Source organism: Equus caballus, chromosome 16 (genome assembly GCF_041296265.1).
Source record: "Equus caballus isolate H_3958 breed thoroughbred chromosome 16, TB-T2T, whole genome shotgun sequence".
Taxonomy (NCBI): domain Eukaryota; kingdom Metazoa; phylum Chordata; class Mammalia; order Perissodactyla; family Equidae; genus Equus; species Equus caballus.
Genome location: NC_091699.1, coordinates 37,509,196 through 37,996,782, shown reverse-complemented (window position 1 = coordinate 37,996,782; position 487,587 = coordinate 37,509,196). Strand labels below are relative to the sequence as shown.

The window sequence follows — 487,587 nt, the reverse complement described above, 5'->3', positions numbered from 1 at the left end:
CACTGGGAGATGCTACTCAACAGGACCCTCAGTGCTAGGCTTTAGGGAATTCTCCTTTCGAAGGAATATATATTTTTTTAACCTTGGTTTTGGAGACCCAGTCTTTTCTGACTTGCTTCTCTTTATGCCTTTAGGATCACACCTTTTGATTAGTTATTTAACTCGCTCAGCTCTTCTCCATGGCTCCTGAGCATTTTCTTCCTTTTTCCAACTCCTATACACAGTGGGCAGATGCTCCCTCTTTAATGTGCACATTTTTGAATTGTAGTTGTTGCAAGAAATAAACCTTAGTTTTGTAACTAAAAATGCAATTAATACAAATGTGTTTTAAAAAATCTTCGCTTTGCCACACTGACTTAACTGTGTGCTGTCGGGTGATCAAAGATTTTTCATTCCTGAATGATATGCCCCCACCACTTGTATTACCAGTTCTACGGTAGTGTTTCTGCATTAATGTTTTTGCATGGAGTTGTGTAACCTTTGGGCAAGTTACCTCAAGCTTTCTGACCTCAACTTTCTCCTCTATAATGAGGACAATGACAGTCCTCTCCTTTTAGGGTTGTTTTGAGATTTAAATGAGGTGACCCATACCGAATGCCTGGCATAGAATACTTGCTCAATAAATAGGAGTTATTCTTGTAAATCCGCTGAAGGCAGGAAGTACTGTTGATTTGCACCTGCAGACCTCAAGGAGTAAACAGAGTGGGCTGTGCTATTTAGAGGTGTTGGTTTGTAGAGAACAACTGGTGAGCATTCTACTTGATCCTATTGGAAAAATAGGCATTTCTCTAGAACCTCATTCAGCCTCAAGGACAGGTCGGCTTGATTTAGTGACAGACACAAATAAAACAGCTCAGGCTACAAGCTTTTTGATTTCTTTCAAACCTAGGTGATTATATTGCTGACAAGGACTGGGGAGAGAGAAGAGTACTCCATGTCTTCAAGAATCGTGTAAAATGCTTTAACAAATATATAAGAATCATATATAATTGGCACACGCTTTGTTTGAATACAAACACTGCTGTTAAAGCGGTGCTTAAAAACAGTTTGTTGGCCTTCTCTTCGTACAGGAGAAACATTTCTCTCGTTTACACTACTCTCTTGCTTAGCAAACTCTTATTTATCCTACAATGCAAGCATAATCCGCCCAACATGTCCCAATGCCCACAGATTCTGAATTAGTGGAGTCTGAATTAATGGAATTTTAGGCTGTGTCTCGTGGAAACAAGCATTTGAAAACTACCCACTCCAACAGTTTCAAGAACACTCTAAGGAAATTATCTCTTCCCTCCTCTTTCTCATCTCTTCCTGCTTCCTGCGTTTTAGTTCTGGCTTTCAAAGGAGACAGAGGAAAAAAGATCAAAAGTGTATTCTTAGGACATTTGAATAGTTGTTTATTGAGAAGCCACAGTTTCCCACACTTTCATAACTGTAGGCTTTATATAAGGCAAAAGCAAGATGGATCCACTACTTTACACAGAAAGAAAAAGCTGTGCAGAGGACCCCAGGGTCGTGCAGTTACAGATCAAAATGCAATGTACATGACAGATATAAAAAACAGTGTGGAACAAAATAATTTAAACTATGGTTACAATCTACTGAAGGAAATATCCATATCTTATTATAAACATTTATAGTCTAGGGTTGTAATTTAAATATTCAGTTTTTTTACATACACAGTTATTGAAACGTAAAAGCAAAATGTAACATTTAATAGGATAAACTTTGACAGAAGACAGTTGCTCTGAACTGTGCTTGATGTTAAATCATGATAAGATTGCCCTTGCCGTGGCAATTAAGAGGATCAATCCATTGGTATGTAGCCATCCTTTTTTGGCTAACTAGATGGATAAGTGAAAGAATGGGTTAACAAGGACACCAGGGGTTGATTTTTAGTTTCAGGGGAACAGAAAGAACCAAAAGTTGGTTGTTGGAAAGTTGCCTTTTGATTTTCAAAAAACAAAGCGGATCTATGTGTCTTAATTAAATTAATTTATAGCACTCATTTAAATAACTGGCATCCACGTATGTGAACCAAAGAAGTGCAAGTACTTGGTGTACTCACCCTCACATCCATTTACCGTCAATGCATACACAGTACATTAATGAAGCATCATTTAACTTTGCTGATAACAGGGACACACTTAGCAGTTGGACTATGTATTCTCCATGAACGGTATTTAAAGAATGGTGTTCCATATTGCTTGTAAACATATAGACATGGAATCAGGAAATTGTGGATTTGAAGGTCTTTTGCTAATCTTGGTACCACATAGCTAAAATGGCAATTGTATTGGTAAACATCTCATGGGCATGGTAGTTGACAGAAAATTCCCTAATGGGGTTAACTAACAGACTAAGGACATGCATTGATTACAGACTCCATCCTAGTGGACTCTAGGCTCGAGCGTTCTAATCGTCTTCTTCATCTTCCTCATCACTGTCCTTCATGCTGATCCCCTGCAGGCCCCCACCCTCGCTCACTGATGCTGTGGCTTCCTCCACAGTAAGACGGTTCCGGATGGTCTCGTAGGTCTTGCTGTTTAAGGTCGAGTCCAGGACCCCTTGCAATCGGAAATCTCTATAGGTTTTCTAAGGAGGGAAAAGATGCAGTGATAAGAGAGCTCTCATCTCCATGAAGGGGAGGGAAAGGCACAAAGCGAGTGTGGGGGTAAGAACACTGACCTTCAGCTAAGTGTCACACTTCATGCATTGTCAAATGAAAAGCCACCATGCTCAGATTTCACTTGTACTGAAAACTGAGATTCATTGAATGACAGAAAACGAGAAATTGTGACAGGATAAACTGTATTAGATGAGACAAAGCAAAGAACATAAGCTTGTGTTTATTCAGTTCTGTAAGGGAAATGTTCCATAATTGTTTTGGTTCTTTTTGTTTTTTTTTTTTTTTTTGATCTGGTTCTTTCTCTTAGGTTAGTATAATATGATAGACAGTGTAAGGGGCTATAATGCATAAATAATGGATCAGCGATTTTGGTTTTTGCGATTTCTGTTGCAGTCTGGTCTTCAGTATTTTTAAGGCTTGTAATTGCATACCCCTCTGTCTCATTCACAAGACAGACATATGTATGTCGGTATATGAAACCTATTACGGGCAGCAACAATTAAGGGGGAGATGGAGTGCTAATGCTTCATCAATATGTTGCAGGCATGTGACTCATTTCTCCTCTCCTTGGGAAAGAAGTGTATCTATTCAGTTCACAACTTGGTCTCAAGGAAGAAATTTGGCTCTTTTTCAAGAACAATGGTTTGGGACTACTGTACCACAAATTCTTTCTTTGTTCCTTCAGGCGATTTCTCTCAGATTTCCTTAGGTATCCCAGGGACTGTTTTTCTAGAAATCCCTTAGCGTTAATTGAACCTGACCGGAAGCATCTGGCTGTTGTCTACTTCACAAAATTTTTTTTTTTGAAAAAGGTCTCTCTCTAACTACAACTCTTCTCATCACGCTGCATATCATTTCAGCTACTGATTCTGCTGTTTGCTTCTCCTATTGATATGGGAAACTTGCTAAGGGAGCAAAAGAAGGAATGTTAACATACTTCAATACCACTCCCATAGTGATTTCTATTTTTTGCAGTCCGTCTAATGCAGTCATAGTGTCAACAATCACAATGTCAATCACTCTTGAAGGTCATATGTTGTAATGACTGCAGAGTTAGCTAGTGAATGTAGTTCAGCTCAATGACGTCCAATAATATAAGATTATGGATAGGGTGACCACATATTCTCTTGGCCAGTTTATACCTGTTGTCCCAGCATGATTATCCAAAGCACCTTCTTCCCCTCTTAAAAGTAATTGGTTTTGACACTAAATTAAAAGGTCCTCCTAATTATGATCAAGCTGCAAGGCTTTCCTAGGTGGCTAGGTAGCTACCTGAGGGGGAAGGGTAGGAGGCTGAGTAAATGCTAGGCATAGTGTAGACCAGATATCCAGATGATTAACTTCATTTTTTTTTTGTACCTTTCAATCAGTTGTTCTGTTGCCACTTAGAATAACGTAATTGTTGCCAGAATGTGATGGGAAAAAGAAAGATAGAAAGCACTTGAGTATTTTCCCTTTTATTCAAATTCCAGAGTGGTGCATTCCCCAACTAGACTCTAAATGCCTAAGGGCATGGGCCAATATCTAGCCATGTTTAAATCCTTTATCTTGTAATATACAAGTAGGGGCTCAACTAATATTTATCCAATGTTGGATGAATGAATCAGTGCTTGCTGAATAATGAATGAATGGATGAATAAACAAAGCGGACATAGAGGGAGGAAAGAGAGCCAATTATCTCTGGAAGTTTCCCTCAGAGAAGGAGATTTCTGGGTAATGTACTTGGTAAAAAGGTGATGAATTCTGCTTCATCCCTCAGTGTTCTGGCACTAGGTAAGCTGGGCCTACCTTTGACAAAAGTAAAGGAGTTCCTTTGGCAGTGAGGTTTCTGTGTCCCTTCCCTGTGGTTCATGTCTGTAGTTTTTGGCAGAAGGCTAAGAATAAACCTCGTCTCTGACATATTTTTTCTTAATAAAATACTGCTAATTCCAATATTCTCAACAATGATCTGGAAACATCAGTAATGACAAGATATTTAAAAATATTAAAATTAATGTCTTCCTTTCATATCTACCCAGTAAGGGTCAAACAGAAAAATTCCCCCAAAGAGTATTTATACCCAGAAAATGGAATTCAAGTGATCAGGCAATGGCTAGTGAGCTAGCCTTAAGAAACTGAAATAAAAAATATGAAAATTAGACTGGGTCCATAGTCCGAGTGCATACATTTCTTTTTTAAGAGCTGCAATATACTGCTGTCTGTAACCTTCCTGGGAAGACTCTTTGTGAGATCAAATGCAGACGATAACAATTCTCTTTAATTACACTCAACGGAACAGTAATTGGGTTCAAGTCAGCGCTGGGGTAGAGGAGCGCCTTCAATGAGATGGTGCTAATCCAAAAAAGCCTAAGAAATGGGGCGGAGCGGGTGGGTGGGGTGGGGGATGGCAGGGATGGGGGGCACTTTTGGCAGACTGTTAAGAAAGAGAAATTCAGCTACGTTTTATTGTTAAAATATCTTAAAAGAGACTTTGTACTTTGAATGAGATTTCTGTATACGAATGTTTTAAAACCCTCTATGCTGAAGCATCAAATGGAAACTGAAATGATCAAAAACGTATTTACCCCCTTCTGTGATCTTATTATTTCATGTAAACCACTGAGATTTCACACTGAAATAATTATCATTAGTCCAAGGCGCACACACAAGAACAGGGAAAAAAGCTACTTTCAGGGTATGTTATCTCACCTTTGTGATCCTGTACATTAGACTGTATGCACGCATTGTAAGAGAAACTACTTCAATTAACTAGGAGAACAATATTGATTTGCATCCTGATAATGATCACAGGACATATTTAGAAATAGCTGAAGGTAAATATTTCTATTAAATTAATTGTGGTAAAATTTTATTCAATTAAACCTTAAATGAAATTCGTAATTGATGTCATTAGCATAGTGGTACCAAAAGCCAGCTTTTGAAAGTCTAATGCAAAGGGCGTGATAGCCCCTGCAGTATTTTTGCACAGCAAATTCATGAAGTCTTTTTCCAGTCTGGATAAAATATCAAATTCCTTTTTATTAAATTTTCCTTTGACGTCTGAGCAATAAATTAACCATGCATCCCAAAGTGATTTCGTAGGTTTTTCTTGCATGAGATACTGTTTTAGAAATCATCTTGTTTTATATGTAACTAATATTCTTTGTGTTAAGGCAGTTCTGCAGCTTGCCAATGAAACGTATTTCAATAAGCTATTTGCAAAGAAGAATAATTATTTTTTTCTTTTACCTTTACCATCCTAATTAGTGTTTTCAACTGATAAATGTGAAGCTGTAAGTCCATTCGGTCCGTCAACCAGGTGCAGATCACGTTCATGGAGCTGTTGTACCATTGCTGAAAAAAGAGACAAAAGTTCTCCAGCCAACACATCATGGAGCGTTTATAGAGCAGACAGGGAACAGGCCACATTTGAGCACCTGCTCTGTTCCAAGAGGAAACAAAATGGTTAAAGAGGATTGGAGAGCATAGAGATCATGAATGCTAATCAGCCCCAAATCACAAGGTACCAGGTCAGCCTAAAAGAGATCCGTTTGGACTTGGAATCTAAAACGGAACTCTTCCACTATAGACATCTCATATACAATCATTTCATTAAGATCATCTTCTGCTCTTCTGATTCTCCTTTTTGTTGGTTAATTGTACTCAGTTGAGATTCAACTCACTGTTTATTTTCCCAATACCATTGTGTCAGGTGCCCAGGAAGATGGCCACTTGCTACTTACCTTTTGAAAAATCCAGACCCCGTCTGCTAAGGACAATTCTGAGAATCAGGCTGAGTGCCTTAGAAATTTATGGGGACGTTTACCTTCATTTACCCTATTGGGGCGTTCAGATAAAGACAATGGAGGAAGGCTTCTCTTTAAGGGCCAAATTATACTCTGGGCAGCTTATATGCCCTTACATTGGCTGTGCAATCTGTTTTAATCTTAACACCAAAAAATTATGGAAGATGAGAGAAAAAAACCCATCTACAAATGAGCTCATTTCAAGCTGTTGAAATCATACTTCCCCGTAAGGGGGTTAAATTTTGCTTCTTGTCTGTGAAAAATGCTTGAAGCTGTGTCACTTTAGACTGCCACCCCTGTGGTGCAGGAAGTCTCTGGTGCGGTATAATTTTGCAGTACTGCTCATATATTCATAAATCTCGGAGACATATGAACAGTGTTATGAAGTGTCAGTATGAAAAAAAAAATCTAATCTTTTAAACTTCACCAGGTTTCATTACGCATTGCCGCTTATACTAAACAATTTACAAATAAAATGAAAAGGTGTGGATGGACCTATATATTTATTTATGGGGCATCTACATGAACTGTGCACGGAAAAGATGTAACAAAAAGAGTGGTTAGAGAATTGAGACCATGCATTCTCTCATGCTAACCAAGACACACACAACACATGCACACACGCACACGCACACACATTGCACACCAGTGGGGATTTGAAAAGCATAAATAAAAACATGTTTCTGATGGTAACTCCACCCTTTCTCACCTAAAGATCATCCAAAATCAGTTTATGCCTAACACTCACAGTTTTTCTGAAGCCTTGTTTCTGACTTAATTTCTTTAAAAAAAAAATTAATTTGGGTTTTTACTTGCAAGGTAGAAGTGCCAAGTTTCACCTTGCAAGAAACGACACAGTCTCAGCCACGGCGTTCAGAAGCCCTCTTTGCAATCTTTCATTTCTAGGCTCCCTCCTCATCAGAGCCAATTGTGGCTCTCCTTGGAGCCAGCCGCAAACAGAGACCACACTACCCCAATCAAGGCAGCATTGCAGCCTCACAGCCAACTTCTGCTCTTTTAAAGATCATGGAGGCAAAACTGTCAGTTTTAGGAACCTTCTGTCCCTCCCCAGGGAGCAGGCGTGGTGGGAGGTGGGGATTTTTTCCTGGAGATTTGCAGTTCACTCGTGGAGGGAGGGGGTTTGCCCGGGTCAAGCTGCTTCAGGCATGGACAGGTTTTCCCCTCGAGGAGTGAGAACATTTTACTGAAACTTTTGTGTGTGTGTGTGTAGTGGTGGTTGGGGGATGTTTTTGGCACCTCCTGCCTTCGGATTCTGGGGCTGTTGCTGTTACTGCATCTTCATTTGTTAAGAAGGGCTCCGGGGACAGGAACAGCATTGGGTCATTTGTGTTTCTGCAGCCCTACCTCCCTCTTGGCAACTGGGGGCTCTCTTGTGTTCACCCCAGGCCTCAAATTCCACATTTACTGGCTGGATCTGACACAAAATCTGGGGGCTCAAATAACCAATTTTGAATGTCATGAGCAAACGCCACTCCCTCCCCCACCTCCTGGGGTTGGAAGACGACCTTCGAGGAACCTGGGTGACCTCCTGGCCAAACCTATAAGCCCAGGGCCTCATGATGGGTGCATCTCAAGGACACAAAAGAGGAATGTGGCACGCTGGCTTCTAGGCAGAGGTGGCATTTTGCTTTGGCTGTGACAACAGGCAAACCGGCGCTGGCTTCTATCATTGCCAGCAAGCCTTGTGCAACATGCCTTTTTCTCTTTGCTGAGAGACGTGCCACCTTTCAGGGGAGAAAAAATAACAACCCTCCCCGCCTCCCCATTTTATATAAGTAATTCCCATCCTTGTAAATGGCTATTGGATAGTGAAAAATAAAAATAAAAAGGTAGAATGCTATCGCTAGTCTTTCCCTGCTGCTGAAAGGGTTAGGGAGGCAGGAAATGCATGGAGCAATGGCTCAGTGTGTCACACACACAGATTCCCACCCCAGGAGAGCAAGAAAGCCCTGGAACATCCATGCCTTTCCTCCTGGATCGCACATCTAGCAAAAGAAGTGTAAAAAATGTATGATGCCCCATTGGCTAAGCATTTAAAGAGGCAAAAGGGAGTAAGTCACTCCTTTCCAAACCTTATGCTCAGTCGATGAAATTGGAGGCACTGTTGGATACAGCACAGCGCTAACTTGGTTTTCCATAAAGGCGCTTAAAGGCATTTGGATGTTGGAGAAAGCAGGAGTCACTGCCTTCTAGAACTTTAAAATGTTGAGGGGAAAGGGACCTTTCGTATTACCCTTTGTAGAGGAGGAAACAAAGGTGCAGAGAGGTGAAGTGACTTGCCCAAGGTTGCACAGCTAGCGAGTCCAGAAGTGGCATGGCACTGAAATAGCTCATCATCTAATTACTCCTCCCTAAGAGGGTCTAGTAGTGTGCTGGTCATGAGAGCTGATCTGTGCATCTCTTCCCAATTCTACATTCAAGGATATCACACCGATGGGTAGAAACAGGCCATAGTGGGAGTTTTCACACCACGGAAATTGGCCATCACCACAAACCGGGCATTCTCCCTCCCAGAAAGCCAGTTGTTCAGCATTTCTCAGTGCGCTCCTAGCTGTCTGGGTGTTCCTGCTCTTCCTCATGCAGTGCGCAGTGCTTATCAATCAAGTTTGTTTCATTCGAGATCCGTGCTAATACAGCAGATTTGTTATGATTCGTCAAAAGAGGAAATTAATAAAACATTTTAAGTTCTCCCCATTTTGTTTTCTCTTTGGTTCTGATATGCCTTTTCCAGAGATATCCTAACACCTGGGCACTAAAATTTTGATAAAATGTACTCTAAAACCTTAGAAATAAAAATCGTGAGCTGATGACATGTACTAAATAGTTAAATATAATCATGACTCATTTGCTGCTTCCCCTTAATTCAGGTATATTAATTGGAAACTTCCCAAATAAGGTTACTTTAACCTTAAAAAAGTCCTGGAGAAAAAATCCCCAGTACCCTTTAAAGGAGGCCCTCTGGGGATAATCCTATAAGGGTTTTGGGGTTGGAACCCAAAGGATGCCCATCACAGCTATGGCCTGCAGGATAATAGGGCTCTTGGAAAGCTGGGAACTTCTCCAGTAGCTGCAACCAGATCTGAAGGCTCTATTTAAGAGGAGCTGGGAGACTGATCTCAAACTTCGCCGTTTAATTCTTCTTTCTTTCTTTCTACAATGGAGTCATTAAGAGCATAGGCCTTACCTGTGCTTTTCCTGGGTTTGTGATCTTGGGCAAGTTACTTACATTCTCAGAGACTCAGTTTCCTGATCAGACATGGGGATTAATCAGCCTTTTATAGGCTTTTTGATGACTAAATGAGTTAATACTAGTAAAGCTCTCATCACAGTACTTGGCACATGATAAGGCCTCAATAAATGTTAGCCACCACTGCCACCATCATCATCATCACCCATCACCATCAACTCTCCCCTCTTTACTCTCTCTCTCAACCTAAGAAATACCACGAAACAAGGGAGAAAGCAGAGCAAGGGACCCGGGAAAGCCATGTGGCAGTGGAGGGAATTATTCCTCTCGGAGTGTCTCTGGAATGGTATGCCTCAGTCTTACAGGACACGTGACTAGCTCTTAGTAGTGCAATTTGGTTGTAAATTTGCTTTTTCGTAGATCACCACCCAAAGTTATAAAACCATCCTGGGTGCATAAAGCACATTTTAAACTGTATTGACCTAGATTTAAATGTCGGATTAAAAGGATTCAGACAAATAACGGGTGATTTCTCAAACCCTGTGTGTATAAGTTACAGCTTCAGCTTGGGTTGGCCACTTACTAGCTGGATAACCTCAAGCAAGCTACTGAACTCTCTGACTCTCAGTCTCCTCTTAGGGTTAATACCAGTACCTACTTCGTAGGATTACTGTGAATGTTAAGTGAGATAATTATATAAAGTGCTGAACAGAGTGAATGTCGCATAGCAAGCACTCAATAAAATTTAGCTACTATTGTTATTATTACTCCCAGAAACATAGCAGATACACTTTCAATATGCAACACAAAGGAATTTTCTTGACTCATTTCTAGGAGAAGCTTCAGTAATTAATATGCCGATATACTCAGGTCACACATTCTGCCCTGCAAAGACACTGACTTTATGTAGAGACATCCTTATACATTACACGTCTCCTCTGTAATATCAAGGTTCACTAATCCTAATCACTCCAGGATTAGCTGGAGGCAATGGGGCAGGATCTTGCAAGTGCAGGATTGGAGACTGTCTTTAATATTTTGATCATGTATTTTTTTGCATTAATTCTGATTTTTTAAAACATTGTATTAAAATATTATCTACTTTGATTACTATATTTTTTGGAACTGAGAAGTTTCAAAATTTTGCAACTGAGAAGTGACTCATTCACCTCTCCCTAGTCCCTACCCTTGGGTGGACTGTTCCCCCGGAAACTATATCTCCTGGAAGGTTGCAGGACGTAGAGATAAGATAAATAATCCCCACTTCACTGGACAGTATAGAGTTCACAGAAAATGGACTTTCACTTCGATCTGGATAATCCCTAATCAGCAAGATTGAGCTTTCCTACAGTAATCAGGTCATCTCCACCTAGATGAATCTCAATTCCAGGCCCACCCCTGCATCTTGATGTTAATTTGAGGTCCTAAAGAGACCCTAGTGTTAATGATTCATCTGTTTTCAGAGCCAGCCACACATCACACATGCGCGGCAATGGAAAGAGGGAATAGGGGCTGAAAGGAGACGGAACTTTCACTGTGTTTCCACCTTCACTGATCAGAAGGGTAACCTATCCACTTAACTTATGCAGCCCTTCATCAGACCAGAACATTCTATAAGACTTTACAGTCTACTGTTTTAAACAAATACTATTTCGTCCAGGATTCCTGACGTATACACACACACACATACACAATTATTAAAAATAGTTACCTACTCATTGAACGCCGAGCCCTTACAATGTGCAGCCACTATGCATAGCATTCTACAGGCATTATATAATTTAATCATTGAGTTGAACTCTTAAGAGGTTGACGCTATTAACAGCCCAATTTTATACATGAGAGAAAGGGGCAAAGTTAAGTTAAATAAGTAGCCAGTGGTCACACAACTAGTAAGTGGTGGGACAGCTTTCATGTTTGTTATTTACCACTAAATCTGTATGAGTTGTGGCATTCACCTCAATAATTTAAAAAAGTAATGGATTGTTTATATAGAAACAGCTTTAATTCTAGGTGTTTCCTAAGCAAAGTCATTCAGCTCTGAACTTCTCAAAGGAGAAGTGCGTGGGTAGGATAATGCTGTGGAACCTATCTCAGAGCCTGAGCTCAGCTTAGTGTTGATAAAATTTCTACTTTTTATGAGCTTAGCCAGTTGCTAAGCAGAGTATGGGGAGTCAGGAGTATTCCCATGGAAAACCACTCAACAGCCTCAAAGAATTGATGGAGGAGAGTCAACTATTACTCACTCTTAAGGGAAATGATTAGAAAAAGTTGGATGGGGATGAGGGATGCCATTTCTTAGATAGAATCAATGTTTTTTTCTTCTCCCCTGTAGCTCTACCTGACCTCTTCTTCTTGTCTTTGGGGTTGGTAACTCAGCAATTGATACTAGGAGAAAGTTCTCACTGTGGGCGGTTTGAGTTATCAAGGCGAAATAGAACTAGAAAAGTTGCCTTTATCACAATAGATTGAATTTCCCTAACAGAGTTTTGGAGATAAAAAAGTTACAATATTGATCCAAATTTCAGTTCTTAAAAATTATACATCATAAGCTTTAAAATTTTCAGTGAATAAGGAGAGTAAAAGAATAGAGCCTTGGGTAAATTTGATTTCATGTGAAACTAAAGAAGATGTCATCAGGAAGTACTATAAGAGAAACAATTTTAGGCAGGGTCATAAATCCGATGAAAATAGCCTAGTACGAAACTCACTTCTTCCTGTGTTGCTTTTTTCTTTAAAGAAAAATTTTATTGAAGTGTAACATGCATACCATAGCATATCACTTTTAGCAAAACAGATGCACATACACACACACTCCCAATGAGACATGTTGCCCCATGCATTGTTACCAAGGGTAATATTTAGCCCAGTATGGTAAAAATGAGCTCTTTTAGAAATTATGGCGTTTGGCTTAAGGACCAATAACCACACCATGCACAAACACACATCTTCACACACCTTCTTTGATTAAAAACTTGTGACTTAGTCCAATATATCCTAAAGCATGGATGATAGTTGAAATGCACAAGGATCTGAGTTCTATGGTTAGTTCATTTTTAAATATGTATTTCCTTTGAAATTGGGATGTTCAAGCCATATATGCCAGGCAGGCAAAGCACTAAAGGCCTGGGAAGTTCATGGCTAAATTCTAAACAGTTGAGTCTTTATCATCATCTATAGTCTCACTTCACATTTGAGGAAACTGAAACTCAGAGAAGTACACTGGTCCAGCAACTAGCATGAGATGGAGCCTGTACTCCAGAGGCTGAGAGGCAGTGAAACCTAGTGGTTAAAAGAATGGACTTGAACCAGACTTCTCCTGTGTTTGAACCTTGATAAATCCCTTAACCTCTCTGGGCCTCAGTTTTCTTATCTGCTAAATGGGGATAATAATAAAAACTACTTAGGGTCATTATGGAGATTAAATGGAGGGCTTACAACAGCGCCAGGCACATACTAACTGTTAGCTGTTATTATCTTAGCCACACTGTCCTACCCAGCTTCACAAATAAGAAACCACATCTCTCTAAGTGCGAGCTATTCAGGGTTGAGCAAAGCTTTCTGAGCAGCTTCTATTCTTCTAAAAGTGTCTGAGCAAACAGGTAATTTCTAACCTTGTGGTAACCGACCTGTATTTCTGGACTGAAGAAACACAGGGAATGTTGGCGGATTTTTATCTTTTCTTTGGAAAGTACCCTTTCTCCAACTCAACACAGCCGTACATCAGAGAAAGTGCCTCAGCACCTTGCCTAGAGGGTCTGGTGAAGAAAGGACATTGTGTTTGTTGGCAAGGAGTCAAAGTGGAAGATAATATTTTGACCACACCCATGTAACTAAGTTCTTCACCTTGCTTTTTGTGACAAAAGTGGGTTATTATTAGTTAGGAAAAGAAACCCTATAGCCTATTTAAATTGCTGCATTGAAATACTGTAAGGAAACCTTTTACATTTGAAACTTTAAATGCATATTTCCTCTTTACAATTTGGGTAATTTAAGAGCATGTGAAAAGCATCATCCAAGGTTTCTTTATACTTCTACCAAAGTATCTGTAGCTTCGCCAACCTGAGCTACAATTCCACAGTCCTTTGGGTCTCTCACGTCCAAGGATCACCAGTTGTTGAGCTGGCGATCCTTGGAGCTGGTTGTATTCAGTGTTCTAATCCAGATTCAGAGAGGGTTTGACAAAGAAACTGGCACGTTCAAGCCATCGACGCCAAGTGGGCAAAGCACTAAAAAACTGCACGGAAGTGTCAGGATTTGTCAAAGCTCCCCGAGGGCTGAATAAACACTTTCTAAAAGGGCATATCATCTGAGTGGTTTAAAAAATGGGTACATAGTTGAAAGATGGATCTTTTGCCTTACTTGGGTGTTACTGTAATTCAGGAGTTGATTCACCAAAACAACCGCTCCTAGAAATGGGTATTTCCCAGACACAGCTTCAGGACGCTCAGCTAAAAGCACAAAGACGCCAAAATAACCACACACCGAAATCACAGGATATAAATCATCAGGATGACCTTCCAGTTTGTCCCAAGTATCATTTTAGTTGAGGGTGAGTTTTTTTTTTTTTGAACATCTGTAATTCTTTGGATACCTAAAAACTCATGTCATTGAAGTCTTTGCAAAGCTGTCTTAGTGCTGTAGCTCTTCAAGGTTCTAAACTCTGGGGCATCCCCCTGAGAGTCTGATGCAATCCAGGCTGATGGAGAAGTCAGAGGCATCTTGCTGAAACCATGGTTCCAGAGACTGTAGTTACCTACAGCCTGGTGCCGAGAGCATTCAGCTACTCTTTTGCCTTTAGTGTCCTCTCATAAGGAAGAGAGAGTGTGAACGAAATAATAATTTTTTTAAATAGTTCAAATTGTTGCTGCTTAAAAGTTTTGCTTCTTCTATTGGAATGTGTACAGAATTTAGCATTGAGAAGCAATATTATTTAAACCTCTTTAGAAAGGGCCTAAATAACACATTAATATTCATTTATTAGACTAAGGAGTTATCTATTCAAGACCAAATTTCAACTCTCTAAACCTGAAATGTGGAGAAATACCCAGCAGCGAGTGTCTGCAGTGTTGACATTTCAAATGAATGATCAAAATGATGACTCCACCCCCGGACTCCTGACCTAACGCATTGCAGCCTTCTAAGTCAAGTCAGCCCCAGCTCTGTTAGTTGCCTGGGGGAAAATACAAGGGAAGTAGGAGTCCTGAAGGATCCTTTCTGAAAACAAATCAAGCAGGAGGGTTTAATTCAAGGCTTAGCTTCCACAGGCTATACAGGGATCTCTCTCTAGAAGACAAACTCTTTGCTTTTTTTAACGGTTTGATTAACTTGTTGGCAATCTCAGTAAGATATCCAAACTATCAAAGCCAGAATGGAAATGAGTTTGTTGCTTCTGAATCAAGCAGACTATGTGAAACACAACAAGTCACCAATCCCCTCACGTCCTGCCCACCCCCATGTCTCAATATGGCAGCGAGATGTGATGGTCTCTGAAAGGCTTTCTTTCCTAATACTTATAAGATATGGCTGAAAATAGCTTACCATCTCTGAATGAGAAAACTAAGTCAAGATCAATTCATCGATATTTACCTAAAGACAGGAAGGCATATGATGGGAAAGCAGAGGCACGAATGTGAATTTTCAGTTGTGAATGCTATCTCAACTCAAATGCAAATACTCCTCTTCCACCATTTCCACAACCTGAGTAAGTGCTCCTACAAAAAGATGGAGATCTAGCAATTCCACTTTTGAGTATAGATGCAAAAAAATTGAAAGCAGGATCTCAAGGAGATATTTGCACACCCACATTCATAGCAGCATTATTCGCAATGACCAAAAGGTGGAGGCAACCCAAGTGTCTATTGACAGATGAATGGATAAACAAAATGTGATACATACATGCAATGGAATATTAGCTAGCCTTAAAAAGGAAGGAGATCCTGTCACATGCTACAACATGGAGGAACCTTGAGGATGTTATGCTAAGTAAAATAAGCCAGTAAAAAAAGACAAATACTCTACGATTTTACTTATATGAGGTATCTAGAATAGTCAAATTCATAGAAATAGAAAATAGAAAGGTGGGTGCCAGGGGCTGGGGAGGAGGAAATGGGGAGTTATTGATTAACGGGGCTAGCATTTCAGTTTTGCAAGATGGAAAGAGTTCTGGAGATGGATGCACAACAGTGTGAATGTACTTAACACTAACAAACTGTACACTTTGAAGTGGGTAACATGGTAAATTTTTTTTCACCACAATTAAAACCAAAAGAAGGGAAATGAAAAATCACTTCTCCTAATGAAAAGGAAACTTTGCTTAAGAAAGCTCAGATACGTAGCAATGTACATATTCTAATCTGGAACACCAAACCGTGTTTCACAAAAAGCCAAAAAATTCTTTGTAAGATGAACATGGGCATTTCATTTAATACCAGGACTGAGACAATTTCTCAAGGCCGAGTTTCGAGACTGTGAAGAACAAAGAACAAATCTGGTAGCATTTGCTCAGTCATTTATTTGGTTTATTTAAAACATGCCACGGGGCCAACATTTCTAAATCTGTGAAATAGAATTAAATGAAGCCCAGAGATGAGAACTGAGAATCCTCATAGAGGATTGGGTCCAAACAACAAAAAAAAGGATGCATTTTTCACACTGCATGACACGTCACCCCATATGTTTTCACACAGACCTCCCTGGCCCCTCACCGACACCCTGAGCCCTGATTTTCCAACCCCAGATTTGATCAAGCTGCTCTCAGCCCTGAGACCCGGGTCCCTCTGCCCAAAAGGGCAGCAGCTCCCGCATCCAGAATCGCTCCCACCACAACAGACTTATTAAGGTTTGGAATGTGTGTTCAGGAAGCCCTTATTTTAGGAAACAATTAAGTGGAATTAGGCTAATAATGCAAAGCAGGCAAAGCTTTTGCCCTTTGCTGAGAAATAACTCCTAGTGGAACAGTTATACTAATAAAAATCATGTATTTCTTAAGTGCCTCAAAATGATCTTTGCACCAAGCTTGGCAATTAACACCGCCCCACTGAGGAGCATTTATCCCCCAGGCTAAGGAGGATTAATCTCTATGTGCTCAACCAATGTCTTCCTTTGGTGAAAATACAGTTATGAGGCTTTGGGCTGGGAACAGAAATTTCTGTAAGCAGAAATTTCACAGGAGGCTTAATTCCCTTCTCATCTTAGAGGGTGGGAAGGTGGACAGGAAAGACTGGACGCCCCCTGCCAGGCCCAAATGGAGGCCCATGCCTAGGATCTCCTTGGAACTACCTGTTCTTGACCTTGAGGGAGGATGGAAGGCCTTTCTTCAGATGGCCATGGGCCTTATCTACAGAGGGGATTTTCCCCACCACCCCCAAGCCCACTCTCCTCCTTAGAGTAGCCATTAATGGGCCTTCTTCTGTGCCCGAAGCAATAGATTTCCCACCTCCTAGCCTGGCCAGGAAGTGACCGCTGGGCAAAAGGGGGACACAAACCCTCCCGTCAGACGCTTTGTCTCCTTGACAACACCCCAGCTGGTGGCCCGAGGAACAGACTTAATTTCTTTCTTTCTCTCCCCACCTTCCCCGCCTCATATTTCTTTCCCTCTTTCTCTAGACGCAAACGTACGACATCCAACATAAAGTTGCCGAAATAGCAATCTTGTCTCTGAATATATAAATTGCAAAAATTGATATGAATAAATCTGCAAGTAGCACACTGATTGTGGCACATTTTATCAAAAAACGGCGCTCAGTTGCTCAGTGGCTGGGGTGGGGGGTGGTGTCATTACACATACAGAAAAACATCTGCAAACTCCCAGTTTCTTTACTTAGAACTGAATGGAGGCATGACCTCCTGTTCCTTGCCATGAACCCTGAGTTCACACTCATATTTTACATGTTACAGGAAGCCACAGCTCGCCCCAGGGGTGCTGCAAACAGACACGCAGAAGCCAGATGTAGCCCCCCCTACTCCTTAATGCACCTGAAGAAGCCGGCAACTCGACATTCAAAAGCTGACATGCTCGTAGCTTAAGGTCACTTCAGATTTTGTAAAGAGGAGGACAAAACCAGGAATGCTTCTAGGGCCGGGCTGTCAGCGGGGAGGCGGAGGGATTACAAGAAACCTGTGACTCTGCCTCTTTCTGCCTTTGCTGGTAGTTTTTTTGTGTGTGAACAAGTGCCATACAACAGATTGAGCCTCGTATAAAGGCCTGAGACTGTGCAAGGGCTCCCCGCTGGGCCTCAGCTGTGCTTGCAATTAGCAATAGGCACGGAGTGATTATTGTTGGGGTAGCGGATGGCAATGCGAAGTGACAAGTTTTATGGGGGAAGTTGGGAGTGGGGATGCTCTGCAAGTTTCTCTTTCTTTCTTTTTTTTTCTTCTTCTGCAAAATCCCTTCCTTGGGAGGCTGCGACCTCCCGTTTCGGTGAAAGCTATTTTTCTTCTGTCGTCATTCAAAAGAGTCTTAACAAAATTGTTGAAAGAAGATTTTTCTCCATGCTTCAGAATGCGGGTTTTCTAGGTCAGAGCTTCCTTGCTGCCCTATTTAATGTCAGAAATACCCATTTGCCTCAAATTAGCAGAGATCTTGGAGTTGAGGGCAGGAGATTAAGCATACAAAATTACTCAGCAGGTGACAGTGGGGTGGATTTGGGGGTTGAGAAGTCTTTAAAACTGACTACAAGACATTATATACTTCTGACAAAAGAACATAGTAATCCTACCTGCTTGCTTTAACCACTGTTGTTTGCCTATTATTATGTGCTTTAATGCTCATGAGAGCAAAACTATTGCTGATACTACTCAATTACCATAGTAACTCACACCAGTGACCTCTTATCGCAGGGCTCCCAGCCCAGCTGAACCAATCCAGGGAGTTCATGTCTTTTTATTTACTGAAACGGTGACATATACTTGGACTGGAAAGCTCCCGATTGAGGCTACTCCTCTCTTTGTCCAGGATAAGAACTTGTTTTGAAATTTTGAGTGAGGGCCTTTCCCCTTTTGTATCCAAGGTGGTTCTGAAGTTTATGGATTTGGGGCTGTGGGCTGCCTTCAAAAACATGATGAAGACACAGAACAATGCCCAATAAAAAAGAAAAGAACACGTGTGCATCAAAGGCCAGCAGCCTCCCAGCTGCGGGGAAAGGCGTGTTCCCCACTTGGGCCTCCAGCTATGGTCTCCAAAGTTTGGGAGGAGGAAACTTGGAGGCTCTTCATGAGGAACGGTCACTATTTTATCCTCCCATGGGGGCTAAATGCAGACAGGACAAAATGACTACCTAGAGGAATTTAATTGCAAATTTTTATAAAAGTAACACTAGCATAAACTTTTCTAGCTTTGCATTTTTCGCTGGCTTCGAATGTGTATGTGAATACATATACACATACCGTCTATACTGAGTACTGTTGGCGACTCTCGTTCATAGGGTTATATTAACATATTAAACGCTCTGAGAAGTTCTGTCATAAAGAAACCCATTTAACTCTGTTTTGGATTTTCCAAAGATATTTGACTAAAGAACCACTTTTCATGAGCCACCTATTAATATCTCTCAGGGTACATATGTCCCATTGAATCCACTTTGGAAAAAAAGTTCTATAGTGACATTAATAATAATTAGCAACAAAAATAATAAAAATAATGAGAATAAACATTTAGTGAGCACTTCTTACGTGTCAGGCACCATTCTAAGCAGTTTATATGGATTAAACTCACTGAATTCTCCTAAGAACCTCAAGAAATAGTTACTTTTTAAACCCCATTTCACATTTCTATAACAATATTTATGAGTTCATTCTCTATGAAAAAGAGAGAAAAAGAAACGTAATAAGCCATATGTAATAAACAGCTTTTAATTTTCCTTCTGTTTTCCTGCTTCTGATGCTCCACAGATCCTGAAGCCCATAGGCTCCCTAAATAAATAATTTTTTCTATAACTCCATGCCCTATTTAATGTCAAGTAAATGAGGAGCGAGACAGGACTTCCTGCAAAATCCTTCCACCTTTGAACTTCAGGTACCCAAATAGCGAAATATACCTTTCCTCTCTATCTCTTTTGATTAGCCACCAACGCCCTGCTGTCCTGAAAGAAAGAATCCAATTTAGGTATCAAAATTAGATCTGTGCTTGCCTGGACACAACATGACTTCTGAAACTGCTGGGCGTCTAAGTAATTGAATAAAAATGTAACTAGTGGTCAAACCCTGAATGAAAGATGGAACCTGGCCCCAACACCTGCTGTTCTCATACCCCCTGGCTGATCAGCAGGACCTATCGCAGCAAATCAGGACAAACTCGAGTTTGTGACTTCTGTTAAACGGACAAGTTTTTTAGCAAATGTCAGAGGCTGACACGTAACTTTCGGCAAGCTGACTGGGGAACTGTGATATTTAAGAGAAGGGGAATGGCTCTCTTAGGTACCTGGATTTTCTCAGTTCAGACTCTTTCTTTCTCCAAGAGACATAAATAATGAGCCCAATGTGATTAAGCCCCAATCAGCTTCTAACCGGGCCCTTTCTGCCACCTGGGCCTCTCAGGGCAGGTGTGCAGTTTGGGCATTAACAAACTGACCACTGTTAACAATACCTTTTTCTGGGACCTATTTTTCTCTGGATATGTTGGGGATTTAGTCCTAGGCCTCCCTGTGCATTGAGAAAATGGACCCCCATGCCTTCAGCCTCTATCCTCTCAAAGGAGCCTACTGTTTGAGAAAATGTATAGTTACAATCCAAATTCACACTTTCAAGTCATCTCAATCACTTAAAGCTCAATTATGTTGAAAACGAAATTCTAGTTTTGGTGGCACATCCTACCACTTATTATCCACGTGAGAAGTGTGAATAATTTATCTGAAGACTGATCTCTGATATGCATACAAGGACTTTAGAGGTAGGAGAAGGATTCATCCTATGAACTGAATTCAGATTATTCATGAACAGCATCTGCCCAGCCCCAAATGCTTCTTAGGTACGGGAAGTGCATTTAGAGTTAACTGCATTAATTCGCAAGCAGATTGACGTAAGCAACTGAATAAGAAATTTGCATATCATATAGAAATGATTATAGAAATCATACTCTAAAATAAGGATTGTAACTCATGTACGGAACGGAAAGATAAAGTGGAGTGCCAACTTTGTCTTTTTAAAACAGGGTTGGTTAATCACATTAGGGCTAATTTCATAATGTGCACATATTCAACTTTCTATAGTCATGAATCATGAGAGTTTTATGAGTCAAAGTTGAAGTTCTTATGCAGGAAAATTCGCCTTGACTTCAGGGAGTTGTTTTCCTAGGCTGAGGTTGTTTTAATCATTATTCTCAATATAAAAAAAACATGGTCTGTACATTCACATAATTTCGACGCTGTTACCTGGAAAGAAATCAGGTAAACAGGTAAATTGGAATGCTTTAGGTCAAACCACACCACCAGTTTCCAAGCAGATGCTGAGAGGACACTAATATACCAGACAGGAGGGACTGTCCAGAGCCCCAGAATTCCAAGAAAACAAAGACCAACAGCTATAACTGGGTCCAGAACCCTTTTCCAAAGTGCTCTAAGTGGTTTTAAAATTACGTCTATGTCAACTTAGCGAATGTGGGCTCTATGGGGAATGATTTCTCACAAGGATGGGGTATGATCTTTTCAGGAGCCAGAGATGGCATTGAGAGATTTCCAAAAAGCAGTCAACAAGAAGGCTTGGGTGCAGGGACGATACTCAGATGCTGGCCCAGGAACTGGAAGGGAGTATTGGGTTTCAAAAGAGAAGGCAGAATGGCATGAAGGCAGGAGAAAAGATGGCAGGAGATCGGGCAGAGCATGGTAGCACAGGTGGACTGGTGAAGGCTTCTTAAAATCCTAGGAGGAAACATTTGGGAGTGTGTAACAACTGCCCCTTTAAAGGAGGCCAGAAAACAGGTTCTGATGCCCGGGGCTCAGGGATGAGGAAAAGAAAGATGAAGTGCTGCTTTTTCAAAGTTAACATGTGTTCTCACCATGTACAGCTGGGCTCTGCCTCCCAATGGCGCCCTTTCCTCTTGCTTTATTTTTAATCTCTGGAAACCATATTCCCCTCTTACTCCTTCTCACTGCGTGTGACTCTAATTTCTTTTCTCTTTCCGGGAGGGGGAAAAACCCTACAGTTGCCTCATCACTTACCCAAACCTTATCCTGGGGAGCCCGCTGCCCCATCTCTGGAAAAGGTGTAAACCTCAGACCATTATCCTTACACAAGACACGCATTTGACCTTGGTGGATGCCCTTGATATCTCCAGATGATTTTGGATCCACCAGCCAAGAGATAAGAAGTCTGCATAAGGTCCCCCACTGAAGCATTCAGATGGCTCCAGGACTTGAGCACATAGATTTAAACCGTAAATTAGCCATGACTTAATATGTGCGCCCTGGATCACCCTGCCTCGCCATTAACACTTCCCGTCCACAAGCCTCCCTCCCCCGGCTTCTCCATGCCTTCCCCCCTTTTGAGGTGACAGAATAAGAAATTAAACACTTGTGGGTTCATTCGAAAGAGTGAATGAAATTGAATAAGCTCTCAGTACTTGAGGCGCACAGCGAGTGCCTGAATGGGGCAAACCTCCTAAGTTGAATGGAGTGTCTTTTGGGACCAATTTGTCTCTTTTCACTCTTTATTCTTCCCTTTTTGCTGACAGATGTACAAAGGCGGAACTGCGCCGTGCAGCTTATCCGCATGCACCCACAGCAGCTGTCACTTTTGTCGAGCAAGTTAATCAAGCAAATGCCACCATATCCCACTTTCTATAAGGAACAACATGTTATAGACAGTAGTCTTGCTAGAAAGAGACTTTATTTTAACTTTGATTGGCTTGGTTCCCTTGCCCCTCCCAACACTTCCCCCTTTTCCCCCCAAAAAGGAGGGGGAGTGGGGGATTGTGCCCCAGCCAACGATTTGGCTATGATCATGTTAGATTTAATAATAATATTGTGTGTGAGGCTGAAGACTCATTTGGAGTTCTTTCCTAGGGACTGAGGGATGCCCCGGGGCTGGGTTTTTTTTGAGTGTGCTATTGTTTGTGCTGGACTGTTCGGCTGCACGTCTCAAGTTATAAAAAGAAAAGCTGAGGGCAGAAAATAGTATTACGCCACGGATGTCTTGGATTAATTTTATTCTCTTTTCCTTTGTAAAGCAGGTTGTGTTATTTACATATTTCTTTTGATAAACTCCCTTGCCTGGCCACGCTTACAAAGACTGGGCTAAACACATGATAGCATTTCTTTGTACATCTTGCCGTTAGTGAGTTCTTTAAGCTGAATGCACAAATTTATTTCTAATGTGCACCAACAAATGCAAACAGGCCTCCATTTCTCTAATTCCGTGTAAGCCAAGTGGGGAGGCTTTAAAAGAATTCCATCACGTCCATATCCATGTCCCCCTGTGCCACGGTCACCACTATTTGATGGTGTTCAGAAACCACAGGCAGGGGTGAGCTTCATTATACGGTGCACTGTGCTGACCTTACTACTGCCCCGAGCCCCCACTCGCTTAGGAAACTGAATGCCAAAAGCAGACATATTTTGAATAAACAAACTCTTTAGAAACAATACATAGGGACCACTTTCCACTGGCTGAGGGATTTGCCACTTTCAAGGGTCGCTAACAGCTCATGTTCTATCCAGTAAGCTCTTTAAAGCTTTAAGAGAAAAAAACAATTCTTTTTTTCTTTTTTCTTTTTTTTCTGTCTTTCCCTTTCTTTCTTTCTTTCTTCCTTCCTTCCTTCCTTTCTCTTTCATCCCCTTGTCACATTGTTTATTGTAAGCTTTGGGTGGAAATAAATCAAGGAAGGACTTTGGTGACACCTGATCGCAAATTTTCCCATCGCTGACACCCTAGGCATGATTGGATAATGACCACTCAATGATTTAGTTGCAACTACATTTGTATTATGCACAGATTGTATAACCATGTCATTCTGTAATTTTGGATTACTTTTCCCCTCCTGCAAAGTATTGCCGATTTGTGAAACCTCATAGTGCAATTGAAAACTTAGCTATGTGGGCAGGTTAAAAGAGTCAACAGAGCCTCCTAGGAAAATCTTGGGCATTGATGTTTAATAATACCACTGTGTCGAGTTCTGCTTAAGGAACTAAGCTGTCACCCTAAACCATTTATCAACTGTCTGGGATGTAATGGTATTGTGTTACCATCATTCCTCCTGCCTCTAATAAACCACAAAACTTTATTCTTATGCGATACAAGATCTTAGACAGAACGCAGAGGGAGAGAGAGACTGAAAGCTGAAACGCACCCCTTAGTTGGGCCTAGGTAGATGTGGTTTCTGCAGCACATATGGTGTGCAAGATTCCCCACTGTGCTGTGGGCCCTCTCTGCCGAGGATGGGGTTTTACCCTGATGTGGGTAAAGTAGCGCTTCCTGAGATCTCCCACTTTTAGGTCTAGGTTCTGCTGGTGTTTGTGGAACTCCAGCCCAGTGACAATGTCCTCACGTTCAGAAGGAGGCCTGCCCTGGTGCAGTTGAGTTTTCATTCAGGCGTCTGCCGGATTAGCTGTGCAACTCCCCTCATTGTTAGTGGACCAGCCATGACTAACAAGCCACATTCTACAAGCGGGGCACAGAATCTCAACTTCTGTCTCGTATACTGCTGGGGTGCCATGTAGGAAACAGTGACTCTGTTACAGGAAAATCCCCAGGGGATGAATTTGGGATGCAGAGCACTCAGTGGAGTGGGAGTTTTGGGCCACATATTTGAACAGTGTAGGCTTTTTTCTAAGACATTATGGTTTGGTGTCCACTCTACATCAGAAAGAAAGGAATTTGATGTAAGATTGATCACTTCCCAGGCTTCTGAATTTAGTGAAGTTAAATTAACTCTCAGGGACCCAACTTCTTTATCTGTAAAAACCTGCTTCACAAGGAAGTTATGAGAATTACAGGAGTTATTACATTTATGTGCCTAGGAGAGGACCTGGTACAGAGACAGTACCTAATAAACATTGGCTCTCATCAGTTTCCATAGCTATACGATGGGAATCACTAGGTACCTACCTCTCAAGGCTGCTAAGAGGATTCAAAAGAAATAAGACCTTGAACAAGATAATGCTATCATCTCCGATGTACAGTCAGGAAAATATACATAAAAGAAACCCTAAATGTCATCATTGTTGTTATTATTAAATAGCCATGTATTAAAACCCTCAAGTAATGGGAATCTTTCTCCCTGTTTGCATTTCTTTTTAGGAAAAAGCTGCCCTTGGGCCTGCCCAGTGGCTCAGCGGTTATGTGTGCATGTTCTGCTTTGGTGGCCCGGGGTTCGCAGGTTTGGATCCCGGGTGCAGACATGACACCACTTGGCATGCCACGCTGTGGTAGGCATCCCACATATAAAGTAGAGGAAGATGGGCACGGATGTTAGCTCAGGGCCAGTCTTCCTCAGCAAAAAAAAACAAAAAAAAAGAAAAAAAAGAAAAGGCTGCCGTTTTCCCTCTCCCTAAAAGTCCTCTTTGGGAGTGAATCAAAGAGCAGCTTTCAGATTGTGCTTTGGGCTGACAAACATTTCAGCCTCGTCTTCCTGAGGCATGGGGTATGGCAGAAAGGATACTGTATTTGGAGTCTGGGAAGTTATTAGCCATGCAATCCTGGATAATTCACTCTTTGACATCTTCGTGAGTGGATAGCGACAGTTGGGGTTAAGGAGGGTAAAGTCAGAGCCCAGGACAGTCTTGACCCGAGACTTAGATTCTGTTTCATATGCTCAGTAAGGCTGAAAACAGAACTGACATTTTAGAAATTGTTTCAAAAGTAGAAGTTGAAACAGAAATGGCTTTCCAATAAATCTTCAAATAAACCAAAAAGTCAAATGGACCAAAACAATTCATTCTCCATTAAATTAACCAGAACACTATATATTCAAGGCTTCCAAAAAAATCAGGTAACAATTGTAAAAATTCATAGTGAGATACTTAAAGGCCTTAATTACTATTTTTGAGTTACAATTGGAAATATAAAATATCCTTGAGAAGGTACACAAGATACTACGAGGGGGCTAGGGATTCATCAGGATCTGTTTAATAAACAGTTATTAAGGGTTGACACATGCCAGAGACTGGGGATGCAGTGATGAATAAAATAAGACAATATCACTGCTCTGGGGTGGTAGGGGATGGAAAAAACATAGTTTCAGGAGATGGGGCCACTGAGGCTTTGGGGTCCTGGGCAAGCTCTTTCTGGACCTTAGGTTCTTGTCTTAAAAATGGAAATAATACGTTAGCACTTTTTTCTATCTCTTTGTACTGTCACTATTGACATAAAAATGAAAAGGTTGGGGGCTGGCCGGCCTGGTGGCCCAGCAGTTAAATGTGCATGTTCCGCCTGGGCGGCCTGGGCTTCGCTGGTTCAGATGCCGGGTGTGGACATGGCACCGCTTGGCACGCCATGCTGTGGTAGGCGTCCCACATATAAAGTAGAGGAAGATGGGCATGGATGTTAGCTCTGGGCCAGTCTTTTGGCAGCAGTTAGCTCAGGGCTTATCCTCCTCAAAAATAAAATAAAATAAAATAAATAATAAAATAAAAAGGTTATAAAGTTGTTTTGTAGGACACAAAGTAGGAAAGGTATTAATAGAAATAACAGAAATAAACATGTCTTCAGTATCTTTCATGCCCTAAATCAGGAATCATCAATCTTACCACTATTGACCTTTTGGGCCAGGTAATTCTTTGTTGTGGGGAGCGGTCCTGTGCAGTGTAGAATGTTTACTACTACCCATTAAATGTCAGTAACATCCACCTCCACTTGAGCTGCAACCATCAAAAATATCTGCAGACATTTCCAAATATATCCTGGGTGACGAAATCACCCACAGTGGAGAATCGTTGCTCTAAATCGATGGTTCTCAATCAGATTAAATGCTTGGACTTGTTTAAAAAAAACAGATGCCCGAGCCCTACTTTAGATCTATTGACTCAGAATTTTTGGTATACAGCTGGGATGAGTACATTTTTAAAATAAAAAAAATATGTAAGTCATTCTGATGCACACCCCTGGTTAAGAAGCACACATCGAAAGACTAAACAACACATATTAATAGGAGAAGAATTTAGCCTTAAGTTTATGGAGTAGCTCATGCCTATAAAGCAAATATCCTGATGCCTAGATTGGAGTCATCACATAACCCAGCGGAAGCGATCCCTTATCTAAATGCTGGAAGGAGCTCTCCAAAGAGAAGCTCTGCTAAGGCTAATGAAGACGTGGTGTTGGTGAGTCAGGGATGCTCCCAGAGGAAGCAATAACGTCTCCTTGCTTGGTGCCTGAGCACAGAATCCTCTCTCTTTCTCCTCCTCAAATCCTAAACATCTGTAGATCTGGCCTAGGACTGCCTCCTCTGGGGCACCACTGCTGAGGCTCCATCCCATTGGGATCTTGTTCTACTCTAAAACAGATTTTCTTTAGGGATCCTGCAGCACAACTGGGCTTTTTGCTACTTGCTATCATGTTCTCTGACCAGTTCTTCTCTGGCTTTTGTGTGAGGAAGATGGGCCCTGAGCTAACATCCGTGCTAGCCTTCCTCTATTTTGTACATGGGACACCACCACAGCATGGCTCGATGAGCGGTGTGTAGGTCCATGCCTAGGATCTGAACCTGCGAACCCTGGGCTGCCTAAGCAGAGCACACGAACCCAAATATTATGCCACTGGGCCAGCCCCCATCTCTGGTTTTTAAAATGCCTGTTGGCATGGAATATATCACTACTTTTCTTCTCCCTGCTGCAAAGCCTACCTTAGCATTAGACAAAGGTGTGTGTTAGTTTTTACACTACAACCACTACTGATAGAGATGACAACAACAAGAAGAGACATTTGTGAAATAATTTCCATGTGCCAAGCATTGTGGTTTGTGCTTTACAGGCCTTGCCTCATTTAGTCCTCCTAATCCAAACAACTGGATACTATTTCTACTTCCATTTTTACGGAGGAGGAGACTGAGGCTTGGTAAGGTTAAGTAAGTTACCCAAAGTCCCACAGCTATTAAGTGGTAGACCCAGAAATTGAACTTGGGAGTGTCTCACTGCAAAGCCGATGCTCTTAATGTCTGCTTGATATAACGGAGCCAGTCCCTTAAAAACTTGGAGAGGCGCTTTCTAGTAGAAGGATGCTGCTGTGGTTCATTTAACTGACAAGATCAGAGTTTTGGTTGAAGTGCTGGTGCTCCATGGGAACTACACATGGGTGAGTGTCAAGTTCAAGCTGAGAAGGGTTAAGTGTTAATGATTACTTGGTTTTAATTTTCTAGACCCTGAAAAGATGTTTTTGGATGAAGTGTGTCAAAATGATTTTTTGAGACTAGTTTCTGAGTTTGCCAAGTAGAGAATTCTTTAGAGACACTCATTGGAATCCCTTGGTGAGGAAACTACCCACAGATAACGCTCAAGATTGATACCAAAATTTAAACTCAAATAGCCTATACCATTAAAGACAAAGGATTCTTTTAACCTCCACACTATTGACATTTTCAGCTGGATGATTCTTTGTTGTGGGGCTGTCCTTTGCGTTGTAGAATGTTGAGCAGCATCCCTGGCCTCCGCCCACTAGATGCTAATAGCACCTTCCAGTTTGTGACAACCAAAAACGTCTGTGGACATTGTTGAATGTCCCCTGTGGGTCAAAATTGCCTCTAGGTGAGCAACACTGACTTAGTTCTCCCAAAACTAGTGAGGCACCTCATAACTGGGTTTTTTCTCTTTAACAGGATGTTTTCCTAAGCCAAATAATGAATTTTCTGAACAAAGGGAGTGATAGTTCTCTTCCTTAAAAAGCGATTTAGAGAATGTCACGAGAAAACTCATGAATTCAACTTTGCTTACTTTACATATTATTTTACTTTTCAAAAAAATTTTTTTACACAAAAAATGAGAGGGGCTTTATAACCTGGTTGGCATGCAGATCTGGTAGTTAATAATACCCCCATCCTGGGCAAGACCTAGAGGTTTGTTGGTATAGACTGACGTTAGTCCAGGGATGGTTGGAGAGAAAAATCCTGCCAAAAGCAGTCAAGGCTACCCAACATGGCAAGTGACACCATCACTGTAAGCCTTCTGATGCGGGAAATTCATAATAGAGGCGAATCACCAGATTCCATTAACCGGGTTTTTAGTCAGCTCGGCAGGAATTTAACAGAAGAGGAGGCTGTTAACTGTTCTCTTCTGAACCGGGAATTTAGAATGAATGAAGTATTCAACTTGAGCCTTCTTTTCAGGTTTTTGGACACACAGAAATAACTTGTAGCCACCTGGTGGAAGCAACAACTTTTTTTTTTTTTTAACCAAACTCCGGGTGGAATTATAAAAAGATAAGAAAAGAAAGGCAATTGAGGGAGGCCAAAGCGGGAATCTGTACTGCTGATCCAAGGCACCACTCCAGATCCTTCCCGTGGCCCTGAGTGGGACTACTCTGGGGAGATCCAGTGAGAGGGGCGAAGAGGCTTGGATGTCGCATAAACTTTTCTTGTGATTGAATGAAGCTCCCTAGACATAATCTACTTCTGAGTCTGGCACCACTCCCAATCTAAATGCCGGGGTGATAAATGGACACTTTGTTGCTGTTGCTATGATACACTCATCACCTGTGTGTGGTGGTGGTGGCAGAGGGACATCTGACATGCAGAGAGGTAGGACTCCTTAGCATTAACCTCTTTTCTGGTTCATCCAGATCAGTGATTCTGCCCCCCTCCCCCAGGGCACATCTGGCCATGTCAGAAGACACTTTTGGTCTGTACAACTGAGAGGAGGTGCTACTGTCATCTAGCGGGTAGAAGCCAGGGATACTGCTCAACATCTTGCAACACATCGGCTAGCATCCCACAACAAAGAATTACCTGGCTCAAAATGTCCATAGTGCCAATGGGAAGAAACTTTGCTCTAGGTGTGCTTTTAAAACTGAAGGTTGTGACCTATTAGTGTGGGGTGAAATCCTTTTATTGGTTACCACGGATATTTTTGAAAGATGGAATAAAAAATATCAGGCTGCATCACAGAGAGGGTAAATATTGTTTCATAAACTTTAGTTTCACATGTACGTGTGTGTACACACATAATGGGTTGCAAAGTAAAGCTTGTTTCTCACTGTGAGCTGTGGGCAAATAAGTTTGAAAGTCACTGATCTTACCCAGTACTTGCCAAACTTTAGTCTGCATTTGAATCAGCAGAGGATCTTGTTAAAATGCAGATTAAGATTCATTTGGGCTGGGGTTAGGGCTGAGATCCTGCACCTCTTACAAACTCCCAAGTGAGGCTGATGCTGAGGGTCCACGGACCACACTACGAATAATAAGAACCTAGATGACATTTTAAATTCATTCATTAAAAAAAATCTTAGAGCAAGTGACTGACTCTAGGCATGGATAGACAGTGAAATCTTTTGATAGTAGCCTCTACAGAGCCTGGCAGCCTCTCTCTGCCAGGATGTACTAAATTTGAGGATTTAGTACATCTCGTATCTTGCAATGCAATGTGATAATGTTTGTTCCACAAAATGTGCCTTGGCTACTCTGTGTGTTTGTGTGTGTGCGTGTGTGCACGCATGCGTGCACGTGTGGTGTGTGTAAGAGTCTGTCACTTACTGCCTCCATGCCATAAGTCTGCCACAAGAAAAAAAATAAAAACCTTTTCTAAGACACAAAAGTATTGTGTGGGTCACGTTAGCAAGGATGCTGCGACCTTCATGTAACACAGCAATCAGCCTAGCTTCTTAGAATGATTATTGGAACATTCTCCTCTGGAAAAGAAAACAAATTAACTGTATTCACCAAATGTCTCCTGGAACACAGAAAGCTGTTCTGATAAAGACACTTAGCAAAACTCTTCGTTGCACACAAGCTCCAGAGAAAATTCAAGACTGGTTTTATGTAAGCTTTGCTGAAAGAAAACGAGACCTATTTCTATGAATGGCTTTAGAAGGAAGCTGCTGGATTAGAAAAGAACTACTTGAAGAAATGCCACTGAAATATAAGTCTGTAAGGATGATGCTAACCAAAAATAAACAATTTCTTTTGGATAGTAATAACCCATTTCACACAATTAATACAAAGATTCCAAATCTACTAATGCCCCCTTATATTTTCTGCATGCAGGATTGCTAAAAGCTCAAACCACCCATGCTCGGAAAGAAGCATTACTTTGTCCGTGTGGAATAGAAATGTGTTTCTATACCTGAGACTCAAAAAGCAAAATAATTAATTATCATTCACTGGCTGTGATGAAGGCCATGCGGCAAGACAGGATTCGTATTTGAATCTGAGATTCATTGCAATAGGGCTTCAGAGGCCTCAAAACACTCTCCTTTTGATGCCCTCCCATCCTAATAGAGCTGCCTTTCTGTCCTATCAAAGAACAAAAACCTCAATTATTAATGTCTTATTCTTTTGGCTAAATACTCTGTTAAAATTGCAAATATCCCAACAAGGGCAGCACTAAGCCTTCTTCACTTTAACAGGGGAGGAAAGAGCAAATCTGCTAGAGGCAGACTTGGATGGTGAGAAGTAGGTGGGGGAAATCATGAAGACACTGAGTCTTTGAGGGGCACTGGAGGGTAAAAGCCATGAAGACGCATTTGGATTGTTTTATAATTCCAGATTGGAAAGTTCTTGAGTCTCAGGTTCGCTTCCAAGAACCTAAACCCAAATCCTATGTGTATGTGTGCGTGTGTGTGTATCTGGTAATATATATATATTAAAACGTCATGACTCATGGTGAGAGGGCTAGGTCTTCCACTTCTCTTTTCCCTCTGATTCTGTGTCCAAGTTTCCGTACTCTTGGGAAATGACCCTCCTCTACCGCCCTAAGGCATGGCCCAAGACATGGCTTAACTGCCAGAATTTACTTTGGTACTCAAAATTAGGTGGAAAAATCATCTATCTCTTCTTTCCTAACTCTATTTCCTGATACATTTTGGATTAGTTTTCCTGTTCCAATATCTATAATCACACAGATTCTACAGGCTATCCTAGTTGACTGGAGGATATGCTCTTTACCCTATAATTGAGGATGATAGGGACGAGGTCATAGTTCAATTAAAATTTGATCTGAAGAGTATTGAAAGCTCAGCTTCAGACTGATTTGAAGGGCTTAATTTCAGACTGATAACCTCAGGGAAAATCCTAGTAGAATTAACAAAAGAACCTTCTTAATGGTCTAGGGGTGCGTATGACAAGACTTGGTGCGTAGTCCAAGATTTCACCAAAGCAGTTACAGTGACATAAGAAATACTGGACCGTGGACCTCAGATTTACCCATCTAGCTCAAATCTCTATGACTACATGGAATAAAATCCTTGTGGCTCTTCACATCGTCAACTTGTACCCTGGTCTCTGGATTTCTTGCTGTTTAAATTTTTTTTTAAAGTAGCTTCAGAAATTTTCCTTACATACAGAGAACAGCTTTAAAAAACCCCGATTGAATTATGCTGAGCTACTAATTATGTCTAAAAGAACTACTTGGTTGAATTCAGCTAGAATTTTTTTTTCCCACCCCAAATCAGTTCTATGTTTAGATAGTAATAAACTCCTCCAGTCTGCAGAACAATTCGCACGGCGATCCCTTTAACAAGTCAGGATCGTGAAAAAAGGGCCAGTGCTGGGAAAAAGAAACTCAGCGTGCAGCACAGCCAGATGTAGTGTGTGGCCCTGCATCCGATCCTCGTTTGCACAAACCAGTTATAAAGAATATTTTGAGGACAAGTGGGGAATTTTGAGTATGTGCAGTATATTAGATGAACATTTCTTGACATGGAAAACGAAGATCATTAACTGAAAAAAGCAATTTTGCTTACTTACTTTTGTAAAAAGTACATAATGTTTATAAGTACATAGAAAAAAGATCCCCAAAAATAAACACTCAAGGAATAATCTCTGGGTGCTGGGAACATAATGTTTTCCTATTTTTGCTTCGACGTGTTTTCTAAATGTCTAGAAAGTACACATACTACATCTGCAATAATAAAGGGCATTAACCATTCCCCCCTTCCCCTCCAAAAAACCTCTCAAGTTCAGAGGTTGACTCTGATTTATTTGCTAATGGATTGCGGTTTCATTGAGGGGGTAAGGCTAGATCATTTCAAAATCACTTGCAGGAACAAATAGTTCCACGAGATGATGATGATGATGACAATAAAAGACCTGCTGAATTTTTAAGTATACCAGTCTGCAGTCACTACATTATTTAGTCCTTACAACAACTAAGAAGCAAGTTTCCTTATAGATGGGGAAATCGAGGTTCAGAGAGCCTGAATAATTCCCCCGAAGTTAGAGAGCTCAGAAGTGGCAAAACCAGGATTCCTACTCCTGTCTGGTTCACTTCAAAGCCCCAGTTCTGACTGTCGCTGTTCTGCCTATTTCAGAACTATGTTATAAAAAAAGGAAAAAGGTACCAGGCTGCTGTAATTCTAAGAAGCTTGGGGTTAACGTCTTAAAGTGATAGCGAGACTCTTACAGCACCTTAGGACGGATATGGAGTTTTGTTTAACAAGAAAAAAAGAGATCTTGGAAAAGCAGGTCCACTTCAGTGATGATGATGAGGAGGAGGATGTGATGGTGATGATGGTGGCCGTGCTGGCTAACTTACCTAGTGCTTCCTCAGAGCCCGATGCTTGCACCTGCGCACGGCATTTCACCCTCATAACAATTCCGCGAGAAGGTTCTGCTTATTATCATCTCTGTCATATAGATGAATCAGCTGAGGCTCTGAGAGATTAAATACCTGGTCCAAGGTCACCCAGCTTGTGAGGATCAGGGGTGAAGTCTGAAGGCTCCAGAAGCAAGGCCCATGACGACTACACAACAGCTCCCGTTTGGGTCAGTGCAACCTGCTTACTGCTTATAGAGGACATAACTCAGTAGCTCAGGGTCTGGAATGCCATACGCCTTTATTTTCTTTAATCAGTCCCCTAGAACTGCCACCTGTTATTCTGGTGAGTCTTGTTCCCCTCTCCCCACTTTGTACTTTTGGAAGGCGTTTCCCTCACCTGGACAGTTGGTGATATACCTTCCAGATATAATAACAATGCTTTCCTTGTAGACTGTTCTTCAGTGCTCACTTCCTCAAGGAGGATGAGTCCTACTCTGATATATATTCACATGTATAGTGCTTTTGTAATTTAATAAGGTTATTAAAATAAGGTTATCTGCGTTTCATATATAAATATAGCAAATATATTTTAATAGGTAGAGGTTTCATTTTTCAAATTACCCCTTTAAAGGGAAATATTCACACTCAATTATTGGGCTGACACATAAAGTGGACAAATATATGATTTGATAATGGAACAGTGAATTAAAATCTGTGCAAAGCAAAGAACACAGAGCAGCAGCCTCAGCCGAACCCGCCCGCACTGCCTGATTAAGTGCTTACGAGGTGGTTTGGGAAGGGGCCCTTTGCTGATCTGATAACTGCCACGGAGAAGCCAAATGCAGAGTCAATCTGCAAAAACTTAATCCTCCAGAAGGCAGATTAAGTGTATAATTGACCTATATAATCCATGTATCATCTCCAGTCCAATGTTCCCCGGGCCTGGTGCACAATGACACGGGGCCCAAAGAAAGCCAGTGCGGATGCGGCATTACCACCAATGTGGATTCCGTCCAAGTTCGAGATGGCTTTTTAATCACTCATCTCCGAGCCTGTGAGGTTTAAGCAGATGAATTCACCCTAAGCACATCTCTTTTAATCCCGATTTTCTTCTCAGTCTGTGTCTTCAAGAAGTACAAGGAGGAAAGAAAATAAATTAATTTTTGTTTAGACCTTGAAATCTTAGGTGTTTCTCTTGATGATCTGATCTCTAATTTCAAAAAGCATGTTTTTGTTTTGGGGAAGATGTTGAATTAATCACTAGAGAAGGGGGGAAAGCCATCTGCATGATTTATGGACACTCAAGCTAAAACCACCGTCTTCAAGTTATTTCTTGGGCTTCTGTGTTCCTGCTCAGCTGCTGCTTTAGGAACATGGAGATTATTTCATATCCATGCTTTATATTTTCTTTAAAAGTCAGCAATAATTTTCAAGGAGGCCAAGCTTCCACTTGAGTCCTCCAATAGCATTCTGATTCTCTTTTAAAAATTCAGCATCTTTAATATAATTTAAATTCATTGTTATTGTTCGTATTGGAAGATTCTCTAGCTTTAAATCTCTGAATCTTTTGTTTCAAAATATTATAAACTGTTACTTGGTAGGAACTGAAACCAGTTTGTAACTGCATGTCAGTTTCTGGAAAAAAATTGCAAAAACGCAGATGAAAAAATGCACAGCTGCATATCTGAAATCCTAAGGGAAGAAGTTTGAGGCTTCTTTTCCAATCAGCACTTAATTTTGGACTGGTTAGCTCTTTCTTGGGTGCATTACCAAAATGTTGATAGTATCTTATAGACGGTCTATGGAAATCAATTATATTAATAAGCAGAGAAACTTCCACTGTATTAAAAAGACCTGGTTAGGCAACGTTATGCCTGAATGTATTTCTTCAGTAAACCTAGAGAAGGCTTGTTTGAAAAAAAAAATTTAGTGAAGATGAATTTGGAAAGCTGCTGTTAAGTTACATAATAAAATAGATAAAAATGCAGAACATTAAATATAGAGCCCCAAATCCTATTGCCGATAATCTCCTACAAGCACCCGATTCCAGCCAAAAGTACAATGACGAGGCAGAGAGAAAACCAGCTCAGAGAAAGCGCCGAGGTAGCGTCCTGGTTTACAACGGAAGATGCACTCATTAAATGACCAGCTATTAGTCCAAACATTCTCAGACGCAAACATGATCTAACGCCATCCAGCCTTTTTTATAAGGCACACTCAAAAAGGCAAAAGAAAGGGAACAATACTAAATAGCAAGAACTTAAAGGATTTATCAGGTAAGTAAAACGGAGACTTTGAAACACAGCTAAAAACACAACAGGAACTCTGAGAATAAGCCTCTGAATGACAGATGCCAGCAGGAACTAAAAACCAGAGAATGACACAACAACCAGAATCAACAACCCCCAAACAGCAAACAATCTCCGAGAGATATATATTTTTCCTCATTCAAAATGCTAATTTTCTATTATTCATTTTTGCCATTTATCAAAATGCAACAATTTGGAAGAGAAACTTCTCAGATTAACAAGTTTTTCTCAATAGATTTCTGCCAATTGTTTAGAAACCTGCCCTAGGACCACGATCACTAAGGAATGGTATTTAAAGAACAAGTTTATTGTAGCAAGAAATTTAGGGTGGCAGGTTTCACAGACCCTCTTGCCTTAATATTTCTAGTCCCTTGTTTAGCCTGGTGGACACGAGAGCCTTGCAGAGCATCTACTCAAAGAAATAAACACCATGCTTGAGGAAACAGAAGCCGAAAATAATCAAACATGTTGGTAATCTGATGTTTTGCTGCGAGATTATAGAAAAACAGTAAGTACTGAATTAAATTACTGAGACTGCATGGTAATGAAGCTTTTTGAGAAGCTCTGGGTTTTTCAAATGACAAATGTTTTAAATCCATGACAGATTCAATAACTTTTTTTGCACTACATCAGTTAGGTTGCCTAGCACCAATATTCTGTAAATTAGGGGAGCAGGTTATTTGGAAAGTAAGAAAGTACATGGCAAAGAAATTCATTATCTCTAAAGAAGCTACTGAAAAATTTTTTTGCACAGGGGTGGGAGAGACATTCAGTGAATGCTTGTAATGGTTAAGTCTTTAAAATCAGATACTCAGGGAAGTATAACTATGACTCCCTTAGGAAAACATAACTGTGATAATAGGAGCCTGAATTGTGGCATTTACACAATTTACTGATGACCGTTTCATGCTGGTCAGTGTAATTCAACAAGGGACTAGAAATAGTTGTGAAGTTTTGAACGACCCTAAAAGTAATTTGCTTCCTGAAAAACATATTCTTAGTAATATCTCTTTTCGTTATTAATTCACATTAAAGGCCAGAGGGCTTGAATTTGCTTGTGTTCTTCAAAGTCAGACAAGGCCAGTTTTGCCATCTGTGCTAGTCAAGATTGTACTCTTGCTTTTTAAATAAAGATTCAGTTGCACTTTTCCTTTAAAAAAAGCCATAGAAGTGGACAACTTCAACAAAGCTACCTTAAAAATTTTTTCTTTCCTCGTACTTCTAATTAAAAAAAAAAGAGGGAAGGGTGGGTTATTTGTCAATGAAGCCACAGGCTAAACTGCAGATTAAACATCAAATTCAGCAGTGGGTATCTTCAAGTTTTAGAAAGCACGAGGTTATTCGCACACACACTCACACAGGAACACACACGCACACGCACGCAAGGGCCACACAAAACTGAGAATCAGAAGATACTGATCAAAGGGAAAGAAAAAAAGGCAACCTAGGCATTGAAAAGAACAATCCACAGGCTTCTTGAAAATTTGTGGTTTGGAATTTAATTCAGCGGAGATGGGCAGGACGTCCACACTCCTAACTGCAGACCGGCGGGTGCTGCCTGTCTGTTTTCAATGCCTATTGGATGGGTGGTTGTGCCCAGACATTCTAGGCTTGGTACTTTCATAAAGGCACGCATGCAGAGAAGGGAGAGGCCCCGCTGGTGAGCTTTATGCATGTATGAGGCATTCTCAGTGGATGTGGGTCATGCTAGAAGATGTACACAGGAAGATTATTTGATTCTAATTCATGCCACTTGATATAATGTGATAAAACATTTGACATGAGAGATAAGTTCCATTTTAATCTGAGAGAGGACGGGTGGGAATTAAAAAGTAAGAAGGGTTTTCTCGAAGAAAGGTGATGCAGAGGCAAGAGCGATATTGAGCACAGAAAGGGGATGACTGGAAGAGAAAAAAAGAAAGGAGCCTTTTCAACACACGACGAAAGCAAATGAGCTGGAAGACAAAGCATATAAAAGTCAGAAGCTGCAGACTCGTAAGCGGTGCCAACAATGAGCTCACTTAGCTATGGAACAAACACACACACACACACACAAACTCAATGTAAATTGCTGAACACAATCGCAGAAAAAATATAGAAACACGGATTCCATAGTAGACCAAAACATTAATGTTCGGGCTGGCACTAAAAATACAGAAACCTGGACAGGAGGAGCTCACGCTTCACGAGACAGAAGTAGGCTGCACAATTAGAGCCACACAGAGACAAGTACGTCAGCTTCCATGCACTCTGGCCAGGTCTACACTGGCAAATTCAGTGGAAACTTGAAGGAAAATATCTGGCTAAATTAGGCAGCCCCATCTGCTTTGGCCTGAAAGAGGCAGGCGATTTGAGACCAAAGCAGATTCCTTTTTTTTTTTCTTTTTGCCTCAGTGGCTTGCTTTGGAAGTGCAGATGTAGTCACAGTGGAAATAAGATGGCTTGACAACTATTAACCCTCAGAAATTTGCATTGTCTGAAGTTCCATCTGGGTCTGGCAGCCTGGTATACCTGCTCTCTGTACATTTGCTGCTTCTCCCAAATTTTCAAGTGGGTGGGTGGGCAGGGGGCACCTCAGTTTAGAATCACTACTGACCAAGCAACTCTAACTTAAGTGTTTGCCAAAACCCAGGGCTAACTAAAGATTTCTAGTCTTCCAGAAATAGAATCATCTTTGAAGTGATAACAACGCAACATTTACTGCACATCTGCATTCCACAGCTGGCGTCAGGGAGGTACCACCCCCAGGAGAGGGAGCTGGCCGCAGCCTCCCGGACAAGAACATCTCTCTAAAGCAAGGCCAGATTGCAAGGAGGAGAACCATGACCAAGAAGGGTCTTTGCCAGTTAGAGAAAGCTGCCTCACAAGCTTCGTGCAGGAACGAGCCTGCTTGCTGAGAGGCTCTGCGCCGTCCCACGGATCACACAGATTGGGACTGAGACACGGCCACACCAAAGTGGGTTCGGAACAGACACACAACAGATAAGAGCCTAAGGCAGAGGGAGAGGGAAAGATTTTGTTTGAATCAGGACCAATCCATTTTCTCAAAATGTGACTTATCCTCCTGTCTCTTATTTTGTCACATTTTGGAGGGTCTCCTCCTTGGTCTTCAAGGAGGAGAAGGCATTTACTTACATCAAATAACCTTTCTATATACATCTCCTCATTGACCTTATCACGAAGGACATCCTGAGAGTGGCGGACGAAAGTCACATAGGCGTCGGCCACGTCCATCCCGGGTTTCTGCAAAGAAACAGGAAAACATGAAAATGGAATTTTCAGACAGTGACTCTTCCTTGACCACACATGCATCTTTGTTTTCCCCACCCCACCCCACCCCATCTCACGTTGCCTTTGCTGGTGTTCGAAGCTATCCACAGGAGCTGGAAGCTGTCCATGGTAACAGTATAGCTACCCACAGCCCGGACTGGTAGGAACTGATATTCAAACCTCCTGCTCTTTCCAGAAATAAAACCTGGCTAAGAAGGCAGTTGGGATTATAGGGTGTTATAGATATTTTTTCTAGTATTAATTTGTTTTTCCAGCAAAGACATTCTAATGGATAAATCTTCACTGGATAACTCACTGACATTTTCTGGCTTTTCTTTGGATTGAAACCCCCATTTAAGAATATTCAAACATACCCTGTCCTCCATAGTCTGTCCTTAATATAACATTAGGAAGGTGACAGCCTTCCCCGATCCCCTTTTCCTCTTTAAAAAATAGAGAAAGTGCTAAGTAAAGAAATCATATCTCAATCTACACGCCCTCTTACCCAAGTCACATTTTTTTTGGTTTGTTTAACCTGAGTATGTAGTATTTCCTAATCAGTTTACTCAGAGGAGACGTTCAACCATTTGTCTCTTTGCTTCCCAGCCTTGTAGCCCAGGATTAAAAAATCGGGAGAAGGGAAAGGATTTGATTTTTAAATAAATTAAATTTTCTGGAAAGGTAAGCAGGTGGTTCATCCAGTAGTTAGGAAATGATTTATTGTAAGAAAATAAAAAAAAGAAACTCAGAATGTACACTGCTTGAGATGTCGCAATCAAAGTTATATCCAAAGAAACCAATTAAAACACTATAATGTGGGTCATTAGGAGAGCTGCCACAAACCCCTTAAATTTCCGCAGTAGATATGTATGTTTGCTAATAACTGAAAAGATTAGTTTTCATTACTGTGATTTACCTTAGATCACAAAGTATCATTTCTCTACAAGACGTGACTGTCATGCACTGCAAATTGAAGTTAGTTAACACTTCTGTGTAATTTACAGGGTGAAAATGAGGAAGGTTTGGAAACAGTAGGACTGTATTTTTTTTTTTTCCTGATACAAAGCAAACAATTATCAAGCAAAGGGCCAATGCTTGGCCCCTGGGATGCTAGTAACATTTCTTAACACCTGCTGAAACAATGACAAGGTATTAATTTGAAAAACAATGAGGACAACTCAAAGCCACAGTAGTCAACTGTTACACTTTCAAGCAATTTTCAGCAAATGGATTGAGCAGGTTCGGTGATGGTCCTATAATTGTTGCAGTTTTATGATACGAAACAATGGAGTTTCTCCAATGAGATGTAAGTGATAGCTATCAGTTCTAAACTGGCACCTCTCTCCTTCTCTCCCTTTGGCAGCCGCACATCAAAGGGTATTCTCAGGAGGGATGGGAGCCCTACCTGGGGGACGCGAGAAACTTATTATTATTGTTTCCATTTCTTCCCTGGTGATGTTTGTGGTGGACACAGCCTTTTCCTGGACACATGCAGCCATCTTAGAGCTGAGATTCAAAGCCAAATTCAGCAGGCCTATTAGTAATCAGCAATGTTAGAAATGGTGATCCACAATAATGGTTACTTTCACCACTCCTCTTTCCACTAAGTTTGCTGTCCTCAAGGGGGCATTTAATTTAATTTTTAAAAACTTTGATTAAAAAGAATATATCAGTGTGGTTCATCTCATCCAGGTAGTGAAAAAATTCCATGATTCTCTATCTTTTGACTGTTTTACTTTTCTTCGTAGCACTTACCAATATCTGACACTGAACTTTATATTTATTTGTTTATTTTTTGTCTGTCTTCTTCCACTAGAGCATAAGCTCCACAAATACAGGGACTGGACTTGATCTATTTTCTATTGTATCCTCAGCACACAGAATGATGCCTGGCACGTAATAGGTGCCAGTAAAGATTTGCTGAATGGACAAATCCAGGAATGAATAAGCCCCTGACCCACCTCCTTTTTAAGCTCCTTAGTCACACCACATGGGTTTTTATTGGATCCCTCACAAATTGGAACTTGTGAAAATCATTTAAATATCTTTGGGCCTTAGTCACACCGTCTGTAAAATGGGATTAATAATAGCTCCCCTACTTACCTTCAAGGATTGTTATGATCGTCAGCTAAAATAATGTATGCTAAAACACCTTAAAAGCATAAATTGCTATACAAACATGAGCCACTGTGATCCCCCCCACCCCCCACTCCCAATGTTATATTACTTCATAGCCTTACCTTCCTTTGGAATTTACTTTGGAACCAACAAGAAAAAAGAGGCTTCAGGGAAACCAACATCAAAATAAGACAAAGTCTCTGCATGAAAATGTGCACAGTTTTCTCACAATAGAGCCCTCAGGCCCCGACTCACAACTGTCTTTCTTTTTAACCAGCTTTACATCCAAATCCAACACGTTTGCTTTCCATCCTGTGATGGACCAGGAAGGGGAAGTAGGGACTTGCTCGAACAGGCGCACTGATAAAAGATCGCCATCACTTCTCCTGATGCCCTGCGCTTCAGGGGACGGATGCCAGATTGTAGGACCAGACATGTAGACCAGCTGACCGCTGCAGCCTGGGACTATCAAGGGAAGAGGCAAACTGGCTCTAGGCCTCAGGAGGCCCCGGGGAGAGGGGTCGCTATGTGGCCCCTGGGGAAAGACATAGTCACAATGGTGATCCTCAGTTATCCAGAAATGGTTAAAGTACGGTCAGTTCCCTATTTAAACAGGCAGCGAAGGATGTGTAACGCAGTCTAAGAAGATTTCCAACCAAAATGGTTAAAATAAAGACTGTTCACAGACAAACTACCTAACTTGCAGTTATACGCGGAAAATATTCTTGGCTAAATGACTGGTTCTATTAGACAAATTAGGCTTTATACCACATTGCCATCTACACACAGTGGAAAGGACTCTAGGTGATTGTTTTAATATCTCACAATTACATTGTTTATTTTAAACATGGCTTGGGCAGACTGATGGAATACGATGTAGATTTTAGAAGCATATTAAACAAACAACAAATAAATAAATCTCTGCATAGTTAACTCCATCCACGTGTAGAAGACAATTTGTGAAGGGGCCACTCTGTGGCTTAGGAAAAATGGGACATTTTAATCACAGGTTGCTCCTACCAGGATACTGTCAAGCTTGAAGAAGACAAATTTAAATTTTCAGTATCCTAAGCAAGCCCTAATTAGGGATGCAAATCTGCTACATATACCAAAGAGTTGAATACTACATCTAAGAGAGAGATACGCTTTGGGGATTATGCAATGTTCTGAATGACTGGTAACAGCACTGCTCTCCATTAGTGTGGATAATTAAGAGACAAATCTCTAAGGTTACTAACTACTAGTCCCCACAGGGAACTAAACCAATAAACTGTATGCCAAAAACCTCACAGGGCAACACAGATGAACTCAGAGTCTTCAGCGTAGAAACAACTTGAAAGATGATTTTATCCAATGGTTCTTAAACCTGGCTGCAAATAGGAAGGATCCTGGGAGCTTTAAAATGCTGATGCCTAGGCCCCACACCCCAGAGATTCTGTTCCAATTTGACAAGCAAGCTGGCACTACTTCTTATAAAAGCTCCGCAGGTGTTTCCAACAGGTAGCCAAGGTCTCGAATCACTGATTTAGTCCATTGGTTCCCAAACTTGCACTACCTATCAGAATTACATAGAGAGCTTTTTAGAAAGAGATTTCCAGGTTCCACTCCAGAACTACTGAATTAGAATCTCTGTAGGCAAGGGGCTGGAAATCTCTATTTAAAAAAACAACCCAAAAAACCTTGTCAAGTGTTACCGCTACTCATTCTGGTTTGGGGACCTCTGATCTAATAGGTGATAGTTCCTGCTGTGCTGGTAAACTGGCTCTTCAAAACAAAAAGCACGGACAGCAAAACAAAACAAAAAACCTTGATTTGTAGTGCTTGCCCATTTCCATGGTGTAAACGCTCCCTCCATGGCTGTGTTTGAGCTACCAATGTGCCCCCACTGAAGGCAGAGTTGGAAAGAAAGTCACACAAGTGACTGTTGTGAGCCAGCAAGCTCTATATAGTCAAACTGCTAGCACTTTTCACTCCTGCTTACTCACCAGGTGACCTTGGGCATGCTACTTAACCTCCCTGTGCCTCAGTTTCCTCAGCTGTGAAACAGGATGATCATATTACCCCCTCACAGGGTTGTTTCGAGAAGTAAATGATTACTATTATTATATGTAAACAAGGTATATATAGCACATATGTGTATTATGTACTATTATTTTCTAAAATATATTTACTAAAACCTCTATTATAATATTACTATAATATTATTTGCTATAAAAATCTACTTTAATCAACTTAATTTTAAAGTTTAGCTTTGTCCTAAGCCATAATAATTGGTGAAATCATGGGTTTGATGGACTACTCATATTTTTTCTAATACTTACCATAATAATTACTCAATTACCCAAACAAAGATGTTTGTCTATGTACTAACTAAAATCATCTTGCAGATGGCAGAGTGTTTAAGAGCGTTGGTTTAAATCTCAGCTCAGCCACTTACCAACTGTAGGACCCTGAGCAAGTTAACCTCTCCGTGCCTCAGTTTCCTCACCTTTAAAGCGGAGTTGTCGTGAAGATTAAATGTAAAGTGCTTAGAACAGTGACTGGCACATAGTGAGTGCTATATAAGGTTTGGCTTATCATATTGTATATCATCAGTGGTAACTGTACCACATTTTGGGACCTACTGCATCTTTTTCTTCTGCCTCCCTAGAGGGTAGAAACTCTGCTAATTCATTTTTGTTCTCTCAGAGCTGAGAAAGGCATCTGATACAGCAGAATTCATCCATAAACATGCAATGACTACAGATCAGGGTACCTTTCATGTTGATGTAGAGTCCATTTTTTTCCTCATCTTTACAATAAATCTAAACCTGGCTTGCAGAAATTAGGCTGAACCACATGAAATTGCCCATATTTGACTTTTTGACCTCCCCCCAATGCCAATTTCAGTTGCTCATACCAATTGCCAGATGAAATTTCTCCAGATATTTGGGTCTTGCCTACTAGTCCCCTGTTCCAGCCTTGCTGGTGAGCTCTCCCCTCTGCTTTGAGATCTATAGAAAACAGACCTCAGCCACCAGATCTTTGGGTTGGGAGCCTCAAATTTCAATTTCTCTTACTGTTGAAGACCAGTGCAGGCCAGGGCAGATGTCAGCAAATTCATCCCCCTCCCCTCTTGTGCCATAGAGTGTGGGTGTCACCTCTCTCCCCACTGTGCCCTGCTCCTGCCTCTGAAATGTCCAGTGAGTGCCAGATATGGTGAGGAATGTTCCATATATGTGTGCCATTTAATCTGCATGGCAAACCCATGACTTGGGTATTATTGTCTCTATTTTAAGGAGGGAGAAACAGGCCCAGAGAATTTGAGTCGTTTGTTCCCTGTGAACTGAAAGTTTATACTTTGGGGGTTGGAAAAATAAATTACTTAACTTCTCTCCTTGCTGCATTATGTGAGTTTTTTCTCTTCTCCATTATAAGCACTATCTACGTGAAGGAGTCTGAGGTCCCTCGATGAGAAGTATTATATAAATTCAAAGCACAATTATTGATTGTACATTCTCTCATTAAACAAACAAAATATATGCTAATGCTAAATTCACTCCAATTTTCCATTTTGCCATCCTTTGAGAAATAAGCCAATAAACCATTACACACTTAGCTTCCTAGGGAAATGAATTTAAATGTTAATATAAATCCTTTTAGAAAAAAACAAATTTTAACAAATAAGTATTTGAACAAGGAGGGTACTTAACCACGTTCAGAATGAGAAACGTTCAGTACAAGACCCTTGGTGGCTGTTGAGATAAGCTCTCTAAATTTAATATTTTATAATAGACTCATACCTCTTTTGTTAGAAATGGAGAAACAGAATCATTTTCTTTTCCCCTTTATTGGAATATATTTAAATCTCTCCAATTTTATTTTGCTAATAGGCAGGGCAAAGTCTGTCTATAAATGTATCCTGGTTTATCACAGGTAATCCCACACTCTAGCATTCATGTGTAGTCCTTAACCTCAATTTAAATGTAAATTTTGGGCAACTTCGAGGGCTTTATCTGTGAACTTTGAGAGCTCTCTTCATTAATGAGGTCTGCACTAATTATAAGCAGTTTTGTAAGGTTTCCTTAAAACAATTGCAGAATTGACCCCAAAATGAACAAATTCAGAATTTATTTGTTTTTAAAAAATACTGGCACCCTTGTGCAAATTTCCAGCTCACCAAACTACTCCCAAGGTGTGCATGCTGGAGGCGAGGTGAGCAGAAAGATAACAATGAAACATACCAGCGAAACCAAGGAAAATGAAAGTGAACCGGGTTTACCCTCAAACAGGATCTCTCTTCCTGATGAAAGAAGCCATACCCTCTTCTCATCTCAACAAAACTTTACCACGAAATAGTCTTGGCTTCCCTTCTCTGGTGATTAAAGTCAGGAATATACAATTGAACAGCAACTAATGAAAACAGCACCCTCGGAATTTTCATGGAAGCAAAAAACCCCACAGAAACAATTTTCAAATACTCACGGGTACATCCACATATTTGGAAGCTGCCTTCACCTAAGGAGGAAAGAAGAGGATGGCAGTGAGGCTGGTGTTTATGTTTAATTGTTCACAGCTCAATGCTGTAGCACTAGCAGAGTTAGAACAATATGCTGGCACATGGAGCTGACCAGGAAACATAGAAAGGTACTAAAAAATAAAATCTGTTTTGCTATTTTTTCCCCAAGCCATAGCACTGCTTTGGAGAGAAAGAGAGAGAGAGAGAGGAGGGCGGGAGGGAGAAAAGAAAGAACAGAGAAGAAAGCAAGCAAGTGAGGTTTTACCGACTGAGATTCTGCTTCTGTGTGGAAGATTTGCATTTTCCTCCCTGTCTTGAAAAGGGAGGAAAATGACCGTAGCTAAACCCAAACTGACTAGTGGAGGGCTCACCAGCCCAGAAAAGAAACTGAGGCTGCTGTCGCTTCTTGGACTTTGGGTCTTTGTGTGATATGGCTGTAGGTTTGTCCTAATGGCAACTTCAGTTCTCAGTTTCAGGCTCTTCAAGAGGAGGGATGGGCATCCTTAACTCAGAGGGAGATAGGTGTCTGTGGGTGGGAGTTGGGAGGGTACCAGAGGCTTTCAGAACTATCCCAAGGCTGCTGTTGTGTCACCTGGTTTTAAATACTAAAATACCCAGAAGGGAAGTGCAGGAAGTGGTTATGAAGCTATTTTCAGTTTTTGGAGATGGATTGTGGTAGAGTATAGTGTTTGAGAGTGTGGAGTTTGAGTGAGACTTGGATTCAAATTCTGACTCTACAACATACAAGCTGGGTGACCTTGGGCAGGTTACTTCATCTCTCTGAGCTTTAGTTGTCTAATTTGTGAAATGGAGATACTAATAGTGCTTACTTCAGGAATTTGACATAAGGGTGAATGTGCGTCAAGTCTTGGGACATAATAAGCATGGAACAAATGGTAGCTAAGGTGATAAATTCATAAGTAAATCTGAGTGGACTCTGGGTGCTGTAAGAAGTCAATGAACAGCTGGGTTTGAGGAATAAGACCTATGGGAGCACATCTGCTATTCTATGTGTTTCATTTTGACTCAGGTCACACAGGTTCCTCTAGGCACAGGCAAGACAGAGGGGCTACATTTGGGGTCAGAGAGGAGTTCCCATTTTGTTGGCAACTACAAAGACTGCGATGCACACAAAGCAGTTAGGATGTGTTTTCACATCTCAGGTGGGCTTCCTCTTGCCATTTGGCTGAGGCCAATATTGGGAATCACAACCTCTACCCACATGTCTCCCAGGAAAGTGTTCAGGGGAGCGTTTTTCCCTATTGCTCTTTTCTCAAAGGCACCTATCAAAATGTCAGTTCTCAAGGGAGAGAAGCCAGTGAACCAATAGGGTGAGGTGGAAAGAATCCAGGATACAGAGTCAGAAGTTCTGTAAGTGACACAACTAGTTGACCCTAGGATAATCACTTCAAGTTCCTTAGCATTGGTTTCTAGATTTCTAGAAGAGGGTGACAATACTGTGTACTTTACAGGGCTGAGAGCTTGATCAAGTGAAAACATGAGAAAATGATTCACAAATTTTAAAGGGCTGAACACACATTGATTAATTATTGAGAGGGTAATGCATTCTATCTTCTGGAATCATTGCCAGCACCCAAAATGATTCCTAGATTCACCTGTTACAGATTCTCTTAGAACCCTACATTTTTTTCTTTGCAGCACTGATTGCAATTGCAATTCAGTAATTTTTTTGCAATGTCTGTCTCCCACTGAACTTGTTCATGGCTGTCTCCTCAGTGACTCACTTGGTACCTGGCTTAGAAAAGGCCCTCAGGGAAAAGTTGTAGAAGGAAATCAAGCCAGTGCCCAGTGCTGGCTTCAGGATGGTTGAGGAATAAGCAGAGGAATGACCAGTTTGAGAAGCCATTGCATGAGTTAGTCTGAAAGCCAACATAGTTGCACACAGAGCTGACCACCTGCAAAGGCTGGTGGGCAAAGGAAACTACTCTGGGCCATCAAAGGGATAGAAGAAAACTTTCCAGATTTTGTGCAATTAACATTTCTGCTAAATGATTCCCAACCTGAAATCTTTCTTCTCCATTCCTGTTCTAGAATTTAGTTTGGGCAAGAAAGTCTTTCCTTTCTTTCAAGTCTCCCACACTTAGAATAATACCTAACATTTGTATGACTTTTTTCACTTTGCAAAGCACTTTCATGTACAGTTTCTTCTTTCAGCCACCCTGCAAAATGGGGGCTATTGATCGTATCTACTTACAGTTGGAACATCACAATGCATAGAATTTAAGAATTTATTTGATCATGTTCTGAGCCAAAAGGCAGAGAAGCCAGGACTCACGTGTAGGTATCCTGAGCCCATATTTTTCCTTTTGAACTCCTGATCTCCTCACCAATAATGGAAAGTATGAGGAATTCAAGCATCAGTGGTCAGAGCAAGTGCTGGCAAAATAATTCTTCTCAGCTAGAAATTGCCTCCTTTGCTCTGTAGAGTTAGTGCTTGGCAGTTGGTAGGAGTTTTGCTACAGCTGAAATGATCAACCTTTAAACACGCCTACTCTCCGTTTACCACTAACATGCAGTTCCAATTTGGAGAATGACACCAGTCAAGTTCTATTCCTTTCAAGGCAATTTGGGAAGATGAGATAAGCTGTGTGTCATGAATGAAAACCATCCACTGTCCTACACGCACCAGCCTTCAGTTTGTTAGGCTTGTTTCTTTATCTGTGAACTGCTGACTTGCACTTAGTCTTATTGATCTTCCTCCCATCTCATAATAACAGGAAACAAAAGCTCAGAGTAAACTGCAGTCCTATTAGTATTTAGAAACATGTGGTGTACCATTTTTGGTTCTGGCCATTGAACTTTAAGAAGGATGTTGACAGTGAGGATACAGGGGAGTCTGGAAGTGTCTTCTACAAGGAAAGCGAAGACAGAGATATCTTGCCTGGAAGAGGAAGGGCTAATGGCAAAGAAAATGACAATCTTCATATAGTTAATAAAGGAGCTTCAATGTAGGAAGATTGGACTTTTTCATGGTGGTTCTAGAGCATGGAATAAAGATGAATGAGTAAAATAACAGGGCCCCAGAAGAAGGTCCAAACAGTAATCTGAGTCCAGGTAGGCACTGGCCGTCTCTGGTGGTTGAGACCTCCTCGCTGGTGTGGCTCAAGCAGAGGCTATGTAGGATGCTCTGGACGTGAGCCTTTCCACATGGGACAGGCGACCTCCAAGGCTGCTTCTTGTTCTCGGATTCTAGTTTCCTTAAGAGGTAGGAAGCTGTCACTGGTTCCATTTTTCATAGTAGACATGTTGAGATACAGCAGAGTGAATAAACTTGCAAAGCCAGGGTCAGAACTCTAGTCCCTGAATCCTTTCCTCCCTAATGCCAACAGTGTTACCTTTAAGCATCACATTCCTTTCAAGCATCCATAAGAATATGTCTTTTTGCTAGCTGTACTCTAAGTAGAGTGGAAGGACCAGATCCTCCCAACTCACTAGGGCCTTGGAATTATTGCCAAGGGCCAGAATATCCAAGAGCACACCAGGCACTGTCTCTAGATCAAATAAACAACAGGCCTTACAACATACACAAGACTATTTTCCATTATATGTAGATGTTGTTTTGATGAATAAAAAAAATTTCTTTAAAAGTACTACCTATTTTATAGAATTTTGTCATTACGTATTTTTTACCATCAATAGTTCTCAAAAGTGTATCTATGTAACTTTCTTTTCTTTTTAACTTTAAAAGACATCTTCCTTGTGAAGTGGCTAAGAGGATGGGCTCAGGATTGACGGAGTTAGAAGTCTGGCTTTGCCCATTTTCTAGCTTGGTGACTTTGAGCAAGTTACTTAACTTTTCTGCAAATGGGACAATAAAAATGTTATTCAAAGGGATACTGTGAGGACTGAATGTGGTAATCCACCTAATGTGCAGAACAGTGCTGGGCCCATGGTAAAAGATACTAAAGGTACCTGTTCTTATCGATTACTAGAAATATTGGCTACTTGATAGAGATAAAATACACGCTCCTCATCCTGATGGCAGTCAGTTTTACTTCCCACTTCTAGCCCACAGGCGATTTCTTGCCATAAAAAGGATGCTGGAATCTCCCCAGGTTACCAGCAGGTATTTGAGGTGATTCTCAGTCTCATGCACTTTCTTCCAATTCTGCAAACACCCTACACATTGGAGAAATCACCCTCAAACACTGAGGCAGGCAGCAAAGACCTCTGTTCCCTAACTCAGGATGGCTGAGTTAGGCATGAGTGAGAGGGCAATTCCCCAGGCCAGTGTGCTCAGTTATATTCAATAAAACATACCTACTACTCTCTGGGACCAAGCCATGGTGCCCTGGGGCACAGGAGACGAGGGTGAGGGAAGGGGTTTGCCCCAGACACCTGGTCTGGCACCCTTTCTAAGCAGGGACTATCTGCTTTCAAGGGAGAGGCAAAAACTGTGACTTCACTTCCTGAGAATCCTTGCATTCTGACCGTCCCTCTCATGGGACAAAGAACACTCCTTCTCTAGCAGTATCCGTGAGCCTCTCTACTCAACCTCCCAGACAGAGCCAATTCTGGGAAAGGAGGTTAGAAAAAGAGACACAAAATAGGAGAGGCTGATGGAGACCGAGGATGAAGGGAGAGAGACAAGCTTTCAGCGAGCAACTTCTTCATGTTTTCACATGTTTTCACAGTTTCTCTGCCCGAAGCAGAGAACGCTTATTATGTATGAGGTGCCATATTAGGGGCTGTAGATGAAGGCATTTGCTCCTTGATTCCTGGCCCCTTTCTTAGATGATGTCTAAATACACAGAATGAGTCCAAATACTCGGAAGGAGTCACATCCATTCAACAATTTGTAACTGTAAGTAACATTTCTGGAGAGATCACTCCTTGCCAGGTGACAAGTTAGGAATACTGCCTTTATTACATTTAGTTCTCACAAAGCCTTTGGAGGTGGTACTATTAATATTCCTATTTTACAGTTGAAGAAACTGAGGCTATGAGAGATAAAGCAATTTGGCTTAAAGTCACACAGCTAATAAGTTACAACTTTAGACCTCACATCCCCTAAGCTGCCTATTATTCAGTTTTAAAAAAACTAACCACCTATCAAACCACTTTGAATGACCAGTCATATTTAAGTCTTGTTTTCTTTTGTGTGTAGACACAACCTGAAACGGCTTCTCCAGGAAAAAGGTATGAGAGATTTGAATAATTATCTGCACTGACTCAGTCAGGGCAGAAGGTCCAAAACAGTTTCTCTGGCCTGAATGTCCCAGCTAATTACCTCGACCCTCCACCTGACTTAGTGAGCGTCGACAGGCTTAATGGTTTCTCTGTTGAGCTCTTCCATTATTTTTCAGGTGCCCAAGGTAATCTTTTCATTGAACACTCACCATTCCGGGATTTCACAATGCTGATGACTAAGGGATTTTCTTCTGCCTGGTCCTAATAAGGGGACCTGCGTTAATCATTGTGTAGCTTTGATAGGGAGCACGGCGGGGGCTTAAACCACTTCTCTTGCTTCATTAGGGGAAAAAGCAACCCAGGTGCAGACCACGAGGACCTCAGGGTTTGATACTATTAAATCAATGCACAGACAAAAAAAAAAAAGTGGATTAAGCCCTTTTTGCAAACAGAAATCTGGTGGGTAAGACTCAAAGATGGAAGAAAAAAGAAATCTGAACAGATACCAGTGCATTAGTGACTGCCTGAGCCTTCCTTTCTCCCCATGGTCTCCTAAAAAGAAACCAACCAAGGAAACAATTGATTCTCTGCACGAGCTGACTCCACCCCTGCCTCTTTGACTTCACAAGAGCTCCGAGCTGATTTCTCTGCCTTTGCCTAGAAACCGCCGACCACACCACCATTTCAAGGGGTCAGCAAAATTTACTTCCATGTTTGGCTTTTGAAATTTCTACTGTAAGGATAACGATGCTATTTTGTTCCTTTATGCACTTCTCTAACCCTTATCCATCTTAGAGATCTGGATTTTTTTTTTTGAGATTTGAGACAGTTTAGTATGTAAAAATGATAATTAGTGCTACTACTATCCATAAAATAATTTTATCTCTATTAGTTGAATTTCATCATCTGTCACCATCCTCACATCTAGAATGTAGGTCCTAAGGAATGATATAAATTCTCTCTCTCTCCTCAGTATCTATAATGCCTGGTGTATAGCAGGGGCTCAATAAAAATGTGTTGAATGAATGAATTTCTGAGTATGGAACTCTTTACTTAAGGTAGAGTACCCAAGGTAGAGGTTTCTAGTGCTTTCCTGAAGTTGGTTTCTAAGTTATAAAACTCTTAAAGGGATATTTAAGAAAAGTGCAGCCAGGCACTATCAATTCAAAAGGAACTGGTGTTTGTTGCCTCTACGAGAAGAGCTTAAGAGATGTCTTGTTTCTCTACATCACGGGCAGTACAGTGTAGAGGTAAGAGCTTGGGGTCAAGAGTCAGACGCCTGGGCTGGCATCTGGTTCTATCACACACCAGCTGTGGGCCAGGTAATTAATCTCTCTAAGCATTAGCTTCTTCCGTGGAAAATAGAGATAAGGACAATAATACCTCCTCACGGGGTAGTTGTATGGATTAATAATAAAGACAGATGTGCAGGAAACCATTCTAAGCATTTGACCTGTATTAATTCATTTAGTGCATGTTCAGGATTAAGTGAGTTAAAGTACGTGAAACCCTTTGCACAGGGCCTGGCACACAGTATGTTTTCAATAAGTGTTGGCTATTATTTTTACACTCTCTCTTCCTTCCACTTCCGAAGCGGCTGATTTGATTGGTCTTGTTCCAGGGCACTGGTTGGGCTATGCTTGCTAGTGGGTGGGCTCATCAAACCTCAAATATCCTCACACTTAAGTACGGTGCTTCTGTTTCATGGTTAGAATACTTCAGGTGACAGCGTGTGACTTATTCTGCAGTGAGAGGTCTGGTCATCTTACTTCTTCTCTTCTTGGCTGGCCCTGTGCCAGGTTGTGGTCTAGATCCTCTCTCTGATTCTATTTCTCCCTGACTTTTCAGACCTAACCTCTTAGAAAGAGATCCCTGGACTGTACAGTATAACACTGTAGAGTTCTCTGCATTGGAATGTGGGCCCCAAACCCAGTTCACAATTTGGTAGCTTGTTTCCAGAGATGCTTGCCATCAATTGTTTTGCTCCCTGCATGGGCATGCCACTCCCTCATTGAGAAGTAGAGTTTATTCCTCCATCCCCCTTGAGTATAGGCTGGTCTGTGACTTCTTTGACCAAAAGAATATGATGGAGAGCATGCCATGCCAGTCCTGAGCCTAGTCTTGAAAAGGGCTAGCAGCTTCCACTTGCTCAGTCTTGAAAGCCAGCTGCCCTGTAAGTGTGACTACCCTGAGACTACCATGCTGCAAGAAGCCCAAACCACGTGGAGAAGATCAGTAGAATGAGACCCCACATAAGGAGAAAGAAGCCACATGGAGACACATCAAGTTAGCAGACATCCAGCCCCAGCCCAGCTCAGCCACCTGCTGAATGCAGCTAAGTGAGTGACCACAGTCAGCCACGCGGAACCAAAGAATCTCCTAGACGAGCTCTTCCCACATTCCTGACCCACAAAATTGTGGGCAAAATAAAATGATTGTTTAAGCCACTAATTTTGCCATAGTTTGTTATGCAGCAATAGGTAACCAAAACATTCAATAAGGCACTAGTTTGTCTCATATTCTCCTAATGTTTTCCATTGCATGCATTTCCCTGGAGGACACTGTGGGGAGGGTGGGGAGGTCCCTGATGGTTCCTTAATATTCTAGGACAGGATTTGGGTAGTCCTGGGTCTCTCGGCTATAAAAACATTAACAAGCAACCTGATTTTCACCTGATCCTTAATGATATTTATTGAATGAGGTACTGTGCTAAGCACCTTATGTATAATTAGTTCAATTACTCATCACTGTAGAACCTAGGAAGGCTCATTTCACCAGCCCTGCTTCACAGAAGAGGATGCTGAGGCTCAGAGAGCTTAAGCAACTCTCAAGGGGTGAACCAGCAAGTGGTGGAACTAGAGTACAAGCCAAATCTGGTTATAAAGTGCAGAGTTCTTTCATGACATCAAATTGTTGACATGCTGAAAATGATGTGTCGTCCTAATGCTATTTCTTACCTACTGATCACTGGGGATCTGGGAGAAGGGGAGCCTACTTTGAGGGAGGTATTGTGTCTTTGGGTCAGACGGCTCTTGATTTGAATTATGCTCTGTCACTTACTAGTTGAATGACCTTGGGAAAAATTATTGAACCTCCCACAGCTTCTATAATCTCATCTGCAAAATGAGGACAGCAACAGAATCTTCTTCAGAGGGTTCTTCTGAGGCTGAACAGGTGGATATCATATCAAGTGCTCAACACAGTGCCTGGTATGTAGTAAGAGCTCAATAAGCATTAGCTAATATTATTACTAGTGTTTAATTCACTTGTGGTTAGCTGGGAGTCGACTGTACCAAGTATGTTCCCATCAATAGTTAACAGACTAGAACAAAGGTTGGCAAACTATGGTCTGTGGGCCAATTCTAACTTGCTGCCTGTTTTTGTATGGCCCACGAGCTAAGAATAATTTCACAATTTTAAGTGGCTGAAAGAAAATGAAAAGAAGAATAATATTTCCTGATGTGAAAATTACAGGAAATGGACATTTCAGTGTCCGTACGTAAATAAAGTTTTATTGGAACACAGCCATGCTCATTCATTTACATCTTGTTGATAGCTGCTTTCATGCTGAAAGGGCAGAGGTTGAATAGCTATGACAGAGACCATGTGGCTTACAAAGTCAAAAATATTTACCAACTGGTCCTTTCCGGAAGAAGTTTTCTGACCTCTGGACTAGAACATGCTTAAATGGGAGACAGTGGAGTGGAGGTGGGGGAAGAATCAAAAACACAAATTTCTAATCCTAATTTGACCATTAACTAGTTGATTGACTTCTGCTACTTGCCTAACTTGTTGGTTGACCTCATATCCTTATGTATTATAATAGGGCACTGGGCTAAGTGTTTTCCTGTTTTCTCTTGATTCCTTCCAGAATTAAAAAAATGTCTGTGACTCTCGGGTGGTGTATGAGGCAGGTTTGTTCTAGGAAGAATGAAGGATGGAAACACTTCCCGCACCTTGAAAAGGTTATAAATACTCAAGCAATAAAACAAAGGGTATTAGTATTTTAGTATTAATAAGAGCTCTGGAAGTGAGGCTCCAGGAAAAACTATAGTAACAGAGAAAGGGAAAAAACGTTAGAGAGAAGTAAAGACCATTCACACAGGTACCAGATAATGTAGCATGGCCCGGAGGGTAGACGTGGCACAGAGACGAAAGGACTGCAACAGGGAGCATGTGCTGAGTATTTACTCTATGCTAGGCACTGTTTCCAGTGTTTCTCATGAACCACCTCATTTAACATTCCCAGCGCCCTTTCATTGCACCCTCCTCATCTGTATCTCTTCAGGCTGTTGTGAAGATTAATGAAGATGACACACATGAAGGGGCATAATGAAGGGACATGGAAGCCCTCCGTACGTGCTGGCTGCTATACTACTGTTGTTGGAATCACCCGGACAAAGGGACAGCCTTTCTGTGACTGGGCAGTAAGCCCTCTGCTAATTTGCCCTGAGTCCCTACATCTGCCCATACCTTCCCTCAGCCTCCAGTTTTTATGCTCTCTTTTTGTGGCAGAAATGGGATGGGGCAGGGTTTACATCTAAGTGTAATAGCCATTACGATAAGCATCGCTCAGGCCCATAACATGGGAGAAGCCGTGACCACATCATGGATCAGCAGATTGGAAGTATCTGAAGAAAGATGTGGGAATTTCTAATGGGGACTAGAGGCAGTATAAGGAAGCGGTTCAGACCATAAACTCTGGAGTTGGATCTCATGGGGCCAAATTCTAGCTCTACCACTTACTAGACAAGTGACTGAAGTTTTCCATGCCTCACTTTCCTCATCTATAAAATGAGGATAACAATACTCTTCATAAAGTTGGTGGGTTATTAATTAAGTTTCTAGAACAGTTTCCAGGGCATAATAGGTAAGAACTGTGTGTCAGCTATTATTATCATTTCTGCTGGAAAATCAGGTTGTTCTAGGTAATCAGACTTGTGTATTAAGCTTGGTCTGGCCCTGCACTATGCAACAGCTATATGTGGCTACTTAAATTTAAGTGAATTAAAACAAAATACAATTAAAAACTTGACTTTTTAGTTGTACTAGCCACATTTCAAGTACTCATGAGCCACATGGCTCATGGCTTTTGGATTGGACAGGTCAGATATAGAATATTTCCATCATTGCAGAAAGTTCTATTGGACAGTGCTAGTATAGACTCAAGAGACATTCATAAGTACAGTTCTTACATTTTTAAATGATAAGAATGAAGAGATGTGTCATTCAATTTCCGAGTTAGAACAAGAGATCCATTGGAGGCGGAGGCAGGAGAAGGGCAAGGGCATGGGTGTCAATAGCCTCCACTCGTGGATGAAACAAGAGCTCAAGGTGGACGGGCATTACTTACAGTTATAAAGGTGCCGTGAGGAACAATAATGCTACACAACGTCACAATGTTACAACTGTCACGGTGGGGAGGGGAAGTGGAAGATGGTGAAGTGGGCTAGAACTCTGTGGATTACAACAGGGAGTGAATCTCTAAGGTTGATAAATCAAGAAACAGCAATATAAGAACAGTGCTTAGAGCTATGAAGACAAAACATAGTTTCAAAGGGTCCCTTCTGGGGTAAGAGATCCAGGGTGTAAAGGGGTAGACAGACAAATGTTGCTTTTCAAAAAATTATTATGAATGTCTCTGTACTATTTCATTTTTGAACCATGTATATTTCTTTCATAAAAGGCTATTAAAAAAAGAACAAAACAAGTGATAGAATTTTCAACATGCTAGCGCAGAAAAGCATTTTGCAGGAAGAATGGACCTTCTCCTGCGTAACTTCTTCAAGGTTTCTGTTTGACTGACATCAGGGTTCTGAGCCATGTCCTCTACAAATGGCAAAAGTAAAACCTAGCAAAAACCTCCCTCAACACATAATCTGGATACTCTAAGTGCATCTTGGGAAGATGAATAAATTGTAAGTGCCAACTGGGGGACTGACTGCTTGGGGGAGACAGAATGTGCCAGTGGGTGGATGTACTGGGACTGTGTGTGCGGGTGAGCAGTTGAGCAAACCTCAGTGGCTCCTGCTTGAGGCCAACTGACAATTACAGTGACAGCCCCTTCCAACACTTTCTGAGGATGGAGAAAAACATAAACCTTGAAGTATGTCTGGAATCATAGACAGCATGATGGATTCTCAGAGCTTGGTCACTTGAGGGCTGAAATGTCTTCTTTGCTTGCCAAAGATCAGTGGGATTTCTGGCCAGTTGTGAAGCCCTGTGCCCACTAGGCACCCTGTAAATGCTACATTGATGCACACTGGCACTCACATTTTTTTTTTTAAGAGGGCTCCAGTTTATAAATGCTGTTTTTACAGATGTGGGAATTGTGACACCATAACTTTTTTATGAGAAGCTCATCAGATGTTCATTGCTCAGAAAAATGATCACTGGCTTTCAAAATTTGGTTCATGTTCAAAAGAAAAGAGTTAAGCATTGAAATGTTTTAAAATAAGGTTTGCATAATTTGCCAGCATCAAATGGAACGAGTGTCAAAAAAATTTCAGATAATCAAAAGAGAATACTTGATTCCAAGTCTGGGCCCTCACTCCTGCTCTCTCAACCAGTGGCTATGTGACTTTGGGAAAAGAAATTATTTAGTTTTCTCATAGACAACACAGAAATATTTAACACCTGATACATGGTCATATATAAAAATATAGTGCTTTTACCAACGATTGAATGCCTATTTTACGCTATCTTATTCAATTCTTATAAGAACTTGTCTTCTCATTTTACAAATGAAGGAACTTGGCTCAGAAAGGTTAAGTTGCTTCCCCCAGGGGACACAGCTAAGAAGTGGTAGAGCTACGATTTGAACCCAAGTGGGTCTGACTTCAAAGGATCTGCTATTGTCTTATGCTGCCCCTACACTCCCCTACCTTTTTCACAAGATAATTTACCAAAATCTGAAGATAAAATCCAGACGATGACTATGGAAGTATTTTGAAAAACAAAAAGTGTTATATTATGATGATATTCATCTATTACCACAAACAGGACCTCACATATAACTATCTATGTACCCATCATGGATATTCTGAAATGACTCTTGAGGACCACTCTAGAGCTTTAGAGGGGCAGGGGGAAGGTGGGAGAGAGCCCAGACTTTCCGGGAAAGCGCCCATAGGCAAGAACATGACAACCCTGAGTTCCAGGGCTGCTGGTTGATTGCACGGCTTCTGTGCATGTCCATAAATATTGATTGTGATTAAACTATTATCATAGTAATGAGGGTAATAATACCTCCTACAACCCATCCCACCACACTACTCAAAGTCTCTACCTTTCATTAAACAAAGAGCTGCTGGCACTGCTGGGGAGTTGGGCAAGAGGCAGGGAAATGATCTCTATTAAGCAAAAGCATTCTGTTCCATGCACCGATTAGGAGCCGCATCCTCATTAATGAGGAGAATTGTTCGCATCTCCTGTTGCTCAGGGTACTGTGCTCCAAGACTGGGTCCAGGAAGTGTATGTTCTCATCTCTCTTCCCCTCCTGGGGCTTCCGAACAGATGCCCAATTGAAGGAGACCTGTTTTTCCTTCCAGTTTTCCTTGTTTCTGTCTCAACACTTCATTCTCAGGGAGGATTTCTGCAAGGCTCAAAGGCTCCTTCAAACCCACCCTTTTAATGCTACTAAGACTTAACTATGGTTGCATGCTTATTATTTGCCTGGCATGAGGCTAAGCAATTTCTAAGTCATTAACCCTCATAATGGTGGGCATGAGGATTATCATCATTTACAGATGAGGAAACTGAGGCTCAGAGTTTTGTTTGTTTGGTTTTTTTTTTTGAGATAGAGATGAAAACATTTATCAAATTTAAACATTAAGTTTGAAGTCAAATGGGCATTACTCTTTAATCTTACAAACTGTAAAATAAGATAAATCAAGTCCAGGAGCTTCAAGCTGACACAAAAGACAGGTTTCCCCGACTCCCTCAGTGAGGTTTAACGACTTCCTAAAACACCCAAAGCTGGCGGCATCACGGAGCTGGTATGTGACCATGGGTGTGTTGGACACCAGGGTTTGCCCTCTTAACGACGCTGTACTGCTTTTCCATCTGTCTATTTACGTGGCATGCTCTCACTTTAGGAGAAACTCGGAAGCGCAAATTGGAAAGTTTTAAATTTGTTAAGCCTCCAAGAAGGCATGAAGGCTTATTTTTGATTCTAAGTGGGGGCTTCTGCCCGCCTCTGGCATGTTTGGGTTTCGCTTTGCCTTTTGAACATCTCTCAACACTAAGAAGCTCAATAGAATGCAAGCTTGAAGAAGGCAAGGGCCACGTCTTCCTCGTGTCTCTGGCTTCTGCATGGCCTTGGTGCTGAGTCAACGAGGGCTGCAATGTCATTACTGAATAGTCATGTTTCTCCACGAAGGGCTCACCTGACAGCCCTGAGGGCCTCCCCTTCTCCCTGCAGCTGCCTCGGCCTGAACTGGAGGGTACAGATTGTTTACATCAGTGCTGCCAGTGACAACTTGTCTATCAAGAGTCAGCCTAGGTCTACCACACAGTGGAGAGGTTTCTTTTCTTCTTCTTTTTTCTCCCTCATCTCAGATAAAGAGTGAGGAAAACAAACAAATGGATGAAATAGGAAGTCTGGGTTCTGTGACCTAACTAGCTGTTCAAGTCATTTTCCTTCTCTGGTCTCAGTTTACACAACTGCAAAATGGGGCAGTTAGAATGTATCACAACTTCCCAAACCTCCGGCATCAATAGCACCTCCCTGATTTTGGCTATTGCCCTTGTGCCATCAGTACGATACTGACTTATTTACTTAATATTCTTTATTGGCTCACTTTTTAAATACTTAATTACAAAAGGAAACTTTATATCACTGCCATAAATGGAAAATCAATATTACTCTCAATAAGAGAAGGCAAGGGTAAAAATAAATGCAATATAAATAAAATAAAGTCATTCCATTCTAGGTAGACAGGGTTGCCTGCTCGCTCTTTCTCTCTTCGTTACACGTGAAGACATGAAATTTTAGAGAAGTGTGAGAGACAGACAAGCACTCAATGGAAACTTTCTCCTTGATATAAGGATAAGGATGAAAATAAAATTAAAAAGGGAAGAACCCTCTCACCATGTGATTGGCGTTATTTAATGTTGAGTTTTTGCAGCATCTAACATCACCTCAGGTACCGTGTGGTACATAGCCTAAGCCTGGAAACTCAGTGATATGTTGGTAAAAAGGCTTTCAAAAGGCAGCAGCAGCCCCCCTGGTTGGTAGTGTTTGTGATTTCCGTGGTGCAAATACTTCGATCGTAGTCAATTTCAAGCTACCAATGGGATATCATTAAATGTGGAGATGGGAAGAGATGTGGAGAATTGGTTCTCAACAGCAGGTAGAAATTGAGCAGACTCCAGCACTTCACTGAAACACTGGACCAGAATATTTCAAAAGTTCCTTCTGTTGAATGGACTCTGGGGAGTAACTTCCAAATTAGAGATAAAATCTTTTCAAAAAAAATCTTTCCAAATCTACTCAATAATTTACATACAGCAGTCATTTAAAATACGGTGGCTGATTAACTGATTCTAATATTCAGTATTCAGTGACATAAACATAGTAACAACCACAACGATAACAATATCTAACAAGCATTGAATCCTTACCCCATCCCAGGTATATAACATTTTCTCATCTAATTCTAATAATACCACATAATGTAGGTCTTATTATTATTCCCATTTTATAGGTCAGTAAACTAAGGTCAGAGGTCAGTTAATCTGTCCCACATTATACTCTAGTAAGGGACAGAACTGGACAAACAAGTAACCTAGATGTATACTGAAATAAACCTGATTCAACCCAAAATATGCTTGGACAATGGAATATTCAATTCTGGCTAAGCAAATATTTTGACTAATAGGTATTCTAGAGAACATGGATGAATGAAAAATTCTTGAAGAATTAAAATTAAACACTAAATGCTAAAAATATACGAAACTTAATGGAAAACATCTTTGATGAATCAAATTTTTGAATATAAGAATGTGCTGAAATAGAAATCATAAGTGAGTTTTGGTTGATCCTGTTATGGATAATAGTTTGGGTTGCTTAGGAGAAATGATTGCTGTGCCAAGAACTGAACGAGTGAGAAAATGGTTGGTTAAAAGCTCTAAGGTCATTAAACTTTCTTACAAGTTTAAGTGGAAGGTTAGGTTAAGAATGGCTATTTGTGGAACACCCACAATATGCCAGTGTCATGCAAAGCCTACGGCTCATTTTATTTCTAATTGTCCCCTCAGCTCTCTGAAGCAGATATTAGCATTCCCACTCTACAGTTGAAAAACAGAGGCCCACAAATGGTCAGTAACTTGCCTACATTTTGGTTGGTGTGGGCTTCACAATCATGTCTTTCTCTCTTTCTGCTCATAAGCTTCCCACTGCATGTGGCTCAGAGGTCAGGTCAGAATCTCCGACTTTTCATTTCAGAGCAATTATATTCTGTTTGAAGCCACATCCACGTTCATTAGGTATTTCTGTCATAGCTGATGTTTCTGTGACTCGGTTGCTCAGCCCCTCACAGCCTGAAGAAAACACTGTGTCTGTCTTATGTTCACTTTGAATGATATTCATCTGTCTCCCAAAGAATATTAAGGGAAATGGTTAACTTTAGATGCTTATTTTTTTCTTCTGAAAAGCTTCTGAAGAGTTGCTCTGGACAGCAGGTATGTTAATTGTCAACTGTGTTTTCAAGGCATGAACTGGAAACGAGGATGATGTCCTACTAGGTGATAAAATTATCTGTCATAGACCTCAAGGTGGATGTCAGGTTCTGAAACGCTGGGGAGCGGCTGATGAAAGAAGTTGGTAGAAGACGCGGCAGGTCAGTGCTTTACAGTTCTTGAACATTTCAGAGCATGTTGTTTTTGTTGGTCCATGTGAACAAAATACATTAGACAGAGTAAGTCTTGCCTTCCAATGTGGCTCCCGGTTTCAAAATCAGAAGACCGCAAATCCACCACTGGCTTGTAGCAGGAAGCTGGTCTCTCTGTGACCTCTCTTAGCTTCTCTAGCTGAATCAGTTTTGATAATGTCCCTGTGTAAACCCCTAAATTCCGTAGCCATGGGCAAGCTCCTTTCTGATCAGGCTGCTGACCGGCTCCTTAACCCTATCCCTGTCACTTTCTTCCTTCTGCTCTGGTCTCCCCTGAGTCACAATGAACCTCCAGTTCCCAGAATGTGCTAGACCCTCCCTTTTCCCTCCAAGTCCTTGTACCTTGGAACATTCTTTGTTTTCTTCTTTACCAGGTGAAATTTTACTTATCCGTTAGATCTCAGCTCAAATGTCATTTCCTTCATGGCCTCCCAGATAAGCTTGGGTCCCTTTGGGCTATGGTCCCACTGTATCAGCTACTTCTCTCTCTCTCTGAACAGCTGTCACCCTTGTATATTACTTGTTGAGAATATTATCTCCCACATGGGAATATACAATAGGAGCCATTGTCCTTCTTCTTTGTTGCTAAGCCCCCAGTGCCTCGAACATAGTAGTCACTCAATAAATATGTTTTGAATGAAGGAGTAACATGAAACTGAAGATTATCTGGAAAGGACGAAGGATGTGGGGGATTTTCGATGTCCAATTCCTTCGGTTTTACTACAAAACTGATTGGCTGGTGGGTAAATTACTTATAAAATATTTTGGTGGTAAGACGTGAAAAATAGATGATTCTTTCTCCTAGGAATGATATCAGTCAGTGGATGGTTCCTAGAAGAGTCACTAATTGACTTCATTTATGGGTTTCTGAGCTTCTATGGGGAGTAACATTCTGTGATAATAAAGCAGTAAATCTAAGGTGGGATTTTAGTACCTGTGCAACTTTGGACAAATAACTCAACCTCCCCCATCTGTAAAATGGGGATAATAATTGTATCTATGCATAGGATGATCGTGAGAATCAGATGATAAAATGCATGTGAATCATTTAGCACAGTGCCTGATGCAGAGTATGTGTTAAATAAACATCAGCTATTACTACCACACTTGGCACCTCCACTCTGACATGTAGAATCCAATTGACTTGAATCTCATGAATTCAGCATCTGATAATTTGATGGTGGTACCCTCTGAGATTGGACCAAGACTTCTCTGTCTGCACCACCATCACGAGCCCACACTATAAACAGCCATCTCTCCCATGCTGGCCATTCCCTGAAGCCAAAGCCAAAATGGAACATCATCAGAGATAACACTAACAAACTGCTATGAACATTCACCCCACTCTAAAGTTTGAAACGCTTCATGACCAAAATGTTCTGGGGACAGAAGTGAATTCCCTTGAGCCAGTTCCGGCTTTTGACCAAGACTGTGGCCTTGTTCTCTGGCGTGACAGCAAGAGCTCTGCATAAGAGCATTCGATGCTGCTGTTTGATCTACGCTGGATTCTAGCAGGAAGAACCATGTCTACTTTGTTTCATTTCTAAGGGGCAAAACAATTACCATGCTGGCAAAAGGAAAAAAGGGTGAACGAGGGTAATTTGAGACCTGTGAGACTGGACATACAGTAGGGTTTTGGTCACTGACAGCCCTCAAAAGGGCCTCATGCTTCCTGCCCCGACTGGCTTCTATGTTATAGTGTGACCATCTCAAATGGATTTGGTTCATAGGGGGATCTTGGGTGAATTCTAGGGGGCTTCAGAGGATTTGATGTAATTGTTCTGTCTGCCAGAGGTGGGGGTGGGCTCCTCCTACGTCTTCACTCCTCCTTGGAGGCTCCAGAGTTTAGAGGAAGGGAATACACTGGTCCAGCTGGAGGGCTTACCCTCTCTGAGCCTTGGTTTCATTATCTGCAGAAGAGCGTTGTTGGAATGGGATTGTTCAGAGGATTCAAAGAGAAAAATATATTTAAAGCAGTTAGCCCTGTGCCAGGCACTTAGCAAGTGCTTAAAGAATAGGAGCTGTAGCTATTTTAGACTTCTGAATTCATCTAATATAACTGTCGTCATATTACACTGAAGGGAATTAAAAGCCAAAACGTGGTCTCGTGTTCCAGGTCACACGGCTCCCGGGTCAGGGGCAGAGCTGGGGTCCCATGCCAGGTCTCCCCACTCCGGGATTTTTGGCTGTACCCCATGGACTCTCAGGACTCATTCAGCACAGCTGAGCTCTTCAATACAGCACGGTTCTCGGGCCTTCCACCTTTGCCCCTTCCAATCAAGTCTCCACCCCCAACATCCACTCAATCGCTAAATCCTGTTCATGCTACTTTCAAAATATCCTACAAAAATGCTTTCTGCTTTCCTGCCTCATGGCCAATGCAGTTGCTGTTTTGTCCAGAAGATCCTCCTCTCCTCTTTACCGGTGGCTGACTCCTCTTAGTTTCAGGTCACGTGTCTCCTCCTCAGACAGACCTTCCAAGACCATCCTAGCTGCAGTAAGGCCACCCTCCACTTTCTCTCTTGTGCTCGCTCCAGTCTGTGGCCTGTTGGTGCTTTCCCCACTCTGTAATTTTCTTTCCTTTATTGTCTGTCTCCATTCCTAAATGCAAGCTCTAAAAGGACAGACAGCATGTCTCTCTTGCTCATTGCTGTGTTCCTAGCACCTAGCACAATACATGACAATAAATGCTCTGTAACATTTGTTGGGTGAATGAATGAACGAAAGAATGAAAGGATTTCAGAAGCAGCTATTTGTTTTCACCTGGATAGGACCAAGGAGAGGAATTTAGCTTGCTGGGAGAGGGACCGGGGCACCTGCTTGTCCCCCTTCTTGGCCTCCTAAAAGAACAGCGCGAAGCTACCCACAAGACAAGGGCTGCTTCCAAGCAGACAACCCACACAAAAGCACATCTTGTAGTCAGGGGAAATGGGCGGATAGTTGCTAATTGTGACTTCCAACTGGGCTGATCTTTCAAAAGTTCGAAAGGCGCCTGCCTCCATAAATCCTAGGCTGCTACTGCTGCTGAGGCTGGGGAGGGAGGAGAGGAGGGGTGCGCTTGGGCGCTTCTCGGGCTGGCACGAAGAAGCCACATCTCATCCTCCCTCCTCCCCCCAGCTCCTCTCCAAGAGAGGAAGCAATGCAGATGGAGACGAGAAATAAATATTCCTGCCTGCTCTGTGCCACTGCAGACGTTTTCCAAAATGTCTGGCTTGGACCATGAAATCAAGCCCACCCAGGAAAGGAGGCGCTCAGCGGGAGAAAGAGGGGGAAAGGGTGGCATATTTGTCGATACTTGTCAGCTTTCTGGGGGGCAGAGCACATGGCTCATACTTGGCAGCCCTGCTGAGGTGGGGACGTGGTAAGTGCACAGTAATACTTGAAGAATTGAATCAGAAATGGGAGCAGAGTTAAGGAAATCCTGCCAGGGTGTCGGCACTATCACCGCGCCTTTGTCCGGCCTCCCAGGACTCACAGCTGGTTCTCTCCTGATTGATTTCAAGTATCTTTCCACAATACCTGGTGCCTCTCCTCAACCCTTTGACCTCCACTCCACTCTGGGATAATTAACACAACTGGGCTGCGGGAAGTCTTCGAAGGCCCTTTTGAAATTTGGGCAGGAGCTCAGAATCCACGTGTGGAGATATTCTCTGCCACCTCGAAGCACAGCTCGTGTTCTCCAACACTGGAATACCAGCAGGAGATGAGAACATAGGCTGCAAATGATAAGTGGGTGCTTTTGGCCTTGGGGTGGCCAAGTGTGTGGGAGAAGTGTCACTAAGGAAGGGAAGTTACGGGCCCAGCAACAGGCACTGAAGCGTTCTGCAGTTACGGGGACTTCACTAGGCATGCTGTGTGGCTGCAAAATGTCTCAGAAAGGGGAGTGGAGAGGATGAGAATTTCAGCTTGAAAAGTCCCGCGTAGGATACACTAGGTTTCTCATCCTCCCACGAGAATCTCCTGGTACCATGTCCTTGCTACTGCTGCCACTCGACCACTTTCACTAGTTCTCTTGGTAAGTCAGTAAGTAGGGTGGGGCGCCTGGTGGGTTGAATTCTGTTCCATAAAGAGCAGAGGGCCTTTCCTAGTTTTCACTGGTTCAAGTCCAGTGCAGTCAAAACCGTTGCTCAAAATGAAGACTCAAAGAAAGTTATATTTTTTGTGGGTGTCAAGGGAACGTTTTCCAGAAATGTTGCATTTAATTCTGCCTCTTTCCCCATTTCCGTGACTTCACTGAGGAATGAAAGATTATCTAATATTTCCCACTCACGTGCCCTGAATCCTTCTTTATGAATCTTCCCCACTCATTTGCCCATCTGCCTTCTAGTGCCAGGCAATTGCCAGCTGAATCCCACTCTCTTCAGGAAGCCGTTCAGGGGTAGGGGGAAGCTGGCAGAAGACCTGGGTTCCTGTCCCTACTCTGCCCATTGCTGTGTGACCTTAGACAAATCACTCCCCCTCTCTGGACCTTGGTTTCTTTGTTTGTCAAAGGAGTGGGTTGGATAGGTTTCCTTTCAGCTGTGACACATTATGGGTGGTTCTACAGAGTAAAATCAGATAGAATTCCTATTGTCAGCATGCTCTTCCTACCCCACCTTCGCCAATAAATTCAGCGTCTGGAGTCATCACCCTCTGGGGCTGAGTTCAGTCCTTGTACCTGGAAAGTTTAGAGCTGCATATGAAAACCAGCAGGGCACGTAGATACATGGATGTTATCTAAAAATTGTTTTAAATGTTTTCTATCTACATTTTCCTTAAATCCCAGGAAATCTAACATATGGGCTAGGGAAAGACCAAAGTAGGGTATATCTGGAAGGAACTCCTGTGCGTGTATGTTTGCATCGTGTAGTAATCATATTAGTTATCTTTTATTAATAATAGCTGCCATTTAGTGAAGCCTACTATGCACTAGGACTATGCTAAGCTCTTTCACTCATGTTGTTCTCCTCACAACAGCTCATTATGGGGGACATTATTTTACTCTCCACTCCTGGATGACATTGGTATTCGACCACAATTAACACACACACACACACACACACACACACACAAGCAAAAACCAAAATGACACAAGGGCACCCCTCCCCCAAACCCAAACCAAAATAAAACTGAGGCTCAGAGAGGGTGAGACACCTACTCCAGATCACAAATCTGGTTAATATTAGAAATGGGATTTGAACCCAGTTTTGTGGGATTCCGAAGACAATGATGTGCTGCTCCCTACCCTGTTCCAGGCCCCAGTCCTGCATTCGCTGCCTTTCTAAGAGATTCTTCATGCAGTAAGGCTGTTTCAAAACTCGTAGATAGTGGGTCCTAAATTGACTGCCTTTCCTATGGCATTGTCAGAGGAAAACAGCTGGTCTCAGAGCCAGCAAGAACCCTTGCTGTCAGAAATGGGGAGAAAGCATGCAGCTTCAGTGTCTGCCCAGCAACAGGAAGGTGGGAGAACCAGGCCCCCGAAGCAGCCTATTTACAGTGACCATCTCCACTGATCATTTACCTACAGAGAATTAGGCCGGCTTCCGCCCACCATCTAACTCACTTCTATGCCGGGGCCCAATTCTGGCACAGAATTAGAGCCTCTCGGAATCTATACAGTCTCGATCATCTGCTCCAGAGGTTGTAAACTCAAGTGTCCCCAAGCCCAGACAGGTACGTGAATGAGCAAAACAGCCAGGAGGGGGCTACAGTAAACAGGCCAACACATGTCTGGCCTGTTGGTGGGCTGACTGGATGAGACTCAGCCCCAGCAGCACACTGTTGCTGTGCACAGATGCAGGCCCGGTGCTGCCGACCGTCCACTTTATATAAAGTCCCTGGAATACGAACTTCTCTGTGAATTCGCCTGATTTTTAACCATGGGCAACTAACTCAGTGAAGAAAAGTGTACCTGACGCAGGAAGGACCAAAGGAAACACCTTGCAAGCTCCATCTGACCTGCAAGTCTCCGTTTGCAACCTCTAAAATTAATTTCCCTCATTTACAGATGAGGAATTGCTAGCCCAGAAACATTAAGTGATCGGCCTGGGAAAGCTGAGTTGGGCTCAGGCCGGCAACAGCTTTGAATACACACATATAGAGAGGTACAGGTGCGCGTGTGTACGAACAGCTAGATACATACATACTGTATATTCACAAACGAGATAGAAATGAGCTTGAGTTACCTGCCGTTATGAAATGTCCTGCGTATTCTCCTAGTGTTATTATCACACATTGGTAGTTGACTGCAATTAACATATATACACAAACCAAAACCAAAATGACACAACAGCACCTCTCCCCTGAAACTCAAACCTAAACCTAGACTGAAACAAAAACTAGGAAAGAAAGAAGATCTTTACTTACGGTAAATGACAAAAAAGAAGAAAACAAAGTCCCTTCATCATATCTGGATAATTTTGCCAGGACTCCTTCCAAGATAGTGACAAACTAGTAAAACAGCAAAAAAGAAAAAGAATTATTATTTCGAACTGTAACTGTTCACAATAAAAAGCCACATTTCCCGACCACATAGAGACCAGCATTGAGCCCTCAGCTCATTTTTGCATTCTATTATTTGATTCCTGCCTCTGGGGAAAGCAATAGACTGCCTTTACACAGAAATATTTGACTTATCCGGCTTTCTCTTCATTATTATGTGATTGCAAATATAGAGTGTTACAGAAGTGCAAAGTGACAAAATATTATTGAGTTGCATATAGCATGCGATAATATTAAATGCACTTTTCAAAATCCAAAACTGCGCAAAGCAGTTTTTACGTTACATATTAGCACTACATTTAATCCAATCTATTTTTATTTGTATTTTATCAGTAATTTGGGGGAAACAGAAGTTTCGCACTGGCAAATATAAATGTCTTCCCATTCAGCATTACTTAGTTAAAATTCTATAATTCATGAGGGTGACTGAAATAGCTTTATCTGACTTTTCTGTTTTATTATGACTCTCACTGCATGTGAAACTAGAGGAAAGGGGGTTTTCATGATGGCAGAATTCCTTATTACCGTTTAACTTTCTCTATTTAAAAATCTAACTTTGTCAGTGCTGGAAAACAAAACAAACATTTTCTGCATAACCTAGTGCAACGTTTGGGGACAAATTCTTATTAAGTCAACATATGCCACTTCATCAATTCATCTTCACGCGGCTCGAAATCATCAGAAAAATCACTCTGAGCTGAGGCTGGGTGACGTACAATCTTGTTTCCTGAGAAATACGAGGATCCAGCTCAACTTTTTAACGTGTTACATTTTAATGGGAATGCAGACATCACAAAGCAATGTTCACAATGAAACATTTCACCTGAAGCTGAAGGTTACCTTTGCAACCAAGAGTGTTATCATTTCTTTAACAGTTTCTTCAATTAGTTCGTCTATTTTTGAATGGTATTGATGCTAAAGAACACAGAAAGACAAATATTAGCATGTTTGGGAGGTGATGGCACTGCATCCGTCAGTAATTTTTAGACGATGCAATTTATAAATAAAGACTGGCCTGCAGACCCAGTGTATTCCCATCGTCCCCGAGGCAGCCGTAAGATTCTGACTCCATGTCTTTGATGACAAGAGATCTGAAGCTCTTAAAAAAATTACCAGGTGCATTGTTCCCCACCCAAGGCTCTCAATGGCTTTGATATGTGTAGACACAAACACACATTTACACATAGCAAGCATGGATGGCTTAATGGCTTAGCAGTGTGTTGTGTTGATCTGGGTCTTACAAAGCAGGATACCACAATAATTTAATACAGGGCATGAGAAATTACCTTTGGAAAACTGCTGGGGGAATGCAGCTTAGGGAGTGGAATCCTTCCCAAGGGAATTTGACCAGGACACTGTGACTAATTTTGCAAAAATTGTTCTAAGACCTTCAGATATTTTGGGTGAATGACTCAGAGCTCCCCCAGGGATTGACTTGGTGTTGAGGCAAAGAGTCTGTTTCTGAACCCCTGTGGCAGCCACTCGTTTCCTCCATGCATGGGTAAGCAGACCCAGGTTTAGAGCCTCTCCCTAGACCGCTGCTAAGTTTTTCAATTTTTCTCACTGCCGCTGTCGATTACATTTAAACAGTAAAGTGAAAACAAACCCCCACACAAACAAAAATCTTCTGCAAATGCCAGGAAAAAAGGAAAAGTGATTTCAACAGAAAATACTGTATGCCAGCTCCTTGACATTTATTAGATCATTTTACTATCCATTTGAATTATTCCATATTTCCTTAATAAAAAATAACAATGCAAAACACTGCTATTTGAAAAGGAAAATGCACTTACCCACTCTTTAGCAAACTTTCAGAAGGATGATTAATTAGGAATAGAAAAAAAAGGAACAGTGCAAATAAAAATTAGGACAAAAGGACACATGACAAAATAAAAATTAAACAAATCATCCAAAAAGCTATGAAAACATATAAAAATAATAAGCCATAGTAATGTGGTTTGATATTCTGATAACTGGCAATCAGAATTATTGAAAGAGAACCATTGGATGTGAATTAGGTTAATTCATTTAGAGTCACAGGGGAATTTTGCTTGTAACTGGAAGATCTGGGTAAAGTCCCAATGCAAAGCTGGGAAGTAATGTTGCCTAAGAAAATATAGCTCAGTTTCCTCATCTGTAAAAAAACAGTTAATAATCCTACTACCTAGGACCAACGAGGTGGGAGGAAGCCAGAACGAATTACTAATTTTTGAGAGGGAACGATGCAAACCCTGTATAAAGATTTTTAGCAGGTCTGTTCTATCATTATTATTACTATTATTATTATTATTTAAAAACCAGGGTCAAGTCCTTTCCTGGTAGTCCTCCTCCCAGACTCATAGATCTATTTTGAAGATTAAGTGCGGGTCTAGAGGTGAAAACATTTTGTCAACTCTAATTGCAACTCAAATAGTGTTATTTGTTCAAATTCATAAAGTAGAAGATAAGGGTAGGGAGAGATGGTCTTATTGCTCAGTCATCTCATTTTAGTTTCCTTTCAGTTGATTAGGGGAAAAACAATAAAGCAAATGGCCCATGTTGTATAGCCCTGATGAATCAGAACCCATGTTGGCTTCACGAAACGATTTACTAGTAAGTGGCATAAACCTGAAGCTAAATGCAAAAACTATCTGCAGAATTCTGTGCTAGAAACACAAAGAAAGATGTCAGAGCAAAAGAATTCAGGAATATTGACAGGGCTCCAAATTCATTTTTAGGTCTTGAGATAAGATCCAGAATCACAGGCTTACTTTCCTTCCTCATGTGACTGCCTCACTCTGCTAGCTTTTCTTTGGATTGCTATAAACGATTCACATTTTATTAAATTAATTACGAGATTTAACTCACTCAGAAAAGCTAGTTGTAGGCAAAATAATACAATATAAAATATTAAATGAGGGGCTTCTAACCAAACAAAGAACATCATTGAGGATAGAAACATTCTCTTGAAAAACTTGGCTGCAACGGCAGAGTCAAGAGTAATTGTTCTCTATGTATCAAGAAAGATTTAGACTCTTGGTCTGAGGAGTTAACAATGTCATTCTTTCTTGGAAGACAAACAAGCTTTCTCTTCAGAAGCAGGGGACCTCAAACCTTTTCATTCTCTAAGGCATCCGAACTAAAGTATATGGAGACGTGGTGGTTTATGGGAAACTCTTCCCATCTTCAATTTTCTGGGCCAAACTTGGCCCTGACTTCTCTCCAGGTAGTCCCATGGGCTCTCCCTTTCACTCTAGATGAATATTATGATCTCCACCCCTGTCCACAATTCTTTTTTTCTGCTTATGAACAAAAGGGTTTTGATATGATTATTCTGCCTGTTACTTCCAAGGAAACTCGAGCATGTCAATCTCTGTTGGTCTATTTCTTCGTCTCCTCAATGGGGCTAGAATTATCCCTGTTGTGAACACAGAAATCACATTCACCTAACGAAGTATGACACGTGCATGGAAACATAGCTTAGAAACTTAGAAGCTATATGGTAGTATTACTGCTACTATTACTAATTGATTAGCATGGTGGTTACACGTGTGTGTACATTTCTCTAAACTCATCTAAAATCCATATACTTTATTGTATGTAAATTATAATCTGAATTAAATAAAACCTACTTTGGGAAAGATAGTAGGGCAGGGTAACATCTACTCTGCTTATCATGTAGGAAAGGCGTACGTATCCTATTCAAGCTCCCTTTCCTATTCAAGTAATTACAAAATGCATGAATTGCTTTTACCAGACTCTCCTGAGACTTATTTGATTAACTTGCTTTTCTGGAGCAACAGTGAGTATTCCGCCTTAACTCTGCTCTTTCTGGGGAGATACATTGTTCTATGTAGGTGCGAAGCTCCACGAAGGGGTATAAATACTACCAGGGCATCTTTTAATTACCATCCTTTCCAACTAGATTATTTTTTCACAAAATTTCTTGCAGGCAGATGTATACTGTCCAATTCCAACTGCATCTCACAATGGGTACAAAGAGGGACCTTTCCTATATTTGCATTTTCTAGTTCCCTCTGCTGGTCTTCTTGGACTGGCTTGACCTTATTAATAATAATCATAATATCCTTAAATTATATTCTGGGGCACTAGATCATGATGAGAGCAAGGGAAACACTAATCTTCAACAGTATGGAAAGTCTGGGGAGTTCACTTTTGCTTCGGATGAGCTACATTGCTGCAAATTCACAATCACTGCGTGAAAATCATTCCACTTGACTTCCTGTGCTGCACATTTTGCCTTGTCATGGAACAGATTGTGTGTATGTTGTCTTTCTGTTAAGACCATCTGACCTTGGAAATGAGATGAAAACACACTAGACCAAGTGAGAAACTATTTAACACACAATTTCCTCTCTATTGGTGCTTCGCAAATTTTAATGAAAAAAATAAATATTTAAGATGGAAAAGTATGGTTAACAAATGTTTCAACAGCTGCCTTTAGATGAGACTTTACGCCAAGGATGGAATTCAGGAAGTGATCTTAAAATTGGAGAATATTGTATCACCTGGCCAGTATCTCATCTAAAACACCTTGAAAGAGTTGGAATCCAGGTGGAAGCAGGTATTAGTAACTAGATCTGTAATATAAGCTTAATAGCCAATACTCACAAAGTGAAAACTGTATAAAAACGTTGGACATCTATCTATTTTTCTCCCAATTTCAGGATGTTTCTAGTCATCCTTGACCAATCTCTTCTTTTTTTGTGTGAGGAAGATTAGCCCTGAGCTAACATCCATGCCAATGTTCTACTTGTATGTGGGATGCCTCCACAGCCCGGCTGATGAGTGGAGTAAGTCTGCACCCAGCATCTGAACCTGTGAACCCCGGGCAACCAAAGGGGAGTGCAAGGAACTTTAACCACTTGGCCACGGGGCTTGCCCCTTGGCCAATCTCATTATAACAATTCAGTTTTACTTTGGAGTCAGTCTACAAAGTGAGAAAAGTTAGGGAGAGACTATTTGCATGAAACTTCCCATGGAAGTTCTACCCAAGGTCATAGCCATAGGGCTTCAAGGTCCCTCAGAGGAAGTGTATATTTATAGACAATGATGTCTGGCTTCATTCTGACTGTTCTCAGTCACTTGGCACTCTAAGGTCAGAAGAGGCCTCATTTCCCACAAGCTGGTCCCTTAGGTGTCTCTGATTCAATTATACTAGGGAGGAATAGCATATCAGGTCTCTCTAGCATGGCTTGGGAAACTGACAATCTTAGGATAAGAATCATAAACAAGAATACAGTGTTGGACGAGCTTTTAATAAAGATCATTTAGTTTGGGGGTGTGTGCACCAGTTAAGGAAAAAAGGGAAATGTTTACAAACCTCTGTTATTGTTTTCCTTAAAAAAAGTAATGTTGAATCATTCGTAGGGAATACATGAAGTCTTTTCTACTTTATCAAATAGAACAATGTCCAGAAAGAAGTAGGCACTACTGGTTAGCCTCAAAAATGTTACGATTTGGGCATATCCAAGACGACTTTCTAATCTTATGTCCAGAAATTAGGGAGCTTTATCCCTAATTTTGACGGGCTACATAACTCTCAAAGGTTGTGTGTTGCATGCTCTGTTTCTCATTTGACACATGATGACAGGAAGGCTATAAGAGTAAGTGACTTGCTCAAGGTCACACAGTTTGGTAGCTAAGGGGTGGGGGGTCCATAAGATATAGTTATTAAGGTACTAGAGAACTTGTTCTTCTATGTAAACAAGACTTGAAGGTTAAACCAAGGTCATTCTATTCTAGTGTAGAAGTGATTAATTGTAAAGATAGGAGAAGTGTCCACTGCGACAAAATCAACTTGTTATTTCTCATCATACGTCTCCAACTGGGGTCTATAGTTTGGCCTAACAAGGTCCACAGGTCCCCTGAAATTGTATAATAAAATTGCGTGAGAGTATTTTTCTTTCATAGGAAATGGCTCCATAAATTTCAAGAGATTTTCGTTGAGGTCTGTGACAACATCCCCCCTCTCCCATGCCCACTACTCTCCCCAAACCCCAGTTCAAACAGAAGAAAATTAGGGGTTGGCCTGGTGGCATAGTGGTTAAGTTTGCACACTCCACATCAGCAGCCTAGAGTTTGTGGGTTTGTATCCCAGGCACAGACTTGCACACTGTTCATCAAGCCACACTGTGGAAGCCTCCCATATATAAAATAGTGGAAGATTGGCACAGATGTTAGCTCAATCACAATCTTCCTTAAGCAAAAAGAGGAAGATTGGCAAGAGATGGCAGCTCAGGGCCAATTTTCCTCACAAAAAAAAAAAAAAAAAAGGAAAGAAAAGAAAAGAAAAGAAAAAATTAAGATCAGAGTGACTTGGCTTGTTTGGAAGGATTATTTAGCCATCTGACCAGGTATGTAGGAGTTCTTTAAACATGGCCACAACTGAGTCAACCTGAAGAGGGACTGCAAAAGCCAGTGAGGGAAAAGAGAGGCTGGTTCTGATGTCACATTTCTTCCCCACCCCGGAAGGGTGTCATTCATGTGAAATTCATTTAAAATGGACATCTCAAGAAACTCCAAGGGGAAATAGATAAATCGGACTTCATAAAACTTAAGAAAACTCTTAGGCTTTAAAGGATACTATCAAGAAAGTGAAAAAGATAACCTACAGAACAAGAAAAAATAGACGCAAATCATATACATTGCAAATATATGGTTGCAAATCATGCTAATGGTCTAGAATCCAGAATATATAGAGAACTCTTACAACTGACAATAAAAAATAATAATAATAACAATAAAAAGACGATTCAATTTAAAAAATGAGCAAAGGATTTAAATAGGCATTTCTTCAAAAAGATATACAAACGGTCAACAAGCATACAAAACGTGGCCAACATCACTGCAAATCCAAACTACAATGAGACACCACTTTACACACACCAGGATGGCTATACTAAAAAAGACAGACAGTAAGAATAATCGGTTAAGTTGTGGAGAATTAAAATTTCTCATCCATTGCTGGTGGGAATGCAAAATGGTACAGCCACTTTGGAAAGCAGTTTGACAGCTCCTCAAAAAATTAAACATTGACCATGTGACCCGGCATTTCACTCCTAGGTATATATCCGAGAGAGTTGAAAATAGGTATACATGAAAACTCGTACACAAATGTTCATGGCAGCATAGCTAAAAAGTGGAAACAACTCAAATGTCCATCAACTGATGAACTGACAAGCAAAATGGTATATCCATATAACAGAGTATTCTTTAGCCATATAAATGAATGAAGTATTGATACATGCAACAACATAGATGAGTCTTGAAAACATTATGCCACATGAAAGAAGCCAGTCACAAAAGGCCACATATTATGAGATTCTATTTTTATGAAATGCCCAGAAGTGGTAAATCCTTAGAGACAGGAAAAAGAGTGTGGTTACCTAGGGCTGGGGTCGGGGAGCGTTGGGGAATAACTACTGATGGGTCTGGGTTTACTTTCAGGGTGATGAAAATGTCCTGCAATTGACTGTGGTGATGCTTGCACAACTTTGTGAATATACTAAAAACTACTGAATTGTACACTTTAAAAGGGTGAATCTTATGGTATGTGAATTATATCTCAATTCAAAAAAAGGAAGTTCTAAAGGGAGAAGAATTCAGGAGAGAAAGGATTCTGGAAAGTTTGAACTCACAGGGATCTTAACGAACGTTAGAAATCACCAAAAACAGGGTTTTGAAAGTGGGCTCTGTGAAGCCTAAGAGATTGTTCAGAGTCCCCCAGAGAAGGGTGGGCGGCGGGTAGTGGGCAGTGAAGAAATGCAGAGGTGAAGAGGAACATGGTAGCTTGGGCTTTGGGCTCCCTCTTCCTTGACCTCTGCCCCCGACTTCATCCAAAGCAGTTCTAATTTTATTTGTTTCACATGGTGGCCTTCTAGGTAAGGAATAAGGAACCGATTCTGCAGTTAAAAACAGCCTGAGTAAAGCTAGAATAGCGCTATCATTTTACCAACGAGGAAACTGAGGTCCAAAGAGGCTGAGTGACTTGACCAGCTCCAGTTTGCGGCAAAGACAGGGCAAGAATCCGGGTCTGGACACCCAACCCAAGCCTTCCTCAGGAGGCTGTCCTTTGTGCCTGAGCCCTTCTCCTTAACCCATTTTTGCACACGGATCCTCCAGACCAGTGGTTCTCAAAGTGTGGTCTCCAGACCAGCCAGCAGCCTTAGTATCACCAGGGAATTTGTCAGAAATGCCAATTCTTGGACCACACCCCAGACCTATCAGAAACTCTTGGAGTGAGACCCAACAATCTGGGTTTTAAGAAGCTCTCTAGATGAGTCTGATGCACACTGAAATTTGAGAACCGCGGCTCCAGATCATTCACGTGCAGCAAACGGAGCCAGGTAAGAGAACTGAGGGCCGCTTACTTTGACCCTCGTGCCTAGAATGTAACCCCTGGAGACAGGTCCCCAACAAGAAAATCAGTCAGGAGTAGAAGTAACAGGGGTGGCTGAGGAAGCTGATTTGGAGGGGAAAGAAGGTTAGAGATGATCTTGCCAGAAAGAGAATACCACCAACCCACATTTAAAAATGGAAGGCGCTGAAAGAGAAAATAAATAACGAATAAGGAGCAAATATAATTTAGTGAAAATTCTGAGCATGTAAAGCTGGTATCGAAAGATCTGATTTAGGAGCAATTGATGCCAATTGGCAACAACATGAGAGTTGCCAGAAATGTTTCTGAATTAATTCTAAATTGGTATATGAATATCTAGCTGGCTTAAGGCCATCGGAGAAAAATGATCATGATAGTCTTTAATCAAGCCCAAGTTGCTGTTTCTTTCTCCTTTACATTTTAAATACCACTTTGAAATTGGAAACTTAGCAAAGGACTAAACTTTTGGTCAGGGAAGATTCACAATCAACTCAATCTAAGGGAAATCGAAAGTGTGCGATTTCTTGGAAATTCGGAACCTGCTGGCTGCCGGGGAGTGGATAGCAGGGTGATCTAACATTCTATGTCCTGGAAGATGCTTGAGGCAAGAAAGAGAGCTCTCCTGCCATCCAGATGTTCAAAATGATAGAAGGCACTTCAAATGTGAAAATGACTTGCATTCTGGCAAACAGATCTGTTGGAGATACCAGCCTAACAAATAAGGTCATTAAATGTCATTTGATTTAAAGGAACTTTACAGCCATCCCAACTCCAGCCAAGAATGATTTCCAAGTGATTGGCATTCTCATCAGCACAGGCCTTAGAAATTTTCTTAACAAACAGATACCAATATTCATCTACGGCTTAATCTACAACGTTAGAGTCTATTTCTGAAACTAGCAGACCAGTGTAGATGGAAGAAATTTGCGAAGTTTTCTTCTACATGATCAATGGAGGGGTGAAAAAAATCTGTACTTTTTTTTTTTTTTTTTTTACCTCTTGGCCCATTTCCATGCTGCAAAGTTTTGTTGATTGAGCTTTGGCATCAACCATAACATTAAACATGGTGCATATTGACTGTGGGACTCGAAAATCTGTTGATCGACTGGTTTTTTGCAGCTTAACTTCAAATGCAATCCTGGTTCTATTAAAACAAAGTAGGAAAAGACCAATTCAGCATTCAGATGGCAGCAGGTGGAGAAGACATTTTCTGAGAGGTCAATGAAAAAGAAAATTGAAGGCTGTAATCAGTTTCAATCGACAATGACTTCACATGTGTTCTTTTTAAAATGACTTTCCCAACTAAGGAAGGCCTATTCATGGAGACAGCCACGCAAACCCTTCCTTTCTCACAGTACACGAACACCTGTAGCTCGGCGTATTTCTGTCTATAGTTTATATGCTATGGAGAACCCTAATTGCAGGAGAATGAATGAATTAACAAAAACCCAATTATAGCATTATAGCATATGTAAGTTCTCTCACATCGGCAACTGCCTACCTTGAATCACTTCATTAAAAAGCCAAAAAACAAAAAAGCAGTTTCTAATCTTCAAAATCTCATGGTGGGGAAAAATCTTAAATGACATTTATTGTTTTTTTTTTTTCTTTCTGGTTTTGAGAGACTGAAGTAAAAAAAAAAAAATCCCACAAGCTTATTATATTGCTTTAAAGACTAAAAAAATAAGATGGCTTCCTTTGGGGAGGAGAGTGACACTGGGAGGGGAACTTCCACTATGTTTGTTTGGCTTTTTTTTTTTTCAATGTCAGTGTATTATTTTGCAATAAGAATCTATTATTTTCATAATTAAAAATGTCATCCTATACTTACCAATTCAAGAATTGTGTAATGGTGGAAGCTTAATGTAACATAATTCTGATACAGGTCAAATTATGATCCCAGCAATGAGCTAACCGCTCACAGGAAAAACCTAGTCCGACAGGGCCAGCTGGTAATCCAGGTGTGAGATCTAATCCTTGATATCAGCATTGTAAAGGGGCCCAGTTATGTTTTAAAAGGTTTCAGAGAAGTGGGTCACATCATCACATGTCTTTAAAGAAAAGCACCTGGTTAGCAAGTGGTTTTATTAAAGCTTCTTTCATCCAATGCATCTTTTCAGCATTGTTCACTGTCAGGTTCTGGAGCTCATGCAGCCACCAGGAAAGCATTGCTTTAAAAGGTATTTGTAGCAGTTTTCTAACAGCGCTTAGGAGGACCACACAGCTAGTTAGCTCAGGAAAGGATGCCAGCTTGCTAACACACCCTGGGTGCATGCAGGGAAGCCAAGTATAATTTCTAAGGTTGGAAGCCCAGTTCTTAAGAAAAAAACTTAAAAAAAAAAAAACCCTTAAAACACTCCTATATATTATGTGATCATGTTAAAGATAAATGTATCTTGGCTTCTAAAGACTCGGTGCACTGAAGTAGCTTTCTAATCATGATGATCATTTTAAGCTATGCTGAAAATACATCATTTTCTGGTTTTGTGAAAAGGAAGCCTGATGGGGACTGAGTTGGACAGGGCCCTGTGCTGATCTTCTGAGGCTTGTGTGCCAGTTCCGGCCCAATTTGAGAAATGGAAATGCTAAATCGCTCGCTTACAATGAAGTAATCGTCTTCTGTTTTCACAGGAGAACTGTTCATAGCCCTTGGAGTGTGGGGCTGTGAAAAGAGGAAGCTGAATGCAAAATTAATGTGACTGAGAGGGCTCTGTGGGACCAAAAAGCCAGGAATGGAGAGGTCACTTAATCCAACTGACTCCCCTTGAGGGCAGAGTTAGGGTGCCTGAATTTGCGTGGAGCACAGTGCCTGACATAGACTAGACTAGAGGCTTTGTTAAGTCTGTCAAATGAATGATTTAAATTTCTTCAAAACGTAGAAATGAGGAGTGCCTGATTGACTTTCTGGCGTTGCATATTTACATCTGTGAAATAATGTCCTTACTACTTTCTCCTTCTAGAACAAGGGCTATTTATTCTGTCCCAAAGAGGAAAGTAATGGTTCTAGCCTCTGCTAATGTAGACTCTAGGTCTTAAAACATCCAAGGATTTCTTCATGTTTTACCCTCTGAATCTAGAGGTCTGGGGATGAGCACATGTCGTGTCTGGGGCCTTAAGTGAAAGGCTGTCAGGAGATTTAAACGTCCAGGACCAGCTGCACATGTGCAGTTGGCCAACTTCTGTTAATAAATGGTTACTTAACAGCTACTATGTGCCAAGCATGATGCTGGGACCTGGGGAGGACAACAAGCTCAAAATGAACAAGATACACTCCCTGTCTCTGAGAGGCTCACACTCTTTGACGTGGCTGACCCATAAAGATATGTGGTAAGAGGTAAATAGTCATTGTCTACCTTTCACATTATATGTCTTCCCTTTTCCTCCCAGCTTCTCCGTATCTCTTACTCCCTACTCAGAAGACTGGCTTCTCAGAGAAGGGCATATGTGTCTTTCTGTATAATTGTGTACACAGACCAGAAGCCAGTAAGTGTTAATTTGAATGCATTGCAGCCCTTAGTACAGATCAGGGAAGAACTTTTCACCATAGGGGAAATGCCCTGCAAGAAATTTTTGGTGGAATGGTTTGGCCATAGGAAAAGAGTTGCTTTTCCTAAAACTGATATAGACCATGTAGGAAATGGTGGAATTCAAAATCCTAAGGAAACATTTTCACCTTGGGTTTGAGAAATACACCGCCTTTTGTTCTAAGAGTGGGAAGAAAAGAGCAAAACACAAAATCTGGATCACCAGGACTTCAAGCTTCCAGAAGTGCTGTTGAACACCTGCGCAGATGCTCCACGACACCCAGCTCCCTTCCCAATTCCTGTTGAGACGCTCACCTCCTTGGGGCTGTGTTGTTTTTTTGCCCTTTTGGCTTCCAGTTTTGATGCTATTATTTCTCTTTTCCTCTTCCAAGATATAAAATAATGAGTTCAGATCACTCCAAGCCAGACCCAGCCCCCATCACCCACAACTGATCCATCAACTAAACTGCAAAACATCTGGCGATCTGGAGTGGCCCGAGCTGCTTGTGGTCTTTTTTATCTTTTTTTGAGTGAGGAAAAATAATGGAACAGTTATGAGCTGGAAAAGGAACTTGGATGTGTGTCTCGGGATACACAGGCTGATGATAATGATGTCAAATCAGAGGAATTTCATTTCTGTATCTGATATGCAGGTATAGATACGCCACGAGGGAAGGGATGCAGTCTCTCATTCTTCATGGTATGCGAGAACTTAGCACTGTGCCTGGCATACAGGAGGAGCTCACACAATTTTTGTTGAATGGATGCATATTGTTCTCATTTTCTTCTCTTCACCTACTCAAAACAGTCTACTTGGGAACTTCAAGCGCAGCATTCACACCTCAATCTTATACGCCACAGTGACAAAACAAGCAAGTCATAGGAAATCAAAATGTATATTTAATGTTTCATGCCCCCTTGTTGACATCTAGTTACATTTTGGGCAAGACAAGTAATACTTGGCACGTCATACGTGCTCAGTTCATACGTGCAGAATGAACGATGCTGCTGAGGTTCTGCCTACATCGTTGGAAAGTTATTAGATTCCTGCTACCTGCACCAGATACGCCTAGAATTATATGTGTTTCTCTTTTTTCCTTCAGCTATCCACCCATGCATTCACTTGTACATTTAACAAATATTTATTAAGTAAATATTTGTGCCAGATACTGCTAGATATTGGAGATACAGAGACAAGAAGGAACACAGACCCTTTCCTCATGGAGCTAAATGAAAAAAACTGGCAGCCTTATTGTGCTGGGTTTGGGACAGATGTGGGGCAGGTGAACAGAAGCTAGACTTGGGTGGCCATACCTGCTCCAAAAGAATCCAAATTACGGCCAATTGAAAGAGTGGCCATCTACCCTCCCGTGAGTCATGCACAGCGGGAAGGCATGCAGAGCCTGTCCAGCCACTTATGCTTACCTTTTGACACAAGATTCAATCATGTCACTTGCCATCAGCTTCAGCCGTTGTTCCAGGTGCTTTCCAAACTCTTCTTCAGGCCAGTGCAAGTCCCGAATGAAGGTCTGAAGGGCATCGAGTTTCCAGAACAAATCTTCTGAAGTGCCTGATCCATTACTGGCAGGATAAAAATGAGAAAACAAGAGTCACCCACTGGCCTCGGGTTCTGAAAAAGCTGACACAAAGACATCTGGGCACTTGAAGGCTTAAGGCAAACAGTGGCTTCAACATACAAAACGACGCGTGTTGGCGGTGGAGGTGGGGGCAGTCTCCACCGGCAGATTTTGAGTTTTACCATACATGAGCTAGTCGGCTTTGTTCAGCCAATTATTCCAGATCAGGGAGAAGTCTGAGGAAGGTATTGCCCCATAATGACCAGGAGAACAATGTATGGTAAAAATCAGCCTTCGTTTAATAACCACATTAACACATGTGATGATTCAGATGAAGGCCACGAACCAGAGGGAGAAGTAAGTCTCAACGGATAATAACTACATGGCAACATGCAGTTATTAAACTTCAGGGTTTCATGCATTTCCCCAGCGCCCCTACAGAAGGGAGGCCTCTTGGAGATTGCACAAGACTTTCAGTTTTAAAAGGACAGTGCTAACAAAGTGGTGAGCGAGGACCTGCTTTCTCTCTTGAAGAGCTGGAAAGAAATTGGGGTGACTCAAATCGAGACGAGTACACCTGGATACCTTGAATCCAAGATTCTTGTTCAGTTTGGTTATTATTCCAATTTTTATAGACCAGCCCGTTGCATAGGCAGCCCCAGGAGGAGGTGAGGTGTGGTGGGGGGGGCGGTGAGTGGACAAGGGATATTTGGAAAGCTTTAGGGCTCAAAACCTGAGCTCTTTTACCATTGCACCATCTTACCCAGTCCTCTGTACAGATGGAGAAATTGATCTTGATTCCTTTCTGTACAATGACATCTAAGCAACTTTTACCTGGGGCATCCTCGAAAGCCTGTGTATGGGAAATGCTCCATCTCTCACCCTCTTGCCCTTCTCTGGCTGGCTTTCTCTTTTGTAACAATCCCATTTGGAGCTCTGAGGAGTGGCCACCCTCCACCCCCTTCCTCGCATACCACTAATGCTAACACGGTAATTTATAAAATGTCCAACACACCATGCATTACCACTTGTTCTGACATCGTCTATAGAAACAGATGAGAGTGGGTGTTTCTATTGTGACAGATGCCAGCTGCATTGAATTAATGCTTCAGAGGGAAATATAGCTAGTGCATAAATGCGTACACAGCTACTGCGGGGTGGGGAGGGGGCGAACTCCCAACATGCCGAGGGGGAGCCTACAGCCTGGACCAACAGGATAATGTTCTCAAGGACAGACCAGTCTGAGGTCAGTACGTAGATGTATCTGACACGAAGGAGCAGGTAACATGGAAACACGTCCTTAAAATGAAAGGTGGCAAAGGAGGAAACTGGAATTATGAAAAGATATAGAATCAGGCATTTCCTGGTGGGTGATTGAAAATCTACGCCTTCTTTTCAGATACTGCTATAAGCATTGTTCAAAAGTGGGAGAATGCATCGTTTCTCCATGAAAGTTTAGCCTTCCGCCTGCCCCATCCTATGCTTGGGAAAAAGAAACCCCAACTTTGTCTAGTCTAAACCCCGTTTTGGAACTGCATGGTTGTATGTTTTAAATCATTAAGTACATATGAATGCAATAATTGGTATTTATTACAACAACATTTTGACACCCATCTGGTTTCAGAGTTTCAAAAAAATTCTTCTAGGGTTTTTTTTTTTTTCTTTGAAGAGCTTATTATTAAGTTTTGACATGAGGAAAAGAATATTTTCTTTTTATTTTTAAGATAAACTGTTAATGTTAAGGCAATAGCACCAAGATTATTTTGATTGCTGAGCAGTTACCAAAATGTGTTCCCACTCCTGCCTTAATTAATTGAACGGAGACCATTATCGGCTTCATTGCAATGTCTTGATTCATATCTTTTCAAAAACAATGTCACAGAGCATGCACAGGAGAAGGTAAGAGAAACTTTCAGATATTTATTTTTAAATTTTTAACAGATACTACCTAATCTAACTTTTAATACAGTCATCTTAGCATGAATATGATCATTTTTTTTAGAAGGTTTTTTTCCAGATACAAATTTTTGGAGGTTTTCATTCGTCTTTAAAAGAAAATCAGACACGTTGACGATGTGATTTCATCAGGAGCTTGTAAACGAATATAGGCTTTTAAAAATCTCAGGCAGCTTTGGAGGAGCCAAGTAGAGCAGTCATTTAAATGTCCTGTTCTCTACCTGGATTACTGTAAAAATAAAAATGTTGAGGGCCATATTGATGAATGCGATTTCGAGATTTCAAAACATCACTGCCAGTTTCAGATCATTTTTTATTCCTTTGATAATAACACTTCCCTTTGAAAACGTGCCAATTTATTCTTTCAAGTAAAAGCTTATCTGGCCTATAATTAGCTGCGGTCTAAGAAAAGGATCAAAGGAGGGTTTAGAACCGCTAACCCTTATTTCACTTATTAAATCATGCACGTGGTTCTAATTCACTTTCCCTGAGGTAGGATTTCGGGGTGGAATCTTAGCTGGATCTTCTTGCTAAGGAAAAAAGGAGAGAGATTCTTTTCTAAGCTCGAAGGAATGGCTACTCAACCTCCACGCCCCTAAACTGCTGGCTTATTTAAAGGGGTGGCCCGGCCTCAAAGAACACTCAAAACTATGCCTTCCTGGCATTTGCATGGATGAATGTAAAGGATGACCCTACACTCAGACTACAGATGATACAGCTACCAAATAAATTTAATTATTTGTGACTTGAATCTTGCATTCTCAAATTTAGATTCGAGATCCTTGCTACCTAGATCCCCATGCTCCATATGCATTATAACCTTGGAAAGTGTCTTTACATACCATTTACATTGCTAAAGCTTGATCCATTCAGAAATTTTCACTTAGCCCTGAACATACTGCTACTATATTCTGCCATTTGCTGACACCAGAAATATGCTTTATGGTTTAAACAGTCTCTAGACATTTTTTTTATTTAAAACCAAAACAAAACAAAACCCAGCTTCTGGGTAGGTGTACTTCCCTCTTAGATTTGGATCAGGCCAGAGATAACTGGCCAGTCCATCAAAGAGGTTTCTTGGACTGTTTTTGGATGAATAACTCCTAAAGTCATATTACCTGCATTGAGGAAAAAAAAAAAAACACCAAAAAAAAAACCCCCCAAAACAGAACATGGGCAGAATTCTCTTGCGAAAGAATTGAGGAAGTGAAACAGTCCTCAAGCGCTCAGTGGGCGTAAGACAAATTGTTAGTGCTGTATATATAGCAAACGTTGTACAAACACGCTGCATGCCAGAAATAAACAATATTGTCTCTGTATGATCAGCAAAATATGTCTAATTATCCATCTCCATCTCTGTTATATAGGATGTATAGAAATAAACAATACATATCCATGCCAAGATCACTTAAATTTAAATTAGATCTAATGTGAACTGAATACACACTCAGCATCATATATAGCAGCCATCCATGACGGTGCCGAAAAAGTAGGCATTTGTGGGATGCCTAGAGGGATGTTAACTGGTAGATTTGGTACTTTGGGAAGGTTCACATTGGGTAGGTTCACATTGGGTAGGTTACTGGTTAAACTCCTGTGGAAGAAACAGACAGAAAGAAAAAATACCATCACAGTGACAATGCAGATGTGGCAGAAGCACATGACCGTTGTAAATAAATTGGCTAAATCCACAGCAAGACAACAGCAAAAACTCAAGCAACACACTTCAGAAAGCAGCTTACGGATGGGGAGCTGTGATGTGGCTCAGTATTCAGAGAGAAATGATAAAAGTTAACGGAAAAAAATTAACCAGAGTGACTTAAAAGTGTGGACCCTCATGGACACCTACACATAATGATCACATTATTTAAATGCATTTGGGAGGGGCCTTCCGTTTCCAAATCCACTGCATGAGAGTCTAGAACTTGTCTCATACTAACAACTTGAAGTTCATGGAACTCTTGGCATTGCTGTGGCGAGGGCCGTTGCGAAGTAGCTGGGATTGATAGCAACAGCGGAGCACTTCAATTTTCTTACTTTTACTTATAAATTATTTCTGACAGAGGCACATTTCTTAAGTCAGAAAGTGGATACAAGATGGAACACGAAATTCACCCACTTGAATGCCCACATAATAGTATAGAAACGGAATTCTTCCCAACTGCTACTTCTGGAGACAGGTGTGTGCGCGATGCAGTGTCAGAGTTGATGGCGAAGATGAAGGAATTGTATCAAGAAGAATGGTCATAGCTTTGAATAACTTCTAGAACACCTAAAGAAAACGGAAACTTCCCCTCCCAAACTAAGTCCAGTTAAAATGGAGAGATGTCTACACACACACAAAAGAAAACAAAAGAATCCTAAATTCAGCTCTTCTAGTAAATTCTTCAACCACAATTGGGTTTAAAGTGTGGCCTCGTGTTACAGTAATTACCATTGATAGTGAGACAGAGACGGGAAGAAAGGATGACAGGGGCTTCTGGGGTGGTTGGGGATGTTATGTTTCTTGATCTTTGTGATTGTTACATGAGTGTGTTCCGTTTGCGAAAATTAATCAAACTGTGTGCTTTTCTGTAAAAAGTTAAAATTTAAGTTAAAAATTCATAAGTAGTTAAATTTGACCTTGTATCAGCTTTTTGTTTTTGAACAAAGACTGATCACCTGACGTGATGAAAGAGAGATGAATGGCTTCCTGAGTAAAGAGAGAAAATAAAACAAAACAAAAACCACACCTCAAATCAACCATATCTCTTTGGAGGGACTGTGTCATATACTGCTCCACAAGCTGGCACCGTTTGTCTCTGTAGTGGCATTTGAAGGGTGTTCCATCCAGCCAAAGTCACTGGCACAGTAGAGCCCAGCCTAACTCTGCATCTGAGAGGAGCCTTCCTGTTTAAGTGGAGTTGACAGCACTTTGGCAAAGGAGTTGAGGTTTTCTTTTTGGATCTTGCAGGAGAAGAGCAAGTTTTGCCAAAGCAGCTCTGCCCCGGGCAAGCTGTGTTTGACTAACAGAACTCTTGCAAGGGCTGGAGCTGCCTCTGGGCTCGCTTAGTGGGGACAGGGTCCCTGAGAAGTCAGAAATTCTGGACTGTGTAGACAGTCTGGACACCTGTCTCCCTAGAAAACAAGTTACCCTTTCACGATGGCAATATAGCCCCGGCTCGTTCATGGAAAAACCTAGAATGCAAAATTGCCAACCTGGCATTCTCTTCCTTAAGGGAAACAGGTGTCTCACAGGTTTCTCCTTTATACTTCACATTTTGGGAAAGCCAATTATACTTCTGACCTTGGGAATAAACGGTGCCCTTGTGAGAACGGTCAAGAGAAGATTAGCTAAATATGACTATTAAGTAGAAAGGAAAATGGAACTTTTCCTTCCATGTTTCTCTGTTTGCTGGGGAATTTGCCTTTGAATTCAGTCCCTGGTGGTTCTCAGCCTTAAACATTGCCATGTAACAAAACCGTTGGCGATTTCCACTGAGACATGTGTAAGCCTATATAAGCAAATGTGATCATTAAATGATACACACACTGAATAATGATCAAGGCATTAGGAGATCTTTAGAGATGGCAGCCTAGAAAGTTAAAATGTCAATTCTGAGCAAATTAAAAGTAGCTCGCAGTGAATAACATACAAATGTATGCAAAAACAGCTTAAACATATTAGTGGATGATGGGTACACAAATTAGAAACGAGCTTCGTTTTGCACACGAAAATTAAAAAAATACTTATATTAATCAAAACATATTGTACTTGTAAAATATGACATTTTGGCTGGACTAGGGCACTGGACTCATATAGAAACATTTCCTTCACGTGACATATTATCTACTTTTAAAAGGCTGAAGCATGCTTGATATTCTGCTTTTAGCAAAATAATATAGTGTATTACTAATGCTACTAATATTTCATTTGGATATTATATAACTTATATTAATAATCAAAGAGGCAATTCCAAGCATTATATTTCACTTCTACACATGTGAAAAGGGGGAATTTTCTAGTAGCACTCAGGTCAGATCTCACTCCTGGAGTGGCTGATGGATAAAATGAGGGCCCTTTAACAACTACCTAAAAACAAGTCCCTCATGCTTCTCTGTAAGAATCATAATTGGATATCACTGGATAGTATAAGCAGTGTCAATTGCAATCCTAACAACTGATATATGTTAAAAATCAGACATTCATTTTGGGGACTCTGCTGAAAAAGGATAGCTCCCATTCAAGTCAAAGGGCCCATCTCTGGAGCACTGGATTAAAAAATTCTCAGCTGCTCAGTCTCACATGGATGAATGTTACAAATGTGTGTGTGCCTCATCTAGAAATTTCTACTGATGGAAATAACTAGAGGCAGAGTCATTTCTTACTTCTAGAATTAATTCTAAGGAAGACTGTGCCTCCATGCAGAGAGGATATGGTTGGGTCTTCTCTCAAAAACCTCTGCTTTAGATTTCTGAATGGGATTAGATTTAAGACACCAAATGCCTTCTACTATATGAGCCATTTGCTGCATAAATATACGTAGCACATCTTAGCTTCTCTTGGTGCTCTGGGCACTACAGCCTCTCTCGGGGCTTATTCTTAGGGCTGATTACTACTTTGGGGCATAGGTACTCTTTGCTGTCTTCCTCGAGTTTAGAGCAGTGTTTCTCAATCTTTTATTCATTATCACCACCAGACTCCCCCACCCCTACCCCAACTGCCTTCCCCATGAAAATTTCATACCACCAACATACTGTATATCTGTTTGTGTACCGCAGAGAGATCTGGCTTTATACACATACATAACAAGACTAAGATTTTTTGTTTTGGGCCTTCTCCGCTCCCAAGAACCAATTTTCACTTTGGGCTTTGGCATCTGTAAGGCCCCTTTTAGAATGCACGGCCTAGAGAATAAAGTTCCAAACTTCTTGGGACTTTAGAACCTTCCAATCATCTCTCCAACCTCATGGCTTGCCTCCTTTATAATCTGTGCCGGCCCAAACCAAGTGTTCACTGTTTCTATGGCATATCGTACTTGCTCCCATATTTCTATTTTTGCTCACGCTTTTTCCCAAGCACCCATATCCCTTTTGAAATCTTACTCTCCAATCTTATTTCCTTCATGACTCCTCTGTGGAAGTTCATCGTCTTCTACTCTATGCTCTCATAACTCGTCCTTAGGTTATTTGTACATTTGTACATTGGCAAATATTTAAAGTCATTTTTCTTGTGTGTATGTTTCTCAGACCCAACTAGATAGAAACCCCGATCAGGGGAAGGTATCTTTTTCTCTTTCCCCTCCCCATAGCTTTCCTATTATATCCTTCCCATGTTCAGCCTGTATGGCTTCCTTAATAAATGTCACTTACTTAACACACATTTAGTGAGCACCTATTATGTCCAAGGCCCTGTTCTAGGTGCCAGGGAGGCAGTGGTGATCAAATGTGGATATGAGGTGAATATGGAAAATCACATTTTCTTGAATGTTAGTGTGGGAAAAGTCTTGGGTAGTCAAAGTCCTTCTTTTACAAAGGAGGATACGAGGCTCAGGAAGGTGTTCTGACTTGCCCGAGGTCACCTAGCATATTACTGGCAGAGTCATGAGTTCTGACTCTAAGTCCAGTACTCGTCTCTTTCATACCAGCTACCTACATATTGCTAAGGTGTCTTTGGTCTGACAGTTTATTTTCGTTAAGATAATGATGTTGACAATCTGGAAAATGACATTATTTTAAAAATACTTTTCATATGTATATCTCAAGCAGAGAGAGATAAAGTGCATTTTGAAAAACGAGAAACCCAGAGTTTTCAGGGTGCATATATTAAGAAGCAGTGTTTACTTCTGCCATTCAGAGCCATCCTATCCTGAAATGGGCAACAGGGATTCCCTGTGCCTGCAGGTGATTAGATAGAGATTGAGAGATGATCTGTCAAGGAAAGAGTAGTCCGGAGAGGGTACTAGACTTGGCAAGCTTTGGATTAGACACTTTCTAAGTTTTCTTCCACATTGAAGGTCATGATGACTTGACCAGCAACAAACTGACTCTAAAGAGCTGGTAGAAATGTCCATCAGCTAATTAGGACCAAAAACTCACATTCAGGGCGACTGGGAGGATTGTGAACAGCCTGCCCGGCTGTGGGTGGTGGCCCTATGACATGTCCTGATGGAAACCATGAGAGGACTATAGGCTCCAGCTTGGACCTGACCTGGAGAGGCTGACTATCTTCAGCTATGGTTAGAAGGTATGCGATGACATTTTCCACCAATGCTTAGAGAGTCTGATCATGCCTATATCTGGCTTAATGGAAACAGAGATGCAGCCTCCTTTTTCTCTCCTTGCAGACATGGAAGGTCATCTTTCCAGAGAAAGGCAACCATAGGACTTAGCCATTTTACCCTTTCTGTCAAATAACTTCAGTTGTGTCAAACCCAAATGATGATTATATCTCTATTTTCTTTCACATGGCCATATTTTGAAATAAGATAATCTGAAGAATAAAACGTATTTAAAATCTTTTTGAGCAAGCTCAATGTATTGGTAGCATTTTGCCAAAGTGTTGTTTTTCTTGAACATTTTTTTTGAACACTAGTTTTTCTTTTACAACGCATTTCTCAGTCATTTTATGTATAATCACGTGCCTATACACATGACTTTTGAAAAGTGGAAGAAGAGAACTATTTGAGTATAACAATTGTTTGAGAGAAAGGCTGTGGTGTGTGTGCATGTGTGCGTGTGAACTGAAGGTTCATGTGGCAAAATTAGAGAAGACTGAGCAAACTAAATCTATTTATCTGAGTCAGTTTCTTGTTTTTGCGTAAGTTTGATGAAAAACATTCCCCCCTAAAATCATTCTATTTTTTTTTTTTTGAGGAAGATTAGCCCTAAGCTAACATCTGCCGCCTATCCTCCTCTTTTTGCTGAAGAAGACTGGCCCTGAGCTAACATCTGTGCCCATCTTCCTCTACTTTATATGTGGGATGCCTGCCACAGCATGGCTTGACAAACGTTGCGTAGGTCCGCACCGGGGATCCAAACTGGTGAACCCCGGGCTGCTGAAGCAGAACATGTGAACTTAAACCGCTTCGCCACCCAGGTGGCCCCCAAATCATTCTTTACTTGGAAAACAAGTCCAAAAAGAAAAATGAATCTCTGCTTCTTTACCAACTAGTTAGTTTTATCTAACTAGTGGTCAGATAAAAGTTCATACTCTGCTTCTCTTCATGTGGTAGGAAGCATAGAGAAACTCATTCCTTTTAGCACATAAGCATGTCACCAAGCTCTTTGTACCCTTCATTTTGTGCCGGCCATGCAAATCTGTCTCATGGTATCCACATTCTGTTTACAAATCAGCTAATAAAATGTGTGCAGTTTCAAAGAATTTTAATTTAGCTTATGTTTTAGTTGGCACTTTCAAACATCTCCACATACGCCGAAAGGCACATACTATTTATCATGAATTGAACACACCACAATCATCTTCACAAACCAACAGCACAGTTTGGGACAGGAAAAAGCTATTTAAGAAAAAACACATCTACATAAAATATTCTCAGGTTATTGTTTGTGACTATTAATCTTTCATGAATGTTTAGATCTTTAAATTACTGACCCAAGAGTTCAAATTTTATTTTTTCAGTCATTCAAAAAATCTTCCACAAAACCTTCTGAGACTAAGACTTCCAGTTGTGAACAGGATTTTGATTCTAACTATACTTCAGATGACATCAAGAATATTTAATGCTTCAAAAGGAACAGCAGTCACTTGCTTGGTTTTTGAAGAATTTAACAGATTATAAAATGACTTGAGTGACATTGTCACAGAGCTTTATGACGATTCTCAGACGCTGAGTGGGGACATTTTAGAAAATCAGTTTTGTAGATGAGAAAACAAATTCACAGAAGTCAAACCCTCGTCTTCGGGCTAAAATGGTGGTCAAGGCCCTAATTCAAGGGTTCTTTAAGAACTAGTGAAGGAAACCAATCATTTCTTCCCATGTGTGTTGGTAGCAGCAGCCTCCACTTTAAACCCAAGTAAGTAAAGGCTATTTCAAGACCACTGCTATTTTCAAAATGCGAATATTACTCATTTTAACCTTTTCCTTTTCACAACTGTTCTCCACAGTACAACTGTCTTGATTACAGTGATCATTAAAAAAAGAGTCCCTCGTTAATGCCTTATCATCAAGGGACACAGTTTCACTCATGAGTTACAAGTCAGCAGGCCATATTAAGAGACAAGTTATAAACCTGAGAAGAACAAGCTAAAATTTAGATCTCTTGGTACTTGTAAATGAAGAGTTACTTCCTATTAACCTGCTTCCAGTAGGGTAAATCCAGAAACTTCTCTTGTGGTTCAGATGTGGAAAGTGGGCTGAGAAAGCTATTTGGCATTAATTTCTTTAATCAGTAGGAGTCTTATACGATTTAGCATTAGAGGGAGGGTCTCAACTCAGAAGACTGCTCAACGACAGGGCACAAGTCAAGGCTTCCAAACTGAGGAAAAGTCTCCTGAATATTTGTTCTGGAGTGCCTGGAAAGTCGGCTGGTCCATACCCCCATTTTGCTCCTTACTGGTTGATACATCCCAAAGGTGTAAAGGACTAGAAAGAAGAAAATGATTTTCTTATAGAAAAAAAAAAAGAATCTAACATGGCAACGTTAATACCAGGCTTTATTGAGGCTGTTCAAACCACACCAGAGAATTCTCTCTGTCTAGGAGCCCTCTACTTTGCCTGAAAGGGGAGTCTGAGATCGACCCTCTGGCACCTTGAGTCACAGCCCTTCTCCTTGCTGGGGGATGGAGATGGCACTGAATCTGCTAAACATTTTCAAATAAGATCTAAGATTTGCCAAAGTTGTGGAAATTGCCAAAGTCACAACTCACAAGATTTCCTGTAATCGTCCTACAGGATAAATAACTCATTAAAAAAATGAGTACCGTAGTGGAATACATTTAGGAAACTCTGGTTTAAGCAGAGTTAAACAAGGTTCTGTATTACTATTTTCTCAGAGTTTTGAAATATGCTGGCGTGCTCTGTGGCTTTCCAGGAGACAAAAGTGTCAGGTGGATGAGTGGGTATACAGGCATACCTCGAAGATTTTTGTGGGTTCATTCCAGACCATCTCAATAAAGCTGATATCACAATAAAGTGAGTCACATGAATTTTTTGGTTTCCCAGTGTATATAAAAGTTATGTTTATACTATACGCTAGTCTATTAAATGTACAATAGCGTTATGTCTAAAAAAAATGTACATACCTTAATTTAAAAATCTATTGCTAAAAAATGCTAGCCATCATCTGAACCTTCAGTGAGTCATAATCTTTTTGCTGGTGGAGAGCCTTGTAAAAAACTCAGTATCTGTGAGGCGCAAGAAAGTGAAGCACAATAAAATGAGATATGCCTGTATAGAGTTTCCTAAACATATTTGGCTATAGAGTCCTCTTCTTGAGGTGTGACTCAAAGGCCTAGACCAGGGAATGGAAAAGCACGGCCCACAGGCCAGCCTCCTGTTTTTGTAAATAAAGTTTATGGGAAGACAGCCACACTTGTTCCTTTACGTATTGTCTGTGGCTGCTTTAGCGCTACACTGGCAGAGTTGAGTAGTTGTGACAGAGATTGTGTAGCTCGAAAAGCCTAAATATTTACTATCTGGCCTTTTATAGAAAAAGGTTGCTGACCCTTTGCCTAGACTCCTACGGAACACAATTTAGGAAACATTAATTTCTAAGGACAACACCACTGCAGTAAGATACACAGTACACATAGCACAGTTAGGTTTATACCCCTTATTCCTTATTTATCTTGTGCAATGAAACAAAGATTTCATTTCATACAACATTTCTCAACCTCTTTCTCTCTCCCCACTTTGGACAAGGAGCCTTTGAGCATCATAGTTGGAAATACGTATGGTGTTTGCTCTCTGTCCATGCTAACAATGAAAACCATAAGATGCCATTAATCCATTTCTGTATGACTCTCCAGCCATATGCACCCAAACTCCGATGGTATCAAAAGAGGTTTCCTTACTTGACTGGTTCCCATGACTCCCGCTCAAAGCCCCTGTGAATGGATTGTGCAATTGAGGACTCCATCAAATCCACATATCTAACCACAAGTGGGGCAAACAGGTCTTGCAGGTGTTTGTGAAATTTTCCATTGCACAAATTATCTAGAACAGATAAGCAAAAGCCTGGTAAGAACCCACAGTTGCTTTATCAGCATACAATGTACACACAGAGGGGATTGTCTTCTACGTTAAATATACTGCCTCTATGGGAGCCAAAAAAACAAAGAGAAGAAAAAAATTACATGAACAGCATCAAAGCTCATGCTTAAATCTGTGTGGAAGGAAAATGGAATTTAAAGACATTTTACCCATTTGTGTCTCTTGTCTAAAAAGGAAAAATAATCAAGCCACTTTAAAACAAAAATCAACACTATTTTTTAGGTTTGTCTTGCACCCACTCCCCTTCCTCCCATTACATTACCAGGAAGAAAGAACATTCTGTGCCCCTCCCCTGTCATCACTCTCTCTGTGGCGGAAGGTCTATTTTATGGCTATGTGTTGCTGTAAGATACTCTGAAATGCTTGGGACGTATTTAGCTAGAAATTCTTTTTCATCTAAACAGCATCTTTTGATAAAAATTGCAAAACGTGAAGAGATTAAGTTAATTAACTTGTTCAAGAGCAAATAAAACACACAGGTACGGTATGGACATCACTTCTCACGCTCTCTGGGGTTCTTCTGCCTGGTTAAGACAGGGCTTTCCTGCAACAGGACACTTGTTGGAAGAAAGAGAATGTCCATCAGCTATAAGTCTGGTTTTTTTTTTTTTTTTTTAAGTAATAATAAAACTATCAAGAGATATAACTGGCCTGTAGTCTGCCTGGGATAAAGATGGCTTAAGCAATCTGTTTATCTGCACACGACTTAGGAAAGTCTAATAGTCAAAGATGATACATACAGTCGGTACGGAGAAAATCATTCAGCAGCTGAAACAGTGGAAAACTGTCCCACGTGTCTGGGGGCTGCACCTCTAACGCTGCATCCATGTCCACTGCAAAGAGTGACAGGAACGTCTCGGCATGCTCCACCATCAAGTCTGACCACCACGCAAAGGCCTTTGAAATTTGGCAGAAAAACAACAGACAAAGAGCAATGAGCTTCTCTCTCCAACATAAGACATGAAGTCAAGCCCCCACTGTTCAAGATTAATTGTGCATCCAGCAGGGTTTGGTCATTTTATTGTAAAGAGAACAGTATTTTTGGTACAATTGGGCCTCTAAAGTGTCCCAAGGCAATGCTTTTCGTGATTCCAGGCCTGCCTTAGAAAGTCTTTATTCTGACGTGCTGGTCAGAGGGTGCAGCTGTAGAAATGACAGACATGGAACTTCTGTTCAATTTACAATAACCTGGTATATTTTGAGTCATGCTCTTTATCACTGTTGTTGGCTAGTTCTTGCTCTAAGATATTAGAATTTGGGAGTTTCTTCACTGTGTTTGTGGGTTTTCTGCCAGTCTAACTTGAAAACTTGTAATTATCATTCACTTATATCCAGACCTCTGGGGCTTAATTGTCTGTGGTCTCATACAAGCTCAGTGACTCATGTTTCCCTACACATTGGAAATGTTACTGCTATTTCATACCAAGGAAAAGGAAACCATTGTTGCAATTGTCATAAAACTTTTGAGTCAAAATCTCTTTAAGCAAGGAGCCTCTGGTTTTGCATCCTGTCTATAAAAAAGATCAGGCTTAAGCTAGGAAACACTCTGTGAGATTAGGACTTACGTTTCTGGGGGTTGGACACATATGTACATTGAAAACCAAAAAATATCAGTGAAGTAACTCATTTTCATGCACGTGGGTCCTTGGAAATCATTGTGCAGGGTCTCAGGGGCGACATTCACATCGGACTGGGCCAGATGTGAATGGAATTCAAAGGCATGCATGCATGTTGACTAATCATTTCTGGCAGGGAGCATGCAGAATGAGTGGCAGTGTCAACAGGCCCTTTTTTTGTTTGCTGATTTCAAAGAGAGCAGAAAAACAAAAACAAATCGCCAGCCCCTTCTTATTCCCCACCTCCCCACCCAATGCCGTAAAGTATTTACATTGGAAACACTTTCCGGAGCATTCACCGAAAAAAAGATGGGAAGGCATTGGAAACATGAAAGATGATTATGGAAATAATTCCATAAATGAAAGAGTTTGTTCAATGACCAAGCTCTTCTGTGATCTATTAGTTATCTGGGGATATTCTAACAGCCACTAGGAGGCAGAATAGGGGTCTACCCCTCTTCTTTCATGAGATTTCATTTTACTTACTTCTCCTTTATCAACATGTGGCTGGTTTGCAAATTAAATGGAAAAGATCAAGTCATGGACCATTCTGCAAGGTCAGCTTGGCTGGAAATAGACACCTGCTGTTTCCATTTTAATTTACAGTAAAACCTCACTAATTCAGAGTAATGGGAGATGAGAGACACTAGTCTGGCAGCACAAAAGCCTAAATTATTGGATTTTCTAAAAGGAGATATCATTTTGCTGCTTTCAAATGCAGTTTGTAATTGAGCACCAAAGCAAAAGGTTACTGGTTATCATAGAGATATATCATAAACGTAAGAGTTTTTTTTATCTTCTAATAATAGATAGATAGATTACCAGTAGATAAATTAACCTGTAAAATGAAGTCACAGAGATAGAAGCTTTAATTTCATAGGTTCTGGAATAAAACTTGTAAGAAGAGCCTTTTGAATTTGCAGAGAAAGTTGAGTTCATGTCGAACGTTTTACTTAAGAAAAATTAAAAGAGACACATCATTAGTTGAATAGTCACAAGTATTTGGGTCTGAATTGATGAGGTTTTATTGTAGTTTGACCACCTGGGCATGAGAGCCCTGGGGTTTTGGGTTTGCTCCGCTGACTCCCTGGCTAAGTCCTGCAGAGGAAGAAATCCTCCATCCCACCCCCAGAGCTCTCCCAGCCACCTGCCTTTTAGGCAGAGACCTAAATATCGGAACTCGCTAGAGTCCCGTTCCCATTCCCCACCCCTGTATGGAAGGATGACTCATCAATCTGATGCAGATATTTGCAAAATTCACAAAGGAGCACCAAATATTGGCTGGTACTTATTCCTTAGTTATTTGGTTAACTTTATATCTTCACGGTGACTCCCAGAAAACAGTTACTGGGGAGACTGAGTTAGTTGCCTTCCCAGACATGATTTTGTTCTAGGATGACAGGAAACAAAACAAAACAAAACATCAACGCTAAATGCCTGAAATAAAAAATCCCTTAGACCAACCTCATACCTGGTTCTTACCAGCTTTATTTAAAAGTTGCAAACCAGAGGCCATGAGACATATTTACTTTTACTATCTATAGAGAACTTAGTCCTTTGGAATTTAATAAATTATTAAGCAATTATCTACAGTTGTTGCATTAAGAATCCCGTAGATAGGTAGCCCTACAAAGGACAATGACTATTGTGATGTGAATTATTGCCACTGAAGTCTGGCAGAGGAATTTAGGATTCTAGTAAACGAAGAGAATTTAAATATGGGGGCTGGAGGAGAAGTGAAGACCAAATCTATTTCTATATACCCAAGGCAACTCTTTCAGAACCTTGTAATGAAACCTGACTCTCTGAGAAGGAGAAAGAGATTCTGGCAAAGGCGGTAACAACCAAAAGCCAAATCATAACTTCAACCAAATGAATAGAGTTTGTGTGACTGGGTTGGGCAAGGTAAGGCTTCAAAATTAAAAAAAACCCCAATACTATATTTATTTATGACAAGTGAATAGAGGTGAATGCTATTTTTGTACACGTGCTAACTCAATGTTTGTGGGCATCTAAAGTCTTTAGAAATCTTTTCCAAAGACAATAAGGAGTTATATTCTGGCTTCTAAATACTTACCCAGTGCTTTTCATTATTTAAAGGCAAAGATATATACTTTAGGGGTACAGTCAACCACACTGAACACACTGTATATTTTGTACACAAACTACATGTATATATGTACCCCTCTGTATACCATAATACATATATACATATACATACGTATACATAGAGAGAGATTAGGAAGGTGAAGCAACAATACATGAAAGCATAAGTCGTGTGTGTGTGAATATCTTAGGCTCTGAGAACAGAATTAATCTGCAATTAAGAGATAAATGTGACAACTGCTACCATACACTGCATGTGTGTATATATGATGTATTCTAAGCTGATGGGAATTTTTTCTCTTGGGGGCATTTAATTACTTTACATTGGAATTAAAAATGGCTTTAAGGATTATTGTTTTTTGGCGGGGGAGGAAAATCTACTTGTCACTTTCATTTGTGTGGTGCCACGAAACAGCATGGCTGCGTAGCCAAGATCCATGCTTGGGATTTAATGATTTTCTAGAGTTTACTGAGCACCCAGAGAAAATGGCAGCAAGTACTGGCCAGTAGAATAAAATGTTCCTACTTCATCCTTTGGGCAGCAAAACTTCATCTTCTGTGTGCCAGGGCAAATTCTCCCTCTTCGGCTGTAGCCAGTGGTCTTGGTGTGGCTCTACACTGAAATCAGCTGGGCAGTTTTAAAAATTTACCAATTCTTGGCCCCTCCCCATGAGAGTCTGATTCATTGAGGTGGGGTGAGACCTGGGCATCAGCAACGTTTAAGAGCTTCCCAGGTGATTGCAATCTGTAAGTGAACGTTGAGAACAGACGGTGGACCACTCCGCCTGGAAACAAACACTTTCTCCTTTCCACATATTCATTTGGTACTTTCCACATAGGTTTTGTACTTTTTATGATCATATATTCATATATTTTGCTTCCTTAGCAATTTGTTCCTAATAATACAAAGGCCAAGCTTTGTGGAGTGCATACTATGCTCCAGGCATAACACCGGATGCTTTACTTAAGTGGCCTTCCGTCCTACCAATGACCATCTGAGGTAGATTCTATTATTATCTCCAATTTACAGGGTAAGAGAGGTTAAGTAACTAGGTTGACATCACAAAGCAAGGAGGACGCAAAGCTGGAATTCAAACTCCAGCTTCTCTGGCTCAGAGGCTGAGCTCCTGGCCACTCTGCATTGTATTGCTTGAAGGCCCAGACTGCCTTATGCCTCGTCCTTCAGAAAAAGCACCGAAGTAGTTCCCTTAGGTCTCAGTAGATGGACAGCTTTGGATAGATTAAGGAAATTTTGTGATTGGGTGAAGTGACTAATTCAGGAAATAATCCTGTACATTTATCTAAAATCAAATTGGGTCTCCAAGTCCCAAAATGTGCTGAAGTTTTCATTCCTAACTTCTAAAATTAGTAAATGAAACCAGAACTGAATTTATTTCTCCCCTATTTATTTACCCAGAATGGCTTTGGACATGTAAGATTAAAATATTTTTATGACGTTGGTTATTAGGGCAGTTTAAGCTGATAATTAGCACTTAGACAGTACTTTATGGAAAAGTGGGAAAATGTCTTCTTTGGAACATCACCTTTCCTTTGATACCTCTTTTGAGCAATTTGGGAAAATATCCATCCTTTCTTAGCCTGTAGCAGTCTCAGAAAGTAACTTGATTGTTAATCAAGTGTATCTCTCATTTTTCTTCTTCTATCATTCACTTAAAAGTACGACAGCGACTGAGGAAAACCATCTTCTGTGTAGCCACGTCTTCAGAACTGTGTAGAATCTGTTCAGTGTTGTGGGAAAAGCCTCACCATCCAATGTGGGGGCGGGGCAGGCCAGAACCCCTCCATGCCTCTGGAGACAATTGTGTGGACGCCCGGAAAGAACGTATATACTTACCATCACTTGAACCCCAAATGCCCCCAATCTGAAAAGACCATCATGTATGATGAAGTGGAAAAAATGATAGCCCAACCTAATTTTATATGTCTGGAGGGTAAAGGTTTCCATGTTCAGAGGGGCTGAGTTTGTCCCTCTTCTCACTCCTGGCTGTGCACTGCTGAATGCTGTGGGAGTTAGTTACCTGCCTCAAGGGGTCTTCACCCCATTCTTAGAGCATTTTCAGGGAAATAATGGTTCTTTGGTACTCTCTCTATATATAAATACTGTATATATGATTCACATACAGACAGTCGTAGAGGAAGATTAGTATCACTCTGGGTAGCTACTGGTTACTATGTTTGGTTCCTCTGCTGTAATAAAGGTAAGTACAGACAGACATAGGAAACTACGACAGGCTGAGGACAGAGTCAAGGCAGGTAGGAGGCATGTGTCGGATGTAACCGCAGTCCTCGTTAAGTCTATCAGTTGCTTCATGCACGCACAAGAGAATCACCCACATTTACCCTGCCGTGGAGGGCCACCCATTTCACAAGCAGTCCATCAGAAGTTGCTGTTACATTCCTTGGGTCAGTGTTAGAAAGCGGGAGCACTGGGGGAAAGTCTCATTAGAAGACATGGTACTGGAAGGGCATGCACAGACTATGACAGCGGGTGGCTGGCTCATTCGGTTTAGTCACATACCTCTTTCCCCTGCCACGATCAGCCAAGATTGAGTGGAACAGTAGAAAAACAGGGAGGAAATTTAAATATGCAATCAGGCATTAGTCGGGACGACTGGATTTATGGTGTATTATATATTATTTAACTATACTGTCAATTTTCATTTAGTCATGGGAATGATCGTTTTAGGTGCTTGAGAAATTACTTTTAAGGAATGCCTTCTTTCTCCCTTTTGCTGTAGAGTCGAATGGAGAGGAAGAGTGAGAATTTGTGCGATTTTCAAAAAGGTTATTTTAAGAGAGATGATTTTAAATCTCAGTTTTGAAACAAGCAGTGATAAAACAGTTTGACCATAATGGAATCTTGGAGCCTTTTCTTGGAAGGTTTGGGTTGTTTAAATCCTTACAGGTTTGGGATTTAGTTAGCCTTGAAATCCCTTGGTTTATAATTATTATCAAAACAATCATTTTGACAGTGGTTTGTAAAAACAAGTAAGCTCTATTTACTTAGATGTATGTTGGAGAATCGACAAGTTGAACAACACAGAATAATCTGCCTCTGTCACTGCATTTAGCAACCCGGGTCATGTGAGGTTTACAAATGAAGACCCTAGTGTAAGCAGAATAAGTTACAGAGATAAATTCAAAAACATGGCCTGTGACCCATACACCAAATAAAATAAATAAAAACAACAGTGGCGGCAACAAAAACAACCACGAAAGACCAAAAAGCATTTCATGTGTTCCGGACAATAACCATATGCTGCTTGAATAATTATCTTTAAAACACACTCACCTCTTTTGCTGGTTGTTAGAAACATCTGAAAACTTAAGCTGAAACGTACAACACGTAACCACTTTTTGGTTGTTTTAAACAACCTTCCAAAAGCTTCTCCTTGCAAAACTTCCACTTTCATTCTCTTTGCAAGGCCAATTAAAAGAAAATGGGTGTTAAGGCATCTTATTCACAACGTCGCCGGTAGATTGGGTTCTGCAACCTCAGCTAAGGAACACCAAGAGACATCTGCCCCCACGCCTGCTCACCTCTGCGTGGTGCTCCTCATTTTGCTGAAGAACTTCAATGACTAGTTCGGCAAGACGGATTGTGTCTTCGAGCTTTTTGGCAGGAGTGATTAACCGGCCTACATTTTCTGTAGTACAAGAATTTGTGTTAAAATTCAGCGAAAGCATCAGGCTAGTTTTGTGGCCATTAGAACTAGTGGATAAGAAATTTTGAATAGTTACCAATTTTTAAAAAAATTTCATGCAAATGTTAAGTGCCACGTAATTAGTAGTGAGCAAACCATAAAGCTGTTTAATTATTATTATTATCACCATCATTATAATACATACTAAGAAAAAGCAGTGCTCCAGCTTCAAATTTGCGTATTAAGCTATATTAAGTCTATGACAGCCCATTTCAAATTTAGTGACATTTCGTACACACGTTCTTTAAAGACAGCATAAACGTACTATCTTATATCACTCTCTAGACTGTTGGAGCTACCTGAAGTGAAAAGATGGAACAGAAGCTTAATCTTGATTGCTGCTATATTTGTTTCCTGGATTTGTCTCTAAACATTCAATACTACAGCATTGTCTTTCAGTACCGGTCTGCACGTTTAACAGGTATTGGAATGTTCATTTTAAAAAAGCAGAGTCAAAGGTCTGGCTGTTTTAAGTTGTCCCGGGAGGAGACTGAAAATTAATGGACATTCCTGGGCCATTAGGTAGAAGGCAGGATAGAATTATTAAAAGGATATTGGGGTAGATTATTGGTGGTAGTTTGTGCCACTGGTTGGTACAATGGAATTTTATCAGTTAAGTGGCATTGATGTACTTAAGTGTTTTCTTTGTTTTTAGTTTTTATTGTCTTGGAAGTGTTGTCTTCTTATCTGGCTCAAGAACAAACTGAACCCTGGTTTATGTTGCATCCTTTATAGAGCTGAATTCATGAATATTTGGCAATGTCATTATGTTACCAAAAATTACAAACTTTTTTCCTGGGGTAGAAAGAGTAATATTTAAAATATAAAGGTTTTCTTAGCCAATGAAATTGTCTGAATTCAATCAGTTGGGACCCACAGAGGATCTTGACTTTCATACTTAGACTGCTTCAAACTTTGAAGACTCAGAGTCATTGGTGCACATGGAGTATAACGACAACAAGGAGCATTTAGCATGATTCCAGGGGTAGGTAAATATGTATGCAAAAGGACTTCAAAACTTATTTTCTTCTGTTCATCTGAAGTAGATTATGTTTAGGCTTCAGGATTTTTCTTGCTAAAGAAAATTGCTTAATACTCGCAAAAAGGTTTTATTGTTATTGTTGTTTTTGGGGGTGGGGTTTCAACAAAATCGTAGGCAATTGCTAATTTGCAAAAAAATTTAAAAGTACCTTATAATTTTTCCCTTGTGCATTTGTTAGATAGGCGATGAACATATCAGATGACTAGTGATTTAGGATTTTAATAATGAAAAACAAATTCAGTGAAACACTATGCAAAAAGAGTGTTCTAGCCAATGGGAGCTAAGAGTGATGATGGGACAGGGTGAGACTCTTGAGGTGCTGAAGGTTTCTGTCCAGTAAGGCCTGATGACTTGTGTGAAAATGGGCTTTCTGGATTCAGGCCAATGGAATGTTCCATTGTCTCTGCCATGGTCAGGTGGAAAGGTGGTAGGGTATGGATAGGGCACGAAGGAGGAGCCATGGGGAATATAAATACACAGATCAGGCTGAGCATATCCAACATTCAGAGTAAGGAGATGTGCAGAGTTTAGGGGCTGACAGTTCCTTGCCTGGTCCAGAGCAAGAAATATTTGGAAAATAATGAAAGAAAAGATTGATTTCTTTGCTTTTGGGGCACCTAGCCTGTTTATAATTTCATAAATGGACTATCATAATTTCATTAGTAGGCTTTCAGGCATTTCTACAAACATACTGTGTATATATGTTTGGGTAATATATGTAGAGTGAGGTATTTGCATTTTGATAGTAAATATGCACAGGCTACTGTTTTTTTATTAGTTGATATTCACATTTACACATCAATTTGCAAATTCCTCATCCTATGCTTTTTACCCATTCGACACATACACCCACATACACACATCACACACTTACATACATTTTCTAGTAACCAGACAAGCCTGCACATTAATACAAATCTGCAGGAAATCCCACTTGGGGCACATCTTTGAAATCTCTTTAAAAATAGAGAGCATTGTCCTTTTGGGTGGAATACTTACCAAATGTAGGGGAATTCTAGCTGTACATGACACATGATATAGAAATGAAATAATTCCCACCATATTATTATGTACTTTGATTTAAAAACTGTGAATGACTTTTATGTTTAGAGAAATCCAAGATGCTTAAGCCAGGACCACCTGAAGATTTGTTTTAATATGCAGTACTCTTAGATTGACTACAATATATATCAATAGATACACATAGAGTGTATATATGCACGCAGCCGTTCTACGAGTGTGTGCACATGTACTCAGATATGTGTATGCCTGATGTATATATACAGACAGTATGTTTAGTAAAACCTTTTGCAATTTTACTTTAACACGCAACCATTAAAGTATGCAGGTTCAGGATCCTTTAATCTAGAATGGTTGATCTTCCAATTAACCCATGTAGCCAGACTTTCATTTACTATTAATTAGCTGCAATTCCATTATCTGTAGATCAAGCTGCTTTATTGAGACACAACACTATTTTCCTCTTCATTTGTGTAAGTAACTTACTAGCTGAATGGCAAAAATGGTACTAAAGCAACTACCCTAAGATGTTGTCTTTAAAGAAAATATTGTGCAAAATCTTCCAGCACCTCCTCCCTCCCCCCAACAGAGGTCAACAAGAATTCATGCTTAGAAATGATTTTTTTTGTCACTTCTGCTGTCTTGAAATGTATTGCAATATTCCTATTCCCCAATCTTGTACTAGCTGGAGCACTGACAAAGGGGAACTAAAAGTACAATATACTTATTAAACATTTCATACGATAGAATTGAAGCTCATAAAATAGAAAAAAATCGTCATGCAAAATGTTATGCAACAACAATGTTATTTTGTGCTGACATTGAGATTTGAAAATGTTGCATATGTCAGACATAGCTAGACAAAAAATGTGGACATTTGGAAATAAATGCTCTCTTTTGAGTCTCTCAAAACCTAGTGTCAAACTCGAGAGCCTGAGCCTCAGCTTCGTATTCCAAACCGAAACAAAATTTCAAGAAAAATAATGAACAGAAAAGCAAACTAAACTAGAAAGCTGCCAAGTAAAGGAATGGTAGGAGTTTACAGTACTTGATTTTGGCCTAGGCATGCCTTTGAGCCTCTGATACAACATGCTGGTCTGCGTTTGGGTGGGTGGAGGAGGCCCAGGAGGTGGCGGGGGAGCTGCTCAGGTAGGTGAAGAGAGACATTAAAAAAGTAAAAAGACAAAGTGACTTTCACAAAGGGTGACAAGTAAGATGACAAACTCTGAAAAGAACAACCAAACATGCAAAAACAATAAAACACAAATGGAGAGCTGCTGCTTTGTTGGCGTTACTGCAACATTACAGAGGTGTGACGCCATTTGACGAGGGACGGGACTCTTACCACCATTACCAGCATCACCTCACAGAGACACTCAGAGGCTGGATGCAAACACTGGATATCTTTATCCAGATGAGTACACATGAATGATGGTGGCAGCATCATTGACGGAAAGAAGGTACACTTTTTGTGCAATAAAGAACACCTAAATGTTAACAGCTGCCTCCTACTTCCAGATGACCAGAGATAGGACTTGTATTCACAGTTGGAAGATCTGGCTTCTCACCCTCAATATGGTACCTAACTTTCTATGTAACCCCGCGCCTTCTACTTAAATGTCTCTGTGCTTCCGTTTCCTCATCTATAAATTGAGAACATTAATACTTTTCCTGTGTACCTTGCAGGGCTGCCAATAAGACTAAATAAAACAATGCACGAGATAGATCTTTACAAAGCCTAAGGTGCCTACAAATGTTTGTTGTTATCTCCAACATTGTGAGAAGGCAGGAATTAATTGCTTTGCAAAAGCAGATGAAGGGCCATTATTAGTTCAAGTGAGCTAGGGAATATTCTTGCTCCCTTTGTGGAATTTCAACATGTCAAAATCTGTCATTTGGGGGAAAAAAAATGTGTGGTATCTGATTGTTTCCAGCTCATTTAATTATTTTCAATTTGGAATTCTCGTGGCTTTTATATTGTGGGTTGAATCATATATAAAAACTTGCCAGCTTATCAAATATGTTACTTGCTATTCCAAATGTTAGAATACCGTAATCAGCACTTGACCCATCTGTCATGTGGTTTACAATATCAGTGCTGCAAACATCCTATAACAATAGCCTCTCCTTCAGTACAGGCTCGGAGCACGATCAGCTTCCACAACTCTCTCTCTTTAATGAGTCTCTCATTAGCCTTGGACCTGCTCCTTTCTAATAGTTCTCGTTTACAAAGCAATCTGTATGGTGAGGGGGACGCACTCCATTGCCAAGTTTGCTTCTTGGTTTGCTTGAATTTTCAACTGGGAAAATGAATTTTACTGCAGGCTTATAGGAAATGGGATTCTAGCGACATTAATAAAAAATATGAGAAATTAGGGTAAATTTAACATTCTGACAAAACCATCTATTAAAAGCAAAAGATGATGAGATCCTTTTCTTACGGGACCTCCTCAATGTTTTGAATGCAGGGCTAAAAAATTAGTTATCAGTCTCCTCTTATTTAAATCTTTTGTTTGAGAAAGACTATGTAAATAGAATTTGAAAAAATCAGTTTTAAATGATAGCTAAAGGAAGGCAACTACTGATCGTTTCTTAATAAAAAAGCACTCTATATTTTACATAGTGTTAAAATCTCATTGTCTACCTACAGCTGTGCCAAGTGAGGTACATCTCTGGTAACACATCCTCGTGGCTCCTTCAATGAACGTGTGTTACCTGAGTTTGCAATTCTCATGGAAACTCCACACTCATTCTCACCCAGATAACTTGAACTTGTTTCGAGAAACACTTGATCTGGCGGTTTATAAAACAATGAAATGTCCCCAGGCTGATCCATAACCCGTGAAGCAGCAGACACATATTTCAGCTCAATGGGTCTTGAAAATTCGTAAAGGGATTCCCTCCTGCCAACTGTCTGTCCAGAATTCTGACAGTGAGGTTTGCCACCATAGAAAAACAAGCTCCCTATTTTTTTCCCTCACAGAGCAAAACAAAAACATCATACCTTGGTTTCCAACTTCATTTACCCAATTACCATTGCTCATGTTTACACAATTAAATCTGTTTGGCTTCCAGAGAGAGAGTTAAATGTGACTACAGAAAAACAAAAAGAGAATTCCTCTACATGCTCAGCTAAGCCAAGGAAGAGAAGCATCCAGGAGCAAGAGACACTCCAATTAGCCCTTAAATAACCTGACCAGCTCTGGTTCCAGGCAGCGAATTGCCAGTCCCTGAAATATCATACGAAAGATGGATATGGTTGATGGAAAGCCCACTTAGTACCAAGTTCCAACCTATTGATGTTGCTGAAGATGCCAGTGTTTGTATTATGTTATTACTGAAAATAACTAGCCTGTAGCAATTTGCTATGATTTTGGGGTAGGGGTGGATAAAAACTAGAGTAGGAACAGAAAGCTAAGCAGATAGCCACATCATGCTTTCCAGAGTACGCTGCCTCCCTAAAATGATGGTTACATGAGCCATACATTTAACGGAGGGTTACAATTCAACATAATTTCTTTAGTGGGGCTGTCCAATATATATATTTGATCCCCTTGCATCTTCATCACTCCCTTTCAGAAGATTCCATCTTTAGGACAGTAGAAAGTATAGGGTAATGAAGATTGTTGGATGAATCATGGATCGTTTTCTCTACTCTTTTCACTGTAGCCATCTTTGTCTCTTCCCCATAAGGACTTGGGTGGCATGGCCTGTCCATTCTACCTCCAAAAAGGCTCTTGATTTTATCCCCCCCTGTACTAGGTCATGTGCGCACACTCTTGCCAAGGGGGTAGATGTGCAACTCAAGTCTCATCATCTCCACCTCAACTGTTGCTGGCGACTCCAAGCCAGCCTTTAGTCCCTTTCCTCCTCGGCAATTCATTGTCCATGCAACAGCCAGAGTAATTTCCACAAAGAATACATCTGAACCTGTCACACTTCTGCTCAAAAGCCTTTCAGATATTCCCTTCATAACAAGAGTTATACCTTCATATGCCATAACAAGAGAGCATCTTAATAACAAAGGCCCAACTCCTCTGTTGATATCTCTAATTGAACACAGATGGCTCTTAATAATAGCAAATTATATACATGTCTCCCCCTATGCTCAGTGAGTTCTGTATTTCTAGGGGCTAGAACAGTGCCTGGCCCAGGGTAGGCCTTCAAATATTGGTGGAAATCCTCAGTGGGTCCTGTCCAAAGCCATGCTTTCATGGAAAAACAAATACTCTGTGGTTGCAATATGCATATAAACTATACAACAACTTTTATCTTTTGCCCAAAGCCCCTTGTTAGTTAACAAATCTACTAAGCTGAACTGCTGAATAGTCAACATTATAACTTAAACTTCCAAACCAGAGAACAACTTCAGGTGTCTTAATGCAATTAAAAATGATTTACGATAATTAAAAATACTTTTTATTTAAATTAAATTATAGGCACAAGGAAGAAATAATGTTATGATAGTTTTCTTCTCCAATTTCTCAGCTTTATATCCCAAGTCAGGCTTTGTCCTTAAGGCTAACCTGTCGCACCAAAGAAAAGTGAGCTTAATTCTGGAAAGACACAGTAGTGGATATCTATTATTCTTGTATGTGCAGTACCCTTTCTCAAGAAAAGTTCCTCTCCTCCACTCCATGTGGTTCTGGCAGGAATGTCAAGTAATGAATCCTACAGGGCAGTCATGTGAGCCAAGCCAGGCCAGCCACAGCACCCCACACCACCATGCGTATTATGATTCGCTCAGAGATTAACATGTGACCCAAGCTGGGCCAATGAGACTCTTCTCTGGAATTTTATACAGTTGCTTGGAGACAAAAGCTCTTTTTCCTCTAGGATCATTAGCTAGGATAAAAGCCCAGTGCTATGTATAGCCATGTTGCTCTCAACTCCCTTACCATGACCCCCAGTCACATTAAAGAAGCCTGTCAGCAGTTGGAGAGATCAAAACACACTAAAATTCTTTATCCCTGAGTCCATTTCCTTCATGTATTTCCTAGCTACATGGGTCCAAAATTGCCTTGTCTTGCTTTTGAGTGTTTTGTTTGTTTGTTTTTCTTTTTGTCACTTGCTCCAGCAAGAATACTGTTTTAATAGTACTATTAAACATCCACCCAGTCCCTACGTCAGTTTTCATGTATATGGCCACAAGCTCTCTGGGGCAGGGTCCTGGGGCACCTGGAAGGATGATGACTAGAGGAAACACTTCAGCAAAGCCAGGGAACACCCCAGACAGTTCTTCCTGGGGAGCCAGCCCTTGACCACCATGATGTCCACCTCCCTGCAATGCATCAAAGACCCTGCCCGAGGTGAAATCCCCTTGTGCTGCACTCCTGTAGCACCTTCATTTCCCTTTACCATGGTCACCAGAATGTAATTATTTGTTTTATGCCTACGTTCTTGATTTTATTGTAAGCTCCCCGAGGGGAGAGCCCACAGCTGCTTTTGCTCATTGCTCACTCCCTCGGTGCCAGGCACAGCTCCCGGAAGTAGGTATTTAACAAATATATGTAGAACTATATTGTGATGTTTTACTTTGAAATTTATGATAAAGATAAATCAATCAGTATTCCATTGGCATCCAAATTGCAATCCTGGATCCACAGTTTCAGTATGACCTGGGAATTTGTTAGAAATGCAGATTTCCAGGCCCCACCCCAAACCTACCGAATCAGAATCTACGTTTTAACAAGATCCTCAGGGATTTGTATGAACTTTAATGTTTGAGAAGCATTGTTTCATATTCCACGTCTGAAATCAAATAACACATCTAGACATATTTGGATTTGGAAGTTTCCTTTTAAATAATAATAAACAAATAATAACAGCCTATATATATATATATATATATATATAATGAGTGTTTACTGCATGCCAGGCTCTGTGTTAAGAGTTTCATTTGGAAGATGAGTTTTAATCTTTGCAACAACCCTTTGGGGGAGGAATCATTATTAGCCCCAATTACACGAAATAAAAGTGAGGCTTAAAGGGGTTAAAAAACTCGTTGGAGCCAAGATAGTGATTTAAATCTTTTGTATAACAAATCCTGAGTGCTCAGGCTGGTTCTGAGGTGGTATTTTCTGGGAGCTGTACATATAGGATTCTGACATGTGGATGCTGGACAGCACCAGCTGTCATATTGGAAACTCAGGCGAGTTAATGGATTATGGGGGGGGGGGGCATTATCTCTTGGCTGGAAGGTAAGGCAGCCCGGTTGGGGGGTGAAGGCTCCTGAAGAGTGTACAGGACCCCAGACTAGAGTCACTAACTGCCCATCTGATTTTGAAACTGGCTTCTTTTCTCTAGGCCTCAGTTTCCCCATCTGTCAAATGAAGGTTTGGGATTAGATGATCGAGAAACCCCTTTTTTGGTCTTACAATTTTAACACTAATAATCACAAGTGCTTCACAGTATGGAAATTGAAAGTGGGAGCTTTGAAATTAGGCTCGTATTAAAATTCTGTCTGTGCAGCTAACCAGTGTATGACCTTGGGCAAGTTACTTTACATCTCCCTATTTCTATCTCTCTGTATTTCTGTGTACATAAGAAACACTCTTATTTCACTGAGTGTGAGAGGCACATTTTAATGTTTCTGAAATTGGATGCATCGTACATTTGATGGCGTGTCACAATTTAGTTGGCAGCATGCTTTGTTCTTAGGAGTACATAATTAATGGCACATCTTATAATTTATGGCCATTTAGATTCAAGGAAATATGGTAATAAAATACTTATCTCTTAGAGTTGTTGTGAGAATTAAATGAGATATGTATGTAACTACTTAGCACATAGGAAACTCTCAATAAACGACACCTGTTAGCAGCAGCAGCAGTAGCAACATCATTTCTTTTTTCTGATAGAAGAGACACCGATTTCATATTTTTTGGTTCAGGGTATATTTTTAACACAACCTCTCTTCCTCCAAGATGCTCCCTGGTGACAGTGTTTGAAACCTGTTTCTCCTTACCCTCCTCACTTTTCATAAAGTATAGATGAGGTAATAGTCTACAGAATAATTTGGACTTGGAAACCCCCATCTACACTTCACTAAAACAAGAACGATGAAAAGAGAAACATGTAGCCCCTCATGTATAAGACACAAAGCATGAGATGGTCCCCATTTTAGCATGACCTGGATCTTGCTGAGATGGGATTTTCTCTCACTAGTCTCCTGGGTTGGTGGCTCCACATTACGTGTTGCGAGTATTGCAAGTTTGGTTGTCTCTTTTTTTCCTTCAACTGGCCTTGGACCTATAGGAAGTTTGACTGGAGACAGAGAAAGACACAACCTCAACACTACGGAATCTGCTTGGAAGTCCTCTGAATGGATGTGACCTGCTCTAGAAGGTTTCAATCAGTTGGGGAGAAAAAAAGTTCTAGGTTCTTTGTCAATCTCAGGGAATCTCAACTGCCCTTGGGAAGCCTTCACAAAAGAAAGATTTTGACAATAATCTGGTCCCAGAAAGGACCGCTCTGTTTTGTAGTGGTCTTCGTGGATTAAAAGTTGTAGATTCTTTTGAACTTATCCATTGAATGAAGGGATATTGTCCAAGTGCCCTCCACATCAGCTGGAAAGGCTGCATGGTGGAAAGAGACAAAAAACATTGTGTTTGAATTTAGAAAGATCTGGGTTCAAAACCTGCTTGAGAAAGTCACTTATCCTGTCCAAATCACAGCTCTGTCATCTGTAAAAGAGGCAATAATAAAGCCTTCTCCATGGGACTAGGTAAAGATTGAGTCAGATCCTCCACGTAAAGTCCTTAGCACAGTGCCTGGGCCCGTTGGTGGGCTGGCTATCTACCTACCTATCTATCTATCTATCTAATTTTTCAAATTCTTGGCATATTTGAAGGAAAAATTGTTTTATTTCAAGTTCCAGCAGAATCGTTATGATGCTCAGAAAATTATGCAAGTATTTAGCCAAGAATTGAGGCAAAACAGCAATAGGAGCGTAGACGTTCTCAGAGCTTGCCGGGTTCAGAACGTGTGATGGTTTAAATGGAAATGTATTTAAAATAATAGAATTCATTTGCAGGAGGCACAGCTTTTCTTTCATAGAGTAGCAGCCTTTTACATCTTTTTTTTAAGATACTGTAATTAAGCTGAACATTTAATTTTTAATAATGCCACCAGACAGAAAGCATAAGTCCACCAAAATGCCATCTGCAGAGTCCCATAGCCTCTCAAAGCACAGGCTGACTAAAGGACTCCGGAGCTGACTGTATTCCACCCCAATCTGCACATGTAACTCCAGCTGTGCCCTGCCACCTCCATGCAGTTGGTTTTGCATATCCATCCATGTATTTGTGCTTCGTTCTCTCTAAGGAAAATTGAAAGGGAGGGGAAGGGTAGGAAAAAAAATGTAAAGGTCAAGAAAGAAGCAATTATGAGTGATTGTGATTGAGATCTGCTTGGCCTAGAAGAGGCCTTGGACACAACAAGCTTCAAACCCATCTCTGCTTTAACCTTAACTTTTAGGTCCAGTTTTCCTCTACTCCTCCTCCTCAGTCCTTTCTCTCCATCACTGCCAGTACGATTTTTCTGGAGTGCAAATCACCAAGCCATCTCCTTGCTTGAAGAGCCTTCAATGGCTCTCTATCACCTTTGGAAGTGAGACCGTGGGATTTTTTCCTTTGAAAAATCCATAGGCATGTTGGCACAGATTCTAGGTTGAGAAACTTTGGACCATGAGAAACAGTCTGAATTCTGTATTATTAAGGCATATAAAGGCCTTTGAGATCTTGCCTCCTGTTTACATTGCTATCATTAGCACTCACTACTGCCATCGTTCCACCCTGTTTTGCAACCACATTGAACTACAGAGTAGTTAAGAGTGTGGCCTCTGCTTGGGCTCAGATTCTGGATCTACCACTTACTTATCTAAGAGCATGTTATTTACTCTCTCTGTGTCTCAGTTTGCTCATCTCTAAAATGGGAATAATAGTAGTATCTACCTCATAAGGGGTTTTGAGGATTAAATGAGTTCATACATATAAAGCACTTAGAGTTGGACCTGGCACATAACACACTTTGAAGAAGCATTCACTATTTTTATTAGCTATATGGTTTTACATATTTGCACACATTACTCTCTCTATCTAGGATGTGTCTCCGCTTTCCAGTCCCAGCTCCCTTTCATTGATTCTAATTCATCTTTCGAGATGCAATTCAAGCTTACCACCCTGGTGAAGACTTCCATGGTTTTCTCACAATGCTCTCTTACACTTAACTCTATCAATTGGTGCTGTTGTGTACTGAATTTGTAATGTACACTTATGCATCCATTTGCACATATGCTCCATGAGGTTAACAGCTGTTTCCCTCTTGTTTGCATAGTTTCTGGCTTTTACCACTGTACCTGGCACGTGATAGGCTCCCACTAAGCACTACTCAATGAATGAATGAATGAATGAATGAATGAATGAATACCTTCCCTTCTAGGAAGAGAAAGGCTTGTGTGTCTTGAATATAGGTTTATGAGTTTCCAAATACTTATTTGCTAGCCTGTTGCTTGGCATGTGCTCAACAGTGCTTTCTGAATTGGTCTGAAATCATTCAACTTTGATTAAATGAAATTATCTTTTGAGAATCCTTTAGACCTTAAAAACAAAGACCAATACCTATATATTTATTAAAGTTTTAAGTTACAGCCTTCCTCAAAATGTGCTCAGAAGTGTTGGGACCAAAGAAGAAGAAAATTTCAAAGCCAGGGAACTTTCTAAGAGCTTTCCTCTCACGAAACTTCCAGCAATGGCCCCCATTCAGCCACTCTATGCATGTATCCTGCCTCATCACACAATACATACAAGAACAACATGGACACAACTTCTTTCTGTCTTGACTGATACACATTCATTGAAGAACACAAACTTCTCAGTCGGGCAGAAAACAGAAAAAAGAAATGAAAAACAAAAAGGAAGATTAGTTTGGTTCAACAACTTTTTTTAAAAAAGCACATGAGGCCAAATTACTGGAATCCTGAAACCAAAGATGAAATGAAACTCCATAGCAAACCAGAATTCTGTTCCTTCAAAGCTTATGCCTTTACGGAAATTCTACTCTATAAAGGTCAACATCTAATGGGCAGGAGGTATATTTAGACAGCACAAATTAACTCCTTAAGTATTATTGCAACTCCACATCAGTCTTTGGGAGTATATACATTAAGGAGCTATTAAAAAACAAAAACAGAAACAAAAACTAAATATAACTCAACAGTCCTGATAGTTTATAATGCATATACAATTGGTTCACCTGCGTCCTTTTGATTCTCTATTTGAAAGAGAGAGCACAACAAGGAGAGAAGAGAGAGAGAAACAAGAACACATATGCAGGATTAATGAGCAAGTGGACCAAAATGCCCCCCACGTATGTGTGATACATGATATTGGAAAGAAAAGGTTGCCCTTGGGTTCCCACCGCCCCGAAGTGTGGGGGCCAGCAAAAAAAGGCTCCTTCACAGAGGTGGAAAATGCTGCACAAATAGAAAATTAGTCAAAGTAATTTTAATGTGAAATCAAGCTATGAAACATACACGAACTCTCCAAGTGACAATTAAGTCATGTGTTCTAGCCAGCACTTAGAGGACAAGGACAAGTCAAAATCTCCAGAAAGAACAAGGAAAAGCTTCCCAGCTTGAGAGAGAACAGACAGGAGGCATATGAGATCTAAGTTTTATGGAGAATGGACCACCTTGTGTGATCTTATACTCACAATAGTTGGATATCTTAAACATGGAAAAGAAGGCATGATTTTGCCCCAACTGTCCTTTTTCTGACACCTAAAGCATTGTTCCCAGTCTAGCTGCTACCTTTTGATTGTGTACCAGTGACAAGCACTTTACAAATTGGGGTTACACACAAGCAAAGTAAAAATGCATTCAGGTCACAGACAGAGAATAACTGAAAAACTTACAGACAAATCTGAGTTTATCACAAACAAATGGCTTAATTGTCTAACCTGTTTTAGGCTGATAAAAAGTGACTGGACTTCTCACACTGGGTTTCACAGACAGAATCAACAGACAAGCCAATGCTAAAAAACTTGAAGCAAGGAGAGTGAGTTGGTTTGGATCTGGATTTTCTTGAAATAATGAAAACAGAAAGAGTGAAGACAGCATGGCGAGGAGGTGGTAGGTACTCACGAATGGTTAAATCCATCACTTGGGAGGCCAAGCAGAAGACAGGATGCTCATACATTTCTCTCTTTTTCCCTATAAAAGAGGATTTGGGCATGCAAGAGGCTTAGGTCAGAGGTAAAGAGGTTAAAGGTCATAGGTTAGAGGAAAACGTTACATTAGCTCAAAGGAAAATAGCCACAGAGTATTTTGGGATAAACACAGGATAAAAGAAAAAGGAGCTTCAAAATTGGAGATCTACTGGATTAACCATTCAGCATGCCGTGAGTCACGAGAGAAATTGTGACCATGATTTTACACGTCTCTTTAGAATTGTTTGCAAGAATACAATGACCAAAAACATCATGGGTAAAGGGAAACAGAATTTCATTGATTTAAGGCTCCAAGATACTAAGGATTTCAGACTTTAGTATCTAAGGCTCTTGAGGTATTTCTTCATAAACATAGTCTCCAGCAATATTACTACAACTTCTTTCCAAAATTCTCAGGGAACTAAGCTGTTAATGCTCACAGAGGAGCTCAAATGCACAAATGGAAGATTTCTTTTCTGAGCATAGGATCAGAGCCTTGTAAAAGAAAGGTGTCTGGTAGTAATATCTTTTAAGCTGCAATGTGGACTATGTTCATGAAAGAAAACCTGATACATGCAGCCAGAGGATGTTGGGTTGTCTGAATTAACAATCCCAGCATGCTTTGAAATTGGTGTCACAGCCACTTTTGCAGAGTAACATCAAAAAGTGGCTGAGCCAATCACGGACAAGGAAGGAGAGAAGCGGAAGAGAGCAGGTAGTGTGGAATGAGGTACTTCTCTGAAAAGAGAGTTGGAAAAAAAAGATTGGTTTCTTCAAAGAATCCCCAGACCTAAAAGTCACAGTGCAAAAGATAATTAACACAACCAAGAAGAATTGAGGCACAAAAGGAAATTACAGACTAGCTGATCTACTTTGGAAATGAATGCATTTTTACTTACAGATCTTAAAGTTTGTTTTTGGATATATTTATCTGAAAGAAGAGAGCAGATCTTACCAAAAGACTAATAATAGCTAGACCAAGACCTACGAGGCAGCAGCCATGGCAACCGAACGTTTCTTGATTCCATCCCATCTCTGGCCTTGCCTAGAATTATTAGGTACCCGGTTGACTTTACCAAATACAACCAATCATTATGTCCTGGGAAGGTAAATGCTGGAACAATTATTTGCTAATATATCCCTTTAACGATCTTCTTGTTCCTCTATTTTTGTCACTCATTACCAAGTCAAGAGTTGATAAACATCCTTTTAGTGCCCAATTCTTAAGTGTTTCTCCCTGGATGCATAACAATGAATTCATTACCACTGGTACACAATTTGCATTGTCAGACAGACAAAATTGAAAGAGGGAGGACATGTAATGTACAGAACACTGAGAATTTGACATGATCTTAACCTAATTCTCTAAGGAAACAAGGACTTTGGCAGAGTAAGTGATGGGGTTTTGGTGGTGGTTAGGTCTTTTTTTTTCCCAGTCATGTCCTGAAGGCAGACAATGGGCATTTGCTGGTTCGAGTCAGGTGTTTCACATGTGAGAGAACATCGGATTCCAGAATGCGGACACACTGAGTTTTGCACACAAAACTTCCACATTTATACACTTACACCACTGGTCATGTTGGGTGTGGTTTTCAAATCACCCTATAGCAGCCAACAGGGTAACAATGAAAAGTGATTAATACCTTTGCAGATGAATAGGTCCCAAAGAACCATACCTCCTCAAGTAGAGTTTACTCAAAGTGTCTTTTGGGTGATTACTTGGTCATCAGTGACCCCTTCCCTAATACTTGAGAGGGCAGTGGTAACAACCATCCTATGACTAGAGTAACAAGAGTGAATGAGATCTAAAGCAAACCAGGAGCCATCAGAGTCAGGGGGACATTAACCTGCCATCAAGTTTGAAACGCTACCAGAAGACAAGATACTTTCAAGGGGCAAGAAAGAGTTAAGAAAAATCTTGACGTTGCTTTATTCAACTCTTGTTTTACTTCCAATGCTAGCAACAGTGGACCACAAACTGCTTTGTTTTCCTCTATTTAAAGAAGGTAGCAATTCTGCAGAACTCTTTCATAGGAAAACATTAGCCACAGAGCAAACTTAGAGCCAACACAGACTCTCAGAAGGAGGTTAGTTATCTGATAACATCCTATATTCAATACTCTTCCCCCACAAAGACTTTCCTGAGCCCCTGTTCTTTCATGGATTAATTTGGCCACAGCCAAGGAAGCTTTCACATTTCAAGAGCTTTCAAGTTTCCACTTAACATATTCAGATGGACCACTGTTTTCTGGTGCCCATCAGGAAAGAGAGAGACTTCCCCAGGGAGGTATACCAAAACTTAAATGAAAAATCGGGGGCAGAAGGGAGCCTTACCTTCGATTTTGGCATACTCTGACAGCCGAGAATAGTTGACTAAGGCAGCCTGCTCTAGACATTTACGGATGACTGTTTTTACCTCCTCTTGTGGCACGGGGGTAACAATATCTTTCATCAAAACCTTTAGGTGGAAAAAAAGATTATTAAGATAGCTCAACCAAAGGTGTTACTCATTTATCCATCTTAAGAGCTCAAGCTTAAAATTGGTTGTGAATGCCTCCTTGTGACGTAATATTGACCAAGAGCCATCGTTAAAGAGAAAACACAGAAAACTGCAAAGCACAGTTAGGATGGCAAACCTTGTTCATGAGTCAGGGATGGGTGAGGAGCGTATCTTCAATATCGCCTAAGTTTTAGGGAGTCTGGAGAGAAATTATCTAGAATTTTGGCAGTTTCTTCACGTTTATTCTGATATTTGATGAATGGTAACAAAGCCTTAAAGAATTCTCAAGTAGGTCATTTAACCACACTATTTCATTACCATTATGTTCATGTCTTGGCATCTATGTAATCTTTTACTTCCATTCTTACCCTTTCCAAGAGTGAGAGAGTAGCTTTCAAAGCACCTTCAGGTCGACCAAATGGAAAGCAATACCTAAAAAAGACAGAAAATTCTTCAGGTTGCCCAAATCGATTACATTTTAGCATGAAATATGCTGCAGTTTGATTCCTATAGCAACTCCCTCTGAGGAACAGAAAATGCTTTTTATTTTGTCACGTTGTGTTATGTTAATCTGAGTTCACACCATATATGTGTGTATATAATGTATATATGTGTATGTGTGAATAATGACTAAAGAGAGACTCTGCAAATGTCTGCAGCAGCAAAGAATATTTAGAGTCATGACATAAGGCTCTGTTTAGATTTCTATTGTGGAGAAGAACCATTCCCTAGCTGAAATGTGACCTTATGTATTATTATAGAGATCATCATTAAAAAAATATTAGTTGAAACAGGCTAAAATTACCTAAGACACTGACTTAAATCCCCAAAGGATTAATACAGGAAATAAAGGGTGTATTTTGAGCAAATTCATGATTCTGCTAACTGTCCTTCCTTGATAGTGGTAATTGCTGTTGTATCTTTTGTTAGTGGCAATGCATCTTGCATATAGTGTATGAGCAATAAAGATTTATCCAGGAAGATTGTGATGACACAGATAGAACTATGTCAGGTACCACCAAGAATTCTACTGACTGTCTCAGGCTGTCACAAGCCCTTGGGGATGCTGTTCCTTGTGATACAGAGGGACCAGCAGGGGCTACTTAAACTCAGACAATCCTATGTATTTGTCCTACTTCTTCCACTTGCCGGCTGGGTGGCCTGGGGCAAGTTCCTTACCTCTCTCAGACTCAGTTTATTCCTTGTTTAAATGGGGATTATAATAACTACCTTACCAAATTGTTTTGAGAATAAACAAGTGAGTTAATGCTTATCCAGCCTCTAGTGTGGCACATAGAAAGTATTTAATAAAAAGGAACTATTTATTTTGCTATTATAAATGCTCTTACTATCTTTGAATTACTATTTTAGTATCACTGGTCCAGAACCACCAGAGTAGCATGAGAAATGTCTAATGCGCTCCAAGGCAGAAGTGGGCTACGTGGTGCAAGGCTCAAACATCAGCCCTGCTGCCTGTGTCGCGTGTGTGGGGAAGAGTCAATGTGCCAAGGCTGGTCCAAGTTTTTCTTTCTCTGTGTTGCCAGCTCGGCCTGTTTCTGAGGTAACAGAGAAGGTGGAGGCTCTCCTGTGAGGACTACTGCCTCCTTCCCTGTTCATGTGATCTGATTCACAGGACTTTTCAATATTTTACTTAGGAATCTTGAAGTAGCTTCAATTCAACTTTTCAATATATTTTTAAAAAATAAATTGATGACCAGGGTCATCTTGCATAAAAGCAGGGCTTTGTTCTTTTAGAGAAATAAAAGGAACTTAGGATTTCAAAGTCTGCTAGCTATTGTGGAAGCCTGTCCTATTAGTTTGCTTTTCCATTCAGTTATTTCTAAATATCCAATGCATCTCTGATAGAGTCACAGTTTTAGAAAATCAAGCGTTTTATTTGTCCCTCCTCAGTCTTACCCTCCTAATTAGCCCCTCAACCCCAGGTCCTTACCTAAAATGTGTAATCTGATTCTCCAACAGAACTCGGAGTCTCTCTTTGATTTCTTCAAAACGTTCCTTTTCTTCAACAGTCACAGTTCCGATTCCATCGGGCCTGAAAGAAGACATGTCATGAAGTGACGGGAACCTCATATGCTGACACCATCAAATCAAATCTCTAGCAGGAGGAAACTGTCCATTGCAGAAAAACTACTACAATGATCGATATGACCTTAGGAGAAGTCCTGCTTTTCAGTGCCAGCTACTGAAGTGGATGGGGTATTTTGGGGTTATCGTTCAGAGACATTTGCAGAACTGTCGCTCATTTATTGTGAAATGGTAAAATGTACAAACTGGTGGCTTGCAGGTCCAGCTTCGAGACCTTCTGTTTGGCTCATTGCTTTTTAAAATTTTGAACTACTTGCCAACATTTTAAACATTAGGTAAGTTTTATAGTACAATTCTTTTGAAAATTTGGAACAACTGGCATTAATTGGCGAGAGTCATCTAACAGCTTCTTCCTCAGCTGGGGCAGGCACTCACCCGGTCCACATCTCTAATTTGCATTACCTATCTCTCTAATAGGCACTCAGGTTTGGGAGCCCTGAATTGTATGCACGAACTCCTAAGAAAACCAGGTGCCTTATAAGCACTTGTTTTTCCCAGTGTTAAATGTTCTTAAATGATTCAATTTCCAGCTTATAATTATATACGTTCAGATTAATGTAAGCACACATGTACTAAATGAAGAACAAATTACAAGACATTGTAAAAATTACAAGACATTGATGGAAGAAATTGAAGAAAACACAAATAAATGGAAAGATATCCTGTGTTCACAGATTAGAAGAATTAATATTGTTAAAATGTCCATATCACCCAAAGCCATCTATAGATTCAATGCAATCCCTATCAAAATTCCAATAGTATTTTTCACAGAAATAGAAAAAATAATACTAAAATTTGTATGGAACTAAAAAGACCCGAATAGCCAAAGCAATCCTCAGAAAGAAGAACAAAGCCGGAGGTGTCACAATTCCTGATTTCAAACTTTATTACAAAGCTATAGTGATCAAAACAGTATGGTACTGGCATAAAAACAGACACATAGACGAGAGAAACAATATCAAAAGCCCAGAAATAGATATTTACATGTGTTATATTTTCTTGTTGGATTGTTCCCTTTATCATAATGTAGTGCCCGTCTTTGTCTCTTATAACAGTTTTTGATAAATCAAAGTCTATTTTGTCTGATATAAGTATTGCTACCCCGCTTTCTTTTCTTTGCCATTTGCATGGAATATCTTTTTCTATCCTTTCACTTTCAGTTTGTGAGTGTCTGTAGGTCTGAAGTGTGTCTCTTGTATGCAGCATATACATGGATCTTGTTTTTTTATCCAGTTGGCCACCCTATGGCATTACTAACATGTGACAAGGGAGCCAAGAATATTCAATAGGGAAAGAATAGTCTCATGAATAAATGATGTTGTGAAAGCTGGATATTCACATGCAAAAGAATGAAACTGGACTCCTATCTTACACCACTCACAAAAATGAACTGGAAATGGATTGAAGACTTATATAAGACCTGAAACTGTAAAAATCCTAGAAGAAAACATAGGGAAAAAGCTCTTTGATATTGGTCTTGGCAATGATTTTTTCAGATATGACACCAAAAGCACAAGCAACAAAATAAAAAATAGGTGGGACTACATCAAACTAAAAAGCTTCTGCACAGCAAAATGAAAAGGCAACTTATGAAATGAGAGAAAATATTTGCAAACCATCTTTCTGATAAGGGATTAATACCAAAAATATAGAAGGAATTCATAAAATTCAATAACAAAAAAAACAAACAATTCAATTGAAAAATGGGCAGGGGACTTGAATAGACATTTTTCCAAAGAAGACATACAAATGGCCAACAGGTACATGAAAAGATGCTCAAAATCATTAACCATCAGGAAAATTGCAAGTCAAACCCACAATGAGATATCACCTCACACCTGACAGAATAGCTATCACCAAAAAGATAAGACAACAAGTGTTGGCAAGGATGTGGAGAAAAGGAAACCTTGTGCACTGTTGGTGGGAATGTAAACCAATATAGCCACTATGGAAAACAGTATTAATGTTCCTCAAAAAATTAAAAATAGAACTACTATATGATCCAGCAATTCCACTTCTGGGTAAATACCTCAAGGAAAGGAAGTCACTATCTTGAAGATATATCTGCAGCTCCACGTTCAGTGCAGCATTATTTACAATGGCCAAGACATGGAAACAAACTAAGTGTCCATCAACAGCTGAATAGATAAAGGAAATGTGATATATACATGATGGAACATTATTCAGCCATAAAAAGGAAGGAAATCCTGCCTTTTGTGACAACATGAGTGCTAAGTGAAATATGTTACAATGGCAAATACGGCATTAGGCTAAGTGAAATAAGTCAGAGAAAGAAAAATATGTTTTTTTTTGTATATGTTCTCACTTATATGTGGAATCTGAAAAAGTCAAACTCACAGAAATAGAGAGTAGAATGGTAGTTGTCAGGGCCTGAGGGGTGGGTGACATGGGGAGATGTTGACCAAAGGGTACAAACTTCCAGCTATAAGATGAGTAAGTTCTGGGAATCTAATGTACAGCATGGTGACAATAATGAATAGCACTGTATTATACCTGAAAGTTGTTAAGAGAGTAGATCTTAAATGTTATCACTATGCACAAAAAACAGTAATTATGTGAGGGCATGTAGGCATTACTAATCTTATTGTGGTCATCATTTCACAATATACACGTGTATAAAATCATGACATTGTAGACTTTAAACTTACATATGTTAAATGTCAATATCTCAATAAAGCTGGTGGAAAAAAAAGAACAAACCACATATGATGTTTTTCAATCTTAGTGAACTATTGCTCATTTTAATAAAAAGAAGGACCCTAGCATAAATAAGTGAATTTCAGTTTAATCACAGTATTCTCATACTTCTAATCACCATTAGGTTCACACCCATTTTCCCTAGTTGCTTTGAACCATTCAAGTCGAAAGTACAAAGGGAGGCTGCATATTTATGGCTCAAATTTATCTGTGCCAAATTAGGATAATCTGACCCATTCAAAGACTTCAGCTTCCCAGATCCCATAGTGGCTTGTTTTGACTACTGGCTGAGCCAGTTTGCAGATTGGTGCGTCACCATGAAACTTCTATTGGAACATTCTCCAGTTTGCAAATGCAAGTCATCTTGAGACCAAACAAATGGTCTTATTTATAGGCCTTCTCAAGGATCCAGCATAAGTTGGGAAAATCCTGTATACTAGACCAGTCTGACTGCACAAAAGACTTGGCAAATGATAGCAATGTACCTCCTGTTAGGGGTTAATTGGTCAGCTTCCCTTCCTTTTAAACATTAGAAGTGCCCTACTCTAAAAAAATGAGAAAACTTCCCCTCCTCCACTTTATAAAAAATACCCCTAAACAGTAAAATCCTATATAACCCATTTCTTCACACTCTCCTGAACTCAAAGGAAGTTTAAGAAGGCAGAATGGTAAATATCAGGTAGGCTGTTGGAATTTATGAATGTGCTCTTATTTTCAAATTTTCTGGAAAAATCTCCAATGTTAATTTACAAAGTTTATTAAAAAGATTTTTTTTATCACGAAATGTCCCTGAATCTGTAAATAAATCTCAGGATGAATTCATTGGCCCCCACAAAATACATGTGACACTTTCTATGATAAATTCTCATGTTTCTGTTATAAGCTACAACTTCCTCTAGCTCTGGCTTTCGGATTTTGTTTATACAAAATTCAGCTTGCTAATGCACTGAACACACATTTATAGGAATGCATGCACACACTCAATTTGGGAAAAAGGGAGCCATTTTAAGCATTTCGTTTCTTAGCAGGGACTTAACCCAGAGAAAAATGCTATTGAATATAAATTTAGAGAGGGCTTTATAGATCACAGGGAAAAGATCATTCAACATGGGCAGCCCAGAGCTGTCTGTGGCCATTAGTAGGAGATAAATCTCTCCAAAGAAAATCATTCATTCCTTGCCCAACAGCCTTCTAAAGCAATTACACAATTAGGAAGCAACTTTTAGATTTGTGTTTGAGATGATAAAAATGAAACATTTAGTATGTACCTGGCCTTCTTAGTTAATTCTCACTACAAACAGTATTATTACAAACGTACAATTTGATTATCTATTTTTCCTTTTGTTCTGATGATTCCTGTTTGTAATTATTAAAGGCATCAGACAGCAGCTCCCACTTCCCCCACAAGCCCGCCTTGGACTACCTTCTGAACACCATTAACCTCACCATTCAAAAACAAGTAAATGACTAAAAATTACTATTGCAGTCTTTTCTTAAATTTGCATCTTGATCGCCCATGTTAGTGTGAATAGTTTTATTTTAAAATAAGTGAAACTGACTTTACATCTATAAGGCACATAGTACAGAGTTCACCAACAAAAACAGGTGACAAAAAAAAAAAATCACAATTTTGACATTGAATGCAAATTTGTTTATAATCGCCAGAATTCCTCTGAAATGGTACTGGTAATGGGGGATGCTATTTCACAAACTGAGGAAGAGACAGACAGGAATAATAGTTTGTCAAAGATCACAGGTTGTAACAATATCAGTTAAAAGGCAAAAATATCCTTTTTTTGGTTTGATTTCACTTAATTAGTTTTGAAAATTTTGTCAATTTCTTTTCCACTGACCCCTATAATTTGTTAATGCTAATTGTACAGGTTTAGATAGATTTCTAGGAAGCTACTAACTGAAAAATCCTAGTTCAGTATTTTGGGGAGCATTGTTGTCATCACAGAAGCAATCAAATACTTTTCCCGGAGCAGTGGTTCTCAAATCAGAGCATGCCTCAGAATGACCTGGAGGGCTTGCCATGACCCAGATTGCTGGACCCACCCCAGAGTTTCTGATTCACCAGATCTGGGGTGGGGCCTGAGCATCTGTATTTCTGACAAATTTCCTGGTGCTGCTAGTTCTGCTGGTTCGGGGACAATACTTAGAGAACCACTGCCCTAGCGCAAGAAAATATTTGGTGGGGGGCTCTTACAGTGGCTGAAAGGGTCTGTTTGGTTCAGCGTTCCCAATTTCCCTCGGATTGGAGTGAATTTGCAACCAGACATCTTCTCCAAGTCTATGGTCCACTTATAAAGCTAGCAATCCCTTCCAAAAGTGGTGTTTGCACTGTTTCCAAGGTGCCATTCCAAGCAGTGCTGGTTGCAAAATAAATACAAGAACTGTACTGGTGTCGCTCAGAAGCCATACTTTTGCTTTTGTTTTTTTTTTTTTTCCTGGAAACATTTAGGGGTGATTCTATAATTGTCATAAAACTGGCTCTGCATCTTGTTCCTTTCTCAATACTTTTAACACTTCAGGAGTCACAAGGAACTGAGAGAAGAGGAGGGAGGAAGCTGGATTTTAAATTCCTAGCTAGTAAATCCTAGGCTGAGCTGAGCCTTTACTCAGAACATGTGTAGGAGCCTGAACCCCCTATCCTTTCGTGTCCCGACTGGTGCATTTTCTGCCCTCTTGTTTTCTGGCTTCTTGGCATCCACTGCCACTTCCTAACAGCACCTGAATATCGTTTGGAGGAATGACCTTGGCCACATTGTTGGCCACATTGTGGGTTCTCTTGGGGGAAGGTAAATTCAGGTGACTATTTTCCCTCTGTTAATGCTGAAGGGTTTCCTACAGACCAGCTCCTCCCTTTCATGGTCACTGTAAATCTAAGCTGGACTATGACCTAAGCTCAGCCAACTGAACACTCTTTTCCAGAAGCTTTGTGTGGAGTATGTGATGCAGGGATAGAAGAAACAGGTGGAATTTGCTCGCCCCTGTGGCTCTGCCCTGACCAGATTGTCCTCCCAGGTCAGTAGTTCTCAATCTTTGGCTGTACATTAGAATCCTGGCAGAGCTTTGAGAGGTCCCCTCCTCAAGCTCTGATTCAATTTGTCTGCAGTGGGGCCTAGACCCTGTCATGTTTAAGGCTCCCCAGGTTACTCTAATATGCAGTTAAGGATCGACAAGTGCTGCTGTGGTCCTGTTTCCTACTTTTCTGTAGCTGCCTTGATTCCAATTTTCCCCTCCCTGTCTTTGAGGCTCCCAGCATCATCCCACTAAACTCCCTTTTGCTTAGATGATCTGGAGTTAGTTTTTGTTACTTGTAATGAACTGATGTAAGTTCATAGGCACATATCCCTCCTTTCCCACGCTCCCAATTTCAGTAGAAGTGGCGATGGCTTTAAACCTAGCTTTAGAAACACACACACACACACACTTGACAAGGAAATGCGGCCCCTGGTCTCTAGTTCCACCTAACTGCACACTGGCTAACAACTCACTTCTTGTATATCATGATCCCGAAAACTTGAGACAATATGCAGGTCAAGTGCAGTCATTTTTGGAGCCCTGCTGAAGACTGGAAGCTCTCCCACCTGCAGGCCATCATGGGAGCCAGAAGTGGGTCTCTTCGGCCACAAGAGACTATATTGCATCTGACACAGCAGGCAGCTCTGGAATCCACCTTTCAAGTTTTCGGCAAACCATTTTCTCACTGTCCTTCACAAAGTTGACATTTTCGGCAGCATGATAGGAAAGATGTCATGTCGGCTGCTCTTCAAGTTCTTGTCACAGTGGTTAGCACCAGTTCTGTCATCTTTACTCTCCTCACAGTCTCCCATCTTGAGCCATGTCACAAATAATAATATATCTAGAGTTGTTTTTCTTTTTTTTTTTGTCAGATTGAAACTACCATAACCCAGTCGCCCAACCCTTAAGTTACTAGTTATGCAAATTGTTCTTCCTTTCTTCAAATGCTTCTGAGCTAGACCTTATTGATTACTGTCTATTTTAGGATTAATCCAATATAATTAATTACTAGGCTTTTAGTGTGAAACATCTTATTTTGATATTTGAAATTAAATGTGAAGAATCTGGTCAAAGAAATTAAGCTGCTATGTGTTTTGTGAAAGTGAATTTATCTCTTTGAGGTCGTTAAATTGTTCCTACACACCCAGATGAGCACACAGTTTCCTAGAATTTAATCATCCTGCTAGCACAGTTTTCCATGTTATGTTGAAAGCTGGGCCACAAAACCCTCCTTTGGAAGATAAGAGATCTTTTCAAGAAGGTCAGGTTGCTAAATTAATTCAAAGGTTGTAATGATTGATGTGTTCTGATATTGCATTTATTTGGTGATCAAGTGCAGAATCCAGGTGCAAAAAAAAAAATTATGGATTCAATAAAAGAGGAAAGACTGTCTAGTCCACTTCTATGCATACAGCTAGCTTTAAGCTCCAATCACTACCAACAAGGGGTAAAACTCCAGCTGAAGTGGGAATATACTCTCTCTCCAAATGCAAATGTCCACATATGCCGGTACAGGCACCGTAAACATGATATATTCTCTCTCTCCAAATGGATGCATGCCTGCAGACCGCATTATGGATCCACGAAAATGTCCTTAAACAAGCATGATAACTGAATCCTACTTGCTACTAAATTGTTCCAGCCCAGAAACACGAGAGCTTAAAGGGCCAGAGTGGGACAGAATATCTTAGATGTTCCTTGCAATGTTCCCTAAATAGAACATTTACACCAAACACACTCTCTTAACCTCTCTCTCTTTTTTAACTGGCTTCTCCTAGCAATTCTTTATCTTGACAACTTTTAGAACGACACCTTTGAATTTAATTCTATTAAATTCAAAGTATTTCCCTTTGTCTCTTTCACTGGTTAATAACTACAAATTCAAGATAGCACCAAAGCATTATCGTCTCAAAAAGAGACATCTCTGCTTGCTCATCTGGATGGTTGGTATAATCTCTAGGTTAATTATAAATTGTAATTAGGACTCTCACATCCCATAGTCACTGCTTCATTAGGAAAGCCCAGTCTTAGCCTTTCCTTCTCTCGCTCCAGCCCATGGCCTTTTCTAATTATGCCCTGATGCCCTGGGGCTCAGACACGCTGCTAAAACAAATCTATCAAAGTGTTTGTATCACAAAGAGTAGGATTGGAAGCAACAACAAGCAGTTTCCACCACATTACAAATGTGCATTGGAGCTTCTTGAGGTTGGCTATTAGTCCATTTGGAAAAGAGGCTCGGAGAAGGCAAAAATATACCAGTGAGGTCTTTTCTGACTTGTTTATTATTTTTCTAAATATGTAGCTATAACCCAACAATATCAGAAGGTGTCTTCACTCTGTTATAAGGATGGGAGTGATTGAGAAGTCTCTCCCTACTGAACAATCTCAAAGATATAGATTCTATTGACATAAGGCCATTAGTCAAAGTGGCTCAGTCTTGGTCCTGGTGCTGAATGAAGCGAGAACCTAACAGTGATTAGAGAAATGGTACAAAATGCATGCACTGCAGGAAAGCATATATTTCTTTCCCCAGAGAAGGACCAATTTCCAAAATTGGTACTACATAGATTTTTCTCTTTGAGGAATAAGAGGAGACGAGATGGGTTCCTTTACTTCCAGACAAACACAGAAAGTTAGGCTTTAGATGCCACCCTGAACACCATATTTTAGACTTCCAAGTGGTCAGGCCACTCAGAAGTAAGGTTTTTTGGTATCATGCCCATCCTGAAAAGGGTATGACATCTGAAAATACATTTTTGCACCAGTTGAATCCAATGACCACAGGATGAGGACACACTGTGGAAATTTTAAAAGGAAATGCACGTTACTTGATGGTTTGTTGTGGACCAGAAAGACTACACCAATGGGAGAGATAATTGAGCACATTTTACAAGATTGTACGTCTGAGTTGAAAAATCTGTTGTTCTCATGAAGCAAATTTCCTTCAAGAAGACAGTCACATGGGTTAAAAGTTAGAATACAAGTTCTGAAGGGAATTTTTCCTTGGGATGCAGACTTTTACTTAAAATGTGTTTGGACTTTCCCTTCTTCTCTTTCTTACTTCTCATTAGGTGAAGCTGGTTCTTTAGAATTTAGGGAGCATGATTCAGCCATATGGAGGCCAACACCTGCTCAGAGCTAGAAGGCCAACCAGCCATGTGCTCACGTCCACAACTGCAATAATGTCTTGTATCAGTGTGTAACATGAGACCAAGAATGTGGGGGTCACTGTCATCTCCCATCCATGCCTGCCTGCTACTAAAGCGCTGTATACAGAGGTCAGTAAAACAGAGCTATCCCTGCTACACAGGTTTTTTTCCTCTCTCTTTTGGGGAGGAAGAGTTAAAAAGCACCAGACATAATGTCATAATGAGTGTATGTGTGTGTGGCAGAGACAGAGGGAGAGAGGGAGGGAAGGTGGGATGGGAAAGAGGGAGAGAAAGAGGTGAAAGGTGAGACTGGAATGAAAGGAAAAAAATATACATATGCAAAAATTAGTCATTTACTTCCAGGTAAGCATTCATAAAAGAGAAATAAAAGAAACCATTATGTGACATGGATTGGGGATGAGGGACCAACATTGGAAGCAGAGATGTAGTCAATAAGGCAATAGCTGTGGTCTTGGGGAGAGAAGATAGAGATCTGAACTTTGGTAGTGGTATTGAAGAGAGGGACAAGGGATGGACTTGAGAGATACTTAAGGGCATTGATACAGCACAGTCATTGAATCCTTGCGATGTGCTGAGAAAGAAGGAGGAGTCAAGGGCAGCTCCCAAGGTTTTATCTTGGGCAACTGGGTAGATGGAAATACTTATGACTTAGGGACCCTGGTGGAGTAACAGAGAACAGTGGGTTCCATCTGATAGTTCAGTTACTCAAATCTAATCCACAGGGATCACATGGTTTCTTGCACACAAGCAGCACCTTGGCTCCAAACACATCTCCCAAAAGAATTCTTGGACACATTTTCAGAGATTTTTAGGACTCATGCCCTCTTACATCTGCTTGCAGACTCATTAATCTATGCAGCTTACTTTGGATTGGGGCGGTTGGCATTATGGATTTGTTAATTGCTGATACAATGTACTTTCTACACAGGCCATATGTGAAGAGCAGCACTGGCATTCAAGAAATGTTAAATAATAATGTAAATGAGAAAAATTTCCAATCCCAATAATAAAGGATCCAAGGAACATTGACGCAACTTGCAATCATCAGAGCTGTTTGATCGCCTTGTCACTGTGGGATAGTGACCAAAGTGATGCTAATCTAAATGTCATCTAGAAAGAATGCTAAAAATATTGTGGTGAAAATTAAGTACTGCAACCTTAGGAGCTGATTTAAAAATTAGAAGATATAGCAATTTACATCTGTGGATTTTATGATCGCCAAGTGCAACCAGATGAACGTACTCACATTTTCCTTTTCTTTCCCTCTCTCTTTGAGAAAATGGGTTCAGTTTTAAAGAGCTGGCTCAAACTAATGTTCCCTCAATCAGTGGTTCTTAAACATTGTTACATTTTAGAATCACTTGAGGAGATTTTTAAAACATAATACTTAGGCCATATCCCAGATTAACTAAATCAGAACCCCTGCAGGAGCCAAGACATCAGCATTTTTCAGGCTCTCCAAGTGATTCCAATCTGCACCAAGTTTGACAACCAAGGTGTTAAATAAGTGGGATCTGAAGATCAAATGCCTTAGAATTACCTGGAAGGAACAGATTAAAAGTGCAGCCCAGCTCCATCTAAGACTGGCTGAATAAAATTATTTGATGATGGAGCCTCCTACTCTCCATTTTAACAAACTCCCCGTGTGATTTATATGCACACTAGAGTGTGAGAACTACTGCACAAGTTGAAAGTCAGTGGTGCTAACTGTTATGCCTTTAGACCCAGAATAAGTCTGTGTAAAAGACAAAAAAAAAAAAAAATCCAAGTAAAAGGGAGAAATTTCAGCCCATCATTTGGGACTTTGGTTTTGGGGGCTTTGTTTGCACGTGGCTGTCCTCTGCATTGTAGGAAATTCAGAAACATTTCTAGCCTCTACCCACTAGATGACAATAGGACTATCCTTCCCCAGTATGACAATCAAAAATGTCTCCAGATATTGCCAAATGTCCCTTAGGGGAAAAGATCACCATTAGTCAAGAACCACTATTCTAAAAGACGCCAAACATGTGGATGGTTCTGTGTCTTTAAGTACTTGGAATTATGCCAGCAAACATCTTCCTGATTGACCAGATGTGTCTACTTTTGATTAGGCGTTTTGGATTCACATAGGCATAGTTTTTCACAGAGATGTGGCACAGGCTTCCAGAGAAGGTGGGGGAAACTGGGTCATCAGCATCTGAGCGGTCACTAACGATTTCCAGCTGCAGCAGAGCAGGGCTCTGCCTCCACCTCTGGAGCTGCTGAGTTATTAATAGGTAAAAAATTAATAAATTAGGTAAAAACCTATTTTTTTAACCTAATCTGAAGCTGGTTGTGAGATGACAATAGGAATGGGCTCTATCATTCAGTTAAATTTAGGTTAAAGGGTGGAATTTTGTTTCCATGAGTCATGAATTCCTTAATAATTTGGGTCAAAGAATAGATAATGTCTCCACATGAAAATAGTGTTTATTCTGGTGAAAGAGGTTAGGAAAATGGTTTGTCCAATACCAAAAGGCTGTTAGTGTTCAAAGGAGACTCTTCCCTCAGTGGTCTAAATCTCCAGATAGACTATGGGTTCCTCTACAAGGCCAAAATTACCAGGAGGGCCAAACTGATTTTGGACATTGTTAGGACAAAAATGGAAAACTTTTTAATTAATTCAGATGACTGCTATAGTATTTCACCTTGAAATGTTGAAATTCGTATCAAATGGCTGAATCTGGCCTCTCACATCATACACAAGTGCTACTATTGGTCAGGCAGTAAGGCAGAGAGGTTGTGAATCTAAGCTCCAAAGTCAGAATCTCCATGTTTGAATTAGGCTCACACACTTATTTGCTATGGAGCAAGTGACTGAACTTACCTGAGCCTCAAACTACTCATCTGTTAGATGAGGATAATAATACTTATCTCATAGAGATGTAATAAGGATAAAATGAGAGAATATACGTAAACATCACTTCACACAATGCCTGGCATATAGCAAGCACTTATTAAATGGTAGTGATTATCTTTATTTTAATTAAACTTTACGAAATCTGACAACGGATGATTTCATTTGTTATTATAACCCATAGAAGATAATTTCTGATGTTGATGGAATATTAAAGATGTTATGATTCTATGTGCCCATTTTGCAGATGAGAAAATTGAGGCCCAGAAATGAGATATGATAATCCTAGATTTATGCAGAATAGGCTCTAATACTCAGATCTTTAGAATCTACGTATAGCGCAGATATAGTGCAAAGAGGAAGAGCTTTGGACTCAGAATATCTGGGTTTGCCACTTAAATGTACAGATATTCAGTTTCATTATCTGCCAAATGGATATAAAAATAGGTAACCTGAAAATGTTATAGCAAATGAGACAGACGATATGAAAGCACTTTGTAAACTGCAGAATGCTCCACAACTGATACTTAATATTATGATTTCTTCTTCATTAAAAAAATTCAACGCAAATAGACCCAGAAACACACATAATCCTCTCAAAGTACCATTCAAAATCCTTTTGGATAGTTTTTCAGGCACAGGAAATAGGTCAGGCTTGATCAAGTGTGGCCATTTACTCTCTGCTCTGTTTCAATGCCAATCACACCAAAAGCAGCACCTTGGACAGCAGCCAGAGAGGCTTCCTTCCTGCGCCTATGACATTCTCTCCCTACTTTCTTACTGGCTGCCAGTAACCGTTGCCTTGTAGTCTGACCCTCACAGGGAAACACAAACAGAAACTCCACTTCATCTTCATCTTTACATACTCCAGGCTCAGAAGATGGTTGTGCACATAGAATCAGGGTTTTCTTTGACCTTCACTGTTCGACCTGTATACACTGACAGCCTGCCACATTCCCTAGGAAGTGAAAGCTGGCATTTTCATTTGGTCTCCCCGCAAGTGAACTCCGTATATTTCAGAACTTAGAAATATTCCAGTGAATAAATTCATATTGAAGCATAAAGCATACCTGCTTGTGAACTTTGTGTAGCTTGACAATGCCAGGTCAGAGCATCAGTTTCAAAACCTCAACAACAAAACTTTAAAATGTCAATGTTAATTTGGGGCAAGAGTAGGGAAGATGAAGAAAGACATAAGGATAACATTAGAGGTAATTGTAAATCTAGTTTAAAACGGAAAAAAGCCACCAATTTGCCATTTTATCAATTCCTGAAGACAGCATTCTCAAAAGACCCAGGAAACAGGAGAGGATAAACATAATATTAGAACTTAAAAGAGGCTTCAAAGTGACCTCATTACGTAAGTGATTCTGTGAGGAGCCACGAATTTAGTGATAGGCTTTATTTTGTGTCTTTGTTATAAATCATTATTTGAAGATAGATTTCTTTCATGAGATAAATGTGGAACTGAGGGGGATTTGCTGAAAACGATGAAGTTACTATAAATGTATAGACTCATCTATGCCAACCCATTTTATTTGCTCTTTAAACATAATTTCAAAATTATAAAGCACAGGTTGCTTATTATGAATGACTTGGTAAGGTACCAGGCTCCTCACTAGATGCCACTAAAAAAAGCAATCTGACTCATGATTCTATTTACATACTGCTCAATTAGTTTTTTCAATATGAACATGTTTTAAGAGTCACTAGACACCTGACTCAAATTCAGTCCTAATACATGGTATTTTTGCCCATTGCTAGGATTTTTTTTTAAAGTGTGCCATTGAAAAACCTTAAAGAAGCAGAGACTCCAAAGCTTGCTGTTTGTTAAAGTGGAAGTTGTGGTCTGGATGAGGGGATAAGGCAAGGAAGGTCACAGACATTGAAAAACACAAGCCAATATACACGTAACTTCTTACCTTTTGGGCTCTGGATTTGCCTGGGTTTTGAAATCTTTTCTTTTTTTGGATTCCTTTTTGGTATCTTTTTTAGCCTCTGGTTCAGATGGGGAGGGAGTTTTGTTCCCTTCAGGGTCTGTATTTGGTGGCAGCCCACTAAGGTACACATGCATTTGTTGACTTTGGAGAGGGGGTGGTCGCATGGGGCATGCAGAGAGTGTGGCCAGCCATGGGAGAATCAAGAGCACACATACATGCACAAACAAAAGAAAGAAAAAGAAGGATGCATCAAACAGCAAAAGCAAATGCACTCAAACTAAAATAATAAGCAAAAAAAAAAAAAAAAAGATGCAAACTTGCATAAGGAAAATCAGAACTGAAAAGAAAATAAGAAATCCAAAACTGTTTCCATGACAAGATGTATAAACCTAACTGTGAATCAAGTGGCAGTCTTACAATATGAAATCCAGACAATGTGTATCATAATTCATGATGATGTTTACCAGGGAGTTTACAAAAACACTTCATTATTTTATAACACTTTCTTATTCAGTAACATATGTAGAATACAGTGTGACAACCCAGAGAATATAATGCAACTTCTCTCTCTCTCTCTTTAAAGAATTCAGTCCAAGAGGCTGTAACAGATAGTCATCAAAGTGTACATATTTATAAAAAGCAGAATTATGCACAGATACTCCCCAGGTATTAGAGTTTTCATGAGTATCTTTTATGCAAATAAAAGGTCATGTGCTGGGGTAGTGAACCTTATAACAATGGGAGGTAATGAAAACCTTGTTGCCTGATAAATATTCAAACCTACAATGCTATTATTATCTAGCTCTAAATGTTGAAGTTGCATTTCATAACATCCACCAGCACTAGAGAGAGGAAAAGCACAGAACAAATCCCACAGATATTTCAGAGTTGTATAGCTTGTAAAGGTGAAGATGACTGACACAATTCTGATTTAAAATAAATGTAATCAATTCTGGATTCTCCCACATGTGAATTTGTCCAGAGTAGCAACTTTTGCATCAAAGGCTGGGTTTCCGAAGCCACTTGGTTTTTGCTGGGTGTGCCTTCTCTGGTTATTGGTTCGGGTGCTCTGGGGTAATGTAGGCTCGTCTTTATAGTAATGGGAGGCTGTATTCATTGGGGATAGTAAACTGGCTGCGGCAGTGTGGAAATTTATTCCATGTCTTCAGAGCCAAATGATAATGTTCCTAAATTATTTGCTGCTTTGCATTATTCAGAACATGGATCTTTTCCTCCAGGAGTTGGGCAAAGTCTAAAGAGAGTACTTAGTACAGAGTTAGGAGAACTGATGTTCTGGTCTTGTCTATAAAATTTATAAAACGATGGGGTTGATTACACTGTGATCTCTGAAGTTCTTTCCAGCTCTATGGTTAAAAGATAAGTGTTATGATTATCTTTGCCTTCCAGCTTCACCTAGCCTGTTTCAGCTCTTAAAATGTACTTGGCTTCCTCCCTCTGCAGGGCATTTGTACATGCTGCTCCTTTTGCCTGGAACCACTCAACTCCTACACATGCTTCAGTTCCCAGCCCAATCATCACTTCCTCAGGGAGGCCCTCCCTCCATTCTGCCACCCCATCTGAGTCCTGTTCCTTTATTAAACGCTATCATGGAATTGTTTCCTTTTCCTCAGAGCCCCAATCTCTATGGTGCTCTGCCTTTGTTTGGGGCCTAGTGTTTGCTCACCACGTATGCTGAATGTGTACTAGGGTGCCTGACACTCAGGATGTAATCATTACATATTTATGGAATGAATAATAATAACAACAAAGGCAAGCATTTATCAAGCTTCTGCCATGGTCCAGGTATTGTGCTGAACCCTTTAATCCTCTCAAAAACCTCATGAAGACACTATCGTCCCTGTTTTACAGATGAGAATACTGTGGCACAGAGTGTTTAATTACCATCTAGGCTCGTTGCTAGTAAATAGAGGAGCCATGAGTTAAACTTAGATTGCTCTAACTTCAGAGATCACTCTAGAAGTCCTGTTTGCCATTTCTTTTAAAAGGAGAAGAAATTAATTTAGGCCTTTGTGCTCTTTGTGTTTGTGTGGCTGCTGTGTGTGTGTGCGTGTGTGTGTGTGTATTACTGAAGGAATGGGAATGGACAGAGAGTTAGAGATGATCCTAAAAGCACGGCCAGTCATAAAACCATTGCCAATGCGTTAAAAACAATTTTTTTGAGGACTACCTCCAGACATGTGCTTACCTGTTCCCGTGGACATGGGATGCACAGAAGGCAAAGCTATAGTGAAGGAGGGTGGGGTCAATCATGGCGCCGTTTTCTGCCCGTTCAAGCAAATCTCTGAGGTAGCAGAGATGTCGGTGACACCCTCGGACTCCATTTCGGGCGCAGTACTCGTCGAGTACAAACACCTGGCCAGGACTGAACCAGCCCTGTTGGGGGAATAAAGGAGAGACTTTCTTTGAAATACGGGCTGTTTTTTGGAGAGCTGCTAGGGTTGAGGGTGTGTGACTGAAGAAGGCGGTTAAAAAGCAGCCAGAGCGAACACTTACTGATTGCTTCTTAAGTGCGAGCCACTGTGCTACACGCATTGTGTGCGCTATCTGGTTTAACACTCATAATAGCCCTCTGAGGTGGGTACTGTTATCCCTATTTGATAGATGGGAAAATCGAGCTCAGGGAGGACATGGGATTTCCCTAGTAGCCCAGAGCTAGTAAGTGGTAGAGTCTGGTTTAGCAGACTCCATGATTCCAGAAGCAGAATCTCACTCCCTGCTCTAACACTGAACCACCTTTACAAAGTATTGGAGTGGGCAGGGCAAAATCTTAGTTACTGATGAGAGAAAAGAATAACATTAATGCCTTAAACTGGTGTAGTGCTTTACACTCCACAAAGAGCTTTAGGTTGAGCCCCATAGCAACCTTGTGAAGTCACCAGGGCAGGTTTATCTTCACTTCACAGATGAGGAAATGAAATCCGGACTGTTATGAGACTCACAGATAATGCAAAACACAGGCAGGACTCAAACCCAACTCTGCCTTCCTTCAGGTCTTCTGTTTTTTTCTACTCTGGAGCATTAAGAGATATTAGGATTGGCCTACATACATTCTAGGATTTCATAAATCCTTTCACTTTCGAAGAAAAAATTTTTTAAATTTTAAAATGGCGATAATAACATAACTTTCCAAGGAGAACAACGTGACTCAGTTTTCAAGTTGTGAATCAGATACGATTCAACAAAACCGACAGGAGCTTCTTGTGCCCTGGTTTAGCATTTTATTTTTCTCTTGGCAATTATTTGTTTTCTTATTATTTATTTGCCTGCTACAGGACCCGATGAAACTCTGCTATAAAAGAGAACCTGGGTGGAATCTCCGATTCAGAGCAGATTGGGAGGCTCGATGGGATAGAAACTGCTGCCTCCATTACGCACTTAAAAAAATAGATGCTCAGAAAGGCCAAGTGACTTGCCGGTCAAGGTCACCCTTGGGCCACGCCTGATGTCAAATCACTTCTTTTGGTTTCAGCGCCTTTCTGAAGCAAGAAATAGACCAATTTAGGTGGTACTTTGTAAGCTGGGAATTTAGGATGTGTTAAACACAAATTTAATTTTACTTTGAGGGTCTTCTCTGAGTCATCTTTTGAATATTGCTCCATCTTGGGAGAGAAAAGGCAAAACGAGAAAGTGACTGGGGGGCAGGTAGTGGCCACTGAAGTGCAGGGAGGGAGGCCTCTGAAAAACTCTAACCTCGTATTAGTGATCTGGGGAATCTTCGATTGACAACACGCAGCTCAGCAATGCATCCAGCGAAAGACGGCATCTTTCCTATTTCAAATTATAAGTTACTGCAGAGGGCGGGAGAGTAGTCGAGGCAGTGGGCTGCCCCTATAGGCAACTTCTTTGCCACTCCATCTGCTACCCCAAATGCTAAATCTTAGAAACAACACTGCTGTGAAAGATTAAAATATATTTTCTACGACTCAGATGACACCAAGTCTTTTGTAGATGCCAAAATAGCTGCTTTGAAAAGAGTTGAAGAAATATCAATTAGGAACTCAGTCGAAGACACAGAAAAATTTATGTATCCCTGCTGGTCGGTCTCCAAAACTAACTGAAAAAAAAATTGTAATAATGAGAAAATGGAATATATAGAGGCAGGAGATAAGGTCCTTTTAATTGCTGTTATTTTCTGAAATTTTCAGATGATGATTAATAGACGCAGGTATGCAAATGGGGAAAGAAACTATTTTATGCTATTTGTAATTAATTTTGGATTTTGGACGATATTTTTAAGCCTATACAAGACTAATAGGAAGCAAGCTTCAAAATTTACTTCTGGTTTAGTTTTTTAGAGGGCATTTACTAACTCTCCTTAGTGATGAATTTCTTAGTGAAAAAGAAAATTATTTTAAAAATGATGATGTGAGAAAAATCTTGAAAATAATATACCTCAAAAAACTCCTCAAGAGAATAGGAATTACGCATAAAAGGGAATGATTTAAGGTCAGAGACATATTCTTACAAGTTTAATGAATGCAATTTATAATTACGTGAATAATCACATAATCATAGGAAACACATTTGAGAAAAATTGCCTTGCAATGCAAGGTAAGCTTTTTTTTTTTAAGTCAAAGTGATGTGTTTCTTTCCAATTTGGCAAAGTTCAGATGCTTCTGATAAAGTGATTCTAAACCTGAGATAATCAATGAATCTTTTATGAGATGAAGATTAATAAATTATTCTACATAATACCGCTTCTGTTTTTAAGAATATTTTATCTACTATTTTTAATATTTTGGCTTCTGGTATATAAAAAGGAATTTAAAATAAAAATTAGTCAGAATAGATTTAGGATGTAGTAATGTCATTTAGAAAAGAAACAGATTTTCATTATATTTATGTTAATATCACTAATATGTTAACCATAGTTAATTATATAATATTAATAATACACAGATATCAGGGATGAAGCTTTTCCTCTGTGTAAAGTCATTTCCTCATTCTCCCCCACCTTTCCCGTCTATAAAGTGGGATTAAATCATTTACCTTTAAGAAATGAAGTAATAATTTACGGTTTACAGAAGGAAATAAATTGAATCTTTTACAGGTTTCTGGATTTAACAGTATAAAGCCCAAATGTGTCTTTAAAAATCCAATAAAGACATAATAGCAATTCCTTGAATTTAAATGATTTAAATCTAGGCTTAAAACAGGATTTCAAGAAATGTTGATGCTCTTGCTAGAGAGCTGGACTTCCGAACATCTAAAGCACCATAAAAAATTCCCCCAAAGGGTGAAAATGTTTTGAATACTACAAAGAAAAAGAAGCCACCCAAACAAACCCAAACCAGGTCAGCTTATGAAAAGTGAAGCGGAGTTTATTTACAAATCATTTTAATATTCAAAAAATAGACAAAAGGAACATATTCGTATCTGAGACAGGAGAACCGAGTCTTATCATCTGGAGTGGAGCGGGAGGGGGATCTTAAACTCTAAGAAACCGAGGCGATTTTTACAAGTTCTCCACAAGCAGGTGCCAAACTCGATTACCCTCTTGGGAATAGTTCTCGTGTAGCAGCTGAAAAGGGGGAAGCTCAGATAGGGCAGCTGGGGAGTTGGAGCCTTCTCTACTGATAACTTCCTCCGCTCTGTCTTCTTTCTTTGGTAAGTAAAACTATCTCAACCCAGGAAATGCAGAAACACATTTATAATTGTTAAAGGGGCTCTGTAACGGAGAAAAGAGCTTCTGACAGAAAGGTAGAGAAACATTCGATTTTAAAAAATGTTATCATGTTTAAATTGCTGTAGACCAAAGAATATACTTGCCAGGCAAGAATAGGAATCATTAAGTCTGTGATCCAAAGTAAGGCGTTGCACCATCTCAAAGAGGGAAGCGTGGTCAAAGTTACAGGGGTTGGAAGAGATAAATTCATCCATGCCATGTTTTTGAGCTCTATCTGCGTCTGTTCATTTATACATGTAGAGAGAGACACAATTTAGAGAAACACATCACATTTTCTTTGACATTTCAAATACACAGGAATTCACTAGGCATGACGAACGCTAGCTGTTTTCCCGTTGCTTCCCACCAACATCCCCAAGATATTCTTTTTACCTCCCATTGTCAACTTGCATCACTTACTGGTGAGTTTATTGCATTTAGGCAAAAATATATTGGCATCAACATGTTTATCAAATGATCACAACTCCAGTGCATTTATGTTGTTCTTTAAAAACTAAGCACACGCCGGTAACTTCGCCTGCATTTCACCAAACACTGAAAGCAGATCGGATCTTTGCTTATAAAAGCCTATTTAGCTTTTTAGGTTTTTAATAGATTCTGCCATTCCAGTGGTTATGTCTAGAGCAATTTCTCTACAATTATTGGGGTTATCTGGAAAAAGGGTTATGCTGATTTTCAGCAAAGTGACAATATTCGTATCCTCCCCTTCCAAATCCCCATGGCCAATTTGGTTTCACAAAAGGTTTGGGTCCCCGCCCTCTAAAATTAAAAAAAAATAATAACAAAAGATTTTCATTGAAACCTGGAGAATAAGTTAAATGGGAATTTAGTTTGTGATAGCCAAGAACATTGCCTTATAGTGTGCTTACTCAGTCAGCAAAGCTTATGAAAGAGAGAAATAAATTTACTCAGCGAGGGCTATGATCTGCCATTTATTGTGCATTAATAGTCTCAATGTATTCACACTTTTCCTTACAGGGTGAAGGCTGGAGGAAAAACCTCCTAAGGGCTAACTAATTAAGCTCAATATGTGTAACTAAAATACTCTATACTCAATCGGCAAAATAACTCGGAGGATTCAACCAAACAAATCCTGAAGAGGTAGGAATGAACGTCCCAGACATTACAGGAATCGGCTCACTCCACCTCATATTTACTCACTCTTTTGATGTGCAGACTGCAAAGAAAAGGAATCTTATATCAAATCAAGCAAGAACTTATGCATCCCCTTGCATGCAATACTCTTCTGGAATACGGGGACCTGCCAGGGAGCAGCGATGCTGTCAGGTCATGGGGGAAATCAATTTCTGACTTGAGAGAGTGTTTGGATAGTATTTTCATATGTGGCCTTCAGCCCAGGCAGCTTCTTTCCCCCCCATGCTTGGGGTATGGCTGAAAACTGGGGTTATGGTCACAGTGTGACCTTAAGATGATGAATTCTCCTCAAACTATTGATTTTGTGTATCATTCAAATATAAATGCATGGTTGTCAGATTTATGCCCCTTTATTGTTAGATTTTTAAAATCTTCAGTCATTTTTTATAGAAGCAGCAAGTGGTCAGTGTTTGAACAGGATGTGTTGTTTATGCCCAAGACACACAGAAAGAATGGTTTCCAGAAGGCAAGCTGAAGAATGTGCATTTTAATAGCCAAATCGCTCCATTAGGATGATAAAACACAAGCTTTTGGAAGGGATGTCACATGTGCAGGAATTATTTTAGAGAATCTGAAAGAATCCTTTGGCTTTGTTAATTGCCTCAGATTTGTCTTCAGCAAAGTGCTTTCAATTTGAGGTTAGGTGCTTTATCTCAGAGGATTCTTTTGTTGGGTTGTTTGGTCTCCAAGCTACATTTCTCCTTTGACTCAAGATGGCTAGTAAGAGAGGTGGCCAGGAAGATGGTGTTAGGGGAAAAATGTAGCTGCTTCTAGTGTGTGTGTGTGTGCGTGTGTGTGTGTGTGTATTGCCTTTGGTCCCAGGCAAGTGTCTTAAACCTGCTCCAACTTGAGGTCTCCCTGGGCAGAATGGGCGCCCCTCCAATCCAAGAGGCACCTCTCCATCCCTTAGGACAGATTCTGCCCTGTCACCTCCATCCTGTCAGTCCAAGGTCAATTTAATTCAGGAAAATCTAAGAGTGGGGTACACGAATTGCTCATCCTGTTTCATCTTCATAAAAAGCCTCACCCACCCCGTGCCTCCCAATTTGAACAGATAGATGAGGCATTTTGGCTAGCACTAGCTTCTTGCTCTAGGATTCTCAGAATAGGCTGCAAGCTGACAAATCGGCCACGGCCTTCTTTGCCAGATTGGCTCGGCTATTTTATTGCTCTTCAGTTACGATGGTGCAACCGGTCATTTAGCTCAGAGAGAAAGGGGCTCTTTTGTAGCTGCTAAAAATATGGCACATGTTTCAAGTCTCTTACTCTTTCTTTGTTTGTTGAACCTCTTGAAAACTTTGCGATGAACTATTTTGCCTGGCTGCCCACTCAGGAAATGGATCTGAAAAGGCGACTTGGCGCCTCTGTGGAGACCTGGATGCAGACCCACTCCCCGCCTCCTCATTCCATCACAATACAGATTCACCGTGCTAATTTTTGGCTTAGAGTAAGTCTAAAGAACAATTTCATTTTCACTTACGCTTTAAAGCAGGCTCACAGAAAAATATGCTTCAAATCAGCCTGTTTTCCTTTTCAGAAAGTAATCCTATCAACATCAAAATTCCTTTTCCCTTTCTTCCCTCTCTCTCGGTCCACATGTAGACTGAGCCTGGTTCTGATTTAGGTCTGGATTCTGGTGTGAGCTCTGTTTTTAAATGGCTGTGGGATGCTGGCTGAGTCGTTGATCTCTCTGAGCCTCAGTTTCCTTGTGTGTAAACTGAGCTGATCTTTCAGTTCCCTTTTCGCTGTCACCGTCACTTAATGATCCTTACAATCCCTTGCACACCTTCTATTCGTGTGGGACAGAGCTTAATGCAGTGGGAATTGCCAGCAAATAAAACAAGCAGCCCCTGGATTTTGCTTCTACAAAATCAGCATTTACTCAGAATTAGGCTCATTATCTTAATGGTTCCAACAACTTAAGAGTGCTTAAAAGGGTGGCTGGCTCCCTTGAAATCTTTGAGAGTTTCATTGAGCTTATTATATTCAGAAAAAGAAAGAGGACTGGGAGGCCGGGAATGCTATTTTAAGGTGTCAGTGGAAGGGATATGATTTTTCAGCTCCATCCAAGCAGGGATTTTGCTATTTTTGTTCTCTGCTATATTCTCAGCATCTAGAACGGTACCTGGTACACAGCGGGCAGTCGATACATGTGTTAAAATAACGAATTTATTTCATCAAAATGCATAAATTCAATCTTTGAACAAATATTTTCTATTTCTTGATTTTACGGAATGTTGATATACCAAATTCAACGGGAACAATTTATTTTGGCTAGAATAGCAGGTGCTTAAGTGGGTGGGCTTAGGGGATCATAAAGACTGAATTTGAGGTTAGCTTTGCCATTAGTAGGTATGGGACGTGAGGCAGGTTGATTCGTATTTCTGAGTCTCATTTTCCTCACTTGTAAGTCGAGAAGAGCATTTGAGTTTACCCTCAGAGGTTTGTTGAGAGGGTCTGATGAGAAGTACCTGCACAGCCCCTGAGCACCTGGCACATGGTGAGTGCTCAGCAAACCTGAGCAATGAACAGGCAGGCTTCTCAATGCTCCCAAAGTCAGTTTGTTTAATGTTCTTAGGGATCCAAGGATGTTTCTACATTTATAGCTAATGTTAGTCGCTTCTCAAACCATATTGTTTCTAGGAAGCTGGGAGTCCTTCCCAATCTCTGCTTTATGCTTCTCCTCTGCCCCTGTGTAACCAATTCCTACATCCTCTCCGTGTTTTTGCTGGGTTATGTTCCAATTTCTCTGTGGTCAGAACACACACATACAACTGAATCCCTTGGTAGATAATATGTTCGTTGAGGGCAAGTTTCTGATCTGTTATTTCCCCTGCCAGCTCCCAGAGGAGCCAGGTTCTTAGGAGTTAGTTATTAACTGACTTACTCTGACACCTCGATCCCAGGAAACTTCCCAATGACTTTATTAAGGAGTCACACACATGGGGATTCAGATGGTATCTTGCAAATCCAAAAGTGGGAACATGTGCTCTTAGGGGAAAAAAATCTTATAGAAGGAAACAGAATTCTAGGTGCAGGTGTCTTTGGATACCATTCAGATTGTCTGCCTGTGTCTCCATACATGTCTAGGACCATATGCAGTACATATGTTGTCTATTTTAAAATAAAACACTGCAGTGGTCCAGCTGTTCCAAATTCTGTTTCAAAGAACTTGTGGGTGCTTCCCAAGCAACACCACATAGTCATTCTTGCACTGTCCCAGTCTGTTCTTCTGCAGTGTTGAACATTAAAAAATAAATGCTCCTCACAACCCCATTTTCCCTTGTACAAACAATTGGAATGGATTGGTTAAAGAAAAGGAAACTCCAATGTTGACATTAGCAGGGGGCAAACAGCCCAGAGCAAAAGTAGGAGAAAGGCAATTCCTGAATTCAGGACACCTTGGGATCACTTCCTTTGCCAGTGTTTGGCATGTGTCAAGAGAATGAAAACGAATTTGAATTAGGTCGAGCAAAATAGAATTAGGAGGGTAAAGTGGCTGCTTAAAACTCCACTGATGCTGGGATTATCCTTTGCTTTGGGAGACACATCCCAGTGCTCTTTTTCATTGATATATGTGTTCCTTTTTCTTTGGAAATCAAGGATTGACTGCATTTTAAAAACTGACTTCAACCCTTACCTTTTCTAGACCTGGCTGAATAGTTCCTGAAGGCCTGCTTGGTCGGCAAGGGCTCCAGATGCACTGAAAACGGCCTGCATCGTTTTAGAAATTCTGCAGGTAGGGCATAATTCAACACATCTTCCAAACAATGCTACTTGTTTTACTTCTGGGGTTTAATTGCATAAAGATTTTGAAGTCTTTTCTAGCAATGGGCGGAAGAGACTAACTTCAGACTAAGCTTCGATGAATAAAACTTATACTTAAATGGACCTAAACTACATTAAGAAACTTAAAGCACTATGAGTGGTACCCATGACACAAAAGTGGGCTGATGGACACACAGACATATGGAAGGCTGGGACACTTTCAAGTGGAAACTAATCAAAACCTTTACCTCAAGTTTGCTCAGATATCATTTTGATTTGGCATTGAAGGAATGTTGGCAAAATACCAGTTCCTAAAGTCATAGGTTTATGTGGGTTGTATACTCTCATTTAATCTACTGCATTAAAGTTCAAGCGATGTTGCTAATTGACCACCCTGCCACTAATGTTGTTCTTTAATTAATCATGATGTTTGGGTTCAGTTCATGTTTGATATTCTTTTTCTTCTTCTCCCTCACAAGGGGAAAAAATATATAATATTTTTCATGATCTCTTGTCTTAATAGCAAGCACATTTATGTGATCTTGTTTCAGATATGAAAATCTTTAGATAAGTTTACAATAAGGTCTACCAAATAAATGTAATTTTCTTGGGGGTAACAATATAGCTTTCAAATTATCATTTTATTGAGATTTCCCTATTATTCTAACAACTAAGGGAATGAAGACAAAAGGTCAAATCTCTCTTTTTATTTTGTAATATTACATTTTGGAACTTTTTATAGGCTAGGGAAAAAGAAATTCTGCTGTTGAAAATGACTATGATTGTATTGTTAATAAGTTGTCTGAGCGAAGCTTCTTTCTCTAATGAATCCCTTTTATAATAAGCTAGAGGTAGCTGTTTTATCACTGAAATTTAGAGCACAGTCATCGTTGTTGTTACTCCTGATGGATGCTAGAGGCAAGAGAATAGCTGATGTAACTCTAAAGTCATTGTGAACTCAAACTGCAAATTAAAAGGTGACTTTGTATCTTTCTTATATGGAAAATGTGTGCTTGTCATATCTGCTTGACAGTACAAGAGTGAACGTATGGTTTGGACAATAACGAACAATGACAGTAGTCAACCTCATCAGAAGACATGAAATAAAGAAATGACAATGATTGATGGCAGCTGGCTGTTTATGGATTTTTCTAGAAGAGTTTTTCTTGGCATGATCAAGTAACCAGGGGATGTTGTCCCCTGCCTAAGCTTTGCACAGCAAGCAAAAGACTGGGCCTCCTCTGCCTGCTGCCCTTGAGAAACAACTTAATTCCTCCACAGTCCCTTTGACTAAATCAAGCTAACTTGCATGGCTGTGAGAGGATGGCGTCTTCAGAAGCTACCAAGTGCCACATTGTATATTGCAGAAATCTTGAACCTAAAACTATTATAGCAATACACTCAAGGGGATAAAACACATGATGTTTATTTCAATGTTAATTTTATAATTCTTTATAAGACAGCTGCTTTGAGTAAAAATCTTAGAGATTTTGTCAATGATCTCAAAACAAATAAGTGATTTGTAATTTTTCCTGCAGTAGTTATTATATTTTCAATTAATTAATTAAGAGTACTTGATGATGCTTTTATGTTCCCTGCAACATGAACAAAAATAAATTTTCTTGAGTTGACTAATAAATAATGTATCTTACTGTAAATCACTATATGACATGAAAATACTCAGATGATCAGTGAATAATACGTTAAATGTGTTTGAAGTAGTTAACAAAAATATAAACCTTCATTTAATATGGTCTTTAGATCATATCATGGTGTGTGGAAAATTTTGGACCTCATTGTGGGAGTCTAGTCTTTTAAGAAGTTACTTACTTTTACAATGAGAAGGAAAGTGATTTGCAGTGTGGTTTGGGGCCATGGAAATTAAGTTAATGTTGAATTAATTCTTTGATATTGCATTCCTGCAATGTAGCAACTGCAAGTTGACAATACAAGAAGATATAGCAAAAATCTCATGAGATAAAATTACAGAAAGGAATTAAGGCAAACGACTACTTGGAAATCTACTAGGATAGCAAGGCGTTGTTGTGCAAATACATGTAAATTCGCTCAGAACAAAGTTCATTCAGTCATCTCTTCATCCACCCTTCCCTTCATTCTTTAAAAAAAGTATAGCAAAATCCTAAATTCCCACTAAGTTCACATTCTATGGCAAGCTTTTAAAAATGCCTCATCAGACATTCAAAGGAAAGTAAAGTTAAATTAAGTATCTGCTTGGAGTGGCGAAAAAAAATCTGTCTGCTGGCCAGGGGTACATTTATGCAAAGTAAAAGAAAAGAGAAAGAAAGGGGAAAAGAAAGCAGATTAAAGAAAGAAACAAAAAGAATTAGAAGAAAGGACTATTATTAAACGGTCAGGAGAAATGATACAACCTACGACTTCTAAATTAGCATTCAGAATATTCAAGTACATATTTGCCTGCTCTCTTGACCAATTTTTCTAGCTCCCTCCAATGTCAAGTCTTCCCTCAGCATGTTTTTGGTGGACAGCTTTTTCCTACATGAATAAAGGAACTGTATACTCACTTTTATTAATAACTCAAGTAGTGAAGAGAAAGATTTTTTTTTTAAATTCAAGTTTCTTTTTTCTCTTACAGGTGTATTTTTAGAAAAATTAATACAAATACAAACGATGCCAAAAAGTTATTGTTGTCATTGTTCTTGGGGGAGTAGCAGAGAGACATTTGAGACCAGAGGTCAAAACCCTCCATGGCATTGTGAGATTGTGAATCCAAAGCTTTTGTGAATAAGCTACATGGACTCAATCATGTCCTGAATTCCCTGTTTTTGTGTGTGGCGGTCCCATGTATTAGAGCTCTCCTTTTAAAAGTAATCCTCTATTGGGTCTCACTTACAGCATATCCTCAAGCCAGGTAGAATGAATTCTTTAGCGTTCAGATAATGCATTTATTTTATTAACCGTATTCTGTAATTTCTTGAAGTCTTGCTCAGTTAACATCTTTGGGTTTCCTACCCTACCTTTCTATTTGTTAAGGTATCCATGGTTACCACACCTTTGGGACATGACCATTCTAATCTTTGGAATGGGAGAGGAAAAACAACAACAACGCATTATCAGAGTGCAAAATGATCTGTTTTCAGGCATTAAGCAGTCGGGTAGCTGTGAATTCCATGAAACAAAGGCATTATTTGCCATTTCGTTGTAATGTTAATTAATATTCTTGGAATGAAAAAAATTAGGAGATGTTACTGGTTGGCTTTACTCAGAGGATCATTTGATGCCAATATGAAAGCCAAGGAGAGGAGGCAATTATGCACACATCACATGCATCCTAGTTTCAGTATGGAAGCTTACATTTCAAACCTAAGGTCAGGAAAATAACATGAAAAGTTTTACTACAAAGTCTAGACATGAGGAAGATTTAAGAGGAGAGGGAGGAAGCACATTGCAGGTGTCAGATAATCTAGTCTGATTATCTGAGCTGTGCTAGCTATGGGGGAACACTTACCCTTCAGTCCAGCTAGAAGTTAGCAGGGTAAGAAGGAACAAACCAGAATAACATAAAGACTAGCAACAAGGCTCAGGAAAGCAGACAGGAATCGAACCTAGCAGCTAAAGTTCTTGGGTTCGAGCAAAGATTGAACAAGGAAACTTAAATGAAACAAAACAAAACCAAAACCAAAATCAACCCCCCAAACCAACAGTAACCAAGACCCCCCTAACTGTTGAAAACTGTTCAGGTGGTAGCAAAAAGAGAACAATTCTCAAAAACATCCAACTTTGGGGATCTATGATGTGATTAACAGTTATTAGTTGAGAAACAGACATTAAAATGAGACTCATTGCAGGTGATATATCAAATAATCATTGACCAAATAGCAAAACTTAAAATACCCCTTCCCCCCACTCCAAATGAGAACAGAGGTACTGATTGGACTAGGACCAAGGGTCTCAATGAGAGGCCACGTGGCATAATAAATCGTGGCGACTCTCAACTACAGATTTGGACATCGTTTCCAAGGTAAGCAACATTGGCCTTAAAAATTGGAAAATTGAAAGTATTTGTTTTAAAAAGTTGTATAGGTAGGCACTGACAATATTTTCAAGTTTTCACCAAAAAAAGGGAAAAAATTAAATCAACAACAACACACACCTAAAAAACCACAAAAGAACATAAGTTTTAAAGTTTGGTGGAACCCTCCCAAAATCATTGTAGAGTCACATAGAAACGAATGAATAGCAGGATCTATTTTTTGTTTGTTTGGTTTTACAATTCCATATAAATACTCCACTCCACTCTTTCTTAGACGTGTCTTTTCATTTTGAAATTGAGCTTTTGAAATCCAAGAAATAAAAGCTGCACCCAGAAGTCTGTTACACTGAATTTAGAAAGACTCAAATAAACTCACAATTACTCCCAAGCTTCCCAAGCTGTAAAATATTCCATTCTCAAGGTCCCCTTGAGCAGACAGCGACATGACAAGACTGGAGTGTTTATTTTTCTCTACCCAAAAAACCTCTCCCATTTCTCTGTAGTTTCCCTTTGCCATGGAAATACTAATAAACTGATTGCAAAGCTGACTCATTGAGAAGTTGTTAAAAATTATTCACTTGCGAGAATGGCAAATATTCAAAAACAGGATGTCATGAGATACGTACAGAATTAAGTTTTTGAAAATGACCCTTACCTTTTGGAAGTCAAGGTAACCTTTTTAAAATGCAATACTTGACTTCGTTTTTACTCTTTTTGTTAGAGAATCGTGGTGGACTTAATGTTTGCGATGTGACAATGAAAACAAATCAATGTATAGACTGAGAACCGAAGGGAAGTGAGGGATCAAAGTTTGTTATTTATTACTATGTTGTGATTGTTTTTTATATTTCTAGAACCTTGCTTTGTAGTATCAGGTGACCAAGCTATCCCAGTTTGCTCAGGACTGAGGGCTTTCTGGGGACACAGGACGTGCAGTACTAAAACCAGGGAAGTCACAGGCAAATCTGAATGAGGTGGTCACCCTAAGTATGAACCGACACTGTAAGTTTGATTGAGTTACCATATAGAAGGCCTCATCTGTTTAATCGTGGTAGTTTGAACTCAACAAATTAAATACAGCTGTGAACTAACTGTGCCATAAGCACCATTCTGTGGCAGACTCCACCAAAAATTATGATATACTCCCTTCCCCCCAGCCATTTTTTGGTTGTTAGGCATAACTACTCAGGGACACCACAGAATGTAAAATTCCTGGTTCCTTTTTTGATCTTTCTCATCATTTTTCCATATCCCTAACTGCAAATGATCAGGTGCAGAAGGTTGGGTTGGTTAAAATCGACTGGTTTCTTCTCCTGGTTTCTAAATTACTGGAAGAGAAATCTCACTTGCTGGCACGCTGGCTGCAGTTTTTATTAAGTGCCTAAACTAGCAATAGATAGAATCTGGAGCAATATTGAGGCTCTGTTTCAGGGGTAGTAAAGTAACCATGGGATTATTGGGTTCAACACTATTGGATTGAAGCTCTGGGTAAGGATTGTCATTTATTACAGGATTATGGTATACAGTTGTGCAGACTGGGCACTGCACAACTCAACCAGGCATCATTCCCATTTTTGTCTATGTGAAAAGTGCCTCCTGCAGTGCACAATCTGCAGAACTGAAAGTGGTGGCCTTGGTCTTGTAGAATCTGGTAGGTGTACCAGGGCCTCACACTCTCTGGAGAACCTCTGTTCCTAGGTAGTGATTAAGGAGACAATAGAGAAGAAGGTGGCTCCACCACGAGGTACTGGTAAATCCCAGAGGCATGAATGATCTGACCGTCTCAGTCATCTCTACCTCACACGTTCTCTATGGATAGTATCACTCATACTTCAAATTCTAACCCCTAGAATTTTGCTTTGGACACCCCGTTTAATAAAAGTTCCCTATGTCAATCAGGGTAGTGACATACATCCAGCTTTAGTGTACTCAACTGACTCTTCCTGTTGATGGTTAATGACTGGTATTTTAATTTCATAGCTAAATGAATCCTGTCCACAGAGAAAAATCTAAATCAAGAGCGCTTATGTATTTCCATGAAGAGACATCCATCCCCTCTTCAGCAGCCTCTATCAGTAGTCTCCTTTTTGTTTTTTTGCTGAGGAAGATTCACCCTGTGCTAACATCTCCTGATAATCTTCCTCTTTTTGTATGTGAGCTGCCACCACAGCATAGTCAAGTGGTATAGGTCCATGCCTGGGAACCAAACCTGGGCCGCCAAAGTGGAGTGTGCCAAACTTAACCACTAGGTCACTGAGGCTGGCCCAGTAGTCTCCATTTTTTAATCAGTGTCTGGTCTCCATTTAATTTTACCCCTGAATGTCCTTCCTCTTCCCTATACTACTGAGGAAAAAGTGGGGCCAATCACAAGCTACATAGTAATTTCTTAATCTGTGCAGATGGTCGGACAGAGACACTGAATGTGAGCTGAAATGACTTCAGAGGAAATGGAGATTTTTTGGAAATAAGACTAGTATTTTCAAATACCACCTGAGACATGTTTTATGAGGTTGATTTGGATGGTGATTATAATTAGGAATTTTTCCCCCTGATACACAGATCCATTTCAGAGGGATATGATAGGAGGTATTGTTTCCAAATTTATTAAAAAGGAGCCTTTCAGGCAAGGTGAATGGCAAGATTCCATCACAGAATTATTTTTTTTAAAAAATTAAATAAATACAGTCATGTGTCACTTAACGATGGGGATATGTTCTGAGAAATGCATCGTCAGGCGATTTCATTGCTGTGCAAACATCACCAAGTATACACACACAAACCTAGATGGTATAGCCTACTACACACCTAGGCTCTATGGTACTAGTCTTATAGGACTGCTGTCACATATGCGGTTCTGTCATTCACTGCAATGTTGTTATGTGGCAAATGACTGTATTGGGTATGCTTTATCTCAACCAATGACTAAACCATTAGAAAAGAGATGTTGCCTTCTTTCTTTATTGCTCTCAAATAAACCCACATGCCACAAATGTTAGAGAAAACAAGAAGAGTGGGAACTTGGTGGCTGTGGTCAGGAAGGCTGTCCCTTTTCCCCTGAGTCCCTCCTCAACCTCTTCCTCATTCTTTCAGGGCTTTCTGTGTGGAAACCCATGGTAATCGCGTGATTGTCTACAACGTTCCAGAGGGAATGCATCTTGCCATTCACCTTGCCTGAAAGGCTCCTTTTTAATAAATTTGGAAACCATCAGTACTGGTCAGGAATTCCTGGGAGCTCCTGATAGACAGTATCACCCCAAAGAGTTTTTCCCCATCAGCAAGGGTGTTACAGGGTTTAAAATATAGTCTGGTTAGACAGAAATGGACATGGCAGTGGAATTCATTGAAAAGAGAATTTACCTCTGTTTAGTTGCTGTAGCTACAAAGCTACATCCATCTCCATATTTTGTTTAAGAGCAGCAGGAGAGAGGCCATGTGAAAGCACTGTGTTAAGGTCAGGTTTCTGCTGCGCGGTCTTTGTACTTGCTTTCCCTTCTGCTGCAGTTCTCCTTCTGCAGATATTTGCGGGGCCAACTCCCTATGTTTTGGGCTTAAGCTCAGATCATCTGTCTAATATCCCCTCTCCCCACTCAGCGACCATTGCAAGACATTCTTTATGGTATTTCTCAATATCTGAAACTTTCTCTTTCACTTGTTGACTTGTTTGCTGCACCACTGGGGTGCAGGTGTCCTGAGAGCAGGGACCTCGTCTGCCCTCTTCATCAGTGTGTCTCATAGCCTAGAGAGTTGCTCAATGAACTAGACTGAATGAGTGGGTTCCATGCTAAAGTAAGGAACCACCATGATTACTGCTAAAAATTATTTGTCCTTGAGTTATCGCTAATTGACTTGATGTTCAGTCTGAGGCAATGTCTCTATTTAGGGTTAATGTTTGTAACTAAAATGAATGACGTTATTGGATGCTTTATGTTTCCCTTTTCTTCATGTTAGCAAGTGTCTCCAAGGATATGCTAGCTTTCACCTTACATTGTGTCCCAAAGTGTTGGGAGATAAAAACCGTCCTAGGTAGGAAGAAGACGTGGCAAAGGGGCCAGAAATTCAAACAGACACAGAGATAAGATGAGAAGAAACTGGAATATGATTAAGAAGATGGTTTCGTATTTGGGTCCTGGTATTTTAGCTCAGAATGGGATTTTAGGTAGCATGTGAGTTTTTTTGTTTTTTGTTTTTTTCCCACTACATGTGATAATGCCATCATTTATTTTTAAATCGTTCAAGTTGCAGATTTAAATTTATTTCACATCAATCCCTATTTTAAAATTACTTTTAATAGGAAGAAACGAGGCAAGGACATACATAATCTACTATATTTGAAGGACTCAAACAAATATATGTCTGGCTGTGAATTCCAAACTTTCGCCAAAACCAAGAGAGCAAAATCCACCTAAATTATACTTTCCTTTGTTTAGTCCTTGGGGGAAAATGTCAAGTATTGCACTTTAAAATTACTTGCATCTAACATTTTTGTCCCAACTTTTCCCCTCTGAATTCACTATTTTTTTTTTTTTAGCAAACACGATTTTATGAATCCTTAATATATAAAAGCAACTAGATTTTCTAATTCAATTTTGGAAGAGTTACTTTACTCTACAGAGCTATTTCTAACAAATGGCATATTTACTTACAAAATTGGGAGATGGGGGCATCCAGCTGAGGCACATTCCCTCCCTTGGCGTTGAGTTTCTGGACTTGGGTCGGGGGCACCGGCTTGTGTGACTGCCCGGTGGCCCGATACATGGCCTGGACCCACAAGATGCGATCTTGCTCGTCATCACTTGCAAATATCACTGTGTCTCCTTCTTTGACTGCATTGAAGAAGGCTCGGCCACCCTCCAAACCTAGAATAAAAGGGAATAAAAACTACTAAGCTGAGCAGCAATGTTCTCGGCAGGACTGAGCCCTGAGAAAGGTGGTTTCTGCTGCCTTTCCTTGGGCAGGAGAAGGGAGGAGCAATTTATCTGACTCTAGGATGGAAAGTCTGATACCCACTCTGATCCACAGAGTGGAGCCATGATGTGATAAAAGGCCTTTTGATTCTGGCTCTTGTTTCTGTCTTTGTCTTGCTGGGGACAGAACTGTCCGCCAGGCTGCTACTGGCTAGGTAAACATCTGCCTATAAACATACTATTATTTTTCTCATCTTTAAAAACAAACAACAGCAACAAAAACATCACTTGACCCTACCTCTCCCTTCAGCTACTGTTCTACTGTTCTTCTCTCTACGATATAAGGGGAATCTCTGCCAGGGCTTCTCAAATTTTAGTGCACATGTGAATCTCCTGAGCATCTTGTTAAATTGCAGCTTCTGATTCAGTATGCCTGGGGTAGAGCCTGAGATCCCGCACTTCTAACAAGCTCCCAAGTGATGCAGATGGTGCTGGTCTGAGGACCACGCTTCAAGTAGCAAGAGTCTCTCTCCTCCTATTCTGCCTTAAAGCTCTTTCAATCAGGCTGCTTGCCCCACTGACACCTGTTAAGGTCACCAATGACTTCTACGTTGCTGACTCCAAAGATCAATTCAAGTCTCCGTTTGATTCGATCCATTGACCTATCAGCAGCATCTAACACTCTACTCTCTTTGAAATACTTTCTTCACTTGGCTCCAGGTCACATGACTCCCTCCTCCCTCCCTGGCTGCTGCTTGTCACTCTTGTATGCTGGTTCTTCCTCCTTCTCCTGACCTTTGAAGGTTGTAGCATCCTGGCGTTCCATCCTTGGACCTCTTCTCTTCCTCATCTACACCCTCTCCCCCAGTGATGCCATCCGGTCTTAAACACCACGAATCTGCTCATGCTCCCTACATTCCTATCTCCACCCTGGACCTCTACCTTGAACTGCAAACCTGAATATCTAATGGTTTTCCTGACTTCTCCACATGGATATCTGATAGACACCCCAAGCTTATCATATCTGACACTGAACTCCTGGTCTTTCTCTCAAACTCCTCTCCATCTCAGTAAAGCTGAGCTCATTGCTCTAGTTGTTCAAGTCCACAACCTTGGGGTCCTTTTTGACTCCTCTCTTTCTCTCACTACCCATCCAATGGAATTCTGATGGCTCTGCTTTCAGGACATAATACCAGAATTTGAACCCTTCTTCTACCTCCAGGCATTCCTATCACGGGGTTATTTTAGCAGCCTCCTGTCTGATCTGTCTGCCTCCATGCTCACTTTCTATAGTAGATTCTCAACACGGCAGCCAGAGTAATTTCTTTAGCACAAGAATCAGGTCATGTCACTCCCCTGCTCAAAACCTGCCAGTGGCTCCTCACGAAATAGTCAGAGGAAAAGTCAAGGTTTTGACAAGGCCTGCAAGGCCCCACATGAATTGACCCTCCACTACTTCTACCCTCATCTCCTCTTCCTACTCTCTCTCCCTAGTGTGTACATACATGCACTTCACAGTAGCCACACTGGCTCTTGCTGTTCCTTGAACACTCCAGGTACGTTCTCACCTCAGGACTTTTGCACTTGCTGTCCCCTGTGCCTAGAATGCTCTTCTTCCAGATATCCACATGATTCACATCCTCACCTCCTTCGTGTCTGCTCACACATCACCTTCTTGTGGAGTCCTTCCCTGACCTCCACCTTTTGTTCCCCATCTCTCTTATCTTGCTTACTTTCTATCCATAGCTCTTATCACCTTCTAACAAACTATATAATTTACCTTACTTCATGAGGACGGGCAGTTTTTGTCAGTTTGGTTCACTGCTGTATCCCTGGTACCTAGCCTAGTGCACGGCATTTAGCAGGGGTTTAGCAAATGCTTGTTGAATGGCTGAATGCTATACAGACCCATCTCTCTTCATAGGCAGTTCTCTAGGTTAAAATGTACAGAGAGGAAGATGGAAGCTTCTCTTTGGGCTCAGGCCAAAGCTACATCATATCTGTCAACATATTCCAAAAGCCTGTATTTTGGGGTTACTAGGTACTCTCTGGCCAGAAACAAAGCTTCACATCTTTATCAGGTCCCTCATCATTCTCTCAGTTATCAGTCAAATATTGAGAGGAGAAGGAGTGGGATGATTAGCATCCCCAAATTTTCAGCAAGGTCCAGTCACTAACCTGTTTGACATTTGGCATTAGAAACCAATTGTGGTGACCTTAGTCTCCACGTGCTGATAATATTAATTCAGGAGTCTATTCCACAAGAGTGGGTGTGTGTTATTGTTTCACACAGAATTGCCAGGAAGTCTAGAACAGCTACTTCGTATAAACAGCTGCTTCTTGATATGGAGGGTCTAGCGGTACAGCATTTTTAATAAAGGCTTTCTGGTGGTTATGATTATGAGAGGATATTTTGCCTAATTTCTTAGGAAAGGTTTTAAAATGTGTGATTTGGGTAGGGAAATGTGCAGTTAGCAAGCTGGGAAAACCTGAAGAAACAAATGGATGGTATGATAAGAAGGAAAGTTCTGGAGGGAAAAGGAGGAAGAAGAAGAGCTCTGAGGGATGCTTTAAGCCCTGAAAAGTGAGCACTAAGGAGCTAATAGGAAGAGTGGGTCAATAGACCTTCTGTAGTCTAGCTTCATGGGAACCTTTGGGATCAGCTACTTTGATACTGCCAGTGAATGCCAGGCTCAACATCTCTGGGTGGGTACCATCCCTTGCCTCACCCCTGCCCCCTCCCCCAGGGCCTGCAGCTGGGACTGGGGATGCTGTGTTCCTGGAGCTACTGTCAGAAAGTCAGTTCATGGGGTTGCTTCAGAAAGTGAAAGGTAGAGATAGAAAGATGCTAAGAAGTTTTCAAATGTTTATTTAGTCCTCCCAACAGCCCTATGAAATAAGTACTATTATTCTCATTTTATAAATGAGGAAACTGAGTCACAGAGAAGGTGGTAACTAACCCACGAACACAGAGTAGGATTGGAAGCATCATTCTAACCCCCGCTGTCTGGCTCCAGAGCTGATGACCATCGAAACCACTGTGCTACACTCCTGCAGAGCATGGAACAGCATGGCCCGGCACACGGTAACAGCTCTCTGAGGGTTAGTCATTAATACCTTAATAAAGCCTAATCACGGGGTGAGAGGGAGGCAAAGAGACACATCTAAAGCAGCAGAAGCCATGGTAATGACAGCAGTGGAGAGTAACAGAGCCTTTTCAGAAAGCGCGGGAGACCAAGGACACACCTATGAGAGCAAGAAGAGAGCAGAGCAACTCAGCTGAGAGGAAAACAAGGGAGGAGAAAGCAAAGTGGACAGTGACGCATGCTTCAAGGTAGCAGGGTCTCAGACAAAGCAGCAATGCTAGGAACCGAGTCTGCAGAATATGATGTGTGACAGTGCACAGGCTCTCCATCAAGAAAGCGGAGCACAGCCCCACAGGGATGACCTGGCAAGAACAAGGGGACATGTCTGGGAATGGACAGAGGCAGACCAGGCAAGGAATGTTGGCCAGCTCCCTGGACGGGGGAGGAATTGCTGTTTCAACAACCTGCATGGACATAGTTGACATAGTTGATTCATAATGGTAAAGTTGTCTAAGATATAACGTAGTCATTTAAATTGTGTAAGTGAACTATTTTGAGTGAATATCTTTTTATTTAAAGCCTTAATTACTTAATCCAGTGGGAAGTGAGAGATTGTCACATACTTTCCAAACCATACCGAGGGGAAGGGAAAGTGAAACAGTTTCATTTTTAGCTTAAAATGAGTTGCCTGTAGGTAAAACTTACATACAATTATTTACCAATTCCCTAAATTAACATTGCAAAGACCCTAAACAGGTAGAGTGGTGGATTTAGTACAATTGCTTGTATCTGGGTGACCATTTGGATCCCAGGCTGGCACAAAGGCAAGGACATCCACGGCTGCGAGGCTACCTACTCATAAACATTTCCACCAGGGGGTTCCATTGACAACCCGGACAAAGCCAGCACAGGAGGGGCAAGATGGACTCAGAAGTCCTTCTCCATTTGCACACTCACCTCTCAGGGAGCCGTTGGGGAGACTCCTCAAGTCTCTGAAGACATTGGCTAAACTGTGCATTGCTTCCATCTCCAGCTGGCAAACTTTACCGCACAGGAGAATCTCCCACCAAGCTTATTTAACTAGGAGGATTCTGCCCTGCCCCTTCTGCTTCCTGGGTTAGGAGCAGGGTCCAGGAACTTCTATTTTGAACAAGCACTCTTTAAGAAATTCTGAGTTAGACTTTTCTTATGACAATCGGGAGTATTTTAATCTCCATTTTCAATCAAACGTTACTTTGGAAATAAATAGGACTTGGCACATGGAAAAGCAGAGAAGAAGCTGCTTGTTATTCTCAAGAACATAATCAATTTACTTTTCATTTACATCTTCGGTAAAGGAATTCATAGATGCTATCCCACGGGATCAATGTGAAATAAAGGAAAGGAGCTTTCATAGTATACATGCACAGTTACTCCTCTTGCATAGAGAGAACAGCTTTCTCCCGCTCCTGCCCTCCCTGCCATAGGAAGAGAATTCTGCTTTCATATGATAAAATAACAGCTCGAGCTTTGCTAGAGCTGTACACACAGCTATGTTTTACTATAAGTACCAAAGGGTGACATGGGTTAGACCCTGAGTCCCAGCTCTTTTTCCTCCTTTACAAGGCGAGATGGTAATCCTGGTCCTGTCTACTTGGTGGGATTCAGTAAGGTCCACATGCAATCACGTAGAGGAAAGGAGGAGTGAACAGGCTTAAAAGGAATTGCTGTCATACAATGCTATTGTTTTTCCTTCTCCTACTGGCCCTTCAGCTTCCCACTTTAAAACGCAGGTCTGGGAAAGTGGAATCTATTTCTCTGAAGAGAACTCAATGCTTTGAGAAGAATGCAAACCATCACAGAACACCCTGAAGGGTGTTTTATTAATGCAGGAGCCACATCCTTTCAATGAGATGTTGCATGAAATTATTTCAAACTTGTAAGCTCTATTTATTATGAAGGATTTCCAGGCAGAGCCTTTAATTCACGCCTTACATGGTCAGCTTTGTATCACGGTCTGGCAGGATGCTAATTACCTGTGGAAGTCCAAGGGGCTGGTCCAAGTCACTCAGGGCCGAGATTCCGGAGATGCTAATTTTCCTAAGTGGGCTGGGGCTTAGGCCTCCTCTGCCCCACCTTTTCAGGTTAACACTCCGTCTTCTCTCAAACTCTGTTTTTCTTTTATGTGTATTTTGTTGCATGTGGAAGAGCAATATGGGAGTAGAAAAAAAGGTTTTGGGCCAAATAATGCAGTATGGTTGGAAATGTTTCCCTTGTGCAGATTTGGCATAAAAATAAACTTCTCTGGGAGAGGGCTGTTGGTGCTTGTTGTTCATTAATATGCTGAAATGATTTCGCACCCCCCCCCCTCCCATTTTGAAGGTTCTTTGAGGCTGATTTCTATTCATTTTTTTCTGGGAAAAAGATAAGATGGGTGGAGGGGAGAGGTGTGAGGGGGCAGGATATAGAACTCATGCAATGTAGAACTTATGAGAAATACTACCATTTGTGTGGGTCTCTTAGTTACATAAGGCTTAGGAGCTCGGATGTCTATGCTTGTGGACTGGTGTCTTCTTAGGAAAAAAGACTTTTGGGGGGCATTTCTTATCAGGTGCCATCAGCTAACCTTGAATTGTAGTTAGTGGATATGGACATACAGGGCGGGCTCATTTGGACTGGAGACAAAATATGTACCTGCCAAGCTCAGATATCACCGATGAAAAACAACACACACTAACACACAACACACACACGCACACACGCACACACACACGTGGTCCTTGGTGTACATACAGAACTTCTTTTTCAGGAATTTCTTTTTCAGTATTCTAGGGTGGGGCATATACTTGATGTGGGCACAGCTATGTAAAAGAAAAATGTATTATATTTTCATTTGGGTTTTACTAGGATCCCTTGAGTAAAACCGAAGCTCTTGGTTGGGATGGTATTTACTCAGCCAGGATAGAAATTCCATAAGATCAGGGACCGTGGTCATCTGTGAAGCCCCAGTAACTTGGCTTCATGCCTAGCATGGGGTACGTGCCCAGCAAATACTAGCTGTGTGTGGATTTGGAAAGGGGGGGAGTTTTGTGAGTTCATGGCCTTTAGGATGAGTGGGTACCTGGCTGGGGGTCGGTGTAATCCACAGTGTAGCCATCCAGCTGCAGAAGTTCCTGAGGCTCCGCCTTTTTCTCCCGATAACTGCACATGGCAAACGTGTACTGACTGACCTGGGAAGGAAAAGCACAGACTGTGAAGTTGGTCCCTGAGAGCCCATCTTCCCTGAAGAAACCCTCCCATTCAACCAGATCCCTTTCCCTGAGGCCCTGCACCCAGGAGCTGGGTTCACATTGAGTTTGGCCACCTCTAAACTGTGTGACTTTGAGCAAGTTACTTAACCTCTCTGGTCCTCTGGTACCTCATCTGCAGACTGGATATTATCTGCAAACCTACCTCCTCACTGGCTTATTGTAAGGAATGAATGAGCTCACAGGTGGAATGTGCTTAGACTCTTTTTCTGGTACTTGGTAAGTGCTGGATAAAAGTTAGCTATTATCATTATTGCTGCTGTTTTAATTGGCTTAAATTACATGAAATCGCCATTTTTGTAGGTCAAAACTGATGGAATAATGGCATACTTGTAGGTTCTACCTAATATGACCATGTCTTTGTCTGAGACTGCCACACTCACAGACACAACACAGGCTTTTTGCTCAGAAGTTGAGACTAGCCATTTATTAATTTATGCCCTGTTTTTTTTTTTTTTTTTTTTTTTTTTAGCATTTTATGCCTTGCAGGCCAATTCTCAGCATCAAGCATACACTTTATTTTCCCCCCTCTCTTCTCCTGCTGAAGGAGTGCTTTTGGTTGCTTTGAAAAGTCTTCTCTTCATCTCAGACAAGTGCAGGAATGACATGCTGTCACAAGCAATGAGTGCTTGATCGCTAGGTGCCAGTCATAGTAGAGCCATCCTCAGCCCCTAATGGCACAGCCGTTGTCACTGGTGCCGCCCTGAATACCAGTACGCACATCCATGCCAGAGCCAGGTGCGTGCTCCGCAGCTGCAGGCCGGCCTGCAGGACCCTGTCGTCATGGTGCATCTAGACGCAGCATCGATACTTAGCATTTCTACATCTGGCTTGTCTGCAAGGAGCCCAGGGGAGAGCAAGCATCCTTCAGGCTTTGGGCTAAAAGCTCATGGGCATATTTACCATCCACGGATGTCAAATGTCTTGGTGAAGGAGTGCCACATCCCTCATCTCTTAGTTCCCTTTATTACAAATGACATTTTCTAAGTGAACTTTGATCCTTGCTAGGGACATTTTTAGTTTCCTTCTCCATGGTGAAATTTGTCTTTTTTTTTTTTTTTTATGGCCATAAGAAATTGGCACTCTCAAGTCCTGCATGTATTTCCTGTGCTATCAGTGGCCTGAACATCCCAGCGGCGAGATAAAGGGAGTTCAGGGGAGAATGTTTTACTGGTTGGTTTATCTATTGCTGCCCTCTGTTGGTTCCTGATGAAAACTTTCTGCCTGACTTGGGTTTCTTTATAATGCACATGCTTTGTAGAACCTGCTCCTTAAATTACAAGACCTTGATGGGCGTCAACAGAAACATAAGGTCAGATCACTGAGTACTTTCATAAGTGGACACGTATTATTCTTTGCAATAAGTACAACCAATGACATACTCTTTTCCTAAAAAGGAAGGTTAACAGTGAGTGCAAGCTTGGAAGTCACATAGGCCTGGGGCCCCATCTCAGCTCTGATAAGCTGTCACCTATCTGAGTCTCAGAGTCCTCAACTGTAGTTTACCTGTATTTTATTGTTGCTGGGGGATTAACTGAGCAGTGGAGGGCTGCGCACAGCCTGCATGACACTCACCTCGCAAATAATATATGCAGTTATTTAAGCAGTTTCCTCGCATGTGGCACTACTATTGTAATATAGAGTAGCTGAGTAGGTGTGTTTGCCTACTAGATTATAAATCCTTTGAAGGCAGACCTAGGGAGTCATACATCTTGGTTATACGCCCCTCTCCATAAGCAAAATCTACCTTATAATGGGATTTCACTAATTGAGTCCAATTGGTTCTACAAAGTTGAGTATGTAGAACCCAATAAAAAGAGGTTTTCTCCCAAATTTACATGTTACTCCAAGCACAGCACCAGGCCTTTCCACCCTGTCACTGGTCCCATGGAGAAGTGATCCCCCAGGCCCCCGCATGATAGTGATCACAGATGCCACTGGAAGGGTTTTGTGGTGATTTTTAACTGTCTCTGGCAACCCAAGAGATGACATAGTTGGTTAATGTGATGATTAGCTAAACAGATAAGAGAGTGGCAGACAGTCACTTGAAATCAGAAAAATATCGCAACAGAATGGTGTTTTTCAAGATTCATGCATTTACTATCACTACATGCTTGGGGCTTTTGTATTTCTCCTTTTCTGTTTCAGGTGCTACTTTTTAGAGCGCTGTATGCTGCTGCCCTCTTCTGGGAATAATGCTGAAGTTGTTCCTGACTAACTTTGGGCTAAAATAAACTTGGTTTGGTTTATTAGGACCATTTTAATTTGGGATTTGGCAACTTACTTTAGGAAATAAAGGAGAGGAGAAGAAATGATTTCTGTTTGAATAATTCTAATTATGGCAAGTTTTTGGGGAAACTCAGTTTTTCTAGGGTGCTTGAAGGGTGGGGGAATAGCAAAGGTTTGGAGCTTCATGGTTTTCTTTTAAGCTTCTGCAAGACATCACTAAGTGAAAGCTATTTCCAATGAAATGAATGTTTCTTTGTCACAGCAGAATTCTATTTAAACTGTATTTTGAGGAAAAGTTGAGATAGTGAGTGCTGTTGTAAGAACGGCATAGAAGAGCCTAGAATACATGTTAGAAGTCAGAGAGTTGGCCACCTGTGCCAGAGAGGCTGGACTAGAACAACAGAAAACAGAGAGATTTGATGATCTTGAGTGACCAGCAGACATCTGTGATGAACTTTGGAGAGACGGGCTTAACCGACTCCAGTTTTTACTCTTCGGGATTTTCAGCTGGTATGTAGCTTCTCATGGAATCAGGGGACGGGCTGTTGGGACTCCTGAGGGTCTCGTCTTCGAGGTTTTGTTTGAATGGTGGCTGGACCTCTGATATACAAGCAACCCCCCAGCTTATTTCCAAAGACTATTTAAACTAGAAAAAGGTTTGAAATAATGTTTCTTAAAGAGCGGACTGAGGCCACTTTCATTAGAGTGTGTGTATGTTGGGGGGGGGCAGGTTATAAATATGCAGATTCAGACCAATTGAATCAGAATCTCCGGTCAGGGAGCGCCTCAGGAATCTATATTTTTCATCATTGCCACAGATACCTCTTAAGGAGCATTAAAGTTTGACAGCTACTGTTTTAACATCGACGAACTGTCTAGAAACTTTAAGGCTGCCTGGAGTTTCAATTATATTTAGGAAACGAGAGTCCAGTTATGAGATAAGAAGGTCAGTCCTTTCCTGTCCCTGACTCTACTCTCTTCGTCCACCTACCACCCGTGGAAGACCAAAGTACCTGGACACGTGACTAGCGATAGAACACATTTTGTCTAAATCCCCTTTCCTTATCTTTCTTTAAGAATGACTTAGCTATTATTTTTACCGAGCCCTAGTCACTAATCTTGTCCAAAGTTAGTGGCATATGTTTTAGAAAAGTTACATACATTTTAGAAAAGAGTTCGTTATTTATGACAGATTCATTCATTCATTCATTTAACAAAAACTTAGGTAATGTGTTTGGTGTTAGGAATATAAAGATGTGCAAAACCAGATATGATTCCTGCCCTCATGTCTCGTGAAAAGTTGGACCTTAATCACATTATCTCAGGAATGTGTAACTTTAATGGTGATAAGTATAAAAAAGAAAGATATATGGTAAGGTAAGAACTTGAGATTTGGTCTAGCTGGGTGGTTGGGGAAGGCTTCCGTGAGGCAGCACTGACTGATGAAGCCAAGATCTGAGGATGGAGAAAATTTTTATGATGTGAAGCACATAATTCCTGGAACCAAGGGTCATTTTCAATGTGATATGGTTGTGAATGCAAGATCACAGAGTCTAAATCTCAGACTCCTGATTGACATTGACATCAAGGCCACTTGGTGGAGCAGAGGAAGAACAGGTTTGGAGCTATGCAGACTTGATTTGATTCTCAGATCCGTTATGTTCTAACTGAACCCCAGGCAGTTCGGTTAACTTTGCTGGGACTCAGTTTCATCACCCTTAAGTGGAGATCATGATAACAACTGTGGGACATTTCTTATGTTTGCATGCAGAACATTCATTTCGCTCTGGTAACTGAATCCTGATTTTCCTTGGGGAATCACCCTCTTCTCCACTTTCAGCCCATTTAGTTTGTGGAGGGCTAACTGTGCCTCTAGCTGGAGGTAGGGTGGGTGGGATATGTAACCCTGGCCTGGCCAATTGGCCTCACATCTCCTTGGCTACAGTGATTGGTAGAGGGATGGGCACATGACCACATTGGGCCAATGAAAGCTGAATCAGGGCCTCTGCTAGAACTATTGGGAATGAAAAGCTGCCTTTCCTCTGGGGCTGCTAAACTGACCAGCCAGAGCCCACTGCTTGGAGAGACCTTGCTAGAGGGTGAAGCTAGCTCAGAGGACAGCTCAGGCAAGGGATGGTATAGATAGAGAGAGTGAGTCTTGATAACTTTGTTTAAGCCCTGGACCTACCATGCCAGAAACTCTTTAGTTAATTACTAATTTAATTACCTAACCAATACAAGTCTTCCCCTTTTAAAATTTAAGCTAGTTTGGGTTGATTGCTGTCATTTGCAAACAGAATATAAACATAGGCAGTTGCCTTAAGGGCAATTGTGAAGTTGAATGGGAAAAACGGACATTTGTTCAGAGTTACAAATCACTCAAATACTTACGACTTACAATTGACTTTCATGGTTAACTTATTTTAATACTGTTTCCTGGGTGACAACTGTTCTAGTACAAGGCATTTTACATTATCTGACAATATTTTATCTTGTTCAGATTTAGTGATTTTTCTGAAAGCTGGAATAGTCAGAGTTTTCAGTCATTATATTATCTGTAGGGAATCAGAAATAGGATACGGATTTAGGGGCCACATTAGTTCTATCTGATGCAAGGTAAGTGAGTTCTAGAACATTGTACATACATAATCTCTTTGAGCACCAGTCCCACCTAAGTGTTTGGAATCATGGAAGGCATTCGGAATCAGAAGACCTGTGTTAGCTTTCACCTTGGCTGCCTATGAGCCATTGACCTTGGGCAAGTCATTTAACCCCTCTCAGCCTCAGTTTCCTCCAATGTGAAATGGGGATAAGACGTGTCCTCACTGTAGAACAGAAAGGTTGTAAATACCAGCTTGATGACTACTTAGTAAACTCTGAGAGACCATATAAGTACAAGCAATTATTGGCATTATTAGAGGAACCATAGACTATTATGATTCATATGGTACTAAAAGGGTAAAAGTATCTCAGAAATACTTTGGCTGAAGACCAATAAAAAATTGATTCTAACTAGAAATCTTTTAGCGTAGAAGAAAAATATTTTAAAATAAAAAGCTGGTAGAGATGAGATTTTCTAGCCTGTTACAGATGATGAGTTGGCTGCTTCCACTCCTCCCCTTATACACCCAAGGGAGGGGCTCAGGGGGAGCAATATGGAACTGGCACCTTCTTCATTAGCATTGGTTTGGTCACAGTTCCTGACAATGGTGATCAATGTGTTTGGTCCCTACTATGGCCCCTGGGGTTTAGAATGAGTTTACCCAGAGATTTCTTGACTTCGGGTGCTAAGGACCCATTGCCCTTTAATCCTCGGGTCAGAGTCTGAAGGCACGTTCTTAGGGCATATACTGGAATTTCAAGGAACACGATGAGGAGGCTTTGTCATATCATTTGCATACAATCACCTGTTTAGCTACTCTGATGCTCAGCCCCATGGAGAACATAGACTCTGAGAGGCTGTGGTCCTAAGGAAATGGGAGTCTTCACTTTAAAAGGGACAATGACCACTGAGGCAATGTTTCTCCAAAGGTGGTCTCTGGACAACCTACATGGGTATCTCCTGGTGTGCTTGCAAAATATACAGATTCTTGGGCCTCATCTCAGACTGCCTGCATCAGGGTCTTCTAGACGGCACCCTGGGATCTGTGTTTTAAACAACACCCAGTGCAGGGGGTCCAGGCCCCCACTTGGAGATTACCATCTCATGGTGTAGGACACTTAAGTCTCTGGCCCAGAAATCCCCTGCAACTGCTGCATTCCTTTCACAGTCAGTGGGGCGGACTCCAGCTACAGCCATAATAATTTAAGCCCTGATCCTTAAAAACGGAATTGCCGCTTTGGTTTAGCACCCCTCTGAGACTGTGCTTTGTCCCTGGCTTGTAGGAAGTCCATTTAAAATCTATCTTTTGGTAGTAGCACTAAAAGGAAATCTCAGGGAGAATTTGAACAGTTCTGCATTACAGACAAAAATGTAGACTGTGTGTGTGTGTTTGTCAGAGAGAGACAGAGACAGAGACAGAGAGACAGGGGTGGGAGGGGAGAGATTTTGAGCAGGCTGGTGATGGATGTGTTCTCCTCCTTTTAGGACTTTCAAACAATTTCAAGCATTCATGAAAGCAAAGATTACCTCTTGCTTATAGCCAGAGAGATACATTTTGCCTTAGTGGCACAGCAGAGACTTGAGTGTATCTGTAGAAAGTCTAGTCTTAGGAGCTCAGGGTGGGTGGAACTTGCAAGACCATTTAGACGAAAGAGGTACTTGCTTTATAGTGAGCGTTCAGAACCGATAGCGCTCTAAATACTAGTCAGTGCTTATAGCCAACACGCAACCCAAGAAATACCTTTAGTCACTAAATTACACGTTGACTCACTTTGTGATGTCTTTCAGAAAACAGCATAAATTAAATTTTTGAAAATTGTATTATAGTTTACATGCTCTGGTGGAGCCTGCAAATTAAAAAGAGGCAATGGCAAATTCCTTTGTAAACTGAAAAATCCTGATGCAAAAAGCAAACAACCTCTCCAAAAAGTGATGAGGGGAGATTTTCAAGGACAGCTACTACTGTTTCTGGAAATTTTTTCTTAAAGAAACACTCAAGAGAGCAAAGATACTATTTATATATTTCTAATGTATTACTAATATCAATATCTGCATCTACATCTACTTCCGTGTATACATAGGTATTCCATGCTGCTTGGTTAATAATAGTCCCAATTGGGGAAGTCTAGAGGCCCACAAAAAGGAAAATTCTAGTTGTTAAGCAGTTCAATCATAAAAGTTCTCATCACAAGGAAAAAAAGAGGAAAATTCTACGGGTATTAGAGCCAGAGCTCTATGTGCAAACATAGAAAAATGTCTACAATGAGCCATTTCTTAAAAAAACCTGGTTGCAGAACAACACGAGAGTTTGGTTATCTTTGGCTAAAAAAAAAAGAGTCTATCTTGAAAGATTCCAGACATTAAACATAGTTATAGGAGGTCAGTTAAGACTTTTGAAAGCCCCAGGCATCAAGAAGAGTGGAATGCTCTTTCACAGGTAGTTAAAAATCAAGCATATTAAATGACAAAATAGATGTAAAAAGTCCAACTAAATTGACTTTTCTCATATTAACTATCTTAGTGCCTTTTAGAAACAGCAAGTTCTTCTACAACAATGTTAATGTCCCTATTGCCCTAATCAGGCACAGGCTTGCTCCCTCCCCGTGGTCCTCCATCACTGGCAGGGGTGGGGGTTTATTTCTCCTACCTATCTCATATAATTCTGTATTCTTAGAATTAAAAAATAATGAGCATGCACTAATTTTTAAAGGGATATAAAAATAGGAAGGGGAGCACAAGGGAGCTCTCTGGGTGCTAGAAATATTCTATATTCCTCTGAATGGTGGTTCCATGGATATATAACCTAAAAATTCATCGAGCTGAATGCTTGAGCTTTGCGCACTTAAGTAAGTTATACCTCAATTAAAAAACATTAACCAAACCTATCAAATCTTTAAAATTTATGGCTCTTAAGATTGGCACTAGAGTTGAAGTTACCTGCACCAACACAAAAAATCTTTTCTTCCATCTCTTCCAGACATTCTTACCGATGGCCCATAAATACCTAAGGAAAAGGAAAAAGACCAGAGTCCCATTAATGCTTGAGCGAGCATGTAGTTTAATACACTTTACCATGAAGCTTGGTACTCCAAAACAAGGAAATGCACAAGGCTCAGAAGCTGAAAGCAGATCCTGAAGCTGTGGGGTTGGGAATAAGAAATAGCGGGCAAGGTTCATTTCCACTTACAGAAGGAACTGTGGCCCATTATCAGACTTGACTTAGATTCCTTGACTGACTCCAGAAAGTGCCTTGGAAAATGTTACACTGTGACTTAATTTGGATATGTGCTAAAAGTCTTTCAGGGAGGGAAACTCCTGAAAGGTGTTGCACAAGAGAGAAAAAAGAGTGCTAGATCTCGCAACTGCAGCTCTTTCACCTCTTGTCAAGTCTCATTCAGTAAAACATTCCCTCACTTCCTTTTGTTGTAATTCTGGCAAATGCAGGTGTGTTACAGGGAGGAAGTTTCAAGTTGACATAGACGGTCCTCCCCACACCCCTCCCCACAAATGCTCTTCTGTTGAGGGGAGTTAACCTTTGTACAGAAAAATGAAGTAAAAAGCAGGGTTAAGAACTACAGAGGCACAGCTCGAAGCTTTCTGGGGATTTTATGATCAGCGTTACTAATTCATTCATGAATTACCCCTTGGCTTTGTGGATGGCTACATGTTGAAATGGCCTTGATCAGAAAAGTGAGGCTGGTGGTTTTTACTCTGTTGGACCAAGTGAGGAGAGATGTGGTCATCCTCAAACGCACTCAAATACTCAAGTTCCCAAACTGGCTTTCCCTGCCATCAAAACCACCTGGACAACTTCCGAATCCTCACTTCACCTACAATCAGACAGAATTTCCTCTTTGGGACATAATGAAGAGTGCGTCTAATTAAAATTTATCCTGTTTGATAAATTGCAGGGCTCTTAGGAGTGGCTGGTGATCACAATCTTTCAGACCTTTGAGCCAGAAGCCCAGGAGTCATCCTGGGTCCTTCTGCGCATGCTTCTTCCTCAATCGCCAAGTGCAGTTGATTTTTACCTCCTGGAAAGTTCTTCACTCTGCTCAGTCTGTGCACTTCACACCTCCACTATTTCAGTCTCAGCCCACACATCTGCTTCCACGGATAACTGCAGATGACCCTCTTAATGGGTTTCAGGGATATCAGGGTGATTTTCCTCCTCCTCCTGGTCATGAGATGGACCATACCATCTGCAAGTCCTATCATCCTTTCCCTGCTGAAGTTTTCAGTGGGTCTTCCTTGTTCACATGAAGGGAGCCCCAAACTTTGGCCACTCACATTCCACTTTCATGACTTGTTCCATATCTGTCCACCTATTCTATGATTTACTTGACATTTTTCTTCAAATTGACTTATTTAACATGAGCCAATTTATTTTGAAAGGAAACTTTATATTATAGCTGGGTATACTAAATACACATTATGTAACACATTAAAATACACTCATAACTATTTAACTAATACATGCTTGTCTGTATATCACTAAAATGATCTTGTGTACCATCAGCGCACTCGGGGAAATCTTGGCCTATAGAGAGAAAACCAGCATCTTGACCTGGCCTAAAAACCTCTTCATCTTCTGGCCCAGCTTAACCACACCGTAACGTTTTACATCTCTATAACATTGCATGTGTTATGCTGCCTGGAATGCCTTGTCTTGGCTGCTGAGGTTTGAATTTGTATTCTTCCTAAGTTTAAATCCTTACCTTGACGTCACCACCTCCTGGGCTCTGCAGATAATTCTGCTGTTGCAATGATCACACTGCTATAATTTATTTGTTTTCATATTTATTGTACCTATTGGACTGTGAGCTCCTTGAAGGAAGGAACATTGTTCCTTCTTTCTGAATCCCTGGCATAGGACCTTGTTCTTCTTTTATATTCCTAGCACAGTTCCTTATATATGGTAAGTGGTCAATAAATATTTGCTTATTGCTATATTTCAATTGCTTTTTTTTTTTTTTGAGGAAGATTAGCCCTGAGCTAACTACTGCCAATCCTCCTCTTTTTGCTGAGGAAGCCTGGCCCTGAGCTAACATCTGTGCCAATCTTCTGCTATTTTGTATGTGGGTCACTGCCACAGCATGGCTTGATAAGCGGTGTATAGGTTAGTGCCCAGGATGCAAAACCGCGAACCCCGAGCCACTGAAGCAGAGCATGTGAACTTAACCACTATGCCACTGGGCTGGCCCCTCAATTGGTTTTGAATGCCACGCTCTTGGGAAACCAGAGCATCTTTATAAAGATTTCTGATGAAATTTTAAAACATTGCCTAAAGACATGCAATCCATCACCAAATTCTTTGAGTTTTCTTTCCAAAATATATCCCGGCTATCTCTAGCTGTGCTGCTACTCCTCAGGTAAACCACGATCACCTCCACCTGGGCTATGGCAATAGGCTCCTAATTGGCCTCCCTGCTTTCACTCTTCCCCCTACACTCCATTCATTACACAGCAGACAGGGTGATCTTTTAAATGGGTGAATCAGATCATTAACACACTCATTCTAAATAAAGATGGAAAACTATGGAAGGGTTTTAAGCAGGAGATTAACATGATTGTATTTCTATTTAAGATCATCCTAGTGGCTGCTGGGTGGGGAATGTGCTATAGATGGAAGGGGCAAAAGAGAAGTCAGGGAGACCAATGAGGAGATGGGTACAGTGGTACAGACAAGAGAGAGAGGATGGTGGCTGGACCGAGGCTGAGGCCATGGAAATGTTTGGATGGCTGGTAAGTTCATCAGCCCTGAGGTCAACATGGTCAGCTCTGTTGTTACGTGGAACATCCAGCTGTCTTGGACAACACTCCAAAACTTCTTGAAATGATATATTAATGTATTCATGGCAGAAATGCACACAAAAGGGAGGCTTAGCCAGGACTAAGGAGAGAGAGGGTTATTGGCTTGTACTGGTTGAGAGTACTGTTTTCCAATTCTAGTTCTGCTGAGATGTTAGGTAAGATACTTAACCTCTTGGTGCTCTGGAAAAAGGGGCCAGGAATGGTTCCTCCCTTGCAGGGTTGTTGTGGGGATTAAATGAGATGATGCTTGTGAAGTATAAGTAGGAGGCATGGCAGGAAGTAGATGCACAATAAATGTCAGGCTTATTATAAAATATCTCTGTGTAGAGAGGAAAACGTATCATTATAATAGTGAACAATGGCTAAATATGTGAAAAGAAATCTCCTTGGACATAGGTACATAGGGAAATAGATGGAACAAAAGATCAGATAAAGAAAGTGGGGGGCTGGCCCCGTGGCCCAGTGGTTAAGTTCACGCGCTCCACTGCAGGCGGCCCAGTGTTTCGTTGGTTCAAATCCTGGGCACGGACATGGCACTGCTCGTCAAACCAAGCTGAGGCGGCATCCCACATGCCACAACTAGAAGGACCCACAACGAAGAATATACAACTATGTACTGGGGGGCTTTGGGGAGAAAAAGGAAAAAAATAAAATCTTTAAAAAAAAAAGAAAAATTTTTTAAAAATTTAAAAAAAAAAAACAAAAAATTTTGTTTTTTTTAGTAATGACTGGCAAGGTTCTCACAGTCTTACACTTTCCTGGAATCATATCTGGCACTACTACCCATTTTCTCTTTCCTCTTAACTTGAATCCACAGAAAGACATTCGAAACAATGAACACAACTACTACACCTAAAGTGTTTATAGTTTTAATTGACGAGAATGGAAGTAGGAAAAAAAGAATTCCCTAGAACTCATAGGATGTAATTCATATTGAATCATTCATTTCCTTTCACAATAAAAATACTAATTACTACACAGTGAGGTTTTACCAGGCTTCTGCACTGTGCCAGACACTTTACATGAATTTATTATACCCACCTGGAGGGGTTAAGAGCTTGAATCTGGAGCCAGGCTACCAAGGGTGCTGTGTAACTTGGGCAAGTTTCTAGATTTATCTCGACCTCAGTTTTCTCATCTGTACAATGGGGATAATAATCATGGTATCTACTTCAAGGGTTCTTGTGAGGATTAAAGAAGTTAAGGAAATATGAAGTGCTTAGAACAATACCTGGCACAAAGTAAACATTTATTATTAGGTATGTCACTATGCTATTATTCCTACTTTATAGTTGAGGAAACCAAAGTCCAGAAAGTTCGAGTAACTGCTGCAGGGCTCCTCAGGTGGTGAACGACATGGCCAGAATTTAAACTCAGAACAGTCTGGTTCTAGAGCCCTCTCCTCACTGTGCTATTCTTCCTCCATTCTAGGTGACAAAATGTGTTTTCTTTATTGAAATAAGAACATGAATTGCTACTCCAACTGATCAGAGAAGATTTCCGGTTAAAGGCTTCTGAATAGGAAAGCCCAGTGGAATCAGAGAAAAATTAACAATCATCTTTTGGAAAGTATCACTTGGTTTGTGTGAAGGAGGGGCTTTCCCGCTGAGGTTTTCCTCAGAATTTATTACTAATTTGGCACATACCAGAAGGTGTTAAAACCGAGAAAAACTGAGGGCAGCCATGTACGGTTTCTGTCTAGTCAGCTCTGGCTCTGTATTTTCTGAGGTTGAAACATGCTCATTAAACAGAATGCAAAGTACCTGGAGCAGATGGAAGTTCTGTCATTGCAGACATACAGGTGGCTTTCCCTCCCTCTAGCTCCTCACACTACAGACAGATCTATGTGTGTGGGCATTAGTGGCCCTCAACTCTCTCTTCAGGCCATCCAGAGATGCAGCCATCTGGATTTACGAATAGATAAATCAGCTTCTAGTGTAGGGAGCAGAAGTTTAGCCAAGTGGTTATATCTCAGACTCAGAGTAGAAACATCTAGGTGGAAATTCTGGCTCTGTCATTAATTGCCCTTTGGCTTAGCTGCCCTGTACCTCAGTTTCTTCAGCTGTAAAATGGGGAAAACATAGGATCTACTTCATAGAGTTGTTGCGAGGACTGATGGAGATGATGCATGTGAAGTGTTTAGCCCAGGACCTGGCACATAGTAAATGCCAGATAACGTTAGGCATTATTGTTGTTTGTTGTTACTCTTAGTAGTCATAGGAGTAGAAGCCATAGGTCCAGGATAAAGACTATTAACTACTAACTTTGCAAAGGATTCATCTCTGATTCTTTATTTGAATTTGCATTCAGCTTTGGTCACACAGCTTTATATCTGCTGGGATATAAAGGGAGGTACGCACGTCTGGGTTTGGGGCTCCAGGTCATATTTTGCATCATGATTCTATGTATCCTTGTTTGTAGTGTTGTTGCAAAACCCATGCCAGTGGGTCACTGACATCCCTGTCATTTGCTGGGGATGTTTTTGTTATATGAGAGGCCAGAGTGAACTACAAAGGACTAAAAAGATGAGGAAGATGCACTTGGGTTGAACTTAAGTACCAGGGATCTCAAACAAATGCTGAGCCATGGAAGACCCCCTGGCTTCAGTGTCCCTCTGCCCTGAGTCTACTTGGCAGGGCAGCACCCATAGCGATGCGTGTAACTTGTCATTTGATTAAAAAAGGACCGTCTTCCTTCATGCGGTATTTGTGAATGTAAATGAATTAGTAACTGAGCTCTGTTTATGAAGTATCTTCTGTGCTTAGCACTAGGGGTGCATATGGTGGGTGCTCAATAGCTAGTCATGGGGAAATTTTTTATTGTGTATCTTCTCCCAGGATGCTTGGGGATGAGCATCCAGTGCAGGGAGAAGAGTCCATGCTCCCTCAGGATATAGGCCAGAATCACTTGCCGCTGGACACCTTACAAAGGGGTAAGGATGGCTGAGAGGGACATGGAAACCAGGGACAGGCCAAGGTTTCATCTTGGAGGGCTGTGGAGCCAGAAGTCACTGAAGAACCTAGAAAATGAGGAGTTGGTGCTGCTTGGGTCCAAGTGGAGAGTGAGGCTCAGCCCTAAGGGAGGAGGTGCCGCACTTGTTCTCCTCTGTGTCTTATGCTAGCAGGGTGGTGCCTATCCACATGCAATAATGAAGCTGAAGTGGTTTTTTGGCCATAAATTATTCATGAGAATTTCTTCAAAGAAGAGCAGTCACAGTGAGACAAGAACCATGATTCCCACTGCGATGTTTTCCTCCACTCCTTGGAAGTGAAAGAGAACAAGGAGGGTGCTAAGATTCCAGATACCTTGGTCTTCTTGCAGCAGCCCAGCAGGAAGAAGCATGGGCTGGGAAAAGTGCAAAGAATGGATGAAAGCCAAGAACATCGATGATGATAACCACAATCACCACCAATGCTTCTGTAGCTGTAGCCCTTACCACGTACCTGTTCTAAATGCTGTACATTTAATCCTTATAACAACTCTATGAGGCAAACACCATCATTACCTCCATTTTATGCTGAGCAAAATGAGGCCCAGAGAGGTTAAGCAACTTGGCTATACCTAGTAAGTGGTAGTGCCAAGGATTCCATTCTAGGCAATTGACCTAATTGGCATTTGTATATAATAACAAAATTAAGAAGATAAAACAGAATCATAAAAATATTCAATTAACGCAAAAGAAGGAAGAAAAAAAGGGAAAAGGGAGCAAAGATTAGATGGGACAAACAGGAAACAAACAGCAAGATGGCAAATAGCAATTTAATTTAAATGTAACCATATCAATATTTACATTAAATATATATAGGCTAAATATCCAGAATTTTTAGATTGGATTTAAAAAGCTAGACCCAATTCTATGCTGCCTACAAGAAATGAACTTTAAAGACATAAACAGGTAAAAAGTAAAAGGATGGAAAAGGATTTATGATGCTAACACTAGTTTTAAAAAAATCTGGATTGGCTATATTTATTACTGTCATGCAAAGTAAATTTCAGGGCCAAGAATATGACCAGAGGATAAAGAAGATCATTTCATAAGATCATTTTATAAGGTCAATTCATCAAGAAGACATAATAATCTTAGATGCTTATGCAACTAACAGCAGAGCTCCAAAATACATGATGTAAAAATAGACAGAACTGTAAGGGCAAACAACAAATCCATAATTATACTCAGAAATGTCAATACCTCTTTCTCAATAATTTATAGAAAATCAGTAAGGATTTAGAAGATTTGAACACTATCAACCCACTTGATCTAATTGACATTTACAGAAAAAATATGTCAACAAGGGAGATAAAATGGAATCCTAAAAGTATTCAATTAGGTCAGTCTAGGTAGCCTTGTTGGAAAGTCCATGCCAGTGTGAATGGTGTCTCGGACACTTAGGAGGAGAGAGGAGTGTGATGGTTTTGAAGAATGAGAAGTCTCCAGCAGCAGAACAGCTAAGAAAATGGAAGAGGAAACAGGATTTTAAGAAGCCTGGCTAAGACTTACAAACTGTATACCCTTTACGGTTTGTTAAAACATAAAAGGAAAATCAGAATTGCTGTCAGTTACTCCTGGTTAGTGGATTGTGGTTCACTGAATGAATCCAGAGTGGAACCATGGGGCACTCTGTATTTTATTCAAGTTTCAGGTCCTCAGCTAAAGTTAAACTGAAAGGGATAACACAATTCTAGACTTGGCTCTGATGCTTTCTCTGACTTGGGCAAGTCTGTTCACCACTCTAAGCCTCAGTTTCCCTCTTTGTAAAGTGGGGATTCATTCACTCGCTTATTCATTTAGGCAACAAACAATTTATTGGACTTTGACTACACTCAGGCCTGATACGGGCTACTTTGAACAAAGGAGACAAACGTCCCTGCTGAGAAGAAACTTACAGTCTAATGGGGAAGACAGAAAACAAACTAATAAAAGAAGAAATATGTGATATGTGAGATGGCGATAAGTACTCTGATGAAAATAAAGCAGAGTAAGGGGTTGGGGGGACAGAGGTGGGCCAAGAAAGGCAGGGACATGCAGAAGGCAAGGTGAACCATGTGGACATCTGGGTGGCGGACAGCGAGTGGTCATCCAAGGCAGAGGAAATGGTGGGGACAAGAGCCCTGAGGAGGGGGTGCACTTGGAATCCTTGAGGAAGAGCAAGGAGGCCAATGCATCTGGAGCAATGATCAAGCTCAGATAGGTAGTGGAATCCTTGTCAGGTAGGGCCTTGTAACCACGGTAACGACACTGGCTTTTACTCTGAATGAGATAGGGAATCACTGGAGGTTTTCCAGCATTCAAGTGGCAGGATCTGACTTGTGTTTTTAAAAGAACTATTCTGGCTTCAGGGTGGGAAAAAAGACTAGAGGGAGGCAAGGACAGCAGTGGCGGACTGCTTATGAGGCAAGTGCAACAGGTGAAGGGGAGAAGTGATGGTGGCGTGGGTTTGAATGGTGATGGGAAGGTGGTGAGGAGAGGTGGAACTCTAGATTTATCTTGAAGGTGGAGTCTAGAGTTGAAGGTGGAGTCAAGAGAATTTGATGATGGATGAGATGAGGGGTGAGAGAGAAAGAGAAACGTGAAAGACGACTCGAAGGATCTTGGTCTGAACAACTGAGTGAAGGGAGAAGCCATTTATTAAGATGGGAGCATAATAATACCTAATCCTTGTGAGGCTGTTTCAGGGAGGAAATGAGATAATGCATGGGAATGCACTTCCTGAACTTGAAAACACCATATGGATGTAAAAGACGAACAATTAGAAAGCCACCAAGGAAGTATTCCCAGATACTAATCTCTTAAGGCCAAAAAGCAGTGTTGACTTTTTCACTGACATTTTTCTATTCAATAAAGAAAGTGATTTTGAATGGCCCAGTAGCTCATTCAAGGAACCACATCCACCAACAGGGAGTAATTCACAGTAATTCTGCTTTTCCTTTTATGTTTTAATAAACATTGCAGTGGATACAATTTGTAACTTCAGTCAGGCTTCTTAAAAATTCCTTTTTCTCTCTCATTCTCTAATTTATGACCTTGTTCTGATATTTCTATCCCCCTTCCCCACATGATGGAGCTTCAAAAAGCTATTTAAAGTTTAAGTTAAAAAAAAAGTAGCCCAAACATTTTCGTTTTCCCTGAATCATCCCTCATGCAGCTAAGGTTGCTCGCCCCTGATTTAGGCCACGGGGTCTGAGAGAGTTATTACGGCATCCATTGTCCACTTTTCAGAGCCACTTTAGGCCCTCCTGGTATATTTCCTGGCAGGGGTAATTTTTAAATGGCAGCCTAGTGATATGAAACGACTGTAAAACCTGTCAGAAGTGAGCTACATATTTCTTCTGTCATCCGTAGGGTCAAGAGAGCCTGAAATATGGTACTAACTTTACAAATGAATCAACAGAAACAGTACTGAACCAGACCAGTTAGTTCAGTTTCCAGCAGAGTAAATGAAGAGAATGTGGGAAATGGGAATTTGTCCAATGGGGAAAATAATATGTCAAGTGTTTGGCATAGGGATTAAATAAGAGAGTATTTGTAAAACTAGTATAGTGCTTCAAAGGGGCCTAGAACGTGGGCTGAGCTACTGATCCTTTTAAGGAAAATGTTTTTAAAAAAGCAGTTTTGAAGATAGATACTTTCACATTTTTGTTCTCTCTCTCTCTCTTTGGTCTGCTCGACCCTCCTTATTTCTCTCTCTCTACCTCTGTCCTGCTCACTCAGGCTCTGGTTCCCTTAGCAAATATTTACTGAGTATTTATGAGCCAGTATTTTGCTAAAATGCAGAATCTTTTCCTGGGTGCTATAGGAACCTCACAGAATTTGCAAACCCTTTGTCTTGAAACAAGGATGTTTACATTGAAGGGGAAGAGATAATGGGAGAAATTCCATTTAACATTTTGGAATAAATGCCAGGATAAGAAGGAGGAAAAGCCGACCTCAGAAACATTTCATGAGACATCTTCTTGAGTCGCTAATTTAATTGAGGAGAAGCTGGCAGCCTTCACCATGGATGGTTGAAAAAGGACTGAGTGTGTAGCAAGGGCCTGGTTCATTCTCCCCTGGCCTTCTCCTGGCCGCAGGCAGAAGAGCTTTGCCATAATTCCATCTCAGGTTCTGGGAATAGGTTGGCCTCAAGATAATGCCATGTAAATTTCCCAAATCCAAGCTGGAATTCAGATTCAGTAATGGGTCTCCGGCTCGTGGGCGACCTTTGCTTCCTCTGGAGTTCCCCATGCCTGACCCCCTCCAGTGCCCTGACTGGTAGGTATCTATCGTTCTCTGGAACCTTGAGCTTTTTTTGCCCCCCAGAACTCTGTGGCACCAAGACTAGGGTGCTCTTCCTTACTGTCTAACAGCATGCTGCTGTGGTCTGCTCATCTACTGAGATGTGTACTTCCTGTCCTCGTCACTCCCCCTGGGACCTCTCATGGGCTTCTGTCTAAATCGGTCTCAATCAGCAACTAGTCACTGGTGCTGGGTTTCTGAATTCCCCAAACCTCTAGCACATAACCAATCCTCAGTTTTCCCACTTTAAGCCCTCTCATAAACACATACAAAGAGAAACAAACACAAACAAAGAGAATTACCGAGACGTTTCTACTGACGAGGGGCTAAGCAGAATGATGGCTGGTTGGCAAACGGTACCTGCAGAATCCTTGAAAAACAATCCATTCCCTACCGTTGGCTAAACACTCTCCTATTCAGAGTTATATGGCCCAAATTATTTCTAAGTGATCACATTTTCTGAGATACCGGTGTCCAAGCAATTTAGTTTAATAAGCCATGGCTCAGCATACACCCAGTTGTCAACAAACATTTCCTGTACAAATCATTGGTTTGATCTGTAAAATAAAACTATACTTTACCTAATCTTTTTATCGTACTTGAAATTACTTAATTGGTCATTCCTCTCAAACCTTAAGAAACTGAAAATCATCATAAATTTTCTATTTCTTGGTCATTTATTTAAATGTTACACCGAACACTAAAACTGATTTAATGTGAATTGATTGTTTGAAGGTTGCCTACAGCAACTGCTCACACCTCCTGGATGTGGCTGTTAATGAAGGTGCAAGTGAGTGATCCTCAGAGTCTGAAAGATCTAGACGCCTTTGAGAAGGTATTAGAAGCCAATAAAACCCCCTAAACCAGAATCACCCAGGCTGCTTCTAGGAAGGGTTTGAATTACACTAGAAATCCAATTAGAAAAGGAGAAGGAACTTATTCTATTTTGACAGCACAAAAGTAAATACAGTAATCATAAGAACTGAGGGAGCTTATAGTAAATATCAAAGTCAAGTATTTTAATAATCTCTCATGAATCCTTTGTATTTCCTTCCATGTAGTTCTCTGAAGATCAGTTTTTCTTTTTCTTAAAAAATATTTTAAGACTTGAAAGAAATAGGCGATGACATAAAGAGATGGAAAGACATCCCTTGCACATGGATTGGAAGAATAAACATAGTTAAAATGTCCATACTACCTAAAGCAATATACAGATTCAATGCTATCCCAATCAGAATCCCAAGAACATTCTTCACAGAAATTGAACAAACAATCCTAAAATTCATATGGGGCAACAAAAGACCGCGAATTGCTAAAGCAATCCTGAGCAAGAAAAACAAAGCCGGCGGAATCACAATCCCCGATTTCAAAACATACTACAAAGCTACAGTGATCAAAACAGCATGGTACTGGTACAAAAACAGGTCCACAGATCAATGGAACAGAATTGAAAGCCCAGAGATAAAACCACACATCTATGGACAGCTAATCTTCGACAAAGGAGCAGAGGGCCTACAATGGAGAAAAGAAAGTCTCTTCAACAAATGGTGCTGGGAAAACTGGACAGCCACATGCAAAAGATTGAAAATTGACCATTCTTTTTCACCACACACCAAAATAAACTCAAAATGGATCAAAGACCTAAAGATTAGGCCTGAGACAATAAGTCTTTTGGAAGAGAATATAGGCAGTACACTCTTTGACATCAGTTTCAAAAGAATCTTTTCGGACACTGTAACTCCTCAGTTGAGGGAAACAATAGAAAGAATAAACAAATGGGACTTCATCAGACTAAAGAGCTTCTTCAAGGCAAGGGAAAACAGGATTGAAACAAAAAAACAGCTCACTAATTGGGAAAAAATATTTACAAGCCACTTATCCGACAAAGGGTTAATCTCCATAATATACAAAGAACTCACACTGCTTAACAACAAAAAAACAAACAACCCGATCAAAAAATGGGCAGAGGACATGAACAGACATTTCTCAAAAGAAGATATGAATATGGCCAATAGACACATGAAAAGATGTTCATCATCACTAATCATCAGGGAAATGCAAATCAAAACTACACTAAGATATCACCTTACCCCCGTTAGATTGGCAAAAACATCCAAAACCAAGAACAACAAATGTTGGAGAGGTTGTGGAGAAAGAGGAACCCTCATACACTGTTGGTGGGAATGCAAACTGGTACAGCCACTATGGAAAACAGTATGGAGATTTCTCAAAAAGTTAAAAATAGAAATACCCTATGACCCAGCCATCCCATTACTGGGTATCTATCCTAAGAACCTGATATCAGATATCTCAAGAGTCCGTTGCACCCCTATGTTCATCGCAGCATTATTTACAATAGCCAAGACGTGGAACCAGCCTACATGCCCAGAAACTGATGATTGGATAAAGAAGATGTGGTATATATACACAATGGAATACTACTCAGCCATAAAAAAAGACGAAATTGGCCCATTCACAACAATGTGGATGGACCTCGAGGGCATTATGTTAAGCGAAATAAGTCAGTCAGAGAAAGACGAACTCTATATGACTCCACTCATAGGTGGAAATTAGCATATTGATAAGGAGATCTGATCGGTGGTTACCAGGGAAAAGGGGGGGTGGGGGGAGGGTACGGAGGGGGAAGTGGTGTACCCACAACATGACTAACAAAAATGTACAACTGAAATCTCACAAGGTTGTAATCTATCATAACATTAATAAAAAAAAAAAAAAAAAAAAAAATATTTTAAGAAATGAAATGAAGGTGTGTCCAAAACTGTCACTCAAAGAAGAAACACTTACCCAGAATGCTTCATGTTTTGAGGCTTATCCATTCGGACAGCAAGTTTGATTTTGAGGTCTTGATCGGGGCAGTTTTTGGAGACTGTCATTTTGTGCCATTCTGACTGTTTGGGGCTGTTTGGAGTGGGATGGAGAATAACCTGTTGGGGAAAGGCACAACCATTTTAGCCAGAAAATAGAAATGCTGTTATGGGCATGTTTCTATAGATGAGAAACTTTGCTGCTGAGAAGTTGTCTTGTCCAATTCCCTTAGCCAGCAGGTGGGCAGTTAAATGAAGTGGAGGCCTGGCCAATGGACTCAAGTCCCGGGCTCCCTCTACCAGCCATGGCTGGCTCACACCAAGCTGCCAGGCCTGAGGACAGAAATGGCATTCTCTTGCTCTCCTCTCCCTCCCTGGCTAATTCTGTAAAAGTAAAGATCACAATTTCTGTGATCCAGCTTTTGTACTTTCTTAACGCTCAGAAGGACTAAAGCAACCCAGAACAGAGCATGTTTTCCATGCATTATTCTCTTCATATAAGATGGATGTATGAAAGGAAGAAATATCCTTCTGTATTAGAGAGCACTTCTAATTCACTCTTGTTTCCGTTCTTCGGGATTTCTTCTACTATTTCAAGAGGAGAAATCCCTCAAAGGTTGCAGGGGAAACGGAAGGGGCCTTATTCCATGGATGAGACATGTGACATTTAGAGAAGGAAAGGCACTCGCTTATAGTCATACATTTTAACCCGATTTTACCTGATCTTGAAATCTTATCACACAACACCAGACTTTGACCTGGTTTGGAAGGAAGCACACACAGCTTGAAGAAAGACCAGCTCTAGAAAATGCCTTTCAACCGTGTGTTTCAGAGAGGGTGCTCTGATTTGGGTCTTCTGACTCAGTTCTCATCGTCTCAGATGCTGTAAGTGAAGCCAGAAGTGGATCCACTTTTTTGTTTCATGATGAAAGAGTTCTCAGGAGCCACATGGGATCTGGGGAACGTGCACTTGGGGAGGAGTGAAATATTTTGAAAATCCCCTAAACTAAAGGAACATGAACTAAATATAAGCACAACAAAAAAAGCTGGGCTTGCTAAGATCTGCTTCTGTGGTGGCAGCGTGCCCTGGTTTGTTGCATGTTGTTTGGGCTCTGTTTTCAAAGCTTCTATTTCCTCCAGGTGCAGGGAAGTCAGGCTCCTTTCCTGGGCTTCTTTAACCTCTGGAAGGGACAGGAGGGGCTCAGAGTCTCAGGGGTGGACACACTGGCTTTCCAGATGCTGCATCAGCCTCACTGCCATCAAGCCAACTTGGCCCGTGCTTGGAGGGTAGAAACATATGGCTTCCCGTGTGATTGTGGAACAAGAGCTCTGAGAAGAGTAGGAACCATGACAGAAAAGCAGAACTGGCCCACTGTGACACGCCTGGCTTGTGCTGATTTTTCCACCCCTTCCGATTCCCGGTCTGACCCTCATTTTTCCAGTAAATTTCCTCTCTTCAATGAACGAAAATTTATGTATTCTCTCTAAACACAAAATTTGTCTTCTTAAGGTCTAAGAACATGATTAAAATGATTAAAAGAAGCCCTGATTTTTCAGACCAGAGGCTGTCCAAATTTTTTTGATTATTCCCTTCAGTAAAATATTTTTGAGCAATTAGCCAAATATCTGTAAATATATCACTATCAATATAAATACATAAATATTTATATAAGTATATTAATATATACCCATATTTTACGTTATGTATTTTTACTTTGCGTTAATATATTACATTATTACATATGTCATAAAACATACACAAATATATAAGTTTTAAAAAGATGGGCTAAAGATAAAAAATGGTATTTTTAAATATCTTCCTAATTGTGGCTTTGTACTACTATTAGCTATATTTCAAGGTACCATCTATATTTAGGGCAAGGCTCATTGTTCATGATACTGGATGTAAACCCATAATTCAATAGTCTTGTAAATAATTTCATAATGTCTTGACTCACATGCCATCCTATCCAATTACATGGGTATGGTTTTTATCTCATGATGAGGATGACAGAACAGCTAGTAGGACCCGTGTCAGCTCCCCCATTTTCATGCTGTTTGCCAGGCTTGCAATTCCAGTATTATCTTCAAATCATAGCTCTTCTGTTATAATTTTTTTTAGGCCATTTGCTCATTTTGTGAGGGTTAATTTAGTGAAAATTCTATCATAAAATGTGTAAATTCCCTTAACAGGCACTAGTGAACTGTGATATGCTATAGGACGCTGGAAGTAAACAAGTAACTCAGGGTGTCATCGGGTTGTGGAGACTTCTCCCTTCCTCAAGATAACACCTGTCCCTTCATATCACCCATTTCCCGGAGACCCCAGCCTTTGGGAGACGGAGAGGAGGAGCCTGCTGATCCAGGGACGCTGACCCTCTCTCCCGGGCGAGTGTGGCCTGAGAGGTGAAAGGCGGGTGATGGGCTGGGACGCAGGGAAGGGGAGCGGCTGGGAGGAGAAAGCCCAGCCCGGACCAGAACAGCAGCAGGAAGGCCCTGAGCCCCCTTCTGGTCCCGCCTGTTTGGGGAAATCAAAGTAGGAGCAGTGGTCTGGGCACCCGGAGCTCGTTAACTGGCCTTCCGCCGTATGGATGCCGGGCGTCTTTCCCACTGGCAATATGGTGTCCATTTGTTGACGTAAATGGCCGCAGTTCATTACTGGCCGCCTCACAAAGACTTCTCCCCACGTGGGCACTCCCTGGGGGAGACTCTCCAGAATGGATGGAGAGATGAGGTGACCGCAGTTCTCTTTCGTCTTCATCCCCACCCTGCCGTGCACCCGACCAGCCGACCAGTCCTTTGTATGTGTCAGCCCAGCTGAATTATTAGCGTCCTTCTGGGTGCGCATGAGGCCTGAGCAGTCCAGACACCTCATCTGGACATTCCAGACTGCTAATGGAGCATTCTGTCATCTCAGCCCTGGCCCATGTGTGCTGCGCTTTGATGTGGTGATGCTGATGTGGGAACAACCCACCCCATGCCGGAAGCGCCCCGCCGGCCACCCCGCCCCCCCCCCTCCCCGTTTCTCGTAGTTACCAGCCCATGTGGGCAGGTCCTTCTGGGGCACTGCTTTCCCTTGAACCTTTACCAGGCTGATCCCTTCTGAGACTCGGGCTGTATATCTCTCCCTACCTCTGTAGTCCCCCAGGAAGACATCCCTGCCCCTCAGACTGTGTCATGTCCCCTTGCTATGTGCTTCCCAGCAGTCCTTTCTCTAACAGAGCACTTGCCACACTGCACTATAATTTCTGGTTTTATGTCTGTATCCCTTAAATTTTGAGGGGGTAAGGATTTTTGCCAGTCATTATTCCCGTTTGCTCTGGCCTCCGACGCATGACCAGATACAGTGGGCCCACAATCATCTTTGATAAATAAGTTTGATAACATTGCAGTGTTGGCAATGGTGTGGGGACACAGCCACTTTCTTCTGCCTTTTGTGGAAGTATAAATTGGTGTATACTCTTTAGGAGACAATTTGGTGTCTGTCAATATTGAAATTTCATTCAGCAAAATATTTCTTTGATATTCATCCTATACATATACACACATATGTGCAAAGAAATAAACTTAAAGTTAGTTGTTGAAGCGTTGTTTACACAGCCAAAGGCTGGAAACAAGTTAAATAAGTTATGATACAGTTACCGAATGGAATACTATGCAGCTATGAAAACAGGGAGGAAGTCAGAATGGGCTGATATGAACCAACTTCCAAATATACTGATGTTTCAAGCAAAATGTAAAGCGGTATGCATACAGTAACTTCCAGTTGTGCTTGCTTGCTTTCTTTTTTTTTTTTAAAGAGGGATATATACGTGTATGCCTACATATGCTATGCTTGTACATGTAGAGAGTATTTTGGGAAGAAAGCACAATAAACTGAAAACAAGGTTTTTCTCTGGGAAAGGATACTAGGGTGAGGTGGGAGGGATAATCAGTTTTCACTGTATATCTATTTTAATTTTTTTTTACAATATGCATGAATTATTCTTTCAGTTCAAAGGGTTAATAAAAAGGAAGCATACTGAAAGTGGAACAAAGTAAGTATTGTTCAATGAATGAACATAGCACCGGGATTTGAATGTGGCTGTGTCCTGCTAAGCTGGGGAAAAATTAGCACGTAGAAACGCTCTGGTGAAGAGTCCAAGGAATCGCTTTGCTTTAAAAAAGGAGCACCTTTGCCCCCAGCTGCGGCCTGTGGAGGAGCTGCCAGCAGAAGGCGCTCCAGCTGGCACGAGGGCGCGGCAGGCCAGCCCCACCGCAACTGGTGGCAAGTTTCTTTGGCAGGAAGGACGAAGACCGTAGTATCTGAGGATGTATAGAACGGGGCTGGAGGAGAGAGTGATTTATTGTGAGAAATGAATGACTGCGTGGGACTGTGGCAAGCTCATGGCCTCCACCGCCACAGCAGAGCTGAGGGTTTTATTTCTGCCTAGAGACAACGTGGTGTAGTGAAAAGAGCCCTGGGACTGAGGCCACATCACTCCTGGCAAGTTCCTTTGCTGCTCTGGGCCCCAGTGTGCCTGTCTGTACAGGAAGAGTCATAACTGTACCGGCCTCATGAGGGTTCTGGTGCAGAATCAGTGAGGGGCTTAGGACAGTGGCCTGGCCCATGGGAGATGGACACAATGCATGGGCCCCAGCTCACTGGGTGGCTCCGGGAAGTGGCCTCCCTTCCACAGAAATCAGTTTCCTTGTCTACAAAAGGAAAGAGTTTGACTAGCCCGGTGATTTCAACTTTTCTGAGTGGAAACAGCTTTGAGAAGCTGGTGAATGCTTTGGACTAGCCCAGAAAAATGCACATATTTCCCCCTCTGCCAACATTTGCAAACAATTTCAACGGGCTCCTGGGTCCCATGGAGCCCTCTGTGGACTCGGGTTTCTGGACTTCTCTCTTCTAACACTGATATCCTAGGTCTCTGAGTCTCATATGATTCTTGATATGATTCTTCATGGAAAAGAGAAGTTTGAAGAAAAATAAAAAGCAGGTTCCTTCCCCCACTCTGTGTGTGTCTCTCTTTCCCCAGGGACAGAAATGAATACTTGTCATTCTAAAAGAAAACAGCTAACTCTCTTCTTTCATCCCCCTCCTTTTTTGGGGAGCACTCTTTTTGCTATTAGCCTTGTTTACTTTTTGTTTTACTTCTATCTGTGATCTAGGTCTTAGTAATATGATTCCAGGTTAGTTCTAAAGATGAAAGCCAGATTAAGGAAGCAAAAAACAAAGGAAGAACAAAGAAAGCATGGTTAATGTGTTCTTGCTGGCATTGTTAGAGGTGTGTGTGTCTGTGTGTTTGTCTTGGGGCGGTCTCTTATTATTCTATAGATGATCTATCAGAGGCTCAGAGAGATTAAGTGTCTGGGCTAAGGTCACACAGCTTTTGGAAAGGATCGTTCATTCAATCAGTATGAAATGAAATTTATTGAGTCTATGTGCTAGGCTCTGGGTATAGGGTGATGAACAAAATCGCTTAGGTTTCTATCCCGATGGAGGTTTTACAGTCCAGTGGGGGTGCCAAAAGCCAAAATTTCTGTAAATTCCTCTCTCTCTCTCACTGGTGGTAAGATCAGTGGAGGACGTGAACAGGGGGCTGAGGTAGCAAATGAAGGAGGATGGGCAGTCAGAAAAGGGCTCTCTGAGGAGGAGGTGGCATTTATACAGAGAAGGAGGTAGACTTTGGAAGAGCTGGGTGGCGGGGAGAGTGTTCCAGGCAGAGAGCAAGTCCCCTGAGCTGGGAAAGAATGTGGTTTATCTGAGGGACTGAAATTTGGCCAGTGATGCGGGGGCACAGTGGAAGAGGGGAAAGGGGGCTGCAAACGGGCTAAGAAGGTGAGCAGATGCCACGTCACACAAGTCTTTGTAGGCCGTCACAGAGTCCAGATGGTATTAAAAGCAGTGTGGAGCAATGGGAGCCTTTGAAGCTAGCAGGTGACAAATCCAACTTACGTTCTGAAAATCCTGGCTGTTTGATGCAAAGTCAATAGCTGAGATGCAAGAAGAAATGTCTTTACTATCTCAGTGGTACTCAAAGGGATTGGTACCACCTCTCAGGATGTTTCAAAAATTTGGGGGACATTTTTGGTTGACAAAATAATTGGCATTGGGTTCTGTCGGTGTTGGAAGGGTGGGGCCCAGGGATCCTAAACATCCCACCATGAGCTAGGTAAGCCTTCCCAAGGAGGAGTTGTCCTGCATCCCACCTGACTTTTGAATATTCCCAGTGGACATAAATGGAGGTGGAAAAACCAGTTTATAATTAACTGAGTCCAGATCCTAAATCTGTTTTACACAAACAAAGTATTTTTGATAATTTTTCAGGGAAATCAAGGAAACTTTTGTTACCAACACTTGTTTACTGATTCAAGAAATCAGTTTACTGATACTCAGGCTTTTGAGCCACCAAGATCCAGGGCGGACTTCGTAGCTGTCACCTTTTCGGTGTTTCTCCAGATGGGCAAGCAAAGCATTCCTTCTTAGGTCTTCTAGGGCAGTCGTCTGAATCTTTACATTCTGAAATTATGTTCTTAATTAAGTTCCTTTTATTTCTCCTTTATGTTATGTCATGTTGATTTTAAAATTGTGAGGTAAGTCTGTTTGTTAAGTAACTAAGAATTTCACTTCAGGATGGTGAAGGGCATGACAGATCTTTGCTCTGAAAGTTGTTTGGGTCTGATGGTGTTGAGAACTCTTGCTCTATCTTCTGCAGTGCTCACTATTGGTAGCCTAGATTTGAAGAGGGGGAAACTGAGGCTTGGAGAGGTTGAGAGATACGCACAAGGTCACACAGTCAATGGAAAGTGGAGTCCAGGATTCAAATCCCAAAGCCGGGCCTTTTGGCACTTGGCAATGCTGCCTCTTAGGACCCAGGGACACCGGTTCTCTAGAGCCCTTTGTGATGGATCATCCTTGTGATGGGGAGAGCTTACCCGTCCGAGCTCCTTGTCCTCCAAGGCCAGGACGCCTGTGCTCTCTGTGAACAGCTTCACCTTCACAGCAGGCAGCGCATGGGTCGTCGAGAAGTCACCCTGGGTGCCCCAGCTGCAGAGAGAATCAGAGAGGTCAATGTGGAGACCTTTATCTTGACAATGCTAAAGTCAGCTGCCTTCTTCCTTGGTTGGGTGAATGCAGGGTTAACCCGAGGCAGCGTTGGCTGTCACATCCCCCTCCCTTCCCCTTCAAAGCTGCCAGAGTGACAAAAAGTGTTAATTAACTTGTTAGGCAAAGGCAAGACAGATGCTCAGAAAGTTGCCACGGGTCTTCACAGAGAACTATAAGGAATCACTTGGAATTAGCATGAAGTCAAGTTGGTGAGAACTTTCCCCCATGCATTTGCTATACCTACAATCCATTCCTGGATAACCACTAATATTTCCTTGCATCCTTTGAATCCCTGGTTCTTGGAAACTGCAGTTGTAGATTTTGAGATGGGGCTCCATTTGGTCCGAACCAACACCTGACCTTAAAATGAGACTTCAGTATTAGTGGGGAGGCAGGGAGCCCCATTCTACTGGCCTTCAAAGATGAGCTGAATAGAGGAATGGATGGAGTTCAGCTCTGTCAAAGAGGAATGGATGGTAGAAGGATGTGACACAGGAAATGCCCTTCCCCACTCACTGTCTGTGGGAATCTGAGTCTTAGATCTCCCCAGAGGACAGCCTGGCTTACCTAGCATGGAGGTTGAGTGCCAGGCTGGGCTGACAAGGCCTTGATGGGTGCTTCAGATGTGGCCTCTGCGTTCACTCATCATTATTCTTACAGAGCCTTCTCTGTCCACTCTATACCTGGAATCAGCATGATCTTCCAGAAGTGCCAACTAGATTGCATTGAGTCCCTGCCCTAAACCCTACCATGGCACCTGTCCCACTGCACTCAGGGGGCAATCCAGACCCCTTGGTAGGGTCTCCCACTCATCTGCTCCAGTGTCATGGGCCTCTCAATTGTGCCTCCTCAGGGCTGTTGTATGCACAGGTCCCTCTGTTGACCAGGCTTCTCCCTGCCCTACCCTCCACCAGGCTACGTCTTGAGGGCTCAGCTTAAATACCACTTTCCTGGAGAACATGTCCTTTGATCTCCCAGTTCAAATTTGGTTCTAGCTTTAAACTCTCTTGAACATACTCTTTAATTTTCCATCCTAGCAATCATTGGATTTCTAATTATTGATTTGTATAATTGTTTAATAGCTGAATCCTCCAATATTCTGTAAGCTCCATGAGCACAGGGAGTGTGTGTGTTTTGTTTATATTGCATACCTAATACTTAGCACAGTGCTTAGCACATAGAAGATACTTAGTAAATATTTGTTGAATAAACAAATGATGCCAAATACATATTCTTTTACAGAACAGGGAAATAAGAATAGATATAACTTTGTATAGAGATATTTTTTCATTTTGCCTTCTATGGTGGCCAATTTCCATATTGTAAAATATTCATTAAAATATGATTTTTAATGACTCTATAATGTTACACCTTATGGATGCATCATAATTTATTTAGCTATTGTTCTATTGTGGAGATTGGGATGGACAGTACTTTTTTACTTCATCTCTGATTATTTCCTTGGGATAGAGACTTAGATGGAAAATCATTTCTTCATTTATTTATCAACAAATATTATGGTGCTCTTACAATGCTGCAGGAACTGTGCTCATCAATGAACACTTTCAAGGCTTGGGACACCTATTCCCAAAATGCTTTCTACCAAGGTAACGAGTACCCTCCCACCATCTGGAAATGAGAGTGCAAATCACAGCACTTCTTGCCTCACCAGTTGTCCCTGTTTACTTTTTCTTGTGGCCTATTTTCTTGTTGTTTTCATGGGTATTTCTTTGACTAACAGCAGGCTTGAATATTTTATTCTGTGTTCATTGGTTGTTTGTATTTCTTCTTTTGTAAATGATGAAAACCTGACTGCTAGTCTCACTGTTGCAGCCAAATAAATCCTGGTAACTAAACTCAAAGACATGAGGAATGTAGAGAGAGTTGACAAAGAGCACCAGAACACAGAAGATGAGGGGAAGCCCAGATCCATGGGAACCTAAGTGCATGAAAATCATTGAAGAAGCATAACAATCACAATAGAGCAAAGGAGAGGACATGCTTGGTCATGGAGATGAGGAAGATTCTTGCTGGGGACCAAAGAGTTCTGGAATGAGCTGCTTTAACACTAAGCCACAAAGAGGCCTTGATCCCAGTGCCTGGGGGGTCCCCCCACACTGCATCCCCATGATATTGTCCTTGGTTCTGGTTGTAGGGATTTTCGGGCGTGCTCAGTGGGCACTAACCCAGTCTGCCTGAACCCCCACTGCTACCAAAGGATGCTCAGCTCATAAGGTGTTCGATAGGACTCAAGACTGTGAAGCAGGGCAAGGCCTCTGAGACTCCATCAGCTGGATGGAATTCAAGCTGCTGGAGGCTGCCCTGATGACCCCCATCCAGTTGGACAGTGAGTTGCTTTTCCTTTCCACCAGGCCTGCAGCTGTGCTTTTGGCTTCCTACCATGACCCTTGGCTCAACTCAAGTTGTTAGGTCACTACTGAATCCCAATTTATCCATCAGATTTCAAAATGGTAACCTGGCCCAGTGCAGCAGGCAAAAAGAGAAAGTGTCCAGTCTAATCAGGACTGGCTACGTCACTTTCAGGGCTCAGTGCAAAATGAAAATGTGGGGCTCCTTGTTCAAAAGGCTGGAAAAAAGTGCCATTAAAGGAACTAACATAGAAAGCATTTTCCTTTCTCTGAGTATTTCCTCTGCTCTACTGCATGCTCCATTGTGCCATTGGACTTCACTTACAAACACAAGTTCAAATATAAAATTATTAAGAATTTCATGCTGGCAACAGCAGAGCATTAAACCAAACATAGGTCCTGTCTGCGTGGGGCCTGTGCAGCTGCATGGGTCACAAGTTCATGAATCAGGCTCTGAGTCCAATGCCACCCCAGTCTGTTCAGCTGGGACTGAAGATGCACCATGCAGTGGAGGTTGGCTGCCACTGGTGTTGACATGAAACCTTTGCCCCTTGCTGCAGTCAATGGACTCTGTGAGACCATTCCCAGTTTCTTTTTGTCAAGGCTTTCTATTCTTGGGAGTCCCAAGGAGGTTTAATTATTAGCACCCTTACCTTCCCCTTTACCCTTTGTGAAAAAAGTCATAAAAATGTCCACTCTTTGTCTTTTTCCAGCCATGGAGAGACCTGACTATCTTTATGATAGAAATAGCTCATATTTATTCAAAGATTACCATGTGCAAGGCACAAATTCCTATCTCAAAAATGTTATACAGTCATAGATGGATTTTTTTCTTTTTAAACCATCTTGACTGTTCTGTGAAATGCTTACAATTATCACCCGCATAGTTACAGATGAGGAAACTAAGGCTCAGAGAGGCTAGTAATGTGCCCAGTATCACATGCAGGGAATAAATGGCAGTTTGACTCCACAATCCAAACTCTTAACCATGCCGCTATATTGCCTCCCTTATGCGTTCCACCACCTCACTACTCTGTGTCTTGATCCAGTTACCATTAGTTCCCTTTGTAACTCAGAGAGTTCTGTTTCAAGACTGAGGGAGTCTGGGCTACTCTGGCTTCTCAGTTTGGATTTATTTCATATGTTCAATATACTTCACACAGTGCTACATACCCTATAGCCAAATCAGCTAGCGGAGGAAGCATCAAAAACCTTGGCTTTCTGGTGGAGCCACATAGGAAATCTATTTCTCACTGTTGCATTAGTCTCTGCTCATTTCTTTTCCTTTGCTGTGCACTGATGTGGGTATTAAAATGAATACCTCTTCTCAAAAGTTTCCCAGAACTGAAATAAAATTACGCTTTGATTTGAGAAGACCAGAGGTTGATAATATTTATTGCAAGCAGCAGTTGGGAAGATTAACTAACTTCTCTCTGAACTCAAGGCAGATAAAGTAAAGTGGGTGAGGTGTCCCTCTTCTGCAATCCCATCAGATCTACCACTGTACTCACACTGTACAGCTATCTCACAAAAACACTAAAAATAGTCACCAATTATCAATTGCTTATGGTTTGCTAGGCCTTGGGCTGAATGCTTTTCATGGATTATCTCATTTAATCTTTCCTTTTTTTTTTTGAGGAAGATTAACCCTGATCTAACTACTGCCAATCCTCCTCTTTTTGCTGAGGAAGACTGGCCCTGAGCTAACATCCATGCTCATCTTCCTCTACTTTATCCGTGGGATGCCTACCACAGCATGGCTTTTGCCAAGCCGTGCCATGTCTGCACCCAGGATCCGAACTGGTGAATGCCGGGCCGCCGAGACGCGGAACGTGTGAACTGAACCGCTGCACCACCAGGCCAGCCCCTAATCTTTCTAACAGCTTTATGAGGTATATTCTCTTATTATCTCCACTTTATAAATGGAGAAACTAGGACTTGTAGAGGTTAAGTAACTGGGCCAGGGTTTCAGGCTACCACAGAGCTGGGCTTCAAATTGAAGTTTCTGACCCTAAAGGCCATGCACTAAACCACAGAGCTTTACTGCCTTTCAATAACTTACAACACAGTGTTATAGTGTAGTTTGACAATTATCTGTGTGTGTATCTGGCTCTCTTTCTAGATGGTGAACAACTTAGGGGCAAGGATCATAGCATAATTACAAAAAAAATCTCCTGTACCCATCACAGGGCCTGACACACAATAAATATTTCTTTAATGACTAGGAAGAAGTGACAAATTCAGAATAACCATGTCATCAAATTCAGGCAATTGTGGAGAGATGCGACACATGAGATGACCAAGGGTGTGACTGCCTCCTTTAAGCCAAACTGAGGGCTTTATCTCCTTGAGAATTAGATGGTTTTTAGGAGCACAGCAGCTCTCTGAAGGGGACGCAGTTGCTGGCAGCATGTGGAGGAGACCCAGCATACACCGCAACAAGGACAGCACTCTGAGGAGCAAGGCGGAGGTCCTTGAAGGTCAAGGAGTGGTTAGCTCACGAGGCCAAGGGCTGGAAGCAATGTGAATGCCAACAGTATAAAGCTGGAAAGTGCCACGAAGTCATAAAATGAAGTATTATTATTACTTTTGGTCTTTTCAGCCATAAGCGCACACACAGACTATGGAAATGCAGTTACCCACAGTAGCACCTCCAAATATAAAGGAACATGTATTGAGACCTGTGTCCATGCCAAACCAAATATCTTCCGCCAGAAGGTGGGGGACAAAGAGATGAACAACCAGCTGACTAACCTACATGCACTATGTGGCATTGGATGAAGCTCTGACTTCTACTGCTTAGGCATCAATCATACCTCCAATTAGCCCTTCATTTAGAAAACCCTTCCTGAATGTCTACCACACACAAATCACTGTGTTAGATGTTGCTGTGGATCCAAAGGTGAGCGGGATATCAGCACTGTCCTTATGGATGTTATATTCTACTTGGGGAGATGCCACCCGCAGAAATGATAACACTTACTAGGTGTTGGTTTGAACCTTGGCTTTCACATCTATAATTGGAGATAAGAAGAGGACTGACCCCAGAGGGTCAATGGAAGAATAGGTAGGAGATAGGCTACTGCATATACAGTGTTCATCTCAATACCCAGCACATGTGAAGTGCTAAAAAATGTAAGTCTCTCCTTTTAGGATTATAGACCAGAGGTTGGTAAACTATGGCCCATGGGCCAAGTCTGGCCAACTGCTGAGCTAAGAAAGGTTTTCACATTTTTAAATGGCTGAAAATAATCAGAAGAATAATATTTTGTGACACGTGAAAATTATATGAAATTCAAATTTCAATGGCCATCTATAAAGTTTTATTAAGACACAGCTACGCTATGCATTGACACATCCCTACGCTGCTTTTGCACTTGAAAGGCATAGTAGAGTAGTTATGACAGAGACCATATGGCCAACAAGCCTAAATTGTTTACTTTCTGGCCCTTTACAGAAAAAGTTTACTGACCCCTGCTCTACCCAGTTATATCGCCAGCTCAGTCTAATGGGAATACTTATATTTTCACTAGCAGATTAGAAGTCTGCTCACCCAAGCACATCCACACAGATGAATCTTAAACATGCACTTACAAGGGCAGCTCACTCCATAGTCATCCAATTTGCTGCTCTAAATTCTTCATGGAGTTCTTTCCAGCACTCTTGGTGTACTGGAAAATTTGGGATTGTGTATCATAGCATTTCAGACACGTGGTGCCCAAATGCTGCTTCCAGATCCACTTGAGCTGGCTGACTCATTTAGTCACACTACATCATTATTAATATCAAATAATAAACATGAGTAGCGGCTAATTCATAATTTGGGGGGTGGAGATGACTTCTAAAGTCACAGCACATTATTTCTCCAAACCTATCCCACAACGCTACCGCTTTGAAGGTGAACTCTTTGATCTGGGGGAGAAAATAAAGGAGAGTAATGCACACTTGGATGGAGGGAAGGAGAAATTTACGGGCAAAGCAACCTTATACTGTGTTTGGAGAGCATCTGCTTCATCGCAGTCACATCTCTGTTTACTATTTAAAGCCTCTTATTTGCGGAAGCCTCCTCAGACCATATGTTATCAACAAATGTTGCTAATCAAATACACACAGTAATTTTCATTAGAATTTCCCCCACCCCCATCACGGACAAAAAACATTTGCCACAAAGGGAATATACCTCCCAAAATGACAGTAAACATCCACTGCAAATCTTTGACAACAGAGTGATATTTACGAATGCATATGTGAGTAAGCCAAGAATTCATCCATTTAGGCAAATAAGGACCCTTGGAGAATTGGATTTTGTGCAGGTTGGTGTTGGGGGATGATGTCATTAGTTGCCATGGTGATGCTCAGGATAAGGCCATAATTCATGCCACAGAGACTGGATTTGCATTTATTCAAGGTATATGGCTCATGTGAGCTGGGTGTTAAATTGGTGTGGTTCATAAAATTAACTGTGGGCTTTAACAAGGGAGAAGTGTCATTTCAGAGAATGAAAGTGCCTTGGTCCCGTTGCTAAGAGGGAAAGTTAATAATTGCCTGGAGACAACTGCATTAAAATCTTTTGGTCTGCCTTTCATGCAGACTGCATGATATTCTACACCAAGCCAATCAATTGTGCCATCACAGTGTGTTTCACGCAAACTAATTGATAGGATGTGATTTGGGGCCTTTAATGTACTGGAAAAGCTAAACTACCTCTTATCTACATAGATGAGGTGTTTGCTTTATAGGAATTGGGTTGTCTGGGAGGCAGAGAGATAAAGGGTCTGGTTCACTCGCTTGACATTTCCACGCAATATCTCCTCTCCAGGAATCTGAAATGAAATGTGTCCAAACTTTAACTTTCTTCCCTCACATCTGCTCCTCTAAGGCTTCCCCGACATAGTCAAAGCAACAGCCAGGCACCCGGACATCATTCTTGTTTTCTTCTATTCACCCCACATCCACTTCATCACCAGATCTTTCAAACCTCCTACATATATCACAAATTGCTATGAAGGGAAATAAGTCAGAATGGGGAGGTTGGAAGTGCCAGGAAGAGGGTAGGTGGAATATTTAAATAGAGAGGCCAGTTCAAACTTTACCAGGGGAAGCAATTATTGCCTGTACTTCTTTACTAGTTTTTCTGTTTGTCTCCTCCCACTAAAACGCAAACTCCACCATGGTAGACATCTATGTCTGTTTCCTTCCCTCTATGTCTGGAGGTTGCTGTATCGCCAGCATCTAGCACAGTGCCTGGCACATGGTCAATAGGCATTTGCTGAAGGAACAAATTTGAATTGGGAATTCCCACACACACATATGCACATGTGGAGATAAGATACAAGCTGAAAGTGAAATTTAACAATGTTTGATTATTATGGACTTACGTTCTTTGGCATGGTTAAAGAGGAAGTGCAGGAAAATTCTGTACTATAAACTTCATAACGGCAGGAACCAAGTTTGTCTTGCTCACTGCTGTATTCCAAAGTTTAGCTCAGTGCCCAGTGCAGAGGAAACATTCAATTAATGCCTGTTGAATGAATGCTGGAGGGAATCAAATATACAACACTTCATTCAAGTACAGGAGATCTGTGTATCAATTCTCATTTTCTCATTAGCTTGATCTTGGACAAGCTACTGTCAGAGTCTCAGTTTGCTTAGCTGTAAATGGGGGAAGGGGGGCTAATACTTTTTTTTATCCTGAAGACGAGAGCCTGGGTATTTGATTTCTAGCATTTCCTTTTGATTTCTTCTTAGTGTCCATCTCTCGGCTTATACTACCCATCTGTTCTTGCACGTTGTCCACTTTTTTTTTCCATTAGAGAACTTAGCATACTAATTATAGTTGTTTTAAATTCCAGATCTGATGATTCCAACAGCTCTGCCATATCTGAGTCTGGTTTTGATGCTTGCTCTCTCTTCAAATTGTGTTTTTTGTCTTTTAGTACGCCTTCTAATTTTTGTTGAAAGCCGAATGTGACGTACCAGGTAAAAGAACCCATTATGGCTTCCGCAGCAATTTCTGCTCCTGGCCTTCTGCTCCAGAAGAAGCCTGTCTGTCTCTCTCATTTTGGGGGCAGCAGTTTGCCCTGTGACCTAAATTCTCTGAAGGATCTAAGAAGAATTGCTGATTTTCAGTTTGTTCAGCATCTTTCTTGTTGCGAGGATGGGAACCATGACTTCCGAGCTCTTTACATGCCAGACCAGAAAACAGAAATCCATTAGAGCCTGGATATTTCAAAAGCCTATCCAGCTGCGAGAGCTTAGATTATATTCTTCATTGGAAGTTGACTCATAAGAAAATATATAGGTGGTCAAAAGGAAAATCTAAATGAGAAACCCAAAGTAGAGGCTAAGTAATAGGATGGTGTGGGATTAGGGTGGGTGGGGTGGGGCTGGGTGTCATGGGGTTTGTGGGGCTGGGGTGGAGTCAGGAGGAGCTGTCAAGGGCTGCGTCATAGAGACGACAGCACATCACACAGCTGGAGTGTCAGTGTTGTCTTCTCTGAAATACAGTTTACAGCATGGCCCAAAGATGTCCTCTATCATTGTGAAAGAAGGTGAGGTTTTTGTCATTGGAAATGATGGCTGCCTCCCGAGTCTGAGCTTCTTCTGCATCTCCATCACCTGGCTGCCTTCCTCTAATCATCTGTTTAGTCCAAGTTCCTTTGGAGAAAATGAACTGCTCGCTGCATGGCAGACAAAAAAACCCAGGGAGCTCTCAAGAGGTTGCTGAGAATGCGTTCATTCACTTTCTCCTCTCTGTGTCTCAGCCAACCAACTCCTATTTAATTTCCTACACCGGGCTTTTTCCTATAATTGTTCTTGTAACCTGAGCTGGTTATTATGGTTGCAACCTGTGATTCTTATAAACAACTGGGAAGCGCTCTGGTTAACTGTGTTTTTAGTTCTTGACTCGGCCTTAGCACACTTTGCAGCCTCCAGAAGACTCACGGGTATCCAAACCCACACGGCAGTCAGCTGGACCAAAGCTGTCAGGAGACCTGGGCCAGCGGAATTACAAAATGCATTCCAACCACTTCCACTAAGAGCACGAAGCAAATGAGGAAAAGCAACTGGGAGAGACAGAGCCACAGACTCTGAGCTGAAAAGAGCCCTGAAGAGCACTTTGGCCACGCCCCTCATTTACAAAAGAGGAATCTGGTGCAGTGGGGAGGAATTTTGCAGTCAGACTGTTTTATTTCTATCATCTGAGAGCTTTATTATCTCATACAAATTTATTAGCCTCTCAGGTCTCAGTTTTCATGTCTATAAAATGGGCACACTAACATTATCTATCTTATAGCATTTCCTATCTGCTTGTCCCTCAATTTTAAATGGGAGAAGCACTGAGTACAATGTAGGTTCATTTTTTTTTTTTGAGGAAGATTAGCCCTGAACTAACATCTGCCGCCAATCCTCTTTTTGCTGAGGAAGACTGGCCCTGAGCTAACATCCATCCGTGCCTATCTTCCTCTACTTTATATGTGGGACGCCTACTACAGCATGGCGTGCCAAGCAGTGCCATGTCCGCACCCGGGATCCAAACCGGCAAACCCTGGGCAGCCAAAGCGGAACGTGCACACTTAACCGCTGGGCCAGTGGGCTGGCCTCAATGTAGGTTCTTATAAAGGGCAGTTCGTATTATTTGGGGAATTCAGGATTAAGAGAGCAGGCTCTGGAATCTGGCAGCCTGGGTTAGCTGCTCCAGTCTCTACCTGAGTGACCTGAGCAGCTGACTGAATCTCTTGCAGCCTCTATTTTTTTTCACCTGTAAAATGGTAATGTTATTAGTGCTTCCCTCTTAGCATTCTCATTAGAATTAGACGAGAAAATGCTTCCCAGCCTGATCATCAATAAGGCCCCCGTAATTTTTCACTGCCATCTCAGAAATACATGTCAACTTAGTCCAAGTGCAAACATCAAGATGTAAGTTGACCTCGCAAATGTTTTCAAAACCATTTGAGCAATGGCTTTTGTGTTTTCTCAGTCTGGGCAAAATCAAATTGGGACTTGAATTCGGGTTTGATTTTTGGGCAGCTATGACAACGGAGTAAGTGCTGAGAACTCCTTCTTACTCTCGTGGGCTTCGTTCTCTGAGCACCGGAAACTCTTCCTCTCGCCCCATCCTGCTTATCTTCCTTCTCTGGACTTCTCTTGACTCTTGGTGATAGATCAGATTATTATTCAAAGAGAGTCACTCTCTTCTGCCTTCCCCGAGAGAAGAGTTTTCTTCCTGCCTCGTAGATGTTGGGTTTGTCCATATGACTACTTGCTTTGGCCTCCTTCTGGGCAGAGTATATATCCCCACAACTTGACTTTCTTGAGTCAATGGGGTATTAGCAGATGTGATGGGAGCAGAGGCTTGAAATGTGCTTAGTGGTTGGGCTTGCTATCCTGTGCCTCTGCCATCACCACAAGCAGAGCTTCCTCCAGCTGTTATTCTTTCAAATTGGATCCCAGAATGAACTATGTGGAGCAGGCCTGAGCGCAACCTGCAGTGAGGACCCAAGCCCCACCAGACCCACAGCTTGAAGCAGAGCCACCCAGCCAAGGCTAGCATGAATTAGCCAACCCCCAACCAACTTGCAGATGAGTGAATGAAAGAAATGACTGTAGTTTTAAACGATTGCGTTTTGAGATGGTTTGTTAAATAGCAATATCTAACTGATAGAGTGCCTTTGTCTGGTACTTAATCACATCATCCTGGTTTCATTCTATGTCCTACAGATTTGTCTGGAGTCCTTACTTAGAATAGCACATCCTGGAGAGTCCTCATATATTTTATAGTCCTTTCATACTATAAAAAAAGTCTATTGCAGTCACTCAATAAACACCTGCCTAATGACCTCGCTGGCCTGGAAAAATAGTTTCCAGTTCATATGTCCTTAGAGAACAACCTCTCTGTTTGCCAGCGTCAAATGAGGCAGTCTCTCTACAGTGTGAGAACTGGACTGAGGCCTGATTGTGCTGGCTGAGGCTGCCACAGGCTCTGTCTTGGTCCCTTAATGAGCAAGAATGTCAACACCTCCCAAGGTCAAGGCAAGCAGCCAATGTCTCTCAAGCCACTCATGGTCAAATGCTCCCAGGGGAAGCCCTAACCACATCAAAGGTGCTCTGGATCAAGCCTCCAACATGGAAGGAGATGAGCATTAAGCCAACCTCAGTAGCACTTGAGTGCCCCCAACATTTGTGGCTCTGTCCGAGTGAGCACCCAAGCTGTGGTAGGCACACAGTAGCAGCACTTGGGGGTTCAGGGATGGCCATTCAGAGCATTGGCTGCCCTCCAAGCAGCCAGCCCCATCCTGTGAGACCTCCCAGGTTCCTTTAACAGAGGGAATTATGGGAACTGTTGTTGGTTTTGTTTTCATTTGTTGGGTTCCCATCATCCCACACAGAGGGATCCTTGAGGATACTATTGTGACCCATGCTTGTCTCTTCCCCTAGGGACTGGCTTGTGGATTTGTTCTTTTTCTCTCTGTTTAACATTTGTGAGAAACCACAGGGAGTGGTCATGAATGACAGGAGTCTCAAAGCGAAATTGTGAATGGGCCAGCTGGCCAAATGCCCTTCAGTAAGGACTGAGGTGTTGTCTTAAAGCATTGGGGAAATTGTTCTTGAAGCCAAGTGCATGGCATAGGCCCAATCTCGAGCCAGAGAGCTGTTCTTGAAAAGTGACAAATCTCAGTTGAGAAGTATCACCACCACTCAATCAGACCATGGTATACTGACATCATCTCAGTGAGTAAAAATGCTACCTATGTTCCAGGTCAAATCTGGCTTTCCCGGCACTGACCACCAGGGTCCACCATGGGGCCTAGCTACTCTTACTTTGGAACTCCCACCAACATAATATTAAACATGCTAAAGGTTCTCCAGACCATCTTATAAAACATGTCTAAAAAATTGGATGAAAGTTGAATTGAGTTGCAATCGACTCGTGGATGTAGGTTAAATTTAAAAGACATTTACTTCAATATTATTTTTGATTTTGCTGTTCTCTCTATGTTAGAGTTCATGCATTTCTTTTGGAGGTTTAGCTAGTTTCCTAGGCTCTTGTAAAACATCTGGGCCCCAGGCACTGTACCTGCTTAAGTCTAGCACATAAGATGACTCTGCTGGCCAGACTGTCTTGGGCCCAGATGTAACTAAAACTTCATCACTGGCACTTGGTTTTCACACTGAAATAATAAATTTGAAGGCTTACTAATTGACAAGAGCCAGAATTAACTTTAATTTCCTTCAATTTCGACTTGCACACGTCTTTTCAATAAGAATCAGTTTCATATGCTTTGCCCAGCCAGGTACAGTAAGTGGGCAGGTATTTCTGCCACATACTTCTCCCCGCAACATCTGTGTACTCTCCTTGTCTCAGTCCTAGGGGAGACATACACTTCAAGGAGGGTCCTTGTCCAAGTGTACCTGAAATGCTCAACGCAAGGGCCAATCCCGTACTTCTGGACTAAGTTTTCTCACTTGCTACGGAACTGATAGTAACAAAATTTGCCTTCTTTAGCCCCCTGGCTAGATAATGGTCATAAAAACCTTTAGTACTTCCAGATGTTAGTTATCTTTTTACGGCAGAGCCTTTTTGGTCACATCAGCCTGCTCCTTCCTTCCTGCATCCTCCTCTTCCTTGTTTACAGATGGGTGTAAGGCACGCAAGCAAATCCACTTGGAGCCCATCAACTTCTGGGTACCTCTCCATTTCTGCTGCTCCTGCTTGTCAGGTGCTCAGTTTTGCTTTGTAAGGTTTCCGCCATGTTGAGGCTCAATGCCTTGGAAAATCAAGTGGCAGAAAATGAAGCCAGGTACAGGCTGTGAGGAAATCTAAAGATGATGCAGGCTCTATAGGCAGACGGCCTGGTCTGAATCTTGGCTCTGCCTCTTCAGAGCTGTGTGATTGCGGGCAAGAGATACCCTCCCTGAGCCTCAGTTTCCTCATCTGGAGACTAGAAGTAAGCAAAATACCTACCACATGGATTGTTATAAAGAATAAGTTATATAATTCAGGTAAAGCACGAGCACAGTGAACACAGGATATGGTTTGGCTGAATAAATGTTAGCTACTGTTATTAACAGGGTCCTGGAGGTGTCAGAGGTTTAAAAGAAATTTAGAAATCCAAATGGTTGAATTTGGAGCCTTTCCTGAAGAAGGTGGTGACTAAACTTATAAAAAAACCTTTCTTCGGCATAGCTGGGTTGTTAGGACCAGCCAACTTACCATTAAATTCTACGTACCTTGATGGACTTCTCTGCAGAGGTTTTTATCAAGATAAATACTTAGAACGATTCAGATAGAAAGTGGAGTATGAGTTCCCTCCCCTGGTTCTCCTCCTGGCTCACTGGTCATGCCTCCTTAGTCCCCTTTGCTGCCTTTCTTCATCTTCTCTCTAGACCTTAGCCCAGCCCGGCCTCAGTCTGCAGACTCTTCTCTGCCTACATCAGTGGTTCTCAACAGGAGGGATTTTATCCCCCTGGGATACATTTGGCTATGTCTGGAGACGTTTTTGGTGATTACAACAGTGGTGACAGCGTGTGTGCTGCTACTATCATCTAGTGGATAGAGGCCAGGGATGCTGTTAAACATCCTACAATGCACAGGACAGTCCCCAACAACAAAGCATTACCCAATTCAAAAAGTCAATAGTGCTGAGGTTGAGAAATCCTAGTTGACATTGACCACACTAATGATGTCTAATAGGGATCCCCAACTTAACATGTTCAACACTCAACTTCTAATCTTCCTCTCTTCTCCTGAAGTCTTCCTCAGGTCAGCAATGGGAAACTCCATCCTTTCAGTTGCTCTGGTCAAAAGCTTGGAGTCATCTGTGACTCCAGAAAATCTGTTGGTCTTATTTTCAAAATATAGGCAGAATCTGACCACTTCTCACCACTCCATTGCCCCCACCCTGGCCCAAGTCACTCTCATCTCTCCCCAGATTTGCAACAATAGCCTTCTATCTTGTTTCTCTACATTTTCCCTGTGTCCCCCAAACCCCCAGAAGCCAGAGTGATCCTTTGACACGTAAGTCAACTCTGATGGCTCCTCTGCTCAAAACCCTCCGAGGCTTCCCCATCTCAGTCAAAATAAATGACGAAGACTTCACTATGGCCTCCAAGCCCTACATGAGTTGGCTTTTTGTTGCCCCTGACCTTGTCACTTAGATTGTTGTTCACTCAGGTCCAGCCACACCAGTCTTTTTGCTGTTCTTCAAAAATGCTAAGCATGCTTCCATCCTAGGGCCTTTGCCCTTGCTGTTCCCCATGTCTGAAATGCTCTTCCCCCAGCATTCTAAAGGAACCCCTCTCTCAGCTTCTTCCAGGCTCTGCCCAAAGTCACTACCAGCCAAGCCTTCACTGACTATCCTGCATAAGGCAGCATCCCCGGCACTTTTTCTTCTCCCTCTCGACTCTATTTTTCTCCTTAGCACTTACTGCCAACCAATATATATTTTCCCCTTGTTCCTGTCTGTTTATTGCCTGCCTCCCCACTCCAGAGGCCAGGCTCTGTGGAGGGCAGGGGCTTTTGCCTGCATTATTCTCTGCCATATCTGTATCCAGACTAATGCCTGACACATTTTAGACCCTTCACAGATATTTGTTGAATAAACAGTCAATTTGGAAATAGTGCTACTGAAGAGTTCTAGTGTCAGAATAATTTTCATTCATTATAAATAGAATATTGCAAATGTGCTAGGCCAGCTGGGAATCTCTTCTTTGCTGCTTAATATGTTGTGTGACCATGGGAGGCCACTTAAATTCTTTGGGCCTCAGCTTCCTTATCTGAAAACTCAACAGAGTTTCAATTCCTGTTATGAAGTTAAATGAAATAAAACACACAAAGTATTTGGCAAATTGGCTATAACATACAAAGCTCTGGATAAATTGTAACACGTGCAGTGATAATAATGGGGCTATATGTGGGGATTTTCTCTAGTCTGTACAGAATTTCTCACTCTAAGAATTCCTCCTCTAGCTGCCCAACTTTTTGAAGACTCTCCCAGAGCATCCCCACTGGCCTCTTCCTTACCTATCCCCTGATAGACTTTCTAGGCCAGGTCCAGGGTCCCCTAGGCCTCTGAGTCCTCTGATTCCATTTATTTTAATCCAAATCAATTCAGTAGATAAGAAACCTAATTGCTGAAGGATACTGTTATGTCTACAATGGAGACGAGTCACTGGGTGCCAGGCAAATGACTTCATCCCTGGACTTGTAAGATGAGAGGCTGAAGCAATAGTAGAGAATTGGGGACAACAGGGAATTGATTGGAGCTGTTGTTGCTGCTCCCTCTGAGTTTTGCAGCCAATGAGAGCAGGTTTATTGATATAGCCTCAATAGTCCTCATTCATTGTTGGTTTTCTTTACTGTTGTTCATTTGTTCATTCATTCACAAATTCGCCCACCTGTCCAATCTATGTTGAGTGCCTTATGTGCCAAGCTCTGTTCTGGGCTCAAGGCCAGACTCAATGATTAAGACAGAGAAGGTCCCTGCACTCAGGAAGAAGTTCTTATCATTTGGTCAAGACAGACAATAAGCAAATAAAGAAACCTGATGATTTCTGAGAAGGATAGGAGCTACAAAGACAGTAGAACATGGTCATGACACAGAGAATGGCTGGGGCAGGGCCACTTCAGCTGGGGTGGTCAGGGGACGTCCTGTCTGAGGACGTGGTGCTTGAGCTGAGACCAGAGAGGAGTGATCCCTTTCAAGCTGCTCACCTCCTTCTCTGTTCCCTCCTTTAGTGGAGCAAAGAGAGAATGAGGTGGGGGTCACAGCTTCAAACCCACCAGAAGAGAAGGTCCTAAACTCTTAGTCTCCACTTTATTTTTCATGCCTAGCATCCCGAAAATACTCATTGAGTGAACGAATGAGTCTGGTGTGATACCCTCTCTTTTTCCCTCCCTCCTTCTCTCTTTCCTTCCCTCCTTCTCTCTCTCTTACTTTCTCAGCCTTCAGAGCTCCAAGGTGAAAGTTCCTGTGCAGGGGTAATTTAGGTAGCAGATGTTATGAAAAAGAAGGGTCTCATGATGAAATCAGTTTAGGAAATGCTGGTTTAAACAAAGACTGGTTCCTTTACGCAGGATTTCTCAGAGTCTCTATTATGCTAATGTACATTCTGAATCTTCAAGAGGGGCCACAGCACAGCACAGCACGTAGCATTTCCCAAACATACGTGACTATAGAACGCTTCTTCCCTAAGAGCATTATGAACAAGTAGTGTTTAGCGAGTGATACCTTGGGAAACTCTGAATGAAACTGAGCAATGCAACAAGAAAATTCTTATTAGCTAATAATTTGGTTCTGGATGACCAAGGTCATCTTTAAGGGATGCTGGGACCAGGGTATCCTCCTCCTGTCCAAATATTGGTGTCCTCGTGTAATCAGGTAAAACGGATTGCTACTATGTAGAAGAAAATAATCAATTCACTTAAAAGTCTTGGTTAGAACAAAGGAAGACAGATCATTCGATTTGCTGTGGGTAGCATTGTTGGTGGGAGAGGTCTGGGGGATGTGGAGAAAGGAAGACGTTAGAGGAGGGATCACTGTCTATATACATTTTCTTTTCTACTCCCCTCTGTCCGCCCTGAGTTATTGCCTATCAACATGACCATGAGAGAATATCCCTTCCCCCGTCCCAACTCCCTATCTGCCATAGGTGGAGGGCCTAGGGAAACGTCAAATTGTTATACTCTAGGCTGAGTAATGTCATCATATTAATTATCAATCACCAACATGGTCATCAGTTCATCCCAACAGCTACTATTTTTGAGCACTTACTATGAGCCAGGCACTGTTCCAAGTGCTTTCCGCATATTATCTCATCTGATCCTCACTATGATACTATGGGGTGGTGAGGGTTGCTAGCCCTCTTTCACAGATGAAGAAACTGAAACTTAGAAATATTAAGTAATTTGACAAAGGTCCCACGTTTGCTATGTGGTAGATGCGATCTCCTCTTTCTGAAATCTGAGTCCCATTCTTAGCTGTTTTACTCTGATGAATTGACTGCAGGATATCTGGTGGGTCAGCAGACCCTAGAGTGCTCCCCCCGCATGTGGGTAGGTGGGCAGGTGGTGTAGCAGGGGAGCAATGTAATGATTATTGTGTACGTATGCATGTAATGTGTCCATAATGATACCATCATTATTATGTAACATTTAGGAGCTGGAACTCTGAAATCAGACACACTTGGGTTTCCTGTGTCAAGTATAGGTGTAGACACAGATATGTCAGACTACTAACGAGCTATTTGATCTTGGGTAAGTCTTCTAATCCCTCTGAGCCTCAAATTTGTCATCTGTTTAATGGGGACATAACAATGTCTACCTCTCTCGGGTGTTGTGAGGATTAAATGAGAGAATGAATGTCAGGGGCTCAGCATAGTGTCAGGCACCACTGAGAGTTCTTGATAAATGTCAGCTAGTTTGTAATTTAGCATGATAATTGGTCAAGAATGTACAGAGTAGATGGGAGCAAGGAGAGGCTGGGAGCAAGATAAGGGTCTCAAAATCATGGGTTGGAGGGAGGATGGGTGAGATAGTGAAATAGAGATTTCCAGGTTCCATCCCATACTTACTATGCAAGAATTTATATAGAGAGTAGCCTGTCCAGGAATGTTTATTTTTAATGATCTTCCTTGGTGATTTTGCTGCTTAGCTATGTTTGTGAACTACAAAGAGTTCACAGAGTCTACAGTCCTTAGCAGAGTGCTGTACAAACAGCAAATAGGCCTACAGGAAATACTTCTACTGAGATTCACAGAGATAAACAAGTGGACAGGCCATGGTCTCCCAATCATAGACTTCCCCTTAATATTAGTGGCTCTTGAAGGAAGGAAAGAGTAATTACTCAGTTTCCTTGAGATATTGACCTGAGGCAAACTGTCTTTTCTAGTTTGTGAGCCATTAATGGGCACATTGGAACAGTGGCTCTTGGAATGATGACTTTGTAAGAGTTACTACGATAGTGACTCTTAGTTGGAAGTTATAAGAGTGACTCTCCTACTCCTCAGCAAATGACGATGATAATAACAAAGCTCTGCTTGCTATGTGCCAATCACTGTTCTACGTGCTTTTACACGGATTATCTCATTTAGTACATTAAGGATTGAACCTGAGTTGAGTGAATGTTGACTATCACATGCCTCAGTTGGATGAGGTCAGCCAAAGTCAAGCGGGCTTGACTCAGGGAGCATCAATTTACACTTGATTCCTGGAAAACAGATCTACATGGAGAAAGGATGGTTTGCCTCAATGTGACCATCTCACAATATTGTGGGAATAACGAGCAAGCAACGGCTATGAGGCCCACCTTAGAGAGAGACAGAGAGAGGGAGGAAAAAGATGAAGAAAGAGGAGGAGAAGGTGGAGGAGGAGGAAGTGAGGGAGAGAAGGCAATTGTCTCTAAGTAAAACATGTAAGTAAACTTGCTGAAAATCAGAATTCAGTAACCATTAGTGTTTTAAACCTTCCCGTCATAGTTTTCAGATTTACACAAATAATAAGACAGCTTCATGACCTTCTGAGTACTGCCACATAGCTTCACCTGCTTTCCATGATGGCGGAGAGCAGAATCAATACTAGGCAGCCTTTCATTTAAGCTCATCTACATCCCCTTAAAGAAGTCTATGTGTTTTCTCCTGCCTACAAATGCCCTCCCTCCCTCTAATCTGACTGTCAGTAGCTTAGGCTCTGGCAGTTCCTTATGAATGCAATAAAATGAAGTTATTCCCTCCATCAATCATCCAAGAAAATTCATAGAATTGTGGTCATTAATTTTATCACTTTAAGTGGGGAATGATAATTTCGTTATCTATTATGATTGCTTATAAATTTTTATGAATTATTTGCATCATTAAAAATTCAACATGTGCCTAACATGAAAATGCAGAGCTGTTTGGATCAGACAGCTTTTTTCCCCTTCTCCTTCTGTCCTATGTCAGGCACAAATATTGGTGACATTTAGGCTGTTGAGACTTTCTCTTCTCTTTCATAGAGGGTGAAAAAAACAAAGCTATGTCCTGGGGGAGAGTGAGAGAAAATGCCAAAAAATCAGATAAGTGAAACAAATGAGTGACTGATACATAGTTTAGTCCTTCCTACAGCAATGTTATTGCGAGAAAGTTTAAATGTTTGACTTATAGTCATACCTTACCATAAGGAGTTAGATTGCAATTTGATGGTCATGTCCAGGGACTTTAGCTGGGTCAATGCTTTATCTGTAATAATGGATCATGTTACAGCACATTTTGGCTGTAATTCCACATTTTTGTGTACTGTCAATGTCCTTGTCAGCTTGGGCTGCCATAACAAATACCATAGACTAGGTGGCATAAGCAACAAACATTTCTTTCTCACAATTCTGGAGACTGGGAAGTCCAAGTGCCAGCAGAATCAGTGTCTGGTGAAAGACTTCTTCTGGGTTATGTCCTCACATGGCAGAGAGAGAGACCATCTTTCTTGTGTCTCTTTTTATAAGGACACTAATTCCATTTATGAGGGCTCCACCCTTATGACCTAATTACCTCCCAAGGGCCCCACCTCCAAATACCATCACCTGGGGGATTAGGGCTTCAACATATGAATTTTGAGGGGCATGCAAACATTCAGTCCATAACATTCTGCCCCGGACCTCCAAAATTCATGTCTCAAAGGCAAAATATATTCATTCCATCCCAACATCTCTCAACAAAGTCCAAAGTCTCATCTACCTATGACGAGGAACTTGGCTTGGTCAATGCTTTATCTGTAATAATGAATCATATCTGTACATCTTGTCTATAATTCCGTATTTTTGAATACTGTCAAGAACAACATTTATTAATGGCTTACTATGTCCTATACATGATGCTCAGCACTGCACAGACATTATGTGGTTGAATTCTTACAACAACCCTATGACGTAGCTATCACTATTTCTATTTTACAGGTAAGGTGTCCTAGAGACTCCCTAAGGCTGAGGACAGTTTTTGAATGTCTAATAACCCAGATATTTATCATAAGATATTGTCGACTATATATTGTTACGATGTCCAAATTTGATTAAATTGTTTGTAAATGTAGGCATATTTTTTATTGGAAATAATTTTGTATTCAAATGTCCATATAACCCTGTAAAAAACCCTGCAGAAAAGGTAGATATCTTGAATTTTATGATTTTTATGATACCCTGGCACCCTGGGAAAAGATGCACAATCAATCTCTTGATAAACGTTATGTAATGGATATGCTACTCTTTGTACATCACCGGGTTAAGTTTTGAGGCGATGTAAAGATGCCTGGCTCCCAGTTTCTATCCTAGTTCATTTGAAGAACTGAGTAATTACCTGAACAATTAAAGAACTGCAACGAGGAACTAAACAGCTTAATATAGTTCAAGAAATGTCCCAAGGCAGAATACAGTGAGCTAATAAATGAATGATAGAGGTAATGAGCACGATGGTTCAGAGGAGAATGAGAATGATGGCAGTGGTGGCAGTGATTTGGGAGTCCATGATGGTGGGGGATTCTGGAATGGGTCTTAAGAATGGATAAAATCTGGATGGGCAGAGGGAGTATATTGGGGAGGGGAAGGTGAAAGCAATTGAAAATCTTTAAGTATTTTCCTTTGCTTTTACGGTAAATGTCAAACTCTGTGTTCATTTCTTCAATCAATAAATACTTATTAAGCACTGGCTGTGTTTGGAATTATTGCCGACATGGTCCCTGCTTTCATGAGCTCATAGGCTGGTGGAGAAGCCCAAAATGGAATGAGGGCATGTGTGATGATATTTACGAAGGAGGAAGCAGAGGGGCTAAAGGATCACGTAATGTGGGCTAGTCCTTAATATGGGGATGAGAGAGCGGAAGGCTGTTCATTAGCTCTGCCATGGTGTCTAACAAACATGGAGTCAGTTCTTCACTTGTACAGAGAAGTGTTGGCAGTCATGGAGGGTGGATGTCTTAGGCTGCTGGATAAAGGGTAGAAGTTTGTAAGTTTGGTATAATGAGTGAGCTATCACAGGGCAGGCAGAGTTGGCCCAGGGAAAATTGGTGAAGTAGGTAAAGTTCATGGACATCTGTTATTTTTGCTTGCTCAGCATCCTTGCCCCTGCTTCTAATTATAACATTCCAATTCTTCCTGGAATTCCAATTCCTCCTCTTCTTGACCTTGGTTCACATGGTTTGGGTGAGGTTGACCCCGCTCCTGAATTGAGAAGGGGCCATCCTTGACATTGCGTTTCCTAGCCTATGACAGCTAGTTTAGGGGTGGATACCTGACTTAGTTGATTCAATGAGTCAGCCTCAGACTTTGGCTAAAACCACAGGAAAGGCGAAGCTTTTTCTGTTGGGATTGCTACACTCAGAGAATGTAACCCATGAACTATCAGCAGCAACCAGTCTGCCTCCATAAGGAAAGAGGCTGCCTGAGAATGAAGATAACCACACAAAAAGAGCTAAGAGAAGAAAGACAAACTCTTGATAACTTCATTTGAGCGTCTGGATCCAGCCATGCCTGTAGCCCTGGAAAAGTAAAGCCTCCTTCTGTCTGTATTTCCTCACCTCCTTCCTCCCCTTCCATTTACTTCTCATATTCCAGGCATCTCTTCCTTTCAGATGCCTGCTGCCTCATACTCAGGAGTCTGACATTTTGCTCTTCCAACTGGGCTGGCACTACTCCATTATTTGGACATTTCTTGAGAACTCCTCTTAACCAAACCCTACTTGTCCTGAGTTCTATTCCTTCAGGTTCTTTTTTTTTTTTTTTTTTTGCGGATGATTAGCCCTGAGCTAACTGCTGCCAATCCTCCTCTTTTCACTGAGGAAGACGGGCCCTGAGCCAACATCCATGCCCATCTTCCTCTACTTTATATGTGGAACGCCTACCACAGCATGATGTGCCAAGCGGTGCCATGTCCGCACCCGGGATCCGAACTGGTGAACCCCGGGCTGCCAAAGTGGAACGTGTGCACTTAACCGCTGCGCCACTGGGCCGGCCCCTCATTCAGGTTCTTAATAGAATACAGACTAGTCTAAAATCCCAAAATTTCCTTTATCTACTCATTCAACTCATTTATTGGCATCTAAGAGGCCCAGGCATTGTACTACATACTTCGAGTATTAGATAAGAAAGGTCCCTGCTCTCACGGAGCTAATATTCTAGATTAGTTGTACAATAATCTAATCTTACTTAGGTATTGATGGACTAACCCAGAGAATGCAAAACGATGTCCTGTGGGCCAAGTCTGGCCTGCTGCCTGGTTCTGTAAGTACAATTTTACTGGGGCACATCCATGCCCATTCATTTACACAGCAAATGTGGCTCTTTCACACTAGAATGGCAGTTGAGTAGTTGTGACAAAGACTGCATGACTTATAAAGCAGAAGTATTTGCTGTAGGCCCTTTACAAAAAAGGTTGCTGACCCATGGTCTAAGCTATGTTTCCTCACACAGGTACATGCAGCATAAATGGAATCCCAAGAGATCTGGTGTTTCAGTTCAGTTCTTTTTAGTGGTGGAGGCAAATAAAGGATACTTAAACTCTTGGGAGCCTGGTGGTACTGTCTAAAACACCACCCTGCAAGTATTTATTCAAAGTGTTCTGATTTTAAAATCTCTCCTGGCATTCCACCCCATATCATGGTTGGTTGTTTCAACATAAAAATAATGGTTCCCATTTTGCCAATAAGTTGATATGACAGGAAGACACTCCCTGTTGAACTCTGTGACTTCCGGTTCCATACATGTTCCAGCTTGAAAAGTAGGGCCTGCATTCAAAATAACATGCCTTTGACGCGGGACTTTTCAAGTCATGGCTTAGAGGAGAGGACTCTTTCTCTAGCCCTGCAGTCCCTCTGCCCACCCAACCCCGGTCGAAGAGATGACAGCCATTGGGAAAGGCCAATGCTTCTAGCTGACTTTTGGGCCCAGCATCTGTCCCTTTTGCCTCTTGGGAATACTGAGAATTTACAAGGATCTCAAAAAAGTTTTCAATGCATGACTTTTTTAGGTTTTCTGAAGCATTACAGTTTTCCTAATAAGAGGAGACATTTAGATATTATTCACTGCACTGTTTTATGCCCTTCTCCCTAGTGAACTCTGTTTGAGGTGCTCTGTTGAAGCCCATCAATATGTTATTTGTGGCTGTTTAAGGATGCATCCCTTGGTTTGAGGTGATGATTATAGATTTTTTTGTTGCCTTTATTTATTTGTTTGGCATCTTTAGTGGTAGGAAGATTGTTCTGTGAGGTTGGAGCACTGCATTTGTTATTGATGTACAAAAAAGCATTCATTATTTATTGGATGCTATTGATTTTTGTTTTACTCTTGGGGAACTGGAATCTGTTCACATTATTAGGTTTTATTTAACCCTATTGGAAAGAGTCACTTAGCTGAACAGACCCAGCCCCCTCCTCTTGGCAAGGCAGAGATGGCGGGTAGGAAGGACTGCTACCAATTAGGGGTGCCTAATCGTTCACTCATTAAAGACATTGACTGAGGTCCTACTGTGTGCCTGGTCTGTGCTAGGAGCTTTACCTGCAGGATCTCACTGAATCAGTACCATTGTGATTGTAAGGTGGAGCTTTCACCCCTGTTTTACAAATGAAGACACTGAAATTTACAGTCTTCAAGCAACTTGATCAAGGTCAATCAACTGAAGAACAACAATAATAAGTTAACATTCACTGAATACTCAATATGATAGGCTCTGTGCTAAACACTTACACATAGCATCTTGTTTCATAGTCACAGCAGCCTTATGGAGCGGGTACTATCATTGCTGCCATGTTACAGAGCAGGAAACTGAGGCTCAAAGACTCAATTAGAAAATCTGCTGCAGGTCACTAGATTAGCAAACAGTGAAGCTGAGATTCAAAGCCAGACAGTTCGACTTCAGAGGCATTTTTTAAAAACCCTGTGCTAATCCACATACCCCTATTGGTTGGTAGTGAAACTGAGATTCAAAAAACGTTGCACCCTCTGAGACCAAGGCCCCCGGCCCTCTCATTAGTGCTGGCCTCCACAACCTGCCAGAGCCGGCCTCTGGACCTGTGCCTTTGGCAGAGGGCCCAGCCTTCTTAATTCCCAGCAGTAATTCTGGAATGGAATAGGAACTCTGCCTCTCCATGCCTCCCTTGGGATGCGGGGTGGTGAATCAGAAGAAACACCGGACTGAGTTCAGAAGCCTGGCTTCCAGGCCCCACTCTAGTCCTGTGCAACTCTGAGCAAGCTCCATCCTCTCTCTGGCCAGTCATTTCATCTGTAACGTGAGAAGATTGGGCTGGATAAGCTCAACACTCCCTTCTGCGTCCGGTATCTTTGTTTTTGTCATTTGGTCTCTGCCCAAGGTGTTGTTGATTTTCTGTGAACCCTGTGTGAATACAAGTATAGACAGATCTCTGGATGTGGGGGAGCCACAGAGTCCTCTGGGAAGTGCATTTGAATGTCGCATTCTGGGAATCTCCTGGAGACCATTCCTGTGTCCAGAAGACCATTACCTGGATGGAAGACAGGTGCAGAGGAGCAAAAACAGGCTGCTGGTGAGAGAAGCAGCGTACAGGAAGTCAAGAGTTGTGGAAGCCACCTAGGCAGATCAGAATGCCAGCCTTCAAGGCATGGAAATGGTTGCTGGGTTGGTAGAATCCAAACAACCAAACCTCCCTTTTCCTCACTCCTAATGGTGACCTCATTTCCTGCAAGCCCCATAGTCCTACTGACTTCTAAACCTTTCCTGAGGCCACTGTCTCTCCCAGTAATGGCTCCTTGTTCCTCTTACCAAATCCCACTCACCCCACACAAGTCTCATCTCCTCTGTGCCCCTCTCCCCATAATCCCAGCCCTTGCTCGTCTCTCCCTCCTGCAGTCACCCCTACCATGTGGAGTTTCTTTAATTGGTTCCCTTGCACTGGTTTTGGCTTGGAGCTGCTGTGTATCCCCAGGGAACCTGGTCCCGGGATGGATGCTGAGTAGATTCTCCCCATACCTCAGAGGCTTTGTGGTTAAATGGAGTTAAATTGGAGATAAAATGGGGTTAAAGGTACCTGACTTCTGGATTCCTTCTACTCAACGACAAATATTTATTGCATTTAGACTATGTGCCAGGTTGAGGGCCTGGTGCCATGGATATACACAGGTCACAAGATGGACACAGCTCTGTTACTTGTTCACCAGGCCTCTGTTTGAGTTCTTTTCTAAGCCACTGAAACTTCTTCCGAAAGATAAACAATCAGGCCTAGATGCATATGCACATCTGATTTGTTTTCCAGAACATGATAATTGTAGGCTTTCTTATTTTAGCTGGGATTTTAAAGGTAGAGAGAGCTGGCCTTGATTAAGTAAGAAATATGAAAATATAAATGGAAAGGGTCAAACATTAGGTACCGGTATTTTTAGGGATCCTGGTTCCTTCTTACGGAATTCTTTGTTATTTATTCCAGAGCTGGGCTATGAGGATGCGCTGGCCCATTTAATCATTTGTTCACTGATCAGACACACTGAGACACAAATGAAATATTCATGAAGCCCAGGGAAAGAGGAAGTCATGGTAGGATTTCGCCACTAGATGGCAATCCCAGGCTGTAAATGCTTTCCCAATTTTGGCAAGTGCTGACTTCTGAAGACAGTGTGGCTAAAATTCAGCCACAGTGCATTTTAAATCCTGTGTTCCAAGCACATTTTCATTTGCTGCAGAAATATTTCAGCTGATCTGGAAATGTTCAAGAACACATTAGGTCCTTCACATTCTTAACTACCTTGTTAATTCTACCAAGTAGAGTTAATTTATAATAAAGAGCTGGGGTTACGTGTAACATTCAAATGTAATTTAAAAATGTACCTTGGTTATTTTTAAAAAATGGACCTTGATTCTGCTTTATACAAAAGCATAATAGTGGCATGGAAGGTAACTGTATCTCAAGAAAATTCCATCTCCTTTCTCTAGGAGTGGGCACCCGTGTACTGGGTGGAGACGGGGCTCTAGTGGTTGTGTCTATGCCATGTGGCTCTGTCCCTTGTCCAGAGCTGACTGTGCCAGAGGAAGAGACAAGGTTGAAGCAGAACTGTTCCAGGTCTCATTCTTTGGAGAATCCGAACCTTTGATCAGGGAGACAGAGAGGCAGGGAGCTGAGGTTTTGAATGGAAAGCGCCTCCGGATTATTCTTTATTGGTGTCTGATAACTCCCTAGTATTTAATTAATACTGAAACACAATCCCTTCATCTCCTCTGATTGAATCATTTTAATCAGGTTCCATCCCTGGACACCATCAGGAAATGGACTAGACTGGAATGGATTTCTGTTTATTTTTGGCATGTAGGAAGATAACATGACCCAAGAATAAAGCCCTAAATAGACTTAGAATAAATTCCTAGCCCTCTTGCTTGCTAGCTGTACCTTGACCACTATTTGGCAACGATATGAGGAGCATTAGATCCTGGACTGGCCATTTTTCTGAGCTAACCGCCAGGCTGCCGACTCTCTGATGTATCTTTCATCGATGATATTGCCCACATGGCCAGTGAACACAAACTGGAACTTCCCGCAGCTGAACAATCATTTTCTTAAACCACTGTTTCTGTTAGTGGAGATAAATTAAAACGGTTTGATATCACAGATAAAATGGATTACTGGCTAAATCAATGATTCTCAGCTGGGGTGATTTTGCCCTCCCCCTCCCAGGGACATTTGGCAATGTCTGTTGACATTTTTTGGTTGTCACAATTCAGGGTGGGGATAGTGTAGGCATCTACTCTAGCTTATATTTATGCATTTTGTCCTCTTCTCTTCTTCTTTTTATAACTTTTAAGCACCCTTTAGAACTCTCTAGATTCCAGGGATGCTGCTAAACATCCTGCAATGACCAGGACAACCAAGAATTAACTGGCCTCAAATGTCAATAGTGCTGAGATTGAGAAACTCTGGCCCAAATCTTTCACCTTCATTCAGTGGTGTGGAAATTTCAGGCACTTCTGGCAGTTACACAAGTCAGTAAGAGGACTGATGGGGCTGCCTTTGACTGTTTGAGTAGGACACAATGTTTGGTCCCTGAATCTCTGTCCTCCCAGCACTTTCTCCCCATCCCCAGCCCAGCGTATCTGCATATCCTTCCCAGCTCCAGCTGTTTGAGAATTACATCAGACCATCCATCTGTCTCTAGGAAAAAAAGAATCCAAAAATGCAAATAACTTGTTCTCTGCTAAGTACACAGCTGTGCAAAGAACCATTTAAACCAGGACTGGTAATATATATATATTTTTTAAAGGAAACTATTCCAAAACTTCCCAAGCCTCTTAAAGAGTCTCTTAAAAAATATCTCTTGTTGAGAAATTAAATTGCCGTTCTCTTTTTAGATGAGCTTGCTTCCTGCTTTATTGAGAATTTGGCAATTCCCAGAGACAGATTTGCTTAACTTCTTTCCTTTTTACTTTCGAGTTTCTTCCCATTCTACAGGGCAGTTGCCCAATGGTTCAGAGTCTCGGTTTTCCTTATCTGTAAAATGGGGATGATTATACCTACTTTACAGAGTTGTTCTGAGGTGGGTGTATACTAGTGTCCAGCTCAGGTTAATCCTTTCTCTCTGGCCGCACCTCCACCCACTGGTTTGGCCTCCGATAGCCATGTCTGTGGTATATGATTGTGCCCTCTTGGCCAGAGCTGACTGGTCGAGAAACGAGCATTTCCCAGGCTGAGCCGATCAGATTACCGCATTGCAGAATTTGAAACTTAGAATGGGGAAGCCCAGAAACAGGCAACTGCCTGAGCTGGGTCATGGCGAAGGCAGTTCACGAGCATTTTCTCCACTTTTCATGTTGTCCCTTCTAAATATCCTTCTTTCTGTAAGTTCTTTCCCTTTTGTTTAATTTTCAAGACTCTTTTTTACAGATTTCATTCTCTTCTCTTCTTCCTTTTATACCTTTTTAGAACCTATGTTCCCCATACAGTTCTGCACCTTCGAGACTGTGGGCTGTGGTGGACACTGCTTCCTTCTGCTGGAATGCCCTTCCCACTCGCTCTGCAATTGCAAGGGCTCCATAGCCAGATTCAAAGGCCACTTCAAAAGCCATCTCCTCCAGGAGCATTCTTCAGTTTTCCCAAAAAGGAGGAAACTGCAGCTCGCCTCAGAACTTTCTATTTTATATTCATTATTAATATACATGACTTATTTCCCCGTGAGTGTGCATGCATCCTAAGGGCAAGGTCTTTGCTTTTCATTTTCTCATCTTTGGCATCTGGTAGTGTTTTATGCAGTGTAGATACTCAACTGAAATTTATCAAATTAATGAATTATTCCTTTTATTTATTTGTGGCCTGGGAACTTCTTCAATAACTGTCATCTTATCTTTTTCAAGGCTGCAAAAATACATGAATGTATATCAAAATAAAATTCAGAGAAAAGCAGGGGCCTGTTTCAAATGTTTTCTTCCCCATGGAGCTTTCTTTGGTTTTCCCATCAAGAATTAACACTTTCATTTGATATTTCATTCAGATAAATCAGGAGACAAAGCCAACTGTGGGGGAAAATGTTTTCTTTCTTTTGTCATAACTGTCTACATTCAACAATATCACTAATTAAGTGTTTCTCATTCACTTCACTTTGCAAGCTGGCATGGAGAGATTTACTAAGCTTAAAAAAATCTACAGAATGTTCTAGAAAAACCACCCAAGAGAATGAATGCAAACCAGAGAAATCCAGAGCCTAGTTAAACCATTCAACAAACAAAGATTGAGCATTGTGATTCTCAAAAGGCAGATCTTGTATCCAGGAGGTGGTTTTAGGTTGCGTAAGGTTGGGGCATCAAATGGCCATGTGAGACAGTCATTCTCGTCCAAGCCTTCTGATTACCTCAGGAAGAAAGTCTCACTGTGGCAGAAGACTGTCTTAAATTTGCTCATGCTCTTCTGTTTTAAAGACAGGAGTTTTGTTGACATTCGGAGCCTCCTTGTACAGCAAACAGAACTATGGAGAATTTACTAAAATTGTTTTGTTTTCACTAAAGTTATTTTTATGACTATTCTCTATTTACAATAAGACAAAAAGATTCCCTTTAAAATCTTAGTTTAAAAATGAGAATAGAAAGATTTTAAGTATTAAAGAAAAATATAAAAAAATAGTGCCACTATACACTGTATATTTAACTGCAGTGGAATGTTAAAAATAAATCAGATTTGAAAAAGGGGGGGCGACTTACAAGGAGATATAGGTCCCAATTCTGCTGAAAGCCATATTTGGAATAGAGTTTTCTATGAAACCTCATCATTAATATGTATATATGAGGATTTGTTTCTACATAATGTTAAGTCCTTAATTCCTCGGAATCATTTCCATGTTTCATTTTACCTTCTTTCCAGCTTTTTTTTTGTGTGTGTGCATCCTGCTTTCAACAGAACAGCAAACGTTAACTGTCATATTCTGATTCTGACAAACTATGCAAACCTCTGTCTAATCCAATTATTCTGTATAATTAAAGCAGTTAGGTTTAAATTACAACTGAGCTCAATTTTAAGTGGAAAAATAAATCTCTCTTTTTAATTTTCTAGTGCCTTAGTTTTATCCAGCTTTGCAAATTGTACTTATGGCCTGTCTATAAAAATAAACCTAAATGTAAATTATGATTTAAATCCCCATGGGCAAGCTGTTCTGCTTATTTGTTAGAAAGCAAATAAGGCCTACTTTATAGTGTGTTCACGAAACTGAAAATTTCAAACCAAAGGATTTAAAAGACGTCAGCTATATTGATGCTATAATTATAGAAATTACTAAACAGAGTCACACTCTCAGGATAATCTGAGAATCTTTAAAACAAACCATTATTTGATGTTTTTCTTGTAAGTTATACGGTAATATGGAATTAAAGAAATGTATATATACACCTTACTTATGTTCACCATTTAAGCTGTTGTCTAAACAATCTATAGATTTGGAAAACTCTAACCTGTGAGTGCTTTGGTAATTTAGTTTTGATCACGCGAGACTGCTCAAGCATGCGTTCACTCCCCTCCTGCCTCATCCGGACTGTGGCACTATCAATGCTTTAAAAATCAGTGGGAAGAAATAGGATTCCCTGTCTCCTTAAAAAGCCATTATTATTTGAGGTCTCAAGAATATTCAGCCTCACACTTCATGTGAAGTTCTAACTGAGAAACCCCAGGGTATGCAGTGTGTTCATAAATCATTTGATCCATCCCTTGCCTCAAAGGAAGTTTTTGCAGGTAAAATTTTTTGTGCTAATAATCTCTAAATATTTAGGTCTTCTCTATTGTAGGTGAAGTAGAGTATTCCTCCTCCTCTGTTCAGATTCACAAATTAGGAAGAAACAAATTAGGAATGTGTTGTGCAGTGTGACTTGCTCCCATGGGCATGAGCAGATTAGAGAGAAATGCTCCCTGGCAAGTGCAGAGGAGGAAAGCGTGGCACTAGTTCACACAGCTACACCAGAGCATGCTGCCTGCGCTGCGTTCACTCGGTGGGGGCCACGACACAGGTATGGCAGGACGCAGACTGGGTGCAATTCCCTGTACGTATTAGCCATCAAGCAATCATTTTCTACCAGACTCAAAAAAAGCATATCCAAGTATAAGAGAATTAGACAGATCTTAACACAGGGACAACTCTGAATTTTCTCTATTTGATTAATTTTTGTGGGTGCCATATATAGTAACTAATTACTAGCAACATGCTTTGTATTCATCACCATCAGTTAACCTGCTCTTCTGCAACTCAGAAAATGGCACCACAACTGACTGGTGGCTCAAACCCCAAACCTGGATTCCTCTTGCCCCTGCTACTTACACACACACACACACACTCTTAATTCAAACATGAGCATTTTGGTAGCATTCTCCAAAGTGTATCTATTTTTCTTCATTGTCAATGCTGTCTAAGCCACCATCAGATCTCTTGCTTGGAGAGCTGCCATAGGGTCTCCCAGTGTCCGCTTTTTTTTAAAAAGAACATATATGGAATGTTTTTTCTCCTGATAATTTTTTAAATAATGGCTTTATGGAGGTATAGTTTACATACTATGAAATTCATCTGTTTTAAGTGTACAATTCAATAATTTTCAGTAAATTTACAACACTGTGCAATCACAGCTATAATTCAATGTTAGAATATAACCATCATTCCAAAAACATCCTTTGTGCCTCTTGGCAGCCAACTACACTCCCACCCGCAGTCCTAGGCAACCGCTAGTCTACTTTCAGTCTCCATAGATTTGCCTTTTCTGGACATTCCATATAAACAGAATCATACAATATGTGGTTCTTTGCATCTGGCTTCTTTTACTTACAATGTTTTGGAGGCTTATGAGTGTTGTAGCGTGCACCAGTACTTCATTCCTTTTTATTGCCAAATAGTATACCCATCTATGTAATTTCTGGAGCATAATAATTAAACAGATAGCTGGGAAGCCATCCCTTAACTTTGAATTAGAATATTACAAAGGCATTTAGTGTTCTGCTTCTCTCTCCAATCTACCACCCATGTGGTAACTGGCATCGTGACCATCCTTTGCTTACAACTTTCCCATGGCTTCCCGTCGCCGTTAAAATTAAACCCAAATCCTTTCATGGCCCGCGAGTCCCTACCTGATCCGGTCCTTGCCTATCCATCTTATTATTTTCCTCCTTGCTCACATACTCCAGACACAATGTTCTTTCTGTTCCTTGAACATCACAAGCTATTCCCACCTCAGGGACTTTAAACTTGCTTTTCCGTCTTCCTCGAATGTTCTTCTGCTGGATCTTCAGAGGATTGGATCCTCAACGCTGAAATCTCAACTCCAATAGCACCTCCTCGAGGAGGGCTCTCTTGACCAGCCAGTCTAAAGGGAATTTTCCCCCTATCTGGTCATTCCCAATCAGATCACCCTCTTTAATGTTTTTCGTCATATTCACTGCTGTCTTAAATGATCTTATTTGTTTACATACTTATTTTATGTCTCCTCCCCTAGATTATCAGTTCCCTGAGGGCAGGGACTGTGTCTGTCTTCTTCGTTGTTGCACCGCTTGTGCCTAGAGTAGTGGTTAATTCATCTTTTTATGTAATCAACTATTTGTTGAATAAATAAGAAATAGGTTAAATCAGGATGTAAAGTGGATCTGGAGACCTGAAGCAGCCGGGTAGTAGAGCTGCACTAAACCATAGTTTTTATTTTGGTTGAATCATCGATATTTTTGGATCTGTACTTTCCCATTTTCTTTTTAAAATAAGTATTCTTATGAAGAAATTTTAAGCACTTGTTCAGGTTTAATCTCATGCAGAGAAAGTATGTACTTCTGATCAACACTTTGGGTCTGAAAAATCAGTGCAGATACTGCTGGTTTGGAGTTTTGTGTGATTTACCCTCACTTTTAACAAGGTGTTTGATGTCAGTTTCAAGAGACTTGTGGTTTTAGTCACCCTGGCAACCTAGCTTTAGAATTAAGCCCTATTAACTGCCTCTCTATTTAGAGTGTCCTCAAGGTTACGTAGGTTTCTCATCTTATTTCTTATGTGTCTGAGTATTTTCCATTTCATCATGGGGTCAAGACTTTTTCTTAGTTTACTTATTAAAAAGATACAATAAAAGCCAAAAGGAAGAGAGAATCCTTTCATATACAGTCATGCATCTCGTAATGACGGGGATGTGTTCTGAGAAATGCATCATTAGGTGATTTTGTCATTGTGTGAACATCATAGAGTGTACTTACACAAACCTAGCTGGTATAGGCTACTACACACTAGGCAATATGGTACTAACCTTATGGGACTACCGTCTATATGTGATCCATCGTTGACCGAAACATTATCAGGTGGCACATGACTATATACATACATATGTATTCCTCCAAATTATATTTATATTTATACTTGTTTTTATATTTATACGTCCATTTTTTCTCTATATAATACTTTTTCCTAGACCCTAGAAAAGTTTAGGTGTTAGGTAGTGAATTTGGTAGCTGATCTGAGGTTACTTTAAGTAAAGCTGGTGGTGTTAACCTTGGTCCTAAGCCTTGCTTACCAGACCCATTTTCCCTTAAACTTAACACCTACAATATGGATTTGGTGTCCTGGTCCCTGGTAGGTTAAAAAAAAATTGGGAAAGTGGCTGGCCCAGTGGCGTAGTGGTTGGGTTTGCGTGCTCCACTTCAGCGGCCTGGTGTTTGCGGGTTCAGATCCCAGGTTCACCTACACACCACTCATTGAGCCATGCTGTGGCGGTGTCCCATAAGTAAAGTAGAGGAAGGTTGCCACCGATGTTAGCTCAGGGCCAATCTTCCTCACACAAAAAAACAACAAAACAAATGGGAAAGAGCTAACAAAAAAATTGAACAATTAAGTCTTTTTTAACTTAATTTAACTTTTTAACTTAATTGTTAGCAATTATTGCAAAAGACCTGGAAAATTCCTGCAATGAGCTGTGTCTGTTTCAGTGCATTGTCTCTCTCTCTCTATTTTAATCCATGACTTTGTTTTTTCCTGATGCTTTAACCATCCAAGATCCTGCACAAATATAACTAGACGTTAATTGTTCTCAATGTACAAAAACCACAATGTAATCTGCTTGCTTAGTTACAGGAAGTATCACTCTGTGTTTATATAATAATTCTAAATCTGAAGCTTTTTATGTATCCAGACAAATGGGGCAAATTGAGATTGCTCAGTGAGGCCGGAGGATGACCTTCATTTGAGCACAATGACTTGCCTGCCGTTTGTATACAAACAGCTGAACCGCATCTTATTTCCAGGTTCAAGTTTAAAAGCTGCAGTGAATTCTCTGAGGTTGCCAGAGACAAAGAGGACATCCTGATTGTGGAAGCTGGAGAGACAGAGGGATCCCAACAAATAAATTTAGCAAGTGACTATCACCCATACAGTTTCCCCCAACATACAGGATGACAGAGGTTGAATACTAGTGTTCACTCAAATAGGAAGACCAACTGTTCCAATTTGCCCCAGGACACAGGACTTTTAGTGTTCAGATTAGAAAGTCCTGGGCAAACCAGGATGAGTTGGTCACTCTAATCACCAATAAGGGGTCATAACTAGCTGTGAATTAATAACACCATTTCTAGGAACGTCTCCAAAAGAAGCAAACATAGATGAGTATAAAGATTTCCATACAAGGTTGTCTGTCAGGTGCATATATCTGAGGGTGTGTCTGTACACACACTCATAAATACACAAGAGCGAAATGGAAAACAACACCAAAACATTTACGATCATTATTGCCTGGTATTGGGATCATGAGAAATATTTACTTTTTCCTTACACTTTTCTTCAATTTTTGGCAACAGCCATATTAATTTTTTGATCAGAAAACATCAAATCTAATTTTAAGAACTAAGCCAAGCACAGTGCCTTGTATAAAATAGACACTAAAAACATATTATTTGAAGTATATGTACAAAATATGTATTTCCTGCCCAGATTTTTCAGCAGCTGCATCTGTTAGAAGAATCCTGGGTCTAAGATTCCACTGTGAAGTTGGAGTCAAGCCTGATTTGCTTAAATGCAATTAAACGTCAAACTCATGAAAGACTTCAAGTACCCAACACTCACATTATCTACAGAGAACCGCTTACTCGCTCGGTGAGATTGGATCCGCTGTAGGTTATTTCTTGAAATCTTTTCACATTAATACCTCCCTACCAGCAGCAAGCATTACCACAAGCACAGTGCAATCCAACTTTTAAACCAAGCAGGAAATGAAATCTTGAGGGGGAAGTGAATGTGTTAATTTTCTTTTTTGGTTTGGTGTCAATGTCACCCTAACGTCAGCATGTAACATTCTGTAAAAGACACGTCTTTGCTAACGTGGAGAAAGAACAAATTTGGTACAGCTTAGAGTAATCCTTGCAAAGAATAAAAGACCCAGCTAGAGAACCGAGAGTCCCAGTTCCCAGCTGTACGTCCATAACCCACAAGGTTATAAGAGATGTGGGGCTGGCTTCAAGTCACTCAAGGTCATTCACCGAGACACAGGAACTACAGATGACAAATGGGCAAGTGGTCCGTGCAAAGCAGGCTTGGGAGGTAATAAAACAATTGCAATCCCATGAGAAAAGAGCCAAGAGTTGTCCAGGGCTAGAATGCTCTTTGGAAAAGTGTAGAAAATGGAAACAAGAAGGAGAGTCTTGGCTCTAGGTCCCAATGTATCTTAAACCTGTCCCTTTCACTCCTGTTCCTCTGCCACCACCGGCCACCATCATTTCTCACAGGACTGCCACAACCTCCCAATTGGTGTCCCTGCTTTCACTACTGCCCATGCCCACATAATCATTCTCCGTGCAGCAGCCAGGGGATCTCTTAACTATGTAAATACTGTCATTACTTTCAAGCTTAAAGTCCAAACTTGTCATCTTCGCCTCCAGACCTATGGGATCTGGCTTTGGCCAGCCTCGCCAACTTACCTCCACCGCCCTCCCCCGCACTCTGCTCCAGCCCTCAGGCCTTTTATCTGTCCCTCCAACGTGCCAGGGTAACTCCCTCTCACCACAGGGCCTCTGAATTCTCTATCCTCTCTGCCCAGCACACTCTTTGTGTGATCAGCTCCTTCTTGTTTAGGTTTAATGTCAATTGTCACTTCTTGGGGATGCTTTCCGACTAACCTAATTAGAACAGCTTCCTCTCTCCAGCTTGGTTCCTCTCCACCGAATCGCCCTGCATCTTTGCTTCACAGCAGAGCTGGAGGTGCCCTGAATCTACATTTTGGCTGATCTCTAAATGAACTGAGGGTTACAAATAAATATTTGGCCAAAAGTGAGTATTGACATCAAGAATGAGCTTTTGGAAATACAAGAATTAAATTAAATTATTAACAATTTACTTATTATTATAATTTTAATAGTCAAAATGTAAACTTCTGTTATTGTAGTGTAGGGATAATAATTTCTTAGCACTAACAGTTAGAAAGTTCCCATCAACTCCTCTATATGGCACATTTAGGATGGACACCAAATAGTTGTTTACCTTACCTTGAAGTTGATGGAAGAGTGAAATATTTTTGGGCCAGCTCTGCCAGTGTGGGAACTGTTAACAGTGACAGCAAGTTATTAAGCTTTCCTCCTTTCCAGATAGGAATGCATTAAGGTAAGCTTTATCTTATTTTGCTTAATGTGATGAACACTAGTACACCAAATGAGTCTACAAAGATTAGAATTATGATATAGCCTATTCTCTACTTTTCTGCCTTATACTGCTCTTTAAATTTTATATACGATTTCTTGACTCAGAAAGGAGATAATGTACATCCTAAAGATATCAAGTTAACACATTCTTTTAATATTCATCTACTTATTTATTTGAAAATCTTAATCATTTTTCTTACAAAATAAGCAGTTTTATAATTGTCAATGTTACATGTGTTGACAAACCTATGTGTATATTTGTAGTTTAACTGACTGATAGAATTTCAGCTTATAAAGCACATATAAAGATTTTGCCTCTAATATGCATTTGGATTACTCACTTATATTTCAAAATGAATATTCAGTTATTAACAATAAAGCAGAATGATACACCTTGCTTGTATTACAGACATTATCACACTGATTGGCTATGATGGTTATTTATGTGATTATATGATCACTGAGCACACTCAAGTGCAGACACTAGAAATGACTTTGAAATAACACTTGACTATTAGGCCTTCCAAAGGCAAGGTTGAAGTAAAGCTACATAATAGATATGACTGAATCATACGGCCAAAGCCAAACTTGGATGCATCTATAGCCAAGGATTCAAAATGGTCTCCTATTGTTTGTCTGCCCCATTAGGTTGTGGTACCATAGTGGCAGACTTTTTCCTTCTTTTGTTCACTGCTCTATTCCCAGCACCTGACACAGCGTTTAGCCACTCATATAAATGAGACAAAGGAAGGAAGGGCTGACTGAGTGAATGAAGGGGTACAGTGAACAGCATTTTAAGCTCCTTTCTCTGCGATCTGATTCTCTCCCTGATTTATAAGTTTTTGTGGGGTCAGCGGGTAGCAGGCCTATGGGATGAATTCAGATCACAAACGACCAAGGGAGCACCATGAGTTCTTCCAGGGGCTGCCGTTTCCAGAGACCAGGCTGGTTTTGAGATCTGTTTTGTTTGGGGTCTCTCTAAAGTAAGAAATTGAGAAAGAGAGAGAAGCGGTTTCTAGGTCTCAAGTCCTGATACATTTGACTCAACAGAAAATCACTTAGTTACGTTCTTGGAATAGAAATAGTTCGCATGATTTGACGCAGTAGAGAGAAAAACAAGGTGACAACACATGGAGGGCAGAACTGGGAGGTCAGACGCTAAGATTCCTGCCTCCAATTCCTCTTTCCTAATAGTCCTCAAATACTCATATTACAACTCTATTCTACTATTCAATGTGTAAAGTAATGGTAGAAAAGAGCTCCCTTTTTATTCCTTCTATCTCTCCAGTAAATCTACAAAGAAAAAATATTGAAACTACAAAACCCTGCCTTAATTAGATTGTGTGACAGCCTATTTGCTAAACTTCAAGATACCCCTAAATTTACATAGATTTAGTTTAACTTGTAATGCACTTACCGATTCTTTTGTCTGTGTGTGTGTTTTGTTCATTATTTCAAAAGTGACAGTGGTTTGGTATGAAGTTGAGCTCACACATGGATTTACTTTATTTTTCAGACTTTTTCTGTTCTTTTGGATGTGGAGCATTTATCTGAGTGGAGAAATCTCCCCCATAGTTATCAGCACGTTCATCAGTATTCTAAAGAGGCTTTCAAGCCCATGACATAGACCTCCTTCTTAGCTTTTCTCGGAGCCCTTCACTGTTGGTCATCAAGGCTCAGCTCTGAGTCAATCAAGACTTACTGACCATCTGTTACATGTAAGGCAGTATAAGAAAACTAGCAGGATATACAGATTTTTCTGAGTACAAATAAGGAATCTACATAGGGGGAACACGTTCCAAGGGAAACTTAAAAAAGGCATCTAATTGAGAGAGAAAGTATCTTAAGCTTCTTCAGTTCACACCACCTGACTTTCCTGGTTTGTGCCACTTGTTTTGCTTTTCATCTTAACTCCACGGATGGCAACAATAATTACAACGATCAGAATAACAGCTCTTATGTTTGTGCCAAGTGCTTTGCATATGTTATTAAATTTGAATCCTCATCCACAAGCCTATGGCATAAGCATTAGCAGCTCATTTTATAGATGAAGAAACTGAGGTTCAGAAGGATTTAATAACTCACTCAATGTAACAATGTCAGTGGAGCAATTGGGATGCAAACTAGGAATTGCCTGCCCCCTAAAGATTTTGCTCTTATGCCTATGCTGAACCTTTATTTTTCATATAATCACCAAACGTTTCCAAGCAGGTTCTGGCTATTAAACGCCATTGAAGTGGCTGCTCCACCCCAAACCCTCCAACCCAGAAGCTCTGGGGGAGGGCGAAAGCTTTTAAGTCCTTACCAAGGAACCCAGGGAAATTTGAAGGTCTCCAGAGCTTAAGCACCAGAGCCCCAGAAGTTTCCAAACACCCTGACAACTGGCATCATGCCAAGAAGAGCATCTGTCTTCCCTGGAGGCCCCACATTCATCTGCATCCCTGCAGTGAGGTGAGCTCTACATCACAGCAAGGGGGTTTTGCTATAAAACAAATAAGACACTTCGGAACACACAGAAAGTACTATAATCTCGGCAGCCTGCTAGCTTCTCTTGAACAAAGGCTCTGATCCAGAAAGCAGCTGGAAGGATGGGCTTGCAGAGACCCAGGCCGTAGAGGGTGGGATGGTTTGGTGTGTTGTGACTCTGGGTGAGGACTCAGGGAGGACTGCTGTCTTTTTCTATTCCTCTCTCCTTTGGGAACCAGCTCATGTATCCTCAAATTGATGGCAGCCCACCCTGAGGGTCTGTCCTCTGGCTCTGGAAAGCGCTTTGGCAATAGTGCCCTTTCTCCTTTGGCAGACTCAGCTATTTTCTTTCCACGTGTTGGAGTCATAGAGCCTGGGTTTGAGGCATTGTTGGATTTCAGGGCAGGCCTCCTAACTTCTCTGAGCTTCTTTTTCCTTACATGTAATGAGATAGTGGGTATCTACTTCTTAACAGTACCTTGTGGGATTCCATGAGATTATAGCAGAGTTTTAGGTATTAATATTTCTTGAGAGGTTATGATATGACTTTCACTGAACTCGGCCACTAACGTGGATCATATCATCTTTCAACACCAACCCCACGAGGCAGGTTGCGTTATTGTCTCCATTTCAAATTTGAGGAAACTGGAGCTCAATGAGAGAATCCACTTGCCCACGATCACCCAGCTGGTGAGTGGTATTGCTGAGATTTAAACCTGGGTCTGTCTGACTCAGTCACATGGTACCAGCTAGCTCACTGCCTGACACCTAGTAGATTTCAAGAAATGGTAGGGGCAATTATCATTGATTTCCATGAGGAAGGATGATGATCACTATCATTAGTGGCTCTCCTGGAGTTTTGTAAGCACCTCGAGGGCATGGGCCACCTCTGGCTCACCTTTGCAGACTCACATGTATGGCACCTAACAGTGTTGCATGTGGGTTGAATTACGCCTGCTGGGCTGAGTGTCCACATTGAGGTGGAACACTGTGCTAGTGCTGATGTGTGACAGCATGTTCATCATCATTCAAATAGGGGCAGTGCTTTAACCCACAAAATAACTGAATTTATGGAAAGGACATGAGCCCTGTAAGATAGTTTTGCTAAGTAGTCAATGCTAATTAAAATACCTTCTTTGAATGGAGTGATTTCTTTCAGAAAGACAGGGTAGCAGAATGAGTCAAAAGTAGAGGCTTTGGGTTTGGCTCCTGGCTCAGCTGTTTATTATCTGTGCAATTTTGACCAAGTCACTCAACTTTTCTGAATCTCAGTGTTTCCATCAGTAAAATGGAAATAACAACAGTACCTATCTCATGGGTTTTGGGAGGGCATTTACTATGTATATAGTAAATTTGTACATATGTATATATTTACATAGTAAATAAGACATTTACTATGAAATACTTAGTACAGCGCCTGGCCCACAGAAAGTGTTGAATCAATGTTGGTGATTACTGTTTAGACCCAGGTTGCTTTCTTTCCCCAATTTCTCCCTCCAAATAAGAATGAAACTATAAAAATAGCCAACATGATTAACATGTGACAGGCACTGTTTTAAGAATTTTATATATGTGAATTCATTTAATTTTCAAAAGAATGTAGAAAATGAAGCACGGAGAGTTAGGTAACCTGCCCAAGCTCACATAGCTGAGATATGGACCCAGTAGTCTGGCTTCTGATTCTGTGCTTTTGTCCTTGACCCTGTACTGCTTCTATGCATCAGTGAATCTAAACCAAGTCTCTCTTGTTTTCTTATTAGTGAGAATTTAGAGTTTCCGGACTGCATCCATTGTCAGAGGTAAGTAACTCTATGGCATTCCTTCCTATTTTGTCCCTGATCACTAAATAACAAGTATAGTGGTTTTTCACAGCTGGGGAGAAACGTATTGAGTTGGATTTCCACTGAACAGTGAACGGCAATCAGTCCAGTTCTTAGATTACTTCAGCATTAGATATAATTGGCAAGTAAGCTCAGGCAAAGTATTTGAGGAACTGAACCAGAAATAAAATGGACCTACTGTCACTTAGTCCTTAAAGGGCTATTAAAAAAATACATTCTTGTGTCAAACCTACCCAACTTCATACTATTCTTGAAATCAGAACTTTCATGGATTTCTCGTATTTGGATGGAGCCTCACTGTCTAGCTCTCAAACTCCAGCCGCCACTCAATTATCCAATTCTGGAACTCCTACCAACTCTAGAAATTCCACCAACTTGATGCTACTTGCAATTCCTGAAAAGTCTGTCTTAAGTTTTGCCATTATGGCTCTTCTCTGGATCAGCTGGGTGAACAAACTATAGAATTGTTGGGGGAGAAAGGGTCTTGGATACCACTTATCAAGACATTGTGAAGTTGGAAATCTTGGTGACCTATACAAGACAGGGTGGCAAATTTATGACAGAGTTAGGTGCAGCACTTGGAGCTCCTTCTCCACAGCTTGTTCTTGGGCACCCTATTCCTTTCCACCATCTACCCTACTGTTTGTTGTTTTACCAGCCAGCCTACTTTCACCCTTCAGTACACAAACAAACATAAACTGGCTTTCAACAGAAGTTGTGGCTTCTGGACCAAGCTTTCTGATCTGCAAGGCAGGACAATCTCTGAGCATCCCAAACTCTGATTATAATTTTGCTTCCTCCCAACCTACACATCTTCTGGGAGCCTTGCAAAATTGAATTTCTGGGTCACTGTTGGCTTTTACCATTTATGATTTAATTAACTCTGAAAGAAGCTAAGCCTTTTTTCTCGGAAAAGAAAAACCAGAGAAACAGTAACCAAGTTCCCACTCAGTACTACGTAAGTGTGGATTGTGGACTGTGACCTTGAGCATTGAGTTCTGAGAAAGGTAGACAAGAAAGGAGCTGATTCTCAGGAGGCATCTTCCTTTTTCTATTTTTCTGTGGCTTTCGCAGTTCTCAAAAGCCATAGTGGCTCCTGAAGAATTTGTCACTCTGTGCCCAGGCACTCAGATTTTCCTAGTCAGCTTTTTTCCATGGTTCCACAACATCAAGGGTCACGTCTGTGTTATTCCCCACTCTACCACTAATGCCTGGCAAATAGCATGTGCTCCGTAAGTATTTGTTGACCAACATACCTGTCATTCAAAGTTTACTCTGGTCCTTAAAGATGCTTCAGGTTTCAAGATGGAAATTCGATCATACATTCTCCTGGCTTAAAAATTCTCCAATGTCTTCTCCATGTTCTTGGAATGAAGTTCAAACCCTTTATGTGGTCAAAAGGTCCTGAGTTGTCTGGTCCTAGCTTGCCCTTTAAACTCTTCTTGTAGCATGCTCCCCGCTACTGTCTAATCTCTAGTCACATTTCTTTCCTTTCTGATTCCAGAACACATCAAACCCCTTCCTAGCTTAAAGCCTTTGCACTTGCTGTTCCCTGTGCCTGGAATGCTTTCCCTGGCTCTTCTAATGGCTGGTTCCTTCTCATCCTTCAGGTATCAACTCACACATTACCTACTCTGAGCATCCGTGGCCACTAGAGTACCCTATATCCCCATTACTTTTTACTACAGCAGGCTGTTTATTTCTTTCAGAATCAAAATATAATTTATCATATATGTTTATTTGTTAATTTGTTTATTGCCTATATCCTTTACTAGAATGTATGCTCCATGAGGCCAAGGCTTGATCCATGTTAGTCATGGCTGTAGCCCCAGCACTAGTTGGACCCAAGTAGAACATTCCACGTACACTTATTGAGGGAACGCAAGTGCCCACCCTTCCTATCATTCACTTACGTCTAAATTTTAAAGGAGGCATTCAGGAAAGATGTTCTATTTCCACTGAAACCATTCCAGGGGCCAGTACGCAGAAAACATCCTTAGTTAAATTGAGAAGGGAAGTACCATTAAGAAGATGATACATGAGGCAAGGAATTAGAGGACACAACTTCCTTTTCTGACTTGGTAACTGACTTAATGTGGGGGCGATTTAACACCACTCCATTTCTATGAATAATTTGGGCATAATAAGCCTGGCGCATTCTGAGTTGTACCATTAGGACAAATAATTATTCCACAGAAGAAAAATGTTATAGAAAGTCACCGTGTTTTGTTTTTGTGTTTTTGCTTTAATGTGGTCTCATCAGATAAGGTGCCATTGAAAAATGCTAGGGCTACGGCCAGATGTACCAGTTAGAGCATTTTATTTTCTTATTCCCTTGGAAAGTGGCAGGAAACAGTTTGATTGTGTTTTCTAATTCCTGACAATAATGAAATCCATATGTCATGAAGCCCATGGCTTGTCAGGGAATAATAAACTTGTGAAATAATCAAATGTTAAGTGGCGTCCTTGGTTTCAATTCAGAAGAATAGAATTTCAGATTAGTTAGCACAGTACTGGGCTGCTAACTGAAGCTGCCTTTCTTTTCAGCAAAATTATTTAAATTTCTCCAGTATTTAAACCTCAGGGGATGCTTTCTTTAGAGGGTAATTTACACTGTACGAATCCACCAAGAAAGCCACTCATTTTGGAATCTATCTTCTGCTCAGGGAATATGTGAGGTTTCCTTACATCAATTTTCCCAAATAAAAGTAATTTGCATACCATCTTCCCAATCTTTGCCATTTCCACATACCAACACAAGATACTTTCATGATTATTTTTTATCATATCTAGGTACCACCTGTGCTATTATTTACTTAATATATTTTATTTAAATTAATTCACTTTTTAAATGATATATTTCTTTAATAAAGGAAGACTTATGTCACTGCTATAAAAGACAAGGCAGCACCACCAGCCATGAATGGAAGGTGACACGAAGTACAACCTGCTATTATCTTATATATTTATTTGTTCATTTATTCTTGGCCTATGTGCTTTACTAAAACATACACTCCATGAGGCCAAGCCTTGATCCACGTTATTCACGGCTGTAGCCCAAGCTCTGGTTGGACCCACGTAGAACATTCCATGTACACTTGTCGAGGGAACACAAGTGCCACCCTTCATATCATTCACTTACATCTAAATTTCAAAGGAACCATTCAGGAAAGATATTCTGCTTTCTTTTAAACCATTCCAAAGGCCAGTACACAGAAAACGTTTTTGGTTAAATGAGATCTAAACAATGCTATTAAATTCTAAGTGCAGGCTCTGAGACTGAGGCCTGTGCAAGTGTTGCAAATTTACTAGAACCAAATCAAAACATTCTCCTTGACTTGATCAGAAGAACTGAAAATGAATGGAAAAGAAATAACTTCCTTATTACATGATTTGACGTTATTCCATGTTATGTCTTGGTAATATCGAACATGATCTCTGTTATCAGCAGAAGTAAGAGTGCCATCCTTTGAAAATCACTGCCTCAGGGCAAGAAAAATCTTCTGCTCTATTTCAAAGGAGGTGGAAAAATATATCTGGGTTCTTGAATCCACAAAGTATTTCCCTTCTTCATTCCCATGCCTGTCTGAGATTGCTCGCCTAAAAACACGATTTTGGTAACTTCTGCCTCAGCATCCCCATTGGTTTTCCACCAGAGGCAGAAACAATGTGCTGCAAATGAGAGCAATATTTTTTTAATAAATATATATCTTGAAAACTTTTGATCACATGTTCTTCTGGCTTTCCACCTTAAAAACCCAGGAGAGGAGGACAGTAGAATTGAAAGGATATATAGTCTGCTTGAAAATAACCAATGGGTACCAAAGAGATTGATAAAATAAAGGATGAGTGGGGGCTACACACACTCTCTCTCTCACACACACACACACAACTTTTTCCAACCACAAAGTATATTTAACTCATGAACATGGCATTCCTATATTACGTACCTGATCCATATTATGTACCATGCTGGGAAAGACCCTGGTTGTAAGTGAAGTGATGGAATTGATGAAGGAGGTGAGGGAGAGCTTGGAACCTCCATTACTAGGTTTGGACAATGTAGATCAGCATTTCCAGTGAATGTTAATAAGTGTTAGTTGAAATAACTTTAGGAAACTCATGGATAAACAAAGCTTAACAGGTTTATTACTGTCAGAAATCATCAAAGCCTTTAAAATGCCAATGTATACTGTGAATAACTTGGAAAGAGATGCAATGTCTTCCATTTCCCAAGCTTACTTGACCATGGTACCACTCTCCCTGTCTTTCTTTTTCTTAGAGTATTCCACACATTAAAGTTCCGAAAACACTCTTGGACAAACAGGGTTATGTAATGTACTCCTGAATTTGTGACTGTACTTGCAAAAAAAAAAAGAGACAAACGCTAAATTCCCTGTAGACACAAGAAAGGATAAAATGTTAGTGTTCCAGTTACTGGGTGAAATGCTTGGTAGCAGCAACAATAGAATTTATGAATAATAAATAAAATAAGCATGAGTGGAATTTTGGTTTTAGAGTATACAATAAAGTGTGGGCATCAGCTGGCTGTAAGATTAGTCAAAGACAAGATTCAGAGGTGAACAGGGCAGAAAAATGGCTAATCTTTTCAGACTACGAAGTGGAGTTATCGGGACAGATGAAAGATAACCCCAAAAAGGACACTTTTTGGGATAATCAAAATCAAGCAAAGATGACAGCTGGAGATTAGTAATGGGTGAAATTGTAAGTAGAAGAGGAGAGGAAAGGAGAAGAAATATAAGCTTCAAAGAAAAGAAAATGATGGAGAGGATTCCGAGTAAGTCCAAACTAGGAAGAGAGGAAGAAAATGGACCTGCATCAACAGGCTCATTCATCCTACCAGATAAAATTGGAAGCAGAGGAAAACTACCAGAACTATGACAAAGAAAAACGTAAAGAAGAGAATTGGGAAAAGAATTGTAGATTTAGAAGGATGATGAGTAGAGGTTATAAAGAAAATTTATATAGAAAGGATAAAGAAAGAGACAGAAATATGAGCATTGGTAGATTTCCAACTCTGGATATATCTCTTTGGGATACTATAGAAATGGCAAATAATGGCACTTGTACCCATTCCTCTCCCACGGCAGACATTACAAGTTGATCATGGCACTATTTCCCTCTTAATGAAGATTTGGCCTCAGAATCCTTCCCAACACAGCACTCCATGTAGCCACTACCAGCTGATTTGACTTGACCCTCGTCATGAAACTTGCATTCTTACTGTATTAAAAAAGAAAGAAACAAACCCTCTGTGGGGTTTTGGTAATACCCACTTGAAGAGGAATAAAAAAATTATACTTCTGGCTAGAAAAGCAAAATGTTTCAGTGTGTGATGTTTATTTATAGGAACATAATCATGCACGTGTATGGAGAGGAGCAAATATATATGTGAAATATGAGTATTTCCAATAGGTAGACCCAAGCATTTCATATTTATTTGTAATCTGAAACCCTACTTTAAACATTCATGGGTGCATGGGAATCAGTTCATCATTTACCCTGGCAACTGAAACCTTTAAATCCAATAAAATATGAATTATGTTTTGAGTTAAAATAGCCCATATGAAACAACAGCCTGTTAGAGTAATCAGAGCTTTCTTCCTCCTTCTCCAACTTGTGACACTATATCGGGCCCAATATCTTAAAAGGTGGGCAGAGGGGCTGGCCCGGTGATGTAGTAGTTAGGTTCATGTGCTCCTCTTCAGTGGCCCGGGGGTTCATGGGTTCAGATCCCGGGTGTGGACCTACACACCACTCATCAAGCCATGCTGTGGTAGCATCCCACAAACAAAATAGAGGAAGCCTGGCACAGATGTTAGCTCGGGGACAATCTTCCTCAAGCAAAAAAAAAAAAAAAAGAGGAAGATTCAAAAAAAAGAGGAAGAGGAAAAAAGAAGTTAGCTCAGGGCCAATCATCCTCACCAAAAAAAAGGTTGGCAGAAACACCAAATACATGACCTACGTGACACATTTTTAAAAAGCACATATAGGTGCCGGCCCCGTGGCTGAGTGGTTAAGTTCATGCACTTTGCTCAGGTGGCCCAGGGTTTCACTGGTTCAGATCCTGGGTGTGGGCCTAGCACCGCTCATCAAGCCATGCTGAGGGAGTGTCTCACATACCAGAACTAGAAGGACCTACAACTAGAATATACAACTATGTACTGGGGGGCTTTGGGGAGAAGAAAAAAAATGACTGGCAACAGATATTAGCTTACGGCAAAACTTTAAAAAAATAATAGCAATAATGAAAAATAAAAAGCACATATAAATAATCCACCATAACATAATAGCATTGATAATGATCAGGCCGTGGTGCCAGTGGGGGGAAAGATTGAGACTTCATCAATGGCATTCATTTTCAGTTTGAAACTAAGTTTAAACAAAGGGAGGAAGGATGGTGTGTGACCAGTTGCGCTGGTTTCCATTTCCTCCTGCATACACTCATTAATTTCATCCAGCTTCTGAGCATCTGAGGCCTTTGCCTATTCATACAAAGAACCACTTGAAGGCATACAATGCCCTCAGATTTTCTCTCGTCCAGGAAACATTCAGTGCTTTCTTTGAACTGCTTTGTTTGAACATCCTGGTAAGTTATTAATGTTCTGCCAAACAGCTCATAATGCTCTAGGGGAGGAGAGGCAGTGAGCTGCTGTTAGGAGTTATTCTCTTTATGACTTTCTTATGAATTTACACTAATAAAAAAAGATGCTCATTAGTCTAGGCTGGCTTAATTGAGATAGAAAAGGAAGAGAGAGAGGCAGTGGGTAGGGAGGGAAGACAGCAGTGATCTTTCAAGGATCTTTGAGGCCTGAGAGTCTATTGACCTAAATGAACTAATCATCATCACTCCTGGGAAACACTGCAATAGAATCCTAACTGCTATCCTGCATCAGCTCTGCCCCCTCCACTGCAGCCAGAGGGATCTTTTCAAATCACACATCTAACCATGTGTCCCCATGCTTTCTTCTCCATGGCCTAGCAAGGCCTTTCACGGTGTGGCCTCTTCCTGCCTCACTGGCAACTGATGGCATATCTTGGTCTCTGAACTGCAGCCCCACTGGCTTTCTTTCAATTTCTCTTTGCTACAGGGCCTTTGCACAAGCTGACTCTGTCTGGAACGCTCTTTCCACTCCTATGCCCCTTGTTCACCTTTTATACTATTAGTCCAAATGTCTTATAACCCCTAAAGAAGGCCTACTCTGACTTAATTCCCCCTACTATCTCCTCTCAGAGTGCTCTTTCCTTCTCAGCATTTACAACTATCTGTAATTACGTTTCTGTGAGATTATTTTTCTGATGCCCCTACTCAACTGTAAGCTCTGTAGGGCTACAACAGTGACTATTTTCCTTTCTACTGTGCCACAGTAACTTGTACACACACAATGAGCATTTGACAAATATGTATTGACCTAATGAATTAGTGTATTATGTCTAATGTAACATACTGCTTTGATGACATAAAGATTTTGAAAAAAATTGCTTATACTGCAAACCAAATATTATTTAGAAAATATAATAAATTTATACAAAACTCTCCTGCACACCATATTGAAGGATGGAAGTTGTGACTCTCTAATGCGAATATATAAAGCTTCCAGAAAGGAGATTGTTTCTTTAATTTTCTTCTGTTCTCTGCTTTGAAGGAAGTCTTTTTATGGCTGCCAAATAAAAATGTAGTCAAGTCATCTTGTTTGAAAAATAAACAAGGTAAATGTCTCCTAGAACATTCTGGGGAAACCAGACCTTTAACTTGGAGTTCGCCAAAATGGAGCCGAGAGAACAACCTTCTGGAAGATCAACTGTGGAGAAACACAACTTACGTTGGTTTAGAAGCCTCGGCCTGGTCAGTCTGTAGTTTCTCTCCTCCTTCCACCTCCATGGTGCAGTATACAATGCGATTTGGAGCCAAAGATTTGAGGCCTTGGACTTCCATGATCACCACCTAGAAACAGAGTCACACACAGTAGAGGTTACTGCTAAAGCCCACGGGCAGCATCACCCAGAGGAAAATACAGAGATGAGAAGAAGTTACAAAAAACGCCAACACGTGTCTGATGGCTTCTATCAGGTTTCTCCGAGTCATGCTGGGGTCAGTCTAGCATGAAGATGTAATTCTTCACAGTGTAGCTTATTGCCTCCCAGATGGAAAGACAAGGCTCACTAATTCAGATGCTCATAGGGGCCAGACAGGTAATGGGCTACTCTTTTCTGCTTTAGACACATGGAGTCATTTTTCATTTCCATGAAGAAATAGGTTTTCTCCTATTTCTTCAAAAACAGTTCAGCTTTTAATTCAGCACTTGGCAGAGACATAGTTCCATGAATTCACTTTTCTCTTTACAATAAGATAAGTGATAAGGCAAGTGCTAAGTTAAAGGGCAAGTAGCATTCAGCATTAGAGTCAGAGATGCAATAGGGAGTAGTGGGGACTGTGGCAAACTGGAAAGCACATGCTCCATCTAAAGGGAGCAGTTGTTATTCAGTTGCAGCCCATTGTTGCCCTGTCTTTCCCTGGTCCAGAGTTGCCAGATGCTCTAATTTTTTCCTACCAGAAAATGGAAATCTGGTTCAGAAACAAAGTCAGAAATCTGATTTTGAAATTTTGACAATAATCCAAAAAGCAAGGAATAAAATACACAAACTTTGTGCAGGCCAACATTGTTGTGTCAAAACAAAAACATGTCTGCAGTTGCATATACTCTGTTCTAGACTGAGAGAAAAGGCTTATATCTTGATGGACCTGGTATTTTACAATACCTGGCACTTCCCACCAGTACACTTAAACTCCATTCAATCACCTGCTGTTCTCATATTCAGTGGTATGCCCTGTCACTTACAAGATTAAGGGGGTGGGGAGGGGAGGGCAGAGATATAATTTAAAATTCTGAAACAAATGATCTACATTGTGATCTACAGTGAGCAATGTATATAAAAATAATCACTCAATTGTACTCCAAAAGAAGTAATGACATTCCACAAGGAGAAGGATGTGAGTGTGCAAAAACTGATGTAAACTTCTGTAATGGGCTTGATTCAAGGAAGTACAACAGGGCTGGCATTGAGCCTGGATTCACAAGTCACAGTTTTGCTGCTGGATAGCCCAGTGGTTCTCAAACCTAGTGTGAATCAGAATCATCTGGAGGCCTTGTTAAACCAGGGACTCCTGGACTCCACCCTGAGTTCCTGATAAGTAGGTCTGGGGTGGGGCCCCAAACTTTTCATTTCTAACAACTTCCTCAGTAATGCTGATGTTGATGGTGGTAATCCGGGAGCTTTGAGAACCGTTGTACTACTCAAATGACGTTGGGCAAATGACTTGACCTTGAAGTCACTTGACTTTTCTTTCAAGTCTCCTCTGCCTCGGTTTCCTCATCTGTAAAGTGGAGACAATGATATATGTGTCCTCTCTCTCTCTCTCTGAGGCTGTTGTGTGAGGATTAAATGAGAGGATCTATGTAATTGAAAAATTTTACACTGAGAAGAACCACACAAATGAAAAGAAACAGGAGGCACTTGAAAAAGAGCACAATTTTGGAATTTAAATGATCTGAGTTCAAATCCTGAATCTGCATCTTCACTAGCTGTGTAACATTTGCAAGTTTCTTAACCTCTCTGAAGCTTTATTTCTGTATCTGCAAATTCCTCAAAAGACTGTTGTGAGGATTTGCTGAATTAGTGATGGCAAAGCAGGCATAATGGCATTCTACAAACACCTGTTGCTCTTTATCAGACCACTACCCCTGCCTAAGGCCACGCCCCTGGGCATCCTGGACCTTGGTCCTCTTGCAGCGTTAACTGCTCCTGGTGTCCCTTCCAGTAATGCAATTCTATAATTACATAAAATATGTCTGTACCAACCTGCAAATTCAAACCCCAGTCTGCTTAGATGAGACGACACAGTCCTCTCTCTCTGTCTTCTTGCCCATCCCCCTATGTTTTCCCAAACACATTCACAAATAGAGGCACAATGATTTTTGCTGGCAGGTTTAGTATGATGTGCAAGTTAGTGCTATAATTAAAAAGTATTTGGAAACCCTAGGTCACTTCTTTCTGTACTTGTACTTACAAGTTAAAGCCTGTTTGAATCAATGTGCACATGGGAATATGGCTGGGGACTCGCCCACATCTATATTTCAGATAATCAGCTGCATAATATTGAGTACCGATAAAGAATTAGAAAATTACAGATTTAAAAGCTTCATGAAAATCAATAAACCACTTTTTTCCCCTTGCTGTAGGAAGATGAGGCAGTAGGGATAAATTGCCACTTCTAATTGGCAATAATCAAATTCAAAGACACCTAAGAAAAAGCGTTCAGTACCTCAGGTGGCAGCATTAAAAAAGAAAGAAAGAAAGGAAGTTTCTGTGAAATTACACTGATGATTTTTTCACACACCAAGTGCTCTATATTTAATTAAATACTGCCTCTTCCAACTGCAAGATACTCGTTGAAAACACTGTAATGTGTCTATCTCAGTCCAAACTGAGCACAGTAAAATAAATTACCTGCAGTTAATTCACAGCAAGCCTTAATGATGTTCTAGAAAATTAATTTAGTCTTTACAAATTCTAATTAAATTTACAGAAATTTTATCTATTCTCTTGGTCTCCCCACATCTAGAGTCATCTTAAAATCCTTGTGGGGTTTTGAGCTTTAATAAGTTATGAATGGTTCTCAAACTTAGTGTAAGAAGTACCACGGTAGCTCATTAAAATGCACCTTCCAGGGCTGCATGGCTCCTAGAGATTCTTTTTTTTTCTGACAACTTTATTGAGGCATATTTTACATATCATGTAATTAACCCATTTCAGGTGTACAATGCCGTGATTTTAGTAAATTTACTATGTTGTGTGACCATCATCATAAATTAGTTTTAGGATATTTTAATCTCCTCCAGCAAGGTTCCTCATGTCTATTTCTATCCCCTGCCCTAGGCAATGCTAATCTACTTTCTGTTTCTGGATATTTGTCTTTTCTGTACATTTCATATAAATGGAATCAAACAATATGTGGTCTCTTGTGTCTGGCTTCTTTCAAGAAGCATAAAGTTTTTGAGGTTCATGTAAATCAAAGCATGTGTCAGTGGTCTGTTCCACTTCATTGCTGGATAGTAGTCCCTCATATGGATGTACCACGTTTTGCCTATCCATTCATCAGTTGATAGACATTTAGATTGTCTCCATTTTTGGCTATTATGAATAATGTTACTATAAACATTTGTGAGCAAGTCTTTGTGGGGACATGTGTTTTCATTTTTCTTGGGTAGATATCTAAGAGTGGAGTTGCTGCAACATATGGTAGTTTTATGTTTAACTTCTTAACAAACCACCAAACTATTTTCCAAAGTGACTGCACCATTTTAATCCCTACCGCTAATGATTTGAGTCAATAGGTCTGGGTGGTACAGGAATCTGCATACTAAACCAGCGTTCCAGGTAATCCTAATGTAGCTAGATCAGAACCCTTCTTTAGATTATATGTATAAAAACAAACACTTGAATAGAAGTTACAGAGAAATTTATTGACGTGTTGAGCCTTCTGCCACAATTCTGGCCTAAATGAGTTCTTTCTTTGTGTTCTTCCCACCAAGTGGTGGACTGAAATGGTAAGATCATGTAGACTCATGGTGGCTGCCATAATGGACCAGGTGAAGGCAGAGCAAAACACCTGACAAAGAAGAGACTGAACTAAAAAAGTCTTCCCCACCAGAAGGGGCTCTCTACCGTATAGCCAACAGGAGAGATGATGGGTAAGAAAATTTGCAACTCACCATGAAACGATGCTAGATTGTTTCTCTCATCACTGTAATACAGGTTGCCAAAATGTAAACTTTCTAAATTGCATAAGGTCTTTACAAAATCCTTGAGCACAGCTTGAAGACAGGGAAAATAATGCAAGATTAAATTTAGTAGGTGGTTCTTAAGACTGCATTTCCTTAAAAAAGTATGGGCTCCTGGAGATAGGAATCACTTGCTGATTAGCTGACCTATGCTTAACAAGCTGTTATTTTAATAACTGCTCCTGGAGTGCAAGGAGGAAAACAAGCTGATTGTGGTGCATCTAATCACCCATGTCCTGCTTGCTGTGCTAGAAAACTTTCAAGAGTTGAGAGCTTTTTACCTCCAAGGAGAAAGACAGCACGACATCTGACTTGGAGAGCTGGTTCTCGCTCTCCTCACCCATGTCGATGATGGAAGCATTGTGGCTGCGTTTGAGTTTCTGCAGCTTGAACTCGCCACCTTTGGACACGGGCATGCTCTCCAAGTTGGCCATGAGTAGGTTGACAGATGACTTCAGCTCCTCAATGTACATGTTTTCCATTTCTTTGGATACAAACTTGGGAAATTTGCGTTCCTGGTAAAGGAAAAGAAAAGTATGAGCAGAGGAGTAAACAGAGACCTAATTTACATAGAAAGTTTTTGTCTTGCAGCCCGGAGTTACGATAACTATTGAAATTTGTCCATAAATTGTGGCATTGTGCTAGAAAAATGTTCAGTCTAGTTGGGTAGACAGCTGCCTGACTTCTAGTTATTTACATTCTCCAACAGGTAAGAAACACATACATAAACATATAGTAAGAAAGAGTCAAGTGTTTTATTATAGTTATATTTTTTCCCAGTTTTCTCCAGCAAATTTGATTTGTGGAAAGAAAAATGGGGTGATATTTTTCAAATCTTGTTTCAGTTGGAGCAGTTCTTCTTTTTAGCAAAATGCAGTCAGTTGCCTTTAAGTTATGGAGACAGAAAGACATCCTATTTCTGGATCTCTATAGAGATTTTCTCACATGAATAATTCAAAAGGAGCTCATTTGAGATGTTTCAAACATAGCTCATGGCTATTTCTAAAAAGAATAGTTACTGTTTTCAAGAAAAATTGAAAACGTTAATAAAGCAATGAAAACATGATTAAAATTCTTTAGAAAAGAAGATAAAGCAGTTCAGTGTTAGAACTGACCTCTCTTCTTTTCCTTCCTTGCCTATGCTTTCAGTTATAATGGCAACATGCTTTGGCCATGCTCTTTGTTTCTTCATATCTCTAAGTTGACCAAGTGCCTTGAATATACTTTGGATCAGTTACCACCTCAAAGAATCATTTCCCACTTGAAACATGAATTTGCCCTCCCCAGTCCCGTTCCGTATATGATCACATGAGGAGCAAGTCAAATAAATCAGTTTGATTTTTTTGCAAGTGACAGGAAAATTCAACTTGAACTGGCTTAAACAATGAAGGAATTTATTGGTTTGAAAATATCCTGGGGTAGATCCAGCTTCAGGCAAGGCTGGAATCAGGATACATATGATATCACCACAACTGAGTTTTTCCTCCAAATTTTGTTTGGGTTTCTCTGGGTTTACTCTATGCTCAGCCTGGCTCCCTTTAATGTCACAAAAAGATTGCTAAAGATCTGCACTTCACAATATCACATCACACTATCTAAAGGAAGAGTGAACATCCTTTTGTAATGCCCACAGAAGAGGGAGAGTCTTTTCTTTCACAATTCTCACCCAAAGTCAGACTAATGTACATACCCTGAATGAATTTCTATGGCCAATTATAATATGCTGTGCCGAATTGCTTAGGCATGGTTTATGTTCTCCCTCCATGTGGCTGGGGCTAGAACTCCACCTCGATCACTTGGAACATGAATTGGTTTGCCAATTCTGGGTAGCAAAAAATAAAATGTCTAGTACATGGGCACCTGACTTAAAGTCAATCAACTAATTCTATTAAGTGGCCAACAATCAACTGGAGTTTAATCTCTCAAACAACTTAACTGAGAGATATTGAGATTGCAGTCAGTGGTGGAGCTGAAACAATAAGATCATATAGGCTCATGGGTGGTTGCCATATTGGACCAGGTGAAAGCAGAGTAAGAAACTTGACAAAGAAGAGAAAGAGGTAGAGAGATAGAGAGAGGGAAGGAGGGAGATAGAGACAGAGAGAGGGAGGAAAAGAGGGAGAGAAGAGAAGAGGAGAGAAGAGGCTATCTGTATTCACAAAAAGGAGCTTTGCCTTTTATTGGTTTTTGAATCCCCACAAAGCCTAGTTATTCCTCCTGCATTTTGGATTTTTGAGATTCTCTTATTTTCCTTTCAACAATTCCCCCCTACCCACTGGTTAGCTACAAAGGTTTTTCTTCCTTGCCACCACAGAAACTTCACTGAGATTCCAATAGTGGATCCTCTCTATAGGGCTTGGAGATACCTTTGTGCTATGCCAACCTTCTTCCTACCTGGGGTCCATCAGAAGTGTTCCCCTTTCCGCCTGCCACCCTCTGTAACTCTCTGCCATCTTGTCATCTTCCACTTTTTACCTTAAAACTTTACTTCCCTAGGTTGAGTCCCCTGATTGAACTTTCTCGCAATACCTAGCTCAACTTCTTGGTAACATTTATTATAATTAATGAAACAATCGTGAAATTTATTTGTTTAATGTCTGTCTTTCCTGCTGGGCCACAAGATAGGACTATACCTATCTTGAAACCCCTGCTGAATTCTTGTTATCTAGTATAATGTTTGGCACATAGTAATTGTTCAATACATATGAGTTGAGTGAAGGAATGGATGGCTTGCCAAAATGTCCATATTAAATATCAACACAGCTAAAACTTGCTGTGAGGAGGAGGTGGAGAGATGACGAATTAAGTTCTGGAAGAACACTGAGATTCTGCTTTTCCATGTAAATGAATAAGGGGGTCTGAAATCCACTCAGCAACCTTAGAGAACCGGTTCCTTCTGGCACCTCTTGGTATAATCATTTCCTGCTTTAACACTGGGCTCAGCCCACTGCGTGGTGCTTTCTAAACATATTGTGGGTGAATGTGAGAGGAGAAGCAGGATGGATGCCTCTGAAATGAGAGGATAGGTTGATGAGCTTGACAGGAGCTAGTAATGATTTAAAGCAAGAGTTTTATTTCTTCAAAACTCTTGCATAGTGGGCTTGCTTTTTGTCATTCTTAGACTCAATCGGGGACAATTGTGAGCCTCAGAAACTTGGGCATCCTTTATGAAAAAGGCCATGGAGATGTAAGGACTTGGCTGCTGGGCCACCATCACTTAGGAAACATTTACTGCCAACCAATACTGTGCCTGCAGTAGTGGTAGGCATGGGTGGATCATGATTAAAGGATGTGTACTGTTCTCCTGGAGCTAACAGTTAGTGAGGAGAACAATCTATAAAGAAACATCAAGGTAGACACTGTAATGGAAGTATATGGGATGTGGACTCTTCCTGAGAGAATCAGCCTGCCTTTTCTGAGGAGGTGATCCTTGTGCTGAGACTCGATGGATGAGGAAAAGTTTGCCACCAGGCTGAGTTGGCTAAGACAGGGCCACCACTGTTTTCTCCTTTCCATGGAAAATGTAACAGGTAACCATGAATCCAAGAAGGTCTATATAACTGTATGCAGTCACAAAATATTTCCCCATCTCCTTTGGGACGTGGCCCTTCTCAGGAGTGAAGAGAAGAATGAAGCAGGTTAATTCATGGTCAAAGAGTGGTCCCCAAGGCCATGTTAAAGGCTGCCAAGCAGCATAGGTTACATACTAACAGCCTGAAGGCCGTTACACTAACCTATTTCTTTCCTCCTCATGTTGGGGCCCAAACCTCATAACTACATAGGATTCTTGGGGAGCTGGAGAAGTGGTAAATCTGATTTTTATTGGCAGCTGCCGGCCTTGCAGTTGCCACGGAGTTGGAGAGAAAAACCATCATGTCCGTCAAGTGGGTTCTTTCCTGCTAATCAGCCTTGAGAGATTCTGCCATTAAGTGCAGTCCCTTTTATCATGCCATCTTTGGAACTCACATGGGGCCTGTAACTCCACAGTCCTGAAGTTTTGGAAGAAGACCCGGTGGTTACAGACAATACCACTCTGGCCCAGAGATAGCATCCACCCAACTTTATACAGCAGAATACTGGAAAAATCCAAAGAACGATCACCCCTCCCGGAACTCGGACAGTTCCTAATGACACCATAAAAAGAGGCTCATAAAACTGAAGTCTGCAAGAGAAAACAAGGCCATCTTTCTGCCCTGAGTATTTAAGCCTTGAGAAGAAATACCATTCTGTCAATCTAGGCTGAAGTTCTTGAGGGGAGTTTTCAGCAGCAGACCCATTACAAACACATTTCAAAGCTGCAGTTGTGCCAAAATAAGGAAAATGTAGTCGTCCATCTCAATTGTTACTTTCCTAGGCATAAAGGTAAATTAGCCTTGACAAAAGGATGGTTTATTCACATTGCTTTATGAAAGACATAGCATCCGGGTGGACAAAGTCTTCCAAAGAAAATCTCCACTGGCCATTTATTTTTGTTTTGGGCTGATAAGAATCCTCATGGGGACGGCCTCCCAAGGACAATTCCTACCAGGGTTATTTATGCTTGGCCACATTGAGGGATGTTTGGAACATCTTGAAAAATAACATTTGAAAGTCCTAACAGCTCTGTTAGCCATTTACTTTTCTTCTTTGTCTTTGCATGTTTACCCATAGAGGATGAGGTGGGTATGCGCATAAAAGCTGATAAGGATACTCCCACTCAGAGAGAGGATCTAGACCCCAAAGGCTCAAATGACATACTGGTGGATGATCAGAAGGAAGGATGTGGCAGCAGGACACTTTCTAGACATGGCGTTCACTGACAGTACTGTGCCTATTCAATACAATCTTTCAAATACTTCCTGGGCTCCTATCATGTGTCAGATGGCATGGTTGTCACTGAGGATGAGCCACTCAAGTAAGTGGCAATGGTATGGAGTCGGGGGAATGCCAGAAAGGAACCAGTTAGATACCATGTGACACATGAAGTAACAGAGGCAGGCGCAGAGTACAAAGGGGTACCAAGGAACCTTATCCAGTCCACATTAGTGAAACAGACTCGACTCTGAATCCTGGTCTTCCACTTGCTAGTTGTGTGAGTTTAGACAGGTGTCTTCACCTGTCTGAATTTTGGTTTCCATGTTTGAAATGGGGATAATAAACCTCATAGAGTTATTGTGATAAGTAAGAGATAATAACAAATGTTAATACTTTTTGACCATTGACTATCTATATACTATGTATATGTATACAAACATATATGTATACAGATACATATATCATATACATATACACATACATATATACACATACACACAAACATATACACATATCCATATCCATATATATCAGGCACCATGCTACCACCACCACCACTAACAATGACAATAATAGTAATGATGATGGTGACTACAGTAGAGATCATGATGCTAGTTGGCATTTATGAATGTTAACTGTTTATTGGGCATTAAGCTAAGCAGTTTACGTGCTGTACCTCATTTAATCCTTCCAAAAACCTATTGAGACTAGTGCTGTTATTTATTCCCATTTTCTGGAGGAAAATGAGGCATAAAAGCTAAATCAATAATTAGTAGAATTGAGTTTGAAACCTAAGCCCGCATTCTTAGCTACCATATGATAGGGCAGAACTGTCTGGCCCCAAATGGCAATCAACAGAGCCAAGGTTAACCCTATGGGGCCTCTCCACATGGTGCACCCTCTAGGCATTACTTCATCTCACGGTGTTCAGCAGAGGGCTATAGTCCTCCATAGCAGTGGCTGTTCCACGAGGACTGTGTGATGGTGGGTGTGGGAGAAAGTGTAGGGAGTGATGGGGGAAAAGAAAGAAAGAAGGTCTTGGGAGTAATTTGTCAAAATCAGCATCACAAAAGGCATTTTGGGCACAGGTGTTATAGTTTCCTGGATTGGCTTCTTTACTCAAACCCATTTTTAACTGGCTTGGTCTTACTTCCTCAGCTTTTATGAATTAGATGGACTTCCCTTGGCTTAAATGAACTTCAGACGACCTCCTTGGCATTTAGACTTTCCCTTGAATTCAGATTTCCCTGGGTTCTGAGCTACCTGACAAAGGCCAGAGTCAGGGAGATGCTCACTACACATATTCCTTCAGGCAAAAAATTGAACTGAACTCTGCTGTGTGCCTGGACACTGTGCTATTTCACGATGCAGGGTGGATGCCAAGTACAATAAAATTAATTTGTAAGCTAGGGGTAGTAGCATTCTCTGGTAGAAGAGGACTCCATTTTTGTCTGATTTTTGGCAATGTATGGAACAGGACTTTTCCATCAGGGAAATATTTGGATATTATGTCTCTCCTGGGGCATATTCTCATCAATGTTTGCAATAGGACCATGAAATGACATGGTAATTTTGCTCTGCAGGCAATAGAGGTCTAAATGGCAACTCCACATTTAAATGATAGCTTGAAAAACCAATGGTGTTTCACTTCCAGACCTCTGCCACTAATACTGCAAAAGCTGTAATATTTGTCTTATATAATTAGCTCAAGAATTTTTGAATTTTACCCCAAAACGTGGCCAAAAGAATTGGCAAATATCACAGCAGCACTAATGCCACAATCTGCCTGCTTAAGCTCTAATGTCAACTTCTGATCGCACAATTTAAATAACTTAGACTTAATTCCTGGGTGAAATTTGGGGACACTTTAATATCAACATGACAGGATTTGGGAAATGTTTGAACATGGATAAAGAAGTCTTTTCTACCAGATTTTTAAAAATGCATTCAGATCTCTTCATGGAACTTTTAAGGCAGCATGTCTGATGTTCACAGTGAGGGCTCGTGCAGCCGTCTGTGTTTGATGATTCATGGGATGTTGGGGTGATTGAATTGATAGGTTACAGTATAGGGTTGCAGGTAGAAGAGATCTGCCTTTTACTTGTCTCCTTTCTCCCCCAGGAAGAAAGGACAAACATACGCCTTTCATAAGCATGTGCTAATGAGAATGCTGCTGGAAGAACCACCAGGGTCCCTATAACCTCTTTTCCAGAGTCCAAGGGAATCAAAGTGGAAAGGATTCAGAATTCTCGGAGCCAGTTCTGCCTGATACTGTTGCTTCATTTGGCCTTCTGGATAAACTGAAGGGAATCCAGAGCAAATTTTAGTGGAAGAGAGAAAGCAGTTTCCCGGAGGAGCAGCCATCAGGAAGAGAGGACATGGGGGTAGTCCTGTCCTGGTGAAACTTCCTGCCTGTCATCTAACTGCTCAAAAGAAAGAGCCTGAAACTTGGAATCAGAGTACTGAGCTTCTACTTACTAGCTGAGTGAACTTGGGCACATCACTTAAATTCTTTGATGAGCCTAAAGTGGAGAGAATTACTGCAACACCCAGAATTGTTCGTCACAGGTCTAAACGAGAGTTCACGTGAAATTCTACAGCCAGTGCCTGACGCTTTTAATAAAGGACTGATTGACAGAAAGAGAGAGAGGTCAGAATGAGGTCAGGTAAAGGCTTGGGTGAAGGACATGTCGGATCCTCGGATGAAGTGATGAGGAAAATGAGGGCCTGTATTTGGGGAGGCATTTTGTAATGGTAGTACACATAGTGGTTAAGAGTGCAGATTCTGGTCATTGAGTGGCCGTGGCCATGTCCTCTCATGTCTCTGCCTCAGCTTCCTCTATAAAATGTGGATAATGATAGCACCTTTCTCATAAGGTTGGGTGGTGGGTTAGCTAGGTTATCAAATGTAAAATGCTTAGAAGAGAGTCTGGCACACAGTAAACACCATATAAGTGATAGTTATTAATTATGAGCACATCTTGGGGCATCTCTCAATTCAAAATTGCCACTCCAACCACGACTCTACCCCTAGGTACCACCCACACCTTTAGTGATGTATCTCTAGCATCCGTGTGTTCAATGAGACCCTCACCCCCTTCTCCACAATGGATTGATTGATTGCTTCAGAGCCTGGCCCTTGAACCAAGTTGGGTCAATCAGAGGCATGACTCTTGAAATTGTGAATTTTAAAGGAGTAGTAAGAAAAGTGGAAAGGGGAGATAGCAGAAAGATTTGAGAGAGTTTGATTGGTTGAATGATTCCCTATTGGCCATATTGGAAACATGTAGAGCTGTGGAGCAGTCATGTTTCCCATCTGAGAAGCAAAGAAAGCTGGTTTGCAGAGAAAGAAAGAATAATGAATGGGACACACAGAGATAAGAGGCGAGGGGAAGTCCTGACCACTTGGCAGCCCTGGTTCCACTTCCCTCCTGGGTCTTGACTGTGTCTTGCACTTAGACTCTGTGAGATATTTCTTGATCCCCAGAGTCAATCCTCTCTTTTACATAAGCTTCCTTGAGTTGGTGCCTCTAATTTGCAATCAAAAGTGCTCTACTCATCTTTTAATTCAGAGAACAGAGTGAATTATGTATGATGGATGACATCTACATCCAGGAATTTCTGGTTATGATATTTACAGGAGCTGATGTTCAGCCATATGGGTTGAAATGCACACCCTCACTAAAATCCACTGTGATGCCAGAAATAGAAAAATCAGGGCATGCTAAAGGAAGATAAGCAGAGGTGCTTTGTTTTAATGTCTTTTCACGGACTAGCCAATATCTGAGATCTCGATATTGTATTTAGTTTTTAGTAGATGAGATATTTCTCAATTTTCCTCAGCATTAGCCAGGCTGGTTTAGACACAGAGAGAATTTATTTTCCTTGGAACCCAACTAAACTGATGGAAAAGTAGTTACGTAGCTGACGCTCAAGAATAAGTGGAACCATGGACTTGAACATCCTGAGGATCCCAGTATATTATTCCCTGTCTCTGTCTCTGTCTGTATGTTGGCTTCATTCTTTCATCTTCTTTTCCCTGCATGGAAGAACTGAAGGTGGCTGCAGACATCTTTCTAGCACTAGAAACACAGCCCTGTTGACCTGCAGTCCACAGTCCCAGGGAAGGGATTCATTGGTTTAGTCTGCATCAGGTATCCATTTCTGGACCAGTTACTTGTGGCCAGGGCAGGCTGGGAACTGTGACTGGTTCTGCTTGGGTGAAGAGCTCCCTTCCAGGACCAAATAGCTGTGGCAAGGGGGCCACTGGCATGAATAAACATTGCAGAAGAAGACAGTCCATTTCTAGGAGGACGGGAGATAGTAGGGGGCAGACCCTCTCATAGAAATCCTCAATACCCTAAATGTTTGTGGGTTCCTCCACATAGTTTGAAATTATTCTCTGTTCTCTGTAAATAATAACCAAGATTCACTTTAATTTTTTATTTCATTGTCCAAGAAAGCCTAGTTCTAAGTTGTTAATAATATCCTACTTGGTATCAGAATATCTAGCGGTGTGGGCTGGGGGATAGTTCCTAGATATCCTGTTCAGAGATGGGCAACTTGGCTCCCTATCTACCAGTTGTTCATCCATGATCATTCAAAAATTAAAATGAGCTTACGGTAGTTTCTTAAATTATCATGTAAAGTCTCAAAGTAAACAAAACAAAGGTGCCAGGAACTTGTTTTTGAAGTATGTGTGTGTATGTGTAATTTTCTTTAAATGGGATGAATACCTCCTTGTTGGGGTTGTAAATAGTTGCCTAAAGGCAGGAAATAGACCAAATGACCTCCGTTTTCTGGATAATCCGCTGAGGAGACACTGAGTTTACAGAAGTAAATTCTAAAGCCTCATTGATGTTTACTCCCACATTAAGCAGGATGTTCAAACATAAGAGCCTTTCATACTACCTTTAGCCAAATCCATAAGTGCATACTATTTTTAGCCACCAGACTAACTCTACTATAAAATTTGAAGGTGTCCAAAAACAAGATGCAAAGCATTTCAATAAAACTGCTTGAGCACAAATGGGGCTTTTTATGCTTCTTGGAATCTTTCTTCTGTTTCTCTTCTAGTAGAATTCCTTGTGCCCATCCTCCCTACCATCTCCCACAGCCCTCTTCCCTCACATACACACATGGCCTGTGGCTACTGTAGGAATAAGTAGGACCCTGTTTTTTAAAATTTTGATAATTTGTTTTTCATGACTTTTTTTGCATCAATTATGAGTTTTTAAGATATTGCATTAAAATATTATTTATTTTGATTACTCAATTTTTGGCCCCCCTCTTAAAGTTTTCCCCAGAGGAGCACACCTCACCCTTGTCCTAGGCCTGATATTTAGACAGACTTGAACTTAGGGTCCAGTGTAGCCTCTTAACTAGAATCTATCATGCTCAGTCTGGATTTCCCCATCTCTAAAACAAGAATGATAACTGAAATGTCCTTCTAGGGCTATTTTGAGGATTGAATGCAAGGGTACATGTAAAGCACTCAGCATGTTTGATACAGAGTCAGCACTCCATAAATACTACCGGCGTTACTACTGTTAACGGCAACACAAATGACAACAAGAACGATGGGTAACATTTCGGCTCATCAATGCTAAGACATAACCCCAACCCTAGAGAAATCTTATATACTGGGAGGCTCAGACACATAAATGAATAGTCCCCGTTCGATGATCTGTGGTAATAAAGGTTTATACGTGGCAGGAAGAAAGCACAAAAGTGGGGAGGACTAACTGCTAAGCTCTTAGAGAAGGGGTTTTAAGTTGAACACTGGAGGGTGAGTAGGACAGTTTGCTAAGTGGAGGAGAGAAGAAAGGTCATTCCAGGTGGAAACACCAGTAGGCACAAAGCCACCGAGGCTGGAAAGGATCTGGAATATTCTGAGAGAGACATTCTCTGTAGCTGGAATGGGGAGTTCTGGTGGGAAAGTTGTGGGAGGTGATGCTAATATGGGAGGATATGGTTTGTGGATTAAAAGCCTTGAATATCCTTCTAAAAAGGTTAGATTTTGTTCTGGGGGTGATAGAGGATTCTATTGAAGGATTTTGAGGCTCTGTTGTGAGATATTCGTATACGAGGCTTAGAATGGCAACTGTGTGAAGGATGAACAGGAGAGCGGGAGGGAGTGGAGCCAGGGATGCCCATTAGGAGCCTATTGTAAGATCCAGGCATTGAAGACGAGGGCCTGAATCAAAGCCCTAGCAGCGGAGCCGGAAAGCAGTAAAGAGCTCTGACCCACATTTAGGAAGTGGAATCAATGAGCTGGGTAGCTGATCGAGTGCGGAGTATTGTAGGAGGAAGGAGAAATTGCGAATGACTAGGAGGTTTCGTCCATAGTAATTGGATGCAGAACACCCGAAGAGGAGTAAATGTAGGTATGGGGATATAGCGGGAGGGAGAAGATAAGGAGCTAGATTTTGAACACATTTAACTGGAAATGCAGGGGAATATCCAGGTGGAAATGCTCAATAGACAGTTGGAAATATAAGTCTGGGACTCAGAAGAAAGGTCAGGCTGGAGTTTGAGTATTGACTGGAGCATAGGAAATGTACATGCTATCTTCGGGAGAGTTGCACTGAGAAAGGAGGGCTGAAGGTCCAATCAGGGCAATTCTCCTCATCTTTCTTCCTCTCTGCTTCCCAGTTTTATCTTTTCAAGGCTCTTAATAATCAGTGTGCTTCCTGTGTAGGACTTTGGCCCGGACCCCCAGTGAATGTCCCCAAAGTTTCCTTACCCTGGCTATTTGGTCCGCCATTTGGAGACGTCCATCCAGCTCTCGTCTGATCTGGGCTGCTTGCTCATCTGGATTGTCCAGCTGCACAAAAGCACAAACGTGGAGACTTTCAGTTTGGTCACCAAAGACAGTAGACTCATGACTTTCCATTTTACATCCTCTACTCTGTGCCCCTATGGATATACTTTACTAAAAGTTAAGAATCTTGAAACAGACAAATCTAGTTTGAGTGAAATCCTAAGTTCAATCCTCCTCAGCAGAGCGTGATGTGGTAGGCAGTTGCTAAGGAAGACATTTGAATGAGCTTGTACAAGAATCACTTCTGAACTGCTAGGCAGCAATGCTTCTAATGAGGGCCCAATGCAGCACCTCTGTTTTGGCCCAAGGAAGAAAGTGTTTACATGGCAGACACACAAGGAAGGACATGGTAACATAACTCTTAGAAATGTATGAAGCAGACATAATGAGTATTCATAGTGCCTACATGGCGCATATCCTGCTGCTCTTGCACCGCCGGACTGAAGGTTAATCCATCATCGCCACCCTTCTTATTGAGCCCAGAGACCTTCTCAACCAGCACTCCAGATGGCCACCACCATGCACTTGGTGTTGATATCTAAGTTGAAATCTATCCTTTTCTTCCCTGATGGTGAGTTATTAGAATATAAGGATCAAAATACCCAAACATAAATAAACCTGGGCGATTCCCTAACTTCTCTGGATTTAGTTTTTTCTTCTATAGAATGAAGGGGCTGGTTATGTAATCTCTGTCCCATTCACATCTTTCTACGAATCTATGAAAAGACATTGGCAAACATTTCCATAAGTGGCCATATAATTAACACTGTAGGCTTTGAGAGCCGTAAGATAGATCTCTGTTGCAATGACTCACCTCTTCCAATGAAGTGTGAAAACAGCCATAGACAACATGTAAATAAATGAGCACTGCTGTGTTCCAATAAAATATTATGTGCAACAACACGCGGTGGGCCATAGTTGCTGATCCCTGCTCCTTAAATTGAAGTTCTCTCTTTATTTCCAAGGAAGCCTAGCTCTATCCTTCAAACTGTAATTTAGTCTGTTTTCTTTAGTAATTTATGATTTACTTTATTCACAGAAAAGATTAATAAGTAGGAAACAGTGGCATTCAAATAAGGTGGGCTTTATTCCTCTCTTTAGTACATATTAACTCACAACAAAAAGTAGCTTAAGAAGTACATGGGTTTCCCAAGTCCCTTTGTTTTAAAAGCCATTTTTATTCAGAAATTTGAAAATGATGAAATTTTTATTCAGAAATTTGAAAATGAAAACCCAGCTCCTTGCCTAAAAAAAAGTATCCCATCTATGCTATGAAATGGTTTAGAAAATAAGTTATTTTTAACATGATATAAACAAGAACACTAAAAAAAATTATGGTCCTACTTTTGAAGCATCCTGAATAGTCTTCTTCGGTTTGTTTTACAAAACATATAAAACTCCATCTGGCTTTATGCTGTGCGCGTTTATCACCCTGCTCAATTTGGGAGTTGCCTTATCTTCTCCTTTCCACAGTTTTGAGGAACAGGACTATTTCCTAGATCATAAAGACTGAACTGCAACTTTTGGCCATATATTCTAGGGTAGCATTTCCCAAAGGGTATTGTGCTGAACCACAATCTTATTAGATACTCAAGAAGAAAGGGATCCAGAAGGGCTCCAGAAGAATGGTCAGATACGTTTGGGAAACGCTGTCAAAATGCACAAAGTCTCTGAGAAGTTCTGTAGAAGGGAATCTGTTAGATTTGACCAACTCAACTGTATTTTAACTTAAGTTTTTATTTTTTGGAAAATTCCCAGAGAACATGAGTTGGAAATCTTGTTCTAAATAAATATAAAGAGAACCACCAGTTGATCCAGATGACCAGTGGTCCATGGGTCACCATTTGCCAAGTGGGAAACGTGGTATCCTCAGTGTCTTTTTTAAGCTCCAATGAGCTGTTTTTATTCTATTCCCTTGGAAGCCCAAGACTTCTTCAGATTCAGGTGCAAATGCACTGGGAACACTCAGACTTGTCTTGTTCACAATACGTATGCAAATGATGAAACATCTGACTGCTCCACTGAGAAGCAGAAAAATGACTTGGTTAGGAGCTTAAGTTGGAAATTTTGTCAGAAGATATGGTGTTCACAGAGGTTAAAACTGAGAAGACAAAACACAGCCCAACAGAACCATCCCCATCACTAAATTTTGCACAAGCATCTGAACGCAACTAGAAATAGCAGAGAATGCCAGCAATGAAGATGAGCTGGCTAGGTCTACACCAAGCTTCATTCATTAATTCATTGGATCAATCATTTACTTAGTCACGATTTTTATGGAATGTCTTGATATGCCAAGATACTGGAATACAGAGAGGACAAGACAGACCCAGTCCTTGCCTCTATGGAGCTCAAATCTAGCAAGCACAGATATGGTTATTTGAACAATTGGGTACAAAAGAGAAGGGATTAGCTCTTATTGATCCCATATCAAGCCCAGGTACCCTACGACCTATGTTACAGCCTTTTCTAAAGGGTCCCAAGAAATAGATGTTAATGCATATTCTCCCAGGACAAGGACTCTGGGGTCAGGAAATGCTGCCCCCTCCTGAAAATTTATAATACATATTAGCATAATTAAGATTCTGAGGGGCTGGCCCCGTGGCCGAGTGGTTAAGTTCGCGCGCTCCGTTGCACGGCCCAGGGTTCAGATCCTGGGCGCGGACATGGCACCGCTCCTCGGGCCACGTTGAGGCAGTGTCCCATATGCCACAACTAGAAGGACCTACAACTAAGATATACAACTATGTACCAGGGGGGATTTGGGGAGATAAACCAGAAAAAAAAAAAGATTCTGAGAAATTCTAGAGTAAATAAGCCTATTTAACTGCATTTAACTTTGTCTTTTATGCAACCATTTCACTGAAAACAAATATTCCACAGAGCAGTTTGGGAAATTCCACATGTGCAACAACTTTATGAGGTAGGTACCATTATCACCCCCATTTTACGGATGAGGAAACTGGCTCAGTAAGGTTCAGGAACGTGCCCCGGTTCCCATGGCTGTTAAAGTGGTACAAGCCCCTTGAACTGGAGTCTGCTGTACCTGGCTCTGGAGCTCTTTCCTCTGTATTATGCTGGCTTCCTTCTTAAGTGCCTTGTTCGGTTGTCTAATTGGTTCTGACAATTAGCAAACTCAGGGCCCTCAATTTGTTCCTTGCATACATAGGCCTATTTAACACATAGAGCCACCAGTGGAGGGCAGAGAAATGCCTATCTTCTGCCACCTGTCGTGACTGGCTGATTTCTTCCAGACATGCTGTCGCAGGGCCAGAGCCTAAGAAATGATAGCCACAGAAACTTCTTCCTCCCTGAGAAATGATGGCAATGGCGTGTCGTTATCCTGGCTTTGCCACTTAGGAGCTGTGTGACCTTCAGGTCTCTTCATCTGAATAATTAGGAGAATAAGTCTACCGAAGGCTGTCATGCAGATTCACTCCAAGACAGTGAATATAAAGTGCTCAGCCCAGCGTCTGGCACGCAACAAATACTCAGGAAATGGTGGCCATTGTTTGAGTTATTAGAGTAGCCCATGTTGGCTGTATTTCTGACATGGGCCACCATGAGGCATCAAAGATTCAGACAAGAAGTTGCCAGATGGTACAGCGTCCCTCCCTGGCGCAAATGTGGGGTCGTGGTCTGGTAGTCTGTGCACTGGAAAGAAAGGTGATCAGGGGATCCCATCTCTCAACAAATTTCCCTGGCTTCTCAGCATCTCCCGCTTTCTCCAGGGTCAAGACTCTTTGCTCTGTCAGACTTTCATTAGCAGGAGTGACCAGAAGGTGGACACTGCTGCCTGACAGCTAATGATCTAAAGGGAGGATGAAAACAGAAACGCAACTAAAGCTCCTTAAAATAGCCTGGCATGATAGAGAAGGCCATCCTCAATCGAGAAGCTTGACAGCCCCACTGTATGAAATCCAAAAATACAAAGAGAAATCAAGTAATTACCTTTTCAAGTGCTGGAAAGAAAAAGCCAGAGAGTGAGCTTCCATGGAAACAAGGTGCTATTTACTGCACTGGGCTTTTCCATGAGGAAAGGAAAGATCAGCTAGCAAACCAGGCCAGGGGCAAACCTTTCCCGTTGATGGCTCATTAGGGTTAAAATATGTACATGTGCATGAAGACTTTTTACCTAATTAGACAGATAATCTTCCTACTAGCAGAGGTCAGGCAGAGGCAGCTTGGATGTGTTGATTTGCCCGCCGAGCAAAGGGGACTATTTCCCTGGGCTTTTCTTTTAAAGTGATGGAGAACTGAGCTCAGCACCGCCTAAGTGCAGACGAGGATCAGCCAAGCCTGTCTGAGGCTTGGGATTCTCTCCAGCTCACGGCCACGCCCTCTTAGTCAATGCAGAGACAAGAACTCAGACTGGCGTTAGTGTCGGGCTGATTTGTGCCTGCAGGAACGCTGTGTGGCGGAGGACACAGGCCTGAGAATCTGGTGAAGGGATTGGTGCCCAGCTGTCTCAATCCCTGTTGCATGACCTCGTCAAGCCTCTTAGCCTCTCTAAGCCTGAGTTTCCTCAATTGCAAAGTGGGGATCATTTTTATCTTTCATGGCTATGGAGAGGACTAAAGGAGACAATGTGTTGCATACTTCAAGGAAATTCAGGCTGACTTGGCTCCAAATCTTGACTCTGCAACTTCCTTACTCAAAGGGATTGAACAGTGACTGAACCTTCCCAAGCCTGTTTCCTTCTCTGTAAAACAGGGTTAAGATACCTCCCAAGGATTAACTGAGATGATATGGGTGCAAAGCACTTAATGTGCTTTAGTAGTAGGCACATAGTAGGTCCCATAGTTTAGCAAATAGTTTCTAGAATTATGTCTATTTTAGGGTGGGGATCCATGAGATGTTAACTCCCCTCCCTGCCCTTTATGATTTATCAAAGAAACCAGACACGGGGCTGGGGGAGTCCTGGAATGGACATGAGGTGCCTGTGTTCATGTCCTTTCACTTGCCTTTAGCTGGGGGGACTGTGGGCCAAAGTTGTGACCTCTCTGTCCACAATCCTCTCATTTGAGAAATGATAAACTCTAGGCTGTTAAGCTCCGGGAGTCTTTGAAAAGCCTAGATGAGCATTTCTCAAAGTCACATTCTAGGAACGCTAGTCCTGCAGATCCTCCATGAGAAAGGGCTCTGTGGCAATGAAGTCTGCTCCTTGTTTCCCCTTCCTGGAGAGCCACCAGCCACATGGGTGAGCAGCCCTAGACCAAGGCAACCTCATGTGGCCCCACATTTCCCAAGTTTATCTGACCACGTGTGCAATACCTTTGAACAACCCAACAACAGATTTTGGGATTTGCTCACCTAGGCAATTCTCCTGTGTGCTTCATTTTTCTCCCGTCCATGGACAGAAGTTTTTCTTGGGGGGAGGAGGGTGGGTAGAAGCAACCCCACTATGCAAATGGGTCTATATCCCCACTAAACGGACCCACATGTGACCGCTCTGTCTGACCTCTAGAGTGATGGAGAAATCATCGTGGGGCCCAGGCTTGGATCCTCCTCATTAGCTTCAAAGCCCTGGAGGATTGGCCTTGGCAGGGTCCCTGGGAGACATCCTCGGGTTCCAGCTTTCCCTAGGGTTGCTTGAATTCTCTGGTGCTCACATGCTATGATGATATGGAGGCAAGTCCAACTCTAGATTGTTCCAAAGTCATCATTGTTACTGCCTTCAGGCAGCCTTTGGTCAAGCAAAGAGAAGATGTGATTCAAATATGCAGAACATTTAAACAGAAACAGGCAGATTACTTTATGCATTATTTGAATAATTGTTCTGTTTTTTGGAAAAATCTGTAGTACTCAGCCTCAGAGCAAATGGACCAACTTCAGCCTCAGGACTAAAATGAAAAGGATCCAGAACTGTGGCTGGAAAGAGCTTTAGAGATGATGCGGTACCTCAGGCCAGGCTCTGAGGCCTGCTGAGCACTGTGGCCTGTCGGGCGCCACGTCCCCACTCAGTCTGTTCCACGGGTCCCCAGCCGAGGCCTTTGGAAGGATTGCTTCCTCCTGCTGCCAGGTCTTTGCACGTGCTGTTCCCCACACCTGGAGCACCCTCCTTTGTCTCCCCCTTGACTGGTAACTCTTTCTTATCCTTCAGCCTTCAGCTTGGCAGCAAACTCTTCTCTGACCTCCCCAAACTCGGTGAGCTTTTCCTGTGATAGGCCCTCCTGGCACTATGCACCTCTCTTTTACCGGTATTTATCACAACTGTAATTCTCATGTCCTCATGTGATTATCTGATGTCTACCTTCTAGAGTGTAAGCTCCCAGGGGACAAGGATGGATGGTTTTGCTCACCTGTGCGTCTCCGGCACCCAGCACAGTGCCAAATATTTAGTGGGCTCTGATGATTGCCTGACCAACTAAAGGACTGAGTTAATTCCCAAAGAGGGACAATGACCTGCCAACAGTCACACAACAATCAGTGAGAGAGCTGGGACCAAGCTCCCAACCTGCTAACTTCTAGTTTGCAGCCTTGCTGCTTAGTGACTGTGTGTCGGAAGCGCCATTCTCTGCAGAAATAGGGAACGACTGAACTTTGCTGGCCTATAACCAGTCACATTCCTGATGAAGCACCCTTCATTTTGGGCTTCAGGGGACAGAGGCAGGTGTGCCATAAGCAGCTGTGGCACAAACCACCTGCTGGCCTGGGTTTAGCTCAGTCCGTTCATGCTGTTTCCTCTCCACTTCCTGGCCTGGTCCCTCGGTTCCCAGGGATTGGTGTCTGAGAGGGAGGGTGCCAAGACCCACGGCAGAGCCAGGCAGAGGCGCCTCCCTGTAAAGCTCTCCTTTCAGCTGGCACTCCCCTCCTTTTTTCCACAGACCCATGCTTTTATCCTCCTTCAGAGACAAATTGCTCCTGCGGATGCTGTCTTCCTGGCGCACTGCAATCTGAAAGTTACAGCTGGGATGGTGTCCGTTCCAGCTAAGGGATGTGGGCGGCCAAGCTCTTGTCTCAGGGATGTGCCGAGGTTAGGACTGTGGCTACGTTACTGTGTTTAATGCCTGGCTGATGCCTCCAAACTCCTTTCCTCCCATCCCTTCCACCCTGCCTCCCCTTGGTCCACCTCTAAAGCGGAGGTCGGCAGGCGCCCCCTCTCGACTGTCCGGATTCAAATCCTTGCCTTTCCATGTTGAAGACGAGAAACGTTGAGCAAATTATTAGAGCTCTCTCAGCTTTCACTTTTTGTTTTTTTTCCAACTCCTTAACTCTAAAATGGGAATAATAATGATAATACCCACCTCCCAGGATTGATGAGAGATTAAATGAGATGGCAGGTATATGACACTTTGCAGAGTGCCTGGCACACAGTCACTTTCCATAAACCTTTAGCCATTAGAACTTGGCATTCCGCAGCCTGCACACTTCATCCACATGCACGTTCTGATGCTAATAACACTTAAAGTGTCAGATCAGGTTTCCCCCGCTCTCAGGTAGGAAACCAAGCTTCAAAAGATTAAGCAGCTTGCCAGTAGTTTCGGAGATAGCTGGCTCTGCACAGAGGGAATAACTCTTAGGGGGGGAAAAAGAAAAGCACTGTCTTAGAATCAAAAAAACCTTCAGATCAAACCCCACCTTTGTCATACACTCACTGTGTGACCAGGGCAAGGGCGCTCAACCTCTTTGAGCATCTGTACCTGTAACTCTAAAATAATACCCTTAGAGGACTATTGTAATGATGATGATAGATATTTTCCCACTCTAGGGGTTCAACACATTGTAGGTTTATTATTACTTCTCTTATTATTACCGGGAGTGAATGGTGAAGGCTGAAGCCTTGGCTCCCAACTGAGTCTGTTACCAGGGCTCTGGTCCAGGGCTATTTTGTAGAGAAAATGTGGAGTTAGGCGTCCCGTGAACACTCAGTTAAATTCTGTTTTTATAAAAATCGCCCAAGGAGACACCACCTCATTTGTGGAAGAGTTAAAATAAGATCATTAGTGTCTTTCTTTACCACACCTATTTCCTCTCCAAGAGAAGACCTTGAGTAGGTCAAAGTTTCCATTCTGAAGGATGTACTTTTTTTTGATTACAAAATGCAGGGTTTAGCTCCCAGAGTTTGTCAGCCAATGAGAACACCCTCTGCATTTGAGTCACCAGTTTTATGTCTTTGCTGGCTTCTGGCAATGCAGTAAATATAACACAAGAGCTCCAAATGCAGTAGTTCTCTGAGCAGGCAGCAAATAAATACATAAAAATACCCCAAACAGAAAACCAATCCCTTCCTTTATGATCCTGCAGTGCTCAACCATTCCCACCCCCGTCCGGGAACGACCTCTTCTCCTCTTTCCATCATTTCAAATCTGATATATCATTCAGGCTCTGGTTTCAGACCCGCTTCCTTCAGGGAAGGCCTTCTTGATTACTTTAGCCACGTATCAACCTGCTTTTATAGGCATCACCAGCCAGCCCACCATCTAAACCTTCTATGTGTCATATGTCTTAGGTTTCCTTCCCTGCCAGAACAGCTGGAGGGCATAGTGGTCAGGGACCCAGAAACTGGAAACAGATCTGGGCTCAAATCTTTGCTCTGCCACTTACCAGCTGTGTGACACTGGATAATATAATGTACTCTCCCTGTCTGCAGCCTCATCTGCAAAGAAGGAGTCCTAACAGTAACAATGCCAACAGCAGAGGTTTGTTATGAGAATAAAAGAAGATGGTACTTGTAAAGCACTTAGCATGATGCCTTGAATATGATTCAGGTCCACAAAGTCAAGGCTATAATTTAGTACAATTGAGGCCAGAGACTATGAATTTTACCCCGCATGAAGGACACGGCTTTGTTTTTTATGGATCATCTTAATGATCTTCACAGCTGGGGTGGGGAGATGGTCCAATTCACCTGCACTACCCTGAGGACACGTGGAACTGAAGCCATTCAAAGAAGGGAGTGGGCATTGTCTTTCTGGGTGGGAGTGCAGCAGACGAAGCCCAGGGTATAGAAGAAGCAGGTGGTTTTGCGAAGAGAGGATGCTACGGAGTAGGTTGGGCTATCTTTTCTTAACTGTGCATCACGTCCTAAATATCCCTTGAATCCATCTGTTCCGTTTATCCATTTCCCTAGGCCAGTCTGCCATCGTCTCCATCCTGGACCACTGACCTGTTTACCTGCATCCTCTCTGATACAGCAGTTCTCAATCCTGGCTGCATATTAGAATTACCTGGGGGAGATGAAAGGAAATTCTGATGTCCGGGCTGCACCCAGACCAACAAAATCAGACATTTGGATCGGGGCCCAGGCATCAGTACTTTTTTTAACTGTCCAGGTGATTCCAATGTGCAACAAGGATTGAGAACTTCTACCAAAAGCCAGTGGTTCTCAAACTATGGTGCACATAAGGATCAACCAGAAAACTTGTTAAAACACAGAGTTGTGAGCCTCACCCCTGGAGAGTTTTGATTCAGTAGGTCTGGGGTGACACCCAAGATTCTGCCCTTCTGATATGTTTCTGCGTGACGCCAATGCTGCGAAACCACACTATAAGAGCAAGGATCGAATTCATGCTCAGCACTGCATTCTGCTCATCTTTTTGGAACATGCATTTGCTCGTGTTACTTTCCTGCTTGAGATCCTATAATAATGCTCCATTTTCCCTGGCAATAGGAGTTTGAGATCCTTATCAAAGCTTACGGAGCTGTTACCATCTGGCTCCTACACAGCTTTCCAGCCTTATCTCCCACCACTCTGTCCTGCCCTCCAGGCGAAGGCCATTCTGTGCTTCTAGATTCTCAAACATGACGTATTCTCTCCTAGCCCCAGGCTGATGCACATGCTCTGCCCTCCTCTGCCATCCTTGTCTGGCTAACATGTACTCATTAACCCAACTTCTAGCCTGGATGTTGCTTCCTTAGGAAATTTCTTGGCTCCAGCCAAGATCGCTTCCTCTAGATCCCCTAACATCCTCAACCTCCTCTTTTGTCACTCCCATCATATTTGCATTATTTGCTCTGGGTCTAGCTCTCTGCAAGACTATAAATGCCTCAAGGACAGGGACATTGTCTGTCTTGTTCACTATAAAATCTCCAGTGACTAATGCATGGTAGGTGAGCAAGAAATATTTGCAGAATTAAATTTGAGATGGAGATAATAATATCTACTTGGCAAGGTTGTTTTGATGTGTTAATAAGTTTTTCCAAGCACTTAGTGTGGTATCTGACACTTAATAGGTGCTCAAATCATACCTAGATAGAAATCTGAATGCAAATGGTTTAAACTTAAATCCTTGTTGAATGTGTAAATGAAATTGAGTATTTAAGTGCAGAAAGGACAAAGAATAACTGACTAAAGTGGTGTGAATGCTAGAGGCGTGAACTGATTAAACTCTGGGAGCCTCAGTTTCCTCATCTGGAAACTGGGAATATTAACACTCAATTCACCCTTTAAAAATATTCATTAAACACTTGCTTTGTGTCTGGCATTGTCCTAGGAGCTGTGGGAGCAGGATGAAGGAGAAATTGCCTTCTATGAGGTTATAGTCCACATGAGAGCTAACATATATTGAATAGTGAGTATTACTATGGCCTGCCATCATACTCAGTGTTTCACTCGTTCTCTTGTTTGGTGCTGGAGGTGGGTATTACTTTCACAAGCAATATCACTTTCAGATCAGGAAACTGAGGCTGAGAGGAATTAAAGAAACATCTCAAAGAAATGGTAGAGCTGGGACATGAATTCAATTCTGCCTGAATCCAGAGCATATGCTTTGAACCAGTTTGCTGTCACAACACTTGGTTGGGATAATTTTCAGAATACTTTCAAAAACAAAAAGAAGGGTTAATGTTCAAAATCAGTAAAGTATTACAGAAATGTTAATTATTCTTATTGTCATTCATTTTGAATTTGTTTTTTACTAATTTCTGAAACTCTGTTCAGGCCGCCAATTTGATGGGAAATGGTCACTTTTCCAAAATGAGCCATAGGAGATTTTGAGATGAATATTATAGAAAATAAAATGCCGTTTTTTGCTGTTGAATAATTTTGATATCTCAGCAATATTGAGTCATGGTGAAAAGCAATTTATAATTGGCAAAAATAATGCACTCAACAGGAAATCCAGAAAACATGCAATGATGTCTAAAACACCTTTATACACTAATAAAATCAAACGCTTTTGCTAAAATGCCCACTCTTTACTTTGAAAGGAAGTGAACTTCATTTTCAGATATTGATAATGCAGTATAAAAATTACTCCAAGGTCAAAATGAAATCGAGTTTTCCAGCTTCTGCAATCATGGCTTTAGTGAAGGTGTATGTTCATGCAGATGAGTGTATATGTGTGTGTGTACGTGTGTGCGTGTAACAGAGATACCAAGCAGTAGGAAACATTCAGAGCTATAAACCATAGAGCTGCCTGTGTCAATTAAAACCGAGACAAAGTAGTTTAATTTCTAGGATACATGAGAACTGCCATATGCATCTCTGTTTCCTTTGAGCGGCATGTCACAAATATAAGACACACTTAATTTCTAGTCCCAGGCTGATCATTACACAAGTACCTGGTAGGAAATTGGGTCTATTCATAAGTCTACCCACATATATCATTATCTCATTTTGCCTGCCCTGAAGAGTGTGTCTACCTTTGTGATACCATTGTTCAAAGCCAAAAATATTTATAAAGGGCGTGTTTCACCTTGATTAAGACCTGTCAAGGGAACAGTTCGTTCCTGGAGTCAAATCCGTTACCAAGTAGATACATATTTTATTAGTTATTTTAAAAGTGTCTGTGGGCAAGAGGAGGATGTAGTAGTAAAAAAGAGTGAGGTCTCAAATTTTCCAACAGATGGGAAAAAAGAAATGACAAAAAAACCCCAAATTACATTGTCAGCATTTGTTAAATTCTTCCTGCTTGCAATATACTGCACCATGTGCTACAGATGAGCAAAGGCATCAGGATATCATCTATTCTAACACAGGTGACAGTTCTTAACTTACCTGTGGGAATATATTGACACCTACTCTTGTCATATTCAGCAAGTTGGAAGTGGTTGGGGGGATTCAGAGGGAGAAGATTTTATATTTTTGATGAAGTTGGGGTCAAGAATTCATGTCAACCATAAGCAAAAATAATCATACATTATACTGAAAATATAAGTAAACATTGAAAAAGTAAATTAAAAAAGAAGAATGAATTCATCAGGATAGGCTAATTTATTCCAGGGTGATAAATTAACCCTGAAATCTCAGTGGCTTAAGAAAACAATGGTTTATTTCTTGCTTACCCTACACATCCAATGTGGACTATGGGGGACTCTATTCCACATGGCCACTCAGGGAGCTGGGTAGATGAAAGCAGCACCATTTTGTGACTCTGCTATCTTATGTGGCTTCCAGGCTCACTGTGACAGGAGAACAGAGAGCGTGGAGAACTCTAGCCTGTTTATCGGAACCAGACATAAGGCCCTAAGTTAATTTCAAAGGAAGCTAGAAAATGTAAGGGAACACATAAAATATTTTGAGAGCGTTACTGACTCTGCCACAAAAACTACTGTGGACTCTGGTTAAAGTGCTTCTAACAAAAGTCTATCTTGAGAATCTGGAAATTGCTCAATTCTCTATTTTACCTGAACTGTGTGGACAATTCTGCATCATTTCAAATTAATGCAAGTGAACATGGCATAATATAATTAAATATGCATTGTGAAAGGCAAATACAGCCTGGCTTAGAGGAGGGAAATAAAAGAAAGAAGGACTCTCCTCTGAGAGAGAAACCTGCAAACAAATAGCATTTTAGCCCATATAAATTAAAACAATATTGACTGAAATACACAATTACGGTACTGGAGAGGTTCAAATCAAGATGGCCCTAGGGTCTCAGAATCTAATTTATTTCTAATATACCCACAATTGCCCAGGCTAAGAAACACTTTGAGTAGTTGACCACCATCACGACAGATGATTTCTTGTCTCTTGAAATTTTATTTGCAATTCATATGCAAGACTAATCCTCTGTGAAATTGTTTTTAAAATTAGACAGATCATTTGCTGATGCTTCCCTTTCATATTTGCAAAAGCACCTGAGTTTTCATAGCAAAAGGAATGCTTTTTAGGGCCTTTAGAGAAAAAACTTTGTAGCAATTGTAGTAAATTTCCCCCCTCATAGATTACTGTAAGATCTCAAAGGGAACCAAAAATTAGCCAGGGACCTCAGTGAACCCTCTTTGAAAAAGGAACTTTCACAAGGAAAGGAAATTCATAAAGGGGATTGTGTTTTTAAAAAGCAATTATTAAATGTATGTATCAGGTGAACACCCTGCCCCTTTTACGTAGTGTTCCTGGACACAGAATTGATTTTCAAAACGATGCCTTTCAGCAAGATATCTGTCGTATTCTAAGGCAGGGGAATGGAAAAACATATTTTTGAGAAATAGTTTTAACATGAAGTGAAATCCAAATGCTTTTCAGCTTAAGAGCTCAGCTAATACCTGACACAAACTAGGTGTTTAATATATATTTATTAAGTGATTGCCTATGAATATTTTGTCTTCTGTGTAACAGGGAACTCTGAGTATTCTAAGCTGGTCTATGCTTTTTTGTTTTTTGGTGAGGAAGATTGGCCCAGAGCTAACATCCGTTGCCAATCTTCCTCTTTTTGCTTGTGCTGAGCTAACATCTGTGCCAATCTTCCTCTATTTTGTATGTGGGATGCTGCCACAGCATGGCTTGATGAGCAGTGTGCAGGTCTGTATCTGGGATCCAAACCTGTGAACCCTGGGCTGCTGAAGCGGAGTCCACAAACTTAACTACTATGCCACCGGGCCAGTCTATATGTGTTTTTTTAAATTAAAAAATTATCCTCAATGCTTTTATCATTCAACCTATCATGGTCATCCTTATCAACTCTATTGATTAAGAGATGATTGGCTCAGCTACTTATTCATTTTATTTGCTACAAATAAGAGAGTGATCTAGAAGTTTAGGGTTTGGAGAAAATGAGATACTTAATAGATATGAAAATCCTTTGAAAAGTTGAAAGGACTCTACAGAGATTATTATTATTGTTGTTGTTATTGTTGTTGGTAGTGTTTTACTTCAAGTTCTGCAGGCATTTTGCTGACATTTTAGCAAGACATGTACTCCTGTAATTTTTTATTTTGAAATTATGCCATAGAGATATCAAATCACGATGCCACAAGGCCCCTGCTGGTTTCAGATACTGCTTAATGGATTCTGTCTCTATGGCTTGACATGTGCAGATGAGTTGGAAAATGGCTGATTAAAAAATTTGGAGTCAACATATGCAGCCAGCCTGCACAGAACAAGATAACGCCCTGGGTGACAGCCTGTGGCTTTGATGTAGGACAATTGGAAGGGATCTTACGCTCCTAATGGGAAGTCAGACTGCTGCACCCAATGAGGAAAAAATTCTGAAAAATTCATAAGCTTCCCTATCATGAATAATTAATCTCTAAGTCAACAAGCACTGGCAATTTATATTGTCCAGCACTGGGCAAAAGCCAACGATTGGAGCTATATCTCCCTTGGCAAACCTCTCTTTAGTGATTAATTTCATGGCAATCTTCAGTTTCTTATCAGAAAAATAGGCCTGCAGAAATTCAGGAGACAATCTTCAATATAAACTATGACATTAGCCATCATAATTTATAACACGAAGGCATCAGACCTCTCCTTAACCACAGACTCCTAAAGAAAGGTCTGGATTCAACAGAGATCCCGAGTGGGATTTTTCATGACAAAATTCCATGATAGGCCAGTGGTTTTTAACCAGTGGAGGTGGGGAGCAATTCTGCTCCTCAGGGGACATTTAGTAAGGTCTGGAGACATTTTTGGTTGTTATAAGCGAAGGAGAGAGCACTACTGGTACCTAGGAGATAGAAGCCAGGGATGCTGCTAAACATCCTCCACTGCACAGATCAGCCCCCTACAACAAGGGATTATCCAGCCCAAAATGTCAATAGTGCCAAGGTTGAGAAACCCTGCTGTAGACGCTGACCTCCAGGAGACAAGCTGTTTGCCCTGACAACACTTGATCACGGAGGCAGAGAAAACGTTGCTGAACTGACATGGAGGCTTAACTTCCTAATGTTAATCCTCTAGCTGTGAAACTCTTCCCAATATTACCAGCTGGGCTGAAATCTGAAATAATTTGAGGAAAGAAAGAGAGAAGAACGAGAATTTCGGCAGTTCATACAGTGGTTAATAAATTTCAACTAGGTGCTAGGTTAGCAAAAATAATCTGGCCAGGCACTTGTGGAACCCTGCTTTAGAGGCGATTTCACTGATGTATGTAAGACATGGGGGTCCAGTTCCTGTGATTGTGCCAGGAGTGTTCTGAGCACGTCAGCCCCACTATGTGCTACGTGTGTTCTTACGGCAAGCTTTCTTGTTCCAGGAGAATCACACATTCTTCTCTAACATTCTGTCAAATGTATGCTGACCACAGCATACTCACGAACCAGGACCCCAATCTATCACTCAGAGGGAAAGAGTGATGCAAACATACAACTACCTCACCTTGATTTAAAAGCCTGAGTGAGATGCATCCCACAACCAAGTCAGAACAAAAGAAGTAGAAACTCTGGGCAGGATGGCAGCAGGGGGAGGAGGAGGATGCCAGGCTGGTGCTCCTTCTATACCTTTATCTAAAGCACCTCAAGATAAAAGTAGAAAAACTCCACTCCTATTCCCATCTGGGAAAAGATTTTGCCCCCCTTCCTCACTAAACCATTTTCAGTTATCTTTTTAGCTTTCCCAATGTCACTATTTCATAACAAAGAAAAATTAAGGCTTGATTCTAAATCTGTGTTCCTGGGGATTCTTTCAGTGAAACAAGAAACCACACTAATCTTGTTGAGAAGAAAGGGCTTGCAATGAATTCCTTTTACTGAAGAACATCTTAAGCCAGTTTCTCTTTCTTGGTAAGCCTCTGTACAGTGAGTATAAAGTTGAGATTTCTGGGGCCCAGGTTTATATCATTCTTCCCTTCTTAAATATTTTTCTAAGCATAAATTTATGCATATTTTTACATACAATTTCTAAATGAGCAAAGCTGCAAAGGAGAAACACATCGACCCAAGGAAACATTTGCAATAGGGTGTTGAATGGGATTCTTCCTGCTGTTCAGGAATGAAAGACACGATCTTTAGAGGGGGCTTTACACCCTCCAAGGCTCATTAAGAGCCGTCCAGTCTGACCTGAGACCCCCAATCATCATCCCGATGACCCTCCCCAGCAATCTTGTCCCCATGTCTATAGAAGCAGAAGACTGGGAAAGGAGAGGAGAGGGCCTGATCAGAAAGAAAGAGAACTGTTGGGGTTCCTGGGACATTGGCCAAGGGTGGACTGCTGTGGCTTTTCTTTCTGTTCCCTGTGGGGCTACTGCTGCTTCTCCTCCAAGAAAATAACCCGGAGAGATTAGGTTGCCCGAAAGAAGGAGGGGCATCTCATTTTTCTTGTTGGATGTCTGCTTTGCAGCCAACCAACTTTGGTTGATCCACATCAAGTTGAGCAGACTAGAACATCAAGAGAACTGGAAGGAGACAGCAGAGAGGTGGTGGGGTGCACCTGCGGCCTCTTTTTACTATGACTATTTGGTGTGGCAAAGATGCATGGGTTTCTCATGGGCCAAGTGTACACTGAGGAAGGTAGCTGAGCTACAGCCGTCTTGCTGGAACCTCATCCTAGAGGGTGGATGCTGGCCCAGGGAAGCCCAGCAACAGGGTCCTCTAGAATGGAGTTCCAGAAGTGGAAGCTGATGTGTGCTTGGGAGACAAGATGCTGAAGAAGGTCTACCTCATAAGAACACATCTGCATGACCAGGATCTCCCAGGCTGCAGAGCCCACCTCAGATGTGTCATTGCCCTGTCTAGAATGCTCCCACCGCACTCTATCCTAAGTCAATCCCTGCCGTCTTTCCTCTCTAGGGCAGGCTTTCTACCACATCCTGGTCCTGTCTTTCAGACTCTGTTCTCAAAGGCTCTCTTAAAACCATGCACTTGCCATCACACAACTCAGGTTAGTTTGAAATTGTACACCCATTAGTGTGATTGTTGATTGATGTCTGTAAGTTCTATGGGTTTTTGTTTTATTTTGGTGAGGAAGATTGGCCCTGAGCTAACATCTGTTGCCAATCTTCCTCTTTTTGCTTGAGGGAGACTCTCCCTGAGCTAACATCTGTGCCAATCCTCCTCTATTTTGTATGTGGGATACCACCACAGTATGGCCTGACCAGCAGTGTGTAGGTATGTATTGAGAATCTGAATCCATGAACCCCAGGCCACTGAAGTGGAGCATGTGAATTTAACCACTATGCCACTGGGTTGGCTCCATAAGTTCCGTGGTTTTTCCTCAACATGGTCACCTTAGAGACTGACACAAAGCCTGATCTGTTAGGGGTTTAATAAATTCTTGAGGAAAGAGAAGGAAACGAGCTTTCTCTACTTAGCCCTCCTCATGGCCCCTCTCACAGCATTACCACTGTAGCATATGGTATTATTGTTATTTGCACACATATCTAATGCTCCCACAAGACTAAAAACTTCCGAGGGCAAGAAATATATCTGGTTTCCTCCTGATCTCTGATAGAACCTGAAGAAAGAAAGAAATCGTGGGCAAGATTTCTGTTTGCCACATCCACTTGAACAAAAACCTACACTAGATTCTTCCCATTCAAATCTTACCCTCAGAGTCCCCACTACAAGATCTTATCTTGAAGAACTCTGGTTCTTCAGTCACTGGCTCAACGACTTCAAACTGTCTCCCTGATTGCCAAGATTCATCTGCTTCATTCTAAATTCCATTCCAGACTGACTGACGCGATAGGTGGGGAGGCACAAGGGGTGTTGGGTGTGGATGACAATAGAGGGAAGAATGACACTTTGGGCCTTTTGTTCTCCGGAGGAACTTAGTTGGGGAAAAATCATATCGAAAGAGACACATCATGTTTGCACCTGTAGAGGAATTAAAAAGCATTTATTGCGGGGCTGCCTTATTAACTAATGAATTCAAAGGCGCTAAGAAAAGAATCAGAAGGAACGATAATGAGCTATTTTCAGCAGTGGAAGGGATGAAGGCAATTCAAAAAGTGGAGGTGTCCTTCTTTAATAATTGAAATCCTATTTCACAGTCCACAGATTTTGCGGTTGTGCCTTGATACCACAATAAAAGTATTTCTGGAATCAAGGAAAGAGCTCAGCTTTTTTTTTTTTGACCTTAAAGATAAGTGCAGGAGCTATTTTTTTCACTGTTTATTCTACTTTAGCCTAGGAAACCTATACCCCTAGGAAGCCAGGAAATCACTAAATGACCAGAAAAATGCCAGAACAGACCCGCTTGGTCTCAGTTATGTGAGACACTTGAATTCCAAAGGAGCTTAATTGGGAATCTTTGCAAGGAAGCCGCAAGCACCAGAGATGGCAGCTCTTCACAACTGACTTGTCCCCTCCCTCTGCAAGTACTATTTCCCACTCTAGCTGTTAGTGCTTCAAAAGTCATCTCTGAAAACTGTTAGCGTCCAGCAAGTCAAAGGATTATCAAACCGGTCCATTTTAATACTCTCCTTCACTTTGCTATTCCACAGAGTTGGAAGCTAAGAAGTCAGCAAACTAGTTTAACATTTCAAAATTCTTATTTAAGAGATCTGGATGACAGGGAAAAAAGTTTCTAAAGGGGATTATAACAGAGGCGGTTCATTCTTTCCGTCCTTCCTCTTTCCCTTCTTTGCACAAATATTTATTAAACATAGATTGTGTCAGGCAATGTGCTGGATGATAGGCATACAATGGTGAGCATAAATGAACTCACTGGTCCTTCCCTCATGGAATTTATAATCTAGTGAGGGATGCACACACTAGTCAAGTAATCACGCACATTAACGTAAACTTATAAATAGATAATTGCTCCAAAAGATGAGGACAGGATTCTGCCAAAGAAGTCTCCCCTAGCAGCACTTGAGAACTAAAGACAAGAGGAGGTTAACTAGGCAAAGAGTGGGGAAGCGCATTTTAGGCAGGCATAGAGCAGGAAAACGGCCCGTGCGGGAGGGAATGTGGAAGTAGATCAGTGTGGCTAGAGTAGAGGGAGAGGGCAGAGTTATATGAGATGAGGCTGGGGAGTCAAGCCATGCATGGGGTCATGGAAACTGTGCATGGGGCCTAACAGGTCACAGGAGGGCCACTCATCTTTACCCTGGAAGCAGTAGGAAACCACTGGAAGATTTAAAGCTGGAAGGCAGGGTGGGAAACGTGGGGGCAGGGATGAGAAGCTCAGATTAGTGTTTCATATGGCTCATATGGGCAATGGATTGGAAGAGTTAAGGGTGAATCCTGCCAAGAGCGGCCAAATCTACTAAATATACAGAGTGCCAACATCAGGCTAGGTGCTTTATAGTATACACAGACTTACTCCATTGTGATTATAACCCCAGAAAGAAGGACTTTTTTATATTTAAATAAACCTTTTGTTTTAGAAAAGTTTTAGATTTATGGAAAAGTTGCAAAGATAGTACAGAGGGTTCCCATATACGCCACACCCAGGTCCCCCTATTGTTAACATCTTATATTACCATGGTACATTTCTCAAAACTAATGAACCAATACTGACACATTATTATTAACTAAATTCCATAATTTATGTGGATTTCCTTAGTTTCCCCCTAAGGTCCTTTTCTCTTTCCAGGATTCCATCAAGGATACCACACGACATTTTGTACTATGTCTTAGACTCTTCTGGGCTCTGAAAGCTTCTCAGACTCCCCTTGAATTTGATGACTTTGACAGTTTTGAGGAGTACTGGTCAGGTATTTTGTAGAATGTCCCTTGATTTGGGTTTGTCTAGTGTTTTTCTCACGGGTAGACTGGGTTTCTGGGTTTGGGGGATGAAGACCACAGGAGTGAGGAGCCACTCTCATCATATGATATTGAGGGGACACGCTATTGCCGTGACTTATCACTGCTATCAACATTGGTCACCTGGCTAAGGTGATGTTTTCCAGATTTCTCCACTGTGAAGGTCCTTCCTTTCTCCCTCCTCTCTTCAGAATGCTTTCTTTGGAGGCAAGTCACTAAGTGTAGCCGAAATTATGGGGCAGGTTATTCTCCACCTCCTTGAGCAGCATCTACATAAATTATGTGAAATTCTTCTGTATGGGAAACTTGGCTCTCATTTATCTCTTCTTTTCCATTTATTTATTGTCATTTATTTATTACAGTATAAACTTAAGGATACTTATTTTATACTTTGAATTAGAACCCAATATGTTATTTAATTTCTTGCTTAAATTGTTATAGATTTGGCCATTGGAGGATCTTTCTATTGGCTCCTGTGTCCATTTTACATATGTCCATTATTGTGAATTTTTCTTCTTTTGAGCGTGTCCTTACCTTTTGGCACTACATGATGCTCCAGGTTCATCTTGTATATTGCCTACCCTAGCCCTAGAATTTAGTCATTTCTCTAAGGAGCCCTGGTTCCTTTTATGGGACAATAGTATTAGAAACCAAGACACAGGCATAGGATATGCTCAGTTCTGCTGGGGAAAGAAGGATTTTTACCCTTAATTCATATGAGAAAGAACACTGATGCTTAGAGAGGTTAAATGACTTGCCCAAGAAAAGGACGTAGCCAAGATTCAACCAAACACCCTTTCCTTCATTCTCCTTTGTAAGAGTACTCTAAATTTCATTCCATACCCACCATTTTCCCAGTTGGCTCATGTACTTGGGGGGGAGCTGATCCCACTCTCAGCTCCAGATGAGGGTCCTCCCTGGCTTAAGTCATTTATCAGAGCTCATGCACCTGGCCACAGTGATTGCATCAATTACATGATACTTTGGTATGAAATGTATGCACCAATCAGATGCAAGATGACATTTTCTAGAGGGTTTCTGGGTAAGAGACTTTCTCCCTCTTCTGAGAGAGATGCAGGGGGAAAATTGTGTCTTCCTGCTGGATGTCAATGGAACTGTAAGAAGAACCTATTGCAGGATAAGACTGTGCAATCCATTGTGAGGGAAACAAAGAAGGCAGAGACTCTGTCTCTGAACTCAATAGTTTACAGTAAAAGTAGGGGAAAAGATCATATAGAGTTGAAAATTCTGCTCCAATTAAAGATGGTGGGTGATTCACCTGTTCGTTTATTTATAACTTATAATACACCTACTTTGCTTCCAGAAAAGGAGTAGGTATTTTCCAACATGGCATGGATGAATCAAACCTCTATAAACAAGGTTAAAAATGACAAGAATCAGATGAAAAACTGGGAATGGTAATTTCACTCAAAAATCTAGCTAAGGAAACTTACTGAAATTGAGCAAAAACAGGACTCTGAATTCCTACTCACCAAAGGCAAAATGAAGAACGTGATATGCTACTTTGTTTTCATAATCAAATTTCAAAACTTCTAGTTCTGAATTCTGAGAGGAACCTGTCACTGGACAATTTATAAAGGGGACACTGAACTCCATAACGGTTGGTTTCAGTGACAGCAGTTTCACAAACAATGCAGGAGCATTCCCCTTAAGGCCATTGCTTATATCCGTTCTCAATAAAAGCCAAAGGTATAAAGAGCAGTTCTGCAAAGACTTCCAAAGAAACCCAGGGTGAACTGCCAAAGTGTGTAGCTTTCTAGTGAACTGACTTTCTATGGGAGGACATTCCAAAGAATCTCAAGGAACAAAATAGTTAACATGCTCTTGTCTACTCCCATCAAACATCAGTTGTTTTGGTCTCATTTCTAAGCAGAGATTCACAGCAGATGACATGGAAATTAAAAGGGATTTTGAGCTCAGGAGAGTTAAGAATTCTGACTATGGAGTTGAAGAGACTTGAGTTGAAATATGCCTTATGATCACTATATTAGTGCTATTCACAGCTGAAGCATTAGTAAACTAGGATTACTTTTCCTTTCTTTCACAACTTTTTGTGTTCCTTGGAGTAAACAATTGCTTCTATGTGCTCATTACTAATTCAATCCCAAAGTTTTCACTGATCCTAGCTTTCTTCTTGAGCTGTTCAGATTCATCAATCATTCCATCAGTTTCATCTTCCTAAAGAAACTTGCTTTGAGTTTTCTCATCTGCTCCAATCGGGACTGGTTGCCTTCCACAACTGATACACAGATTTCATCCTGGGATTCTCCCTTCACAATCCTCTGAGGAGAGGGGACTTCCTTTACTTCTCCTGTCCTGTGTTAGCTCTCCCTTTTCTTTATCTTAAGCATTCCTCTTTCTTGGTTTACATCCCAATTTTGGTGGGACACTCCCTTCAGTAGCTTTCAAAAAGTGGATGCACGGGAAATAATTTTTTTTTTTTTTAAAGATTTTATTTTTTCCTTTTTCTCCCCAAAGCCCCCCGGTACATAGTCGTATATTCTTCGTTGTGGATCCTTCTAGTTGTGGCATGTGGGACGCTGCCTCAGCGTGGTTTGATGAGCAGTGCCATGTCCGCGCCCAGGATTCGAACCAACGAAACACTGGGCCGCCTGCAGCGGAGAGCGTGAACTTAACCACTCGGCCACGGGGCCAGCCCCAGAAATAATTTTCTTAGAGAACCTGCATGTCTGAAAATACCTTTTTCTTTCCTTAAACTTGGTTGATAGTTTGGCTGAGTATACACCTTTCTAGACTGGAAACCATTAATCTCTAGAAATTTGAAGGCTTTACTCACCTGGTTTCTAGCTTCCAGTGCTGCTGTCAAAAAGCCCAAAATCATTTAAATTATTCTTTGTTGTTTAAGCCTATTTTTCTTTCCTGGTCCCTCACCCACCTCTCTGGAAGCTTGAAGATTCCATTGTTCCCGATGTTCTGGTCTCCTTCCACACTGCTCTGGTGCGGGTCTGTTTTCAGCCATCATGCTGGGTACTCAGTGGGATGTTTCAATCTGGAGCCTCATTTCCTTTCGTTGAAAGGAAACTTCCTTGAATCCTTTCACTTGTGATTTCCTCACCTTCATTTCTCTTGTCTTTATTTCTGGAATTCCTATCATTCTGATGCTGGACCTCCTGAACTGATGCTCTTATTTTCTTATGTCTTCTTTCCTATTTTGAAAATCTCTTTAAGTCTTTGCTTCATATTCTAAAAGATTTTTCTCAATTTCTCTTCCAAACTTTCTATTCAGTTTTTAATTGATGTTATCCAAGTTTTTCTTTCTGAGTGTGCTTCTTTGTTCTCCAAATTCTCTCTTTTTGGTGATACATTGTTTTTGTTTCATGGTTGCAATACCTTCTCTGATCCCACCAAAGATTTTAAACATCTGTTGATATTTTCTTCTCCCTCATAGTCTATCTTTTCTCCAAGTTGCCTCAGATTTTCCTTTGGATTTCTATCTTCCATGTTAGAGCCTTTTCTCAGACATCCGGTAATCTTTGCTTTTTTTTTTTTTAAGAAGGAAAATGGGAGCTAAAAATCTAGTTGGAAGTATCAAGAATTTGAGGGACCTTTTGACTCTGAGCTTCACTTAGGATGACCTGCGTGGTTTATTTGTGGGCAATCTCCAATGTTGCTATCTTCGGATTTACCCTATTGGGTGCTTCACATTCCCCAGAGAAGATACTTCCTGTCTCCTATTTGGAGGATAAAGGCCTAATTGTCAATATCTGGTTGCTATGCAGCAGAAGAAACCTGAGGATGTCAACATCCAGTTTGCATCTGTCCTCTTAATCCCCTTTCACTATATTAACTACACTCCCAACGTGCCTGCTGCACCTCATCCAGAGACCCTGTGTCTTATCCTCTTCAGTCCTTTTCCAGGCAGACTGTCGTTGACTCAGGATAGCAATGCTTCTGAAACAGACTTCCAACTAATCCCTATTTTTAGCTCCCCTCTTTTACCCCTACTTTCAGAGAAACACAGTGCTACGAATTCTGAAGCCATTTAAGGATACATATAGTAGGGTTCTCGGATTTCCTTATTGCCAGTTTAGGATTATGTTTATTTGGGGCTGCTAAATCATTTACCTCTTGTCTAGCTATTATCCAACTTAAATTATTTTGTCATTATCTTCTGTCCCCACCCTCCTTAATTATCAGTTTGGAAAAGTTGTAGGAGGGAATGATGGTATTTATGGGTGTTCTATCCATTATCCTTTAGTCAATTGTGTTCTACCAAGTCCTGGGTTTCCTGTAGGTCCCTCAGGGGTCACAGAGGAGGGCAGTGTAGAGGCCAAGGTGTGGCTCCAGATTTTCCACCCTCTCTTCAGGCAGAGCAGCTCCAGACTTTAATCCATGAAACATTTCATATGAAAAAAGGATTCTGCTGCTAAAAACAACTGCAGGCACTTACAAAAATCTGTATTTGACACTGAAATATCTCCATGTACATGCATAAGGACAGAAGTAGTGGACACATAGATATCAAAATGTTAACTGTAGTGAATAGTCTCCAAATACGGTCTCTAACAAGTCCCTCCTCCTTGGATTCATGTGCCGCTCTTGGTATCAGGAAGTGGAATTTATTTCCCCTACTTTTGAATTTGGGCTGGTTTTGTGACTGGACCTGGCCAAGAGGATTTAGCTCAATTATGTTCTGGCACTTCTGAGCCCAAGCCTTAAGTGGACTGGAAGCTTCTATTTCCTGTCACTTGGTGCTCACCTGCTGTGCTATGCAAAGCCCACCACACAGGGTGGGGCCATGTAGAGGAGCACTGAGGCATGTTGTGGAGGCTGTCAGCACCAACTGCAGGCCGTCTGAGGAAGCCATCATCAGTGCTCCAGCTCAGTGCACACCACAGATGGCTGCAATCCCAGCTGATGTCACATAGAGCAGAAGAACCACCCATCTAAGTCCTGCCAACCCATAGAATCATGAGAGATAATAAAATGGTTGCTCTTTTAAGCCAAAATTTGGGGTAGTTCGTTATATAGCGATAGATAACTGAAACAGAACGATTTTAGGGGCTGTTTTCTTCTATGTAATTTTCTGATTCTTTAAAATATTATTTTGCAATAAGCATGTTATTTAATCCCCTTCCCTATTTAAAGATGAGTTATAAAAATGTATAAGTAGAGAAATGATTTATCTTGCCTTTATGATTACTTGGTTTGTCCAGTTTTTATGATCAATAGGATGTAAGACGGCCACCAAGGCGTGATGTAATCATGAAGCAGAACAAAGCTGAGCAGTTCTCACAGGTATTAAACCTGACCTGCTAACATATACTCACTCACACACACACTCACACATCCCTGACACAAGTGATCAAGACTAAAGGAATGTATAATCAAAGACACAAACAATTAATAGACTTTCTACGGAAGTGTTTGGTGAAGTATAAACGTACCATACACATCAAAGAAGTAGTGATAATGATGCTAATGTTTCGGAGAAAAGAGGGACTTAAAAATAGTCTAATCGTAACAATTCAGCTTAGAGGTTAGTAAACTGAAGTCTCAGATGTGAAGTGACTTGTTCTATAGCTAGAAAGTGGCGGTCAGAAGAAGATGACAGGGGCTGGCCCCGTGGCCGAGTGGTTAAGTTCACGCACTTTGCTTCGGTGGCCCAGGGTTTCGCTGGTTCAGATCCTGGGCGCGGACATGGCACCTCTCATCAGGCCATGCTGAGGCGGCGTCCCATATAGCACAGCCAGAGGCACTCACAACTAGAATATACAACTATGTACTGGGGGGCTTTGAGGAGAAGAAGAAGGGAAAAAAGAAAAGAAGATTGGCAACAGTTCTTAGCTCAGGTGCCAATCTTAAAAAAAAAAAGAAGAAGATGACAAATGAAGAGCTAAGCTAAGAGAATAAGTTAACTGCATTCCAGTAAATGAAAAAAAAAAAAAAGCCTACATGTTTCTGGCAAACAGAAGAGCGTTTTACTTTTCTCCATATAGCATTTCAGAAGCATAAAATACCTGTGCCTTTCTACACAAGGAACACAACAATAAAAAAAAATTTATTCAAAGTTATTTCAGAAAGTCAGGCGGGGGAGGAAGTTGATGGATCAACTGACATCAGTGGGCAGGAAGGCATCTTCGGTCTCAAACAACAGAAACACATTTATGTGTTTTAACTGTGACCCTGAGAGATATTTCCCTTGAATTTCTGAAGCTTTTTTTTTTTTTTTGGCAATTGGAGTTAATGTACATTATAAGTCATGATGTAAGAAAAAATAAAAGTGCTTAGTATGAAGACAAGCAGAGGCAAATAAAATCCCCAGGTTTCATAATGGCATATGCTTGAGGATTTTTATCATTTCCATTCTTTCTGTGTTTGCTTTTTTGAATGTCCTATATATTTCGCGTGTACATTTCATGGAGTATATTTCATGGTGGTACCTTGCTTGTCTTGTATTGGCGGCTCATAACAAGTGAAGTCTAACTCATTTGCATTTTAGTTTGTATTTCAAAATGACCATTTATTTAACATGCATTTTGATAATATCTTCCACTTAGGGAGCATCCCAGAATGCACTGGGTAATTAGGCAGGAATATCTTTTAAGCCATCAGGGACTAGAGAATTTGTCATCACTGCACATCCGCTTTGGTCTCATGCTCCTCTTCATACAATAATGCCCAGAAGATGCTGGCCTCACGCTCCTTCTTAATAACATAATCGTGATGATGGTGAGAGCTGTGGGCTGCCACCATGTAGCACAGCTGCAGCAGCTGTCCCCACAGCCTGAGAACTGCCATCAGGAACGGGCTGCTTCCTTCGTGGCCAAAGGCTTGCAGCTCAAAACAGCATGAGGAGCTTTGTTTATGGCAGAGAAGAGGGATCAACAGTCCTGTTTGTGTAGATTAGGGTTGAGCGGGGACCGAGAGGGGGGCGGCAAATCTCTCCCATCTGTTCTTGTTTTTCTAAAGGGCTGATGTCAGTGAGCAATTTAAAATGGCTAAAATTCCCCACTCACTGCCCTCAATACCAGTTTATAGGTTTGTAACTTCGCACTGACCTCCTTGGGGAATTTGTGAAAAACTCCCAAATGGGGCAGAAATACTGCGAAGTACTATCTAATTCAAGTAGAAATGATTTCCAGCAAAAGCCAGGGGCATTTTGTTAGAGACAGTTAATAAATTCTAAGAAAAAGTACGTAACTGCTGCCAACTAATGGGATTTCTTCTTGTTTTTAATTAAATGCCAAGAAGGTAAATAATCAGAAAGGGAGGCCTGTGAGACCCCAGGGGACCAGGAATTTAGGACCAGGAAGGATTGGCTTGAACATTTTCAATTTTGGGGGCTGAGTATCATGACTGCTTCATCTTTCTGTTAATATTATCCATTGTGTATTTTGAAATCTTGTCCTTAAATTTCAAATTGTGCAGTAAGAGTGTTTATTGCCGCTTCTTGGTTATCCTTCACACTTTTTTCACTTCCACCTTAATTCATCTATGGTAAAAATCCCTATTATTATACATTTCTTTTTACAATTTACAGAAAACTTTCAAAGATATTCTCTCACCTGAACTGCACAACAAATGAGCAGTAGGCGGAAGTACTATGACTGTGAAGTGCGTGAAACTAAGTCATACCCATTTTACAGGTGAGGAAACTGAGGCCCAGAAAGGTAAAGGAAAACTCCCAAAGTAAATCATTCATCTAATCCCATTCTGCTTTCATTTAACAGCTATTTCATAAGCATGCACTATGCTAGGGGTGGAATTATATTACATTGGTGAGGGGATAAAGCAGTGTGGTTAGGACAGTATGTTTGGGAGCAGAGATCAGGATTCAATCAAAGTTTTCCATCAGTTCATTAAGGTTTCTCAATCTCAGCACTGCCAACATTTTGGAATGGATAGTTCTTTGCTGTGGGGCCTGTCCTATTCATCGTAGGATGTTTAGCAGCATCCCTGGCCTCTACCCAATAGAAGCCAGCAGCACTCCTCTCCGAGTTGTGATAACCAGAAATGTCTTTAGACATGAGCAAATGTCCCCTGGGGGGCAAAATTACCTCGACTGAGAACCACTGAGATAACTGAATTTCATGGCCCTCAGTTCGTCACCTCTAAAATGGGTATAATAGTCTCCACCTAATAGCGTTGTTGTGGCTAACAAATTGACCGAAAGAGACCAGTAAGCAGGAAATGTTGCTGTATTATTATTCTTATTCAGGTCATCCCCTATTTATGGAGTGCCCACTATGTGCCATGCAAACAGGAAGACGGAGGCAGATTGGGACCTTCACCTCCAGGCCTTGCCTTCCGTAGACAGTGCTCCATTTGCTCCACCAGCTGGAACTCTTCCAAGCCACCCGTTTAGCCAAAAGTCTCCTTTTGTTCTTGCTCTCACCATCTGTAAACATCTTCCTGTCCTAGTCTGTCACCATCCCTTGTCACCTAAGTTGTGAGGAAGCTTTCAGGTTTGAAAAGGCTTTTCTCAAGCTGACATTTTAGAACTCGCCCTGCTCAGAGGCTCCGTGTCATCTTGCTCTCCCTTCTTGTGAACAACTCACACAATGGGTCACGAAGCCCTCTGTATGTCTAGCATCAGAAGGAACTGGGACTATTGTAACCCACCGTCCCCAAGGTGTCCAGGAAGCAGTGGGGGTCACGTGGGAAGAGAGAAGGAGGAGAAGTTGAGTTGACACTGTCAGCAATTTTCTCTAAATGAATTCCAGAAAAAAAATCTTCCCAGAGTGTGAATAAGAATAGAGTATGACAAATGATGTTTCTTTTGACTTCCTTTGTTACTAGGCTGGGATTTGACAGCTTTCGTGAGTTTTAGTCATATTTATTTGTAGAAAAATTTCCCGCTCGTGACAATGAATACATCTTGAATAAGAAAGGGTTGACGTTTGATTTCACCCAAACAGTAAAGTATTTTCTCTAGGCAAAACAGGGCAATTAATTTTTCCATGCTGCACCTGAGATGAAAAAAAATCCATTCATCATTCCATTTTTTTCTGTTATTACCTTAGGTGGCTTATAAACACTTTTCCTGTAATAGGAAATGTGAATCTAAAGAGACTGTAGACAATGAACTTTAAAATCATAATGTAAACATAATTAAGAGATAATGCCAAGAGAATAGAATGCCATCTTGAGATAATGACCTCCAACTGCTGTAAAAGTGTGGAAGGAGAAGAACACCAATGCCCAGAAATATAGGTTGGGTGTTAGCCAAGACCTTCACTTGAATGTCAGTGCCCTAGGGCTCCCTGAGTGACAACAGAATCTCTGCTTTATAAAATGCAGTCAATTCTTGGTCATTCTCTGGAGGGGGTTGTAAGACATAAGAAAACCCAACAACATATTAATTTGTGTTTGGATGATGTGTTCATATAACCATTCGGACACAAGTGTACTTGATATTATAGAGTTTCTTTCTGCCAAGTCACCAAAATTAGATCCTTGTCCTAATCCTTCAAAGCCTTAGGTTCTGCTTCTGGTTGATAAATCAATTCATGCAAATGTGCTAAAAGCTTCTCGGGCCATCTTTCCCAGGAGGTACATTTCCCTTTTAATACCTGGGAAAGCTTCTAGGAAGAAGTCGCTCCTGACATGGGCAGGATGGGCGATATTTCAAAAGGTTCAATGGGAGGTGAGATGAGAGGGGATTCTAGGTGGAAGAGCAGCAGAAGTGAAGTAAGGTTGTAGGAAATCTCAAAGCGAGGATGTGGTTTGCTGTGTTTAGAGTGAAGATGTGCTTTGATTGTCCTATGAAAAGTATTTTTTAATTGAGATTTTTAGCTTCTCTTGAAATTCTGGAAGATCTGTCAAAAGTGGGCCTATGATCCTTCTGGAGTTGGAGCTGACTAGCAGCTGTCCCCACTGGGTGAAGTGTTCATTTCCCAGTTGGTCACAGTCCCCACCATTCCCTATTGTGCTCAGAACACACTGAGGAAAAAAAGGAACTTGTGATTTGCTGTCAAATTTTTCTTATGCTAGATAATTATAATCTCCAAGAAGATGAATAGCTGTGCTATGTTTTGTTCTTATACTGAGGGTCATGAAAAATAAAGTTGAATTTTCTTACACCAAATTCTCTTCACTCATTTCTACTAACTCTGTCAACATTTTGAGATCATGACCCCTCCTTTTGATAGGCTAAGACTTTAAAAGTTTAAAAGTTAAAAGGGCAGGGAGTGGCATAATCAGAATTACATCTTAGTTTGGGTGTGAGAGGCCACACTAGACGGAAAGGAAGGAAGAGTGCGTGAAGACAGAGAGCAGGATTAGTGGGGGACTGTAGTGCTAGAGGCTCAAGATTATGAGGGTCTGAACCAGGCTAGAAGCAGCAGCACCATATTGGGCAGTAACTCAGATATGGGGCTGAAGGGGCTGAACCCCAAATGATGACATTTGGGGTTTCTATTCTAGCTCCCTAAGTGTATGACATCAGAAATTGGAAAATTGGAAGAAGGAGCTTTCAGTTGAGGTGAGTGTTGAGCTCGTTTGGATATGTCAAGGATACTGGGAAGATTAGTTAGAAATATGAGATTAGGGCATAATAGAAAGACTGAAGCAAAGGCAGGGAATTGGGAATCACCTGAATGGAAAGAGCGGGGGATATCATTGGAATGAAAGTCACTACAGCTGCGAGAACCACGAGTGGAGCGACATTTAGGAGTGTCTTAGTCCTTTCAGGTTACTATAAAAAATACCGTAAATTGAGGGGCTTATAAACAACAGAAATTTATTTCTCACAGTTCTGGAGGCTGGGAAGCCCAGGATCAAGGTACTGGAAGATTCTGTGTCTGGCAAGAGTCTACCTCCTGGTTTATAGACAGCGGTCTTTTCACTGTGTGCTCACTTTGCAGAAGGGACAAGGGAGCTTTATGGGGCCTGCTTTATAAGGGCACTCATCCCATTCATGAGGGCTCCCCTCTCATGACCTACTCACCTCCAAATACCATAACATTGGGGGCCAGGTTTCAACATAGGAATTCTGGGGGGACACAAACATTCAGTCTATGGCAAAGAGCCATGAGGAGACCATGAAGGAGTCAGAGAAGGAGCAACCAGAGAAAAGGAGGAAGACGGAGAGAGGAAAGCACGATGAGAAGCAGGGAGCAGGGAAGTTGGAGAAGGGAGGGCACGGCCTGCAGTGTCAACACTGTGGCCGGAGGCAGGACCACTGAATTTAGAGGACTCCACAGGGGCGATGCCAGATTCAGGGGGTTAAAGGAGAGAGTTGAGGAATGATGTATGTTAGTGAATCTATTAAATAAATTATTTAAAAGGTTAATCACCAGGGTTTCTGAGTAGCAGAGGATAAGAAGTGAAAAGTGAGTATAGAAACAAAACAATCATAAAGAGTTAGTTTAAATAATCCGAGTAGGTTACTAGAATATGCTTAGAGAGAGTAACCCGTCCTTCTCATTGTGCTCAGTGACATTCTGAAATATGGCATACATACTAGAAATTTTCAAAATGACAATGCTTGTTTGGGGCTGCGTATGGATGTACAGCTTTTTGTTTTATAAATCCACCCTGCCATTTTGACATCAACCACTTGGACTTCTCAAACCACTGTCACACGTTTGCATGATACAAAATATAACATCTACAGTGGAAATCTGCTATTTTTGCTTGTCCCACAGTGGCATCCTTTTCTTCCGGCAATGGGGCACTGCTTGTCTTTTAAACTCCCTAATTCCACCTCGTTCTGCTGGAATGGCAGTCTCAAGCAAGATCCAACCTTCCCACCACTGTCCTACTCACCCCACTACTCGTGCCAAAACACGGGCATAAGACCCAATAAGGCCTATCCGACCTTCTGCTGAGAATCTTAACTGTAATTAGAGGAGTGCAAGAACAGAATTAAATTGGAATCGAGTCATTCAAATGGCGGCACCTTGAAGACAATGCCCAGCAGCATCTGCTGCTGTCACCCTCAGAGCAGCCCTCTTCCTGTTTTTCTCCAGGTCTGAATGCTCAACTGTGTCTTAAAAAAATGCTGTTGAGTTAGCTGGAATCAGCGTAAGTTGCTTGCTATCCAAGTATTCTCACTGCTATATATCTGCGTAAGGAGACATTATTGCTGAATTTTACTGATGATATGATTTTAGAGATCGAGATGAGTGACCTGGAGATTTGCACGATTAACTATGAACATTGTTTGGAAACATACCATTGATGTTAACTGCTCTCACAAATCTTCCTTAAGATACTCTTCTATTGCTCCATGGGAACAGGATCAGGGTCTGCTCTCCATTGCTATAGCGCTAGTGCTTGGAATAGAACCTGGCACACAGTAGGTGCTCCTTAAATGGGGTAAGTGACTATATACAGGAGTAGACCCTCACTGCCATCACGTAGCCATACAAGACTGTACATTTTCCTCCTCATAAAACACATCCAAGGTGAGCAGCATGCTCCTTTCTTCACGGACTGGCAGACTGAAACTAAATAACTTTCCAAGGCCACAAGGGATGTCAGTGCCTGACTTGGCAATAAAATGCAGCAGCTCCAGGAACCATTCTCATCTTCTCTGTATAAATTAAAAAGAAGTACCTGGGCTGTCTCTCTGTTCACGGCAGCATCATAGTAAGCTGACTTCCGCCCACCAAATTCTGCTCAGTACCTACAACCCTCGCTGGGCCCTGGACCTTAGGGCTACAGCTTGGAAATGTAAATTGGTGGTTAGGCTGTATTACTACGTGAGTCCTAGAGAAAGAGAGAATCCCACCTGCCTTGTCATAGAATTTCTTAAAGGCATGTTCACCTGCACACAGAGTAAGACATACTTCAAAAAATGATGCTTCTAATAGCAGCCAGTAATGGTACTTCCTCTCCTGGAAGTCCCTGGATTAAGACAGCTAATGAAAAGATAGTATGATCCTTTTGACAACATGATGTTCTCTTACGAAGTATATATATAAGTCCAGATGCACAAAGAATTTCTTTTATAAACACTATCTGTCGCTTAGCACCCATCATCTGAAATTCTCAACCCCACTGTCATTACAAAACCTCCCAATGCTGTGCCTTTTAGAATATGGATGATGGTGTTTTAGACTAGGTCCTCAAACTCTGGTGTGCATCAGTATTGCCTGGGAGTTTGTAAAAAAATATAGATGCTCAGAACTCACCACAAACCTTTGGTTCAGGATGTCTAGGGGATGGGGCTCCAGTTTCTGCATTTTTGCCCCACTTCCAAGGAAATTCTTATATTCGACAAAGTAAAAGAACCGCTGAGTAGAAAGGAACCATCTGATCCAGAGAAGGCAAATATCTGGCACACTTACTACCACATTTTTCTCCTGCACCATAGCAGACATCACCATTTCATCTCTGCACTCTTTCCCATTGAACTGCAAAATTGCTTACCACAACAACTACCACTTGCCCAGAGCTGGCTCAGGAGACTAACCTATTTGTTGACCCAGGAGATAACCTATATATTGTTCCAGCCTTCTGGAAATGGGTTGGAACCAATAAGTCCACATCCCGTTGGCCTATTGCAAACATAAACCTGATCCTGTAACCGTGTTTGTGGAGGATGCCATTCTTTTCTTCCTTTTGTAATTGAGGTATAATTGACACATAAATTGTAATATATTTAAAGTGTACAACATGATGATTTGACCAGGTAGACAAAAGGACATTTATGTCCATGTCAGTAAGCCTTTTCCCTAGTCCCCCTACTGCTTGTTCAATGGGCCCATGTGCAAAGTGGCCATGATGGCGAGAACGGAAGCTATGCATGGGCTCAGCAACATGGACTTCCTCTCACCAAGGCTGACCTGGCTAATGCTACTGTTGAGTGCCTAATCTGCCAACAGCAGAGACCAAGACTGAGTCCTTAGTATTGCACCATATCCCAGGGGGATCAGCCAGCCACCTGGTAGCAAGTTGACTACATTAGACCTCTTCCATTAAGGAGAGGACAGAAATTTGTCCTTACTGGATCACATTCTGAATAAGGATTTGTCTTCCCTGCCCATATGATTCTGCCAGCATCACCATCCGTGGACTCACAGAATGCCTGATCCACCATCAGCACGTTCTGTACAGCATTGCATCTGATGAAGAAACTCATTTCACAGCAAAGGCAGTGCAGCAATGGGCTCCTGCCATGGAATTAACACATCTTACATCACATCCTCACCCATCATCTGGAAGGAACTGGCCTAACTTAAAGTTGGACTGGTTTATTGAAGACTCAGTCATGTTACTGGTTAGGAGACAGCACCTGAAAAGAACAGGGCTCTGTCTTACAGGATGCAGTAGATGCTTTAAATCAGAGAATTATATGGTGCTGTCTGTTTCAGCACCGGAATTCATGGGTTTGGGAATCAAAGGTGAAAATGAGACTGTCTCCTCTCACTGTTACACCTAAGAAGCCACTCACAGCATGCTTTCTTCCTGTCCCGGAACTTTGAGCTCTTGGTTTTTCCTTCCCCTCATTATTTTGTAAGTTTGTTGAAGGTTAACTTTACAATTTAGTCTTTAGATAACAGGAAACCCAGATAGGGTGGTGATTGAATTTTTGTAGGAATTAACAGAGTCCAGAGATGGATATGACGACTGCGAGGATTTTGCATCCGTTCCTTTTGGAGATAGGGTGAGAATGTTTTTGTTTGTATGAAGCATCCTTACATCTTGTGAGGTGGAAATGGAATTGTTTTGTTAGTGTACAGAAGTTCAAGTATGCATAGAAGAGTGTGTTTAGATGCTCAATAGCAAAGAGGTGAATTGGGCCAGTAATTAAGTTATTGTCTCTCAACTCCAAACTCATCCTTCTATACTCTGCTCTGTGATGCTGGGACTAGGAGTCTGAAAACCGTTTTTCTGCTTTGCTAGGCGCTCCCTGTTAGGCTTTGCCAATAGGGGGCGCTAGGGAAGGCTGCAAGGTGGAAGAAGGAGAAGGAATTTGCTCCTTCCTGTTTGCTTCCTCTTCTCTAAGTTGCACCCCAGCAAAACTTTCTCCTGGCAGCAGCAGTGCCTTCCCTCAGCAGCAGCTGAATCCAGTGGGCAACATTCTGAACACTTGCAGAAACAACCTCATTGCACCTCCCTCAAAGAAACCAATACCAGCCACAAGTGTGCCCTCCTCAGGGGTCTAGATACTAGACTCATAGGGCCCTGCCTCTGAGCACCCAGCATCAGCACCCAGCAACCTACTCAGAGGTCTGAGTTTCAGCTCTGTGTGCTCCCTCGCTTAAGCTTCTAAGTTTGAATAATTCTACCCCATTCTTCGTTCCTTCAACTCTAGGGGTGGTGGCTGCTTCCTGCAGGTGATGCCTCTATGACACCTTCAAGTTCTCTTTTCACATTTTCAGTTGCTTAATTAATAACTTTATAAATAGCTAACAATCCTTTACATTAAGTCTTCTCAGTTCAAATAACTGGTTTCTGTCTCCTGACTGGCCCTGACAAATACAGGCAGAGAGACAGACAGATAGCAGTGGGCACTGTCACAGCCTAATAGAACAGATCTCAACCTTGCTTAGAGGGGAGGCGGTACAGCAAGAAGGCCTGATGACAAAGGGGGTCAGTTCACTTATTTAACAGACTGCCCAAAATAATGAGGGTGACAACCCTATTAATGACAGTGAAGGCGTTCGTTGGCAGGAGAGGGAAGACAGAGACCTGGCTACCTAGAGGTAGAATGGCTTGCTCATTGGTAGTGCACTGTGAAGACAGGGGCTGTACCTCCATCTCTGTCTGTGTAGTGATCCAGAGAGGCATCCCCACCAATCGCAGGCCATGGGGCTGGCTGACCAGAACAGGGCTCTTTGCATGCGAGGACATGCTGATGGATAATATTTCCAGAGCACCACTCACTGATATTCTTGAATGTGACCTTCTATAACAATGCCTGACATATGTACAGTGCGTTAGAGCTTATAACACATTTTCATAAATTATCTGATTAGACCTCAAGAAACTTGAGAGCTACAGCAAGGCAGTCAAGTGCATGGGCTTTAAAGACACAAAGACTTGGGTTCAAATCTTGGCTCAATCCCTTCCTAGCTATGGGATCTTGGGGAAGTTACTTAAATATTTTGATCCTTAGTTTCCTTTTCTTCAAAAATGGATATCCTGGGGCTGGCTCCGTGGCGGAGTGGTTAAGTTCACGCGCTCTGCTGCGGCGGCCCAGGGTTCGGATCCTGGGCGCGGACATGGCACTGCTCGTCAGGCCACATTGAGGCGGTGTCCCACATCCCACAACTAGAGGGACCTGCAGCTAGGATATACAACTATGTACAGGGGGGGTTTGGGGAGATAAAGCAGAAAAAAAAAAAAAAGAAGATTGGCAACAGTTGTTAGCCCAGGTGCCAATCTTTAAAAAAAAAAAAAAGTGGATATCCTAGCATTGCCCACTTTATAGGATTATTCTAATAGTTAGGAAAGAGAAAGTACATAATGTACTTACCATATTGCCTTATGCAATAAATGCGAGGGGTCCAGGCCCCTGGCCTCCCCAGGTATGTTCTGTGTAGGCAACATCTTACACACATTTTCTGATGTGCAAATACCTGCTCAAATGCAGCTCCCTGGGACCCCTTTTCCTGGTAAGCATCAGTTAGTCCAGGCACTGCCACTCAATGTGGCTGTGATTCAGGCCTTGACTTTTCACCCTGCTGGACCTCAATTTCCTTAAGTAGAGTGATCACCTCTTATGTCATTGGTTCTTAACTCTGGATACACTTTGGCATCACCTTGGGAGCTTTGGAAAAAAATACTGATATCTGGGTTCTCACTCCCAGAGATTCTGATATCATTGAACTGAGGTGTGGTCTACATGTTGGGTCATTAAGCAAAAGTCCTCTTGAGTCTTCTGTAAAGCCAGAGTTGATAAACCTTGTCTAGGCCAGGGGTTGACAAACCATAGCCCATGGGTCAGATCTGGCCAATGGTCTGTTTTTATAAATTAAGGTTTATGGAACACAGACACACTTGGTTTTGTACATATTGTCTATGGCTGTTTTTGCAATATCACAGTAGAGTTGAGTAGTTGCAACAGAGACCATATGGCCCACAATGCCTAAAATATTTCCTAATGGACCTTTTATAGAAAAAGTTTGCCAGCCCCTTATTCTAAAGGACTGTATGTTCTCTACGGGTCTTCTACCTCTACCATACTTTGGACCCATGATTCCTACCTGATAAATTAGATAATACGGCAAACCTAGAGATGTGACTTTCGAACTTTTTAGACCACAACCTAGAGTAAGAAATACATCTTATACCTGTGGTGGTTTTAGGAATATGTCTATAAAGTCTTTGATAGTTTTCCCTTCAAGAGGTGGAGCCTAATTCTCCTCCTCCTGAGGGTGGGCTGGACTTAATGACATGCTTCTAAGGAGTAAAATTCAGTGGTAGTGATGATTTGTGACTTTGGAGACTAGGTCATAAAAAGGCATTGTGGTTTTCATTTCGGTTGCTTTCTGTCTTGGTTTCCTCCAGGGATTAATTTAGATAATGCAGATCATGCATTTGGCATAGTGTCTGGTACACAGTAAGCTCTCCTTACATAAATCTTAGTTCTTATTATTACAATTATCATTACTTAATCCCTGAGAGTGGCTCACTCCTATTAGGCATGATTTTTGCATTTTAAAGGAGGGAATTGGGGAGCTAGTCCTATGGCTCTTTGGAGTCGTTGAAGTGGATCTAGGACCAACACTATTATCTCTATTCACCTCTTGCCATGCCTCAAGCACTATGCTTGCACTGTCCATGCTTTGTCTCCCTTCATTCTCACAGTAACTCCACAAGGGATGTTCCATGATTATCCTCAGTGTATGGCTGGGAACACAGGAGCACTGAGTTTTTAAGGAATGTCCCCAAGCCTACACAGCTAGTAAGTGGTAGAGGTAACATAGGAAGCCTTAGTTGGACCCCCAAAATTGCAGTCTCACACACATTATTATCTAGGATAAGAGACAGCAGCTATTTTGGGGGAAAGAGATTATTATTCGTGTTGGTAGGTGTGGGGAGTGGGGGTCCAGGACGAAAAGATCCCAGTATAGGGGCCCAGAGCTACTCCACTTAAAGGCGCAGGTATCAATAGAATGTGGATAGAAGCATAGCTCCTGGCCTCTGCCAGGGGACCATGAGGCCACTGAGGAGTCTCTCAGAAAAGCCCAAGGGCAAAGTGTTGCTTGGCAGGGATGCCCTGCCTGTCATCTGATTTCACAGCAGGTACCTACAGTCTCACTCCTGTAGGCACTGCCTCAGGGCACAGAAGCGGCTCAGAGAAGGGTACCTTGCAGATTGACTAAGAGCTAGCTACAGTTTCCTGGTCCCTGGCAGAGGAAAGTGTGCTCCTGTATTCATCGATTTATCCATTTGTGCAAACATTTGAATACCTACTACATGCCAAGAACTGTGGAAGACACAAAAATAAATAAAACATGGTCTTTGCCTTTGAGGATCATGAAGACCAAGGGCCAAGTGACCAGTCATAATGCTATGGGATGAGCCTGGCAGAGGAGGGATGAAGAAAGTGCCGTGGGGCTCAGCCTAGGGAAGCTCAGGAGAATGGCCCAGAGGAGGAGAGACATCGGGAGACCAGTTGAGCTGCATCATCAAGGAATAAATAGATTGGTGATGATGAGAACAGAGAGAAGGGAACCCACATGAAAACTATGGACTCGAGAGTACCTGGTGACTGACAGGATGGAAGCAAAGGAAATGCAGGAGTTACTGGGATGATTTTAAGTCTGTTTCTGGCAATCACTGTCCAGTAGAATTTTCTGCGAAGGAAATGTTTAATCTCTGTTGTTCAATACGGTAGCTACAAGTCACACATAACTATTGAACACTTGAACTGTAGCTAGTGCAACCAAGGAATTAAACTTTAGGTACTTCTAACTAATGTAAATGTAAAGCACTTTAAATGCATTATCTCATTTAACTCTCGCAATAATTCTATGCAATGGATGCCACCGTTAGCTCCATTTCATAGATGAAGAAACAGAGGCACAGAGAGGTGACATCACTTCACCAGTATAACACAGCCAGTAAGTGGAATCTGAGCTGAAATAGTCCAGCCGTAGAACCCATGTTCTCAACCACTCCATTACTATGTCAGCATTCTATTCATACAAGTATTTTTGCAGAGATAGCCCCATTATATAACAAACATATTAAAAGCTTGTGAGATTTTGACAATAGAATTATTTACAAGGTATTAAGGCAGCTTGCTCCTTAAATGAACTCGTGTGAACACCCTGATTCAACCTTTTGGTAAATTTATAGGAGTTTGCTGAGATGGTTCACACCTCCAACTGAGTGACCATACTTAATGAATTCTGAAAATGTATTAAACTGCTTCAGGGACTCCAAACCCCTTTCTACCAGAAGTCACTCAATCCAGGGAGGGGTCCCTCAATGGGAGTAGAGAATGCTTCTGTAGTTAATCTAAGGGAAACTAGTGGGCATTTTTTAACTTCCAGTGTAGAGAAGTGGCATTAGAGCTCACAGCTGGAGACTCTGTTATGTGGATTTGAGAAAGCTCCTGGGTACATCTTTCTACAGTCCTCAAAGATTGCTGACATTTGGCCTGTCCCACCAGGAAGCTGAAATTGAATTCTGATGCCAGTTTTTCTTCAGTGGGATTAATGGCAAGTTGAAGAAAAAAATCTTAGAAGTGTTAGACCCTAGGGAGGAACTCAGAATGAATTATGGGGCTCTAACATAGATTTGAAGCAGTGGCTCCTTGGATAACGTGACAATAGCTACAGGAGACCAACAAAGGTCACACAATGTGTTACTCCAAGACGAAAAGCAGGCAAATCATACTGAGATGAAATGCCAGGTCATATTTTCCCGGAGTTGTAAAAGGTGCAATTTCGAAAGATGAGTAAAGACCCCCAATGAGCCAGTCGGTGTAAGTAACACAATGTTCAATCCAGTTGACCCATTGTCATAGCAAACACGTTCCTCTGCAAGTCCCCTCATCTAGAATAGGGTGTCCACAAGTGAATTCCTGGCGACAGGAGGAATTTTTTTTGCTAAGCGACACCAGGTCATCATGCTCTAGGACTTAACTCTGACTTCATTCATTCCTTCCACCCATTTATTGGACCCTATCTCCATGTCAGACGAGATTTTAGATCCTAGGGTCACAGTACCGAAGGAATCCAGTGAGGTCTCTGCTTACTTGGAGCTTACATTCTAGTGGGGAAAGAAGATAATAAATGAAAAAGCTAAACAAAGAAGACAATTTCAGATCATTATACCTGTCCTGCAGAAAATAAATGTTTTGATGTTTTGATACCATGGTTTAGTGGTATAGGGGCATTTTTCCTGGTCTGAGTGATGAAGGGCAACTTCATTCTTTACTCTCAGAGAATATTGCTCCCTTGCTCTCTGAATCTGTCTCCAGTCACTCCTGGTAAAGCGTAGCTGGGAGCTGCTTGTCTGTGCTATACTCATGTGAGGGGGAACTTGACTTTCATTTGACTCATTCTATTTCTCACTTGACTCACTTATAATTTAATGATATCTAAGGAAATTTGTGGGTATCCTTTGGGGTTCTATTTATTTCAACTACTGTTTTCTTCACTTTTTTGCTCCCAAGAAAGATCCCTAATTTGGTCTTCTTTTCATCTGCCAGGCTTCCTTTCACCTGCCCACTCTGAATTGGACTGATGATTGGCTAATGATGATGGATTTGTTCATGAAAGTTAGTTATCACCATTGACAAGTGCTGGGGATTACTGAGGACAGTTTTCTCCTCTTGTACAAAGCTTGTACCAGCCAGACGTAGCACTCTTGAACTTCTAAAAAGGTGCCACCAGATTTTAGCCGGTATAGAGAATCCAGTATTGACAACATTTGATTATGTCCTGCTTTTACAGAATGTGTAGATGTTCTGTAGACTGACAACTTTTCAATCAGTTAATAAACCACAGCAAGGAAAGATCCCTTCCCCTCTTCATTGTACCTCTTCCAGAAAGCCCAATATGGGGAAATACCTCTAACAGAGTCAGCAAAGTGGAAGGATCAAGAGCACAGAAAGTCCCCACATAAGTTAATCAAGCCTAATGTATTTGCATTTTGATGATGTTTGGGTTTCGAGTTTTGTTAAAAATAATCCACGACAAAAGTAATATTACTGTGAATAAGATGGCAGAGTTGCTCTAGGAGAAAATTGGTAAAATCAGCCTCCTTTGCTGTTTTTCTCCTTAATTTGCTGATGGATTTTGCAGGATTCCTTCACCATTTGTCTGCCATGCTCTAATGCAGGAAAGTTAACAGTGGCTGGGGTGAAGTCATTTGGGTTGCTCTCTCCTCTCCAGAGCAGCCACCTTGGCCTTACAGACAGCTGCCACAGAAGGCAAACTGAGGAGTTCTCTGCTCACAGATACTCATCTCTCCCCCTGCTCACTCTTCTCTTCTCCGTTGCTTCTGATGTCCCATCAGAGAGGCACAAGAGGGGGTCTCCCTGATCCCTCCTCAATTCATTCTGCTCTCCGTGGCCAGGGTGTTCTTTTAAAACAATAAATCACATCCTGTCATTCACCTGCTTAAAAGCCCTCCTACTGCACTTAGAATAAATCTGCGCTGTTTGGGATGGCTGGCGAGGCCCTGCGACACTGGCTCTTGTCTTCTCACACATCCCTGTATCACGTCACCTCTATCTTGCCTGCCACACCAGCCTTTGGGCAATTTCTAGAGTGTGCCAGGTGGTTTTCCCTCTTAGAGGCCTTCATAGGCAGCTCCTTCTGCTTTGAATTCCCCACCTCATTGCTTCTTTCAGATAAAGACTTGAATGGCACCTCCTCCGTGAAGCCTGGCGTGACCTTCTTATCATAGCAAGTTTTCCTTCACTCCAGTATTGTTCTCAGTCACTGCACTCAGTAAGTCCAGTTTGTAATCATGTACTTGTGTCTTTACATTACGTATTGCCTACGTCCCCTATTACTTTGTAATTACCTTTGTTTTCCTCCTTAATTTGATCACAGACTTTTCAGTGGGACTCTTCACCATTTGCAAAGGTAGAGGCGTCCCTATCTTGTAACAGGGGAAAGGACTGTATTAGTTTGCTAGGGCCGCTGGAACAAAGTATCACAGACTGGGCGGTTTATACAAGAGAGATTTATTGTCTCACAGTTCTAGAGTCTAGAAGTCAGAGATCAAATCGTCAGCAAGCTGGTTCCTTCTGAGGCTGTGGGGGAGAATCTGCTCCCCGCCTCTCCCCTAGCTTCTAGTGGTTTGCTGGCAATCTCTGGCATTCCTCAGCTCATAGAGGCATCACCTCAATTTCTGCTTCTGTCTTCACATGGTGTTCTTCCTGCACGTCTGCCCAATTTCCCCCTTTTATAAGGACACCAGACATACTGCATTAGGGCCGACCCTTGTGACCTCATTTTAACTTGATCACCTCTGTAAAGACTCTATTTCCAAATAAGGTTACACTCACTGAGGGTTAAGACTTCAGCATATGACTTTTTGGGGGACATAATTTACCCCATAACAAGGACTATGCTGCTTTGCATACATAACACTCAACACAGCGCCTGACACATACTAGGCACTTAATAAACATTTTCTGAGTGAATGAAAGAATCAAAAGCTGATAGTGGGGCCTGAAAGGGAAATACTGGATTGTAAGTTTTCACAAAGAGGGGTGATGGGGTAGGGCTTTGCTGTCCATTACATTAGCCCCATGTGGCTACTGAGCACTTGAATACGGCCAGTCCACATTGAGTTGTGCTTAACCGCAAAATACACACCAGGTTTCAAAAACCCAGTGAAAAAAACAAAAAGTAAAATATCGTCTTAATTTTTATGCTGATTATATGTTGAAATAATAATGTTTTGACTATATTAAGTGAAATAAAATGTATTACTACAGTTAACTTTATCTGCCTATTTTTACGTTCTTTAATGTGGCTACTAAATATTTAAAATAACGTATATAGCTTGTATTATATTTGTATTGGACAGTGGTGGTATAGGAGAGTTACAAGCATAGAGTCAATGTTGAAGCAGGGAGAGGAAGTAAAAAGCGGCCAGAAACAACAATAATTATATTTGTTTGTGTGTATCTTGGTTTGCATGTATATATATTGCTGACATATGTATTGTATATGTATGTGCATGTGTCGTGTGTATATATATATATATAAATGTACATATGTATATTATTATGCATCTATCATTGTGCTAAGTAGTCTATATGCAAAACCTTATTCATGATCCGATGCAGTATTAGTATTATTTTTATTCCCATTTCACAGATGAGGAAAGTGAAGTACCCAGAGGTCAGGTAACTTGCCCAAGGTTACTATAAGAGGTGATTTAAACCCAGGCATCCTGTCCTCAGCGTCCACTCCCTTACGCACGGCTTCCTTTTCATGAGAGAGCTAGCTATTTGGAGAGGGCAAAAGCATTGAGAGGAGCCAGAGGCTGAGTCTGGGTGTGTAGAACCTCTAGGAAAATTCTGCCTCCTTTCAAGTCTTTGTTAGGACTGAGCCTAATCAGATGTAATGAAGAAACCCAGTTGAGTCACTTGTGACCCTGTGTAATTGCCTCCACTCTTGGATCGATGATGAAGCAGAAAGCTGAGCAGCTGTGGCATCTGCAGTAGCTGAACAGGATAAAGAAAGGGGCAGAGGTGTAGTAAGGCCATTTTGACTTTCAGGGAAGCCTGAGGGACTGGGAGTGGAGCAGAAAGCAAGTGAAGACAGAACAATTAGCTAACAGCCTCTCTCTTTGCCAGGGCTCCCCCTCAGAAGAAAGCTCTGTGGGATGTGAGGAAGTGAGCTCCAATGAAAGAACACCTTCCCTTTCACTGCAAAGGCGTTTGAAGGTATTTGCAAGAGCTAACTCAGAACTTCCACATCCCACCTTCCAGCATCTTACAGTTACCACTGGCTCCAGTTAGGGCATCTCCAGGTCCCACTCGAACAGAGGGGTGTGTAAGCACTAGCCTGACGGGTCCCTCCCCTTCTTCCCTTCCCATAACACTAGCCCCTCCATTCACTTCCCTGCCAGGAAAGAAACAAAACAAAACTACATTTCTTCATGAACTTTCAGACTTGAGGTCATTACGAAAAGACATGCTTGAATCCCCATTTCCCAACTTATTAGCTATTAGATCTTGGACAAATTGTTTAACATCTCCAATTGCAGTTTCCTTCTGTGTAGAATTGGATTTTATTTAATGCATACCCCCCAGAGCGTTGTTGCATATTATTAAATTAGATACCGTATTTGAAATGCTTGGTCTAGTAATTCATACACTCAATATTTATTAATTGCTCTCTTACTATATGCCAGACCTCATGTTATTTATTGTTCCTTAGGCCCTAGTCCAGACCTACTGAATCAGAATCTCTGGAGGGCAGTCTGGAAACCTTCTTTTCATCATGCTTCCCAGGTGATTCTGCGGATGACACTGAAGCTGGAGGACGACGAGGTCGTATGCTAACATCTCAATAGTGGTAATCATTACTTTATTTCACTTAATAAAAAGTTGCGAGAACAGAGATTATTTCTCCCTATCCTTGCTACTTGTTAGCACTCAAATACGTCTAAACTTAATGACTGAGTGAATGATTCTATCCCGTGATGCTTCTAGGTGGTTCTCAATCCTGGCTGCACATTGGCTCAGTTGAGTAGGGGCAGGGGAAACTTTTGAAGAAATACTGATTTCAAGGGCCTACTCCAGGTCAATTAAATTAGACTTTTAAGTGGTGTGGCCTGAGGATTGCTATTTTTTTTTTAATTGTGGTATAAGAGCACAAATCTTAAATGTATAGCTCAGTGAATTTTTATATAGGAATACATCCATTTAACCACCACCCAGATCAAGTCATGACATATTTTCAGCTATCTAGAAGGTTCCCTTATGCCTCTTCCAATCAGCAACACATATCACCTGTACTGCCCTCCGCTGAATTTTTTTTTTAAAGGCTCTCCAGGTGATTCTAACGTACAGCTAGGCTTGAGAAGCACTAATTTAGATCCCTAGAATATTGGACTTTCCATCTTTGCCCCCTCCTACCACATATGTGAATTTGTCTTTGGGCAATTTCCTCATGTGGTGATAGAAGATAGGAAATAATGGGATAATCTTAATTAAGTTAATTATCAGGGCAAAGAGGAAATTAAACACTTTTAGTCTAACTCAACCTTATCATTGCTGCCTACCATGCTTAACACTTCTTTTAATTCCTGATTTATGATTTCCTCTGTGCCTGTTCCTTCATGCCACCAGGATCCCCCACTGAACTGCGTCTTTATGAGGTTTGTGCCCCTCCGCAGGGAGCCATTCACTGGTTTCGGCTGCAGCAGGAAAGCAAACAAGAAACAAGGTGGAGGTTCTTCATTTCTTTTGTGCCAACAACTCCTTGGCACAGACTGGTGAAGCCCATAGACCCCTTCTCGTCGTAACGTTTCTAAATGCATGAAATAATATATGTAGGATTACAAAGATAACCAATTCTATAGATACACAGATATCAAAATAATTTCAAACATCTTTTTAATAATATGTGCTTAAGAACATTAAAGAACAAGATCTAGCAACAAATCTAATATCTATGGTAATTTTGACATAGTGATGATTGTAAACAATATTTCAAGGTATCTTCAGCAACTACTACTATGATATAAAAGTATCTGTTAATATTATTATAGTTTGTTGCCCACATTCATATTTGAATAAAATGCTAAATTCCAGGTAAAGGCTAGTAAAAATAAAGATGCATTTCTTCCCAATTGAGTTCATGGACTTCCTCAATGCAATTTATAGTCTCCCCCCCAACACCTCCCTAAATCCCTTGCATGAGACAGTCTCAAATTCTATAAACTCTGGACATCAAAAATAATTATATAGTGAAAGAACAATAACAAATTCTTATCTTCTTGTGACTTTCTGGATCATAAGCCATTAGCTGTTGAGGGTGACTGGCTCGGCCAGCTTGGCTGTGTTACCTACAAAGAAGCTGAGATATGGAGGGCTCAAGGGACTCCCCAGGCTCCTGCAGGTGGTTGCTGGCATTGAATTCCAGGTCTCCCCCATGTCATCCCTCCTAGCATCTTGAAATGACCTGATTGTTCTCTTGGTTAGTACCAGGTTTGCATCATATTTATAATTTAATTGTTTACTCATAGTGTTGCTTTATATTCTAATAGCTATATGCATGTTTATTATTTCTCTCCTATTATGATGTAAAGTCTAAGAAGAAAGAATTTAATCTTATTTTCTTTTGTGACTTCGCTAACCACATAGTGGCTGCTCAATAGCGATTTAAAAAACCAACATTTTCCTGCGTAATAGCTTTTTAGTCCTTCAAAAATATCTAGAAACCACATATTTACAAAATGAGATCACACTCTCAATTTTCTGCAACTTAGTATTTGCAGTTTAAAATGTATTTTTGATATCTTTTCATGTCAGAAGATAGATACACTTCAGTCTTTAATGACTGCAAAAAATCCAATTGTATAGTTTAATCAAAATTTTAAACAATTCCTCAAATGATGGCACTTTGTTTCTAATTTTTAGCTATTAAAAAGAATGCATATTCATGTATATACCTCTGATCACATATATGAATACTTCTGTAAGGCAGAAGTGGAATTATTGGATCAAATGGCATTTTATGATTTAATTTTGAAAGGTACCATCCTATTTGTCCTCCAGAAAGTTTGTGCTAATTTATAGTCCTAATGGCAAGGTGTGAGGGTGCTGGTTGCCTTCTCCCTTGCCACACTAGGCATTGGAAGTCTTTATTTTTAATTGTTGCCAATATGATAGGTGAAAAATCTGACACGGCTGTCAAACATGCATTTCTTTGATTATTAGTAATGTTGAAACTTTTTTCCGGTGCTTTTTGTATATTTGTATTTACGCAGTGTTTATGCCCTTCACCCATTTTCCTATTTGGGTTACAGACATGTTTCTTAGATGATGAATTAAAAATGAAGCCTTGCTGCTCACCTCTGAATTTCATTTCACCAGTTTGCATCCTTAACTTGATTAGGTAAAAGTTGAATTATTGCTACTTGCACAAAATTTTAGCAGCCAAAAGTCCTTTTGGAATGAGGCAGAGTTATAAATAAAAGACACTTTTTAAAATACATCACCTATGGGTTTATGCAACTTGCCTCAGTTTTTCTTTTTGACTCCACTGGAGGGGTTTGGAGCTAAAATCCCTCTCTATTTCCCTGAGTCTTTGACAACTGGTCACAAATGGCGCTCTACAGCAGTTCTTTGACATAACTTGGTATTATCACCACCATTTTGTACAAGGAGGAAGTAGCCAAAAAGGTTAAAACTCAAGGACAAATGTTAATGGATACAAACTAGCCAACGTCAAACCTGGCCGATTCTGAGAATTCTATAGTTATCATATCAGGGCCTTCTAATAGTGAAGAAATTGCTAATAATTGTATAGCTTTGTATCATAGCCCAATCATTGCTCATTTTCTCCTTTATACTGTAATAATAATACTGGCCACCATTTATTGAGCTTTTACCAAATTCCAGACACAGTGTATTTTATACATGTTGTCTTCTTTAATCCTCATTAAAACTCTGTGAGATAATGTGTTGGGCATTGTTTTGTTTTGTTTTGTTGTTGTTCACACAAATCCACTTTCTCCTGGCAAAGGATTACGATTTCCTTTAGAGGGATGACCTCTTCCTCACTGTGTTTAGTTGTGATGGGACCTGTCAGTTGAAGAGCCTTGTCAAGGAGGGATCTTGTGACCCAACCCTGGCCAGTATCACTCTACAAGGACTTGGAATCTTTCCTGTTAGAGCTGATCCTTCTTAGGGGTTGTAACCTGGGGAGATTTTTTATTAGTTCCTGCTACTTAGATCCATATATCCACCCATCTGTCTACCTTTTCCTTAACCTAGTTTTCCAGATATTTCTTTGATTCTCTGAATTCTCCATATCCTTCCAATACCTTCACCTTTGGTTAAATCAACCAGAGTATTTATAGATTATTATTAGTCCCGTTGTACAGATGAAGTAATTGAGGCTCATCCAACTAGTAAGTTAAGAAGCTGGGAACTATCAAAAAACTATTCTATACCAAAAAGCTCTTAAACACTGATATGTAACTAAGGTTACAGTTGGCACAGAGGAAAAGCAAGCAAGCAAACATATAAACTTTGGGTGTTTCTTTTAATTTCTTTGTTGCAAAGTAGTTGAGTTTAAAAATCTTTTTCATAATGAATTGTATATATAGCATTAAATAGCTTTATATCATGGTTAATTAATTGCTCAATTTTGCTACCCAATACTGCACAAATTCCTAATTTTGAAGAGTTCGTTTGGGGAACTAGAATCCCCATCACGCCAACTTTGGGGCGCTAACAAGGGAGGCTTTGCCCTCTCAGTTACTGGTTTGGAATGGCTGTTCAGCTGTGGCAAATGGAGACTAGAAGAAATCAGGGGAAAGTTAACCACCCCAGGGCTGCGATTGCAATGGCAAAGGGAAGAAACGGAAAGAAAGAAGAAGAGGGGAGGTTCTTTCATGCAAAGCAAGAGTCTTCTAAGACAAGAAGGAGAAAGCTGCCTGCAAAATCTCAGGTAGGTCAAAGAAACCAATTAGATGGGTAGAAAAAACGAATTTAAAAAACCTCCAGTATTTGACAAAATTCACAGATCTGAGCAAGATATGGTTAGGCTAGAGTCCTAAAGAGAAGATGCCCAAGAGCACAATATTCATGTCGTTTAAGCTTGTGCTGATGCAAGATCTCCTGCTATGTAGGACACTGATTTTTTGGGGGATCAGCAAGACTTTTATTTTAAAAAATAAAGTTTCTACTTATAGATTAAAAAGAGACCTGAGGGATAGAGTATGCTATTACATGTATAGATCTCATTTGTACAGCAATTCAAGCAAACTGTAAGAAAATTTATAGATGCACATACACAATGGGGAAATGTGACCACGTTTGATATCACATGATAAGCAATATTTGTAAATTTGTTTAAGGTGTCATAACAGCTTTGTGACAATTATTATTTTTTAAAGAGTTCCTTTCTTTTAAAGATACATGCTGAAATACATACAGATGATAAGATGTTTAAATCCTACTTCGAAATCACCTGAGTGTAGAGAGTGTGGATGGGGACAATGATGAAACAAGAATGATCATAACTCATTGGGTGACAGGTGATAAAACCTGGAGGATAGCTACATGAGGGCTCATCATACTATCCTTTTTGCTTTAGCATGTGTGAGAGATTTTCCATAGTAAAAAGTTAGATAAAGAGGTAAAGTGTACTTCTTAAGCTAAGTGTGGGTGTTCATTTTATCACTGTTCTTTAAATTCTCTATATACATCACATGCACTGTTTTATATATATGATAGATCTATGTCATGAAATTAAGTTTTTTGATTTAGCCAATGTCTGCAATATTTATTAGTCTCTGAATAGCCTTTGCATGAGTCTCATTTCTACCCAGCTTTTGGGACTTAGACAAGTTACTTTAACTCTCTATATTTCAGTTTTCCCATCTTTAAAATCATGGTAATGATAAAGCACACTTTATAAGATTTTTGTGACTATTAAAAAGATAATCCCTATAAGTTACTCAGCCTACTGCCTAAGATATTACAAAAACTTGGCAAGTGTTAACTCCTAGTATTATAATTATTAGTAATATATAAAAAATATATTGAGGTATTTATTTACTCAGCATTCATTGAATGCCTATTATGTTTTCAATATGTTTTGGGGAGCTTGCTTTTCCTCCTTAGAACACTATACACAGAAGGAATTTAATAAATATTGGAATTAAACATTATATTACATTTGTTTGAGTCACAAAGACACCATATCCGTGCTGTATTTCAGTAAAAGACAATTTACCTGAACCTTAGGAATCAGTGCCACATGTTAACACATGTACATTAAACACTATAAATGCTACTTGAAGATATACAAGGTCTTTTAAAATGAACCATAAAGACATTCTGCTTAGTTATTTAAAATTCAGTGTAGCATTTAAAATACTATCAGACTATGCAAATTCACATTTATCTCTTATTTATAGATATATTAAAATGATAGATTGCAATACATGGTACAAAATTTCAATTTACACTATTGTGTAATTACACTATTACACTAAATCTAGATCCAATTGAGAATGGTAGAAGAATTTCTGGGAAAATCTAGAAAACTTAGGGTTCAGGTCCCTGAATGATAGTTTTTTAAATGTGAAGCCAGATTTTTATGCACACTCAGAACATTCTGTATCATTTGCTTGCTACACAGCCTGACAGATCAAAGCACTTTGCCATTTTCCAAGGTGGCATTACATTAGATACTGTCACCCAAGTGGGAAGACTTACTGTTTTTTCCACCACTTGTCTATATCAAAACCAAACCTTTACAAAATGACAGAATCGGGGCAGAGAAATGACATGATCTTTATCTTTTATATCAGACTTCTGGGGTATCAGGATAATTAGCTGAAGAGTATATTGGTCTGATCATCTGCTTGCATTGACTATCTAACTTGTATTGACTTTTTGGCTAAATTAGTGGATATTCTGGAGAGTCAAAACATCACAAAGTCTCGAAAATCTAGTTCTTATGTCCCAAATGATCCTATTTTTCTAATCTCGTGACGGCACAGATGCAAATTCTAGAAACGTTAATGGTTCGTAAGACCAACTCTAGGTAGGCAGAGATAGCTAAAAGACTAGTGAAGCCCACAATGTAGGCATTCAAGCCAACACCTCAATCTTGTTTCAGAACTTCTCAGTGGCAGGGCAATTTGCTCCTGCAGCAACAGCCATAGAAAGTCTACAGATTGGAATTGATTGATTTTGTGTTTTTCTTCTTATATGCCAATATCTCCAATTCATTCACTTCTCTCTCAATATACCCATTACATCAAAGACTAGACAGATAAAACAATCAATGAAGAGTTGTATCACTTGCCTGTCACAAATCAAGATGAGATTGAATCTATTAGAGTTCAGTACAGAATCTCACACATTATCGTAGTAAACACATTATTTTTGAATGAAAGAATAGAGAAATGCCGAATGATCTGTTAATGATGCAAATTAGTCCTGTGGTATTTGGCATTTATTATACAACTGAATACCCAAATGGTATCTCCAGCTCTGAGCTCCATATATATTTGTATGCCTCCTACACATGTCCACTTAGATATCTGACGGAAATATCAAAGTTAACTTGTACAAAAGAGAAATCTTGGCTCCATCTACCACTAAACCTCTTCTCCCATTTTTGAAAATAACGCCTATATCCATCCCACTGCTTATATTTAAAAACCTGGGGATCATCCTTATTTCATCTTTTCCTCACACTCCATATTCAGTCTAGCAGTAATTCTTATTGGTCCTATACCTGTCTTTCTGCTGAATCTGACAGCTTCTCAGTATCTCCAAACCACTATCATCTCTCACTTCGCTGCTTAGATTCCTGCAGCCATGCTTGCTCACCATTCAGCACAGTTTCCACTAAACAGCCAGAGTAATCTCAAGGCATAAATGAAATCTTATTACAAACTTGCTTAAAATTCACCAGTGGTGTCCTGGTGCGGACAGGACAGCCTCCATACTCATTATCACGGACTACTAGACCCCATAAGATCTGGATCCAGTCTACCTCTCTGACTTCCTTTTTTACCACCTTCCTCCCAGTCCTCCGCGCTCTTAGAACATCCCACACTCATTTTCTATTTGCTATTCCCTCCCCCTGGAAACTTGTGTCTATCTAGCTCATGGCTGCCTCCTTCTCATTATTTAGTTCTTGGGCCAAATGTCACCTCTTAGAGTGATTTTTCTCCTGACCACTCCAGTTAAAGAAATCATTCCTCCGCTCCTTGACACTCTATCCCATAATCTTGTTTATTTTATTCATAACAATTACTACCATCTGCAATTATCTTATTTAATTATATACATGCTTATTGTCTATCTTCTCTCGCCAGAATGAAAGTTCCACAGAACAAAGAACACATCTGCCCTATTCACACATTTAACATTCCCAGTGCCCAACACAGTATCTGACTCATTGTAGGCGCTCAATAGATGATGGCTATGCTAATGAATGAATTAATGCATTTTAAAAAATCCATTCATTTAAATGTTTGACAGCTCACTATTAACCAGGGACTTTTTTCTGAAGGTGCAAAGGTTAAATAACTTCCATCTTTATAGTTTCCAAACTAGAGTCATGCATCGCTTAATGACAGGGATACATTCTAAGAAATGCATCATTCGGTGATTCCATCGTTATGTGAGCATCAGAGCAGAGTGTACTTACACAGATATAGATGGTACGGCCTACTACACACCTAGGCTATATGGTACTCATCTGATGGGACTATCATCGTATATGTGGTCCATCATCGACCAAAACATCATGTGGTGCATGACTGTATATCTTTCAACTGAAAGGGAACTAATCAGAGAGCTTACAGTTTTTCTGACCAAGTCTGAAGGGCAACATCCAGGCTATTTCTTTCCTCTAAGATAATCATGGCCAGGTGAAATTCTTAGAATACTAGTTTGAGAATCCTGGATGCCACCCAGTTGAGGAACTGTTGCTCAGTTCTTCTCATCCATGAAAGATGTAGACCATAAGACTGGGTGGGCTCAATGAGTCAAATCAGTTTTGGCAACAGATCTGGAAACTCCAATCCTCAAAGGTTAAGGAGGTGACACATCCCAACCCTCTGTGTCTAAGATCGAGGGCAATCCACATTCCCAGGAGGGAACAACATACTGCCAGTCATATTAGGAGTGTTTTGCACTGCTATGAGTGGATGTGTCATTTCCTTCTAAGAGTCTGTGGGAGGCCTCCTTGAGCACGAGAAGTGCAAACAGAGAGGGACACATTTTTTGTACAAAATCTGGCTCTGGGGTTCAGGTTTGGAGAGAGGTTCAGTGTACTTGCTTTAAAATGCTGCAGGTAAAGGTCTGGACTTGTGATTTCAGAACATTTCTGGTGAGGAAAAGGAATCAGGAGGCTTCCAAACACAAGGACTCCCTTTGTAAGTTCAAAGTTCATGGGCATGCCATCTGGGTTCATATGTCAATCCCTTGCATTAAGTCCTTCAAAGGCTTCAGCTCACAGTGGAGATAAAGAACTGGATCCTGACCAGACCTCACCTGGGATGTGCATGGCCTGGTCCCTGCCTGATGTTCCTGCCCCATCTGCTACCATGCTTCTCCTTGGCCCTGCTCTAACCACAAAGACCTGCTTTCAACCCCTCATATTTTCAGTTCCTCTCCTGGCCAAGGGCCATTGCATATACTGTTCCCTCTCTCCTAAATGTTCCTCACTCCCCTCTCTACTTCAACTTGTGAGTGCCTACTCATCCTTTACATATCTAACTCAAACATTGGTTAAGCTACCCCGACCCCCTAACGTACATCTGATTCCCCCACAGAGCTCTGTTTCTTTCCTTCAGAGTTTTTATCCCAATTCATAACAACAAACTCATTAGTGAGATATTTAAATTAAGTTTAGTCTCCCCCAAAGTTCTATAAGGTACATCGTGTAGGAATTTTCCCTGTTTTGTTTGCCATTATATCCCCAGTGCCTATAACAGTGCCCACCTTCAGCAAGTATTTGTTAAATATAAATAATTGGGTAATCTGTGAATAAGGCATTCCTGGAACATACACATTCTGAAAAATGCAGCCATTGCCAGAAGAAAAAGTTCATCCTACCATTGTGCTAAAGGTCTATGGCCATCATTCATCCTGTTAGTAAAACATTTCCAGCTCCCTACCTCAGCTAACATGATAGGAGTCAACTTCCTATAACTTTTGGAATTGGGTGGGATTATGTGACTAGGTCTGGCCAATGAGTTGTGACACATGTGCTATGCATCCATTTGAGGCTACAAATCTTATTTCTTGGTACAAGACCCACCAGAGTTTTCTTTTGTTCTGGCATAGAAAGAACATCATTGAAATGGGGGCTGCACCATTGGCTTGAATCGTTGACTAATTATTATGAACAGAGTTCCCTTGCCAACCTATGGTGGACACACAACCTAAAAGAGAAATAAACCCTTGTCTTTTGCACCACTGAGATTAGGGGCTGTTTGTTGCTACAGCACAATGTAGCTTCTCCTAACTAATGTAACAGCTGAATCCAAACTTCCTTACTCAAAAAGTAACAAGAACAATAATAATAACGACAAGAATAATAATAAACATTTACTGCAAAGTTACCATGTGTCACATACAGTTCTACAAGCTTTATAGGAATCATCTCACGTCAATCTCACAAGAATGGCATAAGGGAGGTAATATTTTTGTTCTCAGTTTACAGATGCAGAAATCAGGCTCAGGGAGGTCAAGTAAATTGTGCAATCATCTTGTTTGTGGGAGGTGGAGCCTGATTCTGCCTTACTCTGAAGCCCACGTGATGTTACTCCCTGAGAGAGCAGGTCTGCCCGCTTAGGCATAACCACATGTGAATGGCTTTATCCAGCCCAGGTTGCTCAACACCAGCACTAGCGATGTTTGGGGCTGGGTAATTCTTTGTTGTGGGGACTGTCCTGTGCCCTGTGGGATGTTTAGCAGCATCATGGCCTTTAGCCTCTACCAGATTCCAGTAGCACCCTTAGTCCCTTAGTTGATCCAAAAATGTCTCTAGACGTTGAAATGTCTGGAGGGGCTGGGAGTTAGGTGTCAAAATTGTCCCCAGCTGGAAGCACTGGTCTAACAGCTGATATCTCTCATTGGCCGAGGACTTCTCATAGCTACGCCCTAGTGCAGGGTGGTGATGGGCAAGTCAGAGGCTGCAGAGGTCTTCCGGGAGCTTACAGTTTTAAGAAAATATCCAGATGTTAACCACACAATCCTGTGAATAATTCCTCGTGGAAAGTGCCACAAAGGAAAAGTAAAGAGCCTTCAGCTGGGATGAAAATCATTCTTGGACCTGGCTGCAAACAGGCAATTCATACTGACTAGATTTTTATCAAGAGAAGATGTTGAAGGTCTCCAATGAATGCTAGCAGAGTCTGCTGAACCCAACTGTGACCAGCTCTAAATCACCTTAAACTCTAAGGCTTTTCCAGTTCAAGGGACCCTGACGCCAGCATTAAGTATGACAAACAGGTGGAGGAAAGGGGACACAGTGTCCACAGCCCCCCTTTGGCAACACGAGCACGGCACAAGACGGGTGTGGGGCTGGCCTCTGCCATCTGAATATACATGAGCTAGACTCTGCTGGGCCTTTTATCTATCAAGTGGCTGTCAGAAAGGCTCAGCAGGTCTGGGGATAATGTACTCAGATGTTTATCAGGCCAAACAGAAAAAGCATCCGCTGAGACTGAGGCATGGGGAAAATATATCCCTCTAAAAATAAACCTGATTTTAATTTCAAACTGGGTCAGTTTGGCTTGGGAATTATTGGGGAGTGTGGCTGAGCTGCTCAGGAGATGAAGTGGAACCCTTGCTAATTTAATTTGCATATGCTGTTTAAAATGCTAGAAGCCTGCTGCTCGGAGCCTGGCAGCTCTCTGGGCCTGGCAGTGCCCTTTCCTGGCTCTGCAGGCTCTGTCTGAGAGGCACTGTGGTGGCCATTGTCTCAGCGAGGTGCAGAATTCACTGAGGTGCTTTGGAAAGTCTTCTCCTGGGGGCCACATGTCCCGGATAGGTGAGAGGAAGGGCACAGGGTAGAGGGTGTCACAGGTCAGGTGGCCTCACTTGGGTCCTGTGGTTATCAGGGAACTGTGTCTGTGGCTTCCTGGTGCCATGAGACGGGAGCCATCTGTTTGCCCTTGTGCACTTAACCTTGATGCGTACGTGCTCCGGATGGATGCTCAGGAGCGCCCAAGCATCAGGGGTGGAACAGAAGTGAAGGTGCTGCGGCAGGACTTCAGATTAATGCGCGCTGCCCCCGCTTCCTTCACGGGCAGGGAGAAACCACAGTCTCTCTGGAGACCACTCTTTCCTTTACTCCCTTCTCCTTATTTTGGTCCCATCCACATGTCTGCTGGCTTATCTCAGCCACTCTTACACCCACCTCCTCCTTTCCTTAACTCATCACATCTCACCTGGGCACCACTGCAATGGTGTCTAACTCAGCAGTTCCCAGATTTTGGGACTTCATAGACTGAGAAATCATAATTAAAAACCAAGTAAATCGAGGCATGGATGCACAGTTTATTTTGTCTGGTAAGTACGTAAAAAAATTCCTACTACCTACTATGATACTGTGAGCATTATTTCATGAACAAAAGGCATTTTAACACCAAAAAAGTAGCAAAGCAGTAGGCTCTAAATAATCAGGCATTTTCAGGAAAGTACAGTTGAAACGGTTGGAATTCTCACATACATGGTCACCTGCACGACCCCCACACACGCGATCTTCACCTTCCTCCTTTCTCAGTGGATCAGTGAAAACTGCTCAGAACTGTCACCACTCCAAGAGCCCACAGACAGGAACCAGCATCCTAATTTATTTCCCTGACTTGTAATTTCTCTCTTTCATCAGTCCTCTCCATGAAACCTCCAAAGACATCTTCCTAAAAGGCAAATCTTATCACACTCCTCCACTGATGAATACCCTCCAACACCCCTCAGCCCTCCTCAGGACAAGGTAAAACACACGGGGAAAAATAGAGAAGCGAAGTGACTTGCCTGAGTCACACAGCTAGTTCTTGGCTGAGCCTGGGTTTGAAGCCCAGGCACGCATGACAGCAGATACTGCTGACAGCCAGAAAGCTACATGCTCCCTTCATGGCCACCCTGTCAGCCTGCTGGAAGATTTCATTTGTCCACCTTTACTCCCTTCCCGTCTCGCATGAACTACAAACATCTGAATTCCTGATCTTCTCCCCAAAACCCAATCTGGACTTCTCTATCTTGCTTCCTTTATTCAGAATCTAAAGTCCAACAGAACTGTCTATGATAATGGAAATGTTCCATATCTGCGCTCTTTCCAAGATGGTAGCTAACTGCCCCATGTGGCTGGTGAATACTTGAAATGGGGCTAGGATGACAGAGGAACTGACTTTTTATTTTTAGTGGATTCTAATTAAGTTAAATAGTGACATGTGACTAGTGGTTTCCATACTGGACAGCACAGGTCTAAACCTTTCGCTGTGAATTTCATTCTTAACAATAACCTGGAGCCCATATAAATTATCCCATAAATGTTCAAATGGAAAAGCAGAGCCAGACTCTCTGAGTTTGAACCCTAATTCTAGGACTAATTAGCTATGCGAACTTGACTAAGTTTTAATAACTCTGTGCCTCAGTTTCCTCAACTGTAAAACAGGGATGATAACAGTACCCACCTCATAGTGTTGTATTATAATTAAATGAGTAACTATCTGCAAAATGCTTAGATACTGCATGGCATATAGGAAGCACTGGGATGGTTGCCATCATGATTAGTTCATACCATGTGTGAAGCCCATGATTAAGCCTAGATTAGCTCCTAAAGACAAGACATTGCCCCTACTCCTAAGGCAACACTATGGAGGAGTCACCCTTGCAAAGACAGACTATCGGAACCTCGGCAGCAGGGGCAAAACTCTCCACAGGATTTCACTTGATACTCTGCTAGGAGATACTCCCCATTTCAAAGAGAGGGTAACTGAGGCACTGAGGCATAAGCAGTCTGCCCAAGGTCACGCTGCTAGAACATGTCAGAGTCTGGATTTGAACACTAGACTCTCAACACAGTGCCAAACTGCCTGCTCTCTGCCCACTGAGAAGGAATTTGGATGCATCTCTCATGAAGAATACTACTCTGACAAAAGGCATAGAGGGAAGAATGGGCAGGGGAGAAAAACAGGCTGAGGGAGGAGCAGTGAGGATATTTTTATTAAAGCTCGACCCTTGGATAATTGGGGCCGTCAGGAGTTGATGGACAGTCACTGTCTGCAGCTACTTTTGGTAACTCTGGCCTGGCATAGATCCACCTGGGGCGGGTCGGCGGAGACGGGGTGGCTTGTGAAAGAAATGATTGTGGAGGTCTATGGAGGGGCTCTTGAATTCATTTGGTTGGAGGAGTAATCACACCAATTTCCTTCATCACTCTTCACAGCATAAGTAATGCATACATACCTCTTTCCTGAAACTGAAACTCTTGACTCTCCTATATTCAAATTTGAAATAAAACTCTGGTTCCAGATGAAATGAAAAAATCATATGCCTCAGATGAAACAAAAACAGCCCTGAGGTTCTCAGTGGACCAGGCCTTAGCCACAAATATCAGGTGGACAGAGTACTACTTATTGCTGGCAGGAACCATCAATCCAGCCCTGACAGGAGGAGACACAAAATTATCTTATGACATGAGATATACTCCACTAGGAAGGCTAATTTTCTTTATCCTTAATTACAGAGATCCAAGATTGCTCAGTTTCTAGTTATGCAGGGGATGCATAAGATCTTCAAGTGACCCATTAAGGGTATTGATCAATGGCTAATGATAAATAATACAGGATTCTGGCAAAAGAAAGTACAAACAATATTTAGCCCAAAGTAATTAACCCTTCTGCTTCCTTTATATTTTTCCTACCAACCAACAAACCAGCCCTTGAACAAAAACCCTCTTCCTTTCTTAATGGCACAGTAAGATCAGGAAAACCATCCACAAGAGAGCCAAGTTCTTGCTCTATTCATGGTTCTATCTGGTATTGGAAGGCATTTGGGAGAGTTATATGGCATTATACAAATTTTTACAGGCAACTCTTTTTTAAAAAGTCATTGCTTTAAGATACATAGGTAAGGCCCACTTATGGGTGAAAATGTGAAGTACCTGGATTCACTTACATTGCTGGTAGCAGGGTTTACTGGTAAAACCACTTTGGAAAACAGATTCGCAGTATCTACTGAAGATGAACATCTGTATATCTATATCTCTATAACTGTCTCATGATCCGTAATTCCACTCCTGGTTACCTACCGCAAGAAATTAGTGCTAACACCCATCAAATAGCATGTTTAAGAGTATTCAGAACAACTTCATTCATAGTAGCAACAAACTGGAAACAGCCCAAACTTCATCAACAATGGAACGGATATATTTTGGTACATTCACACACTGGAATACTACATAGCAATGAATGGGAATGAACTACTGTTACCTGCAACAATAAAAATAAATCTCCTAGATGTGAAGTTGATAAAAAGAAGGCAGACACAAGAAGGTATATATGTACTTCATAATTTCATTTCTAGGAAGTTCAAAACAGGCAAAACGAGTCTGCAAGAATGGTTTCAGTTGGTGGGCAATCTGGGAAGAAATGTTGATTTTAAAAGCCCAGTACCTAGTTTTTCTCTGATTTCACAATTGTCTCCATAGCAATAATCACAGACTCTAAAATGGCTTGCATCTTCAACAAAAGAGACATTGTCATTCTCAACAGCTGCCTGGGAAAGTGGCCAGTGCCCTGTTAAAGTAGCACCTGCAGAGATGTGGGGCTTCCTACACTTTTTCCCCTAGAGAAAGGTTTTGCAAAGGATAATGCTACCACAACTTTGAATGAGAACACCATGGAGGCCTTTTATGATCATTCTCTTGAGGGACAGGACTAACATTCCTTGAGAAGCTACCATTGTTGTTTCAGTCCTGGGAACCTGTGATCCATCTGGTGGAAAATGGACACAGAAAATGGAAATCCTGATGAAGCTTCCTCCCAAATGCTTAATTTGCTTATATCTGGAGTGAAAGTAAAAGGAGAACATTCTGACTGCTGGTCTTGTTCTTTTCCTGTGAGTTCAGGAGCAGAAGTGGGTTCTAAGGAGTGGCATCAAGTCAGTTTTGGTTCAACTTGTGCTTGCATAGCTCTCATCAGTTTATAGATGGCCATCTATACATTACGTGCTTCGATTACACAGATAACCCTACAAGGCCAATGGGGCACATTTTACTGTGTTTATTTTGCAGGTGGGGAAATTGAGGCTTAGCAAGGTGAAGTCGCTGCTTAAGGTCACACAGCTAGTAAACAACAGGGCTGGAATTTAAATCCAGAAGGGTCTGTCTACAAAGTCCATGTTCTTTTTACTACATTGGCTGTCTCCATCTGGCGTGGATTGGCCTCTTCTCAGACTTCTGCAGGGAGGGAGATGTTATACGCTCCTTATTACCTTTAACAATCTGTTTCCAACGTAATTAGGGAAGTCTGTCTTAAGTCTAACACTCATCTCACTTTTTCCTTAAATAAGTTCATTTAAATTCTTTGGGAGATAGTAAGAGATCTAGCTGTCAGCTTTCTCTTTTCCTTCTATATCCTCATTACTTTAACAATAATTATTACCAAAGATCATCAACAGCCCCTCAAATATGGCACTGAAGGCTGGAGTTTGAGCTTGAGGGAGACTTTGGACCCAGTGTCATTTCATACCCAAATCTACAGGTTCTCTCAGTGATGCTAACTTGGGTAAATGGCTGAGTTATATCATTCTGAAGGCTGCTTGGGAAAGCTAAACTGTGGGTATTTAGAAATTTAACAAGTCTCAGTAACCCTTTGGACCAAGGGAAGAGGAAAGTAAAATAAATCTCTCTTTTATTCCTCTTTCTCTTTGAAATAAATATTGTAAGTTTGACTTGGGGGTGGGGAAGACACTAGAAAGAGATGTGTGTATATATTTAAAACGTTAAGCAACTTCATACATCCATTAGTGTGGATAAATGCTTGAAATTTGGAGTCAAACCTGGAATCCTTCCAAAAACCTGCTCTGTGACCTTGACTAGTTAACTTCTCTCAGCTTCTATTTTCTCATCTCAAAATTGGTTGGATTAACACTATTAATCTGCATGAGATAATGCATACTTACAACAATCCCTAGCATAAATGTTAGTCATTTTTATTATTGTTTGCTTTTGTAATCAACCCCCTAGCCTTAGCATCTGAGATCTAGAAACACTAGGTGTACCTGGGCCTGCTTCAAAGGGAGTGCTCACGGCATCCTAAAGTATTCATGTTGCTGAGTCCACTACCTGATTTTAGCGTAGGGGCCTATTTTCTTTTTCTTTTTCTTTTTTTTTGTTTAGGAAGATTAGCCCTGAGCTAACTACTGCCAGTCCTCCTCTTTTTTGCCAAGGAAGCCTGGCCCTGAGGTAAATCCGTGCCCATCTTCCTCTACTTTATATGTGGGATGCCTACCACAGCATGGCGTGCCAAGCGGTGCCATGTCCACACCCGGGATCTGAACCGGTGAACCCCGGGCCGCCGAGAAGCGGAACGTGTGAACTTAACCACTGAGCTATGGGGCTGGCCCGGGAGCCTATTTTCTTAGTATCCAAATTGATGTGGCATTCAGGGCTGTCTCTGAATGTCTGGAAACTCTCTGAGCATGATCACCCCATGATGGAGTGACTGAAGTCACGTTTCCAAATGCCCTAGGAAGGGTGGGATTCATTAAGAAAAATTGTCAGGGAATGGAAGGATGGAACAAGTTTGCAAACACATTTCAATCATGCCTCTAACTTAAACCACAAAGTCACAGAGCAGGTTACAGGAGAGACAACTTGCTCATTCCACTCCAATACTGAAAGAAGAGATTTGCACAGCAGCCAAATTGATTTATAAAGCGAGGTTTATGTGCTCAGTCTTTAATGTCAGAGAGACCTTGGACCAAATCTCAGTCCTGCTACTTACTACTTACTATGTGATTCTAGGCAAGTTACTTAAGCATGCTGTGTCTCAGTTTCATAATCTATCAAATGAAAAGAGTAGAATTACTTTCTTCCTTGGGTTGTTGTGTGAGAATTAATTTATAGTCATGTGTTGCTTAGTGGACAGGGATACATTCTGAGAAATGCGTCGTTAGGCAATTTTGTCATTGTGCAAACATCCTAGAGGGTACTTACACAAACCCAGATGGTACAGCCTACTACACACCTAGGCTATATGGTGCTAATCTTGCAGGACTACCATCATATATGCACTCCATCATTGACTGAACATCACTATGTGGGCCCTGACTGTATCTGACACATGATAAGCACAATCCAAATTGTAGCTATTATTACATCAGTGTTGTTGTTGTTGTTGTTGTTTTCTGGAAGTACTGGGTAACCTTGTAAATCCTGCCTTTGACACTTTCTCATTCTGGTCAATAGGGAAGGGAGACCTCCTTTGCATTTATGGTGGTCATAAATGCTGCTTGTCAGATATTTCTAGTTCTCCTCTCTGCCGGGCCCATGGTAAGGCTACACTTCCTGGTCTCCCTGTGGTGGGTCTAGTTCTGACAAATGGGTTGTGAGAGCAGGTGAAGCGAAGTGAAGCTGCTGGGATGAAGCGTTGAATTGCTGGTTCAAGACTCCCCAGAGCGCTCTGTTCCCTCTGGCTCGATAACTCATTGGAAATGCTGGCTGCTCCATCAACCCAGCCTCTGAGTAACCATTGAAGTGCAGAGCCCTTCTGTCACCCCACAATGGTCATGTAGCAAGAGCAGGAAACAAACTCTTGCTCGTTTTAGCCGCTGAGATGTTGGGGTGGTTTGTTACTATAACCCCTCGAGCCTATTCCAACCAAAACCACATCCTTACCCAAGTCCAGTGGTTTCGGCTGCTGGTGATTTTGCCACCACCCCCCAGGACATTTGGCAAGGTCTGGTAACATTTTAGTTGTCACAAATGGAGGTGGGTGTATGTTACTGGCATCTAGTGAGTAGAGGCCAGAGATGCTGCTAAACATCCTGTGGTGCACAGGGAAACCCTGCACAAGAACGAATCACCCAGCTGAAAATGTCAACAGTACTCTAGCCCAATACCAAGATTCCTCATTCTCCTTATACTGAGCTCCTCGTATTGCTCACTCTCTTAGACCCTTTCCCCGCAGATTCCACTTCCCATCATCAGAGAAAGTGCCCATAATGCCTGTGTATACCACAGGGACAGTGTTCATTTCTCACTATACTTGGTTACCTTGGACCCTGAGCTATGTTGGGAGCAATAAACACTCTGCCATGAGTATTCTTCAGTGAACCCTTGCAAAGCATAGCCTGGGGGTTGAGCCAGATCTGAAGTCCAGACACTGCAGGAGAAACAAACCCTCTTTCTCCTGAAGAGGCTTCTTTCTGTTCTTCTGCTGTAAGCTGCCACTTTTGCCACTGTTATACACTTTCCTGATGTCTTTTGGGAAAATCTAAGAAAAATCCATACTCTGGCTCATTTAACATTTCAGTTTAATGGCCTGGAAGGAAAGGAAAATTTGACACAGTTATGAGATGTTTATTTGGGCCCAGACTTCTGACAGTCTGATAACTGTGGGCAAGGCATAAGCTGCAATTCTAATAAGCCTCCTTCAAAGAAACTGACTACTGTATTTGACAGAGGTTTAAAAATGACGTGTCTAAGGTAACATGGTTAGTGGCATAACCATTGCCAGAACACAGACCTGTTCACTCTCAAACCTTTAGTCTTTTTATATACGTTGGGGAGGGGAGCGGGCTTGGTGAGCGTGTGATGAATACACTGATGGCAGAATTAGCTTGACCTTCAAAGTCTGGCTGTCCTAAGTTTTTCATTTTAACTTATTTGCATCTCAGTCTCCTGTATAAAAGTTGTGGCAAGAATTGGGAAGAACATATATAAAACTTTTAGTACAATGCCTAGCATGTAGTTGTTACTCAATAAATGGTGGCCATTATAACACTGGAAAATGTAGCCCATGGGGCGGGGACAGAGCTGAGAGGGATGGCACAGAGGACTGTAAGGCTGTTGGCTACTTTAGAGGCATGAGGAAGCCTAGAGGAAAGGCCAGAGAAGGGAGTTCCCAAAAACCGAACACAAATGTCAACATCGTAGTGCCTCAGTGTCATCTCAGCTCTCAAACTTAGCTAATCCAAGTTTGTCACTGCAGTGCATTATTAATTTGGCCCCCAAAGATGGTTTGTTTTGTTGGGATGCACACTTTCAATAAAGAGTTCCCTACCCTGGGACAGCTCTGTTCTGATTCTAAACCCCTGGGAACTATTACAAATACGATGACTCCAACTGGCCCTAATTTTATAAAGCAAATAAATTACAACAGGATAGAGTAGTCCAGTTTTTCAATACTTATTAATGAGGCACCATGTGAGGAACTGGTAAGAGAGGAGAGGACTGGTAGGCTGGCGTCTTGCACTCGGGGAGCTTGCTTTCTAGTGGAGGAGACTGACAATAAGCAAATAAAATAATTATGGATGGTAATGTCTGCTTGAAAGGAAATAAATAGGATGCTGGCTTAAAAGGATGGCTCAGGGATCATTTTTTAATATTCAGTAAAGGCCTCTTGGAGGTGGTGGCGTTTAAACTGAAACATGAAAGATGAGAAGGACGTGGGGGAAGTACGCTCAAGGGGAAAGAACAGTCTAGGAAGAGCAGGCAGCAAGCGTATCCCATCTTTGCCAGAGAGTCTCGTTCTGACTTCCTCATCATCTTGTGAAGTAGGCATTTGCGGTAGGCTGCTTTCAACATGGCCCCCAGTGATCCCCACCTTGGTATTTATACCCTGTGTAATTTCTCCCCTTTGAGTGAAGACTGGATGTAGTGACTTGCTTCAAACAAATCCAACACAGCAAAAGCCACGGTATGCCACTTCTGTGATTAGGTTATAAAAGATTCTGACTCCTGTCTTCCTAGCAGACTCGCTCTCGTGCTGGAGTAAGCTGCCACGTTGGAAAGTCCCATGTGGCAGGAAACTGGAGGCTCAATCCAACAGCCCGCAAGGAACTGAACCCTTCCAACAATGACTGTGAATTTGGGAGCAGATTCAGCCCTAGTTCGGAGGCTTGTGACTCCAGCCGACACTTTGATTGAGAGATCCTGGAGCAGAGGATCCAGCTAAGCTATGCCCAGTTTCTTGACCCTCAGGAACTATGAGATAATAAATGTGTATTGTTTCAAGCTACTAAGTTTGGGGTAATGTGTTAACACAGCAAGAAATAATGCAGCATTCATTCATTCATTCATTCATTGACTCACTCACTTATTCAACAAATTATTTTGAGATAGCCTGCAGGCCAGGCGGTGGCCTAGGTGCTAAGGAAACAAAGATGCATTTCACAGTCTCCAGATGCTCACAGTCTCAGAGAGGGAGATGATGTGCATGGCACTAAATTATAGGACATCTTGCTCTGTGCTGTTCCAGGGTCACAATGTCTTAGAGCGGGAACAAATAGAAGGGACACAATAACTCTTCCTGGCAGAGTCAGGGAAGGCAGAAAGTGAGGAATCTGAGGCTCAGGGAAAGTAAGAAGTTGCCCAAGGTTACAGAGCTCTTCTGATTCATTCTCTCTGTTCAAACATGATGGAAGGCATGTATTTATCTGCAGTGTAAGACTGACCTACAAGTCTCACACTGCTTCTCTCTTATGCTTCTTGCTAATCTAAAACCAAATAGATGTGGAAATGAATTCTTTATTGCAAATGTAAGATAGGCAATGGGTTAATCAAGTTTCAGTGACAAAGATTAAAGTTACACTTCCAATTAGCTTTCGTAAACCACAAATCAGACCACTGTAATGGAACTCATTACCCTGCATACATTTGCACATGTTGGGGGTCACGCATCTCTACACAAACAAAGATGCTGGTGTTGGATAGAAAATGATTGAAACCATGCTTCACGCTGGAATCTAATTAGCAACATAGATTAGTCACATAGAAATGTAACAAAGGCAATGAAGCCAGAAGAGCAGCCAGGGACACTGCAGAATTTGAGGAAACTTGCTGGAGAGATGAGCCGAAGGTTTTTATTTTTCGTTTGATAATTTGCTAAATTTGCAAATGTAGAAGGAGCTTAATTAAAGTTAATGAGAAATAATCTCCATTTAAAAAGGCTTATTAATTTATTTTTGTACCAAGCTCTTGTGCTTTTTTCTCCTGAATTCATGTCACATATTACATTCAAAATTCAAATTTAAAAAGCCCTTATTTATAAGATTTTGTTTTTGTTTTTTTCCTCTTTTCTCTGGTCTTGTTCTCTTTACTCTCATTTTATGAGGCATATTTGTTTTGAAGCATATTTTATTTCTGAGGCATACATATTGTAAAGCACAAATTTTAAGAGCACAACTTAATATTTACGTATGTATACTCATGTAATCACCACCCAACTCAAGATACAGAACAGTGCCGTCCAAAAGAACTTTGTGTGAGGATGGAAATGTTCTGTCTGCACTTTCCATTTTGGCAGCTGCAAGCCATATGTGGCGATTGAGCTCTTGAAATGTGGCTAGTGTAACTGAGAAACTAAATTTTTAATTTTATTTAATAAGGCTAGTGGCTACCATTTTGAACATTACAGATATAGAACATTTCCAGCATTTGACTACCTTTAAATCAACACCTTCAAAGCCTCTCTTCCTTCCTCCAATGATGCAATCACTATTCTGATTCCTATCACCGTAGATTAGTTTTTTCCTCATCTTGAATTTCATATAAATGCAATCATAGTGTGCATACTCTTTGGGCTGGCATATTTTCTCTCAATACAATGTCTGTGAGAATCATCCTTTTTGTTGAATGCGGCAGTGTTTTTCTTCTTTTTAAAAAATTGCTTGATATTCCATTATAGGAGAATACTATAGTTTATTTACCCATTCTACTGTTGATGGATATTTAGATTATTTCCAGTTTTTGGCTATTCGGAATGAAGCTGCTATAAATATTCTTGAGCATATCTTTTGGTGGACAAATATATTAATTTCTCTTGGAATATGGACCAAGGGGTGGAATTGCTGCGTCTTATCCTCCTCACAACAATGTAGGAGAGGTACAGTTGCTTCATTAAAATAAAATTTTATTTTTCAACTATGGATATTTGTAAAGAGTACAGTAGTTACTTATATACTGTCCAAGGGAATGTACAACTAATTGAAGCATTATTTGGTAATATCTAATAAATTTAAGATGCAATTACCTCATGTCCCAGTAATTATACTTCTAGATATGTTCCCCAGAGAAATTCTTATACATGTGCACAAGGAATATTTATAACGGCATTTTTTTGTAGTAGCAAAAAAATTAGAATTTCTTTATTGAGTAAATAAATGCAAATATATTCATAATGGAATATTATCCAGAAAATGAATAGAACTACAAATGTCAATATGAATGAATCTTTCAATATAATTATGAGCCAAAAAAAAGATGTCAAAAAAATCACAGTTCAATATGACTTACATAAAGATTAAAAATAGTCACAACAGGGGGCCAGCCCAGTGGTGCAGCAGTTAAGTTCGCACGTTCTGCTTCAGCAGCCCGGGGTTCGCTGGTTTGGATCCCAGGTGCGGAGATGGCACCACTTGGCAAGCCATGCTGTGGTAGGCATCCCACATATAAAGTAGAGGAAGATGGGCATGGATGTTAGCTCAGGGCCAGTCTTCCTCAGCAAAAAGAGGAGGATTGGCAGCAGTTAGCTCAGGGCTAATCTTCCTCAAAAAAAAAAAATTGTCACAACAGTACTAGACCTGTTAAGGATACGTGTGTTGGCAATGAAAGTACTAAGAAATGCATGGAAGGGATAAACAGCAAAAGCAGAAAATGATTGCTCTTTATTTGGGGCAGGGTGAGAGATTGAGACTTCAACTGCACCAATAAGATTTATTCATTAACCTGGGTAATGGGTATGCAGTTGTTGGTGTTATTCTATTTTCAATCATTTTGCGTGTCTTAAATATTATACTGTCATGTGTTGCTTAACAACGGGGACACATTCTGAGAAATGCACTGTTAGGCAATTTCACCTTTGCACAAACATCACAGAGTGTACTTACACAAACCTAGATGGTATAGCCTACTACACACCTAGGTGATATGGTACTAATCTTATGAGACCACCGTTGTATATGCGGTTTGTTATTGACTGAAACGTCATCATGTTGCACCTAACTATATAATAACAATGAAAGAATCTGCCAAAGTAGTGGAGACTGCTAAGCATGCCCTAGTATGTATGCTCACTTTCTTCTTATCAGTGCCTGAATCTCTGGATCCCCACAAAGTCTTAGCTGGGCGCATGGCTGTCCAGCTAGAGACTACTTCTGTCAGGCTTTTCGTAAAGAGACGTGGTCAGATGACTAAATTATTGCAATGGGATCTGAGTGGAGGTGAGTATAACTTCTCGGTTACATCCTTAAAAAGCTACTTCATTAAAAAGAAGTAGCTTGCCTATCACTTCCTCTTTCTTTCTTCTCGTGGGATGAAGATGAATGAGTTGGTGGTGAGACAGCTTGAATCAGATGCACACAGACAACATCCTGTCTTGCCCATTAAATTTTAGCTTCATGAGGGCAGGAATCTTGCCTGCCACATTCATGGCTGTATCCCCAGTTCCTAGAATAATATCTGGCATATGATAGACACTCAATTCATGTTGAATAAATGCGTGATTGTTTTATCATTAATGGTATATCCAGTCTTACACACCGAATTTCACTTTCACCACACGTTTTAATTAAGTTTTGCTGATTTTATTGTAATCAAGACACTATTTTAAGATGGAAAAGCAATGGAAGTTCATCTCAGAGTGACGTAACAAAGCGGCTAATGGTTCTCAATGACTAAAGCATCAGAAGAGAAAATACGTTCTTTTCTCTGAAAGGCATTTGAAATGTTGATAAAAAGCTGATGACTCTCCAAACTGCTAATTGAAAACATCATCAGACTTATCTTTCTACATTTGCTAAGTTTCCCAAGAACAAAAATGCTTCCTGGGCTGGCCCTGTGGCCGAGTGGTTAAGTTCGTGAACTCTGCTTCGGCAGCCCAGGGTTTTGCCGGTTCAAATCCTGGGCACAGACATTAGGTCATGCTGGGGTGGCATCCCACATGCCACAACTAAAGGGACCCAAAACTAAAAATACACAACTATGTACTGGGGGGCTTTGGGAGAAAAAGGAAAAAAAAAATCTTAAAAAAAAAAAACGCTTCTGCATTTGAAAATTTTGCCTCACTTTTCATTAGGGGAAGTCGATGACCTTCAGGTCTCAATTCCTTGTTATATGTGGTGTTTATTTTTACTATAGCAAAAAAAAAAAATAGTATTTTCTAATAAAACATGGCCTATTCATGAAAAGAAATTGATAAAATATGTTGGACATATATTGGCTTTAAACAGTTGAATACTGGGGCATGTCAACAATAATGATGTCAATAACTCAAAGATTCAAAGATAGATTCACAGGTGGCCACAATTCTTTACTTGTAGCCACCCCATTTTCAGTGTGACTTTGCAGCTCCTCCCATTAAGAGATGGAGACTGTTTTTCCTCCTCTTGAATCTTGACTGAACTTGTGAATTCTTTTGGCTAAGAGAGTGACAGTGTGACATTTCTGAGCCAAGATTTCCAGAGGCTTTGCACTCTTCCATTCTCTCACTTAGTACCCTGTCTAGCAGCCGTGTGAAGAAGTCCAGGGTGTGAGACCTCATGGAGGATAACTGTGTCATCCCAGCTGAAGTCATCCTAGATGAATTTACAGCCAACTGACCCCCAAGTAGAACAAAACTTCCTATTACACCCACTGCTGACGACAAACACATAAGTGAGCCCAATCAAGATCAGACAAGTCCCCCAGTTCATTTGCAGACTTGTGAGAAATAATAAATGCTTACTGTTTTAAGCTATTGAGTTTGAGGGTTGTTTATCACGGAGCAATAGCTAACTGATACAGGCATCATGGCAACAGTAAAATAGATATCTTTAAATGGCAAGGGCTTTGCAGATTTCAACAATCCTTGTTAAGTTTCCTTGGTTTCTCTAATAAATAGACATTTCAAACTTCTTGATCTCTCGTCCGGTTCACCAAACTATTCAGACTCTATCCTCACTCTTAGATAATGAGTAAAACCTAAATATAGAACTAAAATATAGTTCTCAAATATTTACCCCAGTCAAGCTATCTTCTCCTTCTTTCCAGTTTCATAGATGGTGCCCTTTAAAGTTAGCACCTTAGCATTGATGCCAGGAAGCCAGCACATAAGTATAGTCCAGAAAAGTAGACAATTCAGGTTTAACACAGGAAACGAGAAAAGCAAAAGAAGAGATTCTGGATTAAGACAGTTGTAGTAGTAAAGAGAAGCTGGTAATTAACCCTAGAATCCCACTATACCTGGAGTTCTATAAGATACAGTTATACTGGTATTTTACTAGTGGTTTACTACTTATAATGTATACTTATTTCAAATGCTGTTTGTGTTAGTCAGCTACTGCCACAGTAATGCTGCATAACAACCACTCCCAACTCAATGACCTACTTCAATGAATATTTCTTGTCATGTTTATTGGTCTGTGAGTTTGCTGGGGTTCTGCTGATCTAGACTGGGCCTGGCTGTAAGTTTCTGACTGTGGCTTGCTTTAGACTGAGCGTTGGTTGGGCTTGGTTCCAGGCTGTGTGCTCAGTTCAGGTCTCTTCCATGTGTATTCTACTGAGGCCCAGGCTGGAGGATTAACAACCACCTGAGGTGTGTTCTTCTCTTGGAAGACCACCAAGTGCAGTGGCAGCAAGACCACATGCACAAACACATTTTAAGTCCTCCACTCTTCAAGTCTGGCAATGGCCCATTGACAAAGCAAATGTGATGGCTCAAAGTGAATTGGTGGATAAGTTTACTCAATGCACCATAAACCATGGCAGGGTTTTTAATTCTAATATAGGTGAGTGAAGAAGTAGGACAAATTATTTAATCAACCACATTATCTTTATGAAACAATTTGTTCTCTGCTCTGGTCCATCAATGGGCAAGATAGGTTAGTAGACATCTCAGATAATCTCTCTTCATTCAGCCTAAACTATCTCCTCACCATTCAAACACAGCTCAACCAGTACCTCCTCTATGGAGTGGCTATGGAACAATCTAATCCCGTTGTTACCTGACATCTCCAAAGTCTTCCAGCTGTTAAAGTTTACACCACCATGCTACCACCCCCACTGCCTCCATCGCCAGTGCTGCTGACTACCATGACCAACACAGGCTACTGTTTACTGCAGGGTTTTTAATTCTAATATAGGTGAGTGAAGAAGTAGGACAAATTATTTAATCAACCACATTATCTTTATGAAACAATTTGTTCTCTGCTCTGGTCCATCAATGGGCAAGATAGGTTAGTAGACATCTCAGATAATCTCTCTTCATTCAGCCTAAACTATCTCCTCACCATTCAAACACAGCTCAACCAGTACCTCCTCTATGGAGTGGCTATGGAACAATCTAATCCCGTTGTTACCTGACATCTCCAAAGTCTTCCAGCTGTTAAAGTTTACACCACCATGCTACCACCCCCACTGCCTCCATCGCCAGTGCTGCTGACTACCATGACCAACACAGGCTACTGTTTACTGAATCTCTACTATGTGACAGGCTCTTATTTCTGCCTGGTAGCTATTATTGTCCCTATTTTATAGGGAAGTCAATGAACTTGCTAAAGGTTACATAGATAATGTGTAGCTGATCCTGGATTCATATCCAGATGTATCTGTAAAACATAATATCGCTACCAAATCACGCTGCCTCTATACAACTGTCTACTCTGTTATACATTGACTTTGTATTATAGATGGATTTTGGTTGCATATTAGTTTTTTCCCTTCAAACTACATTGTATACTTCTTGAAGGCAAGGACTTTCTGTTACACTTCTTCAGATTTTTCCCTAGCACAATTTGATTAATTGTTTGATTTCAAGAACTGATTCAAGAGAACCAGCCCAATCCTAAACATCACTATTCATCAGAATGGAACTTTCCCAAGACACAGGAATTTGATTAATTAGTGGTGGCTAATAATAACTAACACCAACCATCTTATTAGGTGGGTACTATCATTATTCCCATTTTATATATGTAAAAAGTGAGGCTCAGAGAAGTTAAGTGAGTGGCTTATGAACATACAGTAAGGAGCAGAGCCAGAATGCAAATGCAAATCTCTAACTTTAGACTCCTATTTTTCAACCACTGGTGTTCAATGTTTAATTTCTGTACAAAACTAGAGTTAAATTTTAACTCTGCTGAGGGTTTTAACTGTGAAATTCTATAAAGACCAATCTTTGGTATACCCCTGATCATGGACCAAGTCTTGGTTCAAGTAGCAATAATAATAAATAATAATTATAGTTTATATTTTTAAAAAATATGTATATGCCAAGAGTGGTGCTAAGTGATTTATTCATTAATTTATCACAGTCTCACAATAAATGTAGTGAAGTACAATCTGTCTCTATTCCCATTTTACAGACAAGCACACTGACACTTAAGGAGGTTAAGTGACTTGTCCAAGAGTTACAGTGGTAAGGGGCAGAGCCCGTAACGAGTCTAGTATATTAAGAATCCAGGAGCCGGCACCATGGCTGAGTGGTTAAGTTCGCAGTCCATGTTTTCCGTGCCAATGTCAAAAAGAAAAAAAAAAAAGAATCTGACAGCACATGCTTGTCTTCTGTGTTACATAATAACTGTCCTCAGTTCCAACATTGTAAACAACCATCACTTTCCACTGTTCATAAAATGGATGGGCTAAGTTTTATGTAAAAACCTTTCAGGTTGAAAAGGTAACATCTTACATCCATAGGGTAATTTTTTGGAAACTAAAGAATTCTTTCTGTTATGATATGTGATATGTTATTTAATTCTGGGACTGACGAATTGCAGCCTTTGGGTCACACCCGCCAGCTGCCTGTTTTTGTAAATAAAATTTTACTGGAACACAGCCATGCCTATCCCTTTCCATATTGTCTATGGCTGCTTTCGCTACAATGACAGAATTAAGTAATTGCTACAAAGACTGTAGAGCCCACAAAGCCTAAAATATTTACTAACCCCTGGTTTAATTTTTCATTTAAAACCTTTGTAATGTGAATTTTCATGCATGCTTTTGTGGGTTTTCTTTCTTCAAAGAGCAACTTTGTTTTATCTCTGGGGTCACTTGCCCTCATCAGGTAGGTGCTCATGTTGTAAACACAAAGTAACCACTTTTTAAAGTCATCCAGTTGGCTTGATCACACACTAGCAAGGACAAGACAAGAAAGACAAGCATTTCCTGTCCTTAACTGTCCTCTGAACACTGTGGGGCTTTAAGTATGTTTTCAAAAATTAAATCAGGAAACACTTGTATTGATGTGGCAGAACCTAAACGAGTGAAGCAAACATAACCCTCATCGGTATCCACTGAATAGACAGATCCATTAAAATCGTCATTGGCCAATACACAGAGCTGAGTCCTCAGGTGACCCTTCTTTTCCTCCAATAAATTTTAGGGAAAAAAAGGAGCAGGCTATATAAAAATAGACTCCTAAAGGATTTAGTAAAACACACACATACCTAACTTCCTAGAACATGGGCAGGATCGATAAACTTTCTCCTGACTCTCCAGAACCTTCCATATTGATAGAAAATGACTATTTTCAGCAATTGAGTTAAAGAGCTTATTTTGGAGTCACACAACCTTGAGTTCAAATCCTGGTTTTGCTGCTGACTGGCTGTTTGACCTCGGGAAAACTGTTTAACTCTCTCTCTCTTTTTTGGGTTCCTTATTACAATGTGGGTAAAAATATCTACCTTATAGGCTTATTATGAGGATTGAACACAGCATCTGTAAAGTACTAAGCTTAGTGTCTGGCACATAGTAAAGGCTTCCCATTTGGTAGGTGTTATTACTATTCAAACTGGAGATCGGAACATACATCATGAGGCCCCTGACTGAAAGCTCACCACCATGAAAGACATGCAGAATTATTCACTAGCCAAGCAGCAAACAGACTAAGATATGTTATGTGTATTGTCAGAAAGGGTTAAAACAAAAAGTGTTAAAAAATTGTAATCAGTACATTACGCGCTGTTACTCAAGTTTCTGCTAACTGTAGGTCTGAATCCTTGAAGAAGCTAGAAGGCTACATGTTGGAAGAAGAAGACAATTCAAATTATTACTTTGGGGAGTGTGGGCTGGTGAAACATATCAGGAGGCTTGTAAAATATCTCTGTTTGCAAAGCTGTGTTGGATGGTTTATAATAGCGTCCATCATTTGCAAAAGGTGGCAAAAGTAGAAAATACTATTTCTGTATGTCTGTTTCGGAAGGTATACCTCTTCTACGCCTCTGATCACAATTTTGTGGTCCAATGCTTGTGAAAGGACTTCGAATAAAAGAGCATATTTATGATTTATTTTGGCAACAAAGGGAAGAGATTGCTAAAATGTCTATAGCAGGTTTGAAGGCTGCATAGAAAATACCCAATTCCCTGTTCTGCAGACGCAGAATACCCACTGTCTCTCAATTTCAACTTTCCTTTGAAGTTAGTCTCTCATAACAGCAGGTGCAGTCAGATAGAAAGATCTGGCCATGTGTTCTAGGAAGAACTGATAAGGAAGTAAAAGAAATCATGATGGAGTCATCAGAAAATTGTTGCTCTGGGAAATTAAATACTGCTATCTGGCCCTGTGCCCTCCACATCTTTAAAGCCCTCTAATTTCCCCCCTACTGACAGTGTAGAACATGTTCATGTGGTATATGCATCTTGAGCTCTTTCCACATCCCAAGAATGCTGAAATTAAAGTACATCTAGCAAGCAAGGCCATTGAAAACCAGCAGCCCATCAAATAGCTAATGACTGTTAGAGGCAGCATGTGACTTTGAGAAGACCAGATTTAATTTCTCTACCTCTTCCTTCAACCCTGTGATAGGTGAGATGGGTTGAGTATGACCAGAGGGAAAGATGCACTGTGAATCTCAGGTGAAATCCACAATGTAAAATAGGAGTATTGGCAGGTGGATTCAGGTCTCAGATTGACATGCCTGCTTCATTGCTGCACTTTGCCTAACCAGAAAAAAATGACCAAACACACACCTTTGTGGAAGGTGGGCATTTAAGCCCAGGAGGCCATAAATGCCTGGGGCATTTACTGATTTAATCAATATTTAGTTGAACGTCTATTTCATGCCAAGCATTGTGCTAAGTGTTGGCTATATAGTGGTGAATGCAAAAACCCTGGTCCTTGCTTTTAAAGAGATAAGCTAGAGAGAGAGAGAGACAATAAGAGAATGAATAAACATGCAAGGTAATATGAGATCGTACAAAGTTCTATGATGGTAATAAACAGGGTACTGTTACAAAAAACAAAAAGAAAAACAAGGAGAAGCCTATTTTAGACAGGAGGGCTTCTCTAAAAAGGTTACATTAAAAATGATAATTAAAGGAGTCAGCTATATTGGGTATATTATAGTCTTTCTATTACAGTCTCTTCCCCTTTGGTGTGGACAGAACTTGTGACTTGCTTTTAATCAATAGTATATGACAAGAGTAAAGAGATTTTGCAGATGTAATTAAAGTCCTTAATCAGTTGATTTTAATAGAAAAGGGTGATTATCTTGGGTGGACCTGACTTAATCAGGCGATCCTTTAAAAAGAGAGTCTAGAAATCAGAGACTTGAAGCACCAGAGACTCTGTCTGTCTGTTGCTGGCTTTGAAAATGTCTACAGCTGCGGGGATACGAGATGTGCCAACAACATGAGGGATCTTGGAAGTAAATCCTTCTTTGCTGAGCCTACAGATCAGCCTAGTCAGAACCTTAATTCCAGCCTTATGAGTCCCTGAGCAGAGAAATCAGCTAAGTAATGCCTGGACTTCTGACCTACAAAAACTGTGAGATAATAAATGGGTGTTTTCTTAAGCCATTAAGTTTGTGATAATTTGTTACCTAGCAACACAATAAAAACAAATACGATACTCTAAGCAGAACAAAAGCTATAAAATCATTGGGAGGTATGTTGTTGTGAGCAAGGAGGAAGATGAGCAGGAGCCAGATCATGGGAGATTCTATGGCAAAGAAGGGACGTATAGGCTTTATCCCTAGCATCTGACATGTGGTGCCTAATGCATAGCAGGTGCTTACAACATCTGTGGAATGAATGAATGAATGAATGAAAAATGAAAGCACTTTATTAAATAAAAGTGTTTAATACTAAACTGCCATTGCCACCCTCCTCAGATTTTAAAACATTTCTTCAATAGATATTTATTGAAAGACCATTATGTGCAAAGAGCTGAAGTGATATTAGAAGTCCAAGAAAAAATGATTAAGAAATAGAGCCTGTCCCGGGGCTGGCCCCGTGCCCGAGTGGTTAAGTTCGTGCGCTCTGCTGCAGGCGGCCCAGTGTTTCGTTGGTCCGAGTCCTGGGCATGGACATAGCACTGCTCATCAGACCATGCTGAGGCAGCGTCCCACATGCCACAACTAGAAGAACCCACAACGAAGAATATACAACTATGTACCGGGGGGTTTTGGGGAGTAAAAGGAAATAAAATCTTTTTAAAAAAAAAAAAAGAAAAGAAATAGAGCCTGTCCCAAGAAGCAAATTCTCAGCCAAGAGATCTACTGGAAACTTCTGGGTTAAAAACTCTTGTAATGAGGTATGGAAACAACCCAGTAATCTGGGGTCACAGCTGAAAGCCTGATAATTTGAGGTTTCTCTTCAGAGTCTAATAAACTATCTGAAAAGCTGCCAAATGCTATTCAAGTCCAAGGAAGATAGCACCGTAATAAGATACCCACATCATCAAAGGCCACATTGATGATGGTCTGGAGGAAAGAAAGTAAAATGTTAAGAAAATTAGTAGTTCAGTAATGATGGGGAATTCAATATTGAAAATGCAAAGGTGTTTATAGATTGGGAAATTATATGCCTTGTAGCTTTAGTCAAGACTTCCAGATTATGTGAAAAAATATCTAGAAATTCAGAGAAGACAGATGAAGAGAACACTGTCATCTTCTATTAGTTTAGGAGCGTGCATGTTATCCCTGCTGCCCATTAGGCAAAAACGATGGCTGAGGAGCAGGTTAGAGTCATCCTGCTGACATTTCCAGCAGCTATGAGTGAGATCAGTAACAGCACAACCAGAAATGCCATTCTAAAAGCACAGAATCGAAACACCAGGAAACACCTGACTTCCTTAGCTCGTACTCATCCATATTCCCTTGGAAATTAGCTGGGTTGCTTCTCTAAGAAGAGCTTATTTACATTTAAAAATATATGAAGACGGGGGCCGGCCCAGTGTTGTAATGGTTAAATTCATATGCTCCACTTCGGCAGCCTGGGGTTCACAGGTTCAGATCCTCAGCACGGACCTATGCACCGTTCATCAAGTCATGCTGTCGCAGCATCCCACATACAAAATAGAGGAGGATTGGTACAGATGTTAGTTCAGGGACAATCTTCCTCACCAAAGAAAAAGGAATAAGACATAGGTTTGCCTCCTAAAATATACCTGAGAGGTGTTTTTCAAGGGAAAATGTCCACATATTTCAGAATGAAGCAGTTAAGGATAACTTGTAAAGTTAAGCAGAGGGATAGGAAGTAGCAGACACTTGGTACCACTGGGCATTAAATCGACTCTAGATTTAGAGGTCACTAAAGGGAAAGAGGAGAAATGATGCTCTGCATTTTTTAAACTTTTAAAATACATCACCGTCATCATCATTATAATTAGCTTTGCATTTTACGAAGATGGAAAGCAGGTCTCTTAGTCTCATTTCTCAGATGGGGCCACCCATTCGCAAAGAGATCACCATACTTTTTTTGAGTTAGGTTTAAAATTCAACTCAAATGCTCAAATAGCTACATAATTGACTGCTTCCTCCCAAGAGTTTAGGAAAACAAAAACAACACTGATTTTATAATAAGATTTTTCAATTATTTTACACTGACTATTATGTCGAGCATGAGCAAACTCTTCTGTGAGATAGAACCTTGCATTCTCAAATAAACAAAATGGACTCTACAAAATGTGCAAATATGGAGACATTTGTTAAACCTCCTTGCTTTTTTTAACTTTCCATAGACATGGTTCACGCTACAACAGACAGCTGATATGTAACTGATATAATTGCTCTTTGATAAATGTCATTTCTCATTTGAGATGAAAACTGCAGTTACTGGCAGAACCTCATAAAGAAGCTTCAGAAAGCAGCACCAGCAATCAGATTACAGCTTCCCCTAGAACGCGGTCAGCATAAGAAGAAAATATTGTGCACATTTCTGGTTTGGGAGCACCTAGGTATTGCTTTGTTTCATACTGAGAAGAAGGTCCAGAAAATACAAAACAGAACAAGAAACAGTTGCAGCAGGGAGGGAATGAAAGTCATATGATTTTCCCTTCTGTATCTTTGCTCCTGTGAGTTGATAGAGTTTGGCAGAGCTGAGTGCAGTCTATGAGAAAGCGAGGGAGTGAATCCACAATTTCTGAAACCTGATTGCAGGGCGTGAGAAGTGCAGACTTCATTGAAAGCTATTCTGGTCGCTCTGGGCTGTTTTCAGGGATGGCATCAGAGGGCTCTGTCCCACCAACCTCAGTATGTCACCCCACTGGTCACCCCAGCCATGCGTCCCATATCAGTGGTAGTGAGAAATGATTTAAGAGGGCAGACTGATGAAGAGCTTCCATTTTAATGGTTATGTTGCACCTTAATGCATATTGTTTAAAAAAAACCCTAGTACTTTAAAGCTGTGATTTCACATATATTATTTCTAAAGATAAAGGTAAGTCTTAAAAGTGAGTTAGGGGTTGGTTTAACTAGAAATATTAAATAAATAATCATATAGGTAGGACTTAGAAATGACAAAAATCATGAAGATGGTATCTTAATGGCTGAAGTCTAGAAAACAGTGCAGAAAATAATTTTCTTCTTATCCCATTGTTTTAATAGTTTCTTTGTTGAGATTTTTGCTATTTGTTTCCCTTTACAAAATACCTATATGCTTAAGGAAGAAAATTTGGAAATTCAGAAAAGCACAACTGAAAACCATAAAAATAAACCATAATGCTATCCCTAAAGATAAGCACAGTTAAGATTTTTTTTTTTGCCTATCCTGTACTTTTTCTACAAAAAATGAGATTATGCCTTCATGCTCTGTTTCGTAGCCTGATTTTCCACTTAGCAATGTCTAGTGAACATTTTCCCAGGTGGCAACCCTTCTTCCTCAACGGCTGGAGGGTATTCTCTCACATGGTTGAATGGAAATCTAATTAATTCATCTCCTACTGTTGGGAAGTAAAGTTGCTTCCATATTTTCACCGCCGTATAAGCACTGCAATGAACACCTTTGGATTTAACACTCCTCTACACGTCTCTGAGTATTTACTCAGAACAAATTCCTACGGGTAAAGCTATGAGGGCAAAAGCTTTGCCCATTATAAATGTGTTTTGCTGCAATTTAAAAAAGTACAGAAAGGTTACAATAATAAATTATTCCAATGGGAAATCACGATAAGTCCCATTTCTATAACATTTGTGATGTATTATCATTACCAATGTTATTTTTCTTTTAAAATACTTTTATTGTTGCCAATACACTTATATAGCTCAGATTACTGAAGACATGGAAATAAAAATAATTATATATTTAGACTTCATTTATATTTTTTTCTTTTGTGAGTTACCTACATATGCTCTTTGTTCTAATTTCTACTGACGTGAACCCTTGAAGCAATAATCAGACTCAGGTGTGAGTATGGAATATAATGGTAAATGCCTTGAGGATTTCTGTCCCAAGAAGCACATCCTTTACGTTTCTTAGAATTCTCTTTTAGCTAAGGAGACAATTGTTATTCTTGGGAGACAGGACAAAATTCTTTTATATTACTGTATTTTTTTTCCAACTCACAGAAAAGATGTTAAAAATATGAGTTGAATTAATTCCTTTTTTAGGGAAAAACAGTAAAATATGGTCCTGCCACTTCATCCCATTCAACAAGTTCAAAAACACTGAAATAAGCAATGGCATAGCAATGGATTCATTCCAATGATACTGATGTTTGAGCAAGAACAAAAAATACGCATGATAAGCTGTTGCAATAAGACGAAACATTAATTCCTAGAATCACTTTGTGCCCAGCAGGTTTAAGAACACTTGACTATCTCTGTAATTTTGAATCTTACCTTTAATCCAGGTGGGTGATTGTCAATCTTTTTGAAGTTATGACCACCCATCTTCTTGTGGTGGAGAAGATGGTGGTGGTGGTAGTGATGGTAATATCACCTACCTACCCTATTCTAAAAGTGCCACATGGGATGCAATAATATTTTAAATAAAAAGAACAATTAAATTTAATTTTATATTGAGATTTATTTGAGAATTTAAAAATACTTCTTGACCTACCAAAGAAACCATCTACCTTTGGGTTGGCAGTCAGTGTTCTGAATAGAAGTTGGCTAAGAAGAAAGTAGGATGTCAGGAATATCTCTGAATGTAATGTATATATTTTATTAGGAAATGCTAAACAGACTCCTACTTACTAAAATATTCAGAAAGTTCTGGGTAAGCTATAATGGTTGATAACAAGACCCTATCTACTAGTAAAAATAATCTGCTATTATCCATTTATTAACTCAATAGTCAATTTTTGAGCACCTACTATGTGCCAAGAATTGTTTCATGCACTGGAAATATTAGCAAATAAGGCAAAGATGAATGCATCCTCATGAGGCTAACATTCTGGTGAAGGATGGGCATGGAGGACAAGACAGGTAATAAACAGGTAAAAATAGATGAACAAGAAATGGAAAATAGTGGTAAAGGCTGTGATGCAAATAGAACAGGGGGATGGGAGAGAGAGTGACTTGGTGAGGTGTGAGGCAAGGGAGAACTTTCAATGGGGTGGTCTTGCAAGACCTCTTGGAGAAGTTGACATTTAAGCTGTGCCAGTCATGCAAAGGTCTTGGCAATGAGCATTCTAAGCTGAGGGAAGAACAAATGCAAAGGCCCAGAACCTATTTGATATGTTGGGGAAACAGAAAGAAGGCCAGTGAGTAAGCATGTGGAGAAAAGGGTCTGAGCAGGGCTGCTTCATGTACTGCCCCAAACGTGAGCGAGGAGTTGGGACATCATTCTAAAGGCAATGGGATGTCACTGGAAGGTTTTAAGCAGAGAAGTGGCATGATCCAACTTACATGTTAAGGAGATCCCTCCAGCTGCGTGTGATGGGTGCTTTATTGTGTGGCAAGTGGAGAGCCAGGGTTACTAGTTGGGTAGACCCTGTGGTCACCCAGGTAAGAGATGTTGGTACCTTGAACTAGGGGTGAGCCATGAAGGCTCAAAGAAGGAAGCCTCAAAGTCCTGTCATTCTCAAGTTCAATGTTTAGGGCAGTTCTAATACTGTCTGTTGACTTTTTGCCTCTTCTTGTAGACTATATTTTAACTGCTACCATTTATAAAGTGCCCCGTGTTGCTCTGGGCTTTATACACATTGAATCCTTATAACGATTTCATCCCAAGCTCATGTGTGGAGAGGTTTACTAACTCCCCAAGGCCGCAAAGCTACTGAGGGGTCATGTTAAGATTTACCTAGGTCTGTCTGATTCTGAGCGAGGAACAACTTTTAGCCAACACACTAGCATGTCTTCCTTTAACCTACCTGAGGGGCGGAGCCGTGCTGGACAAACTAGGGCACAGCTGAGTTTCTCTGATGGTTCTTAGAAGAGGAAGGGCAACAAAACTACCAGGAAAGGAGGCCCTTGTTTCAAATGCAGATTCCTGGGCCCTATCCCAAGAATGTACAATCAGAATCTCTAGGTTTGGGGGCTGGGAATGTGCATTTAAAAAATGCCCCCTAGTGACACTCACTAAAATTTGCAAAGATTGCAAAGGAGGCGCTCAATATATATTTGTTGAATGAATGAATATAATGGAAAGATTCACAGGAAATGAAGATCTAGAGTGTCTCACACCCTCACCTCACTCCTGATCCAGAAAAAAATATAGGCCCATTTTGGGGTGGGCCCAAGCAGAGCTGTAGCTAGGCCCCTCAGATCCACTCGGAAATTGGTGATGTGACAAATATGTGGTATGATATACTCAGGGCTTCTGGAAGCTTTTGATTTTAAATAATTACTCTTGATGACCAGGTGGGAAGTCCAATTGTCTCCCCAGCTGAGAAATTATAAGTCCCTCAGCTGGTAAACACCACCTATTTTAAAGGCAAAACAATCTTTTAAAAAAAATGATTCTTGGGGACCGGCTGCGTGGCAGAGTGGTTAAGTTCGCGTGCTCTGCTGCGGTGGCCCAGGGTTCGGATCCTGGCGGCGGACAAGGCACCGTTCATTAGGCCATGTTGAGGCAGTGTCCCACATCCCACAACTAGAAAGACCTGCAACTAAGATATACAACTATGTATGGGGCGGGAGGGCGGGGGGTGGGTTTGGGGAGATAAAGCAGAAAAAAAAAAGAAGATTGGCAACAGTTGTTAGCTCAGGTGCCAATCTTTAAAAAAAAAAATGATTCTTTTGAACTTGTAGCACTTTCGACACATGGAAGCCAGGCCTTACTCACAGGGCCAGTTTACCCATGAGACACAATACGCACAAAGCCTATGGCCCACGAGACTTTCAGGGGCTCACAGAAGTCTTTTGTTTTTTAAATCAGAAGAAAAATATGAATATATTCTAACCTGAATTAAGGTCAACTTTTGCCAATGCACTTGTAAAATATAATTTGTAATGTTTTTTTAGCAAGAGTGGCCCATGAAGGCAACAGTGCCTAGGGCACACAGAAGTCATAATCTGATTATGCTTACTCACAGCTCTGGGCCCAGGTGATTGACACCTTACCTGGCAGGCATTATACAGGAGCTGATGTTCAAACTTCTTGATCCCAAGAATGTTCTGGAACATCTCATAGAGTTGCTCTTTGCTCAGAATCAGCTCAGAGGCTGCGCTGGCCGTCATCCGGGCCTGCTGCTTCCTGGGGTCCTCTTCCCCACGGTAGATGGCGTCAAACTTGGCCATCCAGGAGCTCAGCACAGTCTCCTTGCTGAGGCCATCAATCTCGGGCAGGCTGCGCACCCTCTTCTCAATGTGCTTCTTGAAGACCTCCCGAGAGTCGTTGGCAGAGCAGCCCCCACTCTGCACCATGCGGGCCACACGGTCACTCTTCAGGAACACCTGAGCAAGAACACAACCAGGAAAAACATTAGGAAGTCAGCCCTGGAGATATCAGCTCCCTGGGGCTGGAGGCTGAGCCGATCTTATCATGGGCATCCCAGAGGGCACCGGTGTGGGTTACATCCTGCCCTACCACCTCCTAGTTGTGCAACTCAGAGAAGTCACGTACGCATTTTGCTTTTGTGTCCAAATCTGGAAAATGAGAATAACAATAGTAATTACTAGGCTGTTGCAAGGATTAAATGAGATAGTAATATCTCAAGAGGCAGCATATAGTTTACAGACTTTGTGCTCAGACTGTCTGGGTTCTTTCTCCGCCACTTAGGGGCTGTGTTTCTTTTGGCAAATTAACCTCTTTGTACCTCAGTTTTCTCATCTATAAAATGGGGATAATAGTGGTCTCTACATCACAGGTATTTTTAAGTGAGGATTAAATACATCATAAGCACTTAAAAAAGTGCCACAAGGGTTGTGGTTGTGGTTGTTATTATTATTCTACATAAAATACCTGGCATGATGTCTGGCACATAGCACTTAAATGTTAACCACTATTTCTATCTCATTTTATTCTCTCAATGATACACATCACAACTGAAATTGAACACATCTTAGGTAAATACGTATTTAATGTCTGTCTCCCTTCCAAAAATGTAAACTCCATATGGGCAAGGACTGTGCCCATCTTGTTCCCCACAGTATCACCCGTCCCTAGTATAGAGCCTGGCACTTTGAGAGTGAATGTACAAAGAGGCTAGGCCTTATATGCAGTCCATTTTGTAGAGAGAAAAACCAAGACTCCAGAGAAGGGAAGGGACTTGTTCTTTGTAACTGAAATTGGCTGAATATCAATGTACGATCTTTTGACTTCACCCTGGTTCCTTCCTTTCCTGTGAATCTCACCTGCCTGGTGGAGAACTTCTTCTGTCTGGTGGAGAACCTTGGTTGCTTTGCTGGTGCTTCCTGGGTGCTGGGGCCAAGCCATCCATTGAGAATACTTTACTTTCGCCCCAGTGCCCAACATTCGGGAGCTTACACCAGCTACATGGTTCCGGGTGTAATACAAGGTAGTGAAGCTGCTGCTTCATATTCAGAGAGGAAACATCTGACACTTTTGAGCTGTGTCCTGGTCACACTTCAGAAGGTGCATAAATACCCTTCCAGAGGCAGAATAAATGTTCCCTCGCCTGTCAGATTTCAGGAAATGCCCTTGTTGGCCATGAGACGGCATTGCTTGGGGGGCATGTCATTGTCTCCTGCTTCAACACAAAGCCTTCCTCGGGGAGGCGAGATGTTAGACAAGTGGCTTCTGCTTATCATCAATTTAATGAACTAATTTAGAAAGAAGGAGGGCTGAGGGTTTGCTTCGTAGGCTAGAGCTCATCGTCCACTCCCCTGTGCCTGGGAACTGGTACTCAGTTGAGACCTTAGAGTTCATTTAAAAATCAATTACAGAAAGAAGTTTCAAATGAATCCTCAGGCCTTAATGAGTCTTAATGAGCTAAAGAATTCACCTGAAAATCTGTAATGCTTATTGCAGTTTTTTCAGGTACAATGTACCTCAGTTACAAGTCCAGATCTCAAAGAACATCAAAGGTTTGGGGAAATTAGAGAAAATTTCTGGAGAGGAAGTATAGCATTGTGACAGGAGATATAACCCATGATCCCAGGCCAATTCTGCCACTAACTCACTGTGTGACCTTGGGTAAGTCACCTCCCATCTCTGATTTGACAGTTTCTTATCTGTACACTGAGGGAATTGAACTATAAAATTGTGGAGTTGTCCTTCCAGCTGCAACGTTTAGACTCTTCTTCATGAACCCAGTCATCCTTTCCTTGGGCACTCACGATGTGGAAGGCATTGTGCCAGGTGCCAGGGATATAGAGGTGAGTAAAACAGGTGCAGATCCAGCCCTCGTACCTCCACGACATCATCCTATAATCTCATCCAAATATCATTACAATCTGGGACAAGTGCTGTCAAGGGAAAGTCCACAGATGCCTAGAGCCAGGGGCCTATTCTAACATGTAGTCAGGAAAGCCTTCCTGGAGGAAAACTCCTTTGAGATGATATGGGAAAGATGGATGCATAAAGAGAGAGTGAAAGAATATTTCAGAGAGAAGCATCAAGATGTGCAAAGCCCCTGAGTGTCTGAGGAAACAAGGAGAAGCTAGTGTGGCTGTGGCTGTGAGGGGTGGGGGAATGACCAATGTAAGATGGGCAGGAAGGGGCCAGAGGGCCAAGGGCATGGGGGGCCACATTAAGGATATTGTCTACATTTGAAGGGCACTGGCAAGCCATTGAAGGTTTTAAGCTGGGACATGGCATGATCAAGTTCACATTCTCTGACTTTAATGTGGAAAACAGACCCGAAGGGGACAAAGAGAATAGGCAGAAAACCTGGAGCAGGACCCCACTATAGACTCTCAGCACCATATTCCTTTCCTCCAAAGTCCTTCCATAGCTGCCATTTGTCATTTGTCTTTGTGACTGTTTGGTTAATACCTGAGGCTCCAGCTAGACTGTAAGTCCCAGGAAGGAAGGATTTGTAACTGTTTTTTCCTATTACTTCTTCTGAGTGCCTAAGACAGTACCTGGCACAGAGTTGGTGCCATGTTGAAAGAGTGAAGGAACACCACAAACAAAGCAGACATCTCAAAGCAGAGATCCTATTGAGCTTATATCTGGCTGGGGGAAAGAAGGTAAAGGAGAAACCAGCAAGCACGATATACTGGTCTCTCAAAACAATTGACTGAGGCTAGATTTTCCATGGGACCTGATAACACAGGGTAAGAAATGAAAATGTTGGCCCCTTGGTCTCAGCTGGCATCCATAGCTGGCTGGGTGACCCATGGATCCTGTGCACATCATCTGCTTCACACAGTCTCTTACTTTGTACATAGTAGCTACTCAATAAATACTTTTGAACTCCTAGTGGATGGCCTTGACAAGTCCCTTAACCCCTATCAACCTCACTCTCCTCACATGGGGTTAACCCAGCCAGCCTTCTTTGATGAGGATGAAAGCAAGAGGACTTTGAAGAATGGAGGGCTCCGTCTGTCCAGAGGTTAGATGTGACTGCCAGGCCCCAGAATGAGGGGAAATGAGTGGAATGTCAAGAGTGTGGAGGAAGGAGGCTGAAGGTTGAGAAGACAGCAAAGACGAGGTGACATAAGGAGGCAAGACAGCCATGGGGAGAGGAGCAGGTAGCAGAAGCTAATTTTCCAGGCAGATCATCGGTCTTGGCTTCTCAGTCTGTCAGAAGGGATGTGGGGACTGGGCCAGCCTCGCCCTGTAGTGAATACAGCCACAGAATACTGATGTGCTTGTGTGTCTCTAAAATGATCCTTGAAACTCATTTCTACTGGGAGCTCTATCTGGTGCTTTTGCTTTTGTTTTCTGTTTTGTTTTTGGTGGCTGTCGCAACAGACTTCAACCCCAGGCACAGCTCTATGCAGCACGTCCATAAATCCTCCCCACTCCTCTTCCAACTTCCAGACAGGTCATAATGGGAGATGGAAGATAAACAAATAAATACGGAATGATGAAGGGCAGTCAATTCAGAGACTCGACCTCATCCATCAGTCCTTCCCTCCATCACCAGAGCCAAGCAACCTCAAGGTTGTCCTAGAAACACACAAGCCCATAGTACTTAACTACTGTACATGGTACCAGATAAAGCTGGTCCAGCTCCCACTTCCTTGCTGATGGGCTGAAAAACCAAGACAAACCCTTTCCTGCTCTAAAAAAGCATTGTCATTCCAATATAAACAAGAAATAGACGTAGATGTTAGAGTAAATAACATTAAAAAAAAAAAAAAACAAGACCTGGTTGCTACTCATGAATGGCACATAGCTAACGGGAAGAACAGGCTCTAGTGTCACACGGCCTGGGTTCAAATCCTGGCTCTACCAGCTGCTAACTTGTCAAAGCTACTTAATCTTTCTGGGCTTCAGTTTCCCCATCACTCAAATGGGAATCATAACAAACCTCCCTTGTAGGATTTGGGTGAGGATTCAATGAGACAAGGCATGTCAACTGGTGAGCATGGTGCCTGCTACAAGAATGGAACAAGTTGGCTGTTATTTTTCAATAGAATATCATGCAGACATGAAAAAAGATAATATTTTTTTCATTAGCATCCAAAGATGTCCATGATATATTGCTAAACCAGAGACTTCCAATGGCAGGGGTGAGGTGGGGTTGGGTGATAGGAGCATGACCCTGGATTGAGAAAATCATAGGTAATAAAATGGATGAGAGTATGTCACATGTGTGACTTTTGCAGAGGTAGGAAGGAGACTGAAAACCACAGGTGCTAAATGAAACAAGCGGGATATTAATATTTTGTAGTAATTTCCCTGATAATCTTAATATGGAAATTGAATAGCTATCTGTATGCATATAGACACATCAAAAATACTTGAAAAGATATATGCCAAAATTTAATAGTAGTTGTCTAGGATCATGGGATTACAGGTATTTTTCTAACCACTTCATTTAGATTTTTTCTATATTGTCTATTTTTATAATTTACATATATTTTTAATAATATATTTTACTTTTATAATCACTTAAAACACCTCTTTCTACATGGGAAAATTTTACCTCCTTGAGGCAAAGTCCACGTTAATTTCTAAAATAAAATGCATCTTTGGATCTAAAAGATATTCTTCATCAAAAAGTCAAGGATGCTGGGGCAAATTGAGAAGCAGATCTGGGCCCTGACCTGTGGTGGGTGGTGGTAGGTTAGGAGCAAAATTAGGTCGCTTTGCCCTGTCTGTACCCTCTGCCCTCCTTGGCCTTGCATCTCTTTTATCCCATGTCAAGGCCCTGAAACCAGGGAGTGGATGGATTCTATCCCTTTAACTCTCTTCAATTCTTTCCATGAAGCAGATGGACACTACAGCACCAGGCTCCCCTCTCATCTTAATATATTTATAATGGCACTGTCTGGGTACTAGATTTAGGGTGAGGTTATATGGTTGTGTGTGCGTGTGTGTGTAATTTACCCTTGACAACAATTATGCCAGGAAGGTCCTATTACAGATGAAGAAACTGAGGCTCAGACTTGGCCGAGGTCCCACAGGCAGTGTGCAGCAGAACTAGAATTAGAAGGCAGAGGTCAGAGTGCTTAGGAGGATGAGTTTAGTGTCTGAAAGACGTGGGGTTGAATTCTAGTTGATCTTTTGGACACTAATCCATCCTCCTAGCCACTCTGACCTCTGTTCCCTCCTTCCCTGCCTGGCTTTCCCCACAAGAACAAATGCCTTTAGAATGGGTAGCTACGCCTCTCCCAGGGATATATCTGTTTTCAGGCTCCTGAGGAGTTATAGTTTTGCTTATTGAAAAATAGATAGCTTCATTTCAGAAAAATAGCTAGATAAGAGCTGACTTCTACTTTTCTTAGACTAAAAAACGGTTCAATCATAAAGACTAAACAAAGTATGTCAAGTTTATCTCCCAGAGCAGAGGATACCTCTAGGTTTTGCGGGCCAAATTGTCCTTCCCTTCTGATAACAGCGCCTCAGTCCAAGAACGTCTTTGCCGTTGCACACAGTTTCAGTGGGACTGTCAATCATGGGATCTTGTCCTTCCTTAGCCAAGTGGTGGATTGGGACCTGAGCTTGGCCAATCGGACTTCTCCTTCTGGGATTCAGACCCCAGAGTGGGGTGGCCCAAGGATGGAAGGGGTTGGAGCAGATTCATACCAATGATAAGGTGTCCATTATATCCTGCTACCTGGCTTCCTGAAGTTAAGCTGCCTTACTTTCCATCTTTCATTAAGCTTGGTTATTTCTTTTAATAACAAAAACAACAATTATAAAAAAAACCAATAAAACAATAAAAAAACCCCAACAGTTATTGTTAATTTAACCACAGTTTCTGTTGCTAGCAACTGAAGAATTCTGTTGGACACAACATTCAAAGCTAGTTTGACAAAAACCAACAGGGCTTTTGTTAGAGGAGCTCAGCAAAAAGCAAACCAAACCAAACAAAGCTCAATCAGAGCAGTTTCACTGGCTGAAGCCAAGGTCTCAGCCGTAGTGTTCCCAAACGATTGCTTGTACGTCTTTCACCTCATCCTACACTCCCACTTCTCACCAAACCCCGCCACGTTCCCTTCAGGCAGCATCTGAGAAAGGTTTTGTAAAACTTTTCCATTTAACTCTTTTCTCTAATTTCAGGACCAGCATGTGAAGGAACCAAAATGAAGCAGAGAGATGGGAAGGTGAGAATGAGAATGGAGGGTGGGAGGGCTTGTGTTTCAGACATTTGTCTTAAAAGAGCTGAGAATTAGAAAAGACGTGAGGGCCATGGAGAGATGGGTGGGCTCTCTGACGCATTAAGACGGTGGCTGTGGGAACAGGATAGGATTGCTGGACACCCACCTCAGCACCGGGCACTCAAAGCTGTAATGGAAGAGATTAAAGGATTACTTTGCTGACCTGCTTGATCCGCTTTGACAATCAGGGCCACCGGGAAAGGACAAAATTAACCTGCATGCTCTCGAGAGCATTAAGGGACCCTGACCTCCCTTCATCCCGGCCACGCTCAGGACTCAGGTTTCATCAGCTTGCGGTTAATGCTGGCCAGCTGGGTTCAGGCTGGGCTGGATAGGCACAGATGGAAAAAGGACAGTGCCTTCCCCACTCCTTTTCTTTTCGAAAAATTACTCTTTGCTACTCTACTGTGTTGACAAACCATTATTGCCTTAGCAAGACAAGGCAATGCCTGAAACTGATTTCTTTAGTGTAGTAATCTCAGAACTTTTTGAAAAAAAAGCTTTTTTCTTTTTTAATGACAGCACTCTTGGTAAACTGGGATGTGAAGGTGTGGTATGGTGGTGTGGATTGTGTGTGTGAGTGTGTGTGAAAGAGAGTGAGTTTAGAAGGAGGGTGTCTGTTGGTTTTGTCTGCCAAGCATACATTCCCCCTTCTTCAGTAAAAAGAAGCTAATTTCTTATTGGAAAACCATTGTATTTCCAATACAAATGGCTCCAGTGGGGCTGCGCCTGGACTCAGGCACAAGAGGTAGTATTTATCTTAGGTCTTATCCCCCAGTCTATTTCACCCCTCATCCATTGTGACTGGCTCAAGAAAGGACACATAACCCATGTCAGTCCAACCAAGTCACCCCCGGGCCTTTTACTGGGGACTATCAGTAAAGACGTATTGCTCCTGGGGTTGCTAAACTGGAAGGATGTGACCTGGTGCTGCCAAGGTCCTCCGCATGGAGAGAACCTGCCTAAGAATGAAGCCAACACTGGCCAGGGCAAAGCTGAGGAATGGGGAGAAAGATACCTGTCCTGCTGGCATCTTCGGAGTCTCTGGATCCAGCCACAGCTGAAACCAGGTCTACCACTGGACTTTTAAGTTGCTTGAGCAAATAATCCTGTTTTGGTTTAAGCCAGTTTAAAGTGGGTATCTGTCACTTGTAATCCAAAGAGTCCTGATCAAGACAGACACTGACAGGGAAGCAATTGGATCCCAGAGGAGGGTGGAAGAAGAGACACTAGCATCTCCACCACCCAAGGGTGAAGGGAAAGGGAGAAAAGGTGGAGTAATCACCTTGCAGCTCTCTCGGGGAAAGAGTTCTTCCTGATCCCTTGACTGGGGGAACCTTTGCCCAGAGGGTTAGGCTTTCCAGGAAACATGAATCTCAAGACTCTCTAAAGCTTTACTAGTGAATATCGTAAATAATTAATATTCCACATTATTTCCTGTTACTCAAATCTCAGTATCAAATATTCAGTGATTTCTCAATGCCTAAATTCTTACCAGACTAAAAAGAAGTTCTTTCAAATAAACTGGCCACTAGAGAAGAAAATATCAAGATCACTACAAATATAATGATAATTTCCAGAGACTCATTAGCATGTTGATGACTACTAATTTTCAAATTTAATTAATAGATAGAAATGGCACTTTCTTTTAATTTATGTCATTAGTCAGATGAGCTGTCTAATTAAGATCTGCAGTCTCCAAATTTATAAACTGGTGAATGACTCTAAACATGGAGAATTATTGATAAGGGTCTGCCTGGTCTGAACTAGCTTTCAGAACTTGAAAAAAAGGGGGGAAATTAATTTCATTCTCTGGTAGTTTTAACAGAATCTTTTGTTAAATATATTCAAGTTATTCACTGCCACACCATCACTGTGATTCCAAATCTCATTTCCACTCTCGATTAAACTCAGCTGAAAAATTGCACCACATCAGATAAAGCAATAAGTTCAATACTAACTGGCAATAATTAACACTATTTGTGAAATGAAAGAAAGCTTAAATTTGAAAAATATAAAAATGAACCTGACACCTAAAATAGATCCAAATAGAAATTTCACTGAAGAAATGGTGTATAAGATGAGTTTGTGGCTGGACCCAGCAAACATCACAGAGACGAAGCCTGTTTACTATTAAACATTCATTAAAAAATCAATCGATAATATTTTCACAAGATCTAATTGCAATCTTGTTCCACTCTCTCCATGAAAGGAGGAGTCAAGTGCTTTCACAAGTGGGAAGGAGAATTTAACTGAATCAACCAACTAACATTTTTAAAGCATCTGTTGAGGACTGGATCGCCCAATGGGCAGAAGCAACAGGTGCTTGGAGCACCAGAGAAGCAGGAGCACCAATGTTTTTTCTTTTGAAATAATTTGCTAGATAATAATTAAAAAACAAAAGGAAGGAAGGAAATCAGTGAATCCATCCAATGTGGGAAGAAAATCAGAATTTTTTGGATTTCCTTACACTTATTTTACAGTTTATTGTTATCACTCTGAATTGCAGAAGGCAGGATGCCATGAGTTTTTCAGTGCTTAAGGGTTGGTTTCCAATGATTTTAATCTAGCCTTGACAATGGATAAGACGTTTTGGGCACAGGATTCCAAATACAGAGAATATCTGGTTCACATAAAAATAGATTAATATAAAGTAAAATGTCTTTCAATGACCAAATAATCATTTTGTTTTTCCTGAGGAAGATTTCCTCTGAGCTAACATCTATGCCAGTCTTCCTCTATTTTGTATGTGGGACACCTCCACAGCATGGCTGCTGAGTGGAGTAGGTCCATGCCTAGGATCCGAACCCGTGAACCTGGGCCACTAAAATGGAGTGCATGGGACTTTAACCAGTCAGCCACAAGGCAGACCCCCAAAATAATCATTTTTGAAAATATGCATGTCAAGTAGACATCACCAATAGGAAGGTATGGCATGTCTACCTCATTAGTGGTGTACAGTCAATAGCCAATGAGCACATCATGGAAGAATAATTATAAAATTTAAAAATACTAGTGGAATTCCAAATTCACTTTACTGATAAGTAAACCTCTGAGGTCTATAGGTGGGCATTTACTTGTGATATGTACACAGGATATATTATCTCATTTACAGGTTTTCTCCTGAGAACAGTACTGCATCTTGGACAGTGTTCTAACTTGGAGGAAAGAACTCACAGCACCATTTTAATAGAAAGAAAAAGGAAGCTAGTGAAGGCAGCATCCTTAGCAGGTGTTAACAGCCTTTAGAAAGGGTGTAAGTGGTGGGAAAATGCTCTCGACTCAGTTCAAGTCTTAGCTTGTGGAAGTTAAAAGCTGTGTGACCTTGAGTAATTGATCTAACCTTCTTCATCAGTAAAATGGGAATAATATCAGGACTTAACTCATAAGACTGTTGTAGAGATTAAACAAGACATTGTATGTAAAGCATGCAGCACACTGCCTGGTATAAAAATCAGTTGGTAAACAGTAGCTTCCGTTCAGTTTTCCCCGAAACAAAATGCTGTTGGTCCTTAAAATTGTAACCAATCACCTGCCTCTTTGCCTCAGGCAGGATGGCCCTGTAGAAGGCCAGGGCTACTGTTGCCCCTGGCCAGGAGTTCAGAAGCCCAGGGCTTTAGGTTTGAGCAGTCTTGGCATCCTTCTGCCTGAGTCTTACCTCATAGTAACTCTGGACAGCGTTCATGAAGGCTTCATCAGCCACGATCTGGGTTTCCCCATTGAGAAAAGCTTGAAACCGGTCCTTGACTGTCTGTAGCTGCTGTTTGCTGATCTGTAAGAAACAGAGAAAGAGGGGACAGTGACAAATTGTTCTAGACCAGGATCATGGTTACTGAAGGATCATGTATGCTGAAGATGCCGGTCTCATTGGCATGCTGGAGCCAGTTTGTATAGGCACATGTGAGCTGATTGTTAAATTTGTAGGAATTTCATAAGGCAGTTGTTAAACACAGCCACTTCTAGAAAATAATGTTATATAAATACAAATATAAATTTATACTATAAATTATTAAAAACAAAGGAAATACATACTCAAAATTCGTTGCTTTCTGATTATTTTATCACATTTTACTATTATCTGCACTTTTGAGGTTACTTATATCTATTATATTTGTTTTGTGGATACACAGTGGGTGCCAGCACACACCTCTTCCCAACTCCACAATAAGTGATGTCTTATTGGAAGCTAGATATCGGCCAGGATGGGAGTAGTTAGTTACACCTTGGAAATTGGTAAATGCTACAAATCAGGGGTTTGTTTTGTTTTTTGAGAGGTGGTTTTTAGAGACACTACTGACCAGGCCCCTTAGGTGGTCTGAAACATCCTGCTTTATAGAGCTCTAGTAATCAAAACTGTATGATACTGGCATTAAAACTAACACATAGAGCAACGGCACAGGACTGAAAGCCCAGAAATAACCCACACATATATGGTCAGCTCATATTTGACAGAGAGCCAGGGACACTCAATGGGGAAAGGACAGTCTCTTCAATAAATGGTGCTGGGAAAACTGGATAGTCATACGCAGAAGAATGAAAATGGACCCCTTTCTTATGCCACTAACAAAAATTAACTTGAAAGGGATAAAAGACGTAAGACCAAAGACTGGAAAACTACTAGAAGAAAACATAGGAAAAAACTCCCTGACATTGGTCTTGGCAATGTTTTTTTGACACCAAAAGCACAAGGAATGAAAGCAAAAATAAGCAAATGGGACTATATCAAACTAAAAAGCTTCTGAAAAAGAAACAATCAGCAAAACGAAAAGGCAACCTACAGAAGGGGAGAAAATATTTGCAAATCATCTATCTGATAAATGGTTAACATCCAAAATATATAAGGAACTCACACAACTCAATAGCAATCCAATTAAAAAATTGGCAGAGGACCTAAGAATACGTATTTCCAAAGAAGACATACAAATGACCACAGGTACATGAAAAGTGCTCAACCCCACTAATCATCTGGGAAATGCAAATCAAAACCGCAATGAGATATCACCTCACACCTGTTAGAACGGCTATCATCAAAAAGACAAGAGACAAGTGTTGGTGAGGATGTGGAGAAAAAGGAACCCTTGTGCACTGTTGGTGGGAATGTAAATTGGTGCAGCCACCATGGAAAACAGTACAGAGCTTCCTCAAAAAATTAAAAATAGAACTACCATAGGATCCAGCAATCCCACTTCTAGGTATATATCTAAAGGAAATGAAAACAGGATGTTGAAGAGATAGCTGCACCTTCATGTTCACTGCAGAATTACTCACAATAGCCAAGGTGTGGAAACAACCTAATGCCCATCAACAGATGTACGAACAAAGATGATGTGTGTGTGTGTATGTATATGTATCTGTCTGTGTGTTTGTGTCTGTGTAACAAGCAATTAAATATTATTCAGCCATGAGCAAAATGGAAATCCTGCTGTTTTTCAACAACTTGGATAAAACTTGAGGGTGTTAATGCTAAGTGAAATAAATCAGAGAAAGATAAATACAGTATGATATCACTTACATACAAAAGCTAAAACAAGCTGAACTCAGAGAAGCAGAGAGTAGAGTGGTGTTTACCAGCCACTGGGATTTGGGGGAAATGGGGAGATATTGGTCAAAGGGTAAAAATGTCCAGTTATAAGATTAAAAAGTTCTGGGAATCTAACATCCAGCATGGTGATTATAGTTAATAACACTAAATGGTAATTATGTGAGGGGATGGAGGTGTTAACTAACTTTATTGTGGTAATCATTTTGTAATATATATGTGTATCAAATCACCATATTACACATTTAAACTCACATATGTTATATGTCAATAATATCTCAGTAAAGTTGGGGAAAAAGAGAAAGAAATATCCTTCTAAGTGCAGCATGGCAAAATGCAGAAGACTGCAAACTTTACTGTTGTTATTTCACTTATGACCACATGACAGATGATGTCTAGGTACAGGATACACTTCCGGGATGTGGCATAGACAATTTGGACAGTAGCTTATGTGTAATTCCCTGCCTGATCAATTTCACCTTTCTTTCCCACTTCGGAAAGCATTCCTAAAACACTCCTACTTATTCTCTCTCCTCCATTACATATGTAGCCATATCCCACGGTCCTTCCATCTCAGCATGAGCGGTACTGACTTATGAAGCTAGGTCTTCCTGCTATGTGATTCCACAGCACACCATTTATGCTTACTTGTTAGTTATGATTAAATTTGCTAGACCATCTGTCTCTTCTTGTTATTTTGTTCATCAATGTTGCCCCAGGGCCAACTTAGTGCTTTTACACCTGGCAGGCACTCCGTAAGCGCTTGTTAAATGAATAAATGAACGAAGTATACAAAAGAAAAATTATTTTTGCCAATCCTTGAATCAGTCCTAATTTACATAAAAAGATAGTCAGCTAAAAATTTTGCTCTTCTAGACATTCTTTATAAAAAGTTGTACTTCATTATTGATAATGGGCCACTGTGTCTGAGAACCGCTGTTCTGGTGTCAAGAGTCAGAAGGTCATTCCAGTCCCAGGTCCATCGACCATTCTGTCATCTTGGAAAGCCACTTATATTCTTTGAATTGGCCAGAGACTTAAAAGCCTTTCTGGAACAGATCCAGTAGAAATAAATAAATGTTTTGTCCTCCTCAGATTTCTCCCTTGAAAAATGGATAATTTTCTCACTTAGAAAATGGTGATAATTCTAATTACTTGCTACTTTGGGATAGTTATAGCTATTCAATGACATGATATGAGGGGTTTTTTTTTAAAGTTATGAGTTTCTATATAAGGTGCTTTCATCATTAGAGTCAATACAAGTCTTGCTAATAGAAAATAAAGCTTAAAGCTAGAGGAGACTGAAGTTTTGTCTCTATCAGGAAACAAAACAAAACAAAACAGAGTTTTGAGAATGGACATAGACAGAAGCTGGGTGCCTTAGCTAATAACTTTGGGAGAAGTGGGGAATAATGAAGTAGGGGGCACATACAAAGGTGTTGGGTTTCAGCAGATTCCTATTTGTTACATTCTAGAACAATGCTGTCCACTGTTAGCCACATGTGTAATTTTACATTTTCCAGTAGTCACATTTAAAAAAATAAAAAGAAACAGGTGAAGTGAATTTTAACATACTTTATTGAACCCAATATGTCCAAAATATTATCATTTCAACATGTAATCATTATACAAATTATTCATGGATATTTTACACTCTATTTTTACACTATGTCTTTGAAATCTGTTGTATTTTGACTGCATTTATCTGGTGTATTGAAGTACAGATGTATTTATCTCATGCATTACAATACATCACAATTCAAAATAACCACATTGCAAGTGTTCAATAGCCCTGTAGAGCTAGTGGCTCCCGACTGTGTTGGACAGCACAGGCCTAGAGAATGGAATGAACTCACTTCTAAGCTGCTGAAGGTTTCCTGTTCTGACCCCGGGATATTGGTATCAGTGGAGCTGTACAGAAAATCACATTACTTTGTATGTGCTTGAAACCATTTAAACCGAAATATTAGGTAGTAGTTGATTTGCTCATAAAAGTGACACCATAACATGAATTTCTTTTAAGCAGGCCAGCCTTAACCGGCCTAAGTAACAAATCCTTACAGTTTAGTACCAACTGAGGCATCTCACAGAATTTCTTGCTCAGAATTCCTTCCAAGACTGGGTCAATACCAATTCTGTGTGATTTTGAGGTGGAATGGAGTAGAGTGGTGGGGCAGGAAAGGGAGGAGAGACCAATAAACCTTGCTTTTGCCTTAAATGCTCAAGCCGTTGAAACAAAATTAGGCGCACACCATCTGAATGATGAAGATTGACTGTTGACCCGGACGAAATCCGTTATCACTCTAACCTTTTGTTAAATAAGCCTAGTGCTTATTTATTTAAGAAATATTTACAGAGTACCTACCGCCCGCCCAGCCCTGCCCCGGACCCTGGGGCTTCAACAGGCAACAAACCCCACTCAACCGCTCATTTGTTGACCAGGGCTAAGCTCTGGGGAACCAAAAGAAATAAGGGATTGATGTCAGTGACCTCAGAGTCTAGATGGAGAAGAAAAGGCATGCAAAAAAAAAGTGCACAAAAGTATGTTTTAGGATTTCAGAGGAGAGAAATTGCAGAATATAAAATTCTCAAAAAGAGAAGGCCTCCAGGAACATTAATTTAAGTCAAGTTCAGAGAACACACATCATGAAGATGCGCAAAACATCCCCCACTTCCCTGGACACCTCCAGCTCTCAGCAGGAGAGTTAGGGGCGTGGATTCTAGTGGCAGAGCTACGTTTGTGTCTCCGTTCTGATGCCTGCCAGTCCATGTTCACAACTTTTCTCACCACTAATTAAATAGTGTTTATTTATTTACGTTATTTCATAAACAGTGTTTATTATTTAGTGTTTATTTAGTCACCTCCCTACCTGTGTCTCACTGGGCAAATGACTAACCTATCCACATCTCAGTTTTTTCCTCTGCAAAATGGGCCAGCAGTGACCTCATAGGTTTGCTGTGAGGATTAACTGGGATAAGTAAAATACTCACTGCAGAACCTGGCATAGCACGAACGCTCAATAAACCTTAGCCTCCGTGATGATGAATCCTCACCATTGAGTCTGCACATACTGTTCCCTCGAGAAAGCACGCCTGTGGGAAAAGTCCATATGTGTCTTCAAACTCCAGCCCATGCGGCTCCGTCCCAGACCCTCCAGGTGGAGTTTGCTACTTGCTCAGTACTTTATTCACAATCCTAAGGGTATATGTATCACGCTGAGAGGTAGTTATTTATTTAGACTCCAGTGCTCAGAGGCAGGGTCAGTAGTCAAGAGTCGAGAAAGCAGGCTTGTGGTCAAAGGGATGTAGGTTCTAATCTTGGTTACACCACCTGCTTCCAAGCTGAGTGACCTTGGGCAAGCTACTTTCCCTAAGCCTTGGTTCTTCAGGCATAAAATGGGGATTATAAGACTTACTTCCCAGGGTCGCTGGAAAAATTAAAAGGAAACGAGAGCATGTACCTAAGGATCTTAGCACACTGCCTGACACAAAGGAAGAGTCAAACAATAAGGGGCAGACCATGAACGAAATGCCCCCATGATTCTGCATGATGTGGCCTCTGCTCACTCCTGGCTTTGTCTTATCCCCTCTGCTCTTCACTTGCTCTGCTCCAGCCACACTGGCCTTTCTCCTTCTCCAATATGCCCCAACCTGTTCTCCCTGCCTGGGATGCTCTTCCCCTGCCTTTCCCCATAGCTGCCACCTTCTCACCCTTGTAGCTCAGCCTAGCCAGCATCTCACAGGAAGGTCTTCCTTGATCACCCTGTGTAATGCAGTGCCCTTCAAGCTCATCTCTAGCATGTTGCCCTGCACCCTATGCACTGCCTTCAAAGCCACTATCATAATCAGCCTTTATCTTCTCTAAGATAAATTTATTTAATTGAATTATGACATACATATAGAAAAATATATCTCATAAGCACAGGGCATGAGAAATCTTCACAAAGTAAACTTTGCAATGGAACCAACTCTCCTACCAAGATAAAGAACATTACCTGGATCCCAGAAGATCCTGCATGTCCCCAAAGTCATTGCCTCTCTCTACAGGTGACTCCTAGCCTGACTTCTACCATCATAGATTAGTTTTGCCTGTTTTTGAACTTGATGTCAGTGCAGTCTGCACTATGAAATTCTGCCACATGATTGGGGGTAGCAATAGCTTGTTCATCCTCATTGCTGAGTAGTATTATATTGTATGACTCTACCATTATTATCCACTCTCCTATTGATGGACATCCGGGCCTTCCTTCTTAATTTTAAAATTGTGCTTGCTTCTCATTATCTGTCTCTCCATAAAAGCATATGTTTCACATGTACAAGAACCACATCTATCTTGTTTACTGCTGTGCTTCTAGTGCCTGGCACATAATGAGCTCTGATCAAATATTTGTTGAATGAATACACAAACTTACAGAGTGTTTGACACATGGCAGGCACAGTGTTAGGCTCTGGAGATATAAAATGACCAAAGCCCAATCTTAGCTCCCAGTTTTCTTACAGTGTAGTCAGAGATCATATATTCATCTTTGATTCCTTAGCATCCTTTTGCTGACTGTATGAATGGATGAAAATCTCCCTTGGGAGCACAGATAAATACCCAGTCTAAGAACCAATCTGCTGCACAGAATTTATCTCTGGGTAAAAGTTAACTGACCTAGATATGATTGAACCCTGAAGGTGACCTTGCATGAACATGCTGAGATAATTGGCCCAGAGTAGCTGACAGGACAACTCTAAATAAATAGTCAAACGGGCTTCTATGAGCCGCTAACAAACAAAACCCTCCTAAAATAGAAGTCCATGTAAAAGCATTCAATATGTATAGAAATCACTTGTGCATCAGATCGGAATTCAGAATTGAAGTAATGAGTTCCAAGAGCAGAAAACCTGAAAAGATGAAAGGTAATTATTGCAGAAAAAAGTGCTGCAGCAGTGTTTGCGAGAACTATTCAAGCATTCTTGGTTCAATCTACCTCATTAAGCAAGGCCTGAAAATTCCCACAGCATTTCAGGCAGCTGGTAATTTACTGCAGCCTTCTGGAGAAGTGCGAAATGGGATCCACAGTGAAGAGAAAACCACGCGTTCTAAGTGCTGGTCTCAGGAGAGGCGATACCGAAGTCAAAGCAAGCTCAGGTCAAATCTTGGCTTTATTACAAGTCCTTGGGCAAGTCGTTAACTTTGGTTTTCTCCTCTGTAAATAGGAGATAATCTTATCTACCATATCGGGTTTTTGTCAGGACTACATGAGATAATATATGTAAGGCACATAGCATAGTATCTGGCACAGTAAGAACTCAACTAATAAAAACAGCAATAAGAATTCTTATTGTTATGACTAAGTTTTTCCTTTTCCCTTTCATTCATCTTTTACTTCTTGCAATGCTCCTATTCCCTTGTTTCTTCAGCTTTTGAAGTTACATAGATGCGGTAGTCTTTACCCCCTCTTTCTTGGTCCTCACATTTTAGGTGCTGACAAGACGAGTACTCCTTTCCCATCTCCCTTGAATCAATGAAGAGCCATGAGACAGAGGCAGAAAGCTATCGAGGGTTTTCTGGAAAAGCTTTTGAAATTCTCAAAAAGAGGAACATACCTACTGATATAACCCTTTCTTTTCCTGCTGCCCTCTTCTTCTGCTGAGAATACAAACACATATCTTCCTTTACTTATGATGGAGTTTTGTCCCGGTAAACCCATCATAAGTTGAAGGTGCATTTAATACACTTAAACTACTGAACATCACAGCTTAGCCTAGTCAACTTTAAACGAGCTCAGAACAATTACATTATCCTACAGTTAGGCAAAATCATCTAACACAAAGTCTATTTTATAATAAAGTGAAGAACATCTCATGTAATTTATTGAGCACTGTACTGAAAGTGAAAAACAGAATGGTTGTATGGGTACGGAATGGTTGTAAGTGTAGCAATTGTTTACCCTCATGATCAAGTGGCTGAGTGGGAGCTGATCATCAGCATCACTGCCCAGCATCATGAGACAGTATTGTACTGCATATCACTACCTCAGGAAAAAGATCAACATTCAAAATTTGAAGTAAGGTTTCTGCTGAATGCATATTGCTTTTGCGCCATTGCAAATTCAAAAAATTGTCAGTTGAACCATCATATGTCAGGGACCATTCATATATTATCCAGAGTTGTGGTGTCTATTATGTAACCATGAAGGAAAGGCCAAGAGCTTCATTGAGATGTTGGTCCTTACATTTTTAAAGAGCTGAACAAATGTTTGCAAACACTCATCTTTGGCCTTTCCATTACATGAGAAAAAATGAATTTCTATTTGTTCAAGTCATTGTGTTTTCTCTTACTTGCAGCCACATGCTTTCTTAATGGATATAGGTGGCTTTCTCTAAGCAGGAAAGAAAGCAAACCTGCCAAGGGGCTTATTGGTTAGTATGCCTCCTATCACAGCAGCAACTGTATTATGAAAGAGGGAGGAAGTAATGTCTACCCTAAAAGAATGAATCTAAAATGGCAGCTTTCTAAGCATAGGCAATAGGTAGTACAAAATTGTTTTGGAGTGTAAGGAGATGTTCCAATTATACACATAAGTGAAGTCCTTCTCTAAAGTATAAGGTCAGCATGATATATTGCTACAATCTAATAATAGGAGCTGTGCTTTTTCTTTTTAAAAAGAAATCATTACTCAAGAAAAAAAGTAGTTTTTTTTTAAAGATTGGCACTTGAACTAACATCTGTTGCCAATCTTCTTTTCTTCCTTCTTCTTCTTCTCTCCAAAGCCCCCCAGTAGACAGCTGTAAATTCTAGCTGTAGGTTCTTCTGGTTGTGCCATGTGGGACACCACCTCAGCATGGCTTGATGAGCAATGCCATGTCTGCACCCAGGATCCGAACCAGCGAAATCCTGAGCCACCGAAGCAGAGCGTGCGAACTTAACCACTCACTCATGGGGCTGGCTCCAAAAAGTAGTTTTTCAAACTCTCCATTATAAAAACTGATGAAAATGTAATCAACAAGTGCTTTAAAAGCCATAAGTTAGTCTAGAGAGATAAGAGCAATGTTTATTTGATTTCCTTTCCTTAAAAGTTATCAAAAATTTATATCAGCCCATTAATTTTATTGATAAATAAAATATCCTCCTCCTACAACCAGATTAAAATATTTTTTACCCTAAATGAAGTCTTGATTTTAGGAAATTTAGAAATTATATCATCCTAACCAAATAGTTACTTGTTTACATAAAATTCTTCTCCCCTTCTATATCACGTACATTTACATTATTATGTATTCTGAAAAAGGTGTTTTAAGTGAGTGTTATTCATTTGGCTTGAGCAAAAAAAAATCAATTTGAAAGACTTCATCATGGAAAAATATGACTGAATAATTCTGAAATAAAAGTTGAAGGGGCAAAAGTATTGAAGGTGGGAGGAGTTATGTTGAGGTGGTAACCCTGGACTTCTCTTCAGAACATGGTTTCCCAAAATTCAACTGTTCAAGTAATACTTTCATGAGTATGCCCTCTCTACATACCAACAATACTACTTTCGTTTATGCGAGTAATGTTACATTTATTGATATGTACTGTAATAGATATTAAAACTTGGGAGTTGAAAATACTTATTAATTCATTAGAAATAACAATAAATTCATTATATATTAACCTAGATAACCCACTTTTATGAAGATAACTATATTTTCCAAAACAAAAATTAGTGAAATGACTGGTACCAATTTATAGTATTGCAAATCTCTTGTAGAGATTAATAGAAGGCAGCTGGAGCAGCCGGTTTCTCCTATCTTTTCTGTAGTCAGTCTGTTGTGATATGTTCTTTTGGTTTGTTTGTGAAAAAAAATGGCCTCCCACAGACATGTTATTGGAAAAGGGAAGAATATTTTAATAGTCTTTTCAGATAGATGTGGATAGTCTTCTCTGATACTATACCAAAGCTCAACCAGTGGTATTTCTTAAAGGTTAGTAGCAATATGAAATTGGAAACCATATCAATGACCTTTTTATACCCCATTACATTAAAATCCACTGGTCTATCTTTCTCTTTGAATGAATTATTTACCCATGCATGATTTTAGAAATAGTATCATATCTCACTCATAAGTAGAAGATACAAACAACAACAAGCAACCACATAGTGATGGAGATTGGATTGGTGGTTACCGTAGGAGAAGGGGGGAGGGCAGAAGAGGTGATTAGGCTCACATGTGAGGGGAGGGACTATAATTAGTTTTTGGGTGGTGAACATGATATAATCTACACAGAATTCGAAATACATTACAATGTATATCTGAAAGCTATATAATGTTATAATCCAATGTTACCACAATTAAAAAATAATAATAATATCATATATTGGTCATATGTAAGATATTAGTTCATTGAGTTATGAAAATATTCCCAATGTTGATACATTTCATTACACAATTTGCAAAAAGTCACACGAATTTCCTTTTTGTTTTTTTTTAAATCATACGTATTTCTTAATATCACCACTGGTATCACCAAAAAAGTCTTTAGGTGTCAGAAACTGTCAAGCTATAGTGGTAGATTAAAAGCTCAAATTTTATCATTGGCAAAAAATACTGTCAGTTGCTTTTCTTGAAGTAATAGGCTACCTCCATTCATTTTCTAGAAAACATCTGCTAAATGCCTAAGTTTGAATAATCTTAGTTTGTCAGTTGTTCTGTCAAGGGAAATTGATGTTTCCTTAAATCACTAAATAATAGACCAACTAGCCATGCTATTCCTAAAGATCTGTTTGGGCAGGAGTGCCAGCTCAATCAACAAGTCCCTCTCCACGAGAAAGCCACCGCCCTTAGCTAAGCAGCCTAAGTACTTTATGTATATTTACCAATTCATCATACAAAATATTGAAAGGGTGTGTACTCAGGGTCAACTTTTAATAAAGTTAATAATTTCTACTGCTTCATCAAGAAGAATATCCAGTGAACCTGGAGGTTTTTAAACAGCAAGTGTGTGGCTGTAAAGAACATAATAACTAGTATGGTTTGGCACCACTGCCTTGGTTTATGCTAATGCACCAGCAGTACCATTTACTCACCATTGCTTTTGCGCTATTAGTGCAAATGTCAACACAGTGGGGAAAAAAGCAAATAATGTCTTAGTATTATTAGGAAAACCATCTTGCAGACCCTCAGGGGTTTTTGGACTAGACTTTGAGAGCCACTGATCTAGTGAATTACTGAACCTGACCAGCTAGCTATTAATGCTGCAAGGAAGCCAGCCAGGAGGTGGGGGATAGGATGTGATCTTGTGGACTGGAAGGCAGGGAACAGAGCATGGTGCAGGGCCTTGTGTGCCAAAGCGAGGAGTTGGGACTTAATTCAAAGCAGGACGGGAAACCACTGAAATGTTTTATTCAGGAGAGTGAAATGATTTCAAAGCATACAGGATCAGGAAACAGTAATGAATTTTCGGGTTCTGTGTGGAATGAGAACGTTTCATGCAAGCTATGGCATCTGAGGAGAGGAGGGTCTCGAATAGTATCCAGACTTTCAATTGGCAGAGAGAGGAATAGCTGGAGGAGAAGACGAGTGAGGGAACGTGGGGGAAATGTGAGCAGGGCATTCCAGGATGGGGGCGAAAAATGAGTGAAGAGAGAGAGAGATGAGAAAATATGCGGCCTATTTTGGGGGACATAGTAAGAATTTCTTTTGTCAGTTTGTAATTTATACCCTGCAGACTAAAAAAAAGGATTAGAGGCAGCCTCAGTATGAGCATGCACAGCAGGGTAGTCCAAAGATAGTTACAACAACCTGTGGGAAATGGAATGGCAGATAGTTCCATTTGGCTGGATCCCAGACTAAAAAGACGAGCACAGCAACATAGGAAATCACGAAATCACTAAGCACCGTCCTAAGTCTTATGAGGCTTAATAGTGAGCTTATCAGTAGCAATTATTTCCAGATAGAAAGTTGAAAAAATCGGGATGCAGTCTATGTACAGATTATAGAAGATACTTTAATGTAACATGTCACAAACCATGGCTGTGAGCTTCACTGAAATTGATGTAGGTAAGAATCTTGTCCTGTCAGTCATGAACAGGGAGAGAAGGTACAACTGATCGCAGTTGCTCTTCAGGCTGCTAGGGTATTTGGAGGGATGTAGAGAGCTGGTTGAGGTCTCCAGTTACGTCTCCTAACTGTGGAACCAGGCAGGTTCTAACAATCTCCATTCACGATCCAGAATGGCAGAGAGAAGAAATGAGACGTGAGAAAGTACACTGAAACTGGGAAATACTAAAAACACAAGGGAAAATCCTAATGTAAACGAATGGACTTTAGTTAATAATAAGGTATCAGTATTGGCTTATCAATTGTAACAAATGTACCACACTAACACAAGATGTTAATAATAGGGGAGATTGCATTGTGGGAGGGGGGACATCTAATACGTGGGAATTCACTGTACTTTCTGCTCAGTTATTCTATAAACCTAAACTGCTCTAAAAAATAAAGCAAATCAATTAAACATACACACACCCGTGCAAACAGATTTTCTATAAAGAGACCCAAATATAGCAACACACACAATGCAGACCTAAGCCTGCACAGGGGAGAGCAGAAAATCCTGCTACTCAAGCTCATCCTGAAATTCAGAAGCAGGAAAGAGTAAAAAGTCATCAGTGTCCTCGAGTTCCATTTTCCAATGCCTTGTGGCAATACAAACCAGCTAGGTTCTACAGGTTTCAGGGACATTTCTGCACCCACAAATGAGTTCTAGATTATTAAAGTGATGTTTATCATTGACTCAGTTCCCTCCCCCAAGATTTTGTGTTACTCATATTTTAAAGGCATTGATGATTTAATTACTCTTGCTGCATCTGACAAATAGTTTTAGTTCCCTCTGAAAGCAGCTGAGAGGGTGAACGTCCTTCCAGTTGAGTGACACCTGTTGTCCTACCAATGGACAAGCAGTATTTATTTCATGCATTGGTAAGCACATGGGTAAAATGCATGGAATATTACTGAAATCTCTTTGAGGAAAGTTCCTTTTTTACCCTTTGAAATATGTGTCTGTAATCAGGGAACAATATGCTTTTACGCTGTATCTAGAACATTGCCATTGTGGTTGATTAATAATAATTCGAACTTCATTTTCTGCAAGTCCTCACAACTCCACGGATGCATTGTTTTTTTTTTTTGGTTATTAATGCCATTTAAAGGCCTTTCCTTCTGTCTTCTCTCTTTCTTCACTTGGCTAAACCTTCCTTGTCTATCAAAATGCTGTTTAAAGCCACCTCTCTCTGATGGTTCCTCTCAGTCCCTAAGCTAGAACTTGTCACTTTGTCTGAACTTGCTCATCTCCTGCCTCTTGGCATTTATTATATTAATATAAGAACTCTTGTCTGTCCTTCCTACTAAACTACTCCTTAGGAGAGGAACCTTCTTTTGTTTAATCCCTGAACCCCAGATCCTAGTATCAGCCAAGAGGCTCAATAAATTTGGGGGTTCATCATTTATATCAGCATACCCACAAAGCTTATAGAAAATATCAGTGTCTGTGGCCCCTCCCCAGACCTACTCACTCAGAATGTCTAGGGCCAGAGATCCAGGTATGTACAAGTTTAGAAACATCACAAGGATTTCTGATGCACAGCCAAAGGTGAGAGCCACTGCAAGAAATGCCGGCTGAATGAATTGAACTATGGTGTATTTTTATAAAGGATTAAAGATATTTTCCTATCCTCTTTAGCATGGATTGAATATTCTGCAACTTTGTGTGAAATAGAGACTAGATTTTTTTCTATGCACTTCCAGAAGACTAAATGAGTACTAGGTAGGAGGTACAGAGAAGCCAGTGTAGGGGCAACATGAGGAACAGGCTTTCTATTATTTGGGACTTTTAAAAATGGAGTAGGTTGCTCTCTGATGCGGAGTTTCTCATCACTGAGAGAATTTGGTTGTTGAGAGGGGATCCATCCTTGAACCGAGAGCTGGACTATGTGGCTACCACAGCCCCTGCACACAGAGGACAAGGTACTTCACTCTAAAGAGGTATTTTCCAAACTTAGAAATGTGGAATCAGGGGTGATAAGGAGCAGTTAATTATCCTCCCTGTAACGATAAACAAATTCATGGGTTTGAATTTCCTCCTGGGAAAGTTTCCTCCTGGGAAAGTAACAACCAGATCTCTGGGAGGGGAAAAAACCCTGATTTGTAGCATTTGCTGGCTTCTGTGATGTAAATATTTCCACCATAGTGGATCTCAAGCTACCAGGGTGACATTATCTGGCTCATAAAATCCCTGAAATCTTAACATTTGGTCCTGAGAGCTAAGTTGGAGCACACCACTGGAAAGCTGTCCCCTTTTTCATCCTTCCCTCCTATGTTTTTCCCCATTTCTTCCTCCTTCTCCATCCCTCATCTTTTATCATATAAGTTATGAGTGGGAAGAATTTAAGTTGAAAGTCCAAGAAAATTCATCACACTTCTTCAAAATCTAGAATTCTTATCCGAATCAAGCAACTAGGAAATACTCATTCAGATACAGACTCTGTCTCAATGCAGAGCTTTACTGCACACCTGCAAGGCTTTACTTCCCATCTCCCACCCCAGCTTAAATACTAAACTCAAGCAAAATGTCACTTCCTCCAGGAAGCTGTCTCTGAACATCCAGATAAGGCTCTATGTTCCTACAGCTCCTTAAAATTGCAATTCTCACCACTCTTGTATTTATTTGTTGAATGTGCATCTTCCTTACTATAATGTACCCAGAAGTGCTGGAACTGAGTCTGTTCCACTCACTGTTGAATTTCCTGCACTAGCAGAGTGCCTGGTACATAAAGGTGACTTCTTCAATACTTGTTAGATAAATGAACATATCATAAAATGCAGCTGGATATACTTTTTAAAGCCCTATGTGGGGAGGGAAGACGAATGTGTGCTCTTCCTTGCTCTACCACCTCTGAGCTATGTGACTTTGTAAATCTTCTAAGTTTGCTTCTTTTAAAATAGGGATACTGGTATTTATATCCTAGGTTACTGAAGATTAAATTAGATAATTTATTAGGAAAAATTACCTAAAACTTGGAAATAAAGCCAAAAGATGACTGTGGCACCTTTCTTGTCATGCAGGGCATTATCTAACAAACCTACCCAGAGGTAACCTCCATCTCAGAAGAACTGTATGTTTCTTTGATTTACTTGTTTCTATTGATTAGGGCCCAGACTCTGTGAAGCTAGAGATTAACTTGTAGAATATTGATAATATTGTAGAATATTGCAAATGATTTGTGTCTGGTGGAAAACAATAATCCCCAAAGTTACAGCTTTATTGACCTGCAGGACGCTAACCAATTCTGAACATAACTTAGAAAACTTAGCTTTCCTTTGCTGGCTGACTATATAAATCTCTCACCTTCTAATGCTCTTGGAAACCCTTTTTTCCATCCTGCTAGTACTTTCAATAATAAGTTAAATAAACCTTTGATAAATCCTCATTAAATATTTATATGTGAGCATGTTTTTAACTTTTTGAAAAATATACTTTGACAATATATAAAGACTTATCATAGAGCTTGGCAGTTAAGTGCTACCCAGTAATTGTTAGTCCTGATGTCTCTCTCCAGGACTTAGTTTCTACATTTATAAAAATAAAAAGTTGGGCTGATGCTCATTAGGGCCCAATCTGCTTCAAGATCTATGACTCTGCTAAGGTGAACGAGACCTCTTGGAGACAGGCAACCCTGGGTCACAGGAGATGTGTTTTCCTGGGGGTGAGAGGACAGCCTACTGTATTCACATAACCCATAACCAGAATGCTTGTCCCGGGGCAGACTCCACAGTCTCTCTCAGGAGTGTGTGTTTACTGCCCTGAGAGCTCACAGCTAACAAAGCCACCAGCTCTTTTACAGCTGAGTTGGCTGCTACCAAACACAAGAGCATTGAATCTGCTGGTAGGAGAAACTTGAGGGTACGTCATGACGTGCGCTCCATTGACACACGCCCATTCAGAAACACAGAAGCCATTTCTACACAAACCTCCTCCTTTCAAAGAACAAGCAGCTTTGAAGTTGGGTGTGGAAATCCAGAGCACAGCGTATGTGCTGGGTCAGCCTCCTGGGCCTCTGACATACCAGGATGAAGGAATAAGGACACATTTGACACCAGCATGGGCAGCTGAGAATCCTGGAGCAGAAATAGAAAGGGGGCAATGTGGGACAAGCTTTCTGGTAAAAGAAAGGTAAATTTTGCTGGGAGAGCTGGAGTGTAGAGAAAACCATTCCTGAGAACCAGGACACACTATGCTAGTGTTGGGGGGGCAGATGGCAGCAAGAGTGATCTGAGATGCTCTGTGGAAGCCAGTACACAAAGCCAGGCAGACCACCAGATGGCAAGGATGATACAGAGGCTGGGCATTCCAAGTCTTTGCATCTCAGGGACCACCTTTCAGAAGCTCGCCTCTTTGATTTTAAAAATTAATAATAAGAGACCAGAGCAGGCTTTACGTCTTCTACTTCACTGAAATTCTTCAATTCCTTTGGGTCCCCCAAACCCTTGAAATTAGATTGAGGTGTTTTAGTTCCAAGAAGTGTTTTTAGAAGAACTAACTATCAATTTCTAGTTATTCATACCCTAGTACTCGCCCCTTTGCCTAACCGACACTAAGCTGACATCTGCTCTATTGAGTGATCTGGACTTTGGGTGGGGATATGGGAGAAGAGAAGCAGCATTCTGGAAGTGGTTGAAAATCTCTGGAGAAATGAGAGAATATCCAAAGGTGGGAGACAGAAAGAGAAGAAAAGTACGAGGGAAAAAGGCATTTCCTCCTCTTGGCAATTTTTTCACAAGGCAGACTCTAATGAAGCATCTCTAAAGTTTAACATCAGTGCTTACCATTCAAATTTATGGAGTCCAAACTCATCCACCCATCCATGCATCCATCCATCCATCAATCCGTCCATCTATCCACTCAATATCCATCCATCCATCCTTTCCTTCAATTACTTATTGAGCATCACTATGTGCCAAGAACTGTTGTAGGCATCGAGGATTCAGTGATAATTTAAAAAGTAAAAACCCTTACCCTTTTTGAGCTACCATTCTGGTTGATCCTCATAATGCCCAATGGATGGTATGAATTCACATCCAACATTTTACTTAGTGTGTAATAAAAGAAGAGGTAAATTCTGATTCACAATTTTCCATGCGGTCACCAAAAGGAAAAATGTCTTCATGGGTCAAATTTGGCAATGAAGAATGGCCAAATTTCTTTCTCTAGAAGGATACACAAATTTGTATTGTGTTACCTGGAGGCCAAATCCTGGACAGGAGGAAAAATGGCATGAGAAATTGTCTTTGGTGCTTCAGCATTGGATTCCAGGAGTTTTGAACATAGTCTAGACTATTATCTTCCTAATAGCACCATCTTCCATCCTTCTAGAATATTCCCACGGTTCCAGAAAGAAAAGAAGCAACTAAATGTATGGCTCTCCTTGAACAAAGATGACCTACGTGACCAGTCTGAATAAGAGACCTGGGTGAGCAGTCTGATTGATGTGTACTTCTGGTTTGTGCCCCAGTAAAAAGTCAACTCAGTTTCAAGCACCCCAGCTTTCTCCACCATCAAGAACTTCTATTTTTATTTCCTATGGACCCAAGTTTCAAAAGTTGTCCTCTTCCTAAATCTCTGCATTTATCAAGTAACAGTTGTTTCCTCCCTCATTTATATTAACCAAAAGCAGAGTAAACTTTAAGCTTCAGATCAGCAATACCTCTACACTGAATTAATATAATTCCAGGTCCAGTGTTTTAGTTATCCTGGGACAATAAAGAGAGAGCAAATAAATATCTAGGTTCTGGAGCTAGACAACAACATAGGGTTTGAATCTCAGCTCAGCATTTATCAGTTTTCTTACCTTAAGCAATGTACTTAAGCTAATAGGCATGATTATAAAGTTAGGGAAGATGAGTTAAAAAAGATTTCGGCACAAGGCTACTCATTGAAGTATTACTTCTAGTAGCAAACATCCATTGTTGAGGACGGGTTGAATGAACTATTGTATCTCCGTACAATGGAGGACTATATAATTAAAAAAAAAGAGCGGAGAATAGCTTTAGATACTGATATGGAGGGCCCTCCAGTATAGATTGTTAACCGAAAAATATAAGGCAGAGATATGCATGTATGTCTAAGAGAAAGGGAGAGAAACACACACACACACAGCTCATATTTTAAAAATGGAAGGTGAACCAAAGCTTCAAATGAAAATGATTTCTAGATTGTGATCTCTGAATACTCATGAAAATTGTCAGGCCTCCTTGGCTGGTTCCCTGTCTGACACGTGAAATGTACAAGATGGTCCTTATATTACCAGAAATTAAGGAAGCTATCAAAGATTGCTGGGAGCTTGATACAAAGACTCAGGAACCAATTGGAGGAGGCTCCCACTGACAATAGGTGATTTGAGAATCAATAAAAATAATGACTAAACAGGATCTAATGTCAAATACATGTAAATCATAACAGTACTCAAACCAAACAAAACAGAACAGAAACCTTAACTGGTTACCTTCCAAGGATGCTCAGAAACCAACTCATTATTTTGATGATACAAATAAAGTATCAAGCATTTCTATTTTTTTTTGCCTTTGTCTGAGGATCTGTACCTCAGACTAAATAAACAATTGAGGAAAGAAACGTTCTCTTTATAGAATTGTTCCAGCTAACATATGAAAAAAGAATGATAGAGTGTCACTTTGTTGCAACCTGTCATAAAATAGGGGATCTAGGCAATTGCTTTGAAGGCTATTAAAATCCCTGAAAGAGAGAGAACTAATCATTATGTGACTACTAATAGAAGTACAAATACTGCCTCTGAGGTATTCTTGTAAAAGAATCAAATCTTGGGTCTGGCCTGGTGGCATAATGGTTAAATTTGCGTGCTCCACTTTGGCAGCCTGGGGTTCCCAGGTTCAGATCCCGGCCGCGAACCTCTACACCACTCATCAAGCCATGCTGAGGCAGCATCTCATATACAAAATAGAGGAAGATTGGCACAGATGTTAGCTTAGGGCCAGTCTTCCTTACCAAAAAAAAAAAAAAAAATTGGAAACAATTTTATAAACCTGACTAATCAGTTTTCAGAGGTTTTGAACTAAGACTTTTAGTAAGTTTTAAACAAATTTCAAAAAAAATGTAAAGATGCAACGTTTGTTGAATAACAACAGATTGACACCAGAAAAGATGGTAATTTACTAGCTGGATTTCAACAAAAATCTTTGCATAATTGGTGGATAGAGTTGAAACATGGATATCTTGATTTCAAAAGTGCAGCCAATGATGCCCATCTTTCATTTGGATCTAAAGATCTTTCTGAAGTGTCTTGTCCAGTTATGACCAAGTAGTGGAAAAAACTCAGAACTGTGCCTTTGAGTTATTAATCCAAAATCATTAAATGAAAATTTTCAAATATTGAAGCATATTACTTTCATGAAAACATTAATTATAATTATCTCTTCATGAGATCAAAAAACTTTTTACCTTTAATATAATAAAACATTATTTCAACATTTGTTCTTCCTTCTTAATTCATACTTTTTATATATATTTTATTATGTATGTAGTATGTTAGTATAGTATTAGTCATTAATAAATAAGTATAAAGAGGGAGTATCCTCAAAATGTTTTACTGATGGGGTAAGTGTTCAAAAAGTTTGGAGACCGTGGATACAGTGATTAAGGGTCTTCATTTTGGAACTAGACTGTTTGAGTTTGAATTCTGGATCCATTGCCCACTGGCTTTGTTGCCTTGGGTCAATAGCTTGGCTTCTCATTTTGTTTGTAAAATACTGTTGCAAAGACTAAAGACTGGGGCCGGCTCCGTGGCCGAGTGGTTAAGTTCGTGCGCTCAGCTGCAGCGGCCCAGGGTTCGGATCCTGGGTATGGACATGGCACCGCTCGTCAGGCCACGTTGAGGTGGCGTCCCACATCCCACAGCTAGAAGGACCTGCAACTAAGATATACAACTGTGTACAGGGTGGGTTTGGGGAGATAAAGCAGAAAAAAAAAAAAAGATTGGCAACAGTTGTTAGCCCAGGTGCCAATCTTTAAAAAAAAAAAGGAAGATTGGCAACAGTTGTTAGCCCAGGTGCCAATCTTTAGGGGAAAAAAAAAAAAGACTGAAGACTGTTGTAAAGACCAAATGAGATAATGTACAAAGTTGTAGCTCTGCCCTTGGCACATGTAAGTATACCAAAATGTTAGGTACTATCATCATAGACATCGTCGTCATCATCATCACTGTCATCATTATCATTATGGTGCAACCAGGCTGTCTGTTGAGTACCACCCATGTTATGCTCTAAATAATAAAATACAAGTAACCTTCAGTGTGTCTTTGAGAAAATCTCACAGTGGTATAAGAGTTCCATAACTTATTTTGGCAGTGTTATTAAAGGCATGGCTGCCCAACTAGGTCAGGTGTCCCTCAAGGCTCGCTTGAATGACATGGAATGTGCCCCACACAGTCAACTCAGAAGTAACTGAAGGGCAGAGAATGCAATACCTTTCCTCACTAGTTGCCTCCCTTAATTTGTTTACAAAAGGCATAAATGAAAAATCAGAGGCCCTTGGAAGAAACAAGACAGGGCACAATGCCTGCACTTCTCACCATAGATAACCTTTCTCCAGCCTCTGCTCAGGTTTTGCTTGTATGGCTGCCTCATACAGTTTCTGGATCCCTAGATTTCTTTAGATGAGAACAAACTGAGTTAAGAGGAAGATGAGATAAGCATGCACTTTATTGTGGGGATACCTAGGAAGTCAGTGACTTAGAAACTTATGCATTTCTCAATGTCCACTTAAATGCATGCCTTCAATCCACGTATTTTAAAGACCCATCTGAATGACTAGGAGACCCACACAGCTGCATTTAAAAATCCTGCAAAGCCATTGCATGTGTACTTCAGTCTCTGCTCCAGCTCCTGACTCAATGACATGACTTGTTGCTAAAGGGCCTTTCCTGCGGACAGGGTTTCTCCTAAATAACAAGGTTATTAGTGTGCTTTCAATCAGAGGACTTGTTTATTTGAATAATCTGCTGTCTTGCTCCTCTTTGTGTGCTCAACCAGAGAGCTAATGACTACAGGCAAAATAAATCTCTTCTTACAAAGGAAAGCAGGATTTCACACAGATATAATATTTCACTCCAAGAAGACTTGAAAAACAAATTCCACTGAACTTCAAATTTGAAAGGCCAGTGGCTTAAGGTATTTTTCACTGATCTTAAGTAGGACTGCAAATAGGAAACAGAGTTTAGGTTCTAATAGTGATCTGGCTACATATTCAATCCTGGTGATTTGGCAGTCATTTCAATGAGCAGAAAAAAATATTCTGATTTCTACTGAGAGCAGGGAATAGCTGCTGAATGGCTGGGTTTTACAGAGCAGATTTTGGTGGTTAAAAGCAAAGGTTTGGGCTCTAGATAGAACTGGTTTCTGGTCCCAGCTCTACAGTTCTGAGCTATGTGATCCTGGACAAATTAATAAATTCTCTCAGCTTCTGGGAATAATAGCACTTATGTTTGTGGTTGTTGTGAGGATTAAATGAGATAGTATGTAGAAATGCACACTGCCTGGCCAGAAATAAGCACTCATTTTACACAAGCCTTCATCATCACTGTGATGATCATTACTACCACCAGCACCGTTTGCATGATTATCATGAAGTGGTCTGATACTTTGATGTGGGAATGGAGATGCTTTGGTTAACGTTCCAGTTCCAACATTTTTCTGGATCTCTGGCATGCCAGCAGCATTTGCTATGTGACTTTCAGTGTTATTTTTTCCAAGTGGAAGATGAACTCAATAAAATCTGCTGAAAGATTTTCCCAAGTGGTAAGCTCAGTAAAATCTAATGCACTAATCTCTTAGAATTTGGAAACAAATGTCAAGTCTATAAAATGTAGCCATGGGAACATAAAACTGTACACATATTCAGTTCTCAATCACTGGCGGTAATGAAGTTCTAGTAACAGTGGCCATCGTTGGCTGGGTTCATTCTGAGCTAGACTTAGTGCTAAGAGCTTTACGTGCAGTGTCTCAGGGCTCTTCTTGAAGACCCTAAGAAGCATGCACTGCTATTAAGACTGAGGACACCAAGACTTAGGAAGTCACAGAGCCAGGATGGCAGACCCCAAGTTCCAACCTAAAGCCAATGTCTTTAATTACCCTGCTATATTCCCCCATAAAAGGGAGAATGAATGTGTGAGTCCGATCGGCAGACACGCTAAAAGGCACTTACATGGGGGATGGCATGCCTGTTACCGTTTTTTTTTTTTTTTTTCATAAATTCAATAGTATTTTGCTCGGCTAATTTGGCCCAGTGAGTTGTATTCTTTGAGCCTGAGCAGACATCAAGCGACAGCAAGGAAGAAGTTTTACAAATATGCTATCAAAAAAAAGAGAAAAGGCAGAAACGAGGTCTACACTAAACGTGTTCTAGAGATACTCAGCAAAGGAGCAGTCCACATGAGAACACAAAAAGGATTCAGTTGGAATTTTATGTTTGTTCTTAGACATAATTCCACATTAACCTATAAAAATGTTGCTTTGCAGTGACAGTGTGTGTGCAATGAGAAGAATAACAACCTCAAAGAAAGTAATAGTTGTAATTAACATTTATGAAGCATCCTTACGTACCAGGCTCTGGGCTAATTAACAAATATTTATTGAGGGCCTACTCTGTGTTAGGTACTATTCTAGGTTCTGCGGATAGAGTCTGGAATAAAACAGCGATCCTTCATATCCTCAGGGAGTTTTTTTTTGTATATTTTCTCTTGGGTACATGAGTGCAAGCTTTTTGGGGGAGCTTTTGAAAATTTGTACCAGAAGTCTTAAAATCTTTTAAAACATTTGACCAAAGAGTTCCATTTTTAGGAATTTATCCTAAAAAAATTTATGTCAATTTTTCATACAATGATGCTTATCATAGGGTTGTTTATAGTAAATAAAAAGAAGTTACCATGTAAATGTTGAACAACTGTGATTCAAATGGCTACATTTTGATATTAGCATACAATGGAACATTACTGCAGCCACTACAAATGACGTAGAATCTTATGAAATGATTTTGGAAAATATTCATGATATTGCAAAAGAGTATGTGATATATATTTATGAATCACATACAGAAAAATAAGGCTATATAATCATCAAATTTATAGTAGTATCTCTGAATAACTGTGCCATCAGTGATTTAAATTTTATTCTTTTTCCTTATTTGTATTTTCTAAATTCCCAGTGAATAGGTACCACTGATACACAAATAAATTACTTTATAAGTGTTGTGGCCCTACTCATTTCCTTCCAGACAATTTGTTTCTGAATCGAATGTCTCCGTGTATGCTTCCTTTTGAATCTAATGTCTCCAGTGATATCTTTGACAGAATGCAAAGAGAGCAAAGTAAAGAGTGTTATAGTTCTGTCATCCTTCGTGTCATTCAGCAGACCATCCAGTGGGGAAAAAGAAAACTAGATTTAAGTCAGTGCAGCAAATATCACTGTGCAGCTAAGATCAGCTCTAACTAGCACTAACTGCAAATTACATCTCCTCTTTGAGCCTTTGTTTACCCATCTGTAAAACGAAGAGATTTGGACAAAATGATTTGTAAAGACATGATCAACGATCAAATGATTTTCATTATTCTGTTGACAATGCCCATGGCCTCTAGACCCCAAGGCATTCATGGAAGTTCAGTCCTTGACGAAGCTGCATGTGGAGAAAAGTCCTAGTTGTGATTAACGAGGCCCCGAGAGGGCTGGGTTTGCAGATGCACTCTCATATGTCTTCTGAGTCTAATGAGAACAGTTTCAATAAAGTTCTGGTGCTTTTGGAGTTGTGATAATCCTGTAATTTGTTATTTTAAAAACAGTCTTTTTTTTCTCTCAAGCTCATGTGTGGGATCCCAAGTAAAAATATATATATATATTTATAACTATTCTTTGTGCAATGTTGCCATTTCCCGTCAAAGATTTGGGTATCCAACGTACGAATAGGATAATCTAAGAGACACTGAGAGAAGAGGCTCTTCTTCAGGCCAGTGAAATGAGATATGGGACTCATAGAGTAGATTATTTTCCTACGTTTCCTGAATATCCTATAGCAGTGAAGTCCAAAACGACTTTTTATGATGATAGACAGGCTCTATAGCGGCCTCTCTCATATGGTAGACAATAGCCACATGTGGCTGCTTAGCACCCGAAATGTGACTAGTGTGAATGACAAGCTGGATTTTAAATTGTTTTAAATCTAAATAGCCACAGGTGGCTTGAGGCTACCACACTGGCCACCTCAGGTTAGAGCTTTGTAATGCAAAGTGTGGCCTGTGGGCCAGCAGCATCAACATTACCTGGGAGTTTGTTAGAAATACAGAATCTCATTCCCTACCTGAAACCTACTGAACCAGAATCTGCATTTTAACAAGACCCCCAGGTGATTCATATACAAACTAATGTATGAGAATCACCACTCTAGAGACAACAGTCAACTTCCCATTTCATTCCATCAGTCAATCAAGCAACCAAATGATCTTTCAACCAATCAGCAGATGCTAGTATCTGTCCATGTCACCAGGCACTGGATGAGGTACAACAGGGAAAATAGAGAGGATATGAGAGTGGGCACTAGGCCATATGGCATGGAAGATAAGAGCCGAGCTAGAGATTAGACTGTTCTGGCAACACCCCATTCTAAACATGTGATCTTGAACAAGTGAATTTACTTCTCTGAGACTCATTCCCCATCCTCTAAGCAGAAACCGTTTGTAAAGAATAAATGAGAGAATGCACATTAAGTGCTTAGCACACGTCTGGCACATAGCAAGCGCCCAATAAATGGTCATTGTTGCTGTTGTTTTAACTATCAAGGCTCTTAGAATGCAGCTGCAGGAGATTCACATTCTGGAACCATTTGTTTAGACGGACCCGTGCAGCAGATAAGAGTGCAAACTGTAAGCCATGCAGAAAAGATGCTGTGGCTTCTCATGTGGCTTCATTCTCAGGGAATGTCACTCTTACCAAATTCAGCAGGTAGGAAGAGAGGGATCCTCTGTACATGGACATATTTTTCATTAAATAAAATGTCATAAGGTAATCAATTCATGTGAATAATAAAGATATTGTTCAGTTGTTAAAGGGCATGTCCTCTGCCACAGGACCAATTAAAGCTCACGGGATAATTCATTTATTTAACAAATATTTATTGATAGCCGCATTTTGGGAGGCAATATAGCACAGAGATTTAGAACTTGGATTCTGGAGCTCGACCACCTGGATGGGAGGCCCAGCTCTGCCACCTACTAGCAAATTTTTCTTATGCCTTAGTCTTTTCGTCTATTAAAATGGGAATGATAGTAACATCAACCTCATAGGGCTGTTTAAAGATGAAATGAATTGATACATTTATAATACTCAGTTAGAGGGTCGGGTACTTGGTAGCTCAGAAATACAAGCTGGAAAGACACCCGTGGTGAATAAAACGAAAACATGCATGTACCTAAAAAAACCCAACTCAGTAGCCAAGTGACTTTTTAAAAGGCTGCCTAAAGGTTATGAGCCTAAGAAGTGTTTGGAAGACTTTTCTGTACAAATTAGTTCTATCTCTACTTTGCTCAGCTTTCAAACCAAATGTTGCAAGAACTTGTGAATGCCAAGTGACAACAAGCATTTACAATGCTCGTTGAAACATAACACACAATATTCAATACCATGTAGAATATGGCATCTCTACTTATTTGATTTCTTAGAACAAGTATATTGCTTGGTAGCTGTCCTCCACGGTAGCTTCGAGGGTCGATGCTGCTGTTAAAGGTGAAACTGAGTTCTATATGAAGCAGGGTCCTTTTGGTATTCTCTGCAACTGAGTCTTCTTGGAAGGAATCCAACATAGACCTGAATTATACAAGAATCAGTTTCAGTGGTGCTGTTGACCAAATATAACCATGAACTGAATTAAAAATTATGGAGGAGGTTGGAGAAGCAAATTCGGCATTTGAGCTGATGATATATGCAGCAGACCATCCCATTAAGCATCCTTTCTCATTTGCCAGCATTACCGTTAACCCAGAACATGGACCTTTTGACATAAACCATTGCTAGAAAATGACTACACCAAATAACTGGGGTCCTTTCCCCTGACGTATCCTGACCCTAGCTACGGAAGACTTGGCTATCTCACATTGATTAGGGAGAAAACTTGGGTATCTCACATTGATTAGGGATGGGGTTATTTTCCGAGAGTAGTTAATCTGGTTTTCAGAGAATTTCAATAGATATGTTTACGAATTTCCAATTTTCAGAGAAAATTAAAGGAAAAACTGAAACCATCCTAGCATGAGGGGTGTGTGTGTGCATACACACCTATGTGTTTAATGACTTTGTCCCTTAGAATCATTATTATAAATTGTAGATATCACTGTCTAAAAGCCTTTGAAGAGGAGCTCTAATCAACATCTAATTTATTGTTTGGACCTGTGGACCTAATTTGGTGTATGGACCTGTGGAACTCTGGGCTGATCTAGGACCATAAGTCTGAGCAAGACCCAACGCCCTTGGATTTCCAGCACACTTATGCCTCTTTTCTCTTAAAGCCCTACAAACAAACAAACAAAACTTACAGTCAAATCTGCTGAAATAAATGTATGAATAAATGGGTTAGTTTCTAACCCAGATGATAACTCTACTTTAAATAAAAAGTATGACAGAGCGATGATTAAGACCTTGGGCTCTGAAATCACTCTGGTTCAAATCCCGGCTCTGCCACAGACTAGCTAGTAAACCTAGGCAAATTACATAAAGCCTCTAAAGTTTTCTCATATGTAGAAGGGAGATAGCAAACTTACCCACCTGATAAGCTGGTGATGATAATTAAATTCTGTAGTGATGGAAACTTGCGTTTACATCAGCATGTGTAAAGTGCCATTTAAGCACTTTTAGTATATTACCTAATTGCTCCTCACAATGGCCCACTGGATATGTGCTATTATCTCCTTCTCCTCCCATTTTACAGCTGAGGAAATGAAGGCATACACACTTGGTAACTGGCCAAAAGCCACAGAGCTGGTAAGTGCAGGACGTAGTATTTGAACTCAGGGAGTCTGACTCCAGAGCCCATGTGTTAACCATTGTGCTATGAGTTGCTTGGCAGTCACTGGCATAAGTGATCATTGATATTTTATTAGTTTTTACTGTTATTGCATTTAGGCTGGGCAGTAATGAAAAATAGAGCAGAAACCATTGCTAATGTCCCTCATGCCATTACTTGTCCCTCCCTAGGAAATGGAGGGCCCTGCTGATATATTTTTGTGGGCTAGATCCTCTGTGGTTTCTGTTAACAAGGCAGAGGCAAAGTGCTAAAGAATGCAACAGCCTTTCCTAAGGAATGTTCTGGTCCCAGTAGTTTAGGGGAAGAATTTTCCAAAATCTAATTTCTCCCTTCTCCTCTTACACATCAGTTTATGGAGTGTGGATGCTGGAATTAGCCTGTGGGAGGGTCTCCTTCAGAGGCTTGTCACCCTGTCAGAGCCCCTTGAGCTCAAAGGGGTCCTTTCTCTGTAGGCTTCTGAGTCTTCTGTCTCAGAGTTACTGACAAGCCGCTGTTACTTTTACTGACCATCTTCCTTCTGAATTCAGGCCCTCTAATTCTCCAACCTGAGTTCTATATAATGATAGACTTTCTCTTCCTCAAATTCTTGAACTTTGTCCCACCTCAGGGCCTTTGCACACCCCAGAATACCCTCCCACCAGCCCTTGGCAAGGCTAGCTCCCCTTCTCACCTTTCTGGTGTCGTCTCAAAACCATCTTGTCAAAGAGACCTGCTTTGACCATCCAATCAAGATGTCTCCCCTTACTACCCTTTCATCACCTTCATTTTGTTTATTTCCTCATAGCACTTACCTTTTTTTTTTTTTGGTAATAATCTATGCATATTCCCTAGAAGCTCTGTGAAGTAGGGTCCTTATTTATCTTTTTCATCACTGTACCTCCTATGTTAGCACATGGATGGTCAACAAACATCAATTCAACAAATGCATATATTTGCTCTTCTTTGCATTCGCTGTATCTCTCAGACTTGTCTTCTTGCCTCCCTAGAATAGTATTTTTAAGGTCTTTCATATTTTATTGACTTCCCTTCTCAGGTTCTTCCTCATGGGCCCTAATGCATTCATTTAGTTATTCAACAAACGTTTATTGAGTGCCCACGAATTCCCAGACAATGGGGCACAAAGATGAATAAAATACATTCTGGCCCTTGTGGAACTTTCAGTCTATTGGGCGAGGCAGATGGTTTCAACAGCAGGTTCTGTCTTCCACTGGCATTCTGGAGTGCAGAGGGGCCCTTAGCCAAACCTATGCAGTAGCAGGAGACTTCCTGCAGGACAGGAAAGAGGCACTGATTTTTGAAAGACAAGCGGGAGATAGTCAAGTAAGGAAAGTGGGGACAGGTATTCCCGGTGGAGAGAACAGCCCCAGTAAGGATATAGAAATCATGATGGTGGGGAAACTCTAAGTGGCTAAATATTCGATGGTTAAGTATGAGGAAGGGATGGCATGGAACAGACCATGAAGGGTCAAGAATCACATGCTAAAAAGCTTGAACTTGATCCTATAAGCAATGCAGAGCTATTGAAGGCTTTATTTAGGAGAGTGAAGTCTCCAGGGAAGGTATTAAGTTCTTTAGATTTTTTAAGACGCAACCTCAAAGTTTCCTTCCCTTGAGCTCCTGAAAAGCAGCAATTTGTACTTGGTCAAGTTAAGAGAAGGAGTGATGAAGCCAGTGAAGGAGTTACATAATGAAACAAATGCTATGTTGAAAAGACATCAAAAATTTCTCTGCAGAAGGCCGATAGCAGAGAGAGTCTAGGTACGAGCATAATTGCAACTCTTTTTTTCATACTGGCATCATTTGCTTAAACTGAAAGATGATTTCACTCTGATTAGAAAGCATTTCTGATTCAACTTAAATGGCCTGCATAAATATTTCATAACCACTCATGATCAGCATATTTGAGAATAAGCTAGCCTACTTAATAAACTTGTATGCTTTAGTGCTGCAGAGAAAAAACAAAATTTGAATAAATGTAGCGAATGTTGGAATCAAAAAGATGTGTGATAGAGATTCTTCGGATAAACAAACCATTGCTATGAAAACATTCGTTCCCATTAATTTAACACTTAGTAATCACCTACTAATTGAATAAATCCTAGGATATTTCTAAGCTTAACTCATCATTTTTCTTAAAACTGTAAGAATGCTTATATTTAAAATTTCGCCAACTGCAAAATTTTTCCTTTATTCTAAGAGAAAAATAAAAGTCAGGTGAGGGTGAGAAACAGTCTGGGGAAAGTAATAATATACAGAGTTAATCTATATTATCCAATCCAAAAGTTTTCCTCCAGAAAATCAAAATTTGATTTTTTGAGTTCTTCCACAGGGAATGTCCAAGAAATAGCCTTTTAACTCCTTTTTTTTGTCTTTGCCGTTATGCCTCTTTGTTTCTTCGTTCTCACAAAGTGTGCCTACAAACTGTGTCTCCCATGGCTATGATTGATTTCCTCAGGAAGAGGGATCAAGCTGCTGGCTTCTATCCGACTGCTTAACATCCAGCACTTTGCATGTAGTAGACACTCAAAAGACATTTAATGAATAATGAATGAATCAGTCAATCAACTCTCATTCCACTTCGCCTCTTATCTTGTATAGAAGAGAGATATTGCCATGAAGGCAAATTTAAGAGCTTTCCTGAAAGTTACTTATAACAAAAGAATCTTTTGGCACTGCAAAAAAGCACATATGTATTTTTGAAACACCATCATGAAGAAGACAAGCAAAACAATGTTTAACATTCATTCAGCAAATACTTAGCATCTACTGTGTTTCTGGCACAATTCTTAGGAGTGTGAATACTAAAGTGGACAAGAAAGACATGGGAGATAGACAATATACAAGTAAGTGTTAAATAAATTAAACATTCCAGGTTGAAATAAGTGAAATGAAGAACATAAACAGGGATATCAAATTTCTACTCAGTTTTTAAAGCTCAGTCCAAATATTACCGATGTGATGCTCCCTGCAGAGTCCTTGGGATGCATTGGCTACTTTTTCTTATCTTCTCCCATCAAACTGTCTACATAGCTCCCTTACAGGATGCATCACTTTGTATTCTAGCAACAGGCTTGCTTGTCAGTATTTACACCAGACTAGGAACAAAGATATCACACATAGTAGACATTCTTTAAGAATTGGTTAAACGAGTGAATGAATGAATTAATGACCTGCCCTGACTCTTAAAGTATCAGCATCTCCCAGGTGCTGATGGAGAATCCACTGCCATGAGTGTCTGTGGACATCAGAAGATATTTCGACCTTAACCTCACCAGCCACTGCTAGTGTTACCCTATAGAACTGCTCACCCAAGTTGCTGCCTGTCTTTTTCCAGCATCCTGTTGCAGTGGTCCATCTCTGGACAGCCCATGTGGGTCATGTGTTTCTAAATTGCCCACATTCTCCAGGAGAAGAACAGCATTTCATAGATAGCACACCATTATTGACAACACTTTAACCCCTGTGCTTTGAAGGACTGTGCATTTCTTAAATAGGAGGTTAAAGCATCAAATAAAGGGGCCAGTTGCCAAGACTTAACTCAGGATTCTGACTCTTGTAACTGAGGGTTCATCTGTCCAGTGTTGGCCACATAGCTTGGTGGTAAAGTGCTCCGACTTTGGAGACAGACTCCCTAGTTTCAAATCTGGGCTCCGTCACCTACTCTCCCAGTAAGTTCACTTGTGAAACACTCTTCTTGACACTTGGGAAGAAAAAAGATTATACATTTACAGACCCAATCTAAATTCTTTCTATCTTTATACAGCAACTTGTTTCCTCCATGGCAAATATTCAGGCGTAATTATATTTTGTAATACCGCAAAATAATGTTAGGATTAAGAGCACAGATTCTGGAGTCAAATAGACCTGCATTCAAGTGCTGGCTCTGCCACTATCTGCATACATGACCCTGGGAAGGTAGCTAAATCTCTCTGAGTCTCCACTATGTTTATGTATAAATGTGAATAATACCATCAACTTCGAGGGCTGAATAAGATTATGTATATAAAGGACGTGGCCCAATGTCTGGGAAATGGGAGTTCAATAAATGTTAGCCACCACCACCACCACCACCACCATCATTATTGGAAAGCGATTCTCCTTGGTGTTTCTACAATTCTTGTGACAGCTTTTGTTCTTGACTACCCTTTCAGGGATGTTTATGTTTTGGAAGACTGAGATAGGATTTCTCTGCAGGGCAGAGGGAAGATTTGTTTCCTGACTGGGATAATAAAGATACTGTCTCCCTCCAGGACAAAGATTGGGTAGGTTTGCTGGCAGCACCTTCTAAGAGTGGGGTTTCCTAAGCTCGGGCTTCCTCAGCTATGACACAGACCCACTGAATGTGTAGTATCTACCTGGGCTCCTCCATGTCACCCCATGGGACTTGAGACCGTGGGGAGCCAGTATAAACAGGAAGCACATGGCCCTGCTGTGCCGTGAATAGGAAAGTCCTTCGTCATTGACACAGGAGCTTTGTGTCATCTTCCAGCATCTACGAAGCTCTATCAAGTTAAATTCTTTGCTTGCAACTAGAGTAAAATCTCTGACCCTTCACAGTTCTTGACAATCATCATCATCATCATCATCATCAACATCATCATCACTCTTTTGAGGAAAGAAAATCTTGAAAGCAAATATTAAGGTCTTTCTCCTAAGTGAAATTCTTTGTCTGATTCAGGGGTATCACTCTCCTTGAAGCCACTAACCATTTACTTTAATATATGGACTGTGACTAATTCATTATAATCTCACTCAGAATCATGCAGGAAAATGAAAATTAACTTAACTGAGAAGATATTTTAAATGCCAGTTAACTTTGAATGTGTTTACTGGACATGAGTTAACTTGACTGATCAAATATAGAACTACATTTAAGTTACAAATTACGTATTTGTGTTTTCCTCATTAATATAAACAGGTTCATTTATTTCTGCTTGTTTTGAAGGAACAGAGTTCAAAACAGAGTCATCCATGCAATTTGGTGTATATACTGCATTGCCACGATCTTGTGGAATGTGTTTCTTAATATCCTTTTTATCTATGTCATTTTAGTTAAACGATTTGGAATAAACCAGAACAACAACAACAAAAAGATTAAAACATCACTCTCGGAAAACTCATTTACAAAACATTCTTCCTTCATGTCTTAGTAATAAAACAATTTTACACCTACAGCCCCTAATCTAATTTTCCCTTTTTCTGTTTTTATACAAAGCCCTTTTATTTTTCCAGTAGGGGAACACATCGCCTAGCTACATTTGTTAAGGCGGCAGGCTGGGGTAGAGAAGAACAGAATTGAGTGAGTCAAGAGGACCTTGGTCCAAGTCCTGGATCCATCTCTGTGAACCCCAACTTCCTCATCTGAAAAATGGGCAGTATAACATACCTCAAAGACTTCCTTAGAAGTCTGAGAGAGAGTGCTTCAGCAACACTACTCAAATGTGTGCCTATGAAATAAAAAAAAGAAAGAAAAGATGATCTTAGTAAATGCCACAGATGCAAGAATTTTTGGGCAGATGTAAGGCTGAGTTAAAAATAATTCCTGCCAGTGACTGCTCTTTGGCTTTATGGTTTTGGCTTACTATGAAAGATGACAGAGGGAATAAATGCATAGAATTTACGTTTCTTTGCCATGGGGATGATGCTAATGATATTGTCTCCTACATTGCTCAGTGAGCTCAGTGAAGACTTGGGTAAAACATTTCTTTCATGCCTAACTTCCCAGATAATCTTGTCTTGCCCATGGAATTTCTATGCTTTTACTTCATTAACTCTATCAATCAGGTAACTTTCCTGTTTTGCTATAGACACCAGGAAGCTCTAAGTGAAATCTGTGGTTCAGTGTTTAAAATCCAGCAGTTCCAACTTTATCACATTAACCTTAACAATGGCAGTTACAGCTTATTTAGCACCCACAATGTGCCGGGTGTTTTTCGTAAATCATCTTTACTCCTCATGCTGATCCTATGAAGTAGGTGTCATTATGCCAGTTTATGGATAAGAAAACAGGCTTAGACAAGTTCAGGGTTACACAGGAGATGAGGCTGAGATTAGAATCTGGTAGTTCTGACCTCAAAATTTATGTTCTTTCCGTGATGTCCTAATACTTCCAGTTTTGATCAGCTATCCTGTCTAGATTTTCCAAGATCCTGATTTTTCTCTCTTTATAGTTATTTGTTTTGTTGGACACAATCCTGTGGGCATCACTCTTCCGTCTCACTTTGCTTGTGTTAACATGTTATTTTATGGTTTCTATCCAGTGAAGCTTTCATGAAGACAAAGATTCAGACTGCCAAATTTGCTTTCCAAAGTGAGCTAAATAGCAAAAGTCTATTGTGTGCACAAATAATACCTATCAGTGGAAATTCAACACGATTACACCACAGGACACATGAATTTTGATTGTAACCTAGTACTATGCAGTGTGGGCAGCGGCCAACGATACCAAATTAAAATACACATGCACACATGTGCACACACACAAACCTATATACCTGTAAAACACACATTCCTGGGCTTCTTGCGATAAAGTCAGCCTGTCTGCTGGGCGTTTGCACATGCTGTACTCTCTGCCTGGAGCACTTTCCTTGTCTCTACTTTCTTGATATAATTCATGTCTACTCATTCTTCACATCCCTGAACAGCCTTCACATCCACTGAGCAGTTTTATTCTCTCCTCACTCCAAGACTTGGTCAAACCTCCCTAATAGGTACTGAGAAACCACCCCTTCAAAGTGGTGGTCAGAGTTGTCGGTTGATGTTTATTCATGTAGCTCTTTGATCAGTTTCTCTCTCCCCTAAGACATCTTAAACCCCCTGAGGACAGAGAAGGTGTTGCCTAGCCAATGACAGACCCCCAATACATTTTCATGGAAGGAGTCAGTGAATGTTTGGTTGACGTACTTTGACGGTGGTAGAGTTAGAGAGCCTGGGTAAGCGGGGGTGGTTTTGAAATGAAAAGGGCTCAAAACACCCACTTGACATCCCAGATGTTGAATGAATTGAATGAATAAATAAACATTTATGGACACTTATTAAGTGACACTCATAATGTTAGGAGGCACCTTCACACTTTCCAAATCAAGAATCTAAAGCTAGCTCACTATGGTACATCATATTTTCCAAAAGTAAGTCACAGCCATCCTTTCTTTCTTACCATTCTCTGGTCCAGAGTGCTGATCCAGAGAAAGGATGCACTCTTCTGTGTCCCGAGACTAGTTCATCACTAGCCACACCCCTGTGCTGCTAAAAGGCACTAGTTGTGACTCAGAAGTGGCACTGCCTCATGGTCACCTAGTAGTGCTGAATGGGCTTGAGAGGAGCAAGAACTCTCATGAATGGAGAGGGCTATCAGGCAGAAAATGCTGGCCTCCTCCAGGACCTGCCTCCTCTGAACACAGCTCTATTCTTCCACCTTCAAGATCTGCTTTAACGCTCAGGAGAGCAGAGCCATGCAACTCCACATCACTACTCTCACTGGGTGATTTATGAGTGGGTCGGCCCATGGGAGCCAAGCACCCACTAGCTGGGGAAGGAGAAACCATTGCTCTGAGGTGGTTGATCTTTACAAGAATCATGTTTTGAAGTAAACACAGAGAAAGCTTAGAAAGGAGCCTGGAAGACATCAATGTAGTCATTACAGGGAGGTGGGATTTGAAGTGTTTTAATTTTTTTCTCTTTCTATAAAGCAAGAGTTCTCAACCAGGGACAATTTTGCTCCCCTCCCCCAAAGGGACATCTCACAAAGTCTAGACATGTGTTTGGTCATCAAAACTGGGAGGAGAGGGGAGATTGCTACTGTCCTCTAGTGGGTAGAGCGCAGAGTTGCTGCTAAGCATCCTACCATCAACACTCTAGTCCCTGCCCGACATGTCAATAGTGGTGAGGTTGAGAAACCCTGCTAAATAGCTATGTGACTTTGGGTTTCTTAACCTCCCCGTGCTCTGTTTTCTCATCTGTAAAAGTGGTCATAATAATAGTTCTTATCTTACAAGGTAGATGTGAGTATTAAATGAGTTATTATCTATAAAGTGCCCTCAGCCCTTTAGAATGTGAATTAGAAAATGATTTAGAAAATGCACACTGAATGTTAACAAATATTAAGTCGCTGCCCTGCTTAAAATGCCTCCATTTTCCCACTTCTTTCAGAATAACTTCAAGCTTCTCACTGACCCTACTCTCTTCTCCAGTTGATCTTGTCCCACATCCTCTCACCAGTGAAGCCTCACTCACCAATGTTTATTCCCTGAACATATCCAACTCTTGCCTGCCTGGGGCCCTTTGCACATGCTAGCCCTTTTCCTAGTGTGCCCTTCCCCTGCCTTGCACTTGGAAAGCCTCCTCTCTTCCTTCTTGCCTCACCTTAAATGTTACCTCCTCAAAGAGACCTTCCTTGATCAGATTGCCTAAGCAGTACTCTGGTTTTGCTTTCTGTCAGGGGCCCTGCTTCTTTTACAGCCCTGGTCGCAATCAGAACTTACTAATTTGTCTGCTTATGTGATTAACGTCCCCATCCCCCAGTAGATTGCATGCTCCACGAGGACAGGGAACGTGATGCTTGTTCCACCTTAGCCAAGACTGGAGTAAATGCTTGATGAATAAATGAATGAACTGGAGAGCTGGGAGGACCACTCTTCCTTTGAGGTTGGAGGAAAGGAAACAAATGGTGACGACCCAGAGCTGTCTTGAGGTTGTGGGGCATTCTGCTTTAATAACCTTAACTTTCTCAAGAGGGAAGTCTACTGTTGCCAGAGGCAATGACTCTGGATAAAATGAGGCTGAGTTGGGGGATAGAGAAAAGTAATAGAGAGAGAAAAAAACACAATCAAACTATGTTTAAGGGTGGTCCTTATTTAAATTAATGTTTAATTCCACTGACCTATTTCAGATTTATTAGCTTTATGAGTTTGTGGCTTTTGTTTCCTATAAGAAAGAGACTCATCAGAGATTAGAGCTGCAGAAATAACAACATGTTCCAGCACACTGCTCCCTGGTGATTTGAAATAGCACTGTATTGTTGTTGCCTTACAAATCTATAACCTGTATTTGACATAAGTACTTTAATATTGGGTAGTTGTAGTTCAGATTACAACATACACAGTCATTTCTATTTTTCCTTATTTATTTAACATAGTGGAAGGACAAAGTAACAGAGTGTTGAAGTGCTATATACATGATATCCCCTCACCTTGTCATGGAGGGAGAGGTGGACAGAAATCTCAAATTTACTGAGCATGAACAAGGGAATACTAATCATAGGTCTTAAGAGCCAGGGTCAAATAATAGAGGCCCAAGGATGGAGACGCAGCTATGAAAACAGTCTCGGCCAGGGTTTCTCAACCTTGGCACTACTGACATTTTGGCTCAAATAATTCTTTGTTGTGGAGGGCTGTCCTTGGCACAGTAGAATGTTTAGTAGCATCCCTGGCTTCTACTCACTAGATGCCAGTAGCATCTTCTCAGCTATTGCAAACAAAAATGTCTCTTGACATTGCAGAATGTTTCCTGGGGGTCAAAATTGCCCCTGTTGAGAATTCATTTGCTAACGTTTCTTTAGCATTTCTTTCTGTGCCAAGGTAGTATATACATCATCTCATTTACTCCTTAAAAAGCAGCCTATGAAGTAGATATTAACCGTATCTCCCGTTCTCTAAGGAGAACTGAGGCCGACTCATTTTAACTGCCCTTACTTGTTGAGTTGGGAAGACGTAAAGGCTGGGTTCAAACTGGGTTTGGTCTGATTCCCAACCTTACCTCCAAATTACTATGTTATTAGGAAGACTCTTTCTCAATCTACATTTCAAAATGAATTTGTCAACATTTTGTCAGCCACCTTCCATCAGTTTTCCTTTCCTTTCCTTCCATAAACATTGTATGGACAGCAGCTGTATTAATTGACTGGGCCAGGGGACGCTCTGCTTCTTGCTCTCCGTTTACTTCCCAGATCCACTCCTTTCTCCTCCCTGCATTGTGTTTGGGGATGTTGATTTCTACAGACTGTCTTAACCAGCTTCCTTGTTTTCTGGCTTTCTGCTGGGCTCAGCCAATGAAAGTCACAATCAGGGGATCAGAGGCGGGATGAGAGAGAGGTTGGAGTATTTATTCTATTGGCTTCCTTCCTGTCACATGGCAATTTGGTACTTCTCCATCTGAAGTCACAGCTCTTGTTGGGTGGCCCTCCTCCCCTGCCCCTTCAAGCTTTGGGTACTATGGCTTCCCTGCTGTAGCTAGCCCCAGCGTGCTTCTTCATTCCTATGGGAGTGGGCCCTCAGTTTTCATCAAGTTTGCAAGCAGTCTGATGACCTGACAACAGCTGAGAGTCAAAGATGTAAATTCCATAACGAGATGGATGTAAGGCATACTTGAATGCATCAAGTCAAACTCTCCACAACATCTTTAATATTTAACTGAGAGAGTGCCCCTAACATTTTTACCTAATCGCTCTCTCCTGTTGATTCCACATATCCTACCCACTCCTCCTACCAGGCAATCTTATGAAAAACCTGTAAGACAACCCTCTCCTGCACCCCTTCAGTGCTGTGCATAGCATAATCAACACTAGAATGAGTTGCTTAGCATTTTGCTCTCTCAGAAGTACACACTGTCCACACTGCAAGCTTCAAGAAAATGCATGCATTTAGCAATAAGGATTTACATCTGTTGTATTAAAATAATCACAAAAACCAATATCTGCAGATAAAGGGACATGCCACGTGACTGCCAAAAGTCCTACATTACACAGACTTATCTCAATCCTATCCCATCCTTCAAAGCCCAGCTTAAGGTGCACCCAACTCTTTCTGAAACCTTCTCTCACAGCTACGCCTCCTAATGCTTTTGCCCAAGCACTATAATTGGTAATTCACGATTCTTGCATACAGGGCAAGGACTAGTGTTTAGTAAATACTCATCAGTTGATTTTTGCTATGGTGTATTTTTCTCCACCAAATGAGGACATTCACTATCTCTGAGTCCCACAGTTGAAGCAAATTAATTTATAATCTTAAAAAAATAAAAAGAGGGGCTGGCCTCGTGGCTGAGTGGTTAAGTTCGCGCACTCTGCTGCAGGTGGCCCAGTGTTTCGTTGGTTCGAATCCTGGGCACGGACATGGCACTGCTCATCAAACCACGCTGAGGCAGCGTCCCACATGCCACAACTAGAAGGACCCACAATGAAGAATATACAACTATGTACTGGGGGGCTTTGGGGAGAAAAAGGAAAAAAATAAAATCTTAAAAAATTAAATAAATAAAAATAAATAAATAAATAAAAAGATACATTATGTTGGAGTTTGAATTAAACTTTTAAAATACTATATTTGTTTTGTTTTAACATTTTAAAATTGCCTTTTATTTACCTAAACATCCTCCAAGTTCTTAAATATCTCTTGTTTAGCTAAAAGTCCTCCAAACGATTACATAATATATGTTCATCCTAGGAAAAATCATATATCAAATCAAAATTATGTTGTTAAAATATTTTTTATTCTGAAAACAGTTTTGCATGATAATATTTACTTAATAATTTCATTCTAAAAATACACAATAAAGTCAAATGAAACAGGCAGGAAACAATCATATAAATATAACGTGACCTTAACTATGAAAAAATAACATCCAAAAACAATTAGGAGGAAATGCACAAAAATGTTAACATATTTTTCTTTGGTGGTGGGAATACAGGTGATTTTAAATTTCTTTTCATATCCTTTTCTGCATGAGCACATTTTATACAATGAGCATAATTTCACTGGTATAATCAGATAAATGTCACTTTTTAAAAGCCCTTTTGCTGTCATATGTAAGTAGGCCTTCCACGGTGAGGTGATGATGCCCAGACAGTCCAGCTAATATGCCTGAGTTTAATCAGCTAGTGAGTATCACAGCTGAAGTTTGAACAGAGAAACTGTCACTCTTTAGAAATAATTCCTTCCTGCTAGAAAACAAGTTAACAAAAAGCCATCTTTTATATTCTGAATCAGCATAAAGATGCAATCACACATGTCTCTCAGCTTCAGATACGCGTGCAATCTCATTTTAAAGGCAGCAGAGAAAACAACTGGGGGTGCTGCCTCAGGCCGCACATGCTGTCTAGATGGTTCTATGGGCATTATGCAAATCCCTCACAGGACCAATTAAGTGGTTTAAAAGTATGCTGTCCATCATCTGAAAGAACATACGCATGCTCTTTTAGGAAACTGATGCTGGACTTCTTTCTGAATTATGAGGGATTAAGTGGATTCTCCATCACTCCATTTGAGACAGTGCCCCAAAGCATCAGCCAGAGGCACAGTTCAGCCACAACTGATATGTGTACCAATATGTAAAACTTCCTTTCCAGAACACTCTTGGTTGTTGACCCTCCTGATCCTCTGACTTCCTGGTGGAAATTAAACCAGCTTGTTTCTGTGGAAAAATAGCATGGGAGTCGAAGAGCACTGGTCAAAAGTATCTAAAGCAGGTATTTTGATTCTAACACCCAATCCCAACATGGCCGTACGTGGTTGGAGGTTTCCTACACCAAGCAGTTCTTCATGACACCAGGTGGGTGTCCTATAATTTAACTCAATTCTGACCCTATCTACCTAGAGATGGCATCAGATTCCACAGTTTAAGGGCTCAGTCTCACCAGACTGCCCTCCTCCTCCATTCAGATTCCAATCGCAAGTCCAGGTTGTCACCTGGGTTTCTGACTAATGGACTCTAAATCAGAGGTTCCTATGACCCTCTCCTTGGGCTGGATTAATTTCCTAGAGCGGCTCACAGAACTCAGGAGAACAGTTTAATTGCTGTTTACCAGTTTATTTTAAAAGGATATGATAAAGGATACAGATGAACATCCAGATGCAAGAGATGTGTAGAACAAGGTATGTGGGAAGGGGCATGGAGCGTCCATGCCCCTTCCGGCCTGCCACTCTCCCAGCGCCTCCGTGTGTTCACAAACACAGAAACTCTCCTCACCTGGTACCTTTGGGATTTTTATGGAGACTTCATCATGGAGGCATGATGGATCATTAACTCCATTTTCAGCCTTTTTCCCTTCTCATGACAGCGGGAAGCAGGGCTGAAAATTCCAAGTTTCTAATCATGGCTTGATCTTTCCTGTGACTAGCCCTTATCTAGGAGCCATGCAGTTAACTACTGGAAGTCTCACCAGAACAAAAGATGCTCTTATCACTTAGGAATTGACAAGGGTTTCAGGAGCTCTGTACCAGGAACCGGAGGTCAGAGACCAATGCATATTTTCTATGATCTCACAGCAGCTCATACTCCATCTGCCTCTGCACTCCCACCAGGTCTCTCCTTTCCACACACTCACTCTGCTTTCTTGTCTCTCTCTTTCATTGGTCCCTAAGCTCCCTTCCAGGAGAAGCTGTGCGTGGTTTATCACTAAATCCTCCATGCTTTGCCTAGGTGTCCCCACACAGTAGAAGCTCAATAAAGGTTTATTGAATGAATGAATGACACATATGGGGCTTTTATCTTCAACCAGAGGCATAGCTGTACAACATGTCTCTCTTATCTCTGCACACAGTTGGCACTTATGAAATGTCTGTAACATTCTGATAAAAACCATGAAAGAACAAGGTAAAAGATAGTTGGAGCTGAACTAAGCCCACACATGCCATGGAATCTGCAGTAGACGTAGGAAATGAGGACTTAGAATGTAAGCACACTTGAAAAACTTATTTCTCCAATCCTGTCAAACTCATTGTTTTCTGGGCCAAACCATCAGCCTTTGGAAGGCAATGCGAAGGTCTCAAAACACAGGAGAAATGTAATGTGAGTCATAAATGTAATTTTAAATTTTCTAGCAGCTGCCTTAATGAAGTAAAAAGAAATACATGAAATTAACTTTAATAATATATTGAACCCAATATATCCACAATATTATCATTTAAAAATGTAATCAATATAAAAAGTTATTCATGTGATATTTTCTTTTTTTATGATTCTTCTAAATCTGTGTGTATTTTACACGTACAGCACAGGTTTATAATTTTCCAAAGTGTCTAATCAAACCTGAGGAAGAAGTTAGACTGAAGGAGAACCTAAACTAAGGTTGTTCTCAAATTTACAATTCCTTTGAAAATGGCAAGCCATATTTTGAAAATGCCAATGTGAGTTTGTTAAGGAAAGAACATGTTTTGAAGGAGGCGGGAGTATGCTGGAATCATTAGGGATTTCTCTGTGAAACTTAATTGTCGAGCACAGAGAGTACCCACTCTCTTCCTCTTTCAACTGTTTTCATTACTTTAAAGATCAAAGCAATTAGTCAAAGATCTGAATCACTAAACAAATTTTAACATTTTAAAAGCAAACGCAATTCTGAGGGCTCCTCCGTGTGGAGATACAAACTTCACAAAACAGGTTTTGCTTTATTTCTGTCTTCTTTTTCCTCTCTCCCTTAGTAGAGCTAGTCACTCCTTTTGAAATTGTTCTGTCCTTCTCTTGAAGATGTGTACAGTTTTTTTTTAAACTTGCATTTCTGTTTCTTAGGTTTTTTCATGAGACTGCAGTTCTTAAGATAAACGGAGACAAAATATCTATCTATACATTTACCAAAAGGTATGTACTAGATTGATGCTGGGGACACAAATTGTAATAGCTCCAAACTGCAAACAACGGGAATGCCCATCATGAGTAGAACGGGTGAAAAACCATGGTGTAGTCCATGGAATCTACGCAGAAGGAAATGAATCAACTATCATTACACGCAACAACCTAGATGAACCTCACAAATGAATCATTGAAAGAAACCAGACACCAGAGACATCACACTCTACGATTCTGTTTATATGAAGTTCAGAAACATGCAAAACTAATCCATAGTGTCAGAAATCAGAATAGTGGTGACCCTCAGTGAGGGAAGAGACTGGGAGGGGGCTGGAGGGAGCTGCTGGGTGCAGGTAACATCGTTTTCCTTGATCTAGGTGCAGATTCCACGAATGTGTACAGGTAAGATCTGTGCAATTTTCTGTACGTCCATTATACTTCGATACCATTTACATAAAAATAACTGGCCATATGAGAAACTTAGAAGCTTGGTGTCATACACTCCTAACTTAGGTGTTTCTATTAAAGATCGGTCACTTTATGTTGCCTCACGCTTCTGCCTTTTTGAATTTCTAGGTAAGCTGAGATAAAATAACTGATATGGCTTTTAAGTAAAAGACATTTTTTTCTCAGTGTGTGTTTGCGTCCATGCTTTCTTTCTATTTGTCTGTCTCTGTCTTTCTCTCTGTCTCTTGGGTCTAGTCTCTTCTTCAGGTATGCAAATTCATTGAAAAAAAGAGAGATTAGTAATAACCAAACTTTTCTTAGTGAACCAGAACAGCTATGGGCTGCCTTGGAAACCTTCAAGTTCACCTTTCCATGATGATGTGGAGAGCTAGAACAGTTAAAGTTCTTATTGTCAATTTCTCATTTCATTTTCCAATTTGAGCCAGAAGACAGATGAGTTCTTCTCTACCCTTCTAGCTCTCACAGAGTGACCATGGAAGACGCACATATTTTTATAAAGCTTTAAATTAACAACCACATGATAGATACTCTGACCCTGGCTTGCTATGAATACCTACCATATATTTAAGATATATAGGTAAGGCTGAAAGGACAAAAAAATGTGTTTCTACACCAAAACCTATTTACATGTGGTTGGAAAAAACCCTTTCCCATTTCAACTGTTCCTGGACCAGTGGTCCTTCAGGAAAAGTGTAATCTAGCTGCAGGCTTAGGATGCAGTCCCCAAGGAGCTGACTACCCTCTTGGCTTACAGGTTATCCCCACTCCCCACTCCTGCCCATCCTCTAATGAATTTGTTTACAAAGGTGGGTATTTTATTAGTCTCTGCCTTCCACTAAAGTGACGTGTTAAAATGACCTCATCTCAAAGCATCATATGGAAATTATAGCACAGAACTTTAAAAAAAAATTCTATTCGCAGCTTAAGACAGTCATTTAGAGCATACACATTACTCCAGGGTGAGAAAAAGGAAGAAATTTTCCCTTGATGGCAAGTTAAAAATATAAAAATAAAATAAAATAAAAATCAGGCATGGTTAAAGAAAACTGCTGGATGAGATGACCCTACCCTCTCTGCAGAAACCTGCCTTAGAGCAGAATAGTATGAAGCTGTGCATTCAGAAAGCCTCACATTTTTCACAGGAGAGTTTTAAAAATGCAGTTTCTCCTGGAGTCATTCAAACAGAGCTGACACATAGTCATCGCTCCTTTCACATTTCAGCATCTTGTGCTAATCCTCCCAGCTTTCAAACCTCCACAGTCTGCCGTGACAAGAATCACAGTAGTGACAAGGAAAACTACTAGTGACCCAGAAGCTGCCTCGAAGACCAGGTTTCCCCCCACCTTCTCCTTATCAAAATGTTCCAGCCACAGTTGCAAATAAAGTAAAGGACCTGGGCTGAACTTTTCTTGGCCTTTCTCAGCCTTGACATAATGGGAAAGGTCCAAGGTCAGGAAATAAAAACAAAGGCAGGTGAGGTTGCTAGAGCAAAGACCATCTGGAATCTCTGAGGATCTGAACATCTTCCTTCCCTGGGATTTAAAATACCTTCTCTCACTTAACATGGAGAATCAAAAGTTGACTGATGAGCCTTTCTAAACATCAGGATAGCAATATTTGATAGACAGTGCATAATTTGTTTGCTTTTGCTCTCTGGCTAACTTCAGAACTTCATGTCTTGAAAGGTCAAGTATGTGGTTTTGAAAACGGTACTCTTTCTCAGGGATGGTGGGCATCAGGAATCCACTACATCCCACTTTCCTAAGGAACAGGGGAGGAAGGGCCTCTGCATGACTCCAGGAAACCACATCAATCAGAATTTTCATACAAGATGAGACCTACCTGCCATCTTGGTATGAACTTATTAAGGCTGTAGGACTCCCTGGGAAAGAGAAACAATCTACTGGCACATTTAAGCTTGTAGAAACTTCTTGATTCCTTGAATACTATGATTCTTTAGCCTTTACTGCCCTAGAACCATGAATCAAGGGTCAAAACAACTTCCAAATCTGGAGTTTCCTTTAAAGAGAAAATGTCTAGGGTTTATTAAATAATTGGGTGGAATTCATTGAATCTTTTCTTTTGAGGGTAAATAGAAGTCCTTAAGCAGATAGCTTGCTCAATATACTCTGTGAATCAATATGAAGGTTTAAGGAATTATTGAGTAGAAGCCTAACATTTGGGGTCAGGAAGGTTGTCTGCTAGACAAATTAGTACAATATGAGCATTAACACAAGGTTCAAGTTGTTTCCAAGCCAGTTTTACTCAGGGAAGAAAGAAAATTGCATACGGGCTTCCAAGTTCAAATGTCTACCTACGTTACCACATTTCCCTTTGAGGGAGGAAAAGCAGGATGCAGTTTTGGATGCTGCTACAACCAGATTCAAGGGCCCTTTCACAACAACACAATACCTTGTATGTAACACACAATCAGTTTAAGTGACCGTGTCCAACCTAGGGATTTTCTAGCTCAAGTTTGACATAAAAATTCAGTGTCAAGTCCAAAGTGAGAAGGAAACAACACACTGGAAATCAGTTTTCAAATGGTTTTCCCTGAAAATTTAAAATAATCACCAAGTAAGCCAACGGATGGGAAAATCTCAAGTTACAGCTGCCCAGGAGAGTTGAAGTCTTAGCATATTCACATGAGGAATTTGCAGTGGTCCTCAACTTGTCTGCACTTCAGAGTCACATGGGGACCCACTCTAGGCCTATTGCATTAAAATTTCAATAAAGGCTCAGCCAGGGACAGTACTCCTACAACTCAATAATAAAAAGTCAAAAACCCAATTTTCAAAATAGGCAAAGATTTTACAAGATACTTCAACAAATAAAGATGTACAAGTGGCTAATGAGCACATGAAAAAGTGCTCAACATCATTAGTCATCAGGAAAATGCAAATGAAAGTACAAGGAGACCACTATACACCTATTTGAATAGCTAAAATTAAAAAGACAGCCAACCAATGTTGCAGGGGAAGTGGAGCAACCATAACGTTCATACATTTCTGGTAGGTGTGTAAAATAGTACAACCACTTTGCATAATGGCCTGGCAGATAAAATAAACATATATTCTTACCTCACAATTCAGCAACTCTGCTCCTAGCTGTTTACCCAAAAGAAGTGAAAACATATGTCCACAGAAAAGCTTGACTGGTAATACACACAACAGCTTTACTCATCATAGAATCTGGAAAGAATCTAAATGTCCGTCAAAGGGAGAATGGATACATAAACTGTGTTATAGCCATACAGTGGAAAGCTACTCAGCAATTAACAGGAACAAACAACTAATACACACAACAACATAGTTGAAACTCAAGAGCATTATCCTGAATTTAAAAAAAATAAATAAATAAACAGATGCAGAAGACCACACATTGTATGTCTTCATTTAAATGAAGTTTTAGATTAGGCAAAACTAATTTTTGGCGAGACATAGGAACAGTGACTGATTCTAGGGGACAGGGATGGGGGTGGGTGGCAGGGATTGACTGTGAAGGGGCCTGAGGGAAGTCTCAAGGGTGATGGAAATGTTCTGTATACTGTTCTATATACAGTTCGATATGTTCTACATGGATGTACGGGTTACATGGGTGGATGCATTTGTCAAAACTCATTGAGCTGTCCACTTCTGTGCATCTGACTGGATACAAGTTATCCCTCAATAAAATTAAATGGAAAAAGAAGGGTTCCCAAACATATTTACAATGTGAATCTATGACTGTAAAGACTAATGCAAGGAACATAAAAGACTAATGCAAGCACTGCAAAATAATTTTCATGTTTTGCTATGTTTTCAAGAATTTGGTAATGATGCTTTCAACATTTGATGGAAGCAAGAGTTGGCGTTAGGGTTAAAGTAATGACTCTGTGTGTGCGTGTTACAGTAAAGGGTTGATTCAGCTGGTCAGTAGTACTCAAACCCTGTGCATTCTGAAGAAAGCTATGTCCCCCCTCCCCTTCACCAACTCCTGGAAGATAACCTCTAAACCCTTGGAATAACCTACTTGAGAAGAGTATCCTTGTTTACCTGGGCCCCTGAGCCATGCCACAGAGTTTATAAGAACACAATGATTAATGGTGGGAGCCTTGGGCCACACTGTATCAGTTTGACCTCTGGAGGGAGTGGAGACTGAGTAACTAAGGTCAGCCATGCAGGCACTCCAGGCCTACCTGAATGACCCCCAGTAAAAATCCTGGACATCAAGACTCAAGTGAGATTCCATGGTTGGCAATATTCTGCATGTGTTGTCACACATTGTTGCTGGGGGAAGTAAGCGCTGTCCATATGACTCCCCTGGGAGAGGACAACTGGTAGCTTGTGCCTGGTCTCTCTTGAATCCTGCTCTATGCACCTTTTTCCTTTGCTCATTTTAATCCGAATCCTTTTGCTGTAATAACTGTAACAATGAGTGCAACAGCTCTTCTGATGTCTGTGAGTCTTGCTAGTGGATCATTGAACCAGAGGGTAGTCTTAGGAACTCCTGAGATAGACGGACAGGCACACATACATACAAACACACACATGATGCAAGGAAATTGAAATTAAAGAAGCAAAGAAAGTCTGCAGTGCAAATGGGAGCAGAGGGTTTTGACGATGGTTAAATAAAAGCCCAGTGCTCCTGGATAGGCTATAACTGACCATCTCAGGAGCACAATCCTGTGTTAGGTTAGGGGAATGGTCTAAAATTTTCTCTGCTGGCCTCGATCTGAGAAGGTGCAGGTGTCTACTGTACAGGATGCTGAGATTATTATAACAGTATGATTACTGTGCATTTTAGTATGGGACACAGTGCTTTCCTGAAATATTGCACAAGTAGAGAATCAGACAATCACAGCATCCTCCTTGATCTGGTCTCGCCTGCCTCTTCAGTTTCCTGGCACATCAGTCTCCCTCTCCTTTTCAATGTTCCATTCAGTACTCTGGTTTTCTGTCTCAGTCCCATGTGTTTTCCTTCACAGCCCACCTTATAAATGGTAGTTATTATTTCTTAGTCTGATTATGGGTTTTTAATCTCCCTTACTAAAACCTGAGTTCTGTAAGGACAAGGATGATGTCTATGGCCCCTGTTTTACCCCCAGCACCTAGTTTAGGCCTGGCATTGATAGCAACACTATTCGACGGGTGAAAGCCTAAATAGTTTAGTTCTTTGAATGCAGCTGGTTCTTTAGCATCTCAAGGCCTTTCATGTGTTATTCCCTCTGTTTGAAACAATCTTCCCTTTCTCCTTTCAGCTAGATAATTCATACTCATTCTTTTTCTTCATCTTAGACATCCTTCCCAGACAGCAGCCCTCGGATTTGATAGATTAGGTACTTTTTTCATGATCTTCTATATTAGTTTTCTATTGCTACATAACAAATTACATCAAACGTAGTGACTTAAAACAATCCCCATTTACATCTCACAGTTCTGTCGGTCAAAAGTCTGGGCAGGCGCAACTGGGGGCTCTGCTCTGTTTCTGTATTCGTTTCCTAAGGCTGCTGTAACGAAGTACCAAAACCTAGATGATTCAAAACAATAGAAATTTATTCCCATACAGTTCTGGAAGCTAGAAGGTGTTGGCAGGGCCATGCTCCCTTTAAAGGCTCTAGAGGAGAACCTTCTTTGCCTCTTCCAGCTTCTGGTAGCCCCAAGCATTCCTTGGCTTGTGTCAGCATCACTCCGGTGTCTACTTTTATCTTCAGATGGCCATCTTCCCTCTGTGTCTGTGTGTCTGTGTGCCTTCACAAGGCATTCTTCCTGTGTGTCTGTATCTGTGTCCAAATTCCCCTCTTGTTATAAGGACACCAGTCATTCCGGATTAAGGCCCATCCTAATGATCTTATCTCAACTTGATTAAATCTGAAAGGACCCTATCTCCATAAACATTAATAGGTACTGGGGGTTAGGACTTCAATATATCTTTTTATAGTAGACAGAATTCAATGCATAACAGTCTCCCAAAGCTGAATTCAAGCTGTCAGCAGGGCAGGACTCTTATCTGGAAGCTGTGGGGAAGAATTCACTTCCAAGCTCATTTAGATTGTTGGCAGAATTTAGTTCCTTGCAGCTGTAGGAATGAGGTCTATGTTTCCTTGCTTGCTATCAACCAGGGGCTGTTCTTGGCTTCCAGAGGCCACCAACATTCTCCATCACATGGTCACCTCCATCTTCAAGCAGTAATGGTGCATCAAATCCTTCTCATGCTTGGAATCTCTCTAACTTCCCCTTCTGCCCACAAGCTGGAGAAAATGCTCTGCTTTTAAAGGGCTCATATAATTAGAGGGCCCACAGGAATAATTTCCCATTTGTCATCTAATTTAACATAACAAAAGAGTGATATCTTATTATATTCACAGTTTCCACCGAAACACAAAGCAGAGAGAATTACACAAGAGTGAAGGTCACTGGGGGTCACTCTTATGATTCTGCCCACCACATCTTCCTGACCAGTCTCCTTTGCAGCTTTCCTCAGGTGTATAATTACTTATTCAAAATTTGTCTTTCATGTTAGATTGTAAGTTCCAAGAGGGTAAGAAATAAATGCTTGTTATTCACAGCTGGTGTCTTGAGCACCCAGCAGGAGACTGAGAAGGCTCTTGTTGAATGAACGAGTCAACAAATGGATGGATAGATGGATGGAGGAATGGATGGGTGGATGGTTGGATGGATGGACAAGTGAATGGAAAGATGGAGGGCTTTCTCGCAGTTCAATATAGTAGCTAATGCATTATCATGTTCGTTAGATACAGAAACATTAAGAACCATAGTCTCAGCTGATGGGACTTTTGTTTTCAGGCAGGACAATGGTGGAAAGAAATTGGGTTTGCTGATTAAAAACCCAGATGTCAAGGTTAAGATAATGATCCCAGAACCTTGACTGATGACAGAAACTTGCAAATGCTTAAGTTCTGTCACCATATAAGAAATGGCCTGCCATTCATTCTGCCACTTTCTCTTGGTTTCTCCAGGGATACCTATTACCTTTTCAAAAAATTAATGGGTGCAGACAATTGTTTGACAGCTAATGAGAAAATAGAATGTGCATTTTGAGGCTGTACTAACCCAGCTGATGTGACTGAAACTGATAGGCATACTCGTGTTGCTAAGATTAAAAATCTACACTCAGCCCTCAACTGAATTGCTAAATGGATAAACAGTGTCCTGGAAAGTACAAAATCCCAAATGGACTGAAATTTTTTTTTTTCAATATGCAGTGCTGCATTTCTGATAATAATCAGACTCATATATTCCAAAGTTAATCATACTTGCCAAGTTTGTCCTCACTGAGGGTAATACAAATGGTTACCTTTAATTATATTTCCCTTTCGGGTGATTCAGTGCCGTACTATTTTAAGTGAGTTTTTTAAATCTCTCTTTTTTTTTTTAATGTAAGAAAAGTGGTCAGGGGCAGAGAGCCTGCAGCTAATAGAACAGCTGACTTCAAAGAGGAGGCAAGATCAATGTGTAGCCCCAGAATTAAAATACACAGCTGTAGTTTGTAAATTTGAATACATTTTAAGGCCAGCTCCTCCCTCGACCCTCTAAAGGCCTAATCCTTTGACTGACAGGTACAGTCCTATCAGGAAACCAGACTGCATTTATTATGGTGCATTGAAGGAGGTAAGCCTTAATCTGTTTAATCGTTTCATCCATGATTTCTTTGACTAAAGGAAAGCAATTACTATTTCAGTTCCTGCTGGTTGCCCTTCCTAGGATTGAACTGATCAGGGATCAAGAGTCCTGTCAATTTCATCTTTGCTGGACCTTGGGGGGCTGCAGGTTTATAAGTTGCATGACAGCCTAAGGGAACACTGCCCGTGTTTTTCTGCCGTGCCTCCTGCTGTTATCCTCTGTCTGACTTCTCTTTGCAGACATTACATAATGCACAAGGGGGAAATGGCCTGAAATAATCTCAGATTAGGAGGACAAAGAACCAAATCCAAATTGACATCCAAGGCTGAGATTGCCATTGCCATTCCAATCTCCTGATTCTGAAACATTTTGCAGCTTGTGTCCCCCACTCCCACCCTCAGGAAAGGATTTGCCCTGAGCTAACATCTGTTGCCAATCTTCCTCATTTTTCTTTTTTCTCCCCAAAGTCCCCCAGTGCAGAGTTGTATATCCTAGTTGTAAGTCCTTCTGCTTCTTCTATGTGAGCCACCGCCACAGCATGGCAACTGACAGATGGGTGGTGTGGTTCTGTGACTGGCAAACGAACCCGGGCTGCCAAAACCGTGAGAGTGCTGAACTTTAACACTAGATCATCAGGGCTGGCCCTTCAGCTTGTGTTTTGGTACCTGTTGCTATAACCTCAAAAAAACTGGTATACCTTCAAAAATACATTTCAAAGTATAGCCAGACATTTGATACAAAGCTAAAGCTACTGATATTTGTATAATGTATGAATATTCAACAGTTGTCATCTGCTAAACATGGAGTCAATTATACCATTTGTTGCAGCAATGAGTTCAATAGCACCTCAAATCTGGAAGTCAAGTGTGAGGCTTGGCAATGAACCTGAGTTTTATCATAGTCTGTGAGAATGTTCTTTCCAATGTTGCAAGTGAGAGCAAGTAAGAAGTGTGGAGGGTGAGCTAATAAAAAGAAATCAAGCATTGCATGCAATGTCAGGAAATTAAGGGCACCAAAGATTATTAAAATAATCCCTTGGGTGCACATCTGGGGTTCCCTCTCCTGCAAAAACATCCATAGTGGCGAAGAAAATAACATTTAGAGTGATTTTCTTTACATTGCTCACAGCGCAAGTGAAATATATCAGTACTATTTTTCTTTTAAAGATAATTTTATAGCCTGCAGTTTATTCTATCAAGAACTGAAGTGATTTGGTATATTTAAAGAGAATAGCCCAGCGACTGAAATATTTTAATTTGCCTCTCTAATGAGAGGTTCCTTGCAGCTCTTCTAAGAACACTTGTTTGCCCAAGCTTCCTTCTCCCACATTCTCTCCCACATACACATGCCAAAAAATAGCATGTAAGGTAGGCCTGCCTGGTGAAAATATTGCATGTTGGGGGTGAAACTAGCACTCAAAAAGCCAAGAAGTATGAGTACATAGTTGCTTGCAAACACATACATGTGCACATACATCCAGCATGAAACCCCTAACCCTAAATTTGCTTCTAGGGGGAGAATCACTTTTAAACTGGGAATATCAAAATTGGCTATGTACTCTTGTCCAATACAGTTAATCATTTCACAGTCTTTTGTTTTACACTGCTTGTTAAGACATTAACTAGGGGGTCAGTTTCTGGAAAGTCCGAGAACTCAGGTTTTGGGGTGTTTTTTCTGGGGGAGGGGACACCTCATTCCTTATTAGCTTGGAGGGGATCAAGCTTCCCCCGTGTGACTACCAACAGTCAGGTATGTTATTAGGCACTTTATGTTCCTTATACTAGGGGTTCCCAAAGTGTGATCACACAGGAATCACAGGGGTTCATTCTCAAAGTGTGATCCCCAAGTCGGCAGCAGCAACACCTGGGAACTTGTTAGAAATGCACATTATCTGGCTTCATGCAAGGTTTACAGAATATGAAACTCTGAGATGGGGTCCAGCAATCTGTTGGGACAAGCTCTCCAGGTGATTCCAATGCATGCTCAAGTTTGAGAACCACTGCCTTGCATCATCTAAACCTCACAAACCTCATGAAGTATGAATTGTCATCTCCGTCACCAATTTCTTACAGATGAGGAAAGTGAGGTTCAGAGAGGTGGGGTCATTTGTCCCATAGCTGGGCAATAATGGGGCTGGGATTTAAATTCTAGTAATTCAGGCTTCTAGCCTCAAAGTCTTTTCATGCAACTTTCAGTAGAGTCAGTCACTGTTGGCTATAGAAATAGCTTCAGATTTTGAAAACAGCTCTGCCCAGCCTTGCCAGAAATGAAGCAGCGTTCCAGGCACGGAGGTGCAATGGTCCTTCCTGTGCGTACACCTGCAGTCAAAACACTTCTTCTACCCTCAGCCCTCAATCTGACAGACACAGAATCAGACACTTCCGCTGTGAGGTTTCAGCAGCAGTTAAAGCATGAAGAGGACAGCCCAGGGTGGAGACCAGATCTTCACATTTCTTGATCTCAAAGAACTTAGACTTTATTCTCCCGACTATACACAGGCCGTGGGCTTACAAGTAACTGAAACATGGGCTGCTGTGCCTGATCCTAAATCCTAACACGACCTTGAGACAGAGCTCTTCACCCCATCCCAAGAATTCTGACTCAGGTGTTAGAAGAGACAATGGAAGTAGAAGAGTGAGATTCTTGTGGCATTATTGAGACATTTCTGAGACCATTTTGTCCTGGCCATGTTTTCAACTGATCAGTTATGAAGAAAGATTTTTTAAAAGGAGCTTTTGTTGCGCTAGGTTTATATTTCCCTTAAAATTGGTATCATAGTGCATGTAAAACTGGTAAGATTTAAACAAAGCTGATACATTGTATTAATTTCCTGGTTGTGATATCGTACTACAGCTGTGCAAGATGTTACTATTAGGAAAAACTGGGTGAAGGGGATGTAGGGCCTCTCTGTTCTATTTCTTACAACTGCACGTGAACCTACAATTATCTCAACATGAAAAGTTAAAAGAAATTGGTGTCATGGAGTGGGGAATGGGGAGATGTTGGTCACAGGTTACAAACTTTCAGTCATAAGATGAACAAGTTCTGGAGATCCAATGTATAGCATGGTGACTACAGTTAACCATACCGTATTGTATACTTGAAATTTGCTGAGAGATTAGATCTTGAGTGTTTTCACCACACACATACACACACACACACACACATGCACACACAAATTAACTATGAGAGGCAATGGATGTATTAACTTCATTGTGGTAATCATTTCACAATGTATACATACATATATCAAATCATTACATTGTAGACCTTAAAAACATCATGTTGCACAACCTAAATGTATACAATTTTTATTTGTCAATCATCCCTCAATAAAGCTGGAAAAAAAATTGGGGTCGTGACAAGAAGGGCTGGGGAAAGTAACCTGCAGCCATACTATTTCAGATCCTTAGATGTCATTCCATCCTGGACCACAGAATCCCTTTAGCTCTTGAGCAGATGAACGGGAGGCTCTCATAGCAACTTAGCCCTTCACAGGAGGAACTGAACCCAGACGCTTTTGCTCATTGCTGAAGCCACACTCTGAGGGAGGGTCTCCTCGATCTGGTAATTAGTGGACATGTCTAGCATCCATCCTTAGGCGTGATTGCTAGGTAACATGACCACTCTAATATTTTGGTACAGCATCTCTCAACCTATTCCTTCCTTGAAAGGGGTGGACAGGTTGCAGGGAAGGAATCTTTGTTGGAAAAAAAATCTGTTGGTTGCTGCCTATTCAGTTTTTTTTTTTTCCTGAGCTGCCAGACGGAATATTTAAAAATACACCTAAGTTGTTGTTAGGAGCCAAGAATGTCACATCAACTGACTGGCTATTAATGGTTTTGATGGGAAGCTTGATACGACATACCAGCATATCAGGTAGAAAATTTGATTGCAGACAATATCAGACAATATGCTGATGGGAAAGGTGGAGGCAATTTCTTGATTTTTCCCCCGTTCTATGATGGAATCTCCCCACCCTATAACTGGAAATATAATATAGTCCCTAACACATCTTTCCAGAAGTCTGAAAATGGGATGAATGCTACCATTGTAGTGAGGTGTGAAAATCAAAGTGGGATGGCCACTTTGCAAGCAAAATGTTGGGGGCCAGACAAGATGAAAGTGTATTTTATTTGAAACAGTCATTAAGCCAAAGATATATCATTTAAGCCTCACAACACCTATGGGGTTAGTATTTTAATCCCCATTTTATAGGTCACTGAGGATTAGAAAAGTGAATTCATTTGCCAAGATCCCACAGCCAGTGCAGACATAGTGGGGTCAAGCCTCAAATTGGATGCCTTTGGATTTTAAATTCATGGTCCTAGCAGTTACGCTGTTGTATGCTATGTAGACTTTTCCAGTTGTAGATTTTTCTAAAACTTATGAATAATCGAGAAACTATTCTTTTGAATAGCTTTGATGTTAATTAGATACTGGTAAATGATCATCATAGCTGACACTTTCAAAAATAAATACATCTTGTAACTGAGGGGTTTTCCTAAGAGTAGAGAGAACCAGAAGACCTTAATAGATCAAAACAACCCTCTTGGCCCAGATGGTCCTGATTAAGCCATGTAAAAAAAGAGGGAGATTATAGAGCTGTACAGTTCATAATTTGTTGTAAAGAGCTTTGCCTCTCTTTGCCACTTAGAGTAATCATTATAATACCTCCCACGCATACAATGCTTTAGGGCTTACAACGCACTTTCACATATATTATCTCATTTGATCTTCATAATAATCCTATAAGCTCAGTAGGATATTTCACAAATGAGGAAAAGGAGGTTCACAGAGGATAAATAAATTGCCAGAGCTCTGTTTCTCAAAGGAAGAACTTCCGAGTTTTGGCAGGGACACCGCTCTATTGTGTGGAGCTGTCCAGTGCACTGAAGGATGTGTAGCAATCCTGGGGTCCCACTCATTCAATGCCAAGAACTCTGCCTAGTCATTGTCACAACCAACTCCCCCACCCAACCACAGTTCCAAATGTACCCTAGAGGAGTTGAACCCCTCCACATGCTAAGAAGAACCACTGATATATGGCAGGGTTCAGAGTGGGATCACACTTTCATAAGTCATGGAGCAGGGACTCAAATGTGTCATCTGGTCTCGAGATACAGCTCTCTTTCTACCATATCATTATTTGAAGCCATCGAATATGTAGTAGCCTAACCAGGGTTAAGTGGTCTCCATAAAACACTGCCCATCTTGTCAGTCACCAGGGAGAGTATTGTAAAGTAACTGGGTAGAAAGTGAGGATTAGCACTAAGGAACTGAACAAATGACCAATTTGTCATCAAGATAATCCTACCTTTGCCATAAAAGTTTTTTTTAAAAAACCAGACATTACTGGAATCTGAGCCAAAAGGCAGTGGATGCAGAAGAGCCTTATATAACACAAGGATTCGGTCTAGATTTATCTTGCATATCAGTAACTTAAAAAAATTCCATTTAATTTAATGATATGTTTACAGTTGGGGGACCTTTATTTAAGTATGTTTTTAATAACATGTAAATATATATCAACAGATTTGTAAAAATTATCTCTTCTATTTATTATTTTACTTAGGACATATTTTATATTTCAATTTTTCTGTTGAGGTTGCAAATTGGCTGCTAGTGAACCCAATCCTACCAATAAATGGGGGTATTTGCTTTGGCCTACCTGTGTTTTTTACTAAGAACTTGATTTTGGTTTCCTTTAGTTGATAATATGCATGCTGCATTTCATTACACGTCTCTACTACTCCCAATTGTTTTCCATTTAGTTTACTTTAATCTGTTACCTTATATATATAGTTCCTGTAGGCAACTAAATTTGATGGGCATGGAGAGGTACATAATCTAGAGCTGATTATACAGGAAAAAAAGTCTGAGGATTAATGAAAATGATGGCATATCAAGATTAGGGGCCTGCTTGATGGCTAATGGTTTAAAAAGGTTCAGGCTTTTTACCCTTTGAGACCTTAGTTTCTCAGCATAAAAAATGAGACTAGTATTATAAGTTCATCCATGTCACATGTTATTGTGAAGATTAAATGAATGGACAAATGTGAAAACACTTTGATAAAGCTCAAATTCAGCATCTACCGATCCAGGGACTATTTACCAAGGGCCTATGATTTACTAGACACTCTTGGTTCTTGGGTTCTGGGCCAAGAATAATGAACACATCAAGGCTTCACGGAGCAAGCATTAGCTCTTTAGGCTTTATACTCAATGTTAATGACTAATCTACTCACTTCTGACAACCATCTCTTTGATACAAGACCAAAATAATTCGTGTTGAGAAGAATGCAAGATGGAGACAGGAAAAGTTGGAGGAGATGCTGAGTTTCAACTGCCCACTTGATTATAACATTCAGGAGCTATCCCTGCCTAACAACCATCATCAATAAACAAGGGCATCTCCTCTCCCGAAATTTTGATCTTGTCTTCTGCTACCACCACCAGGTGGGTGGGTTCCCCCTCTCTTTGCTCCTATAACATTCTGTGCTTAGCTCTATTAAGCTACCTATCACATTATATTGAAATCATTCCATTAAGGAAGGCCATAAGCATCTTCACACAATCCCATGTGACAACTAGTGGGCCATCATCTTTGAGGTCCATTGAAAGATCCAACTAGTGCTCATCTTTGAAAATCATTCTCTCTCTCATCTAGCCCACAGAAAGTCACCAAAGTTGCCTCTCTAGATTCTGACATTTTTACAAATCAGGATCATCTTAAACATAAAAGAACATTTACCCCCACCTGAGTTCAAAGCCCTCTCCTAGTCCACTTTAATCATAATCACCTGCTAGCCATCTTTTTTCCCCCCTTGGATATGCTTATCAGCCAAAGTGGTACACCAAGTGAGGGAAATGCTGAAAAAACTTGTGCTACTGTCTTTGTTGTTCTCTCCTCATTTTTCCCTAGAAGAGTAAACACAGGAAAAGCAAGGTGAAGAGACAATGGCTAGGCTGAGTTCTAGCAACTAAATCAATTAGAAACCCCACAACCCCACTCAGGCATAAATAAAGTCTCCCTACAGGAAATTGGTTCTATAGCTGCACAGACATGATTTAAGAAATCTTCCAATACACGGCCTTTTCAATGATGTTAAAGCTATTACACTGACTGATGGGGAGTGCTGGACCTGGACATTTCTCTCCCAAGATAAGACCCTGCATGTTCTGTGGAGACTTGATTAGATTATTCTTGCATTAGGAAAACACAAACACACACGAGGGAGCATCTTGTCCAAGCCAAGGCTATAGATGCCAAGGATATTTCTATTATCCAGTCAGTCTTTTTATAAATGGATGTGTAACATCCTCACATATCCTCATGCAAATTGTGGACTTTACCAACCATTGGCCATGGAACAATTCCAACTTGCTGGGGAGGAGTTATCCCTTTGGATGCACAAATGTCAGTATCATTGCGTTTCCTAGACATACAATTGTAGACAAGTATGTACATTTCAAACATTATAACCAGGATATTTGCTTGAGAATAAACCCCCACTATTTTAAGGGCAGCAGGGCCTGGAGCCTCCCTAAAGTCCTGGGGAGCTTTTCAAAAGAGACTACTCACTCACAACCGTAGATATAATGATAAGCATCATAATAGCTAACATCTATCGTGTCCTATATGCCAGGTACTCAGCAGCACTTTATATATACTTAATCCTCACATAAACTCTTCAAAGTAAATATTATTATCTTCATTTTCCAGATGAGGAAACTGAAATGGTGATAGGTAAAAGAACTTTTCCAAAGTCACACAGCTAATAAGTGACAGAGTCTCTAGTTATACCTGGGCAGTCCACAATCTTATTCCCTATATAAAGCTGCCTCTGTGACAACAGTCCCATCGTAGTCACTGATTGGAGAATCAAGATGGTGGTTTTGTCCTTTGGAATAAGCATTGGTACAAGTCTTAAAACCAGGATTGCAGGCATGGCTCCATCACCGAATGACTATGAGACCTTAGATAAGTCATGTAATTTCTCTTAACTTTCAGAGTCTCATTTGATTCAGGCATAAGAAAACACAGGTGTTTGTAAAAATTAGATAAGGTCATAGAAATGATCTTCTAGAATGTAAATTCCATGAACATATTCTCCTAAACACCTAGAGCCATGGTAGGAAGTGCTAAAAAAAATTTTGTTGAGTGAATGAATGATGGAACAAAGGAAAAATCACTACACAAAAAGCATTGAATTCAGCAAACATTTATTGCATAGCTAATCTGAATTGACTGCCTACTAGGTGCTACAAGCCTAACATAAATAATTTCATTAACCCTCAAGACCACCCCGCAGTGTTGGTATTTGTATTCTCATCCATGTGGAACAAGTAAGGAAACAGATCCGAAGAGCTAAGCGTCTTGCCCAAGACTAAACAGCTAACAGGTCTTGGAGCTAATTTTTGAATCTGGGTTCCCTCTGGTAAAGATATGGTCGGACTACAAAGGTGAAGTATGCATCTGTCTCTTTCCTTAAGAAGCTTACAGTTCATCGTCGGTAGGTAAGCTACGTGCAAAATTAGAAATTGAGACCTGTTGGGTTAAGAGTGAGGAAAAGAAAAACAGAGAATAAACACAGGAGGGAGCGTAATTTGGAATGGGTTTGTCAGGGCTAGCGTTTCTAAATCCTGGCTACGCTTTAGAACCATTGGAGCTTGGTACTGCTAATTTAAAAAAATACCCCAGGTGATCCTAAAGTGCAAGTAGGGTTGAGAGCCAGCAATCCATGCAAATCTCTTAAAGAAGTACTTTATGTTAAGCTTTAGGGGATAAGTGAAGTGGCATTATGATCGTAGAGGAATAGAGAGCTTAAATGACTTGCCCAAGGCCAAACGATATAATACGTCAAAGTTAAAACAGAATCCAGAAACCCAGTGCCTGGATCTTAGGCAACATTTTGAGATAAAGATGCTTCTGCTACCCTAGACAGCATAAAATGTAACCGGGAAGGTGGTTTTGTTCCACCAGAAGACGCAGAGAATAAATTTCACCTTTGGAGCATAGTTTTCACCTAGCACCATAAATTCCAGCTTGAAGTACACTTGTTACCAGTAGGACTAAGAAATGGAGAGTGGGACAGAATCTGTTTAACTCAGGCTCTCCTCACATCGCTCATCATCAGCTTCTGATGCGAAAACACGAAGCTTTGCTTAGTCCATATCTATAAAACCTAAATGTAAAAAGACAAGCTGCTGCCGCTGAGGCGTTGCCTGGTATGATAGATGAAGCCAACTATTGCAACTGCTGAAAAATCTCCCAGTTTCACAGGCACAAAACTAAAGGGCAGAGAAGAAGGGGCCATCTGCTTCTTGCTGGCTACGGATTCATTTCTGCTTGGATGGAATGAAGAGCCCCTCTACTTCTTTAAAACAACATCAACAACCAACAACTTCTTCTTGTTCATTTTTGGAGGAATTGCTTCTTCTAGGTAGGGAATGTTTTAAATACGTTTGCATGTCTAAAATCAGGAAAGAAGATGAAAGCCACAAGTTACCTTCTTTTTGTCCCCACTTCTCTTTCAATGTTCTGGAGGGAAAGTCCAGGCCACTTTTCTAGCCTGGGAGAAGACAGTACAGATTTTGCTACTATTCTTAGATTTTTAACAAGTGATAGTTTCAATGATAATGGCTACTAGTACCTTTTAATACTATTTTTATCCTGGCAGACATATTCATTATCTAAGTTCTGGGCTTCGCACTGGTATAAAATAAAATAGGATCTTAATTCATATTAAAGAAAAAGGTTTTCAAACTGGTCTCTGAAAGCCCCATAGTGCTTCAAGATCCCCCGGGGGGCACAAGGAAGACAGAGAGGAGCTGAACATAGGCTCATTTTCCTCCTTCCACACCCCTTCCTCCAAAGAGAACATCTCCATTTCTATCTGTACATTTACTGAGGTTCTGCATAAGATTATTTTTGAGAAAACTATTTTAGTTATTAAAAAATATTAATTGGGGAAAAATCAGATCATTTACCACGTGCATAGTATAATCTGATTTTTCAAAAAATGTACATATGTGCATTTATAATGCACAGAAAAAAGGTACTAGAAATATGTGCACAAAATATCTTTCTGATGTTATTAGTAATAATTCATATTTTCACTGTTTTTCTTATTTGTACTTTCTAAGTTCTCTGCCATGGGTTTTTGTAAGAAGAAAGAATCATGAGTGTAGGTAAAAGAAAATTCATGTTTTCAACAAATTTGGACCTTTGAGGACCCCTTGGCAGTGTGAAGTTTGGTACAACATGAAGAGATGCTCTTCTAGACACGTCGGTGGAGCACAATGCCCTGCTTCTGGTGTGGAAGCATTCGCTTTGGGGCATCTCTGCAGCTTACACATTCAGAAATGGGGCAAGCTCTTGGCTTTCAATGGGCCCTACCCACCATCCCTCAAGAATTATCATTTCCAACTGGATGGAGATGGTATATCCAGTAGCAGGCAATTCGGACTTAAAGAACCATCTAACACACTTGAGTAGACACTCTCCTTTACAGAGGCAAAAGCAGAGCAGAGAAGTGATGGCTGAGGTCCACCACACACTGGTTACAGAAAATCAGGACAAGATCCTCAGTCTTCTGAGTTCCTCTAAATCAACTGGGCATAGTTAGTGCTTCTTTAATGACAAGGTGAGGTGGGAGCATAGGAGTTAAGGGTACCAACTTTGGGGTCAGACATCTGTCAGGTCCTCTGCTCCATGCGTAACCAGCTGTGACCAAAGCAAGTCATAGGCAAGTTGTCCAGGCTTCAGCATCTTCATCTGAAACATCAGAGCCATGATATTACTGTACAGGGCTACTGTGAGGCTGAGGTCCAGTAATCTCATGTATGTTGGCGAACAAGAGCCAGACCTAGTCTGGGCTCACCAAATATTTATCAGTATGATAACTATTATCATATTTCCTTTGCTTCTGCCATCTATCTGCTTTTCCCGAAAGCATCAAAACTGTATTTGATTTTAAGTCCAGCCAAGTTACAGAGGATGAGCTAATGATATTGGTAAGGGGCTTCCTTGGCATTTGGGAAAACTAAGGCAAGAGACTGCAATGTCCTCCCAATGACAATTCTCTTACATAAATATGCCCAGATAACGGTGAGTAGTATCATAATTTGGTCTGTTATCAGAGTTCAAATATGAAAGTTTACATCCATTTTTCATTTGCTTAGAGACGGGATAACATTTAGAGGGACTAGTTTCATTGTTTGGAATATGAAGCTGATGAAGCAGACACCTTCATATTATTTAATTTGAAATTTTTCTAAATCTTTGCAAAATATAAATCCATTTTATAAGAAACAATGCCCTCCTGGTAGCTTTTGAATTGAAGAAAAGAAGTTAGACCACATCTTTTTAGTTTCATGGAAATAACTGAAGACATACAAGATAAAGTTATCTTTCCCCATTAAGTACTATCTTGAAATAAAAACAGAAAGAGCTGATATTGTAGGCTACCTTGCAGTAAATTAAAAAAATCAGAAAACAGTTAGGACGTTGGTGTGTCTAATACAGAAAATTCCATGTCTAATGCCACACTTCAGCTGAATTTTTAAAAACCTATTTTGATCCAGGTATTCATACAATCTCCAAATTCAACTTTTTTTGCATTATGTCTGTTAAATGACACCCAAACACACTCTCTTTGTTACTTTTCATTTTTGAGTCTGTGATTGTTTGTGCTTGGTTCTTTACGAGAAAATAAGAAGCTTGTGTAAATTAAACCAGTTTCCTTTATCATCATGCTTATATACACCTTGCCATCATGAATTATGCAGGCCAGTGTTGGCTGTCTTATTATGAGAGAGAGCAGCTGTGTGGACTTCACAAAGGGGATACAGGAAGTCAACAGAGAGGATACAGGAAGTCGTAGAAAGGGCAAAACTGAGCCATGCAGTCTTGACAGTAGGAAATATCAGACATTCTCCTGGTTACTGTGATGTTTACCAGGAAAAACTCACAACATTTCGGGGAAACTCAGCTTTCCTATCCCAAACCTAGACCTGACAAAGCCCAACAGAATTAGAAATGAAAGAGGAAGAGGAAGCTGAAACTATTTATACTAAACAATTTTTGAAAAACATTTTGTATTCCTGGGAGGAGTCAAACTCATGAGGTGACTCAATCAAAAGCTAATACTGCCCTTATTCTCTCTTGCCCTTCCACTCCACGCTTCTCCTGCCCTTCTTTATCCGCAACTGCATCGCTTTAGACACACTGCTCAGGTGAGACATTGATGGAATGATTCAATCACTACACACTTGTTGAGTACCTTCTGGTTAAGCCAGTGTTTCTTAACCCTTGCATGCACATTGAATCAGCTGGGGACATGGTAAAATGGACTGATGCCTGGTCTTCTGGATCTTTTAGAGCTCTGGGTGAGTCCAGTGTGCATCCAAGTTTGAGAATAACTGGTCTAAACACATCGATTCAAAGATAAATCAGGCATTTCCCCTGATCTCCAGGAATTTACTAAATTGTCAGGCAAATTAGGACCCAAATAAACAAAAAACTAAGCTAAAATATCGCTAGCACCCCTTCTTCCTTTATTCCTTCTTTCTTCTTTGCTTTTGTTAAAATATTTATTGAGTATCTATTATGTGCCAGAAACTGAGGCAACAGAGAGTATCCCAAGAGTTCATGGTCTGAGAGACATAGGCAGTGAAAATAAAGTGAGGAGAAAGGTAAGCACTGGATTCAAAGGGATTCCAAAAGGAAGGTCCCTTGGCCAGCCAGGATGCAGGTCTAAGGAAAAATCTTTTCAAGGCGATAAAACGTGACCAGAATTCTCAAGGTTGAGTTGGAGTTAGCTGGAGTGTATATATATAGATATATATATACACAGACACACAGACACACACATATGTGTGTATACATAACAGCAAGGCATTCTAGTTAAGAAAACAGCACGTGCAAAGGAACAAAGACGAGAAAGAGCTGTGCATCTTTGGAGCCATGAGTTTATCAAGGAGGCTGAAGTAAAGAGCACTTTTGGGAGCAAAACAGCAGAAGCTAGATTCAGATTACAGTCATACAGGGATATGTTCTGAGAAATGCATCATTAGGTGATTTCATCATTGCGTGAACATCAGAGAGTGTATTTACACAAACCTAGATGGTATAGCTTGCTACACAACTAGGCTATATGGTACTCATCTTATGGGACCACCATCATATATGCAGTCTGTTGTTGACCGAAACATTATTCTATTGTACATGAATGTCTAAAAAAAAATTGTTTGCCATGCCCAGGAGTTGGAACTTCATCCTGAAGGCTATGGAGAAGTTTCTGGAGAACTTTAAACTAGTAAGGTTTGGGTTTTGAGATAAATCCTGCAACTTTCTTTTGATAAAAGAAGGAATGAGGGGCACATTTGTTCATCCTAGGATGTCTACAATAAACAATTTCTCTGCACATCTTTATGCCAGTGTGGATACCTTGCTGCTCGGTCTGAATTTATTAAATATTTTTTGTAGATAACTCTTCACAATGAAGGGGGAATCCTCACACCATATCTTAGTATCTGAAAGACACCAAAGTCCTCTTTCAGGTAATACAACAGTCATAATAATATTAATATTGATAACTTCTACCACATTCCATGTGTCAGGGAATTTACATTCAGTCCTTATAGTAATTCTTCTTAAGGTGATATTATTATTCTCATTTTACACATGATAAAACAGAAGCTCAATGAAGTTAAGTAACTTGCCCAAGATCACACAGCTTGTACGTGACTAAGCTGAGGAAAAATACATTTAACTACAAAGTTAGTTAGTTAGCTCTTTCATCTTACACTTTTCAGTTCCCCAACCCACAGAGAGAACACTCTTTGCTCCCCCTGGCCTCACAGCAGAAGGAAAGTTGAGAGAACTACAGCCAAGGCACTTACAACAGCCCTATGAAAATCAGTCCAAAAGGAAAGATGAAGAAAGCATAGCATTCCTTCCTCTTACAGAGACAGAGCCTCATTCATGCTAATTAGGGTCCAGGCACATGGACCAATCAGAGCTTATCCTCAGGGGAGCTTTATGTGCTGGATATAGGTTCCAGAAGCAATGTGGAACAGCCCCTGATTCATGGCTTGGGCTACTCAATATTCCAACCTCTTTATACAGTTGTTTCTTTTTCATCTTTTGAGCTGCCCTACATCATGTTTCACAATGAATTATCTGGTGACTCAGTGCCAGGATATGAGGACATAGCCGAGTAATAGATATTTATTAACATGAGAAGATCACAGAGCAAGCCATCATAGAGCAAAGAGTATGGACTTTGTCAAATACACATTTAAATTTCTGTTTACCACTTATTAACTGGGTTGACTTGAAGCAAAAGACTTCCGCTCTCCGGGTCTCATTTTCTTCACCCGTAAAATGCAGGGACATCATGACCGCTAGACATAATGCATGAAGGTCTAAGTCCCGCCTCATAGCGAGCCCTCAACAAATGCAGAATTTCCTTCTTCTGATGTGACTAATGATGGGTTAATAAGCATTACTGAAACAGCCTCCAAAAGGGACATGCTAAAGCTGATGGAGAGGACTGGCTTTGCATGAGTGGACTACTTTTTGGAAAAAGAATGTCACTTTCTGATATAGGTGAGAAACCCACATGCTCCATAAGTATTTCACTGAGGAGTGAGTTCTGAGCACCCAGGATCTGTGCAGACTTGAAAAGACATGGCTACTTGTGGGGTACCCCAGAGACCAGCCCAGAGGCTGGTTTCATTCGCTGCTTCATCACTGTCCTCACAACAATCGGGGACAAAATGGTGAGGCTTGGAGATGCCTCAGAAACGTGTGGGTCTCCTGGTTTGACAGAGGAGGGCAACACAACTTAAAGTGTAATGGAAAGAAAACACTTGGTTTATAGAAGGGAAATTAAAAAGTCAAAGTCAGGAGGCAGGAGGGAATGGGTATGAACCATGCAATACCTTGAAGATCGAAGAGCTTCGAGATAGTCTAGAGGTAGGAAAATCCAGTGTTAGCATCATTTAGCTGGGGTCTCAAACAAGGGATTCTTATATGGTCCTTAGGGAATCTATGAAACCCCTAAAACTGTGTGCAAAATAGCGTATGGGAACACATACTTGGGGGCAGAAAGTCTACATTGTTTGGATTTTCAAAAGGGTTAAGAGCACAGACTGTGTTCAAATCCTGGCTCTGCAAATTTTGAACTGTGTAATTGTTATGAAAATTGCTTAACCTCTCTGGGAATAATAAAACTTATCCCACGCTATTATGATAATTAAATGAGTTAATATTTATAACGCACTTAGAAAAGTACCCAAGACAGAGTCAATGTTCATTAATAATAAGCATCATCCTGGATGTAGAAGGAACTACTTAGACCCTAGATTTCTGGGGCCTGGACAAAACTTGCTCTAAAATTAATGAACAAGTCACTGGAGAGAGCAGAGCATCAGATGTCTAATATAAGACGAGATGCCTCTCAGCTCTAACACTTTTGAACACCTGCTTTGCTCCAGGCACTGGGCAGGCCCTCTTAATATAAGGGGCAGGAAGATAATGCCCCTTCGCTGGAGGAACTCAGGGTCTGGGATGGGCAGATAAGTATAAAATAACCATAGATAATTACAAATAGCTGGCAAGTTCAATAACTAAGTTATATTCCGAGGATTATGGGGACACAGATGAGAGATGCTAATTCAGTTGTGAGGACAGGTGACCTTCAACATCTGTCCCGGAAAGCTTTGCTCAAAGAGGTGATATTTTAGGAGGAGGGAGTGGTCTGGGTCTTTGAAGCAGAGAGTATTAGCAAAGGCCAAGAGACAAGAAACAGCACTGAAGTGTGAAGGGCCATGGTGGATTCCAGTTACTGGAGTCCAAACTATGGGACAAGAAGTGGTGAGAAGGGAGTAGCAGGTGGGGCTAGACCATGAAGGGCCTGGATGCCTTGCTGAGAAGCTACGACTTATCCTGTGGGAAACACTATAGGGCTTACAGAGAAGGGTGAATCTGGCAACAAGTGTGAAGAACGGGTTGGAGAGGGCCAGAACTGGAGGCAAAGAGATGAATTATAAGAGGTTGTGAAATACACAAAGAGAGAAATGAGGATGGCAAGAACTAAGGCCAAAGCATGAACTGGGTTCTTAGCTGAGGGGATACTACAAGGAAGAAAGATGCAGGAAACATTTAGGCGACAAACATGGAGTGACCTGGTGATTGAGACACATTCAAATATAACCACTGAGATTTCTAGCTTGGGTGACTAGGTACGCGGTGATTCCAACATCTGAAATGAGGAGAGCAAGGACGTCTAAAGCAAAGGTTTAGGGGGATGGGCAGGGGATGATGAGCTCAGTATGGGACATACTGAGTTGGAGCAAATTGAATAGGATATATTGAGAGAATCCAGACTAGGTCTCTAATAAAGATTAAATTAGATAATGCACATGGATTGCTTTGTGAACTACAAAAAACTAATTATCCCCATTATTATTGCTGTTAGCTTACAGCATGAGCCTCACCAGTTCTTATTTAACCTCTCTCAGCCTTAAATTTCCATCCACTTCAATGGGGATAATAACCACCTATCACCCTTAACTCGTAAGATATTTGGGTATAAAATGAAATTAGCTATGAAACATCGAGTTCTTTGTAGAAAAGACACATAAATCTGACACAAGATTATTAAATGGCATGAAATTCAAAGAGATGAGACAGTGTACAACAATGATTTCCACAATATTTAATAATGAGAAGACAATTATCACTCTGAAATGCATGGCTTAACACGACAGCCAGATCACCATATTTTTAATTACGTAAGTGAAAACTTAGTTTTCCTATCAGTTATATGTCTATCTTGAGGATTATTTTCCAGAAAACAAAATATTGTGTATGTTTTTCTATGTGTGAGGTGTGTGCCTGTGTTTGTGCCTAGAAGTGTGTATCTCCCATATGTACAGATGAGAAATAAACAATTAATGTAGTCAACAGCCTGGGTCCCCGGAGTTGGTTGGCAAACCAAAGCTGAGGAAGTAATACTTTTCATAAAAGGTTTTCATGCTTTAAGATAAACCCTTGATATTCTGACCAGCAGAACTGATCTGTAGGAAAAAATCAAAAGTCAAAATTAAGGACTGGCAATTATCCAAGGTATTTGGAGAAACCCAGGTCCCAAATCATGAAGATTCTTGTTTGCCTGTCTAATTTTCTGGGTTACTGCCAATCCTTTATGATATATTCACCAAGTCAGGAAATCACAATAGAATCAGTTAGTTGAAATCCTGTTTTGTAGTACTAGCCATCTTGGTGTCTCCAAGCACCAGAAAGTCTTTGTATTCATTCCTCTAAAAGTCCATTCGCTTTCCAGCAACAGGGATGTCACTTACTCCATCCCTCATCTCCAGGCAGTAAATGAGATCCCTGAACTTCTCCCTGCAACACATTCTATTTTTTAACAGCCCTTATTGCTGGCAAATATCTCCTTTGAGTCTCATCTAAATCCATTGTTAGGCAGCAACTAGCAAGCGCAATGTTGAGAGGAAAACTTATCATCTAGCAAGTGTGTAAGAGAAGAAAGAAAACCTTTCCATGGAAAACAAACAAAAGGAAGGCCACCAGCCAGATTCTCATTGGCTGTTCCTTGGAGCGACAAGTGCAGCAAATCAATCGTATTAGCAGAGTACTGTCCTCATTGCATGTGCAGTTTGAGTACAGATTCCAAACCTATGGCCAAGTTTCTTCTAGTATGACCAAAAGGTTTTTTTTCTTTGTTCTGAATAAAGGTGAACTGTGGGTTCTCTACAGAAAGTGGCATTTTGGGCTTTCCCTCTTTTTGTAAAGTGATTCTGCCTAGTTTATTGTCCAGTTAACTTTAGTTTAGTGACCTTTTAAAAGTTGACATTGTAAATAAAGCCTGCAAAAAATTTTCTGAAAGAGAAAAAGAAACAAACAAAAATATACACTGTATGGGGTGGCCTCACAGGTATCTTCTTGGAGAAGGAGCAATCCTTGTCTCCTGGGTACTCATTTTGGCACTTGCGACTGCAAGACATAAAATAATTCAAAGCAAAAGGGAATAAGATAGAAAACCCTCTGTTCACCTGGCATCCCCTTGTAATACTGGGACTTCTCTAAGAGGGCGCTTTGAAACTATGCCTGCTAACTATAATGTCCTCTCCCAAATCTGTCAATATATTATGTTCCTCTGCCTTATGGTTCTCTCCCCCTACAAGTGAGGGTTGAGAAAAATGATTTATTTCCTTTAAGTGAAAGCCATTGTTCACTTACTAAAAATGTTTCCATGACAGTTCTCCTATTCATGGATTTTAGCCACAAGTCTAGATTTAGACAATTTATATCCTCAGATTAAAATCAAACAGGAAGAAATTATTTAAACCACATCTAAGAAGCAGATAATCCTATTTGAAACAAACCAAGATATCTGGAATGGTTTATAGAGAAGACAAAATCTAAATGGATCTTGTTCATCATGGGTCAAAAGGGCACAGTGTTCACAGATTTACTTGGCAATAATAAGAGCTGACATGAAGATAGCACTTAGCAGTATCAAGGCATCATTCTAAGAGCTTTACAAATCTTATTTCATCTAATTTTCACAATAACCCTGTGAAGTAGGTACTCTCAACATTATTTTTCAGATGAGAAAACAGGCACAGAGAGGTCAAGTAACTTGCCCAAAGTCATATAGCCGGTATGGGGTAGGGATGGTACCGGTACGCAGGTAGGCTGGTTCCAGAGTCTGTACTCTTAACCACTATGGAGCGAAGATTTTCTAGAGTAAATCTGTCCAACATACAGCCAAGTGAAAATAACCCTATGTTTAATTTCACGGCAAGACCGTGTGTTTCATTTTTTGCATGATCATCTCAATTATCCATTTAATCATCATCATGATAATATTATCAGTAACTATAATCATAAATGCTTTTTATTGCATGTCAGTGACATGCCTAGCACCAATATGGAAACATTGCCTTGATTATCTCATTGAATTGATTTCTTATAAAAATCCTACCAAGGCAGAAGTTAGCCTCATTTTATAGGTAAGAAAATTGAGACTTAGAGAAGTTCAGTGCCTTTCCCAAGATCAAAAACACGGAGGTGGAGAGTCAGGCACCTAGACTTCGTGGCCCAATGGCCTCCAATAATAATACATTGCCTCCATCTCACTCTATAGACACAGCCTTTGCTTAGAGTTACGATAATTTACAAGTATTATACTTACTTTCATGATGCCTTAGCCACACATATCTGTGCAGTACAAACACAACTTTGCTGCTTAACACAGGCTCACCCAGAAGGTTCTTAGATCCATACTCCATGAGCCTGGTTGAGAGTTCACGTTCTTCCTGGCCGCTGGGAAGCATGGTATTTTGTAAAGCACATCACAAAAGTGTTTAAAATAAAAATGGTGATTAATCATCAAGTTTAGCGTCACTATCAGGCCCTAGTATAATGAAATGCTTTTTCTTCTGTGTTCCGTCGGATAATTAATTTCTGATTTTTTTCCTGAGTTGCAAAAACATTAACAGGTAATTCTATCACAAATGATCTTTCCCATGAGACAAATGATACAGTTTAAAGTTGAAGTGAATTAATCTTCCAAGTATTATATGCAAATACTCTTTCATTTCAGTGATTGTTAATAATCGCTATTAAATAGGAAACAAATCCACATTATTTCCTTAATCTGTTTATGACTAAAACCACATGCATCTTCCATTATTAGTGAAATTAATAAATAATGAAGACTCATGGCCATGAAACAGATACATCTGAGGTTTCTATGTTAAAGATAGACAACATCTCATGTTTGTGTTTTGAAGACAAATACAATTGAATTGTAAAATGCTCCCAAATGATAGTGACATAAACAAGATAGCAGCTGGTGTGTGTGTATACTCGCACACATACACATGAAAACTAAAGCTGGAGGAAAGCAGTACAGAGTAGGACTCAACCTCATCTGGGCCCTGGTTACTTCCATTTTGTTGCTCCACTCTTTTCAAAAGAAAAATTCTGCCTTATTGTCCAAGATGGCTGCTTAAGCACTAGCCATCAGGTCTGTTTTCTAGCCAGCGAGAAAGAGGAAAGAGGAGGAAGGGAGGGGCCACTTCTTTAAATGACACTTCCTGAAAATCACTCAGACACCTGTGCTTTCATCCCATTGACCAGAACTTAGTCCCACTGCAGTATCTAGCTACAAGAAGGAGACTGGGAAGTGTCATCTTTATTATGTCTCCAGCTAACAAACAAGGCTCTATTATTAGGAAGAGGAAGAGAATGGATATTAGAAGACAAAAGTTTCTATCAGACCTTAAGAATGTAAAAAGATTAATACTCTTTTCTTTTAAAATAAGACATTACCTTTGGGCTTTGTAGGTATTCTCCCCCCAAAATCTAGGCCCTTGGCAACTGTATAAAATATAAACCCTTGAGATCGCATAATCCAGAGCTAAATGTAGACATTTTACTTATGGGAGTGCATGCTATTGCTATGCCCTTTTCAAATGTCTTTCATTGAGCCTCTCCTACCATTGTCTAGGAAAGGAGTGGAAAAGCACGCAGCCACGCCACAGTGCTATGGGTAGACCTCTTCTGATAGAGTTAACAAGCATCAATGCCACCTATTAGCACAAACTTTGGTTCATCAAGTTTAAAACACCAGTCTGACAAACAGAAATCTTAGACTTGACAAAACTGTAATGAAAGGGAAAATACAAAACAGCAAAACCACCTTGTTCAGAACAAGAATTCAGGCTGGAATGTGCGACCAAAGAACAATTTGATTCAGGTGCATAACATTCCATTTTGACCTAATTGCCTGCTCCTCTGGTTTATTTCAGACTTTTTCTTCTCATGTTCAATTTGTGGGAAGATTCCCAAGTTCTTTTTCCTTTCTTTTTTTACTATCCTCCTCCAATTAATGCCTGTCAAAGCTGAGGGCACCCAGCATCCAAGCTTAGGAATAACAAACAATATAAGTGTGAATACAAATTTAAGGAAGTCATGAGGACCCAGAGTTACCATGGCCTCTGAACTATTTGAAGACTAAAACTAGAGACTTAAAGATCTCACGGGGTAGATTATTCAACAACATACTATCACAAATGAGAAAATGCATTCTTAGTATAATATGTAAACTAGAGAAAAGAGCTGACTACTCTCTGACTGTTGGTCTGATTTAATTATGTGGCAAAGTTGCAGGCTCAGTTTCAGAAAAACTTGTGGCCAAACTCTAGCCAAGCTGATGAGGGTTCTTGCCTGCAGACAAAAGAAATTAATTCTGGTTTACTTAAAAGACAAAAGAACTTGTTGGAAAAATATGAGGTAGGTCCCCAGGTCTTCAGGGAGGCAGAACAGGTTTGGAAAACAGGCAGCAACCAAAGCCGGGCTGCTGAGAAAAGGGTTAGATCATACTTGGAAACAGTCATGGATGCTCCCCAGCACAGGGTGGGGCTTGTAACTCTGCCACCTTTATTCCTGCTGGACAGGGGATGCTATTGCTGAGGGTGGAATAAATCCTAAATGTTTCCTGTTCCTTTGCTTCGACTGTTCCACACTTTTCATCTCAGAAGGAAATATCCATCAGATTGGTCAATCTTAGGTCAGATTTTCAGGCCCTGTCAGAGGTCTGGTCTCTTGAGTTTTCGTCACAGAAGACTGAGCCCTATATCCAAAGACTCACATTTTTACAATTTTCCCCAAATAGAAGTGTCCAGATGTTGAGCAGCCAAATACGTAGCCCTTCATATAGAATCTGCAACTTACCAGATGTGTGATCTTGAGCAAGCTACTTTAACTCTCACAGTCTTAGTTCCATTACCTCTAACAAGCAAATAATTAATGCATATGTCATAGGGTCATTTTGAAGATCAAATGAGATTACATATGCAACTGTAAATTATAAGGCTGATAGTAAGCACTCAATATATTGGCCTAATGTGCAGTTGTGAGAAAATACAGGAAAAATGCTTTATTCCATCAACATTAATATGATAATATGATTTTCATGACTGTTATTAAATCATAATTATCAAGAGTGGGTTGTGAGAATTTAAATTCCAAACTCCATTGAACCCCTGCTGCCCTGAAGTATTTGAGATAATTGGTTGATATGTCTCTTAAATTTCTTTTAATCTACCAATGTTTCCTCCTCTTCCCCTTTCTATTTCTCTCTCTCATCTATTTTAGTTACTTATTCACATGTCTATGTAGCATTGAATGAATGAACAAATAACTACAAACTTAAAATAACTCAGATCAGAGCTATACTACTATATTCAATATGCAATTATTCTTTTATTTAAAAAAATGTTTAAAGGATGTTGGACTGATAATACCTTCTGGCATCTTTTTCCCAATTCTCTAGTGATATGCAAATGAGCTGCAAGCCCTAGGAAGCCAACCTAGCAGTGGTTCAAATGCTTTATCTTACACTTGACATATTAATTTTGCACAAAGGGAATGAACTAAGTTCCAAAATGCACAGCAGAACAAATGGGAAAACATCTCTGTGATCACTGCCACTTTTATTACCTCTTTCTGTAGGCAGACTAAAGAGAAGAATGAACCTCCAGAAAATAAAATATAATTCTTCCAGGTCAAGTCAGAATGGATTCCATCATACTCAATCACATTGTTTTCAGTTTTTATGGTCTATAGTCAAGAATACAATGATATGTCATGAGAGAGCATCTAAAATATATATAACAACATAAGTAAAAGAACAGATTGAATTCTCTCCTCTTGGTGTCATTTTATGCTCAACCTACTGCTGCTCCACTGGCATGCATCTCAGCATTTTGGGGGCCATTTGTTAAAAAAAAATTTTATTTAGAATGAACTAAAATACGGAAATCTCAGCCTACAAAGTTTTAAAAATGACTTGCTTGTCAATACTCCAGCCCATAAGTTTGACACTTCTTTAAGTATGTAAATTGAGAGATAGCATCTCTGTGGCTGGAATTGATAGAGTAAAATTACTAATCTCCCTGTTAAAACAATAAGTTTCTCTCCATACGTTCCTTTCATAGTTTTGCCCTGTGAAGGTCATAGCAAACAGTCAATGTATCTAGCGGCAGGGACATTCATCATTTTTGGTGCAGGGAATTCTATTCTAGAGTCTCTAATATAAAGAGTGCAGTTTCAAGCTTCAAATTGCACCTTTCTGAGGGAGGATCCTCATTAATGATAAAATGAAAAGGAAACCTACAGAATGGGAGAAAATATTTGCAAATCATATACCTGATAAGGGGTTAATATCCAAAATATATAAAGAACTAATATAACTCAATAGAAAAAAAATACGGTTAAAAAACGGGCAGAAGATCTGAATAGACATTTTGCCAAAGAAGACATACAAATGGCCAAGAGGTATATAAAAAGATGCTCAACATCACTACTCATGAGGAAAATGCAAATCAAACCCACAATGAGACATCACCTCATATCTGTTAGAAGGGCTATTATCATAGACAAGAAATAACAAGTGTTGGTAAGGATGTGGAGAAAAAAAAGGGAACACTTGTGCACCATTGGTCGAAATGTAAACTGGTGCAGCCTCTATAGAAAACAGTCTGGAGGTTCCTCAAAAAATTAAAAATAGAACTACCATATAATCCAGCAATTTCACTTCTGAGTATTTATCTGAAGAAAACAAAAACATGAACTCAAAAAAATGTATGCACCCTCATGTTCATTGCAGTGTTATTTATAATAGCGAAGATATGGAAATAATCTAAGTGTCCATCACTGGCTGAATGGATATAAAAGGTGGTATGTATATGCAATGGAATATTATTCAGCCAAAAAAAAAATGAAATCTTGCCATTTGTGACAACATGGATGGACATTGAAGGCATTATGCTAAATGAAATGTCAGACAGAGAAAGACAAATACTGTCTGGTCTCACTTATATGTGGAATTTAAACAAATAAGCAAATAAAAATAAGCTTACAGATACAGAGAACAGATCGGCAGTTACCAGAGGCAGGGGGTGAGGGGTGGTCAAAATGGGTGAAAGGGGTCAAAAGGTACAAATTTCCAGTTATAAAATAAATAACTTATGGGGATGTAATGTACATCATGGTCACTATAGTTAATAATACTGTATTGCACATTTGAAAGATGCTAACAGCAGATCCTAAAAGTTCATCACAAGAAAAACTATTTTTGTAACTATGTATGATGACATATATTAACTGGACTTATTGTGGCAATCATTTTGCATTGTATACAAATATCAAATCATTATGTTGTACACCTGAAACTAATATAATGTTATATTTCAATTATGCCTCAATAAAAAAAAGAATTTAGTGTATTTGATAACCATTTAACATAACTGGAGAGCAAATAAATTATTTAACCTATGATGTTGAGAGAACTGGCTAGATGTTTGAAAAGAAAAGTAAGTTGGTTTCATACTTCACTCATTACAGTGTTATAAATTTCAGATGAATCAAAAATATAAAGGCAAAACATGAAACCCTAAAAGTAGTAGAAGAAAATATGTGTGAACAGTTTTACAATCTTTTGGTGGAAAAAGCATTTCATTACATGAAACCCAGAAACCATAAAGGAGGAAAGTGCATAGATTTCACTACACTAAAAATTCTGTTCAGGGGCTAGCCTGGTGGCAGAGCGGTCAGGTTCATGCAGTCTGCTTTGGCGGCCCAAAGTTTGCCAGCTCAGATCCTGGGCATGAATCTACACACTGCTTATCAAGCCATACTGTGGCGGCATCCCACATAGAAGTAGAAGGATTTACAACTAGGATATACAACTGAAGATTGGCAACAGATGTTAGCTCAGGGTCGAGCTTCCTCATCAAAAGCATACCTTAAAAAAAACTCTGTTTAGCTAAACATGAATAGGCCAGCAACATAACAAATAAACATAGAAAAGGTCCAACAACAAATGACAAAACATAAATTGCACACATTTGACAATGTTAATACCATTAAAATAGAAAGAGCTCTTAAAAACAAATAATAAATAGAAAAATGATAAGATTTAACAGGGAATTTGTAAGAGAAGACATATAAAGAGGCAATAAACACGTCAAAAGGAAATGCAAATACAGAATTTTTAAAATCACCCATTAGGTTGGAAAAACTGAAAAAAATGATGTCCAGTTTTACCCTGGGTAATCAGACATTCTCATGCCCCACTAGTGGGAGTGTAAATATTTACAGATGCTTTGGAAATTGGTAACAAAATTTAAATGAACATACTCTTTACATTAAGGGCATACGCACTGGAGAAGATGCTCACGGTAGAATGCATGTGGTAGTAAGAAACAGAAATCAATAGACCACTGGTTGAATAAATTATGGCACATTCATAAACTGGATTGCTACAAGCCATTTAGGAGAAGACATATTTTTGTATTTACCGACACGGAAAGATTTTCTTTATATACTGTCATGCAAAAAAAGCAGGTAGAAAACATTATGTATAGAATTATTACTTTTATAAAGAATATATAATATTGATCTCTCTATATACATATATCTATATATCCGTCTAGATAATATAAATATATTTTACATGTAGAATGGATGTCTTTGAGTGGTGGGATCAGGGGATTACTTTTAATTCTACTTTATATATTTCCATATTATTTGGCTTTTCTGTAATAAACATGTTTTATTTTTGTTTCCAGAAAAATATATAAAGCAGTTAACTAAGTCAGAGTGAGAAGACTATTTCACTGAATCCACTTTATCTTTTTACTTATAATAAATGCTATCCCTGTGCCAAGACATGATTTACATCCAATCAACAAACTTTACTTTTGGCCAAATGATACGTAGGGTTAGAAGGAAGTCATTCTCATTTTGCTTCTTACATGGTAAATAGGATTAGATTTCTACCTAGATCCGAATCTAAATATGCAAAATAAATTGAAGAGTTAAGTCCTGAAAATTCAAGTCCCAGAATTCCTCTTTTGAAGAGAAATACAACATGAGGTAGACTAGTTTGGGCTGGAAGGAAAACTTCAACTCAAAGTTACTTACCCAACAAGAGAATTGACTTCATTATTGGAAGTCCAGATGAAAGGTGGTCTCCAGATCCGGCTTAATGTTGTGGCCTATTACTGTCATCAAAAACTCTCAAGTTATTTCCATATTTCAACTACTTCACTATCTTCAACTTTGGCTTCAGCCTAAATTGGGTCTCCTCATGGTTCTAAGATAGCTGCCAGTAGCATCAATGGCACATGCCTCCTTGGTATGTCCATCAGGAGAGGAGGAAAACTTTTCTCCCAAGCATGGAATCTTCCCTTCGATCTGATTGGATCAACTTAGGTCACATGGTCAGCCATGAACCAATTGTATTTCCAGTACAGTGCCATGTGCTGATTGGCATGGACAAATCTGCATCTATTTCTGAGGCTGGGGATGAGGAAAATTAACTCCCTGAAAAAAATGTAATTCTGTTTGAAATTGGGGCATGAACAATAGGTAGGTAACCAATACTGTACACTAAAATAGGACATATAGTTTTTTTATATTTACAAAGTACAATTGAAAATTTTCTTTGAGTCATCTCAATTGGCTGCTCATATTGATTAAATTCATTGGTAATTTGGGGGATTATCCATATCACTGTAATGATATGTTGCTTATATGAGTTTGGGGTCTTGGAACAAGTGTTAAATTTTCATCCAACTTTAACATAAATGTCTCATATTGCTGTTGTCCTCAAAGATCTGGCATTTCAAGCAGGCAGGTAAATTTGATGTAAATAAAATCAAAATAAATTACTGTATTCTCTAAATATCTTTGTTGCTATCATATTTGTAGAAAATATTTGTTAGGATTTTTGGGGGGGAGGGGTACGGTGAGGAAGATTGGCCCTGAGCTAATGTCTGTTGCCAGTCTTCCTCTTTTTGCTTGAGGAAGATGTCACTGAGCTAACATATGTGCCAATCTTCCTCTATTTTATGTGGGATGCCACCACAGCATGGTTTGAGGAGCAGTGCTAGGTCTGCACCTGGGATCTGAACCCGTGAATCCTGGGCTGTCGAAGTGGAGCATGTGAACTTAACCACTATGCCACCAGGCTGGGCCCAGGATTTTTTTTAATCCTAGGAATGAGTTGCTTTTGCTCTGAAACCACAGTTCTATGACAAAGGGAATATTGAATAAGAGATTGTGCTGGAAACAAAAGAATATGCCAAAGGATAGTGATTAGAGAAAGCCTTATATAAAAGCATTTGGATAAGAACACAAAACAGAAATGCACAGACTTCTGCGAGTGGAGATGAGGGAAATGTTCTAGATCATAAATCTCCCTAAATTTTGGCATGTACAATATGTATAATGTTGAACTTGGTTTTCTTTCCGACAATTCTTTTCTCACACTTTCATTTCTTGCCAGGTCATGAGGAAGCACAGACACTTAATTTGGCATAATATTTAACTTATGCAGCAGCAGACACACATTTCTTTAGTGAAAAGTGATGGATTGTTTTCCACACAAGGTGAATAGAAGCGAGAGAAGTGACTACGTTTTGCCCTCTGTAAGAGTTCAATATGATGGCCTTCTGACTCAAATCCTAATTGAATATTGACTAAAAGACAGCTTTGAGCTCTCAGCACATAGAAATGGAAGGAAGAATATGAAAAGCTCTGTAGATTAGACAGAATATCCACAATTGCTTAGAACTGCTGCTTCGGTGAGGGGGGTGGAGGGGGGGGGGGTGCAGGAATGTGCTTCTGATTAATTAAAACGAGTACAAATCTAACCAGTGTCTGTTCACTTTAAAGGTCTATAATGCTGAATCATAATACACAGTGGCACTTAGGTTGCCTGTGGGAAGTAGATAGTAGAAAGAAATCCTTTACTTTTCTCCATTGCCAGGCAAACAGGAAGGCTGGCAAATGATGTGGGGCTGTTGTCAGAGCTCATAGGAAGTTGTTCCTAACCTGGCCATAGATAAATGCTGGAGCAAATCATGTCCTTTGCAAATAAGACATTCTGCTTGTGTTGACAGTATTTTTTGGAAATTTTGAAGCCTCAAGTGCCCTATGGGAAAACACATCACTTCATGACAAGGTCAAGGCCAATCACCCCTCATTTGGCAATCACCCAGATATCTGCATTATCTGTGATAGGCCCTGTGCCTCAGTTCACTGATATTTCCATCGGAGCTACTCAGGGGTATAGGTCATTTTCAGAGGCCCCTGACTGCCTACCAAATAAAGGAAAACTGACAAAGTCTGGTAGTATTCAATGTTTACCAGTATCTGGGCCCAACCTACCTTTCTGATCTCACGCATTGTATGTGCTCTTTGTTCTAGCTTTGTGTGGCTTCTGTATCTTTGCTCATGCTGTTGCTAGAATACCCACTCTCCTGCCTCCCAGTGTTCAAATTCTACCTGTTCCTCAGCTGCAGTGCAACCACCTCCAGGAAGCCAGCTGTGACCCTCTGGTAATTGATGTGGTGTTCTGAAGCCTTTAAGATGGTATAAGGACCTGGTGACCCAGGAATACCTGAATTTATCTTAGATCAAAGTTACCCATCTTCTCAGGAGAACTACGCACAAATAACAATGATAAATGGAAGATAAAAACCCTTTTTACTATTAGAGCTTTGGAAGAGTGGGCTGGAGCATGTAACCTTTCTCTACCCCTATATCCACATCCAAATCTTACCAAATAGGGATTAACAGATGAAAGATAGAAAAGATGATGGTACCCAAGACTGTGCAAGAAAAGAGAAACTATTGGGAATGCTGTTTCCCTTTTAATATAAGTGACTCTGACCACAGATAAATGTGGTCCAGTAACTTTTCTTGAATCTTACCACTAAGATCAGAATCCTTCCATTTGAGCAGGAGTGAGGAAGGGCAGGGGCTATGAATGTATCCTGTCCCCCAGATGCCTATGCAAACCTAGGTCAATGTTGGGGATGGAATCCTATGGTATTAGGGACAAATCCAAGAGTCTCCTCTAGTCTGGTTGGGCATTCAGAAATTTTCTCTCCAGATCCCATACCTACACCACAAGCTAGGCCCCCTCATCTGTCCTCCTGTGGGCTTGATATAAACCTGGGGTTATTGTGGGGTTCATGCCCTCTTGGGGACAGATTAAGCTCCATTTGAATCCTCTAGGTCAGCTGGAACTGAAATGGAATCACATGTACATTTCCTGAAATTACACCAGTTCCAGCTCCATGTATTTCGTCCAAGAGTCATTATATTCTCCACAATGTGATGCAGGAGAGTTTTTGCACCTGTGCAGGATATCAGAATATTGGTCACCAAAATTAAATATAATTTAAAGGGCAGGCACCTTGCTTCACATTTTTAAGATTTGTAAGAAGAGAAATGAACACTCATACCCTACAATATGACAAATACATAAAAATTACTCTAATAAAATGAAGACATGGATCAACAATTGTTCTAATGAAATGCCTTTGAACTACTGATTCAAGACGATTCTACATATAAGCATTAATTTTCTGAAATTTTCTGCAAATTTCCCCAGAAAACTATAAAGATTATCTGTGCTGGATAAAATGTTAAAACCTAATTTGTGACCTTTTTTCAGTGTGAAGACATTTACACTCCTTTCTCTCCCTTTTCCATGCTTTCCACACACTTCACTTACATTAATCTTCTTAAAACACTGCATTGTTCATATCACTGCCCAGCTCAGAATTCTTCAGTGGTTCTCCATTGCCTACAAAATAAGGTCCTTCCCGCGCCAGCCCAACCCCTTTACTCTGGTGTTGAAGGGCATCCACAGTCATGAATAAACCTTTGTTCTCATTTCTTTTATCTCCAATATTGGTATCTTGTACAATCATATTTGTTCAGAGGTCCTCAAACTCACTTTGCATTATCTTAGCTCTGAATACTTGATAGTATCTTTCCTTCCCCCCAAAATATAGCACATCCCTATCCTTTGATCTTCTCAGCCAGCTTGAGGCTTAATTCAAATGGCACTGCTTCCATCAAGCCTGAGCAAAGGCTATTTTACCAGTTAAGCAACATAAGCATGGTAACCAGAGTCTTGAAACTTTCCAGGAGCCTAAAAAAGTCAAAGATCTTAAATAAAATGTATTGTCTCCAAAACGTAAAATCAAAATTAATAAATGTTCCATTAAATGACTTCCAAACATATGTCAGCTTCATTAATTGTTAAATTTAATGTTCATAAAATATCGCTACAACTGAAAACACTTGGTGAGGCTGGTTTTTTCAGTTGGCATGGATTCCTGTGAATGCACCATGATTCCTGAGAAATCATAGTCATTTATTAACCAAGCTATATAGACAAATAGTTTTAAAAGCAAGATTGAAAAAAAAATCCTTCCAATGTTTTAATAATAAAAAAGATAAGTGAGGGGCCAGCCCAGTGGCGCAGCAGTTGGGTGTGTACGTCCCGCTTTGGCGGCCCAGGATTCGCTGGTTCGGATCCCGGGTGCGGACATGGCATCGCTCATCAAGCCATGCAGTGGCAGGTGTCCCACATATAAAGTAGAGGACGATGGGCATGGATGTTAGCTCAGGGCCAGTCTTCCTCAGCAAAAAGAGGAGGATTGGCAGATGTTAGCTCAGGGCTGAGCTTCCTCAAAAAAAAAAAAAAGATAAGTGAATGTGAGGTACATTTTAATAAATTTGTTATTAGATGGGTGGACCTTCTAAAAGTCTGAGTCACATGACCTTTAAAGTCTGAAATGGCCTTGGCCATTCTTAGTATGAACCCAAGACTGACAGCATGGCAGGGAAAGCCCTAGATTTTGCTCAGGAGGCCCAGGTTGGTGTTTGATAGCTCTGTCTGGCCAGTGGGACTGGCTGGACCTCACTTTTGCCTACCACAAAATGTGCCTCACCTACTCACAAAGTTTGTTTTAAAGAAGAAATGAGATCATCTCAGTGAACAAGCTATAAACAGCAAGGAATATTTATTACTGTTCTCTAAACAATCATGAATTCAGCAATCATGAATTCATGTATCAGCCATTTATTTACTGAGCACCTATTACGTGTATACATTATCTATCAGACACCAGGGGATACTAAATGAAATCATCTCTGTAGAGTCAGGAGAAAGAAATAGGTATAACTGAAGTAAGATGTGCTCAGTGCTCTCTGCTCCAATGTAGTTAGCATAGCACATGGTTAAGAGATGCTAGCGTCAGACTACCTGGGACCCAACCCAGCTCTACCATTTATTAAATGTGTGACCTAAAGCAAGTTGCTTAACTGCTTTGCCTCTTGGTTTCCTCATCTAGGGTTGAGATGATTAGTACCTATCTTAGAGAGTTACTGTAAGGATTAAATGAGAGAAGGCTTACAAATTTACAGAGTAATATCCTATACTCTACCATCCTGTAGTCATTATTTATTCCTGTTCTTTATAATGACTGGGCTCCATTTTCTACCTAGGAGAGTGATGGAAGGCAAGGTGGGGAGGGCTTTTTAAGCAGGAGGAACAGCATGTATGAAGACATGGAGGCACAAAAGAGCTTGCAAGAGTGAAGGGATGTTAAGTGGTTTAACAGGCTGAAGCCAAGGATGTGTGCAGAATTACAGGAGCAGAGGCTGGACAGGGAGGGAGGACCCATTTATGCCATGCAAAGCTATGCCATGCAAATGAGTTTAGAGTTTATCCTGTGTAGACACAAGAATTCTGATCAGGGAAAGGTCATGATTGGATCTGGGCTTCAGAATGATCGCTCTGAAAGCTGGATGGAACGTGGGCAAGAAAGGAGGCAGAGAAAATGGTTAGAAGGTTATTGCAAAAGTCCATGAAAACAATCATGAGGACCCAAAGCTGAGCACCATCGATGAAGATGAAGAGGAAGAGAAAGAGATGAAAACTTTCTCAGTGGGAATATCAACAAGATGTGTGCATCCTTTCGTGGTGAGGATGGACAGCTGTAAAGATTTGAAATTGAGTTCTGTACTTCTGCCTTAAACAGCTTGGTTATATAGCAGCACCAGGACTGTAAGAAAATAAATTTGTCTTCATTAAGTTAGAAAATAGAGGGGAAAAGCTTCCTGGTGAGCTGTATTGTTGAGTGGTCTGAGGACATGCTAGACGACACATCCTGGAGGTCCCTGCTCTTCCAAGTGTAGTCTGTAGACTTGTGCCATCTGTGAACTGTTTGTTATTGGTCTTCACCAAGATAAGGTACTAGTACTGGAAATTACATCAACTTCAACATTAAGCTGTTCAATTCAGCTGACAATTTTTTGTAGGAAGACTTTCTTGAAGAAAGCAGTGAGTTGTTTCACATTCTAGCGCAAGTTCCTTATGTCATTGTAGATGCACGACAAAGTGTTCACTGTCTTGCACCAGTCTGAGACCACACCTTCAGCAGCACTGATGTAAATGACTAGATGTATGGGTTTGAGTATGGTGAAAGCGCTATGCTGGAGATAAAGATTTGAGAACGGGAAGTGTGGAGATGTCAGTAGCTAAAGCTATCATTAGCGGTGAGGTTGCAGAGACATGGTATAGAGATGACAAGAGGGCTGTGTTAGTTTGCTAGGGCTGCCGTAACAAAGTACCACAAACTAGGTGGCTTAAACAACAGAAATGTATTTTCTTACAGTTCTGGAAGCTAGAAATGTGACATCAAGGTATTGTCAGGGTTGGTTCCTTCTGAGGGCCTTATGGGAAGAATATATTCCATGCCTCTCTCCTAGCTTGTGGTTGTTTGCTGGCAATCTTTGGTGTTCTTTGCTTGTAGAAGCATCACTCCAATCTCTGCCTTCCTCTTCACGCTCTGTTCTCACTCAGTACAAATGTCTCTATGTCCCAACTTCCCCTTTCAATAAGAACACTAGTGATAATGGATTAAGATCCACGCTAACAACCTTAACTTTAACTACATCTGCAAAGACCTTATTTCCAAATAATGTCATATTCTGAGGTACTAGGGGCTAGGAGTTCAGCAAGTGGATTTTAGGGGGACACAACCAATCCATAAGAAAACCAAGGACGGAGACCTGGAAAACACCAATATTTATGATTCAGACAACCACCATATCCTGCCTTACCCCATAAGTTATGTTCTATGTTGGTGCACCTCAACTTCTCAAGCAGATTGATAGGTTTTTCAAGATCAGAAATGCTGTCTAAAATGTCTTTGCATATTTTGCCTACAGGATTTAGTGACTTTCTTGTATGTAGAAGTGGCTCAAAACAATGTTGTCTGATGATGTATAACAAACAAAAATTGAATATGGAAGAGCCCCCAAGAAATGTTTTGAACACAGTATGTTATGACACACTGCCTTAGAGACAACAGTTGCTGTACTTGTCAGAAAAATCGCCAAAGTAATGTTCAAGATATATTTTAACTCATTTACTTAAACAACTCTATGCCTACCATCCACACCAAAAGGCTGTTTTTCTGCATGGGCAACAGAAGGCATAATTATTTGCAAGAATTTTCAATGTTTTTCTTCTGCTTTCTTAAGTGGCACAGTGGGTTCTCTGTACCACTCTGCATGTTTGCCAAAATCCCATTGTCTTTTTGAAAGCACTACAGCCCCTGGGGGATTTGTAACTTAGCATGTGCTTCTGGAACACTTAGGGATGAAAAAAAAAGTTAATTTCAAAGTATCTCCGAACTTTGTTACTGCGCAGAAGTGAGTCTGAGAAATATCACGTGATGGGTTGACATTTTCCTCCCATAGGCTACTGAGAGGACATCACCACATCATCAGTTTACTCCATAACTCTCAACTTTAGAATAGCAGCGGAAGCTTGGAACACTTGGGGAGTTGATAATTCAGTTTCTTTTTCAAACCTCTCAATGTTTCCCCTGCTTGTTAAAATGAAAGGAGTGGCTTAGCAAAGATAATTTTCCCTTGACTAGTGAAAGGCATCAGAAAAATCCATACCTAAGTAGTTTTAGTTTTTTGTAGATATTTCACACCCATGATATTCTTATGACCACATCCAACGTGCAACTTATTATTTACTTATATCCTAACTTCACTCAGAAAGAACTTTAGATAACTTACAATAAGAGAGAAAATAGTACCAAAATCCCATAAGAGAATAAAAGTAGAGAAAAGAAGCATAGTTATTTATGTGTAAATACGTAGAACTTATCGATTCTATTATATAAATTTGGCAGCATTGAGACACATGATATTTTAAACAGCCTAACTTTCACTATAAAGCTGTTGACTGCCCATTCTTTTTTTTTTTCTTCAGAAACAGCTAAGTTAAATAAAACACACTAAAGAACATATACCCAATATGGCAACTTAGTTCTCACCTTGGCTCTTTCTGACTGAATGTTTGGCTACTTAAACATGCACTATAGTGATTCAAGTTCAGCTGGAATCCAGCCATTGCAAAAGCTTCACAATTGCTTCTGGTGTTTAAAAGAAGATTTTTCTTTATAAGGGGTCTACAAATGTGTTAGTTGTTGGTATGAACAAGCCAAGTTGGAAAGCGATTGATGGTGTGTTTCTGCAACATAAATTAGTTTGAAACCGTTTGGTAAATGGTTTATCCTTCATGTTTTTCACTAAGAATTTTCTATAAAGTGATAAGGTTCATAGAGGTAGACTGTATTTAAAACTCCGCCACTTCCTCTCCTTAGAAATTCCCGAGGAAATAAAGCACCAGTATGGAATTTCAACAGTCGATGTTTACGAGAACCTACTATGTGCTAGGCAGCATTTTAGGAGATGGAGAATCAAAGAGGAGGAAAATGTGATCCCTGTATTTGGGGTTCCTACAGTCTAGTGAGAGAGAGGCACACACAGGAAAGGTTATTTAAACATAATGTATAGGAGATAAAGCGGAGATAGAGCAGGGCATTATGGGAGCATTTAGCTTAATATAAAGGTTTGGGTAAGGTCTCTTGAAGGAGATAACGCCTGAGTTAATTAAAGGAGGAACAAGAGCAAGTCAGGTGAGAAAGACGTTCTAATATAAGGCACAGCATGAGCAAAAGCATGGTAGTATGAAATAACATGGGGGCATTTGGTGGACAAAAAGGCAAGAATACTATTATTACGGTTACCAATAACATTTGTTCAACATTTACCACATATTAAGGACTTGTGGCGCAATTAACAAGCTTTATTTCTCATAATCCTCAATATTATTTTTCCCCATTTTACAGATGAGGAAACTAAGACTTAAAGAGATTGGATAAGGTGCCCAAGGTCACCCAGCCACCAGGTCACGAAACTGACAAGGGATTTGAAGCAGAGACTGATGGCCTGTAGAATTAGTGAAGCGTCTCAACAAAAGAAGAAGAGGGATGTATTGTATCCTCGACCCCAACTATTCTCTAGACAACGCTAAAATGGTAACAATTACCCTCTGGGTCTGCTTACCATGTCAATAATGATGATCATGACGATGATAAGAATAATGAATATGAAGCTTGCTATGATCAGTACTTTACGTATATTAACTTGCTCAATCCTTTCAAGGATAAAAATAACACATTACACATATCAACTTAGCAATAGGAAGAACTAACACTTACTTGGCACTTACCACACGCCAGGCATTATTCTTAGAGCTTTAGTGTATTGTCTCACTTAATTTTCACAAGAACCAAATGATGGAGATACCATTACCCATTTTATTGATGAGTAAACTGAGTCAGAGGGAGGTTAAGTTGCCCAAAATTACGGAACCAGTTAGGGGTACAGACAGGAAGCAAACCCAGGCATTCAAGTTCGGAGTCTATGCTCTTAACCACTGTCCATCATATGGCAAAAGCAATGACCAGAGACTCGCTGGCTTCATTCCCCTTTCTTTACCTGATAACAGCAGAGAAGTAATTCTATCATATGCTGAACCTGACAAATAAAAAAACAACAAGGTAGGGGCCGGCGTGGTGGCGCAGCGGTTAAGTGTGCACATTTCTCTTCGGCGGCCTGGAGTTCACCAGTTAAGATCTCAGGTGCATACATGGCACCGCTTGGCATGCCATGCTGTGGCAGGCGTCCCACATATGAAGTAGAGGAAGATGGGCACGAATGTTACCACAGGGCCAGTCTTCCTCAGTGAAAAGAGGAGGATTGGCAGCAGTTAGCCCAGGGCTAATCTTCCTCAAAAAAGCAAAAACAACAAGGTAATTCTGATCATCAGCCCTCCAATTCTGCAGTAACTATAAATCTGATCCTAACAGGGAAACTGTTGCCAGAGATAGGGAACATAGAGTTCCAAATTCCAGATCCCTTTCTTGGATACATTACAGGGGCCAGGGTCAGACCATCAATATCTGCACAGCAATGGCAAGAAGAGATGGTGTTGGCAGGAACGAGATAGCTCATGTCCTACCATCCAGATATATATCCTCTTAGAACAAGCATAATTTTAGTTAACAGTGATTAAAATTCCATTATTTAAGTGATGGCTGGGTAGTCTTATTTCTATTGCTTTTTGCAGACTCATAAAAATTTGGGCGCAGCTTTGCTACATCTTCCAATTATAAGAGAAGCCAGAAATACAATTTTTTATGTGAATTATCTTGATAGTTTTAAATGTTGCAAACTAATTCAAAAATTTGAAAAACGCATTGTGGATAAAACAAATACATTTGTGGGTCAGTTTCAGCCCATAGGCTACAGTTTACAATCTCTCGGGTAGTCTGCAGCCTTATAAGCTTTTAAGATCTTACCTTCTCATTAAAATTTAGATAGTCGGACAAAGTGAACTCTAACTTTGTCTTTAATTATCTCAGATTCTTTGAAGACAATGCTTTATTTTGTAATGTAAAAGCATACCAAATACAAGTTTGAAGGATGTTATGTCTTGATAATGAGTAACCTCATTGCCCAGGAAGAAATATCAACTATTAGATAAAGAGGAGACAGTAGAGACTACCTGAAGCTTCCTCATCCTTCTCTTCATCTGCCAGATGAAGAAATCATCCCAGAGACAGAAAATGACTTGCCTATAACCAGTGGTTTATCAATGGTAGAGTTTGAGCTCAAACACAGGTTTCAATATATATCCTTTCTTCTCATCAACCAGCTTTCTTCACTCTATCTAGGAAGTCGTTTGAACTCCTAGATCCAGCCACACCTGCAGTCACCCTGCACTGGATTTTTCAATTACAAGCAACAATAAATCTTTCCCTTCCCCCTTATTTTCCTTTTGATTTAGCCACTTGAGTTGGGTTTCTGTCACTTGGAACCAAAAGAATCAGACTAATAGTGTTCCACAAACAATGACTCCTTTCCACATTCCTGCTACCTCATGCTCTTCTCCAGACTGGAATATCTGTCTTTCCTTATGCTTGCACGAATCACACAAATTCTTTAGGACCTAACCCTAGTCTACTTCCTCCATGAGGATTTTCCCTATTATTATATCCAATCCTGTGTGGGTGCATGCGCACACACACCCTCTCTCTCCCTCCTCTACTTTAGTATTTGTAATCAGCATCTTAAAATGAAACACTTTCTCATTTTTAACTTATTTGACATGTATATATGTAATCTTACAGACTAGGACAGAAGCTCCCCAGGTCAGGAGCACATCTCACACATATCTTCTGGTCTGCCACCAAGCCTGAGAGAGTGCTTGCTGCAATGAGTAACTGGTCATTTATTGAGAACTTAGAACTAAGCTACAAGAACTCACCTAATCATTCCAGCTTAAGTCATATAGACACCTGGCCCCAAGTCACAAGTGCCGGTTACATTTCAGTGTGATAGCTTACGATTGTATGTTCAATTTCTTTTGCAGGGACAAGATCTTGGAATCATTTGACTTTGACCACTTTACGCAGTACAATTCTTCAGGAACGAATGTTTAATTTCCTTTGTTCTTCAGCCCAGTTTTAGGGAGGCATAAGGCTATTCCAAGTGTGTAATGAGGCAAGAACCTCTCTGATGACTTTTTTGGTATTCTGCTCCTTCAGAATGTCTCTGCGAGTACCAGTGCATAGCAGTTCCTGCCCATTGCACCAAGGAGATTGGGGGGGGCGGGGGGGGGGGGGGGGGTGGAAATGCCAAAAAGCATATTTAAAGAATTTAATTCTTTCCCTGATGAAGAGAGAAACACATAATTCTTTTTGAAGGAATCCTGGCTTAATAGTCATTTAGTTCTCTCAAAAGGTTAGAATATTTTATTTTTTTAAATGTAAATCATATGTTGCATTGACAAAGCAACCCTTAAGAATTTTGAATAGTGGAGCTAACCCAAATGCTTTAAAGCATATCCCAATAGATGAATCACTATTATTGATTTAAAATACACACACACTCACACACATATATAGTTAACCAGCAGTAGGTCTTAAATTTTATGTAAGGTATGGGCTTTTGAGTCATGACCAACTAACAAATCACATACATAAATGAATAAAAATGAAATTTCTATAGCTAAAAGTGACTCAACATTGGCCATAATTTCCTGGTAAGATATAAGCTGAATCACATGGAAATGAGTACCTTGAACTTACCACACATTTGGCTTCATCATAAAGTCCTCTTGAATGAAACAGGAGTTCACATAGAACAGACACAATAGTAGGATTGCCCCCTTCTCTTATCATATACAGACACACACACACGTACACAAACTACATATGCACACGTAATATTTATTTTGAGCACCTGTAATCCAGGCATTATGAATAATTCCTAGCCAATGAAATCAATTGGTCATGTCGGTCTAAATATTACATAGAATTGTTGACAGTGCCTGCTTGTACATTCCCTCAGTATCAGCTATAAGTAGCTCGTTCACATGAGGTAGCCACTCAACACCGTTACTACAGAATTTAGAAACATACGGCGGAGCTCTGCCATGCCAACTTCTAGGTATTCACTCTACCATTCTGACAAAAGAAGATTTAAAAAAAAAGCACAGAACTGTTTTTCAGATTGTCATTTATCAGCTGCTGAAACATACACTGTGACAGTCTGATGGCTAGGTTTTTGTTTTGGTCATAAATTATCATTACCAGCATGCTATATTTAGATTCACAGTAAGACAAGAAAAATACACCTATAAATGATAAAATATGTTTTCACATAGTCTGTTTAAAATCCTCTCTTTTAACTGGGAAGATTATTGGAAAGTCCAGGCATTCTTTTTCCCAGTAAAAGTGAAAACAAAGTAATTAGCTATCAGAATGATCCAGCAATAGCCCTTTCTCCCTCTGCTCCCTCCCAGTTGTTCTTAAAATCCTTTTTTTCCCCCCAGCTTGAGCCACATAGAAAGACTGACGACAGTCTGGTCTTCAGATCAACCAGCTACCAGCCCATCTTCCTCCTTCATACTCTGTATGAGGTTAGGACTTAAATGTCCATTTGCTTGTGTTGACTATTTGATAGGTGCCCAAAGGGAGAGGGGTAGGCCTCTCTCAACTCAAATAGAAATAGCCCTGAATAAAGAATTACACCTGACATGCTGTGGATGCTAGGGCTCTATTTTCCACTCCAGAATATTTCTGGTGAGTGTTGCATGTTAAATAGATAGACTTGGAATCAGAATACCCCATGCCTCAATTCCCACTCTTTCACCTATCTATGTAGTGCTTTAGGCAAATTACAAAACCTCTTTGAGTCTCAGTTTTCTCTTCTAAAAATAAGGAGGGTAATTCCTACATTCTTGGGGTTATTAGGAGAATTTAAAATGATCTAAGAACAGAAAAAGGAATTTAGGTTAAAACTAAGGTAATTTGAATAAACTACAGATTTTAGTTAATAGTAATGTATCAATATTGGTTCCTTAATTGTAACACAGTTACCATACTACTGTAAACTATTAATAATAGGGAAAATTGCATATGAGGCATATGGAAGCTCTGTACTATTTTCTCAATTTTTCAGTAAGTCTAAAACTCTTCCTAAAAAATAAAGTCTATTTTTAAAAATTGATCTAAGTGAAGTGCCCTGCATGCAGTAGGGATTTGAAAAATGGTAGCCAGTGTTATGATATAGACTATTTGGTTTCATGAAGTCTATTATACTCTGTACAATATTGTCTTTTCCTCCCCCTGCCCCCCACTGCTTTATTGAGATACAATTCACACACAGCACTGTGTAAAAGGTGTACAGCACGGTGATCTGCCTTGACAATACGATATTTTCTTTTCCCCAGTTCAGCACTTCTTTTTCACAGGCAGTTCTCTCTCTGCCCTCCATACCACTCTATTTCCTTTCTCTACATCATTTTTCCTCTAGCTTTTTCTAGTTCATTCACTTCTATTCCACCACAGACTCATGTTTCATTTACAACTAGTTTATATTTCTCCACGACTAGTTTTAGTTGACCAATCTTTTTGGTAGGCTTTACATTTCACCACAATGATTATGCAAACTTCTCAGTTACTTTCAATGATTGCTCATTTAAAAAGAAAATAATCAAAGTTCCAAGCTTTCTACTTGGAAAAAAATAGCATGACATCCTTTTCCAGGAAGGCACTAAAAACTTAAAGATATAGCAATGGAAAAGCTTGCTTTCTTTTGTAGTAAGGAGACAGATATTCAGCTTCCTGGTACAGCCAACAGCCCCGAGGGAGCTTTGCCAGAATATGTATTTAGCACTAGTTTGCTGCAATAACTAAAAATAGTGTGACCAAATGCCAGTGTTATTAGTCTGTCCTGGAGTCTCTCTGATGTTAAGGTCATGTGTAAAAACAGAACTCACCTACCCCTCAAAACCACAGCTTTCAATGGATTCAGGTAAAACAGACAATCAGATCAGAACAACTTAGCCTCACATGATGATCCTTCTCGGTGGTTCAAGGTTTGTTTAGAAGAATGGTGTCTTTGTGAGAATAGACTTCCTTCCCCATTCTAGTGCTGGATTTAAGCATCTACTTGAAACATAGAGTTCTACAGCCTTCGATTGATAAAGGGAAGTTTGTTTTTTATTTTTTCTTTAAGTCACAAAAGTTTTCATTGCCAAAGGAATAGGAGATCTTTGGTTGCTGCTGTTATTAACAGGATAGATTTTGGAGATGGAATTTCTCCTGCTCTAAAGACATAATCATCCTAATAATTCCAAGCTGAAACTGGAAATATGAGACCCTGTGGACCCAACACCCAAGCCTAAAAGAATATCCAAAAAACTTTTACTGCTCTGAGGATACTTTTGCTCTCTGTAGTCCAAATTACAGGTTGAAAAAGCAAGGGGGCACTCATGAGGGTCGAGAGCAGAGTGTGCAGCCCACCTGTTATTTCTCAACCAGGAAATGAGTTTGATTTTTAATCAAACTGATACCCAAGCTTGTGACTGCTGAAATAAACATCAGTGATGGGTGGTGTGTGTGCATACATAATCAAAACAAACAGAGGAATCTGTGCTAACTCAAGATAAGGGTGGAGAAATACAGGAAAACCGAACACCCTACTACAGCAACATATAATTCAGTCTTAAATGGCAGCAACCGAGAAATTCACTATTTTAAGAAACTGGTCTCACCACCTCTACGGGGTTAGAGCTGGTTTCTCACACTGCCCCTCTGGGGGCTTCACTGGCTTTTCTGATAGCTCAAGAGCGGCAGATTGATTTAAAAGAGACAGAGCAGAAAGCAGACTTTCTTAACTCACTCCCTCCAACGGGGTATCTGACCCCTTGTCTTCTGGTCCCCCATGGCTGCCCCTCATCTTTCAGGAACCGCCCCCTCCTTTCTCTGGCTGGAGAACAGCTGGTAGACATAGAAGCTTTATTTCACATCAAAGGCAGCCCGGAGCCGCCTCAGCTTTGCCCCAGCCTCAGACACAAAAAGCTTTTGATGCTTATAACTGCGAGGTTTTTTGCAGTTGCACTTTGTCAAGGCACCAGCGGCAGGGCTTGGAGGGCCTCAGAGAGCCAGAAGGTGGCGGCGAAGTCACCTTGGGAAGAGAAGAGAGTCAAAGAGAAGAAGGCAGAGGGGCTGACCCCGGCAGGACCAGAGGGCGCGCCCCTGCTCTGGGGTCAGTGAGGAAAGGGAAGGGAGATTGGAGAGAACCCCGGCCAGAGGGAAACGGTGCCAGAGGACCCCCTGGGCAACCCTAGTCAGTGATCAGCTGACCCGGGCGGGGAGGAGGGTGCCTTTCGCAGTGTGACTGGAAGCTTCGCCTTCCGTGCTTGCCTTCTCCCGCCTGCCCCAGCGGTTGCTCTCTGCCCAGACTAGCCTGAGCGCAGCTCGGAGGCGCTCTCCTCGCTCCACACCGGCGTCCCCGCCCGCCGAGCGCACGCCCAGGAGGGCGGGCGCGTTGCTGAGCGCAGCCGCCCGCCGCTGGAGAGTGCTGGGAGCCCAGCAAACGAGCAAGGCCTCTCTGGGCGCCGCGGGCTGCAAGTCACTCGCCGAGCCTTCCGGGCCACAAAGCGGGACTTGCCCACCTTGCTCCCCGGCGCTCCCGAGAAGGGGGGCCCGGTTCGCGACGCTGCGCTCCAGGCCCCTTGCCGGTCCCAGGCAGCTCCTGGCGCGCTCCAGGCTGGGCTTGGCTGGGCCTGGCCACGGAGAGGGGGCCTCGTAGCCCCTTCCCCAGGGCGCGGTCTCCTCCTCCTCCTGCTCCTCCTCGCCAGCTGCGCCGCCAGCTCCTATTGTTCGCCCCGCCCGCCTGGCGACGTCCCGGCGCTGCTCCCTGGGCCTCCCAGGCGCACCTACCTTCTGCTGCCGGCGAGCCATGTCGGTGGGCTGCTTGGCGTTGAAGGGGTAGGCGATGCAGCGCATCACGAACACATAGAGTTGCAGCCTCTTCTTCCTCTCTTCCTCCTCCTTCTGCAGCCGCTCCAACTCCTCCTTCTCCTTTTCGCTCACCACCGACGGGCTAGGGCTGGAGGGCCGGCCACCACCAGCGCGGCTGCTGGGCTGCAGCCCCCCGGCCCCGCCGCCGCTGCTCGCTCCGCTGCCCCCTCCGCCGCCGGCTCCCACTCCGGCCCCGGCGCCGGCACCGCCACCGCCCCCGAGCCCGGCGCCGCCGCCCGAGCCTTCGCTGGTGCGGCTAGGAGATAGGCGCGCGCCGGACGCGGCCGAGCCAAGCACCTCCTTGCCACTCTCCTCTTCCACGATCTCATCCGATTCCTCTTCGCTGGACGAAGGGTCCAGCATGGTGTCGCCTGGGGAGGGGGTTCCCTGGAGCCCCCGGCTTGGGGTGCAAAAGGTGGGAGGCGCTGGAGGTGGCTGGGAGTCGGCTCTCCCGGATAGGCGCTTCTCCTGAAATCAGGGAGCGAGCGCGCTGCTGCTCAGTCTCGGCCGCCGCGACTGCTTCCTCCGCCCGGCGATCCGGAGCTGGGCTCAGACCCAGGAGCGCGAGGGGAGGAGGGAAAGGGAGAGTGCGTCCGTGGACCCGAAGTGGGCAAGGGGGAGAATCAATTGAGAGCCCCGAGCCCGCAGCCGGATGCCATCTGCAGCCGCTGAAGGAGGCGCCTCCAGAAAAGATGCCGAGTGTTGCAAGCTGTCGATGCAGCCAAGAGCCGAAGAGGCATCTTGCCGATTGGGGAGGGAGCGGCGCTTACGTGTTTATTGGCTTAACTCTCCCGTGTCCGCGGCGTAAAGGGTGGCTGCAGAGGGCTGGAGGGGGGAGAGCGCGGAGCCTCCCCAAAGTCTCAGAGCTTCAGAACTGACCCGAACGCTTTACCACCCTCCTTACACCCTCCCTTTTGTGGATAATTTCCTCCTCGATCCCCAGTTCTCATTGCCTCGACCTCTCTCCTCCTCCTGCAGACAGAAAGTTCTTGGGGGAGGAAGAAATAGACAAACCAGTGATGAGTTTTTGTCAACGAAGAGTGGACTGTGTGTCTGGAGACGCTAAATCCAGAGGTCTCACTAAGAGGACGTCGGCGAGATCCCATGCGGGAAAGCAAGAGTGTATCTTCTATCACCAGGTTTCTTCACACATGGAGCGTGGGGGCAGTGGGGCTGGGCAGCGTGTTTGTCTCACCTGTGTAAACTCTGATTCCAGCAATTTACTTTACATACGTCCACTCTCATTAAAATACAAGTGAATCAAATTGTGAGCGGGTTGGTGTACCGACCATGCAGCTCAACTATTTAAGTAGAACCCTCTCCCTTGCTTACCCTGAAAAACCTATGATGAACATTCTTCAATTCCAAGAACTGGGAATACTTTCTGCTGAGGTAAGCCTACCAGAGAAATAGAAGGGTTTCTGATTGCTCAGCCCTTCCTCCATTCTGGCTCGCTGGAAGATCTGGGTGGAGGGGAGTGGGGACCCTGAGATCAGACAAAGACACCCCCAAAACTTAGCGACATCAACATCTAATGTGTTGACTCTGCTGCACTGTCTTCATCTCTGCTCCTCGGTTATCTATTAATTCAAAGCAGCAGATGGTGCGTTCCTTCCCCCTGCTTCTTTCACTTAGGCCAATAAATCGGGCGGACTGGGGAGCTGGCCAGCGTGCTGAATCTAATCAGCGACCTGCAGATGGATTGAAAACAAACCAACACCAGCCACCCTTGGATCTTAGGCTGTCTAGAGACCTCTCTCCACCTCTCCCGGCCCCATCTTCTATATTTATGTATTTTCGAATGCTCTAATTAATCGTATATACTGCTAGGATTTACTGTAAACATACAGCATGAATTGAAAGTTTACATCACATCTGTCGTTATGTATTTTCAAATTTACCATGAGTTTTACTGTAGGCTTTGGTATTCAAGTGAAGCTTTCTAGCTAATCTGTTTGAAAGCTAAAAATGAACTTAAAACATCTAGCTTCACATTAACTCCAAAAATCCTGTTTGATTTCTTAAATTAAGTAATATTTGTATGGCTTTGACTTCACCACCATATTCACCTCAAGGCCATGACTTCTGTGGCCATCATGTAAATAATCCAGCAATGTGAAAATTATTACAATTTGGCAATCTTCACTTTTTAATTCTTCTAAAGAAGTAAAAAATGTTCAAATCATGTTGTACCGGTTTCCCTGGAAAAGAAAATATAGTGGGCCAGTCGATCAATTAATCAACAACCTTTACTCAGCACCTTTTTGTGGAGGGAACGTTGTTCTAGGTGCTTGTGGTGGATGGAATTTTTAGAAGACATTCTCTTAAAGACTGTAATCTCCTTTAGAAGATACAACATAAACATGTGAAAACAATTGACAGCACTTATTTCAAAGCAACATATCAAGAAATCCAAGTTAGTAAACTGCTAAAGGCTTGCTTGAATGAAGCAACTGGGAATGGAAGAGAATCATATATTTCTCAAAGAAGAGAGTTAAATTTTAAAGAAAGGAACCATGTGAATGGATGATGAAAAGGGAAGGTGTTGCAAGTGAAAATGTGGTTTGCAAAGCCATAGTGATAGGACAAGGGACCAAGTAAGGTATAAGTGTTGCATGGGTGGCTAAAGGGGAATTGAGGAGGAAAAAAAGAACTGAAATAATAATCCATTTGGCCAAATTGGGAGATCATGTTTAGGACACAAAGAAATGAATTATTAACTAGCGAGCATGTGATTTGTGGAGGGGGTGCTCTTTAAGGCCAGACAAAGGCCATTTACTAATTAAATATTTCTTCTTTAAGCAAGATTAGGCACTTACGTATTATCACATTAGGCATTAGTAGAAGAGTGACCATGAATTCTGCCCTCAGAACCATTTGGAATTTCTCAATTGCTATAACAAATATTTGTTTAGTTTTGTATTTTTACACACTTCCTTTGTGGATATATGGCGTTCCTTTTCTAATAATACTCTTTAAAACATAAACTCAGTATCTGCCTTTGGTTAGTCATATAAACCTATGATTTGGGTATTAAATAACACACTGCTTAGAGAAATCTACAATCTTCTCAATCTCCCCATGAGTGTTCAGAGACTTAAGCAGATTTTACCAGAAATACTTATAATTTTTTAAATGGTGTGCATTTCTGTCTTTTAAAATGTTCATCCTTTCGAAAATATCTTTTACCTTAGCTAAAAGTTAATTCAGTGTCCTTGGAGATATAACTCTTTGCTACTGGTGAAGATAAGATATGCCACCCTGAACTCTGTAGGCATCTAAACTAGGAGTTATGGGTTTCCTAGATGCAAATTTTGATGAACAAGGAAGAAAATAACCCCAGAACACAATCCACAGGCTCTTAACATTTGTTCGTCTTTTGTTACCATCCATGTTCTTATTTTAAAGAGTGCAATTCTACCATAGATTCTGATACATGTAAGTATTTACAGCCTCAAACAAGCTATTTTAGGTGCATGCATCTTTGCCCCCACCTCCAGTTATGCTTTGTAGGAAACTTGAATAACCTCAAGGTGATGGAATAAATTTTAGTCAGCCATCTGGAGACCATATCATGAAAGTAGAAGTTTTAACATTGAATTTTTAAATCCCACCCACTAAAAGCAAAGTCTAGGGGAAATGGAAATGACTGAGACACTAAACCAGGGTTTTCTAGTCTAAACTTGATTATCTCCAACCTCCTCCAAAGCATTTGCTGTGATTGTGTAAAAGGCCACAAGTATGAGGGAATAGCTGATGAGTTGGCAATGGATAGACACTTTGATGAAAAGCGATCACTCTTTATATCACTCATATAACATGTTTCAATCAAATAAAACTGAGTTTAATGCCCATTTTAATGTTTTGTGTGTTTGTTACTAGAAGATAGTTTGCCAAGTAATTTTTTTTAATCTCACAAATCTCATATTATCTAGATGTAATCATCTCATACAATCAACATTTCTTTTATTTTTTTTAATTTTAAGAATAGCTCACAAGCACCACAAAGGAAAAATTTGAACTTTATGATATGCCTGTGTCAACTTAAATGCTTGGACTTGCAACCTAAGCAGTTCTGTCTCTGCCACTTAATAGCAGAGTTATTCTGAGAAAATTATCTAATGACTCAGACTGTTTCCTCATCTATAAAATGAGGGATAGTAACACTCAGTTCCCTTGGAATAACAATGAAATTAAATTAAATATTATATTAAAAGTGTTTTTCAAAAGATTTAGGTTGAAACACATTTTCAACTGGTCGAAGAGGGACTTCTTATAATAAATGAGATGACCAGAAATTAGATACAAATAATTGGAAGGAAAAACAACATTAAAAAGACCAAATAATCCAGAAATAGATCCTTGAATAATAGAATATTTGCTTATTTGTTTAATCCCTGTCTTATTTTAGATAGTATTTTCTGGGACTTAGAAAATGGTTTATTTTGCTTGAGAAAACTACCCTTCATCATTACTTTTTATCATATGATAATTCTTGCTAAAGTGAAATGAAGTGAGTTAGGATGGAATTAAAGGATAATCATAAGAGCAAAAATAATAAAATCACACTACACAAAACATCTACTTTCACTCCAGGCAAGAAAACATGTTTTGGAACGATAAATAATACTACTTGCAGGAACCGGTCTTGGAAAACCACCTTATTAGTTAAGGAGATGAAAAAGCAAAATGGAATAAAATGTTTTACAATAAATATTTAACTTGAATTCTGAAGACCAACTATTCACAAGGGTAATCACATTTCTTGTGTATACAATTTCCTTTCACAGAAGTGGGAGCTAGCTGTGGTATAGATTGAAATGCAGTTTATGTTGGTCTTTAAAGGGACAAAGTGGAGGATTGAGTCTTTTGCATTGGCTCTGGGATACAGTAACATGCAAGTAAATAAAAGAGAAAAAAGCACCTACATAGCTGTTTCCATATGTTAAGATATTAGGTAGATACTTTGCCCAATTAGCCCAATTCTTCAATTGGGCTTACTTTGGTAAATGCTGCTACCCTTGTATCTTCACCTTCTCAAAAGTATTTTCTGGGTTGATTATCTGGGTTATATTTAATTGTTTTTACAAACTTCACTGATTTTACACTGAGAGGCTTCCTGCAGATTGTAAATAGCAATGACTGAAATCAGGGTATTTTCATATTAGCAAGTTTGTTTTCAATTTTAAATAATTGAAAATGGTGAATTCCTTCAATTCAGGTTACTCTAAAACGTAGGGGTCTTTTGGATATGTAATCTTCTGGAGGAGGAAAATGAGTAGGAGAAAGAAGGTGAGAGAGGCTTGATGAATGAAGGCAAAGTAAGTGAAAATGTAAGGATGGGTTCTATCAAGTGGTAGATACTATCGTCTGGGTCGGGGTTCCATAGAGGTAGATGTATTGGGGGAAATGTTCTAAACGAGGTCTGCTCATTTACATGCCAAACCAAACTAGCCAAGGGAAGTTGATAGATTAAGGCTTGGGCTCTGCTCATAAGAGTGTCCTTCTTCTTCCTTTTCTTTTATGGGTGGCACTTCCTCTTCCTCCATAGTAGAGTCTACTCTTCCAGCCCATTGTCCGTAAGAATGCCATTACTCTTCTCTTGTTTCTTTCATCCATAAGAACTTTCTGCCCAGTCTGGTTCCAAAAGAATATTTAAGGAGATGCTGATGTCCTATAATTTTTCACTTACAAATTGTTCCTACCAGTTTACCACGAGGAGCAATGGACTTCTATAAGAACTTAGGATTGCATTATGATGGAGTTTGTTATATTCCAACCAGGTACTTATGAGTGTACAAATCTTGTTCGTTCACTGTCCTTTATCCTTGGGAAAGATATACAAGGAAAAACTGCAGATAAAAATCGCAATGCTATTATGATGATAGCTAGCCCAGGGCTCAACACTTCCCACAGAACTCTGATAATGTTTGAGTGAAACATACATTTTTGGCTTTATATTTAAGCAGAAACTCTGCCTTTATCATCTAGGATTCATATTTTGACGTTTTATCACTTTTTGGCCAGATGCAAGTTACAGGAAACTGGAATAACAATTAGTACAATTGTTAGCAATTAAGCATGCCTGCAAAAAGAGAGAGAGAGAAAGCCTTGCCCCAAGACTCCATGCCTTGAATCCACTCACCCCAGTCACAAAAGAGAAGAGATATACATGAGTGCCACAGCCCTTCAATGCACAGTGACCTGCCTACCCATAAACATGCCTCCACTGGCAAATATCACCTGATAAATCTGAGTAATATGCCCTCTTCTTGAGGAGGAGATAGAGGAAGGCAGCAAAACAAGCTGGCAGAGAGCCAGAAGCTTGCCTTTCTCCCTGCGAGATCATAACCCACACTACTGTCTTTCACCAAGTGGCTCAGGCCCTCAGATCCCTTATTGGCCTGCAACCAAGAATCCGGATGAATCCTTGTACTTGTTCCTTAAGGGTGGGTCTCTCTCTATCAGTTATACTTGGAATTCTGGCACTTTTCTCGGCAGTATCTTTGAAGGAGATAATGAGCTATTGCATGTGTGCTTAGAACAAAGCCTAGCTCATAGTAAACTTCCAATTAAAGCCAATGGAGATGGAGATGCTGTTGATAACTATTATGAAAATTGTATTCCAAATAACAAGGCTAGACCCTATTTTCTGGAAGGGGGGCAAGGCGTCATGGTTTACTAAGGCTAGTGAGAAACCTCTTGCCCCTTAAGAGAAGGGCAACCTAGCACTGGAAACCTGCAGGAGGCTATGAGAGTCAACACCAGAGCTACAACACAGGTCTTGGAGGGGAGCAAGTGTTGCGTTCTTTCAGTGTAGATTAAATACCTCCTCCTTTTTTACCCGCTCTGATATTTTGGTCTACTTTTAGATTTTGAGAAGGTATACCAACATAAGGAGAAGAGTTAAGTGAAGGACAGGGGCAAAATAGTAAAGCTGGAAGAGTTGGTTAGGAGTCTAAGGGGAACCTTTGGAGTGTATTTGAGCTGGCACATCAGCTGCCATAGAGATACTTTTCTACCTTTTCTTTGCAAGGCATTACTTCGTCCCATGAAAAGACCAGGATACAGACCTTCCTTGGATTGGTGAAAATCAATCTCGATTTCAATCACCTCATTATAGGAAATGCAATAAATGTTTAAAGAATATTCTGTACTCAAAGTCAACTCACAGTGGAGAGACTGCAAAAAGTTAGACCTAAATCATAAGGCTTTATCTTTTCTTGCATTATTATTTACACTGCACAATAAAATGAGACTCCTATGAGTCACCAAGTCATTTGTACTGTCAGCCATTAAAACAGCACATTTACCATGCAGTGGCCATAACCCATTTGATTGCTTCAGAAAATGGTGTGGAAAAGGGAAAAACTTACGTTGTGATGTTGCCTTCAGGCAATAGGTTGAGTAATCACATAAAACTGAGTACTTATGTTTTTCCACCCCTACATCCGCATAACTTTTGGTGAGTTTATAGGTGGTGGGAATGACTTCATTGCAGAGCACCTTCATCATGGGGCTTAATTATGTACTCAGGATTGTTGAGGGCAACTGAGTCTTCAGTTCCTTGTTGAGTAATTTTACTAGCTGGATGATGAAAGTGATGAATGTTCAAATTGTGCCCAAATTCATGATACAAAATATATGACTTTAAAATTAATCTCACACAGGAATAACTAGTTAAAAGAGAAGAGAAATTGTAGCCTGTTAAGAGTTTGCTATTTTTCCCTAAATTTGTCCAGGTTAACTGACATCCAGGTGATAAAGGCAAATTTCTGACATCTCCATGTTAACCTTATACTCCACAATTATTGACATAGTCCCAAGGTCAAATATTTGATATTTTTGTCTTCATAATTACCTTTGTCATTGCCATGGTTTGTATATTGTTTTTCTATTCTTATAGACGGGACTCACTGGGTAAAACATGTTTAAGTACCTCCTGTTTTGTTAACTGAGTTGTCTCTAGAAAGAAAAAAGATACTCAAACCAAGAACCTGAAACACCAAATTTTGCATAAAGGGTATGAGCTGTGCCTTTGGAATCAGACTCGTGTTCAAATCCTAGTTCTACCAGCTGTGTGACTTGGAAAAAGAGAGTTAATTCTTTGATCTTCAGTTCTTCAACCTTGAAATTGGCCATGAAAGTACCAATAATGCACATGGTTTTTATGAAGGTGAATCCAGTTCACGCATCTAAAATGCCTAGCACAATGTCTGGCACGTGTTCAGGAAGTGGAAGCTATTACCAACATTATACATGAATTTGTGTCCTGCCGAATGGGCTAACTAAAAGACATGTCCATCATTTGCCTTCTCTAGAAAGGACAGGTCCTGTTGAAGAAGATTCTACAAAAATTCTACTTTGTTATCAAGAATTTAACCTTCTTTCCCCAAATAAAGAACTTCATTTGAGGTAGCTTCTAAAGACACGTGAAGTTATCATTACATAGTTTATCAAAATTCATCTCAGGAAGAACTTATTTGCCAAATGACCACGAAATAAGAATATTATAACCAGACTTGTAATGAGGTTGACATTCCTGGAAGAAAAAAGAAAGAAAAGGCCATTCAAACATTGCTTTTTGAAGGCTCAGCTAAATAGCTTTCAGAAAGAGCTTCCACTTGCTTGTATTTGCATAACAAAAAGATTCCCCCACCTTCCTATAGTCTTATTTGCAGATCCCAGATAGAATATTTATTAAAGTCTAGATGCAATTAAACCTTTTGTGAAATTTGTGTTTGATCATGAATAAGGGTGAGTCAGAAAGTCTGTGAACAAGACTGAAACATAAAGGGAAGTATACAAGAAAGCGTTCTCATCTTATATTTAGCAATAACATTCAAATAACAAAAAAAGAGATTTTAGAGTAAGATGAAGTTTTCCATTGAGTGCGTTCATCACTAGTCTTGGTTTCTTTGTTTATTGCTCTCATTAATTCAACTAACTAACATACCCTGGATGTTGGAAGATTTGCTTATAAAATGGTAATGGGAAAGGTAGTCTTGCCCTAACCCAATCTGTCTCGTTTCTGAAAGTGCTTTTGTCTGAAAGGAAAATATAGTGAGTCCTCTAACAGTAATGTGTGTTTCATTAACATAACAAAAGCTGTGTTTCAGATTACTACAAAAAGATGCCATAAAATCTAAGCTTTTTTATTTCACTCCAGGAACTTACAAGGAAGTCTGTTCTCCAATTATTGTTCTATATTAGGAATTCTTTTAAGATGGTCTAGATTTTGCTATGATTATTTTAAAAAGGTGGCTCCTAAAGAGGTTACCTAATCTGGAGATGTATTTGGGGAGGTCAAGCAGGGTGATTTTTTTTTTTTAACATAAAAGAGGGCTTAAACTAATCAAATAATTTGTCCATAATTCCAAGGAAACCAGAGCAGAGTTATGCGTTTGGATGGTGTGCCTGAATAAGAGAGAACACATTTCCTTTCACTATGATTTTGCAGATTTACATTTCCCAAAGTAATTTGCCTGCCACCTGACCTTATTTTCTCTTGCAAAGGCAAAACAAATCAACTGGAGAGGAAAAGGGAAGGAAAACAATAATCTATGTTTTCATGTTCCTGGATTATTTGATTCCCTGGTAGGCTTGTCTCGCTTACTTATAATCATACCAACATATTCATAATTTAAAAATTGGCAGGAAATGAAACTGCAATCCTTCTGTCCCTGTTGGAACATATCAGGGAATCAGGATTTTCTTTTACCCCAGAGATTCCTTTCAGCGTGTGCCAATTTTCAAGCTTGGGGATGCTAAGTGACAAGAATTACACGTGAAACCTACAACGAGCCAAGAGCTCTGGTGTATGCACCCTGAAAGTGCAGTCCAGGACCTCAAAGGCATTTCAATTCTGCTAATTGAAATGTGGGTGTGTTTTTAACCTCTGAGATCAGCATCTCTTGTCATTTTAGTTAGATTCTGTGAGCAGAGGCTCGGATAACCCTTATCATTTATGGCAGGTATATGGGGACTTCTAATAAGGCTTATTAAGCAACTCTTGATTTTAGAGTTCAATTATTTTTTCATTGATTTAATAAACACACATTGGGCCCTTATTATGTACCAGCTTCTGTGCTAGATCCTGAGCACACAAAGTTGAATGCACCAAGTTTTTGCTTGCAAGGAGCTCACAGTCTAGTTGGGAATATAGTCAATAAAAGAAAAATGATAATGTCCTCTGGAAGGTCTAAGGATGGAGCTATAGGCCTCGAATGTTATAAGATCAGCTAGGAGGATTCCTAGAGTTGGGATGTGAAACAGTATGAGGAGCTAGACAAGTGGAGCTGACAATGGGCTATAGTCCAATATGTCTGAAAGATGGAGAATGTACCAAGGAGGGTGATCTGGGGAGAATCTCTATTTTGAAATGTCTATGATACTGCCAGAAAGGTTTTAAGGTGATACTTTTCTAAGAGGAGAAGGAAGACAGAGCGGGTTTTCTGGGCAGAGAGAGCTATGTGAGCAGAGGCTCAAGGGCAAAAGCAGAAAATGGTACATGGAAGGCTCTGCTCAGAAACTGCTATCAGATAGGCCTGGATTCAAATCTCAGCTGTTACTCTCCAGATAACATTGAACCCTGTAGAAATTTCTTAGAGCAGCTGAATCTACTCACAACCTGCTTTGTTATTCTATTTTTAATTTAGACTTCTATTGTTAGCTTTAGAGAAGTCTAAGATTAAGTAACCTTTAAAATTTGTCCAATTTGCAGAATAACGGTAACAGTCATAACGATAAATATTGTTGATAGTAATAATGAGGATGAATACAATGTTCATTTACAGGGAGCTTGCTTGATCTGTGCAGACACTAAGTGCCTTACATGCTTTCTCTCCTTTTTTTTTCCCTAACAAATGACCCACAGTCTTGATTCAAACTTGTGCTCTTAGACACCTCAGTAACTGTAGGCCAAATAAAGTTCTAGGGTTGCTTCTTCCTGGTAGTCTGAATTCCAATCATTATAAAGATCGTCATTAAAAGATTTCAGAGTCAAATCCTTTACCACAGGAAACTGGATTCAATTCCTGGCTATACTACTTGATAAATGCATGTGTCTTGGGCAAGTTATTTAATGTTTCAGGTCCCAAATTTGCTTTGTTGTGGTATTTCATTCATAAGATCATTCTGAGGATTAAGAAATAAGCCTCAAGCAGTGCAAATGTTAGATTTCATTACAGCCATCACCTAGTTTTTTCTCCATACTTGATGGGTACAGCTGCTACAAACAAGAGCATAGTGCAGGACTTCCTCTTTGGTTTGTTTTTTTTCAATCTTCTCACTTTAAGGGAGGGCTCTTGAATAAAGCTATTTGATCTTGTGGGGTCAGTCATCATTTTACCACCTTTATATTGCTTCTATGAAACACCATTCAAATACCATTATGGACAACTCTGACCTTATCTTTTCTGCTCCCTAGAAACCTCCTTTGGTTCAATTTGCATCTGTTAATAATTTTGTACTCCATATCCCATTGATAACTGCTAGTCTCTTATTTCCTATCCTTTCCAAATTCCAGTTAAGAAATCTTGAAATAAGTTTTTCGTTTTTCCTTTGTCCCTCCCATGGGCATTATTTAATCTCAGAGCGCAAAAGACGTGGCTGTGAAATAATTACTGTCCCCATTACCAAAAATGCAGGCTCTGGTCTGAAATATTATCATTTTCACAGCACATTGTCATCTCTGGTGGCATGAGGGACAGACAATCCTCCAAAGTCCACAAAAGAACATTAACCACAAACTTGATGAAAGTGAATTTGTGTTGAATTTAGGAAGGAACTTGGATCTTCTGAAATTTTCAAGGTAAGTCTTTCCCCATGAACTAGGGAGAAACAGGACCTATTTCTGTTGTCCTATTTCTGTTTCCATTTCTTTGACAATGAGGTGGGAAGGAAAATGCAGAATTACTCTACTTCCGTCCTTTCTCTTTCACTTTCCTCCTCAGTCAGGTTTGAACACCACACCTTCCTGTCTGAACTTCCCCTGGAGATCAGAGGGCATATGGTGATAGGAGGCTCTACTTTGCACCTGCTCCTGGCAACTCAAAACATCTGCTCTTATCATGGGGCCATGATTTTCAAATTTTAGTGTGCATAAAGGATGCCTGGAAAAAAATCTTAAAGATGCAAATTCCTGGGCACCACCCGCTACGTTTTTGATGTATTAGGTCTGTGGTGGGTTTCTGGAATACGCACTTTTGTCAGGTGCCCTAGGAGGAATTGGTGCAAAAGGTCTATGTCTTCCCTTTGAGAAATGCTCTTTAGGGAATTTCATTCCTATGACACATGGATGGAGGAGATGGACCCAAAGATCCTAAATTATTACTTGTATAGGAAGTAAAGAGCTGGACAGAACCCAGAAGAAAGAAAGATATTTTCTTCTACGTAGGTAGAACAGAGAATCCTTGGGGAAAAAACAACCAGAATGGGGTCTTAAAGAGGGACCCCATTCTGAAGGAGTCAGAATGAGGAAGTACCCAAACCCAAGAAAATGACACTGTCCACAATCACAACCAGTCCTGAGGGTTTGCCTTTTTCTGAGGATCAGTTTCCTGCCTCCCTCCTCTCCACTCAGCTCCAGGAAATCTAAGCAGCCACTCCTCCCAGAGGACTTCCCCGCCCTGTTCCAAGTTGTCATTCTCGGCACTCCAGACCTTGCTTCTTTCTTTCGGGTTCCAAGTTTCAGTTTGGTGGAAAGAGGATGTGAACACCAGAGGCATCCCTCTGGGCAAAGCGATCTGGGGGAGCCTCAACAGCCTCGCCCCTTTCTGCACCTGAGGGAGGAGGAGCTGCGCACCAAGGAGAGCTGGGAAACCTGCGCTGGAGTCTCCACTCAGGAACGGAACCCCTGCCCACAGGATCCAGGCGAACAACTGCCCAGCACCCCAAAGCTTCTGTCTTACTCTGTTTCAATCCATAGATAAATAGTCAGGGCTCAGATAAAATTTTTCTTCTGGTTACTGCTCGATAGGAAATATATTTTAAGAAGGGAAAGCTATTTTTAAGGATTACTTTTATTAAGCTATTGAGTCCAAAAATGGGTCAGCTCTCCTCGTGTGCTGCTAAAAGTATTTTTGAGAAGTCATTAAATAAATGCAAAGTCACTAATTTGCCACTTGGAGTCCTGACCCACTCTTCTGCTCTGCCGAGGATAAGAGATGATTTTGTTCTTAGCCTATTTTTCTGTCAGCCTATTTCTCATTCACTGAGAATCTCTGACCTCTGCATCCAGGGTAGGCAGTCAGGAGCCCCAGTGGGATTCTCAGACTCAATCTGCAGTTATTTTAAGAATTTAAATCACATAAGCAAGGCCCTTTTTAGAATCCCTTCTTAGGGTCAGGCCCAGACAGGACATCCTTAAAATTGCTGCTGTGAGCATGTGAGCGGCTTTTGCCATTTGGTCTTTTATGATTAGGGCTCCAAAGGCTGCTACCATGGGAAGGAGAGTGCAGGTCATCTGGCCTCTACTCGTACAGGGTTGCTGGGAGTAACACTCTTAGCGCTAAGGAAATGGCAGGGGGAAAATCCTGCTTTGGTTACAAGAAATAGAAACTCAATTCAAGCTGGCTTAAGCAAGAAAGGGAATATATTGGCTCACATACCTAAAGTCAGTAATAGAGCTTCAGGCACCATTGATCCAGAGCTCAAGAGAAGTCATCAAGACCCAGTCCCTTTTTCTTTCAGTTCTGCTTTGCTTTGTGTTGACTTTACCCCAGGTCAGGCCTTCTCCCCAGGCAACTCCAGACAATGTCCTTTCAGTTTAAGCCCTTTGGAAAGAAATATTCTTTCTTCCCAAGAGTCCCCTAGAAGTTTTGATTTGAACGTCATTGGATTGATTGGGGCCAAATGCCACTTATACTGGATTGCCATGGCTAAGGGCATGCGGTGCTCTGATTAGCTAATCCAAACTCACATGCTCACTCATAGAGTCAGAATCACCCATAAAGGACATGAACTGTGATGAGTAGGAGTGGTTCCCCAAGGAAAATACATGTTCAGTCCTCAAAAGACAACCAGTAGACATTGGGGAAAAAAATGCCAACAACCCTACTACATATTACTTGAGTAGACAAAACAAATGATGATTGTGAGTCCCTTGATGGACTTCCAGATTTGGGGGAGTACCCACTGCCCCCAGGGCCCTCATACCCACAGATCTCATGGAGCCTCTGAAATACAGTTAAGGAAAAAAAGCAAAAAAGCAAACCCTCTCGTGGTATGACCTGCTTGTCCTGCCATAGTCCAGTATGCAGGAAACCAAGATTGCAGCAAAAGTGTGGTCCATTCTAGTTCTGTATGTCATGTAATCTCACCTAACAAGACAGAAATTGCTGTTATTTAGTGAGTGCCTATCATGGGCCAGGCTCTGTGCTAGGTGCTACACACACACACACAGACAACATTGCCAATCTCTACACACACTGTTTAGATCCATACCACTGATCTATGCGTACTATTTAGACTCATTGGATCTGGGGCAGTGAAATAAAAATGCTAAAGGCACAGTGGTGGTAAAAAAGCTTCTCGAGGGTAGGGAATATAACTTGTTCGTTTCTATATCCTTATCGTTTTATCATATTCTGGGTGCTGCGTGAAGTACTTTTAAAGCTCTAACTAATTTAATCCTCACAATAACTCTATGAAGTAGTTACAATTTTTAATCTCCATTTTACAGATGAGGAAACTGAGGCACAGAAAGGTGACACAGGCAGTAAAGGGAAGAGCTGGGATTCAAGCCCAGGCAGTCTGACTTTAGAGCCTCGCCTGGAAAACATACTAATTCTCATGAATGTAAACACGGAAATAGGGATCTGGCTCCTTACTCACAATTTCCACAGAACTGTAATGGGCAGCAGAGAGATGGTCTATACCTGCACCATTCAATATGTTACTGGCCACATGTAGCATTTAAATTAAAATTAATTGAAATGAAATAAAACGAAAATTCAGTTTCGCAGTTCACTAGTCACAGTTCAGGTGCTTATTAATGACATGTGGCTAGGACAGATATAGATCAATTCCATTCTTGCAAGAAAATTCTATTGGGTGGCAGTAGTAGATGAATTCTAAATGTCATTTCCAATCTTGATATGGGGAGTGGGAACGGACTGTTTTCCATGGAGCCTCCCTACCCAGCATGCTGGCTGCCATTCCCCATTTGCAGTCTAATCCCTCATCACTCTGAGCAGCCATCGCCTTCCATGCACCCTCCCTTTACATGCTGACTTCTCTGGGCATCTCTACAGTCACACCAGGCAGGGGTCAACAGCTTGTAACTGCCACCCCTTCCCCAAGTTCTACTTGAAGTTTTAAGGCAGGAAATCTGGCTGCATTGTTGGCAGGGAACTCTGGCAAAGGTGGTACTGGACTAAAACTCTGGGTCTGATATGCTACAAGACACTGCCTGTGTGGTGAAAAGTCCAAGCTTAGGAGACATACAGACCTGGATCTGGATCCCAGATCACCAGGTACCTACAACAAGACCTCAGATAAGTGGCTTCAACCTCTGATTGTCACATATAAAATGGAGTTAATGCTGCTTACCTCATATCAGCATTTATGTCCTTGACATAGTGTCTGGTGGCCAAGAATGGGCAGCTGCTGAGGTTGTGCTGATGATGATTACATAACTCAGATGATCCTTAGCTCTCCAGCCTTCTAGGGGCCACCCTTCTGTTTAAACCCAACAAGACAATACCTGAACCAATTTTCAATAGACCATGATCTCTCCTCCCTAGGTAATTTCTAGGACACACTGAAATCTGTCTTGGACGCTCCATGGCACCCCCCAAATCCCTCTTTGCTCTGGACAACATCTTCAGAGCAACATGGGTCAACTTTATCATCTTGTAATGTGTTTCTTTCTTTGTTTTATTCACTCCAAGCATGACCACAGCCCCTTCTCTTAGACCTTCAAAACACAATGACAACCAGGCTGTGATATTTGACAGACTTAAGGAAGGGAATTACAAAACAGAAAAGGAAAATTTAATATTGGATGATAACTATGACTATTTGTAGAGTCTGTAGATTGTGCACCTCCAGAGGGGTCTCCTAGTCCTCTCATCTATCGCCATGTTACAAGGGCCATCCAACCTCCCTCATGCAAGAATTATTTTGACCTTGACCTTCTTACCCATAGCCTAAGGCGAGAGCTGCCTCTTACCCAAGAGCTAGTATAGAAGGATCCTGCCCCAACCCACCCAAATACAAATTGTCTTCCATTCTTCTCCTGGGGTGACTGATTCAGGCAAATAATCTCTACATCGTGATCTTGAGGGCAATAAGTAGCAGGCAAGATGACATGGCAGCTACTGAAAGGCTGTCGATGAAAATAATCCGTAACCAATCTATAAATGAAAATTTGGGAGAGTTCATTCTGAGCTAAAATCTGAAGACCATGGCCCAGGGCCTTTCTTCTCGAAGGAAGAAAGGGCACCAAAGAAGTGAGGTATAGAGTGGTTATATATCCCCATACAGGACGTTTCACATATGATTGAAATGTCCCTCCCACAATAGTCACAAGATTGCCCTGTTGGCACAGCGCTTGATGGACACAGCAGATAGTGGGTCTGCTATCTTGGCGGGCGTGGCAGAAGGCAAGTCTATTGTCTCGAGCTGGGTGGTCACAGGTGAGCGCAGCAATCAGTTCAGTTCAGTTCAGTTGGGAGGGGGAGGGAAGTTGCACCCTTATCTCAAGGGCCTTTGTTCTTGCCATAGAGAATATCTAAAGCAGATATACAATGCATGCTCAAGGGCCATGGTCAGGCCCTTTTGGAAAGACAAGGTCAGGCCAAATTAGGTTTACACAAAATGGCTTCCTCATATACTCCAATATATCCTATTACTTGCCATTTTTATTTGTCAAGGCCAAGGCAAGGGAATACATTTGCTAATTCCCAAACCCACATACTTCGTCTCAATGTGGATGGAAGGAAATTTCTCTACTTACATCCAGAAGTATTTGCTGCTCTTTGATCTCTGGGTTTGTTCTGCGATGCAGAGCAATCAGGAGTTAATGTGGTATTCACGCTACTGCCTGCGTAGGTGCCCGGGGGCTCCTGAGCACTTGGCTTCCAAACAAAGCACAAGCTGGCTCTCATGTTCTCAACCCTTTTCTGCAGTCTTGATTGTAGCACCAAGGCCCTATTTTTCTCTCAGAGACAGGGCAAATGGACCTTAACAAGAACAGAGGGCTCAGGAGAGGAAGGAAAGCAGCTACTGAATGGAAGGAAATGCTTAAGTGGCATCAGAGAAAAGCTAGAGCTCCCTTAAGGAATTAGCACTTGAATGGCACTTTACAAATAGTAGGCTCATTCTCTGAGAGCTCACTGTGTGCCAGGCACTGTGCTTGCACTTGTGAAGGCATGATCCCATCTCATTCTTCAATCAGTCATAAAAGTAGGTATATTATTGCCTTTTTGGAAGCTGAAGCTCCGAGGGCAAGTAGTGGGATGAAGATTACCTAGTAGTAACCAGGAAAGCCACAGTCAGAGGCTGGTTGACTCCAGAGCCTGTGTTCTCAACCTCTATCCTGATATTGGCTCCCTGGTTCTTCCAGGCATGTTGTTTCATTGACTTCAGGGATGTAAAGAGAAAAGGGGCAGTATTAGCCCCATTTTGCAGAAAGAAAATGGAAACTCATGAGAGTTGCTCAGTGTTACCTAGATCTCCTGAGTTCTAGTCCAAGTAGCTTTCCTTACATTGAGCAGAAGTGACTGAGGACTTTCCCCACAAGTTCTTCTCCACTGGGGGTTTAGAAAGCCCTCAGGGGGCTGATCGATTTTCACAGCCATCTCTGTGCCAAGGCTTCTGTTGAGGTATGATGTTAATAATCATAAAGGAATTGTTATTCATTGTAAGGAATTTAACATCGCAATTGGGCTCCAATTTAACAGAATGACCTTCTCCCCTTTCCCTATCAAGCTTTCTTGACATCAAAGAGTGCTGCACAAATAATGGCTTTGTTTTTGCTATTTGTATTGCCCCTAACTAATTATTTAGAAAACCACTGCTATTTCCAAAGGCTGCCACAGCCCCTTCCCCTCTCAAAAGAAAGGTCTAGTCCTACTTTTTTTTTTTTTTTTTTTTATCATTTAGGTACCTTGATTCTTCAAAATAAGAATAATTAGTGATGGACAAATCTTGACATTCCAAAGAGGACATAAGCACCCTGGCCAAGGAATTATTAGAAACCTCTTTTCCTATTCTCTTTACTAAGAAGTTGTCAAGGTGATGAGAAGAGGCCATGACGGAGAAGGGTCTTGTGAAGTTACCTTCACACTTTGGTTTATGAAATCTCTAAAAAGCTCTTTCCATCAAGCTCATTTGGGGACTTTGCTAGGTATTGTGATGTAGAGGGTGTTTGTACCAAAAAACTCACTTTGGGTCCTGCTGATTATTGTCTTCTGATGTTATTGTATGACCCTCAAGGGGGTTCCAATTATTAAAGAGGGAAAATGGACAGTTGTAGTTAGAATTGCCTCTATATCTGGACTGCAAAGTGGGTTGCTTCCTTGAGACAATAATCTCATTTTTGGGGTATCTCTCTTACAGGAATAAAGCATCTATGCACATCTATTTATACAAAAATGTAGGTATTCGGCCAGCCCTGGTGGCCTATTGGTTGGGCTCGGTGTGCTCTGCTTCAGCAGCCCAGGTTCAGATCTCAGGTGAGGACCTACACCACTCTGATAGCAGCTGCCTTGTGCCGATGGCCCACACACTAAAAAAAATAGAGGAAGATTGGCACAGATGTTAGCTCAGGGCAAATGTTCCTCAGCAAAGAAAAAAAAAGCAGGTATCGAATATACAAATAGATACAGATACTTATTGTAACATTGTTGTCATAGAAAAAACTAGAAACAAAATCCATCAATAGAGGGACAGATGATTAAATTATGACACATTTATGCTATGAAGTACCATGTGGCTGTAAACAAAATATAGTAACTTAGATCTGTATATATTTGCCTGGAGGGATGTTGATTATACAATTGTCAAATAAAAAAACAAGTTTCAGAGTAGAGTAAGGGACATGATCCAATTTTTGTAAAATATTGTGTCCAAACTCTGTCTATGAGCATTTATATTTTTACATGTTTGAATGAGTATAGATAACATGTGGAATGATATCTACTAACCTGTCAACTTTGGACTGATTACCTGGAGGGTATGGGGAGGGATGCTTTGAGGGAAGGCTATATTATTAACTTTTGTTTGACTTGTTATGATAAGTACACATTATACTTACACTTCTAAAAAGTCCGATAAGATAAATTCAATAATAAAGATGAAGGCGGGTGCTTTAAGGCAGACTGTGTCTGCAATGTCATTCCTGGCCAGAGTTATCTGGAAGGCTAGCCCAGTACTGCTGAGATTCTTCTGATCTTCAGAACCAACATCTTACGACTTACAAAAAAAAATAGCAAACCCCAAGAAAAAGGAGGGGATGGGCTGTTATCTGTAAAAGTTCTCCTTCATGATGGCATTTTCAATGAAACCAGTAGAATGGTAGCCGTCTAACAAAGACCACATAGACAAATCTATTATTTTTCTTCCCTCTTAGAAAGCATCATATAACTGTAGGAGTGTTTCCCAAACTTAGTATTCCTGGAAAAGGAACACCGTTTTAAGCATTTTGAGTGGGAGAAGAAATGCTAGTGTATTAAATTAAGCCTCTGGCAGTATCCGTTTTTAACAGATCTGTTCTTCCCTCCCCGCCTCTCTCCTTCTCTCCCCCGCTCCCTTCTTCTCTTGCCTCTTTCCTCTTTCTCGCCCCCTTTCTCTCTCTTTCTTGTTTTCCTTCCTTCTTTCATTTAAAAAAAAATTATTTCATTTATTTAATATTTCACACTGAGATGATGTTAAATTAATCGACTCCCAATTACTGGCTGGCAGGTAAAGAACTGGGCAATTTAGTCTTTTAAATAATTTTCTTCATTGATTTGTAGTGAGAGTTATAGTAATAGATATATATAGATTTATATATATATAAAGAATAATGAAGAGTATGCATCTGCTCTATCCCAGACATATTAAAAAAGAAGCCACAGAATATTCTCAATCACATTACATTTAAAATCAAAAGTCCATTTGGATGTCTATCACATGTTAGGACTTACACATTTTCCTCAGTTTATGCTGAATTTAGCTCACGTCATAGTTTGTTGTTTTATCTCACATTTTGGGGCACCACATACATTTCATCAAGTAAGTTACCTCTGTTTGGCAGTTTACTGTAGACAATTTTTCTAAAAAGTGTTAAGTACTCTTTAAGCAAAAGAAATTATGTACATACATGAGCGCAATTAGCACGTAGTGGGGATTTACTAAGTAACTAGTTGATGTTAAGTAATAGAATTCTCAGAAAACAGCATCCAATGTCCTGAATGTTTTTTGGATTTTTCCCAGTTGTGAGAGCTCTTTGTGTCTTTCCTCCTCTCTCGAAGAGAGTTCGAACTTGGCCAGTAATTTTTTTTCTTTGATCTCTAAGTTAGATGCCATAGTAGTTTTCTAACTTTTGAGATCTCCATCCGTGGTTAGGGCCTTCCCACATTGTCTTTTTCTTAGAAAGCTTGGCCTTTCTCCTTCTGGGATGTATACATTTATGTAACATAAACATTTTTAGGATTGTTGATTCTTGAAACCAGGAACAACACTTACGGACTAAGCAATATCCTTAAATGCCAAGAAAATCAGAAGCACAGACTGGAATACTTCTCATGTTCATGGGCAGAGGCGTTACATCCCAAAATACCACGTACAGACAATAAAAAGACAAACTTGCTGGAGGAGCCCTCAAATGGGCAAAGTCCCTTGATTGGGAGCCAGGGTCACATTTGCCAGCTTGCTTCTTCCTCTGCCCCCGAAATGTCTTGTGATGCAGATTGCTATGGTGATAGGGGAAGAGAACACTGAATTAGAAGACCATAGCAAAAATACTGGAGTGGCTTATAAAGGGTATTTTAAATTAACTTTTTATTTTTGCAATAATTTTAGATTTACGGAAAAGTTGCAAAGGTAGTTACAGAGAGTTCCCATATAGCCCTCACCCAGTCTCTCCCATTGTATCCTACCATGGTGTACTTGTCAAAACGAAGAAACTGGGAGTCTAAGCTCCAGACTTTATTTGGATTTCACCAGTTTTTTCACTTATGTCCTCTTTCTGTTCCAGGATCCAATTTAGGAATCTACATTGCATTTAGGTATGATGCCTCCCGAGTCTTTAGGTACGCTCCCAAGTTTCCAGCATCCTGTGACAATTTCTCAGTCTTCCTTTATTTTAGAAAGGATTTTAATCATCCAGAATTTTACCAAAGTTTACTTCTTTGAAGTGGGCTTGAGGGATTGCTTTATTGCCATCTTTTGTGTTTTTAGTGGCTCTTAGGGGAACAAAATGTTTTTCAGGACTCTTATGACGTGGCATATAAAGTTTCTGATATTGTCTTCTTCACATTAATCCTTTGCAGGAGGTCATTATCACCAAGAAGGGGATGTTTCTAGCTAGTGACAATTTCTTTCTGCAAGGCACATCATCTCAGTTCTGGTTTAACTAATTTTACAAATAATTTAAACCTCCAATTCCAAAATATTCAAATAGTTTTACACTATCATGGCAGATTGTGTGAAATAGAGATTTTTTGCTCCTCTCCACCTTGAGTGCTCTACAAATAGACTGTGGTTTCCTTTAACAAGGTTCTTTCAACAGTTTGTTTGGTGCCACCCTATGAGCTCCACACCCCAATCTGTGGGTTTAGATTCAGCTATTTATGTCCTTGCCAAAGCAGAGTGTCCATAATCAATCTTGCTGCTTGATTTTTGTCACCACCTCTCCATAAAATCTGTTTTGAATTCTAAATTGAACACTTATGTTGGAAAACTTTCTGTTTTATCCTCTTTACATTGAGTAAGAGTACACAGTTTGAAGGCAGAGAGATCTGAACTCAAATTCCGGCTCTGCCACCCACGACATGACCTCAAGCAAGTTACCTACATTCTCTGAGCCTCTATTTCTTCATCTGTAAAATAGCGGAGATAGCTTTTTGCCTGGATTTGATTTTCAAAGCCCTTAATATTTTCTGACTTTTTTCCTTTTTTAGCTATTTGCTGTTACTACAAGTTTAGCCAGAAATGAAACAATCTAAAAATAGAGTTAGCAGCTTCTGGTTCTTTTCTCCCTTCACCACTCTAAAATACCTGGAGAATAAAAAGAGGGGTAGAGGTGAGAGGGATGCACGACTGATCCAAGGCTTTGCAAAGGATGGCTCCATATGGACAAGCTGGAAAGGGGCTGGGGATGCTGCAGCGGGAGGTGGACAGGAGCAGCATTTTGCAGTTAATTTGGAGGAGTGGAAACGGTCAGCAGATCTGCTCTATCTTGTAGAAGCTTGCTTCAAGTTTGTATCCATTGCCATTGGGTGAGACATGATGTGGAAAACCTAGTCCCTGTGTTTGGATTCTCTCCCTAGAGTGGTGGCTCCCTTCATCTCTTCATGCCCATGGGACCACTCCAACCATCATCTCTGTAATGTGAAACCCCAGCCTTGCCACATAATCCATAAAATTTTGCTCTGAACCCTGTCGCAGATCCCACTCATACTTCATATTTTCACTGACACCCTTTTGGCTATTATTTCTGGTGATCTATAGAAGTAAATTTCAGCTACCTCTACAGTCTGAAAAACATATTCACACTTTTACATTGCTGGTTTTCTGTCTAACAATCCATGTTTGTGAAGGATATTTTCACAGCTCTCCTGATTGAGAGATGGAGTCATTACAAATTTTGTAGAAAGTAAAAAGAGGGGGCTCTTTGGGCAGCCCCCCAACCTCCAGATCTGTCACCTGATGCTCCCTACTTTGAAGAATTAGTTTGGCTGTTTGATTCAACAGATATTTAGTGGGTACTTACTCTGTGGCAAATACTGTGTTAAGGGCAGTGCTGGTGTGTTGGTTAAAGAAATAACTATGAAAAGCACTTAGCACAGTACTTGATATATGTTTCACCGCTAAAAGTTTGCAATCACTCCCCTTCTCCTTTGCCAACATTCGTTGATCTATGATCAAAGTGATTAACATTTCCCATTGCTGTGGCTATCCATGTTTCTAGAATGAATCAAAGAAGAATTGTTGAAACACTCTCTTGCTGTTTCTCTTTCCAACTCTCTGCCACTTAGAGAAAATATGTGAGGTCAATATAGCCAGAGATTAAGAGAGCAGGCAGTAATGTCACACAGCTTCTTTTTGAATCCTATTCTGCTCTTTGCTATGGGAGTTACCTTGGGGAAATTTCTGAGCTTCGGGTTCCTCATCTATGAAACTGGGATTACAACAGCATTTACTTCATAGAAAGATGAGGATTAAGTAAACGGATAGATGTAGAACTTTTAGCATAGAGACTAACCTACAAATAAGTACTCAATATATGCCTGGTGTTATTATTATCATTATTAAGAATAGCATGTTCTGGGTAATGGTTACTAACTATTTCATATGGTCTTAATAGTAGAATAAGCTACTCTAAGAGAGTTGTGCAAACCTTAGCTTTTCATGAGAGTCAATTACCTTAGTCCAAATGTTCTATTTTCAAAGTAGCCACACACATCTATTTTCCTAACATATGCCAAAGGGGGATCTCAACATGCTGGATGATGCTATTTGCTCCTGGGATCACCATTCTCCTCCTAATTGTTTAAATTGCTTGTAATAAAAAGAGAGTGAAAGGGTAAATATATAGTTTGTGAGGGATATTTGTCTTTCTGGTCAAACAGTACATTTCGAAGACATTTCTACCTGGGGCATAGAAATCACAACAGTTACCTACTCCCATTGAAATGGAAATATTACACCTATATAGAATATTATTATTGTCTAATTGAAATACTTGATGAATGAGTTGAGAAGGTAGGAGAGATAAAAGAAATGATAGGTGGTGTTAGGAATAAATTAATAAAAGATTAAATTTTAAGAAGATTAATTTGGAGGTGATTTGCAGTAGAGATTAGAAGGAGGAAAATTCATAGAGAAAGATTATTAAAGTAATTATTTGCAATCTAATCTGGTTTCCTTTTCTTGAGAGAGCTGCTAGAGTGGTAAACTGGGGATTTTAGTAAATTATGTAATATTCTGCCTTGATCCTTAAAGCATTCATAGTGGCTTAAGACCTGTAATATTGTTCTCATTGGAAACTTTGGGTTTTATTATAATCTCATTCATTCATTCATTCATTCATCCAATCACTCATCCGACACATATTTATTGATGTTCTACTGCATGTCAGCTGCTGTGTTGTTGTTGAGTATATGTTGTACATTATCTTCTTTCCTCACCTGATTTCTCCCTTTTCCAACTAGTATCTCTTGATATTTTGAATATCACTTTAATCGTACAAGCAAAACTTCTTTCTAGGTAACTTACCAGGATAATCAAAAGAAAGAGGCCAATGAATGGCTTGGTGAATTTGACTACCTCCTTTGGCCAAAGATATTGGAAGAAAGTTAGAAAATGAATAAATTACTAACATAAGGAAATATTATTTGTTGTGGCCGCTATAGCTGTCGCTATCAGTGCTTTATGCACAGTGTCTTGTTAATGCCCAAGAAAATTCTATGATGTGGTATTTTATTTAACACAGGATACATTTTAGGTAAGAATTTGAAGCAAGTTGTCCAAAGTCATACAGCTTGTAAGTGGATGTGGAGGGATTCAAACCCAGGTTAGTCTGACTGCTGAGACATTGCCAAAGTATTATATACTGCTTCCCTCTGTAGTATTCCTTTTCTGCAATCTTCTTCTAGGTATGGCCAGTGGATTTTAAAAATTTCCCAATCTAACATTTGTTTAACTCCTAGATTCAGTAACATACTTGACTTGAATGACTTCCAGTTATTAACCAACGTTAATAATTGTTCAGGGGATGGAGGGCTCAAGAGAAGTCTAGGATGGCTACAGGGAGGAAGTAAGACTTGAGCCAAGATTGGGAGGATGAACAGTGCTTGAATGGGTGAGAGGGAAGAGGACAGCACTGCTCCTGGGAGCTGAGATGGGGAGCCACAGAGGCAAAGATCACAGCCTGGGCGAGCCAGGGTAGAAGGCTTATGTTGGAGAAGAAAGGCAAATAACATCAGATTAGCAAGATGAAGACAGAGTCTTGAAAGCCTTGCATGCCAGGAAGAGGACATGAATAAAGAAGGGAAAATAAAAGTACCTGTGGTAGATTGATTATTTTTTAAATTTTTTTGCAGGGAAGGATTTGCCCTAACATCTGTTGCCAATCTTCACTTTTTTTTTCCTCCCCAAAGCCCCAGTGCATGGTTGTATATCCTAGTTGTAAATCCTTCTAGTTCTTCTGTGTAAGCCACTGCCACAGCATGGCAACTGACCAATGGGTGGTGTGGTTCTGCAACCAGGAAATGAACTCAGACCACCAAAGCGGTGAGAGCGCCAAATTTTAACCAGCAGGCCATCAGGGCTCACTCTTGATTGCTTGATTGAGTTTTGACCTTCTATACATTGCCCTGGCAGCATCCCATCAAGAGATAGCGTCAAGTTTCCCACCCGTGAATATGGGCTGTCTCGTAGTCAGCTTTGGACAATAGTACGTGGCAGACTAAGTTTCTGAGTCTGGATTTATCAAGACAGCTTATGAGCTTCCACTGCCTCTTTTGGACTCCCTGTCATGCCTTGAGAAAGAGCTCAGTCTAGCCTGTTGGAGGAGGAGAGATCACACGGAGGAGAGGCCAACCTAGACCATCCAGCCTCCAGCTAACTCACCAGCTGACCTCAGACATATGAGTGAACCCAGTACAGGTCAACTAAACTCAGCTTAGATCATCGAACTACCTAGGCAACTCATAGACTTATGAGATCAAATGAATGTTAATTATTGTATACCAATGAAGTTTGGGGGTTGTTACTTTGCATTGTTGTGGCACTAGATAACTGATATACTATAGTTCTTTATGGATAAATATGCAAAACTATAACTTCTTTTCCTTTTTTTTTAAATGGAAACAGTCTAGGAAATTAATAATTGATTTCTCTTTCCAACCCTCTGCCATTTGGAGAAAATATATGGGGTCAATATAGCCAAGGATTAAGATAGCAGGCAGTAACGTCAGATAGCTTCTTTTTGAATCCTATTCTGCTCCTTGCTATATAGGTGATTTTGGGCAAAACACACAACATTTCTGTGCTTTAGCTTCCTCATCTATGAAACTTGGATTACAGCAGTATTTACTTCATAGAAAGGTGAGGATTAAGTAAACGGATAGATGTAGAACTTTTAGCATAGAGACTAACATACAGATAAGTACTCAATAAATGGTTGGTGTTATTATCATTATTAAGATAGTGTGTTCTGGTAAATGATTACTAATTATTTCATATGGTCTTAACAGTAGAATAAGCTACTCTAAGAGGGTTGTGCAAAGCTTAGCTTTCCGTAAGAGTCAATTACCTTAGTCTAAAGGTTCTATTTTCAAAGTAGCTACACATATCTATTTTCTGGCCATATGCCATAGGGGGATCTCAACATGCTCGATGATGCTATTTGCTCCTGGGATCACCATTCTCCTCCTAATTGTTTAAATTGCTGTAATAAAAAGAGAGTGAAAGGGTAAATATACAGTTTGTGAGGGATATTTGTCTTTCTGGTCAAACAGTACATTTCGAAGACATTTCTACCTGGGGCATAGAAATCACAACAGTTACCTACTCCATTGAAATGGAAATATTACACTTACATAGAATGTTATTATTGTCTAATTGAAATACTTGATGAATGAGTCGAGAAAGTAGAAGAGATAAAAGAAATGATAGGTGGTGTTAGGAACAAATTAATAAAAGATTAAATTTCAAAAAGATTAATTTGGAGACAACTTTTAGTATAGATTAAAAGAAGGGAGGAATCCCAAGAAACTCTATGAAGGCCACTAGTCTGGAAGGTAAGAGGACTATTACAGGTATAGTATATCTGGATTGTATCAAATGAATGTGACAAAATTTTTTATGAAATTCAAAAAAAGGAAAGAAAAAAATGGACAGGACATTAATAAGGTAGGTGGAAAGGATTAAGCATATGCTTCCAAAAGTGTTGTTTAATTGCATCTGTGCCAACCTACAAGTCCATGTATACATACATGTCTTTACTAGGATTCTGTCAACACTTTTGTCAATGACCTGTAACTGTACAAATCCATAGATGACAAAAACTAGGAGGAATTCTGAACAGGCTAGTAGATGCTGATCACCTGAGAAGCTGAAATCAAATGTGTTTTAAATGAAGGTGATGGAAAGTCCGTTAATTGGTTAAAGTACTCAATAGAAGAAATGTTGAGTGGGGGTGAATTTGGCTACAACCATTCGTATGGTAAAGATACATGGCATGGTTCAGCGAAAAGCAGCAGGCTGGGGTCTCCATGAGGACAGGGCTTATGTTCAGTCCCTGGCACAGTACTTGGTCTATTATAGGTTCTCAATAAATGTATCTATAGTGAGGAAGGAAAGAATCTGTAAGACATGGGAGTGGAATGGAGGAAGTAGTATAAAGAACCAAATTGAAAGTGATCAAGTTCTAAACTGAATGTTTAAGACAATTAAGTGGAGTGGATGTTGTCTGTCCTCCACTCAGGTCCCCTAGAATCTTCTTTACCTGGGCCTCTTCTCCTGTCTGCTGTGTGAACCAGCACCTGCGGCTTTGTTTGGCCTAGAGCTACCAGAGCTGCTTCAGACAGAGAGGTGGAAGTTCCTAGGGGGTTATTTCACCCCCAGGGCACACTTTAGCCCAAGACTGACTGATGTGTGGCATGGAAGCCTAGATCTCCTGCCTCCAATAGGGACAAATGTTGAGAGGTAATTTAGAGTCCAGATCTCTTTGGAAGGAGCATTCTGAGGCTGAGATTTTGCCTGAGATGGTACTGTGATTGGCTTTTATCCCATCCCCTAGCCTGAGTCCCCTGCCCCTTCACTGATTTCTCCTAAGAGAACAGAATAAATCTCTTGCAAGTGAATCCTGGTCTTAGGGTCTCTTTTGGTGAGTCTGACATAAGACAGGCAGTCATCTCCTAGGAGTCAGATTGTGAAGTTTTCATCACCTCATCCCCAGAAAGTGATAGAGTGCCAGGCATATGGTAGGTGGCTCATAAAACGATGGAAAAAAGGAACAAAGGAAAGAAAGAGGATAACCTGAAAGACTGCAAAGGAAAATGCTATGCAGTCATGCAGAGCATAATGACATCTTGGTCAACAACGGACTGCATATATGACAGTGGTCCTATAAAATTATAATGGGGCTGGAAAATTCCTGTCACCTAGTGTCATAGCCATTGTAACATCTTAGTGCAATGCATTACCCTCGTGCTTGTGGTGATGCTGGTGTATAAGAACTTACTGTGCTGCCAGTCATATAAAAGTATAGCACATACAATTATGTACAGTACATAATACTTGATAAGGATAATAAATGACTATGTTACTGGTTTATGTATTTACTATACTATACTTTCTATTGCTATTTAGAGTGTGCTCTTCCTGCTTATAAAAAAAAGTTTACTGTAAAACAGTATGCATGTCATGCAAGCAGCAGCGTCATACATTTTGTGTATACCATGTCTCTTGATGGCATCATTTTCTCCTGTGCTTGATTTAATCTTGTGTTGTTTTGTTCATCATAGTCCCTAAGCATATGAAAGCCACTGCTAATGTTGCCAGTAGGAGACCACATTGAGTGATTGACCTAGAAATGAAATGAAAAGTGATTAAGGACTACAAAGGTGGAAAATCAGTGATAGTTTTTGCTCGCCAGTCAGGCATGTCCTGTTCCACCATAGCTACCATCTTAAAGAACAAGAACAAAGTGATGGAAGCTGTTAAAGGATCTACACCATTGAAGGCAATGAGGCTAATAAAATTCCAGAAAGGCCTATATCAGACATGGAGAAACTTCTAATGACCTGGATTGAAGACCAGACACAGAAGCATATCCCTCTCAGCACCATGATGATCACAGCCAAAGCAAAAAGTTTGTTTGTGATGTTGAAGGAAAAGACCAGACTCAACTATAACATTGAATTTACTGCTAGCTTTGGGTAGTTTAAATGATTCAAGAATCATTTATTCATTACATAAAATGAAAGTGAGTGGTATGTCTGTGAGTATTGATGTCAAGTCCACTGAAGAACTTTTGGAAACGCTAGATAAGCTGATTGTGGAGGAAAATTACTTGCCAGAGCAAATATTCAACATGAATAAAATTTCCCTCTTCTGGAAACAGATGCCTGAAAGAACTTTCATCCATAAGGAGGCCAAATCAATGGCAGGTTTCAAGGCTTTTAAGGACAGGATGACAATATTGCTTGGCGGCAATGCTGCAGGCTACAAATTGAAGCCCTTTGTGATCTTTGAAACCCTGTGTGTCACAGTTAGAACCCCAGAGCCTTCAAGCGCATCAATAAGCACACACTGCCAGCGTACTACGGGGACTATGAGAAGTCATGGATGATCCAGCTCCTCTTCCAAGATGCTCTCCTGAATTATTACGCCAGCGAAATGAAGAAGTACTGTTTGGAGAATAACATACATTTCAACATTTTGCTTACTGTTGATAACATTCTGGACGTCCTCGTTTTATTGGTGATTTTCACCCCAACATCAAAGTGGTATTTCTCCCTCCAAACACCACCTCTTTGATCCAACCAACAAATATATGTGTTACAGCAACTTTTAAGGCCTACTACCTGAGGAGGACCTTTGCCCAGCCTATTGCTGCAATCAAGGAAGACACTGAGAAGACACTAATGCATTTCTAGAAGGATTACAACATCTATGACTGCATTAAGAACCTTGCTTGGCCTTGAGTTGATGTTTCCAAGGAGTATATAAATGACATCTGGAAGAAGACACTCAAGAGGTTCATTCATGACTTCAAAGGATTTGTCCAGCATGAGGAGATTACAAAAGTCAACAAGGTTGTGCTCAAGATGACAAACAACTTCAACCTGGGTGTGGATGAGGATGACATTGAGGAGCTCCTAGAGGTGGTTTCTGAGGAACTGACTATTGAGGAGTTGTTGGAATTGGAACAGGAATATATAGCTGAAGAAGAGGCAAGAGAAAAGGAAACTACAGGAGAAGAAAAAGAAGAACCTCCAACAAAATTTGCAGTGAAGCATTCAGCAGAAGCTTTTGCAGACTTCAACAAGCTCGGTAAAAAATTTGAAAGCGCTGGGCCAGTGGTGTAGTGATTAAGTTTGTGTGCTCCACTTTGGCAGCCCAGGGTTCACAGGTTCGGATCCCAGGCACAGACCTACACACCGTTCATCACACCATGCTGTGGTGGCATCCCACATACAAAATAGAGGAAGATTGGCATAAATGTTAGCTCAGGGACAATCTTCCTCACTCCTGCCCCCTACAAAAAAGAAGTTTGAAAGCATGAAATGCAACTCTGAAAGGTTTTCATTCATAGAGGAATGTTCATGACATATTATCTGCTTACAACCAAATCAATGATGAAAAAAAGAAACAAATCAAGCAAACCACCATGGGCAGATTTCTGAAAAAAGTGACACCTTCTCAAGAAGAGCCTCAGGCAGGTCCTTCAGGAGATATTCCAGCAGAAGGCATTGTTATCATAGGAGATGACAGCTCCATGTGTATTATTGCTCCCGAAGAACTTCCAATGGGACAAGATGTGGACGTGGAAGACAGTGATGTTGATGACCCTGGCCCAGTGTAGGCCTTGGCTAATGTGTGTCTTAGTTTTTAACAGAACAGTTTAAAAAGTAAAAAAAAAGAATTTTTGATAGAAAAAAGCTTATAGAATAAGGATATAAAGAAAATATTTTGTACAGCTGTACCATGTGTTTGCGTTTTAAGCTAAGTGATATTACAAAAAAGTCAAAAAGCTCAAAAAAATTAAAAGTTCAAAAAATAAAAACGTTACAGTAAGCTAAGGATATGCTATGGTTATCTCCACTATAGAAACTGCGAGACAGGGAGGTTAAGCAACTCACAAAGTTCAAACAGCTGGTGGGTAATGGAGGAGATACTTGAGTCCACGGAACTTGGTGGCAAAGTTGACGTGTTTAACTACTGTCCTACTGTTGTCACCAGTTTTTTTGCCTTGATTATCTTTCCTCTTATCAGTATTCCAACTGTAAAATGTAGCAGGGTTTGCTCTGACCTTTGATTTATTCTCTTTTAGCTCTAGATGATATTTAACAGTATCATCTAATACTAACCTGCTAGTAAACTAGTTTAATTGGCACACATAAACACTGTGCAGTCTTCTGAAACCAGAACACTAAAACACCACAACCAGCCTAGCAATTACTTTCTAAACATATATTGCACAGGAGCTACATAAAATTCCATCAGGAGTCCCATGAAGGATTGCTTTTTGGCTCAAATTGCTTGAAATTTTGTTCAGAGGGTCCTTCCAAAATATCACAGCATTTGGTTCATTGGCACCCCACAATATAGGACAATCCAAATCTCATTGGGTTGAGCCATGGGCAATCAATTCTGTAATAAATGTTCTCTCGGTTTCCAGCTACTTCTATGAATATGGTGCACTCCCACAAGTTTCTTAACAAGTAGCAATTTATAGTACTGATATTTTGTTGGGAGAAGGGTTGTTACTTCCAGGAGCTCTCTGGGAGCTCCAAAATTGGTCATTATCGCCAGACATTGAATCACTATGTGGTTTTTATTCTCAGATTTTCCCAGTAACTTCATCCAAGAGAGGCAGAATTTTGGGTGTGGAAAGAACATGAGACTGGAAGCAGGAACCTCAGGTTTAGTCCCAGCTCTGTCTTTGCACAGATCAGTTCTTTCCAGTGGGTCTGTTTCATCTTCCATAAAACAAGGCCCTTGACAAGTCACAAATCTTACACACTGGCATTCTTTCATTCAGTCAGCAAAAATTTAATGTGCATTTTTGGGAGTCACTTCTCTCCTGGACAAGGGAACCAAAGAGAGCACAAAACTACATAATTTCTTGCCCCCATGCATTTATATTCTGTAGCCAGATTGTATTTCCCCAGAAGGGTCACAGCAATATTTCTGGTCCCACATGTTCTTCCAGAACTTTGTCGCTCCTCTATCCAAGATGGAGCTTGTTTCTCTCCTTTTGTACCTGGGCAGGCTTGTGACTGCTCCAACCAATAGAGTGTGGCAGAAGTGATGCTGTGCGACTTCCAGGCCAGGACACATTGCCTGGTACTGTCTGTCTCTCTCAGGAAGCTTGCCCTTGGGACTCATACACTTACACAGTGAGGCAGCCCAAACTAACACATATATAGTAACCACATGGCCTGAAATGTATTAAGCACTTACTAACTATTGGCTATTATCACCTTAGCATCAAGTGGACAAAAATATAATATTTTTAGCAAAAAAATGGAAATGTCAGATACAACATAGTCCCTCTTGTCTTACACCAATATTGCATCCCAGAGAGGTGAAGAACCAGGATCAGAGACGTTAATTAACTTGTCCAAGGTCATACAGGTGGCAAGAACAGAATTTTGGTGCAAACCCCAATCTTCTCGGTTCTAAAGGCCCTTCCTACTACACCATGGAATTAACTGACCACAAGTAGGCTTGTACTTTATTTTACAGGTGCATAATTCCTATGCCTTCACTTGTACGTTTAAATTTTTTTGAAATACCTAAGAATCTGCTGAAAGTGACATTTCAAATATCCAAGTGGAAATCTAGCCGTGGACTAAATAAATGAATGGTGTTAGTAAATAGGAAAGTTGAGCAGCATGTTACTCAGTAACTGACAAAGAATAAATATTTAATATTCCTCAACTCAAATATGGCATGGAAATGATATAAATGCATGGCGTTCCGTGCACTTAAAGCAAACAAGGATTTCAGAGACACTGCCAACACTTCATCAGAATCTGTCGCTAATTAAAGACATTTTCTGAAGGTGTATCCCTATGCAGCGTGCAAGCTGGCACCAGTCTGTTGGGGCTGAGTAACTGGCATTTTCCTTCCTTTCTGCCTCTCTGCATGCTTGAACTTCATTTATCACCATTTCTCATGATCGGCAATAGAAGACACAGGTAAGCTTAAGAATGGGGAGGGTATGGAACAAGAGGAAGTGTCCTGGATTGGGAAGGAGGATTCTTGGCTTCTAACCTAGGTCTGTCTCTGACTCACCCTGTGACCTCAGACCAGTCATTCCAGCTTGCGAAGACTCAGCTTCCTCATTTATCAAATGAATTGAAGTAGATTAGACTTGAGAGAGAAAATATATTTATCTCATGTGCCAACTCTAATTAATGAATAACGGCTGCCCTGCAGGCTGTGTTGAGAATTGTGAGGTGAATCCAGGTTCAGCAGGAAAGAGCTTCGTGTTGTCCTGGGTGAGGGAAGATAGCAGGAAGCCGACGGGCCTTAAAGTAGCGGTATGATTAGACAAATTGAGAGAAGCTGGGGGCAAGGATCTCTGGGCAGGGGAAATTTGGTGAGCAAAGGCAGAGGGTAGAAATTTGCTGCTGGTCCTTGAGGCAGAACTAGCAAACCAGTTTGAAGAGATTGCCCTGTTTTTCCATACTTCCATCATGAGACTCTCCATTTGCATTCAATTATATTTACACATCTATTTCTCCTACTACAGAGTGAGCTGCTTGTGGACAGGAACTGTGTGGATCTCGTTCTGAAGATGCAGTGGGGAACAATAGCTCAACATTTAGATTCTGGAGTTAGAAAGATCTGGGTTTGAATGTTGCCTCTGCCATTTAATAGCTGTTCTGCCTTTAGGAAGGTCAACATCCATTAAGTTTTGATTTCCTCAGTTATAAAATGCATGATAACAGTACTCATCTCCTACACTTATGATAAACATAAAATTGGTTAGTGCAAATAAATCCTAGTAACCGGCTTGTGTTAGGCAGTTGACAAATATTAGTTATCATTATTATTAATTTTTGAATGCCAATGCTAGAACAGGGATGGCACATGGTAGGAGCACAGTAAATGTTCTCTGCACAAATGCATATATAAATACACACACACATGAATGTATAGATGAACTGTAGAATGAAAGTTGGGAATTCTTACATCTGAGTTCAGTTTTAGGTTCTAGAGGAACCTGAATATCATACTAAGGATGTGGATTGTATCCTGCAGGAAATAGCCACTAAAGATTTGGAGCAGGAAGATAGTACACGGTAGCCCTGGGTCCTCCCTTATTTGCCATCAGAAGGGGTGAGGGGAATGGCCACAGCACTAACTGGACCAAGGGGATACATGAGGGCCAAAGGGTTGACGCATTATGCACCAGGACCTTGTTAATCTTCTACGTGGACCCAGTGCAGAACTGAAACCAGCAATCAGAGAAGACAAATCACTTCTAAAGAAGATTTTTTTGTAAATCTGAATTGTGTGACTTGACTGTTGATCAAATTAATTGTGTAATCATCATTTCCACTTCATTTGGGGTGGTAAGGAAACAGTTTCGTGCTGCAAGATTGATCGACTGCTGTCAGGCTGTAAGTTGAAGAAAGAAATGAAAAGGGAAAGTGCAACCCAGCTAGAGTTTGAACTGCTTTCAGAGTCACAGGGCTGGGGATCTCATCATCTTAGCGTTATCTTTGCCCTTCACTGGCTCATCAAGTGATGTAAAGCACGACGAGTGGAGGATGAGGAGCCTGGGCAAATCCTTGCTGTCATTTCCCAGTAAAGTGACCCAGGATGATTTCCCTAATCTCTTGGAGCTTCAGTGTCCACATTTGTAAAAAGTATAGAACCTGTAGAGTGGTGGTGACAATTCACATTATGGTGGCCATAACCAGTGGATTATCCATCCTACTGTTTCTGGGCACAGAGAGGCACCAAATAAATCAGTAATAACTATAATTATTATTATCAGCTGTCAGGCCCGCTTAGTAATTTTGTATATCTCTTTCCCTCTACTTCCACAATAAATATTTACTTATCGATGTCATCACTGTCCAAATAGTCTGCCTTAGTGAGAGACCAGTTGGTAACAAGGAACTGGACCTGGTCCAGCTTGCTTAAGAAAAAGGGAAATTTATTGCAAATAAAAACACACAGACACACTAAGCAATCTCACAGACATCCAAGGGTGAGAAATAACAGTCTGGCCACATAGGGACTGCAAGTGGAAATTTGGAACACAAAAGTACTCTCTTTGTCCATCAGTGACTTCACTAGGTTTCATATCTCTCCATCTCTTGGAGACTGGGTGGTCCCTCTCATGCTTACTTCTTCCCCTCTCAGTGGGAGAGAACCAGTTCTTTAGAAGGTGGTGAGCACAAGGCAAAGAAACCAACTGACTCATCCTCTGCATAGATCAATGGCGTTCAAACATTTTGGACTGTGACTCTGTAAGAAGCACATTTGACATCATGACCCTTCAGACAGACACAGACACACACACCCCAAACAAGTATTTATTAAAGCAACACTTAAGTGTAATGATTGCTGCGATATACTCATATTTCTTAATCTGCTTTTTTCTTTCCATTCTTTAAAAGTGCTGGTCATGACCAATTAAAGTGATTTCACAACCTGCTGAAAAGCTGTGACCCACAGAAAAAAACTGACATAGATCATTGGAATAGGCTTCTAATTGATCTTCCCTTTCTCATCCATTCTATAGACCCCTGTCTATATGTTAACCTTTGAAGCCCAGATCCTGTGAAACCTTCAGAGTCTTGCCTGTACCTATGGAACTAATTAATCCCAAATGCCTCAGCCAGCTGTGGCTTCTGTACTCTGGCTTCAACACCCCTTTTCAACTTTATGTCCTTGACACAAAACCAATTTCTGGTGAACTAAATATGCTCTATATTTTTCTGTCTCCTCACCTTTTCCTCCTACTTGGAGCACCCTCCCACATCTTGCATATTCCAAATCTTTCTTATCCTTTAAGGCTCAACTCCAATTCCACCTCCTGCATCATCTTCCTTTAGTTTTTCAACCAAATGTGGCTTCTGCTTCCTCTGAAACCACTTCCTTAGTAGTTCCATTGAAGTAATGCTCATTGTCCAACCGGTATTGGAATTATATTATTATTGTACAGGTACTTGCTTTCTTGCCCCACTTAGGATTGCTAGATTTAGGGGTGGGGGGAAAGCAGGATATGTAGTTAAATTTGAATTTCAGATAAACAATAATAATCTTTTTAGTGTAAGTACATCTAAGTATTGCATGGCATAGACTTATCTGACATTCAACTTTTACTGGGCGTCCTGTATTATCTGACAACATGAGCCCCACTGGATTCTATCTTCTTGAAATTAGGTACTATGTTTAACTCGCCTTTCTATCTGCCTTTCAGGAACGAAAGTGGCCTTCAAACCCCTAATAGAGAGTAAATTCTCCTTGGGTGTCCTCACTGTTCCCCTGGATGCAATTAGAATCCTCTCATGTATTGAGGCAGAAAGCATTTCAAATTTGTCACCAAATTACCCCAACAGCAGAAAAGAAGGGTATATAATGGGAAATGATTAGCTCATCTCAAGAATACACACACACACACGCAAAATTACTCTTACAAGTCTATAATAGCTCTGTTTTTAATGCCTTAAATTGCTCACCAAGGAATAAAACTTGGTGCTTAAAAAAATTTAAAAGGCTCTTTTTACCTTGCAGCTTTGCATAACTCCCGCAGACTGTTGCTTGTCTCTGGAGAGATCCCAGCCGGAGAAGTACCAAGTAGGTTGGATTGTGTCACAATCGAGGGTTGGAACAGCTTGGGGGTGGCTCAAAATAAGATGGAGCTGGGCGGGGGAGGGGGTTGAGTCCCAGCCACAGAGCTCTGTTTCTGAGTGGGAGGCAGGAAGCAAAGTCAGTACAGTGTCTCCCAAACCTGCTTTACCGGGGCACTGACCTGTATATTAACAATGACCATTAGGCGACTTAGAGACACATGGCATGGGAGTAAAGAAGCGCAGGCTTTGCAATCAGAAATGGATCTGTTTCTTGACTCTATAGCTTACTAGCCAGCCGTGTGGTCATGGCCAGTCATTTCACCATTCTGAAACTCAATTTCCAATAAAATGGCTATTAGAATAATTTTTTGCAGAAAAGCCACCGCTAAGAGAAACCCAGACTCCCACAGGCTTTCTATGGATCTGCTTGTTCTGGGACAGTGGTTCTCAAAATGTGGTACTCCGACTAGTATTATCAGCATCACTGGAGAAATTGTTAGGAATGCAGATTATCAGGCCCCATCCCAGACCTGCTGATGGAAACTCCAGAGGTGGGGCTCAGCAATCTGATCTGTATCTACAAGCCCTCCGGGTGATTCCGATGCACAAACGTTTGAGAATCACTGCTCTGGGGGGGTCTTCTGATTTAGCTGATTCTAATCCAAATTATCATGTGCAAATTCTTGCTATTTTCCACATTTTTGAGGAATCAATTGAATGTACTAACCTAGTCAAGATTTTAAAATAAAAGGTCATTTTTTGATATCAGCATCTATTTGAATTCAAATCTCTTTACTGACAAGAATGAGGAAGTAGGATATTTGAAATAGTCAGTCTGCGAGGAAACAGCCCTCTGAATCATTTAATGGCATACTCATTTATTCAAATACCTCATTCCTCAAAGTGATCCAGGAACTGTGCTGGATGCTGGGCAACAGCGGTGGAAGAATGAGAACCAAAACAAAACACGCCTGGTCCTGGTCCCTGTCCTCATGGAGCTTACAGGCTAGCAGGGTAGACAGTGATCAAAAACCCCCACACAAATATAAACGTTCAACCAAGACAAGAGTGAAAGAGGAGGGGCGTGAGGTATGGAGAGTGGCTGTAATAAAGGAGGAAATCCATTAAGGGAAGACCTCACTGTCATTTCCCTGAGGAAGTGTCATTGAGTGAGTGCTGAAGGATAAACAGGAGTTAGTGTGCAAAGAAGGGAAGGGAAGGTCATTCCACACAGAGGCCCCGGCTTGTGCTAACCCTATGGCACAGGCAGTGTGGCTGGAGCAAAGAGAACAGAGGATGTGTTTGAGATCCAAATTGACAAGTAAGCTGTGGCCAGAACATGTTAGCCATAAACACCATCTTCCTCGAGAGCAGTGGGAAACACTGTTTTGTTTGTCCCCAGTTAAAGGCACTTGTTAGGTTCCCACTATGGAAAAGCCCTGTGCCTTTTCTCTTGGTCAGTGGTCCTCAGCCAGGGGTGCTTTCCCCCTTGGAAACATTTGGCAATGTCTGGAGATATTTTTTGGTTGTCACAAGCCGGGAGGGGAGGAGGAGCTTAATTGACATCTAGTGCGTAGTCCAGGATGCTGTTTAATATCCTGCAATGCACAGGATGGTCCTTTACAACAAAGAATTATCTAGCCCAAAACAGCAATAGTGCTGAGGCTGAGAAACCCTGGACTGGTGAAGAAAAGATATGTAGGTGTCTAGTTTTGAAAAGCAAACAAACAAACAAAAGAAAGGTTTTCCCCAAAGAGAATACCACTGTGGTATTAAAAACAAAAATAAAAATAGAAAACATACTTGATCCCAGTGGTTCTTTTCTAAAAGGTAGACATACTCTGGCTCAGAAGGAAAATTTGTTCTAATAAAACACACACACACACACACAGTGGCTCAACATTTAAGTCTTTGCCTTTTCCGGTTCTATAACTGATAGACAGATATTCAGTGTAGACGTGATAATGTATGTGACCCTGCTTCTGCAGGGAGTTTGCTCCTTGAAAACATAGGCACACAAATACATTAAAAAATACTCTGAAGTTTGAGAAAAAAAAAAGAAAAAAGCTTCCCAGGCACTTCCCTGATAGAAGAATTGCGGTTGATAGAAATAGAGTAGCAACTATTTGCTGGTAGAGAAAGACAGGAGGATGGGGGATGGATTTGGGACGTAATTGCCCATTTCTTCCTATCAAGGTAGTTTTGGTGCGGCCTGAAAGCTGTAACCGACAGTGTTCAGGAGGGTGGGAGCCGGCATCATTCGCCACAGGAGGCATGAGAGGGAGACCATCTCCTTTAACTCTTCAGTTTGCTTTAGGTGGACTGGCCAATGCACAGTGGCCGCAGGGGACTCTTTATGCTGTCCTATTTCATTTCACTTCATTTGGCAGCTTGTTTTCTGTCTGCGTTTGTCCTCCCTTCCCTCTGAAGGCTCAGTGGACTCACCCAGACATAATGGTCTTTGACCAGACCACAGAGATCCACAGGCCTCCTCAGAACCCAGCACCAGCCGCTCAAAGAGAGAACAGAGAGAGTGGAGCATCAGAAGGAAGAGATCCCAGCAGCCACCGCAGCAAAGACTAAAAAAGCCCCAGACGCACGTCTGCTTTTGGCTTTGGGCATCAGCCCAAACTCCTAATGCAAATATTCCGGCAGCTGCTGTGGCCCCAGCTGCTGCCACAGTTGAAGCTGCCACAAAGCAACTCAGACATTGTACCCACAACTATTTCGTCCTTTTCTATTTTGTGGGTAGTATTATTGTGTTGCCACAAAATAAGGAAAATGAGAGTTCCAAGGCAGGAGAGATCCTGCAGTAATCAGGGAAGTGTTCCTGGATGAGGGTAACATCACATTTTAAGTTCAGGTGGAATCTGAATTGGCCTTTCCTGTTCCCCTTTTACAATCAGGGATCCAGGTTGGAAGAGTGAGACCTGAGTGTCATTGTCATCTATACCTCTATTGCTTTGCTCACTCCATTTTCCCAACCTCCTTTTGGAAAGAAGACCCTACTCCAGACTATCCTTAGAGTCAGGTAGTTTCTTTGGATCTGCTATGTCAATTTCACTGAGGAACACCCTCCATCCTTGGCTTTTTGTTTGTTTGTTTAGGGGTTTAAAAATTACTCCAGTCTTATCAGGGATCTGAAATACCAAAGACAAGCAATAGCTTCACCCCATTCCACTTTCTGAATGGTACCTCTCCTGAGAACACCTAATCTTTGTAGGGGTTAAGAGTGCAAACTGTCTCTGCCTCAGTTTCTTCATCTCTAAAACGGGGAGGATACTTCAAAATAGGGGCCTACTTCATAAACTTATTATTAGCAGTACACAGGATCACGTAAATAAGGTGTTCAGAATAGTGCCAGGCAAATAGTAGGGGCTGGCACATATTAGCTACTGTCTTATTAATACACAGAGACTTCGGGGAAAACCTGGACTAAGCACATCCTCCTTTTCTCACTACTGCCACAGATGAGGGGGCAGCCTTAGGCCATGGAGATTTCTAAACTGTATGTCCTGGCTCTACCACTCCCCCAAACTCTCCCCAACACACGCACACACTACCCATAGTTGTTTGGACCAGGGATAAGCACAGCAGTCAATCCATGGTCTGGGCAGCTCTGTATGAGAGGGCTTCACAAAAGAACCTACAAATAAACAAAAAAACTTCAGCCCAAGTAAAGATGAGCTCAGGCATCAAACTCTATCTCCAGGACTTTGAATTGGGAAGCATGAAGCCCATCAGGTTTGCTAATAGTCCAGGGGAAGTTGAAAGGTACCATATAGAGGAGCTGGGGTCATGAGGAACATAATGCATAGGAGAAGCTATAAGTAAGCAGAAGTCACAAGAAAGCAGAAGCCACGAGTAACAGAAGCTATCAGATAGAGAGAAACATAGAGTATGGGCAAGAAAGCTAGTTGGCAGTGAGAGGAGAAGCAAAAATACAGAAAGATAAGACAAAGAGTAGTCAGGTCACCTTCTGGATGAAGCATTGGTGGGAAGATATGCACAAGTGCGCTGCCGAGATCTCGAGCTGCTCTGGCTTCCCCTTGTGCATTTCTGAGGCCCCTTCACACCTAGGTTTCTGTTTTGAGATCCCTGTCTCCCTGACTGACCATTCGCTTGCTTTCTTAACTCCATCTGCGTCTTTTCCTTACGGCCAAAGAGCTAAAGTAATGCAAACACCAGTATAACCATACAACTGTATATACACTGTGGCTTTGCATATACTATCTTCTTGTCTTTATTCTTTGCTCATTTCTTGTTCATTGCCTACATTTTTCAAAAGTGTGGGCCTTGTTCTTTGTTCTTGCTTTGTGCAAGTTATGACAGCAACCGTGTAGGCTTTTACAATCCCCGGGTACACAAGATCATAAAGAAATAGGCACTTACTATTCAGCGCTTTAGAGGGGGCAGTGATATATTTTAGAAGCAAGCAACTGTTATCACATTTTATTTGTATCCTTATAAATCACAGACGTTGAAGTTCAGCTTTTGAGCAATATTTCTGAGTTTTTTTCTTTTCTCTTAGTTCTGAGGTAGATTTCAGCACGATGTAAGAAAGAGCTTGAGCTCTGGATTTCAGGAGACTGGAGTTGAAATCTTGACTGCTCCAAATCACTTAAATACTTTGAACTTGATAGTCCCAGGGATGACATGAGAATTAAATTAGTAAACTTATATAAATGTCCTAGCAGATAGTAAACATTTAATAAATACTGGATCCCTTCTCCATTTCTTACAGGATTAGGATACTTTGGGTTGCAAGCAAAAGAAAGCAATTCCAGCTATCTTAAACACACTGGGAAATACATTGTAGAGATACAGGGACAAATCCTAGAACTCAAAGGAAGAGATGCAAGGATGAGGGATTTGAACTATTGGAAAGCCAAGAAAAACATGCGTAGTATTTGGTTGATATATAATGTTTGTAACACTTAAATGTAATGTGTAATGACTAAGAAGCCACTTACAAAGTTTTATAATAAAGGAAAAGACACTACATTTTAAAAGGGGACCCTAAGAGAAAACAACAAGTTAAGTGTCAGTGCTTTTTCAGAATAAACCCACAAATAAGCTGCCTTTGGGACTGCTAACATGAGTTAAGTAAAGTGTCAAAAATTTGAATTATAGACACAATAGTGAAGCAAATAATAGGTCCATGACTCAGTAGCATTGTCTAATTTATCAGATTATACAGATTTTCTTAAGTACTGAAATAGTTGTACTTATAAAAATCTGGGAAAGAATCTCTCCAACATCGCTATTACCATTGAGGTTGCCATTGATTCCTTGTTTTACCAAATGCTATTTAAACAAAGTCAAAAATGGTTTGGGAAACGTGTAAAATTTCTCTTTGAGTATCCTCTTTATTCTTCTGCCCTCTGCCACCCAAGTTTTGCTACTACTCAGCCCTACATCATGTAGAGAATATGTCCACTCAATACTTCCCAGATTATATCTCTTCCATTTTTTGAAGCTAACATAGACTAAACAGCAGTCTCTTAATCTCAATTCCAGATACTCAGAACTATCCCATTTAGTCCTTCATGGATGTGTTATCTAACTCTGATAATAGTAATCATGATATTGGGTCACATATGCCAAACATGACTATCAATGAGCCATCTTGAATGAGAAAGACAGGTAAAGGGATCTGCAAGGCTATATAGTAATTGAACATGCGTTCTAGAATCAGACTACTACTGGTTTTGGTTTCTAGTTTCATCATTTATACGTGTGTGAAGTTGGGAAAGCCACCTGATGTTGAAAGTCTCAATTTCCCCATATATAAAATGGAAGCAATAAAGCCTATGTCACAGGCTGTTGTGAGGACTAAATGAGCTTATCTATGTGAATTTCTTAGTGTGATGCCGCACCTAATCAGTAAAGGGTGGGAAGCAGACACAAGAAGGTGTCTATTACAACTGCATTATAGTACATTTTGGTGACTGAATTTTAACTCCTCAAAAACATGCCATTAAAAAGGCAAGACTATTAACTCCCTTAAAATACAGAATCTTTTGTGGGGCCTGTGATAGTTGGAGATCCGAAGGGCTAATTTAGAATTTCATTGAAGAAAATAATGTAATTTTTCCTTTTATTTTCAGTACGTCAATGCTAATATAGAAATTGCAAATTAAATGAGGTTATTAGTTCCAGAAGAAAGCCTTAAACTCTGCTCAAAGCATTAAATACATCTCAGGTAGAATAGGAGCTTGGTATCAATGGCAACCATAATCCAGTTCTATAAAGAGAATTTTAAATAGAATTCACACACTCTTTGCCTTTAATGTAAATTTTGGATCTGAATTTGAAAGTGACATTCTTGCTTTAGATGCATCCTGGATTTAAGTGTTGACCAAGGCCATTTTGTCCTGCCATCATAACAAATATCTTGCCTTGTGAAACATAAGATTCCATTCACCCTGGAGCTGGAGTCACTCTTTTATACTACGTTAGGCGTTTAGGCAGGGGCCTTAATTCTTTCAAGTCAATTCTTTTCAGGCTGCGATATTTTTCATCTGCTGCTCAGGGAGACATAAGCCTTGGGGAGAATTAGGTCCATAAAAGCTTCCTCAGAAGACTCATTTTTTATGGGCACTTGGATATAAAAAACGTGACTTAAATCTGGTGATATGCATTTGTCAAATATATATGTATCTATGCATGGATGGATGGATAGATGGCTGGCTGCCTCTCTGGCTGGGTGGGTGGATGGACGGATGGGTGGGTGGATAGATGGGTGGGCAGGCAGATGACGGGATGTTTGGGAGGGTGGATGAGAAGGTGGCTGGTTGACTGGGTGGGTGAGTGGATGGATGGATGGATTGATGGGTGGATGGATGGGGAGAAGGATCATATAATGGATATTTATCTGTTCTTTTTTTTTTTTTGATTGTCCAGCATCCAATCATGGCAAGGTTCTGTGACTATTAGAACTTATTCTCCTGTTGGAAATGTGCCATTGTGTGTATTCTTGGGAACTGGAAAGCAAGTGGGGCCAAATCCCCTTTTTCTCCATTCTGATCAGTTCAGGGGCAGGTGTTTGACTTCAGCTTGGCCAATCCAACAGTCTCTTGTAGCACATGGAATCTGAATACATGCTGCAGGAGGTGGTGGCATTTGGAAGAAATCACCACCTCAGCAGCAGAGGTGGCTTGTGAATCTAAGGATGGACCTGTTGCTGCTGGGAGAACTGCTACGGTTCCTGATGCCTCGCCCTCTAGAGGTGGCTTGCTCTGAGCTTATTTTCTAAGCCTGTTTCTACAACTTTCCTGGTCCCCCTCCTAAATTCTCTTTTGCTTAAGTCAGCAAGATTGTGTCTGTTGTAACCTAGGACTCTGACTGATAAAGGTATTGAGAAGTAAATAAGTTTCAGGCATGGTTTAAGCTCTTTACAAGCATTAATTTATTTGGTAGTCACAGCAATGCTATGAATATTTTCATTGTTTCTGTTTTATGGAAGAGCAAACACAGGAAACTTACATAATTCCCCAAGATCACATAGCTACTAAGAGCAGAACTTACATTTGAATCCTGGTAGTCTGACTCTAGAGCATAATTAACTCTGCATTCTATTTTGCAATATTGCTTCTGCAAAGATGATAGGGGTGGTGGGAGGCAGGGACTATGACCTGTTGACCAAAACCTTTTCTCTTCTGCTCTTGGCACACAGACTCTATTTCCCTGCCTCTTTTGCATCTGGATGTAGATATGTAATGGAGTTCCAGCCAACGGAATGTGAAGAGAAGTGATCTGTGTCATTTCCAGGCCAAAGTGGTTAAGACACCATTGGTGTGCTTTTCCTATGTCCTCTTTTCCCAACTGCAGGCTGAAGAGGCCCTCAAGGGTCTAGAGGAAGGTGGAGCCTCAAGATGAAATGACCAAGTACAAGGCTTCCTGGACAGGAGCACTCCAATGGGACTGTGATGTGAAGGAGAAATAACCTTAATTTTGTTACACTAATATAATTTTAGAGTTATTGAACAAAGCCTTTGACCTACCCTGACATGTGTATACAAGTAGATGGTGGATAGAGAGATGATAGAGCAAAGTAAACTTGGATTCCAAAGTGGGGAGATCTCTGTCACTTTCTTGGGGATGTACTTTTCTACCTGGAGGTGAAATTCCAATTCCCTTGAGATTTCTTCCTGCAATCTCCATTGCTCCATTATAATTTCCATCAGTGATTTAAAGAGTCCTGGTTTTCTCTCGTCCTAAATGACTTCTTTTTCCACTCCATCCCAAAGCAGAAGGGATTTAGAAATTGAGTCATATTTTAAAATCTGCCTTTTGGAACTTGTCCAAAACCTTTGATTAGCCTGAACCCATACTCTCACCTCTCAAGCACTCTTTTGTTATAAGTCATAGCTTGCATTTTAGAAGTGAACATTTTTCCTCCATGCCCACAAATTTTGGTACTAGGCAAGAAGAAAATATGGTAATTTCATGACATTGAGTTTGTTAAATTATGCTCTGATGAGGCTTCATATTTCTCTTTCTAATTAGAGGGTAAGATTTGAGTAATAGCGAGTAAATTGCTGCACCATGTCTAAACGTATTATTTTATTTTGAATGACACCCTAGTAATAAAAAGGACTAGTTTCACAACAAATCTCTTATCTCAAAAGGTCAAAATATTATATATTTTCAAAAGCTTTCCTACCTGTAAAACATCTTCTGGGAAATATAACACGCTGCCTTATGGAAAATAATTAGCAGGGGATATAGATGCTGTCTATCAAAGAATTGTTAAACTATGAAGGATTACATAAAAGGGCTTTTTCTTTGCATTTGCTAAATTGTACAAGAGGAATTTCATCAAATACATTGGAAACTAAAGTGGATAACTACCAGGGTTATTCATCGAATGGGGGTGGGAATACCTAGGATCATGACATAGGCTGTGAATGACATCTTTGATTAAGTTAACTCAGGCATTTGCCCTTGAGCTGCATCAAAATGAAGATACCGTGTATAAACCAATCTTCACATATTTTCAATTTAGATCAGAGATTCAGAAGGAGGACTAGATGACCTCTGAAGACCCCTACAATTATGATTACTGTACGATTCACCTTTTTTATCTATGAAGACAGCAGAGGCGGTCAACACCATTTATTTTGTCAATTGAAATTGGGTCCTTCTAAGAAGTCTATCAGTGGCGTCACTAAAGCATGGTCAAACACAATGCTAAAAAAACTGTAAGATTTGAAGTCTAGTCTGATGCCTTTATTTCATAGACGAGGATATTGAAGTCCAGAGAAAAAAAAGTGATTTACTCAAGGTCTTCTCTCAAGTTATTGCTTGATGTAACTGAGAAGTCTAAGAGTGAAATCGAACTGAGTTCGGTCACAGCTGGATCCAAAGACTCAAACATGTCATCAGGAATCTGTCTCTATCTATCACTTGGCTCTTCTTTTCTCTGCGTTGCTTTCTTCTCATGCAGTGCTAAGACAATTCCCGTCTTAGGTCTTTCCATCTCAATGGCTCCAGCCACTTTACTCTATTGGTTCCAGTAAATTCAGCCCCGTTCAGGTCACTGTCTAGTACTGGATGAACCACTGGCCGGGGCATTTCACATTCTGATTTTCTTGGTCTGGATCAAGGTGCCCGTCAACAAGGCAAGGAATCAGATCAGCCTCCCCTAAACCACATAGGACTGTGGCTGGGAGGGAGTAGCTCCCAAAAGAGACTCCAAGCAGCATTGCCAAAAGAAGAGGAAATGAGCCTGAATGGACAGAAGCAGCAAACATCCACTACACACAGCAACGCTTCATGAATCCCCTTGTCAGGTTAATAAATAACTTCATTCTTTCTTTCATGGCGTATCATGAAGAAGCAATTTTATTCAAAAAGATATTTGGATCTATATTGCATAATAAAATACAATTTAAAATGCCATCAATAGTAATCACTTTATAGGTAAAACAAAATGCCAACTTTTCTCTTTTAAAAAAGGAAAGACACTTGTTAATCTACTTGGAATCAATTCTGTCACAAAAATACATTTTAAAAGGACATCACATCTTATTTAGTTTGAGGGTTGAATGGTTATTTAAACAGAGATTGGGACTTAACAGGTGTTACAGCATCAGAAATAGATTTTTTAAAAATGGCTTCATGACTTGGTTGTTTGGAACGCTTGGATTTTTCACTTTAAAGTTAACTGGTTTATTTTTAATGTTTTGCTTCCAAATGACAAGTTAATAAAAACTTCCAGGGCTTCTACTTGCAACATTTCTCTGCAAATAACCCATCATGTGAGTAGTTATTATTATCTCCAATAAATCAAAAGCAAATTAACTACAATCGCACTGAAGTTCTTCTACTGAGCACCAGATGTCAAGGCAGTAGAGACATCCTTTCATGTGCGGTTTACAAGTTCTGATCAGATAAATCAATATAGAATCCAGAAGGTATGAATCTGAATCTGAGGGGAAATTGTAGATTTATTATCATTCTCATGATTGTCAATTTCTTGCTTTTCTCATTTCTCCTATCTTTGTCTTGTCTAGTAAGAGTATAAATTAAGCCATATGTGAATAAACAATAATAATCAAAACCAAACAAAACTGTGTCATGTACACTCCCTGTTTTGGTCAACAGTATTTAGCTGAGTGAAAAGTGGCTATATACCTTAAAAGTGCTCATGATAAGAGCTGCAAGTCCACAGACTATTCTGTTCTGTTCTGTTTTGCTTTTTTTTTTTTAACGAAAAAGCCCTTTACCTAGTTATTTTATTTTATAGCCATAAAAAAAAAGCAAAAATGAATGCAAATATCCCAACATCTCTAACAATGTCAACCCTCAGAATATCTCCAGAGACCCCTGGGAGTTTGCAAAATGCAAGTTGGCAAATATTGGCCTACTCCTTGCTATTTTCCATGTCTCTGTGAATACTGTGACTTTGTCAGGATGGCTGCTCCTTGACGTGTGATAACCAGTTGAGTACTTCAGTTGGTACTACTGGGATCGTCACTTCTCCACTTTGCAATTACCAGGAAAAATCCTAAGGGTTTGCCTCTTGTGGGTGACTACATCACGGGTGCTCTGATGGTGTCACGGATAGAAAACAGCATTTGGAGTCAGGCAGAACTGGGAAATGCTAGCCTTTTCTTTTGACATTGGTTTAGCTTTACACCTGATCTGAGACTTAGACTCTGCACCTGTGAGAGAGCCATGAGCTTCACTGTAGTGGGGAGCTAGACAGCTCCTGACTAGGCTGCCTAGACTTAGACCCCATCTCTACTACATGCCAACTGTCAGCAGGTGACAACCTCGCTAAGCTCCAGTTTCCTCATGTGAAAATAGGATAGTGGTAGTACACTTCCCTAGGGCTTTTGCAAAGATTATATAATGAGTCCTGTGTGCAGGCTAGAATCACTTCCTCTCAAATCCTCTTTTCACCCTTTTCTACCTTGTTCAGTAACTGGAAGGCTGACCAATATGGACTACATTGACAGACTCCCTCTACCCTCTGAATTCTGCTTGACAAGTAGAAACACCAGCAGGAGACTCAAGGGCTAGAAGTGCGTGAGGTCAGGTCATTGATTTCTCCAGCTCCCTCCCTTCTGGGTCTCCTCTAAGGAAGGCCACAGCATCTTTCAGTTGACTGTCTTCATACAGTTGTTCCCAGGTTCCTGTGACCCATTTCTTCCCCTGGCTGTTTCAGGCTTACCTTCATCTTTGTAAATATATCTTTATTAACATCTCTTCACATCTGAATGTGCCCTCTCTTTCCTGTATGCACAGCATGTGTTTCCCAGCATACACACCATCAAAAGTGCTTGGCCTGGTACACAATAAGCACTTGCATGATTATTGGGAAGATTAAATGAAACTATGTGCATAGAATGATTGGTGTGACATATGAGTCAATTCATGATAATAATATGTTATTAATAATGAAAATATTATTAATAATATAATAGCTATTATTTCTAAGTGCTCATCACAGATGAAGCACTAGATTAACACCGTATATTCACGATTTCATTCTGCTCCTCAAACTCCCAAATCTACAAGTAGTTACTGACTTCCCCAATTTATGAAAGAGAAAATAGACTTAGAGAATTTAAGTAGCTGGCCCCAGGACGCACAGTGTGTTTGTCCTGACTCCAAACTCATTCTCCTAACCACTTCACTGTCCTTATGAGAGTTTCTACTTCTGCTTCCTGATATGGATGTTTGTTTTTAAATAGCAAATGATTTCAATAAAAGATTAAAACGAAAGGGCAAAATTAACACAAAAACTTGCTTAGCTGACAAACATTTGCTCCAAGTGTTTTAAAGGTCCTCAGAAGAGATCTTGCGATCAAATCTCACAATATGAGTTTTCTGCACCATATTATAGAATTTCCCCAATTTAACTTCTCTTACCAGATGTGACTTGGGTGTTGCTGTATATGTAATCCTACTTCCATTGGAGATGCTCATACACGTACACAAAGTTGCGTGTGTACCAAAACTCATCATAGCGTTATACATTATTGCAAAAATAGAAACAAATTTAATTCCATCAATAGGTGAAATGTTAAATACATTTTGATGTATAGTATGCACTTTGGTATATTCATACTGTAGAATATGGTGTAGCTATTAAAAAATAAAATACATTAACATATACTGGCGTGGAAAGTCCACAAGACATTGGAGAAGGGCACATAGTGGGAATAACATAATTCCATTTGTATTTTTTAAAAATCCTATGTATGTGTCCACGTAAGTGTGTAAGTGAAGAGACAAAGATCTGGGAAAACATGCCAAACTATTTATAGTTGCTACTGCCCGAGAGGGAAGTTGGATTGAGAAGGGATATGAAAAGAGGCTTTCAAGTCTTATTCTATATCCTTACCGTATTGCTTGATCTTTTTACCGTAAGAATCCAGTTGTTACTTGGATAATAAATAAAGTAATAAATTTAAAAAATTACGAGATTAAGGGGCCCAAAATGCTGTCCTACGAGGTACTTTATGTGTTTAGTGTGAGGACAAGAAGCCTCAGGGGAGATGTGACATCAGTCTCTATTTAACTATCTGTGGAGCTATGACATGGAAGAGAGTTTGGGATAGTTTTGTGTGGCCTCAGGGGACAATAGGAGGAGAATCTGGAAAAGTATGGAGAACCGGGCCACACAGGACCTTGCAGCGCATGTAAATATGCTTAAATGTTCTTGTAAGTCCAACCAGGGGTCACTGGAGGTTTTGAAATAAGAACACGACAGGGTTTATATTTATTATTATTTTTTGAATCCTCAACTAATGTCGTAATCAGCTTGGACTGTTCTAACAAATACCACAGACTGGGTATCTTCCTCAACAGACATTTATTGCTCATAGTTCTTGAGTCTGAAGTCTGAGATCAGGGTGCCAGCAAGGTCAGGGTCTGGCGAAAAAACCCTCTTCCTGGTTTGCAAATGGCTGCCTTCTCACTGTGTCCTCATGTGTAGTGAGAGATTGCCAGGGTCCTCATCTTCTTCTAGGGCATTGATCCCATCATGAGGGCTCCACCCTCATGATCTCGTCTAACTCTAATCACCTCCCAGGGGCCCCATCTCCAAATACGGTCACACTGGGGATCAAGGCTTTAACACATGAATTTGGGAGAAACACCAACATTCAGTCCATATAGTAGCTTGGTGGAGAATCATCCTTTCAGCAAGGATGGGGGCTGTGGGGTGATGGCAGGCCGGTCAGTTAGAAAGCTGCTTCAATGGCCCAGAGGTATACAATGGTTACTTTGACTTGAGAGGCAGCGGCAAATAATGAGCAGTGATGGGAGGTTGGAAATGTTTGGTGGCAAAGCCAAGAGGACTTGCTGGAGGATTAAATGTCTTGCAAGCCAAAGAGAGGAATTAAGGAGGTCTCCTAGGTTTGAGACTTAAGAATTTGAGTGGATGGTGGGTCCTTGACTGAAAGGAGAAGACTGGGGAACAATAAAATAGATATATAGATCTTATAATGGATTAGTATTGAAAATATATAAAGAATTCCTCTAACAGGAAATAAACATATCCCTTTATATTTTCTTCTAAAACTTTTAAAGAATCGTTATTCACTTTTAGGTCGTTAGTAAAATTTGTCAACATTCCTTTTTAAGGTTGGTGACTTTTAGATTTTGTTTTTATATACCCCTGTGTTAGTTTCCTATGGCTGCCATCACCAACTGGGTGGCTTAAAATAATAGAAATTTATTCTCTTACATTTTAGAGGCTAAAAGTCCAAAATCAGGGTGTCAGCAGGGCCATGGTCCCTCTGAAGGCTCTAGTGAAGAATGCTTTCTTGCCTCTTCCTAGCCTCTGGTGGTTGCTTGCGCTCCTTGGCTTGTAGCATCATAACTCCAATGTCTGCCTTTTTCCCTGTCTCTCTGTGTCTCTCTTCCTTCGTAAAAGAACAGCAGTGGCTGGATTACAGTTCATCTTAGTTTAACTTGATTACATCTGCAAAGACCCTTTTTCCAAATAAGGTCACACTTACAGGTACCAGGGGTTTGGACTTGAACACATCGTTTTGGGGGACACAGTTCAACTCACAGCAGTCCCTAAGTGTATTTCTTCCTTTACTATTCTGTTATGTTTTCTGTCTATTTGTCTATAACTAAAACAATACCATGCTGTCTTAATTACTATATATTTATACTATGTCTTGTAATCTATAGAGCATGTCACACTCCTAACCTTGTTTTTCTTTAAAAGTGTCATGGCTTATCCCTATCCCCTTTTACATAAATTTCAGAATCATTTTTTAAAGTACTTTAAAAAAACACCCAGAAATTTAGATTGGAATATTACTTAACTTATAGATAATTTTGGAGAGAGTCAACAACTTTATGATGTAGAATCTTCCTATCCATTAATATGGTGGTAAATCTTTTAGTTTTATTCCCCAGCATCATGAAAATGTTATAAATGGAGACTTTTAAAATCAATTTTCTACATGTTTGATGCTGGTGTATAGATTTATTTTTGCGTACTGATTTTATATACAACCAGCTTTCTTAAACTCATCAATTCTAATGATTTCAAGATTTTTTGAGCTTTTTGAGTTTTTATCATTAGTGAATGACACTTTCATTTTTTCCTTTCTAATCCCTATGTTTTGGATTACTTTTTCTTGTCTTACTGCAATCACTAAAACTTCCAGGATAATTGAAGAAGTTAGAGTGGGTACCTGGGGTTTTCTTTGATTTAAAGAGGAACATATCACCATTAAGTATGGGGCTTGCTCTAGGCTTTTGGTAGGTGACCTTTACCAAGTTAAAGATATTCCTTCTGTTCCAAGTCTCTAACCATTTTCTATTATTGTCCTTTGGTGAAACGTTTTC

General features: G+C 40.8%; 1 protein-coding gene and 1 long non-coding RNA gene across 33 annotated transcripts; one reads left to right on the top strand and one right to left on the bottom strand.

Moving 5' to 3' along the window:
• Positions 1 to 1,377: 1,377 nt before the first annotated feature.
• CADPS (calcium dependent secretion activator) lies at positions 1,378 to 439,404 on the bottom strand. 32 transcript variants are annotated; one of them, XM_070238689.1, is made up of 32 exons: positions 435,476 to 439,404; positions 343,250 to 343,363; positions 332,974 to 333,306; positions 250,578 to 250,658; positions 239,320 to 239,553; positions 235,019 to 235,140; positions 186,240 to 186,351; positions 179,296 to 179,435; positions 166,341 to 166,407; positions 158,386 to 158,494; positions 151,939 to 152,151; positions 138,444 to 138,580; positions 134,860 to 135,047; positions 132,636 to 132,794; positions 118,766 to 118,867; positions 117,183 to 117,246; positions 116,649 to 116,772; positions 114,250 to 114,318; positions 113,361 to 113,378; positions 100,881 to 100,987; positions 95,700 to 95,720; positions 94,338 to 94,494; positions 93,399 to 93,540; positions 84,831 to 84,977; positions 81,276 to 81,431; positions 77,323 to 77,470; positions 68,787 to 68,861; positions 67,812 to 67,895; positions 45,390 to 45,422; positions 38,673 to 38,780; positions 5,855 to 5,959; positions 1,378 to 2,592 (listed from the first exon to the last, which is right to left on the bottom strand). In XM_070238689.1, exons 1-32 carry the CDS (start codon positions 435,917 to 435,919, stop codon positions 2,413 to 2,415), a joined length of 4,293 nt encoding a protein of 1,430 aa, XP_070094790.1. In that variant the 5' UTR covers positions 435,920 to 439,404; the 3' UTR covers positions 1,378 to 2,412. The 32 variants fall into 32 exon arrangements, with proteins under 32 accessions (XP_070094790.1, XP_070094793.1, XP_070094799.1 ...); XM_070238692.1 differs by lacking the exon at positions 45,390 to 45,422; XM_070238698.1 differs by lacking the exon at positions 84,831 to 84,977.
• Positions 118,847 to 129,472, top strand: LOC111768315 (uncharacterized). The gene is made up of 3 exons (XR_002800551.2): positions 118,847 to 119,195; positions 127,737 to 127,943; positions 128,764 to 129,472. It is a non-coding gene; the product is annotated as an uncharacterized lncRNA (long non-coding RNA).
• Positions 439,405 to 487,587: the final 48,183 nt, after the last annotated feature.

What these genes read in the sequence shown, in the direction of transcription:
- CADPS (XM_070238689.1), bottom strand. Translation starts at nt 435,919, where the DNA reads ATGCTGGACCCTTCGTCCAGCGAAGAGGAATCGGATGAGATCGTGGAA. An exon ending in CTGTCCAGAGTTACTATGAG is followed by an intron (nt 333,307 to 343,249) that starts GTAAGACTCAGG and finishes GTTCTTGCTCAG; the next exon opens with GTGTTCCTGAAGAGTGACCG. An exon ending in ATTGAATCTTGTGTCAAAAG is followed by an intron (nt 77,471 to 81,275) that starts GTAAGCATAAGT and finishes TTGTTTTAATAG; the next exon opens with AACCAGGATTGCATTTGAAG.